Below are 576,716 nucleotides of genomic sequence, written 5' to 3'. Positions count from 1 at the left end.
TATTGCCAAATTCAGACTTAAATTGAAGAAAGTAGGGAAAACCACTAGACCATTCAGGTATGACCTAAATCAAATCCCTTATGATTATACAGTGGAAGCGAGAAATAGATTTAAGGGCCTAGATCTGAGAGAGTGCCTGATGAACTATGGAATGAGGTTCGTGACATTGTACAGGAGACAGGGATCAAGACCATCCCCATGGAAAAAAAATGCAAAAAAGCAAAATGACTGTCTGGGGAGGCCTTACAAATAGCTGTGAAAATAAGAGAAGCAAAAAGCAAAGGAAAAAGGAAAGATATAAACATCTGAATGCAGAGTTCCAAAGAATAGCAAGAAGAGATAAGAAAGCCTTCCTCAGCAATCAATGCAAAGAAATAGAGGAAAACAACAGAAGGGGAAAGACTAGAGATCGCTTCAAGAAAATTAGAGATACCAAGGGAACATTTCGTGCAAAGATGGGCTCGATAAAGGACAGAAAGGGTATGGACCTAACAGAAGCAGAAGATATTAAGAAGAGGTGGCAAAAATACACAGAAGAACTGACAAAAAAGATTTTCACAACCCAGATAATCACGATGGTGTGATCACTGACCTAGAGCCAGACATCCTGGAATGTGAAGTCAAGTGGGCCTTAGAAAGCATCACTACGAACAAAGCTAGTGGAGGTGATGGAATTCCAGTGGAGCTATTTCAAAACCTGAAAGATGATGCTGTGAAAGTGCTGCACTCAATATGCCAGCAAATTTAGAAAACTCAGAAGTGGCCACAGGACTGGAAAAGGTCAGTTTTCATTCCAATCCCAAAGAAAGGCCATGCCAAAGAATGCTCAAACTACCACACAATTGCACTCATCTCACACGCTAGTAAAGTAATGCTCAAAATTCTCCAAGCCGGGCTTCAGCAATATGTGAACCGTGAACTTCCTGATGTTCAAGCTGGTTTTAGAAAAGGCAGAGGAACCAGAGACCAAATTGCCAACATCCGCTGGATCATGGAAAAAGCAGAGAGTTCCAGAAAAACATCTATTTCTGCTTTATTGACTATGCCCAAGCCTTTGACTGTGTGGATCACAATAAACTGTGGAAAATTCTGAAAGAGATGGGAATACCAGACCACCTGACCTGCCTCTTGAGAAATCTGTATGCAGGTCAGGAAGCAACAGTTAGAACTGGACATGGAACAACAGACTGGTTCCAAATAGGAAAAGGAGTACGTCAAGGCTGTATATTGTCACCCTGCTTATTTAACTTATATGCAGAGTACATCATGAGAAATGCTGGACTGGAAGAAACACAAGCTGGAATTAAGATTGCCGGGAGAAATAGCAATAACCTCAGATATGCAGATAACACCACCCTTATGGCAGAAAGTGAAGAGGAACTAAAAAGCCTCTTGATGAAAGTGAAAGTGGAGAGTGAAAAAGTGGGCTTAAAGCTCAACATTCAGAAAACGAAGATCATGGCATCCGGTCCCATCACTTCATGGGAAATAGATGGGGAAACAGTGGAAACAGCGTCAGACTTTATTTTGGGGGGCTCCAAAATCACTGCAGATGGTGACTGCAGCCATGACATTAAAAGACGCTTACTCCTTGGAAGGAAAGTTATGACCAACCTAGATAGCATATTCAAAAGCAGAGACATCACTTTGCCAACAAAGGTCCGTCTAGTCAAGGCTATGGTTTTCCTGTGGTCATGTATGGATGTGAGAGTTGGACTGTGAAGAAGGCTGAGCGCCGAAGAATTGATGCTTTTGAACTGTGGTGTTGGAGAAGACTCCTGAGAGTCCCTTGGACTGCAAGGAAATCCAACCAGTCCATTCTGAAGGAGATCAGCCCTGGGTGTTCTTTGGAAGGAATGATGCTAAAGCTGAAACTCCAGTACTTTGGCCACCTCATGCGAAGAGTTGACTCATTGGAAAAGACTCTGATGCTGGGAGGGATTGGTGGCAGGAGGAGAAGGGGACGACAGAGGATGAGATGGCTGGATGGCATCACTGACTCGATGGACGTGAGTCTGATTGAACTCCAGGAGTTGGTGATGGACAGGGAGGCCTGGCGTGCTGCAATTCATGGGGTTGCAAAGAGTCGGAAATGACTGAGTGACTGAACTGAACTAATGTAAAGTAATAAGATTTGGATTGATAACAGTCCCTAACTGCTATCTACCATAGGGCTGTAGCATTTATGTATATTCAGAATTGTCTAATTCTCCATGCAGTTGTAGCCCCTTTCAGCTGTTCAAGAGCTGTGGACACTTAAGTCCATTACTGTAAAAAAAAAAAAAAAAAGGCAGATTATGGGATGATAATTAACTTTAACCTCCTCTCCTGATTTTAAATAATTTCTATCCCATTAAGAACATTTCATTTAATAAAAATTGGAAAGGTAGGAATGTTTGTAGCATCCTCCTCACAATGGACTTGGGAGTATTAATGTGTAATAACCGTGCCTCGGGGTGAGATAATGGCATTAGTGCTTTGTGTCTTTCAGTGCTTGATATTCCAGGAAGATGCCTTGTATCTAACTCTATCTGGGTTCGGTTTAACCTTCCGACCACTGCTGTCACCTCTGCATTTCATTTTGAATCTTATCCAAGACTACCAAGAGAACACTGTAATAACCCAGCTGTGCAAAACAGCAGGAGCCCTGAACAAAATTACATCCCCTCTCAAAGAAGTCAGGGTAAACTTCTTAAAAATTGAAAATGCAATCAGTTGCATTCATACATTTCAATTGTTCAAGAAGAAAACAATTTCAGATGAACTGCAGAAAAACAAGACAACCCCTTGCTGGACATTTTTTTAGTTTTTTTTTTTTTTTTTGGCTACACCATGTGGCATGTGGGATCGTAGTTCCCTGACTAGGGATCAAACATGTGATCCCTGCATTGGAAGTGCAGAGTCTTAACCACTAAACTTCCAGGGAAGTTCCTGTGCTAGTTACTTTAATACAATTTTAAAACACTTAAAGGAATATTTTCTCCATTGACTCCATGCCAAGAATAACTGGAGGTGGGTGTAGTGCATTGTGGACCTAATTTAAAGTACTGGTGACTGTAAATAAGATGCCCCTCTTGTTCAGATAAAGAGATATTTATCTGAGATGAGCCCAGAAGGTCTCAAGTCAACAATAATTAATGATACAAAAGTTCTGTTTTCTCTCTTCTTCACTCATTCAAAAGGCATTAACTGGAAATCTACTATTCCCTAGACACTGTTCAGTACACATGGTTTGAATCCTAGGAGTTCCAGTATTTGGGAGAGAACCAGATAATACAGCGTAACATGATTCAAACTAAAGTAGAAGTAAGGGGACTTTCTTGATGGTCTAGGGGCTAAGACTCTCAGCTCCCAATGCAGGAGACTGGGGTTTGATCCCTGGTTGGGGAACTACATTCCACATGCCACAAATAAAAATTTGCATGCTCCAACTAAAAGATCCCACATGCCACAACTAAGATCCAGCACAGTCAAATAAATAAATAATAAAAATAAAATAAATTAAAAAAATAAACAGAGTAGAAGTGAGAGCCATAGGAACCAAGAGGCTCAAAGACTGGTGATACAGATGTTGAAAGAGAGGAAGTGATACCTGAAGCGATTCTGAATTAGGTTTTTGTTAGGTGAACTTAGGGAAAGAAGAGGACACAAAAGGAAAGGAGTTAATCAGAAAAAGAACAGCATATATAAAGATAAAAAAGTGTAAAAAGTCATGGTGTTTGGACATTGAAAAGGGGAAAGGAATATCTGAGATATATTCCATCTGTTCCTTCCATAACTAATTTCATGAGACAAGTATTATTTCCAACCGTACCCAAAGAAACTAAGGCTCAGAGAGGTTAACTGTCTAATACAACCCTGGTAACAAGTGGTAGATTTTATAATAGGTAGGGAGATGGAAGTATCACCACAATTTATGCCAGAGAAGGGCAGAAGAGAATGGAAGACACGGGTAGCAATTACATTGTGAAGTACTTTATTCCATAGGCAACAGGAGGAAATGGAGAATTTGAGGAATATAACTCTAGCAGCAAAGAGTAGCTATTTTCATTTGACTCAGCTTTGACATTCGTAAAACAAGGGGAACACTTCCTAACTTATTCTACAAGGTCAGCTTTATCTGAAACCAAAAACAATATTAAATTAAACACACACACGCACACACACAACAGATCAATACTCTGTAGGTACACAGATGTAAAAATCCTCAACAAAATATTAGCAAATCAACTCTAAGAATGTATAAAAAAGAATTATATACCATGACCAAGTAGAATTTATCCTACATATGCAAGACTGGTTCAACACTTATATATGAATAAATATAATCCACTAAAGAAACAGACTAAAGAAGATAAAACCATATAACTTTATCAACTGATGCAAAACATACAGTTGATAAAAATCAAATCCCAATCATGACAAAAGGTCTCAGAAAACTAGGAAGCCAAGGGAATATCCTCCACTTAATTCTTTAGAGTTATAAAGAGTTATCTACAAAATACCTACAGCAAACATCATATTTAATGGTAAGAAAACTGGACATTTTCCTCCTTAGGCTGAGAACAAGACAAGGATGTCCTGCCTTACCTCCTATTCAACACTGTGCCTAGAAGAAAATAGGTAGTACAAAGATAAGAAAAGGATATAAAAGGTATATAGATTGTAGACATATTATATATATATATAAAACCCAAAAGACTCCACGAGAAACTATGAGTGTTAATAAACACACCCAGTTAAGTTACAGAATACAAAATCCATACACAAAAATTTGTTGCATTTCTATTACACTAACAACAAATTACCAGAGAGAGAGATAGGGGGGAAAAACCACTAATGACATCAAAATGAATAAAATACATTGGAATAAATTTAACCATGGAAGTGAAAGACCTTTACTCCAAAAATTACTAGGACACTGATGGAAAAATAGAAAACACCAAAAAGAGGAAAGATATTTCATGCTTAAGGAGTGGAAAATTTAATATTGTTAAAATATCCATATTATCCAAAGCAATTTAAGATTCAGTGCAATCCTTATCAAAAGTACAATGGCATTTTTCACAAAATAGAAAATTTTCAAAAAATAGAAAAATTCACAAAAATTGTAAAATTTATATAAAACCATAAAAGACCCTGAAAACCAATGCAAATCACAAGAGAGAACAAAGCTGTGGCATCATGCTCCCTGATTTTGATGGCATCTGGTCCCATTACTTCCTGGCAAATAGATGGGGCAAAAGTGGAATCAGTGACATATTTTACTTTCATAGGCTCCAAAATCAGCATGGATGGTGACCATAGCCACAAAACTAAACGATGCTTATTCCTTGGAAGAAAAGCTATGACAAAACTAGACAGAATATTAAAAAGCAGAGACATCACTTTGCTGACAAAGGTCCCTATCATCAAAGCTATAGATTTTCCAGTAGTCATGTGTGGATATGAGAGTTGGTCCATAAAGAAGGCTGATCTACAAAGAATTGATCCTTTAGAATTGTGGTACTGGAGAAGACTCTTGAGAGTCACTTGGACTACAAGGAGATCAAACCAGTCAATACTAAAGGAAATAAACCCTGAATATTCATCACAAGGACTGATGCTGAAGCTAAAGCTCCAAATACTTTGGTCACATGATGAGACAAGCCAACTCATTGGAAAATACTCTGATGCTGGCAAAGATTGATGGCAAAAGGAGAAGAGGACTACAGAGGATGAGATGGTTGGATGGCATCACCAACTCAATGGACATGAATTTGAGCAGTGTCCAGAAGACAGTGAAGGACAGGGAAGCTTGGCATGTTGCAGTTCATGGAGCCACAAAGAATGGGACAATATTTAGTGACAAACAACAAAAAGTGATAGCAATCAAAGCACTGTCGTATTTGCATTAAAACAGACATATTGACCAATGGGACAGAATAGAGGCAAAAATAAACTCATGCCTATATGATCAACTAATTTATAATAAAGAAACCAAGAATACACGGAGGGGAAGGATAGTCCTTTCAGTCAACAGTGTTGGAAAAAATGGACAGTTATTCACATACAAAAAACTAGTTTTGACCACTATCTTACACTACACACCAGTTAAGTTAAAATGAATTAAAGACTTAAATGTAAGATTGGAAACCTTAAACGAAGAAAATGCAGGAGGATCAGTCTTGCCTATGATTTGGAATTTGACATCAAAAACATAGGCAAAAAAAAAGCAAAACTTAACAAGTGGGATTACCTCAAACTAAAAAGCTTCTGCACAGCAAACAAAACCATCAACAAAATAAGAAAACAACCTATAGAATGGAAGAAAGGGCTTACAAATCACATATTTAATAAGAGGTTAATATCCAAAATATGCAAACGACTCCTACAGCTTCACAGGGGGTGGAGGGACCCACAAACAAAAACAAAAAGCCAATTAAAAAAGGGACAAAAAAACAAATAGATATTTATCCAAAGAAGATATACAGATGACCCACAAGTATGGGAAAAGATGCTCAATATAACTAATCATCAGAGAAATGCAAATCAAAACCACAATGAGATAACACCTCTTACCTATTAGAGTTTGAGTGTATGTTCAGTCACTAAGTCATGTCTGACTTTTTGCAACCCCATGGACTGTAGCCTGCCAGTATTCTCTGTCCATGGAATTTTCCAGGCAAGAATACCAGAGTAGGTTGCCATTTTCTACTCCAACATATTAGAATAGGTATTATCAAAGTAAGAAATAAAAAGTGTTGCTGAAGATGTGGAGAAAAGGGAACACTCCTACACTGCTGGTAGGAATAAAAATTGGTACAGCCACTGTAGGGGGTTGTTTCTCAAAAAATTGGAGGTAGAACTATCACATGATCCAGCAACTCTACTTCTGGGTATTCATCCAAAGAAATGAAAACACTAACTCAAAAAGATACATGTATTCCCATTTTCATTGCAGCATTATTTACAATAGCGAAGACATGCAAATAACTTGTGTCCAACACACACATAAATAGAATATTATTCAGTCATTTGTCACAACATGGATGGACCTTGCAGGCATTATGCTAAGTGAAATAAGTCAAAGAAAGAAAGACAAGTATTGTATAATTCCATTTATGTGTGGAATCAAACAAACAAACAAACAGAGTTCATAGATACAGAGGACAGACTGGTGGTTGCCAGAGGCATGGGGTTGGGGTGGACGAAATGGGTAAAGAGAGTCCAAAGGTACAAACTTCAAGTTATAAAATAAATAAGTCATGGGGATACAATGTATACCTTTATGTGACTGTAATTAATAATACTGTAATGTATATCTGAAAGCTACTAAAAGGGCAGATCTTAAAAGTTCTCATCACAAGGAGAAAAATGAACAACTGGATAGCAACTGATGCCAATTAGACTTATTGTGGTGATCGTTTTGCAATACACGCAAATATCGAAACATTATGCCATATACCTGAGACTAACTATAACAGTGTATGTCAACTAGACCTCACTAGAAAACAAAAAACTTACTAATGAGCAAAAAAAAATCAAAGAATTCCTAAATAAATGGAGAGAGAGTCTGTGTTCCTCTGTAACAGAAAGGAAAGGGGCACGACACAACTTTTGAAAGAATAACATAGCTCAAGGACACAACATAAACTGATTAGAATCAACGGGGTCCAAGATGGCAGACAAGTCCACTTTGACTTCCCTTGTGGCTCAGACGGTAAAGCGCCTGCTTACAATGCGGGAGACCAGGGTTCGATCCCTGGGTTGGGAAAATCCTCTGAAGAAGGAAATGGCAACCCACTCCAGTACTCTTGCCTGGAAATTCCCATGGATGGAGGAGCCTGGTAGGCTACAGTCCATGGGGCTGCAAAGAGTCGGACACGACTGAGCGACTTCACTTCATTTGATCCTCAATCAGCAAGCTAAATGACACACCCAAAAGGGGCCATGACAGTTTGTTCAAAGGATTTGCTAACAAAATAAGCCACTCGTTATATACAAATAAACAAAACAGATATTTATTAGAGAATTACTAGCTTACTTTTAATACACTAACATTAAAAGAAAAGAGAAATAGGAAGAGCAGAGGACACATCACTAAATTGGGTTCTAACATCCAGACTTAAACAGAGGTGGGAAGTTCCAAGTTATAGCACATCTGGAGTCCCAGTTGGGAAAGAGTCCCAGGCAGCACGTCCACTCTGGGTGAGACTTCAAAAGCTGCAGTTCGGGGTTCCCGCTTATAATTCCAGGACAGACTCAAATCGGTATCATCATCAATCTGTGACCAAATTGCAGCCCGGTTTTATGTTGTTTGTTTTCTCTTGTAAAACTTGGAATATTGCTAGGGTTTGGTTGGTCAGGCCCCTCAAGGGGCTCAAAAATCTCAAGATTCCTTCCTGATCTTATCTATGGTGCTGCAAGTCTTCCACTAACAGCAGGCAGTCACACATAGTCACTCCCAGGAAGGGCAGTGTCCAGGCAGGTTAGAAGCAAGGTCAGAGGCTGCTCTGCTTTGCCTCTGAAGCCTAAAAAGACTATTTTACTTAATTTCCCTAACACAGTTCCAGTAGTGTCCCACTCTTTGCAACAGGAGCTTGCTCAAATTCACGTCCATCGAGTTGGTTATGCCATCCGACCATCTCATCCCCTGTTGCCTCTTCTCTTCCTGCCTTCAGTCTTTCCCAGCATCAGGGTCTTTGATTTCAAATGAGTCAGTTCTTCGCATCAGGTGGCCAAAGTATTGGAGTTTCAGCTTCAGCATCAGTCCTTCCAATAAATATTCAGGACAGACTTGCTTTAGAATTGAGCAGTTTGATATCCTTGCAGTCCAAGGGACTCTTGAGTCTTCTCCAACAACACAGTTCAAAAGCATCAATTCTTCAGCGCTCAGCTTTCTTTATGGTCCAACTCTCACATCCATACATGACTACTGGAGAAACCACAGCTTTGTCTAGATGGACTTTTGTCAGGAAAGTAATGTCTCTGCTTTTTAATTTGCAGTCTAGGTCTGTCATAGCTTTGACATAGCTTTTCTTTCAAGAAACAAGCTTCTTTTAATTTCATGGCTGCAGTCACCATCTGCAGTGATTCTGGAGCCCCCCAAAAAAAGTCCGTCACTGTTTCCATTGTTTCCCCATCTATTTGCCATGAAGTGATGGGACCAGATGCCGTCATCTTCACTTTTTGAATGTTAAGCCAGCTTTTTCACTCTCCTCTTTCACTTTCATCAAGTAGCTCTTTAGTTCCTCTTGCTTTCTACCATAAGGGTGGTGTCATCTGCATATCTGAGGTTGTTGACATTTCTCCTGGCAATCTTGATTCCAGTTGTGCTTCATCCATTCTGGCATTTCACAAGGGCTTCCCTTGTGGCTCAGTTGGTAGAGTCCACATGCAATGAGGGAGACTTGGAGACTTGGGTTCTATCCCTGGGTTGGGAAGATCTCCTGGAGAAGGGAAAGGCTACCCACTGTAGTATTCTGGCCTAGAGAATTCCATGAACCGTATAGTCCATGGGGTTGCAAAGAGTCAGACATGACTGATACACAGCCTTGACGTACTCCTTTTCCAATGTGGGACCAGTCTGTTGTTACATATCCGGTTCTAACTGTTGTTTCTTGACCTGCAAATAGATTTCTCAGGAGGCAGGTAAGGTGGTCTGGTATTCCCAACTCTTGAAGAATTTTCCACAGTTGATTGTGATCCACACAGCCAAAGGCTTTGGCATAGTCAGTAAAGCAGAAATAGATGTTTTTCTGGAACTCTCTTGCTTTTTCCATGATCCAGCGGATGTTGGCAATTTGATCTCTGGTTCCTCCGCCTTTTCTAAAACCAGCTTGAACATCAGGAGTTCACAGTTCACATATTGCTGAAGCCTGGCTTGGAGAATTTTGAGCATTACTTTACTAGTGTGTGAGATGAACGCAATTGTGCGGTAGTTTGAACATTCTCTGGCATGGCCTTTCTTTGGGATTGGAATGAAAATTGACCTTTTCCAGTCCTGTGGCCACTGCTGAGTTTTCCATATTTGCTGGCATATTGAGTGCAGCACATTCACAGCATCATCTTTCAGGATTTGAAATAGCTCAACTGGAATTCTATCACCACCACTAGCTTTGTTCCTAGTGATACTTCCTAAGACCCACTTGACTTCACATTCCAGGATGTCTAGCTCTAGGTGAGTGATCACACCATCATGGTTATCTGGGTCATGAGGATCTTTTTTGTACAGTTCTGTGTATTGTTGCCACCTCTTCTTAATATTTTCTGCTTCTGTTAGGTCCATACCGTTTTGCCTTATTTGTGCCCATCTTTGCATGAAATGTTTCCTTGGTATCTCTAATTTTTTGAAGCAATCTCTAGTCTTTCCCACTTTATTGTTTTCCTCTTATTTCTTTACATTGATCACTTAAGGAAGGCTTTCTTATCTTTCCTTGCTTTTTTTTGAAACTCTGCATTCAGATGGGTATATCTTTCCTTTTCTCCTTTGCTTTATGCTTCTCTTCTTTTCTCAGCTATATGTAAGGCCTCCTCAGACAACCTTTTTGCATTTTGCCTTTTTGCACTTCTTTTTCTTCATGATGGTTTTGATCAATGCCTCCTGTACAATGTTACAAACCTCTGTCCATAGTCCTTCAGGCATTCTGTATATCAGATCTAGTCCCTTAAATCTATTTCTCACTTCCACTGTATAATCATAACGGATTTGATTTAGGTCATACCTGAACGGTCTAGTGGTTTTTCCTAACTTCTTCAATTTAAAGCTGAATTTGGCAATAAGGAGTTCATGATCTGAGCCATAGTCAGCTGCTGGTCTTATTTTTGCCAACTGTATAGAGCTTTTCCATCTTTGGCTGCAAAGAATATAATCCGGTTGATTTCGGTATTGACCATCTGGTGATGTCCATGTGTAGAGTCATCTTTTGTGTTGTTGGAAGAGGGCATTTGCTATGAGCAGTGCATTCTCTTGGCAAAACTCTGTTAGCCTTTGCCCTGCTTCATTTTATACTCCAAGGTCAAACTTGCCTGTTACTCCAGATATCTCTTGACTTCCTACTTTGGCATTCCAGTCCCCTATGATGAAAAGGACATCTTTTGGGGCGTTAGTTCTAGAAGGTCTTGTAGGTCTTCATAGAACTGTTCAACTTCAGCTTCTTTGGCATTAGTGGTTGGGTCCTAGACTTGGATTGTTGTGACACTGAATGGTTTGCCTTGGAAACAAAAAAGAGATTACTGTTGTTTTTGAGATTGCACCCACGTATTGCATTTCTGACTCTTTTTAATTTTTTTACCTATGAGGGCCACTCCATTTCTTCTAAAGGTTTCTTGCCCACTGTAGTAGATATAATGGTCATCTGAATTAAATTTGCCCATTCTAGTCCATTTTAGTTCACTGATTCTTAAAACATCGATGTTCACACTTGCCATCTCCTGTTTGACCACTTCCAATTTACCTTGATCATGGACCTAACATTCCAGGTTCCTATGCAATACTGTTCTTTACAGCCTCAAATTTTACTCCCATTACCAGTCACATCCACAACTGGGTGTCGTTTTTGCTTTGGCTCAGCCTCTTCATTCTTTTTGGAGCTATTCCTCCATTCTTTTTCTCTATTTCGCCATTCTTCTCCAGTGGTATATTGGGAACCTATCGACCTGGGGAGTTTATCTTTCAGTGTCATATCTTTTGGTCTTCTCATACTGTTCATCGGGTTCTCAAGGCAAGAGTACTGAAGTGGTTTGCCATTGCCTTCTCCAGTGGACCACGTTTTGTCAGAACTGTCTACCATGATCTTGGGTGACCCTACACAGCATGGCTCATAGCTGCATTGAGTTAGACAAGGCTGTGATTCATGTGATCAGTTTGGTTAGTTTTCTGTAATTATGGTTTTCATTCTGTCTTCCGTCTGATGGATAAGGTTAAGAGGCTTGTGGAAGCTTCCTGATGGGAGGGACTGACTATGGGGGAATCTGGGTCTTGCTCTGATGGGCAGGGCTACGCTCAGTAAATCTTTGATCCAAGTTTCTGTTCATGGTTGAGGCTGTGTTCTCTCCCTATAGTTTGGCTAAACTATTCTAGGGGTAATGGTGGTAATGATGACCTCCTTCAAAAGGACTTATGCTAGCATGCCAGGGGCTCACAGGCACTGTCAGTTCCAAGACACTGTCAAAAGACCAAGGAGTGGGCGGTGGCCCAATTCCTGGAAATCTCTACCCCTTTCCAAAATTGGTTGGAATAATCCTCCCACTCATTAGCATATGAAATTACCCAGCCTATAAAAACTAACCATGCCACATTTCCCAGCCACACTTGCCCTCTGTGACGGTTCACACTCTGTAGAATGTGCTTCTCTCTGAATCTGAATAAAACCATTTCTTACATATCACTTTGTCTCTCACTGAATTCTTTCTGGGAAAAGACATCAAGAACCTGGGCTTCATTAGGCCCTAAAACCAGGTACTGTGGGTTTTGGCTGGGTTCAAGTCCCAGCCACATGGGTTGAAGTCCCAAGCAGGGTTTTGGTTGGGTGCAAGTCCCAGCCATGTGGGCTCAAGTTCTAAGAAGGGTTTTGGCTGGGTTCAAGTGCCTAACTGGGTGTAGCTGGGTTCAAGTCCCAGTCTGAGGTAAACAGTTTCACATGGACTAAAGATTCACCTTGTTGAGGTTTCTTCCCAACTTGGTCTATAAATCTATAGATTTATAGATTCCACCCATCTTTATTTATAAATTCAATGTAATACCAATCAAAATTCCAGCAAGCTGTCTATGGAGACTGAGATACTGATTCTAAAATTTCAAGGATTATTATAAAGCTATAGTAATCAAGACAGTGTGGTATTGGCAAAAGAATAGACACAGGTCTTGGGAACAAAAGAGCACAGAAATAGACCCATAGAAATAAAGTCCACTGATGTTTGAAAAAGAAGCAAAAGTAATTTTTTCAACAAATGGTGCTGGAACAACTAGACATTGATATGCAAAAACAAAAAATATTCAAGGCACTAACTTTATAAAATCACTGCAGATGGTGATTGCAGCCATGAAATTAAAAGACACTTACTCCTTCAAAGGAAAGTTATGACCAACCTAGATAGCATATTGAAAACAGAGACATTACTTTGCCAACAAATGTCCGTCTAGTCAAGACTATGGTTTTTCCTGTGGTCATGTATGGATGTGAGAGTTGGACTCTGAAGAAAGCTGAGCATCAAAGAATTGATGCTTTTGAACTGTGGTGCTGGAGAAGACTCTTGAGAGTTCCTTGGGTTGCAAGAAGATCCAACCAGTCCATCCTAAAGGAGATCAGTCCTGGGTGTTCATTGGAAGGACTGATGCTGAAGCTGAAACTCCAATACTCTGGCCACCTCATGTGAAGAGGTGACTCATTGGAAAAGACCCTGATGCTGGGAGGGATCGGGGGCAGGAGGAGAAGGGGACAACAGAGGATGAGATGGCTGGATAGCATCACCGATTCAAGGAACAGGAGTCTGGGTAAACTCCAGGAGTTGGTGATGGACAGGGAGGCCTGGCGTGCTGTGATTTATGGGGTCACAAAGAGTCGGACATGACTGAGTGACTGAACTGAACTGAACTTTATACCCAAAATCAATCATAGACCAAAGTGTATTGTAACACTATAAAACTTCTAGAAGGTAACATAGGAGAAGATCTAGGTGGCTTGGGTTTGGCAATGAGAAATAAGACCAAAAGGGCAATCAATGAAAGAAACAGTTGATAGGTTGTATTTTATTAAAGGTAAAAACTTCTGCTCTGTGAAAGAAACTTTTAAAACAATGAAAAGATACGTCAAAGTCACTTGAGAAAATACTTGCAAATCACATATCTGATAAAGACTTTTACCTAAAATATACAAAGAACTCTTAGAACTCAATAGCAACAAAAATAATCTAATTAAAACATGGGCAAAAGAACTGAACAAAGACCATGCCAAAGAAGATTCATAGATGGCAAATAAACAAATGGAAGGATGCTCAAAATCATTAGTTATTAGAGTACTGGAAATTAAAAGAACAATGAAATTCTACTATACGTAGTACAATGGCTAAAAAAATGTTTTTTAATCTTTTTTAAACGGACATTACCAACTGCTGGTGAAAATGCAGGGGAAGGGGAATTCTCACTCACAACTAGTGGGAATGCCAAATGGTACAGCCACTTCTAAAGACAGTTTGACGGTTTTTGACAGAAGTGAACATATTCTCACCACACATTATGGGTTGAATTGTGTGTCTGCTCACCAAAAGATAGATTGAAGTCCTACCCAATCAGTATTTCAGGACATGACCTTTTTTGGATAAAGGGTTGTGCAGATGTAATTAGTGAAGAGAATGTCATATCACAGTAGGGTAAGCCATTAATCCAATCTGACTAATGTTCTTTCAAGAGGATTAGAGACAGACAGAGAGAAGGGGAGAATGCCTCATGAAAAAGGAGGTAGGGATTGAAGTGATACATCTACAACCCCAGAAATGACAAAGGCTGCCGACCTACATCTGAAGCCAGGAGAAAGGCTTCAAAGAGATTTTCCTCAGAACCCTCAGAAAAAAACAAACTTCCTGACACCTTGATTTCAGACTTCCAGCCTCTAGAACTGAGAGAGGATAAATTTCTATTGTTTTAAGCCACCAAGTTTGTGGTTCTTTCTCATGGCACCCCTAGGAAACTAACACACCATATAATCTAGCAATTGCACTCCTAGATAGTTACTCAATTGATTATATCCACACAAATACCTACATAACTGTCAAAACTGGATGCAACAAATACATCCCTTCATCTTGGTGAATGGAAAAACAAACCGTGGCACATCCATATCATGGAATTTTATTCAGTGATAAAAAGAAAAGCTATCAAGCCACAAAAAGACATGGTTGAAACCTAAATGCATAAGGCTAAGTGAAAAAAGTCAGTCTGAAAAATCTATAAACTGTATACTGCCAATCGTATGACACTCTGGAAAAGGCAAAGTGACAGCATCATTAAACATATCTTTGGTTGTTGGGGGTTTTGGTCTGAATGGAATTAAGTAAGTGAAGCATAGGGGATTATTTAGAGCAGTAAAATTATTCTGTATTATACTGCAATGGTGCCTAAAAGACATTAAGTACTTGTGAAAATCCACAGAACATTATAATTCATTACAAAAAGTAAACTTTGATATATATACAAAATCTGAAAATAATTTAGGAGGTGAGAAGATCTCATGATGCAATGTAATGTGTGACACAATAATTGGAATGTATTATAAGTGTATGAAACAACTTCACTGGATCACAAAGAGAAATAATTCTGAAAATGAATGGAACCTGTAAAAATAAAGGTAAAAGGAACTATACATAAGCACTGAACTCTAGTTAATAATTTTCTTTCCTGTGAGGGTACAGGTTAATAATACTGAAACCACCATGCTTGTATACTAGAAATGCATAATTAATTAAAGAGATATCAGATGGTGGGAGCTAAGATTCTCACTGATGGAATGGGAAGTTACAGTTAAGCAAGGGGAAAAGATAGAATGATCCATGCGGTAAAGGATTAGAGCTGGAGAAATCAAGAATTCATGTTTAGCTTAAATACAGATAACAGCTGGTTGCATAGATAAATATCTATAAATATGTGCATACACACACATGACTCAGAGGTTAAAGCATCTGCCTGCAATGCGGGAGACCCGGGTTCGATCCCTGGGTCAGGAAGATCCCCTGGAGAAGGAAATGGCAACCCACTCCAGTATTCTTGCCTGGAGAATCCCATGGAGGGAGGAGACTGGTGGGCTACAGTCCACAGGGTCACAAAGAGTCGGAAACGACTGAGTGACTTCACTTTCACTTCTGTCAGCTGAGAGGATCTAGAAGAAATGACACTTCAGTAAAAATGAGCACACCTACCACCTAGATCTGATTCCAGTATCTTTCTCCAATAAGAAGAACCAGGATTTCCTGGAGAAACGGCCGATTCAAGGACTGTGGTAGGAAATATACAAGAGAACCCTGGAGCATCTTATAGTGCCAGAAAGTAAGAAAATACTGAAAAAAAAAAAACCAAAAAAACAAAGAAAACACAAAACCCCAAACAGAACAACCTATAGAGAAGCAGGCATGTCATGGAACACAGGAGTGAATTAAAAGATTCCCAACGGCCAAAGCTGGAACCATTTGCGTAACACAATTTAAAAGTACTGATAATAACCCAAAACATAAGATGAATGTCCATGAGTCCTACATATATAAATAGACAGTAAAATAAGTGAGTGAACAAATGAATTCCAAATAATTTATGTATTTGTTGTTGTTTAGTAGTTCAGTTATGTCCTACTCTTTTTGTGACCTAGATTGCCAGGTTCCTCTGTCCATGGAATATTCCAGGCAAGAATACTGGAGTTACTAGAGTGGTTTGCCATTTCCTTCTCCAGGGGATCTTCCTGGATTTTCTCCAGGGATTGAACCTGTGTCTCCTGTATTGGTTGGCAGATTCCTTACCACTGAGCCACCAGGGTAGCCCAATTTATATATTTACTCTGCCTTTAAGGAAGTAGAACATAAATCCCCATTCCTTAAGTATGGGCTACATACAGTTATTTTCTTTCAAAAAACACAGTATGGGAAGGAACAGCAACAATAAACCCAGTAATTATACAGGGTAAAACCCTGACAAACATTACATCAAGCCAGGTATTCAAGGTTAACATCAATAGTGATAAGTTAAATTGATATTATGTACCCTTGCTATTACATGGTGACAATGGCACTTCACCTCTGTGGTCTTTTTGTCAAAACACATTACCCCAGTCTGATCATGAGAAAACCATCAGACAACATATCCCAATTAAGAGACATTTTACCAAATACTAAACAATTAATTCTCAAGACTGTAAAGGTCTTCAAAAACAAGAGAAGTCTGAGAAACTCACAACTAGGAGAAGCTATTGGTTAGTCATGTGGATGTGAGAGTTGGACCATAAAGAAGGCTGTGCACCGAAGAATTGATGTTTAGAACTGTGGTGCTGGAGAAGATTCTTGAGGTCCCTTGGACTGCAAAGAGATCAAACCAGTCAATCCTAAAGGAAATCAACCCTGAACATTCATTGGAAGGACTGATGCTGAAGCTGAAGCTCCAATACTTTGGTCACCTGTGTGAAGAGCCAACTCATTAGAAAAGACCCTGATGCTGGGGAAGATTGACAGCAAGAGTTAAAGGGGACAACAGAGGACAAGATGGTTGGATGGCATCACCAACTCAATCGACATGAGCTTGAGCAAGCTCTGGGAGATGGTGAAGGACAGGGAAGCCTGGCGTGCTGCAATCCATGGGGTCACAGAGTTGAACATGACTGAGCGACTGAACAACAACAACCTGTCTATTTAAAACACATAATGGAGTTATATGTTTTAAAACATGGATGGACTTCTGCAAAAGAAAAAGGACATCAGTAAAAACCACAGGATGTCTAAATAAAGTATGGTTTTCAGTTAACAGTACTAATATATGAATATTGGTTCATTAATTGAGACACATTACTGTTAGTATAGTAAAGTAACTAATAATGGGGGACTAGCTTTGGGGCGTAAAAGAGTTCTCTGTACTATCTTCACAATACCTGTATAAAACTAAAAGTGTTACTGAACTTTCCTGGTGGGACAGACAGTGGATAACAATCTACCTGCCATTGAAGGGGTCACGGGTTCTATCCTGGTCCAGGAAGATTCCACATGCCACAGAGCAACTAAAGCCCGTTCACCACAACTACTGAGCCCATGCTCTAGAACCCATGAGCCACAACTACTAAAGCCCCTGTGCCCTGGAGCCTGCACCCCACAAATACAGAGTCGACCTGCTGCAATTACTGAAGCTCAATGCCTAGTGCCTATGCTCCACAACAAGAGAAACCCCCACAATGAGAAGCCCATGCACTGCAACAAAGAGTAGCGCCTGCTCTCCACAACTAGAGAAAGGTTGCAAGCAGCAACGAAGACCCAGTGCAACCAAAAAAATAAAAAAAAGACTATTCTAAAATTTAAAAGTTATTTTTAAGAAAGGACATTCAAAACATAGTAAAGCTGGCCTTAGAAATGAGGAACAAGCAGGCAAATGATACCGTTTTAGAGAACAGTCTCAACAGCACAAATGCTGTCACTTATCATTCAGTTTCATCCATTTGAGCACTGTGTCTTACAGAGTCTTCTGTATTTAAGAATCCTTTCAAAACATAGAAAGTCTGGTGCCTGCAGACTTTGTATAGAACAGCAATAATGGACTTGGGAGCTGGATTATTTCAGATTCGATACCAGCTCCTAGCATGTGTTAACATACCTGTACTTCAGCTTTCTCATCTAAAAAATGATGGTGGTAGTAATAATCATAACATTCTATTGGGTTGTCCAGAGGTGAAATAAATGAATACATCTAAATCAGTAGAACAGAATCTGGCACATATGTGTTAATTAAGTGTTAAGTTTTTAATCAGTCTATTCACTCAACAAAAATGGACCACCACGCCAAAGGGGTTATGTTTCTGCTTATCAGAAACAGTAAAATCTCAGAGAAGATTCAATTCCACCAGGGTCTCGTAAAGGGAAAGAAGGATTTGTAGAAGCAAATGGAATAAAAATTATCGTCTCAGCTCACTTTGTCAAACCAAGGTCGGCTTTTGTAAAAGGAAAACTAAAATTCTTCACGTTTGGTTTAATGTCTTAGTCCTCAAACCTAAAATGTTGGCAGAGTCTATATCACAGTATCAATTTTAAGGTATTCTGCTCAAAAATAATCTTCTAAAGGGGGTTCTTTGGTGTTTTGAGACACCTACAGATTTCTGCCTGCAGAGAAAATCACAAGGCTTTTCAAACTTCAGCCTCCAGAAAAACTTCTGCAAGCATTCAACAGTTTCCACAGCCTTTCCCCTCCAAACTTCTCTTCCAGAGAAGCACCTTGACCAAAAAAAAAAAAAAAAAAAAAAAAGATTATCCATAATGATAAGTCTCTGGTCTCTGTTCCAAATATTTATCTATTAATCCCAAAATAGTCACAAAGTAAGCCAAGCCAAGTGGCTTAGCTTTGACAAACGGTTTCCTTTTCTTCTGAAAAAGGAAGAAAAGCAATACTTTATTTGGTATACCATCCCTCTGCCTCCAAATGTTTTCTTAAGTAACAGGAAGGAAACTTAGGGAAAAGTGTAGGGGGAGACGACTAAAGTAGAGTACTAACAAAAATATTACAAACGAGGAAAGTAGGAATTTTCTGACTCTGATAATAGATTCAATACACAGAGAAGACAGATCCATGTCCTGACAACATTTTGTCCATAGCTGCGCAATTATTAAGCTATTCATCTAAACCCAGAATGTTAATCTCATTTTCTTAAGTAAAAACGAACATCACAAAAATTTTGTAAACACTAAGCTTCTACAAAAAATAATTGCCTTTAAATCCCTGAAAATAAGTATTAAGTGTGTAGGTTTAATATTTTGCTCATGTGTATCCACTTGAATTAGCTGGTATATGTTACTGTGAAGTTATTTTTCACATTTAAAATCTTTCTGTGAATAAACATTTTCAACAGAACAAAAACACAGTGGTTAAAAAACTATTCAGAAACAGCAAAGGTAATAGTGCAAGAGCCTGACTACAGACTGTGGCCCAAAATTCCATTATTAAAGGAATACTATTTCAAAAGAGTTTCTGTATGTTTACTGTATAGCTCTTGAGACAACACTTAACTACAGTAAACCAAGAAAGGGAAACAGGAATTAAAAGAGCTTAAGCTAAGTCTGCAAAGTTAATTTTATTAAAAGTTGAAACTTTGTTGGTTATCTGAAACATAGTTTTATAATAAATACTCAAAGATCACACAATTAGACAAACAAATAAGTCACCATTCCAATTTTATACGCAATAGAGAGATTATATAATTCCACAAAGATTTGATACATTAGAAAAGACATTAGTAGAAAGATAGAAGAAGAGGATGCAGTTATACCAGTGAAGGAAGTCATTTGCTTCTAAAGCTAGGGAGGAAAGATCACAGCAGACAGTTAAATTATACAAGACTCCAAGTTCAAGCATTTAAAAAAAAAATAAAAGAGGTTAATAATACAGATGTAAAATTGTTCTCCTAAAGCTCTATCTATTGATAAGTCAAATATTCATTCATATCAAAATATATTTTTTAATTTTAAAATCAAAATTATAAGCTGCATTTCCTTCTCTGACTTTACTACTGTTTTGTGATAAGAGCAAGAGAAGGAGAACACTATTAGAAAATAAAATGAAGGTCAAACCACAGTTCATATAATTTACATATATACAAGTTCTTTCTATTTCAAGACTTTTAATTTACTCACTTTCATCCATATTAGCTCAATAAGATTCCACAGAAATGGCATTTCAACTCAATCAAAACACAGAGGATGTTATTATATTTTGAGTTGTGATCTTAGAATTTAATTTACAACACTATGCTATTTCTGTGACTACTTTTTGTACTTATATGTTAAATTGAGGATTTTTCCTTAATTAACCTTATTGATAGGGGATTCAACATAATGAACTTTGGAAAGTCAAATAAGTGTAAAAACTAAGAGTCTTTAAAATGCTGGTGAAAAGGGAGGAGATATGAGGAACACAAAAGGGGAATCTTCTTTTAAGTACTGAAATATTAAATGGTTCTTTTAAATTTATTAAATTAAAAAATAATAGTTTCAAAAGATTACCACAAATCCTTAGACATGTGACAAGTACAATTATAAATAATAGGTGATGAAAAGTGAAGAGTATAATGAAAAACTCTTGTTGGCTAAAGCATTCATTGTGAACTCATCATGCACCATCCTTAGTCTAATGTTAACTGAGAAAACAGGGAAATATAAATGCTAAGCAGAGTTCAGGTGCTAATCAAATGTTTATTTCAATCCATGAATGATTCTGCACATTTAAGGCATATTCAAACCACTGTAACACCAAATTGAGGAACAAGGTAGCAATGTCATAGCCAGTAAAATGTTCCCCATGAACCACTTGAGGAGATTACTAAATAATACTGCATGTTATATTGACTGTGAACATAAAACTGGTCTGTTTAAAAAATAATTTATACATACATCAATATATGCAGCACCGATTTATACATTATATAAAATGGTTATGCCTAGTTTTGAGGTTTTGAAGTATGAATTTATACTGTTTGGTGAAAACATATTCAGGGACTAAAAACATAAGCCTCTTTTAGTAATTTTGGACTCTCAAATCTATAAATTTATGTAGATTCTTTCGGAATTCATCTTGTTCCAAAATAGACATTTCTACTTTTTTTCCAAATGTCCATGTCCTGTCTCTTTAATTACACCGTTGAACTTTTTCACAGGCAATGACTATGTTTCTAACTGTAACATTTAGTCTAAACAAATGTCTATAAAGAGTTCAAACTAAAAACTTCAGAAATTATAAATCAGCATGCACCAAGAAGCCGTATATCAACCTTCTGCTTGGCATTCATTTGCATGTTATACTCTTATTTACTTTTTTCCTAGAGATACACCATTGGTGAGTCTACATGTAAATTAAATTAAAAAATAGCTAATTGGGAGAAATTTTTATGGTCTCACATATCTTTTTAAAAAATTCAGTATCCATTTTCTTCATCTCTGATATATTTTTAAATGTATATGTTTTGCTATTATCATTAAAGATATCATGAAAACATGTTTCAAAATGATATAAAAAATCAGAACTTTATTGACTTAAATTTACTCAGAATGTATGCAGAGTACTGCAGCTTATGTAGCAAGAGCTTCCCTTTCAGTGGAAAAATCTGAATACGAGTATATACAAGTACATGCCACTCAAAGGTATCAAACTGATTAGTGACAATAAAATGCCATTTGAATAGTACATTTCACACTTACACAAAACAATTAAAAATAACCTTTAGAGCAAAATCTTAAAAGTCCAGGTTCTAAGAAAGCAGCATTTTGACAAGTAAAGAAGAGTTCAGCTTTGTTTGGGGTTGCATTCATTCTTCTGAGGCCACAAATACAGAATTTTTGGATCACTAATGTTAATACTAACATGTTCCAAATGCATGCCCTGCATGCATGCACACACAAACATACACGCACATTCTCTTTCCCATTCTTATTCTCTCTGCTGCTGCCCTGCCACCCTCCTCCTCGCCCTCCCCCTCTCCTCTCCATATGCAGATGCACAGTCACATGAGAGAGAGTACAGGGTAAACAGCAGACAATAAAAACTGGCTGGGGAATTTTATAAACCACATAAAAATCATGAAAACACTTACTTCATCAGCCACCATACACCTGGAAAAAAATAAAAATAAACCAAATTAATGTCTTAATTACCAAAGTCAACCATTTAAAAAGTTTTGATTAAGCGTTGTTAAGTAGCTTGCCACAAAACAATTCACACATTATAGCACTAAGCCAGAGAGAGGTGTTTATAAGTGTGCGTAAGAATAAGGGCCTTTCCTGACTTACAAGACTCTCCAGCTGCCAACGGCATATGGTTATGTGGAACTGTTAGTTTCAGATATGCTGTTTCCCAATGCCCACCCATGGCGATAGCTACAATGACCCTTCGAAAACGTGAGCAAAACAGCAAGTGATTGTACCAATGACTTCCCTCCTTACCAGTAAGTAAGGTTTACTGGTCTCCCCTAGAGTTTAGAAGGATGCTGTATTAAAGTGCATTAACATGTTATACAAAAAATTATACTAATATATGTTATATTATACATGCTAGGCCACTTTCAAGCTGAATTTTGTATTCTACTATTATTTCACTAAATTTTCTCCTCCTTATTCTTCCTTATTAACCTACAGAAGTAAATTCTATCCACTGGAAATTGAGGACAGGGGCATAAACTAAGGTCATAATTAGAGGAAAAAAGCAAAGAACAAAACAAAGGATAGCAGATATGGTCCAGATCACAAGGGGTCCTTCAGAGACAGTGAGTACATCATAAGGGGAAAAACCAATCTCTTAACCAAGGTGATATCCAGGAAATTTGGGAAAAAAAAAAGAAAAACTGGATTATTATAAAAATCAGAAAGGAAAAAGTCCCTATTTGCATTTTTCTCCTTCCTTTAATCCCAACAGCCTTGACATTATACTATATTACATGCTTTCTTTTAACATAAAACACAAATTAAGAATTTGGTAATAAATATATTATTAAGAAATAACCTACAGGTAAAATGGAATTTTGTTCTTAAAATGAAAAAAAGATGGTAGGTTACATATTAAGTTTTTATGGGAAAATAAAATACAAATAGTCTAACTGAAATTTAAAACATATGCAAGAGTAACAAGTTTATTACATTTTTGCAAACAGGCTGGAAAAGTAGAAAACTAAAAAGCAATACGTTGAAAAATATGACTTATTTCCAGGAAGATTTACATGTATACCTACTTTTTCATTTTAACATCCAATTCAAATTTGGTAAAGATGTCATTTGAAGTATATATTATTTATTGAGTGCCTGTTAAGTAACTCAATAGGGAAGAGAAGGGAGTGACAGAGGATGAGATGGTTGGATGGTATCACCGACTCAATGGACATGAGTTTGAGCAAACTCTGGGACACAGGGGAGGACAGGGAAGCCTGGCTGCTGCAGTTCATGGGGTTGCAGAGTCATACCCAACTTAGTGACTGAACAACATTATGTAACTAGCACTGCCATAAGTTTGTGTGCTCAATTGTGTTAGACTCTTTGCGACCCCATGGACTGTAGCCCGCTGGCCTTCTCTTTCATGGGATTTCCCTAGCAACAATACTGGAGTGGGTTGCTATTTTCTCCTCCAGGGGATCTTCAAGACCCAGATCAAACCTGCGGCTCTTGCATTGGCAGGCAGATTCTTTACCACTGAGCCACCTGGGAAGCCCAAGTCCTAGGGATAGAGCATTTAAAGGTTTTTCCTCATAAAGGGTGACTGGAAGAACTTCTGACAATGAACAAATAAATGATCTTAGTGGTGATATGTGCCATTAAAAAAACTGAAACAAGGTAAGTGGAATAGGGAAGTAAGGGAGTATCTACTTTATATAGTGGTCAGGAATAATCTTTACGATAAAGCAATTCAAACAGATCTGAATAAGTTGTCACAAATTTAATGAGGAAGGGAATCATGAGAAAATCTGGAGGAAGAGAACTCTAAACAAAGCAATGAGCAAATGCAAGAGCTCTGAGATAAGATGGTTATGATGTAGTTAAGCAAACGGAGGGAGTCTAATGTGATTAAAATGCACTGAGTCATGGCAAATGGTAGAAAATAAGGTTGGAAGCACCTTAGGTCCTGACCATGGACAGCCATAAGCAATGGCATGAAGTCTAGATTTCCTTAGAATCCTTTGGAAGTAAGCAACATTTAACTTTTTTTTTTTTTATTTTATTTTATTTTTAAACTTTACATAATTGTATTAGTTTTGCTTTTTAAAAACATTACTCTGGCTTCTAGAGAATAAACTATAGAGGACAAGAGCAGAAACAGAGAGAGCAGATAGGAGGCACCTGAAGTAGAACAGGAGAGGAACAACAATATATGGATGCATGATAGAGACAGAGTCGGTGAAAAGTGCTCAGTTTAGACACATTTTGAAAGCACAGTCAATAGGATATGCTGAACAACTGGGATAGAGATATCATGGATATGAAGCAGGGGAAAGAAGTCAAAAATGAATCTTAAGATACTGGCTTAAGCAATTAACTGTGAAAAAATGGTGGTAATGCATTCACTGAGAAGGGAAGGGTGGGGAGAACAGCAGGTTTGGAGATCACAATCAAAAGTTCTGTTTGGGGGACTTCCCTGGTGGTCCAGTGGTTAGGACTCCATGCTTCCACTTCAGGGGCAGAGTTCAATCCCTGGTTGGGGAGCTAAGATCCTGCAAGTTGCAGCAAGATTAAAAAAAAAAGGTTTGGATCTATAGCCTTTCTGGTATCCATTAGATACTCCAGTTGTACTGTTGGGTGGGGCACGGGATATGTGAGTCAGGGGAATAGCAGGGACTGATATAATAAATCTGAGAGTCATTAGAATGTAAAGGCATTGGAATGAGAAAGGATCAAGGATAGTCTGTAATATAACACCTTGACTGTGGCTTGTTTTCTATGCCCAACTCCAAGTTCCTTAACTTTCTAAAGTTAAGCAGCTACTGTGACCTGCAGGCTGCTAGATGAGGTTTATGACTCTAGTGAAGTAACATCAGAGCAAACTGTTAGGCAGCTGAGTCACCCCATGGGTGGTTAACCGACTGAAAAATAGCATCAGAGCCCTGGGCAACAACTGACACGACTGATGGCTGTGGATCACTGCCTTGGCTTGGCTTTTAAGTATCTGAAGACCCCAGTTGTAAGATTGTCTTCCAGCCCTCTGGTTATGCTGGATTCTCCTAACATGAGACAGGTGGGTCTTCCGAACTTTGGAAACCAGGATAGTTCAAGTACATCAAAGGGCACTGAGCTTCCTTCAGGTACTTCTAGTGGGGCTGACTGTCCTTCAAATTTAGGCACTATATCTGTCCCAACCTCTGGCAGTCCTGCTATTTACAATAGTTCAGCAACCAGACTTGATTTCCAATGAGCTGTCATAGAAACAGTCATCATTGAAGCTGAAGCTCCAAAACTTTGGCCACCTGATGTGGACAGCTGACTCACTGGGAAAGACCCTGGTGAAGACTGAAGACAGAAGGAGAAGAGCATGACAGAGGATGAGAGACAGTTGGATGGCATCACCGATTCAATGGACATGAACTTGGGCAAACTCCGGGAGATGATGAGGGACAGGGAAGCCTGGTGGGCTGCAGTCCATGGGGTCTCAAAGAGTCAGACACAACTTGGCAACTGAACAACAACAATAACAATCATAGAAAAATAACTGATCATGTGAGAGGCCCCATCATCTGAAAGAGCAGAATACAAGTAAATAATCAGAATATATATCTAGTGAAATAGCACTGCTAGAAAGACTAAACACCTGCACAAAAATTGTTATAGCACCTAAATAAATTCTAATGCAACAAACACACACACTCCCTTCCATGATTTCCAAACTAAAATGAGTATATAAATTTTTTAAAAAGATGATTATTACTGACAGCTAAATCAGTAGACTACGAGATGAAGTGCAAAGAAAAAACACTTGAAGAACAGAACCTGAAAACTAATGTGAAAAATTGTTCAAAAGGAGAAAGGACACAATATATGAAGGAGAAGCAAAAATTAAGTAAATAAAAGAAAATTTCTTTGGGCTAAAGAAAACACCTCTGATGGATAACCGAAATGGAGAACCACATTTCGGGGTGAGCTGAAAAGAAAAGACAAATATCTACTCACATCCTCATAAAATTCATTAATCTTATGAATAAAAAGAAAACCTTGTAAGTATTCAGACTGAAAGAAAAATTATCAATAAAGGGAAAAAAACCAACTGCATTGCACTTTTATCATCAACATCAGAAAACTAAAAAACAATGGAAACTAATCTAGACTACTTGAAAGGAAAGCAGAACTCATGAATCTTATATCCAGTTGCTAAGTCACTTCAGTCGTGTCTGACTCTGTGCGACCCCAGAGACAGCAGCCTACCAGGCTCCTCTGTCCTTGGGATTCTCCAGGCAAGAACACTGGAGTGGGTGGGATGGCAAAGAGACATGCAGCTAATCAAGATCGCCAAGATTATATCACTTAGGCAAACCATTTGAAGAAAAATATTTGAGAAAAATAACCAAACAACTGGGTTCCAAAATCACTGCAGGTGGTGACTGCAGCCATGAAATTAAAAGATGCTTACTCCTTGGAAGGAAAGTTATGACCAACCTAGATAGCATATTCAAAAGCACAGACATTACTTTGCCAACAAAGGTTCATCTAGTCAAGGCTCTGGTTTTTCCTGTGGTCATGTATGGATGCGAGAGTTGGACTGTGAAGAAGGCTGAGCGCCCAAGAATTGATGCTTTTGAACTGTGGTGTTGGAGAAGACTCTTGAGAGTCCCTTGGACTGCAAGGAGATCCAACCAGTCCATTCTGAAGGAGATCAGCCCTGGGTGTTCTTTGGAAGGAATGATGCTAAAGCTGAAACTCCAGTACTTTGGCCACCTCATGCAAAGAGTTGACTCATTGGAAAAGACTCTGTTGCTGGGAGGGATAGGGGGCAGGAGGAGAAGGGGACGACAGAGGATGAGATGGCTGGATGGCATCACTGACTCAATGGACGTGAGTCTGAGTGAACTCCGGGAGTCGGTGATGGACAGGGAGGCCTGGAGTGCTGCGATTCATGGGGTCGCAAAGAGTCGGACACGACTGAGGGACTGAACTGAACTGAACTGAATACAGATTCAAGATAGAAGACGAAAAGGAAATGTGATTGGCAATGAAACTATATATACGTGAACTGAGTGGATGATGTATATTCTAAATGAAGACTCTGCAAGTGGAAGGACCTCATTCTGCAATCTGAAAGTGCAAAACTGAAGGGTGGTAACAACAGAGAGGGAGTACTAAAATTATTCTAAAGCAGAATACTAAATTTGTTCTTGTTGTTTAGTCACTAAGTTGTCTACAACTCTTCTGCAATCCCACGGACTAAGTAGCCCACCAGGCTCCTCTGTCTATGGGATTTTCCAAGCAAGAATACTGAAGTAAATTGCCATTTCCTTCTTCAGTGGATCTTCCTAACCTAGGGATCAAATCCACATCTCCTGTAGTGGTAGGCAGATTCTTTACCACTGAGCCACCAGGGAACTCCAGAAAACCAAACTGGTGATATTTAAAGTCAGGAGACTAAATGGGATCACCTAAGAAGAAGAGAGCTATTGACAGAGAGCCCTGGAGCGCTCCAACAATAAGAGGTCACAAAAGGGAGAAAGATCCAGCAAAGGAAACTGAGGAGGATCCAGTAATATAAAAAGATACAAGAAGAATGTAGTGACCTTGAGGCCAAGTTAAGAAACTGTTTTGGGAAGGCGCTAATGAACAACTATGACAAATGCTGCTGACAAGTCTAGTGAAATGCGGTCTAAGAATTGATCATTTGATTTGGGAAGAGATCATTCACAGCCCTGACAAGAGCAACTTTGATAGAACAGTAGGGAACAAAAGCCTCACCTGAAAGGGTTCAGGAGACAATGGAAAGAGAAGAAGGGCAGAGACTGAGTAGAGATTACTGTCTAAAGGAATTATTCTGTACGGGGAACACATAAATATGGTAGTACTACTGCTCAAAAGAAAAGTGGGGAACAGAGAAGATATTTTAAAAAGACAAAATACTATACATAACCCAATCACTGACTCTATGAGTGTAACATCTGTGGATCAGACACTTGGCAATCAAGTTAAGACAACAAATAAAAATGGTCAAGTAGCTATGCATGAAGATGGTAACAGAAGAAGTAGAAGATGGTAACAGAAGAAGTAGAAAAGAATGGGGTTCTCCTGCAAAAACTGTAAAAAAAAAAAAAAGGAAGGAATTTTTTTCATGCCTACAACCTTGGGAACCACTCTTATTCTGAAAGCAAAGGGAAGGAACTAAAAATATTTATGGAGGTAGAGAACAAGGTTCAGGGACTAAGAAGTCCAGGGGATACACATTTCAAAACAGGGTAAATGGGTTAACAGTGTCAAATGCTGCAAAGGATGACTAAAAGGACACCATACTAAGCTCATATGTAAGCTCACTTGCAGTTCTCATTTGTTAAGAGGATTGTGGATAGTTTAAAAAAAAAAAAAAAGGGGAGGCAACAGATACAGAGTAATCAGAAAGGAATTTTGGTAGCAAAAAACAAGAGAAAAACTAAAAATAGGGAAGTAGCCATATAACATGTTGGAAACCCGAACAATGGGCATGGAGTCAACATTGAGAAGGAAAACAATAAAAATGACTGATGGAGACCATAATATAAAAAGTGAAAATATAGCTAATCCAATTTCTCACTTCATAGAAATTTTATATCATATCTGAATGAAACTAAAGCCTAAACTTCATTTGTAAATGAAGGACTGCCCATTATCACATTATTACACAGAATTACATTATATCTATGGAAATATAAACAGTTTTTTTCTCCCACTGGGAAATAGCAAATATAATCCATATTATAGGGACTTTAACCTACAGCTAAAATGAAAACCTTCATTAAAGAATATGCATTTTATTTGTCAAACCTGGTTTGGTATGCCAATAGCTATACAATTTTATCTGAATTTAACAAGCAGTTCAGTTTTCCATTTTCATAAAAAAAAAAATAACATTTCTTTGTTCCAAATTCATTGTTAATTGCTTGAATCATAGCTTATCCAGCATGGCTGCAGACATCAAAAAAGCAACTTTCCATTTCACTGAGTTGTTTCCAAAACCTTGAGGCTCCTTACATTAATCACCACTTACAGTATCAAGACATATATATTCTGGTATTTGCAGCAGCCATATCTATGGATGCACATGTTCAGTGTTAGTTATTTTAAACCCCAATTCAAATACAGGTAGAAAAGAGAAAACGGAACAGCATTATACTTTCCTAACAGTCACTCTACAAACCAGCTAAATTTCTCTTCTAAGACTCATAGAACAAAATAATGTGTGTTTAACTGGAAGCTTTTCTCCAATTTCCTTATATTAAAAAAAACAAAACACCTTTTCAATAATTAACACCCATATCTCTTTTGAATAAATCATGTCAAAAAGAAAATAGAAAAACTCTCCATGAGAATATTTTGATGACATTCAGAATTTAATGCTCTAATTCTGTATGAAAAACCTAGATAGTGTATTGAAAAGCAGAGACATTACCTTGCTGACAAAGGTCCATAGAGTCAAAGCTACAGTTTTTCCAGTAGTCATGGATGGATATGAGTTCAACCATAAAGAAGGCTGAGCACCGAAGAACTGAGGCTTTAGAACTGTAGTGCTAGAGAAGACTCTTGAGAGTCACTTGGACAGCAAGGAGATCAAACCAGGCAATCCTGAGGGAAATCAATCCTGAATATTCCTTGGAAGGACTGATGCTGAAGCTGAAGTTCCAATACTTTGGCCACCTGACTGATGCTGGGAAAGATTGAAGGCAGGAGGAGAATGGGACGACAGAGGATGATATGGTTGGATGGTATCACTGACTCAATGGACATGAGTTTAAGCCAACTCAAGGAGACATAGAAGGACAGGGAAGCCTGGTGAGCTGCAGTTCATAGGGCTGCAAAGAGTCAGACACAACTCAGTGACTGAACAACAAATTCTGTTTTGAATCAGAAGTACAGAATTCAGGACTCAGTACATGAAAACAGAATCTGCTTAATCAATTACCATGCATGCTGTGACCTCAGATGTGGGCTATTATCCCAGGAAGAATACTGACTTTTTGGATATTCATATGAAACCGTCCAGTAGCAGGAATCAACAATTTAATATGGTTAATATACTACCATATCACCCTTTAGTATGGTATATTTGACCAATGCTAACTTAATGTTAGTCAACAAAGGTCTGTACAGTCAAAGCTATGGTTTTTCCAGTAGTCATGTACAGATGTGAGAGTTGTACCATAAAGATGGCTGAGACCAAAGAATTGATGCTTTCGAATTGTGGTGCTAGAGAAGACTCTTGAGAGTCCCTTGGATAGCAAGGAGTTCAAACCAGTCAATCCTAAAGGAAGTTAACCCTGAATATTCATTGGAAGGACTGATGCTCAAGCTCCAGTACTCTGGTCACCTAATGGGAAGAGCCAACTCATTAGAAAAGACTCTGATGTTGGGAAAGATTGAAGGCAGGAGAAGAAGGGGCAACAGAGGATGAGATGGTTGGATGGTATCACTGACTCAATGGACATGAGTTTGAGCAAACTCTAGGAGATAGTGAAAGACAGGGAAGCCTGGTGCACTACAGTCCATGGGGTGGCAAAGAGTTGGACATGACTTAGCAACGGAACAACAACTTAATGTTACTTTAATAAACCCACCCACTATTCCCTATAGACTAAGCCACAGGGCCAGGAGTTCAGAGAAGCAAGTCACAACAATTTTTCTAGCTAGAGCCGTATCTTAAAATCCCTTTCCCCATAACTATCAAAGTTCAACATGATGATAGTGCTACGTGTCTCTGGCTGTTGAGCAGACGCGGAGCAGACATCATGGATCAGGTAATGCAGTTCGTTGAGCCAAGTCGGCAGTTTGTGAAAGACTCCATTCGGCTGGTTAAAAGATGCACCAAACCTGATAGAAAAGAATTCCAGAAGATTGCCATGGCAACAGCAATAGGATTCGCTATAATGGGATTCATTGGCTTTTTTGTGAAATTGATCCATATTCCTATTAATAACATCATTGTTGGTGGCTGAATACCTTTTTAGAAAAGTAGTTTTCATCTTGGGGATTGGTGAACAAGTGAGGATTTGAGAAGCTGATGGAGCAGAAATTTGTCTGTGTGTTTTATGTTTTTCTTTCATTTTTTTCTTCCAAGATGTTTTCTATTTGTAAATTAAAATAATTTAAAAAAAAAAAAAAAAAAAAAAGTTCAACATGATAAAATGGCCTGTGTTTTATTTGTTTACTTTTAATATTATTTACTTTTGGAATTGGGGATACATTATATCCACATGATTTAAGAGGTACAAAAATAGAAAATCTTTCTCCAATCGCTATTCCTCAAGGGTGTTCCAGACATTGGCTGTAACCAATTTCTTGTGTAGTTTTCTGGAAACAGGCTCTGTGAATACAAGTTAATATATGTGTGCATGTGAATACAGTATGTACGTGTGTGTGTGTGTGTGTGTGTGTGTGTATAGATATGTATGTGTGTCACAACTAATAACTTAAGATTTACACCTTTCTTAATCTTATGTAAAATCCCTAAAGTCCACAATATAATACTGTAACATGATACTAACATGCAACATAAAAGAGAAAGGAGGGGGGGAGGAAAAAAATTGAGGTTGAAAATTAGAAGAAAAAAATTTCTTGCTTTGACAAATGGTAAATATATGTGGTCAGGAAACCCTCTGCTTCAGCTCTCAACTAGCTTGATTTTTCATACTGTCTGCGGTAGAACAACATTTTCTGGAAAAGATCTCCTGGGCCTCCCAGCCACTCCTGATTCTCCTACTAGCTTTCATCTCTGCCCCATTTCCTGGTGCCTCCTCTGCTACTCCACCTCTTCTGTGTTCAATCTTCAGTCACATTCTTCTTGTGCTCCTCTTAAATTCCTAAAGCTATCGTTCATCCTCATAGTTTTAAGTACCACACATACACAAGTCCTAAATCTGCACCTAAGGCTTTTACAATATACTCCAGATAGATGCATATTTAAAACCGCTTTTTGGAACTTTTCCCTGAATATCCTGAAGTTATTATGGCATAGGATACATGTTTATATTTGAAACTGAAGCTAATTAAGCACTTGATTAAAACAAAAACAATCAAACCTCTAGAGGGATTATTTAAACAATGGATTTGAGTCTGTGACTCTTACCCTTGGGTTAGAAATTTCTGTTAAAAAGAAAAGCTACAAAACAGAAGTATTTATTTTGTTTGTGAATCAAATTGGTCTGCCTCATATCTGTAAAAGCTTAAAGCAATGCTCTTATTTTCAAGCATATAGTTAAACATATCTTAGACCTCTATCGCCAGTTTCTTAAGTCTCATCTGTTTTATGAAATGACTAAGCCAAGTTGGTATCAAACCAGTTAATCCTAAAGGAAATCAACTCTGAAAATTCACTGGAAGGACTGATTCTGAAGTTGAAGCTCTAATACTTTGGCCACCTGATGTGAAGAGCTGACTCACTGGAAAAGACCCTGCAGCGGGTGAGAGAGGATGAGATGATTGGATGGCATCACAGACCCAACGGACATGAGTTTGAGAAAACTCTGGGAGATAGTGACAGACAGGGAAGTCATGCGTGCTGCAGTCCATGGGGTTGCAAAGAGTCCAACATGACTTAGTGACTGAACAACAAGTCAAGTAAGCTATGCTGGGATAAAATGAGATAATACATTGTAAATAAAAAGATACCATAAAAACTTTAGTGCTGTTATGATGGTGATAATAAGTTCTGTTCAATAAACTCCAAATAACTATGTTCACTGTCAAAAAGTAAGTACTGGCAGTGAACAAAGGGAAGATACAAAGGACAATGGGCTTCCCTGGTGGCTCAGTGGCAAAAAATTAGCCTGCCAATGCAGGAGACGCGGGTCCCATTCCTTGGTCAGGAAGATCCCCTGGAGAAGGAAGTGGCAAACCACACTAGTATTCTTGCCTTAAAAATTCCACAGACAGTGGAGCCTGGTGGGCTAAGTCTGCTGCTGCTGCTAAATCACTTCAGTTGTGTCTGACTCTGTGCGACCCCATAGACGGCAGCCCACCAGGCTCCGCTGTCCCTGGGTTGCTAAGTCTATGGGGTCTCAAAAGTGTAGGACACAACTTAGTGACTAGACAACAGAGGGCAGTGGCTTCCAATTTAGCCATTAAAAATGGAAGGAAATGTGACGACTTTAAAAACTGGTTTTATAAACACTGTTTTCATGAGGATGAAAGGAAAGAAACAACTCAAAATGGCTTAACCACTAAAGAGAATTAATATATCACATAATATATAATGAGAAATCCAGGGTGGGATGATTTCCAGGTGTAGTCTACTCATATGAGTCATCCTTCTGCTGGTTCATCCTAAGTAGCTCCAGAGAACATATCCTTACCCACCATGTTCAGAGACACATGGAAGGTACATCCAAAGAATTCTAGACTCTGTTGACAGGGAAGGAGAGGAGAAAGATTTTACATGAAGCAACCCATATCTGCTGTACATGTTATGACTTTGAAAAACAGACTAAGATAACATTTAGTGATTTCTTTTGTGTTAGTTTTTTTTACCCATTATGAAACACCAATCACACACAGGAAGGACATAAAAGTCTGGTAATAATTTCAAGGTACATAAGAGATGTGGGGGACTATAAACAAATCTGTTGTATACCAACAACCCAATGAAGTTTCAAAAAGAATTGCTTTTCCTGTTCATGAGTTTTTTAAAAATTAAACTAACCCCTAATGTGTGATAATATCTTGAAAATATTATGCTTCATTAGTCTGATTTCATTAGCACAAAATTACCCTGTAACTTTTAAGAATAAAGAGCAAAACAGGAAATAGTGTCTGCATCCTCCTAGGGTTTAAAAAAATGGTGTATCTAAGCTATTTTGAGAGAATTATTATTGTTTTCAGGGTGTATAATAATTTCCCCTGGGCCATTATATCACATGTTAGTTTTCACACAATTATTTATAACTATTTATACAACTGCAGGTCAAAAAAAGGTGAATATTCCTGTAATAATTAGTGGGAAAAATTTAAGGGATTAGACAATAACATTCATTAGAATATTTTGGAGTTAAAAACAAAAATATAGTTCATATAAAAAGCAAATAAGAAGTAATTCAGGTCTGCCTGATCTAGTCTAAAGTGACTTTGTGTGCTTAGTCACTCAGCTGTATCCAACTGTTGGTGACTCCATGGACTGTAGCCCGTCAGGCTCCTCTGTCCATGAGATTCTCCAGGCAAGGATACTTAACTGGAGTAGATGGCCATTCCCTTACCAGGGGACCTTCCCAACCCAGGTCTCCCTCATTGCAGGCAGATTCTTTACCAGCTGAGCCACCAGAGAAGCCCCATTTATAAGTAGTAAAAATGATTTACAATAATAAAATTACTTAATAAAGACATGTACACCATTGATGGGGAAGCCCCCTTGTGGCTCAGACAGTAAAGATGCTTAAATATCACTAGGTAGATGAAGAAATAAGTTAAATAGTTTTATTACAAACAGAATTCTCTCAAAACATGGAAATAAAATAATATTTTGCTTACAAATTCCTTTTAGCCTATATTTTGGATTTATTGAATGATATATTAATAAAGGCTGAGCACTTTTATTACTGTCTCAAGCTTGTGGAGCTGTGAGGCTGAATTAGTGGAGTGAGTGAGTGAGTGAAGTTGCTCAGTCATGTCCGACTCTTTGTGACCCCATGGACTGTAACCCACCAGGCTCCTCCATCCATGGGATTCTCCAGGCAAGAATACTGGAATGGATTGCCATTTCCTTCTCCAGGGGATCTTCCCAACCCAGGGATCAAACCCAGGTCTCCCGCATTACAGGCAGATGCTTTAACCTCTGAGCCACCAGGGAAGCACATATTAAATTAGTGGAAGCACATATTAAAAATTATTCTAAATTTCAATAACCACCAAGCACATGATATTCATTAATATTGATTTGGTCATTCACCAGATATACCTTTGAGCACCAGGCATAGTGCTAGGCCTTTTATCTGAGCAAGATGCAAATATATTAGCAATAAGTGTACTTGAAGTCCTTTCAAGGTCAAGACTAAGGCCAAAGACAGGAGTAGTCACTTCTATCTAAGTGTGCAATGAAAGTTACATTCAAAAGCATATGACGAAGCATTAAAATATTGACTGGGTTCAGAATGAATGCCTCAAGTAGGGCCTCATATTTATTATCATCAACTCATCAAACTTATTTCAAAGGAAAATATTCTCCCAAAACCTTATTATTAATTAAAAAAAATTATGTCAAATAAGTACAAACCCAAAACTAGGAACAAACTCCTTATACTTACAGATTTTAGAAGATATTTTAAAAATGAGAACACATTTACGAAATGAGGAATAAACCACAAAATAAAAACAATTCAATTTAACAATATTAATTTGATAGATGGTATCATTTTGCAGAAATAAAATTGATGCCTTGGGATTTTATGGTAAAAAGAAATAGACTTCCGTCTACTTAATATTTAAACTGTATCCATATCCTGTATTTACTTCTGTAATGAGAGGGAATTGACAACAGTCACACAAATAAAATGCCACAAAGTAATGACCAAAATAGATAGGACTATTTTCCCCATTACTTTGCCTCTCCTGCTACTTATCAGAAGCTTGGAGTTAGTAGCGCCTGCTAGAGCAGCAGCCAAGATGTCAAAGCCACACCTCTACAATCTTCTCATTCTTTCTTCCTAGTAGGCCATAAGATAGCTGCTACAGTTCCAAGTTTGGCATCCTTGTTTGATGCAGGAAGAAAAGAAAAGGACAAAAGGGTACATTCCAACTGAGTTGACCCTATTTTAACAAGTTTTCCCAGAATCACTATCCAGAAACTTCTACTAATGTTTCATTGGCCACAATGTGTCACAGAACCACTCCTAGTTGAAATGGAGCTTAGAAAAGAGGAGTTTTGGCTGGGCATTTAGATTCCACCCCCCAGGGTTGAGTCAGTGAGGGTAAAGGGAAGAGGGATTTGGGGAAAGTAACATCATTGTTGTTGTTCTTCAGTCACTCAGTCATGTCCCACTCTTTTTGACCCCAAGGACTGCAACACACCAGGCTTCCCTGTCCTTCACTATTTCTCAGAGTTCGCAAAAACTCATGTCCATTGAATTGGTGATGCCATCCAACAGGCTCCTCCATCCCTTTCTCTTGCCCTCAATCTTTCCCAGCATCAGGGTCTTTTCTAATGCATAGTTGGCTCTCTGCATCATGTGGCCAAAGAATTGGAGCTTCCTCTTCAGAATCAGTGCTTCCAAAGAATAGTCAAAATTGATTTCATTTAGGATTGACTATTTTGATCACCTTGCAGTCCAAGGGATTCTCCAACACCACAGTTCAAAAACATCAATTCTTTGGCATTCAGCCTTCTTTATGGTCCAACTCTCATATCCACACATGACTACTAGAAAAACCATAGCTTTGATTAGATGGACCTTTGTCGGCAAAATGATGTCTCTATTTTTTAATCTGCTATCTAGGTTTGTCATGGTATTTCTTTCAAGGAGCAAGCATCTTTTAATTTCATGGTGGTAGTCACCATCTGCAGTGATTTTGGAGATTAAGAAAATGAAGTTTGTCACTGTTTCCGTTGTTTCCCCATTTATTTGCCATGAAGTGATGGGACTGGATGCCATGATCATTGTTTTTTGAATGTTGAGTGTTAAGCCAACTTTTTCACTCTCCTCTTTCACTTTCATCAAGAGGCTCTTCAGTTCCTCTTCATATTCTGCCATAAGTATGGGACTGTCTACATATCCAAGGTTATTGATATTTCACCCTGCAATCTTGATTCCAGCTTGTGCTTCATCCAGCCCTGCATTTCTAATGATGCTCAGCTCAGTTGCTCAGTCGTGTCTGACTCTCTGCAACCCAGTGGACTATAGCACTCCAGGCTCCCTGTCCATCACCAACTCCTGGAATTTACTCAAACTCATGTCCATTGAGTCAGTGATGCCATCCAACCATCTCATCTTCTGTTGTCCCTTCTCCTCCTGTCTTCAATCTTTCCCAGCATCAGCGTCTTTTCAAATAAGTCAGTTCTTCACATCAGGTGGCCAAAGTATTGGAGTTTCAGCTTCAGCATCAGTCCTTCCAAAGAATATTCAGGATTGATTTCCTTTAGGATGGACTGGTTGGATCTCCTGGCAGTCCAAGGGACTCTCAAGACAGTACACTTCTCAAACATCACAGTTCAAAAGCATCAATTCTTTGGCATTCAGCTTTCTTTATAGTCCAACTCTCACATCCATACATGATTGTTTGAAAAACCATAGTTTTGACTAGATATATCACTTCATGGCAAATAGATGGGGAAACAGTGGAAACAGTGGCTGACTTTATTTTGGGGGGCTCCAAAATCACTGCAGATGGTGACTGCAGCCATGAAATTAACAGACGCTTACTCCTTGGAAGAAAAGTTATGACCAACCTAGACAGCATTTTAAAAAGGAGAGGCATTTCTTTGTCAACAAAGGTTTGTCTAGTCAAGGCTATGGTTTTTCCAGTGGTCATGTATGGATGTGAGAGTTCAACTATAAAGAAAGCTGAGTGCCAAATAATTGATGCTTTTGAACTGTGGTGTTGAAGAAGACTCTTGAGAGTCCCTCGGACTGCAAGGAGATCCAACCAGTCCATCCTAAAGGAGATCAGTCCTCGGCATTCATTAGTGGCACTGATTTTGAAGGTGAAACTCTGATACTTTGGCCACCTGATGTGAAGAACTGACTCATTTGAAAAGACCCCGAAGCTGGGAAATATTGAGGGCAGGAGGAGAAGGGGACGACTGAGGATTAGATGGTTGGATGGCATCACCAACTCAATGGAAGTGGGTTTAGGTGGACTCTGGGAGTTGGTGATGGACAGGGAGGCCTGACATGGTGCGGTTCATGGGGTCGCAGAGTCGGACACGGCTGAGTGACTGAACTAAATTTAACCTTTGTTGGCAATGTAGTGTCTCTGCTTTTTACTATGCTGTCTAGGTTGGTCATAGCTTTTCTTCCAACCAGCAAGTGTTTTTTAATTTCATGGCTGCAGTCACCATCTGCAGTGATTTTGGAGTCCAAAACAATAAAGTCTGACACTATTTCTCCATCTATTTCCCATGAAGTGATGGGACCAGATGTCATGATCTTCATTTTTTGAATGTTGAGTTTTAAGCCAACTTTTTCACTCTCCTCTTTCTTTCACTTTCCTCAAGAAGCCTTTTAGTTCCTCTTCACTTTCTGCCATAAGGGTGGTGTCATCTGCATATCTGAGGTTATTAATATTTCTCCCGGCAATCTTGATTCCAGCTTGTGCTTCTTCCAACCCACCATTTCTCATGATATACTCTGCATAGAAGTTAAATAAGCAGGGTGACAATATATAGCCTTGACGTACTCCTTTCCTATTTGGAACCAGTCTGTTGTTCCACGTCCAGTTCCAACTGTTGCTTCCTGACCTGCATACAGGTTTCTCAAGAGGCAGGTCAGGAGGTCTGGTATTCCCATCTCTTGAAGAATTTTCCACAGTTTGTTGTGATCCACACAGTCAAAGGCTTTGGCATAGTCAATAAAGCAGAAATAAATGTTTTTCTGGAACTCTCTTGTTTTTTTGATGATCCAACGGATGTTGGCAATTTGATCTCTGGTTCCTCTGCCTTTTCTAAAACCAGCTTGAACATCTGGAAGTTCTCGGTTCACATATTCTTGAAGCCTGGCTTGGAGAATTTTGAGCATTACTTTACCAGCGTGTGAGATGACAGCAATTGTGCAGTAGTTTGAGCATTCTTTGGCATTGCCTTTCTTTGGGATTGGAATGAAAACTAACCTTTTCCAGTCCTGTAGCCACTGCTGAGTATTCCAAATTGCTGGCATATTGAGTGCAGCATGTCAACAGCATCATCTGTTAGGATCTGAAATAGCTCAACTGGAATTCCATCACCTCCACTAGCTTTGTTTGTAGTGATGCTTCTTAAGGCCCACTTGACTTCGCATTCCAGGATATCTGGCTCTGGGTGAGTGATCATTCCATTGTGATTATCTGGGTCATGAAGATCTTTTTTGTATAGTTCTTCTGTGTATTCTTGCCACCTCTTCTTAATATTTTCTGCTTCTGTTAGTTCCATACCATTTCTCCCCTTTATTGTACCCATCTTTGCATGAAATGTTACCTTGGTATCTTTAATTTTTTTGAAGAGATCTGTCGTCTTTCCCATTCTAATGTTTTGCTCTATTTCTTTGCACTGATCACTGAGGAATGCTTTCTTATCATACCCAGGGTTTCTCATGATGTACTCTGCATATAAGTTAAGTAAGCAGGGTGACAATATACAGCCTTGACATACTCCTTTCCCAATTTGGAACCAGTCCATTGTTCTATGTCAGGTTCTAACTGTTGCATCTTGACCAGAATACAGATTTCTCAGGAGGCAGGTAAGGTGATCTGGTATTCTCATCTCTTTAAGAATTTCCCACAGTTTGTTGTGACCCACACAGTCAAAGGCTTTAGCGTAGTCAATGAAGCAGATGTTTTTCTGGAATTCTCTTGCTTTTTCTAGGATCCAATGTATGTTGGCAATTTGATTTCCTTTTGTAAATCCATCTTGAATATCTGGAAGTTCTTGGTTCACATACCACTGAAGCCTAGGTTGGAGAATATCACGGTCTGCCACAAATTCCAAGGCTAAGTTTAAGAAGTGATTTGGAAACAATGTAGACACCTGTATCACATAAAGATCAAGTTTTCTCCAAGGTGTTACAGAAATCTATATCAAACAGATATATAACTATGCCTGTAATTCAGAGGAGAGAGTCTTCATCATAAGGACTATTATAATTACCAATATGTTAAAGTTTGGAAGCTAAAACAAAGCAATCAGTTCCATCACAGGTATAATGTTCTACATGCATGTACCCCTATGTGCCAGGTGCTCAATTAGTCCCTTTTTCTCTATTCTATCTTTCTTAAAAACAGTAAAATCCTTTCTTCATTCAGCATTGCAATAAGATCCATTTTGTGTAGGTGTATGGGGGAGGAGAGATGCCTCATACAATCCTAAATGCAACTGGGAGCACCAAATATACACATCTGATTTTAAAGCAATTATTCAGATAATCCAGAATATTCTTATAGTACTGTTCTTTGGATTATACGCTACTGGAAAACTCAGCACCTAAAGAGAATTCTCACTCCCTTAAAAGAATATTTTGCACATTAGTGTTCATCAGTCAAACCGAGCCTATCAATTTTTTAAAATAAAGTTTTATTGGAACACAGTCCTTTTCATTCATATAAATAGCATTAAATGGCTGCTCTTGTGCAACAAAAACAGAAATGAGTACTAGAGACTGTATGACACACAAACTCTAAAATATTTATTCTCTGGCCCTTTAAAGAAAAAGTTTGCAAATCTCTATCTTAGAATGCAACCGTGGTGACCTGAAGGTAATTTCTGGTACAGAGTCAATGGATTATGATTTTGGCTTGATACTTAAATCTTTCAATTAAGACTGGATGAAGAAAAAAAGAAATGTGGGTTTATCAGAAGAGTGAACACACAGAGTGCATGCCAATAGATGTAATTTTATAAGTTAATTACAGAGCACTCTGCTTGAGTATATAAACAGAATTGTTATAAATTCATAATTGAAGAATACAAAATAATAGTTGAAAAATAAATAAGATCCCATAGATAGAAAGAGCTACAATGTTATGGAGATAGCCAATTAGAGAAAAGTTATCTCAAACTGATAGAATCTTACAGTTTACTCCCTCTGACTAAATACTGAGATCTTTCTCTTTCAAAAGCATATTGTCAACTTTCTTTACAAATAACACTCAATTATAAGTGAACAAAGAATATTAAGCAATGATTTATAATATCTTGACATCATAATCTTATGACTTAAAATATCTAAAAAAAAGTCTTCTAATTTTGTATGCTTTTAAGAGCATATTGAAAGACTATAAAAGGCAACCTAGAAATTGAGGTGAGATACTCAAACAACTAAAATTCATGTGTCTTCATTTTAATTCCTTCCTACTCCATAAACCTTGAATCTGTGGTCTTATTTCTCACAACAGGGTACATATTTTTAAAATCTGTGATTTTCAGTTGATGGCATACTTAATATGTCATCTGTTGAATGAACTCTTAAAGATCTAATGCTATCTGAGGTTGCTGTTTAAAAATACCATATTACTTTTCTTTCTTCCAGGTTTTTGAGGTATGACTTGCAAGTAAAAAAGTGCATATGTTTAAGATATACAGTATGATATTTTAATATATGTATGAAGTGTGAAAGTGAAAGTCGCTCAGTCGTGTCTGACTCTTTGTCACCTCATGGACTATACAGTCCATGGAATTCTCCAGGCCAGAATACTGGAGTGGGTACCCTTTCCTTTCTCCAAGGGATCTTCCCAACCCAGGGATGGAATCCAGGTCTCCTGCATTGCGGCGGGTTCTTTACCAACTGAGCTATGAGGGAAGCCTCATTATATGTAAAACATCACAATCAAGTTAATTAACATAATCATCACCTCCCACGGTTACCATTTTTTGTGTGTATGTGGTGAGAACACTTGAGATCTACTCTCATAGCAAACTGCATGTATTTATTAACTATAGTCACCATGCTGTAAATGAGGTATCCAGAACCTATTCATCTTATAACTACAGTTTGTACCCTTTGACCAATATCTCCCCTTCCTCCCACTCCCTAGCTTTTGATAACCACCATTTTATTCTCTTTTATTATGAACTGGACTTTTGCTTTTTTAGATTCCACATATAAGTTAACCATGTAGTATTTGTCCTTTTGTGTCTAGCCTACAATACCTACCATGTGGGAGACCTGGGTTCAATCCCTGGGTCGGGAAGATCTCCTGGAGAAGAAAATGGCAATCCACTCCAGTATTCTTGCCTGGAAAACCCCATGGATGGTGGAACCTGTTAGGCTACAGTCCATGTGGCTGCAAAGAGTCGGATACGACTGAGCGACTTCACTTTCACTTTCACTTTATCTTATTTAGGATAATGCCCTTCATATCTATGTTGTCATAAATTAAAAGACTACCTTCATTTTTAAAGCTGAATAATACTCCATTATATATAGAAATATTTTCTTTATTTACTCATCCATCAATAGATATCTTATTTTAGTTACTGTGAATACTGCTACAATAAAGATGGAAGTGCAAATATCTCTACCAGACAGTGATTTCATTTTCTTTGGATATATATACCCAGAAATGACACAGCCGGATCATATGGTAATTTTATGTTTTCTTTTTTTTTTGGTAGTTCTATTTTTAATTTTTTGAGGAACCTCCATACAATTTCCCATAATGGGTATATCAATTTATATCGCCACTAACGGCACACAAAGACTCACTTTTTCTCCATATCCTTACCAGTACTTGTTATCTTTTGACATTTTGATAATAACAGTTCTAACAGGTATGAGGTGATATCTCATTGTGATTTTTATTTGTATTTCCTTGCAGATTAGTGAAGTTAAGCACCTTTTCATACACCTGTTGGCTACTTGTATGTCTTCTTTGGAAAAATGTCTATTCAAGAGCTTTGTCATTTTTAGATATTATTTTTTTTTGCTTTGGTGTTTTTGTTTTTTTTTTTTTTTGCTATTGATTTTTATGTGTTCCTTATATATTTTGGATATTAACCCCTTAATGGATATATGGTTTGCAAATATTTTCTTCCATTTCATAGGTTGCCTTTTCATTTTGTTGATGATTTCCTTTGCTATGCAGAACTTTTTAGTCTGATGTAATTCCACCTACTTATTCTTTGCTTTTATTGTTAAACTGAAACAACTCATTACCTTGACCAATATCCAGGAACTTACCCACACGTTTTCTTTCAAGAGTGTTACAGTTTCAGACCTTATGCTTAAGTCTTTAATACATTTCCAGTTGATTTTTGTATATGGTATAAGATAAGGATACAATTTTGTTCTTTTGCACGTGGAAATCCAGTTTTCCCAACATCATTTATTGATGAGACTATCTTTTCCCCACTGTATATTATGGGCATCTCCACTGAAGATTACTTGAATGCACCATGTATCGCTTTATTTCTGGGCTCTCTATTCTGTTCTACTGGTCTATATTTATGTTTTTATGCCAGCACCATAATTCCTGGATTATTATACCTTTGTAATACTATTTGACCCTTGAACAACATGGGCTCAAACTGTGTAGGTTCACTTATACGGGGTTTTTGTTTTTTGTTTTTTCAGCAGTAAATACTACAGAAGGACACAATTCCAGGTTGGTTGAATCTGCAGATGTGGAGGAACAGTGGACGGGGAGGGCAGAGGATAAGTTATGCACTTTTAACTGTGTCTCCAACCTCTGCATCGTTCAAGGGTCAACTGTAATTTGAAATCAGTAAGTGTGATTCCTCTAGCTTTGTTCTTTTTCAAGATTATTTTAACTACTCAAGTTGTTTTGTGGTTCCACATGAATTTTAGGATTTGTTTTCTTGTGAAAAATGCCATTGTAATACTGATACAGATTTTCACTTAATCAGTAGATTGCCTTGGGTAGTACAAACATTTTAATAATTTTTCCAACCTATGAACACAGAATATATTTACATTTATTTATATCTTTAATTTCTTTCATCGACATTTTATAGTTTTCAGTGTATAGATCTTTCATGTCCTTATATAAAATAATTATGTTATATGTTTTTGATGCTATTGTACATGGAATTTTCTTAATTTTATCTTTCTGAAAGTTTGTTAGCAGAGTATAGAAACACAGCTTAATTTTGTACACTGATTTTGTATCCTACAACATTACTAACTTTCTTAGCTTTAACACTTTTATGACATAGTCCCTATGGTTTTTCATACCTAAGGTCATGTCATCTACATTTTATGTCACCTACATGTCCGAGGATTTTACTTTTTGGATTTGCGTGCCTATTTCTCTTTTTACAAATTTTACTTCATGTTGGAATATAGTTGACTAACAAATACTGTGTTAATTTCAGGTATACAGCAAAATGATTCAGTTATACCATGTATATTTACCTATTCTTTTTCAAACTCTTTTCCTATTTAGGTTGTTATATAATATTGAGCAGAATTTCCTGTGCTATATAGTATGTCCTTGTTGGTTATACATTTTTAAAAAATTATTTATTTGTTTGGTTGAACCAGGTCTTTTTGCTGCTTCACGGCATGTGAAATCTCCCCAGATCAGGGATCGAACCAGTGTCTCCTTCACTGGCAGGTGGATTTTTTACCACTGAGCCACCAGGGAACTCCAGTTATCCGTATTAAATATAACAGTGTGTACATGTCGATCCCAAACTCCCTCACTATCCCTCCCCTCCACCCTTCCCCTCTGGTAACCATAAGTTTCTTTTCTAAGTCTGTGAGCCTGTTTCTGCTTTGTAAATAAGTTCGCTTGTATCTTTTTTCTTAGATTCTACCTATAAGGGATATCATACAGTATTTCTCCTTCTCTGTCTGACTTACTTCACTCAGCATGACAGTCTCTAGGTCCATCCATGTTGCTGCAAATGGCATTATTTCATTGTTTTTAATTTCTGAGTAATATCCCATTGTATATATGTAACACATCTTCTTCATCCATTTCTTTGTTGATGAATATTTAGGTTGCTTCCACATCTTGGCTATTGTAAATAGTGATGCAATGAACACTGGGGTACATGTATCCTTTCAAACCATGCTTTTCTCTGGATATATGCCCCGAATGGGATTGCAGGATCATGTGCTCAGTCGCTCAGTTTTGTCTGACTCTTTGTGGCCCACCAGGCTTCCCTCTTCTGTCCATGGAATTTTCCAGACAAGAATACTGGAGAGGGTTGCTGCTTCCTACTCCAGGGGCTCTTCCAGACACAGGGATCGAGCCTAGATGTCTTGTGTCACCCGCACTGCCAGGTGATTCTTTACCACTAGCACCATCAGGGAAGCCCCCTGCAGGGTCATATGGTAGTTTTATTTTTAGTTTTTTAAAGAACCTCCATACTGTTCACAGTGGCTATACCAATTTACATTCCTACAAGAGTATAGGAGGATTCCCTTCTCACCACACCCTCTCAAGCATTTACTGTTGGTGGAGTTTTGATGACAGCCATTCTGACTGACGTGAGGTGATGCCTTATAGTTGTTTTGATTTGTATTTCTCTAATAATTAGAGATGCTGAACATATTTTCATGTGCCTCTTGGCCATCTGTATGTCTTCTCTGGAGAAATGTCTAATTGCTTTGGCTAGGACTTCCAGTACTATGTTGAACAGAAGTGGCAAAAGAAAAAAACAACTCTGATCTATGCATATGCACATAAGCAAAACAATTTATAGCTCTCCAGAGGATGTAGGGGGAAAATGGTTCCAGTGACTACTTCTGAGAAGAAGAAATGGGAGCTTGGAGGCTCAGAGAGCAGGTGAAGGGGACAGGGAAACTTCACCGTATATTCTTTCGTGCCTTTTTAGTGTTGTTCCATGTACATGTATTACCATTAAAGTAAGTAACTATTATTTAAACCTGTATCTTTTCTAGAATCATTTTCAAACCTAGCCATAGGCCCTTCTCAAATAGAAGAGATTTCCTCTGGAATTGAAAAAATCAATCAATGCAATTTTAACAAGCCAAAGATGGTAATCAATATACCCAATGCCTTTGTTTTCACCACTTTAGAGGAAATACTTTTCTTTGGTTAGTTAGGTCCATGAAAGCCATTTTACATAAAAGAAAAAAATCCAATAAGAAATGATCAGTAAAAGTCATAACAAACTTAAGAGATTACTTTCTTTTTAAAAAGAAGAATATAGGTAAAAGGATGCAATAAAATACATAGCACAGAACTTGATACCCTTAACAGCAAAAAACAAGAATCAGAAATCAAGAGATTAAATTAAAAATAATCATGTAAAATATGCAGGGCAAATGGCCATGTTGTTTAACAGTGCAGCTCTCAAAAAATACCTGAAGTATTTATGTGCAAGACATGAAGAAATAGCCACTTCTGCTACATGTGAAAACAATGACTAAGTAGAAATGTGTTTGTTATTGTTGTTTGTTTTTGTGGGAGGGCAGGTAGGAAAAATGATTAAATGATAACTTCAGTATACTTTTGATCTAGGGCTGTAAAGCAACAGAGTATCATTCTAAGCAACCAGCACAATGCAAGAGTACAACAGGGTACAGTCTAGGCAAGTCCACAATAGCCCACCTGTAATCACAGTTACTAAAGAAAACAATGATTTTAAGCATTAAAAAAAAAAAAAGGTCAGATTAGCATTGGGTACTTGGCTGAAGAAATTACTGTTTAACAGCTAATAATATGAAAGAATTCAAAACACAAAACAGAAGTAAATTTAAGGAAACAGTGACTATTTAAAAAGAAAAGAACTCAAGAAAAGTCATCATTAACATCCTCAGAGAAGACATGTCAGCCATGAATCAAGAACAGAACACTTGTGTGAGGGTAGGGTGAGAATGCTAGTAAGAGGAAATACTCAAAGAACAAAAAAAGGGATGTTGGTAATTAAAAACATAACAACAGATCAAAAGCTCAATGAAGGAACTAGAAGACAGAGTTGAGGAAAATTCTCACAAAGGAGGGAAAAAAGACAATGGATTGAAACATAGGAAAAAAAGATTTAAAAAAATTAGAATACTGCCTCAGGCTATCCAATATCTGAATAATCTAGGGGGAAAAAAAGAAAAGAAAAAAGAATGTGAAGAAAACTGGAAGGATATAAATAATGCTAAACATTAATAATTCTTTTTAAATTCCTCAACTAAAAGGAAATGAGCTTCCACTTTCAACTGACCAGCCAGGGCCTGGCAAAAAGTATGAAAATAACCCAATGTCCCAAACTGGAAAATAAAAGTTGCAACATAAGCATATATTTTGAGATATATGAATAACTAAAGACTGAAAGAACTGACAGCGCTGGGGAATTGCAAACTGTGTAGAGGAAGGCTGACCAATACCAGCAGATGGCTGTTTCTTATAGAGCTGATGATTTTTTAAATAATGGACAGAGAAGGAAACTTAAAATTCAATCAAGATCTTTCCAGTGGGTAAAAACAAACAAGTGACAATGCAATTGTCCAGAGAGATTCATTTCTTGATCAAGAGAATCATGGTTCCTTAATGACATGAATATCACCAGAATTATGCTTTTTCACTATGTTGAACTCAACTAATCTGCTTTAAGGACACTAGTAAACAATTATCCAGAGTTCAATTCAATTCAGTTCAACAAATATCTACTGAACTCCAATTTGTCATTAGCTCTGAATATAAAATAATAAAGATGTCTCAAAATGAAAAGGTCTAGAGTTTACAGTTCAAGTTAAAATGTGTGAATATTTATTCAAATAAATGTGTGCAAGCAGGCTTAGTCATGTCTGACTTTTTGTGACCCCAAGGACTGTAGCCTGCCACCCTCCTCTGTCCATGGGATTTTCCAGGCAAGAACACTGGAGTGAGTTGCCATTTCCCCCGCCAAGGGACCTTCCCAACCCAGGGATAGAACTCTCCTCTCCTGAATTGGCAGTCAGATTCTATACCACTGAGCCCCCTGGGAAGTCCATCCAAAAAAATGAGGGAATGTCATATAAAATAAGAAGTGGTCTTATTCTGAAGGGCATATACAGTATCAGTGGGAAGAAGCTACAGATAGAAAATCCTCAGCTCAATACCATTTTTCCTGTAATATGGATATACCAATTTCATGACTTACTATAGAGTTACAGTGATCAAAACAATGTGGTATGTGCATAAGAATGTGTATGAATATACGTATGAATCAACAGGGGCTTCCCTAGTAGCTCAGTCGGTAAAGAATGCCTACAATGAGGGAGACTGGGGTTCAATCCCTGTGTCAGGAAGACCCCCTGGAGAAGGAAATGGCAACCCAATCCAGTATCCTGGTGGAAAATCCCATGGATAGAGAAGTCTGGCAGGCCACAGTCCATGGGGTCACAAGAGTCGAACATGACTTCGCAACTAAACCACCACCGTGAATCAAAAGAACACAATGAAGTTAAGAAATAAACCCTTGCATACATAGTCGGTTGACTTTTGACAAAGGTGTCAAGGGAAAAGAACAGTCTTTTCAATGCTAGAATAGTTGGACATGCATATGCAAAAGCAAAACAAAACTCTCAGCCTAAATACACCTCACACTATATATAAAGATTAAGTTGAAGCATATTATAAAACTATATATAAGAGCTAAAACTATTAAATTCGTGGAAGAAATCATAGGAAAAAATATCTTTGTGATCTGGGATGGATGTTTTCTTCAGTTCAGCTCAGTTCAGTTCAGTCGCTCACTCGTGTCCGACTCTTTGCGACCCCATGAATTGCAGCACGCCAGGTCTCCCTGTCCATCACCATCTCCCAGAGTTCACTCAAACTCACATCCATCGAGTCGGTGATGACAACCAGCCATCTCATCCTCTGTCGTCCCTTTCTCCTCCTGCCCCCAATCCCTCCCAGCATCAGAGTCTTTTCCAATGAGTCAACTCTTCGCATCAGGTGGCCAAAGTACTGGAGTTTCAGCTTTAGCATCATTCCTTCCAAAGAACACCCAGGACTGATCTCCTTTAGAATGGATAGGTTGGATCTCCTTGCAGTCCAAGGGACTCTCAAGAGTCTTCTCCAACACCACAGTTCAAAAGCATCAATTCTTTGGCACTCAGCTTTCTTCACAGTCCAACTCTCACATCCATACATGACCACAGGAAAAACCATAGCCTGGACTAGACAAACCTTTGTTGGCAAAGTAATGTCTCTGCTTTTGAATATGCTATCTAGGTTGGTCATAACTTTCCTTCCAAGGAGTAAGCGTCTTTTAATTTCATGGCTGCAATCACCATCTGCAGTGATTTGGAGCCCCAAAAAATAAAGTCTGACACTGTTTCCACTGTTTCTCCATCTGTCTCCCATGAAGTGATGTTTTCTTAGATAAAACCAAAAAAAGCACAAAACTATTGAAAAATTGATAAATTGGACTTAATCAAAATTAACATCTGTTCTTCAAAAAGGCAAACCTAAGACAAGCCACAAGCTAGGAGAATATGTAATATCTAACAAAAGACTTGTATTCAGGATATATAAATGTCTCCTACAATTCAATAAGAAGATAATCCAATTTTTTAATGGGCAAACGATTTGAATAGACGCTTCAACAAAAATATACAGATGGCCACTAGCAAACAAAAATGTGCTCAACATCATTAGTCATCTGAAAACTGCAAACTAAAACCACAATAAGAAATCATTACACACCTACTAAAATGGTTAACATGGAAAAGATGTATAATTCCAAATATTGGCAAGGATGCAGAGTGACTGGAACGCTCATATATTTGCTGGTGGGAATGGAAAATATACACCCACTTTAAAAACAGCACATTAGTCTCTTATAAAGTCAAACATATATTTACCATATGTCCAGCAATCCTACTCCTAAGTATTTACACAAGAAACAAAAACATATCCCATGCAGGGTCTTCCCTGGTGGTCCAGTGGCTACGACTCTAAGCTCTCAATGCAGAGGGCTTGGGTTTGATCCCTAGTTGGGGAACTAGATGCAACTAAAGATCCCGTGTGCTGAAACTAAGACATGGCACAGCCAAATAAATAAATATTAAAACAAAATCGATATCTCATACAAATATCTGCATATAAATGTTTACAATAGCTTTATTCATAAATATGAAAAACTATAAACAATCTAAAATGTCCATCACCAGGTAAATGGCTAAACAAATTTTGGTATACTCATACAATGGAATATTTCTAATTAAAAAGAAAAAAAAATGACATATTGAACAAAGAAGAACGAATCCCCAAGATAGAAATCAGAATTAAATGAGCAGTTGATCAAAAGATGGGACACACCAGCTCCCTTTCAGAAAGCACACCATGTGGTGGAAGTTTAAAATTCTCAGACTCCAGTTAAAAATTCTAGACAGGAAATTCCCTGGCGGTTCAGTGGTTAGGACTTCAAGGTTCCACTGCAGGGGGGCATGGTTTTGATCCCTGGCCAGGGAACTAAGACCCTGTAAGCTTCTCACCTACCCATCCCCCAAAAGAAACCACTACCACAACAAAAAGAACTCTAGATAAGTCTGGCAAGTAACAACAGCTTTTGGGTAGAAAATTGAGGCAAGGCAACCTCAGTAACGGTTGACCATAAGGAAAGGTTATTAAACCTCCAAACGTTGAGAAATGGATATGACTCCCTGTTTATTAATCTATGGAGATACTCTGGCAAGGGGAACAAAGTCCAATAGCTGCTCCTCCCCCCGCAAAATGAAATAAGTTATTAGTAAACAAAGACAGAGGGCTTCCCTGGTGGCTCAGATGGTAAAGAATCTGCCTGCAATGCAGGAGACCTGCATTTGATCTCTGGGTCAGGAAGATCCCCTGGAAAAGGGAATGGCAACCCATTTCAGTATTCTTGCCTGAATAATTCTTTGGACAGAGGAGTGTGGACGGCTACAGTCCCTGGGGTCACAAAGAGTCAGATATAACTGAGCGAGTAACACTTCAAATTTTCATACAAAGAGTGAACAGTGCAAAGGCTTTAGAGGTAAATTAGAATAGATGTAGGATTACATCTAGACAAAGCCAGAATTAGAGGGCATGTCCTAAAATACAGACTTGTGGGCAAGTGGAGAAGTTAGCATGCACACACAGGAACATATCCATCAGCTAATGATGCAACTGTACATTTTAAAAAATTTATTTATTTTGGCCACACAAAATGGCTTACAGGATCTCAGTTCCCCAAGCAGGGATCAAACCCATGCCCTCAGCAGTGAATGAAAGCAAGGAGTCAACCACTGGACCACCAGGGAATTCCTGGTACATCTTATTAAACACAGGGCCAGAAGTGAGTATTTCAAGGGATGGAATTTGTTTTATAGCTCAGGTATCAGGTTCAAAGGCTGTTATTCTTTACCCTTTGATTATTATCCCACACACTACTGGGAACCTGAAGAGACATTAATTTATACATAGCCAGAGCTTTACTCTCATCAATCTTGTTTTGCCATTTAATACCAAGTATACTCCATAAGCCAAACTATGTATTTTTTCAAAAGGTGGAACAGAAATTGGTGCAAGCCTCACTATCCATCGTGAAGCTGTACAATAGAGGGGTATACCACATATATATTCTTAAGACCACACACAAGACTTTCGTAAATGAAAAGCTAATTTCATGCTTATTCTTATAATCATTTAAGGTCTGACTGTAATTGCCTTGGCAATAACTCTTAAACTTAAATTTCAGCCAAACCTACAAGAAGAGCTATGTACAAGAATGTTCATAATAGTATTCTTCACAATAGACTAAAACTGCTATGCTATGCTAAGTCACTTCAGTCGTGTCCGACTCTGTGTGACCCTATAGACGGCAGCCTACCAGGCTCCCCTGTCCCTGGGATTCTCCAGGCAAGAACAGTGGAGTGGGTTGCCATTTCCTTCTCCAATGCATGAAAGTGAAAAGTGAAAGTGAAGTCACTCAGTCGTGTCCGACTCTTAGCGACCCCATGGACTGCAGCCTACCAGGCTCCTCCATCCATGGGATTTTCCAGGCAAGAGTACTGGAGTGGGGTGCCATTGCCTTCTCCGGACTAAAACTGAAAACAGTATAAAGACCTATCAACCAGGGAATGGATAAATAAATTGTAGCATATCCTTAAAATCGAATTCCACACGGCAATGAGGATGAGCAAACTCCAACCACACAATGTGACAGGATAAACGTCACAAACATAATGTTCAGTGAAGGCAGCCAAAGGTAAAGGAGTGGTTAGTACCAGTCTATTTATATAATGTTCAGAAACACAATGAAACAAAAATCTATAACATGGTGTTCAAGGGCAAGACTGTGGTTAGAGAAGGAGGGGACAGTGACTGGAGACAACATACCTGGGCTTTCTAGTGTCAGGCAAGAGAGAATTCTTGACCAGAATGCTGGCTACATAGGAGTGTTCCCTTGCTGAAAAGTTAAGATAAGGGCAGTTTTTGTATATATGATATACTTTAGTAAAACATTCACTTTAAAAAATCAGTAAGAAACTTCTTAAAAGGATTGTCTTTAAAACTTTAGAATTATTTTTAATATGAAGACATCCTAATATGTCGATTTTATGAATGTAAAATTTCATCATGTATTATTTTAAAATAAGAGATAATACTTTTGTAACTATTAAACTTTTAAACCAAAATGTTCATTACCATAGTTTTTACTTTTAAAAAGAGCATTGTACCAACTGTCTCCACCTTCATCCCTCCTCGCCCCCTAGTCCCACTCCCACTCCCAAAAGGCAACCTTCATAATCTTAAAGTAATACACTTATTGTGCAATCTCAGTATTCATAAACTCTAGATATTATCTATTAAAGTAATATACTTATCATGCAATCCAATTATTCATAAACTCCAGATACTCTCTATTAACTTCCATGGAAACAAAATCATAAACTCACTCTTTAGCTTGACTGGAAAAGAATGTCTGAGGTCTGAGTACCAGGCTACAGTTAATAATTATTAATGAAGAACTTTAAAAAACACGATACTGACTTTTGAAATTTCCCCAAGGAATTCCAATGCATTGCCAAGGTTGATAAAGCCTGAAGCAATTAGAGAAGAAAAGGTTGGAATGTATTTACATTCCTACTACTATTAAATTAAAAAAAGAAACATAATTATTTTGTACCTCAAATTCAGAAAGCTGAGTTTCTGCTCAATTTGTTTGCTAAGAAAGACAAATTGACTTCATTGACATAATGAAAGTTTTGTTTGTAAGGACTGTTAACGCTATCAACACATAACGTTGTGTCTAAAATGTTTGTCAGAAGAAATGGCATTTGTTAAAATATCTTTTATAGAAAACTATTTTTAAAAAATATAGTTTGCCACAGGAAGTTAATTTTAACATCCACGTAAATAATTATTCATAATGACCTCACTGATCTAGCTCTAATTAATTCAAACTATTTATAAAAAGACAGTACAGATTTAATAAAATTAGGAACATGACTAAAGAGACATTTCCTCTTTGCAAGTAAAACAAAATGACTACCAGACTAACTTGGAAACAAAATGAAGAACCTTTTTTTTTTCTTTTTTTCTGACCACCATGCAAGGCATGCAGGATCTTAGTTCCTCCACCAGGGACTGAACCCGGACCGCCTACATTGGAAGCACAGAGTCTTAACCACTGAACAGTCAGGGAAGTCCTAAAATGCAGAATTCTGACTCATCACCAAAGAATATTTGGCTTCCCACTAAGGAATATCAGGCTCACTTCCAGCAGCCTCCTACCTCACCATTTCCTTCTCTGTCCAACAGTAATAGTTATAAGAAGGATTCTACTATTTATCACATTTATAACTTTAGAAAAATAAACTTCCAGCTTCTAGCTATAGTTCCAGGAACTATAGACCACTGGTTCTCAAATTTGATTACACTCTGGAATCACTTGGCAAACTTAAGACAACAAACAAGCTGATGCCTAGTGATGTGGGTTTAACTGGTATGACGCAGTTTGATGTAGTGTGGGTATCAGTATTTTGAAAGCTTCCAAGATAATCACAATGGTATGATCACTCACCTAGAGCCAGACATCCTGGAATGTGAAGTCAAGTGGGCCTTAGAAAGCATCGCTACGAACAAAACTAGTGGAGGTGATGGAATTCCAGCTGAGCTATTTCAAATCCTGAAAGATGATGCTGTGAAAGTGCTGCACTCAGTATGCCAGCAAATTCGGAAAATTCAGCAGTGGCCACAGGACTAGAAAAGGTCAGTTTTCATTCTAATCCCAAAGAAAGGAAATGCCAAAGAATTCTCAAACTACTGCAAAATTGCACTCATCTCACAAGCTAGTAAAGTGATGCTCAAAATTCTGCAAGCCAGGCTTCAGCAGTATGTGAACCGTGAACTTCCTTTTCTAAAACCAGCTTGAACATCTGAAAGAGGAACCAGAGATCAAATTGCCAACATCCACTGGATCATGGAAAAAACCAAGAGAGTTCCAGAAAAACATCCATTTCTGCTTTATTGACTATGCCAAAGCCTTTGACTGTGTGGATCACAATAAACTATGGAAAATTCTGAAAGAGATGGGAATACCAGATCACCTGACCTGCCTCTTAGATATCTATATGCAAGTCAGGAAGCAACAGTTAGAACTGGACATGGAACAACAGACTGGTTCCAAAGAGGAAAAGGAGTATGTCAAGGCTGTATATTGTCACCCTGCTTATTTAACTTCTGTGTAGAGTACATCATGAGAAACGCTGGGCTGGAAGAAGCACAAGCTGGAATCAAGATTGCCAGGAGAAATATCAATAACCTCAGATAGGCAGATGACACCACCCTATGGCAGAAAGTGAAGAGGAACGAAAAAGCCTCTTGATGAAAGTGAAAGAGGAGAGTGAAAAAGTTGGCTTAAAGCTCAACATTCAGAAAACGAAGATCATGGCATCTGGTCCCATCACTTCATGGGAAATAGATGGGGAAACAGTGGAAACAGTGTCAGATTTTATTTTTCTGGGCTCCAAAATCACTGCAGATGGTGACTGCAGCCATGAAGTTAAAAGACGCTTACTTCTGGGAAGGAAAGTTATGACCAACCTAGATAGCATATTCAAAAGCAGAGACATTACTTTGCCAACAAAGGTCCATCTGGTCAAGGCTATGTTTTTTCCAGTAGTCATGTGTGGATGTGAGAGTTGGACTGGGAAGAAAGCTGAGCGCCGAAGAATTGATGCTTTTGAACTGTGGTGTTGGAGAAGACTCTTGAGAGTCCCTTGGACTGCAAGGAGATCCAACCAGTCCATTCTAAAGGAGATCAGTCCTGGGTGTTCATTGGAAGGTATGATGCTAAGCTGAAACTCCAGTTCTTTGGCTACCTCATGCGAAAAGTTGATTCATTGGAAAAGACTCTGATGCTGGGAGGGATTGGGGGCAGGAGGGGAAGGGGATGACAGAGGATGAGATGGCTGGATGGCATCACTGACTCGATGGACGTGAGTTTGAGTAAACTCTGGAGTTGGTGGTGGACAGGGAAGCCAGGCGAGCTGCGATTCATGGGGTCACAAAGAGTCAGACATGACTGAGCAACTGAACTGAACTGATGGTAATTTTAATATGCAACCAAGTTTGAGAACTGTTTACAGAATGAAGGTTTTAGGAGTAACTATCATTCCTGTCCTACTCACGTTCTGTAACATCTAATTTTTTTTTTAACATTTCTTAAGGTGATACAATAAAACTTAAGTTGCATTCTATAATTATGACTTTCACACTTTGGCTATAAAGCCAATTCTTTCTTTAAAAAATGAAAAACATTGTAATATATAGTAGAACTATATGTAACTTTGTTCTGTATTTTCCAGTTCAGTTCAGTTCAGTCAGTCTGTCATGTCCAACTCTTTGTGACCCCATGGACTGCAGCACACCAGGCTTCCCTGTCCATCACCAACTCCCGGAGTTCACTCAAACTCACGTCCATTCAGTCGGTAATGCCATCCAACCATCTCATCCTCTGTTGTCCCCTTTTCCTCCCGCCTTCAATCCTTCCCAGCATCAGGGTCTTTTCAAATGAGTTAGTTCTTTGCATCAGGTGGCCAAAGTATTGGAGTTTCAGCTTCAACATCAGTCCTTCCAATGAATATTCAGGACTGATCTCCTTTAGAAAGGACTGGTTGGATCTCCTTGCAGTCCAAGGGACTCTCAAGAGTCTTCTCCGACACCACAGTTCAAGAACATCAATTCTTTGGTGCTCAGCTTTCTTCCCAGTCCAACTTTCACATCCATACATGACTACTAGAAAAACCATAGCGTTGACTAGACAGACCTTTGTTGGCAAAGTAATGTCTCTGCTTTTTAATATGCTGTCTAGGTTGGTCATAACTTTTCTTCCAAGGAGCAAGCGTCTTTTAATTTCATGGCTGCAGTCACCATCTGCAGTGATTTTGGAGCCCAAAAAAATTAAGTCTGCCACTGTTTCTCCATCTATTTGCCATGAAGTGATGGGACCAGATGCCATGATCTTCGTTTTCTGAATGTTGAATTTTAAGCCAACTTTATCCCTCTCCTCTTTCACTTTTATCAAGAGGCTCTTCAGTTCTTCTTTGCTTTCTGCCGTAAGGGTGGTGTCATCTGCATATCTGAGGTTATTGATATTTCTCCTGGCAATCTTGATTCCAGCTTGTGCTTCATCTAGTCCAGCACTTCTCATGATGTATTTTCCAAGTCTCCTGTAAATGTGTTATCATACTTTCATAACTTAAAAAGTAAAAAAAAGAAAAAAAAAAAAAGAAAGATAGGGAATTCTACTTAATGCTCTATGGTGACCTAAATGGCAAGAATATTCAAAAAAGAGGGGACATAAGTATATGTATAGCTGATTCACTTTGCTATACAGCAGAAAACAAACACAACATTGTAAAACAACTATCCTCCAATAAAAATTAAATAAGCAAATAATAAAAAATGACAAACAATACACAACATAACCAATATCAGGGTTTATATGAACAGTGCTTAGAGAAGAAAAAATCAGTATGCTCAGGACATGACCTTCTCTTCCATGCTAACATGAAGTCACAAGAAATCTTTCTTCCATTCAATTACTTTTTCAAAATCATATTACTTTGAGCTTACCCAATATCTGAATGGTTACTTTCTTATCTAGTTATTTTCTTTCTATCTGAACTTTCCACTATCTTTCTTGTCTTGACTGAGATAACAAACTATTTTACTACAGTTCCAATATTATCCTGCCTCATATTAATTCTAATTTATCAACTTTTATTCCATTCTTCTTCAGTTCAGTCACTCAGTCATGTCCGACTCCTTGCGACCCCATGAATCGCAGCATGCCAGGCCTTCCTGTCCATCACCAACTCCCGGAGTTCACTCAGACTCACGTCCATCAAGTCCATGATGCCATCCAGCCATCTCATCCTCTGTCATCCCCTTCTCCTCCTGCCCTCAATTCCTCCCAGCATCAGAGTCTTTTCCAGTGAGTCAACTCTTCGCATGAGGTGGCCAAAGTACTGGAGTTTCAGCTTTAGCATCATTCCTTCCAAAGAACACCCAGGACTGATCTCCTTTAGAATGGACTGGTTGGATCTCCTTGCAGCCCAAGGGACTCTCAAGAGTCTTCTCCAACACCAAAGTTCAAAAGCATCAATTCTTCGGCACTCAGCTTTCTTCACAGTCCAACTCTCACATCCATACATGACCACTGGAAAAACCATATCTTCTTGGACACAACTAAATTCCTACTTTAACGTAATTGTTTTTCTTGACTGCTGAATGAACGTCATCTGGAGCTTGGAATAACTGGATTTGGGGGTTTCACTGATTATTGTATCCTCTCTTGGTTATCATCCTTGTCTTGATAAACAAAATTCTCAACTCTTTTAAAGAGAAACATCATTTATCTCTTCATTTATCTTCAACATTTGCATGTGTGAAAACGACTGTATTTTGAGCTCATATTTAAGATAGTTTGGGTATAGAATTCTAGGTTAATATTCCTTTTTCCTCAAAATGTTGGTAAAACAGTCCTGTTGTCTTATATCCGTGCTGCATGGCCTTCTAGCACTAGAAATTTGCAGACTTTCATTTCTTTTCTCTAAAAGCTTTTGGGATCTTCTTTACAACTGATGTTTTGAAATATCCCAAGAATGTGTTTCCTTCATTTTACTTATTACCCAGGGAGACCTTTTACTCTATAAAAATTCATGCTTTTCTTCATCTTCACCTTTCACTCTAAACATTCTATACAGTGCAAGCTTAAGTGCGGGGCTCTGTTTTATGTTCTACGAGTAGTAATATATACTAAAAAAAAAAGTCTGACCTCATGCAACTAAATAGGGAAACAGTAAATGAAATTAATTCAATGTATAGTACATAAAATAGTAATAAGTGCTCAGGTTAAAATATAAAGCAAGACAGTAGAATAAGAAATAATGGGGCAGAGGCTTCCCTGGTGGCTCAGTGGTAAGGAATCCACCTGTAGGAGACAAAGGTTCGATCCCTGGTCTAGGAAGATCCCACATGCTGCAGAGCAACTAAGCCCATGTGCTGCAACTGTTGTGCCCGTGCTCTACAGGAGTCCCAACTACTAACCCCATGTGCCACAACTACTATAGCCTGTGCTCCACAACAAGGGAAGCCACCACAATGGGAAGCCTGTGCATCACAGTAGCCCCTGTTCGCTGCAACTAGAGAAAAGTCTACACAGCAACCATGACTTGGTAAAGCCAAAAATAAATAATAAAATGACTCAAAAAAAAAAAAAAAAAAAAAGAATGGGGCAGAACTTCTCTGGTGGTCCAGTGGCTAAGACTCCCAAAAAGGAGGCCAGTGTTTGATCCCTGGTCAGGGAACTAGATCCCACATGCTGACACTAAGAGTTCACACGCCACAACTGAAATATCCTGCATGAAATAATGATGATCAAGGATCCTGCGTGCCATAGCTAAGACCTGGTGCAGCCAAATAAGTAAATGTTTTCAAAAAAAGAAATAATGGGGAAGAAGTCATAGAAATTTGGACAAGGTGGCCAAGGATGGCCTAATGCAGAAAGTCAATTTTGGATAAAGACCTAAAGCAAGGTAGGAAGCTAGGGCATGAGGAGAAGTATGGTTAGGGGAGGCCCCTCCAGGAAAAGGGAAAATAAGTAAAATGGATCTGAGACAGATTTATGAGTGAAGGTCTGCGGGAGCAAAGTGAGCTGAGGGAGGGAGAGGAGGAGATTATGATGTTAGAAAGGTAAGGGGGAGCAAGATTCTGGAGGATGCAGTGAATTTTGGTAAGACTTTGGTCTTACTCTGAGTGCAATGAGAAACCCTTCATTAGGAAAATCTGAGCAGAGAAGTGAGAAGATCTCCCTGATATTAAACAGGATCATTCTGATGCTCTACTGAGAACATATTATAGGCGCAAAAGACCATTAGAAGAAAACAGTTGGAAACTTCATAATCTCAGGTAGAGATACTTGTGGTTCAGATGGTAAAGGATCTGCCTGCAAAGCAGGAGACCCAGGTTCAATCCCTGAGTCAAGAAGATCCCGTGGAGAAGGGCATATCTACCTACTCCAGTATTCTTGCCTGGAGAATTCCATGAACAGAAGAGCCTGGTGGGCTAGAGTCCATAGGATGGCAAAGAGTCAGACATGACTGAGCAACTAATAGAGATGATGGTGGCTTGAAAGTGATAGTAGCCGTGAGAGTGGTGAGAAGAGGATCACATTCTGTGCCTATTTTGAAGGCAAAATTGGCAGGGTATTTTGATGCGGTGGCCTTACGGCATGAAAGAAAGGAGTCAAGAATCTACCGAGGGACTTCCCTGGTGACTCAATGGTTAAGACTCTGGATCCCAATGCAGGCAGCTCAGGTTCGATCCCTCGTCAGGGAACTAGGTTCCATATGCTGCAACCAAACATTCTGCAAGCCACAAGTAAAAGATCCCACATGCCACAACTAAGACCTGGCACAGTCCAAAAAAAAAAAAAAAAACAGACCCAAAGTTATTGGCCTGACAAGGTAGAATAATAAAGACATGAATAACTGAGATAGGGTAGACTGAGAAAGAAGCCAGTTTCTGGCAGCACATATCAGGAGTTTGGTTAAGTTTGAGATGTCTATTAAACATCCAAGTAGGCTGTCATGTAGACAGGCAGATATACAAGTCTGGAGAGTAGGGAAGAAGTTTGGTCAGGAGTTACAAACTTGGGGGCCACCAGCATACATATTAATATGTAAGATGTTGAGGCTTGATAAAATATCCTAGGGAAGCCATTAAAAAGAGAGAGAGAGAGAAAAGGCCCAAGAACTATGCTGTAGGACCCTATCATTTAGGAGGAGGAAACCATGAGTGACAACCCACAGGAGACACTAAGAAGGAGCCGTCAAGGAAGTAATATCCAGTTATGGTGGCGTGAAAAGGTCAGTGATTCCTCTCCACAAAAAAACAATAATTAAACTAGACAGAATTCTAAAAACAACCATTTCAGGGCTGTAGCCTGATGCAGAAAACAAATTGAGAACATTTATTCTCAAAATCAGACTGAAGCTTCAGGTAAGAATAGCGAAAGACTGTGGCCTTTTTGCCTGAGGCTGGCCACACGTGCACTGCCCTCCACTCTCCCAAATTGTTGGCAAGAACAGTAGTTTCTCTGTTTTCAATTTTTAACTGAGTAAACTTATAGCATAAAATTCCCCAACCTAAGTGTGACAGTTTAAGTGTACAGTGTTAATTATATTCTTAGTGTTGGGCGTCCAATCTCTAGAACTCTTCATCTTACAAAACAAGACACTCCATATATACCCATTAAACAAAAACTCTTCATTCCTCCTGTCCCTTTCATTTTACCTTCTGTCTCTGTGAAGTTGACTACTCTCAGGACAGTAGTCAACCACTGATAGGCTGGCAGTGAAACCAGGAAGGGTTGAATTCCATTACAAGTGGAGGACAAAACAACCCATGGCTTTGGCCTTTCAAAGTGGTAGACTTACAGTGTGATTAAAGTTTGAAAAGCAACAGAAGGGGATATAAAATAACATACTAGAATAACATTTTAAAAGTGTTCACTGTGTAACAAATATACTGGAATTAGCATTAGATGCCAGCCTTGTTAACACTTCAGTAAGAACATGCTGGCACTCTGCCTTGAAAATATATTATCCTATTAATAAAAAACCACAAGTGGTAAAACTAGTAGTAGACTTAGATGAAAATGAAGAGAAAATCTGCAGCTCTACTCATCCCAGGCTGTAGTCCCAACCAGGAAAAGCAACAGACAAACCAAAAATTTCATTGGGAATTCTAGAAACGAGCGAGTTACGAAAGGACTGAGATAAGTTTCTGCCCACAGTTCCTGGCCGATGAGGAAACTAGAGACACACACACAGGAGAGACGTGAGAGCCTGGTGAAAAGTGAGAACCAAGGAAGGCTTGAGTACTGACTGCAATTCTGAATGAGTACCTCAACCCACACACAAATTGACAGACAGAAGGTGGGAGCCGTAAGGTTCAAAGCATTTAAACATAATCTCTACCCAAATCACTGGCTGATGACTATACTATACACACAAAGAAACAAGACCTAGGGATCTAGGCCAAAAACATACAAATAAAATCATTGAGCAGAAATATCATTGTCTGCACATTGTGGGGAACAAAGAATATAAAAGAGAATCTGGATCTGCTACAGTATATTATCTAACATCTACAGTTTTAGGGAGTTCCCTGGGGGCCTAATGGTTAGGGTTTTGGGCTTTCACTGCTGTGGTATGGGTTCAATTCCTGGTCAGGGAACTGAGATTCCTACAAGCAGTGAAGTGCAGAAAAAGAAAAAGAAAAAAGTGCAGTTTTCAACCAAAAATTACTAGGCAACCAAATTAATGGAGCAAAAAAAAAAAAAATCACTTAATAAAAACTGAGTGGACCCAAATTCAGCAAAGTCAATGAACTTATTATAAATATGTTCAAAGAATTAAAGGAAAATATGACTATTATTCAATTAGGAAATATTAATAAAAATATAAAACATTTTAAAAATAACCAAACTGAAATTCTGAAATGGACAAGTACAAAAGTAAAAATTAAAAAAAAAAAAAAGTAAAAACTTCTTCAAGGGGCTAATGGCAGGCAGCATTCTAGGAGGGTCCCCAAAGACCTCCCTCTCACCCTCATACGCCTATCCTGTATAAACACAGAGGAGTGATCAAAGGGTTCCTAAGCGAGAAAATCATGGTATTAGCCTAAAACAATATGGAGCTGGCATGCTGATGAAGAACTAGTGATTTACAAGTCTCAGCTGGCAGCTAGAAGAATGCCAATACAACTTGCCAGAAATAAGGTACTTTGGGTATGGACAAAACAGCTTACAGAAAAAGAACGTAGATGGAAAACTTCATAAATTGTGTGTATTGGGGGTGGGAGGGCACCAACATTTTATGTAAAATGTTCACACACATGCACAGGGATAATAGCTTGCAGTGGTGAACTGTATCATCTAAAAATGACTGCATCAGTACCTCCCATTTCACACCTGTTCTTTCAAGGTGATGTTGACTCTCCTCTTGAAATTAGGTTGGTTATGACTGCAGACAAAGGAACACTAGGAGACTTCTGAAGGTGTCACAAAAGCAGATACAGCTTCCACACCCAGTCCTCTTGGGATGCTAGTTCTTGGAATTCAGATACCACGCTGTGAGGCAGTAGAGAGATCCCAGCCAAGAGCCTGAATCAACAGCTTGATATGTGACTAAGAAAGCTTTTGAGAAGACTGCAGCCCTGCCACTGTCTGATTGCAACTGCCTGAAAGACCCTGAATGAAAACTACCTATCTGGGTCCAGAGACAATCATTAGAGACAATAAAACACTAACTGTTGGACTTCCATAGTGGCACAATGGATAGGAATCCACCTGCCAATGCAGGAGACATGGGTTCGATCTGTGGTCCAGGAGGATTCCATGTGCCACAAAGCAACTAAACCCATGCACCACAACTGCTAAGCCTGAACTTGAGAGCCTACAAGCTCATCTTCTGAGCCTGAGAGCTGCAACTACTGAAGTCTCATGTGCCTAGAGCCTATGCTTTGCAACAAGAGAAGCCAACAAAATGAGAGGCTGTTGAACCGTATACGGAGTAGCCCTCGCTCTCTGCAACTAAAGAAAAATCCTCGCAGCAGCGAAGACCCAGCACAACCAAAAATAATTAGAAGCTCTTAAAAAAAAAAAAACTAACTGCTGTTCTAAGCCACTAAACTTTGTGACAATTTATTATGTAGCAATAGATAATCAGAATATAACAATCAGAACATCCACTCTCTGCCAGGGACTGTGCCAAGTGCTTTACAATTATTTTATTTCATTCACACAAAAATTTAATGAGTAGATGTGATTATTACCCATTTTTGGTAATGAGTAGAATGAGATTAAAAGAGATTAAATAAGGCCACAATAAGTGGTAGAGCTGATACTGAAACAAAGATCCCTCTCACTCCAAAGTCAGGGTTTTTGGCATTAGAAATTTTCTATGATAATAACACTGATAAGTCACGTATTCAGAGCTTATATGCAAGTCACTTTTTAAAGCATTTCACATGTACTATCTCTTTTAATCTTCATAAGCACAATGCTGGGGACCAAATTTGCCACACCAAAAATGTGTCTCTTAATTTAGGCTAATAATTTTTAAGAAACCTAAGACTCAAGAAGACTTTCACTTTACCCCCACCCCCCACCCCTTAGCTAAATAAAGACTTTACATAAAAGGCTCATTTCTGGAACAGAATGATCAGCAGAGATATTTGCAAAGAGCAAGTGCAAGACATGAAGGGAGAAACTCCAACAGGGCCTGGAGTTCAGATCCACTCTATGTCCCATTGTCTCTGAGCAGCCCAGCAAACATTTGTTTATCAAACATTTGCTTTTTCATCTCCACATGAATTGCCTTCCTGCCCTTTGAAGTCCTAAACCACTACCCCCAACATCCTCTTTTGTCTTTAGCTGAAGGTGGTAGTTAAGGTGAGGATTTCAACCATTTCAACAAGTTACTCAGTCTTCCAGGATCTTTCCTATGTATACGTGTAATTCTCCAGGCAAGAACACTGGAGTGGCTTGCCATTTCCTTCTCCAGTGCATGAAAGTGAAAAGTGAAAGTGAAGTCGCTCAGTTGTGTCCAACCCTCAGCGACCCCATGGACTGCAGCCTTCCAGGCTCCTCCATCCATGGGATTTTCCAGGCAAGAGTACTGGAGTGGGGTGCCATTGCCTTCTCCGAAACTTTTGTTTGATTTTCTCCTGTTAATCTATCTCATGTCAATTTAATTCTTAGACCAGCCAGAAGAACCTAGAGGGCTAGAGAAAATTTTCTTATTCACCAATAGACTTATGATGTAAAAAAAAAAAAATTATTTTCCTTTTATTGACTAGAAAGTTAAGGCACAAAGAGCTTTGCCAACAAAGGTCCATCTAGTCAACACTATGATTTCACCAGTAGTCTGTATGTATGTATGGATGGATGGATGGATGGATGTGAGAGTTGAACAATAAAGAAAGCTGAGCACTGAAGAATTGATGCTTTTGATGCATTTGAACTGTGGTGTTGGAGAAGACTCTTGAGAGTCCCTTGGACTGCAAGGAGATCCAACCAGTCCATCCTAAAGGAGATCAGTCCTGAATAGTCATTGGAAGGACTGATGCTGAAGTTGAAACTCCAATACTTTGGCCACCTGATGCAAAGAATCGACTCCTCAGAAAAGACCCTGATGCTGGGAAAGACTGAAGGCAGGAGGAGAAGGGGACAATAAGCAAAGCAAAGCAACGAAGATCCAGGGTAGTCAAAAATAAATAAATTAATTAATTAATTTTTTTAATGATTTCTTAAAAAACCACTGATCAAGAGAGGCTAAGCCACCTGCTAAAGGTTAGACCAACCTAATCAACATCAGAACTAAAACTAGAACCCACATCTCTTAACAGCTTGTCTAACAAACATTATGGTTGAGATTTCTAATCTAGATTTATTGAATCTTCTTTTCACCAATGATGTCACACTTTATAATTTCCCTTTGAGTAACAACAACAACATAACCAAATGAAAGTTATTATGACTATATCTCACACGACAAACGTATTCTCAGATTCTCACATTTCAGAGGATCATAGTACCATGACGGAACTGGTAGTCATATAAGGAATAATCATTCTGCTTTGTTAACTCCTTCTGCCTCATTCTTCTCTCAGTTAAAACCTAGGACTATTCTCATATACATGAGATATCTTGGGCTGCAATGCCATCAATATGCTAATAAAACTTATCTCTTCATTTCATTTTAATACATTTTCAGCTTATTCTAACCGACTGTGTTAGTGCCTCAATCTGTCCAGAGCACAATTTAAAGCTCAAATCAAAAGAAAAAGAAAGAAGCATGCCCAGAGAAGAATGAATATTACCAGAAATTCCTATTTAAAACGTTCTATTATTATTCTGTTGAAGAGAGACCTTGAGAGAAGAAGCCAGGATCCTTTGCTTCACCAAGAAATTATGTTTATGCTTGATTAATTTTTAGAAAAACACATTACTTTACACTTCTATTTTCAAAATCTGAAAAAAAAAAAAAAAGATCTTAAAAATAAACTGAATGAAGAAAAAATAGTTTTCATCCAATTTCAGAAGCATAACACATCTGGAAATTCTTCTAATGAATAAAACTTTTTTGCAACATAGTTCTCATTAGCTGGATCTATTATTTGCAATGATAACATAATTTTCTAGAATACCAACTCTGGAAAACAACTAAGAAAAACGAATCAGCTGGCTAATTTATCTAATCTGACATAATTTATCTAATCGGACAGTGGCTGTGAAAAAAATTTAAGTTAAAAATAGAAAGAATGTTAAATAACATATATTTAGGTGATTCATTCCAAATATTAAAGTTTAAAACTATTTGAGATTTTAAAAATTGTCTTCCTGAGAATCCTTTAAAGGTCAAGGGGTTAGGACTCCAAGTTTGCACTGCAGGGGCACAGGTTCAATCCTTGGTTGGGGAACTAAGATCCATCCCATGTGCCTTACAGTGTGGCCAAAAAAATAAAAAGTCTTCCTGATCTAAGATTTGCTGTTTCAAAATGATTTTATAAATATAGCCACAAGAAGTCCCTATTGCAATGATAATTTTTATTTTCTTGTCTATTGCTTCAAAAGCAAATAGACCAAAAGGCTAACAACATGTGAACTTATAATTTTCTACCCATCCAGAAGCATTATCATCAGTTAAATAATATTTCTAACTTCCTGGTTAGTAAGTTTTTACATAAAATAAATGGAAGTAAGTTTAATTCCAAAGATCTCTGGTATCTGAATAAGGGCAATTTCTCATTGGCTTCCAAGATATTAGGTGTTGAATTTAATAAATTATGCTCCTTGCTCCAATAAGGTTTCTCAAGATGAAATTCATTTAAGGACTCTACTTTTGCCTTAAAACTCCTAAGAATTTTACAACACATAAGAATCATATCTAATACAAACTATAATCCCTTAGAGTTATGCTGTCCATTATGGTAGTCACTAGCCAAATTAAATTAAAGTTAAATAAAACCTTACAATTCATCCCTTCTGTCACACTAGCCACATTTTAAGTTCTTAAGCCATAAGAGCTAGCAGATACTATATTCAATAGCACAGATATACAGCATTTTCTTCATCACAGAAAGTTCTCTTATGTAATGACATATTGTACAGGCTTGAAAATGATTACTGAAGTTGATATGCCCATTAAAGATGAGTGTGTAAAACTTGTAATGATTACTTTCATCACTCCAGATAGTTGATGGATAAGAGACTCAAATTACACTACCAATAAGAATAGCAGGTTTGACCTTTGCAACCAAATAAGTGATAAACAAAATGCCTATAACTTAGCTTTGGTGACAAGTTCATAAAGCAGGTTTTTTGTTATAAATAAATATAATCAGTATTAATATAATAGTAAATTATGTTGGAGAAGGGAATGGCAACCCACTCCAGTATTCTTGCCTGGAGAATCCCATGGACAGAGGAGCCTGGTAGGCTACAGTCCATGGGGTCTCAAGAGTCGGACACCACTGAGCGACTAAGCACACACAGCACAGCACAAATTATGTTAGCATAATACGGTACTAGAAGTATGGGTCTAAAGATGTGAGCTTATAAACCACAAATACTGCACTTACACTGCCAGTACAAGTCTCAGTAGGCCCTTTGGTACTGGGGTATGATGAAAAGACATTATCTGATGTCAAACTAGTCAAATACGGGTTCTGCCACTTTCTGGCTAAAAAACATCAAATTTACTGAGCTCAATTTATGCGTTAACAAAACTTAGACAATGGTATATGTCACAAAAAGAATGTTAGGATTAAATAACTTTACACCTGTAAATAATTTAGCAGAGTCTCCAGGCAAAGTAAGAACTCAAAAAACATTCCTAGCCTGGGAAAGACTGAATTCAACGTGAATTAAAATTAGAAAGCAAATGTAATTTAAGGTAGAAAAAACAAACGTTAATTATTTACTCAGTCTTCAGATAGATGCACTTGTATGTACATATAAATCAACTGCCACTAATAAACACAACTACTAGGCAAAAACATAAAAGCACCAATAGACAGTCTCCCCAATAAATCTTGCAAAGGCATTTTCATTACTTTAATTGATCACCAATATTATAAAGCCCCTACTTGCCTGTAAATGAGACCCCCCCAAGGTCACATTAAAGACATGTTCTCAAAGGGTGCATCCAGTTATAGAAATAACCTCTCTGTATAACTAAGATAAGCACACACATATAACTATGCATAGCACTTAAAAGCCTGTGATTTGCTTTAAAAAAAATCCTGTGGGGGGACTGGGCATGGGAGATCTACCTGGGTTATCACACATATACATACTTGAAAAGATTTACATAAACATTTTAAATAATTTTATGGGATGACGACATAAGAAACTAGAAATTTTTACTGGGTCATTTGTAGTAGTCTTATCTTTCCAGAAACTGCATTAGGTCTTGCTTACAAATGCCAATTAACCCCCTTTTTCCTTCTATTTTCCCACAAAACTGTCAGAACATTTCTTTTTGACTGACATTAGAAATTGGCCACTGATACTGACTTTAGAGTTATAAGATTGGGAACTAAGTTTAATTCAGGCGATATCACTTTTACCTTGAAAGGAAAAGTTTCAAATCCATTCATTTATAAAATCATGAGTTTCTACATGTTAAAGTTTGCTGCATCTGTGAAAGATACCGATATCCACAACACTCATAATTTTAGGAAGCAAAAGAGATAAGAAAAGGGCTGAACTATTTTTATCTCAAAGATAATCTTAAAGATGTGCTATAGTCAATATCAACAAAGAAATAAGGTCAATTCTTGAAGACAAATTAAGCTGTTATTATTTTGACTTCAACTTATCCCAGAAAAGTGTTTCTCAGAGGAAAATGGGATTTTCTTTGCTTAACACTTTCCTTTTCAAAAAGTGTAAGATCTGACGTAATGTAACTTAAGTAGGTTCTCGCCTCCTTTTGTTCTTCTTTCTCCTACACAGCCCCAGACCTTCAGGTGTCTTCAGAGCAAGGGTAAAAATGGCAGTGGTAGCACTGTGGGCAATGTGAAGGTCTAAGATCCATGTCACATTCCTTAAAATAGAAGTGGCAACCTGGTGGCCAGGCCTACAGGAGGATTTGCTTCCACCCCTGGGTGCATTTTGGAAATTCACATTAGTTGCTAACATACAAGAACCAGAGTGTAACACACACAATCTTTGAAAAACTGGGAAATCTGGCAATGTTAGATGAGTCCTCTGACATGACAACTGGCGGCACCCAGGTAGCTGCTGTCCCCCTGACACATGACTTAGCAATCAACTGACCACATTGGGATGTGTTACTTGCCTGGCTCTGCAAACTGGTTTTATGAAAACTTGAGAGGCAGTTCTGAAGGATCCAATGAAGAAAGTTAAGCAGTACATATGCTGATTTTACAGCCTGAATATGCCACTCATCTACCTTCTGTGGTTAGAAGAATCTTTCTACCATTTAATATATTAAAAGCTGATGACAGTTGCTAAAAAGCGTTTCCCAGATGGCTCAGTGGTAAAGAATCCGCCTGCAGTGCAGAAGACATGGATTCAATCCCTGGGTAGGGAAGATCCCCTGGAGAAGGAAATAGCAACCCATTTCAGTATTCTTGCCTGGGAAATCCCATGGACAGAGGAGCCTGGAGGGCTACAGTCCACGGGGTCGCAAAGAGTCAGACACTATTGAGCAGGCATGTATGACAGCTGCTAAATGGGAGACTGTTTAGATGTGTTTGGACACCGGCTCTGCTTGAAAAGGAAGCTGTATCAACGACTTCAATACCGTTTAATTAAAGACTTTTGTAGTCTGGGCAGGCAAGATGAGCTCAGACAGCCCCAGCCTGAGTGCCAACTAGCACTAAGAAGAACTAAAGATGGCAGGGGTGTGGGGGTGTGGTGGGGGACTGAAACTAAGTTACTTCAGTCTATAGAAGAGCAGAAGGAGAAGAGAATAAAAGAAGCTTAGGAGTGGATGGTGTCTTCCAGTTTGAGGTGCACAGTAGGTATGATGTAATGATTCCTGCATATACGGATCAGGTTCTTCTATTGATGAGGAAAATAATCCTAAGCTGATTTGTCACAGGACACCCATGCGAATTTTTACATTCATAAATCTTTAGTTCTAGTTGCTTTTTAAAGTTCGTATATATATTTCTCCCTTAACTGGCAGTTACCTAATTCTGTCATCATCCTACCATCTGTCCCTATGAGAACTTAATGAAATCTATATCCAGGAGTACAAGTCTGAGTCATTAAACATTTATTTTCAACTTCACATAATCAGTTTCATGTTCTGCAAATTGATTCAATCCACCAAAAGAAATAACTAGAATTTGGAAAAAACATTAAATGTCATTGCTGTATTTGTTGACCAAATTCCCTCTGGAATAGCCAGTCTGATTCCATCTGAGAAAAATGATGAACTGTCACTTGACCTAAACTTTTTAGATTTTAAAAGGTTTTAATGAAAAGATTCCTAAATGAGAAAAATTAAAGTTAGGATTAAAATTTTAAAAAGATGCCCTGATATAATTTTTCAATAAGGTAATTAGAATGTCAGTTAATAAGGCAATAGCATATTCACTTGGAAAGTATTTATCCTACGACATCATAAATATAAATTGGGTGGCAAAATAAAGTTGACTGCTTCATCTAACAGATATTTTGCAGACCAAAGTACTTCACAATCTAAATAAGACACTAGAAAAGAAATATCAATTAAATGCTGACAACGCAGAGGAGAGCGACTAGGATAGTAAAGAATTTGAAAACATAATACATGAAGACAGAGAAGGCAATGGCACCCACTCCAGTACTCTTGCCTGGAAAATCCCATGGACGGAGGAGCCTGGTGGGCTGCAGTCCATGGGGTCGCTAAGAGTCGGACACGACTGAGCGACTTCACTTTCTCTTTTCACCTTCATTCGCTGGAGAAGGAAATGGCAACCCACTCTAGTGTTCTTGCCTGGAGAATCCCAGGGATGGGGGAGCCTGGTGGGCTGGTGTCTATAGGGTCACACAGAGTCAGACACGACTGAAGCGACTTAGCAGCAGCAGCAGCAACACATGAAGAATGGATGAATAAATTATTATAAAAGGAAAAATGTTTGGAGAGGTGAGGATCAGGTATGACAGCAATATTCACATGCACATAAGGGCCTTGCAAAAATAGTTTTAATAATGTGTTGAAATGGGAGACAGCATCGTGTGGAGAAAAGAACAGTAATTTGTGAGTTAGAAACCTGCAGTTCAAGTTTGGATCTTACTACTAGAAGCTGTGCTTCAGATCTTAGCCAACTGCTGTGGATGGGTCTCAGGTCTCGCTTCTATTAAATGGACAATAATAGTATATAAGGATCCCTTGGCTTTAGAATTCTATATCTGAAAAGTTAATGTATATAAAAGGTAAAAGCTCTTAGAAAAAGTTTAGATTCTTTAGATGTAATGCTATCACTATTGTTGTAGATAGGTTTTCACTTCCTTTAAAGTAGATGAATTGTAGGTGGCATGTCTCTCTTTGTTCAATTCCTCTTCCTATGGCTTACTTTGTATTTCTTGTTACATTTTCTTCTGGACTCAGCTTGAGATTGTGCTAAGTGGTTTAATTCTCCATATAAACAAATGAGCAGAGCATTACCTCATTTTCTCCCTTGTACTATGCAGTCACAACTTCCCCCCTTAAAACTCCTCAATACAAACCCATTCTCTTCTGGGAGTAGTTAGACTCCCAGACGAGCACATCTAAACATACGTGGTTGTTCTTTCAGGTGTATCACAGAGACCAATTAAAGATGAAGTGCACAAGTAAAGCATCACTAAAGGCTGATACATGTGATATATTAACCACCTCTGAAACTAACTTCAGTTCATCTGTATCTGTACCATGATGCTCTTTCCTCCCTCTTAAGAGGGATGATGCCCTGTTTTACTTTCTCAGAAGTACTGACGATTATTTCTGTCATCCGTGCCTTCTGATTCTCTGTCTTGGCTGGATCATTTTTATTAGCTATCATTTACACATGATACACACTACCCACCTTAAAAATACACAAGAATGCCTCTGTGGTCCTTACTTTGTCACTCTAAATTCAAAGCCAAGCTTCCGGCCTCATTTTTTGCCTCCCTCACTCCCTCAGTACTCCAGATCAACTTACCTTCTAACAATTAAAAAAAAAAATGCACACATTTATTTATTTTTGGCTGTGCTGGGTCCTTGCTGCTTCGCGAGGGCTTTCTCTAGTTGTGGCGAGTGGGGGCTATTCTTCATTGTGATGCTCTGACTACTCATTGTAGTGGCTTCTCTTGTCATGGAGCACAGGCTCTAGGGCCCATGGGCTCTAGAGCACAGGCTCAGAAGTTGTAGTGCACAGGCTTAGCTGCCCTACAGCACGTGGGATCTTCCCTGAGCAGGGATTGAACCCGTGTACCCTGCACTGACAGGTGAACTCTTAACCACTAGACTACAGGGAAACCCTTTTTACAACTTCTTTAAGCATTGGCTCTGGAAACAAAATGTATGCTGGCTCCTCCTTTTACACTAATAAGTATAAAAAAATTACTTCACCTCTCTACCTTAGTTTTGTGGATTGTAAAGTGGGAATAATCATTTTCAAGGTGGGGACACCAGCTCAATATATATATATGTGTTGAAAATTAAATCTTGTGCAGAATTTATACTTTAAATTTTTTTTTGATGTCTGATCTTATTTATTTGTTACTCTTAGAACATCTAACACTATATACTTTAAATTTTCAGGGAACCATAACATGTGTGTGTTAGTCACTCAGTTGTGTCCAACTCTTCATGACTCCATGGACTATAGCCCGCCAGGATCCTTGGTCCATCTTGCCTCGGATTCTCCAGGCAAGAATACTGGAGTGGGTTGCCATTCCCTTCTCCAGAGGATCTTTCCAACCCAGGGATCAAACCTGGGTTTTCTGCATTGCAGGCAGATGCTTTACCATCTGAGCCACCAGGGAAGCCTCGAAATATAATATAGTGATATATAAAAAGTCAGCAAATAATCCAAGCATCTTATCCTTCTTCTCCCTCTTATTACCTGATGTCTCCTTGCTGTATCTTTCATTAGTGCCACCATTAATACTTAGCAACGATCACAGATGGTTGGAAACGTAGACCAGTGCAAGTACTATTTGATAAACACTCTAGTTACTGCAATGTTTCACTTGATAAGAAAAAAACATGTTTAAAATAATGTTCTGGAATAACAGTGGATTCTTCTTCCTTATGATACTTCCCTAAGCACTTCGTTTTGCTGAAACAATCCCATGAAAACTCTCTACCTATACTCCACTCAGGTAGTAAATGTGTATTTGTTCTTCAAAACCCAACTTAGTCCCCTGAGAAACATTCTCAGACAACCTCTGTTCTATGCTTCCATCTTCATTCCATATCCCCTATATACCTTGAACATCCTTCTACTATGACATCCATCACAATGTAATAAAAATTCTTTATGTATGATCTGCTATTTAATACTAGGCAGTGGTATTGCTTGGAGATAAGACACTATTTTACTTATTTGTGCATTTCAAAGGCCTCTCTCAGTGCCCGGTGCAGAGCCATTCAATGAATATTTATCTGAAATGACTTCAGAAAATAAACAGGATAGTTGGACCCTGTTTGAGAAATAAAGTTCAGTTCTATGAAATGTCATTCCAACTGGGAATTCATACTGGAAAGTAGTGATTTCTTTGCCTTTATGTGATTTTTGTTTGTTTTTAAATTTTTTTGCTACTCTGGTAAAATAAATAAACATTAAGATTATGGTACATGTAGATAAAGCTCATTCTGCTTCTAAAAAAATTAGTCCTCACGGTTAGACTTTTACTATCCTGATGTCCTTAAAACATAACAACAGTCTACTCCTGAATCAGAGAATTAAAAATGGGTGAACAATAGCTGTAAATCAAAGAGTCAGAGCAAATCAAGGATGGCCGCTTGGATTTTCCTGGCCTCCTGACAAACCTTCCCTTGTGATTCAGCTGGTAAAGAATCTTCCTGCAGTGCAGGAGACCTGGGTTTGATCCCTGGGTTGGAAAGATCTCCTGGAGAAGGGAAAAGGGGCCCACTTCAGTATTCCGGCCTGGAGAATTCCATGAACTGTACAGTCCATGGGGTTGCAAAGAGTCGGATATGACTGAGTGACTTTCACTTCAATGGAAATTAGATTTTACCTCTGGAACTTACTTTTTTTAATTTTAAATTTATTTATTATTTAATTGAAAGATAATCTGGAACTTATTTTTCATCATTAAGATAAAGACAAAATAAAAATTTCTTGTGAAAATAACAAACGTATTTGCAAACACTGATTTTGTAGTGAGAATATCAGCTATCATAAACAGCCTGAATCTGATAACAATCAACATTGAGAAAATCATCAAGAATTAACTATCTCAACATATCTACCTGCATACAGTTACATTTAAATATTTGGAGTAACATCTAAAATGAGATCATAGAAATTAAAGTATACATGATGAAACATACATAAATCCAAGTAATGATCACCACAGATACAAGTATAATTGATCATATTTAAAATTAAACCTCTATGGTTCCTGCTGATCAAATTAACTTTTTATTGACTAATTGTATCTAATGCACACAAAGATAAATGTGTATACACATCTAATATATCTATATCATATCACAGAAATTGAACACATGTATACCTGTGGCGGATTCATTTTGATATTTGGCAAAACTAATACAGTTATGTAAAGTCTAAAAATAAAATAAAATTAAAAAGAAAAAAAAAAGAAATTACTTAAAATAGTTTTGTACTTCCTCTTTACTAAAGCAAACAGCTCACAAAATAATATTGGTTATTTGATCACTGTTTTGGCTATATGATTAGGTATGAAGATTCTAGGATAAAACTATCTGACCATAAGGAGAGTTATTTTAATCATTATCAGATCAAGAAGATGATTAATAATTTTAAATTCATCTTAAACATATAACCATAATAATCATAATAGAAATCAGTTTGCATAGAATCTCAATTTGAGAGGATAAAAGTGACAAACTGCTTGTTTGGATTTCTTTAAAAATAAAGTCTGAGACAGGCATGCAATGCAATAGAAATCACATATATGCTACATCTGTAAGCACTAGCAATACAACTCTCAAAAACAGATTTATGTATGAACGTAGATATATTATGGTTAAACACAATAGAAATGGAGAACAGAGGTTTTATATAAGTTCAAACCCTAACTCTATCATTAAGTCAGCAAGTTACTTAATATATCAAAGCCACAGCTTTCTCTTGAAAAAAAAAAAAAAATACTGGGTAACACCACCACCATTGTAGAGATCTTATAATAATTAAGGAACATAAACAAAAGTGTTTTTTTAGAGGCTTGTTTCACAGCAACAGTTGCCCTTTCCCTATTTTCAAATGAAGTTAACATTCTTGTCAACAAAATAGAAACTTTTTTTAAGTATTGGTTGAGATTTTGAGTTTGGGCAAAGAATTTTTGGTAAAAGAGGAAAGAGAATTCCAATAAAACAATAAGGCTAATTTAGCATGTGGTGAAAGAACCTGGAAAGTGAAAGTGTCTCACTCGTGTCCAATTCTTTGCGACTGTATACTCCATGGAATTCTCCAGGCCAGAATACAGGAGTGGGTAGCCTTTCCCTTCTCCAGGAGATCTTCCCAACCCAGGGAACAAACCCAGGTCTCCCACATTGCAGGAGATCCTTTACCAGCTGAGCCACAAGGGCAGCCCAAGAATACTGGAGTGGGTAGCCTATCCCTATCCCTTCTCCAGTGGATCTTCCTGACCCAGGAATTGAACCGGGGTCTCCTGCATTGCAGGTGGATTCTTTATCAACTGAGCTATGACGGAAGCCCCCATTCTTTAAAAATCAAACAACAACAAAATCTCCATACAAGCAAGATAGAATTTGTGGACTCCTATCCTCATGTAAAAGGCCAGGCTGGATGAAGCCCAAGCTTCAATCAAGATTGCCAGGAGAAATATACGCAGATGACACCACCCTTTTGGCAGAAAGTGAAGAGAAGCTAAAGAGCCTCTTGATGAAAGTGAAAGAAGACAGTGAAAAAGGCTGGCTTAAAACTCAACATTCAAAAAACAAAGGTCACCGAATCTGGTCCCATCACTTCATGGGAAACAGATGGGGAAACAATGGAAACAGTGACAGACTTTATTTTCTTGGGCTCCAAAATCACTGCAGATGGTGACTGCAGCCATGAAATTAAAAGACACTTGCTCCTTGGAAGAAAAGCTATGACCAACCTAGACAGCATAGTAAAAAGCAGAGACATTACCTTGCTGACAAAGGTCCATATAATCGAAGTTATGGTTCTTCCAGCAGGCATGTATGGATGTGAGAGTTGGACTATAAAGAAAGCTGAGCACTGAAGAATTGATGCTTTTGAACTGTGGTCTTGGAGAAGACTCTTGAGAGTCCCTTGAAATGCAAGATCAAACCAGTCAATCCTAAAGGAAATAAGTCCTGAATATTTACTGGAAGGACTGATGCTGAAGCTGAAGCTCCAATACTTTGGTCACATGATGCAAAGAACTGACTCATTGGAAAAGATCCTGACACTGGGAAAGATTGAAGGCAGGAGGAGAAGGGGACAACGGAGAATGAGATGGTTGGATGGCATCACCGACTTGATGGACGTGAGTTTGAGCAAGCTCTGGGAGTTGGTGATGGACAGGGAAGCCTGGCATGCTACAGTCCATGGGGTTGCAAAGAGTCAGACAGGACTGAGTGACTGAACTGAACTGATCCTGGTGGCTCAGATGGTAAGGAATCTGCTTGCAATGCAGGAGACCTGGGTTTGATCCCTGGGTCAGAAAGACTCCCTGGAGAAATGAATGGCTACCCAGTCCAGTATTCTTGCCTGGAGAATTCTATGGACAAAGGAGCCTGGTAAGCTACAGTCCATGGGGTTGCAAAGTGTTGGACACAACTAAGTGACTAATGTTTTCATTCAAACAACATTTTGAATAATATAACATATAAGAATATTTAATGTTAAAAATAAATAAAAATGAAATAATCTGATGACAAAAAAAATAATATTTAATATTACTACAAATCTACCATTCACTCTCCCAGTGTGCAGTTTTAACTGCTGCCAGTAACAGCTAACTACTGATCAATACAACATTCTTCTCTTATTGTCACTATCAATAAAACAGCATAAGCTAGCTATTTATCAAGAACCAGAATACTACTTGTTAAAAGATATATAATTCTGTTTCTTTAGGATTTAGTAAATATTCTAAAACATTTCCAAAGTAGGTGTGTTTTATTGTCTTGATTTTAACTAACAAAAAAATACCCTCAAAATGAAACCAGCCCAGAGAAGTGAATTACTTCAAATACTGAATCAAACTTTTTGTCCAATGAACAATAATTTTGCAAATGATGAAAACAAAATGTCATTTCACTTTTTTTTTTTTAAACAGGAAGTTTGCACTAAGCCATGAAAGAAAGTATAGCAATTTCTTAATGAATACAGTTCCATTAAGCAGCCCACTGGAACACGGTGTAAAAAGAAATGGCACATATTGGCTTTTGCAAGTGTGGGTGTCCTGGTATTCTTGGGATTTTTCACCCACTCATATGAGTCAGCTTTATATAACACTGTAACATATAATTTCCCTCCTACTAACAACCCAACACTTCAGAGATAACATCTCACCATGAGTTATTTAAAGAATATGATAACTAACAACATTTTAATATTTTATAAAATGTGCAAACAACCAAATTATTACTATGTCAGCAACAAGCTCCTTGGCTTCCAAAGAAGCATCCCATACTATTTCAGTGTTGTATGTGTTTGCGGGAACTTGTTAAGAAAAAATGAAAATTGTTTCTGCATAATCAGAAATATGTCATTTTAAAATCTAGGTATTTTACCAAATATCAGGCATTTTTGTACATAAAGGAAATCAACTAATTAGGTAGTGATTTAGCAATTACATTCTTTCTGGGAAATTATTTCCATAGAAACTAAGAATAGTTAAGTACTAGGGTTCAAGAGATGTAGGATTGAGTTTATGGTGTATCAAATGTTCCAGTTCTGAAGGGTAATTGGAAGGGAACGTTTGTAAAATCAGATTACCACAAATAGAAATCCTTTTTTGTTGATAGAATAGAACTCCAGAACTCCAAATAGAAATCCAGATTCTTTTTTGGTGTTTATTCTAAAATGCTTGTGTTTATACTATTTTGGAAAACACTGATTCTATGACTAGAGTTTGAAAAATCTTAATTATATTGAGATATTTTCTATTAAATTATTTATCATGATAAGTTTCACTTTCTTTCATGAAAGGAATGTGTCTCCCCAAGAAAAGCAGACAGCAATAAAAAATGCAATTTAAAATAGCAAACAGATTGCACAACAAAGGAAACTATAAGCGAGGTGAAAAGACAGCCTTTAGAATGGGAGAAAATAATAGCAAACGAAGCAACTGACAAAGAATCTCAAAAATATATAAGCAGCTCCTGCAGCTCAATTCCAGAAAAATAAATGACCCAATTAAAAAATGGGCCAAAGAACTAAACAGACATTTCTCCAAAGACATACAGATGGCTAACACACACATGAAAAGATGCTCAACATCACTCTTTATCAGAGAAATGCAAATCAAAACCACAATGAGGTACCATCTCAGGTCAGAATGGCTGCTATCCAAAGTCTACAAACAATGCTGAAGAGGGTGTGGAGAAAAGGGAACCCTCTTACACTGCTGGTGGGAATGCAAACTAGTACAGCCACGATGGAGAACAGTGTGGAGATTCCTTAAAAAATGAAATAGAACAGCCATATAACCCAACAATCCCACTGTTGGGAATACACACCGAGGAAACCAGAATTGAAAGGGACACGTGTACCCCAATGTTCATCACAGCATTGTTTACAATAGCTAGGACATGGAAGGAACCTAGATGTCCATCAGCAAACAAACAGATAAGAAAACTGTGGTACATATACCAATGAAATATTACACAGCTATTAAAAAGAATGCATTTGAATCACTTCTAATGAGGTGGATGAAACTGGAGCCTATTATACAGAGTGAAATAAGTCAGAAAGAAAAACACCAATACAGTATATTAACATATATATATATATATAACACATATATATATAGAATTTAGATGGTAACAATGACCCTATGCAAGACAACAGAAGAGACAGAGGTGTAAAGAACAGACTTTTGGACTCTCTGGGAGAAGGCGAGGGTGGGATGATTTCAGAGAATAGCATTGAAACATGTATATTCAGTTCAGTCGCTCAGTCGTGTCCGACTCTGTGACCCCATGAACAGCAGTACACCAGCCATCCCTGTTCATCACCAACTCCTGGAGTTTATCCAAACTCATGTCCATTGAGTCAGTGATGCCATCCAACCATCTCATCCTCTATTGTCCCCTACTCCTCCTGCCCTCAATCTTTCCCAGCATCAGGGTCTTTTCAAATGAATCAGCTTTTTGCATCAGGTGGCCAAAACACTGGAGTTTCAGCTTCAACATCTGTCCTTCCAATGAATACTCAGGACTGATCTCCTTTAGGATGGACTGGTTGGATCTCCTTGCAGTCCAAGGGACTCTCAAGAGTCTTCTCCAACACCACAGTTCAAAAGCATCAACTCTTCTGTGCTCAACTTTCTTTATGGTCCAACTCTCACATCCATACCTGACTACTGGAAAAACCATAGCCTTGACTAGACAGACTTTTCTTGACAAAGTAATGTCTCTGCTTTTTAATATGCTGTCTAGATTGGTCATAACTTTCCTTCCAAGGAGTAAGCGTCTTTTAATTTCATGGCTGCAGTCACCATCTGCAGTGATTTTGGAGCCCCAAAAAATAAAGTCAGCCACTGTATGTTACCATATGTGAAGTACATCGCCAGTCCAGGTTTGATGCATGAGACAGGGTACTCAGAGATGGTGCACTGGGACGACCCTGAAAGATGGGATAGGGAGGGAGGTGGGAGGGGGGTTCAGGATGGAGGATGCATGTACATCCATGGCTGATTCATGTCAATGTATGGCAAAAACCACTACAATATTGTAATTACTTTCCAATTAAAATAAATTAATTACTTTTTAAAAATTTTTAAAAAATAGATACAAGAATCTTTTCCCTTAGAGATTCATGGTATACTAAAGAGAAGCACCAACTTTATATCTGATGGGAAACTAATTTAAAATAAAAAATACTGTAGTTGATGACCTCATGGTACATGAGTCATTTCCACCATACACTACTCAAATTAGACATGAACTGCTTCAAGCCCACAGACATTACACACAGTTTGGGGCTATCCCAAGGTTCTTGCACTGCTGCTCTATGAGTTTTTTGTTTCCAGTCTGGAACCATAACATGTGAGAATCTACAGTATAACAGAATGCTGCATCAGCTTTTTAACATGAAGCTGCAATATTCTCATAGAAGGCAAGGATATAGAATAGGAAGAGTACCTGCCCTAGAGACAAGCAGAAATAGGTTCAAGTTTCCACTACATCTTTTACTGACTATGGGGGAGACAGAGTGTGTGTGTGTGTGTGTGTGCACGCGTGCGTGTGCACGCTCCATCACTCAGTCATGTCTGACTCTTTGCGACCCATTAGACTGTAGCCCACCAAACTGCTCTGTCCATGGGACTCTCCAGGCAGGAATACGGCAATGTGTAGCCATGCCCTCCTCCAGGGGATCTTCACGACCCAGGGACTGAACCTGTGTCTCTTTTATCTTCCGCATTGGCAGGCGGATTATTTACCACTGTGCCACCTGGGAAGCCCTATAAGTATTGTACTTCAGATAAATCATCCTGAGAGCTAAACAGTGCACTGTTCATAAATTTGTTACAAACAAACCTATCCAAGTTTTAGTTTCTTAATAGGTAGAAGAAAATTAGTAAAAAGTAAATACTTCATACGATTCTAGACTTATACATGTAAAGTTTCTAGCACCTAACATGTGCTTTTCAAAATTAAGTTCATGTACCTACTCATTCCTATGCCCTAAGAAAGGGAAGCATTCAACACTAGTACACAGTAATACATTTGTGATTGTGGTAAAACATATAAAACTTCAAATTTACCATGTTAACCATGTTAACCATTAAGTGTATAATTCAGTGGCATTAAGTACAGTTACATTGTTGTGTAACCATTACCAACCACTATCCATTACCTGAACTTTTTCATCATCCAAAACTGAAACTCTGTGCCCATTAAACAATAACTCCCTATTCTCTCCCTCCTTTCACCAACTCCTGGCAATTCTTCTTCTACTTTCTTTCTCTATGAATTTGACTATCCTAGGTACTCCATCTAAGTGCAATAATACAGTTTTCATTCTTCAGTAATACATTTTAAAATATCAAATAATCCAATGGCACTATATTAAAAAAATCATCTTTCAGAAAAACATCTAAAATAAATAACTGCATTCATATCAACATTATAAAAATGTTTATATATGCTCAAAATATTTGGGCTCAGAAAAGGACATTCATTGACTAATCCATTTTGTGGTATAAATTGGAAACTATGACCAGTATCAAGGCTATATATTGTCACCCTGCTTATTTTCCTTATATGCAGAGTACATCATGAGAAACGCTGGGCTGGATGAAGCACAAGCTGGAATCAAGATTGCAGGGAGAAATATCAATAACCTCAGATATGCAGATGACACCACCCTTATGGCAGAAAGTGAAGAGGAACTAAAAAGCCTCTTGACGAAAGTGAAAGAGGAGAGGGATAAAGTTGGCTTAAAGCTCAACATTCAGAAAACAAAGATCATGGCATCTGGTCCCATCACTTCATGGGAAATAGATGGGGCAACAGTGGCAACAGTGTCAGACTTTATCTTTTTGGGCTCCAAAATCACTGCAGATGGTGATTGCAGCCATGAAATTAAAAGATGCTTACTCCTTGGAAGAAAAGTTATGACCAACCTATATAGCATATTGAAAAGCAGAGACATTACTTTGCCAACAAAGGTCCGTTTAGGAGAAGGCAATGGCACCCCACTCCAGTACTCTTGCCTGGAAAATCCCATGGAGGGAGGAGCCTGGTGGGCTACAGTCCATGGGGTCTCGAAGAGTCGGACACGACTGAGCGACTTCACTTTCCCTTTTCACTTTTAGGTATTGGAGAAGGAAATGGCAACACACTCCAGTGTTCTTGCCTGGAGAATCCCAGGGACGGGGGAGCCTGGTGGGCTGCTGTCTATGGGGTTGCACAGAGTCGAACACGACTGACGCGACTTAGCAGCAGTAGCAGCAGCAGTCAAGGCAATGGTTTCTCCAGTAGTCAGGTATGGATGTGAGAGTTGGACTGTGAAGAAAGCTGAGCGCTGAAGAATTGATGCTTTTGAACTGTGGTGTTGGAGAAGACTCTTGAGTCCCTTGGACTGCAACGAGATCCAACCAGTCCATTCTGAAGGAGATCAGCCCTGGGTGTTCCTTGGAAGGAATGATGCTAAAGCTGAAACTCCAGTACTTTGGCCACCTCATGCGAAGAGTTGACTCATTGGAAAAGACTCTGATGCTGAGAGGGATTGGGGGCAGGAGGTAAAGGGGACGACAGAGGATGAGATGGCTGGATGGCATCACGGACTCAATTGACGTGAGTTTGAATGAACTCCGGGAGATGGTGATGGACAGGGAGGCCTGGCATGCTGTGATTCATGGGGTCGCAAAGAGTCGGACACAACTGAGCGACTGAACTGAACTGATGATCAGTATGCATAAAATACTGTTAATAAGTACTAAGCAGCAGAATACATATAAAAGGATCCAGGAAAAGTACATTAAATTTGTCTCAAGATAGCAATATCCCCAAACACAGGGGGAAAGTCTAAGACAGCAAAAAAGGTAATATGGAAGTACCACATTCAATTTTTAAATGTTTTTATTACATAACATTATATCATACCACATCACTAGGTAAGCCAACAGCATTATTTTCATGCCTACATACAGATAATAGTCTTTTGGTATGTGTCTTAAAAGAACCAAGGTCAGTATCAAAGATTTCTGGCACTGACTATAACCCATGGCAGACTTTTATTAGCCCCCAGGTGGCAGTGTGACCCAGAGCAGTAGATATAGCACTTTCTCAGCTCCAGATCTCCCAATACAAAACCACATCCTTTCAAAAAAGAATCTTACTTTACCCATAGACAAATGTATGTACAGGAACAAACCAAGAACAATTTCCTTCCAGTTTGAGTAAAAACGAATCCTTTGGATTCTGCCACATACTTCAGTTCAGTACAGTTACTCAGTCGTGTCCAACTTTGTGACCCCATGGACTGCAGCACGCCAGGCTTCCCTGTCCATCACCAACTCAAACTCATGTCCATCATGTTAGTGATGCCATTCAACCATCTCATCCTCTGTGGTCCCCTTCTCCTTCCTTCAATCTTTCCCAGAATCAGGGTCTTCTCCATTGAGTCAGTTCTTTGCATCACGTGGCCAGAGTACTGGAGTTTCAGCTTCAGAGCATCAGTCTTTCCAATGAGTATTCAGGACTGATTTCCTTTAGGATGGACTGGTTGGATCTGCTTGCAGTCCAAAGGACTCTCAAGAGTCTTCTCCAACACCACAGTTCAAAAGCATCAATTCATTGGCACTCAGCTTTCTTCATAGTCCAACTTTCACATCGATACATGACTACTGGAAAAATCATATCTTTGACTAGATGGACGTTTGTTGGCAAAGTAATGTCTCTGCTTTGTAATATGCTGTCTAGATTGGTCATAACTTTTCTTCCAAGGAGCAAGCGTCTTGGTCATCGTCTGCAGTGACTCTGGAGCACAAGAAAAAGTCTGTCACTGTTTCTATTGTTTCCCCATCTATTTGCCATGAAGCGATGATCTTAGTTTTCTGAATGTTGAGTTTTGAGCCAACTTTTTCCCTCTCCTCTTTCACTTTCATCAAGAGGCTCTTTAGTTCTTCTTCGCTTTCTGCCATAAGGGTGGTGTCATCTGTGTATCTGAGGTTATTGATATTTTTCCCAGCAATCTTGATTCCAAGTTTGTGCTTCATCCAGCCCAGCATTTTGCTTGATGTATTCTGCATATAAGTTAAATAAGTAGGGTGACAATATACAGCCTTGACACATATTTAACTCAACCTAACTTTAGCCCTGAATTTCCTCTTACAAGCAAATGGATGCGGAATTATTTTCAACAATACCTGTGGTTTGGTTTCTATATAGTTCAGTTATCATGATAAACAGAAAGTTAACCAACTAAATCTCAGACATTACTTGCTTTAAGATAGAAAGGGAGGTGGGAAAGGGGATGAATATACATATATGCAAGGTATCACAGATCCAGAACTGAGATGCAACTCAAGAGGATCCAAATATACACCACCCACACCCTCCATTCACACACCAGGTTACAGAAGAAAACTGGCCATCTGCCTCTGCCTTCATGAGCAAATAGAAATGGTGGCATTTTTCTTCTGCAAACCAAAGGGCTGTTTTACTTTGCACTTCATTTGGTGGTTTCTCCCCAGGGAGAAGACTGAAATCAATCAGTTACTCTCTCAGTGACCAGTTTTAACTGAAGTCCAAAACAGTAACACTGATCAACATAACATTCTTCTCATTTTTGTCACTATTTTCACAAGTCTAGTTTTTCAGTAAAAAAAGATTTGTTCCTGATAAAAATTCCCTATTCCTCTCTGTACAACAAACTAATCAGGCCTATCCTTTGAGTCTATACTTACACAGGGAGTGTTCACTTAATTTTGGGGTCTCACTTACTGCACCTCCACTGGTAGAGCATGCTCTTCTGGCCCTCCATCTACGTTTCTGTCCACAGTCCTTCTGAAAGCCTGAGGCTTCCAGAGATAACTCATCTACTCGTGAATATTTAAATAAGTAATTCATGATCATTAAATCAAATATTTTTGAGTACCTCTTTTGAACTGGGCTTCATATTATCATCCCCAACTTCAAAGAATTTTAAGAATACGCCCATTATCATAATGATAGAATGGGTGTAATAGACTGACCATGAGCCCAGCTATGACCAAAGAATATGCTGCTTTTGCTCCACTCCAGTGGTACTAAATGCACAGGATTATAGTAGGCACTACAGAAATAATTTCTGGAAAAGCAGCCATTAAAGTATTACTTTATTCCATTAGGTTATTTTGAGGATTCATAAAAAATATAAAGTGCTGGTGAATATTTAAATTCATCATAGAATTTCTTATATTAAAAATAAACTGAAGGTCAACCAAGGAAAAATTTAAAAGGTTAATAATGCAAGTATACAAATGAAAACACTATAATATTCCTATGATTTGTTGATCTAAAAGTGAAAGAACCATGTGGCAGCCTGGATGGGAAGGGAGTTTGGGGGAGAAAATGGATACATGTGTATGTATGGCTGAGTCCCTCTGCTGTGCACCTGAAACCATCGCAGCATTGCTAATCAGATATACTCCAACAGAAAATAACAAGTTTAAAAAAATAAAAGAGTCAACCAAGTGCAGTATGTGGCCCTTGTCTAAAAATAATTCAAAACAAGCCAACAGTACAAAGAAATTTTATCGTAAGTGGGGAAATTATTACATATACACACACACACACACACACACACACACACACACACACACATCTTCCTCAACTTATATTACTGGAATTCAATCTCAATAAACTCATCTCAAATAAGTTGAAAATGCATTTGAAACACCTAAGCTACAAAATTAAACATGTTCAGAACACACATTAGCCTTTATTGCAGCAAAATCAGTTAACACAAAGCCTAATTTATGATAAAGTACTCGATATCTCACACAATTTATTGAATACCCTACTGAAAACAGGAGGGTGTATAGTACAGGTGGTTGGAAGTGCATCAGTTGAGTACCCCTGTGAGTATGTGGCTGATTAGGAGCTGCATAGCTCAATTGGTAAAGAATCCGCCTGCAATGTGGGAGACCTGGGTTTGAACCCTGGGTTAGGAAGATCCCATGGAGAAGGGAGAGGCTACCCACTCCAGTATTCTGGCCTGGAGAATTCCATGGACTGTATGTGTATAGTCCATGGGGTCGCAATGAGCTGGACAGACTTAGCAACTTTCAGTTTCACTTTCAGGAGCTGCAGTAGCAATGGTCAGAGCCCAGCATTGCAGGAGAGTATGGTACAGCATATCACTAGCCTCAGACAAGATAAAAAATCAGATAAAATCTTCACACCATCGTAAGGTTGAAAACATAAACTTAACCATCTAAAGTCAAGGAATATCTGTAATGAGGAATTAATTACCTTTAACTTATTAGATGTGATAAAGACAACGTCTTTTTTAAGTCCTTATTTGTTAGAAATTAAACTGAAGTTTTTATGGGTACAATACAACATCTTATATTATAAAACATTATAGTACAATATCTTTTATATATATTATATAAATAGTTTCTTTAAAATACTCCAGAAAAATAAAAGTATATTTGTAGGTATAGAAGGCAGAACAGAACAATCAATACTTGGCAAAATGTTCCTAATTATTAAAACTGGGTAATAATTACGTGTTGCTGCTGCTGCTGCTGCTGCTAAGTCGCTTCAGTTTTGTCCGACTCTGTGCGACCCCATAGATGGCAGCCCACCAGGCCCCGCCGTCTCTGGGATTCTCCAGGCAAGAACACTGGAGTGGGTTGCCATTTCCTTCTCCAATGTGTGAAAGTGAAAAGTGAAAGGGAAGTCGCTCAGTCGTGTCCGACCCTTAGCGACCCCATGGACTGCAGCCTACCAGGCTCCTCCGTCCATGGGATATTCCAGGCAAAAGTACTGGAGTGGGGTGCCATTGCCTTCTCCGAATAACTACATGTAAGTTCCTTAAAATACTCTCTCCATTTTTTAATACATTTGAAAATTCCCATAATATAATCTTTGGATAAAATAAAGTACAGTACTGCACCTTATAAACTTTCTAATATTGGTTTCCTATAACAGAAAACCCTGAATGAACTTTTTGGCTAACCCAATACAAAACTTAGGGTAACTGTGTTACAAAACTCAACTGAGAGAGAACCTGAAAATCCAACAAATACTTAGCCTTCATAGTCCCAATAACTTACATTTCTTTTATTGTTTTAAACTCTTACCATCATGTGCATGTGTGCATGCTCAGTCGCTTAGTAGCCTCTGACTCTTAAGGATCCTCTGTCGTCCACCAGGCTCCCCTGTCCAAGGGATTCTCCAGGCAAGAATACTGGAGTGAGTTGACACTGCCTCCTCCAGGAGATTTTTCCAATCCCGGGATCAAAAACCTGTGTCTCCTACATCTCCTGCACTACATGCAGATTCTTTACTACTGAGAATAAATCACTGTTTTTAATTAATGATTTGAAATTTACTGTTAATATTCACTTTACTTGCTGTGAAGTATGTGTGCACATGCACAGAATGGGAGAGAGAGAGAGAGAGAGAGAGATGGATGAATGGATATGTATATGTAACATGAAAGTTACCCAAAATGGAACTTTAGAGGCAAAAGGTAAATAGAGATCAAAATATTATATTCTATACAACTTTTACAGGAGTACTCCAAAGTCCAAAGTTGCACTGATTATGGGTGGGTTCACACAGAGTTTTGCCTATGGGGGTACCAGTTGGAGATAATGGGAACAGTTAAGTCTAGAAAGTCTAGAACAGAAAGTCTAGAAATGACTGGGTCCCTCCAGAACATCAGGTTCTGCCTGTGCCCCATCCTCCTTAGCTTCAGTGCTCACTGAGCTCCTATAATACTATCTTCTCCCTTTGTATTCTCAGACATGGGAGTGAGCATGACTGGCTGCTTACAATTTATTGCTGGTTTCTTAGGGGCTCAAACATATTGGTGGCTCTTTAACCTTATCACAATTCCTATGAGTCCCCTCATTAAAACCTCTTAAATTGAACCATTTGAGTAAAATTCCTTTTCATGCTAAAATTTACCAATGAAGTAGTACAGCCTTATTGCACTTCCCAGGTATGTGTGTGTATATATACACATATACATATGTATGATGTGATGATCTGATATATACATATATTTTGAAATGATTACCATAAGGTTAGTTAACATATCTATCATCATATACAGTTACCATTTTTGTATCTGTGCTGAGAACACTGGGACTACCCTGGTGGCTCAACTGGTAAAGAATCTTAAGATTCATTCTCTTAGCAATTTTCAAACATACAGTGTAGTACTGCTAACTGTAGACACCATGCCATACACTAGATTCCAGAATTTATTCATCTTACAACTGAAACCTTGTACCCTTTCACCAGCAACACCCATTATTACAACTTTACCCATTTATCTATTAACAGACACCTAGGTTGTTTATACATCTTGGCTACTGTGAATAATGTTGAAATGAACATGGGGTCACAAATATCTATTCCAGGTAGCGATTTCATTTCCTTCAGATATATTCCAAGAAGTGGGACTGCTGGATCACATGGCAGTTCTATTTTTAATTTTCTTAGGAAATTTCATACTGTTTTCCACAATGGCTATGGCTATTTATATTCCCACGAACAGTGGACTAGGATTTCCTTTTCTCCATATTGTCACCAACACTTGTTATGTATTGTCTTTTTAATAAAACTCTTCCTAAAGGTAGAAAGTGATGGCTTATTGAGATTTTACATTTGTATTTCCCTAATGACTGGTGGAAGCAGTGTCAGACTTCATTTTTTGGGGCTCCAAAATCACTGCAGGTGGTGACTGCAGCCATGACATTAAAAGACGCTTACTCCTTGGAAGGAAAGTTATGACCAACCTAGATACCATATTCAAAAGCAGAGACATTACTTTGCCAACACAGGTCCGTCTAGTCATAGCTATGGTTTTTCCAGTGGTCATGTATGGATGTGAGAGTTAGACTGTGAAGAAAGCTGAGCACTGAAGAATTGATGCTTTTGAACTGTGATGTTGGAGAAGACTCTTGAGAGTCCCTTGGACTGCAAGGAGATCCAACCAGTCCATTCTGAAGGAGATCAGCCCTAGGATTACTTTGGAAGGACTGATGCTAAGGCTGAAACTCCAGTACTTTGGCCACCTCATGTGAAGAGTTGACTCATTAGAAAAGACTCTGATGCTGGGAGGGATTGGGGGCAGGAGGAGAAGGGGATGACAGAGGATGAGATGGCTGGATGGCATCACTGACTTGATGGACATGAGTCTCAGTGAACGCCGGGAGTTGGTGATGGACAGGGAAGCCCGGCGTGCTGCAATTCATGGGGTCGCAAAGAGTCGGACATGACTGAGCAACTGAACTGAACTGAACTGAATGACTGGTGATGCTGAGCATCTTTCCATGCACTTGTTCTCTACCTGTATGTCTTCAGAAAAATGTCTATTCAGGTCCTTTGACTATTTTTTTAATGGGATTATTTATTTTTTGAGTTGTATGAATGTACATCATGGGAAATGCAGGGCTGGATGAAGCACAAGCTGGAATCAAGATTGCAGGGAGAAATATCAATAACCTCAGATATGCAGATGATACCACTCTTATAGCAGAAAGAAACAAGGAACTAAAGAGCCTCTTGATGAAGGTGAAAGAGGAGAGTGAAAAAGCTGGCTTAAAATAGCATTCAAAAAACAAAGATCATGGCATCTGGTCCCGTAACTTCACAGCAAATAGATGGGGAAACAAAGGAAATGGTGACAGACTTTATTTTCTTGGGCTCCAAAATCACTGCAGATGGTGATTGCAGCCATGAAATTAAAAGACGCTTGCTCCTTGGAAGAAAAGTTATGACCAATCTAGATAGCATATTCAAAAGCAGAGACATTATTTTGACAACAAAGGTCCATCTACTCAAAGCAATGGTTTTTCCAGTAGTCATGTATGGATGTGAGAGTTGCATGATAAAGAAAGCTGAATGCTGAAGAATTAATGCTTTTGAATTGTGGTGTTGGAGAAGACTCTTGAGAGTCCCTTGGGCTGCAAGGAGATCCAACTAGTCAATCCTAAAGGAAATCAATCCTGAATATTCATTGTAAGGAGTGATGCTGAAGTTGAAGCTCCAATACTCTGGCCACCTCATGCGAAGGGCTGACTCATTAGAAAAGACCTTGATGCTGGGAAAGATTGAAGGCAGGAGGAGAAGGGGATGACAGAGGATGAAATGGCTGGATGGCATCACTGACTCAAATGGACCTGAGTTTGAGCAAGCTCCAGGAGATGGTGAAGGATAGGGAAGCCTGTTGTGCTGCAGTCCATGGGTTGCAGAGTCAGACGTGACTGAGCAACTGAATAACAACAATGAATTCCTAATATTTTGGGGGTACTAACCCATATCTGATATATGATTTGTAAAAATTTATTCCCACTTGGTAGGTTGCTTTTTCATTTTGTTGATTGTTTCCTTTGCTGTATAAAAGCTTTTTACTTTAATGTAGTCTCATTTGTTTATTTCTGCTTATGCAAAATGTATACCTGTTGATGTATGCAACAATAATGCTTTTTTTAAACGTATTTATTTTTCATTGAAAGATAATTGGGCTTCCCTGATGGCTCAGTGGTAAAGAATCTGCCTGCAGTGTAGGAGACAAAGGAGATGTGGGTTCAGTCCCTGTGTTGGGAAGATCCCTTTGAGAAGGAAAAAAGGATAAATGCTTTACACTATTGTGTTGGGTCATAATGCTTTTTAACATAGTCAAGTTTCTCTATAGGTATTGTTATAGAGCCCTCATTGTTTGGGGAGGGAGCAAAACAATGAATGAAGTTATTCTACAACTCAAATTAATACTATTTAGAAGGTCAAAATTTCAATTCTCATGAATTAGATGACTCTGGTTGTATGAAAATAATAGGTAAATTTTTGTTACTTTTTTCTGCAGCATTTTATACCCATTCTTCAAAGTTCATTCAAACTTTCATCTACTTATCATATTGAGATGATAGGCATGGTGATATACCCTAATATTAAAACAATTTAACAAAGAAACTTCTTATAGTATAACCACCAGGTGTTTCAATATTTTTGTTCACTGATGCAAAAATTCCATCTATATTCAGCCAAAGAAGAAGGGATTATAACACTACAAAAGCAGTATATCTAAACGGGTAATGTAACAAAAAGCTCTTCAACTTTAGCAAAGAAAACAATGAAAGAAATTACACTGTCAAGTGATAGTTTTAAAGACTACAAATGACTACAAAATCATTTCTTATACTTTTGGTAAAAGCCTTAAATACCACAAAGTCTTCTCTTCCGCCATGCAGACAAATAATTAAAACAACTTGCTCTCCAGAATTTCCAGAAGAAATGAAACGCAGTTTATTTCAGAACACCATCTATACAAAGAGTATTAACTAATTATGAAGGTACCAATGATGGTGTACAATGCTCAGCCTAATAATTCATTCAGTGACAGATGTTTTACATCTCATCAGATGTGAATAAGTAAATGACATTTATAGCAAATCTTCCTATTCAAGTATATACTAGAAATTTATTTATGTTTTGGCCACCACTGACCACCAGGGAAGTCCAAAATTTCATATATTAATAATTTTGTGGGGCTTCCCTGCTGGTCCAGTGGTTAAGCATCCACTTGCCAATGCAGGGCACAAAGGTTTGATTCCTGGTCGGGAAAGATCTCACATGCTATGAAACAACTAAGCCCATGCACCACAACGACTGAGACCAACTGCCACAACTACTAAAGCCCACGCACCCTAGAGACTGTACTCTGTAACAAGAGAAGCCACTACAATAAGAAGCCCCGAGCACCACAGCTAGACGGTAGCCCCACTCTCTACAACTAGAGGAAGCCCACATGTGGCAGCAAAGACTTAGTACAGCCAAAACTAAAATATATTTAAAAATGTGTTTGTCAATTATTTTTAACCATGTATATACATTATTAACCAGACAGAAATACATATATATATATATATATAAATCACTTAATAATTACTTATGCAATGTATACAACACTGAGTTCAGTGGAGCACAGATTCAAAAATTTAACACATGGTTATTAATCAATTTGAACACTAGGCAAAACAAAGATAACTGTGCTAAGTTCTTTAGTCATGTCTGACTCTTTGCAACCCCAAGAACTGTAGCCTTCCAAGCTTCTCTGTTCATGGTATTTCCCAGGCAAGAATACTGGAGTGGGTTACCATTTCCTCCTCCAAGGGATCTTCCTGACCCAGGGATCAAACCCTTGTCTCTTACATCTCCTGTATTGGCAGGTGGGTTCTTTACCACCAATGCCCAACAAGATCTAAAGGAGTATATCTAGAAAAAACATTCTGGCTTCACATCTCAGGGAAACAAAAGAGTAGGATGAATTTCCAAGGTGAGGAGAACACTCGCATTACCAGGTCAAGAATCCCTTCTTTAAATCAACACAACAGGCTAGACAGACTGGCAGCCAGAATATCACTGGGTCCAGTTTGGCTGCAAGGAGAAGCAGGGGAGGCGAGGCTCAATGATGAAACCCCAAATGGGAGAAGTAGAGAGAAGCTAGGAGAAGACTGAGAATCTCTGCATCATTAGTTTCCCTGCTATGTGGATTTCTTCTGCTCGGGTAATACAACCAAAAGAAATGTTACATATAAAAGTAATGTCATAAACATGAAACCATAAAACTCCTAGAAGAGAAAACAGGCAAACCAGTCTTTGACATTAATCGTAGAAATAGTTTCTTGGACCAGTCTCCTAAGGCAAAATAAATAAAAGCAAAAAAAGGCAAAAAGGACCTAATTAAACTTTAAAGCTTTTGCACGGCAAAGGAAACCACTGACAAAACGAAAAGACAACCTATGAAAAGGATAAAATATTTGCAAATGATGAATATGACAAAGGGTTAATATCCAAAACATACAAACAGCTCATACAACTCAATATCAAAAAACCAAACAATCCAAACAAAAAATTTGCAGAAAATTTGAATAGACATTTTTCCAAAGAAGACATGCAGATGGTTTACAGGCACATGAAAAGATGTTCAGCACCAGTAATTATTAGAGAAACGGAGATCAAAACCCAAATGAGGTCTTCACCTCATACCTCACACACACTTTTTGATCACTATCATCAAAAAGTCTACAAATAGGGGACTTCTCTAATGGTCCAGCAGCTAAGACTCCAAACTTCAATGCAGCAGTCCTGGGTTTTATCTCTGGTCAGGGAACTCAATCTTGCAGGCTGCAGCTGAAGATCCCACATATCATGAAGAAGATGGAAGATCCTATCTGCCGCCACTAAGACCCAGCACAGACAAATAAATTAATAAATATTAACAATAAAAAAAGTCTATAAGAAACAAGTGTTGGAGAGGAATGTGGAGAAAAGGGAAGCCTCCTATACTGCTGGTGGGAATGTAACTATGTCACTATGGAAAGCAGTATGGAGTTGCCTTAAAAAAACTAAAAATAGAACTACCATATGATCCACAAATTCCACAGAAAAGATACATGTACCCTAATGATCACAGCAGCAATATTTACAATAGCCAAAGACACAAAAGCAACTCAAGTGCCCATCGGTAGACAACTGGATTAAGAAAATGTGATACATGGAACTTCGCTGTTGGTGCAGTGGTTAAAAATCCACCTGTCAGTGCAGGGGACATGGATTTGAACCCTTGTCTGGGACGATCCCATGTGCCATGAAGCAACTAAGCCTGTATGCCACAACTACTGGGCCCAAGTGTCACAACTACTGAAGCCTGTGCTCCACAAGAAAAGCCACTTCAGTGAGATGCCTGTGCACTGTAACTAAAGAGTAGCCCCCACTTGCTGCAACTAGAGGAAGTCCACATGCCGCGACAAAGTCCCAGGGCAGCCAGAACATAAAATAAAAAAACAGAAGATGTGATACATTACACACACACATGCATACTCTTATAATGGAGTATTACTCAGCCATAGAGAAGGATGAAATACTACCATTTGCAGCAATGTGGATGGACCTAGAGAATATTATGCTCAGTGAAATAAGCCAGAAAGAGAAAGACAAATGCTATATATTACTTATATGTAAAAAAATAACACAAATGAATGTACTGTATATACAAAATGGACTCATAAATACCAATCTGTGAAAAACAAATCTGTAGTGACCAAAGGGGAGAGAGAAAGGTCGAGAGGGACAAATTAGGGATATGAGATTAATAGATAAAAACTACTATATACTAATGAGATAAGCAACAAGGACATACTATATAGCACAGGGAATTATACTCATTATCTTATAATAACTTATAATGGAATACAATCTGCAAATACACTAGACCATTATGCTATGTACCTAAAACACAATATTGTAAATCAACCATACATCAATAAAAATAAAATAATATTTTTTGTAGAAATAGTGTCATAAAGAGAATGGTGTTAGTTTAGAACAATAAGCCTCTCTGAGGTGATCTTTTGCAAATAGTAGGCTTAAGAAAAATTTTCCTCATTGAATGATGAATAGTTATTTTTTTTTAAATCAATGTTACAAATATAAAGAAGAAAAGAAAAATAGAAATCAAAAGGAAAAACACACATGAAAAAAAATACCCATGAAGCAGATGAAAATCATAGTTAAATAGTTAGCTATAAATTTAAATTTTAATTACCTCTGTGACTGTGAAGAAAGCTGAACGCCAAAGAATTGATGCTTTTGAACTGTGGTGTTGGAGAAGACTCTTGAGAGTCCCTTGCACTGCAAGGAGATTCAACCAGTCCATTCTGAAGGAGATCAGCCCTGGGATTTCTTTGGGAGGAATGATGCTAAAGCTGAAACTCCAGTACTTTGGCCACCTCATGCGAAGAGATGACTCACTGGAAAAGACCCTGATGCTGGGAGGGACTGGGGGCAAGAGGAGAAGGGGACGACAGAGGATGAGATGGCTGGACGGCATCACTGATTCGGTGGACGTGAGTCTGAGTGAACTCCGGGAGTTGGTGATGGACAGGGAGGCCTGGCATGCTGCGTTTCATGGGGTCGCAAAGAGTCAGACATGACTGAGCGACTGAACTGAACTGAACTGATGACACAAGACAAATAAAGCAAAGATACAGAAATTTAATGAAGCTATAGCAAAAAAAAAAAAAAACAAAAAAAAAACAAAACGAAATTAAAGATGAATTGACAGGTCAGAGAACTAAAAGAAAAATAAACACCACTGAAATGAAGACCAAACGGAAGCAGAAATAAAAACAGGCACTGCTAAAAAGTAAAGTACACACAGGACATGATTGAAAGAAAATTTTCAAAGGGAATGAACAGACCAAAAAAGTTTTTAGAGAAAAAAATAAATTATGAAAGAAAATGACAGAAAATATAAATGATAGAGATGATAAGCCAAGATGAATCAACAAACATAAGCATACCTGGTGGTTTAATTTTAAAAAGTGAAAGAATTGAAAAACTGTTCTCCATATAATTCAAGTAAATTTTCCAGAAATGAAAAAAAAAATGTAAACTAGAGATTAAAATAATATAGCACATCCAGGAAAAAGACATAGAAGCATCAACACTAAGACATATTCCAGTACTAGACAGCCAAAAGGGTAGTGAGACCAAAAAAATCAATCATCTCTAAGGAGGAAAAAACCCAGAATATCTACAGCAAACAGTGAAGGAATGCCTAGAACATCAGCCAGAAAAGAAAGTGAGACTGAGGAATTTCTTACCCAGCCAATTTGTCATTTAGGATAAACTCTGTGTAGAGACATTTTTAAAATGTAAGAACCTACAAAACTGGTTTCCCATGAGCTCTTCTAAAAAATTTTAAAAAGTTAACTTCAACCAAAGAATACTATACAGAAACAAGAGAAGGGAAGCAATGAAATTACTTAGTGTTTTAATAATCTGCATATAGAAGAGAAAGTAACAGCTATAGACAACAACAACACAGAAATTACATACCTATCAAGAGGTAAGAGAGGAAAAAGGCAAACCTCATTTAAAGTTGGAAAGGAAAATAATCTAAGTATATAGTAGGAATAAATTATAAGTATTTTTTAAAATACAAAGGTGACATCAAGAAAAATAACCAATTACTATGATATGCTGAGAAAGAAGGTAGAAAGGGAGAAAAAGTGAACTACACCAACTATCACTATACTGGGAATTAGAAAATGTTGTCTAATAAAATAGAGATCCAAGTAATATAAGCTATAGTTATATATATTACCAGTGAATTCAAACTCTATACCTTTTGAATAACTAAAAACTCATTCTAAACAGGAAGAAAATGTTAATCACATGTTTATTAGCTCACACAAAGATTGTATAGTAACATATTTTTAGGAACAGAAATAACAAATACTATGATGACAGAATTAAGACCAAACATAGTTCTAAAGTCAATGAATGAAAGTGAGCTTAATAATTCTTAACAAAAAAGACAACTGATTCACAAAGTGAAATCTAAGACTTAAAAATTCATCTAAAAAAGTGTCTCGAAAAATAGTGAAAATAGAAAGATAGTTAAAAGTATGCTAAAAAATAAAAAAAGTATGGTCCGAAAGAAATAGAGCTTCTCCAGTGGCTCAGAGGTAAGGAATCCGCCTGCAATGCAGGAAACACAGGTGTCATCCCTGGGTTGGGAAGATCCCCTGGAGAGGGGAATGGTAACCCACTCCGGTATACTTGCCTGGAGAATTCCATGGACAGAGGAGCCTGGCCAGTTACAATCCATGGGGTTGCAAAGAGTCGGACATGACTATAGTAACTTAGCATACACGCACACATAGCAGAAATTAATACAACATTGTAAATGAACTGTACTTCAATAAAATAAAGGTTTTTTTTTAAATTTAATTAAAATTAAAGAAAGAGTTGTTGGGATATTACACAGGATTAAATTTAGAGTATAAAGTGAAGTGAAGTCACTCAATCGTGTCCGACTCTTTGCGACCCCATGGACTGTAGCCTACCAGGCTCCCCCATCCATGGAATTTTCCAGGCAATAATACTGGAGTGGGTTGCCATTTCTTTCTCCAGGGGATCTTCCCGACCCAGGAATCGAACCTGGGTCTTCCGTATTGCAAGCAGATGCTTTACCATCTGAGCCACCAGGGAAGATTGTCAAATTTAGAGTATAAAATGAAAGAATTAACTAATTTTATAATATAGGTATTTTATAATGATAAAGAATATAATACCAAATGAAGATTTAACAGTAAGATTAAGATTTATGCTCCCAGTACTATGGTGGTTTAGATATTCTAAAAATGCTTTCCTTTTCAAACACCTAAAAACAGTAATGCAGTGTACATCATGAGAAATGCCAGGATGGAAGAAGCACAAGCTGGAATCAAGATTGCAGGGAGAAATATCGATAATCTCAGATATGCAGATGACACCACCCTTATGGCAGAAAGTGAAGAAGAACTAAAGAGCCTTTAGATGAAAAGTGAAAGAGGCGAGTGAAAAAGCTGGCTTAAAACTCAACATTCAGAAAACTAAGATCATGGCATCCAGTCCTATCACTTCATGGCAAATAGATGGGGAAACAGTGGAAACAGTGAGACTATTTTGGGGGGCTCCAAAATCACTGCAGATGGTGACTGCAGCCATGAAATTAAAAGGCGCTTGTTCCTTGGAAGAAAAGCCATAACCAACCTATGCTATGCTAAGTCACTTCAGTCATGTCCGACTCTGTGCGACCCCATAGACGGCAGCCCACCAGGCTCCCCGGTCCCTGGGATTCTCCAGGCAAGAACACTGGAGTGGGCTGCCATTTCCTTCTCCAATGCATGAAAGTGAAAAGTGAAAGTGAAGTCGCTCAGTCGTGTCCAACTCTTAGCGACCCCATGGACTGCAGCCTACCAGGCTCCTCCGTCCATGGGATTTTCCAGGCAAGAGTACTGGAGTGGGGTGCCATTGCCTTCTCCTACAGCATCTTAAAAAGCAGAGACATTACTTTGTCAACAAAGGTCCATCTAGTCAAAGCAATGGTTTTTCCAGTAGTCATGTATGGATGTGAGAGTTGGACTATAAATAAAGCTGAGTGCAGAAGAATTGACGCTTTTGAATTGTGGTGTTGGAGAAAACTCTTGAGAGTCCCTTCAACTGCAAGGAGATCAAACCAGTCCATCCCAAAGGAAATCAGTCCTGAATATTCATTTGAAGGACTGATGCTGAAGCTCAAACTCCAATACTTTGGCCACCTGATGTGAAGAACTGACCCATTGGAAAAGACCCTGATCCTGGAAAAGACAGATGGCAGGAGGAGAAGCAGATGACAGAGAATGAGATGGTTGGATGGCATTACCAACTCGATGGACACAAGTTTGAGCAAGCTCTGGGAGTTGGTGATGGACAGGGAAGCCTGGCGTGCTGCAGTCCATGGGATGGCAAAGACCTGGACACGACTGAGCGACTGAACTGAAAAATAATAACTAGATAAAATACTATATTTTATTATAAAATGTAGAGCTGGCCTGAAGAAAAGTAAAAAAACTTTACAATGACCAGAAACAAGAGAGAAAGTCAAACTCAGATTAACAAGTTAGTGATAAGGCTATAGGCCACATTGAAGGAGCCTGCAGACACCACCAACAGGGAACCTGAAGACTTAATAGTCAAGCAGAGCGATAGATATATACAAAGTGAACAGTGGAAGTGAGGATCCTAAACAAAACGTGAGCCTAAGAAAGCTACAACATAAGTGAAAATGGGAAAGGGGTGACAATAGAAAGAGAGTTATAAGCAAAAGGAAACCAGTTTGGAAGTAAGTAGATTTATATATGTTTGGTCAATTGCTTTGCCACAAGGGCACAAAGGTAATTTATGGAAAAGAATATATAGAGACTTTTCTACAAATGGTGCTGAATAACTGGATATCAGAGTGAAAGAAATCTGAACCTAGAACTCTCATCTCATCCCATATAAAAAAAATTAATTTGAGGTGAAAATATATCAAAACACAAAAGCAAAAACTATAAAGCTTTCAGTACAAAACACAGGAGACCATATCTGTGATCTTGGAGTAAGAAAAGACTTATTGCTGACAACATTAAAAAGCACTACAATAAATCTATTGTATAGCACAGGGAACTCTACTTTTTTAATATGTAATATATTTATCCACTCTTTTTAGATTCTTTTCCCATATAGGTGGTCATTACAGTGTATTGAGTGGAGTACCCTGTGCTATAGGTAGATTTATTGTAGTGCTTTTTATGTTTTCAGCAGTAAATCTTTTCTTGCCCCACAGATATGATCTCCTATGGTGGCTCAGATGGTAAAGAATCTGCCTGCAATGAAGGAAACTGGGTTTGACCCATGGGTTGTGAACCCCTAGAGAAGGGAATGGCTACACACTCCAGTCATCTTGCCTGAAAAATTCCATGGACAGAGGAACCTGGTGGGCTACAATCCATGAGGTTGCAAAGAGTCAGATACAACCAAGCAACACACACACACACACAGACACACACGCATATAATGGAATCACTTTGCTGTACAGCAGAAACACAACACTGTAAATCAACTATATTCCAATAAAAATTAATTTTAAAAAACCACTACAGTATAAGAATTGGATAAATTGGATTTTATCAAAATTAAAAACTTCTATTTATCAAGGGATATTTGGAAGAAAATTAAAAGGCATGGGTAGAGGACTTCCCTGGAGGACCAGTGATTAAGACCATGCTTCCACTGCAGGGGGCGTGGCTTTGATCCCTGGGTGGGGAACTAAGATTCCACATGCTGTGCAGCACAGCCAAAAAGTTAATAAAAGGCAAGGTACAGACTAGGAGAAAAGACTCATAACTCACATATCTGACAAAGGTCATTTATGCAGAATATGAAAAGAACTCCTTCAAATCAGTGATAAAAATAAAACACAGGTAAAGCATTAGTATAAGATTTATCTATCTCATGTAGAGAGATAGACAGGAAATAAGCACAGGGAAAGATGTCAACATCATTAGCCATTAGGAAGACACAAATTAAAATACAATGAGCTTCTTCTTGAAGATCTATTAATTGTGAGTAGCTAAAATGATATAAGCTGACAACATCAAATGTTAGCCAAGACTTCAAGCATAGAGAACTCTCATATATTGCTGATGGGTTGGGAAAAAAGTTGGGCAGTTTGGCAGTTTTCTTACAAAGTTAAACAGACACCAACCCTAAAACCAAGCAAGAGAATTGAATGCATGTCCAAAAAAGGACTTGTAGCAATGTTAATACCTACCATCTTTATTATGACTCCTAAATTAGAAGCAACACAAATGTCCATCATTAAGTTAATAAATACCTAACACTCATAGATCAAAAGAATGTATATGAATCTCAAAAACATGTTGAACAAGAGAAGTCAGATACATATAAACTGTATTCCACTCAAAACAAGTTCCAAAAGAGAGAAATGTAAGCTATGGTACTGAAAGGAATTAGAACCCATTCAATGTATATAGTATTCCATGGTCCCATTTTGAGGAGGGATGAATAGAGCAGAGACAGAGAGAAAGAAACTGTTGGGTAGAGGGAGGGCTCTTCCTTAGTGCCAAATGCCAGTTGATAAATCAACATTTTAACAACTATATGGCAAAAATTATTTTGAGCAACGATTATCTATGGATATTAAATCCAAGAGGAAAAAATGAATAAGAAATATATTTGTATGTCTTAACATTTCTTGTTAGCTGTTTGCTAAATAGGCAACAACTGAGAGAGGGGAAAATAATAACAATATATAGAGAAACTACAGCACTGACTAGCAATCAAAATTAATACTACCAGTGAGAGTTGACAGATACAGTGTGTCTACAGAAGAAATATCCTGACAAGGACAGGACCTTGATCTCACATACTAATCCAGACAGGACTAATCTAAATCCTGTCATGAGAAAATATTAAAAGAAATTGAGACATTCTATAAAATAAACAGCCCTATATTCTTAAAAGGGGGCTTCCCGGGTAGCACTGCTGCTGCTGCTGCTAAGTCGCTTCAGTCATGTCCAACTCTGTGCGACTCCATAGACGGCAGGCCACCAGGCTTCCCCGTCCCTGGGATTCTCCAGGCAAGAACACTGGAGTGGGTTGCCATTTCCTTCTCCAATGCATGAAAAGTGAAAGGGAAGTCGCTCAGTCATGTCCGACTCCTAGCGACCCCATGGACTGCAGCCTACCAGGCTCCTCTCTCCATGGGATTTTCCAGGCAAGAGTACTGGAGTGGGGTGTCATTGCCTTCTCCCGGGTAGCACTAGTGGTAAAGAATCCACCTGTCAATGCAGGAGATATAACAGATGCCGGTTCGATCCTTGGGTCAGGAAGATCCCCTGGAGGAGGGGATGGCAACCCACTCCAGTATTCTTGCCTGGAGAATCCCATGGACAGAGGAGCCTGGCAGGCCAGTCTACACTGTCACACAGAGTCAGACACGACTGAAGCAACTTAGCATGCATATTCTTAAGCAGAACAAAACACTAGCGTCATGAAAGGCTGTGGAAATGTCCTACATTAAAGGAAAGAGATCATTAAATGCAAAAATTGATCTGGGACTGGATCTTGTGCTAAAAGAAAAAAAATGCCATAAGGATATTACTAGAACCAGTGACAACTGATGTGTAGATTAAGGACTTCCCCAAATGGCTCAGCAGGTAAAGAATCTGCCTGCAATGCAGTGGACATAGGAAATGCAGGTTCAATCACTGGGTCAGGAAGATCCCCTGGAGGAGGGTATGGCAACTCACTCCAGTATTCTTGCCTGAAAAATCTAATGGACAGAGGAGCCTGGAGGGCTACAGTCCAAAGGGTTGCAAAGAGTTAGACATGACTGAATGACTAAGCACGCACACATGCATGCACACTTCCCCATGTAGATTAAAGAATTATACCAGAACTTAAATTTCCTGAATTTGATAAATGTACTGTGGCTATGTTAGAGAATATCTGTGCACTTAAAAAATACATACTACACTGAAATATTCCATGTTAAAGGATCATGATATATGCAACCTACTTTCAAGTGATTCAGAAAAAAAAAAAAAATAAACCCATGTATGTAGAGAGAGAAAGGGAAAGGGAGAGAGAAGTAAAAAAGTAAAACTTAAGTGCAAAATGTTTATAATTAAACTAGGTAAAAGGTATATGAAAGTTATTTCTATACTTTTCAGAATAACTTTTCTATAAATTAAAATTACTTCAAAATAAAATGTTAAAAACAATTAAAAGAGAGCATCAAGTAACTATAAAAAAAGTACATTCTGGTAACAGAAATCAGATCACTGGTTGTTTAACTCAGGGGGAAGGTGTTGACGAAAAAGCTACCTATTCTGGAAAATGGAAGTATTTTATGCGCTGACTGACATGTCTGAAAAGAGAGGTATACATACATACATATATATACATATGTATATATATATACATACATAGCATATATACACAGCAGAATCCACTGAACTGTATATTTAAAACCTGTGCATTTTATTAAATTTAATTATACCTAAATAATTTTAAAAGCCATTAAGGAGACGTAAGGCTTGGCATGGGGAGAAAATCAATGATCAAAACTTATAATCATCAGCCTACCTAAAAATGAATTAGATGCTGCCCATGTGACCTGGAAAATGCTAAACCAAATATTTAATTTTGTCAATTCTCCCTAAAAGAATTTACCCACTATTTAGGTTTCTTAAAATTTCCAGAAATTAAGATTACCTGATTATTTAAAAATTTTTTCAATTAGCAAATACAGTTGGGAAATAAGCTATCACAAACAACAACAACGAAAGGCAAAATGAGCCTCCAAAGGACTTCAGATAATGTAAGTCTGTTCTAGATATTTACAGAAATAAGAGACGGAATTAAAACATGGCAAGAAAAGGGATAGCAACAATATACCAGGCAGACAGAAATTGGATATACTATCTGACATTAGGAACAGAAAACAAAATGCTCCTATTCTTCAATTTCAAGAAAGGAAGGGACTGACTGTTCTTTGACATTAGTCAGCTAATCTCTATAAACTATACTCTGAAATTCAGCAAGTTCTTAAATAATCCTGCTTTTTAAAAGCCTACAGACTTCCCCCAAACCAGATACAATACCAACTTCTCGCTTTGTTTAGAGAGCCAGTCTAAGAAGCACAAGAAGTCTAAGAAGTCTAAGTCTTCCTTGCTTAGCAAGTAATAAATTCAGCTTCCTTGTTGGGAACCCATGGGTTCCTGCATGGGTTTTGGTTGCCGGTACTTTCAGTGATGTCTCTTCCTTAAGATAAATCAATAGATTAACTTCACAGTGAAACATAACGAAAGTTAACAAAACTATGGCTAAACAAAAATATCCAACTGAAGCAGAGAAATTTAAGGTAAGAAAATACAAAAAATGCAATAAGAGATATGTGAGACACTGAGAAAAGGTCCAGTGGATATAACTGGAGGCATGGAGAAGGAAATGGCAACCCACTCCAGTATTCTTGGCTGGAAAATCCCATGGACAGAGGACCCTGGTAGGCTACAGTCCATGGGGTTACAAAGAGTGGGACACAACTGAGTGACTTCACTTTCACTTTTCACTTTCAAGGAGTATTAAGAAGGAGCAAAAATAGTAGTTGAAGAGATAACAACTGAGAATTATGCAGAGCTAATGAATGACATCAGTCCACAGATTAAGAAGCATAAATGCAAAGAAAACCACACGTAGGCACATCATAGTCAAATTTTGGAGAGCTGAGCAAAGAAAAAACAAGAACAGCAAGGGGAGGAGAAAGACAACTTATAACAGCACCAAAAATAGTAAACACCTAGGGGGAAAAGATAATTTATAGCAGCACCAAAAATATTAAATACCTAGGAATAAATTTAATGATATATGTGAAAAATTATATACTGAAAACTATAAAATTTTATCAAGGGACTTCCCTGACAGCCCAGTGGTTAGGACGCCATGCTCTCACGGTCATGAAGATTGACCCCTCACCCGGAAACTAAAATCCCAGAAGCCGTGCATAGTGTAGCCAATAAACAATAACACAACAATGAACAAAAGAAGTCAAAATACTTTATTGAAACAAATTAAATAAGGGGAAGATGATATAATAATTGAGGTGAAAGTAAAAGAACAACTAAAGAGATGGAAAAATAATTCACATTCATGGATTAAAATACTCTCTATTGTAAAGATATTAAATCTCTGCAAACTGACCTATATATGCAAAACAATCCTATTCATGATCCTAGCAACTTTTTTGTGAAAACTGAATAATGAGTTGTAGAATTTAAGGGCAATGCAGAAAGTCAACAATAGAAAAAGCAATTTTGAAAAAAAGAACAGGGTTGAAAAACTTATACTAAAATATCTATTATAAAGTTATAGTAATTAAGAAGTATGGTACTGTCATGAAGATTGGCAATCGTTCAAACAGAAAAAAGAATCTACACCTACACGGTCCCATATGGTAGCCACTAAACATATGTAGCTATTTAAATAAATTAAAGTTAGTTAAAATAAAAAATTCAGTCCTTTTGAGCACCTGCCATATTTCAACATCTCAGCAGCCAGCTATTAAATTGAACAGTACATATACTAACATTTCCATCATGGCAGAAAGTTCTCTTCAACAGCACTTATAATAGAGAGATACACATAGAATTACTTGATTTATAACAAATGTGACACTCTAGTGCAGTGGGGGAAAGGTGGTCTTTTTAATAAATTGTGATAGTGCAATTTTATGTTCATATATAAAAATTAAATAAATAAATGACCTATTAATCCACCATCACCTCTACCTTACACCTAGGGTCCCCAACCTCTGGGATTTAATGCCTATATGATCTGATGTGGAGTTGATGTAAAAATAATAGAAATAAAGTGCACAACAAATGCAGGGCTCTTGAATCATCCCCAAATCATTCCCTCCCCCTACCACCATGTTCTGTGGAAAAACTGTCCTCCATGACACTGGTCCCTGGTGCCAAAAAAGGTTGGGGCCACTGCCTTATACCATATATAAAAATCAATTCCAAGTAGACTGCAGGGAATTCCCTGGCAGTCCAGTGATTGGGGCTCCGAGCTTTCATTGCCCAGGGCCTGGCTTCAATCCCTGGTCCAGGAACTAAGCTCCTGCAAGTCAAGCAGCCAAGCAAACCAACAAAAAAACCAAGTAGATTGTCATTCTAAATGTAAAAACGTAAGACAAAGAAGTTTTTAGACGAAAACACAGGACAGTATCTTCACAACCTTATAGTAGACAAAGATTTCTTAAATAGGACACAAAAAGTGTCAGCCATAAAACACAATATCAGTAAAGAATATTTATCAGGAAATTAAATTTGAGAATGTCTGCTTATCAAGGCATCATTAAGAGAGTGTAAAGGCAAGCCATAGCCTGAGAAAAATCATTTGCAACACAGATACCTGACAAAAGACTCACCCAGAATATAATCTGATAAGTCTCTACAAAACGGTAAGAAAAAGGCAGGCAGATAACCCAGTAGAAAAATGGATAAGAAACGAACAAGCACTTAACAGAAGAGGATATCCGAACGCCTAATAAGCATTATGAAAAGCTGTCAAACTTCGTTTACCACCAGAAAAATGTACATGAAAATTCAGTGGATATCACTATATTCCTACAAGAACCTAAAATGAAATTACAGGTAAGCAAAATGAGGTACTGGTGGTACAAATGGAACTCTTACACACTGGGGACACAAGTATAAATCGGTAAAACCACTTTGAAAAATGTATGGTCAAGTTATGGGTTGAACTGTAACCCCAAAATTCATATGTTGAAGTCTTAGCACCCAGTCCCCCAAAATGTGAACTGATTTGGAAACAGAGTCACTGCCTATGTAATCTGGTCATTAAGGTGGGCCTGAATCCAATGACAACTGATGTCTTTATAAGATGGGAAATTTTTGACACAAATAGAAGGAAGATGATGTGAAAAGACATTGGAAGAAGATAGCCAACACAAATCCAAGAAGAGAGACCTGAACAGATCCTCCTCTCACAGTTCTGAGAAGCAATCAACTCTGCCAACATCTTGATTTTGGAATTCTAGACTCAAGAACCGTGAAAATAGTAAGTTTCAGTTGTTTAACCATCCCCCAGCCCCAGTCAATACTTCATTTTGATAGTACTGACAGATTAACACAGGTGGCATCTACTTAGTGGAATATATGCATATTTATAACCCAATGATTCCTCTTCTTGGTATATGCACAATAAAAATGTGTATATATTTTTACCAATAGTCTAAGAATGTTCACAGCACTGTTATCTTTAAAAGCCTCAAACTAGAAACAACCCAAGTGCTCATCAACAGTACAATGAATAAATAAATTATGGTATATTTACCCAATGGAATTTTATATAGCAATGGGAATGAACCAATTACAACTACATGCAACAATACTGAAGGATCTTGCAGTAACGGTGAATGAGAAAAGTCAGACACAAAAGAGTACAAATTGATGATTCAGTCCAGTTCAGTTGCTCAGTCATGTCCGACTCTGCAACCTCATTGACTGCAGCACTCCAGGCCTCCCCGTCCATAGCCAACTCCCAGAGTTTACCCAAACTTATGTCCATTGGATGATTACAATAATACAGTTGAACATGCAAAAGTAATGTGTGGCATAATAAGTCAGCATGGTGATTACATTTGGAAAGGAGGGAGCCAATAGGGATTGTGAGAGGGCAAAAGGAAGGTTTCTGGGATGCGGGTAATGTTCTACTTTGTGATTTTGGTGAATGGGTATCTTCAAGTTGTATGTTTATGATCTGCACATGCTTTTCCATATACTTTATTCATCATTTAAAAAGTTCTTTAAAAACTGAATATGTGAATAAATAGATTAGAACAGTTCAGTCATATATATGAGAGATTTTTAAAAACAACCATAATGTAACACAGATAATGAGACATTAATGGAAGCACAGGACAAAGAGAAAAGGTCAAGTATAAGTCTAACTGGAGTAGCAGAAGAATGAGTAATGAGTGGATATTGTATGAGTATGAGTAAGAGAATGAGTAAGAATTGATATTTGAAGACTGAAAATTTCCCAGAATCAACATGACACAAATCCCACATTAAAAATGTATAATACCAACCAGGATAAATAAAAAGCAAATCATACAGAATAAATTATAGTGCAACTGTAGTACTCCAAAGACAAAGAGAAAAATAAAATCAGATACAGATAAAAGACAGATGATTTATTAACGCATGAAAAATACATCCATTTCTGTTTTTTGGACTTTTTTCTCATGTAAAAGTCAGAAAGAGTAATATGATGAACACAGTATAATACCACTCAAATGTTCACAGTATTAATATTTTGGCTGACCCCTCAGAGTTTCTCTAAACAAATACACGCCTTTCGTTTTTGGGAAAATGTAGAAGATAGGCTTTAGATAGCAGGATTCTTTATCCCCAAATTCTTTATCATGCATTTCCCAGGAACAAAAACATTATTCTGTTCAACTATAACACTATCACTGTATCTATAATTTGATAACATCACTCTAATAGAGTCCAGTTGAAGTTTTCCCAGTTAACCCAAAAATGTCCTCTAAAGCTTTTGTTTCTACTTATTCAGGATCTAGCTATTATTTCATGATCCAGTAAAAAAAAAAAAAAAAAAATCAAATCAATGGGAAGACTGTGTATACACAAAAAATTTTTTTCATTGTTGTTTAATCGCTCAGTCACATCTGACTCTTTGCTACTGAACAACAATGAAAAAATTATACACACACACACACATACACACACATGACAGATTTATCATTTTACCATGTCTTGAAAAAAGTACTTACCTGCCATCTCTTCTCAGGGCAAAAGTGATGCCGTTTTTCTGGAAAGGAAGTAGCTTTGCTCTTAGTTTGTCAGGCAAAAAATCCAGCTGTTTATAAGATTCACTTGTCGAACAAGAAATTTGAGGTGTAAAAGACTTTTTTATGTTATGACCTCTGGACATGATGATCCTAAAAACAAAACAAAACAAAAATCACAAGGGAAGGGGTAAAGGAAATAGATACTACTAAGTGTATTAGAAAATTAAAGATAAATAATAATATTAAAGTACTTATTAGTAGTCTTGATATACCAGATATAAACTGGTTAAATCATGTTCTCAGAATAAGCAATTAAGAAAAGACAAAGCACTGAATCCAAAAGCAATTACTTGTTCCACTGTCTAGGGACCAGCATTTTCTATTTCATTTGTACTTCTATTAATAGTTGAGCCATAATGTAGCAATAACCCCTGTTATAAGCAATAAATGTATTACTGAAAAGTTTTAAATCAACTAGAAATATATAATGAGATATATTATTTTTAAAATAAGGAATGAATTTGTTACAGAAATATGAAATTCCTTTTATAGTTGATCCTTTTATAGATACTCATCTTCACATTATATCAGATTTTCTAAGAATGAAATCAAATTAAATTTTATCATTTATTTATTTATTTATTTGGGCCTACCATGTGGCTTGTGGCATCTTAGTTCCCTGATGGATGGAACTTGGGCTCTCAGCGGTCAAAGTGGAGAGTTGTAACCACTGGACCCCCAGGGAATTTCTTAAATTGCACTTTAAAAATGGTAAGATACAAAGACACTAACTCCAAATTTATAATTATTAAATTAGCTCAATATTATTAAATGAGATTTATTTTTAATATTAAAATGAATTATTTAACCACTTGAATCCACAGTATAAACATAGCCTGATTAGCACCTTTCTCACCAGTGGGTTTCCACAGATATAGTTTTAATTTTCTAACATAAAAATTTCATATATCTTCAAATTCTTAGAACTCTGCAAGAAAAAAATCCTATTAAATCACTGAACTATAAAGCTTCTTTAATATGACACTTTGTATTTGGATTGCAACTTTCATCTATTTATAACCTCATTTCATTTTAAAAACAAATTTGCTTTAATTATCAATTACTTGCAGACTTTTAAACTTTAGCCTCCCACTCCCCTAAGAAAGTAATTAATCTCTGTGTATAATGTTTAAGAACACCAAAAATTTGACAAATATATATTATTAACAAATAGGTACAACATGCTACAATCTAGAGAAGCAAGGATCACACCCCCACAGAGCTTACATTCTTGAGGGGTTGACTGAAATTAAACAAATAAACAAGGAGATTAATTACAGTATATAGTACGAGTATTCGGAGAAGGCAATGGCACCCCACTCCAGTCCTCTTGCCTGGAAAATCCCATGGGTGGAGGAGCCTGGTAGGCTGCAGTCCATGGGGTTGCTAAGAGTCGGACACGACTGAGCGACTTCACTTTCACTTTTCACTTTCATGCATTGGAGAAGGCAATTGCAACCCACTCCAGTGTTCTTGCCTGGAGAATCCCAAGGACTGGGGAGCCTGGTGGGCTGCCGTCTTTGGTGTCGCACAGAGTCGGACATGACTGAAGCGACTTAGCAGCAGCAGCAATAGTCTAAGAAAGTCTGAGCCTGGTAGGCTGCAGTCCATGGGGTTGCTAAGAGTCGGACACGACTGAGTGACTTCACTTTCACTTTTCACTTTCATGCATTGGAGAAGGCAATTGCAACCCACTCCAGTGTTCTTGCCTGGAGAATCCCAAGGACGGGGGAGCCTGGTGGGCTGCCGTCTTTGGGGTCGCACAGAGTCGGACACGACTGAAGCAACTAAGCAGCAGCAGCAGTACCAGTATTATGAAGGACCTTAAGAGGGTAATAGCTACTTTATGCAAGCTGACCGGGAAAGTCCACTCTTAGGTGATGCTTGCTCTACAGTCTAAAGGATGTGAAAGAACCAGTCAGGTTCAGAGTTGATAGAAGAGCACTCCAGGTGAACAGAATGAGTGAAACAACCCTAATTTGAGAAAGGGTTTAGTGATTTCTAGAAACAGAAAGCAGGCCAATGAGGTTAAACCAAGGGACAGAACGGCATGAGATGAAGCTATTGAGATAAGCAAATGTCAAATCACAGAAGGCTGTCATAAAGACTTTGGATTCCCCTTTATGAATAAAGGTAAGTCGATGGAGATGTGTTGCCAAATACACTATTAAGCAGATAACGCTATTTAAATGTAATTAAAATAAAAAATTAAATTCTTCAGCTCCAACCACCATGTTTCAATTCTCAACAGTCACATATGGCTAGTGGCTATCATACTGAATGGTTCACATACACAGAACACTTATTCTTCACTGAAAGTTGTATTGGATAGCAATCACTGGAAAGTTTTAAGCAGGGCAGGAACACAATCTGACTTATAGTGCAAAAACTCTCAGATGAGGATAAAGCTGTCAATAGAAAGGCAGGGAGAAATGTTCTTATTGGACTTGGCCAGTCCACAAAGCCCATACTGCCTGAATTTAGAGGTGATTTATAACTCAGACCTGTTCTCAGAAGCAACACTGAGTCAGTATCCCCAGTACCTTGTCAGCAATAATAACAAAACTCTGAATAAAGAATAGAAAAATGGCTCAAAAGGAGGGAAAGCATGAAGCTCTTTATCATGCTGCAAAGCACATGGCAAAAATCATCTTAACAATTGAACTACAGAGATTTAGGAAATCTCTTAGAGGTAAAGCTAATAGGACTTGCTGATGGAGTACATGGGGAGAATGAGGGAAATGTGAAATCAAGATGTACGTTTAGTGTAATGGAGTTAGGCTGCACAAGTTACTTAAAAGGCTAACGAACAAATAGATTGGGAAGAAAAAAAAATCAACAGATCTTTTAGGAATATATACAGTTAGAGATGATCACAAGATATAAAGTGGATATGTCAAACAGACTTGAAAATATATCAATCTGGAACTCTAGGGAGAGAACAAGGGTGGATACATATTGGGAGTCAACTTGGGATAGTAAACCTATATCATTTTTTGCAGCCACCCAATATCTGGGACCCCTGCTATATTTAGAAATTTCCTTACATTACATATATGAGTGGGAGTCAGGTATCACCTTCCAAAAATAAAGCTGGAAATTACAGATTCTTGTTCTCCCAGCTTGCCTTACACTTACAGATTTTGCTAATCAGATATACCCATTTCAGTCTTTAACCTAGAAAGTAAAAATTCAAAAACATTGGAATTAAGTGAAATTTACTCTGGTAAGGGCAGTAGCAGCAGAAAGAGTCATGTCCACTTTCCAGAAGGAATAGGGGCTTAGAAACCTTTAGGGTAAGTGGCACAAGGGATACCATGTTTTAGTGATGGACACTGGCAAGAAGCTAAGAAAAATATACAAAAATCATTTTACTACCTATTATCTTTGCTTTTTAATATTGTAAAAAAAATTTAACAAATACTCCATGCAAAAAAAATATCCACTATGTTGAGGTCACATTGCAAGTTTTATGAGGACTGAATCAGGCACTGTTATTAGTAAAAATAAACAATGAAACTAAAATAATCTTAATAAAAAACTGTTCTAATAGAGTAACAAGAGAAAAAATAATTATTCAATATGAAGATGGAAGAACTCTGAAACAGTACAGCAATGTTTAGAAAAAATTAAACTAAAATTATGAGCTGGCTCACTGATAATTCAAATAGGTACCTGAATGCATAAGGAACTTAAAAATGTAGCAGTACAATCTAATTAATAGAAAAGGAATGTTTACTTAATACTCAAAAGAAAAACACTTTTCGAAAGCCCTTTCCCATTTATACTATCTTTCTAAAAGAAGTACTTATACTTCTTGCTTGTAAAACTTACTATGAAGCCACATAATGAAGTCAGTGTAGTACTAGCATAACGATAGACAGAACAATGGATTAGAATTCAGAGTCCATAATTAAACACTTAAGAGTCAACTGATTTTTGACAAGGGTATCAGAATAATTCAAGAGAAAATGAATAATCTTTTCAAGAAATAGTGCTGGGACAACTAGATGTTCATATTCACATGTAAAAGTGAAACCAGACCCCTAACTCACACCATACACAATATAAGTAAAAACGATCAAGGGCTAAAACTAAAAAACTGTTAAAAGAAAGCATAAGAATAAATCTTGGTGACCGTGAGTTATGCAATGGTTTCTTAGATACAATGCCAAAAATAAAAGCAAAAAAGAATAGATAAAATAGATTTCACCAAAATTTATAACTTTGGTGTTGCAAATAATACCATCCAAAAAGTGAGGGCAATCCACAAAAAGGGAGAAATGATCTGCAAACTATATCTAACAAGGGACTTAAATCTAGAATATACAAAGAACAATTATAACTCAATGAAAAAAGAAGACAACCCAATTTTTAAATAGGCAAAAGATCTGAATAGACATTTCTCCAAAGAAGATACACAAATGGCCAATAAGCACACAAAACAACGTTCAACATCATGAATATTAAGAAAATGGCAAATTAGAACCACAGCAAAACATCGCTTTATACTTATTAGGATAGCTAATGTACAAAAGATAGATGACAAGAAGTTTGGCAAAGTGTGGAGAAAATTAGAACCCTCAAACACTGATTGTAGAAATGTATACAAGTGTAATCATTGTGAAAATCAATACAGCAGTTCATCAAATGTGAAACATAATTGCTATCAAACCTGCAAATTCTACCTCTAGGTATACACCCAAGATAAATGAAAATATACATCTACATAAAAATTCACATACAAACTTTTATAGCAGCATTATTCATGATAGTTAAAAAATAAAAACAACCTAAGTGTTTATCAACTGATGAACTGATAAAGAAAATATAGTATATCCATGCAATGGAATATTATTTGACAGTAAAAAATGAATAAAATATTAATACACGCTACAACAGGGGATAAACCTTGAAAACATGCTAAGTGACAAAAGCCAGTCACAAAGAACCACATACTGTGTGATTCCATTTTTATGAAAAATCTAGAAGAAGCAAATCCATAGAGACAGAAAGTAAATGAGTGGTTACCTAGGGCAGGAGTCAAGGGAGTGTGAGGAGGGTAGGAATACAGGGCAGCAGAATAAAGAGCAACATCAAATAATTACTGGGTTTCTTTTTAGAGTGAAGAAAATGTTAAAAAATTAGATCATGATAATGGTTCTACAACTCTGAATATATCAAAACCCACAGAACTGTAAAATGAATGAATTTTGATTTTATTTTTGGGTGAATTTTATCTCAATTAGGCTGCTTTTTAAAAAAAAAAAAAAACATTGTAAAAAACCTCAATCAATGTAATTTTCAAGAATAAAAAAATAAAGAAGAAAATTTATATGGTAATCTTAATGGTGCAGGGAGAGAAGCATTTGATAAAATTAAAGATCTGTTCAGAGGAAAAGCTCCCTGACACAGGAAAAACAGAAAGGTAAAATATTGACCGCTTTCCTTGCAAGGTCAGAAACGTCACAAAAATGCTTACTATCTCAAGTTTTATTTAACAATGGAAATCAATTGAATAAGGCAAAAGAAGAGGAGAAAAAAAATGGTTAATTCATACATGACATAGGATTATGCACAGAGAGTAAAAATAATCTACTAGGAGATTTAAAAGCAAATTTAGTGAAGTAGATGAATAGATGACCAATACACAGAATCCCTTATGTTTCTCTACATAGGCAAAAATGAGAACATAAAATGTTAAAATTGATACCATTCTTAAAAACATCAAGAAATTCAAAGATCAGAAATAAATATAAAAAAAGGATGCACAAGACCTGTGTATGGAAACTATAAAAGATTTCTTTAAAAGAATATGTAAAACAAAGAACTGATAACCCTGTTACTAGATTGGAACTGATAAGAGTATCAACAAACTCTTCAGATGATGCGTATGCCACTGAAACAACACAAACACCAGTGAAAATAGGCCCTGGGGCCTCCCTGGTGGCTCAGAGAATAAAGCGTCTGCCTGCAATGCAGGAGACCAGGGTTCGATCCCTGGGTTGGAAAGATCCCTTGGAGAAGGAAATGGCAACCCACTCCAGTATTCTTGCCTGGAGAATCCCATGAACGGAGGAGCCTGGTGGGCTACAGTCCACAAGGTCGCAAAGAGTTCGACACGTTGCGTGACTTCACTTCCTTTCTTTCTTTCTTTCTTTAATTCTGAAGGTGGGGAAAGAATATTTCTGGGGTGTCTGTTTTGTGCCAAGAACTTGAACATATGCTATCTCATGTAATTCTGCTAAGAACCCTATGAAATAAGTATAGTTCAGTTGGTAAAGAATCTGCCTGCAATGCAGGAGACCCGGGTTCAATTCTTGGGGTGGGAAGATCAGCTGGAGAAGGGATAGGCTACCCACTCCAGTATTCTTGGGCTTCCCTTGTGGCTCAGCTGGTAAAGAATCCACTTGCAATGTGGGAGACCTGGGCTCAATCCCTGGGTTGGGAAGATCCCCTGGAGAAGAGAAAGGCTACCCACTCCAGTGTTCTGGCCTGGAGACTATACAGTCTCCAGGACTATACAGTCCATGGGGTCACAAAGAGTTGGATTCGACTGAGTGACTTTCACTTTCATATTCACTAATGAGTAAACTGTAACATGGTGGATAAGAAAGCCAGGATTGAAATACAAGTTTTAGTTCAGTTCAGTCACTCAGTTGTGTCCAACTCTTTGTGACCCCATGGATTGCAGCACGCCAGACTTCCCTGACTATCATTAACTCCTGGAGCTTGCTCAAATTCATGTCCATGAAGTCGGTGATGCCATCCAACCATCTCATCCTCTGTTGTCCCCTTCTCCTCCTGCCTTCGATCTTTCCTAGCATCAGGGTCTTTTCCAATGGGTCAGTTCTTCACACCAGGTAGCCAAAGTATTGGAGTTTCAGCTTCAACATCAGTCCTTCCAATGAATATTCAGGACTGATCTCCTTTAGGATGGACTGGTTGGAACTCCTTGCAGTCCAAGGGACTCTCAAGAGTCTTCTCTAACACCACAGTTCAAAAACATCAATTCTTTGGCACTCAGCCTTTTTTATGGTTCAACTCTCACATGCATACATGACTACTGGAAAAACCATAGCTTTGACTAGACGGACCTTTGTCAGCAAAGTAATATCTCTGCTTTTTAATATGCTGTCTAGGTTTGTCATGGCTTTTCTTCCAAGGAGCAAGCATCTTTTAATTTTGTGGCTACAGTCACCATCTGCAGTGATTTTGGAGCCCAAGCAAATAAAGTCTGTCACTGTTTCCATTGTTTCCCCATCTCTTTGCCATGAAGTGATAGGACTAGATGTTTGTATGGCTACAAAGCCTGAAATGAGGGAAAGCCTCATCCAAAGATTTAAAACACAAACAAAATCAATCTATCAAATAAGCAATTCCTGTCTTGATATATGCCTCAATGGAGTATATATACAGTCACTTAGAAAAATACTGATAATCTGATAATTTCTTCAATAACTACACATGCAACTATCATATGATTCCGCAACTGTACTCCTGGGCATTTACCCTAGAGGAAAAATGTCAAAACTTACATCTACACAAAACTTACGACTATACCTAAATGTGAATGTTTACAGTAGCTTTAGTCATTATAGTCAAAACCTCAAACCAACCTAACTAGAATGGACCATTCTATGAGGTAAACGGTTAAACAAACTGGTACACACATATCATGAAATACTAGTCAGCCAAAAAAAAAAAAAAAAAAAGGGCACAACTGACACACACAACAATATGGATGAATCTCCAGAGAACTGTGCTGCTGAAAAAGTCAATCTCAAAAGGTTACATTTCTTTGACTCCATTTATGTAACATTCTTCAAATGACAAAATTGTAGAAATGGAGAAGAGATTAGTAGTTGCCAAGGGTTAAGGTGGGGAAAAGAAAGAGCAGATTGTGACTCTAGAAAGGCAACATGAGGGACCCCTATGAGATGGAGATGTTCTCCATCTTGATGGTGTCAATATTCTGATGGTGATACCGTGTTACAATTTTACAAGATATTACCATTTCAGGAAACTGGGTAAAGCACACAGGATTGTGCCTGCATTATTTCTTTGCATTATTTCTCCCAACAGCTATGAATTTACAGACTTCAAAATTAAAACTTCAGTTTTAAAAGCTGGAAAGCAAACACACTGGCTTAACATGTAATGATTAATCTGAAAGTTGGGATAATGAGGACCAAAAAGATAAAACAGGATCATGTAGCTAATGGCTGAGGTAATACATCTGGGTCTTTACTCTCTTTTCAACACAAGAATGGTCCATCTCTGCCTCAGCGCTAAATCCAGGGGAAAATATCTATTTTAAATAGAATATTTGCTCTGTAAAGAATTACAGTTAAAAAATATTCACTTAATGAATTTCATTTTTTTCATGTATTCAACAACAAAAAAATACTTGCATGTTTCTGTGGAGCAGACACTGCAGAAGGCTCTGGATATAACATAGAACACATGCAATTTTCAAGAAACACTACAGGGAATGTACCAGGCAGATGTTAGTGGAACATATGAGAGGGACAGTGTTCAGATTTGGGGTTTTGGAAGGCTTCTTAACAGATATACACATAAAGGCTGAGATCTGAAGAACAAATATACAATAACCAGATAAGTTTATACAAAGGACTTTCTTGGTTCAGTGGCTAAGACGCCATGCTTCCAATTCAGGGGACCCAGGTTTGATCCATGGTCAGAGAATTAGATCTCACATGCCACAACTTAGACCTGGTACAGTCAAATAAGTATATAAATAAAAATAAATATTTTTTTTAAAAAAAGTATAAAGGAAATGAATTGGAAGTAAAAGGAAGAGAACATGAAGGAAGTCTCATTCCGCATCTTAATATCAGTAAATCATTCCCCCTTCATTAAATCACCTTTTTTTTTTTTTTTTTCATTTAAATTCTGGAACACTGTTCTGAAATCAGACTGATTATATTCTTTGCAGCCAAAGATGGAGAAGCTCTATACAGTCAGCAAAACAAGACCGGGAGCCGACTGTGGCTCAGATCATGAACTCCTTATTGCCAAATTCAGAATTAAATTGAAGAAAGTAGGGAAAACCACTAGACCATTCAGGTATGACCTAAATCAAATCCCTTATGATTATACAGTGGAAGTGAGAAATAGATTTCAGGGACTAGATCTGATAGACAGAATGCCTGATGAACTATGGATGGAGGTTCGTGACATTGTACAAGAGACAGGGATCAAGACCATCCCCATGGAAAAGAAATTCAAAAGAGCAAAATGGCTGTCTGAGAAGGCCTTACAAATAGCTGTGAAAAGAAGAGAAGAGAAAAGCAAAGGAGAAAAGGAAAGATATAAGCATCTGAATGCAGAGTTCCAAAGAATAGCAAGGAGAGATAAGAAAGCCTTCCTCAGCGATCAATGCAAAGAAATAGAGGAAAACAACAGAATGGGAAAGACTAGAGATCTCTTCAAGAAAATTAGAGATACCAAGGGAACATTTCATGCAAAGATGGGCTCGATAAAGGACAAAAATGGTATGGACCTAACAGAAGCAGAAGATATTAAGAAGAGGTGGCAACAATACACAGAAGAACTGTACAAAAAAGATCTTCTCGACTGAGAAAATCACGATGGTGTGATCACTGACCTAGTGCCAGACATCCTGGAATGTGAAGTCAAGTAGGCCTTAGAAAGCATCACTACGAACAAAGCTAGTGGAGGTGATGGAATTCCAGTTGAGCTATTCCAAATCCTGAAAGATGATGCTGTGAAAGTGCTGCACTCAATATGCCAGCAAATTTGGCAACCTCACCAGTGGCCACAGGACTGGAAAAGGTCAGTTTTCATTCCAATCCCAAAGAAAGGCAATGCCAAAGAATGCTCAAACTACCACACAATTGCACTCATCTCACACACTAGTAAAGTAATGCTCAAAATTCTCCAAGCCAGGCTTCAGCAATATGTGAACCGTGAACTTGCAGATGTTCAAGCTGGTTTTAGAAAAGGCAGAGGAACCAGAGATCAAATTGCCAACATCCACTGGATCGTGGAAAAAACCAAGAGAGTTACAGAAAAACATCTATTTCTGCTATATTGACTATGCCAAAGCCTTTGACTGTGTGGATCACAATAAACTGTGGAAGATTCTGAAAGAGATGGGAATACCAGACCACCTGACCTGCCTCTTGAGAAACCTATATGCAGGTCAGGAAGCAACAGTTAGAAGTTGACATGGAACAACAGACTGGTTCCAAATAGGAAAAGGAGTACGTCAAGGCTGTATATTGTCACTCTGTTTATTTAACTTCTATGCAGAGTACATCATGAGAAATGCAGGGCTGGAAGAAGCACAAGCTGAAATCAAGATTTCCTGGAGAAATATCAATAACCTCAGATATGCAGATGACACCACCCTTATGGCAGAAAGTGAAGAGGAACTAAAAAGCCTCTTGATGAAAGTGAAAGAGGAGAGTGAACAAGTTGGCTTAAAGCTCAACATTCAGAAAACGAAGATCATGGCATCTGGTCCCATCACTTCATGGGAAATAGATGGGGAAACAGTGGCAGATTTCATTTTGGGGGGCTCCAAAATCACTGCAGATGGTGACTGCAGCCATGAAATTAAATGACGCTTACTCCTTGGAAGGAAAGTTATGACCAACCTAGATAGCATATTCAAAAGCACAGACATTACTTTGCCAACAAAGGTTCATCTAGTCAAGGCTATGGTTTTTCCTGTGGTCATGTATGGATGCTAGAGTTGGACTGTGAAGAAAGCTGAGCACCGAAGAATTGATGCTTTTGAACTGTGGTGTTGGAGAAGACTCTTGAGAGTCCCTTGGACTGCAAGGAGATCCAACCAGTCCATTCCGAAGGAGATCAGCCCTGGGTGTTCTTTGGAAGGAATGATGCTAAGCTGAAACTCCAGTACTTTGGCCACCTCATGTGAAGAGCTGACTCATTGGAAAAGACCCTGATGCTGGGAGGGATTGGGGGCAGGAGGAGAAGGGGATGACAGAGGATGAGATGGCTGGATGGCATCACCAACTCGATGGACATGAGTTTGAGTGAACTCCGGGAGTTGGTGATGGACAGGGAGGCCTGGTGTGCTACGATTCATGGGGTCGCAAAGAGTCGGACACAACAGAGAGACTGAACTGAACTGATACCCTCATGGATTTTATCATGTATCATTCCTTCTTGGTCTAAACTTTTCCCTTTTCCTCATCTTCCTGTCTTCTTAAAGAGTACCAGGGCTCAGGTTTTCACATCTTCTGCTCTCTCCTTTAGAGATCTCATTAGTTTCATGGCTTTAAATACTACCTCTATGCCAATGACTCCCATATGCTATGCTATGCTAAGTCACTTCAGTCGTGTCCGACTCTGTGCAACCCCATAGATGGCAGCCCACCAGGCTCCCCCATCCCTGGGATTCTCCAGGCAAGAACACTGGAGTGGGCTGCCATTTCCTTCTCCAATGCATGAAAGTGAAAAGTGAAAGTGAAGTCGCTCAGTCGTGTCCAACTCTTAGCGACCCCATGGATTGCAGCCTAACAGCTCCTCCGTCCGTGGGATTTTCCAAGCAAGAGTACTGGAGTGGGGTGCCATTGCCTTCTCCGAATGACTCCCATACGCATATGCAAAGATCAGACTCTTCTTAACTTCAGATTTGTTTGCATATTCAACCAGACATATCTACCTAGAAGTCTAACAGACATCTCAAACTTACTCTGACCAAAATGAACTCTAGATCTTTCTCTCAAACCATACGCCATCAAGGGTCTTCCCCATCCCATCTTGCCAGTTACTCACACTAATTCCTAGACTTCACGCTTTGCCTCACAGTGCACATCCAATCCACCACCATCTCCTGTTGGCTCTACATTCAAAACATATCCTGAGTCCCACCATTTCATACCACCTCCACATCTACTTGCCTGATCTGAGCCACCATCCTGTTACCTCTAGCCTGAATTCTTGCAACAGCCTGATACTCCAGATGCCACTGTGCTCCTCTCAATTCAGCAGTCAGTGAAATACTTTTACAAAGTAAATCTGATCACATTACTTCTCAGAACTCCTTGGTGACTCCTGATTTTACCTGGATAAAATCTCTGTTAATAGTTTACAAGCCCTTCTACACTCTGCACCCTTCTCCTATTACCTCCCCACCTCACTTTTTCCTATCAAACTTATGTTCTTACACGTTTCTGCTTTGGACTCCATACCAGCTGGTCCATCTGCCTATACCTCTCCTCATCCCCATCTCCCTCTGCTTCCTCTTTGCATGGTTACTTCCCTTTTTGCCTTCTAGACTTTCCTAAAATGCCAATCTCTCAGCGAACACTTAACTTGACCACCTTATTTAAAACTACAATGTTTCTGCTTGCTTAGGCAGCACATACACTAAAATTAGAAAAATACAGAGAACATTCACATGGCTCCTGCACAAGAATGACACACAAATTCATAAAGTGTTACATATTTTTGAGAGACAATTTTAAAGTAAATATGACAAAACATTAACAACATGTGATTCTGGGTCAAGAGCATATTTGTACCATTCTTGTGACTATATACTTAAATTTTTTAAAACAAAAAAATTGAACTCCTTTTTATCTCTTACCTGCTCCACTTTTTCTTTCTTGATAACACTCTTCAACTTGTAAAACACTATATAATTTACATACTTACTATGGGTTTTTTTGTTTTTTTGTTTTTGTCTCTTTCCACTAGGCTATAAACTCTCCAAAGGGCATAGATTTTTGTCTGTTTTGCTTCTGGTGTATTCCATGCACCTAGACCAGTGCCCGGTACTATGCACTTGATATTATTTGTTGTATTAAAACTTCAGGAGCTTCCCTGATCGCTCAGTGGTTAAGAATTAGTCAGCCAATGCAGAGGACATGGGTTTGATCCCTCATCTAGGAAGATCCAAAATACCTTAGAGCCACTAAGCCCATGGGCCACAACTACTGAGCCTGTGCTCTAGAGCTCAGAGGCCACAACCACTGAAGCCTGCTCTCCTTAATGCCCATGCTCTGCAGCAAGAGAAGTCACTGCAATGAGAAACCCGCGCACCGCAACTAGAGAGTAGTCCCCCACTGTTTGCCACTAGAAAAGCCCGAGCAGCAACAAGAACACTGCAGCACAGCCAAAAAGAAATTAAAAAAAAAAACAAACTTCAAAGGACAGGGACCATGATTAAACAGTCTAGAGGTAGAATAATTCCTAGAGATGAGACAGTAGAAGATGGGACCACTGGAGTGCATAGCTGAACTAGTGTGAAAATAAAGTTCACCAGCAATATGGCAGTTGAGGAACTAAAAACCTAACATACCAGATTAGCTAAGGTGTGCATTCAAATGTAGAAGTCAGAGTGTAGGTAGACAGAAAGTAAACCAAGTTCAAGTTATAGCAGGGAAAATGACACAGTTTGCAAAGTGATTAAGATTAGAGAGGGGGTAGTTTATTAAATATGGATTAAATATGGCTTCATGTTAGAATATCAAGGTATTAGAAAATTCTAGGCTACATAGTATCAAGCAAATCTTCTGTTCAATTTAAAAACAAGTTCAGGGTTTTCTATGGTGGTCCAGTGCCTAAGACTCTGAGCACCCAATGCAGGGGGCCCTGGTTCAATCCCTGGTTAGGGATTTAGATCCCATATGCCACAGCTAAGAGTTTGCATGCCAAATCTAAAGATCCTACATGTTGCAATTACGACCCAGTACTGCCAAATAAGTAAAATTAAATTTAAACACAAGTTCAGTTAATCTAGGTAACTAAATTTTATAAATTCATCCCAAACAAAAATTGTTAGTGGAAATGGTCCTAATTACTACAGCAATTTGTTTACATGGACACAAGTAAATGTAAAAATATTTTAAATAAATCTTGGGTGACCTATGACAAGCAATTTGATTACTCATTCCTCCTCTCATGCCATCCACTGATAATAGGAAGCAGGTAGTCAAAGATGAGGGAGGAGGACTACAAGCTAGTAACACCAGTGCTTTCCCAAGTACAGAAATAAGCATGTATTAACAGAAATAATTCCAAGTTCCTTATTGGAAATACAAATTGAGCTAAAATAAATTGCTACTTCCCACAAATGGTGAATACGGAAGTCTACTGAACAACTCTGCTCTAAAGTACATGGATCCAGAAAACACAAGTTACCAAAACAAACTAGGGTCCACACGCTGACATGCAGTAAAGCCAATCTACTGACACCAGGCTGTGATGAAGGAAAGTGTACTTAACATTAACTAAAGGACACCAAGCAAGAACTCAAGGGCTCTTAGTGCTCCAAAAGCCTGAAATCTGCAAAAGGTTTCAGCAAACCATTTTTAAAGGCAAGGAAAGGGAGGGGCATCCCAGGGCATGTGATCAGCTGTGCACAATTCTGACTGGTTGAAGGTGCGGTAACAGGGTGGTGTCACAGGGGTTAACATTATCAATCCTTAGGCACCTGTAGGCTGTAGGGGCTATGTACGCAAGGTCAACAATTAAGTAGTTAATTTCTTCCAGTTGGTGGGGGTTTAGCAGCTGTAAAGAATCAAACAGTAAAGACCCTGCCTGCAATGCAGGAGATGTGGATTTGATCCCTGGGTCTGGAAGATCCCCTGGAGAAAGGGATGACTACCCACCCCAGTATTCTTGCCTGGAGAATTCCATGGACACAGGAGAGTCAGAAACGACTGAGCAATTAACACTTTCACTTTAGCCGCTGTAAAACCACTCAGGAAATGGGCATCAGAGACTATTATCTAGGTAACGCAGAGGAGCTAAAGCAGAGGATATGACAGAGGGGTCTGTCCTGGGAAGGCCCTACAGGGTCCTGCTCAGTTACACACACGCTCACAAAAATAACAGCACTTTGAATATGAGTTTGAAAAGGCAGTCTATGAAGATGTCACTTACCTACTCAGATACTTTCAGTTATTACCCACAAAATCATATACTCAAATCTTAGAAACTCTTCAGATTTCATCAGAATTTATAAATGTACCTATTCCATATTTTACCATACTTCATAGTTTCATAATAAAGTAGATTCAGCTTTGTGTTTTATCTGAGATAGGTATATTTAAGGATTGTCAGCAAGTTACAAACTAAATTTAATAAATTAACATCACATTTTGTTAATAAAGGAGAAGGCAATGGCACCCCACTCCAGTACTCTTGCCTGGAAAATCCCACGGATGGAGTAGCCTTGTGGGCTGCAGTCCGTGGGGTCGCTAAGAGTCGGACACGACTGAGCGACTTCACTTTCACTTTCACTTTGTTAATAAAATTGAATCATGTTCTAAAATGATAAAAGATCAAGTTCAGGAAACTATAAAATTACATATTTTTAAAATAACTGATGGGACTTTAATATATCCATATCTAATGTCTAATTACTTTAAAAGCAAGGACACTACAATCTTTCATTCTACAGGGAACTGTTTTCAGAAAAAGACAAAACAACTCCCACTAATGAATGATCTCTTTCTGTCAGGCAGTACACTAGGAAAATTTAGAAAATCTGTATTTCTCAAAACAACTCACAAAGATAAGTTATCATTAGCCTCACATTAAGGACAAGAAAACTAAGGTTCAGAGATATTAAATCATTTATCACTAGTTAGTAAGTGGTGATATTAAGTCTAGAATTCTGATTGGTCTAATGTAAAGTCTGAATTTTGCTATTATGCAACACTGCCTCTTAAAATCATTCATTCAACAAATAATTGTTGAGTGTCTTTTATGTATTAGGCATTGAAGAGGGTGCCAGGTAAACAAAGATGACTTTGTGCCAGTGGAGCCTTACCCTCCAGCTAAATCTAAGATGGAAATAAGAGTTATAAACAAATAATTGCAACACAATGCAGTAAGTGCTATGAAAGAAATATATATAACAATACCACACATAAGTGGGAGTGTTGAACCATGTGAGGCAGCAAGCAATCAAAGAAGGCTTCACTTAGAAATGCTTGGAATGCAGTACACCTTATTTAAATACTTGATGTAACTCAAAACTTGAAGAAGAGGGGAGTTTGCTGATGGAAAATCAAGGAGATTCTAGAGAGAAACAGGCCATATTTGCAAAACCATAAAGTTTCAGAGAATCCTAAGCAGTTTAGCATAGCTAAAAAATTAGATGCTTTGTGACAAGTGGTAAAGAAGTAAAAATAGGTCAGGTCAGGGAGGTTTCCTTATGCCGTATTAAAAAAGGAGTTTAGGCTTTATTCTGTAAGAAATTGGGAGCCTTTCCTAGAGTTTATCCAAGTCACTACTTTACAAAGATTACCTTGTCAAATTTGGAAGAATGGATGTGGGGACAAGGACAATCTTTTAGAGGGGTACTACAAATAGTCTGGGTAATACATTATACAATCTCTTAGCTTCAGACTCCTACATCTAATTACCTACCTTGGTCACCTTGGATGTCTCAAAGTGCTGGGCTGCACCCCACAGGCCTGCACTTTCCCAGTTTTAAGATCGAAGAAAGAGCCTGGAGTTAGCAACAGAGACAGCAGTTTAATGGATGAGGGCATTTACACATCTGAAAGCAGGGTCCTGGAGAGGTACCCCACCACATGCTGTTAACAGCAGGCAGGACAAGGCAGCAGCCTTTGCTCCCTGAGGTTAGGTGGGGAATTGATGTCTGGTGGGTGTATTAGTTACCTGGGAAACCAGGAGAGAAGCCCACCCTCAAGATCTCTTTGATAAAAGCAATCACTAGTTGGCCAGGCGAAATATAAGCAGGAAGGTCAGTCAGGTAAGTAGGGTATAGGTGAAGTATATATATACTCACCTATATATTATACTTACCTATATATATACTTACCTATATAGGGTATAGGTAAGTGGGTATAGGTGACTGGTGGAGCAGGCAGGGCGCAGAGCACAACAGAACAGCCATCTTGGCTGGCCTGACCACACACACAGACATCTCTAGCCTAAATGTCCAAAACCAAAGTCTTCTATTCTCTACCAAACTGTGTGCTCCCTGACCAACTCTCTGAGTAGTAGTGCAATCATGAAGTTACTCAAACCAGTAAATTGACTTCATTCTTGATTTTTACTTCTTCTTTAACCACATTAAATTGATTAATTATTAACTATTCCCCAAACATATCGCAAATCCATTCATTTCTTTCCACTCTGACAGACATCACCCACCCCAAGCCATCAGTGTTCCACAGGAATATGCAGTACTTCCCAATAGGACTCTCCTACATTTACCTTAGTATCAGTTCACTTCCTTTATGCACTTCCTGTGATTGAAAATTATTTTCATTTGTTTTCTCTCTCATTAGACTGTCTTTATAAAGTCAAGGAACACAAACTTTTCATCCTGTTTTACTTCAGTACATTAGTATTGGGTTTCCCAGGTGGCGCTAGTAGTAAGGAACACACCTGCCAAACCAGAAGACATATGAGAAATGGGTTCAATCCCTGGGTCAGGAAGACCCCTGGAGGAGGGTAAGGTAAACTATTATTTATCCTTGTATTATTGCTAGGAGAATCCTATGGACAAATAAGCCTGGGAGGCTACAGTCAATAGGGTCACTAAGAGTTGGACAAGACGGAAGTGACGTAGTAGGCACACACTCACTCTAGCATTGTGGTTCAGTCGCTAACTTGTGTCTGACTATTTGTGACCCCATGGACAGCAACATGCCAGGATTCGCTGTCCTTCATCATCTCCTGGAGCTTGTTCAAACTCATGTCCATTTTAAAATTACCATATCTAATATTTGCTATACCAATATGAGTCAGTGATGCCATCCAACCATCTCCTTCTCTGTCGTCCCATTCTCCTCCTGCCTTAAATGTTTCCCAGCATCATTGTTTTTTCTAATGAGTTGGCTCTTCACATCTGGTGGCCAAAGTATTAGAGCTTCAGCATCAGTCCTTCCAATGAATATTCAGGATTGATTTCCTTTAGGAGTGACTGGTTTGATCTCCTTGCAGTTCAAGGGACTCTCAAGAGACTTCTCCAACACCACGTTAAAAGGCATTGGTTCTTTGGCGTTCAGACTTCTTTATGGTCCAACAATCATATCCATACATGACTACTGGAAAAACCATAGCTTTGACTACATGGACCTTTGTCGGCAAGGTAATGTCTCTGTTTTTCAATACGTTGTCTTGGTTTGTCATAGCTTGTCTTCCAAGGAGCAAGTGTCTTTCAATTTCATGGCTGCAGTTACCATCTGCAGTGATTTGGGAGCCCAAGAAAATAAAGTGTCACTGTTTCCATTGTGTCCCATCTATTTTCCATGAAGTAATCGGACCAGATGCCATGATCTTACTTTTCTGAATGTTGAATTTTAAGCCAGCTTTTTGACTCTCCTCCTTCATTTTCATCAAGAAGCTCTTTAGTTCCTCTTTGCTTTCTGCTATAAGGGTGCTATCATCTGTATATCTGAGGTTATTGATAATTCTCCCTGCAATCTTGATTCCAGCTTGTGCTTCATCCAGCCCTGCATTTCACATGATGTACTCAAATATAAGTTAAATAAGCTAGTGACAATATACAGCATTGACAAACTCCTATCCCAATTTGGAAGCAGTCCATTGTTCCATGTCTGGTTCCATGTCCGGTCCTGTTGCTTCTTCACCCACATACAGGTTTCTCAGGAGGCAGCTAAGGTGGTCTGGTATTCCCATCTCTTTACGCATTTTACAGTTTGTTGTGATCCACACAGTCAAAGGCTTTAACATAGTCAGTAAAGCAGATGCTTTTCTAGAATTGTCTTGCTTGTTCTATGATCCAATGGATGTTGGCAATTTGATCTCTGGTTCCTTTGCCTTTTCTAAATCCAGCTAGAACATCTGGAAGTTCTTGGTTCATGTACCACTGAAGCTGGAGCCTAGCTTGGAGAATTTTCAGCATTACTTTGCTAGCATATGAAATGAGAGCAATTGAGTGGTAGTTTGAGCATCCTTTGGCATTGCCCTTCTTTGGGATTGGAATGAAAACTGAATTTTCTCAATCCTGTGGCCACGGCTGAGTTTTCCAAATTTGCTGGCATACTGAATGCAGCACATTAACAGCATCATCTTCTAGGATTTGAAATAGCTCAGCTGAATTCCATTACCTCCACTAGCTTTGTTCACAGTGATGATTCCAAGGCCCTCATATTGAACAAGAGAGTCCAAAAAGCAGTACTTGGATGCAATTTCAAGAATGACAGGATGATCTCTGTTCGTTTCCAAGGAAAACCATACAATATGACAGTGATCCAAGTCTATGCCCCAACCACTAATGCCAAAAAAGCTGAAGTTGAATGGTTCTATGAAGACCTAACAAGACCTTCTATCAGTTCAGTTCAGTTCAGTCACTCAGTTGTGTCCAGCTCTTTGCGATCCCATGACTTGCAGCACGCCAGGCCTCCCTATCCATCACTAACTCCCGGAGTTCACTCAAACTTATGTCCATCGAGTCGGTGATGCCATCCAGCCATCTCATCCTCTGTCGTCCCCTTCTCCTCCTGCCCCCAATCCCTCCCAGCATCAGGGTCTTTTCCAATGAGTCAACTCTTTGCATGAGGTGGCCAAAGTATTGGAGTTTCAGCTTCAGCATCAGTCCTTCCAATGAACACCCAAGACTGACTGCCTTTAGGGTGAACTGGCAGGATCTCCTTGCAGTCCAAGGCACTCTCCAACACCACAGTTCAAAAGCATCAATTCTTTGGCGCTCAGCTTTCTTCACAGTCCAACTCTCACATCCATACATGAGCACTGGGAAACCATAGCCTTGACTAGACGGACCTGTGTTGGCAAAGTAATGTCTCTTATTTTTAATATTCTATCTAGGTTGGTCATAACTTTCCTTCCAAGGAGTAAATGTCTTTTAATTTCATGGCTGCAGTCACCATCTGCAGTGATTTTGGAACCCCAAAATTAAAGTCTGACACTGTTTCCATTGTTTCCCCATCTATTTCCCATGAAGTGATGGGACCAGATGCCATGATCTTCGTTCTCTGAATGTTGAGCTTTAAGCCAACTTTTTCACTCTCCACTTACACTTTCATCAAGAGGCTTTTTAGTTCCTCTTCACTTTCTGCCATAAGGGAGGTGTCATCTGTATATCTGAGCTTATTGATATTTCTCCAGGCAATCTTGATTCCAGCTTGTGCTTCTTCTAGCCCAGCATTTCTCATGATGTACTATGCATATAAGTTAAATAAGCAGGGTGACAATATACAGCCTTGACGTACTCCTTTTCCTATTTGGAACCAGTCTGTTGTTCCATGTCCAGTTCTAACTGTTGCTTTCTGACCTGCATATAGGTTTCTCAAGAGTCACGTCAGGTTGTCTGGTATTCCCATCTCTTTCAGAATTTTCCACAGTTTGTTGTGTTCTTCTATAACTAACACCAAAAAAGATGTCCTTTTCATCAAAGGGGAAGGGAATTCAAAAGTAGGAAGTCAAGAAATACCTGGAGTAACAGACAAGTTTGGCCTTGGAGTACAAAATGAAGCAGGACAAAGGCTAACAGAGTTTTGCTAAGAGAACAAAACTTGGCAAACTTGTTTGGTCATAGCAAACACCCTCTTCCTACAAGAGATGATTCTACACATGGACATCACCAAACGGCCAATACAAAACCAGATTGATTATATTTTTTACAGCCAAAGGTGGAGAAGCTCTATACAGTCGGCAAAAACAAGACCAGAGTTGACTGTGGCTCAGAACATGAACTCCTTATTGCAAAATTCAGACTTAAATTGAAAGAAGTAGGGAAAATCACTAGGCCACTCAGGTATGACCTAAATCAAATCCCTTAAGATTATACAGTGGAAGTGACAAATAGATTCAAGGCAACAGATCTGATAGACAGAGTGCCTGAAGAACTATGGATGGAAGTTCATTAACAATGTACAGGAGGCAGTGATCAAATCCATCTCCAAGAAAAAGAAAGGCAAAATGGTTGTCTGAGGAGGCCTTACAAATAGCTGAGAAAAAAGAGAAGCTAATTTATATGCAGAGTACATCATGAGAAATGCTGGGCTGGAAGAAGCACAAGCTGGAATCAAGATTGCCTGGAGAAATATCAATAAGCTCAGATATGCAGATGACACCCCCCTTATGGCAGAAAGTGAAGAGGAACTAAAAAGCTTCTTGATGAAAGTGAAAGAGGAGAGTAAAAAAGTTGGCTTAAAGCTCAACATTCAGAAAACGAAGATCATGGCATCCGGTCCCATCACTTCATGGGAAATAGATGGGGAAACAGTGGAAACAGTGTCAGACTTTATTTTTTGGGGCTCCAAAATCACTGCAGATGGTGACTGCAGCCATGAAATTAAAAGACGCTTACTCCTTGGAAGGAAAGTTATGACGAACCTAGATAGCATATTCAAAAGCAGAGACATTACTTTGCCAACAAAGGTCCATCTAGTCAAGGCTATGGTTTTTCATAGCCTTGAGAGTTGGACTGTGAAGAAAGCTGAGCGCCGAAAAATTGATGCTTTTGAAGTGTGGTGTTGGAGAAGACTCTTGAGAGTCCCTTGGACTGCAAGGAGATCCAACCAGTCCATCCTGAAGGAGATCAGTCCTGATGTTCTTTGGAAGGACTGATGCTAAAGCTGAAATTCCAGTACTTTGGCCACCTCATGCGAAGAGTTGACTCACTGGAAAAGACTCCGATGCTGGGAGGGATTGGGGGCAGGAGGAGAAGGGGACGACAGAGGATGAGATGGCTGGATGGCATCACTGACTCGATGGATGTGAGTTTGAGTGAAATCTGGGAGTTGGTGAAGGACAGGGAGGCCTGGTGTGCTGCAATTCATGGGGATGCAAAGTTGGACACGACTGAGCGACTGAACTGGACTGAACTGAACTGAAAGGCAAAGGCGAAAAGGAAAGCTATATCCATTTGAATGCAGAATTTCAAAGAAAAGCAAGGAGAGATAAGAAAACCTTCTGAAGTAAACAATGCAAAGAAATAAAGGAAAACAACCGAATGGGAAAGACTAGAGGTTACTTCAAGAAAATTAGAGATACTAAGGAACTATTTCATCCCAAGATGGGCAGAATAAAGCACAAAAATGGTATAGACCTCACAGAAGCAGAAGATATTAAGAAGAGGTGGCAAGAACACACAGAAGAACTGTACAAAAAAAAATCTTAAGGACCCAGATAACCACAATTAATAATGTGATCACTCACCTAGAGTCCGACATCCTGGAGTGTGAAGTCAAGGGGGCCTTAGGAAGCATCACTCTAGTATTAGCCCAGGTCAATAAAAATAATATTAACAAAATCCAGCACCCACTAAACACCAGGCATATATTAAATGTTTTACATATATTAAATCATTTTAGTTTAACAATGGCTGCAATTTCCTTTGTCTCAGTTTTACAGATAAGAAAACAATGGCACTGGATAGTTAAATATTCTGCCAAAGGTCACTGAAGGAGTACAAGGAAGATCTCACAATCAAGCCTTCCCAGCCTGGAGCCCATCTTCTTGACCATTACCTAATATCTTTCATAAGAGATGCTCAATATTTCTTGACCAAATATACAATTGATATAGAGAGTAAAAAAGAAGAGGAACACATTAAGGAGATAGGGTGAATCTGAGGTACTCTGAAAAGACACAGTAGAATAAGTAGTTACAATTAGAAATAAAAGCATTCAGAAGAGATCAGATCCTACAGAAAGCCCCTACAAAATATTAGCCTCTGTATAAAAAGTAAGTATATAAGTTTAAAAATTACATGTGCTCTTAAAGTATCACCATTTAGATCTAACTCTAATAAAAACATATTTTAACAAAGCACAGAATGCCCCAATTAACCTTGACTGTACAATGAAAAACTCTGTATTGTTAATAGGAAATGAAATATGCCTTTAGGTAGTATTCTACATCTGTAAAAATGTCAAACTTGTATTTTGTTAAAATATAAAAGTACAGATATTGAGACTTCCTTGGCAGTCCAGTGGTTAAGACTCTGCCCTTTATCTACAGGGGGAAGGGGTTCGGTTCTAAACTGGGAGCTAAGATCCTGCATGCTACACAGTGGAGCCAAAAAATAAAAACTGCAGATATTTGTTTTTAACTTGACAAAATGACACCAAAATCCACCTAATAAAAAGCAAGAAAATGTGAGAATGGCAAGAAAATATCTAAAGTAGTGAAAGCACACCATACCAGATACAAAAACATAAAGTTACAGAAATTAAGAAAATGGGTATGGTACAAGTCAAAGAAAAGACAGAACAATCAAAGAGAAGAGAACCCAAACAAAACCAAGTATATATAAATTGTGAAACTGAAACAGGCGGGAGGAGGGCAGGGCACAACCTTTAAAAGAAGAACATCGTCTGACGATATGACATAAACTTATTGGAACCAAATAGGTTCAAGATAGCACATATTTGACTTCCACTAGACCTTGAGCCTCAGTATACATTCATTGTAACATATCAACAAGCTAAATGATACATACACAGGCACCATGACAGTTCTAAGGCTAACCATAAAGGACAAAAAAATGGGCAGTGGCCCAATTCCTAGAAATCCCCACTCCTTCCCCCAAATATTTGGAATACTCCTCCCACTCATTAGCCTATGAAATTACCTGATTTAGAAAAGGAAGAGGGACCAGAGATCAAATTGCTAACATAGGTTGGCTCATAGACAAAGCAAGACAATTCCAGAAAAACATCTACTTCTGCTTCATTGAAAAATATCCATGGTGGCTCAGATGGTAAAGGCATCTGCTTGCAATACGGGAGACCCGGGTTCAATCCTTGGGTGGGGAAGATCCCCTGGAGAAGGAAATGGCAACCCGCTCCAGTATTCTTGCCTGGAGAATCTTATGGACGGAGGAGCCTCATAGGCTATAATCCATGGGGTCACAAAGAGTCGGACACGACTGAGCGACGACTATGCTAAAGCCTTTGTGTAGATTACAAAAAACTGTGTAAAATTCTTACCAAGAGATGGGAATACCAGACCACCTTAGCTGCCTCCTGAGAAACCTGTATGCAGGTCAAGAAGTAACAGAACTGGATATGGAACAACGAACTGGTTTCAAATTGGGAAAGAAGTACGTCCAGGCTGCATATTGTCACCAGCTTATTTAACTTATATTTGAGGACATCATGTGAAATGCAGGGCTGGATGAAGCACAAGCTGGAATCAAGACTGCAGGGAGAAATATGAATAATCTCAGATATGCAGATGACAGCACCCTTATGGCAGAAAGAGAAGAGGAACTAAAGAGCCTCTTGATGAAAGTGAAAGAGGAGAGTAAAACAGCTGGCTTAAACTTCAACATTCAAAAAACGAAGATCATGGCATCCGGTCCCGTCACTTCATGGCAAATGGGGAAACAATGGAAACAGTGACAGACTTTTTCTTGGACTCCAAAATCATTGCAGATGGTGACTGTAGCCATGAAATTAAAAGATGCTTGTTCCTTGGAAGAAAAGCTATAACCAGCCTAGACAGCATATTAAAAAGCAGAGACATTACTTTGCCAACAAAGGTCCATCTAGTCAAGGCTACAGTTTTTCCAGTAGTCATGTATGGATGTGAGAGTTGGACTATAAAGAAGGCTGAACGTCGAAGAATTGATGCTTTTGAACTGTGGTGTTGGAGAAGTCTCTTGAGAGTCCCTTGGACTGCAAGGAGATCAAACCAGTCATTCCTAAAGGAAATCAACCCTGAATATTCATTGGAAGGACTGGTGCTAAAGCTGAACCTCCAATCCTTTGGCCACCTGATGCGAAGAGCTGACTCATAAGAAAAGACCCTGATACTGGGAAACATTGAAGGCAGGGAAAGGGGACAAGAGAGGAGGAGATGCATCACTGACTCAATGGACATGAGTTTGAGCAAGCTTGGGAGATGGTGAAGGACAGGGAAGCCTGGTGTCATGCAGTTTATGGGGTTGCAAAGAGTTGGAGACGAATGAGTGACTGAACAAAACATAAATACGAATAGACTCAAAGGATTAGATCTGGTAGACAGTGACTGAAGAACTAAGGATGGAGGTTTATACCACTGTATAGGAGGTGTAACCAAAACCATCCAAGAGAAAAAGAAATACAAGAAGTCAAAGTGGTTATCTAAGAAGGCCTTACAAATAGCTGAGAAAAGAAGAGAAGTAAAATGCAAAGGAGAAAGAGAAAGATATACCAAACTGAATGCAGAGTTGCAGGGAACAGTATGGAGAGATAAGAAAAAGTCTTTCTTTTTAAGTGAACAATGCAAAGAAAAAGAGGAAAGCAACAGAACTGGAAAGACTGGAAATATCTTCAAGAAAGTTAGAGATAACAGGGGAATACTTCATGCAAAGATGGGCACAATAAAGGACAGAAACAGCAAGGATCTAAGAGAAGCAGAAGAGATTAAGAAGAGGTGGCAAGAAATACAGAGAATAACTACACACAAAAAAAGGTGTTAACAACTCAGATAACCAGACAGTGTGGTCACTCACCTAGACCCAGACATCCAGGAGTGTGAAGTCAAATAGGCCTTAGGAAGCATTACTACCAACAAAACTAGTGGAGTAATGGAATATCAGCTGAGCTATTTCAAATCCTAAATGATGCTGTGAAAGCACTGCACTCAATATGCCAGCAAATTTGGAAAACTCAGCACTAGCCACAGGACTGGAGAAGGTCAGTTTTTGTTCCAATCCCAAAGAAGGGCAATGTGGAAGAATGTTAAAAATGCATACAACTGCACTCATTTCACACGCTAGCAAGGTAATGTTCAAAATCCTTTAAACTAGGCTTCAGCAGTATGTGAACCAAGAACTTTCAGATGGACAGGCTGGATTTAGAAAAGGCAAAAGAACCAGAGATCAAATTGCCAGCATCCGTTGGATCACAGAAAAAGCCAAGGGAATTCCAGAAAAACATCTACTTCTGATTCATCGACTACACTAAAGTCTTTGACTGAGCGGATCACAATAAACTGTGGAACATTCTTAAAGAAATGGGAATACCAGATCACCTTACCTGACTCCTAGGAAACCTGTATGCAGGACAAGAAGCAACAGTTAGAAATGGACATGGAAAAACAGACTGGTTCAAAATCAGAAAAGGAGTATGTCAAGGCTATATACTGTCACTGTACTTATTTAATTTATATGCAGAGTGCATCATGGGAAATGGAAGGCTAGATGAAGCACAAGCTGGGATCAAGATTGCCTGGGGAAATATCAACAACCTCAGATATGCAGATGTTACCATATGTAGAAAGTGAAGAGGAACTAAAGAGCCTGTTGATGAAAATGAAAGAGGAGAGTAAAAAAGCTGGCTTAAAACTCAGCATTCAAAAAACTAAGATCATGGTATCCAGTCCCATCACTTTGTGACAAACAGATGCAGGAAAAGTGGAAACAATGGCAGACTTTATTTTCTTGGGCTCCAAAATCACTGCAGTCACAAAATTAAAAGACACTTATTCTCTGGAAGAAAAGCTATGACAAACCTACACAGTGTATTAAAAAGCAGAGACATCACTTTGCTGACAAAGGTCCATATACTCCAAGCTATGGTTTCCAGTAGTCATGAATGGATGTGAGAGTTGGACCATAAAGAATGCTGAGTGCCAAAGAAATGATGTTTTCAAATTGTGGTGTTGGAGCAGACTCTTGAGTCCCTTGTGCAGCAAGGAGATCAAAGCAATCAATACTGAAGGTTCATTGGAATGATTGATGCTTAAGCTGAAGACCCAATACTTGGGCCACCTGATGCAAAGAGCTGACTCATTAGAAAAAACCCTGATGCTGGCAAAGATTAAGGGCAGGAGGAGAAGGGGTGACAGGATGAGATTGTTGGATGGCATCACCGATTCAATGGACATGAGTTTGAGCAAACTGTGGAAAATAGTGAAGGACAGGGAAGCGTGGTGTGCTGCAGTTCATGGGGTCCAGAAGTGTCAGCCATGACTTAGCAACTAAACAACATAAAAACTGTCAACCCCACAGTCTGCAGCCTCTGTCACCTTTTGAGATGGGCCACACTGCCTGTGGATTGTGTTTCTCTCTAAATAAATCCATTTCTTGCCTATGGGTTTCTTTCTCATTCAATGCTTGCTGTGATAAGACATCAAGAACATGAGCTTTACTAATTCCTAAGATTATGTGTGCTCTCAGCTAAAAGTCTGTGGGTTCAAGTCCCAGTCTGGGTTTTGGCTACATCCCAGTCCCAACCCATGGGTTCAACTCCCAATCTGGTTACATGGTTTCAAAATCAAATGTAAAAACAAATAAAAATTGCATATACATATTATGTTTTATTATCTACTTTCTATTCATCATAAAGCTTTTTTAAGTATCACAAATAATCTAGAAACCATATGGGAAAAGACATAAATTTCAACACTAAAATAATTTATACTATGTCATAGAAGAACAGAATTAAAAAGTTAAAAACATCAAATTCAAAATGAGAGTAAAAGCAAAATACATGATGAGTTAAAAACCTATGAAGTAATTTCTTTAAAATTACTAAGAGTCTATGAAAGATAACAGTCTACTCAAAAGAGATTAAACAACAATGGATAATGTACACATAAAAGATGCTCAACATCAACCAAATTCAACTAGATAGAATTAAATAAATGATGGATCACTTTTTACAATCAGACTGAATAGAATAAAAGATGGGAAACTGGTGCTCTGAAACACTGTTGGTAGGAAAGAAAACAGGCATAATCTCTCTGAAAAGCAATTTAGGAATTACAGTTTGTATTAGTAAATAAATAATTCAAAATCACACTATTCCTAAAAAGTTAGATTTAAGGGATAATCAGGAAAGCATAAAAAAATGATGCTCATGATAGCATTGCTTTTAAAAATTAATAGCTGCTCCCACTTCTGGGTGTAGCTATATACCCAGAAGTATACATATGTATATACATATATCTAAAAGAACGCATATGTCTAAAAGAACTAAACAGAGGATCTTGAAGAGATATTAACATTTACTGCAGCATTATTCACAACAGCCAATAAGTGGAAACAACATAAATGTTCACTGGCAGATGAATGGATAAATAAAATTCTGAATATACAAGCAATAAAATATTAATTCCGCCTTAAAAAAAAAAGGGAAATCCAGCCATATGCCACAACATGAACGAACCATGACAGCATGATGCTAAGTGAAATAAGCCAATCACAGAAGGACAATTACTTCATGATTTCACTTATATGAGGTATATAAAGTCAAATTCTTGGAAAGAGAAAGTAGAATGGTGGTTGCCAAGGGCTGTGAGAGGCAGGAAAAGGAGTCAAGTTGTTCAGTAAGTAGTTTCAGTTTTGTAAGATGAAAATTTTCCACAGATCTGTTGCATGACAAGGTGCATATACTTAACACTACTGTACTGTACACTTACAAGTGGTTAAAATTGTAAAGTTTATATATTTTTTACCACAATTAAAAATAGTTAGGAAATGGTTGTTAGAAATATACAATCTAATTCTATATAGCCATCAAAAATGATAATACTGATCTTCAGTCATAGTCACAGACTACTTTTTGAGTCAAGAAAGCTTACAAAAGAGCAAAGTAGTCTCATACTATTCATTCACGTCTGTACCTATTAAGATAGAGATCTGAAAAGATACTCATCAAAATTTAATAGAAGTATCTTTGAGCAATAGGAATATTAATGAGCTTTACTTCCTTTTTTTATATTTTCCTGTGTTTTTAAATACAATGAGTATGTATTATGTGATGCCAAAGGAAAACTCAAAAGAGGAAGTGACTGCCACTATTGGTTCTAGAATCCTAGGATGAAATTTCACATTTCTGACTATATGCCTGGCATATATTGGGGAATTAATAAATAAGAGGCAGGGTGAGCAGTGGTTAAGAATTCAGGAATGAGACAGAGCTGGATGTGAATCTCGGCTCCAAAGTTTGCTGACCAAGGCCTTAAAGTCTTATTGAGGGTGAGGACAGATAAAGTGAGAGACTGGCATTAACATATGTGCTGTGCTGTGCTGTGCTTAGTCGCTCAGTCATGTCCGACTCTTTGCAACCCCATGCACTGTAAACCCACCAGGCTCCTCTCTCCATGGAATTTTCCAGGCAAGAATACTGGAGTGGGATGCCATGCCTTCTTCCAGGGGATCTTCCCAACCCATGAATTGAACCCAGGTCTCCCGCACTGCAGATGGCTTCTTTACCAGCTGAGCGACCTGGGAAGCCCACTGACATATACACATTACTATACATAAAACAGGTAACTAATAAGGGCCTACTGTATAGCACAGAGAACTCTACTCAATACTCTGTAATGACCTAAAGGGGAAAAAATTTACGAGTGGATATATGTACATGCGTAATTGATTCACCTTGCTGTACAGGAGAAACTAACGCAACATTTGAAATCAACTAATACTCCAATAAAAAAAATTTTTAGTCTTCACTGAGCTCCAATTTCTTCACCTATAAAATATCACAGAACAATCCTTGCAGATTGCTGAAGGGGACACTCTTGAAAGCACTTAACACCATTCCTGGCTCAGAGGAAATAGTCAATAAAATGAAAACCATCATTATTATTTATTGACTTGATTTATACTGGAAGCACTCATGACAAAAAAAAAATCTAAGCATCTATAGAAGAACTTTCTGCTAAATTATAAGAAATCCCCAATTAGCATTAAAAATAAAGAGGCAACACTTTGTCTGAAGGACTCAGAACACTGTTTGGCTGAAAAGTGAGATGACATTCCTTTATCTACCAGTATTACACTATAAAATTTACCATCTAGTTGATGTATAAACACCACTCATGAGTCTAGGAAACAAACCTATCAGTGTTTGAAGTAAAAAAAAAAAAAAAAAAACCAGAGAAAATATGCTTAGTTTAGTCCACAGGTAGAATGAAAAAACTAGCAAAACATGACTAATGAAGATCTGACTTAGAGATACAACAAGTAACACTACCATTAATTTTGTTTGGCTTCTGTCTTCCTCACTACTTTTGGATAAGGAGCCTGTCTTTTTGGCACTGCTACTCCTAAATCTGGCATAGTGCCTGGTTGGCCTGGGTTTAATTGCTCAGTCTTGTCCGACTCTTTGCAACCCCATGTACTGTAGCCCACCAGGCTCCTCTGTCCATTGGATTCTCCAGGCAAGAATACAAGAGTGGGTAGCCTGTCCCTTCCTTCTCCAGCGGATCTTCCCAGCCCAGGCATGAAACCCAGGTTTCCCGCACTGCAGGCAGATTCTTTACAGTCTGCGCCACCAGGAAGGCAGCACAGCGCCTAACACAATATTAAATTCTCAATAAATATTTACAATATAACTTTTAAGACAAAGTCTCAGCGAAAGAAGAGAGAAAATTGAGTAAGAACTTATTGGAGAAAGTCTGTCAAAATGATGGTGAAAGCCATCAGGCTTGGGGAGGGAGTCCTGTTTTTGGAGGGGGTGGGGGGAAGAACTTGTCTGATACCACCTTCTGCATTTCCTTCTGCATCAATGAGTTATCCAAGGAACCTCAAAGGGAACGTTCAACGGTAAACACACACACACAACTTAGCACCCGGACAGGGGCACAAACAGGGCCTAGTGTGTTCAACTTTTTAGGCTTTTGGCTCCAACGCCTTTCTGATGATCTGTATTCATCGGGGTACTATAGTTGGCATCCTGTCGACACTTGTTTAATGTCTGCTTTACTTAAAAAAAAAAAAAAAAAAAAAAGTAATGCGACTATTCTCAAGTATCAATCATGAGCCCTTCTGCAGTTTTTCTTCAAACCAGCCTTTAGTTGGTTTGTAAAAATGGGACGACTTCGCTTAGAACTTCTGAGTCGGTTCCTTTTAGTCAAACTGAAGACGTGAAGGTTTTAGAGGCACACTCCCCAAATTTATGCGTGCAATCTAATACTTGGCAAGTCAAAAGACAAGTGAGACTCCGGGATTGACCAGGAGGCTGGAGAACCGCATCTTGGACTTTGGAACTACTCCCATCCCATTTTACCCACTCTTTCTTAAAATGCAATTAAACTGTTCAACTTCCTATCACTCACGCAAGAAACTACCAACTACCCCGCCACGCCACTCCCGGACGACCACACCTGGTGTATCCGCTGCAGAATCTCCAACTCCCGCCACGGGTTTGGCCTGTGTCCGTCCCAAAGCGGAAGTGACTTCAAAGGTACAAACTGAAAGTAATAGAGTGCAAATAACAGGAATCTAAAACCCCTACCACGTTGCGAGAAAATCCTCTTCCCCGACTCGCTTTTCTAACCCTTCTCGCTCTTCTATTAGGGTGGCGAAAAGGCTTCACCTCAGCCCTGGGGTTATTTCCCAGCCCCAAACTCCAAATCATTCAGAAATACATTCTTTTTCATTGGCCGATGAGGCGGCGTGGGTACCTCCCATGAACTACAATTCCCGTCAGACTCCGCGGGAAGCAAACTGAGGAAAGGATATGGGCGGGGACAAAGCACTTTGGGAGCTGTAGTCGGCTGCAAGCCGAAAAGGGCAATCACCCCGCCTTTCCCCATTGAGGCTGGAGAAACCAGGTGTTGGTCTTAGAGCCCGTTACCGCTGAGAGGAGGAGCCAAATCCTTCAGCAGCATTCCCCACTTCCAACCACATGGAGGACGAAAATTTTCCTTTCCTCCTATAAAACAGTATAAATACTCTTGAGGAAATATAGTTGTCTTTCCAATACATTCAGGTCAGTAAAAATTCCCAGAACTCCCCCAACCTCAGGTTCCAACTCGTGGGAAAAGGTTGCTCTTTCTCAAGTGGGCAAAATGGCTGTCCTCCTAGGTTTATTATTGGTTGTCCTTTGCGTCCTTCAAGGGCGGATACTTACAGCCGATTGGCTCTTTTTCCCTTGAGGGTGGAGAAAGATTTGGCACGGCTCTCCCGCGGCCCGAGAGGAGATGAAGGGGAGGAGAGAAGGCCGTTTTTTGAGGTGTGATTGGATACACTTCCTGCCACTCCAAGGATGTCCGTCCTATGATTTGTCGACTGCTCTCAAAGAGAACGAGGAGGCGGGGCTAGTGCGTGGTGGGAAGGGGCGGGATTCTGCCAGCCGCGGCTGCCGCTGGAGCCGGTGTCCGGGCTGGTGATGGGGTTAATTCCCTTTCGTAAGACTCCTACTTGCACCCACCCAGCCCCGCCGTCGCCCCGCCGCGCCGCGCTCCAACCGCCTCCTCCTCCTCCTCAGTAACGCGGGTAAGAGATGCCCTCCCCTCCCCCCCTTCAGCTCCCCGGGAATAACGCGCCTCTCTCCCCTCCCCCGCCCGCCAGCCGGTAGCGCTAACGGAGAAGGAGGCAGTCAGGGGAGAGATGTGGTGTGTGAGAAGGTGGCCTTCCCCGCCGAGAGGTCGACGCTCCAGCCAGGGCCCCGCCGAGGTGCTGCTGCTGCCAGCCCCGCTGGGAGGTCGGGTTCTGAGGGAGCCCCGGCTCGCCTGGCCCGCCGCTGCGCCTGCAGCTGCATCTAGTACCTTGCGCCCACCGCCCCCACCCGGGGGCCATGTGAAAAGCAAACCCCTCGAGGCCTAGCGGAGGAGACGGGGGAAAGGTTCCCGAGTCCCTGCTATGGCTGCTGCTGCTGTTCTTGCACCCCCAGGGACTGGGGAACCAGCCACAGCAGGCCTGCCCGGAGCGGGTGCCGTGCGGGGCTCTGCTCCTGGGTGGCTGGCGCCCGTGCTCCAGGCTCCTCGGCCCACCCCGCGGCCGCTGCCCCCTGGCCTTGCACCCTGAAAATTTTTAGAAAGGAAATAAGACATTCCGACTGGTTGATGAAATGTTAGTGGTACATTTTGCGTGTGGTACCAGAAAAAGCACAGTGGGAATATTGGAAAGAAAGTTGAATGACTGTCAATGCCACAGACCTCGGGGATCAGATTTACACCCATCAGGGTTGAGCCTTCGGGTCTGCCCCCCAGGTCCCTGTGTGTTTGAAGTTTTTTGTCGTTCTCTTTTTTTTGTTGCTAGGTGCAGAGGAGAGTGCCTCTGTTCTTTGAGCTTGCTTTTATGCAGAAACAAACTGTTGAGGCTCTCAAGGTCCCGTGTATAATTGGGATAGCAGGTCAACTAAGTAAAAGGCGAAGAGGTGTTTGCTCAAATAGGAAGGCTTAGTAAGTAGCAGATGGTTTTTATAATATGATTTTCCAGAGTAGAAAAAAAAAGTGTGTGTGTGTGTATATATGGTATGTATATGAATATATATGCATGTATATGTATGTATATATATCTCTCGAGATTATGGTTTGCATAACTAATCTGAAGAAACTGCTTTTAGTCTAAATGTCATTGATTACAAGAACTTTTGAATAACAAAAAGATGGTTCAAGTTGAACACTGCAGCCCACCTACTTGTAATATTTGAAACAGTAAACTCTGTGCCATATTTTAGTAGGATACCAGTATGACTAGGGTTAATTGGACACACGACTTGACAAAATTTGGTACATTTGGCTGTACTAGAGAGGGATTTCTTTTTCCTCACTTGTTGATTGAGTGCTCATCTTTTCAGTCCTTGCTTTTTTGTCTGGGTGAATATGTCCTTAAATACTGGATTCTGTAGTTTTTTGTGGACATGTTTGTAATCACAGGTAAAATCGTAGGCCCACTTCTGAGGCTTACTTGGAACCAGCATAAACTAGGGTTCTGAAGAAATACTTGAGTTTTGACTGTGTTGGACCATTTTCTTCAGGATCTGAGAAGACGATACTGGCTTAATGATCTTCCATAATCCATAACTAATATACCTAGGTATAGAATTGACTTGGATTCATAGATTCAGTATCTGAAAGAAATTTGGTTGTGTGTTAGAATTAAGAAATGAACCATGTAACCCTGAAAGGTAAGTTCGCTCAGCTCCCCACAAAAAGTACCCAGAGCATACATTACTCAGCCCAGCATTTTCTAAAACTTGTTGGTTAGTTGATAAATATATAATGCTTTTAGATCTCATGTGCCTTATGTACAGAAAGGGCTGATGAAAATATAGACAGCTTCTTCTGTATTCTCTTACTAGCTACAGGACCCCTCTATGACCCTCATAGTTGTAAAATGGGAATAGTTATGCTCAGCTCAAAGAATTGTGAAGATTTTAGAGATGAAGTGTTTAAAACCCCTAGCGTCACCTAACACTTAGTATGTATGTTAAACATTAACTATTGTTACTGACAAGCATATTGAAAGAATGAGTTGGTTTCTCAAATGCCTATGGTGTTGTTGGAGCCTCAGGACATGTTCTATTAGTAAGGAGTTCTGTGGAGGTTTTCATTTATATTGTAACTTAAAGTGCAATTTTTAATTAGCCATTTTCAAAGTGGAAGATTTGAGAAATTGGTTATCAGGCACAGAAGAGTTATTATTTTATAGATGATTTTTTGATTTTGCATTCAAGTGTAAGTGTTGAGTTTCAAATGGATTATCTGGAGTAAAAGTATGTGTCAGGTTATTTAAGTGATAAATAATTATAATACCTCTAAAGTGTTATTGAGCTGTTAATGTTTTCAAGATCAAGTTTATGTACTCGCTATCCATATTCACCCGGGGCAGTCAGCTATTGAACTTTTTATAGTATTAGTAAGATTAAGTGAGTTATTTGAATTTGTTATGGCCCGTAGATTGACTACTGTTGTGTTGCTGCTTTGAATTCTCATTATTTATCAGTTCTTAAGTGTTTCTTTTCTGTGTAACAACATTCCAGACACACTGTTCCTTTCTCCTCCCAGGAACTTTTGAAAATGTACTGGGTCTTCACACATAATGGTGTCCTTGGAGTGCGTACAGTGAGACAAATTTAAGGTTAGCTTGAAAACAGTTTTTTTATGGAGTCTTCTGACAGTAGTGTCTGGCCAGGGTTCCGGGCAGCTCTACCTGATGCTGAGTACAAGCTGAAGTATATAGTGTGGCACGCCTGCCAGGTTATAGAACCCATACTGTTGGGTGCTCCTTTGAGGGACCTTACATGGCAGCAGCAGTAGAAAATATTGTAAAATTGAAATAAGCTTTTAAAAATACTATGCATAAGACAAGAATCGTTGAGTAATGAAAGATTCTCTAGTACTGGCACTTTAGAATACCTAATTATACCCATTTCAGTTAATGTTAAGTTCTAATTCCTCAAAAACAAAGAAAGAAGTACTAAGAGTTGATAGCAGGTTTTGTGGGTGTTTTTCCATTCTTGAAAATGTTACAGTAATAAACACTTTAAGACTGATGGGTTTATATTATATTGTTGCTGCTTGGATTAGAAAATCTCACAATTACCACTTTCATGGTCTATTATAAATATGTTCAGTAGTCCGTAGGTCAAAAGAGGTGTGGTTACAAATGGTAGCGAACTTTTCAGATAGCACTTGCTGCTCCAAACCACAGAATCAGTACACTGTTTAGTCATATCCACATACAATGATGATACCTTACTGCTTATCACTTAAGATGAATAAACTAAGATGGTTATCATAAAGAGAAGGGAGTGTGTCCATTCTTCTCAGAATAATAGTCTTTTTCTAAAAATGTAAAATCTTCCACTTGATCCATGTGAATTCTGATAATGTTTACTAATATTACAGACATGGGCAAAGAAATAATAAAATCAAACAATTTTATTAAGTTAACTTTGCTTTCCAAATAAGTATATGTTATATAATTAAACAGATTTGCTTATACCTGGTAAGCATGTGTATTTTTTTCAGGATTTATTTCAATTAGTTATTGACTGATGGTTGAACTAAGAGATGAGTTATTTAATCCTGGCTCAAGACTAGTTCTCTTCCTTATTTTCCAAAAATTTGTTTTTTTGTTCCCAGATTTTATTCTTTATTGCCTCGTCTTTCTTCCATAGTTAACACGTACTTATTAAGTTAAAAATTTTTTGTATGAGTTTTGCAAGCCTACACTTGATAATCTTTGTTATTCTCTCTTTGCCCTCTGAATTGTAGATTAGTGACTTTTTTCTTAATTTTTACCTGTAAGCTCCTTTCTCCAAGCAAATTGTGAGGTTTTTGTTCCTCCTCTTTTCATAAATGCTAGCTCACATAACATGTTTAAATGATTGTTCTTGTAAGCCTGCTTGACTAATGTTTTTATCCACAACTCCCTAAAACTACTTTCTCTCCAAAAGAAATTAAATGTAGAGCATAAACTCCATTTGTTTTTAATTCTTGACATTTTTTTTCTTAAAAGTCAATAATTTGATATTATTTGATATTGTCTTAAGAGTTTAAAGACTATAATTTGACTTCTGCCAACTTTAGCTTAATCAGTGACAGATGTAAATTACTTTTGTGGACTAGATGTGCAGTTAACGTCACTAACCTGCCTTCTACATGAAAGAAGTTCCATGCTAGTATAAAATAACACGTTATAGTCTGAGTTAGAGGTCTAACTATCTGCAGATTTACTTTGTAGTCTTGACCCTCACTGAGGAGGGAGGCTGTGGGATTTAATTTTTTTTTTTAAGGTTTAATGTTGGGGGGGAAATCTCTGTGTGTGTGTGTATATATATATATATGCAAAGCAGCAGTTTAAATAACCATAAGGCCTTCATGTTAAAAGTCCTCTTTGGTAAAAATAAGTATCTTTTTTACTGGAAACAACCCAGACACCCTTAAGTGAGTGAACGGTTAAACAACCAGTGCTGTCTCTATACCATGGAATGCTATGCAGCAATAAAAAGGAACAAACCGTTGTACACAGCAACTTGGATATATCTTAAAGGAATTACGCCAAATGAAAAACCAATCTTGAAATGGAACTACCATGTGGTTCCATATCTATATCTATATATATATGCTGCTGCTAAGTCACTTTAGTCGTGTCCGACTCTGCGTGACCCCACAGACAGCAGCCCACCAGGCTCCCCCGTCCCTGGGATTCTCCAGGCAAGAACACTGGAGTGGGTTGCCATTTCCTTCTCCAATGCATGAAAGTGAAAAGTGAAAGTGAAGTAGCTTAGTCATGTCCGACTTAGCGACCCCATGGACTGCAGCCCACCAGGCTCCTCCATCCATGGGATTCTCCAGGCAAAAGTACTGGAGTGGGGTGCCATTGCCTTCTCTGATACATATATATATATATAAAAATATTTTTTAATGTATATATAGCATTTTCAAAGTGACAAAAGGCAGATGGGTTGGCAATTGCCAAGCATTGCTGGGTGGGAGGAGCAGGGTGATTGTGATTGTAAAGGGTTAACATGAGAGATCTTTGTGGTAATTGAACAGCTCTGTACCTTGATTGTGGTGGTGGTTATGTAAATCTATATACATGTGATAAAATTACATAAAAACACACAGTGTGTGTAAAATTGTTAAAATCTGAATCAAATTGTGGATTATATCAGTGTCATTACTTGGTTTTGATATTGAACTACACTTACACAGTCATTCCTTGGTATCCACTGGGGATTGGTTCTAGGACTGCCCTTGAATACCGAAATTCACAGATGCTCAAGTCCCTTGTATTAAATGGAATAGTATTTGCATATAAACCTACATATATACTCCCATATACTTTAATCCACCTCTAAATTACTTATAATATCAAATACTTTGTAAGTTGTTGTAAATACAATACAAATGCTATATAAATAGTTGCCAGTGCATGGCAAGTTCAAGTTTTGGCTTTGGAACTTTCTGAAATTTTTTTCCTGAATATTTTCTGTCCGAGGTTGGTTAGATCCAGAGATATGAAACATGTGGATAAGGAGGGCCAATTGTATAATGTTATCATTGGGAAAAACTGGATGAAGAAGAGTACATGGGTGGTTGCTGTACTATTTTTTTATGACTGAAGTTATCATCATTTTAAAATTATTAAGTCAATTACAAAAAATATCCAGTACTTATATATGTGTCCCTGTATAGTATTGGGAGGCAGAAGCATCTGTTTTTTAAAAATCATTCTCTGCAAAATACCAATTCATATATTTCTTATTGTTCATTTGTTTTATTTATACTTTCTTGTTCACATGCATCTGCACGCAGTAGAAATACTTCTACATTAGACATATCCAACATGTAGTTTCTGTCTTCATTTTATATGCTTTGTTTTCCCTAAATGCCAGTTCATTCTTCTTTTTAAATTTTTTATTTTTTAGGCTGTGCTTTGTGGCATGAAGGATCTTAGCACCCACAGTAAGATGAGTGGGATTGACTAAGGGATTGACCCTTGCCTCCTGCATTGGGAGCATGGAGTCTTTTAAAATTTTCTTTCTTTCTTTATGGCTGTGCTGGGTCTTGCTGTGCGCTGGCTTTCTCTAGTTGCGGTGAGCAGGGGCCGCTGTTTGTTGCAGTGCACAGGCTTCTCAGCGCTGGGGCTTCTCTTGCTGTGGAGCACAGGCTCTAGGCGCGTGGGTTCAGTAGTTGTGGCGCAAAGACTTAGTTGCTCCGCTGCATGTGAGACCTTTCTGGAACAGGTATCAAACCCATATTGCCTGTATTGGTAGGCAGATTCTTAACCACTAGACCACCAGGGAAGTCCCCATTCTTCTTTTTTTCAGGCTTGCTGCACTTTTTCTTTCCAACCTTGCTTCATATAAACTGGAAGGAATCTGATATTGGTCATCTATATTATTTTGTTCACTTTCCAGTTGCTATAAAAGAATTTTGGTTTTGTCAAGAGAGGCTGTACATTCATTATTCAACTGCTAAGTCACCTCAGTCGTGTCCAACTCTGTGACCCCATAGACGGCAGCCCACCAGGCTGCCCCGTCCCTGGGATTCGCCAGGCAAAAACACTGGAGTGGGTTGCCATTTCTTTCTCCAGTGCATGAAAGTGAAAAGTGAAAGTGAAGTCGCTCAGTCGTGTCCGACTCTTAGCGGCCCCATGGACTGCAGCCTACCAGGCTCCTCCATCCATGGGATTTTCCAGGCAAGAGAACTGGAGTGGGGTGCCAGTGCCTTCTAGATAGTTGCATTTTAAGCTGTTGAAATCTGTAAAACAAGAGATTTTGTTCCTTGTAAAGACAACAAATGAGATAAAATTTGAGGGAAGAAAGTTATATTTAATTACACTATGTTTATTGTGTGACCATGAACCTTTTAGTACAAAAGTATTAAATGTTTTAAAGCAATGCAGGAGGAATGTGAGGAGGTCAAAAATAAAAGTCATAGGTCACCAACTTGGAGAGGATACACTTTGTGTGATATGTATGATCTTGATCCATTTTGAGTTAATTGTTGTGTATGGTGTGAGGAAGAGATCTAAATCCATTCTTCTACATGTGGATATCCTTTTTTTTTTTTTGTCTCAGCATTATTTGTTGTTCTTTCCCCATTGAATTGTCTTAACACATTTGTTGACTGTAAATGTAGGAGATTTGTTCTCATTTCTATTCCATTGATTTATTTGTCTGTCATTATTCTAGTAGTCCCACACTGTAGCTTTGGAAAAAGTTTTGAAATTAGAACATGTGAGTCCTCTAACTCTGTTATTCTTTTCCAGGATTGCTTTGGCTATTCTGAATGCTGACCACTTTCTTTGAAGAAACCAGCTTGATTTTGATAAGATTGTATCAAATAGGTCAATTTGGGGAGTATTGTCATGTTAACAATATTGAGATGATTTCTTTAATATTTAGTGATTCATTTTAAAAGGATAATAAGTTTATTGCTTGTAACATAAATACAGTTAAACCTCCATATCTGCTGGTCTGCATACATAGGTCAGCCAGCAGTGGATTGAAAAGTAGTACTTAAAAAAAAAATCCAGAAAGTTACAAAAATGAAATAGTTTGCCATGTTTGGGTGACTATATAGCATTTATATTATATTTATGATGGTTTACATAGTATTTGCTTTGCATTAGGTATTGTAAGTAATCTAGAGATGATTTCAAGTTTAGGGAAGGACGTGCAAAGGTTATATGCAAATACTGTGCCATTATATATGAGGGACTTGAGCATTTGTGGATTTGGGAACCAGAGAGTGACTCTGGAACAAATACCCCATGGATATTGAAAGACAGCTGTAATGTATTTTGTTAAAAATATATTTGCAAAATAAAAATGAGAAGAAAGGCATTGTTCTACTTTTTTGCAAAACTCCATAATGTATGGCTTATAAGAAAATATCTATTCTCGTATCTATTTTTCCATTCACTCTGACATTATATGTGATTTTGATAGAGGTATAAGACATGGCCTCATACAGATATGTAGAGGAAAGGGGAAGGATCTCATGAACGCTTTGAAAGCATCTTGATCTGCAGTGGTCATTGAACCACACTTTAAGAATAGCTTGTCCAGTGGAAAGAAGTATCTTTGGAGACTCAGAAACTTGGTTAAAAATCACCAGTCTGCCACTTAACAGCTCATGTGGTTTTTGAGCAAGTTACTTAGCCTCTCAGTCTTCCTTCACCTTTTTTTTTTTCCCCTTCACCTTTTAAATGAGGGTTTTTATAAGGAGGAAGCATGATCATGCCTGTAAATTTGTGTATGTGTTAGTTGCTCTGCAACTCCATGGACTGCAGCTCACCAATCTTCTCTGTCCATAGGGATTTTCTAGGCAAAAATTCTGGAGTGTGTTGCCATGCCCTCCCCCAGGGGATCTTCCCAACCCAGGGATCGAACCCAGGTCTCCCACATTGCAGGAGGATTCTTTACCGTCTGAGCCACCAGGGAAGCCTAACTTTTGGGTGTATAAAAACCACCAAAGGCTTGAGGCTTGTCTCTCTTCATTTATATTTGTCAACCTCTGTTATATAGGATTGGCTTCCCTGGTGGCTCAGAGGGTAAAGCATCTGCCTGCAATGCAGGAGACCTGGGTTCCATCCCTGGGTCAGGAAGATCCCCTGGAGAAGGAAATGGCAACCCACTCCAGTATTCTTGCCTGGAGAATCCCATGGACGGAGGAGCCTGGTAGGCTACAGTCCAGGGGGTCGCAAAGAGTTAGACACAACTGAGCAACTTCACTTTCTTTTTCTTTCTTTTCCCAGGTGGCTCTGGTAAATACTCCGCCTGTCAGTGCAGGATACGCAGGAAACACTGGGTGGGGAAGAACCCCTGGAGTGGGAAATGGCAACGCACTGCAGTATTCTTGCCTGAAAAATTCCACAGACAGAGGAGCCTGGAGGGTTATAGTCCATAGGGTTGCAAAGAGTCAAACATGACTGAATGACTGAGCACACTCATACACGCACATTATATAGGATTGGCTAATTTTTTTTCCAACTGAAAGTGTACATACCATAGCATGGTAACTTTCATGTAAATTTGGTTCATTGTAATAGTATTATTTATTTTAAAAGCTGAAATTTGTTCATATAATTTTCTACTTAACTACAGATTACAATGGCAAACAAGTAAGGATGAGAAAGGGCCAACAAAAGTAAAGAAATTATTCAGAAATTGGGGTAAACTGATGTCTCCTTTAAGGCAGTTTGTTACCTTACTCCAATCCTGCTATTAACTTTTGGAAGACAGAAGGAAATTGCAAAAATTCTGCCTTAGAGAATGGTTCTTTAGCATGTATTTCCCCAGTAAAAATTAATTAGGTTAAAATATAAGTGATTTCAAATCCTCAGTGATTGTATAAATACTGAACCAAATATCCAATCGACTTTGCTGCAGTTTTGTTTTTTTTTTTCTTCAACAAAGCAGGTTGAAAAACGGAATGAGGTGTGGGGTCCAATTTGGACATGGTGGTCAGAAGGCCTCTTGACATAACTGATAATATGAGGGAAGAACATTCTGAGTAGGAGGAACAGGAAGTACAAGGGCCATGGCATGGGGGCATACTTGGGTGGAGATGGAAATTACACTTGTTTACTGAAGTTCAGTGGTGTTCTCTCAAATTCAGGATTTAAAGGAGCAAGAACATTGGAACACTTTGAAATGTGGCTCTGGGGCTGTCATCTGTGCGTATTTATTAGCTAAGTGAATCATTTCCTCTGTCAGATCAGATCAGATCAGATCAGTCGTTCAGTCGTGTCTGACTCTTTGCGACCCCATGAATCGCAGCACGCCAGGCCTCCCGGTCCATCACCAACTCCCGGAGTTCACTGAGACTTACATCCATCGAGTCAGTGATGCCATCCAGCCATCTCATCCTCTGTCGTCCCCTTCTCCTCTTGCCCCCAATCCCTCCCAGCATCAGAGTCTTTTCCAGTGAATTTTAAGGGACATTTTTAAAGCCTAAACCCAAGTCTTTAATCTGTATTGTTAAAGGTTTCTTGTCTTTTCAGTGCTAAAACAAGAGATCTGGTAGTTTTTCTTAGAATTACCTACATTTACATACCAGGTGAGCCGCTCAGTTGCTACGTTGTGGCCAACTCTTTTGAGACCCTATGGACTGTAGCCTACCAGGCTCTTCTGTCCATGGAATTTTCCAGGCAAGAATACTGGAGCGGGTTGCCATTTTCACTTCCAGGAGATTTTTCCAACCCAAAGATTGAACCCATGGCTCCTGTTTGGCCAGCAGATTCTTTACCACTGAGCCACCTGGGAAGCTTCACAAGATAAATTGTTCTCTTGGAATGTTGAGAATCATCTGGTCCAACCTTAGTAGTTCTCAAGGACTGGTCCAGTTACTTAGATAGCTTTTCATAGTTAGCTGCTTTTCCTTACTTTCTTCTTTCAAAGGATATTAGAATTGGGGAGATAGCCGACTCATGCCTTTTTGAGCAGGCTTTTATGGGGAATGTACATGAGCGGGAAATCAAGCAGATAGTGATTTAGCCTTTTCTGAAACTATTCTAATGACAGGAATGCATTCTCAAGGGACTTGTCTCTTCTGCATATGGTGTATGTGTATAGCGGGTGGTGTAGGGAAGGAAGGCATAGTCAGAGGAGAGAAGATTCAACTGGTCCCAAACACAGTTGAAAAGTTATCATAAAGGTGTCTCAGTATCAATGTCACCAGTCGCCTCTCTCCATCCCCCACATCCTCAGAGAGTAAAAATGTTGGCAGGGATGAGAGACTTATTTGCTCAGGCGTAAGACCCTCTTGTTTGGCCCTGTTGTCTAAAATGAGAGAAATGGTGGAGGACTAATCCTACAGATGTCCTCAGAACGTACTTTGCTCCTTTGTATTCCCCCTGGCTGTTGAGCACCATCCTTAGACTTGCTGGGTTATAGTACTTGTTACTGGCGGAGAAGCTCCAGCTAGTCCTCAGAGCTCATTAGATCTTGTCAAAGAACCAGGCACCTAGACCATGATGGTGTCTTTATGATGTTAGGTTTTGTTTTATTCAAGGTGGTATGATCACAGGAAATGAAAGTCTTAGAGACAGTTTTTACATCTATTTTTAGAACATTCTGATAACAGTCAAGTCGATTTGAGAAAAATGATGCTCACTTCTAAATGTTTTTACACAGGTAATATTGCCAACATCTGTTCAAATCAAAAACATTTCATGTCTATTCAGTACATTCAACAGATTGTAAACTTGTTAAAACTTTAAAAGAATCAAAACAATGTAAACACAAAAAAATCAAACAGTAAAGTGGATCTATAATTGATTATCATGCCTTTGTCTACTGTTATCAGAATTGATGAGTCCCTTGAAGACACTTCATTTCAGTCACTCAGTCGTGTCCGACTCTTTGCGACCCCGTGAACCGCAGCACGCCGGGCCTCCCTGTCCATCACCAACTCCCGGAGTTTACCCAAACTCATGTCCATTGAGTCAGTGATGCATCCAACCATTTCATCCTCTGTCGTCCCCTTCTCCTCCTGCCTTCAATCTTTCCCAGCATCAGGGTTTTTTCAAATGAGTCAGCTCTTCGCATCAGGTGGCCAAAGTATTGGAGTTTCAGCTTCAACATCAGTCCTTCCAATGAACACCCAGGACTGATCTCCTTTAGGATGGATTGGTTGGATCTCCTTGCAGTCCAAGGGACTCAAGAGTCTTCTCCAACACCACAGTTCAAAAGCATCAATTCTTCGGCACTCAGCTTTCTTTATAGTCCAACTCTCACATCCATACATGACCACTGGAAAAACCATAGCCTTGACTAGACGGACCTTTTTTGGCAAAGTAACATCTCTGCTTTTTAATATGCTCTCTAGGTTTGTCATAACTTTCCTTCCAAGGAGTAAGCGTCTTTTAATTTCATGGCTGCAGTCACCATCTGCAGTGATTTTTGGAGCCCAAAAAACTAGTCAGCCACTGTTTGCACAAGTAGAATGTTATAAGCATCAAAAGTCAAATAGATTTTTTTTTAAACTTCCATCAATTTGTCAGTATCATGCAAGTTTGTTTTGTTACACATTAAAAGCATAGATTTCCTTAAAAATATTTTTTCCAGTTTTCCTGAGGTTTCTAATTTTCCTTTTTTTCTGATGAACAAATAATAATGTACCATCATTTTATCCTCAGTGTTATTCAATGTCTGTTTCATGGAGGCCTCTCTCAGATTTTGTCTTGCATTCTGTGTCCTGCTCTCAGCCTGGGACTTGCCTTCACTGCCTTCCTAGCTTGAATCAACTGTTTGCTGGCTCCTGTGAGTCCTTCCTCTCTCTTGATTTTCACACTCATTTTACTAGACAGTAGCCTGAAGTGTTTTCTCAAGAAAGATTGCTTAGAAAGTAAAGCTGTCTAGCCCTTATATGCCTGAAGCCTCTATCCTGTCATCATACCTGATTGGTAGTATAGAATGAGAAGTTCAAAGTCATTTCTCTCTTGTACTTAGACATATCACTAGTGTCTTCTGTACTGATGAAATTTTCTAAGCATACAAAAATTTGATGGATGACTCACTTAATAACTACAGTTATTAACATTTCATTCCTTTAACTTTATCCTGTATCAATCTATCTTATTTTTTGATGCATTTCAAAATACATTGCAAGGATCGGTATACTTCAGTCCTGAACACTTGGGCATGCCATATGGGTAACTAGAGTTCAGTGTTCAGTTACTCTTTTTTTTTTTGACCGCCATGCTTTTTATGAGTGTTAATTTTCTTGTTAATGAATGCTAATTTTGAAATTTAATTCAAGTTATAAAAGTGTAAAGTGGTTTTTAAGCATAATATTCAAGCTCTATTTTACATGTGAAAATTATTTTGTGGTTTTTCTGAAAGCACAACTTTTCAGTTGTGTTTACCTTACTACTAAAATGGAAAACCCAATGATAAAACAGGTGAGTTTAAGAGGATTGACGTAAATCCTGCATTGTAGGCAGACACTTTACTGTCTGAGCCACAGGGAAGTCCTGTATCTACTTTACTTGCATCTAATACTGATAATTTTAGAAAGGACCTATTTATCTTTGCTCATGTCTTTTTTTTTTTTTTTTTGGTGTATGTGGCATTTGTCAATAAGCTTGCAGAAATGCTAGTGAGGGATAATTGATGTTCTTATTAAACTAAGATCACAGAAAGGGCTATAATTGCATTGCTTTTGTCCTTAAAGACATATCTTTGAGAAGCTCATGATTTATCAGGAATCCACCTGAATCAAAATTTCCATATTGTAAATGGCTGCTGCTTCCATTCCTTTTTCTCCTTATCCTACTTGTCCTTCTCGTCTTTCCCCTAGTCTTTGGACAGGTTAAAGAGAGATAGGATTACTGGAACTATGATAAAGTAGGAACAGTGGTGTCCGATGGTCTTTTCCAAGGATTATGTGAGATTTACACCTTCTAAATGCAAAATAGAGAACCAAATGAAAGTTGGTGGTCAGATAACCATTAATTGAATTGCTTTTACATATCGTATTGTAAAATTGGAATACATGCATTTTTGTCCTGCCCTCATTTCTCTTACAGCTTTTCACCTGGCATCCTATATTTCAGACATACAAAACTATTTACCCAAAATTAACATGATCAGTTAATGGCCCAGCCAGGACTCTACTGCAAGTTCAGCTTTATACTGTATCAAGTATAAAGGAATTAATAGGTCAATTAATGTGCCTATTTTTTAGCCCCAGAATATTATAAGGGCGTTTATTGGGGAAGATTTCAAAATAGATAGCTAGCTTGTCAGAATTATTGCTATCAAACTCCATACTTTGTTGTTCTAGACTTTATGTTACTCCTAGAATTGCCAGTTGCTTAAAACTACTTACTTACATACTTAGAAGACCTTGTGTCTTGACTCAAATGCTAGTATTATAACTAGCACTTGAAAATATTTTTCCAGTTTTCCTGGGGTTTCTGATTTTCCTTTTTTTCTGATGAACAAATAATAATGTACCATCAATATATCCTCAGTGTTATTCAGCGTCTGTTTCATGGAGGCCTCTCAGATTCTTTCTTGAATCCTGTGTCGTGCTCTCAGCCTGGGACTTGCCTTCACTGCCTTCCTAGCTTGAATCAAGTGTTTACTGGATCCTGTAGGTCCTTCCTTTCTTGATTTTCACACTCATTTTACTAGACAGTAGCCTGAAGTGTTTTCTCAAGAAAGATTCCTCAGGAAGTAAAGCTGTCTAGCCCTTATATGCCTAAAGTCTCTAGCCTACCATCGTACCTGATTGGTAGTATAGAATGCAAAGTTACTGTATTATATTGTAATTATTGTTTTATATTGTAAGTGACCCTGAGCTACTCAGAGTGTGCTAATTATAAATTGAAATGTTAGCATAAGTTGTCCATGTAATAACAAAAATAATTTTATTTAGTAAAGAGGTTTTTTTTGTTTCTACCCTGCAAGAGTTTTTCCTTTCAGCATTAAATGAGATTTAATGGTAAGGAAGTAGACCCTATAATAAGTATGAAAGTGTACCTGCATCTCTTTTTAACTTGATAACTTGTTCTAACCCCAAATTTTCATTCTTCACACAGTAGACAAAGTCAGTGAGTCATAGTTAAGTAATGTCCTACTTATTTTGTAAACCAGGATGTATTTGTTAAATAAAGTAAGTTTTGTGAAGTAGAATATTTTCATAGCTACTTTGTTGTTAACATTGCTTGGTATTCATTCCATGAGTAATTTTCTTTGTTATCTAGGTTATTTTTGTTTATACCTGAAATAGTCTTTCTGAACTAAAATTTAGCCAAACTGGAGGGAATTCAGTATATGTCATATTGAAGTGAAGTATTAAGATTTGTCATATTTAGGATCACAGCAAATTTGTTCTGACAGTAGCCAGACATGAGTGATTTGCGTGAATTTTCCACTAATCTAGGTTAGCAATAGTATTTACAAATCATCACCATGATAGGAGGAGTAGGTAAGAATTGATATGAACAGCATTTGCAGAAATTGAAGCTTGAGGAACATCAGAATGTGGCTCTACAGGTGTATTATGATCCTAAAGGTAATGAGTTTGACTTGGCTTTCGTGAGCCAGACTTTGAATTCAGGTCAGTCAGATGCTTTTGATGAAGCAGTGTTAACAAATTTATACAAAAAGATTTGAAAATGTGGTGTGGGCTTTTTAAAGAGTTAATATAAAACCTGGCATATAAATCACATTGAAATTTATTGGCCAATGTTGACTTTTTTATACTGATATTTTAAAGTAACTTTATTGAAATACAGTTCACAAACCATAAAATCCACGGACTTAAAATTTACAGTTCATTGAGTTTTAGTGTATTCAAAAAGTTATGCAACTATCACCATAATCTAGTTTTAGAACATTATCATCACTTCATAAAGAAACCCCATATCCATTAGCAATCATTCTCCTGGCCCCAGACAACCATTAATCTATTTTCCGTCTCTATAGATTTGCCTCTTCTGGAAATTCCATATACATGAAATCATACATTATGTCATTTTTTTGTGACTGTATTTCACTTAAGCATAAAGTTTTTAAGGTCCATCCATGTGGTAGCAAGAATCAATATTTTGTTCCTTTTTGTGGCTGAATAATATGCCACAATATGAGTAATACCACATTTTTTTTTTATTAGTTCATCAGTTAAGGGCCATTTGAGTTGTTTCTACTTCTGGGCAATTATAAATCAGATCAGATGAGTCGCTCAGTCGTGTTCAACTCTTTGCGACCCCATGAATTGCAGCACACCAGGCCTCCCTGTCCATCACCAACTCCCGGAGTTCACTCAGACTCACGTCCACCGAGTCAGTGATGCCATCCAGCCATCTCATCCTCTGTCGTCCCCTTCTCCTCTTGCCCCCAATCCCTCCCAGCATTAGAGTCTTTTCCAATGAGTCAACTCTTTGCATGAGGTGGCCAAAGTACTGAAGTTTCAGCTTTAGCATCATTCCTTTCAAAGAAATCCCAGGGCTGATCTCCTTCAGAATGGACTGGTTGGATCTCGTTGCAGTCCAAGGGACTCTCAAGAGTCTTCTCCAACACCACAGTTCAAAAGCATCAATTCTTCAGCGCTCAGCCTTCTTCACAGTCCAACTCTCACATCCATACATGACCACAGGAAAAACCATAGCCTTAACTAGACGAACCTTTGTTGGCGAAGTAATGTCTCTGCTTTTGGACATGCTGTCTAGGTTGGTCATAACTTTCCTTCCAAGGAGTAAGCGTCTTTTAATTTCACTGCTATAAACATTCTTGTACAAGTGTTTGTATAGACTTATGTTTTCATTTCCCTTGGGTGTGTGCCTACCAGTGGAATTGCTGGGTCAGATAGTAACTCTTAAACCATTTGAGGAACTGATCAACGGTTTTCCAAAGTAGCTGTAGCATTTTGCATTCCCAGCAGCAATGTAAAAGGATTTCTATCTTTTCCACATGCTCACCAGTTCTTACTATTGTCTGTCTTTTTGATCATAGCCATCCTGGTAGATGTTAAGTAGATTTTTCATTGTGTTTTAGATCTGCATTTCTCTAAGGATTAAAGGTGTTGAGAATCTTCTCATGTGCTTATTATGTGCTTTAATTTTATGTAAACTTTGATATCTAAATGTTTGTGTAGCTCTTATGTGCTCTACTCTACTGTTGATGAGTACTTAGGTTCTGTATTCCATATGAAATACCAGTATGTGTACAAACACATTAAAGGCTTAGCTCTAAGACATATTGGAGGATTGAAATGATACTGATTCTTGAGTGTTTTCCAAACTTAACTGATAAATAGGTAGTTACCAGTTTGCCTGGGACAGTCCCAGTTTATGCCTGTTGTCTGACTTAATTGTAAAAGTGCCATCTTTCACTCTGAAGTATGCCCTGTCTTGGACAGTAAATCATATGGCCAACCTACTGACAGTTACTTTCGAGTGTTTCGGAGTGGGTAGCCATTCCCTTCTCCAGAGGATCTTCTGACCCAAGGATCGAACCTGGGTCTCCTGCATTGCAGGCATATTCTTTACTGTCTGAGCCTCCAGGGAAGCCCAAATATACACTTGCTGTCTACTAAGTTAGAATCTCCATAAAGGGGGCCTAGAAATATGTTTTTAGCAATTTCAAGGTCAAGCACAGTTGTAATGTATTATTCTAGCACAATGCTTGTGTTGCTGTATGACCCCTAGCCCATTATCTTTATTTTAGTGAGATAGTGAGTCCCAAGTTAAAATTCAAGAGAAATAATCTAATCTGATAGCCTACTACCACCCATCTATTTAAAGTGGTGATAGGGGAGGAGTATTAACATACACATTGGACTGTCTTGTAGGGGCAAGAGAGTATAGGACAGTAAGTAAAGTGAAATAATTTACTGGAAATAGGGTGATCTCAGGACTGAGCTCCAGCAAGCGGCAATGAGCAAGACTCAGCTTCTCAATAGTATTTTCCTTTGAGTTCAGTTCAGTTCAGTTGCTCAGTTCTGTCCAACTCTTTGCAAGCCCGTGAACCACAGCACGCCAGGCCTCCCTGTCCATCACTAACTCCCAGAGTCAATCCAAACCCATGTCCATTGAGTTGGTGATGCCATCCAACCATCTCATCCTCTGTTGTCCCCTTCTTCTCCTGCCCTCAATCTTTCCCAGCATCAGGGTCTTTTCAAATGAGCCAGCTCTTCGCATCAGGTGGCCAGAATATCGGAGTTTCAGCTTCAACATCAGTCCTTCCAGTGAACACCCAGGACTGATCTCCTTTGGAATGGACTGGTTGGATCTCCTTGCAGTCCAAGGGACTCTCAAGAGTCTTCTCCAATACCACAGTTCAAAAGCATCAATTCTTCTGCGCTCAGCTTTCTTTGTAGTCCAACTCTCACATGCATACATGACTACTGGAAAAACCATAGCCTTGACTAGACGGACCTTTGTTGACAAAGTAATGTCTGCTTCTTAATATGCTCTCTAGGTTTGTCATAACTTCCTTCCAAGGAGTAAGCATCTTTTAATTTCATGGCTGCAGTCAACCATCTGCAGTGATTTTGGAGCCCAAAAAATAAAGTATGACACTGTTTCCACTGTTTCCCCATCTATTTGCCATGAAGTGATGGGACTGGATGCCATGATCTTAGTTTTCTGAATGTTGAGCTTTAAAAGCCACCTTTTTCACTCTCCTCTTTCACTTTCATCAAGAGGCTCTTTAGTTCTTCTTCACTTTCTGCCATAAGGGTGGTGTCATCTGCCTATCTGAGGTTGTTGATATTTCTCCAGGCAATCTTGATTCCAGCTTGTGCTTCTTCCAGCCCAGCGTTTCTTATGATGTACTCTGCATAAAAGTTAAATAATCAGGGTGACAATATACATCCTTGATGTACTCCTTTTCCTATTTAGAACCAGTCTGTTGTTCCATGTCCAGTTCTAACTATTGCTTTCTGACCTGCATACAGGTTTCTCAAGAGGCAGGTCTGGAGGTCTGATATTTCCATGTCTTTCAGAAGTTTTCACAGTTTATTGTGATCCACACAGTCAAAGGCTTTGGCATAGTCAGGTGAGAGTTAAGAGAATTAGGTGAGAGTAAGAGAATTTACGAAGTTGTTCTTTATACCTGAGAACTAACAGCAAGAATTAATGGGGATAGAGGGAGGCAGAAGTACTTTCAGACTTTGAGGCCATGTTAGAGGGAAGATAGAATGGGATACTGTTGGTTTATTTATTTATTTGCATGTCAGTGGGATTTGATCATATTTGCACATAAGGTTGTTTGTAAGTTAGACACTTCTAAGATATCTACATAACAGGGGACAGAGATGGCCCTCTGGGTTTTAAGATAAATATTTTTTGTTAACTGTATAGTATTTGTTTTCAAGGTGAGAGTTAACACATTTGATTCAAAGCACATTCACCTTAAGAATGGGCTTCCTTGGTAGCTCAGCAGGTAAAGAATCCATCTGCAGTGCAGGAGACCCCGGTTTGATTCCAAACATCCGCTGTAAAAGGGATGGGCTACCCATTCCAGTATTCTTGGGCTTCTCTGGTGGCTCTGCTGGTAAAGAATCCTCCTGCAACGCGGGAGACCTGGGTTCAATCCCTGGTTTGGGAAGATCCCTTGGAGAAGGGAAAGGCTACCCACTCCAGTATTCTGGACTGGAGAATTCCATGGACTGTATAGTCCTTAGGGTGACAAAGAGTCAGACACGACTGAGCGACTTTCACTTTCAGCTTAAGAATATCTCCCCCACCCCACCCCTCTTTTTGCGGGAAGGGGAATGTCAAAGGATCTTTAGAGATTATAAATGTAGAGTGAGGGTAAAATGAGTAGAGTACTTTCCTATTTTCATCTCATTGTTTGCTTTCTTAATTCAGATATACAAATGAAGAAACTGTGCTTAAAATACGGAGAAATACACATAAACAGTTCAAGCCAAATTCATAACTCTAAGAGATGATATGAAAATCTAATAATATACTTTTTTTCAATCTAATAAATCATTACTAATCCACTTGATAAGTTTATTAAAAAAAAAAAAAAAAAACACCCCAGCAGGGTACTCTGCCATTGTTCTCCCATGCACTGTATATATATGTATATATATGTGTGGGGGTGTTATTTTCATATCAGTTATTGCTTGTACCTGGAACTATGTGTAATTCACCACGTACTCAACCCTCACCTCCTCTACCACCTGCTGTCCCCCTACACCCGGTCATAGACACTGCTCCAGTTTAAAATTACCTTTATCAGCTTGATTATAATACCTTGTATGCAGTTGAACTTTATAAATGTTTGTATCAATAGATTTAAATATAATTAGGTATCTTAAATTGATTTGAGATAATTATACTTACAGTGCAAGAAAAGTTATTTAGAGAAAGATTTAGAAAAATAAACTTTCTTTTCAAAAAATTCAGATATATTCTACTTCAAGTTAAAATTCTATCAAAACTTTGACTTGAATAAAATTTCTTTCCTTTATGTCTCAGATGAGAAGTGATGACAGTCTGATAGCTGAGAGATAACTTTATGAAATGAACTGATGACTCAATCCTGATGTCTGTGTCCCAGTGAATACCAAATCCCAGTCTCAGCACTGGCATCAGCTGATTTGATCATTAGCACTGAACTGTCCTTATCCTTCTTGATACTCTCATATTTTTCCTGTAGGCAGAGGCATGTCTTAAGAACTATTTGAGGAACTTGTGTTTCTACTAGAACTTGTGTTTAACTAGAATTTGTGTTTCTAGTTAAGAGAATTGGTTTTCAAAGCTATGCTAATTAACATTTTCCTGTTTTGAACTCTACCGTAGAAGGAACTGGTAGTGTAATTTCTAAGGATAAAGAATGGCGGTTTAGTTGCTAAGCTGTTTTGGAGCCCGCCAGGCTCCTGTGTCCGTGGAATTTTCCAGGCAAGAATACTGGAGGGGGTTGCCATTTCCTTCTCCAGGGAATCTTCTGGACCCAGGAATTGAACCCAGGTCTCTTGCATTGCAGGTGGATTCCTTAGGGAAGACCTAAGGATAAAGAATATTAACTCCCCAAAAAATGTTTTGTAGTATGCTCTTGTTTTATCAAGCCTTATTAAAATTACCTCACGGAAGAACTTTTTCACAGAGCTGGCCATCTGCTCACCCGTTTTGTTTCACGGTAAATGCATAACGCTCTCTTACTTCACAGAGGCCAGTATCCTGACCTTAGTTTCTAGATCACCCACATGGTCTCATTTTTATGCTTTTTCTGATATGTGGGGGTGGTTAAAAGAAGATGTAGAACTAAGCATGTTTAACCTTTTTAAAAACTTAAAAGTTTTTTAAAACCTTAAAAACCTTTTAAAATCTTTGTAATCAATTCCTGTTTTGACTTGGTGATTGTAATCCTTGTATAACTGTCTTTTGTATGTCTAGACTTGAATTTACAATTGGCTTTTCTCCTTTCTCTTTAAGCCCCTTGCTATCTCCTGCCCTTATTTTCATAAATGACTTTTTCTCCTATCTTTGTGAAGATATTGAGGCTATTTATAACAGTTGGAGGGTCACTGATTTATCCATGGGTAATTTAAAAACCTCTCGGAGTACTCACTCTTTTTGTCTTCTACCAGTCTCAAGTGAAGGAATGTCCCTCCCTTTTCTTCAAACCTAGTCCATTTCTCTTTAGAATGTGTTGATCCCTAACTGTATACCAGGGACTGTGATAGGATTTATAGGAGACACAGTAGTGACTAAGAATTCTTACTTGCCTTAAAACTTACTGACCTGTGCTTGTGATCCCAGTTCCTGCCCCTTCCATTATTCTCATCCTTGTCATTTATGCATTTTTCTTTATATTTCTAGCATTAGAGAAATTTTAAGTGGAAAAGGAGAAGATTGCTTTCCCTCAAGGAGATAAGAAGAGGGAGAGTCATTCAAATTATACCTTTTCTTTCTTCCCATTTGGGAAGATTTCAGAAAGGAGTATGTTAACCTCTCTCAGGCCGTCAGGTATGTGGTGGCAGGAAAAGAGGCTGAAGCTGTCTGTGGTAAGGATTCTTGTATCTGATTTATTAATCCCAACCTCTCAACAAGTTTAAATCCAGTAATTCCTTATTTCATTTGTATGAGCTATATATGGGTGTGAAGTTTACATATATTTCTACTCCATTTATATACCAATACATTCCTCTTGAAATCTGGTACTAATGTATAGTTTAAAGTGCTGTTTACTTTTATGAGTTTGTGTGTGTTCAGTCCTAAATTTAGGGCAAAAACCAGCTTGATCCTGTTGGTGGGTGAAAAGTTGTTTTTATTGTAGTAAAAAAACACATAACACAAAATTTACCATCTTAACCACTTTTGTGTACAGTTCAGTGATGTTAAGTATGTTCACATTGTGAAACCAGTGTCCAGAACTCTGGCAGAACCAAAGCTGTATAATTAAATACTCCCCATTCCCTTCTTCCCCAGATTTTGGCAGTAAGCTTTCTGTTTTGTCTCTATGAATTTGACTATGCTAGGTATCTTATCAGAGAAGGCAATGGCACCCCACTCCAGTACTCTTGCCTGGAAAACCCCTTGGGCGTAGGAGCCTGGTAGGCTTCAGTCCATGGGGTTGTGAAGAGTAGGACACGACTGAGCGACTTCCCTTTCACTTTTCACTTTCATGCACTGGAGAAGGAAATGGCAACCCACTCCAGTGTTCTTGCCTGGAGAATCCCAGGGACGGGGGAGCCTGGTGGGCTGCCGTCTATAGGGTCACACAGAGTCAGACACGACTGAAGCGACGCAGCAGCAGCAGGTATCTCAGTATTTTTCTCTTTGTGAGTGGCTTATTTCACTCAGCATAAGGTCCTCAAGGTTTATCCTATTTTAGCACGTGTCAGAATTTGCTTTTTTACGGCTAAACAATAATATGTTTTCTCTATATACCACATTTTGTTTACTTGTTCATCTCTTGATGGGCATTTGGGTTGTTTCCCTCTTTTGGCTGTTGTGAATAATACTGCTGTGAACATGGGTGTACAGATGTCTATTTTCAGACCTCGATTTCAGTTCTTTTGGGTGTGTGAGCTAGAAATGGAATTACTAGATTATATAGTACAGACATACCTTGCTTTATTGCACTTCACAGACACAGCGTTTTGTTTTTGTTTTTGTTTTTTTACAAATTGAAGGTTTGCAACAACCCTTCATCAGGTGAGTCTGCCAGCACCATTTTTCCAACATTTGCTCATTTTGTGTCATATTTTGGTAATTTTCCAAATATTTCGAACTTTTTCATTATTATGTTACAGTGATCTTTGAAGTTACTACTACAACTGGGTAAAGGGTCAGATGAGAGTTGGCATGTTTTAGCAGCAATTGATGTTTTAATTAAGATATAGACATGGTTTTTTAGGCCTAATGCTATTGCACACTTCATTGAGTATTTGTGACTTTTGTTGTTTTAGTCGCTAAGTTGTGTCTGACTCTTGTGGGACTCTTTGAACTGTAGCCTGGCAGGCTCCTCTGTCCATGGGTTTTTCTGGCAAGAATACTGGAGTGGCTTGCCATTCCCTTCCACAAGGGATCTTGCCTACCCAGGTATCCAACCTGCATCTCCTGCATTGCAGGCAGAAACTTTACTACTGAGCCACTGGCAAAGTCCTTCTAGACTGTGGTATAGTGTAAATATGACTTGTGTTCTGGGTGACCAAAAGGTCTTTTTGACTCGCTTTGTTGTAGTTGTATGGATCTGAAACTGCAGATATGCCTGTAATTAAATTTTTAAGTTTTTGTGGAATAACCGTACTGTAAATGGTGCCTGTACCATTTTACATTTCCACCAACGATGCACAGGGGTTCTAGTTTCTCCACATTCTCACCAACTCTGTTATTTTCTGCTGTCTTAATAGTAAGAATCATAATAAATGTTGGATGTTATCTCTTTCTTGTTTGTATTTGTATTTTCCTTGTGATCATCGTGGCCGAGCATCTTTGCATGTGCTTCTTTAGCCATTTGTGTATTTAATTTGGAGAAATTTCTGATCCTTTTCCCATTTTTTAGCACAGTTGTTTGGTTTTTTGATTGTTGTGTTAAAGATATGTTTTTTAATCATGGCTTTCTTGGGCTTCAGTTTTAAATAATTCTTTTTGAAAATGAGACTTTATTATTATTTAATGACACAAAATGTATTAAAATGTGCTATACATGTAGCTAGAAGCCTAAATATTGGGCCCTTCATAAAGTAATAATATAATGAGGCATATTAGTATTTTTTTTCTTAGCACAATTGAAGCTGTTTATCATAGTAAAATTAAATACTGTGTAGCTTCAAGCTGTTTCCAGAAGTTTACATTGGACATGAAAAAATACACATTATATGTGGTTTTCAGATTAGCTAATGTTCAGTCAGTTCTTAATAAATCAATCTAAGAGTGTAATTACAAGGTTTTTTATTCTCAGTTAAAATTCTGCCTTAATAGATATTTAAGAAGCATTATAAACTTTTATAATTTGAACTTTTCAAGTTTACCACTCAGTCATATTAAGGTTAAAATGTAAAGCATGGGAAGGGCGGTGGGAGGGGGGTTCAGGATGGGGAACACACACGTGGGAATACACCCTTGGCGGATTCATGTTGATGTATGGCAAAACCAATACAATATTGTAAAGTAAAAATAAATAAATGAAAAAAAAAGTAAAGCATCTAAGAAATGCTGATACTGAAATTTAGATACCTGTGTCAGTTGGCTATTTTGTAATTATCTAAGTTTGTACATCTGGGATAAATTCAGTATTTTTAAAAAACCTTTTTAAATTTTGTTTCTGGCCTTCAAAACTTTGTCTTTAACATGCCGTATGTTAAGCTTTTGTAGTTGAGAAAAATTAATTTTCACCAGCGTACAATGGGCTTCCCTGGTGGCTCAGATGGTAAAGCGTCTGCTTGCAGTACAGGAGACCTAGGTTCGATCCCTGGGTTGGCAGGATCTCCTGGAGAAGGGAATGGCGACCCACTCCAGTATTCTTGCCTGGAGAATTCTGTGGACAGAGGAGCCCGGCCGGCTGTAGTCCGTGGGGTCTCAAAGAGTCAGACATGACTGAGCAACTAACACTTTCAACGTACAATGAGAAGTAAGGCAGATGAAAAAGTTGAAAGCTGATGAACTGCCAATAACTTCTGATATATAGAGATAACTTTTTTTTTTTTTTTTTTTTTTTTAAAGAAAACCTCTACTTACTGTATTAGCTTCCTTTGATTGCATGGACAGGAACAGTTTATGAACCAAGCCCGGTGATCACAATAAAGATCCCAGGCTTCTATTATTACTGGAAAATGTTCATAGTAGTACCAGTAGAAATCATAGATCATGGAAAAGACATTTTGACAGAGCAAGATTTATTTTTAAAGAATCTAAAATGTTAGATTCTTTAAGACCTTTCCTCCAACATCATCTTTTTTTTTAATAATTTTAAAAATTTATTTATTTTTGGCTGTGCTGGGTCTTCATTGCTGCACAGACGTTGCTCTAGTTGCAGCAAGTGGGGTCTACTCTTCATTGCATTGCACAGGCTTCTTACTGCAGTGGCCTCTTTTATTGTGGACCACAGGCTCGAGGGCACCGAGCTTCAGTAGTTGCAGCACATGGGCTCAACAGTTGCAGTTCCCTGGCTCTAGAGCACAGGCTCAGTAGTTGTGGCCAATGGACTGAGTTGCTCTGTGGCATGTGGGATCTTCCTGGATCAGGGATCGAACTTGAGTCTCCTGCATTGTTGAGCAGATTCTTTACCACTGAGCTTCCAGGGAAGCCCCCAACATCACCTTTTTTAAGTCATAAATTCTTACAATATTATTATGGGATGAATTGTGCCCTCCTCCCCCCCCAAAAAGAAGCTTAAGTTGACATCTTACCCCCAGTACCTCAGAACGTAACCTTACTTGTAAATAGGGTCATTGCAGATATCATTAGTTAAGATGAGGTCATGCTAGATTAGAGTGAGCCCTTAATTCAGTATAACTAGTGTGCCTATAAAAAGAGGCAATTTGGAGACCCATCTGTAAGCCAAGGAGAGAGGTCTGGACCAGACCCTCTTGGGGAACCAAACCTGCCCTGTTTATGTCAGTCCCAACGTCCCAGTTTATCCCTCCCTTTCCTGTCCCCTGGTAACCACAAGTTTGTTTTCTACATCTGTGATTCTGTTTTGTAAATAAATTCATTTGTACCATTTTTTTTTTTTTTTTTTTTTTTAGATTTCACATATAAGCAATATTCTGTGATAATTGTCTTTTTCTGTCTTACTTATTTCATTCAGCCTTTTTTCTTTCTTAATCAGTGACTTAGGCCCGGACTTGACTCTAGTTTAGAGACACAGGGCTAGGAGTCTAGGACAAGTACCCTTTAGTCCCACTGTTCTACTGTGGTAATTATCAATACAGTTATCTTAAGATAATGTTTTGTTGTTGAGTTTGCTTCTTTCTTTGTTTTTGGGTTTTTTTGCATTTACTTTTCTAATGGGGAAATTGTGCACTCTATTTTATTTCTTGTAGTAATTACCATTTTTAACCATGCATCTTCATTTTATTCTCCTTCCCAGACAGTTCCAAGGATCTTTACACTCTGATCTTTCAAGCAGTAGAAATCCAGAACATACTAACTCAACAAAAGGAGAACTTCCTAACTCATATGCTAGGTCCAGACCTCAAATGGTATTAATCTGACTCTTAAGGTCCTCTCTGCAGGCATTCTGTGGACAGCTTCATCCATGTTGCCAGGAAAAATTCCTTGCCTGTAAATCCTGGCTTACTTATTCTTTAGATTTCTTTATCTCTATAGGAATGAGCTGGTGATTGGTGACAAGGAAGATCTTATGGCACATTTCTGAATGACTCACCTAAAGTCACAAGTTCAACCCTGAAAATGTCCAATATGGGTTGTGATGTATATAGCATATGCCTGCATCATATACTCACTCACCCCTGGGGCTGTAAGTGGAGGTTGAGTCAAGTACAGGGCAAGGCCACTGGTGTGTGATACCAACACCAGAAGAAATACAGGAACTGGGCCTTCAATAGACAGAAAAAACAGAAGCCAGTATGTATATAGTCATCATTCACTGAATAAAATAATGGACCCATAAATGAAGGAATGGGCTTCCCTCATAGCTCAGCAGTAAAGAATCTGCCTATAGTGCAGAAAATGCTCTTTGGATCCCTGAGCTGGAAAGATCCCCTGGAGAAAGGAATGGCTACCCACTCCAGTATTCTTGCCTGGAGTATTCCTTGGACAGAGGAGTCTGGCAGACTACAGTCCAACAGTCTATGCGGTTGCAGAAAAGTCAGACACGACTTAGTGAATAAAAACAACAAAACAGTCTTAAATTTTGATATAAGCTTTTAAAATACATTAGCACTATATTTCTTCAAATTGAAGCCTGGAGTCTAAAGTGCTGGCGAGATACACATTTTAAGAGATTCAGTGTGGTAGATGTCAATAATGATAATAAGTTGGGGTGGAGAGGAATAACAAAACACTGGAAATACTGAATTGTAGATTAATTGATTCACATATAATGCCAATTCTCTAAGCACACATTGCTTTTCACATACAAGAAAGGAATACTGTGTAGTGACTAAGATTGCAGACAGATCAGTAGTATCCAGTAGAACTTTGTACAACAGTGGAAATGTTCCCTATCTGCACTGCCCAGCATGGTAGCCCCTAGACACATGTAGCTGCTGAGCTCTTGAGATGTGGCCGTGTAACTGAAAAACTGAATTTTATTTAATATTAATTAAATTTAAATAGCTACATGGGCTAGTAGCTATCTTATTAGGCAGCACAGCTCACTAGTCTTGAAATACCTTGAATAGTATCCTGCCCCCTCTTATTTGATAGCTTTAAGGCATTAGGCATTTTGCAAAACCCTCCTTGCCTTTATTTCCCCCATCTGTATAATAGGGGAAATATATACCTAGCTCAGTGGGCTCTTTTGAGATTAAATGACTTCATTTATGTGTGTTTGGCACTCATTATTTTAGTTTGAGCTGCTATAACAAAATAACATAGGCTATAAAAAGTGAAAGTCACTCAGTTGTGTCCAACTCTTTGTGACCCCTTGGACTGTAAACCACCAGGCTCCTCTGTCCATAGAATTCTCCAGGCAAAAATACTGAAGTGGGTAGCCTATCCCTTCTCCAGAGAATCTTCCCAACCCAGGGATCGAACCCACGTCTCCTACATTACGGGTGGATTCTTTACTATGTGAGCTACCAGGGAAGCCTATAGACTGGTGACTTGTAAATAGCAGAAATGTATCGCTCACAGATTTGGAGATTAGAGTACAAGATCTGAGAGCCAGCATGATTGGGTTCTGGTGAAGGCTGTCTTCTGGGTTGCAGATTGGAGACTTGAGAAGGCTGTCTTCTGGGTTGCAGATTGCAGACTTCTTGCAGGGAAGAAGGACTGAGGGGCTTCTTATTTATAAAAGCTCCATTTCCATTCATGAGGGCTCCTTGAATTAATGACCTTATGGCCTAAGCACCTTCCAAAGGCCCTACCTCCTAACACCATCACATCAGATTCGGATTTCAACGTAAGGATTGAGGGGAACCAAACATTTAGACCATAGCACCTGGCATGCCATGCTCAAGTGTTAGTCATTATCGTCTTTATGGTCCCCATCCTTTCACCACCCTTGGAATGGACGCCAAAGAAATTAAGGGCCAGTAGTCTCAGCAATTAAAATTTCTCATTGAAGGTCTTTTAGCTGTTAACACTTGGGCTATTTATTCATAATGTATACATTATTGTTCACTAAGTACAGAAAAAGAAGTTACAGTGTAGCTTGGGGACATTTCAGGAAGAACATTTTGATACTAAATATTGTGAATTGGAATTGGTTCTTGGAATTGGTTGCCAAGAGAGAGAGGGAATTTTTAATTTTTATCAACCGAGGGTCCCTGGACATGCTTCATGGTGTTTTGGTTGGTATTTTTCATTTTTAAGGTAAATAAATGTATTTAAAAATCTTTAAAATGATAATCATGTTTTTAAATATTTTCAAGTTATTTGCCAGTAATACCTATGGCCTTTCTACTAGACATGTTTAGCAGAATTTTTCTTTAAGGATATCCTTCCTCTAAATGTCAAAATACAATTCCACAAAACTTAGAGGCTACTACTTTTTAATCTACTTCCATTTTAAAGTCATTTGTTCAATGAAACTTGAAAACCAAAGCGTCTATCACTGGTGTTGATGATTTTACAGAGTATGTTAGTTGTCATCCTTCTTTTCATCCCTTGGTATCAGTTTATATTTTGTCCCCTACAGTGTTTTCAGATATTGAAAAAATCACTGGGTTCATTTTTCATTTCTTCAGATTTCTTTGATTTTTGTAATTTTTTCCCCATCAACTCTGCAATTTAATATTTTAAACAACTGTTTTGGAGTTCATTATGTCTTATTAATAATAATTTGAAAGATTTATTCCAACTAATACTTGTAGTATGCCCTGACAGAACCCTTTAATCCTTTTTAAATGTGCAGCTGAAATCATTTTCAGGTTTTTAGCTTTATCATGGTAATATTGGTCAATTTTGTTTCGTTTAAATATTTTAATGCATCCTCTTATTTAATTTCTCATACTTTCTGCCTCATTTTTGCATATTGATAGTTGATTATTAATATTTTATGAATTGCAATCCTATTTTTTGTGATTTGCTTGTGAGCTGTAGACTCTTAAAATTGTTTTTCTGTCTTCCTAGTATAACAGCATATTCTGGTACAATTAAACTGATTTTGAACTGGAAACTAATTTTATCGAGCTTGGTGAGTTTGTATAAATGAAGTCTTACCATGTGATACAACATTCACTTGCTAGATTAAAGGGAAAAGAGCTACTCTAATTTATGTCTTTTAGTATGCCCAGTAGATATGGCTAAACAATCTATAAAATATTTCACTATCATCATGTATAATTTAGCTTGCAGCTGTTTCATACTGACTAAATCAATTCAATGAGAAGTGTTGAGATTTTGAAATGACCAAATTAACCAAGTTTTCCCTCAGTGATGGCATAGAACTTACTTTATTCTCATTTACAAAGTCGGTACACGTATATATTTTTCTGCAAGACCTATCAATTCTTCTGTTCCAATCATGAAATGTTTAAAATTTCACGTTGTTATGATTCATTAGTACCATTGAAGCATGCTAAAATGTGAAATCTATGCAAACTGAAGAAATTTAATCTACACATGCTGCCTATGATATTTAGTTTTCCTTTGTTTTACTTCTAACTCAAATATAAAGCATTTTTGCTCTACCACCAGCTGTGATATTTTGAAACATTTCTTTCTAAATCAATTTTAAAAGCATTTCATTATGATATGTACTAAAAATGAAAATTACAGTTGAAATATTTAGAATCATAGAATCTCGGAGTTAGAATAAAATAATACAAGCGGTGGTGGAGACTTACCATGCTTTCCCATGTTGGTATTCTTCTGCTCCCTTGGGCATCTGGATCAGCATACTTCCCAGCCCTGTTGCAGTTAGGTGGTGCTGCATGACTCATTCTAGAGTGTGACCAGAAGAGACCATGGTGGAGACTACTTGTTGAGATGGCAGAGCTATTGAGAAGGAAGGAGCCACGAGGTGGAAGTAGCCAAATCTCTGAATCACTGCATAAAAGGCAGATGATGTTTTACGTGGCTTTACAAATAACATACCATTTCTGTCACATGTTCTTTTGTTGTGTTTTATATTGTTTTCACAAATCTTTAAAATGAAAAAGCCATTTGTAGCTCAAAGGACATATGAAAACAAGCTGTGGGCCCCAGTTTACTGTCTACTAGAGAGTCACCTGACTGGTATCAAACATGTGGTGCCAGACAAAAAGTTTGTATTAACCCAGTAAGTTGTAGGTGCTAATTATCACAGCATGCCTGACTAATACACCTGTGATCTCATCCAGCTCCCTAACCACACCAGATTCCTGAAGAATGCTTCTGATGTCAGAAGTCTGTATACTATATACTCTATGAAATGGCCTATTCGACTCTTGAACAATTCCATGTGTAAGAAACTATTCTCTTTTTAGTGAACCAGAGTCCTAATTCCATTTTATCTGTTGATTCCCCTTCTACCTATGGATAAATTTACACTTTATGACTGCTTTTTATTATCTAAAGATAGGTCTCCCCTGGTCTGTTAACTTAGAAGAAAACAGAATAGTATATTAAGCAATAAAAAAAGAAATAGTCTCAAAATAATAAAAGTAATGTAAACTATTGCGTTGGCCAAAAGGATCACTTTTTAATACATGCATTTTAAGTACTTACTCCAAAAAGTGAATCTTTGCTTTACATTTGATCTTTCAAGCCAGCATTTTCCTGTGTGTGTTTGAGCGTGAACCTCAAAGCTTCCATAGAATATTTGTTTGGCCAGTAACTTATTTGAAATCGTAACTCATAGAGTCTGTAGTATATTAACTATTTAGTAACTCTGTCAAAAAAGATACACAGTTCAGTATTACATGATTTACTCTGTGCTAGTTCATGGTAGTTAGTTATCTTTTTTTAAATTAACTTCTATTGGAGTAAAGTTTAGTTGCTTTACAATGTTGTGTTAGTTTCTACTGTGTAGCAAAGTGGAGCAGCTATACATATACATTATTGCTGCTGTTAGTCACTTAGTCTTGCCAGAGTCCTTGTGTCCTGTACTGTAGCCCGCCAGGCTCCTCTGTCCATGAAATTTCCCAGGCAAGAATACCGGAGTGGGTTGCCATTTCCTACCTCTCCTCTTTTCTGGATTTCTTCCCAGAGGGAGTAGAGCTCCCTCTGCTATACAGTAGGTTCTTATTTGTTGTCAGGTTTTATAAAATTGTAATAAGTGATTATGTATTTTTTAATTGCTTTTTTTGTAATAATTTTCTTGGGGAATGATACCACTTTTACCAGTCCTTAACATCATTTGTTGAAAATTGGGAGAGCTCTTATCAGTACCTAAACTTTTGAAAATTTTTATCTTCCCAGTTTTATAAAACTTTTCATTTCTGATTTATTTACAGTTTCAGGTTCATGAAAACCTGAACAGTTGAACTAATTTTAAGTTGGCTAGGTGCTGTTGTTTAGTCGCTCAGTCAGTCTGACTCTTTGCAACCCCGTGAACTGTAGCCTGCCAGGCTCCTCTCTGTCCATGGGATTTCCCAGGAAAGAATACTGGAGTGGGTAGCCATTTCTTGGTTAGGTGCATTCATCTTCTTATCCCTGCCTTATTCCTGTACTTTCAACAGGTAATCTTTTTAAACCCAACTGTTGTGAATAAACTAACCTTGTTTCCCCAGGACAGACTCAACTATAGGAAAGGTACACGTCCTGTTTCAACTTCAGTAGGTGTTCATGTTCATTTCACTTAATTTCTGGTGGAAATAAATGAACTATTCCTTCTTTTACTTCCTACCTTTACTGTTTGCTGTTAGGTTGATAACCAGGGTGGCCACATACACCAATTTACACCTGTTGCATAACAAAATAACATACCCCCTTTTACTCTGCCCAGTTTGGAGAAAAAAAATTATATGATTTATCTTATTGATCATTGACTTTTGACAGTGATTGTCAGAAATTTCTTGTATTAAAGTGTTCCATTTTGTTTTGCTGATAGCAGCCTGATTCCTTCATTTATCTCTTACAATAGCAAGTAGTTTATGAGATGATATTTGGACATTCTGAAATCCTTAGGATGGGGAATAATTCATGAATGTGTGTGTCATCCTTGTGCAAGGGCCATATAATCTAATTTTTGCTTATGAGCTGCAAAAGCAAATACAAGAATTACCTTTTAAAGAAACATTCTCTCTGTTCTTAAAGATTTGGTACATTTTCTCATTTTCTGAGAATGAGAACTGCATGCCTGTTTCCCTTTTGCCTTTCCTGCTATAACACTCACACCCAAATATGTTGGTCAGTCAAGTATCTCTGGTAGCTGTTTTGATGGTTAGTGTCTGCCTTCCTTTTAGTGAGAGTGATTTTATAATGTGTATACTCTTTGGTTCTTTGTTAACAATCATAAGTTTTGGGCAAGGTATTTGATAATAAAATCATAACAGGCACCTTTTCAGCCCTCAATAAATGTCAGTCATTACTGTTTTTGAGGCTGAGTGGGGAAAGTCCCCAAAGCCCAGTGGAATACTTTTGAAACTCTGATACAGAGAAAAAAAGACCGATCATTAAAAATAAGCTAGCCACACAATATTAGCCTTAAAGTAATTTGTAGTACTTACTACAAATTTGGCTCTTTATTCTGTATTATCATGTGTATTTTGTATTTCTACATAGGCAGTAAGTTAATTGTGAGCAGTTGCTTACTTACTATGTGCAGTCTTAGAAAAGAGAGCTGTAAGATAGATCTGAGAGTCACATTTCCCTGAGTATAAATCTGAGCACATAGATTTTTGTTGGTATTTTTATAAATAAATACATAATATACATCCGCAGAAGACAAATAAGAAAATATAAACAAAACTATGAAAACTAGCCACGAGTAAGTTACTGTCACCCAGAGAAAGTAAGTCATTCTTTTTTTTTTTTTTCTTTTACAAATAAACCAGATCATATTGTACATACTGTTTCAGGAACTAGTTTTTTTTCTTTTACCTGAAATTTCATCATCTTGGCTGCCAACAAATGAGTTTCTGCAACTTACTGAATGTATTTTCATTTAGTTAGCCAGTCCTGTAGTGTTCCCAATTTTTTACTTTTACACAGCACCATCATTTACGCTATAACTCTTTCTTTGGATTAAAATCGTCTCAGTAGTCTTAACTGGATCAAAGGTGAGGCTTTTGATGATACATACTGCTAAATTGGCCTCCAAAGAGTTTGGGCCATTTTTCGCTCCCACAAACAGTATATAAGAATGCCGTTCACTCAGCAGAGGCAGAGTTCTCTTGTATCATTGCTAGTGGAAAGTGCTGTTTTTTAAAAATTGCTTTTCTTTAATCAAAAAATCTTTAATTTCTTTTCTGTGAAGTACCTATTTATTTCTTAAGCTGTTTTTCACAGGTATGTTCATCTTTTTCTTTATTGCAAAATAAGAAATAACCTTTAATAATAATCATTACTACAATGAGCTAACTGAAGATTCTTTACAGCCTCAGTAATAATAATTGGCTAAATTACCACCTTGTGCAGTAACAAATATTTTTGCGACTTAAATGCAGATATATATTTAATAAAATTTAAACTTTCCTTTTTTATTGAGGTATAATTTGCATACTACATTATATTATACATAATGATTACATACAATCATTATATATAACACAATGATTCAGTATTTGTAAAATGATCACCACAGTGAGTCTAATTAACATCCATCACCATGCGTGCTTAATCACTCAGTCTTGTCCAAGTCTTTTCGACCCCATGGACTGTAGCCTGCTGGGTTCCTTTGTCCATGGATTTCCCAGGCAAGAATACTGGAGTGGGTTGCCATTTCCTCCTCCAGGGGATCTTTCCAACCCAGGGAACAAACTCACAGTTCCTACACTGGCAGTCAGATTCTCCTACACTAAGCCACCAAGGAAACCCCGATCACCATACATATTTACAAAAAAATGTTTTATATTTTGAAGAGAACTTTTAAGATTTTACTCTCAGCAATTTTCAAATATAGAGTATTAGTAACTATAGTCACCCAGCTGTACATTATGTCCCCATGACATACTTATTTTATAACTGGAGTTTTGTCACTTTTAATTCCCTTCACTCATCCCCACCACCACCACCACTCTGGCAACTACCAAATCTGTTAGTTATATCTATGGTCTTAGCTTTTGTTTTGAGTTTGGTTATAGATTTTTGCATATTATTTAAGTGAGATTATGCAGTGCAGTAGTTCCCTCTTACCTTTTGAGTTCTCTCTTTCTCTGGTTGTAATTACCTGTAGTCAACCAACATCTGAAAGTATTAAATGGAAAGTTCCAGAAGTAAACAATTCATAAGTTTTTAAATTGTGTGCCATTCTTAGTAGAGAGATGAAATATTGTCTTGTCTTCCTCCGTCTCACTCTGGATGTGAATCACCCCTTTGTCCAGTGTATCCCACCCGTTAGTCACTTAGTTTCTGTCTTGGTTATCAAATCCACTTGCCCAGCATCACAGTGCTTATGTTCAAGTAACCCTTATTTTACTTAATCATGCCATCAAAGCACAAGAGTAGTGTTACTGGCAATTTGGATTTGCCAAAAAGTACTTCCTTTAAGGGAAAACGGTAAAAGTTCTTGACTTGAAAGGAAAAAAAAACCCAACTATAGGTTTGCTAAGGTTTGCTAAACTATAGGTTTGTCTGAGGTTGCTAAGGTCTACAGTAAGGATGAACTTCAATCTGTGAAGTCGCAAAGTAGGGAAGAGAAATTTGTGCTAGTTTTGCTATCACACCTCAGACTGAAAAATTATGGCCACATGATAAGTGCTTAGTTAAGATGGAAAAGACATTGAATTTTGGGGTGAGAGGTGATTGACAGCAGTGTGTTGTGCCAGAAAGCATTGAGCTTATAGGAATACTTCAGCAAGGGAAATGAGTGAACCACATCATTTACTGCAAGTTAGGGAGAAGGCGATGGCACCCTACTCCAGTACTCTTGCATGGAAAATCCCATGGACGGAGGAGCCTGGTGGGCTGCGGTCCATGGGGTCGCTGAGAGTCGGACACGACTGAGCGACTTCACTTTGACTTTTCATTTTCCTGCATTGGAGAAGGAAATGGCAACCCACTCCAGTGTTCTTGCCTGGAGAATCCCAGGGACGGGGGAGCCTGGTGGGCTGCCGCCTATGGGGTCGCACAGAGTCGGACACGACTGAAGCAACTTAGCAGCAGCAGCAGCAGCAGGGAGGTTACTGGAGAAGGAAATGGCAACCCACTCCAGTGTTCTTGCCTGGAGAATCCCAGGGATGGGGGAGCCTGGTGGGCTGCCATCTATGGGGTTGCACAGAGTCGGACACAACTGAAGCGACTTAGTAGCAGCAGCAGGGAGGTTACACAGATTCTGGAATGGGTTTGGACTGAAAAATGAAGTTACTGGAGAGTTTGTCTGCTGCAAAGAAGCTACTGCTGCTTTTCAGCAGAGGTGAAGTTAATTAAGGAGAAAAACCACAGTCACATAAATTTTATTACAGTGTATTATTTTAATTGTTCTATTATTAGTTATGGTTGTTAATCTCTTAATGTCTCTATAAATTAAACTTTGTCAAAGGTATGTATGTATGTATAGGAAAAAAGATAGTGTATATAAAGTTTGCTTCTGTCTACTGTTTCAGACATCCCCTAGAGGCCCTGGAATGTATCTCCCATGAGTAAGAGGGGACTACTGTATTTGTCTTGCTCTCTCTGACTTATTTAACTTAGCTTAATACCGTCAAGGTTCATCCATGTGGTTGCAAATGGCAAGACTGCATTTTTTTTAATGGCTAAATTATACTCTATTCTATATGTATGCCACATCTTTTTTATCTGTTCATCCATCAATAGACACTTGGGCTGTTTCCATATCTTGGCTATTGTACATAGTGCTGCAATGAGTTAAACCTTTCTTAACTAATTTGGGATTCGCGTATCACTCTTGCATCTTATTTTATCCGAAATGCTGTCTTGTACAACTTCTACTCACCCTGAGCTAGACACTTGTTATTTAAGTTAGTAGAACACTAGATTTTCTTTCTTTGTAAACTCAGCCATTTCTTTGGAATACTGATCTAGGATATGTGTGTAACTCTTTGTTATTTTACATGTTCCCAATATTAGAAAAAGGATGAGTTAGATGTAAGAGTGGCACTGTCTCGAGACCTCACAGCACATTTTTGTCAGTGGCTTTGCACAGCTCTAGTGTTTAGGAGACCTCAGTTTTGAAAACCCAAGAGTTTGTTTTTGTAGGCTCACATAAAGTAAAGCAAATACTCAGGGCATATATGTTAATGAAGTTTATGGAGACTGAATATGTGAATGTTGGTTACTGTGAGAGTTGAGTTCTGCTTGTGTCAGCATGAATAGTGTATTCTCTTCAGGTTAATCTGCATGGACTAGGCCGGTTGTAATTAGAAGGCTGTTGGTTAAGCAGGGCTTCAGATTAAGGTGAGTTTGGTTGGATAGATGGTCTGCTAGGAAGATACCTGTCACATGCAAGGAAATGGTCAAATCTGTAGGCCTGGGCAGAATGTTTTCTCTGTTACTGAGATTGGCACAATGGGCACTACTGCTTGCCTCCAAGGTTAGGGTCTCAACTTTCCCAGTTGTTAAAAAACTTTCTTATTAAGTTCAAAAAAAAGGTCAGTAATAGTGCTTTGGATGTAGGTGGATGTAAGAGTCCTTTGCTATAACTCAGCAGTACCTTAGCAGTTTGCAGCCCATAGTCTGGTAATCCATGCTGCAGCCTAACAATCCTGCTTCTCTTTGTAGACTTGGTCCAGTTAGGGCTCACTATAATTAATTAGTACTCACTGCTTTAGATTATATACCCAGGTTCTTTGGATACTATTGAACTCTGAAATCATGTTTACAGATTTATTCCTAAGCATGGATAATTGCATCATGTGTGTGCACAAGGACATACACATAAGCTTTACTTCTCAGTCCCAAAGTGTAGTCTTTACCACTGCTGGTAAAAAGCCCCTGGAGAGGGCCAGGGGCTCCCTGTTTGCTTGAAATGCTGCCACATTTGATGTATACCAATAGGGTGAATATCCCAGAGTACATCAAGATGCAGCTATTATATCTTTCTTTTGAAAAAAAAAAAAAAAAGAAAGTTAGCTCTTCTTACTTTTAATTAAGTGTCTAAATTGGCATGGTATGCATAACAGCTTCTCGTTGAAAGGCTAAACCATGCCCAAGAATCATCAACTGGTCTCATTTCTGGTTTATTTCTGGGTGGAGTTTTCCTGTGTTTTTCTTTTTTCTTCTTTGAAATGTAGTTCGGTGTTGATGTAAGTTTAACAGCTAAAAATATTTTAATTTTTTGTTGTTGTTGTTGCATCAGGTCTTAGTTGTGGTGCATGAGTTTAGTTGCCTCATGGCATATGGGATCTTAGTTTCCTGACCAGGGATCAAACCAGCATCCCCTGCATTGGAAGGCAGATTCCTTACCACTGGACCAACAGGGAAGTCCCAACAGTAATTCTTAAATTTACTTTTTTCACTAAAAGGAACCCTATTCAAAGGGATTATTGGTGACCTGTTAGAGAGGGAGGAGGTTAAGGAGTTATCACTTGGCTGCTAAGGGAACAGTTTGCATGTAGGGAACCAGCTCAGGGAGATTAGAGGTCTAACCACTGAGTCCTGGGGTGTCTTTGCCCTCCAAAGCCAAAGAATGTACAAGGAAACAGCAAAGGGAAGACGTCCCATTCCTCTACCTCCTCCCCAGGAGTCCTGATCTTAACAAAGTTCACCTCTGTACACTCAGTTGCACAAGCCAGAAACTTGAGCATTGTATTTTCTCTATCCCCTAATCTGATCATTCCCAAGTCCTGTAGATTTTACTATGGATGCTAGTTTTTAAATTTCTGCTGGCTTGATATTCTTGAGTTTATGGACCAGGTTTGCTCTATTCTGTACCACAGGAAGGAGCAAGTAAGAATAGGTGGTAATGTCTGTTAGCTAAACTGATTCAGAATGTGGAAGAGGTTTTAAATATTATACAATCAGAAATAGGTGATATGTCAAAGTGATTAAGCTCATGAACTCTAGAGCCAGATTGCTTACTTCACATTCTTCTCTGCAGCTCACTAGTTGTGTACCCTTGAGCAAGTTACTTAATCTACCTCTGTTTCTATTTTCTCAATTCTGAAATAAGGATACTTAATACTATTTGCCTCACAGGAAATGCTTCAGTTCAGTTTAGTTAAGATCAGTTGCTCAGTCGTGTCCAACTCTTTGTGACCCCATGAAACGCAGCACGCCAGGCCTCCATGTCCATCACCAACTCCCGGAGTTCACTCAAACTCAGGTCCATCGAGTCGGTGATGCCATCCAGCCATCTCATCCTCTGTCGTCCCCTTCTCCTCCTGCCCCTAATCCCTCCCAGCATCAGAGTCTTTTCCAATGAGTCAACTCTTCGCATGAGGTGGCCAAAGTACTGAAGTTTCAGCTTTAGCATCATTCCTTCCAAAGAACTCCCAGGACTGATCTCCTTCAGAATGGACTGGTTGGATCTCCTTGCAGTCCAAGGGACTCTCAAGAGTCTTCTCCAACACCACAATTCAAAAGCATCAATTCTTCGGCGCTCAGCTTTCTTCACAGTCCAACTCTCGCATCCATACATGACCACTGGAAAAACCATAGCCTTGACTAGACGGACCTTTGTTGGCAAAGTAATGTCTCTGCTTTTGAATATGCTATCTAGGCTGGTCATAACTTTCCTTCCAAGGAGTAAGCATCTTTTAATTTCATAGCTGCATCACCATCTGCAGTGATTTTGGAGCCCAAAAAAATAAAGTCTGACACTGTTTCCACTGTTTCCCCATCTATTTCCCATGAAGTGATGGGCCCAGATGCCATGATCTTAGTTTTCTGAATGTTGAGCTTCGAACCTACCTATCACATAGTAAAGTGTTAGCTTTTGATCCTTTTGTTGTTTTTGTTCAAGAATGAAAAGAATCTGTTCCTCAGCTGATGAATTTGATTCTAACTGTTAATTGTTAACAGCTCTTTTACTCAATAGGGTATTTCAGATGAGTCATTTTAAGATATAGCAATTAAATTATCCTTATTATCCTTACCCTCTTCCATTCAAGTTTGTGTTCCACCATTTGATTCTGGATTAATTCTGTCTTTGTTAATGAGTTAAGTGAGCTGAATGTTATATAGGATCATAAAGCATTTTCTAAAGTGTTACTTTGCATACATGATGATGTCTGTGATGCTGCCTTGGCAAAGAATTATCTTTTGTTTGTCGTTAGTGATTAGATGACTGCATCATCGTTGGTTACCTTCTGCCCCTCAGAAGTCTATTTGGTGTAATTTGGGTCTCCTGCACTGCAGCCATATTCTTTACCACCTGAGCCACCAGGGAAGCCCCAATTATCAGCTAAGAAGGGAGTGATCAGCACTGGGAAAATTAGTTCATATAACCAAATGGAGAGAAAACTTTGGGGCAGTGGGGAGGGGTGTGGTTATTAATTACATTTTGCATCCCACACCTACTCCAGGAATAAGAATCAGTTTCCCTTAACAGCTCTTTGGTTCTCCCAAAGTTGTAGAAAGGAGCATGAGAAGAAAGAAATTAAGTAATTCTCAGAGACTGTTGTATAATAAAGCTTTTTGCCAGCATTGCCAGAGGCCCTGTTGCTCTTACACGATATCAGATGTGTATTTTCATTATTCTAAGTCCGCTGGCTTTTGATTCCACTTTATTTTCTCATTTTCAGAACTTTTTTTAATAAATTTATTTAAACACCTGTGCTGTGCTGTGCCTAGTTGCCCAGTTCTGTCCGACTCTTTGGGACCCCATGGACTGTAGCCTGCCAGGCCCCTCTGTCCATGGGATTCTCCAGGCAAGAATACTGGAGTGGGTTTCCATGCCCTCCTCCAGGGGATCTTCTGAACCCAGGGATCAAACCCAGGTCTCCTGCATTGCAGGTGAATTCTTTGCCGTTAAAACTATTTTTGACATATATGTCCTTTGAGAAAAGTCATTTAGGCAATGACTTTATCAAAAACTACCTCTCTACCCCTCAAAAAAAGTCCGTGTATACTTTATTAGCATTCTTTGATTCATTTCTTTTGAGCCCAAAGATGACTATACATTGTTCTTTAAAACATATTCATACTACCAGAATTTCTAGAATCAGTATGTATTTTTAAGTTAATCAGTAGTATAAAATGTTTTTTGAAAATTGTTTCTCGAATATAGATAAATTACACTTCATCAAATTTAAAAGTTTTGTATTTCAAAGGACACCACTAAGAAGGGAAAAGAAAAAACCTAGAAAGGGAGAAAATATTTGGAGTATTTATCTGGTAAGGGATTTATATACAGAAAATACATAAAAAGTTCTCTTAACAACTCAGTAGTTAAAGACACATAACTTAATTTTAAAATGGGTAAATGATCTGAATGAATAGAGGTTTTCAAAGAAAATATGCATACAGACAATAAGTAAATGGGAAAATACTCAACATCATTAGCCATCAATTGAAATATAAATCAAAAGCACAGAGAAGTACCACTTCATACTCACTAGGATGATTGTAATTGAAAAGACAATAATAAATACTATCAGGGATATAGAAAATGGGAACCCTCACACACTCCTGGTGGGCATTTAAATTGTACATCCACACAGTTCCTGTTTTACCCAACAATTTGACTCTTAGGTATATAATCAAGAAAAGTGAAAACATATGTCCACACAAAAATTCATGATGAATGTTCATAGCATATTCATAGTAGCTAAAAGAAATAACCCAGATGTCCATCACCTGGACACCTGGAAAATTGGTTCATATAACCAAATGGATAGAAAACTTTGGGGCAGCAGGGAGGGGTGTAGTTATTAATTACATTATGCAGTTAGGCAATTACTTTATCAAAAACTACATCTTGCATAATAGGGAAATCTACAGAAACAGTAGATTAGGGATTGTCCAGGGGTAGGTGGTGGATGGAGAGATTAGGAGATGAAAACTAAATAGTACAGGTTTTCCTTATGGGACGATTTTTACATTCTGAAATTGATTGTGGTTATAATTACACAACTCTGTGAATATACTAAAAGTTATTGAATTGTATATTTAGGCAAATTATATGATATGTGAATTATGTCTATTACCAAATTAAAGCTGTTACCAAATATAAATGTCAAGGACTTCCAGATAACTGAAGACAGTGATGGTCTTCTAGCTACTGCTTCCCAATTTTTCTTCAAAAAATAGAACAGTAAAAAGAAAACTTTAAAGACATTGCGTAATTTGAGAGAATTTAAAACTTCAAAATAACTTGAAACAAACCAACAGAAATTCACCAAATTCTACATGTGATCTCTCACACTCTTACTCCATTCCTGCCTGCCATAAAACTGTGGCACGCAAAGGCTAAAAAAAGAGTGGGGGTGGGGTGGCTCAGCTGGTAAAGAACCTGCCTGCCATTGCAGGAGACACAAGAGACTCAGGTTCAATCCCTGGGTCAGGAAGATCCCCTGGAGAAGGGAATGGTAACCTGCTTCAGTATTCTTGCCTGGAAAATTGCCATGAACAGAGGAGCCAGGTGAGCTATAGATCATGGAGTCACAAAGGGTCAGACACGACAGAGGACACACACACAGTCATAAAAAAGACTGAAATTCTGTCATTTGCAACAGCATAGATGGACCTAGAGAGTATTATGCTTAGTTACATAAGTCTGACAGGGAAAGATAAAGAATCTCTTATCAGTTGTTTGGAATCTAAAAGATAAAGCAAACCAGATATACATAACAAACCAGACTCACAGATGTAGAAACAAATGGTAGTAACCATTGGGGAGAGGAAAGGGGGGTGATAATGGGACAAGAGATTGAGAGATATAAACTACTATATATAAAATAAATAAGCAACAAAGATACACTGTACAACACAGGAAAATGTAGCCATTAATAACTTTAAATGGAGTATAATCTATTAAAATATTTAATCAATAGTTGTACACCTGAAAATAATATAATATTGTAAATCAGCTATACTTCAATTGAAAAAAAGGATGCATCAAAACAGCGGGAAGCTAAGCTTGAACACTTAGCCAGAAGGACTAAGTTTACCTTGAAAAATTCTAGAAGAAAAAAAAAATCTAGATTGGAACAGGAACTCTAGGGAAGGAACTTAAAAACACATGCAGTTCGAAGTGGCAGCCTTCAAAATACATAGCTTCTAGAGGAGACAAAAAGGCACATAATAAAGAAAGAAGTACCCTTCAGCAGGTGAAGCGAGAATAAAGCAAAGGGAGAGAATTCATAATGCAGCAAGACAGAGAACCACAAAATTGTGGATTCATAACCAACTTCTCCCCTCAGAATAAGACAACTGGCTGAAATATCTGGACTTTGCAATACTGACAGAAGAGGGCACCATTAAAATAGGAATCTGTAAAACATCCCGATAAAGTAGTGTGCAAATGAAAAATTCATAGCAATAAACAGATTTATCTGTAAAGATGAAAATAAGTGAGGTAAATTTCTAGCTCAAAACAAAATTTAGGAAAACAGCAACAAAGTAAACCTAAACAGAGTACAAGGAAGGAAATAATAAAGATAGAAAGTAGGAAGTAATGTAGAGAATAGAAAACCAGTAGACCTAATTATACTATGTTTTTTTAAAATGATCAAATTAGACAAATCACTAGCTACCTTGATCATGTAAAGGAAGAAAGCACAAATATGCAAAGTAAGATAACGAGGTTGAAAATGGTTATTGAAAACAATTTTTTATTTTAAAAAGTCACAAGATAGGGAATTCCCCGACAGTCCAGTGGTTAGGACTCCGCGCTTTGACTGCCGAGGGCCCTGGTTCAGTCTCTAGTCGGACATCTAAGAAGAGACCATGCAACTGCTAAAAGAAAACATGGGTTTTTTCTTTAACCTTAGTTTAGGAAAAGACTTTCTGACTGTGACTCTTAAAGACACCCTTGCATATGCACAAGTTGATTCATTTGGGGAATGTTTGTAATTGCAAAATATTGAAAATAACCTAAATGCTCATATAGGAGAATGACTGCATAAATTATGGTACAGCCACACAGTGAAGGATTATGCAGTTGTAAGGAAATGAGGAAAGTCTGCACTATTAAGGTGCAATTAAGAGAAAAGAAGAAATTACAAATAGTATCTGTAGCAGGCTACTCTTCATGTAAAAAGGGAGATATATCAATATATACATGTATCTGCTTATTCCTGCAAAATAATGCAGGAATGATAAACCAGAAACTAATAAAATTGCTTTCCTATAGGTAAGGGGGTCAAAATGGAGCAGAAAGATCAGCAATAGTAGAAACAAGACACTGGGGAGGAATGGGAGCAACATTTTTTTGTGTAGTTCTGACTCTTAGAACTCTTAATTTTTCACATATCCTCCAAAATAAGTAAAAGTCATTCTGGATGTGTGTTTGGTAGGTGGTGATTCTGAAATGGAATATAAGCACTAACAAGTGAACCTTACTGTATTACAAATGAATAACAAAGTCACTAACCTGAGTGGGGAAGAAAGGAACTAAGTAACTTTGGAAAACAGGGTTTTGATTATATACTAGAGGGCTAAAGACTGAAAGAACGAATGTTGTACTCTGTGTGGTAAAAGTGTTTCTCACAGAAGTATTGTTTAGGAATTCTGAAACTGTCTCTGAGTTTGAACAAATAAGTGAATATATTGTGTCAACAGATAATGAATGTACAGTTTTTCTATGTTGGATAAGGAAGCTACAGATAAGGAAATAAGCAATTATGAACCCTGTTTTCTTTGGAGTTAGAGATATCCATAGGAACCCATGATTTTTCATATATATGCAGATGCAGAGTTCAGAAATAAATATAGACATGTGAATATGTATATTAGTACACATATGTACATGTCTTGGTTCTGTCCTGAGAGGGGCAAAAAGCAGTGAGATCCTAGTAACAGCAAACATGTTAGTGCCTAGATCTTCTCTAAATAGCCTTCTCCAGAAAAAGGAACAGTGGTTCCTGGGAGAAACGGTTGAGTCTGAGGCTGGGGTAGGGAAAATAACAAGATAAGGCTGGAACATCATATGGTACCAGAAAATCATTTAAAAATGAGACTATTGGATTTTAACCCACAACAAAATACATTTCTCATACATAAAAATAAATAGATAAATTGGGAGAAGGGACAGTACTTTCTTACAGGGGAATTCCAGGGAAATTAAAATAAGTAGTAGGCAAACAGCACTGTAGTAATTATTGCATGCAAGAACTTTCAATGGATGCTAAAATTAGAGAAATTATAATGAGAAACAAGATATTTCAAAGTCATAAAATACCTCCCCACATGATGCTTATTAATTACAAAGGAGAAAATAGTAACTTTAGGAAAAACATGGCAGACACCACTTTAACCAAATAATCAAAGTAAAAATCATCAGTTGTTAAGATTTATCAACATCATGTATACCCTGATTATGATGCACTGAGGGTAGTTGTACTTCTGTGGTGTTGTTGCCAAAAATGTGTGAGCTCAGTCTAGTCTAATCATGAGAAAATACAAGGTAAGCCTAAATTGACAGTCATTCTACAGAATAACTGACCAATGCTCTTCAAAAGAATAAAGGTGATGAAAGACAAAGACTGATGTGAGGAACCTTCACGGGCTGGAGGAGAGTAAGCAGACTGACAGTGCAGCGTGAGATCCCAGATTGCATCTTCCATCAGGAATAAGACATTGGTGGGAAACTGAAGAATTCTTTGGCTTAAGGAATTTAAGTAAGATCTGTACATTAGTTAACAGTTCTTGCCCTGCTGAGCTTCTTACCATGCACCAAATTCACTCCTCCTCTGCCTTTGGCTCTCACTCATATTGTTGCTTCTCCCCCAAATACTTTTCTCTTGCTTCGTTATCTGGCAGATTCCTTCAAAAGATAGCTTAAATGTCACTTCCTCCACAAAACATTCTCCGCCTCTCCAGAACTAGTCTTCAAGGCCCATTTGAATGCTGCTTCCCCTGTCCTAGCATTTACCACACTGATAAAATAATGTTTGTATCTTTCTCTAGACCATCTGTGGTGTAAAGAATAAATTAGAAAGGGGCAAGACCATTTTAATAAGGCTTCCCAGGTGGTACAAGTGGTAAAGAATCTGCCTGCCAATGCAGGAGATGCAGGTTTGATCTCCAGGTTGAGAAGATCCCCTAGAGGAGGAAATGGCAACCTACTCCAGTACTCCTGCCTGAAAAATTCCATAGACAGAAGAGCCTGGTGGATTGTTGTCCCATGGGGTCACAAAGAGGTGGATGTAACTGAGCGACTGAACATGTTAAGACTGTTTTAAAGGTTAGAGACCAGTAAGAAGCCTCATGGGGAAATCCAAGCAGGAAATAACGTTTGCCTATATTAGGATATTGCCTGTGAAGGTAGAATTCAAAGATACTTAGAAAGTTTGGAAGATCCTTGAGGGCAGTTTGTCCTGTTTGCCACTAGATTCATAGCAGGGAAATTCTCACAAATCCTGCCTTATAAGCATGACTCTCAATTCCTGCTCATGGAATATTTCACTTTATTCTTAACTGTGTTGAGGCCTTATTTCTGTAATTATCTTTGGAGGTCTGTGAGGCTGGCACTTTGGATATTCCACTGGTTATGAAAGGTTGACTCTGTTCTAACTGGGGAATATCTCAGTTCCTCCTTACCATTCTCGAATCTTCTTTGACATGTTAAGTAAAGAGGATAACTGAGTTTATGTATTTGTTTACTTGCTTATTTGCTTTTGGTGAGTGATAGCCAAGAATAGAGATGTGGGTTCGATCCCTAAGTTGGGAAGATCCCTGGAGGAGGGAATGGCAACCTACTGCAGTTTTCTTGCCTGGAGAATCCCATGGATGGAGGAGCCTGGCAGCCTTCAGGCCATAGGGTCGCAAAGAGCTGAACACTACTGAAGCGACTGAGCATCCAGCCAAGAGTAGATGAGAAACTAGTGGTTTTTTTCTGCCTCTAGACCAGTTTCCCATGGTAGATACCTTTATGGTTCTTTCATAACATTCTTTCAGTTACCCAGTTTTTAAAAGTGTTTGGATTATCCTTGACTTAGCCCTCTCTTTGATGAGTCATTCATGATTAGCCAGATTTTGCTTTGAGGTATCTCTCCACTATCTTTGTTTTACCCCAACCTTGGTTATCTTATATCTAGATTATTCTAAGAATCTCCTAGTTTACATTCTTAACTTCTCTGCCTTATTATCTTTAACTTAGATTTGCAAGAATTATGTTGATGCTAAGCTTTGATATTGAATTATCTCAGTGGATTGAATTCCCCCCCCAAATTGAAAGTATTAAAAGAGATAATAGTTGAGTGCTTTATAAGTATATATCCCCTAGCTCTTGGTGTATTTCTTCCTTTTAAAAATCTTTTCATTTAAACTATAATGTTTGATTTTAAAGGTCTTTCATAATTGAGCCAATATTTGTTTATCCTTAATTTCTACAGAGAGAGGAAACAGTGTACCAAGTGTACCAATTAAGAGTAAAGGCTGTAGAATATAAAGCCAGCCTCACAACTTGGGTCTAACATTACACAGGAGAAATCACTTGATCCATTTATATCTCTGTCTTTTCAACTTTAAAATTGGGGGTATGGGACAATGTTTCTTTAACGGTTTTTGTCATGAGGAATACTTAATATTTGCAAACGACTTCTTGGCATACTACAGAATATCACATTTTATGTTACTGGTAGAAAATAAAAGTATATTAATATTCATCTTAGGTGATCAGTTCTGAAGCATTTAATATATGTTATATATTTTTAATGTTAACTGCACATGTATTCGGAGAAGGCAATGGCACCCCACTCCAGTACTCTTGCCTGGAGAATCCCATGGACAGAGGAGCCTGGTAGGCTACAGTCCATGGGGTCACTAAGAGTCGGAAACGACTAAGCGACTTCACTTTCAATTTTCACTTTCATGCAATGGAGAAGGAAATGGCAACCCACTCCGGTGTTCTTGCCTGGAGAATCCCAGGGACAGAGGAGCCTCTTGGGCTGCTGTCTGTGGGGTTGCACAGAGTCAGATATGACTGATGCGACTTAGCAGCAGCAGCAGCACATGTATTATGGAGAAGGCAATGGCACCTCACTCCAGCACTCTTGCCTGGAAAATCCCATGGATGGAGGAGCCTGGTGGGCCGCAGTCCGTGGGGTCGCTAAGAGTCAGGCAAGACTCAGCGACTTCACTTTCACTTTTCACTTTCCTGCATTGGAGAAGGAAATGGCAACCCACTCCAGTGTTATTGCCTGGAGAATCTCAGGGCCGGGGGAGCCTTGTGGGCTGCCGTCTGTGGGGTCGCACAGAGTCGGACACGACTGAAGCGACCTAGCAGCAGCAGCAGCACGTGTATTAACAGACAGGAAACATTTAAATCATGAAATACTTTCACTTGGGGAAGATCTCAGGTGCAGTGAGTGTTAAAAATGCTTGCATGACTTCTAAATATAGGTAATAAGATCACGAGACTCATTACTACTGTGGAGAAAGCAGTCCAGGAGTGAACTTCATGCTTTATGAAATGAAAGGAGTCCATTCCATGAGGGACACAATCCCTTTATGTTTATATTATCCACCTTTGCAATTAATCAGATCCAGTAAGAGCTCACAAGGCAACAGGTTAGATAAGGTTAATGTTTGGCTACTTCCAAGTAACATGTGATAGAAACTTGCTGTAGTATCTGATTAGCTGTTTTACACTAAGACTACTATCCTAATGAATAAAAAATGCTAGAGAAAAGGAGGACTGCTGGAAAAGGTTGTACAGAGAAATTTAAAGATGGTGTTGTGCATGTCTAAATAGCCTTCTGGCTTTACCAGTTCTAAACATTTCACCTCACTTGCTCATATTTTTATCACACTCCCATAATTTAACATTGATAATATTTTATCTAATATACCAACCACATTCATGCTACCCCAGTTATTAGTTAATATCCTTTATAACTTTTTGAAAAATCTTGAAACCACTCAGAAATCCTCAAACCACTTTATATTTGTTACATCTCTCTGGTCTTTTATAATTTTGCCTATTTTTCCTTTTATAATATTGATATCCGAAGACTTCAAGCTAGCTGTCTTGTAGAATGGTCCACAGTCTACATTTATTTGTTTTATCATGACAGATTCCATTTAAATATTTTCAGATGAGTACTACATGAGTGTTGTTGTTTTTTTTTTTTGTCCCCAATTATATTAGCCTGTCCTATTATTGGTGATGTTAAAGTTGCTCACTTGAGTAAGGTAGAGTCTGCTGGTTTAACTTTTACTCTTTGAAATTAAAAGTTAATGGTATCTTATGATAAACATATTCATCTAAGACTAAAAAAAAGTTAACAGTAATCAAAGACTATCTTGGTTCAATAACGATCTTTCATCTGATAGGTTTTTGTCATTTATTCCTAGTCTTTGCTGGAATCAGCTATTACATTGGAGACTGCAAAATACTGATTTGCCACTTCTAAGAAAATGTTAAATTTCTAAAAAAGTTGGCTCGCATAAGGTGTCTCCTGTTATGGTAGTCATTATTCTTTTTATTCAAAATGTCTTAGGCAATATATGAGAGAATTAGGTTCAAATGTTGTTTTCACCTTTAAAGGTCAAGCACTTAAAAGTCACCTCTTAAGAGCTCAGGCACCAAAAAATTAAGAAAGTTTATCAGCAGTGTCAGTAATTAGATTTAGAAAATTAAATTTCTGTTATTAGTCCCATAGTTGCCCCAGTTCCTTTAATTCGGTTGGGAATTTAGTTTTTACGTTATAACTATAGTTAAACAGTGTCAATAGAGTCAGTGTGCTTATGCTTTTGCAGAGGAAGTTGTTGAGCGTTCAGAAATGTACAGAATGAAACTTGAGATGCAAGCAAAAAATTAAATCTTACGAATTCATATTCCTTTTTTTTTAAGATGTATTTATTTATTGGCTATGGTGGTTCTTCACTGCTGCGTCCAGGCTTTTTCTAGTTGAGGCGAGCAGGGGCTGCTCTTCGTTGTGGTGCGTGGACTTGTTGCGGTGGCTTCTTGTTTTGGGCACAGGCCACAGTAGTGTGGCATGTAAACTTCGTTGCCCTAGGACATGTGGGATCTTCCTGGACCAGCATGACTGAACCAGTGTCCCTTATGTTGCAAGACGGATTCTTAACTCCTGGACCACCAGGGAACCCCCTAACTCATATTGTTTTTATTGAGGATTTATTCTTTGAAAGTTTCCTTTGTTACCTGATCTTGGTACCATGTTTTAAGCACAGTTCCAAGGTATTATAAGAAACCTTTTTTAAACCTGTTTCACTATTATTTGTATTGAACATTTACAGGGTACAACAAAGCTAATTTATGTAATTAATGATATAGTATCCAAAGAAAATATTGAAGATTTTGTGTCTTATTAGCACGTTATAGGTTGTTCCTAAATTAGGAGTTCACTATTGATAGAATTCACTATTGACAGCTAAGTTCTTTCAGAGTTAGAGGGAGACCTCTACCTGACAGTAATGAAACTACATTTCAAAATATTCTTTATTATGATTTTTCATTAATTCAGAGTTACTTGAATTTATAAGACCTTACAGTTTCCAAGGGCTTCTCTGGTGGCTCAGTGGTAAAGAACCCACTTGCCGGTGCAGGAGACGCAGGTTTGATCCCTGTATCTACAAGATATCCTCAAGAAGAAAATGGCAACCCACTCCAGTATTCTTGCCTGGGGAATTCCATGGACAGAGAAACCTGGTGGGCTACAGTCCATGGGGTCGCAAAAAAAGTCAGATACAGCCTAGTGACTAACAACAAAACAACAATTTCCAAAGCTCAAAGATAAATAGAATCATTTGAAATAGCATCCATACATACAAGTGGTTTTATCCTGAACTTTCTGACTAGTAGAAATATTCAGTTTAATTTTGCTACAGTGAAGTTGGGTTCCTTCATTATTCTGCATTTCAGTTTGTTTTCCTGTTTCATAACAAGGGCTTTTTTTAGGATTTTTAAGGAATGTTGCCTTGAATTTATATCTCTCAAAAGTAACAAAGTTTTATCTGAGAAAATATCACTTGTACGTTTTAATGAAAGCAGTAGCCATTTGGGGAAAAGCTAGGGACTTGGATATATGTGTTTTGGTACCCAGGCTGGTACTTGGCGTTTACCTCTTACATGCAGATGAGTAGCAAAAAGTATACGACGTGGTGAAGGATTGTACACTGAGGAAATAGGTATTTTGGGAAACTTTAAGTAAATTAATGCAAAACATCTCAGACAAGAATCACTGTCTTAACACCTTTGAATAGTCAGGAAAGGTTTTGTGGATTTATATGTATTACAAACTTAAATCTATATATATAAGTCTGAAATATAGCCTGTTGAAAGCAATAACATAGTTACAGTGTCTTTCATTTTGCCATTTCCTAAGCTGGTATACGGCTTCCCAGGTCGCTCACTAGTAAAGAATCCACCTGCCAAGCTGGAGACTCAGATTCATTCCCTAGGTTGGGAAGATCCCTGAAGAAGGAAATGGCAACCCACTCCAGTATTCTTGCCTGAGAAATCCCATCGACAGAGGAGCCAGACAGGCTACAATCCATGGGGTTGCAGAAAAGTTGGACATAATTGAACATGTAAGCAGCAGCAGCAAGCTTGTATACAGAGCACTGCTGATACGTTAAACTCTATAAGACTTAACCATTTTAGTGGCAGAGAAAAGTATTTTTGGTTAGTGGTATACGTTTTTTTCTTCAAATAGTACAGGTAATAAATGTCTGGTAGGATCCTTGCAGTACCCCCGTATGTTTATGGAAAGTATTTTGTTTTTCTTAGTTTTTGAACGATGTTTTCAGTTCATTCTTTAAGTCTACCACTTGAGCTAATATAGACAACAGACATCTGACACAAGGCAGAATTGTCTTCTGATCGCAGTTCTATTGCTGTCTCCATCTGTTGGTGTGAAGAAGTAATGTTCTTGCCAGAAGAAGCCAGCTCGTTTAAATTTTAGCAGAAACAAGAAATAAGGAATTATGCTCTTAATGCATTTTGTTTCTTTGTGACAGTTAAATCAGTTGAAGATCAGAAACCATCATGGAATGTCAGCTTTTGTAGGCAGATTGTCTTTGAGTTTTTTTTAAAGGCTTTTTGTTAGTGACATTAGAAGTGTTAAAGAGCATTATGAAAAACCTGATGTATTAACTGCCTAGATTTCATACATTTTGTTCTTAAGGGAATTCTGGAAAATATAATAATCTCAACTTTTCTCATCAGCGTGCAACAAAAATTTAATAGTGAGAAATCTCAAAAAATCCTGATAGTCTTAGCGCATTCACAGTTTCATAGACTTTTGCATCATTGCTTCTGAATTGCTAATGAAGAGCTCAGTATAGCTTCCGATCCATTTCAGATATTCTGGGTGGTGACTGGCTAGAGTGTTACTGACATCACAACATACAGCTGTTGACTTTCTATTGTCTGAGTCCTCTGCAAGTGCTGTAGACCGCTCCCGCAGCACTCTCCCAATGCCTGACTAATCAGCCGGCTGTGTGTGCACTGAGCTCTGTAGAGGAGCAATGCAGAGCATCAGTTTACAGATGATACTATGGCAAGTACATCTTCATTCACTCTGTGTGATGAAGCAAATACCAATGCGATGAAGGTATGTGACTCTTAATTCATTTAATAATGTGTACAAAAGGTAAATCAGATGTATGAAGAGTTATTCGTCTTCACTTAGTACCCTAATTTTGCTAGGGGCTTGTGATAAAATCCAACACAAGAGCTTGTTTTTAAAATGGTTTTTGTTTCTTTTTGTAAAGATATGTTTGTTAAGGTTGGTAGAATGAGGAGTAGGATTCATTTGCTTCTCAGTAATAGTAGAAGTTTTTTCTCCCCTAACCCCCAAATTTGTGGTACTCTTTGTACCTTGTTGATAGAATGGTTTACCTGAGTGCTCATTGATATTTGTGTGTAACAGAATAGTTTGTCAGTCAGGAAGATGTCTTCTCTTTCAGGTTCATCTCAAAATAGACATGCTGAGTGGCTTTTACATTTAAAATTTTTCATTGTGTAACCAGTACAGTGTGGATGAGACTTTGGAAATTATAAAACAAAGAACCTTAACTTTCAAACCCGATGTAAATTTTTGTATTCCTTTTTGGGAGAAGAGGTAGAATAGTTTTTAAAGTGCTTATAACAGGAAAACATAGATTTGTCATTGCTCTGATTAGCGTAATCAATTATCACATTGCAAAAGAGAACAAATGCTAACCAAGCTGTAATTTTTGAGAACTGATTTCTAATCATACTATATAAAACTTTGACATTTATCTTGATATGATTCTTCAAAACTGAAATCCCACCATATGGGCAATACTGAATAACTGAAATATGTCCATTAGAATATAATTGACTTGTTTGGAAGATTTTTGAGTTTTGCTTGCTTGTTTCCTGGATTTAGCCAAAATGTTAACAGTTTTTGGAATTGCTGTATTGTTTTCACCCCCCCCCCATAAGAATCAATTATTTTGATCTTGAGAAATAACTCATGTTTTTTTAGAGGAGACAGAAGAAAACTCACTAAATGGCCTTTTTTCGTTGCTGAATATCATTATTCCTTTCTTTTGTTTCTTTCTGATTCCCAATTGTGTAAGTAATTAGAATTGTGAAAGTATTAATAGCTATTATTAAAATTAGGGAGTTTTATTAGGTACATTATTTCAATCTAATGCCAGGAGAATTTCAATCACCATTTCTTTTTTATGCTCAGGTTTTAAATTTTATGTTGAACAACGAAAGAAAAAAAATGAAAATTAACAGCTCATACTCTGAGTTCTTACCTACAACTGCTTTTATCCATCTTTGTTGCATTCTGCTTTTCTCTTTTTAATTGTCTTTACCCCTTTTCATTTATTGTGTTCTTTAGGTTTCCTTTTGTCTCTCTGCTCCCTGCCCCCTGTGTGTGTGTGTATGTGTGTGACTTTCTGAGTGTTTGGCTCTTCTCTGTCTCTCTCCTTTCCCTCTGTCTCCCTCCACTGGCCTGTTAGTCTTTCTCACTTTGTCTCAGTCTGTCTCCCTCTCTGTGCATTTCTTTTTTTTTTTTTTTTTTTATTTTATTTTTAAACTTTACAATATTGTATTAGTTTTGCCAAACATCGAAATGAATCCGCCACAGGTATACCCGTGTTCCCCATCCTGAACCCTCCTCCCTCCCCATACCCTCCCTCTGGGTCGTCCCAGTGCACCAGCCCCAAGCATCCAGTATCGTGCATCGAATCTGGACTGGCGACTCGTTTCATACATGATATTATACATGTTTCAATGCCATTCTCCCAAATCTCCCCACCCTCTCCCTCTCCCACAGAGTCCATAAGACTGATCTACCTGGTGTCTCAGAGTCACTCTCTGTGTGTCTGTCAGTCTTTCCTTTCCTTTCTGCTCACCTGAGGCTCCCTCTCTCTGGTGCCTCCGTCTCTCTGTGATTGTCTCTCTCCCTGCCCCCACTGTCTCTCCCTTTTCCTCTGTTTGCCTCTGTCCCTTCCTCTCCCTCTCTGTTACTGTTGTCTACTTTTCTGCCTTTGTGCCTGGCGTGCCCTGCTCTGGGCCCCTTGCTCCAGCTTTCTGGCTGTCCCCCGCCCCTTCTCTTACTCTTCCATGCCTGACTTTCTTCCTGCCTCTCTGTCCCTGTTTGCGTCTCCCGTGTCCTTGACGCTGTCCTGTTAGTCTTTCTGCCTCCATTTCTCTCTCCCTCTTAGCGTTTTGCTTCCTTCTCTACTCTATCCCCTGGTCTTTCTACTTCCCGTCCAACCTTCACTCATACACATACACTCTCCAAATTTTCATTGTCCAGGTTTTCAATTTTCATTGGAGCCAAATCTGCACTTGACTTTAAATGTTCTTTGGTCATTTAATAGCAATGACTGGCGACACTTTATGTTAAACTCTGCACTTAATAAAAAAGAAACTATTGAGTAATAGTTAAATATATTTTAAATAAACAAGTTTTACCCTTCAATTTCTTTAATTTTTAAAAATTGATGTTTCAGGCCTTATACGTGGATTGAAATGATCACATATTGAAATTGTCATCTAAAATATTTTGTCTTCCAAAGATACACATTTTAGACTGTTAAAGGGAATTCTTTTTTTCTCAAATGATTTTTCTATTTTCCTATTTTTCTTAGAAAGCACCTTTAAAATTTTCACTTTTCAAGATAACTTAACACAATACCTACTTCATAATTGTGTTCCAGGTCATATTTTTTAATATACCATTCTGTATTTTTCCAAATGTCGTACAGTGGATGTACAATGGGATTTTTATCTTTTTATTTTGAAATAATTGTAGAGTCACAGAAAATAGCAAAATACTAGAGAAGTCTCATGTGTTTAAAGATTTTTAACATTTAAAAAATTTTTTTCAAGATTTTGTGCCTTGTATCTTCGTATTTAAAATGGTCTGAGGAACAGAAATTCACTTAACATTTACATATGTACATAGTAACAAACCTAGCAACTGTCATCATACTGTTTTTATTTTGCTTTGTAAAACAGATTAAGATAGCAAGTTGATTAAGGCATAGTTGTCTTCATGGCACTGTGGTTTTGTGATAACTCATATACAGCTATCAGGGAAGATGCTTAAATTTTCGGCTAACAAGTTATATATGTTTAAGACACAAAGTAAGATGTATAAGATAAAAATGTTTTCAGAGCTGAGTTAAATGTCATCTTCATGTATAACTCTCCCTTCTGTGAAATCATGTAACATTTCTCTTGGTGCCTCTGCTGATTGTCATAGTTCTCTTCTCTGCGATATAATCAGATTCTTGGTCATGTGGGACATGGGGTAGGAGTGAAATAGAACCCCCCAAAAAATCATCATCTCTGAAAATCTTCTTGTCACACCTCCCTAGCTGAGGAACCCCCATTCTAATTGATAGAAGATGTCTTTAATAGAGTTAATAGTTTTTTTTTTTTTCAATCAAGTTCATCTAAGCCCTGGAATTCCTCAGATGTACTTTAGTAACTAGATAAATGGTTGAAGCCCAGTTAATATCTTTCTTTTTTTTTTTTCTTTTTTCCAGTTAATATCTTTCAGCCCAGCCCCACCTTCTCACTTGGAATTTACGGGTTTGTGTAAAATCTGCGTGTATATGTGTATACATGTGCATGTGTGGATATATGTGTGTGTTTCTCCCAAGCCTATACTTGAATGTTAATTAACAATCTTGTTTTATATTTCATATAAAACACATACAAAATATTGTATAACGTGCATATATAAAATATAAAAAAAGAGATGCCAACTAGGATTTATGTATGTGCTTCTGAATAACCTAAAACCACATGGAAGAATGTCCATGAGCCTACTCATGTCTGACTGCTGCATCCCTGCAGAGAGAATCTTTGAGTTTAATAAGCTTCTCAAGCCGGATCCATTTATGGTCTAAAAATAATTAAGAGTTACTGCTTTATCGTGTCTGTAAATCATTTTTCAATCTACTATGCTGGTTTGACATCTTCTCTCTTTTCTGTTATTTTCAAATACTTAGAAGGGTATATGGTTTCTATCTTCAGCAGAAGGCACTTCCACAGAAATCACATGCCTTTTTCTATTTTTTTTTTTTTCCAAGTAGTTTGAACATATGCAGTGCTGATTACTAAGCATATCTGATGTCACGCCGTAATACAGGATCACTAGAGAGAGACAGTAGAACATTTTATCATCTCAGTATTTTCAAAGTGCTAGCTAAACCACAACTTCTTTTAACAGGTAGGAAATGAATGACATCAGAAATTGTAGACTGAATGCCCCATTGAATTTCAGTGACAATTGTAAAGAAAGCAACAGAAACTTATAAACTATTAATAACTACTAAAACAATTTGATGTAGTGGGTATAGTTCAAGGAATGATGAAAGAAAGCCATTAATAAATCCAATCTGAAACGTATTAGACTGGATTTATTCATTTTGTGCAAAGCCATAGGAAATTGAACTAATTAAATTGGACAGAACCTTAGGTACTTTAAACAGAAGCTATATCTGCTCATTCTACAATGTAGGGAATAGTGTGAATTTCTGGAGACCAGGAGGTTCTCAGTGGTGCTCACACATGCCCAGCAGCAGCATCTTCAAGCTATAATAGTATTTGCACTTTGTTGTGCACATCCTTTTATAGAGTATGACTGTAGATGGTGGCCATTGAAAGACCACACCTGTTCTGCCTCAAGCTGTTTTTAAGCTATTTTTACTGACCATGAAATGCTCTTTGACTGAAAAGAAATAAAACATTTTTGAGCCTTTTTTCCCCTGAACATAATCCCTAGGTGCTTTCTTGAAAGAGGGTTGTGATCCTTTGTTAGAAAGAATGTAGTTGGCAGTTCAAGAAGTGAAGGGTGGCACATTAATAGTTATAAAACAGAATGTCTGCCAATTGTAACCTAAATTAAAATCTTGTAAAGGAAACATTTTTTGTCATAAGGAGGAAATGGGTCATGTTAAACCTACTGATTCAAATGCTAGAGAAAATGAAGTTTCACATGTTGATGAACTACATAAGCCATCAAAGAACCTTTGGATGGATTAGATAAATGTGCCAGTAGCTCAGCGTGAATTTTGCTGAGACTCTTTGATGACAGAGCTTAATACCTTTAAGCCTTCAAAGAACTTCCATTGTGATCCAGTGATAAGAATGAAATGCTAGCCATGGATAAAAAGTACATTAGAGATAAATTCATTTAGTTATATTGGTAGTACAGAGGGGGTAAAAAATCAAGTTGAAAGAGTTCTGAAGGAGTAAAGGGATACCACATTAGAGTCTAGCTTAAATACCATAAAGACTGAAGGCTTCTGATGGCGTGGCCTAGCATGCCATATAAAGATATGCCTTTTCATTGATGGCGTTAGGAATGGCTGAATAAACTGGGATTATGTTCACAATATTCACTTTTATTCATGAACAGTAAACTACAGGTATTATCATGCTGTGAACCTAGCACAAACCACATTAGTAAGAATGTAATGAATGAGACTAGACGATGCAAAAGGTTGATAACTGCAGTGGCTCCTGACACTGAGTAACCCAGCATGAGACCAAGCCTCGCAGGTTAAGGGCATGGTCCTCTGTAAGTCTACCCTCACTTCTAATCAGCCAGCTACAGATTTGAAGGTTCCCTTTACCCCCTCAGGTTTTAAAAATTCACTAAAATGACTTCTAGAACTCAGGAAAGTGCTTAACTTCCATTACAGCTTTATTGTAACAGATACAAAAGATTTGGGAGGGTCCCGAATGCAAAGCTTCCCTCGTCATCTCGGTGGCATGAGCTAGGATGTGTTACCCTTCTGGTACAGGTATGTGACTGAATACTACCGTTTGGGGAAGCTCACCCAAGCTTCAGTTTTTAGTAGTGTTTCATGACATCAGCGTGATTGACTGAATCATTGTCCCATTGGTTGAATTCAGTCTCTCACCTCCCCTTTCCCTTCCCAGAGGTCATGCTGATATTGCATTGGCTCAGAGCCCCAACTTTATAATCCTGTTAATCATTCAGGTGTGGCCAGTCCCCATCTTGAGTCATCTTCTTCACATCAGTTCTGTAGGGCCTTCACCATAAGTTACCTCAGTAACATAAACTATCAGTACCCTGTATTCCTGTCACTTCCAAGAATTTAAATTTATTTTTTGGTCTTGCCATGTGGCTTTTGGGATCTTAGTTCCTTTACTGGGGATTGAACTCAGGCCATGGCAGTGAAAACACCAAGTCCTTACCACTGAACTGCTGGGGAATTCCCCCAAATTCCAAGATTTTAGATGCTACCTCCCAGGAACTAGAGACAAAGGCCAGCCAAATTCTTTACTACACAATATTTTATTCTCTTAAATATTGGTAGTGTCTTTGGTGTTCTGTATTAGGGTAATAATTTACTTTTCTGGCTGTCATTATTCCAAGAGATAAGGTTGAATAAACAGATGTTTTTCCCTTTAAATAGTTCCCTTTAGCAGGTTCCATTGCTTAAAAGCATCTCTTAGTAGATAATATACTATGTAAAGAATGAATTAAAATCAATTCAAACTCAGTATGGAACAAAAAATCTATACTCTCTCTTCTTACATGCCCATTATCGTAATTTCTCCTCTCACATCCTTCTTATCTGTGCTCAAGTTTCCAAGAATCTAAACCTTCAAATGTTCTTTATTTCCCAAACATGATCAAATGATAAGACCAGTCTTTTTTCTTCCATGTGGTCTTTAAAGGGGATCTTACTATGTGCCAAGAGATCTTATTATAACCTGGTATGTTTATGTCAGTCCTGCATTTAACACATACGTAGGGAGCATCTCTCATGAGCTCATGAATAGCCCTTTCATGCTCTTTCAGTTTTTGTCCTTCTCTGGCCCACTGCCACTTTTGCTAGTGCTTGCTATGAATTTGCTAATATTCCTGCCTAAAGTTCTGTCTCGTAGAGTTTTTGATACAGTTAGTCTTCAGGGCACCATATTCACTAGAATCCTCTGTACTGGCCATGATCCCTTATATACCTTGAACTGTTTGTCTTCCCCTTTTTCTCTCCTGCGTTGGTTCTCTAATGGGAAACACATTCTTTAGCCTCTGCATCAGCTCAAACTAGAAACCCCACTACATAGAAATATAGAAAGACTTCTTTTAGTACTCTAGCATTCCTAGCCTCCAGCTTTTTGCCTTTTGATTGGCATTGTTAGGCTTCTTAAGCACTGTACCATATAATGTTATAATGGTAGATCTGGAAATGGCTGTTCGATAACACCTGAGCTGTCTCATTTCATCTACTCCCATTGCAATGACTTCAGTTAAACAATCTCAGAAACCTGTAGTGTTGGTATCTATAGACTTCCCCTCAGAAGGACTGTGCCTAGACAGTTCTGGATGTTGGAGTCAGCTGTAATGAGCCTCCCGCTACAGACTCACTCCAATATTTATCCTCACCCATCATTCTTCGAAGAGTCCAAAGCTATCCCAACTTCCTCACTGTTAGCACATAATGTCCTAGGTTTGAAATAGAGAAAGTGTTTATTAGATATGAATTCCCTCGGCTTCTTGTCACATTCTCTTCATTTTTCTGAGAATGGTAAGTACTTGTAAGGCTTGTCCTTTCATTTGTTCTTCTGACTCCAATTCTTCATTTCTTTCTACTTCAGATTTTTCCTTCTCATTCTCATCCTTTTTTCCTTTTCAAGACTCCAATTTCCCTCTGTCCTTTCTCTGCTTTCTATCCTGACAGCCTTCCCCTAGATTTGCATCTCATGCTAACCTTGTTACCAGATCCAGCAGACTATTTGTTTCTCCACCTTCCTGCCCATCTCCTAAGGATTTGGTATTCCCCGGGAATCCTTTCCTAAGTCCACTTCTTTTCTTACTCAGTGCCTTCTCAGCAACTGCATCTAGGTTGATAATTCAGAACTTCTATCTGTTCAGCACTTCTACCCAGTCAACAGTAGCAGCCTTTCCTTCTCTGCTTAACACCTGATGGTACAACTCCTGATTAGATTTCTCCCCCTGCATGTCCTGAAGGCACCTTGAACATACTGTATACAAAACTGAAGTGAGATTGTTCTACACCAAATCCTCTTTTCCCCCCTCTTATGTTTCCTCCATCCTAAAGGAGATCAGTCCTTAGTGTTCATTGGTAGGACTGATTTCAAAGCTGAAACTCAATACTTTGGTCACCTGATGCAAAGAGCTGACTCACTTGAAAAGACCCTGATACTGGGAAAGATTAAGGGCAGGAAGAAAAGGGGACGACAGAGGATGAGATGGTTGGGTGGCATCACTGACTCAATGGATATGGGTTTGGGTGGACTCCGGGAGTTGGTGATGGACAGGGAGGCCTTGCGTGCTGCAGTTCATGGGGTGGCAAAGAGTCAGACACGACTGAGTGACTGAACTGAACTTTTTTTCCTCTCTTAGTGGGTAGCAAGCGTTACCTGCACAGTCATTTGTATCCTGTCATAACTATCACATCCCTAACCTGTATCTGTCGGAGAAGGCAATGGCACCCCACTCCAGTACTCTTGCCTGGCAAATCCCATGGATGGAGGAGCTTGGTAGGCTGCAGTCCATGGGGTCGCGAAGTGTCGGACACGACTGAGCGACTTCACTTTCACCTTTCTCTTTCATGCATTGGAGAAGGAAATGGCAACCCACTCCAGTGTTCTTGCCTGGAGAATCCCAGGGATGGCGGAGCCCGGCGGGCTGCTGTCTATGGGGTCACACAGAGTCGGACACGACTGAAGTGACTTAGCAGCAGCAGCAGCAGCCTGTATCTGTATCAACCTCTGTATCTAGTTGGTCTCCCCAGTTAATTACTTTCTGTTCTATTAGCATCCTTGTTTCTAGAGGCAGTATATATAGGCAGTGGTTAATAGCAAGGGCTCTGAAGCCAGACTACCGGAATTCAAATTCTAACTCTGCCACTTAGTAGTCATGCAGCCTTGAGTAAGCTGCCTGGTCTTTCTCTGCCTCCGCTTCCTCACTTGTAAAATGGAGACATTCAGAACTCCTTAGGGTTGTTAGGTGGATTAAATGAATTAATAAAATGTCAGAACCAAAAAAAAAAAGCATTATAACAAAATGTTCAGTACTTACTACTCAGAATTAGCAAATTGTTAACCTTTTGTTGTTTGCTACGGATCTTTTTCTTTAAAAAATAAATAATAAAGACATGCTAAAAATTCCTGTTCTTCTCACCAGAAACTTCCAGAGAGAATTACTAACACGAAATAGATGTGTATCCTTCCAATTCATGATTGTGTGGTTTTAAAATTTTTCCATAAGTTGCATTGTATTAAAACAATTCAGTGAGTATTTTTGTAGTCTCCTCATGTACATATATGAGTCTCTTCGGTGTATAGATCCAGAAGTGGAAATGTTGGGCATAGGATAGGACAAATTTAAACTTCATTTGTTATCACAGATTACTAACATAAACTCATGGTATTTGAGAGTTTCCATTCCCCATGCCCTTGTCAACTCTAGCTATCGTCACATTTCTTGTCTTTAGCCTCAGTTCATATACTCTGTTCCCGTTAAATGAACTTCTTTTTCCTTTGGCATCTTTGTATGCAGAATGCAGCAGATTCATGTAACACCTTACCTCCCCATTAAGTTTTTTAATAAAAGTAATTTGTCTCAGAATCTGATGGTTGTTTAGTCGCAAAGTTGTGTCCTATTCTTTTGCGACCTCATGGACTATAAGACTCCACTAATCTGTTATTCCCTCTCATTCTTTAATTTACCAAACCTTTTTACTTTTCTTTTTTTTAATTATTTTCTCTCCTTTTTAAAGTTTTTTTCTTTTTATCTTTTTTCCTCTTTTTAATATCATCTTAAAATATTTTATGTGTTTGTTGATAAATGTCATTATTAACCTCCTCATTTGGGTTTAGAAAACTCTTTGCATCAAGGTAGTTCTTTCTCTTCTGTTCATTTTTAATAATATAGCTAATACTTGCTGCAGCTTCCTGAGGTCACTCCATACCTTTTGTTGGATGACAGCAACTGTTTATAAATCACATAGGCATTTAGCATTTTGAAATGTTGCTGCTTGTATTCTTCTTCAAGTAAATGACAAGTGATTGAGAATGTGTATTTCCACTATTTCTAAATATAGCATAAACCATGGATGGTTGTGGGCTTTTTTTTTTTTTTTTGGCTTTTCTAAGTAGAGGCCTTTGGCCAATGGTTTGTGTCTGTCTTTAACCTTAGGAGAAGTTGTATGTTGATCTTGTGCATTTGGCTTATTTAATAAATGTGCCTGCCCGATTACATTTCTTCTCTAAGGGAAAAAATACAGCATTGTGTCTATCTAATAAAGTGACATTGCAGTGCCAAATTCTATTCAGATAACTTAAATAATGTAACTCCTCCCCCCCCCAATATTTATGTGAAAAAAAAATTTTTTTTAACCTGTGTGGCCACATTTCTTTCTCACAACAAAATTGTAATTATTTGGGGGATGGGGGTGAGCCATGGGCTTGTGGGATCTTAGTTCCCTGACTGAGGATTTACCCAGGCCCCCAGCAGGGGAAGTGCAGAATCCTAAACACTGAATCATCAGGGGATTCTCTTAAATAACTTTTTGATGTTTTATCTAGAAAAAAACTGGTTTTCAATGTGTGAAATTAGAATATTTATTTTTCTGATTATGTAACTTTTCAGTTCTTTGTGCTATATAAACACATAGGTTTCTCTGGTAGCTCAGACAATAAAAAATCTGCTTGCAGCACAGAAGACTTGGTTTGATCCCTGAGTCAGGAAGATCCCCTGGAGAAGGGACTGGCTACCCACTCCAGTATACTTGCCTGGAGAATTCCATGGACAAAAGAGTCTGGTGGACCACAGTCTATGTGTTAGCCAAGAGTCAGCCATGACTGAGCACCTAACACACTCATAGAACCACATACATTAGGCTCTATGCAGAATAAGGTGATCCTTTGAATTAGCAGTGGTTAATTTTTATTGCTGAAAATTCTGTCTGAAATCTTCACTGGAGAAATTGTTCATTCATGGACTGCATATGCTTTCAAAATGTTGATCCTAATTCTGCCCTGCTTTGTTACCCTGAGAAAGGTAGCTAACTATGCATATTAATCATTTGTAAGCTCCTTGGCTTCATGTTGTTCCTTCACCAAAAACTGAACCCTTATTACCAGCCAGGTTTGCATAGTTTAATACTTAAGATCACAGGAGATAGGGAAATTAAGAGAAACTGGATGATTACCTGACAGTTCTGCTAATTTAGTAGCGATTAGCCTGACTGACCATAAATAAAAATGGGATCTCTGTACTACTATGTACTATCTACGTGAAAAGGGTAAGTCTCCTACTTTCTTTCTTGAACACAGTGTTACCAAGTTACTACACATTTTAAGTATTTTTTGAAATAAATATGGTCTATAAACCCAAATTGTCTCTCTTCTTGGTACATATTAATGATGATACAGCATTTTGGGTAAGAGCTTAGAGAGGAGCATGTGTCTGCCCCAGTTCATATCCTGCTTCATATCCCACTCTTACCATCTATGTGACAATGGACAAAGCAATTTATCTGTGCCTTAGTTTCCTAATCTGTAAAATGGGGATATTGATACAGCCTACTTCCTAGAATTGTTAGGAGCTTTTTTTTTTTTTAGTTCTACCAGTTTATTGCTACCAACCCATCTCCCTCCACCCTCATTCATGCATGCTCAGCCATGTAACCCCATGGATTGCAGCCCGCCAGGCTCCTCTGTCCGTGGACTTTCCAGGCAAGAATATTGGATTGCTTTGCCATTTCCTTCTCCATGTTACGAGTTTTAAATGAGTTAATTATGAAAGGTATTAGAACAGTACCTGCACTGGTAGGCTGTTTATGAGTAGTTTTTGGTGCTAGTAACTTATATTTCTTTTATAAATTTTTGGTTCCCATTTCTCTCCTTTTCTCTTTGGTTTTTAAGACCATTTTTTACTTTAAAGATTTTGGCCCTTTTGTATTGAAAATATTTTTGTTACATGATTTGCCTTTTAATCTCTTACATTTTTGTCATACAAAAAAATATTGAAACTTTATTGTAAATTTTGTTAATATTTTTCTTTGATGGCTTCTAAATTTTTACATCATTCTTGGGAAGGACTCTCACAAAATAATTATAAAATATTTCCTATATTCATATGCTTTTATAGTTTTACTTTTTTAGGTTATAAAAATTTAATTTTCCCTCTAATAACCGTTTGCATATGGTGTTGGGTGGATGCCAGCCTTTCTGTGCATAAGATTCTGAAGATTCTATTATGTATAATACATACATGTGGCATTTCTCTTTTGTTGGCTACCTGGTAGCTTAGAAATTATATATAATCAAATCTCTGTTGTTTAGTTGCTCAGCCACGTACAACTCTTTTGTGACCCTGTGGACTATAACCCACGGGGCTATGGAATTTTCCTCTGTCCGTGGGTTTCCCAGCCAAGAACCCTGGAGTGGGTTGCCATTTCCTTCTCCAGGGGATCTTCCCAACCCAGGGATCAAACCCACATCTGCATTGGCAGGCATATTCTTTACAGCTGACCACCAGGGAAGCAATCAAATCTCTGATATATCCCTAATAAATAACATTACTGGCTGGAAGAATGTATTTTCAAAGACGAGTTTGAATGTTGAGTGCATATATACATCTTTTTTTTTATGTTTTGTTGCAACAAATAAAATTTGTTTTATGTTGAAACAAATTCTCAGAAGCTCAGTTTTTAAATATCAGTAACAGTAGGTACTCAGATGTATGCATTTAATAGATGTCAATATTATTTTTCCTTTTCTTTCTATTGTAGAAACCTACCCAATTCATTTAAGTTCCTTAATCATGTTGACTTACTGTATAGCTATCTATTACATAAGGAAGGTGCATTTAATTGACTCCTGAGTGTTGTGGCAGAGATATAATCTGCCATTTCTGTCTGTGGCTTCCTATACTTGACACCTACATGTCCACATAGCCTTAGGTAACCCTAGAAATACAGGTTTTGTGCCACAATAAAAGTAATTTTGTTTTAGTAAGTACCAAGAAGCTGGAATCTCTCTTTTACTTGAAGATTTAGAGAGGAAAACATTTGTATTTAAAATAAATACATTATTACTTTTGAGAAGTAAAGTTGATGTGCATTTTTAATGTTTAATGGCAAAGCTCTAATGAGAGCCCAATGAGGCTGTGCACTGAGGCAAGCACCCTCCTCCCCAACATAGGCACATTCATACAAACTCCAGTCATTCTCTTCTTTTGAGCTTTGTAGGATTTATGCATAAGAAAAGTTGAGGTATACAAGGCCACTGTGCACCCTATGTGGGCCTCAGTCAGTCTGCTATCATGCAGGGTGCAGCCAGGACACAACAGATAAAGCTTCAACCAACTGCTGGCCTATCTGACTATGAAAGAAAGCTATTATAACATTTTTGGGGTGCCCACTCTGTGAGAGATACTGCAGCAAGTGCTTGACCTTTAAGCCATTCAAATCTTCTAACCATTTATCAGTTAAATATTTTTTTCCCTACAGTCTGCTGCTGCTGCTGTTCCTAAGTCGCTTCAGTCGTGTCCGACTCTGTGCGACCCCCACAGACGCAGCCCATCAGGCTCCTCTGTCCCTGGGATTCACCAGGCAAGAATCCTGGAGTGGGTTGCTATTTCCTTGTCCAATGCATGCATGCATGCTAAGTTGCTTCAGTCGTGTCCGACTCCCCTACAGTCTGTAGGATTGAAAAGAGTCAGACCTGACTGAGCACACACACACTAATGCTAATGCATTGAGTTTTCTGTTATACCACTACTTCCTTTCCAGGCAATAACTGGCCAGTTGGTTCAGCAGCACTCATTAATTTGTTGTCAAGTAGTGAGGCTTATTAGCAAGTATTGGTCATTTAAATTGATTGTATGACTTTGGATAAGTCATTTTACTTCTGGGCACTGATAACGTGCATGTTTATCATACAGTTGGATTTGGTGGTCCCTAAGATTCCTTGGGTCCTTAGAAGATCTTCTAATCCTTGTTCACCTCTTCACATTGTGCCTCCTCCTCATTATCCCTTGCAGCTTTTCCTTTCGTGGTACCTTACTCACTTCTTAAGTGAACTGCAACCATGCTCTCTTAGAGTTTTGAATGTAAAAAAGTTAAAACTAAATCACAAAATTTCTGCAAGAACACAAAGAATTTTGCTGCTTAGTGAGTGCTGCCATCTTGTGTCTACCATTTTATGAGAGAAAAAATTTAAAATGAGAAAAATAATATATTTAAGTATTTTTTGGTTTGTTTCAGGTGGATTTTTTTTCTTAAGCCTAGTCATTATATTTAGTGGCCCAGCAACCTTGGTCATATTGAAATGACGATGTCAATTAGAAAACAGTTTAACACTTGTTTGTAATACCTCCTTTTCTGTTATCCTGTAGTCAAACACAGTATAGTTGAGATATGAAAACTAATATGAATCTGTGTTGGGGTTCAAAGTAATTCCATTTCAAAGTCGTTTTTAAAGAATTAGTATAAGATGTGAATTCTTCTGTGATGTATGCTCAGCAGTATTAGTATTGCATCTCTTGGTGGTTAGACCCCATTATATGCAGTTGTTCACCTTAAAACTGTGCTGTCCTATTTATTGACAACAGATTGTCAAAGGAAGATGGAAGAGCGACACAGAAAGTGTTTTTTGCTGTGATGTAGTCACTTGTACCAAAAAAAAGAGAAAACTTTAAATGAAACTGACTATAAAAACAGATGACACTGAGAGAATTTTGGCATTAATCTTTCAGATGTCTTTAAAAATAGTCACCCTTTATAGACATTTGCTTTTAACAGGCAATGTGTGTCTCTTTGAACGTGTTAAATGGCTTATTACAGCTTTTGTTCTTTTAAAAACCTAGAATGTGATTATTTTTTAAAATTACTGTTTTATATCCATGGAGTTGTAGCTTTGGAAGAAAACTCTAAAAATCATAGTTCTTGGAGGCAAGAATTCCCTGGTTCTGATACTGGGCACACTTTTAAAATGAAAATCATCATCTCCCTTACAACACTGACCATATACTCTGTTCTTATTATATATCTATTCCCTTGCTTTCTTCTTCCTTCTGCTTTTACAGCAGAAAAGTCTAGGTGGCTTCATGACTTACTCAGGCTCACAAGACCAGTGTATGTCAGAATTGTGTAGAACTAAGTGTTCTGGCCCTTGTTTAGGACAAGAAAACAGTAAAGTCACCAAGAGTAGTATTTTAAATTTCCAAATTACTGTGTAGTGTTTCATTTCCCTTGGCTATTTTGTTAAAATATTTTGTTTTAATTTTAGGCCGCTGAGAGATATGATATATTTGATCCAAGACAGTCCATTTCAGTCCAGGAATCTACAGTGGTGACAAGGACATGGGACTCCTCCTGCCAGATTCCAAATGGGTCAAGACAATTGACATCCTGGCTGACAACTGTGAAAAAGAACCTTGGATTATTTTATTTTATTTTTGTGGAACACCACAATCCCAAATCCATAGGACACATCAGGTAACCTAACCTCTCTTATCATTTAAGAAAAATTAGAGATTTTTCTTTCAAAATCGTAAGCAGAGTACTTTAAATAACCTCTTCCCCCTTAGTAACTTTACTGTTTTGAGAATGAATCACTTAACTTTGGTATGAATATAATTAAGGAAGACTTTTTTTTTTTTTTTTTTTTTAAGCTTTTCAGATGTATTTATGGATTCCTAAGATAGGTTTAGGTATTTCATTGCAAAACATTCTTTTGGGAAAAGAACTCTTGAATTTTCCATGTAGAAAAAACAAGGTCTACTGGATTTTTCCCTTCTCAAGATTTAATTATGAAATTTTGAGAAACACAGAGAAGTTGAAAGAATTTTACAGTGAAACCATTTAACCACCCCTGCATTCTACCATCAACATTTTATTATACTTGCTTTAACCTGCATCTGTCCATCTGTACCCATCCCTCTACCTGTTCAGTTCATCTTCATTTTTTTGATGCATTTTGAAATAGGTAGTCCTTACCACACACACACAAATTTAATTATGTGAGGTGATGGATTGCATTACCTGGAGCGGTGGCCACAGGACTGGAAAAGGTCAGTTTTCATTCCAATCCCAAAGAAAGGCAATGCCAAAGAATGCTCAAACTACCGCACAGTTGCACTCATCTCACATGCTAGTAAAGTAATGCTCAAAATTCTCCAGGCCAGGCTTCAGCAATATGTGAATCGTGAACTTCCTGGTGTTCAAGCTGGTTTTAGAAAAGGCAGAGGAACCAGAGATCAAATTGCCAACATCCGCTGGATCATGGAAAAAGCAAGAGAGTTCCAAAAAAACATCTATTTCTGCTTTATTGACTATGCCAAAGCCTTTGACTGTGTGGATCACAATAAACTGTGGAAAATTCTGAAAGAGATGGGAATACCAGACCACCTGACCTGCCTGTTGAGAAATCTGTATGCAGGTCAGGAAGCAACAGTTAGAACTGGACATGGAACAACAGACTGGTTCCAAATAGGAAAAGGAGTTAGTCAAGGCTGTATATTGTCACCCTGTTTATTTAACTTATATGCAGAGTACATCATGAGAAACGCTGGACTGGAAGACACACAAGCTGGAATCAAGATTGCTGGGAGAAATATCAATAACCTCAGATATGCAGATGACATCACACTTATGGCAGAAAGTGAAGAGGAACTAAAAAGCCTCTTGATGAAAGTGAAAGTAGAGAGTGAAAAAGTTGGCTTAAAGCTCAACATTCAGAAAACGAAGATCATGGCATCCGGTCCCATCACTTCATGGGAAATAGATGGGGAAACAGTGGAAACAGTGTCAGACTTTATTTTTCTGGGCTCCAAAATCACTGCAGATGGTGACTGTAGCCATAAAATTAAAAGATGCTTACTCCTTGGAAGGAAAGTTATGACCAACCTAGATAGCATATTGAAAAGCAGAGACATTACTTTGCCAACAAAGGTCCATCTAGTCAAGGCTATGGTTTTTCCAGTGGTCATGTATGGATGTGAGAGTTGGACTGTGAAGAAGGCTGAACGCCGAAGAATTGATGCTTTTGAACTGTGGTGTTGGAGAAGACTCTTGAGAGTCCCTTGGACTGCAAGGAGATCCAACCAGTCCATTGTGAAGGAGATCAGCCCTGGGATTTCTTTGGAATGAATGATGCTAAAGCTGAAACTCCAGTACTTGGGTCACCTCATGCGAAGCGTTGACTCATTGGAAAAGACTCTGATGCTGGGAGGGATTGGAGGCTAGAGGAGAAGGGGACGACAGAGGATGAGATGGCTGGATGGCATCACTGACTCGATGGACGTGAGTCTAAGTGAACTCCGGGAGTTGATGTTGGACAGGGAGGCCTGGCGTGCTGCAATTCAAGGGGTCGCAAAGAATCGGACACGACTGAGCGACTGATCTGATCTGATCAAATAATCATATTGTACACCTTAGGCTTATATGTTATTATATATCAGTTATATCTCTGTAAGTCTAGAAAAAAATACAAGTGGTTTATAACTTCTGCTCTTCAGGTTCACGTATTTCATATGTCCTAAAATGAGAGCTGTATCTGATAGGTTCCTATTTGATATTCAGTGTAAAGTTCCCATTGTTGTCTTAAACTCACTGAAGATATGAAATATATTGGCTTCTTTTGTATTTGATCTCCTTTGAAGTACTAAAGCATCTGGTAATGTATGTTGTTTGGCCCTGAGTCATGTAAATCAGGAGAGTTTTCAATGCTTGATTCATAATGCTGGACAGTTATTAGTGCAAATTCACAACTGTATTTTGTCTAGAATGTCACTATTTTTTAAGTTATTTCCTTTTGGATATGCAAGTTAATTTAAGAAGTTAGAAATTTTAGGAATGCTAAATGAAAGCTCTGAAGCTATGACAGGAAGATTTTGTCCCTATGACAGGGACAATACTCGTAATATCCCTTCAGATAAAAAGGTTTCTGATGTCAGCCTAGTATATATCTATAACTCTCCATCCATTACCTTTCATCTGGATAGGACTGATTTCTTAATGTTTCTTATGAACTTTCACAGTGGTGTGCACATCAAAATCACCTCATACCCTTATTATATCCCTTATCTCATTGTCTTATGTTTTTTTTTAATTTGGATATATTTGCCACTAAACTGTATGCTCTTTGGAAGCAGGAATTTTGCATTTATCTGTGTATATTTGACATTATTCCTGGAACATAGAAGATACTTAGTCATTGTTGTGCACTAACTGAATGTAAGGGATGTTTCAAACTGAATTAAAATTTTTTTCTTGCTTGCTAAGGCTTCAAGTTCCCTGTAGAATTCTAAAATAACCTTTGCTAATGAGGATGTCTGATACTGTTACTATAAAAAATGAAACTGAAACAATGAAGGATTTGGAGGCAGAAGTGAAAGATACAACTGGAGTTGAAAATCTTACCAAATCAGAAAACTATGGGAAGATTCTGGCAGAAAAGAATGAACATTGTATCGACAACAATATTGATTTGCAGGTAAACAAGATTTTTTCCTCTGGCTACAAGTATTAAATATTCAATACATAATTATACTTTTCATACAACACTCACTTTCAGAATTGTATAAGGGTAAGATGACCCGTTGTGACATGTCTATCAGCTGCTTTGGGTGGTCACCTGGATTAGCTTGTTGAATCTAGCTCTTTGATTTGCTTGTATCACCTATTTCTTTTTATTTGTATGTGGCTAATATTGTTTTTTCTAGTGGCTTTATACTTTTTCATTCCATTTTACACCTATCAGTGTTGTGAGAGTTCAAAATAACCTAAGATTAGAGGAGATTAGAATAGAGAGATTGTAACTGCAGGAGTTCTGTTGGCAAAAACAGCCCTGGGGAAGCAACTGATAACTGTGACTGAGGGGAAAAAAGAGATTGATGAAGAAAAAAGGTCACTTGAGGCTTTTGATGCTACACATGTATGATGACCTAGCACTAACCACTGAGAAGGCTTTTAATTCCAGGCATAGATGAAAATTGATGATGGTCCACAGATTCAAGGTAGGTAAAAATTGTGTCAAGTAGTACTTAATAATGCTTGCTTTTAAGTGTTCTTGTTATTTGTTGCTATACAATGGATAATCACAAAATAAGGGCTTGCAATTTTAAAATAACATTTTCTTTTTAAATATCTCGTGACTTGTGTGTCGGGAAATGGAGCAGTGGCTTGACTGAGTGAATCTTGTCCATACAAGGCATCAAAAGAGATCCCTCACTGATATTTAAATGTCAGGTGGCCTGGCCCGAAAAGTCCATAACTGTTTTGCTCACTTATCTGGCTTGTTGGTGGCAATAGCTGGAATGCAAGCTGAGCTGGAACTAGGATAACATACCCGGACTGCCTCCAACACAATCGGCCCAGGTAATCAGACTCATTATGGGCAGCTCAGGGGTTCCAGAAAGTGTTCCAAGAGCCAAACAAAGCTGCAAGCATCCTTGTGACCTAGGCTTAGAAGTCCCAGAATGTCACTTCCACTGTTGTCTGTTGATAACACTTGTTAGTAAAGCCAGCCCAGATTCAAGGGGAGGGGGCATTTGACCCTGTCTCTCAGTAGGAAAGACCTTTAATCTACCATAAGCTGTTAGTTTAAAATACTGTCTGATACTTCTGTTTTAGTTAGCCCTATACTGCTAAGTCACTTCAGTTGTGTCAGATTCTTCGTGACCCTATGGACTATAGCCCACCAGGCCCCTCTGTCCATGGGATCCTCCAGGCAAGAATGTTGGAGTGGGTTGCCATTTCCTTCTCCAGGGGATCATCCCGACCCAGAGATGGAACCTGTGTCTCTTATGTCTCCTGCATTGGCAGGTAGGTTCTTTACCACTAGTGCCATCAGGGAAGCCCATAAACTGTTAAATTAAAATACTATGCCTTAAACTTTTGTTTTAGTTAGCATTTGGGGAGAAAATTACTCTTATCATTCTTTCTACATCCTAAAGACCTTGAAGGCTATGTGCCAAAACTTATACTTTATTCTTTTAGAATAAATTAAGAAGGTTCTTTTAAAGGTTGTTTTATTCTTTCATTCACTCAAAAACTGTATTCTTCATTATGTGCCAGAATGTGTTAGAAAATGATATTAACTCATACAGCAGTTAAAAAGCATTTAGATCCCACTGCTTAAGTAAAGTCAGGTGGCTATTATCTAAGAAATTTGGAGGAATAACAGAAATTTGGAGGAATAACAGTTTTTCTAGTCATTTTTAGAAATAGCACTTTTTACAACAAAAGATTGTCATGCCTGCCGTCAGTACACCCAGTGATGGCAGAAAGTCAGTATCCTGATTGGATCAGAGAAAATGCTTAAATTCTCTTGCATTTGTGATTGAAATGGTAAAAGATATCTTTCTAGTCTCTTTTCGGCACCAAAGGTTCACTCTTCCAGGTCATGTTTCTCAACAGGCGATTAACTTGGATTATGGCATACACTGAATTTATTGCAGGTTTGTTTCCAGACCACTGCAGTAAAGCAAATACCACATTAAAGCAAGTCACACAGATTTTTTGGTTTCCCAGCACATGTAAAGACACTATACTGTAGGCTGTTAAGGATGCAGTAGCATTATATATAAAAAAAATAGTCAGACCTTAATTAAAAATACCTTATTGCTAAAGATGCTAACCATCATCTGAACCTTTGACAGATCATAATCTTTTAGCCGTTGGAGTGTTTTGCCTTGATGTTGATGGCTATTGACTGATCAGAGTGGTGGTTGCTAAAGGTCACTGGCAATGTCTTAAATAAGGCATTGAAATTTGCTGCATCAATTTGCACTTCCTCTTATGTCCAGTTTCTCTGTAGCATGCAATGATGTATTTTACCTTCAGTAGAACTTCTTTCAAAATTGGAGTCAGTCCTCTCAGACTCTGTCGATGCTTCCTCAGTGAAGTTTATGTAATATTCTAAATCCGTTGTTGTCATTTAAGTAATGTTCACAGCATCTTTACTAAGAGTAGATGCCATCTCAAGAAACCACTTTGCTCACTAGGCACAGGAAGCAATTCCTCATCTGTTAAAGGTTTATAGCGAGATTGCAACAATTCAGCTACATCTTCAGGCCCCACTTTTTTTTTTTTTTTTTTTAAGGATAGTATTTTTCATTGTCTCTCTCTCTCTCTTTTTTTTTAATGTTTATCTATTTATTTTTGGCTGTGTCTGGTTTAGTGGCGGCATGCAGGATCTTTGTTGAGCTGCATAGGCTTCTCTCTAGTTGTGGTGTGTGGACTCGGTAGTTCTGGCACATGGGCCTAGTTACCTGTGGCTGGGATATTAGTTCCCCAACCAGGGATTGAACCCATGTCCCCTGCATTGCAAGGCAGATTCTTAACCACTGGACCGTCAGGAAAGTCCCCAGGCCCCACTTCTAGTTCTCTTTCTGTTTCCACTCCATATGCAGTTACTTCCTCCACTGAAGTCTTGAACCCCTTAAAGTCATCCATGAGGGTTAGAATCAAATTCTTCCAAATTCCTATTAATGTTACTATTCTGACCTCTTCCCATGAATCACCAGTGGCATCTAGAATGGTGAATCTTTCCAGAGGCTTTCTGGGCTTTGCCCATATCCATCAGAAGAATTACTATCTGTGGTAGCTATAGCCTTACAGAATGTATTTCTTAAGTAATAAGACTTAAGAAATTGAAAGAACTTGAAAGTTGAAATTACTTATTGATCCATGGGCTGCAGAATGATGTTGTGTTGTTAACAGGCATAAAAACAATATGAATCTAGTTGTACATCTCCATCAGAGCTCTTGGTGACCAGGTATATTGTCAATGAGCAGTAGTATTCTGAAAGGAATCCTTTTTCTGAGCAGTAGGTCTCAACAATGCACTTAAAATAATCAGTTATGCATGTTGTAAATAAATGTGCTATCATCTAGGCTTTGTTGTCCCATTGATAGAGCACAGGCAAAATAGGTTTAATATAATTCTTAAGGGCCCTAGGATTTTCAGGGTGGTAAACGACCACTGACTTCAACTTAAAGTCACCAGCTGCGTTAATCCCTAATAAGAAAATCAGCCTGTTCTTTGAAGCTTTGAAGCCAGTCATTGACTTCGCCTCCCTAGCTATGGGAGTCCTAGATGGCATCTTTTTCCAATAGAAGGCTGTTAGATCTGGCTAACTTGCTGCAGCTTCTACATGAGCACTTGGTGTTTCACCTTGCATTTTTATGCTGTGGAGATGGCTTCTTTCCTTAAAATCTGTGAACCAACTTCTGCTGGCTTTCAACTTCTACATCTTCCTCACCTCACTCCACCTTCATAGAACTGAAGAGAGTTGGGGCTTTGCTCTAAATTAGGCTTTGGCTTAAGGGAATGTTGTTGCTGGTTTGATTTTCTATCCAGACCACTAAAACTTTCTCCATATCAGCAGTAAGGAAGTTTCACTTTCTTATCATTCATGTTTTCCCCTGGTGTAACACTTTTAATTTCCTTCAAGAACTTTTCCTTTGTACTTACAACTTGACTAATTGTTTGGCAAACAGGCCTAGCTTTCAGCCTGTCTCAGCTTTCAGCATACCTTCCTCACTATGCTTAATTTCTAGCTTTCAATTTAAACTGAGAAAGATGTGACTCTTACCTTCTCTTGAAGACTTGCTGCTGCTGCTGCTGCTAAGTCGCTTCAGTTGTGTCCGACTCTGTGCGACCCCATAGACAGCAGCCCAGCAGGCTCCCTCGTCCCTGGGATTCTCCAGGCAAGAACACTGGAGTGGGTTGCCATTTCCTTCTCCAATGCATGAAAGTGAAAAGTGAACGTGAAGTCGCTCAGTTGTGTCCGACTCTTCGCGACCCCATGGACTGCAGCCTATCAGGCTCCTCTGTCCATGGGATTTTCCAGGCAAGAGTACTGGAGTGGGGTGCCATTGCCTTCTCCCCTTGAAGACTTACATGTAGGATTATTAACTGGCCTGATTTCAACATCGTTGTGTTTCAGGGAATAGGGGTCCCTGGGGAGAGGGAGAAACTGGAAATGACTGTCTAGTTGGCAGAGCAGTCAGAACACACACCACATTTATTGGTTAAGCTTGCCATCTTACGTGGGTGTGGTTTGAGGCACCCCAAAATAATTGCAGTGGTAACATCAGAGGTCACTGATGACAGATCACCATGACAAATAAAATAATAATGACAAAGTTTGAAAAATTGTGATAATTGCCAAAACATGACAGACACAAAGAGAGCAAACGCTGTTGGAAAAATGGTGCTACTTGAAGCAGGGTTGCAACAAACCTTCAATTTGTAAAAGCACAGTATCTGCCAAGCACAGTGAAACGAGGTGTGCTTGTATTACATTTTCTGCCATGTCTCTTGTGTTGCTCTTGGTGGTAAACACAAAAACGTTCTGATGACCACTATTGAATCATGGCTCAGTGGTTCATACTGCAGGAGAATTTCATGCAGTCCGCAAACACTTACTGAAAACATATTCCATGGCAAGGAAATAGTGTAATAAGGAAAAATGGGCTTGGTCTCTCATATCACGTTCCATATAGCATGGTGAGTATAAAGACTGGGAAGAGGAAAAAAGAGAATACGAGAGTTCGTTTTATGTTAATCCACTGAAATACTGTATTCCTTGTTTATTCAAATGTTTATTAAGATTTTACTTTTACGTGGATATATTTACTCTGCTTGGAGATTTTGAGGTTCAAGATGCCTCTATGCAAGGTATCTGGCAAGGGGTTTACAGTTGAAATAATGTACACAGAGATTTAAGTAATGGAAATTAGGAATGGAAGTAGATAAAATTAGAAAAATTTTTTTGTTTTAATATAAATAAGTCAACTCTTTTAAGAATGAAAAGGGAATAGTGTCTTGTTAAAAAAACTCTGTTTTATATAGTTACCTCTTAATATGGAGTTACCTATTATGAAATGCCTTTTTTTCTAAGATAGTAGTAGACATTTCATCTTCTTTTTCTACCTCTAAGATACTTCCTGAAGGTTTCATTTTAAACAGCAACTATTATTTTTACTCAAATTTACATGTATGTGCTGATTAAAAGTGACTTAGGAAAATGGAAATGTTTTCTTAAGAAAGCAAACATTTCATCTGTTTCCAAATCTTAATTTCCTGACCATCCTTTTAGTATTTTATTGAGGAAAACTAATTTTTGAATGAAGGGATGTCATAGTATAAAATTAATATAAAGAACTCTTATGATTTTCTACTATTTGTTAAAGATATTATTTATATAAACTGTTCTTTTATCCATTTGTTCACTGATATGTGATCCAAACTTAGATGATTCCCTGGTGCCAGAGATTGCACGGATCTATAAAACAGAGATAAGCACTACTGAGTATCTCGGGAATGGACTCAGACTGTGCCATGTGATGCTACCTTAAAGTTAGAATAACCTCCATCATAGCTGGAGTAAACTTTAAATTATTGTACCTTTTTTGATTTTCTTATCTGGGTGCTCTCCTGTCAGGCCTCATCTTTTTTCATTTTATTTTTTGTTTACCTCCATCCATTCATTCATGTGCTCACTTGAGAAGACTTAAGTTCTATCTTCAGAGAATAAATGGTTCTAGAAACTGTAAAGTACAAGAGGACAGTTGCCCAAGGTGCCTTTTTTTTTTTTAATGGAGCATATGTATTATGTGGCCAGTTTCTTCACTCTAACTTGGTTATGAGACTGAAACCATTCCTCACTCTGCTTTATCATGCTGAAGAATCATCTGAGGGGGAGGGAGATGGATGCTGAGTTGTCGCATCAAAGGAAGCAGCATTATTCTAGCAGTATCCATCCTTGTTTAAACCGTCCACTGTTAGAGGTTTGAGGTTACATGATATGCTTCATGTTCATAACTGATGTGCTGGAGAATTGGTGTTGAATTTATAGCAGCAGCAGTACAGAAAATGTGATGTTTTTTATGCATGTCAGTAAAGGAATGACCTGTTCTTGTTCTATAGAGAGTGGAAAATGGAAGTCAAACACCCTTTGTATTCTAAAACAGGGTCTCAAACATTTTGTAATTTTTATGTATATACTGTTAGGAGTCTTGGCGCTGTTAGTTAATCTGTCTTTGAATACAGTGTTTAATATAGCACTCAATAAATGATGCCAGTTGTCAGTGGATGAGTAATCAACTAATAGCTCTGCTAGTGATTGATTTTTTCTTCAATAAAGCTACATAAGCCATGATAATAATAACAATAATATCATCAAGCTGGAGAAAGGCCAGCAGACATTAGACATCTCCTTGAATGTTTCCAAGCAGATATTATCTTAATTAATAGAAAGCTCTTTGACCACTTCTTGTATAAATAATTTCACTTGTATGACAGTGTTGATTGTGTTTTTTATTCAGTTTTATTAGGGACTATAATCTTTTAAGAATTTTTATGACTACTTTGTTAAGAATTATTTAGAGTTAATTCAAGCAATCCGTCACATTAATCTCAAGAAGTTCACTTTCCCACATAATTGCTATGGAGTTCTGAATTGTTGGTATGGTCCCAAATAATTATACAAAGAGTTTTTGATTAGCAATGTTTCTGTTGCCACACACACACTATTCCTATAAATGAATTCAAGTAAAGTAGCAGAACACAAAGTCAGCACACAAAAATCAGTTGGATTTTTATATATAAACAGTGAACAATCTGAAAAGGAAATTGGAAAAGCAGTTCGATATGCAGAAGGATTAAACAGAATAAAATACTTAGGAATTAACTTAATCAAGGGGGTGAAAGATTTGTTCAGTGAAAACTACAAAACAATGCTGAAAGAAATTACAGATGACATAATTAAATTGAAGTATATTCATTGTCTTGAATTGGAGACATCAGTATTGTTAAAATGTTAATACTGCCCAAAGTGATCTACAGATTAGTGCAATTCCCATCAAAATCAAATGTCATTTTTGCAAAAATAGAAAATCCCATTCTAAAATTCATGTGGGACTTCAAAGGACCTGGAATAGTCAAAACATTCTTGAAAAAGAACAAAACTGGAGGGGTCAGTTCATGACTTCAAAACTTACTACACAGCTACAGTAATCAAAGCAGTCTGGTGCTGGCATAAAGACAGACATATAAACCAGTGGAATAGACTAGAGAGCCCAGAAATAAATTCTTGGATATATGATCGGATGATTCTTGATAGGAGTGCTAAGGCAATGAAGAAAGGATAGTCTTTTTTAAAATGGTGCTGGGAAAACTAGATGTCCACAGGCAAAAGAATGAGCTTGGACTCTTACCTAAGACCATATATAGCAATTAACACAAAATGAATCAAAGACCTCTAAGAGCTATAAAACTCTAAATTTCTTAGAAGAAAACACTGGAAGAAAGCTTCGTGACTTGATTTTGGTGATGACTTCTTAGACATAACAGCAAAGGGGCCAGCCAAGAGAGCTTTCTTAGTCCCCAGGCCTGCCTCTAAGACGTCCCGCTGCCCAAGATGCCTGTTAGAAACTGCACACCCAAGAGGAAAGGGACCCATAGTGCCAGAGCTGCTGGACCCATTTATAAAGTCAACAACTTTAAGAAGGGCAAAGGCTGAAGACTGCAAAACCACAAAAGAGACTGAAGAAGGTGTGGGGTGAGACTGCCAAGATTCTGCATCTCAGCAAGCTCCCAGGTGATGCCAGTATTACCCATTTACAGGTCTGTGGGCAGTACTTCAAACAGCACTGATAACAAGAAAACACCTGTTAAGCTGTGGAAGCTACTCCTATCAAATGATTAGTGAAGCCATACACCTGCCCCTTGGCATCTTCCAGGATCACAGGCCCTGTGTGATGCCCACAGCGAAAACCTACATTGCAGAGAAGACATGCTGATCTTGTCCCCACAGAGTGGGAGGAAAGTTGCTCGAGCAGCTCACTTGTACCAGAGAGAGAATGGTATTTCTAAGAAAAAAGTCAGCGCTCAGGTCTAGGGCAAAAGTGTTTATTGATGGCCTCAGGGTGGCTGGGTTTCCATTTGAAAACTGCACACCTTTGTGAAAATTACCTTTACCGCCACCATCCTTCATGAACCTGAGGGAGAAATACCCAGAGGAAGGATGCCCTCTGATGACATTTCTTCCAAAAAGGATCCTGAATTGGCTAGAAGAGCTCAAGGTTATGACCAGCCATTTTGGCGTTAGAGTCATAGAACTCAAGAGTCGCAACTCAAAATTGAGCCCCACAAACCTGTTTTTCAGAAGCTTATTTCAATGAATTGCCAGTGTCACCTGGAGATCCAGGGGCACAGGCAGGACTCAACCCTAGCCTTCTACCTTTGTGTACTTCTGGAGCACCATGCTGCCCCATTCATGATCTTTCCCAACCTTGTTTGGGCCCAACTCCCCTAAAACTAGCATCTGTGTTTCAGTGCATTTTACAGTGAACTCCGACTTTTTGAGTCTTGTATAAGTTTCAACATTTGCTGAAATGAGGACACTCCAAAGGGCCACCCTTGGAGTGGGACTTGCTTTTAATTTTTTGAGACTTGACTGATGAGAGCCAGATAAGACACCAGATTGATCTTAAGTTGGTTGGATTTGAAAGTGTTAAGTAAAGTGTTTCTCCGCCCGCCCCCCCCACCCCCACCCCCACCCCCACACACACAAATAAACCACCAGTTGGTTCAGGAAGATGCTCAGTGTCTTTATCAAGCTGGTAAGGGGTGAAGACTTGGGACATGTGAATCTTACTTTATCTTGATTCATGCCACAAGAAGCTTTCTTTAGCTGAAAGCTGTTGTGGAGACTTATTCCAGGATGGCTAACGGAGCTTTATTAAGCAGTATATCAACCATGAGTTTTCCAGAAGTGTCGAAAGTGTTCTGAAGACCATCTTGCAGTTTGCCCCGAGCCACCCAACTTTCTTTGCTGAGAGGTTGTACTATTCTGTGAAAGATGCTGGCACAGACGACTTCATGCTGGTCAGGATTGTGGTCCCTTGAAGTGATATTGATCATGTAACATGTATTGGGTTGGCCAAAAAGTTGGTTTAGGTTTATGCGTATGTTATAGAAATGCCCTAAGGAACTTTTTGCCCGACCCAGTAGAAGAGATGTTCAGTCAAATGTATCAGAAGACTCTGGACCCAGTAGTTTCAAATGACATGAGAGAAGATCATCAAAGACTACTTCTGACCATTGTGGGCCAGTAAGAGGGATCTTTTTAATGAAGCCATTCAAACCTAATCCTTCAAGAGAAGACTGACCCACATACAACAATATTAACCATCACCTAAGGAAAAAGCTTTTTACTGAAGACTATGTCAGGGTAACGTATTTGGTTTGCACATGTGGTTATTGCCTTAACTCCAGTGTTATTTTTTTCTCTATGTACAATCAATGTAAAGCTTTATCACAGTATTTTAGTAATAATTCAGTGTTTATTCTCACTGATCTCGTGTTCTTACTCTAATCAGTATCAAAATTTGGTACTCTTGATTAGCATAATAAAGCATGATTCACATTGTTCTTTTTCTAATCGGAATACCAAATTGGAGGAAAAAAATCACAATCTCTTAAGAAGAGGTGGGGGGAAACATAGGACAAACGCTTTACAACATTGAATTTGGCAGTGATTTCCTGGCTGTCACACCACAAACTGGCAGTTTGGACTTAATGAGAATTTAAAAAATTTTTTACAGCAAAAGACTATAAATAGAGTAAAAAGACAGTCCATAGACTAAGAGAAAATATTTGCAAATCATTTGTCTGAGAAGATATTATAACCATAATATATAGAAAACTCCTAAAACACAACAACAAAACCCCAAACAACCCAATTCAAAAATGGAGAAAGGATTTAAATATACACATTTTCAAAGAAGTTATACAAATGGCCAGTAAGTACATGAATAGATACTTAGCATCACTAATCACTATGGAAATGCAGATCAGAAATATGAGATACTATGTTATACTATTAGGAGGGCTACTATCAAAAAGTAGAAAAACAAGTGTTGGCAAGGATGTGGGGAAATTAGAACTCTTGTGCACTGTTGTTGGGAATTTAAAATGATACAGACATTATGGGAAACAGAATGGCCGTTCTTAAAAAAATTAAAAATAGAGTTAGTGTGTGATCCAGCAATTACACTTCGGGATATATACCAGAAGAATTGAAAGCAGAATCTTGAAGAGATATTTGTACACCCGTGTTCATAGCAGCATTAATCACAATAGTTAAACATGGAGTCAAGCCAAATGCATTTATCTTGAGATAAAGAGATAAGCAAAATATGGAATATGCATACAATGGAATAACATGTAGCCTTAAAAAAGAAAGAAATTATGTGATATGCTGCAACATGGATAAACTCGGGGGTTATTATACCAACTGAAATGTCAGTCATTAAAAGATAAGCACTTTGTGATTCCACTAACATGAGGTACTTTGATTCAAAATCAGAGACGGAAAGTAGAATGGTAGTCACCAGGGGTTAGAATGAGAGAAGATGGGGAGTAATGTTTAATGGCTACAAGATGAAAAGAGTTACAGATATGGAGTGTGTGGATGGTGACAACATTTTGAATATATTTAAACTGAACTGCACACTTAACAATGATTAAAATGGTAAATTTTATATGTACTTCTCCACAGTAAAAAAAAAAAATGAGAAGGAGACTTGGCTTGGGCTGAGCTAAAATGCAAATATATATAGGCCACATGGGAGGTGGAGGGGTGGAGCGGAATGGGGGTGGAAAAGTGAAAGGCATGCTTTAAATAATAAAATCCACTTTAGAAATAATTCATTCTTATTTAAAACCAAACTTCTTTTCTCTGTTGTGTTTGCATGTATGTATGTGGCAGATTTTCTGGTATTTATTATGTAATTAGGATCTTTTGTCATTTGATATGAAATAAGTGATTTTTATTGAATAATGCCACTTTGGCAGTTTATGCTTTACTTATGTAGTAGCTTTCTATTGCTGCATAACATACCACCACAAACTTAGAGGATTAAAACAATGTCCAGTTGTCAACTCATAGTTATGTAAGTTGGGAGTTCGGTTGAGCTCAACTGAGTTCTCTGCTTAGGGTTTCTCAAGGCTAAAAGCAGAGGTGTTGGCCAGGCTGGGGGCCCTTAATCTGAAGACTCTGGAGAAGAGTTTGTGTTCACGCTCATACCAACAACAGCAGCGCCTTAGTGTTTGGCAGCTGGAGGTCTGAGGTCCGTGTTTCCTGGCTGACTTTTGGCCACAGGCCACTCTGTGCCCCTGGAGGCTGCCTGTAGCCCTCTTCTGTCCCCTCTGTCTTCAAAGCCAGCAGTGCAGTGTCAGGTCCTTCTCACCCTTTGAATCTGGCCTGCCGCCTCCCTCCCAACCAAAGAAATTTTAAAGGGCTTGCTTGTTTGGGTGAGACCCAGCTGAATTATCTCTATCTTAAGAGCAACTGACTTGGTACTTTAATTACATATGCAAAATTCTTTCACAACCTTATTTAGATTAGCATTTCATTAATTTACCAGAGGAGGGAAATGTTAGAAGGCTATCTTGAGAATTCTGTCAATCACAAATAGTATTTGACTTACAAGAAGGTTTTGTTTATAGGTGTGATATAAAGTGCACGGGACTAAGATTCTGAAGATCTTGGGTTCTGTTTGACTATTCAGTAACACTGATCCTGGACTGTAAGGCTCAGTAAGTAAGATCCTGGACTGTAAGACCAACATCTGTGTCTTATTCATCTTTATAAGCCTACTGTGTGGCACAGAGTCTGGCATGTAGCAGGAACTTAGAACATGTTAAGTCACATTGAGATAATTTTACCTCTCTGTGGTTTAATCTTCCTTCATCAAAGAGCTCTTATGAGTTAAAACGGAGACGGTTAAATTAGCATGCGTAAATCTATGAAAATTCTAAGCCATTACTATAGGGACAGTGTACAACCTCCCCAGAGCCCTTTTCTTTTTTCTTTTTTAAAAATATTTTTTTATATTTATTTGGTTGCACCAGGTCTTACTTGCAGCGTGTGCAATTTAGTTCCCTGACCAGGGATCAAACGGGGTCCCCTGCATTGGGAGTGGAGTCCTAACCACTAGACCACCAGGGAAGTCCCTCATTTTTTAAATCTATCATTTTACTGAACTTTTTCAAGAACTTTGAGAATTAATACAAGTAGTGTGAACTTTTATACAAGGGAAGTAAACTGACATAACTTGACTAGGATCACCTACTCATAAGCAAAACTAGAAATTTGAATCCAGTCCAGCATATGAATGCAGTTTTTACTTGCCAGTTAATGATTTTTTTCATTAAAAAATAAAATTTTAAGAGAAAGTGATGTGCCATTGATACTTAGTTTAGAACTGTAAGGGATTAAATCAGAAGACTGAAATAAATCATAAATTGTTTTCCTTAGAGCTTATTTAGTCATGTGTATTTTGCTCATATTCATCTATTGATTTTTCTCCTGTTTTTTTCTGTAAACCCTTACTTTATGTAACATAGCCTCTTTTATTTATTTTTTTTAATTTTATTTTATTTTTAAACTTTACATAATTGTATTAGTTTTGCCAAATATCAAAATGAATCCACCACAGGTATACATGTGTTCCCCATCCTGAACCCTCCTCCCTCCCCATTCCATCCCTCTGGGTCGTCCCAGTGCACCAGCCCCAAGCATCCAGTATCGTGCATCGAACCTGGACTGGCAACTCGTTTCGTGCATGATATTTTACATGTTTCAATGCCATTCTCCCAAATCTTCCCACCCTCTCCCTCTCTCACAGAGTTCATAAGACTGTTCTATACATCAGTGTCTCTTTTGCTGTCTCGTACACAGGGTTATTGTTACCATCTTCCTAAATTCCATATATATGTGTTAGTATACTGTATTGGTGTTTTTCTTTCTGGCTTACTTCACTCTGTATAATAGGCTCCAGTTTCATCCACCTCATTAGAACTGATTCAAATGTATTCTTTTTAATGGCTGAGTAATACTCCATTGTGTATATGTACCACAGCTTTCTTATCCATTCATCTGCTGATGGACATCTAGCTTGCTTCCATGTCCTGGCTATTATAAACAGTGCTGCGATGAACATTGGGGTACATGTGTCTCTTTCCCTTCTGGTTTCCTCAGTGTGTATGCCCAGCAGAGGGATTGCTGGATCATAAGGCAGTTCTATTTCCAGTTTTTTAAGGAATCTCCACACTGTTCTCCATAGTGGCTGTACTAGTTTGCATTCCCACCAACAGTGTAAGAGGGTTCCCTTTTCTCCACACCCTCTCCAGCATTTATTACTTGTAGACATTTGGATCGCAGCCATTCTGACTGGTGTGAAATGGTACCTCACAGTGGTTTTGATTTGCATTTCTCTGATAATGAGTGATGTTGAGCATCTTTTCATGTGTTTGTTAGCCATCTGTATGTCTTCTTTGGAGAAATGTCTATTTAGTTCTTTGGCCCATTTTTTGATTGGGTCATTTATTTTTCTGGAGTTGAGCTGTAGGAGTTGCTTGTATATTCTCGAGATTAGTTGTTTGTCAGTTGCTTCATTTGCTATTATCTTCTCCCATTCTGAAGGCTGTCTTTTCACCTTGCTAATAGTTTCCTTTGATGTGCAGAAGCTTTTAAGGTTAATTAGGTCCCATTTGTTTATTTTTGCTTTTATTTCCAATATTCTGGGAGGTGGGTCATAGAGGATCCTGCTGTGATGTATGTCAGAGAGTGTTTTGCCTATGTTCTCCTCTAGGAGTTTTATAGTTTCTGGTCTTACGTTGAGATCTTTAATCCATTTTGAGTTTATTTTTGTGTATGGTGTTAGAAAGTGTTTCATTCTTGTACAAGTGGTTTACCAGATTTCCCAGCACCACTTGTTAAAGAGATTGTCTTTAATCCATTGTATATTCTTGCCTCCTTTGTCAAAGATAAGGTGTCCATATTGTGCGTGGATTTATCTCTGGGCTTTCTATTTTGTTCCATTGATCTATATTTCTGTCTTTGTGCCAGTACCATACTGTCTTGATAACTGTGGCTTTGTAGTAGAGCCTGAAGTCAGGTAGGTTGATTCCTCCAGTTCCATTCTTCTTTCTCAAGATCGCTTTGGCTATTCGAGGTTTTTTGTATTTCCATACAAATTGTGAAATTATTTGTTCTAGCTCTGTGAAGAATGCTGTTGGTAGCTTGATAGGGATTGCATTGAATCTATAGATTGCTTTGGGTAGTATACTCCTTTTCACTATATTGATTCTTCCAATCCATGAACATGGTATATTTCTCCATCTGTTAGTGTCCTCTTTGACTTCTTTCACCAGTGTTTTATAGTTTTCTATATATAGGTCTTTAGTTTCTTTAGGTAGATATATTCCTAAGTATTTTATTCTTTCCATTGCAATGGTGAATGGAATTGTTTCCTTAATTTCTCTTTCTGTTTTCTCATTATTATTGTATAGGAATGCAAGGGATTTCTGTGTGTTGATTTTATATCCTGCAACTTTACTGTAGTCATTGATTAGTTCTAGTAATTTTCTGGTGGAGTCTTTAGGGTTTTCTATGTAGAGGATCATGTCATCTGCAAAGAGTGAGAGCTTTACTTCTTCTTTTCCAATTTGGATTCCTTTTATTTCTTTTTCTGCTCTGATTGCTGTGGCCAAAACTTCCAAAACTATGTTGAATAGTAATGGTGAAAGTGGGCACCCTTGTCTTGTTCCTGACTTTAGAGGAAATGCTTTCAATTTTTCACCATTGAGGATAATGTTTGCTGTGGGTTTGTCATATATAGCTTTTATTATGTTGAGGTATGTTCCTTCTATTCCTGCTTTCTGGAGAGTTTTTATCATAAATGGATGTTGAATTTTGTCAAAGGCTTTCTCTGCATCTATTGAGATAATCATATGGTTCTTATTTTTCAATTTGTTAATGTGGGGTATTACATTGATTGATTTGCGGATATTGAAGAATCCTTGCATCCCTGGGATAAAGCCCACTTGGTCATGGTGTATGATCTTTTTAATGTGTTGTTGGATTCTGATTGCTAGAATTTTGTTAAGGATTTTTGCATCTATGTTCATCAGTGATATTGGCCTGTAGTTTTCTTTTTTTGTGGCATCTTTGTCAGGTTTTGGTATTAGGGTGATGGTGGCCTCATAGAATGAGTTTGGAAGTTTACCATCCTCTGCAATTTTCTGGAAGAGTTTGAGCAGGATAGGTGTTAGCTCTTCTCTAAATTTTTGGTAGAATTCAGCTGTGAAGCCGTCTGGACCTGGGCTTTTGTTTGCTGGAAGATTTTTGATTACAGTTTCCATTTCCGTGCTTGTGATGGGTCTGTTAAGATTTTCTATTTCTTCCTGATCGAGTTTTGGAAAGTTGTACTTTTCTAAGAATTTGTCCATTTCTTCCACGTTGTCCATTTTATTGGCATATAATTGTTGATAGTGCTCTCTTATGATCCTTTGTATTTCTGTGTTGTCTGTTGTGATCTCTCCATTTTCATTTCTAATTTTATTGATTTGATTTTTCTCCCTTTGTTTCTTGATGAGTCTGGCTAATAGTTTGTCAATTTTATTTATCCTTTCAAAAAACCAGCTTTTGGTTTTGTTGATTTTTGCTATGATCTCTTTTGTTTCTTTTGCATTTATTTCTGCTCTAAGTTTTAAGATTTCTTTCCTTCTACTAACCCTGGGGTTCTTCATTTCTTCCTTTTCTAGTTGCTTTAGGTGTAGAGTTAGGTTATTTATTTGACTTTTTTCTTGTTTCTTGAGGTGTGCCTGTATTGCTATGAACTTTCCCCTTAGGACTGCTTTTACCGTGTCCCACAGGTTTTGGGTTGTTGTGTTTTCATTTTCATTCGTTTTTATGCAAATTTTGATTTCTTTTTTGATTTCTTCTGTGATTTTTTGGTTATTCAGCAGCGTGTTGTTCAGCCTCCATATGTTGGAATTTTTAATAGTTTTTCTCCTGTAATTGAGATCTAATCTTACTGCATTGTGGTAAGAAAAGATGCTTGGAATGATTTCTACTTTTTTGAATTTACGAAGGCTAGCTTTATGGCCCAGGATGTGATCTATCCTGGAGAAGGTTCCATGTGCGCTTGAAAAAAAGGTGAAATTCATTGTTTTGGGATGAAATGTCCTATAGATATCAATTAGGTCTAACTGGTCTATTGTATTGTTTAAAGTTTGTGTTTCCTTGTTAATTTTCTGTTTAGTTGATCTATCCATAGGTGTGAGTGGGGTATTAAAGTCTCCCACTATTATTGTGTTGTTGTTAATTTCTCCTTTCATACTTGTTAGCATTTGTCTTACATACTGCGGTGCTCCCATGTTGGGTGCATATATATTTATAATTGTTATATCTTCTTCTTGGATTGATCCTTTGATCATTATGTAGAGACCATCTTTGTCTCTTTTCACAGTCTTTGTTTTAAAGTCTATTTTATCTGATATGAGTATTGCTACTCCTGCTTTCTTTTGGTCCCTATTTGCATGGAAAATCTTTTTCCAGCCCTTCACTTTCAGTCTGTATGTGTCCCCTGTTTTGAGGTGGGTCTCTTGTAGACAACATATGTAGGGGTCTTGTTTTTGTATCCATTCAGCCAGCCCATAGCCTCTTCTAAGTCCATGTGTAGTGGTAACAGAAACCCTCTTAAATAAATTGAAGAAGTGAGTAAACAGAAGACAGAACCAACATGAGTCCTCTTAGCCAGTGCTGTCGGGTGCATTTGTGCGTGCCTCCGTACCATTTCTTCTCTTGAAGAAACAAAGTCATTTCTTTTTTTTTCTTCCGTTTTTCTTTTGTTGTTGGTACTGCTGATTTTTACTGTTGAATAAATCCAGGGTCAAAATCCCAAGAGTACAGTGCTTCTTATTTCAAGAACTTTGACTTCAAAATGGGAGACAGACCACACTGGTGCTATAGATTATTGTTTCTGCTGGTTCTACAAGGAAGGCCTTTTTGGATTCTGGAATGAAATGGTGGCTTTTTTTCATATGTGAAGCATACTAATCTAGGTATTAAAGATGTTGTTTTATGACTGGTATCAAACTGGCTCCTTGGTTTTAATGAGTTTAAGTGATAGATACCTAAGCCTTGTACTGTTTGGGTTTGGGGTTAGAGAGGTAGATTAGAAGGAGATGGAAGCAAAGAAAATCTTCCAGAGTCCAGTTCACAAGCCCTTCAGCTGTTTTCTCAGGCCAAAGCCTGGTATCACAGACCAGAGCCACTCACCCGAGCGGGTTCCCCAGTTGTGTGATTGATGATCTGATGGTTAAGCTGAACATGCATATTGGAACTTTGCTCACTTTTCTTCATTTCTACTTCATTCTCTTACCCTTGACCAAACAAATAGGATTCCGACTGATAAACTGGGGTTGTACTGTGAAGTACAACCAACACTACCAATAAGTCTAAGGCTTGGTGCAGTGATTTCTCTCTGGAAAAACTTAGAGATCATATAGTTAACCAAGAATATGGCTTCAGGGGAATTTTTAAGTTATTATGGAAAAGTTGTATTTAAGTAGTACTTCCAGTTAATGTAATTGCAATGAAATTTGCCCTTTTGATTTTGGCTTTTAGCACAGTGAAGTACAGTGCTAAAAAGGCTCAGTAGAGAAGTGGCGGTACTCTGATTCAATGAACATTTGAAACATTGTCTTCAGTATCATAAGTTTGGAACTTTGCTAGGCACAGCTACTTAAAATTCCTCAAGGTTTCTTGTGGGTCCCCCCCCCAACTTTCACTAAAGTGTAATATGTTACAGAATACAAACAATGTGTATTTTATTTTGCTACTAAGACATTACCTTATAATTCAGTTTAGCTCAGCCAACACAGAAATTTTGGCTGTTTGCTCATTTAAAGAACATGGCCAACTCACAGAAGGATTTTAGAAAATCTTCTATAAGTGTGCTTTTGGGAGGAATCAATATTTCTTTACTTGAAACCAGCTCTGATTTCCTCATTTTCTGTTCTTTGTGCAGTTAGTTTCTCTGTGGTTTAGGATTATGAACTAAGAAACAATTTTTCTGTTTCAATATGAAATTTAATGCAAATCTTTCTTGTGTATTCAGCGGCCATTGCAGTCATTTGGACAGACAGGAAAAAGGTCTAAGGTATAGTAAATATTTTGTGCTGGCATGCCAAGGGCCTTCCCTCATGCTTGATGAATCTTTGTTTTCATACAGCGCTGCATTCAGTTTAGTTTTGTCACATTTCGTTTGGGGCAGAAAGCTTATTTTGTTTTATTTGGGGTTTTTGTCTTGCCTAGTCGCTTTTGTGCATTGCTTTTATATCTTTAATGGTTCTTTATCTGTAGAGAAAATGGCTCTCATCATTCTTTGGGTTTTGAGATTGAAGTTACTCCCATTCTTGCTATTGCTATTATTTTTAAAACTGCAGTTATTGTTTTCCCTCATAACAAAGAGTTTTAATGGTATTTAATGATATATTTAACTTGCACATTTCACCTACATCTATACACAGCAGAAACTATTATAAAGAAACTTAAACTCTAGCCCTAGATTTATGAAATGTAGCGTTAATTTTAAATACTTTTCTTCAGTCAAGCTCAAAGTTAAAGCTAGTTCGGAGCCTTGCAGTGTGTGAAGAATCTCCACCACCCCCTACAGCAGAGATATCACAGGAGAACCAGGTAAAAAAAAAAAAAAAAAAAAACACCACCAAAGCAATAAACAAAGCAAAACAATTATTATTCACAGATACAATGGAAAAGCCTGCTTCCTAGAGAATATTTTTTCATAATGTTAAATAAAAGTTGTATGTGCATGTACATGTGTTGTATATGTTTTTACTGAGTAAACTACCAGTAAGTCTAAGGCTTATAGTTAACTGAGAATATGGCTTCAGGGGAATTTTAAGTTATTATGGAAAAGTTATATTTCAGTAGTACTTCCAGTTAATGTAATTGCGAGGAAATTTTCCCTTTTGATTTTGGCTTTTAAAAATTTGTCAAACACCTCTTGAGTGTGAAGTGGAGACTACCCAAGACTTCTGCTTGATATGTATCATTATGCTTAACCTGAATGCATGGTGAAGCCAGTCTTCATAATAGCTTGGCTCTAATAGTTGTCTAATATTTCTTATTCCATTGTTTATAAAGTATAGAACTACTGAGGCTCAACAAATAGTTCAGTTTTTTGCTTTTTATATATTTTTTTAATGCTATGACTTTACTTTTCTATTAATCTTAGCTACAGATTGATCTTTGTCTTATGTTACACTTGTACATTTACATATAATTATTTTTGGACCCCCTTAACGATGTTTATTAGTGTGACAACTTTGGCTGTTTGTGGCTTGTTCTGCTTTAAGAGTTTAAATAACCCGAAGTCCCCCTGTATCCTAACAATTAGTTTCCAAAGAATTGAGGCAATATTTTGGTTGAGAGAGATGATTGAATAAAGGAGAAAGAGAAAAAAGAGCTATGACAGATTGTATACCCCCTTTTTTTAATGCCAGTTGTATGTTTGTTGATTCAAGCAGAGACTGTTGATGCTCTGCCTTGATGTAGAAGACGATGCCATCAAACATATACTATAAATACTGAAGGTAGTTGTCACATGTTTAGAATGTGTTATGTTTTTAAAAAGCACTATGTGCTTTTATTTTGTATAAGAAGATTTTTTAATAGATTATTGACAAAGTGTCAAGGAACATAGGGATCAAAATTTACTTTTGATTTATATTTAAAATCTTATATAAATAGAAGATAGTTGTTATGTATTCTATAAAAACAGATGTTTTTAAGCAATAAAAAATAAACTTCCAAAAAAATAGAAATATGCTCAAAATATTTTACTAAGAACGGTTGCCTGGAGAACATTTTCAGATGTTAACTTGGCTTTTGCATGCTTGTTGATGAGGCTGAAGAGTTATTTATACACTCTGAAAAAAATTCAATACAATTGTGTTTTAAAAAGTTTTAAAAAGCAGTTTTACAAGTTCTTTTGTACATATCAGAGTAACAAATATACCTGTTCACGGTTGAGCAGTAGGCAGTGTAATGGGGTTTTTTTGAAAATTAATTTCTTCATTTTGTTGACCAAAATGTTACACCATCAGCTCCATAGAATAACTTGTCCAAGGAGATTGAGGAAACGAGAAGAGTCAGACATTCATAAGACTGTTAATCCAGAAAAAGTGTCTTCTTTTTGAGAAAAACTGTAACAAACATGATCTTTGGTTTGATGTGGTACATTTCACCTATCTGAAAATTATTATAGGAGGTAGAAGGGAGGTGGGGGTTCTTATAGTACTACATAAATTTGTCTAGTGAAAATTTATGTAAGAAATAAATTAGTATGAGGAGAATATGTTGTATATTGATGTATATATTATTAAAAAAAAGCTGACTTGCAGCATATGCATAATGAATAAGCTGGTTATACCAAAATTCAGCTGTTCCACATAATATATTATTTCTCAATTTTTCTTGGATACAGTTAAATTTTTCTTTTGGGATAACAACCTCTTATTACCTTCTCTGAACAAAAGATACTCTTTTTAATAGAAAGTCTTTTTCCAAGCGTTGAGTTAACTAAATTGCACCTAAATGGGAATTGAAAAATAAATTATTTCTCATAAAATATACTAGCATCTAATCCTTGACAGCAGACACTTTCCAGCTAATAACGCTTGATTCAGAATGTGATTTTTGAGGAATTAATCTGGAATAAAACTCATTATTTGAAAGGTTGAGAGGCAATTAAAAAAGAGATGTCACTTGAGTCTGATGAGAGCTTATGAGAAGGAAATGACCTCAATAACTGATGTTAGTGACAGAGTGAAGAGTAAAGGAATTATGGCTGCCCATGGAGATAGTGCTATCATTTCAGTTATTTGTAGTCAAGAGAGTTTATGTATAAGGGCTTAGGCTTTTAAAATTAAAATATGTCTTGTTTATTTGCTACTGAAAACAAGGCCTCAGTACTAACTGAAGACAAGCCTAGATACATTATATCTACTAGATTTTTAAATACAGTTCACCTTGATAAAATAGTTTAATATCTGTCTAAATGTGCAATCTTTTCTTCCAACATTGATTTCATAGATTATCCTTGAGTAACAGGATAGAAGTTATAGTCAGGGAAACTTCTAAATATTCTACTTCTGAAACAGTTCTGGGATTCATTTTTAAGTTAAAAATATAAGGAAAGTAGACTAGAAAGTGAGTCATAATGAGAAAAATGACTGACGAATACATGAAGTTGATTAACGCATGAGGTTTGGTAAATAAGACAAAGGAGGGCATAAAGAAGATGTTTTGTCATTTTAGTGGAATTTGCCGGTGCCTCACTTTTGTCCTATATTCTGAGCACAACTTTGAACTAAGATGAAATAGGAATCAGAACTGAGAAAAGATAAAAATAGCAGTCAGAAACCCAATGGGGAGGGATACATATATACATATGTATATGTATTAGATCTGAAACTCTTCTGCCAAATACTATTTTTAAAATATATGTATATATATATGGGGAGAAAAATGTTTAATAGAAATCATGGTGGCTGCAAGTTTTAGAATCTTGAAATTTATATCCTTTCAGTATTGACTTACTGTGCCTACTGCCATCACCAACCGTCACCCAGAAAAGCGAAGTCATTTACTAATATTTCCCATCACTAAAGAACAACTGTATACAGCAACTTAGCCTACATCTAGATAGGCTACACCTTTATCTTTAGTAGAAATGTTCTGGAAGTTTGTCTGTCTGTCTTTATAACTTTGCCTGAATAATCAAAGCCATGTGATTTTTAACCTATTTCAGCTGTATTTCTGGTAATTCCTTTCTGTTCTGAAATTGCATGTAATGACATTGTTTTAAAAATGTAAAATTAGTTCTCCTTTTCAGTCTTAGACAATGGTTACTTTACAAGTAAATGTTACATATCACTAAGGGAATCAATCTTGTCTGAAATCTTTCTAAAACAACTTTGTGGCACTTAGAAGAGGAACAGTGATAGTAGACTCAAACAGGAAATAATCAAAGTTGGGATTTGGTTTTGAAGTTTTTACTTACAGTTTTATATGATAAGAAAATGAAGGAATATGAATTTAAAGTGGATACTTAAGAAAATTAGTTTTTGGTAAGTGTTAACCTGACACTCATATGTTCCTATTGTCATGATTGATGATAATTATCATACTTTTGTTTGATAAGGTATCTCCATTGCAAAAATAGGTTAAAAAGACCTTTGTTCTGATCCTCCAAGTGTTTTAAGTAGATTCATTGAAACTATTATAAAAAACATTTATTTTCTCTAAGATAATTTTTAATTGATATTTTCAATGGATATGTTTCAACTGATATATTCAGCTCAAAAAATTAATTTTAACATTTTTTTATCAAGAGTTTGATTAACATGGTAAAGCTACTGTATTTTCTTGCTTGAAGAATCTGGTTGGATAAAATAAAAACCTTTTTTTTCCTTCATGCAGTTTTGTTAATCAGCAATACAAATGTGGGGTATTAACCGAATCACTTTTATATTTTCACTTAATAACTGATTTTACCTTCCAACAGGAGAAAATTCAGATCCAGTTAACACAATCATTTGAAAAAGAGGAGAAGCCCTCAAAAGATGAAGCAGAAAAAGAAAAAGCCAGTGATAAGTTGCCCAGAAAAATGTTATCAAGAGGTTTGCAATTTATTTCTGTATTTTTTAAACAAAGGTTTTATTTCACCATTAATCCACCCTTTACCCCTTGAATAATTTTTATATAGTATATTTCTAATAAAAGTAATCCAGAACAGACTGAAGGGATGATGTAGTTCTGGGCAAAATGGCATGACACAGTTCTGAACATCAGATAATTTAGCCAAAAAACTGCATCTCATGTCAAAGTCACCAAGGAAGATAACTCATGATCATTATTGGTCTTTCTATTTTTGTATCAAAATAATGGAATCACTATAATTTAAATGCTGATTCCATTAAAAAGATGTATTTTTAATTCCTTACGATACAAAGAACTAATGCCAAAATGTTTAGTATGCAGTAAGAATATTCTTGGAAACCCAAGATGTTTATCTTTCAGAGTGAATTTTAAAGGACTTTATCATATATCATTACAAGCCTATAAAAATGCTTTTTACACTTATAGACACAGTTATGTTGCCCAGTTTTATAAACAGCATAAGGATATTACATTTAAGGAGAAGAAATGTGAATATTTGTAAAAAAAAAAAAATTTTTTTTTGAAAGCAAATTTTTTATGATACTCTTTCAGAGCTAAAGTTCCTGCATATCTCCAAATTATTAACTCCTTATATTTGCAACTGAACTAAGCAGACTCAGTTTGCTGTCTGAATCAGTTTTTTTGTTGTTGTTGTTAAATGAGTCATTTTTAAATAGAATTGTGGTGAGTATATAAAAGGATCTTTAAGAATTCAGAGTAAAGTGGCACGTATGAGAGAAATTTTCTTTTTAAGAAGGTATATAAACATGCAGTTACATAAATCCATGTTCATTATATAGGAGTAGCAAAGTTGTGGTCATCTGAATTCATCATAAATTCCATTTTCCTACTTCGTCAGTTTTCATTGTGGGGCATCTCATTTTATTTGCTATGCATCATGTGTGAAGGGAAAGGAATTTGTTTCAAACAACTTTATACTGGGTTTTTGTGTTGTTGTTTTTTAGATTCCAGTCAAGAATACACTGATTCAACTGGCATAGATCTACATGAATTTTTAGTAAATACATTAAAAAACAATCCCAGGTAAAAATTAAATTTATAAGGTTTACATTGCTTCTAGAGTACCATAATTTTGTTATATATGTTTTCATTACTGAGTTAGAATAAGATTAGAATATTTGAAGTACACCAGAAACATTTCAGTTTGTTAGGGCTAAGATGTTGCTGGCCTCTATATACACATGTGTAAATACCTTTTTTGCATTATATATATCATGATATAAAGATAATTCATACTCTTTGTAGGAATTTTGGGAAATGAATCATTAAGATATTCTGGGTCTTAATTGAGATTAGAGTTATCATTAATCATGAAATATGAGAGAAATATACCTCATGATAAAGCACTCAGCCAAATTACTCAGTATATTCACTTATAACAAGTTTCTGGACTTAACTGAATACAGAATTTTTGTTTCTTCTTGCTTAGCTTATGAACCTCCAACCCAAAGATTTTTAAGGTGCTTGTTTGAGTCACTAACTAATTGTGAAATCCTTTGTTTTGCCAGGGTACTAGATAAATAGATTAACTTTTTGACAGGTCATCAATCCCATTGAGACATTCTTCCCAGAAAAAGGTTTAATCACAAAATATCTGACCAACCCATTCTTGGACTAGAAGCTTCAAAGGTTAAGAACCCCTCCTCTAGATGTTAGCTCCCCAGAATGGGAGTTAAAATTTGTGAAATTTTTAGTTCATTGGGTCGGCACATGTGATAAAAAAACATGAACAAGTCTCTTCGGTATTGCTGAGGCTTATCTCATGTCTTGCTTCAAGATACACCTTTAATTTCGTTCAGGATTTATTGTTTCAGTACCATCTTGATTTTCTATTTCACATTTAACTTTAATCCCAAATGGAGAACCACTAAAATGGAAAATAGTCTCCTTGTAGTAGGAAGTATAAGTGTGAAGTCAGTCAGCTCTGCATGACTTCTTTTTTTTTCAGTTCAAGTTGATTCCTCAGTGGTCCCAACTGAAATTAATCCATTGAACAGGTATTCGTTGGGTATCTATCATGTGCTAAGCATTGTGCTAAACATTGTAGATATAAGTGAGCAAAATATAATCTCCGGCCCTAAAATATTTACTTTCTATGTGTTAGGGAAAAAAGAAAACTCCATGATATATAATTAAAATAGAATAAATGTTGTAAAAGAAGTTTTTCAGGGTGCTATAAAAGCACAGTGATGGGATCTCACCTCTTAAGAGCATCTGGAAAGGCTGCACTAAAAAGATAATGCCTGAGCTGAATTTTGAATTCACAGTGCTTTAAATGGGAGCATGAGAACCTGAGAAGGACAAGAGCATTTCTAGGCCACAGCAGTGTGAGAGGGAGGTGGTATACCCAGGCAGACAAGATTGCACACTGGCTCTGGCAGGAAGGCATGTAGCAAGTAATTCCAGAAAGTGATGGGGAGGTTGTTGGTAAGGTATGAAGACAGACTCTTCAGTTGTCCTCAACCTAGATCAGTACCAACACACTGGGGTGGTTACTGAGTAAGAAGTGCTGATGGGAAGCTGGGGATGTGATGAACAATTAAAAATCATCTTCGCTGAGTTGTGGTAGTGCACCATTTGAGAAATACTGAGTTTGGCATGCTCTGTGGAGAAGTCATGACAGAATTTTGAATAGGGTAATACCAGAATGAGATGTGCATTTTAGGAAGATTACTTCATCAGTGAGGGGCCGAGAATCATGAGCAGGGACCGTGGGTAGGCGAACATAGAGAAGAACAGAGAGGAAAGGGCTTATTCGGAAGATGTTGAAGAATTAATCCCGTGGCAGGACTTGGTGATTATTTGGATATGGAAGAGTAGTGGTTTGTTAGAACAGCTGTTAGGTTTCCAGCTGGACTGATGGTTAATCCCATTAACAGGGGAAGTAATAAGGATAAGCCTGAATGAAGTAAGGCATGTTCTGTTATAAATAAATATAGTTTGAGGTGTCTGATGAAACGCTGTGGCAAGATGAAGTGTATAGCTCTGATTTTCAAGTAAATGAGCCTGGATGCTCTTACAGATTAGGAGTCATCAGTAGAGGTGACCCTTGCTTTGTGAGTTTGGCCAGCTAGATGCAATAAATGACAAGGATGAAACTCTATGGAAAAACACTATCTTAAAGGTAGAGGATAAGTAAGAGACACTGGGTCCTAAAGATTGCAGAAGAATCACAAGAACATTTGTCTTAGAAATCAGCCAAACGGCAACAGTTTCATTAAAGGTAAAATGAAGCAACCCATTAGATTAAGGAACTAGGAAGTTGTTGGCTACTTTAACAAGGCATTTCATTTGCTGTAGACTGGTGGAAATGAGACCTCAGTAGGTTAAGAGGAAGGTAGAAAATACATAGCTAGTTTGTGTAAAGAAAGATAGGATCCTAAACAGGTAGGATTTTTCTTTCTTCTGAACCCATAACAGATTCAGAAGAAATTCTAAAATATTCTTCTTTTGTGCAGTTTTCTGTTTTCCTCTACAAATGCAAAAGTTTTTACATTATCTGCATATGTGTTTTTGAAGTGTACGACTTAATGATTTTTAGTATATTCACAGATTTCGTGCTACCATCATTACAGTCAATTTATGAGCCTTTGCATCAACCTCCAAAAGAAATCCTTAACCATTTTGCTCTCACCTCCTTATGCCCTGAACCCTAATACTAGCTTGTCTCTACAGATTTCCCTTTTTTGGGTATCATCATATGAATGAAATCATATGTATGTGGTCTCTTGTGATTGGCTTCATTCACTTAACATATTTTCAAGGGTCATCCATGTCATGCAGCATGTATCAGAACATTAATCCTTCTGTGTTTGCATTTTTATTCAAAAAAATATGTAAGTGAACCATTCATATAATGGCTAATGAGTAAATACTAATGTCATTGTGGTTTACATAGTTGTAGCTAATGTTAAATTTTGTGAGAAAAACAATTTGCCTGATGGCTCTGTGTTCTCTCAATGAAACACAACCATTAATTGCCAGACATAGGTGGCACAAAATTAGTAATAAGTCTGGCAAATTTCCACTAGAACTTCAGAGCATTCTCGGTGTTAAGCAGATTTATTTTGAATCATACTAAAATCTAGTTTACATTTTATTTCAAAATTTTCCTTCAGGTCCTTAAATCTTGTTCTCATCCCAATGAATAAACTTAACTTCAGGTGTTAAATAACTGTTTATCTGTAATTCCTGTTTTAAGAAATACTTTCAAAAATTGTCATAAATAGTCATTACTAGATTAGAACCCAGGAACCTGCAGCTGCCCAAGATAGAGATTACACTCACTGACATGGTTTTTATACGTGTTTTTGTATTGATTTTATAACCATTTTCTGTAAATTCTACAATATACTGAAGAAATATGGACAGTATAGGCAACTGTGTCACTAATGGAGGGGAGCAGCCCCATGGATAAATTCTAAGAGTATATGTTTTTAAGTAAGCAGTTTTGTTCTGGGGAACATCATGCAATTGTTCTGTGCTTGAAATATTTTCTGAGTTTACTTTTATTAGAGGTAATGTTTAAATCATCATATTTCTTGCCTGTTGCAGATATTTGACCCAGTTCATATAGAACACTGGGAAGGGGATGGTCAAAGCAAGCATTCTTGTTTTCTTCTTTTTTATTTGCCACTTGTGTACCAGCACATACTTTCTCAAAAGTCAGTTCTCGTATAATAACTAGAACACTAATAACTAAAAGATTATTGTCCCTTCATTTTAACTTCAGGTAGTTAATTGGTCAATTTGATTGAGATCTTTGTTTTTCTTATATATTTCTTTAATAACAGATAGCATGTATTGGTTTCTTTTAAAGATTATACAATGACAAGTTCTATGTGTGCCTATAAGTTCATGTGCTAATAAACCTATGCCATATGAAAATTAATTTATGGATCTGTTAGTTTGAGTACTGTATGTAATGGTTCTGTAAAGGATTATTAATTTTTGACTTATGGCCATTACCAAGATATCTAACCTTGATGACAGATTTGAAAATTTGGAAACTTGGACTAAGCTGTAGCAGATACAAGGCAGGAAGTGTAAATCTTGAGAACTTAGGAAAGCTATTTTTCTAACAAGTTTTACTTTTTGCTAACTAAAAATTTAGTAAACTAAGTAGGGGAACTTAATAGTAAGTGGTCCAGGTAATAATAGAAAATCCTCTGCAACCCATAAATCTACATATAAAAGGGGAAAAAAGCCTGAATTTGTATCAATTACTAATAAAATTGTTAGGTTTTTGTTTTCTTTCATGGAGACAACAGAAATTTCTTTTGAATATTTCACGTATTGTAGGCTTGCTGTTTAGCTCAGAGGAACCAAATTAAATGCACGGTTTCATGAATGCTAAATAAGTTGCCTGCCTCCAATTCCTTTTTTCCCCCTACAATAAGTGTATAAAATACATTAGAAAATTTTACCATGTCAAGACAAATTGACCCCCAAAAACATTAGAAGAAAAGAGTCTTAACATTAAGTAAGTCTTTTTCAGTGAAAACCTTATGAAGTAAGTAAAAATTTCCCATCCTCCCCTAAAATTTTAAGGAAAAACATTAAAAGACATTGGTAAAATAATCTGATTAATTTATTCCACTCAGATAGATTTGTTGAGCTCCTCACTATAGGACAAACAACTATATAAAAGTAATTGTGATAAATACTCTTAAAAGGTATGAAAGAAACAGGTTCTAAGAAAGAATGTAAGAAGCTGTGCTAGGGACTTCCCTGATGGTCCAGTGACTGAGACTCTGTGCTCCCAATGCAGGCAGCTTGGGTTCCATCCCTGGCCAGGGAACTAGATCCCACATGCTGCAACTAAGACCTGGTACAGCCAAATAAATAAATGTTTTAAAAAAAAAAGTACTGGGCAAAGGAAACAGCATGTTCGAGGAACCTGTGAAAGGAAGGAGCTTGGGAACTATAGCGATAAGCCAAAATGATGAAGGTTTTGGGAGAAAGGGGCAGGAGATGAGGCTAAAGAGATAGGTGAAGGCCATACCTGCCTTGTAAGGCACATTGAATTAGTGTGTGTGGGTGCTCAGTTGTGTCTGACTCCCTGTGACCCGATGCACTGTAGCCTGTCCAGCTCTGTCCATGGGATTCTCCAGGCAAGAATACTGGAGTGGGTTGCCATGCCCTCCTCCAGGGGATCTTCCTGACCCAGGGATTGAACTTGTATCTCCTGCATTGGCAGGCAGATTCTTTACCACCAAGCCACCAAGGAAGCCCCGTGGGCCATGTTACAAAAGATGTTCATTTCTAACCTAAGAGCAATGGGAAACCTGTGATAAATATTTATCGCACACCATGACATGTCTTCACATTTGTGTTTTTAAAAGATTGTTATGGATGTTCCAGGTAAAACAAATTTGGAGGGAACAAGGGAAGATACAGGGAGATAATATACTACTATCATAGAGGTCAAGTCACAATCCTGAATACTTGGATCCAGGGTAATGGCAGTGGAAAGAAGAAAAATAGATCAAAGATAGATAAAATTTGCAGTTGTAATTAACTGCATGGGAGGATTTGGAAAAGCATAGTAATAGGCAAAAAAAGGTACTTCTAGTACAGTATGCTGAGTGAAAGGTGGTGCCACTTGCTGAGGTGAAGTATACTGAAGGAAAAAAATTGAATGTTGCTGAAATTTGTATTAAAATGTAATCCAGTTCCACTTTGGGTTTAAAATCACCACTTAGGCATGTTATTTGATTTTTTCAATTGATATAAAAACATGTATGGTTAATATTAGTCAGCTTTATAAGACTACTTTTGCAACATAGATCAAACTCAGGACTGATGTATAGACTTTCAGGCGACTTAAGCAGGGGAAATAGAGGACATCGTTTCCCCTTAGAATCTGAGAGGGATCCACTATGTAGTGTTTATTTGAGAAGGAAACATTAACCTCTTGGCCTAGTTTTCTTGATTTATAAAATTTCAGAAACAGAAAGCTGCTTCTGTAAAGCTGCTTCTAGCTCTGAGGTTCTTGAGGTTTGTTTTTGTTTTGTTTTTCCCACACGCACATGAAATTTACAGTGACCACAGGAACATTCTCTTGAGCTGTGTTCTTGGTGTGTGAGCAAGGAGGTCCTTCGGGGAGTGGTACCAGCAACTTGTTTTGTAACTGCACTAAATAGGACCCTAGTGGTCTGAAGGAGCACATGCAGGTGCTCCCTAGTGTCCTTGTTTATTTTAATATTGGAGATATTTGGTTCACTTTGGTATTTTATCAAAAAAATTCCCAAAATCTTAAAAATGTATTATAGTGATTTTTAGAATAATTTGAAGTCTTCTTCCTCTGAGTTAGGATTAGTAATATAGTTCATACTTCTCTGCTGTAGTTCCATTTATATACTAGCATTGGATTCCCACTGGAGTATTCCTGTTGTTACTGGCATTGCATGTTCTTTAGAGTACTGTTTCTATGGAGTTGAGCATGGTAACAAAGTCATGAGCCTACCTAAAGATGTCTGTTTTCCTGCTGCTTCTTACTTTACTGAGTAAGGGATAAAGACTAATATTCTGTTATAATCCATGTATTTGCGAAACAGAATCTAATATAATACAGTAGTACTTAACAGATCAAGATAATATAATGACCATTTTGAAAATGGATGGTATTCTCTACATTTGTGTATGTGTGAAATTTTCCATAAATTTTTAAAAAAAATCATCTTTATTCTTTTAAAATATAATTTTTTTAGAAAGCATATATCAAGCGTGTAATGTTCTTCAGTGTACAGGTTTTATAAAAAAATATATATATAGCCCTGTAAATTCAACATTTATGATTATTTCAGTGTTAAGTTTTATGAGTTTTCATATTTTGTTTCAGGGACAGAATGATGCTGTTGAAATTGGAACAAGAAATTTTAGATTTCATTGGTAATAATGAGTAAGTCCTGACCGTTAACAAGAAAATAAATTGCCATCACAGTTATTCAATATCTGCTAAATTAGTCTTTCTTCTAATTCTAGGTCTCCCCGTAAAAAATTTCCCCCAATGACATCTTACCATAGGATGCTCTTGCATAGAGTTGCCGCTTACTTTGGATTAGACCACAATGTTGATCAGAGTGGGAAGGCTGTCATAGTAAACAAAACTAGCAATACAAGAATGTAAGTATCAAGAAAGGTTGTTATATGTGTGTGTGATAATTCTTTATCTTTCTGTAACACATTTTATCTCAGGTTTTCCACATGTTTTAGCAGCCTGCTTCAGCTTTGTGATGATAGCCTTATGTGACAGGTCTAAAAAATACACTCTGTTCACGAGATGTAAAATGCACCAGTCTGGACTGAAATAAGACAGGTGACTGAAATGAGACAGGTGAATGAGGATTGCTTTTTTAAAAAGAAAGTAGGAAAACCCTCAAAAGTCATGATGTCAGTGATGTTTTAATAACTGTTTTCTTATGGATTTTAAATTAGTACAATTTAAATAGCTACGGCCAACTTCAGGCAAATTTAAAAGGAAAAAGCAAACTTTAAAACCCTTATATTTTCACTAATTTTCTATCATTTCACTGTCTTTTCCACCTCTATTTTTGGTTCTTTTCTTCCACAGATCTCAGGACAGTGGGACTATTGGTTGGTTAATCCAATATTATCCATAATATTGTGTACCCTTCTGGGTTATGTATGACTTAGTGAGCAAAAAATTTTAAGAAGTAAAGAGGAATCATTTGCTGTAAAAAGTGTTAGCTTTGTAGTATGGTAAAATAGATAATCAGTGCTGATATTTGGGAGCAAAAGGCACAATGCAGAGGCACCTAAAGTTATATGTTCACAATACCTCTTTTGTCTATTAGTAAAACTAATCCTAAAGCAACCTGTTGAGTTCAGCTAAAATTCTTCATGGTGATCTATCAAAAGAATTTTTCATATTAATTTCATATGTGACAAGCAGTGGATCTGTGAGCAGCAGTCAGCTTCAGATGCCATAAATAATGCTTTTCAGTTCATAATTTTTCTTCCTTCCTTGAAGCTAGACTTCTCAAGGTTCTGTCTATTATGAACCATTTGGTTTGTACAATTATATTTAATTCATTTATTTCTCTTTTGTTATAATGGTCTTTACCCTTGTAGCTATCATATTTGTTCGCTTGAACTAAGTTGGTTTTCTTCCATTTCAAATAGTATTTTGTCCAAAAGGTATATTTATTGGTGGAAGCTTGTATTTTTTAAATGATTGTTACTACAACTAAAATTAAATTAATGAAGACAGCTGTCTTTGAAAAGGATCCCGTGTTTCTTCAGGGATTAAGTTTTACCTGCAAATGTGAATCTGATTTAATTGTCTACTGCCTATCTTTTAGTCTTTTTTAAATATCTTTTAGCTTTTTCCTAGTTAGTTATATCATGACTAAGGTGGGACAGTAACTGTAAGCTATGAGCTGGACTGAAGGTGAATAGAAATCTACTTCATTTAACCAATACCTTTCAACATTACTCAGAGCTGCTGGGTACCCAAGCACATGTTCATTAGCAGGCATTTTGACTAACATTTCGACTGGTGACTCTCTAAGGTTTTCAATGCAGTGTAACCTCAGTTATTTGAATGCTACACATGATATCAGGGTTCTCTTTATCCAGGTAGTCAAGAGTTTAGTTAAACACAGATGTTTATAATGTATTGATACCTAAAGAAGAATGGATCAATAGCATAATTATAACTAGACATTTCAGATCATTGAAGTTACACTGTATTTTTATTTTTTTCTTCTGGAATATGAAGAAGGATGTAAATCAGAAAACCTTAGAGAACTGCTCCACATTGAATAAAAACAAACTTGCCTTTTCCTCATAGGCAGATTACCCGCTCCAGCCTTGAACCAGTGGTGTTGTGGATGTCAACAACCCGGTGTCCACTGGGGTGTCTCATTGGAGCGGGAAGTTGGCGATTGCAGGGCAGTAAATTCAGGCATCTATAAAAGACAGAGGTAAGACAGTCTTAAGGTTAGCTGAAATGCCTGCTAATGCTATTTGGTGTGGGACTCCAGCTGCTCTTAGAAAAGTTGCCAGGCTCTTGGTTAAATCTTACAGTCATATTGGAATAACATCTCTCCGCCAAGTACAAACCGCTTGAAAAAGAAAACGTGATTTTGAACAGCTGCAAAAATAGTTGATATAAACCAGTGGGGCAATCATGTGACAAATAACAGTATACTGCCATTGTCAGGATTAAATAGATAATCTTTCAAATTCCTTAAGAAAGCAGTCTTTTTCTCATCAGTTTGGCCATGGAATTTTTCTTTTTTTTTACTCTTTATTTTTCTCTTCAGTTCTGTGTATAGCTCTATGTGGAGATATGTTTGTTTCACATATCTAAATATATTTTAAAATAAAGATTTCTTCAGCTTACTTAGATAATTCTCATTTAAAATCTTTGCATTGTTTGACAGGCTGTAGATACAGTACTTTTAAAAATTCATTAAGTTAAAACAAATATTCAGAAGTGTTACTTGATTACTATGTATAATGAAATATCTTACAAAGTTTGCTGAAGATATCCTTACTCAGGTTTATCTGGTTTAGAAATTTATTTAAGTTACCCATAATAAATTATGTGACTACATAATATATATTTTAAGTATATATAAAAAATTGCTTGGTTCAGTTAGCCTTTCTTTATTGCCTGTAAATATATTTTTTATAGATCACATATTTCAGTTTTATAATAGAATGATATTAAGTCTCAGGAGTGTTGAATGAATTAATTTATTGTAGCTGAGAATATATATCAGAAAATGAAATCTTATATGATTATAATTTTCCAAGAGCAACAGTGTTCCATCTGTTTTCTGGATCCCGGTAGAACTTGCAGCATTTCCATAGAGGAAAAACCAATCAGCCATGAAATATGTTGTTAAGAGTTCATAATCATTACTTTAGGTCATAACATGAACCTTCAAAAAACCTCTTTTTAACCTGTTTCAGTTAATACAAAACAAAGATGTATCCCGCTATAATTAAGAATACTTGGTAACTTGGTAGCATTTTGAAGTAGTCTCTTAAGTTTTATTAAATTCAACCACAACATATTTGGTTATGTAACATCAGAGCAGGTACTGTAAGAGTGTAACATAAGATACTGTGCTATACTTTTTCCTTTGTTCCAGAATTGTTTCTTTGAGTTAGAGGAGGCAATGCAAAGAGAATAGACAGGCTTACATACCAGGGCTCCAACTATGGCTCAGTCATTTCCTTGCCCCCGATCTTGGACAGTTGCTTTAGTCATTTGATCCTCAGTTTTGTCAGTAGTATTTATAATAATAACAAACGTCTCCTGTTTACTTACTGTTTTAAGTCCTGGTCATCTCTTAATTCATCTTCAGAAGAACCTTATGAAGTAGGTAGACTGTAATGAGGAAAGTAGGGAAAAGAAAGGTTAATAAGTAACTAAAGCAACTAAATGTTAAAGCTGAGTATTTGAACCTAAACAGTCAGATTCCAGAGCCCACAGTGTATTTCATATATCCTTTCAGTCATGACGTGGGATAGTTAATGTTTTCTTATAAGATTATTTTTGAGGAATAACTGAGATAACATAAGTATCTATAAAAGCACCAGTGAGTGAGAACATATTATTTTTACCACTTTTCATAAAATGTAATATTTAACTGTTTTATGTTTTGTTCCCTTGGTTTTTGGTTTATTTTTTAGACCCGATCAGAAATTTACTGAACATATTAAGGATGATAAAGGTGAAGACTTTCAGAAACGATATATCCTCAAGAGAGATAACTCTAGCTTTGACAAGGATGATAACCAGGTAACCTAGCACATTTGGATCATTTTTATAGATGCTGGACTTATCCTGGCTGATCATTTCCCCAAGATTAATTGTTCTCTTTTCTTTAGATGAGAATACGTTTGAAAGATGACAGACGAAGCAAATCTATAGAAGAAAGAGAAGAAGAGTACCAGAGAGCTAGAGACCGGATATTTTCCCAAGATGTATGTACTGACTTATATTTAGGTCTTCATGTTTAAATATATGCTAATTGCATATTCACTCCTCCCTTAATCTATTGATCATATTTACTTTCAGCTACATTTGTTACATATAAAGTCATCTTTTTAGAAATACTATAGTCTTGCCTATTCATGTTAATGATTTAATAGTTTGTAAAATACTACATTGCTGCAGTTATGTGTACTTTTCAAAAGTTGGAAGCAGATCAACTAAGAAGTAGTACTTTGGACTGAGTATATAGTTTATATATTTATATAGTATTTTTTTCCTCTCACAGAATGGAGATTTTTGGAATATTGGTCACTACCTACAAAATCATGTGCCCTAAATCCTACTTGCTAGTGGACTTTTCTTGATAAATAACTTGTTTCTTTTAAAGTAAAGCTAATTGATTTTTTAAATTAATATTTACTTTCCACTTTTATGTGATTATATGGAACAGATCTTTTAAGTGGCTGCTTATTTTACACATAGATTCAAGAAGAGAATCAGTTTGGTTTTACCAGTATCTGCTCTATGCAGTACTAGGGACTAGTCAAGGATATAAGAATATATGTAATTTGTGTTAATACTTTCAGAGATAGAAATTTTGTCTGTATTAAAAAAAGAGAAATGACACTAAAATCTAGACTGTCAGTTAAAAGTTTATAATATTCAACAAATCTTATGATCACCTGTAGTAGGTACTTTGCTGGGCACTAGATAAATGTATCCATGCACATGTACAATAAATTATCTCCCAAACAGCCCTATATGCAGTATCACTGTTTATATTCACAGATGAGGAAACTGAGGCTCCAGAAGTCTAAGTAAAATAGACAAAGATCATCTAGCTAGAAAATGACAGGATTCACCCTAGGTCTTCTCAGGGCCTAACCTAGATCTCTTTTCCTCTGTAATTGTAAGATGGATGAGGTCTCTACCCATGATGAGTATTGAGATAATGACAATACAGTGTGTGATTGGTATAGAAACATGAAGGTGAAATAGGGAACACAGTAGAGATGCACCAAAAACCAGAACTCTGGAGTGAGAGGAAGAGTTAGCTTCTAAGAGGAGACCTGAAGGATTGAAGTGTTCCATGTCCAGGGTCAGCATCTGCAGGGGCCAGAGATAAAGGAGAGCTAGACTCATGAGGAACTGAAGAATTCATAATCCACCTGGATTATGGCCTAGGGGGCAGGAAATGAGGGACGTTTCAATTGGAGAATTAGTAGGAATCTTATTTCAGCTTGCTCCTGAAATCTAGTGCAGGGAGTTGAGTTTTTAGCTAGAGCAGGGTTCAGCAGACTTTTTCTTACGGCGCAAATAATGAGTATTTTAGGCTTTCCTACTATATAGCCTTCATTGCAACAACTCAAAACTCCCATTATTAATACAAAAGCAACCATAGACAATATGTGAATGAATGGGCATGGCTGTGCTCCAGTAAATCTTTATTTAGAAAAACAGATAGCTGACTGTAGTTTGCTGACCCCTGTGCTAGAAGATTGGGCTTCCCTGGTGGCTCAGAAGGTAAAGAATCTGCCTGCAATGCAAAAGGCCTGGGTTCAGTCCCTGGGTTGGGAAGATTCCATGGAGAAGGAAATGGCAACCCACTCTGGAATTCTTGCCTGGAGAATTCCATGGACAGAGGAGCCTGACAGGCTACAGTCCATGGGATTGCAAAGAGTCATAGACAACTGAGCAACTAATACTAAATACTAGAAGATCAGTGAGCTATTAAGGAGTGGAAAGTCATGATCAGAGAGGTTTCTGTGGCTTCTGCTGAAAGGAGCAAAACTGATAGCTGGTAAACTAGAAGACTTGTAATTAATACAAGATGCAAAAATGATGGCTATCTGAGTCAGGTTGTTAGCACTGGGAGGCTTTTGGGTGTAAGCTACATTGAGGCATAGCTGCTTGTTCACTGCTACAGCTGCTGCCAAAGCAGAACTGATCAAGGTATTTGTTGAGTGAATAAGATGGAATCTACAGACGTGTATTTATCTTGAATATTTAACAGTGAAAATGGGTTTAAAAAAAAAAAGAAAATGGGTTTACTTGTTGGAAACAATATTTGAATTTCAAGTTACTTTGTACAACAGAAATGCATTGTTTCAAAAACATGTGTCTGTTAAAAGTAAGCATAGTATCTCCAAGATAAAAAGATTTTTCATTATCATTTATTTGTGTACCTTACCACCATGTTTGATTTGAGGACTGGGAGTAACTATTGTTATTTTAATTAATACACATGATTTTTGTTGTCCTCATTGGTTTACAGATGGCATTATTTGACAAATGCTCAACTTTTTATATCTGTTCTTTCTTTCTAGTCCCTGTGTTCCCAAGAGAATTATATTATTGACAAAAGGTGAGGAATTTAACATTTGTTTTGGTAAGTGTCTGACTGACGCTAATAAAAGTAAAAATGTTTTATTAAAATGCCAACAGAATCCAAGACGAGGATGCTAATAGCACTCAGCAGAGGCGCCAGATATTTAGGTATTGGAAGCATGTTTTCATGCAGTACAGTATTGAAAATTGAGAGCTTTTTTTTTCCTTCATAATTTTCCTTTTTGTCTCTGTTGGCTTTTCAAAGTTTTATTTCTAAATTACAGAGTTAATAAAGATGCTTCAGGAAGATCAACAAATAGCCATCAAAGCAGCACTGAGAATGATTTGAAGTACTCTGAACCACGGCCCTGGAGTAGCACAGATTCAGACAGCTCTCTCCGAAACTTCAAGCCTGCTGTAACCAAAGCCAGCAGCTTCAGTGGAATTTCAGTTCTGACAAGAGGTGATAGTTCTGGAAGCAGCAAAAGCATAGGCAGGCTTTCAAAAACAGGTACAAATATCTGTTTAGAACTGTGTAGTCAAACATTAGTTTCCATAATGTTGGCTTGGCATTTATCATATGGCTTCTGTAATTATCCTTAAATAAAAGATTCTTATCAGCAGTACATTGAGCACCTCCAAAGTACTTACGAGGTAATATGTGTATTGACATTAGGATTTATTCTCTGTGAGACAGATTCACAGACATCAGTTAAAATAAGAATCCTCTACTGTGATGTAAACTTAAATCAGGTTGGTTAATGAAATGTCATCTCTTGTTTAAGTGCCTTAGGTGATTGGAAATCCTTCAGTGCTTAGTTATAGTTAGAAGCTGTGGTTTCTCACATAGGATTAGTTAACATTGATTGCATTTTTAGCTAATACCATTATTAGCTGAAATTCAACAACTACTATCATATTATTGTTTGCATTTCATGATAAAGTTCACTTGCTGTTCAAAAAATGTATAAAATTGCTGAGACTTTTTGAGAAATTGTCAAACTAAAGAAATGTAATACAGTATAATTATTATAGATGAGTAGAAATTTCAGTAACATTTTCATTCTAAAGCTTCTTTATTTTAGATTATATAACTTTTAGGCTCATAGCATTTACTCTTTTCACTTTCACTAACTGGCTTCAATACTAAAGAAGTTTATGTCGCTTTTAGGATCCTCATGGATCTTTATTTTTATCCCAAAATAATCAGGAAAATCAGAAATGGCACTCTCCTTATCCTTTTGGGTACAGCCTAGACATACAGTTTTACAAATAACAGTTGAAGGGAGAGGTGTAAATTTGAAGGTGACAGTATTTTTTAATCTCTGACTATATAACTGAGTACTTTAAATTCTTAAGGTTTTTGAATTGTACTTGTCATCTTTTTAACATATAATATGGATGTTTAAAATGTCTTAGTGTATATGATATATCACCAAAGAAAGATAAGTTTTATTAATGTAAGAAATATGCATATGTACCAAATATGCATTTTTTTGATAAATGGTCACTTAGTCATCAAGTCGTCATAATAAAACTACTCATGTGTCCTGAGAAAGTCATTTAGACATACAGGCAAATCAAAACATTTTAAGAACATGTACTATTTATAATCTATATTATCTTCAGAGATGAAAATAAGTATATTAATTTTTCATATAGTTATTGGAAACAGTTATTTTGGCACAATGTAAAATAGAAGTTATCCTTCAGAGAAATCTATATAGTGTATCATATTTGTTTACTTCTTTCATGAAAAATTAATTCTTATAGACTCAACTCTGTTTTTTAAAACCTAATTAACCTAATTCATCAAAATCTTTCCGTTTCTTCATTGTTTCATTGTCTCCCTTTAGCCATTATACATCAAATTAGTTTATTAAGTATAGTAAAAAAAATTTAAGCTAGTGCTACAGGGGAGCCTGGTGGGCTTCCGTCTATGGGGGGTCGCACAGAGTCAGACACGACTGAAGCGACTTAGCAGCAGCAGCAGCAGCAATATAATTACTTGGAATATTTTTATTCTATCTTTGTCCCTTGCTGTGATAAAAATTAAAAGTTGACTGTACATTGTAGGAAGATGCTATGATTATGAGCTGAAAATGAAAGTATGCAATGAAACTTGGCAGTTGTTTCTCTTGGTATTTGGTAGAGAATTTATTGTTTTTGTTATTTCCTACAGTACTCTTAAATCTTTCTGTGTTCTTATAGATGAGGGGTTTCTGATATAAGAGTTTGGGCATTTGGCTGTGCTAAGTTGTTTGTCCTGGGGGAATATTATAATCTGTATATTCCTAGGTGTTAATCTAAAGGTAAAAATGTACATAACTTTGTCCTTTTGGGAATGTGGGTAATGTGTTTTTTGTGGCTGTCTGTGGCTGATATTATTATAGACTTGCTTAAGTTGCATGCTTTGGCTTTGACTTACCTGACAACTTAATGTGATAAGTCTTGGTGTATCAAACTTATTTTTGGTGGGGAGGGGAGGCAAAATTGTACAGTAAATCAAAAATAATTCATGCTTTTATGTGTTAACTGCATGTTATGCAATGTGAATTTTATTGTTATGTATTTAAAGCCTGCATATTTATGTAAGGTTTTAAAAGCTCCCTTTTTTATTACTCCTCCCTAGGTTCTGAGTCTTCTGGTAGTGTAGGGTCATCCACGGGCTCGCTCTCACACATCCAGCAGCCTCTCCCAGGTACAGCTCTTAGCCAGTCTTCTCACGGTGCACCTGTCGTCTATCCAGCTGTCAGCACTCATAGTTCTCTTTCCTTTGACGGTGGCCTAAATGGGCAAGTTGCATCTCCTAGCACAAGCTTCTTTTTGCTTCCTTTGGAAGCAGCAGGCATACCACCTGGCAGTATTCTGATCAACCCTCAAACAGGTTGGTATCCAGAAAAAGGTTTATTTCAGTTGAGATGTCAGGAGTTATCTGAAAATTAAAGAATGTATATTAAATGTATTATCTGTGTATGTGTTGTCAGCTTTTTATTTTTCATGAGTGATTAGCATTTTCCCTAGAACTTGATTAAAAACAGTTTATGCTAGAGAATGTTAAAAGACATATTTATATCAGAAAATATTTTTCTCCTTGTGACATTGGTGACATTGTCTTTTAGGTCAAATCATGAAACAGTTCATTTCCTAGAAGTGCAACCACCACCTTTGAAAGAGCTTTATTCAAAAGAATTTTATCCTGGGGAAAATAGTATACATTTCATGAAAAAGGAGAACATTAACAGCTCTTACTTCTTTATAATGTAGTGAAAAGACCTATAAGTAATTGTCCTTATGAATATGGTAATTGCTTTCTACTGAGGAAAAGCTATTATAAGCTACATCTTACTATTAATGAAAAAGTAGTCATTGTTAATTAATATTGACAACACATTGTTTGCAGTTAGGAGGTAGTACTTTGTGTTTATTGAGTGTTTACTCTGTGCCATATACTGTGTTGTGCTTTAAATACATTACATATAATAATCCTGTTAGGTGAAACCTACTTTTACAGATAAAGAAACTGAACCTCAGAGAGATTAAGAAACTGCAGCCATTATATATGTTAATTTTTTTTCTTAAGTCAAAAGAAGTCTTGGTTTCTAATCAAAACAACATAGCCCAATCATATAGTTAGATAATGAAAACAACCTTAAACCATTTGTTAACCTTCTTTAAATATTCACAGATTTAGCTGATGTGGTCAGACTAGCATGGTAGTTGTTGGTCAAGGTAGATCCAGATAGAGGGTCAGGGTCTCGGAGTGTTCCTGAAACTTTCCTTTTGTTTGTTGTAGAAAAAACCGTGGCTTGGAACGTGTTACCTTCAGATCTCATTTGTATCTTTTGTTTCTAAGAAACAAATTAAATTAGCATAGAAAACTGACTCCTAAGAAATTCAGTTTTGGTTTATAATGGTTATCTTTTGATATTTTAGGTCTGTTATGTAACTAAACTGCCTATTTTCCTGGAGCAGGATACAAGATGATTTAATATTTTACTATTTTCTATTGTTTTTCATTCCGAACATTAGCTAATATGTTTTTGGAAACATGAAAGTGTAAATTGAGTAGGAAATTATAAAGTGAGAAACTAATCAACCTGAAACTGAATTGTATACTTAATTTTAAATTAGTCCAAAAGTGACCTTTTTTTGAGAAAAGCATTACAACACATACAGCTTTTTTCAAGCAGTCCTTAAATTATGCTGAAACATACTTTCATTCAAGTCTAACCTACCATTGTTTTAAAAATTAATAAACAATCCACAAATTCCCAGCATGATTTCGTTTTAGTTCTCTATATCCATCATATAAATTGTCAGGATATTAACTGATGAAAATAATTTGACTTTGGAGAACTTTTCCCACTTAATCGCAATGGAACAATATATTCTTCTCTCCTAAATATTATCTTATTAAATGTCACAAACTTATTTTTTAAAAAAAGAGAGAATGTTTTGGGGGCTATTTAAGACACTATTATTCAGTCAAATTTCTCTTATTTTATATTTTTCCTATCCTAAAAGGGTATCATAATCAATGATCTCTCTATTTCATAATTTTCTTAGCAGTCCAGTTTTTTTTTTTTTAGTCATTCAGTGTATAGTATGGAAAAATACTAATCTTTGAATCTGTATGTTGAGAAAAAAGTCTGGAAGAAGGTATCCAAATTAACTGTAAGGTTATGGGGAATTTATTTTCCTTTTGATCTATATTTGTTGGTTATTTTCCCACAATAAAAATATTACTTAGTGTAATAAAAAGTTGTTTAGAATTTATGTGTAGAGAGTTACTTAAACTATTCCTTTAGTAATTGATAACCAATAAGCCTCAAAATCAATACTGAAGTATCCTCTCATTTTATTTTTTGCCTATGAATAAAGCTCACTGAAATCAAAAGGAAGTTATTTTAGGTAATTATTTAGAATTTTTAGATTATTCTCTAATTTTAACAAGTTAGAATCTATGAAATTAGGACATTGCCATCAAAGCCACAATTTGAAATTTGAAGTTATCAGCCATTTAATTTTCATCAGGTTTTAATCTTACTAGTTAAATATATGCAATGTGACCTATATGTTAAATATTTCCCATCTAACAGGCTAATTAATGAATTTCCAGTATCCCAAAGTCAAGTTTTGTTTTGTTTTTTCCCTTCAAAACTGAGATGTTACACAATCCTGTAACTCAATTCCTTGAGCAAGGGGTGTTTCAGAATTAAATTTTTTGGAAAATACTATGTATTATAATATAATCTGAGTGGATTCTGGAGTGACAGCACCACAGGGAAACACTGCAGCAAAGTATTTGAATATTTACTCTTAAGTGGGAAATACAAAGACTAGAAATAGCCTAATGTAAAATCAAACTTTGCTATCCAGGCTAAGAATAAAAAGCTTTGGTTTTCAGAAACCTGAGGCCTTTGGAATTGTGAATAAGGATTGAACGTGTTATAAGTTGTTTGTAGAATGACCTATATTCAGTCTCCACTGTAACTGATTTTTTTCCTTCGTTCTTAAAATTTTCAGGTCAGCCCTTCATAAACCCAGATGGGAGTCCAGTTGTGTATAATCCTCCAATGACGCAACAACCAGTTAGAACCCAAGTGCCTGGACCTCCACAGCCACCTCTGCCACCCCCACCACCTCAACAACAAGCAGCTAATCACATTTTCTCACAGGTGCACATATCCACAATTACATAATGCTAAGTTCATCTACCTTTGCATATTTGGGGCTAAATTCACTAATTATAACTGCCATGGCCCAAGTAAGTATCTCTCAGAACTTTAATGTTCTCCACCAATGATGTCCCACTCACTGCTCCTAGGGAGAGGTTAACTTGAAGGGCTTTTCTGTGAAGGGAAATTTTTATCTCATGATCCTGTGTGGTGAGTATTTTATCCCTGTTTCACAGTAGCAGGAAATGGACAAGAGGAATCAAAACTAAGATTATACATTATTCCAGTGAACAAAGTGAGTTGTTTTAAAATTCAACAAATCAGTCACTTACAAGAAACTGAGTTGTTGCTTCAAGGTACTCTCCATCCCACCTACCCTATGAAAAATAAAGACAAAGATACTTGAGTCAGAATTATCAAAAGCACTTTTAATAATACTTTGAATTTGTATAAATGTTTAGAGTTTCCACATATATTTTCACATTCAGGCTTTTCTTCTAGAGATGTGTTACTCGTTCTTACTGGACTTGATTATTCCAGTGTAAACTCATACTTTCATTCTGTCTTTTAAAAGGTTGTATAGCATGTCAAAGACAGTTTGCACAGTTATTTGCACCTCTTTTTCCCTGGAAGACAATCTTAAGTATTCCAGTAGTGAGAACATGGAGAATATTTTGTGACAGAAGTACAGTGGTAAAGTTGAACTGGAGAAGTTTTATTAGTTTTGTTCACAGGTCAAATTGTTTGTATTACAGGAATGAAAAATGAATGAGCAGTTTGATGAAGTTATCACATATTTTTTAACTAAAATAATTACTGCTCTGGCAATTAAGACTCCTTATTAGGCAAGGCAGTTTCCCTAAAGTTGGACTTGTAGGTTTTTTAACTTCCCAACCTCATTTGATTACATGCACTCAGGTAGATATTAGACAGAATAAAACTCCCTCACTGTCCTTTTCTGTCTTGATTTCATTCAACTTGGTCTTGAAGTGTTTCTCTTTAATTTGCCATCACATGGTCATCTTGCAGTGCTATATATTTCATCAGGAGTTTTACAGGGCAGATTTTCATTTGATTTAATTCAGTGGAAATAGCCTGGCAGCCTCAGAAAAAAATCCTAAGGTTTGATCTACAGTTATATATTTCAGATTATTATCTCTTAGAAATAGCTTTGTCTGATTTAGTTTCAAGAGACAGTCCTAAAAGATATAGGCAGCTTACTTTAGAAACGATGTCTTAATAGACTATAATTTGAAATCTTGGGGTATGTATCAAACTCCATGGCTGTTCTTCCTGGCACTGCTTCAAGTGCTTCTGGTAATTTTTCACTGAATACAAGAATAGAGAATTGATGAACAAATGATACTCACTAATGATCTTTTGCACTGAGATAATCCATCCATGAAATTTCAGCTAACCAAACAAAATAATGCCATGATTTCCAAAGCCTTCAGATGGGCCACATTCTTGAAACCAGTCACTTTAAGTGAATGCTGTTTTGCAGCCAGTTGCAACTGAAGCAGAAAAAAGGGACATTCTAAGGCTTTTTCTTTTCTAAGAGTTGTCAGAGTTTCACTTTAATCAGCCAGTCTCCCAGCCCACATTTTTCTCATTACCACTTGACACTCTGGCAGACATAAAATCATACCCTTGGTGTTCATATTACTCCTCTTTCTCTTATTCCCCAGCAGACTAAAGCTTTTGTTTCATCTGACACTTACATAGTAGGTTAAGTTGTCTGGAAGAAAGTTGTGTCTTTATGGTTGTCTGACTTAATAACACATTGAAGAGCTTGTACTTCGTAGTTTTAAAGCTACTGCACCTCATTTGGTGTGATACATGCTGTCATCCATTAGGAAGCTTGCTAATTTCTTCTCACTAACCTTCAAGGTTAATGACAGCCTCTTGAAGGTTAGTGAGAAGTCAGTGGCTACTCTTTAGATCTTTCAACTTTTGCTTTTTTTTAGTACTTTAACTGTAGATTTTTTTGTGTTTTGTATATGTGTGTAATTCTAAACTACTCTAAGCCATTCATGTTTTAGAAACTTGATTTTGTGGTGGAAGGGCAGCTCAGCATTATATGTCTTAATCATAGGAATTTCTTCTTGTCTAGTTTATTCCTTGAGTAACCCTATTTGGTTAATTTTGCATTTCTAAAGTATATTCCATGTACTGTAGCCTACCAGCCTCCTCATTCTCCAGGCAAGAAGACTGGAGTGGGTTGCCATTTCCTTCTCCAGGAGATCTTCCCAACCCAGGGATTGAACTCGGGTCTCCCCCATTGTAGGCAGATGCTTTACAATTGTAGTCGTATGTCTGAGCCACGAGGAAAGTTGTTAAAGTATACCCTTCGAAAGTATTGTCCAGAGAGAGATTCAAACGTCAAATGACTGTATGTGGGTGACTTAAACAGATTGCCACCTGTATGCTGGATTATGATAGTTATTAAACCAATATGTATATTAGTCCTTTGTAACAAACTACATAAAGGTAAGATTGGGAAACTAATTTGCCTATCAGTAGCCAGGTGTATTCCCTAAAATTTAAATATGATTGAAACTTCTTTCATTTTTTAATAATACCTGTGAGTACCCTTGGGAAACATAAAACTTGATTTTTTTTTTCCCCCTGATATGCAGGAGTATTTTGTTAGTAAAATTTCAAAGAACTTCAGTGGGTCTTTGTACAAGTTTGAACTGCAAGGATCTGCTTATACACATTTTTTTGTTTTTCCTAGCACATACATACTACAGTATACATGATCTGTGATTATTTGGATCTGTGGACTGGAATCTGCAGATGTAGGGCCAGCCATGTTATACCCAGATTTTTGACCCTGCAGAGAGTCAGCGTCCCTAAGCCCTGAGTTGTTCAAAGGCCCAGTATAGTTTCTCAACTTCTGATATTCTCTCAATAAAAAGTTTTAGTTAGAAGAAAACTGTATGTATCTTCCTTATATAGAAGAGATCTATTTGTGTGTGTGTTTTCTTTAGGCTATTTGTAATGGTACCTACAGTATATTTTCCTTGAAAAATTGCTAAAGTTTAGGCACTTTGGTCCCAAAAGAGTAATCATGTCTTGTCAAATAGAATACTCAACATAGATATTATGTTTGTTATACTGTTTGATAATAAGAATAGAAGAAAAATTCTATTGCTTAATGTTTATAGAGCAGCCCCTTCATCAAGTAGAGCAGCTCCTTCATCAAACCAGGAAGAAAGAATAAAGGAGTTTGCTTTTATTGACCTAACCCAAGGGTCTTGTAGGATAATAACATTTGAAATCTCTAAATTACCTGTTGTAGTGAATCAAATATTTTTATGAAAAAATTATTTTCTAAATTATGTTTTAAATTTAAATGTATGTTCTTAGAAATTTTCTATGTAGAGTTTCTTCGCTTACTATTGTTTTTGTTGTTTCCTATATTGTTTTTAAGATGACTTTGTAGTTTTAAGCTATTGCCAAAAAACTGTAACTTTCCATTTTATGTAATTCTTCTCTAACATTTTATTCTGACATTAACATTGTTTGCCAACCTGTTATTCCTTAGCCTATTCGTCCTCTGCAGCCCTCTTCACAGCCTGTTCAGTACTCTACAGCCCCTTACCCATCCCCGCTCCTGCCAGTCTCACCCACTCAGCAATACTCCGTGGTACTATATCTCTATTCACCTCCTGCGTTGTTTCTATGGGTATATGTGTGATGAATCCTTGTGAATGTGATTAATGTGATATGTTCTTTTGTGATTTTCTGAAGTCAGGGATACATATATTTTGAAAAAGCATTTTTTTAAAGCTGTATTAGAAATAATTTACTCTGTTCCATAAAATATTTGTTATATTGGCTTATTTTGGCAATTATGTAAAGCCTAACATTTTCCTTGTTTTTCATACTGAAATAATCTTCAGGTCCTAAGATGTTTTAACTACTCTTCTTATTGAGGCTGGTGTAGATCTGTGCAGTCCTGGGGTGGCAGCTTTCATCTGGGTTTAGACTTTCTTTCCCCACTAGGTCCGAAAAAACTTAGTCATTGGGGTGAATTGGAGCTTCCAGTTTCATAAGACATCAAAATCTCTAGATATTTAATCTATGACTATAAAGTAGTGGTGCTTCCTTTAATCCAAAGCATGCCCCAAGTTATACCTTTCAGTAAGAGCTCAGTAATGACCATCTCTAGTTAGTGAACATATGGGACCACAATATAAAGTACCTCCTGCATAGTGCCTAAAATGAAATAGATATTCAGTAAATGTTAATTTCCTTCCGTTAAGTTGAATCTACCTAACCGCCTGTACTTTTTCCCAGTGATGCTCTTACTTTTCAGACTATACGGTCATCACATTTTGAAATTGCATCCAAGTTAAATTATAAGATGTCTCTTAAAATCACTCAACACTTTTTTTTAAATGTTTTGTTTTGTTGAGGGTGTTTTTGTTTTGAGCTGTAGGGCAACCTTATTTACCAGCCTTGGCTCTGAATGATTTTCAAAGATCACTTTCAGTCTGAGAAAATGAAATTTTGCCAGCATTGAGAAGGTTGAGAACATTTTTAAAAATAACATAAAAGCCTCAAAAATGTTTTGAAAAATGGCAGATGGTTGGAGTAAGAAAATGACTTTTTCACCAAGATGGCTGTAATGATGCGATGTATCAATCATTATGGTATTTCTTTTTAAAATATTTGGACATACATTTTCATTACAGCTGGTAAGCATTTTTAGGTATATTTTCCTCTTCTGAAGTTATTCATTGAATTAGGTGAGTAGTGCTGGACTAAATCAGAACAACCATTTGAGAAGGGTAAAGCCATGCCATATATTTTCAGTCACTAAGTCAGGTTTCCTTTTTTTCAGTCCTTTATCATCTCCATAGCCTTAATTTACTTTGCAAAAACAAGCAGATTATAGAAATTGCAGACATGTCAACTTTGACAACTCAGTTGCCACAATTTTTTAAGTAATTTTCCTTTTTTCAAATTTTTCCTCTCAGGAAAATGTGATGCACATTGTTACCAATCTGGCTCCTTGACAACAAGGGAATGCTATTTTAACCCCATTGTAGTCATTTCAGTTGATACTATGTAGACAAGTCAGAATTGGTCCTTGCTTTGTTGAGTCAGATAATATAGATTGTAGCCTTTTCTTGACACCACTGCCTGCTCTCCAAGTAGCAAAAGCAATAGGAAACTGTCACCTGGTTTACCTTTGCCTAGCATCTGGTTTAAGGAGTAGACCAAAAAACACCAGGGAAGAATAGAATTGATAACCAAATTATTTTTGAGATTAGAAGATTAGAGAGGGTAGATTTTATATATTTCATTTCTGCTACTATATTTGATCGATAGGTATGGGAGGAACTACAGAAATGTATAGAACCTGACTCTTCTTACCTTCTGGGAAGAAGGGTATTAAAGAGTATTTAGTACCATGCCTGGCTAGACTCCTGGTCTTTGAAGTCTTTTCAGAAAATGTTAGTTGCCTAATATAAAAGTGTGCCTTTAATCTTCATTTTAAATAAATGTCTTCATTTTTTTATTGTGAAATGTTGTTATACCCTACTCTTTTCTGCATGCTATACATTTCCATGAGATATATTTTATAAGTAATTTGTGTTGACAGCATTGTAATATTGCTACCTTCCTGCCTCAGAGTTACAATTTTCTTGAAGCTGTTCTTCTATTAAATCATGCTTGTTGTAGATATAGAATTTCCATGATATTAATATATACTACTGCAACTCTTCTTAAAATACATGAAGTATTTTTCTTTGATAAGATCGGTCTGTGTATGGAAAGCTTACTGATTTCTGATCTCTCCCTTTTTAGCAGGACAACCTTGGGTCTCAGTTTAGCCACATGAGTCTTGCCCGCCAGCCATCAGCAGATGGTTCTGACCCTCATGCCACCATGTTCCAGTCCACTGTTGTTCTTCAGTCCCCACAGCAGTCTGGTTATATCATGACAGCAGCCCCTCCACCACCGCCACCGCCGCCGCCGCCACCACCTCCTCCCCTACCGCCTGGGCAGCCAGTCCCTGCTCCGGGCTATTCTGCCTCTGGTCATCCTGTCAGCCAGCCAATGCTCCAGCAGCAGGGGTATATTCAGCAGCCCTCTCCACAGGTACATTGCTTTTTCATCTTCTAACTTTAATTTTGCACGGAGAGACCTTGTGAGAACGTGTGACCAAAACTTGTCAGCCATCTTCCCTTTTGGAGACTCTAAAATGCATTCTAGACAACCACATGACCGATAGATACTTCAGTTGGAGGGTTAAACTATGTAATCTTTGAGTTCCCTTCTGATTCTGAGAGGTTTGTTTTGTTTTAACTAGCTTAGGAGAAACACAGTAAAGTAAATGCACTATGAAAATAAAACGGTACATTTTAAGAAGAAATAGATCAGTTTGGGGAGAATTAGCATCTTAACACTGTTGAATGGCCTATGCAAAAATACGTTACCTCTCTCCATTTATTTAGATCTTCCGTAATATTTTTGTCAGTCGTATTTTGTGGTTTTCATTACGCAAGTATTACATATAGTTTTTAAAGTATATCCAAAATATTGAATGTTTAAAGTGATAATTCTAAAGGAGATTATTTTTAAATTTTATTTTTTATTTTTATTAATTTTTGTTAACTGCTAATATGTAGAAATAAAATTGTCTTTTGTATATTGATCTTTTTATCCTGCGGACTTTCTAAATTTGATTGTTCTACATATAATCTTTCCAATCTCTTTGCCTTTTGTTTCTCTTTTGCCTTATTGCATTAGCTAAGTGCGCCACTGTTGAATATACTCACAGGAGAGGGAAGTAAAATCTCTAGAATCCATGTATTAACTTAAATATGTTTTGAAGTACCTATGCTTACATTGTTCCCAGTCTTAGGGTTAAGCCTTCAGTCTTCCAACATTAACTGTGAAACTATCTGTGGATTTTTTTTGTACATTTCTCTTATATTCCTAATTTGTTGAGAGTCTTTACCATGAATGGATATTAATTTATAAAAACAAATTTTTTTTCTGCCTCTATTGAGGTGATCAATCATGTGGGGCTTTATTCCCCTTTATTAATACAGTGAATTACTCTGACTTTTGAATGTTAAACTACCTTTCATTTCTGGAACATACCTTATGATATGTATGTATCATGATATAGTTATCTTTTTTGTATATCACTGGGTTTGATTTGTCAGTATTTTCTTACAGAGTTTTGCATGTATTTTCATGAAGGATACTGACCTGTAGTTTCCTTATAAGCCCTTTTTCAGGTTGTAGTGCCCAGGGTGGTACTGATCTCAAAATGAGTTGGATAGAATTCCCTCCTTTATTTCCCAAAGGAGTTTATGGGTTTAGCTCCTATATATAGGTCATTTATTTTGAGTTCGATTTTGTATATGGTATGAGATAAGGTTCTAGCTTCATTCTTTTGCATGTGTATATCTCTTTGTTCCAGCATTACTTGTTGAAGATACTATTTTTTTTTTTTTTTTTTTTGCACTGGGTCTTTGTTGCTGCATGCAGGCTTTCTCTAGTTGCAGCGAGTGGAGGGTCCCTCTCTAGTTGCAGTGCACGGGCTTCTCATTGCAGTGGCCTCTCCTGTTGTGGAGCACATGCTGTACGCGCACAGCCTTCAGTAGCTGTGTCACACAGGCTCAGTAGTTGTGGCGCACGCGGTTAGTTGCTCTGGTACGTATGGCATCTTCCCAAACCTGGGATCAAATCTATGTCCCCTGCATTGGCAAGGGGACTCTTACCCACTGTATCTCCAGGGAAGTCCAAAGATATTATTCTTTGCCCACTAAATAATCTTGGTACACTTGTTGAATATCAGTTGGATCATAAATGTAACAGTTTATTTCTGAACTCTCACTTTTACACTGTTTTATACTATATCTATCTTTATGTCAGTACCACACTGTTTTTGTTACTGTACCTTTCTAGTAAGTTTTAAAATCAGGAAGTGTGAGTCCTCCAAGTTTGTTCTTCTTTTTCAAGATTGTTTTGGCTATTTAGCTTACTTGCGGTTCTACATGAACTTGAGGATGGCTTCTCCATTTCTGAAAAAGAGGCCTTGGAATTTAGATAGGGATTGCATTGAATCTGTAAATGGTTCTGTGTTGTATTGTCATTTTAACTGTTACATGTTCCAGTCTTAACGAGCATGAGATGTCTTTCCATGTTCTTAGGTCATCTTTAATTTCTCTCATATTGTTTTTGCATTTAGTATACGCTCAGTGAAGGCAATGGCAACCCACTTCAGTACTCTTGGCTGGAAAATCCCGTGGATGGAGGAGCCTGGTAGGCTGCAGTCCATGGGGTCGCTAAGAGTTAGGCACGACTGAGCGACTTCACTTTCACTTTTCACTTTCCTGCATTGGAGAAGGAAATGGCAACCCACTCCAGTATTCCTGCCTGGAGAATCCCAGGGGCAGAGGAGCCTAGTGGGCTGCCGTCTGTGGGGTTGCACAGAGTCAGACACAACTGAAGCGAGTTAGCAGCAGCAGTATCAACTGAGTATATGTGTTTGATACTTCTGGATCTTCTACATCCTTATTTAATTTTTGTCTAATTCTATCAATAGATGATAGTGGTTTTGTCTGTTTCTAAATTCTATCATATTGTATTATAGTATTTGAATGTATAATCTTCCCAATGTATTGACTCATACTATTATGAAATGTTTTTCTCTGTCTCTAGTACTGTTGTTTGTCTTGAAACATACTGTAATGTGACTTTCATATGGTGAATTAAGCATCCGTTTTAAAAATAAAAACAAAAAACTTTTATATTGGAGTATATGATTAACAATGATGTGATATTTTCAGGTAGAGAGCAAAGGGACTCAGCCATACATATGCATGTATCCATTCTCCCCCAAACTCCCCTCCCATCCGGGCTGCCACATAACACTGAGCAGAATCCTCTGTGCTATACAGTAGGACCCTGTTGGTTATCCATTTTAAATATAGCAGTCAATACCAAATTTGATTGTAAAAGTGTAAGTGCATTCTTTTGATTAGCACTTAGATAATAGGTCTTATTCCATTCTCCTATATGCACCATTTATACTTAAAGTGTGTCATTCAAATTCAGTATATAATTGATATTTGCTGATTTATTCAGTCTGATGGGAGTGTTTAGTCCTTTTATCTTTAAATATCAATTGACATTCTTAGATGCAGATATATCTGTTACTTCCTGATACCTCCAGGAAAAATTAAGGAATCACATGTGTATTACATCTATAATGTTTCAAAAACAAATATTACAGAAAATTTAGAAGATTCTTGGCTTATAATTGATTCAGGAATTCTGTGCTTGTCTGGTTTCCAGACAAAATGGGCTCTCTTTAAGATCGCCACAGATCTCTGTTCTTTTAGAAGTAGCCCAATCAGAAGAGCAGAACATGAGAGCCTATGAACCTACTGAAGTTAACTCTCCACATACTTCCATATCAATAGATTGTTTATTCTTCACCCCAAACCATATCAGATTACATTTAGAGAAATTCACAACTGATACAAATAGCTTTGGGTAGAAAACTAAATCAGGCCAGTCTTATTGGCATTTTTTCCAGCTTTATTAAAGTATAATTGACAAATAAAATGTGTATTGACATTTTAATTTGCATTAGAAATATGAGAAAAATTAAAGAATGAAATCAGTGCTAATGTGAATGTGTAGGAAAGGATAAACTGACTTACATATGTTGTGATAGCAGCTTAGCAGGTAAATTGAATGAGCTCCCGATACATGCTTTAACCAAAATGAGTCTCAAAAACAATGTTAATTGCAAAATAAGCTGCATGAAGTTATGTGAATGAGTGCATGAAAGTTGCTCAGTCATGTCCGACTCTTTGCGACCCCATGGACTATACAGTTCATGGAATTCTCCAGGCCAGAATACTGCAGTGGATAGCCTTTCCCTTCTCCAAGGAATCTTCCCAACCCAGGGATCTAACCTAGGTGCAGATTCACCAGCTGAGCCACCAGGAAAGCCCATGAAGTTTATGTAGAGTAACCATAATGTGCATTTTTAAAATTCTCAACAAGTCTATAGTAGATTACATAGATGATTGATAATATGTTACACACACACAGACTCTAGAAGTTTAAAAACATTTATGGGAATGATATACACCATCTATAAGATAATGATGCTTTTTCTATGGCATGTAAAGCAAAGGAATGTTGGGAGTGAGCCTTTAAGTATTTCAATAGTATTTGGTTTTGTAACTGAGAGAAAAATCTGAAACAAATGTGACCAAAAAAGTTAAATCTACTAAATCTAATTTAGTGGGGAAATTGGTATATATCTTTTGTTATGTATACTATATGTTTGAAATTTTTAAATTTTTTTTCAGGTAAACTTAAAGAAAAATCAGTTTTCAGATGATTAGTGACGGGGAGAATTATTACTCATTACACTCTGATATTTCTGACAGGGAAATAAAGATTTCTACTCCAAATAAAAATAATTATTTTTCCCTCAATCCTTATTCTAGATGCCAGCCTGTTACTGTGCTCCAGGCCACTACCACTCTAATCAACCTCAGTATTGCCCAGTCCCTTCGGTCCATTACAATTCACATCTAAACCAACCACTGCCACAGCCTGCACAGCAGACAGGTGAGTAGAATTCATGAGGTTAGGAATTGTTAGCTTTGAGTATTGATGATTTTTCATCCTGGTTTATTTCCATCTTACTATAAAGGTACTGCCAAGGTACTACTACACTCAGTCAGTCAAGGATTTCAGATAGGTGAATATAGGTGAATATGCAAACCAGTGAGAGGAAAAGAGTAGGCAGATCTTAGATGAAAAGAGCGGGCACCGTCCAGAGAATACCACACTGTCAGGTTTCCATGCTAAAGACTTGGGAGCCATAATGAGAAGACTGTACCAGGTGAGCAGCTTCGCAGTGCTGACTGCCCTGTAGCTGCAGCCTTCACTGCATCAAGACCTACAGACAAGGCGAGTTAAGATGTCTGCTGAACAGGTAACCCAAAACAAGGCCCAAAACGACCTAACTTTGGTTGAGAGCTCTAGCCTAGTGAAGCTGTTTTGGTGTCTTCGTCTCTGTAGGAATGCCTTGAAAGGAATGATGTTCTTACACATTTTTTTGTGTTTTGTTTTTCAGTTTTCTGGTTGTGTAGTGAAAGGTATATTTAAACTGAATGCAGTCTAATCCTAAACATATCAAATGTATTAAAACTGAAGATTGTTTTTCTTTTGCCCCTTTCAAATTTTCTCTAAGCCTTCCATGAAAACAACTATGGTCTCAGTGTAAAAGCTATCTCACTAATTTTGCTGACTTCATTTCTCTCTGTGCTTCCCACCTAGATGTGTACTTCTGCCCCAGATGTTTAATAAGGTATTCTTTTCAGCCTTTTATATAACTCTAGGTATTGAAAGAGAATTTTTATTGGTTTCTTTGAAGCCTTTTTAGCTGCTTGTCACCATTTGAAGGTGCTCAGACTATGTCAGCATGATTGCTGAGGCCACATAACCCTACATCTGTAGTGGACAGTTTCTTGCTCTTGATAATGTTTGTAGCCTTTGATGGGTTCCACAATTTCAGGAGAAAGACATCTGCCCTGCGTGGTCTGATGAGAGGAGTGTTCTTGCCTCTCCTCACTTGTGCAGTCCTCACTCATCATCAGCTTTACCAGATAAGACTCTTACTTATCACCTCAGCAGGGAAACTTCCAGGGCCTCAATCTGTTGCTCTCAGGAGCTGTCTTGTACTTAATGTGTAGGTTTTTCCTGTTTTTGTGTTGCTGGCCTTGTATTGTATGTGTGACAAACGTTCTTCCAAAGGATGTTGAGTACATACAGTGGTCATTTTGGCCAACTTAGAATTTGTCCTCTGTCTCAAAATTGACTCCCTTTAATTTCAGGGTTTCCTAAGGTTTAGTAATACATTCCACTTCAGCTGGTATATGCTCTAATTTTGAAAGGCATCAGAAGCTCTCCCTTATACCTGGAGACATTGGTCATGACACTGCTCACTAACTAAATAACATTGTTGTTTTATTCTAAGAGAAATTGTTTCCTAAGTTTCCTGGACCCTCCTTGACTGACTTTTCATATCAAAATTATAATAGTTTTTTTATTTTTTTATATCCATAATTATAATAGTTTAAAAAAACATTATATATTTTTTATTATTGTTTTTATTTTTATTTGTTTTTATTATATTTATTTATTATTTATAATACAGATTATATTTGTTATTTTATTATTTTTTTAAACATTTATAATTTTTATTGTTTAACTTATTACATTTTAATGTTTAATCATTTTATAAAACAAATTATAATACAGATTACAGCTAATGTTATGATACTAAAAAAAGAAATTGGCCTTTTCTTTCCCCATTCAAATACCTTGCATGTGACTAATTAACTTATTAGTTCATTAGTATACCCAGTTAATGAAGCAGGCAAAGAAACTTTGTTTTGTATTTGTGTGAGCTTCTCAGTTTTGTTCTTCTTCATGGCTAAATTTTATTCCTCTCCATTATCAAAGTGCCTGCAAAATTAAAACTTTCAATCACAGTTTGGACCAATGTGTTCATGCAAATGCTCCTCTACCAAAAATATTCCCACTTACTGGAAAACAACTATAAATGCCACACCTCCCAATTCAGGGCCAGAATATCTACATAACAGATGACATGTGTTCATTATCAGTGATATTTTAATTGTTGGATTTTTCTTAATGCTGGTGGTTGTGGTGAAAAGGAAAGAAACGATAAGTCAGAATGCATCTGGACAGTGCAGGCATAGAAAAGTGTATGTGTCTGAATGACTCTGCCATTGTGTTTGACTCTTAAAAGAGTCAGTTATAATATTAATATAACACTTTATAACTAGAGTTGGTTCCTCCAGTTACTTGATGTAATAATATCTTCTCAATTCAAACTTAAGGTTCATGTCATTCAGTTTGAAGAATAGAAGAGAAATAAATCCTCAAAGCACCCTTATCTGAAAGGGAAAAAAATATTGTTATGCTAATAAGTAGGAAAGAAACTTTCCCTTTAAAGGAAATTTCAGTCATGCCAGTGCCACTTACTTTGTTGGTCATTATATTGAACCTTTGTATGGAATTTGTAGGAGTTGGATGATTAATTTGTATAATCTAAAGACTTTTGTGATTAGCCAGTGATTATTTTTATGTCTAAACTTACAGAAAAAAATGTGCATTTGGGACTTCCCTGGTGGTCCAGTGGTTAAGAATCCACCTTGCAGTGCATGGAACATGGGTTCAAATCCTGGTCGGGAAGCTAAGATCCCACATGCTGCAGAGCAGCTAAGCCCAAGCACTGCAACTAGAGTCTGTGCACCACAACCAAGAGCCCATGCGCCGCAGCTAAGCCCCAATGTATTCAAATAAACACATTTAAAAAACAAAAAAATGTGCATTTATGTTTGTATGTCTCCTGACAGAAAAGCAAAATCCACTGGGAAATGGACACAGTAGCTTTTTGGTTCTGATTTTCTTTTTACAGATTTAAAGCAGTTTATTTCTCAGTAATTTCCATTTTTGTATGTAAACATTATACTTTCTGGTTTTCTTTTTTTTTCCCTTATATTTTTCTATATTCCACCATCCCCATCTGATTAAAATTAGAAATAATTTGTTATATCCCTTAGATAGACTTGGAACAATTTATTTCCACTGAGGCACAAATAAATAATTTTTAAATGTTTGTATATGAATCTGAAGAAAATTTTGCTCTAAATTAACAAACCCAGTTGAATCAGATATTCTCAGATCAGTAGGGTATGAGCAATATAAACATAAGATATTCTATTATTTTCCCTTTTGAGTGCAGGAAGGAATTGGTCTTCCATCCACATGCCAGAGGACTGCTATAGTTACTGATCTCCTAAACCCATCTATTATGGGAACTGAATTGAAATCAGTACTAACATAACTGCTGGGGAATGAACGTACCAATCTTCCGTTATGAATGTGAAACTACTATGAAAGACAAGGTTGAAAGGTTGAGTCAACCCCTGTCAACAGAAACAGAAGAAATTCTGTCTACATAAGGCCTTTTGGACAATGTATTGTATAACATAAAAGAAAACAAAATAGGAGTCAAATCCTAACAGCCCTTACTTGTATTTAACTGGTATTAGGTATATCATTTAAAGCCTCTAGGTTTCAATTTACTCACTTGCAAAGTAAGGGAGTTTTGCTAATATGTCTGTTGAAGCCTCTGTGTACCCTACAATTCCATGATTCTGTGTGTCTGTCTTAGATAAGTCATTTCTAGTTCAGAAGGGCAGAATATTGGAAGATTGGTTTGCAATAGTTTAGTGCCTACTGCCGTAACAGGAGCCATACAAGCAAAGATTTTAAAAGATCTGGTTACTTGCCAGCTGCAGTAGTAAGAATTTGTTATCTTAACCCTTTACCGTAAAATGTACAGCTTGAATACTATGAAGTATATGATAAAGAAACTTCCTGCAGGTAGTAATTACAGCAAAGATTTTAGGTTTATGAGGCCTGGCTGTTCTCTGTTTAGCTGCTTTCATTCTTAAAACTCTTTTGAAAAGTTCACAGCTTCACCATATATGTTTAATATTTTGCAATAATTGGCCTTGTTCCTGAGCTGTTGGATTCGGGGCCGTAGCACTGTCTGAGAGGTTTACATTTCTCACAGTGAACCGGTCTCTTTTTCAGCTGCTTCCTGGCTTCTTTTTACTCAGGTTTCCACTGCTTTCTTTTCTTTTGTTTTTTCCCTTCTTCTTTCTTTTAATGCTATATTAAAGTGTTAACATTTGCTTATATTTTCCATTAATTGTAATGCCTTTTAATCATGCTTCATACTCAGAAATAGGGATTTGAATTTAAATGACAACCTTGGCTTAATATAATTTACCTTTTAAAAATTCATGAAAGCTGTTGCTTTAATTTATTTTCCAAGGAAGAATTGAAAGGCAGATTGCTTTTGATTGGAGCTTTTCTTAAAAGTTTAATGTCCTAAGCATGCCAGATTCATTAATGAAAGTCAAATACATCTTTTCCCCTATTACTAAATAGCTTTTTAGGAATATTATTATGCATGCCATTAAATGGACTTAAGACACATAAAAGCATTTGAAAGTATTTGAAGGGATATGATTTAATTTTTTTCCCAAACTGTGATATTGTATGCATGTGGGAAGCAAAAATAACTCCATAAAGCTAAATATCATTTTAGTTTTGCAACCTCTGGTAAATTCAACGATTATCAATGCATTATACCTGTAATCTTAGCTTTCCAATCAGCAGACTACAGTAGGGTCCTATTGACCACAACCACAGGAGAAACATTTTGGGTTAAGCAGGCTGTAAGATGCCCAAGAATAATGGCAGCTTTGCAGGGCACAAATTTAAAAGTAACCAGGATATGAAAGACAGGCAAGGAAGAAAGGATCCTATTGGATAAGCAGAGGAGGGGTGATACTTATAACAGATAAGTTATGTCAAATAGGGACTCTAGCTACAAAGTCATTTACTGACAACTGTTGACTTGAGTTATAGGAATTTTGTATTTATATTACTAGGTGGTAGTCCTGGCTACCCTTGTTTTATCATTGATTCTGTAAGCATTTCTTAGTATTGCGTGACCAGCACAGACTCAAACATTGTATATTACCTACAAATCCACGTATTTCCCTTTTCCCTTCTTCATTAACCTGCCGCCACTGGAGCCAAACGTATCTGGTAAGTACCCATAGATTTCCTTGAGTTGTATACCCTCTTCCATAGGACGGTCATTTAAATAGCTTTGACCTATAACCTGTATGAACCTGTTTTTATTAGATTAATATTTTATGTTTGTAATTTTGTTAATTTAAGGCACAGGAGTAGGAGAGCAGAGGGTGATAGAAGATAAAGAACAGCGACCGTGTGCTGGTGTTAGGTGAATGTGTATTCCACATTCACCTAACAGACTTATCCTTAGTTGAATTTTGTCTGCTCACTAAAATAATGCCACAGACATAATACAGATCAGATTACAAACTTGAGATTTTGATGATTTGGAAATGGTTTTCATAAATTATCTTGTAGATACCTGGTTACAATTAAATTTAGAGTTGGCAAAACGGCTCACCCAAGAAAGAAAAAAATCTACCCTGACAGCAGTGCTTCTGCTGTGCAAATTCAGCCTTGAAAAAATTTAATAATACCGTTAAATGAAATAACCTTACATTTATGACTATTCTGACTAAGCACTTCTTCAGTTTCTTTTCTTATCTTTCTGATTATGTCTAATCCGTATTATTAAGATTGCTTTCCTTTAGCACAAATGATAGTTCCGGTCACCTATATAAAATAAAACTAGCCTGTTAAAGCCTGTGCAATACTTTTCTGCTGAGCACTGTGTTTCCTTCTTGCTCTTTTCCCTGCTGAAGTGAAAGAGAGTTAAAAATAGAATATTCTTTGGAGCCCTCCAGGGAAGAGCCTGAGCCATCAGTTTGTATTGTCCTAGTTCTCTCAGCTTGCAGAATTGATTGTGGTTTCCTCTGAAAGTGCTGGTAGAAATGGGATAATATTGCACAACTGCAATCTTTTAACAAAGGAGAATGTCAGTGTTAAATAACACTTACACTGAAATCTGGGTGTTTATTCTGTTGTTTGATATCACATATAGTGGCATTGCTTGCTTTACAAAATAGATGCTTTCCTACAATATTCAGAAATTTCTACAAGACATAGTCTATTTTCCTCATACACCCAGTTTAAATCCAGATTTGTCACAGGAAGGATTTTTTTAAATTAGATGTACTGAAACACTTTATTGACAAAAGAATAATTTAGGTAGTAGCCAAATTGGGAATGTATTGAGCCTCAGAATACTGGAAATACTCTTGTAGTATTTTTAAAACATAGCAATACTTTTCATTCTCGAGAGTCTACTTTACCCTTCCTAATCTTCACCCTTCTCCCTCTTTTCCAGATCGTTGGATTTTTTTTTCTCATATTTGACAGTCTTCAAACTATACTTTTGAAAATATCAGAGCTATGTCCCTCCCCTCCTTCGGCCTGAATTAGATAATGAACTTGAACCACAGTGCCACTTCTCTAATAAATGCCACTCTGTAACAGTGATGCTGTGAAACCTGAATGTTTAAACACAGGTTTAAAACAACACTTCTTTAAGATGTAAATTTTATTAAGCAGGTGTGAATAAAGTGAGGCATGTCTGTTATTACATGGTTCTTTATGTTGCTAACACACTATTGTGATTTTGTCTTACATAAACAATAGTAAGGTTCTTACCTTTAATAGTAGAATGATGGGTGTTTCTTTCTTTCTTTTTTTAGTGCTTTCTGACTGAATATTTCTAATTTTACTTGTGATTATAGTAACTTTAACCAACATATATCCCATGGTCTTATGTCATTTGAAAAAGTCCAATAATCTTTTTGCAGCATTTAATATCATGTTCTTTAGAGAGTATACTCTAAAATTATATACTTTTTAACTAGTTACTGGACTGTTTAAGTATTGGAATGAATGGTCAAACACCTTATCATGACTTCTGGAAAAAGTCGTTCGGGCACCTTACTTAATGTTGTAGAATTTCCTTCCTGGGATACCAGCCATGCAACGTACCGAATGTTAAATAAGGCTTTTTTTTTTCTTCTTCTTTTTAAGCTAGAAAGATTTCTAAGGTCCTGATAGCTTTCTGTTCACTATGGTTCACACCTGGTGGATTTCCCCTCCTCTAATACAAAAGTAATGTAAAACTTACTCAGTATGTAGAAAAGAGCCATTCCTTCACAGGAACTTCAAGGCTTCACCCCTGTTACAGGACATTCCCCCTTATATACATGGTGTCCAGGTTAAAGTTGGCATTGCCCCACTGAGTAGAGGCTCACTTCTTGGCTCAGGAACTCAACGTTGTGGAGAGGGGAGCCAAATTCATGAAAATTCTGCTAGAGAAATCTGTGTATTCATCTGGAATGTGGCAGTAGAGTATACATCTCAAGCAAAGGCAGCCTTTGAAGCAAAATAGCAAGGCTAAAATCCAGAGGAACATTGGAGATTGACACAAAATACTGAGAGGCACAGACCAAGGGACATAGAAGCTGAAATATGACACCATTTGAGCCTCCTTTTCCCCTTCCCAGTTGCTTTATGTCCATGTGAAATCATATTATACTGAGGCAAAGAAATGTAACCTTGCAGTTAGAGGGCACAACCCATGCATCTTGGGAGTAGTGGGCAAAACAAGTGAAGGAGAGAGGACATTATGGACTGATTGAATAAACTCTGTGACATTTGATTTGGCCTTGTTTCAGCCATAAGTTCTTTTACCTGCAATCTGGACTAACTGCTTAATAGCCTTTCATTGTGATTCCTGTTTTGGATAACACTTAATACTCACAAATATTGACCATTTACAATAATTCTTTGTTTTCCTGTAATTAAATTGCTGTTGAGACTCAGATATGTGAAACTGTAGTAAAAATCTTCATTAGCCAAAATGCTCCGACAGTGGAAGGTCAGGCATTTCATGTTTTGCTTACTGGAGCAGTATTACTGTAATCCTCTGTCTGTGTCGACATCTGTCCGTGAGAAAAGTAAAGTTTAGCATCAGGCTGCTAACTATGTGCAAATCCAGCTACAACACTTAACAGCTGTTAACCTTACGCAAAGTGTGAGCTTCTCTATGCTTTTGTTTTTTCATCTGAAAAATGGGGATAGTAAGAAATAGATTGAAGGCAGGAGGAGAAGGGGACGACAGAGGATGAGATGGCTGGATGGCATCCCCAGTTCTACGGACATGAGTTTGAGTAAGCTCTGGCAGGTGGTGATGGACAAGGAAGCATGGCATGCTGCAGTCCATGGGGTCGCAGAGTCAGACCCGACTGAGCAATGAACTGAACTGAAGATTTCAGAAGATTGAAGATTGGGAGCATGGAAAAACTTCACACATGAAAGTGCTTAGAGCAGTACCTAAAACCTAATAAATGTCATGTAAATATTAGCTACTAGTAGTACCTTGTGCTATCAAATAAATGATAATTATTTAGTATTCTAAATGAAAACACATGGGGATTTGGGCTTCGTTTGTGTTTGGGCTGGATTCCACAATGGAAACCAAAAGCTGATTTATTGTTCTGAAATACTTAGTCTTTTTGTCTTGTTCGCTTCTTGACACGTGCCTTCTTCCTAAAAGGCAATGGAAAGTTCAGAGTCTTTTTCTCATCCTTTGATTATTAACTTGAGGTAGGTCTAAATATGGTCTAAGAAAATTTCCATAAATACTTCTTCCCATAGCTTTGTAAAATCCCTGTTGTTTAGCTGTGGAAACATTGCCTGGGGAAAGGTTTTGAAACAATATGTTGTATGGCCCATTTCTATAAATAATGGAAGTGGGAATGTATGTTGCTGTCTGTGCAGAAAATAGAAGGCTAGCCATAAATACAACATGTGAATAATATTATCTGCAAGGTATTGTTTTACAAAAATGGTTTTTCCACCCTGGCCTTTTCTCTTTGTTGTATTTTCCAAGTTTTCTTTGATGAAAACCTATTTTTTAGTCAAATAAACCTTTTTCAAGAGTATTTTTAATGTCCCTTCATTCCCCCCAGCATTGTTTAAATTAAACCTTCATTTCAAGCTTTATATATTAGATATGAGCTAAAAACAGTTCTGTTTTTCCTTATCAAGTACACACTGAGGTGGCCATGCATTTTTTAAGGGAAGACTTAATGAGTAATTCATGAATTCTGGACTGAGGTTAATTTCTGTTTATGGGATCAAGTTTTATTTTAATGAGAATGCAAATATGTTTAACCTTACTATAGACATGTTACCGTAAAACTTAAGTACGACTTTTGCTGTCAAAAGCCATTCACTAAACATGAACAGTGAGCCTGTCAGCACATAGGGAGCTCCTGGTTTTGTATAGAAACCATCAGTTCAGTTCAGTCGCTCAGTTGTGTCCGACTCTTTGCCACCCCATGGACTGCAGCACACCAGGCCTCCCCGTCCATCACCAACTCCCAGAGTTTACTCAAACTCATGTCCATTGAGTTGGTGATGCCATCCAACCATCTCATCCTCTGTCGTCCCCTTCTCCTCCTGCCCTCAATCTTTCCCAGCATCAGGGTCTTTTCAAATGAGTCAGTTCTTTGCATCAGGTGGCCAAAGTATTGGAATATAGAAACATATATTATTTTGATTCTGTTCTGTTAAGAATATATTTTTCCTCACTATTTATTTGGTAAATATAAATGAGTACCCACTTCCTTGGCTTATTTGCTTAATAGCTGGTATTGATATTTGGGGGCTTTTTTTTCCTTTAACAGGGTGAATAACCCTGCCCTTAGAAAGCACACCATTTCAGTTTTGTTGTTTTTAAGGTATACACAAGCCATGAGAAAACAGTTAACAGGAACAATTTTATATTACCTGTCGAGTTTTAAGAAATATGGATTTTAAAGTGTTTGGCATTCTTATTTTTAATAGTTCCACTGTTAGTTAAGAACATGTTCCCAGTTTATTTTTTCTAGTTTTGAATGAAGTAGTAATATTAGTTATTTTTCTACTTTCACAGTCTTTAAAATATAGAACTTCTTAATGGTTCTCACTGCTCTACTACTTGCAAGTCTTTGATTCTCTACCAATATTCTACCTTCATCTTCCACTTTTCACTCCATATGCAATGTTTAAATTAAACCACTCCTTACTATTCTCTGTTCCTCAAACATGTTACTCACTTTTTTACGTTTTCCAGACCTTTTCTTTAAGTCCAGGCTCAAATGTTAGTACCTCTGTGGATATCAGCCAGGATTAATTTCTCCCTCTTAATTTCATAATACCCTACGTATTCTGCTATTCTGATATGGTGTCAGGGCTAAGAATGCCTGATTTCAAATATAGGGGCTGTGTTTTACTTAACTTCTATCACCCTCCAGGCACATCTTGAGCTCACAGAATCTTTATACTACCCTGTGTAACAAATGAGGTGCTGGAATCAGATGTTTTGAATTTTATGATGTCACATTTTCAAAATGTAATGTTTATGTGCAGATAAATATATCCATTAGTAGGCATGAACATTAGTGGAGATAAGGTTGCATTAAAGAATAAAAATACCACTGGAAATTTATTAGTGCAAATTCCAAGCGGCCCTACATTAGACCACTGTATCATGGTATCTGGAGCTACTGATTGAAGCTTTCTGTATCAGATTTTTTTTTCATAAGAGGGAATTGCAGGCAGGAAGCAAATGATGAATCTCCAAATACTGACATATTTAGATAAAGGAAATCAGAACCACATTTGCACATAAATTGGCTTTTTTTCCCGAAGTTTTCTTTCGAGGCAACCTATAACTCTGAATATATTTTGAATAAAATACAAAAATGTTGTGAAAAACATTTGAGTTTCTTAGGGGACGTGACAGTTTAAGTCAAATTATGTTACAGTGAATTCTGCTAGGTGTTCAGATTTTTCTTTTTAATTTAGTGAACTGTGATTCTGACAAGTCCATTGTAAGAAGTTACTTTCCCAGTGTATAAAGAGCTATGCCTAAATTATGACACTACAGTAGAAGCTGTGTGGGTGTTCAGAGGTGACATTTCCAACACAAGAAGGGGTCTTCACATCCCTTTTCCATTCCTGCCCTTTATTTTCCTAGGAGTGGAAATGTGTCCGTGTATGTTTTGATGGTACTTGGACTTTAGAGTATAAATTTGAAATGCTTGTCATTTCATAAACGGAAAGTAGAGTTGAATGTCAAGTATTAGACTAAGGAGCAAGAAAGAAGTTTATTTGTCTGCAAATTTGAGTATTAATAGGAATTTCACAGGGAGGAGTGTTTAGGAAATAGCATGTTTATAGTCACTTTATGACCCATAAAGACCATAATACACATTTTTTGGGAAAGGTTGACTGGTGAGAAGACATTTGAAACATGGCATTAAAGCACTGTTGCCATAGAAATAGCATCATTTTATAAAACCCTTCATTATTAAAGGATTGATTGTATCTATATTTTTACTTTGTTGTTAATATGTTGCTTAGTTACCAAATATGTTTTGTATTCATGTCTTTAGAAAAGGGTGATGCTAAATTTATTCAATTATTTTAGTCATTGAGAAGAATCATTGAGACTTCAGGCAAGTACGCTGATATTATTGTCAAAATCAACACCTGAGATGGGATCTTTGCCATTCCTGTTGTTTTAGGAATTAATGAGGATAGAAATAAAAACTGGTATTTATAAGATAGCAAAATAGATCTATGGTATTAGAGAAATCATTTAGCTTACCTTTAGTTGTAGAAGTTTGTATAGGCAATGCCATCATTTGGTTTATCTTTGTAAAACCTTTTTAGATTCCCTGGCTGGAAGGTTGGTTGTTTATTTTAATCTGGTTTCTTTTTTTATAAATAAAAAAGAATTTGGTAGTTTCTAGTAATTTACATCTGTCTTGAGCTAATTACTTAAGGAAATCCTTTTAGGGTCAAGAGACACATAAAATTCATACTCATTACTCAAACCTTATTGTGGAGTCATTTAAATAACTAATAAATTCACTTAATAAAAGTATATTTATACTCTTAGTTAAGTTACCAGCAGTGTCTCAAGTTTAAGAACTGTCCCTTTGGTGTTTGATTTATGAACTTCAGGCAGATTGCTTAACCTCTCTAATGATCAGTTTCTTTGTTAAGTAACCTTAATAAGGAGATAATCTTAAAAGTTGCTAGATAACTCCATTTTCCCTTGTGCCCTGAAGACATTCCTAATATAAGGATTCATATCTTAGTCTGAATTTTCAAACATACAGCTCTTCTGTAAAAGTCATCCCATCTTCCATTATTTCCATTCTCCAAAAGGATTAGTTCTGCCAATACCACCTCAAAACTCGGCATTTTTTAACCAGAGGCCCTGCATTTTGCTTTTGCACTGGGCCCCACAAATTATGTAGACAGACCTGGTCCACAGAAAATTATTTTTAATATCAAATTATAATATATGCCAAATAGTAATTGTCTGTATAAACCAAGTCTTTGGCCCTATAAATTTCCTCAAGTACAAAGGAAATCTTTGTACTTGAGGAATTAAAGACAAATTTAATTTGAATGTTTTGGAGTAGGGAAGTGCTGACTGACTTGGGTTACCTACATAGCAAACCTTTTAAATGTTGGCTGTCATAATAGAGGGCTTATGAGATTTGCTGTTTAAACAAATTCTGTGATTTTAGAACTTGCTTAAAATACAAAAACATACTGCTAGTGAATAAATTCAAAGCAGGATTTAACTCACTGTGCCATTACAGGTTATCAAGTTATGCCCAACCAGCAGCAAAACTACCAAGGGATAGTTGGAGTTCAGCAACCCCAGAGCCAGAGCCTCGTTGGTGGCCAGCCCAATGGCATTGGAAATCAGATTCAGGGTGTGGTCATCCCCTATCCTTCAGTGCCATCATATCAGGTATGTGGTCCCTCTCTTACCTGCACTGGCTAGAGGTGATTTTCAATAAATAAAATGTGGGCTACTTTCTTCTCCGTTTAATGTGGGGAAAGGCTTCTGTAATACATAACTTTATAGTCTTAAAAGAGTTTTATTAGTTGTTGCAATTTTGTTCTATCCTCATTTTATTGCATTATTCATTCATTTCATTAATTTTTTGAAAAGTATCTGAACCATATTAATATTGTGAAGTAAATTTTTCTGGCACTGTTTGTGTTTCCAACTACCTACATATATGAGCAAATACCTTATTCTATTTTTCAGCTCCTTACAAAGTCTCTTGAGGAGAGAGTGGAACAGGAGGGAAAGTAAAGGTATAAGTAGGTGTATAAAATAGAGTAGATTATAAATTAGTGTTTATTGAATAAAGAATGTGCAATTTCCCAATCGAATTGATATCCACCCCCTCCCCCCCCCCACTCAATGAAGAAAAGAAATAGTATGTCTTGTATTGAAAATGTCATGCATTTTAGTTCATAATTCTCAAGTAGAAATACCTACTGTTTCATTAATATGTCAGATTTCTTTAGCCCATACTGTGTCACATTTTCAGACATTTATTTTATCTTCCTTTACCTTTCTGGAATGGCTTCCCTGGTGGCTCAGACAGTAAAGCGTCTGCCTACAATGAGGGAGACCTGGGTTCGATCCCTGGGTCGGGAAGATCCCCTGGAGAAGGAAATGGCAACCCACTCCAGTATTCTTGCCTGGAAAATCCCATGGACTGAGGAGCCTGGTAGACTACAGTCCATGGGGTCGCAAAGAGTCGGACATGACTGAGCTACTTCACTTCACCTTTCTGGAATAATCTGCAAGTGAGTTTGTTTTCTTAGCCTCATGGTTTCCCATAGTTGAGTCTAATGTTAAGAAATCCAGAGGCTATTTTGATTCAGTCCCACAATGTAAAAATAATCAAGTTGGGAAGGTAAATGTACATGTATTTCATCTAAGGACAAGTCAACAAATTGGTTATAATCTACAGACCAGTAACTGAAGGAATTATGAAACACAGCCATGAATAGTTGGGGACTTAATACAGAAGAGAAAGATATAAACCTTTAATTAGCTCTTAAAATAAAATTATGGGCATAAATTAATTAAGACATTGTGAGAATAGGGCAGGATATGAGCAAAGGAGGTAGCATATTCTGTGAAATTCCAGAAAATGAAAGTCGTAATTAAAATATGAAATCGTCGAGGACTTTTTGAGCACTAAGAATATGTCTAGTTTTTGAACCCCTTTGATAATAGAACGCAAAACATTATGGGAACCGATTTTGCATCTTCTCTCACATCCTCTTTTTACTCGGGTTCTCCCTGCTTAAGGGGCTTCCCTCTTAGCTCAGTTTGTAAAGAATCTGCCTGCAATACAGGAGACCTAGGTTTGATCCCTGGGTCGGGAAGATCTCCTGGAGAAGGAAATGGCAATCCACTCCAGTATTCTTGCCTGGAAAATCCCACAGACAGAGGAGCCTGGTGGGCTACAGTCCATGGGGTCGCAAGAGTCAGACACGACTTGCAACTAAACCACCACCATCCCTGCTTAAGTAGAGGCCCATGAGACTGCCCTTTCCCCACTTCCTCTGTAGCTAATCATTAGACAGGATCACTACCAAGCCAAGAACTCTCCCTTCTCAAGACCCTGTTCATGTTACCTACCTAATCTAGTCTGTCTAGCATCTTATCAGATACCCAGGCACTATGTAAATAAGATCAGCCTTGAAATAAAAGTTTAAAATAAATATCTCCTTGTTATTATAGTTTTTAAAAATGGAGCTAGATACTGAAAGTGTTTCAAAGCTGAGACGGTTGTTATAACTTCTATAGCATACTTTTTTACAAGGTATATTTTCTCATGGTATTTCACATAATCCTTACATTGGGTGAATGATTGTGAGAAATATTGCTCTGACAAGTGATGAATGATAGCCTGCTTCATTTTTCCTACCACATTTGGTTAGAGAAGCTAGGTGGTGATAAACTCATCTAAATAATAAGCCAAAGGGAATTCCATGGCAGTCCAGTGACTAGGACTCCTTACTTTCACTGCCAAGAGCCTGGGTTTAACCCCTGATCCTGCAAGCCTCATGGGTCAGCTGAAAAAATTAAAATAAATTTTTTAAATAAAAAATAAGCCTGAGAAGTTATCTATTTAGTAGAGTGTTTTCTACAGCTATACCTTCTCAAGTACCATTTCCTCTCTTTTGGAACTTCAGGTGTTTTCTTTACCACTAGTTAAAAATTTAATCTGTAGCTTAAATCATCTAGATTGAGCTGTGTCATTTTTCTTAGATCTACATAGCATATACACTAACTTAAAAACAATCAAAAATAACAATAGAATGTTGCACTGCTTCAGTAGACAAAAAGACTGAAATATATTTTGTTATACAAAATTGAGTAAATCAAACCATCAACAGTATCTTTGCCTTTGAGCCAAATTGAAAGTAATTCAGAGCTTACTGTGTATTTTGAAGGGACTATAGGAAAAACCTATAGAACCAGAAAGAATGAAGGGATGGAGTCAAAGCAAAAACAATACCCAGTTATGGATGTGACTGGTGATAGAAGCAAGATCCAATGCTGTAAAGAGCAATGTTGTATAGGAACCTGTAATGTCAGGTCCATGAATCAAGGCAAATTGTAAGTGGTCAAACAGGAGATGGCAAGAGTGAATGTTGACATTCTAGGAATCAGCGAACTAAAATGGACTGGAATGGGTGAATTTAACTCATTGACCATTATATCTACTACTGCGGGCAGGAATCCCTTAGAAGAAGTGGAGTAGCCATCATGGTCAACAAAAGAGTCCGAAATGCAGTACTTGCATGCAATCTCAAAACCGACAGAATGATCTCTGTTCGTTTCCAAGGCAAACTATTCAATATCACAGTAATCCAAGTCTGTGCCCCAACCAGTAACGCTGAGGAAGCAGAAATTGAACAGTTCTATGAAGAGCTACAAGACCTTTTAGAACTAACACCCCAAAAAGGTGTCCTTTTCATTATAGGGGACTGGAATGCAAAAGTAGGAAGTCAAGTAACACCTGGGGTAACAGGCAAATTTGGCTTTGGAATACGGAATGAAGCAGGGCAAAGGCAAATAGAGTTTTGCCAAGTGAACACACTGGTCATAGCAAACACCGTCTTCCAACAACACAAGAGAAGACGCTACACATGGACATCACCAGATGGTCAACACCAAAATCAGATTGATTATATTCTTTGCAGCCAAAGATGGAAAAGCTCTATACAGTCCACAAAAACAAGACCAGGAGCTGACTGTGGCTCAGATCATGAGCTCCTTATTGCCAAATTCAGACTTATTGAAGAAAGTAGGGAAGACCACTAGACCATTCAGGTATGACCTAAATCAAATCTCTTATGATTATACAGTGGAAGTGAGAAATAGGTTTAAGGGACTAGATCTGATAGAGTGCCTGATGAACTATGAACATTGTACAGGAGACAGGGATCAAGACCATCCCCATGGAAAAGAAATGCAAAAAAGCAAAATGGCTGTCTGGGGAGGCCTTACAAATAGCTGTGAAAAGAAGAGAAGGGAAAAAGCAAAGGAGAAAAGGAAAAATATAAGCATCTGAATGCAGAGTTCCAGAGAATAGCAAGAAGAGATAAGAAAGCCTTCCTCAGAGATCAATGCAAAGAAATAGAGGAAAACAACAGAATGGGAAAGACTAGAGATCTCTTCAAGAAAATTAGAGATACAAAGGGAACATTTCATGCAAAGATGGACACAATAAAAGACAGAAATTGTATGGACCTAACAGAACAGAAGATATTAAGAAGAGGTGGCAAGAATACACAGAAGAACTGTACAAAAAAGATCTTCATGACCAAGATAATCACAATGGTGTGATCACTGACCTAGAGCCAGACATCCTGGAATGTGAAGTCGTTGGCCTTAGAACGCATCACTACTAACAAAGCTAGTAGAGGTGATGGAATTCCAGTTGAGCTATTTCAAATCCTGAAAGATGATGCTGCGAAAGTGCTGCACTCAGTATGCCAGCAAATCTGGAAAACTCAGCAGTGGCCACAGGACTGGGAAAGGTCAGTTTTCATTCCAATCCCAAAGAAAGGCAATGCCAAAGAATGCTCAAACTACCTCACAATTGCACTCATCTCACACGCTAGTAAAGTAACGCTCAAAATTCTGCAAGACCGACTTCAGCAATACATGAACCGTGAACTTCCATATGTTCAAGCTGGTTTTAGAAAAGGCAGAGGAACCAGAGATCAAATTGCCAACATCCGCTGGATCATCGAAAAGGCAAGAGAGTTCCAGAAAAACATCTATTTCTGCTTTATTGACTATGCCAAAGGCTTTGACTGTGTGGATCACAATAAACTATGAAAAATTCTGAAAGAGATGGGAATACCAAACCACCTGACCTGCCTCTTGAGAAACCTATATGCAGGTCAAGAAGCAACAGTTAGAAGTTGACATGGAACAACAGACTGGTTCAAAATAGGAAAAGGAGTACGTCAAGGCTGTATACTGTCACCCTGCTTATATAACTTATATGCAGAGTACATCATGAGAAATATTGGGCTGGGAGAAGCACAAGCTGGAATCAAGATTACCGGGAGAAATATCAAGAACCTCAGATATGCAGATGACACCACCCTTATGGCAGAAAGTGAAGAGGAACCAAAAAGCCTCTTGATGAAAGTGAAAGAGGAGAGTGAAAAAGTTGGCTTAAAGCTCAACATTCAGAAAACGAAGATCATGGCATCTGGTCCCATCACTTCATGGGAAATAGATGGGGAAACAGTGGAAACAGTTTCTGACTTTATTTTTGGGGGCTCCAGAATCACTGCAGACAGTGACTGCAGCCATGAAATTAAAAGACACTTACTCCTTGGAAGGAAAGTTATGACCAACCTAGATAGCATATTGAAAAGCGGAGACATTACTTTGCCAACAAAGGTTCATTTAGTCAAGGCTATGGTTTTTCAGTGGTCATGTATGGATGTGAGAGTTGGACTGTGAAGAAAGCTGAGCACCGAAGAATTGATGCTTTTGAACTGTGGTGTTGGAGAAGACTCTTGAGAGTCCCTTGGACTGCAAGGAGATCCAACCAATCCACTCTAAAGGAGATCAGTCCTGGGTGTTCTTTGGAAGGAATGATGCTAAAGCTGAAACTCCAGTACTTTGGCCACCTCATGTGAAGAGTTGACTCATTGGAAAAGCCTCTAATGCTGGGAGGGATTGAGGGCAGGAGGAGAAGGGGATGACAGAGGATGAGATGGCTGGATGGCATCACTGACTCGATGGACGTGAGTTTGAGTGAACTCCAGGAGTTGGTGATGGACAGGGAAGCCTGGCGTGCTGCAATTCATGGGGTCGCAAAGAGTCAGACACTACTGGGCGACTGAACTGAACTGAACTAATAGGAAAAACCTAAAAGTTAATCATTAACTTAGAAATCACAGAGCCCAGATACAAAGAATCATGAAATGATTGAAGAACTGCGGCTCTGGAGCCAGTGGGCATGGGTTCAAACATTGACTTCTCTTCTTGATAGCTGTACAACACTGAGAAAGGTTTTAACCCCTTCTATAAAACAGGGATGATAAAAAATACCTTCTTAGGGTTGTTAGGAAGACTTGATGTAATAATATACATAAAGTTCTTGGAACAGAACTTGAACATGGTAGTAAGTACTCAATAATGTCAGCCTTGACTGTCATCACCATTAACTACTGTTACTGTCATCGACCCTACTGTTGTTGATATCAGCATCAACAGAAGCTTTTACTGACTAAAAATCACTGTAATGTGGCACACTTGTAAATTACAAAACCCTTATGCTTTTGTGGGTTTTATTTTAGATAACTATGGAAACTGGAGAAATGAATCCATTATGTTCATAAGGTTTCTATGTAGATACTATAGAAAACAGAATTGAAAGATCTGCTGTTCCTGAAATACCTTTTGTACTAGATCCTGGAAATAGAAATTATAATAGCCCTCCCGAGGTGAAAGAGACATACCATTTTTGCAGATAATGAACTCTGGGGCCTCAGAAGACTTAAGTTATTTGCCCAGTGTCACATGTACAGTAAAGTTGATGGATCATTATTACATCTAGGTATCTTAAGCTCCGAAGCTCATACTTCCTGATCCAGTGTATCTCACCAGTACTCTTACCTGAGTTTTACTTAGCTCTACCTGAGGTAAATATTATTATTCTTTCCATGTCAAATGGTTATCCATATGGAAACAGTTTCTTTTTTTAAATAACTTCTACTTTGGAACACAACTCCTAGCCTCCTGTGCTTTTGATAAATGCTAGCCAAAAACAATAACTGGCTTTAAAAACATAAAAATAAAGTGGTAATGCCATAACTAAATTATCAAGACAGCCTATGGCAGTTTTAGCTTATTCGTAACTGCTCATATTTGAAAAGCTTAGGGAGGCTGGAGACCTTGACTTTTGCAAGGTTTTAAAAAACCTTTTTCCCTTTAAAATGTCTTTCAAATTTTAGGTTTCACTGCCTCAAGGTTCTCAAGGAATTGCCCATCAAACTTATCAACAGCCTGTTATGTTCCCTAATCAGTCTAATCAAGGATCTATGCCTGCAGCAGGAATGCCAGTTTACTATAGCGTCATTCCACCTGGCCAACAAAATAATTTAAGGTGAGTGAATAAAAAGCCTAATCTTATAGCTCCTCATTTTTAATATGGAATACTTCATGCATTTGCGTGTCATCCTTACACAAGTTGCCATAACCTAGTAATGTTTTACACATTTGTAAGAAAGTCACAGTGTCTCTCATTGCTCATTAGTAAACTCTAAGCTGTAGTCCTGAGCCAAATACTCATGTTTTTATTAAAATATAACCAGATTATGAGGTTTCTATAAGAACACTAATGAGCCTTTGTTCTGAAAAATGTCTTCCTTAGCTTGAGTTGCTTAGCAGTCCATTTTCTTCTGGAAGCTCCTTATGCAGAAAAGTAGAATTTGAATTATCTTTACTTTCAACGCAACCAATCAGTTATCACTGAGGCAATTTTGTATTTGATTGTGTTGGTACATGTACTATGACGATTTAACATAGCCTGATTCAGATCATGCGTATTGTCCCTTTCAGCAAGCCATGTACCAGTCACAGAAACTAGTTTTACAACTAATCGTGGTACTTCTTTCAGTCAATGATGTAGACAAAAAAATAATCTCAAAAAAGTTAATAATTTCATTCCTGTAATCTGCAAAAGTGGCAAGCTAATTGGATAATATCTTCAAACTGCTTCTATTTGCGTGTTGGGTTTTTTTCCTTCCTATTTTACCATTTATTTTCCCATTTTTATCTTGAAATTCAAAAGGAGAATATACTTTTGTCTTTGATCTGCAGTCTCAAAAGCTAGCATACAGAGAGGGGAACTTGAAGAGACTGTAACCTTTATTTTTCAGAACTTTGTTAAAAAGATGCTTCACAGAATCTTTATGAAACATGAGAAAAGAAAATCTACTTTTAAGTTTTGTTCTTTTCATCATCTGCATAGTCTGTGTTTCCTCATCTTTGTAAACTTGCATTCCTCTAGTGCCCCTTTGTCCTATTTCTGGAATTGTCTTAGATTCATTTTTTTTCTCCTAAATGACTCGTTTTGCATTTTTGGGTTTTTGTTTGCCACAGTCATCCTTTGAAATAATTGTCAGTAACAAAGTCTCAATCTGAACCACATCTTTTAGTGAAGTTTTACTTCTGTTATTAAAAGAGAAGTTGTTAACACAGCCTGGAGAATAAGAAAGTTACTTTTGGTGCTAAAACATTTCCTTTTCAGAGTATTTATTTTCTCTCCATTGGATATAGCGGCTGTTTTTGTAAGCATGTGCTTATCAGAAAAATTAATTAGTAACTTATATTGACAAAAAGAATGTTAAATGGAAAGAGAGTGCTTATAGCTATTTCATTTCTTGTGAACTCACCAAAAATTAGTGATATAATAAATATTTTAGATTAATAATTTTTAAATAGATACCGTTAAAGAATAGGGAGGAAAGATAATATCTCATGCAAAAGTCTTTTCATTTTTCAGTCTCTCACTGAGTTTCTATTGAGAAAAACATTTCTCATACATCTTGCATTTTGTCCATTAAAAGAGCATTTTCTGTATTTAACTTGTTTGGGTCTTTCTGATTATACATATAATACATAGTCATTATAGAAAACTTGAAAATATAAAAAATTTCAAGCTGTAAAAAAAGATGAAAAAGCAAATCAGCCACAAACACCGTTCAAGAGATGATAGCTGTTAAATTTTGATGTCTTCATTCAGGTCATTTTTCAGTGTACACATAATATGTGAACTCTGTTAGGAATCACACATTCTAACCATTATATTTTCTGTATTTTTAATTACATTATTCATAATCTTTGATTTAAAAATTAAACCACTTAAAAACACATGGAATAAGGGAATTCCCGGGTGTTCCAGTGGTTAGGACTTGGCGCTTCCACTGATGTGACCCGGGTTTAATCCCTGTTGGGGGAACTAAGATCCCACAAGCTGCTCAGAACAGCCAAAAAACCGCACTCTCATGAAACTGCCCTTCATGCAAAGCAGTTACTGTTCATTGACCAAAGTGATCACTGTTTAGAGTTTGCCATTTATCTTTTAACACTTTTTCTACTTTTAAGTAGATAGATGAAAAACTTTATGGTTTGAGGAGGGAGGTTTGGTGTTTCTGTTTTGAAGTAGATTAGGAATATTTTCATTTGTGTTTCAAAATTCATTTGTCACTGAATTTTTCTGCATGTGTGGAATTATTTTTATGAATATTTTGTCATCTTGCTTTTTTCTTTGAATTTGTTAGCCTTGAACATCTTTTCCACAGAGTACCTGAATTTATCTGTATTTTAGACTCCTGATATTATCATGGGTTTGTGATTTCTGAAATATGAACTTGATATGGTAAAGCTTATCTTTTTGAAAAAAAATTAGCTCAGTAGCAGTCATTAAGAAGGATTTGAATTGGGCAGAGACCACAAGGAGAAGTGTTGTAATTTAAGCACGTTACGTGACAGATTGCTCAAATGTGGTGGTACCAGTAGGAAGGGAGGAACTTTGAAAGAAGAAATGAATATTTGGTGATAATATAAATGAGAATTAAAGGAAAATTTGAGATACCTTGGTGGAAAATGTCCCACGTGGAACCGTAGAGAATCAGAGTTGGAAATTAGTGTCATTGTAATTTGGATTTGTTTACTTACAAGTACTTACTAGATCTAGGGTCAGCACACTATTTTGTAACAGACCAGACAGGAAATATTTCAGACTTCATAGGCTAAAGTATCAAATTATGGGTACTATTTAAGTATTTATGTAACAAAAGATAACATAAATTTCCAAAAAAATTTTATTGACAGAATTTAGAATGAGGTAATTGAGCACAAATTTTTTTCATACAGTCCTACTAATGAGAAGCATGGAATTACTTTAGGTGAGGGACCGTTCTTACCTTGCAGGCCATTAGAGAGCCCCCTGGTCCTGGACTTTTGAATTATTTGTTAGATTTTTACAACTTTCTTCCTCAAGTAAATTTTAAGCTTTTTCAAATTGTTTCTCAAAATCCATCCTTTCTTCACAGCCCAAGAATTTGACTGGCTTGCCATTTTATTTGATATTTCTCGAGGCCATAGGTAACCTAGATAACAAGCGATCCCCTGAGATATGCCAAGTTTAGGAAAGTTTTGTGTTAGAATTACCCCCTCTGGCGTATTTTATATATTTTATTTTGTGAATAATTTCTGTGCCTTGCCTTGAGAGTGTGCTGATGTCTGTGTTTTACTAATTAATGTTAGGGCAGTATCAGGCATGTTGATGAAAGGATGCTAAAAACCGACATCCTCTTGATTTCCATTTTCAGCCATGATAGAGTAGTAGGGACCAAATTTAAAAACTAGACCAAATTAAAAGTCTGCCTTAAAAACTAGAGAAACATATGAAACAACAGTGTTCATTAGGCAGTTAGGGACAGTAAAACTTGAGAGAGGGAAAACAGTCTTAACCATTACCCCAGCTTCCTGCCTGCAAGACCCTTAAGTTAACAAGATGGAATTCAAAGTCCAAGGAAGCCAACGTGGCTTAGAGTTTACAGGGCAGGATACTGAAGAGAAGAGAGTTTCAAAGAGGTTGCTCTGGCCATCTAGGTGGGGCCCTTTTGAGTCTGAGTTGATTGCTGACTGGTGCGTGTATGTACAAAACCTACCCATTACCAGGGAAAGAACCCCTTAAAAGAAACAAGCAGAACAATCCCTGAACCTCATACAAGGGCAGGAATAGTTTATATTCCTACCAGCCCACATGTCAAAACCTTGTAATACAAGAGGCAGTGAGTAGAGGACTTAAAAGAATTCTGTGTCAGTAGTGGAGGACAGTTAGCCTTAGATGAAAAGCTGCTCTGGTCCTGCCTTAAACAAGCAGGACCCAAAAAGATTAAATTGTCTCCATTTAACTGTGGCTCAGAACAAAGCTCAAAAATATTATTAAAAATTCAAGGATGTCCAGCACTCAACAAGGTTAGATTCATAATGGCTGGGATCCAGTCCAAAATTGTCAAGTATGCAAACAAGTAAGAAACAAAGGCTAATAATGGGGGGGGGGGGGGGGGGGGAATCAGTCAAATGAACCTGACTGAAACAATGCCAGTATAAAATTCAGACAGAGAAAACGGACTGGGAAAAAAATGAACAGAGCATCAGTACTTTTTGGCCTAATGCATGTGCAATTGGCATCCTCGAGAGGAAAAGGGAGGATAAAAAAATATATTTGAATAATGCTGAAATGTTTCAAAACTTATGAAGATTATAAACCTACAGATCCAGAAATTTCAACAAACTTCAAGCAAAAGAAATACAGAGGAAATTTCTTAAAACTTAAAGGGAAAATTATAAAAGTAGCCAGAGAAAAAATAACATTACATATAGAAGAACAAAGATAAGAATTCGGTAGACTTCTTGTTAGAAACAGTACTATTTCAGACGTGCAAAACTGAAAGAATTAATCACCAGCTCACCTGCACTGCAAGAAATTCTAAAGGAAGTCTTTGAGACAGGAAGAAAATTATACCAGATGGAAGCTGGCTCCACAAAAAAATAAAAATGAAAAGTCAAGCACTATACTGACTGGGAAATCATATATTTGAAAAAGTTCTTAGAGAGTATATCAAGAATCCTCAAACCTCAATAATTTAAAAAAAAAAAACAGCCTTCAGAAACAATTTATTTAAAATGTTAAACGTACCATATGGAGCACTATTATGCAACAGTTAGAATTAATGGTGAGGGAAGGTGTGGAGACTTAGTATTCTTAATCCAAATGGAGGTTACATAGTTTTATATCATACAGTTCTTTAAAATTCTTCATATTTCTGGGTATACTTAATTATGGGGGGGAAGACTTTAAGAGCTAAAAGCCAAGAGAATGGGAGGACAGGAATCGGAGGCAGTAGATAGAGACAACTTTTGAGAATTGCATCCCTAAGCAGAAGCATTGAATTTCAGCAGTATATGGGAGGGGAAAATAACGTTAAGAGAGTAGTCTGTTCTTAATTGAAAAAAGAAGTCTTTATATGCTGAAATTGAAAGACAGCAGAAAGAGTTATGTTGCTATAGCAGAGAGGGAAGAGCAGTAAGGTCCCCAGGAAGGGTGAGAGTAAACAACGCAAATGGAAGTCAGGACGCCATATGTAAGATGTAGAGGGCTCATACGTGGTGAATGGAAAAAAGCAGAGTGCGTGGGTACAGGTATCATTACATAGATGGGTGTGGTGAAGAGCTCGTGAAAATACTTAATTGCTTTGCTTTTCTCACTGATATAAGATTCAAAATAGGCATTATCAAAGAGTAGATGAATGTTTTAAAGGTTGCTTTAATATAAAGATTCAGCACAGTTACATCAAGACAGATTTTTAAAAAGAAAGCGTCAAGATATGGGTAAATGTGACAGGTGTCTGATAAAAGCTTACAAGCATTTTTATCACCTCTGTATGTTCTAGGATGATTATATTGCAACTCTACAAATAAACAATTCATGGAAATAAGTAGTTTACCCACTTGGCAAAAACTAGTGATAAATTATCACATAAGAAAAAATTCACTCTCACCAGCTATCTTAAAAAAGGAGAATTAACACACCCTTAAGCCCAAAAGGACAAAACACTTAGCTATACTAAGATACTAAGCAAAGAGACAAACATTGCTGGGTTCTGGGCATATGAAGCCCATTTTGTCCATAATTCAGTCTAATGACATTTAACAAAACACAGAACTCCTGTCCTTTTTTATTTTGTAATTCTGCCTCAGAGTTTTGCCACAATTATTATCCCACCCCCCAAAATTAAAACTGCTCCAAACAAGTTGTAAAAAAATGTGTTGTTACTTACAGGAAAATCCAACAAAAATCATCCAAAAGAAATACAGAGTAACCTTTGAATGTTTTAAACTTTCATTTATCTCTCCCTCTTTTTTTTCCTGCTAGACTGATTAAATTTGGTTTAAATTTGGTTGCAATTTACTCAGGTTATTGAACTTCCCTGGTGGCTCAGACGGTAAAGTGTCTGCCTACAATGCAGGAGACCCAGGTTCAATCCCAGGGTTGGGATGATCTAGAGAAGGAAATTGCAAATCACTCCAGTATTCTTGCCTGGAATATCCCATGGATGGAGGAACTTGGTAGGCTATAGTCCATGGGGTCACAAAGAGTTGGACATGACTGAGTGACTTCACTTTCTTTCTTTTACTCAGGTTGTCACAGGTGGTGAATCAGTTATTGGGACCAGTGAGATTCAGAGTGCTTGTTCTTTGTTAACTGCTTCATTCTTTTTATTATTAATGAATTAAATGTTGTGATACTCAGACTGCATCTTCAGGGAACACAGTACATGTCTGCTAAGTAATGTTCAGGAAGCCTGTTTGCCTGTCATTGGCAGTAAGGTGTCAAATGGTTTAAAAAGGCAGAAAACCAAATGACTTCTTTCTTTTTGTTGTTGTTGTTTTTTTTGCATTATTTTTTATTTTTCTTTCCTCCAAATGACTTCTTAGAACACATTTTCTTGCCATCTGTTCTTGGATTTTCAAAGATATCTTTCATAGCTGGTAAAAGCTGTAGATATGTGGGGCTTGCTTTTCAGGTAAACTAATTATTAAGAATACATTGGGTCCTTTTCTCCCATCAAAAAAATAGTAGTTTAAAATAATAATCATAATATTTGCAAAACCATAAAGAGAAGAGAGGAATGATGACAGTAACGTTTTTCAATTTTGGTACCTTTTATTTCATTTTCTTGCCTCATTGCCCTGGCTAGAACCTTAGTGTTACATTCAGTACACGTTGAGAGAGCTGACATCCTTGTCTTCATAACTGGAGAGCATTCAGTCTTCCACCTTAAGTATAATGTTAGTTGTGGATTTCTTTTTTTGGGGGGATATATTAATATTTTAATTCATATGTATAAAGATAAAGTTAAGGCTCTTCATTGCAACAAAAAGTTAGAAACATGGTATATTTATACCATACATTCTCAACAGGGGCAATGTTGATAGCTTACGGTGAATGGTGTTGGATTCTTGATCTCCGAAGAAGATGATTTAGCGTCGGGACCAGGGACCAGGCTTGATCACTCAAGAGCTTTTGCAGAGTTTTAGTAAAGTATGAAAAGGGGCAGAGAAAGCTTCTGACATAGACATCAGAAGGGGAACGGAGAGTGCCCCAGTTGTGGATTTTCTTTAGGTACTCTGTATCATGTTGAGAAAAAATAGATATTACATTAATTGATTTTCAGATATTAAATGACCCTGGCATTCCTGGGATAAATCACATTCAGTCGGATTTTCGCATTTATAGTCATAAGAGATACTCGTCTGTTGTCTTGTGGTGCCTTTGTCTGCTTTTAGTTTTAGGGTAATATAGAATGAGTTGGGAAGTATTGTTTTCTGTTTTGGAAAAAAAAGTTTATGAAGAATTATTGTTAACTTTTCTCTAAGTGTGATAAAGTGATGAAGCCTTGTATGCCAGGGTGTGTGTGTGTGTGTGAGTTGTTTTATGATTACTACTTCAATCTCTTCATTTGTTATAGGTCCACTCTGATTATCTGTTTATATCTGATTATCAGTTTCTACTTGAGTTTGTTTTGGCAGTTTGTATGTTTCTAGGAACTTGATCTATTTTCTTGTTAGACAGTTTTTTATACTATTTCATTATCTTTTTATTTCTGTAGTCTGTAGTAATCTCCCTTCTTTGTTTCTGATTCTAGTAATTTGAGTTTGCCTTCCTTTTTTCTTGGTCAGCTAAACAAAAAGTTGCCATTATTGATCTCTTCAATGATCCAGCTTTTGGTTTCTATTGATTTTCTCTTTTCTGTTCTCTGTTTTGTTTATTCCCATTGTAATCTTTCTTCTTTACTTCCTTTGGCTTGCTTTAAGCTTGGTGATCACTCCCCCAGGCCACCCCCAGTGTCTTAACATGAAAATGAAGGTTATTGATCTGAGATTTTTTTTTTATTTATTTTGTTTACTTATTTTTGGTTTTACTGAGTCTTCATTGCTACATGCAGGCTTTCTCTAGTTGTGGCAGGCGGAGCATAGCCCCCACTCTCTATTTGTGGCGCACGAAGTTCTCATTTTCTGTGCCTTCTCTTATTACGGAGCATGGACTCTGTGGGATACAGGCTTCAATAGTTGTGGCACACAAGCTTGTTGGTTGCAGCACATGGACTCTAGCGCGCATGGGCTTACGTAGTTGTGGCTCACAGCCTTAGTTGTCCCATGGCGTGTAGAATCTTCCCAGACCAGGGATTGAACCCATGTCCCCTGCATTGGTAGGTGGATTCCTTACTACTGCACCACTAATGAAGTCCTTTCTTCTTTTTTAATATTGGCATTTACAGATATAATTTTCCCTCTAAACTCTTGCTGTATCAGCATTCCATAAGGTTTGGTGTGTTATGTTTTCATTCATCCCAAAGTATTTTCTGGTTTCTGTTTTGATTTCTGTTTTGACCTATTGGTAGCTTAGTATTGTAATGTTTAATTTCTACTTACATGTGTGTGTCCCAACTTTATCCTACTGTTGATTTCTAATTTCATTTCTTTGTTGTTGGAGAGTTTACTTTGTATTATTTCTATCCTTTTAAAATTATTGAAGTTCACTTTATCGCCCAGCATATGGTCTGTTCTAGAGAATATTCCATGTATACTTGAAAAGATAGTAAATTCTGTTATTGTTGGATAGAGTGTTCTGTAGATGTCTTTTAGGTCTAATTAGTTTGTAGTGTTGTCCAGGGTTTCTGTTCTTTGTTGATCTTCTGTATTGTTGATCTCTTCCTTACTGAAAGTGTAGTACTGGGAATTCCCTGGCAGTCCGGTGGTTAGGACTCCACACTTTGACTGCCTTGCACCTGGGTTCAATCCTTTGTTGGGGAACTGAGATCCAGCAAGCTGTTGAGTTAAAAAAATGTTATAATGAAGTCTTCAACTACTGTCACTGAAGAGTATGTTTCTCCTTTCATTTTTCAGTGTATGTTTCATGTTTTGCTCCTTTAGTAGGAGCTGATAAGTTTATAACTGTTACATATTCCTGATCTTTTTTTCATTATGAAATGCTTTGTCTCGTACAGTTTTTGCCTCAAAGTCTGATTTGTGTGATATTAATATAGACACACCAGCTTTCTTGGTTACTGTTTGTTTGATGTATCTTTTACTGTCCTTTTATTTTCAGCCTTCATGTCTCCTATAGACGGCATATATTAATAGTTGGATCATTTTTTACCCTTCTGACATCTGTCTTTTGATTGAATTGTTTAATGCATTCACATTTAATGTTATTACTGATGTACTTGCCTTATGTCTGCCATTTTGCTTTTGTTATTTATCTCCTCTGTCTAGAGGGTTGGTTTTTTGTTTTTTTGTTTTTTTTTTTTCAGTATTTTTTCTAGGATTTATCATATGTGTCTTAACTTATCCAATCAGCTTCTGATTTATGCTAGCTTAATTCTAGTGAAATAGAGAAAAGTTACTCCTACATAACTGCTCTTTTCCCACACTTCTCCTGATATGCTTTTTATTCATATTATATTAATGTTACAAACACAGTACACTGTTATAATGATAATTACCTTACCACCATCAGTAGGCATTTTCTTAGCCCATACAGCTTTGTTCCTATCCACATCCTTTGTGCTATTATTGGCGCATATGTTACATTTCTATATGTTATAGGTCTGACATTACATTATGTACATATTATTTTATACATTTGCTTCTTAAATCAGAAAAAAGGGAAAAGGTTCATTTCTGCTGTCTTTCCAATTACATAAATACCTGTACTTGGTTGTGTTAGTTTGTTCAAGCTGCCACAATGAAATGTCATAGACTGGGTGGCATAAACAACAGAAACTTACTTTCTCATTGTTCTGGATACTGGAAGTCTAAGATCAAGGTACCAGAAGGGTTGATACATGCAGAAGGCTCTTCCCTTGGTTTGTAGATGGCCACTTTCTCATTTTGAGTTCATTTGACATTTCTTCAGTGTGTTCAAGCAGAAAGAGAGCAAGCCCCCTGATGTCTTTTCTTGTAAGAGCACTAATCCCATTGGACCAGGGCCCTACCCACATGACCTCATCTAACCCTAGTTACCTCTCCATGGCCCCATTTCCAAATACCATTGTATTAGGTTAGGGCTTCAACATATGAATCTGGGAGGGATGCAAACATTAAGACCATAATACTGTACTCTCTGTTTATTCTAGTGAGTGCCTACTGTAAGGTGTGCCAGCAACAAACTCTCAGTTTTTACTTACAGAGGAAAGTCTTTGTTTTGCCTTCATTTTGGAAAATAGCTTTACTGAATTTAAGAATCTTTGCTGACAGGTATTCTTCCTTGACCATTTTGAGTATGTTATCCCACTGCCTTCTGACTTTCATTGTGTCTGCTTAGAAGTCAGCTGTAAATCTTACTGGGGTTATATTATAAATAACTAATCATTTTTCTTATACTGCTTGTCTTTGACTTTCAGTATTTTTACTATGGTATCTCTTTGGGTCTCTGCATTTATTCTGCTAAAAGCTTTTTCAGGTTCCTGGATGAATAGGTCATTGTTTTTTGGTTTTTTTTTTTTCAATAAATTTGAGCTGTTTTCAGCCATTTTTTCTTGGAATATCTTTTCTGTTCTCCTCTCTGATAATCCCCATTATATGTATGTTAGTTTGTTTAACAATGCCCCACATTTCCCTGGAGCTCTTTTTTCTGTGTCCCTTTTTCTCTCTGTTCTTTAGCTTGTGTAATCTTTCAGCCTGTCTTCAAGTTCATTTATTCTTTCTTCTGCCAGTTAACATCTGCTGCTGGGCCTTTCTAGTGAATTTTATATTTTAGCAGTTTTTTAACTCCATAATTTCCATTTGGTACTTTTTAATATAATTTCCCTTTTATTAATGTCTTATTAAATAAATAAATAATGTTTTATTTATTTCTCTATTTGTTAATGCAACCTTGTCACCATTCCATCTTTACTTCCTTAATCATGATTTCCTTTGTTTCTGTGAACATATCTATAATGGCTACACTATGCTCTTTCTGATAAATGTGAAAAATCTTTCTCTTGGGCAGTTTCTGTTCCCTGCTTGTGTCCAAAGTAGGGGTTACACTTTCCAGTTTATTTGCATACCTTGTAATTTTTTTAATTGGATATCTTAAATAATGTAGCCTGTCTAGTTATTGTTGTTCACTTGTTAATTTGTTCACTGACTGGATTACTTTAGTGAAGTCTATTTAAGCTTCCCACCACACCAAATGTTCAGCCTCTGATGTTGTTCTTCAAGCAGGGAAAGCTACTATGGGTATTCTCACAGTCATCCTAGAATCACAGTGGTTTTGGTAGGACTCCGTTTCTCTTTTTCCTTGACAGTATCCACTAACTGCCAGCTGATTACTCTGTTGCTTCCAATAATGCTCTGACTCACAGATTGCTCTACAAAATAATTCAATCAAAATCTGGCTCCTTTGAAGGAAAAGTTTTTGTGGTCAGTATTTGGTTTTTATTCTGCCCTAAGAAAGGATCATTCCTGCTGTATTTTTGCCTATTTCCTTCCTGCAAACTAGCAGGCCTACAATTTAGCCTGAATCTTATATCTCCTCCCAGTTGTCTTTATCACACCCACTCCTGTTCTTGAAGGGAACAACTACCCACTCCAGTATTCTTGTCTGGAGAATTCCATGGACAGAGGAGCCTGGCAGGCAACGGTCCATGGGATTGCAAAGAGTCAGACAAGACTGAGCCACTTTCACTTTTCACCGCTCTTGAAAGCACCTGTAGGCGGGAACATCTTCCCTCTCTGTTACAATTGAAGACCATTCTTTTGAGAAAACATTAGATGCTGTCTGTTTTATGACCTGTTTTCTCCCCAGAAATCTCTGAGCCAGGGCTCAGAAGCTGGGGGTATGGACAGTGATTAGCTTTTCTTGAAATAACACCCTACCCTATAAGCTGATCACTTGGTGGAGGGTGAGCAGACCACAGCCTAGGATCACGGGCATGAAGTCACCTCTTCATGAGATGGGGCAAGGGTGATCTGACCAGAACCCCAGTATTCTCAGCACACCACACCCACAGTAGACCCTCTGTCCTATACATGGATTGTGAAGGAAAAGGAGTTCCCGTCTCTCACCTTCATTCACTCAGGATTTAGCTTCAGCAGCAGGTACCTGGGAGCAGGATGAGAAAGCTGACAAACATCTCCTAGAAAGAAACCCTCCCTCTGGGTGTTGTGGGGAGAGGCAGCTCTGTGTTCTTTGCTGCAGTGGTGTTGAGTAGGCTGTATTTCACTGAGAGAGGCAGGAGGGAGCGATATTGTTTCAAATACCAGACTCATCTTTCTTACCAGCTTTTCATAGATGTTCTTGAATAGATGTTTCTATTTTGCTTTTCATCCTTAGTATCATTTCTATCACCTTTAATAGCTTTCATCAGTCTCAGTGGGGAGATACGGTGAGTACACTCAAGCTGTTGTGCTAGAAGTCATTCTCTAATAGGTGAAATTTATTTCAAAAAATAAGAAATTATATTATTTGGCCTCCTATCTTTTGAAATTATTTTAAAAGATTTTATGAAGCTGTTTGAGAAATGGGATGCCTCTTCTCCAGCTATATCACACAGCAGGTGTACAAGCATCATCCTGAGTGCCAGCGGCAATGTTACGGTCTCACTGTAGGAGCAGACTTAATAAGTAGCTAAGGTATTGTCAAAAAGAACACCTTAGGACCAGATGTACTAAAACTAAAATTACTGTTTAGTGAATGTTTTCTACCACTTCAGTGGGCTAGTAAAGTGATATATCCATAGGTCCACTAACACAGATGCTTGAGGAGAACCAGTTTATACTAGCGGGTTGGTTAGAATATGGCCCATTTCAAACTCAGTCATTCACCCAGAGGCATCATAGATATCTTTGTGTTTGATTATATTTGATAATAGCTGCCCATAAATTTCTCAAACCAAAGGCATCTTTTAAGTGTGCAGTGCAGACCCTCTGGTCTCATTCAAGTACTTGAAAAATACAAGTTTGTTTTTAAGGAAAACATTAGCCCTTACTGCAAGTACTTCTACATCCCATCTATTTTTTAAAGGGAAGTAATACTCTCTTTGGGCAAGATTTCCCTTTTATCCTCTCAGTTGCCCAGTAGAATATGAATTATGTTTCATATCTTCTGTCAAAGGACTACATTCCTCTATAATTAACTACTTGCTTTAAATTCATCATAGAATACAATTATGATATGTCTGTAATCCAGCACCTGCCAAAGGCTTACATACTTGCTTCCTGTATCATCCTGGCAGAGTCTTATAATTCTCTGGATTCAACAATTTGTCTTAGCTGCCAGGATACAAAGTAGATTCAGTTCTCAGTGAAAGCAACAATCATCCTAGATGTCCCTACACCTTTTTTGTTTTGTGTCTGAAATATTAATATTTTCTCTGTTTTTTAGTTTACATAGTTTTGTTTTTTCCACTGTTTCAGATTGAAAATAGGTGAGCTATAAATGAAATACATCTAGGAATAGAAGCATTTAACCAGAAAACCTAAAAAAATCATCCATTTGCATTTAAGGGAAAACTCCAGATATTGGACAACAGAAGTTTTACTTGACATTCATTTTCATTAATTGAGCATATTAGTTTGGTCAAATTCAAATTGGTTGAGGGCTTATTTATATTGTCCTAAATAGATGCCTTCATCATAAAAAATAAATAAAGTGGAAATCCCTTTGAATTGCAAAAGGCTTTTATGGCAGAAAGCTAATATTTTCTTCCAGAGAGAGCAAACCTGACTGAGGTCTGTCCTTCAGATGAATTGAAGGTGGTTTATATTTCAGAAGATCACAGGCCATACTGTGACTTCTGAAGAAGATTCAGATTATTAATTGATACTAAATCCCTGATACAACATTTAAAAGTAGAACCTTTCAAGCAGTTTTCCTAGGGTATTTTTAGTGATTATAAAATGCATGCATGTGTTTTTGGAAAATGCAAAAGCAAGTCTAAAGTATCAGGAATCAGCAAATATATCTACAACCCTAAGGTGACTTGTGTTGTCATATTCATATCACATTCTCTCAATCTTTCTTCTCATTGTGTGTAGTTTTAGGGCTTCCCTGATAGCTCAGTTGGTAAAGAATCTGCCTGCAATGTGGGAGGCCTCAGTTCAATTCCTGGGTGGGTAAGATCCGCTGGAGAAGGGTTAGGCTACCCACTCCAGTATTGTCTGGCTTCCCTTGTGGCTTAGCTGGTAAAGAATATGCCTGCAGTGCGGGAGACCTGGGTACAATCCCTGGGTAGGGAAGATCCCCTGGAGAAGGGAAAGGCTACCCACCCCAGTATTATGGCCTAGAGAATTCCCTGAACTGTGTAGTCCATAGGGTCGCAAAGAGTCAGACATGACTGAGCGACTTTCACTTTCATGTAGTTTCATAGTTAAGATCCTATTGGATTTTTATCCCAATGAAGGAAGAAGAAGAACCTAAAAGTCCTTCTATCCTATGGTGTAGCTTTCTATTCTACCCAGTCCAGTACATTTTATAAACTTTATGCCTGAGTGGTATTATTTCTATAGGTGGCTAATACTCATAACACATTCTGATCATAATTAACATCAGTTTTAGAAAGTACTACTTTTCCATTTTGTCATATGACCCAAAATCACTTTGTATGAATTCGTCCCTTTACATTCCTTCCTTGTTGTTATTGAACTACACTGAATCACTGCCACAGAAAACAGTAAAACTTTACAAATTATTATTAATTGGAGAATTGTCAGCTTGAGTTAGAGAATCATTTATAAACTTTTCATTACAGACATTTTTAAATACACATTAATGTAAACAAAAGTGAAGCCCCGTGTACCATCACTTAGTTTCTGCATTTATCAATCAATAACTAATCTGTTTTCATTTGAACTTCTACTTCATCCTCCTCTCATGTTATTTTAAAATAGACCGAAGTATTGTATTATTTCATTTATGAGTATTTCATTATAGATATCTCTAAAAGGTTTTTTTAAACCTACCTAGCTTAAGAGTACTATTTCACATTCTAAAAAATTTAACAGTTAATTTCTTAATTATATCAAATACCCAATTGGTCTTTGTATTATCAACTACCCAACAAATACTGCTTATGTTTTCATACATTTGTCTTGTAGAGTGTCCCAGAGCCTGAACTTGACTGATGGTGTCATCATGGTGTTAACATGTCTCCCTGTATTCTTTGTAATTCAGTCGTTGGCTCGAATGTGTATTTTTGATGCAGCTATGTGAGATGTAAATGCAGAAAGTGGTTAAAACTATATTAAGAAATAAAATACTATGTAAAGAAAGTGGACTTAAATGATGAAAAAAGGATGGTAACAGGGTTCAGTATTCTCAGAATTCACAGTATTGCTCTATGATTTTCACTCTTTTCCTGAAAAATTGCTAAACAGGGAAAACCTTAAAAGGTTTTATTTTACAATAACAGCCTTTTATTTTTGTCAGTATTTGTATTAGAATGTCAGAATCATGTTGTAGTGTTTATTTTATTCCTTATATATTATATTTTTTAAGGAATAAAACCTTTTTTCTGTCTCATCATTATCCAACTGCATATTTTCTTTTCTAAAATATAACTTAGTGAGATTCAAATAAAGTACTTTTTTATTTTGTAAAATTAGTGAGTTTTTTATTTTTAAAAAAATTATTTGAACAGTACAAAAACCCTATTTAGAATAAGTTTTAAAAGAATAAGAGCAATGAAATCAGCAGGGTTTTTTTTTTTTTATATCTGTGTTACTGTCAAAAACAAAGTGATTTTTACATGTAAACCTGTGGCGGATTCATTTTGATATTTGGCAAATCTAATACAGTTATGTAAAGTTTAAAAATAAAATAAAATTAAAAAAAAAAAAAAAGTAATTACATATAACTCACAATTTATAAAAGAGTTGATTTGACTTGTACTAAGCTTACTACTTGAAAAATAATTTTTTTTAAATAAATTTACAGGACTGTTCATTCAGAGAATCTTTACAGTCATCTCCATCTCACTGTGCTGTGTTTTTATATTTGTTTTATTTTTTTCCCCATAGCTCATCAGTAGGTTACTTGCAACATCCAGGATCAGAACAAGTACAGTTTCCTCGAGCTACTTCACCATGCAATTCCCAGCAGCTCCAAGGCCACCAGTGTGCAGGTATGAATAGGTAATTGGGGCCGGCGGGTAGGTGGCAGGGATGGTTTGTCCATTTGAGAAACAAGTTCCTTGGACATTGCTAGGAAAAAGATTTTCAACTTGTTAGGTGCTGAGATATGCCCAGGGTATTCAGGGCACATGAGAAGTCAGATTTAACAGGCTCAGTCTACTTCTTCCTTTTCCCCTGCTACCAGTACCCCTGCTCTCTCTTCTCAGGCTCTCCTTCCTGCCTGCCTCATTATTACTGATATTCTCTAGGATACTTTCTTTCATTACTCTTTGGGTTCTTCCTCGGAAATTCAGCCACTTCCCAAGCTTCAACCTTGGCTTTTCGCCACTGTCTCCCAAATTTGTTTCTGCCACGACAAGACCACATAGCCAACTGCCTATTGGACGTTTCCTAACCAGGAATATGTCAAAGGCACTTTAGATTTAATATTTCTCCCTTTTCATCCCTTTCTTCACTTTCCATATTGGGACCAAAACAGATTTCAAAATCCTAACTCTCTTCTGTTCTCCTCTTTCACACTTAGGCTGTCACCATTTCCTCAAATCTGTTACCTTCTTTCCTTCTTCACTGCTTCTACTTTTGCTTCTTTTATGTTGTCCCCATACCCAACCTTCCTCCTCCCCAGCACATACACACATACATACACAGTTCAAGAATTATCGTCCTGAAACAGATGTCTCTTCATGTCATTCCTCTGAATTAAAAATTTGCATAGACTCTCCATTTCCACTCCCTGGCAGTTAAGCCTCAGAACTCTATTTCTAGAATGCACTATGCTTTTTCATGCCAAAGATACTTTTGTACCTGTTCTTTCCCCTCCTGTTGTGCCGGTCCAGCATCCAATTGCCAAAATCCTGCGTATCTTTAAAATTTGACTCAGAAATCATGTCTTCTGCAAAGTCTTGCTCAGTCCTTAAAACTGAGTTTGTTGCTTTGTTTTCTCTGCTTCCTTAGTTTCTTAAACAATCCTTTATCATAAGACCATATTTTATTGTAATGATCTGTTGACATGTAATCTCTCGAAGAAACAGAGAAACAATAGATAATTATCAAATATATGACTAATAATGGCTACATCAATATGGGCTGCTGTGGCCAAGGAGAACCCTGAGATACTCCTAAGCAGTCAGCCTTCTGTGGTGTGCCTAGCCAGGTCAGGTTGGTGCTATTTCTGGGGAACTGGAAATTACCAATACGATTACTAAAGTGCAAACAGTGGTCCTGGAGGCAGCCCCAGGGTACCTTACCACACGGAAATGGTGAGTGGCAGTTACGTTCCTAATACTGGTAGTGCTGCAGTACTGATGCCACGACGGGAATAAATCAGCTATCAGTGCTTGCTCATGTGATTATTTCAGCTCTTTTGAAGTCAGCCAAAGTGGTCTTCCTAGCCATTTTCAAATGAGAAAATACAATAAAAGAGGGTAAATAATTTTCTCTGAGTCATAGGACATTTCAGAGCACTGAAATTATGCTTTCTGAATCCCATATGCCAAACTTTTCCCTACCACATGAAATTGAGTCACTCGAAAGATGTCTTTTTTACCATATATCGAAATTTCTGTAGGGTACTTCTTTTCCCAGTTTTCCTTTATGTATTTAGAATAATGCTTATTTGAAAATAAATTTATTTTAAAAATTAAGCACTTTTATAGGTCATATCACAATTGTGCTACTCTAGAGAGGTCTTTTAGATAATTGGACGTTCCTGACCTATTATGTTTAGGATAAGTGAGATATTTAGGTCTACAGAGTCAATTTCAATGTTTTTTTAAAACACACAACACTTGTATGAAGCATCAGAGCTTAAATCTGGCTTACATAAATAACAATAAAATTTTGGTCAGAGATATAGAAGTATCGTCGTTATCTTGGTGTTTAAAGAAACTAGCCATTCGCTAGTGTGCTAACTGCTGGGTCCTAATTCTGATTTTCAGTAGCGCCACCTCCACCTGGTGGCGGAATGGTGATGATGCAGCTCAGCGTACCAAACAATCCACAGTCTCGTGCCCATTCACCCCCACAGTGGAAGCAAAACAAATATTACTGTGATCACCAGAGAGGACAAAAGTGCGTGGAATTTAGTAGTGTAGACAATATTGTTCAGGTAAGATGCTTCTTTTGTCTATTATAATTTTAAAACTTTCAACACTTAGTCACATAAGATTGACCAACCTATAAGACTTGATGCTGAATTTAAAATCTTCTCAAACAGATTAGTAAAGAAGTTTGGACATTCTCTATAGCCAAATAATTTAAATACTGTTTCTGAATGTTTGCATCATTAAGCATTTTTTAATTTAGAAATTAAGAGGATAAACTAGATCTGAATTTTATTAAAGAAAACGAATTAAGTTGCTATCTTACCTTTCCCATATGAACTGTATTTTACTGTAACCAGAAGGTTGATGAGGAAAGGCTCTTCATCATAGAAGAAATGCAATCAATAAATCTAAAAACACTGATAGAATTTCAAAAGCGATATTTTGGAATCCTATTAAAGTAATGAACAAGGAAACATCAAAAACATCAGGAAGAGATTTATGAGAAGTTTTCAAATAGGTAGATTAGGCAGACAACACTTGAAGCAACTGATCGATTGTAGTGTCAATTAAAGTGGGTCCAGGTTCCATCTCTGATCAAGAAACTGAGGAATCCATAAGCCATGCCTGGACGGACAAAGAAAATAGTACCTGAATCTAATCAAGCCTCTCTGAGTCTAACCATTAATTTACAGAAAATACAGGAAGAAAATAAAAAATAGTTTATAGGTACCACAGATATTTTATTGGACTAATTGCCTATTTCTTTAACCAATAAATGGCATTTTGAATTGAAGGATGAATCTATTATAAATTTAAAGACTCAAGAGTTCTAACAATCAGATGCAATGTATGGGGATCTTCCTTGAATACCAGTCAAAAGACATTTGGGGGCAAAAAGTGAATAAATATATTCAAAGTGCTAAACTTTAAAAAAAAAAAAAAAAACTGTTAACCAAGAATTTTATATCTAGTAAAACTGTTCTTTAGAAGTGAGGGAGAAATTAAAAATTTCTAGATAAACAAAATTTGAGACCTGCCCTACCAGAAATTTTCAAAGGAGCCACTGCAAAGGGAAATGAAAGTATAATTCCAAACCGTAATATGAAGCCATACTAGGGGAAAAAACTCTCAGTTAAGTACATGGGCAATTTTAAAAGCTAGTAAAATTCTACCAGTATGGTGTATAGTGTATATTTTCTAATGGAAAAATATCTGCAATACTATTTTAAAAGTACAAAAGTAAAATTCAAAAATAGGATGTATAGTCTGTTTCCATTTTTGTGAAGCAGATATATGGATACATATACATAGAAACAGTGTTACTAGCGTTTATCCTTGGGAATTGGAAATTATAAATTTCTGTACTGTTTTAATTTCTTAAATAACAAGTACCTATTATAACATAATGTGTACATATTTGTAATCAGAAAGAATAAAAATTTCTGTCCAAAAGGAGCTCTTCAAAAACCCTGACTAAAATGTTGTCCTGTTTTCTTGATATGATTGCAGCACAGTCCTCAACTCAGTAGTCCCATTATTTCACCAGCTCAGTCACCAGCACCAGCTCAGCTGTCTACCCTGAAAACTGTCCGTCCCTCTGGACCACCCCTTGCCATCATACCCCAGTTTTCTAGACCTTTTGTCTCTGGGCAAGGTAAGTGCAGAAAGCTAGTCACAGCCTTAGAGAATTTTAAGACTAAATTAAGAGTAATTTACCTGATACTGCTACCTTCCCTTTTCCAAAGGACTGCATTTTCACCTTCCTCGGGCATATTCATTTGTTACCATTTTCTCTCCTAACCTAATGTTTCATCACAAATACTTAATTAATGCTACTTACCTGGCAGTACACTGGTTAAGACTCTACACTTCCACTGTAGGCATCACAGGTTTGATCCCTGGTTGGGGAAATAAGATCCCAAATGTCACAACTAAGCCCTGGCATAGCCAAGTAAATATATAAGTAAATATTTAAAAAATAATGTCTTAAAGAATCATTAAAAAGGAAAGTAGTATCTGAATTTTTAAGAACAAGTTATATGGTAATTTCAAAAAGGAAGACAAACACATGTCCATTAAGCCCTTGAAAAGGTGCTCAACATCATTCATTAAGGAAAGGAGTATTAAAATCTCAATGAAATACCACTTCACTCCATCTTCGTGCTTAAAATTGTGTCTCTGGTCTCAGTGCTAAATCTTCATGTCGTATCTGCCTTTCAGCTAGTGTTTAGGAAGGAGCAAGTATGTCGTGGGTGTGTTCTACCAGGGAGCTGCCCAAGCACCCTGACAGTGTTCATCAGAAAAGAGCTCCACACAGTGGCAAGAGGCTCACGCTTGCTTGTCTCTGTTAGGAAACTATCAGGAGAAGCACTGTATGATTTTCTGAAGATGCTCTCTTAGCACCCACCCATAACCCTCCTCCAGACACTGAATGTGCTACATTTGGGGACTTACAGTTAAAATGAGACTACAACAAATGAAAACATTACAGACAAAACTTTTGCAGTCAGCATGTGTGAAGCACTTTCCATGGGATGACTCTAGGCACTAAGGTGTGAAAGAAAATATATTTATAGTAATTAATAATGATTTGGGGGAGATAGAGAGCTTCATGTTTTTCCAAGGTTTCTTTTGTCCCCTGAATGTATGTTCTGTTCACTTTTAACCATCAGAGAAAATGTGGATTTTAGTATCTCAGACGGATGGAATGAGTTCTTATAGTTCCTTTGGAGGATTTCACATAGAATGTTAAGGTTTACCGAGAAGTTTCTCTCCATGCTAACTTGTCTGCCAGCTCTCCCACTTAACCTCCTTCATAACTGTTGTTATTAGTCCCTAGTGCTTGCAGAAGTTTACCCCAGTTCTTTGAAGGATATGTGGAGGCTTTTAATTTTTTTAAAAAAAGATGTCAATACCTCCACTTTTTTATTCTATTTGGTAGAATATGTTCCCTCTCTAATCCTGAGACAACTGAGAAAACTATGAAGTACTTTGTACCCAAATAAAGGAAAATGTGAAAGTGATTTTTTATTAACTTTCAGGAGATGGCAGATACCCGTTACTTGGCCAGACCCTGCAGTACAACCCTCCTGCTGTTCTGCACGGACACATTCCAGCCCAACAGGTGTGAGAGCTGCTGTCTGACTTCCTGGGCTTTGTTGGCAGAGCATTGTACTTCTGCTGCTGAGAGTGGGGCGCCCTGGCCCTACCGAGAGCAGAGTGAGGGAGAAGGTGGTAGGAGCATCAGTTCCCAGCACAGTCCAGATATGAGGGGTGGGGGGCAGGCGGCAGGAGGCATTGGGTGCCGTTACTTAGAAAAGACTGTCAGCAAGTGATGGGCCAAAGTTCTACTGCCACTGAGGCAGAATTCAGAAGGCCTAGAGTTGGGGGTTTTTTTCTTCTAAAGTACAAACCCCAGACTGAGTGCGGTTAGTTGTTAAGTGGTCAAACACTGCAATTACATTTTGCAGCAGCATCAACCTTATTTCTCATGTTTGTGGATTTTCAGGGTCAATCTGGCAACAGGCATGGCAACCGAGGAAGGAAACAAGCCAAAAAAGCTGCATCCACTGACCTGGGTGCAGGAGAAGCAGGTGTGTCCCCAAGAGGCATCCGGATGTGCTTCTATAAACTGTTAGCCTGAGAGTCTAAAACTGCCACTCCACAGAAGTGGGTTTTCCTTGTCTAGAATCCTACACAAAGTCTTAGACAGTTATGCTGTCTATAAGGCAGGCTTCTTGAATGTTCTTTTAATTCTATCTTATTTCGGGTTTGGGAGTACTGAAACAAAGGTAGGTTTAAGAGGAGGGCAGGCACCAAAGGGAATCGAAAGAAATGTGAGAGAGGAACAGGTAGAATGAAATGCATTGCCTCTGTATTCTTTGAGAAAGGAAGTATTCTTTATACCCTTCAGGCAGTATAGTCTGAAGAACAAATACATGGCCTTTCTATGGCAGAGGGCTTTCAAGTCTGTACCTTAACTTTCTATTCAATAGCCTTGGGTTTGTTAGGGCAAGTGCTATTTTAAAGATAACATACAGAATACTTCCCTTGTGGTCCAGTGGTTAAGGCTGCACTTCCAATGAAGGGGGCATGGGTTCCATCCCCCATCAGGGAACTAAGATCCCACGTGCCTCACGACACAGCCAAAAAATAAAAATTGAAGATACGTATAATTTGACAATGGGAATTTGAAGTTCAGGAGACTGTACCCAGGATCACACACCTCGTTTGAAGAAGCCACTGCACAGGCTGCATTTTGTATGTGAGGCTGTGAGTGGGGCCGGTGGCAAGGGCCTGAGTGGGGCCGGTGGCAAGGGCCTCTCTGCACCCCTTGCTTGGGGGTAAGAAATATTTAGAAGATGGCCATACCAAGTATAACTTTGTGGATTTGAATGGTTTTAGAAAATTCTGTTCATTTCTTGTGGCATTTGAGTCTGCAGTACATTCTGCCCACCTCTTGGTAACGGGATTAATTCTTTACCTTTTCCATTCTAGTTGTTGGGAAGGTCTTGGAAATTACTGAACTACCAGATGGAATAACTCGCATGGAAGCCGAGAAGCTCTTTGGGGAACTCTTTAAAATTGGCGCCAAGATCCGGTGGCTCCGGGACCCTCAGTCCCAGCCCCAAATGCGTCGCCACCCGCTGTGCTGTGGCAGTGGCGACAGCACCGTCAGCCCCGAACGCTCGAAACCCGGTGACTTGGCCTCCACGTACACCGTCCTAGCCACATTCCCCTCCATCTCCGCTGCGCAGAATGCATTGAAGAGACAGATTAATTCGGTTAACAAGTTTAAGCTGAGAACAAGCAAGAAGCACTATGACTTTCACATTTTGGAAAGGGCAAGTTCTCAGTAACAGCCACCTCAGACCCTTGGCCTTTGTGATCCCCCCATCGTCACCCATTTAACTGGCTTGGTATCGGGAGCTTCTGTTAACATGATAGAGACTCCTAGGATGTGTGGTCATGGCGTTACAACTTCTGAAGACAGGCCAGTGATCCAGCAAAGAGGGGAAAAATGCACATTTCACCCCAAATGACTGTAGGAATCCACATCAGAATGATACAGAGTTAGCAGCTTTTTCTGAGGAAATGCTGTTCAAATGCCTCCTAACTTTTATAGTTATTTTGTTTTATATTTCTGAATTCTTGTATCAGATCCAAAGCTCTATTGTACAGCAAATTATTCTTCAAAATGAGTACCACCAGTTGCAACCTGTATTTCTTTTTTGCAGCCAGCAGCACAGTGTGACCCAACATAGAATTTGGGAGAATAAGAATGCAGGAGTGGAGTAGCCAAGTTAAAACATACTGTCTTTTGGGGGGCCCAGTAGGTGACTAAGGAGAGCTCACAAACAAAAGATTACTCTTCCCCTGTATCTCTAAACACAGTTTCCAGAAAATAAAGAATTCCCTCATAGGGTCCTTTCCTTATTCACTTAGGTCATATGAACACTGTCAAGTAAATTATGTTCTTAACACCTCTTAATCAAACCACTTAGATTCAAAAGGGAATAGGAATCATTCTAGGCAGGAAAATATTTCCACTTTTTTTTTTTAAAGTGTCCCTCTGATAACTAAATGCCACTTATTTGCATTCCCTTCCTTGTGGATTTTTTTTTTTTTTTTTTTTGGTCACCTGAGGAAATGCATTTGATGAGTGCTGGAAACTTCTTAACTGGTTTAAAATGTGTTTTCATTGTTTGCAGCGGATCACTGGACATCAAAGATTCATTGCACTTACGAACAAGGAACCTTTTTTTCAATTTGCAAGGCTGTACAATGTGTGCTGATGCAAGCCTTTTTCAGTTCAAAAGAATAAATGTTTACAAATATATACCCACTTTGTCTTTTTGTAAATTAAAATCACCTTTTAAATGAGAGTCAGTCCTGAAGGCTTAACCTATCTTGAAGATTTCATTTTCAGACTTAGGGAAGATGAAAGACAGTAAATCCCCACTTTACAAATATTCTACAAAGCATCAGTTTCTCTATGGGAGTGTTTCTTGTGGGTATAACTCATGTAATTTGTCCTCTCATAAGTTAATTCCAGTCAGTTGTAGACAGTTGTGAGTATGAATGAATAGTGAGACAGCTGAAAACAGAACATTATGATCGTTTAAAGAATTTGTGGTTTTAGCTGATGTTTTGAGCACCCAGTTGTCCAGTTTAGCTCAAGTTCTTTATACAAAGCTTTCCCCACTTGTCGGCCCAGCAGAATCAAACTGCTAGGAAACCCAAAATGGGGACGAGGAGAGGGGGATTCTGCCATCTGCAGCTTGCCTGGAGCCTGGCTGGCTTCCAGCCCAGACTGGGGGTTTACTTTTTGCAGCTCAAGAGCAATAGGTGTTACCAGGCTCTGGTGCAGATGTTCTCTCCCTCTAGAGCATCTGCAAAGCCCTACTTTGTCCCAGGGGATCCCAAACCGCCCACCCCGGCCCCCGGCCCCCTGCACACACAAGCTGGTGTGTTGCAATTATGGATATTGTGCTCCTGAAAGCAGGTGGGAGCTGCCTGTCAACCGAGTCAGATTAAGGAGTCAGACACAGAGAAAGAAGTAGGAAGGAGCACTGTGAAAATCACTCACTTCCAAGGACTAGAATTTTTAAATGTTTGACTGTAGAATGTCACAGATGGAGAGGATACATAATTAGGGCCAACACTGCAGCAGGAATTATTTAATCATGGGGGTGGAGACAAAACTACAATCCTACGATTTATTTCAGTTCTCTGAATATTCTCTTTTGCTGTAGAAATCCTGGTAAAGTGAGGGGTTATTTTAATTGAGATATAATTGACATGTATTCATTTCAGACATACGACATAACAATCTGATATTTATATATATTGCAAGATGTTAATCGCAATAAGTCGAGTTAACATTCATCACATAGTTATAATTATTTTTCTTGTGATGAGAACTTCTAAGATCTGTTTAGCAACTTTTAACTATACAAAACAGTATTAAAGACTGAGGTCACCATGCTGTACATTAAATCTAAAGTTTTGCTCTAGACACTTGATTTACCCTGTAGGAGTTGAAGACTGCCCAGAGGAAGGCAGAGCTAAAGCTGTTGTGAAGCCAGCTCTGAACCTTCACCGCCACCATCTCCCCACCCCTGTCCCCAGACAATCACGGATCCCTGAAACCAAGGAGCCTGCCGTTAAAAAACAGCTGTAATGATTAGCTTTAAAATTGGCCTTGAAACTTTAATGTGAACATATTTCAAGTGACCTGTTGATGAGAGTCAACTAAAGGAACACCATTTCTAATATAAGAGCAAATAGCACATAGTTTTCATAATCGTTCTCAATTGTGTTCAAAGATACTGAATTCTTTTCACAAGCTTAATACTTGCTTCTTTAGAATTTTTAAAATAGATATATTAAATCCTCATGTGCTTTTAAAAATATATATATCCAAATTGCCACCCCCTACATACACATTACAAAAATACACATGCATTCCCTCGACTATATTCTGTTCTTTTTGATCTAGAATCTAACTTCATCTGTAGAAAAATGCTGGGAGGAGGAAGCATCAAAGGAGGCATTTAAAGATGTGATTTCGTCCAGACTTTAAACCTTCCTAAGGACAGCTTCCGTGCACCACAGTCCTGGCTGTGAGTTCTTCCAGAGCACTGACCGTATTTAGGGGCAGACAGTACTTTTACAATAAAATGAATTATTCTTACCTGTATCAATATTAGCAGCTCCAGCAGCCCCTTTGGGAATGATGGAGGGCATCTGATAACTTTGTGGGCACTTCTACCTTAGGTATTAGGAAGCTGAGAGTAAAGGCTTACAGGTTTTAAGCCCTTGGTCCACAAAGAATGTGAGTAGATGTGCTTGTGAATCGAGTACAAAGTGTGTTTGCCAACAGTAATTTAAAAGAATTAGCTTGTCACCTGAACTAACAAAGTAGGTATCTGAACTCTCCCCCACACTAAGAATTGGGTTTTCTGATCCCACCAGGGAAGAACCTATGGCCTGTGAATAGTGCAAAAACCTACAGGTCTCAGTAGAGCCCACAGTGCCAGAATAGCTTGGGAAGAGGCAATCCTCAGCTACCGCGGGAAGCAAAGAGTTGCGTGCTCCATGTGTCATCAACAACTGAAAAAATGTGAGTGTTAAGTCCAGCAGAGGGCAGCCAAGGGCCTGTGTGAAGGTGGCCAGGGCCCTGCTGACCCAGTCTCCTGCCTGCACAGCATATAATGAGACCTGGTACGTATTGTCAGACACAACTGAGTGATTAAACAACAGTGTATTGTGTGTTGTCTTCAGAGATGGAGAGCACTAATTCCAGCCTCTTCTAGAGACCAGTGTCCACGTATGATGGTGGCAGGATTCAAAACTGGTCCCGTGGTGCTTGGAAATCTTCAAGCCTTTATGAAGTGAAGTTCTTCAGTCGTGTCCGACTCTTTGTGACCCCATGGACTGTAGCCTACCAGGCTTCTCTGTCCATGGGATTTTCCAGGCAAGAGTACTGGAGTGGGTTGCCATTTCCTTCTCCAGAGGATCTTCCTGACCCAGGGATTGAACCTAGGTCTCCCGCATTGTAGGCAGACACTTTACCCTCTGAGCCACCAGGGAAGCCCAAGCCTTTATGAGCTGATGCTAAAAAAGAACCAGAGACTCACATCCATTCAGCTGGTAGCCCTCACCAGCCCAAGAAACAGATAAGATACAGGTGCTATTTATTCCCCCATGGCCACATGTGCTCAGGTTGTGTTTTGAATATTTGTTCGTCACTTTTCCCCTTTCGTGTCTCCACTCTGGATTTGATTTCACCAACATAAGAATATTGGAGGAGTGGAAGGAAAAGACTGTAGGAACTTCTAATCAGAAAACTGAAGATGTTGGTTCTTTGAAGGGGGAGAGAGAATCATTGAAATAGACAAATCATTAGCTATATTACCTCCCCCACCCCCCAAAAAAGCACATTTTCAATTCTTTCTTGCTGCTTAACAGACCACCCACATTTAGTGGTTTACAGCACTAATTCTGTGGGTCAGGAATTTGGGCAAGGCTTAAAGAGGACAGCTTGGCTCTTCTCCACCTGATACCAGCTGCACTCAGCTGAGCTGGGCTGGAAGTTCCAAACTGAACTCGTGACTGTTTTTCAGTTGCTAAGTTGTGTCCGACTCTTGGTGACCCCATAGACTGCAGCATACCAGGCTTTTCCTGTCCTTCACCATCTCCCCGAGTTTGCTCAAACTCATGTCCATTGAGTGAGTAATGCCATCCAACCATCCTGTCCTCTGTCATCCCCTTCTCCTCCTACCTTCAGTCTTTCCCAGCATCAGGGTCTTTTCCAAAGCGTCTCTGCATCTGGTGGCCAAGGTACTGGAGCTTCAGCATCAGACTTTCCAATGAATATTCAGGATTGATTTCCTTTAGGATTGACTGGTTTGATCTCCTTGCAGTCCAAGGGACTCTTAAGAGTCTTCTCCAGCAACACAATTCGAAAGTATTAGATGCATTTTTGATACTAGAGAAGCTATTTTTGATCTAAGCCTGGTCTCAGTGCTTGCTATTGAACAGGTCTCAGTAATAATGACCCTAAGGGAACAATAGAACAAGCTTGTTATCAGGCAAGGAAAGTAACAATAGCAAAGTTAATTAAATCAGTTGTAAAGACTCACAGTTCTGTTTCAATGGTAAAGATTAGCTCGAAGCACTTTGTTGAATTTTAGAGAATTTCAAACCCTCTCCAGCATTCAGCCACCAGAACAACTGGAACCTAAAAGACGATGATGTTGACCTTTTCTAACCCTCATGACTTTGGTCAACTAAAGCTTGGACTCAGTATTCTGCTCAAGGTCTAAGCTGAATTCTTTGTTCAAGCCCTTTCATGAATATGCATGTAGCCTTAGCTTAAATCTTCCCCAGTGTGCTGTTTGGGGAGACACTGCTTTGGGAAAGATCCCTGGTGTTTTCCTTACTTGCTGCAAGTAATAAACAAATCCTTCCCTCTCCTGATCTTTGGCTTGGTTGTGTCTTTTGGCTGGACACCCACCAAGATGGAAACCCAGTTCGGGGATAACAATATTGAAGTCCCAGATGTCATTTCTATTGCATTCTGTTGGCTAAAAAGAAAAACTCATAGGGTTCACTCACGGCAGAGGCAATAACCCTACCTCTTGATGAGAAAAGCAGCAAAAAGCCATATAGGATGGAAGAGAATGGTTACAGTCATCTTTGGAGATAATTTACCACAAGCACAGATACCCAATAAAAGTCCCCACTGACTGCCTCCAAATCACATCCTGAAGTTTCTCTCAGGATACTAGGATTCGTCTTCATCACTACCGCACTGTTCCAAGCTGTCATCTTCCTATAATGAATAGAAATGGCCTTCCTAAGACTCTTGAGAGTCCCTTAGACAGCAAAGAGATCAAATCAGTCAATCCTAAAGGAAATCAACCCTGAATACTCATTGAAAGGACTGATGCTGAAGTTGAAGTTCCAATACTTTGGCCACCTGATAGGAAGAGCTGACTCATTGGAAATGACCCTGATGCTGGGAAAGATTGAGGGCAGGAGGAGAAGGGGACCACAGAGGATGAGATGGATAGTCAGGATGGATGGCATCACTGACTCCATAGACATGAGTATGAGCAAACTCCAGGAGACAGTGAAGGACAGGGAAGCCTGGTGTGCTGCAGTCCATGGGGGTCACAAAGAGTCAGACATGACTTAGTGACTGAACAACAAACTGGTCTTCCAGCCTCCGCTCTTGTTCCCACATCTTTATAGAGCCAGAATGATGTAAAAGGTAATCAGCTTATGTCATTTCCTCCTGCCCCAAATCCCTCAATGACTTCCTCAATCCTGGTTTACAAAACTCAGTCTAGCATACATCTCTGATCTGTTCTTCCCCTCTACCTGGAATGTTTTGCTCCTGACCAACTCCTTTATCTTTCATAGAAATGTCATTTCAGCAGAGAAGTCTTTATGAGCCACCCAGTTTCATGTCGCCACCCAAACACAATCATTTTATCTCAATTTTCTGCCTATCATCCCTATCAGATCTTTTGTTTTGTTTCTACAACTAGAATATGAATTCCATGAGATCAAAGACCTTACCTTGCTTATACCTTTATTTTCAAGCACCCATTAATTGTCAACAAATATTTTTCAACTGTTTAAAAGGCTCAGGAGAACCCTGGCTATTTCTCTGGTCTGGAGATCTCCCACTAAGTGATGTCAGGGGATGGGAAGGAGCTGGAGGATAAGCATAATTCATGTCTCTGGCTGTCTTGGCACTGAATTCCTTAATGGCTGAGGTAAGGTAGGGGCTAGTTTCCAAAAGCCAACAAAACACTCATATTTTGGCTCCTGCAATGTCACATCAATACAAATGTCCTTGAGTTACTCCTCCTTGGTTGCTGTCTACATTATTCCAACATTTCACTTTTGTGGTCATCTGTCAAATTTAAACCTTTTAAATACCGTTCCTGTATTTGGGAAAATCTCACATATACAAATCTTTCTACCCCAAAATAGCAGCTAGGATGACTCAATTCTCAGCTTCTCTTTTGCTCAGAAAAGCTACACCCCAACACTGCTGTGTTCTGAACATGGGATCTGGGGCTCCACCAGCCACATTCACATCCAGAAAAATCTAATCAGGAAGAGAACAGGGGAGGAGGCAGGCTGTACATAGAATTCCTCGTTGTAGTTGGATTGTTTCTGTGTGTAATCCCAGGAGATTTCAAAGCCGCTCAGTCTTAGCCTCCTGAGGGTTTGTAAGCAGATACCCTTGAATTAATTACTTTTCTGTTTAAACTGGCTATTGTGGATTCTGCAGTCTGCACCACTGTTATCTTCTACCTACCAGGACATAGCGTTTGGGATTTCTGTTTCCTTGAATCCTAGGCATGCTTCACCCATAAAGACTTATGTGGCTACTCAAGTCCACTGAGATAAAAATGACATCTGATGCTTATTGAACACTTGTATGTAGACACTGTTCTGTTTATAGCACTTAAATTTATAAAAAAAAAAAACAAAAACCCAACTCAAGGTAGTTGTAGTAACCAAGGGAATTTATTGGCTCAGGTATGGCTGGATCCAGGGACTCTGCAATATCATCAGCATAGACTGTCTTCATCCACTGGCTCGTCTATCCTGCAGTATAACAAGTGTGACTTATTTGGTTTTGATTATATACTATCAAGTATTGTTGGTTATCTTCTCATGTAAACATTTGATCCCAATTCCTGGAGCTGTGCTATCCAGAATTGTAACTACACACCACATGTAGATAGTAAATTTAATTAAATTATTGAATAAATTAACTAAAATTAAATAAAATAGAAATTCAGTTCCTCAGTTGCACTAGCCACATTTCAAATGTTCAATGGTCACATGACTTTTCACTCTCCAAAATCTTTTATCACCTCCCAGGTCTTGGATGCTCTGACCCTTGCCTGTCTACATCTCTAGACTTACCTGGCACTGGCCCTCTCTGTTTCCAGGTTCTATTCACACTGCACTTCCCTAAGTTCCTCAAACATGCTATATTCTCTTGTTTCTGGGTTCTGTAAAGTGGTGATCTTCTGCTAGATACTGGGATACTCCCCATTTGTGGTTGGTTTTTCAGCAAACTGTGGCAGGAGGTGGATGTCTCTTTTTAGCTGGCATGTGCCAGACTAGGTTTTCCAGCCCCCTGCACCTAGATGCACCATGATTCTGAATTTTGACCAATGAAATTTAAGTAGAAATGATGCATGCCCTTCTGTGCTGGACCTCTTCAGTTCAGTCATTCAGTCATTCAGTCATGTCTGACTCTTTGCAACCCCATGGACTGCAGCACGCCAGGCTTCCGTGTCCATCACCAACTCCCAGAGCTTGCTCAAACTCATGTCCATCGCGTCGGTGATGCCATCCAACCATCTCATCCTCTGTCATCCCATTTTCCCCCTGTCTTCAATCTTTCCCAGCATCAGGGTCTTTTCCAAGAAGTCAGTTCTTTGCATCAGGTGACCAAAGTATTGGAGTTTCAACTTAATGAATATTCAGGACTGATTTCCTTTAGGATGGACTGGTTGGATCTCCTTGCGGTCCAAGGGACTCTCAAGAGTTTTCTCGAACACCACAGTTCAAAAGCATCAATTCCTTGGTACTCAGCTTTCTTTATGGTCCAACTCTCACATCCATACATGACTACTGGAAAAACCATAGCTTTAACTAGATGGACCTTTGTTAGCAAAGTAATGTCTTTGCTATTTAATATGCTGTGGAGAAGGCAATGCCAACCCACTCCAGTACTCTTGCCTGGAGAATTCCATGGGCAGAGAAGCCTGGTAGGCTTCAGTCTATGGGGTCGCTAAGAGTCGGACACGACTGAGCGACTTCACCTTCCCTTTTCACTTTGATGCATTGGAGAAGAAAACGGCAACCCACTCCAGTGTTCTTGCCTGGAGAATCCCAGGGACAGGGGAGACTGGTGGGACAGGGTTGCACAGAGTTGGACACAACTGAAGCGGCTTAGCAGCAGCAGCAGCTAGGTTGTCTAATACCTTCTATATATGTATATATATATATTAGACATATATATATATTTATTCTAATATATATGTTGTCTAATACCATCTAAGAGATTCTTCCTGCTCTGGCTAATCAGAGTGGGGGCTAGAAACCATCAATCATCAGTATCACCAGAGAGCTTGATACAAATGCAGAACCTCAGGACTTCCCCAGAGGTCCAGTGGCTAGGACTCCATGCTCCCAATGCAGGGGGCCTGGGTTCAATCCCTGGTCTGGGAAGTAGATCTTGCATATGGCAACCAAGGATCCTGTGTGCCCCAGTTGAGATGGGGCACAGTCTAAATAAATACATAGTATTTTTAAAAACAAAATTTAAAAAAATGCAGAATCTTATATCTAACCCCAGACCAACTTGAATCAGAATCTACATTGGTTTGCTTTTCATAAAATTTCATTTACTTATTTGTTTTTGTCTGTGCTGGGTCTTCATTGCTGCATGGGGCTTTTCTCTAGTCACGGTGAGTGAGGGCTACTCTCCAGTGGTAATACACGGGTTTCTCATTACGGCGGCTTCACTTGTTGCAGAGCCTGGGCTATATGGCATGTGGTCTTCTTGCAGCATGTTGGCTCAGCCGTTTCAGTTCCCAGGATCAGAGCACAGGCTCAGTTGTTATGGCATGCAGACTTAGTTTCTCTGTGGCATGTAGAATTCTAACCAGGGATTGAAACTGTGACTCCTCCTACATCGGCAGGCAGATTCTTTACCACTGAGTCACCTGGGAAGCCTCAGAATCTACATTTTTAACCTGATTTCCAGGTGATCTGTAACCTTTAAAATTTGCATGTTGGCTGCGTATTGAGGGTATCATAAAGACCTCTGAGATGCCAGGGAAAGGGAGAGCCACTGATGGGAGAATTCAGGAGTTCCTGAAAGAGTGGATGGAGCAACACCCCTTACACAACCACCCCCTTCTACCTCTGACTAACATTCATCATGAAGTCAATGAGAAATAACCCTGAAATAACTGAAACCTGTAAGTTATACAAGTTATCCATAAATAACCTGTGGATTGTTTTTGTCCCACATGTAATTTCCCTTCTGCCTGGAACATTTATTCTTCCCACTCTACCCTCCACCTTCTGTTCACTTGTACTCACAGTTCACATCCCACCTCAAATATTTCTTCCTTCAGATAGCCTGCTCTTCCTCCAGAGGTCCTTAATTCTGTCCTCCAGACAGTCACTTCTGCCAGTAATAGCTTTAATAATATCCTGTGCTTTCTCTTCAAAGCATTAATCACAATAGTAATTGTGTAATTGGCCAATTAGTTCCTTAATGTTTTCTATCCATCAATATGTAATCTTCAGGGCAGGAAAAACATCTATGGCTTTGTTACTAATACATCCCCGGCCCCCACCAGTGCCTTTCTCAGTAAATATTTGTCTTATGATTAAATGAAGAAATGAGCCGAGGAGTCAAAAGCCTTGAATCCTGAAAGGCATGTATATATATTTTTCTCAAGCATGTTTTTGGCAGGCAGGCAGAAATAATAGCTAACATTTGTAAAGCAGTTAATTACTATGTGCCAACTACTTGCTAAGCACTTATAAGGGTTCTTATTTAATCATCACAATAGCCCTAAATGGTAAGTTCTATTATTACCTCAGTTTATAGTGAGGTAACTGAAATGTCAGAGGTGAGGAAATTTGCCCAAGGTCACAGAGCTAGTGAGTATTTGCTGTATACCTCAATCAGACAGCTGACTCTGGAGTTCATGGGATTAACCACTTAAATTACGGCCTAAACCTTGTCAATGTAATGATTGCCATTAAAATTTTTTTTTTTACTGAACTATAAATTATTTAAAATGTTGTGTTAATTTCTGCTGTACAGCAAAATGATTCAGTTATACATATCAGTTCAGTTCAGTCGCTCAGTCGTGTCCGACTCTTTGTGACCCCATGAATTGCAACACCCCAGGCCTCCCTGTCCATCACCAACTCCCGGAGTTCACCCAGACTCACGTCCATTGAGTCAGTGATGCCATCCAGCCATCTCATCCTCTGTCGTCCCCTTCTCCTCTTGCCCCCAATCCCTCCCAGCATCAGAGTCTTTTCCAATGAGTCAACCCTTCACATGAGGTAGCCAAAGTACTGGAGTTTCAGCTTCAGCATTATTCCCTCCAAAGAAATCCCAAGGCTGATCTCCTTCAGAATAGACTGATTGGATCTCCTTGCAGTCCAAGGGACTCTCAAGAGTCTTCTCCAACACCACACTTCAAAAGCATCAATTCTTCAGTGTTCAGCTTTCTTCACAGTCCAGCTCTCACATCCATACATGACCACAGGAAAAACCATAGCCTTGACTAGACGGACCTTTGTTGGCAAAGTCATGTCTCTGCTTTTCAATATGCTCTCTAGGTTGGTCATAACTTTCCTTCCAAGGAGTAAGCGTCTTTTAATTTCATGGCTGCAGTTACTATCTGCAGTGATTTTGAAGCCCCCCAAAATAAAGTCTGACACTGTTTCCACTGTTTCCCCATCTATTTCCCGTGAAGTGATGGGACCGGATGCCATGATCTTAGTTTTCTGAATGTTGAGCTTTAAGCCAACTTTTTCACTCTCCTCTTTCACTTTCATCAAGAGGCTTTTTAGTTCCTCTTCACTTTCTGCCGTAAGTGTGGTGTCATCTGCATATCTGAGGTTAGTGATTCTCCCAGCAATCTTGATTCCAGCTTGTGCTTCTTCCAGCCTAGCGTTTCTCATGATGTACTCTGCATATAAGTTAAATAAGCAGGGTGACAATATACAGCCTTGATATACATTCTTTTCCATTATGGTTTATCACAAGATACCAAATATATTTCTCTGTGCTATACAGTAGGACTTTATTTATCCATTCTATATATAATATTTTGCATCTGTTAATCAGAAACTCACAATCCATCCCTCCCCCACAAACCCTCCCCCTTAGCAACCACAAGTCTGTTGTCTTTGTCTGTGTGGACTGCCACTTTTGTCTTACTCACCTGGATCTATAGGAAGAGTCAGAGAGGAGTGCCATCAGAGAGGAGTGCCACCCTATCTTTACTTCTCAAAATTGAATTGTCGTGAGTAAAGCTTACAACATATTCAAATATTTCTTCTTTCCTTTTTATATTTAATGTGCATCCATAATCCTAATACTGTAACTACATAATCCTCTTCCTGGTCTGTTGTTGTTCAGTCGCTCAGTCATGTCCAACTCTTTGCAACCCCATGGACACCAGGCTTCCCTGTCCTTCACCATCTCCCGGAGCCTGTTCAAACTCATGTCCTTTGAGTCCATGATGCCATACAACCCTCCCATCCTCTATCAGCCCCTTCTCTTGTCTTTAATCTTTCCCATCATCAGAGTCTTTTCTAATGAATCAGCTCTAGCCATTAGGTGGCCAAAATATTGGAGCTTCAGCTTCAGCATCAGTCCTTCCAATGAATATTCAGGACTGATTTCCTTTAGGAATGACTGGTTTGACCTCCTTGCAGTCTAAGGGACTCTCAAGAGTCTTCTCCAAGACCACAATTCAAAAGCATCAATTCTCTGATGCTCAGCCTTCTCTACAGTCCAACTCTCACATCCATACATGACTACTGGAAAAACCATAGCTTTGACAAGATGGACCTTTGTCGGCAAAGTAATGTCTCCGCTTTTTAATATGCTGTCTAGGTTTGTCATAGCTTTTCTTCCAAAGAGCAAGCATCTTTTAATTTCATGACTGCAGTCACCATTTGCAGTGATTTGGGAGCCCAAGAAAATAAAGTCTGTCATTGTTTCCATATCTATATGCCATGAAGTCATGGGACCAGATGCCATGATCATTTTTTGAATTTTGAGTTTTAAGCCAACTTTTTCACTCTCCCCTTTCACCTTCATCAAGAGGCTCTTTAGCTCCTCTTGGCTTTCTGCCATAAGGGTGGTGTCATCTGCATATCTGAGATTATTGATATCTCTCCCGGCAATCTTGATTCCAGCTGAGGCTTCATCCAGCCCAGCATTTCGCATGACATACTCTGCATATAAGTTGTTAAATAAGCAGGGTGACAATATACAGCCTTGACATACTCCTTTCCCAATTTTGAACAGTCCATTTTTCTATGTCCGGTTCTAACTGTTGCTTCTTGACCTGCATACAAGTTTTTCAGGAGGAATGTAAGGTGGTCTGGTATTCCCATCTCTTTAAGAATTTTCCAGTTTGTTGTGATCCACACAAAGGTTTTAGCGTGGTCAATGAAGCCAAACTACATGTTTTTCTGGAATTGTCTTGCTTTTTCTTGGATCCAGTGGATGTTGCAAATTTTATTTCTGGTCTGTAGATGAATGATCATGCTTTCCATAAGCATTTTACTTTTTTACACTTCCCCTTTTCACTCATGAAAAAGCAAGGACAGAGGCTGTATTTTACCTTTTTATGGGTTTTTTTTTTTTCAGTTTTGTTTTAATATAAATAGCTTTGCAACATGAAGTCATATAGCCTCCCCTCGTGGTAAACAAGTGAAAATTTCTATGGAACAAATATCCTTTTTTTTTAAAGCATGGTGTGGGATTTTATAGTTCAAGCTTCAGTAAGAAATACACTTTGGTGTTTTTTTCCCCAAGCAATCATAAAGGACTGGCACCTTTATACTTTCTTATGAATATCCAAATATACTTGAGTGGCCAGAGTTAAGAATTCAGTTTGTGATGGGTTTTTATCTGTGCAATTTGAAATAAAAAACCTTGTAGTGGGGAACTTTTGGCCTCATGACACTAATAACTCATTTAATCTGCAAAGAACAGAAGGCATTGTGGGGGATAGAAAATTAAGTCGAGTTGCTCCTTTGCATCTTTTGGAGAAAAAAAAAAACAAACCCAGTAATTTAAATATACATGACATAAAATACTCACAAGATAAAATGGCCATGAGAAACTACACTCTTCTTCCAGCTGTGCCACCTTCTCTGACCTATTGTCTTTCAGTTTCTTAACTGGAAGCTGGTCTGAGCAGGTTGGTGAAACAGCAGCCAAGGTGGTTTGTTCATGCATGCCTGCACACATTTTGATGCCAACTCAATGTGTATAGCCAGCAAACTCAGATATCTGTATGCCAGCGAGGAAGTAAATGAGTGGGAGGGGCTGCGGCAAACTAAAACGCACATGACTTTTATAAAATTTCGTGCGAGCACAATAACATTGGGACACCAGTATAGTCCATGAGCTCTAGCACAAGTGCAGGACTGAAGCATTCCAGGATCCCATGCTATCAAGACATGAAGAAAGTCAGTGGTCCTGTGCTGGGTAAAGGGCTGTGGGAACTGTTGGCAAATCTGAAGCAGCAGGTAGTGATACATCAGAGGAGAGCCAACAGATTCAAGAGGTGGAAGGTGAGAGGATTTATGGTCAGCCAACTGGGAAGGGTCCCCATCTCGGCCCAGAATCACTGTGAACCACCTCTATATCTTTGATGGCTTGAAGACGGACTTTGAGAATTCACACTGGAGTCAAGTGTTTGGTCAAGCTGTCATGGGGGGAGGTTCTTCCAATGGTCGGAGACACACCAACTGAAACCTGGCCTTCCTCCTCACTGTCTGGACACGGGAACAGGCCTGGTATCTATGATCCCTCAGAGAGGAGCTCATTGCAATAAAACCCACTCTTTTTGCACCAAAGAAGCCCATAAATCCTTGGAGTCAAGAATGATGTGGGGTGTTGGGAAGGAAAACAAGATATAAGTCATTTCATAGTTTGCCTGCTGTACACCAATAAACTTCTGTTTTATGGGTCTGATTGTAAAACTGAGTTGCAGCTTTTCATCAGCAATTCAGGTTCATTTGAAAAATAGGGCTGTTGCCATTTCCTCCAAAAGACCATCCCTGTTCTTCCCTTCCTCTCGATAATACCCTAGACATTGTTCTTTCATTTTACCCAAATCAACACATTATATGTTTATTTATGTTTCTTCCAGTGGCTAGACTTTAAGCTTTTTGAGAACAAAAATAGTATCTGTCATCAGTCAACAAATAGTTTTATTCCAAGCACCAGACCTCTAGTCTGTCCCATGTGGGCACTCAAATACGTGTTGACTTAGAGAAAGATAATTCCATGCAAGAGGAATCAATGAATAAAAACAGAGATTGCCAGGAACATGGCCTGGACAGTGGATACAATGCTCTGGTTGGCCCAGGGAACTCAGGTGGGGAAATGGAAGAATGAAGGTTGAAAAAGAAGGTTGGAGCCAAATCGTAGAGGATTTTGAACATAGAGCTACAGAATTTGTACTTTATTTTTAGAGGTATTACAGAGCCAGTAAAGTTATCCATTTTTGTTTTGTCGTGCTGTACAGCTTGTGGGATCCTAGTTCCCTGACCTGGGGATCAAACTGGTAACTCCTGCAGTGGAAGCATGACGTCCTAACTAACTACTGGACCTCCAGAGAATTCCTGAGCCTGTAAAGATTTTTAAGCTAACAAAAATGCTAAAAATAATTTTGGGGAAAGTTGGCTATGACATCACTGTATAGGATGGACTGGAGAAAAGTCAGAAAGAGCAGTGAAGAAAGTTGTATGAATCTCTCAAGCAACTGGGGTTCTGTCCTGTGGGGATTCACAGACTGAGAGAAGATCTGCTTCCAGAAAGTTTATTAGGGAGTAAATTACATCTGTAACAACATTGGTAGAATGCAGAGGTAACTGAGGCTTAGGATGATCCCAGGGGATATTACAAGCAACAATATCCAACTTACAGAGTAGCCTAATCTAGGAGGACAGTTATTCTCTCACAAGATAAGACTTGAGTCATCATAGATGTGTGTGCTTTCCATATTCCACTCTATCAATCTCAGAGTGTCAGCAACATCATGCCTCTGGCCACAGCAGACCGGGCATTGTTCACACACAACCATATCTAGCAAAGAAGGGTTGTACTTTCTTCCATGTGTCTCTTTTTTTTAAGGAAAATTTCTCCTAGAACTACCCCGTGCCTATGCCCCTGCTACTTCCCATGAGGCCCTAACTGGCTCCAAGGGGAGGCTGAAAAAACAAGTATCCAGCAGGTCCCCTCTCAGTGGGGAAACTCTGCCAGCAAAGAACAGTGGGGAGCGTGGTAGAAGCATGATTGTTGGGTGGGCTATCAGTAGAATTTGCCATATATTTCATATTCCCTCCCATCTTTCTGGGCTTCCCTGGTGGCTCAGACAATAAAGAGCCTGCCTGCAATGTAGGAGACCTGGGTTCATTCCCTGGATCAGGAAGATCCCCTGGAGAAGGGAATGGCAACCCACTCCAGTATTCTTTCCTGGAGAATTCTAAGGACAGAGGGCCCTGATAGGGCTACATATAGTCTGTGGAGTCACAAAGAGTCAGATACAACTAAGCGACTGACACTTTTACATTTCCCCATATTCCTAAGGTCCTCCCTCTTTACTATGTATTCAGTCTTTCCAAGACTAGCTCCTTTCCATTAATAATTGTGTACAGGTCTCTCCAATCTTTAACAACAACAAAAAAACCTGTCTTTTTTGGTCCACATCTCTGTCCAGATAATGTCCTTTCTTCTTCCTTCTCTTCACATTTACTGACACCCCCCCTTCTCTAGCTCCCTTCACTCTTCAACCCATTGCCATCTGGCTTCCACACAGAAGAACCCATCGAAACACCTCTTGCTAAGCTGATAATCACTTCCACATTGCTAAAAGCAGTGGATATTTGAAAGTCTTTTTTAACTGGACACAACAGCAGCCTTTAATACAATGGCGTCTCACTCCCTTCTCAAAACTCACTCTACCCTGGGCTTCTCTGGTATCACAAGCTCTCATATTCCCCCACCCCACCCCCACCCCCCCACACCCCTGCCTCTCCTGAGCCTCGGTTACTGGTTTATACTTTCCTACACAACCCTCAATATGGTTTTTGTTTGTTTGGGTTTCTTTTTTCCTTGCTGCAACGAGTGGCTTGTGGGATTTTACTTCCCTGACCAGGGATTGAACCTGGGCCTTTGATAGTAAGTGTATGGAGTGCTAACCACTGGACTGCCAGGGAATTCCCAAGACCTCAGTCATAACTCTTGTCTTACCTCATTTTATTCAGTCTGTGAGAATCTCCTGCAGAGCCTCAATTATCCCCTGTGCCTGCTTAACACCCCAACTTGCTATCTCTCCAGCATTCCCAGTACATGCCTAATATTGAACTCACATCTTCATGCCCACCTCCCCACCTACCTGCTCTTCCTTCAATGGTCCCTATCAATCACAACCTTCTATATGATTTCTCAAGACAGAAACCCAAGATCTCTTGACTCCTCCTTCCTCAAATTCCATAGCTAAAACCTATTGAGTCTACCTCCAAAAATCTCGAAGGTATCCACTTCTCCATTTTCCTTATACATGGACAGTGGGTTCTTAACCAGTTTCTTCACATTCACCCATTCCACTTCCACTGCAATCCACTTGAACTGCAGCATACCTGCAGATTGAAAACACAAATCTTTTATCTAACTCCTCTGTTTAAAATTCTTCAACAGTTTTCTACAATTCTTAGGAAAATGTCTGCAATCCTTAACATGATGCCCAAGGCCCTGAATGAGTTATCCTTTCTATCTGTCAGCCTCATTCACACCATACATGTCTTTGTATGTTCTAGTCACGCTGAACATTTTTCAGCGCTTCAAGGGTACTATTCTCATTTGCTTCAGAGCTTTCACACTGCTGTCTCCTCTCTCTGGAATAGTTTTCTCCTTCACAGAGCTAGACTTCTCCTCACATGTCATCTCCTCAGGAAGGCCTTTTCTAACCCTGCTATCCATGTTTGGGCTTCCCTTGTGGCTCAGCTGGTAAAGAATCTGCCTGCAATGCAGGAGACCTGGGTTCAATTCCTAGGTTGAGAAGATCCTCTGGAGAAGGGAAAGGCTACCCACTCCCGTATTCTGGCCTGGAGAATTCCATGGACTATACAGTCCATGGGGCCGCAAAGAGTTGGGCACAACTGAGAGACTTTCACATCCATGTTGAGTCACATCGTTACATTTCTGAAGCACTCAGAATTCCCTCTTGTGGTATTCATCATCATAGTCACTTACTCAATGCCTATCTTCCTTTTCCGGCTGTGCAGTCACAAAGGCAGGGGCTTTGTCTGACTCTCTCACCTCCTTATCACTGCCAGGTATAATGCCTAGTTCACAGCAGATGTGCAATAAATATTTGATGAGTGAGAGGCTGTGAACGATTCTTCTAATATTTAATCCTAACATTCAGTTCAGTTCAGTTCAGTTCAGTTGCTCAGTCATGTCCGACTCTTCATGACCCCATGAATCGCAGCACGCCAGGCCTCCCTGTCCATCACCAACTCCTGGAGTTCACTCAGACTCACGTCCATCGAGTCAGTGATGCCATCCAGCCATCTCATCCTCTGCCGTCCCCTTCTCCTCCTGCCTCCAATCCCTCCCAGCATCTGAGTCTTTTCCAATGAGTCACATTAGAAATAATTAAAGATATTATTCTACTGGAAGGGTATATATGTTGATCAAATTTTAAGGAAACTATTTAAAGTTGATGTTGAAATCAACTCTAATTCTTCCTGAGGAATGATATCCTCTGTAAATGGCAACTGTCTGTAATCAGCATTATGTTTCAGTTTATAAGAACACTACATAAGAGGCCTGATTGGAAAAAAGCAAGTAAAAATCAGAATGCAATCTCCTAGCTATCTTTAGGTTAAATACTTGTAGGAAAGGGGTATTTTCAGATGTAGCCCTTCCTTAATCCTTCAAAGATTGTCAAATGCCTGTGCTGCTGGAGGATAAATTAAGTGATGTAGGATGTACAATATAATAGCCTATGCAACTTTAGATAAACCATAGAAACCTTTAGCCAATAGCTATTAGAGACCGTGTAATTTCATGAAAGTATTAAATTTGGGTCAGTTTTCATTTTAATGGCAACCAACCACAAAGTGCTATATCTTGATAATAGTACTCTGTCATGTATCATGGTAAACAAAATTATTTATTCACTTTTGCATTACTATGAAAAGCAGCTGGAAAAGAAATCATTATCTATTCTCTGCTTCTGACTTTTTTTTTTTTTTTACAAAAGTTTATTCTTAAATATACAATAGGTTTCAAGACAACACTTCATTCTAGCTATAGGTCACAACAGATATTACGGCAGGGAATCCAGGTGTTTAAACAGGAATGGAACTAAGGATCATCATTGCCTCAGGCACAAGGAACAGCTTACTTTTTGCCAGATTTCTTAATTCCACCAGGGGCCAGCGGGCCTTTCCCCACGGCCTTTGCTTTTAGTTCCTCGAGTTTCTTCTGCTCCTCCTTCTGCTTCTGCTCGAATGCCTTATCTTCCTCGTCCATCTCCTTGGCTTGGTTCTTGGGCTGCTTCAGGGGCTTCTTGCCACCTTTGGGGCCCGACGTGGCGCCTGCCGCCCCTTCCCCAGGCGCTTCCACCAGAAGCCCTGACTTAACTTTTGAAAGCAGCTGTAGCAACAGCATAGCTAAGTGTTTTGAGGTTTGTAATGATCTCTAACCAATGACCTTACTCAAGGTCTGCATTCAACCATAAACTCCCCTCAGGTACACGGGCTGTATGGTATTACATAACGTGACTGTTGTATTTCTTTTCTTCAAGGTCGAGCTGATAAATTAAGTTCAATAGAAATCAAAGCCTTGTAGTAAATCCCTACACACCCCATTAAGTTTCATACCAAGAGACACCCATCTACAATAGCCACTAATCATAATAGAGAATTACGTCATTGCACTAGGCAGAGTTCCATCCGGGTCGAGGATGATTTCCTCTTATTTAAGGTCTCCAAAAGAAGAGCATCTTCCAATGGGTAGCACCATTTCTCCTTCTCTTTATAGACTATGAAGAGGCTCTCACGGTGGACCCCTTAGCCGTACCCAGCAAACCACAATTAACATTTCCTACAATATTAACATTGTCAGACTTTATTTTGGGGGGCTCCAAAATCACTGCAGATGGTGACTGCAGCCATGAAATTAAAAGACGCTTACTCCTTGGAAGGAAAGTTATGACCAACCTAGAGAGCATATTCAAAAGCAGAGACATTACTTTGCCAACAAAGGTCCGTCTAGTCAAGGCTATGGTTTTTCCAGTGGTCATGTATGGATGTGAGAGTTGGACTGTGAAGAAAGCTGAGCACCGAAGAATTGATCCTTTTGAACTGTGGTGTTGGAGAAGACTCTTGAGAGTCCCTTGGACTGCAAGGAGATCCAACCAGTCCATCCTAAAGGAGATCAGTCCTGGGTGTTCTTTGGAAGGAATGATGCTAAAGCTGAAACTCCAGTACTTTGGCCACCTCATGCGAAGATTGACTCATTGGAAAAGACTCTGATGCTGGGAGGGATTGGGGGCAGGAGGAGAAGGGGATGACAGAGGATGAGATGGCTGGATGGCATCACCGACTCGATGGACGTGTTTGAGTGAACTCCGGGAGTTGGTAATGGACAGGGAGGCCTGGCGTGCTGCGATTCATGGGGTTGCAAAGAGTCGACCACGACTGAGCGACTGACCTGAACTGAACTGAACTGAACTGAACAATAGTAAAAGGACCAAGCCAAGACTACAATTCCCGTCATGCATCGGGAAGGCGCCACCGACGCTATTTAGCGATTAGTCATTCTTCCCTACGCCTCCTTCTATTTCCGTGACTACAGCGCCTTGCGGCCTCGCGTGCGCGCGCACACTCCGACTTGCCAACGAGACAAGGTACGGGGGCGCGGCGCATACGCCGACGTGTGGCGTCACGTGTCTCGGGGTGCGCCTCGCCTGCGCGCTTACGCCCGTCCAGTGGGCCGCTGACGGGCTTGCGCGCCTGTGCGGAGCCGGAGGCGGGGTGCGGGCCGGCTGGGGCTGCGGGGGCCGCGGAGCCAGGCGGCGGAGAGGGCGGGGCCAACTCCGGGACCGCGGCGACAATACACCGAGCGAGCGCCTCGGCCCGAGGGCAGCGATGCTGTGGTTCCAGGGCGCCATTCCGGCCGCCATCGCGTCGGCCAAGAGGAGCGGCGCGGTCTTCGTGGTGTTCGTGGCAGGTGAAGGAGGCGAGGGCCCGAGATGTGGCACGGACACCCCCTCCGGCCTACCTCCAAACCCAGGGGCCCCCAGCCTTTCCTCCGGGCCCCAAGAGGCCCGGCTGCCAGTCCCTGGCGTCTCAGCGCCTGCCCCGTCCGTTTGGAGTACACCTGGCCTGACCCCCACCCATCGCTTTTCCCGGCCACCCTGCGGGAGGCACGGTCCCGGCCTCGCCCCCAAAACGCGCCGAGCCCCGCCGTCACAGTGCGGGGCGAGGGGACCGGTCGAGCAGGCCCTAGCCGCCCTGCTCGCGGTCGAGCCTGACTCCGCGCCGCCTGCGGAGTTGGCACCCGCAGACGCCACAGTCGCCTCCTGGCGCCCCCGACGGAGTGCTCCACTTGGAGAGACCCACTTGGAGAGACTTTAACTCCCGTATAGTTAGTGTGTAGGTGAGGAGAGAGACGGGCCCTAAGACAGGCCGTTTTGCTTGTAATTAGTTGTGGACTTTCAGGAAGAAAGCTGTGTCATCGGTAATCAACAAAGAGAAACCACCTGATGTTCACTGTTACTGGCTTTCGTGTGTTCCTGAAACGTAAACTCTTGAGGTCTATATAAATCGGATTTTTTTTAATGCCATAGGAGTGGAGAATCTAATATGAAATAATTTGCAAGTGGATTGTTTTTTAACCGTTTGTTTCGAAGTAGACACGCAAGCATTGATTCTTTTTATTGTCTAACTAGCTTAGCAGCAGTAGCAGCAGCAGTATCATAGATACAGTTTTAGAATGTGTACTAACTCATCTATTCTGTGTTGCTCTGGGTTATTTTGCTCCGTATTTTATTACTGCAGTCTTCTAGATTTGCAGTACACTTGTGCCTCTGTGAAGTTTTGCTGATCCTCATTACCTGAACCGAATTAGTATTTGCGACTACCGTTAATTTGAGGTGCACTATTTCAACTATTTGTGTTTAATAACGGTCTGTTCATTATTAACTATGGCTTGGAAGGCTCGGTAATAACTCTGCAGCTTTATGCACTGTAGTGAAGAGCAAGTTGCTGAAATATGAGTTTCACAACATTTGAAATTTTGAATTGTTTTAAATTATGGTAAAATTTTAACTCATTGCTGTTAATTAGAAGAGCTGGAGTAGTTCAGATTCTTTTATGCTGTTTTTTTAGAGTTATATTTCACATAATAAGTAACTGCTGTAAACCTGTAAGAAAATAAGTGGATTAAAAATGAAAGGAAGGGCTTCTCAGGTGGCTCAGTGGTAGAGAATCTGCCTGCCAATGCAGGAGACACAAGTTCAGTCCTTAATAGTGGAAGATCCCACATGCCCCGGAGCAATTAAGCCCATGGGCCCCAACTACTGAGCACACTCCCCGCAGCTACTGAAGCCCACCGGCGTAGAGCCCGTGCTGCGCAATAAGAGAAGTCACCCAATGAGAAGCTTGTGCATTGCAACTAGAGAGCCGCGTCCACTCTCCAGGAAGAGAAAAGAAGCCTAAGCCCAGAGCAACAAGGAAAACTCAGCACTGCCGTAGATAAATAAAATCATAAGAAAAGGGAAAGGAAAACTAATGATACTGAATATGCTCATTAAGAGTGCAGTAATAGTTATAACACCATTTTAAGTTGTGTTTTTCACATATACTCAATTGATCCTGGACGTTGGTAATACAGGATTTATCATGCCCATTTTATCCATGAGGAAACTTAGGTCCACAGCAGCTAAGTGACATACACCAGTGTCACAAAAAGAATATATCTCTTTTCTTGACAGATTTTTTTTATCAGCTTCCAAAAAAGTGTCTTTTTTGTTTCTCCAGAGGGAAAAAAAACATGTACGGACAGACGTTAGGTAGTTATACAACAGACCTTAGGTAGTTACTGAAATTGGTGTAGAAATCAGGAAATCTTTTATAGAGTTTGTTACAACCTTTCTGTTTTGTGACCAGGGGTGGAGCCCTCACCTCCTGCATTGGAAGAGGACAGGAGGAACTTTTCACCACTGGCCTGCCAGGGATGTCCCCAGTAGTCGTATTTTTAAACAGAAAGCACATTTGATCAGTGTCCAAAGGTTCCTTGAAGGCACTCTTGGACTAACCTGTTAATTTGAAAGAAATGCTAGGTTTAATTAACAAACATTTAGAAACCCATTTGGAAACAGTAGCACTAATTAGTACAATAGAAAAATAAAGTTATAGGTCTTTGGGGCTTTGTGTCAACAGGGAGGCCTGGCGTGCTGCAATTCATGGGGTCACAAAGAGTCCGACACGACTGAGCGACTGATCTGATCTGATAATATATACCTTATTCAATTTTAAGTTTTTCTGACGAGCATGTATCATGTAACATATGCTTTTAGAATATCGGTGACTGTTGAATGTTTGCAGGAGGACTATTAGCAGTCTGTGGAAAGAGTTGCTTCCACGTCACTTGACCCATTCAAATACCGTTAGTTTTTCTAGAGTTTTAGGAAGTTAGTCTCCAAGACTGGGTAGGGTGTGTAGACAGTGCAGTCATGAAATTGCAACACTTATAAGTTGCTTAGACCTTTATTCTTTTTTTTTTTTTTTAATGTATTTATTTAGTTGTGGCATGCAGATTTTTTTAGTTGCGGTATGTGAGATCTAGTTCCCTGATCAGGGATCGAACCTGGGCCCCCTGGATTGGGAACATGGAGTCTTAGCCACTGGACCACCAGGGAATTCCTTAGACCTTTATTCTTGACTTTGAAGAATATAGTCAGAACTCATGATTTTCTTAAATCTGAGACCTTGACAGTAATGTGCCAACTCACTGGAAAATTAAAAAGATAGCTTTATAGTTGGAAGGAAGTGGTTCATATAGCCACTCAAGTGGGAAACATTTTAGGCAGATTGTTTATGTTTTAGTGAAATTTTCATGGATTAATTAAAGAATATGTGGGATTACTGTTAAGAGACTGGAGAGGTTACTACTAGTTAAGTCAAACAAGTATTTTCAAATTATTATAGGTGTGTAAATTTAAAGAAACTGAAACAGGTTTTGATTCTTTTCTTGGGAATGTACAATAATTTGACAAGCATTCTGAAGCAGAGGTGTTTTGTCACTGGCTAGACAACTAAACACTGGTCACCGACTGATGGTTCTAGTTGGCTAAAATCTCCTTGACCAATGCTATTTAATGCCCCCCCCCCCCTTTTTTTTTTGTTAAAATAGACTAAAAAGCCATTTGGGTTTAGTCCAGCTGAGTTTTTCTCTATTGAAATTCTTGGTTGTAGGGTCTGCAACTGCTTCCGAGTTTGTACTGCTCTTTTTAAGTGGCTTTACTTTGGGATACTGCTAACACCACCAGGAATGTAATGTTTTCTCCTGAAATCTTTGGCCCATCTAACTCCACAGCATAGTTCATAATTTGATCAAAAATAAGAAAGTAAAGATACCAAAGTTGGCAATTAAAAATCTCACCCAGTAGAGCTAAGGTAACTCTTGTTATGTAATTCCATTCAATCTTACATCTCTGTTGGTCAGGCAGCTGTTGTTGCCCTCCACTGAGTCATGAGCAGACATTGCTAGTGGAGATGGAGCCCTTGAGAAGCTATCTGCATCAAACAGCCTAGGTGAGGGAGTGAAGAACATCAGCCTCAGGAGTGGCAGGTCCATCCTTCCAGCTGCCTACTTGACATCCCCATTTGGATGCCTCACAGGACTCTCAAGCCTGAAAGTATTACTGCTTGAATCTGTTCCCCACCCCCTGGTACTCTGCTGCTAAGTAAATGGCACCACCTTATATCCAGTTGGATAAACCCAAGCATGGAAGTCATCTTTGGACTCAACTCTTCAGTCTCATCTTGTTCCCTGGTACCTAGTGTTCACAACACTCATAACCATACAGCCCTTTCCCTCCACAGAAATTCCTTCTGCTTAGTGAACTTTTCTGGCTTGTGGCATGGTTTACCTCTTTCATCCTTCAGGTCTTACCTTAAATATCACCTCAGAGAGGGCTTCCCTGACTAATCTAAAGGGGTCTGTTTTTTCAGAGCATTTTTACCACAATTATAGTTTACCAAACAAGTACTTTTTTTAGATTTTAAGCTCCACTGAGGGCATATAGTATCTCATTTGTTTTATATTTAGTTAGCACAGTGCCTAGCACAATATAAATGTGAAGTAAAATAGTGAATGTATGAAAGAAAGAATGAATAAAAATAACCCCTTACACCTCACAGCCTTCTCTAAGTGTATTAAGGATGTTCCTTTGTAGCTATTTTCTAGGTTGATAATCTTGTCATTTACTTGGAATCTTGCAGCTCTCGTCACCCCATAGTGTCTGAAGACATGCTCAGAATGATCTCATGGCAAATCATAGTTTTCCTGTCTGCTGCTTCAACATCTAGGCGTCTGCTAATGGGCATTCTTTTGGTCTTGGTCTGTGCATGCATTCTATCCCTGTCTACTTTTCCATGGCCATATATCTCAAGCCCCTTATTACTGAATAGTCCTGAATCTCATTTCACAAAAGATGTTTTCAGCCATGTAGCATTAGTCAGGTTTTGTAGGCATGCCAAGATTCTATACCAGAAATTTAGTTATTCATTCTACAAAACACTTATTGAGAGCCTGCTGTACTCCAGCTATTTACTATATACTAGATTCTGTTGTAGATGTTTGAGTTATATCAGTAAATAAGAAGGAAAACAGTTCTTGCCCTCATGGAGCATGAGTTCTAGCGGAAGGAGACAGACAACAAACAGTAAACGTGATAAGGAAAGCAAATCGTCTGTTAGAAGGTTATAGTATTACAGAAAAGAAAGTGGGAAATGCGGAAGCTTTGGAAATATCTGAAGTGTGTCATTTTATTTTTGCTGTGCTTTGTGGCTTGTGGGATCTTAGCTCCCAACCAGGGCTCAAACCTGTGCCCCTGCAGTGAAAGTGCCGGGTCCTAACTACGGACCCCCAGGGAATTCCCTGATCTGACTTTTTAAAAGAGGATGGTGCGTTAAGAGTAGACTGAGCAGGGAGACCACTTTGGAGGCTATTGTAATCATTATGTCAGAATATGATATTCCAGATACATTCCAAATATTCCAGATATATTTTGGAGATAGCATCAACTGAAGGCAAAAATAACTAAACTTTGGTCTGAGAACTGAAAGGATGGTGTTATCAATATCAGATAACTGAGATGGAGAAGACTAAGGGTAGATTAAATTGAGGAAGGGGAACACACATAGGAAGAAAACAACTTACAAAAGAGTAGGTATAGAAAGCTCGCATTTTTGTAAAGCAAAAAGTGTGCCAGGACATGGAAGCAACCTAGATGTCCATCAGCAGATGAATGGATAAGAAAGCTATGGTACATATACACAATGGAGTATTACTCAGCCATTAAAAAGAATACATTTGAATCAGTTCTAATGAGGTGGATGAAACTGAAGCCTATTATACAGAGTGAAGTAAGCCAGAAAGAAAAACATCAGTACAGTATACTAACACATATATATGGAATTTAGAAAGATGGTAACAATAACCCTGTGTACGAGACAGCAAAAGAGACACTGATGTATAGAATGGTCTTATGGACTCTGTGGGAGAGGGAGAGGGTGGGAAGATTTGGGAGAATGGCATTGAAACATGCAAAATATCATGTATGAAACGAGTTGCCAGTCCAGGTTCGATGCACGATACTGGATGCTTGGGGCTGGTGCACTGGGACGACCCAGAGGGATGGTATGGGGAGGGAGGAGGGAGGAGGGTTCAGGATGGGGAACACATGTATAACCTGTGGCGGATTCATTTTGATATTTGGCAGAACTAATACAGTTATGTAAAGTTTAAAAATAAAATAAAATTAAAAAAAAAAGAAATTAAAACAAAAAAGTGTGATCTGAAAACATAGCTCTGCTAACCTTAGAAATATTTTTCAGTGACTTAACTCTGATAAGTTTCCCTTTGCCCATCAATAAATGGTTATGCCAAAATCTGCCAAGATGTTACAGGTCTAAAATGGAAATAATCTCTTGATGGGTGTAATTTTTAAAATATTTTGTCATTGAGGTATTGCATACAGTATATTAAGTAAAATATATTCAGTGAACAGCTAGATGAATTTTTATAGATGAATACACTTGAGTAAGATCAACATTTCTTATCATATGACATCGCTTATGCAGAATCTAAAAAAAATGATACAAATGAATTTAGTTACAAAATAGAAATAAACAGAAACTGAATTTATGGTAACCCGGGGTGGGGTGGGGGGAAGGGTGGGTAGGGATAGATTGGGACTGACATGTATACACACTACTGTATTTAAAATAGACAACCAGTAAGAATCTGCTGTATAGCACAGGGAACTCTGCTCAGTTTTCAAGAGTAACCTAAGTGGGAAAAGAATTTGAAAAAGAATAGGTACAGGTATATGTATAATTGAAAAACTTTGCTGTACACCTGAAACTGACACAACATTGTTAGTCATATATATATATATAAACATTTCCAAGACCCTGGAGCCTCCTTCATCCTCTTTCCCACTCCTTCATCCTCTTTCCCAATCAGTAGTACCTCCACCAAGGTGGCATGCATGCATGCTCAATTCTGTCACCATAGATTAGTTTTGGATCAGCATACCTTTTATAACTGGCATACCTCTAACAAAAGGCAGGTGCAAAACTGCAAACAGAATCACACCTGGCTTCTGTCTACCTTGGAGGGATTCTGGAGAATAAGTGGTGTGTGTGTGGAGGACATTAAACTCAACAGAAAGATACTACATATAGGAAAAGTATTGTACCTTTGTTTTCTAAAATCATATGTACGAAAGCCAAAATAGACACATTTCTGCCCATGATTTGCATCATAATTTGGATGTCTTCATTTAGAAACACTTTGTATAACCTAAATACCAATATTTTCTTTTTCATTACTTTTTATTAATGTTAACACTTTATTTATGGAAAAATTCAGTTTTCAAATTTGGTAGAAAATAGTATTTGTGGGTTTGCATTTTATTTGAAGTTCCAGATTTACAGGGAAAAGAATCAGTAGATACTGGCCTTATGCTATAAGAATGCTTGAAATGTTTTACAGGTGATGATGAGCAGTCTACACAGATGGCTGCAAGTTGGGAAGATGAGAAAGTGACAGAAGCATCTTCAAACAGTTTTGTTGCTATTAAAATCGATACTAAAAGGTTTGCTTATGTTTTGCTTATCTTTACTCTTGCAATTTAAAAAAAAAATTTTTAACCATTGTCCCTGGTTGTGATTTATGATTTATACTCTTGAACTATAAGAATGTTGATTTTTGTCTAAGGCGTTCTGAGGGCTTATATTCTGATTGCCATTTTTCAAATTTCTTCTTATATCATTGAAAAACTGATAAATTCTTGGTCTACCAAGCAGCTATGTGACATACACCAGTAATGCAAAGGAACTGTGATCCTCAGATTCTAAAAACTTGGAAGTAATTGTAAACAATATATTAAATATCTCTGAAAGGTTATAACCACTCTTTTGGATCCTGTTTTTGAAAATGGAGTCATTTAATTCAGTAAAAATAAGAGCATTTATAGGTGCATCATAGTTCCTGATAACCACAAGTCTGTTTCATTTGTGAATATATCCCTCTTCCCCCATTAAAATTCATGTGTGTGTGATGGAAACTTTCAAGCATACACAGCAGTGTTTGAGTAGTGTAATGAACCCTGCCCCCCACCTTGTCAGCTGCTTTGACAGCTGTCACCTCTTGGTTAGTCTTGTTTCATCTTTTCCCCCACCCATTTGAACCCATCCCATATAATTTTGAAATAAATCTCAGTCATCATATCATTTCATCTATCAATATTTTGGTATGTCTCTGGAAGATAAGAATTCTAAATTTTTTAACATAATACTTCAAAAATTAATCTTAATTTCTTAATATCAAATACCTACCACATGTTTACATTTTCAGTTGTTTCATCAGTCAGGTTTTATTATTAATTTATTACAGTTTGTTTGGTTCAGGATCCATAAAGATCTACACATTGTGATGCGTTGGTCTCTGTCAGGCTCTTTTCTCTGGAGGCTTCGCCTCTGGGTCTCCCTCTCTGTCTTTTTCTTTGCAGTCTATGTTTTCGAGAATCCAGGTGATTGTTACATAGTTTCCTGCAGTATAGGCTTTGTCCATTGTAGTCCTGTCAGTGTCATTTAGTTTATTACTCTGTCCTCCATTTTCTGTAAATTGACATTTGGATTCAGGTTTTTCCCCCCACTTAAGACGACTTCTTAGATGGTGGTATGTCTTCCATTCTTCTGCGACAGGGTACATAATGCTCTGTTGTTTGTCTTTATGATGTTAGCCACAGCCATCAGTGATGAATGCCTGGAAAAATTTTAAAGTGGGATTTCTGTTCTTTTGGTATTAATAATATCAAAATGAAAATTACTATCAACATTAGGATAGAAATTTACCTGGAAGTTTGTAAACTTTTTATTAAAATTTTTTTCATTAATAAAACATGAAGCAAATCATAGTACAGTCTGCTTCACAATTGTTACTGAACATTTATTGAGCTATAATTGTGTTTTTTTTTTTTTTTCCTTTTAAAGAGTCTATCATATCATTGATATTGTCCATTCTCTTCCAGAAGCACCTTTTAGAGTCAGTAATGGCAGGAGGAATGTAGGGGTTTGTTGGGAATGTGGAGGAAATGAGAATTTCAGAATTGTTGTGATTTATATACAGACTGATATATCTAGCATTTTAAAAACAAATTTCTATTAGCAGATGCAGGAGTACTTGTGTATAGTGCTGGTTGACGGTTGTTTCATTATGGACAGCCGGATGGGATCTAGTATGTCTTTTAAATTATGAAAAGTAAATTTAATTTATTATATAATAATAAAGCTAACGTTCTAGGAACATGTTAGTATATTCTTACTTATGGAGGTATCTTGCATTGAAAATAGATTGTTAGAAAATGTATCAAAAGTTTACAGTGGTTATAGCTGAGAAAGTAGGATTCTTGATAATATTTTTCTTTATAGTTTTCTTTTACATTTTCAGATGTTTTTATTATAATCATGTCTCAGATTCGGAAAAAGACAAAGCAAATTTCTGGTTCTTTGAAGCATTGATTTGGTTCTTGGAATTACTCATCTACATTTATCAATATCTTTTATTACTGTTATAAAGTCTCTCTCTCCCATCCCTGTCCCTAACCACTCTTTGGAAGAAACCAAATCTAGAGAATACCATTGTTTTCCTCTCCCTTTTTTTTTTAACAAAAATGATAGTAGTTTGACATACTTTTTTTTCTTTTCCGTCTTTATATTTGCATGATTCATCAGTTTTTAACTGGTGGATATTTAGGTTGTTTTGAGTCCTTTCATATTACGAAGTATTGCATTATCACTTGCACAAGTAATTCATAGGTATTAATATCTTCTTATTACAAGCTACAATATTGTATTCAGAAACACATGCTGCTGAGGAAGCAACATGGCAGATACTAAGGTGATTTTTAGGTACCACATCTGACCACTAGTTTGTGGTTTGCAAGAGCAAGTATCTCTCTAATTTGAAAATTATAAAACCCAAAATGGTCTGTGAGATAAGGGATACATTTTTCCTCTTTCAGTTGATAGCTATGAAAGGAACTTGTAGTTTCAGAAAAATACTTGTAATTGGTACAGTACATTTTTATAAAAACAACTCAGTATTTGGGAAATACTTACATTCATCTAGTGATTTTTTGTTTGATTTTGTTTTACAGTGAAGCCTGCCTACAGTTTTCACAGATCTGTATCCTTTCCATGAAGAATCAGTTGTATATATATGAATATTGCTTGAGGATTTACCTTTCTTTTGGTTGATGCATGACAATTAGAAATTACTAGTTTTTATTCAGGAACTGATGAATTCTTGTTTATGGAAGCTTTATATTGCTGGTTGTCCTTTAAGACAGTGCACTGTATCAAATGGGGTCATGGGGGGTTTGTTGTCATTGTTGTTGTTTGCCTGTGAGGTGCAGCATATGGGATCCTGCAACCAGGGATCCCAGGGATGGAATCCATGCCCTCTGGAGTGGGAGTACAGAGTCTTAACCACTGGATTGCCAGGGAAGTCCCCTTGGGGAGCTTTTTAAAATTGCAATTACTATAGATGGAAATCAATATGATGCAGTTGGAATGTTATTTAATAGAAGTAGCTGGCAAGAGATAAGATAGATGTAAAAGTCATGACAGAAGGGAATGTAATGAGTGTTTTCCACTTATATATATGCAATAGAAATAAATCATAATTCATGTATCACATGTACTGCAGGAATAGTGATAAACTAGTTGAAATTATTTTGTAAACAGTTAGCTTATTGTGAAATTCACAAAGATTATTTTGCTTTTTTTTAATCAGTAGTGTTTAATAAAATTATTCCCTTGTTTCTCATGAGTTGTTAGACTTGATAACACTGTGCAGATCCTGTAGTGTGTGTTCCCTCCAGTTTTTTTATTGGAGACAGTGGAATTCCTTTGGAAGTAATTGCAGGAAGTATTTCTGCAGATGAACTTGTTACCAGAATCCACAAAGTCCGGCAGGTGAGAAGGAACAGAATTGGTTCTTTGTATAAACATTGGAAAATGATCTGTCAAGAACTTGACATTGGAATATTTTTGGAGTCACTCTAAATATTCAGGAACTAGCCATGCTATTAAACTTAAAACGTAGTTAATACTGTCTTTCTGGACTGATTTTCAAAACCACTTTACGAAGTTAGAGGTGCCTATACATGAGTGACTTCTTATTCTCCCTTCCCTTTTCCTCTGTCACCCAAGCACACAAGGTAGTCACTATTACTTTATTGCAAGAGAGTATTGCTCTCAGATTAAGGTCCTTAACAGTATATTACTTGACTTGTTTTATGGATCTTACTCAATTTCTCACTTCCATCCACTTTGGGCATATGGCTAATACAACTTGTAACCTTTTTCCTTGAATTATCATTTTAAGAAAAATCAACAGTGTGCTTTAAAAATCTTTTAATGCTCTTGTCACCTTGCTGTTGAATTCCGTAGTGTAATTATGTCATGTTTAGGACTATACATTTTAGATTGATTTACTTGGAAGGTTCAGTACTTCTCACTTCTGTGGAGTATAGATTGATTTCCTCATTTTTGGTCTCATATACCATGGTAAATTTAGATTCTTACCTGTAATTAAAATCAGTGTTTTTTTCTCCTTAGATGCATTCATTAAAAGGTGAAGCATCATTGGCAAATGGCAGCCAATCAGAAGGTTCAGTCTCTACTCCATCTGCCTCATTTGAACATAACAACACTTCTGAAAACTGTCAGTCCAGAAATGTAGAGCTCTGTGAGACGCCATCCACTTCTGATACAAAATCAGATTCTGCAACAGGTAATTTTTAGTGTACCCTTTTGGGTACACTAAACACTCTACTTCACTTTGAAGACTGTGGATTAATGTTTTTAAAAATGAAAATACTGTATTTTTCCCCTTCACATTCACTTAATTTAAAATTTACGGACAGTTTTAGATACATATGTTTGTCATTTAGTGGAAGAAGGAGATAAAGTCAGTGACTGTGTCCTTCAAACCCAAATAGGTAACAGTTCAGAACAGCTGATAGTAGTAATTTCTGCTACTGTGCTGTGGTTCAGGGACTATCATTATGACACTCATCAGTTTTGTAAATCTCTTCTCAGCCAGAGGATTTTGAAAGGTCCAAATGAACTGATGTATTTGGAATTATTTTTGTTAGCCTATAGAGTACTGTACACATTTAAGAGAATTGTATTTGCACTTTTAAAATTAGAATTAAAAGTTAATTGTAAAATAGAGCTTGTAGCAATAAGAGTTGTGACTGCAGAGGGGTTGACAGAAAAGGCAGAAATTCTATACAATATTTTAAGGATCATGTACAATCAGAGTTGTTTTGTATAGTATAGCTTTGTATCAGGCAATGTAGGGTTAGATACAAAGCGAGAATATTATTTTTTTTTTTCTATTTATTTTTGGCTGCATTGGGTCTTCATTGCTGCTCCCAGGCTTTCTCTAGTTGTGGTGAGCCGGGGCTGCTCTTTAGTTTTAGTGCACAGGCTTCTTATTGCAGTGGCTTCCCTTACTGCAGAGCATGGGCTCTAGGGCATGTGGACTTCAGCGCTTGCAGCTCATGGGCTCTAGAGCGCAGGTGCACAGTTCCTAGTTGCTCCAAGGCATGTGGAATCTTCCTGGAGCAGGGATCGAACCTGTGTCTCCTGCATTGGCATGTGGGTTCTTAACCATTGGACCACCAGGGAAGTCTAAGAAGTACTTTTAGATTAGTATCTTAAAAGGTGATCCTGCTCTAGCTCCTGTATAGATAATCGTCAAGCCTGTATTTGAATATATTTAATGAGAGGAAGCTCATTACCTTGCTAGGAATCTTGTTCTGTTGTTGAACCCTTTAGGTTTTAGCAAAATTCTTCCCCATATTCGATGTTCTATAATTTCCCATTAACTTTAGTACTATTTAAAGAGTTACACATAACACTCTGGATTCTGTTATATTCCCACAAAGAGCGTTCTTGTGTTTGGTTTAATAGGTAAATAACTTGGTTAGGCTCAGAGTGTTATACTCTCTTATCTGAGGTGAGTAGCAACTCTAATCTTAGTTCTTTGTAGTTTTTTTTTTTGTTTGTTTAGCTTTATTATGGAAAATTTTAAACATACAGAAGTAGAGAAAATAGTATAAGAAATCTCATGAACCCATTGCCTATCTTCCAACTATTTTTAACTCATGGCCAATATTGTTTCATCTGTGCTTCCTTTCCATATCTCCTTGCCACTTATTATTAGGATACACTTAGGCATTATATCATTTCATCTTTAAAAATGTTGATATTGGGACTTCCCTGATGGCCCAGTGGTTAGGACCTCCCCCGTGTTCTCACTGCCAAGGGCCCAGCAGCATCACAAAAAAAAGTATCTTAAAAAGCATTTTAGAAAATGTAAATAGAATGTGATTATCTCTTATGAATCTTGGAAACCTTAACATTGATTCTTTTTTATCATTAATTAGGCAATATTTATATTTACACTAAATTTTCCAGTTTTGAGTTGGAGTCCAATATATCATTATTAGTCAGTGATTTTCATAGATTCCCACTGTCATCAGTGGTTTTCTTCTATAGTTTACCGCAGTCTGGATTTGGTACATCCCTATGATAATTTGTAAAACTTCCTCTAAATTGGAAGTAATACTGCAGGCTGGTTTTAGTTGTTGAAGTCAGGTTTATTCTTTATTCTTTTTTGTCACAACTACTTTATGGGTGTTGCTGTGCATTTTTATCAGGAGATAAGTTATGCATGATAATCCAATTGTCTTTAAACCTAAAGACAGAACCTCCTCTAGTAATTTTACTGTGTTTGGATTTTTATCAGTTGTTTTAGCTGATTGCCATCCATTTTTCTTTGTTTATGAGTCATAGATCCACCTCACTAATTGTTATACACAACACTTTTTTTCAGCTTGTTCACAGGTTATTTTCAGAAGTTTTCTTAAGTATTTTTTGCTAATATCTAATGACCTTGACATTCATTTTACTTACTAAAGAAAACATTAATTTCCTATAGAACACACACTGGCTGCTAGAGGTTACCATTTCTTACTCAAGGGTTGCATTCATGATATGCTAGTAAATATTTAACAAAAGTTTTTTGTAGCGGGGGAGAAGAGCCCTCATTTGTAGTGTTTACTAATTTCCGAAGTGTAAATAATCCTTCTGTGGCTGATTTCAAGTTATGTAGGTGATGCACTGAATGTCAGGGTAGGAGTACATGCATACAAAGCATTGATTCTACTTAGTAATTCTAATATTCCTATTACTGCTGTGATAACTGAATCACTTCGTGCCAGTCCTAGTACAAGTTTCAGTCTTGTGCTTCTGTAGCACGTATTTCTCCTAACAAGTCTATGCAGTTTTTTATAGGTAAGGTAGTGAGATTGAATAACTTACTGAAGTGACAGAACAAGATTTAACCCAGACTTTGTTGCTCTGCAGTCCGTACTGTTTCAAAGATCAAACATATAAGGAATAATTAAGTTGATAGTGAGTGATAAGGAAGGAAATAGCAGAGGTTTAGAAAGGGAGTACCAGACCATAGCTATCCTCTACCGCAGACCAGGACAAAATTCTGTCCTTCAAGAAACCCTTAAAAGAATATTAGTGTATGAAATATTCGGTATGAAAAGCTTCTCTAGGAATCACTGTGGTCCGAAGAAGCAGATCCCATGGGTCATCATAACGTTAGTAATACCCAGTATCATACTTGGCCTCTAGAGCTTCGCGCTTTTTTTTTTTTTTTTTTTTTTTTGCCGTGAGGCTTGTGGGACCAGGAATCTAACCTGTTCCCCCTGCAGTGGGACTGCTGAGTCCTAATCACTGGATCACCAGGAAATTCCCTAGAACTCTTCAAAACCATAACCACAGCCACATGTAGCATTTTTAATTAAAATTAAATACAGTTGAAAAAGTCTCTCACCTGCACTAGTTTATTACAAGTGCTCAGTAGCCACACGTGACTGACTAGTGGCTGCCCTAATGGATACCAAAGATACTGGACCCTGCTGCTTTCGAGCAGAGCCTGCCCCTGGCTAGGGCATGCTTATTCTGCTTTTGTTATATTCCCTCCTGCCAGATAAATATTTCTGCGTGTTTTATTTTGGTGGCTTTCAGCTGAGTAACTGCCTTATTTCCCACTTGTACACTGTTATTCCAGGTTCAAAATTGCAGAGTTAGTAATAGTTTATTTCTTATCGCCTACTCCATCCGTAGGGAAAAGATGTTTAAGAAACAAGATTGTTAACAGACGTTGTAACCCAAAAGATATATGTCTTTTTAAAAATAGGCATTCTTCTTTTTTTTTTCTTTTATTATTTAAGGGGGAGAAAGTTCAGGCCAGACCACTGTGTCTCAAGAGCCTAGTGGATGTTCAAATCAGAGACCTACTGAAGACCTCACCGTCAGAGTGGAAAGGTTTGCTTTTATTTTTAGACACAGTGTTTTGTTATTAATAGACTGTGGTTTTCAGTTACTTCATTAATTTGAATTTGGGTTACTTCATTAATTTGAATTTGGGCTAAAATTACAAAAAATTTTAAAATTCTAGGTTGAAATTTTTTACTTCTTGACCAGCTTATTTGTATCCATAGAAATTATATTTTAGAAGTAAGAACTTGTGTATATCTCTGAAGTCATTGGTCAGCTTTAGGTATGATAATTTTAACAGTCCCTCTTTCACTAGTATTTTGGTATATGTGTTTCCATCTATCACTTCTGCTTTTATCTCTGTGTGTCACAGGATAAGTTCCAGATGGGCAGCCAATTTTATGACTGTGCACTGAGTCTGGGTTCTGCATATGTGGCTGTCTATTAAGTATCACATGCTGTTAGTCTGATAATCAAATTTCTGACTTTTTGTGGCTTCTAGTTTAGTACTGTCTAATGTTACAGTAGTTATTAAATCATAATCTTATACTATGATTCTTAAAAGGTACTTGAGTTAATGGTGAATGGATAAGCAGGAATATTTTAAAATATTGACTTAAAAATCACTCAGTGTTATATGGAAATTAAGAAAAACTACTTAGACTTGATATTTTCTTGTTGACATAGATATTATGGGGAACCAAGATTCATAATGATTGCTGTCATTGAGTTTTTGGGTTAGTTCATGGACGGTTCAGTATAAATGAGCTTCATTTTAGCAAAACCTCCCTCGATTTTGATTGTTCTTTATGAGTGTGGCAGGGCCAGGATCTGGTGGTGCACAGCAGGATAGACCTCTCACCGTGGAGAGAAATGGTGTGTGTCTGGAAGAAGAGCAGTGGGGAACGAGAGTTTCAGAGGCTCTTCCTCTTCTGTTTCTCTCTACTTTACTAACACCACATCCCTCACCATGCACCCTTACTTGCATCACCTTGGGATCCTAGAGTGAAGTGAGAACGAAAACTCAGGAAAGGATTTCGAGAATTGGAGGGAATGTGAAGAAACACAATAAAGGTAGCCCTTTATTGTGAGGTGGGATCAAGTGCTATTTAATTGCTGTGGGAAAGGGGAGCTTCTGTTGTTTAATAGTTTCCATTCTGGTTTGTTTGTGGTTTTTTTTTTTTAATACACCACATAAGTTGTAGGATCTTAGTTTTCCCCTATTAAGGATTGAACTCAGACCCTTGGCAGTGAGAGCTAAGAGTACTAACTAGTCGACTCCCAGAGAATTCTCCCAAATAGTTTGCATTCTTACATAAAGGGATGTCTACTAGTGTCTGCCTGTATGGTTCTGCAAATAGAATATAATAAGCCATTTTTAATTACAAAATAACAATATGTACACATACTGGTGTGTAAGTGTTACATAGGATAATGAGCCCCAGAAGATATTTGAAGACATGCACAAAATGCTTATACTAGTATCTGTGAAACTGGAATTAGAGGTTTCTTTGTTTTGGCCTCGGGTTGCCAAATTTTCTTCATTGAACATTATTACTTTTATAGTTAGCCTGGTCAGGACAGAGTGGTTTTAGACTTGTTTGAGATTCCTTAACTGGAAAAAAAATTTCAAAGTGCTCTTAGAAGATACATACACCCAATTTTTAAAACAGCTTTTAAAAAGGAATTCTAATGTTGAAATTAGATAAAATGTTGAAAAGATCTTAATAATGAAACAGTTTTCACTGGGAAGTAACTATTAGCTGCTTGAGGTTTCAAAAATTTGAGCCATGATCACATAATTAAATCATATAAGCACTTCAAATTGTTGCTCATTACTGTATAGCTGTAGTGACTGTGTATTGATTATACCATGATTTATTTATCTGTTTTACTGATGATGGATGTTTGAATTATTTTCAGTTTGAGTTGGTTATGAATAGGATTGCTGTGAACATTCGTTTATTACATGTCTGGGTGAATGTATCTTTCGGGTATGTTTTCAGGAGTGGGAATTTCTGGGTTGTAGATGCTGGCTGAACAGTTTCCCAAAGTGGTTATACAAGTTTATAATTTCCCTTAGTAGTAAGATGTTTCATGGGTCCTTTTTTTCCCCTCTTAAAAGTGTTTCAGTTCATTTCTCTCGTAACTTTTTTTAGTGCACAGAATACTCCAGATTTATAGCAGAACCCTTTCATGTTGGGTCTTAAGTCCTTCTGACATCCTTTTTATGAAGAAGAAACCTGTGGACATTTGCTGAATTTTTCCTCTGGTGTTGCTGCGTTCTAGTGCACCATTCATTTTTCTCACCACATGCACCTAAACCTCATCATCTCTTTGGGGTTCTAAACCATCATCTTTGAACATCCCTTAGATTTCTGGCTGAGCTCTTCAGCTGAGTTTTAACAATTGCATGTGCCTGTGCAACCCAAACCCCTCTGAGAAAAAGTGCCATTAGTTTTTAAAAACTGAGATAAAATTCACATACCATAAAATGCAAAATGTATGCAGATTGGGTGGGTTTTTATATATTCACAAGGGTGTGGAACCATTACCACTGTCTACTTTCAGAATTGTTAGTTTTTAATTGATGAATTTCTCACAGTTCAAAATCAATTTTGGTGTTACTGGTCTTTATAAATATTAGCCTTCAGCTTTTTGCTTTTATCAATTCTGTGCTATATTCCTCTTCTATGTAAGAGGTAAAGCATTTTTAAGTCATTGATTTATATATATATATATTTTAAGACATTTTAAAATCAGTATCTGATTCTCTGGTGGGCCACTGGATTGGACTCTGTGCTTTTTCTGCCAAGACCTCAGGTTTGATCCCTAATTGGGGAACTAAGACCCCAAAAGCCACATGGTGTAGCCAAAAAAAAAAAAAAAAAAAGAATCAGCATTCAATAAATCGGGAACTCTAGTGGTATGTAGGAGGTAAGGCCCTTAGAGCTGGAGGGAGTCTTCTTATGGCTCCCCCTGATTCTTCTGGATTTTTTTCAGGGCCAGGGGCTAGGTAGAGAAGTTGTTGCTTAGCCTTTAGGAGCTTTTTTTGTTTGTCTCCACATTTCCCCAGTTTTTAGCTAAAGAAATCTTCTAAATGTAATTTATTTCAATATAATGTATCTCAGTTAATGCATTTTTTAAAACTTTCTTAGTTAATGTATTTTTTAAACTTTTAAAATACAGACTAACCAAAAAACTTGAAGAAAGAAGAGAAGAGAAAAGGAAAGAGGAAGAACAGGTAAATTGATATGCCTAGTATTTTTTCCTGTTGCTTTCCATGAGGGAATGTTTGATTTCTTGTTTAGCTTGGCACATGGGATGACTTCCTGGTCCTGTAGTTCAACATTGCAGCACAGTAAGGGGCATTACCAGTCTTCTGTCGTAAAGTCACAGTGTGCACTTTTTTGTGATTTTTGGAAATTGCTAGGAATAAATTAGACCATCTTTTCTCCCTTTGCAGTGAATCTTTTACACTAAGAATAAAGGGACTTGAATTAAAATTGATTTGATGCAGATCAAAGTTTTAGTTCCTTTTTGTGAAAAAGAAATGGGTAGACATTTTGCTGAATATTTCCTCTGGTGGTGGTGTATTCTAGTTCACCATTCATTTGTCTTACACTGTGCACCTAAACTTCATCATCTCTTTGGGGTTCTAATATATGAAGGTTATATCTTCAGGCCAAATAAATGACTACTTTTTGTCCTTGGAGGGACAACCTGTAATTCTGTTGGGTTTTTTTTTTTCCCCAAATTACATTGACCACATGATAATCTTTACAAAACCACTGGCAAAGACTTATAAATTGATAGGATTTGACCATTGACCCATGCTATTAATACATTCTACTAGACTCTTACATTTTGTGAAGTTGTTCTGTTCCTTTAGCTGTAGCCTACACCTGTGTACAAAATGGTATTGACAGAGGATTATTAACTTTTGTTTCTGGTTCATAAAACTTAGTTTTTCTTTAATTCAGAGAGAGATTAAGAAGGAAATTGAGAGGAGGAAAACTGGAAAAGAAATGTTGGATTATAAAAGAAAGCAAGAAGAAGAATTAACAAAAAGAATGTTAGAGGAAAGAAACAGAGAAAAGGCAGAAGATAGGGCAGCTCGAGAGCGTATAAAACAGCAGATTGCTCTGGTGAGTGTTGTTTATTTTTAATGCTTGACTCTAGAACGTTGGTGAAATTGTTTTCCCAGGCACAGTGTTTTTGGTTTACTACCAGACAGGGTGCACAGAAATAGTAGATTTTAGTGACCAGAGAATACTAATTCTCAGTTTTCTCTTACTAGAAATTGTCTCTCTAATTAAAATACAGTTAAGATTAAAACTGAGATAATCTTTTGAAGTAATTTTCCTCCATGTTATGTTATGAATTTTATCAGTAGTCAAAGATAGTTTTCAAGATTCCCCAGGGAAGAAGCCAAGAATTTGCTCCCTCACAGTCTCCTCTAGTCCTAAGCATTCTTTTTTAGGACATTCAAAGGATTTAGGCACATGAAGCTTAGGATGGTTTTGCATCAATTGGTTTTAGAATTAAGCGTTTGTAATACATATGAAAACCTCCTTTCTTAATATTGTTTGTTCATGTAATTATTCAGTAAATATATATTATCTACTGACCTTGTTCCAGGCTTGAGAAATAGTGACCAAAATCAAGTCCTTGTTTGTTTAACAATAACTGTGGTTCCTGACAGTTGATAAAACTAAAAAATGCCAGATCCAGCGTGATGAAGTTCATGTATGGTCTTAAGGAATTCACGCATATCTGTGTTCCATATGTTGGAAATGTGTAACTAGATCTTTCTGGCAGTGAAAGATAATTAATATCTAACAACTGTTTTCAAGGACCGTGCAGAGAGAGCTGCTCGGTTTGCAAAGACAAAGGAAGAAGTAGAAGCTGCTAAAGCTGCTGCCCTGCTGGCCAAACAGGCAGAGATGGAAGTCAAGAGAGAGACTTCCACAAAAGAAAGAAGGTACTTTATTTCTTGCTAAAGTGTATGGATGTATGTGGCAGCTAAGGAGAAAAGCAGTTGTGGGCTTCTCTTTAACACTGATTTATTCTGTGGCTTAATAAATAGTTCCAGAAGAATATACTGATCATTTGGCAGCTGCCAATGGTATTTGTCATTGAATGTGAATGTATAAACTTACAGTACTAAATACATGATGTTTTAAAGAAAGCAAAATCTCTTTCAAAAGACAAAAAGCACCTTCATCAAAATGGTTACAGTGATGATCTCACAGAGGATATAAAATGGTTGGATGGCATCACCAACTCAGTGGACATGAGTCTGAGCAAACTCTGGGAGACAGTGAAGGACAGGGAAGCCTGGTGTGCTGCAGTTGATGGGGTTGCAAAGAGTCAGACATGACTTAGAGATTGAACAACAGTGACATGTGTATGGGAATTCTTCAGTTGTCAGAATATCAAGTGAAATAGGATTAAGCAGAAGAGGGAATCCCCTGGCTCTGCACCTGGGGGTTACAGTGATAGATTTGTTAGGCATTGCTAGATCCAGGAACCTAAAGGGTATCATTAGACCTTTTCTGTCTCTTTTTAGTCTCCTGGTTTCTGTTTTAGCTTTATTCTCAGAGAAACTCTTCAGATATTGTCAGGAGAGCCTAGGGCCTCCTGGCACCTTCTTGATCTTGAGCTTCTGATCCTAGAGAGGAAAGAAGTGAATTCTCATTCACTGAGAATTCTGATTGGTCCTGCTTGGGTCACATGGCCATCTTAGTACCAATCACTTTGTCACATATATGGGCTAGCTGATTGGGGTAGTAGACATGCCCACTCCTGTGGTGAAGGAGATACAAGAAATATTACTGATAATCATACCAGAATGAGTGACATATTGGAGGGATAAGGCAGTTCCCCAAACAGAAGACAGAAATTCAGATTTCTAGTACATACTGCTAGTAGGATTACTATTAATACTTATTTTCTTCTCTGTACTTTTCTGTATTTTCCATATCAGAAAATTAACAAGCATTACTTTTGTAATCAGAAAAATTACTCTAAAAATGTTTGTTGATTCATTTATTTTTGGCTGTGGTGGATCTTAATTGCTGCACATGGGCTTTCTCTAGTTGTAGTGAGCAGAGGCTACTCTCTGGTTGTGGTGAGCAGGCTTCTCACTGCAGTGGCTTCTCGTGGCAGAGCAGGGGCTCCAGAGCACAGGCTTCAGTAGTCGTAGCACATGGGCTTAAGTGCCCCGAGGCATGTGGGGGCTTCCTAGACCAGGAATCAACCCATGTCCCCTGCATTGGCAGGCAGATTCTTAACCACTAGACCACCAGGGAAGCCCAGAAAAATGACTTTTTAAGAACTGTTTTCCAAAACAAATCAAATACCTAAGAATATATTTAACAGAAGTGTAAAATTTATACACTGAGAACTAGAAAACATAATTGAAATAGTTAAAGAAGACCTAACTAAATACACGGAAAGATACTTTGTTTTCATAGATCAGAAGACTTCATATTGTTAAGGTGGCAATTTACCCCCAAGCTGATTTACAGATTCAGCACAGTCCCTATCAAAATCCCAGTTGTTTTTTTTTGCCAAAATTTTTGCAGGAATCGGATTCTAAAATTTATATGGAAATGCAAGGCGCCCAGAGCAGTCTGGAAAAAGAACCAAGTTCTCAGACTTGCTGATTTTAAATCTTAACTACAAAGGTACATCAACCAAGATGTGGTGTTGGCATAAGAATGGACATACAGATTGATGTACAGGCATACCTGGTTTGTTGTGCTAATGCTTTATTGCAGTTTTTTACAAATTCAAAGTTGTGTGGCAAACCTGTGTTGTCAGTTGATCACATTTTGTGCAATAAAGTATTTTTATTAAGGTATGTACATGGTTTTTCTAGACATATGCTATTGTACACTTATTAGACTATAGTATAGTATACCTGTGGCGGATTCATTTCGATATTTGGCAAAACTAATACAATTTTGTAAAGTTTAAAAATAAAATTAAAAAAAAAAAGTAAAGTTATCAAGAGACAACAACAAAAAATAAATAAATATAGCTTTTATGTGCACTGGGAAATCAAAAATTCCATGTGACTTCCTTTATTGTGATAACTTAATTGTAGTGGTGTGGAATCAACATCTCTGAGGTATGCCTATAAGAGGACTTTGAGTCTCTAGAAAGAAACCTATATCTTTATGATCAGTTGATTTTTGAAAAGGATACCAAGACCATTCAATGGGGGGAGAGAATGGTCTCTTCAACAAATGCTTCTTGGGCAAGTGGATATCCAGGTGTAAAATAATAAACTTGAACCATTATCTCACACACCATATGGATCATCTACCTAAGTGTGAAAGTTAAAAAGTATAAACTCTTGTTGGGAGCGGGATATAAGGACTTCTTGTGATCTTGGTCTAGGCAGTCCTCTTAGACAGCAAAAGCACAAGTGACAAAAGAAACCAACAGAGAAGTTGGACTTCACCAAGATTAAAAACGTTTGTGCCTCAAAAGATATCAAGAAAGGGAAAAGAAACCCACAAAATTGGAGGGACTTCCCTAGTGCTCCAGTGGTTACAACTCCATGCTTCCATTGGAGGGGTCATGGGTTCAATCCCTGGTCAGGGAACTGAGATCCCACATGCCACGTGGTGCAATGAAAAAAAAAAAAAGAATTGGAGAAAATATTTAAGCCAAATATTTATATTTAAGCCATATATTTGATAAGGGACTGGTGACTGGAATATAAAAAGAAGACTTGAAGTCAACAACAAAAAGCAAACAACCCAATTTGAATATGGAGAAAGGATTTAAATAGATGTTTTTCCAGGGAAGATATACAAATAGTCAATAAGCACATGAAAAGATGCTCCACATTATTAGTCATTGGGAAAATCAAATCAAAACCATACTTTATAGGATGCGTCAATTTAAAGTGACCTCCAAGTCTTGGCAAGAATGTGGAGATTTTGGAAGCTTCCTGCATTGCTAATGGGATTATAAAATGGTACAACCACTTTGGGAAAAACAACCTGGCAGTTTCTCAGAATGCTAAGCAATTCTACTCTTAAGTATACATCCGAGAAAGTTGAGAACAGTCTGCACACAAAAACCTGTATGTGAGTATTCATAGCAGCATTCTTCATAATAGCCAAAATGTGCTAATAACTAAAATGTCCATCAACTGAAGAATGGATATATATCCCATACAATGGAATATTATTCACCAAAAGAATGAAGTATTTTCACATGGTGCAACATGTATGAACCTGAAAACAAAATGCTGTATGACAAAAGCCAGAAGCCACCCATCTTACGATTCCATTATATGAAATGCCAGAAACAGACAAATCCAGAAGGACAGAGCAGATGAGTGGGATGCCAGGGGCAGGGAGAGGGAGGAATGGGACTAACTGCTGATGGGCTTTCATTCTTTCTAAGGGATAAGGATATTCTGGAATCAATGATGGTTGCACAGCTCTGACTATATTAAGAACCACTGAATTGTATATTTTAAAAGGATTAATTTTATGTGAATTATATTTCAAAATAGCTGTTGCTAAAAATAATAAGATTTTACTGTAAAAAAAATTTTTTTTTCTAATTGGAGAAATATTTGACATAATTACTGAATAAGTTTAAGGAATACAGCATGATGGTTTGATTTACATATATTTTGAAGTGATTGATACAACATGTTCAGCTAACATCCATCTTCTCATATACACTTGGCCCTTGAATGATGCAAGTGTTGGGGTTGCATCCACGGTTGTGCCACCCTTGTCTAGTCAGAAATCCACGTATAACTTTACAGTTGGCCCGCCATACCTGTGGTTCTGCATCTGTGGATTGAATCAGCCATGGATAGTGCAGTTTATTGAAAAAATTTTCACCTATACACGGACCCATGCATTTCAGACCCCTATTGTACAAGGGCCACAGGGAGATACAATATAAAGAAGAAAAAGCCTTTCCTTGTGGTGAGAGCCCTTAGGATTTACTCTCAGCAGCTTTCCCTACACCACACAGCAGTGTTAGCTGAGTCACCCTATTGTACATTACATCCCCAGTACTTACTTGCCTTAAACTGGAAGTATGTACCTTTTGACCACCTTCCTCCAATTCCCCTCCCTCACTCTCCATAAATTCCTGTTTTCATTACACAGTTTCACTTCCATCTTCTAGTTTTACAGTTTGAGAATTTGTAGAGGTAAAGATGCTGACTTTTAATTTTCATTTTCTTACAGCACTGTTGCGAGAATTCAGTTCCGTCTTCCAGATGGTTCTTCCTTTACAAATCAATTCCCTTCTGATGCTCCTCTAGAAGAAGCTAGACAGTTTGCTGCACAGGTAAATTTATGTCATGAATTGTAATGAAGGTCGATGAATGGGTTATTAAGTGTAAGAGGGAAAAATTTCCGGGCAGAATTGGAAGAGTATGAGTAAGTCATGACTTATCCCCAGGAGGGAGGCACAAGATGCCTCTGGGATGTTGTGGAGCTTCCGTCATGTATGAGTGCCATATGGGAACAGCATATCTGCTTGTTCTATGAAAAGAGGGATTTGCTGACACCGTATAATAGACTCTGGAAACTTTTCTCACTGCTCAGTACATTCAGCTGGAGGAATGAAAAGCAAGTGATTTTCCAGAAGTCTAAAGGAGCTGTCCTCAATAAAAGATGCAGTTTTTCTTGGTCCTCTGCAAATTTTCTGCAAGTTGCTTAGAATGCTGTGGGGCTGGCAGTTTTCCCACCATCTGCTGATTGGTCAAACTAAAGATCAATAATCAATCTGTTTTTGGCAAGAAGTATCTTCCTCAGGAATTTACTTCCAGAAGTTAGCCTTGTTCAAAATCTGAACAAAATGGGTGTGAAATAAACATCTTAGAAAATAAGTTATGAGTACTTTCCAATTACTTTTTATTCTGATAGATTATGTATTCAAAATGAGGCATTTACCAGTATTTCATGTATCACTTCAAGATTGAAATTAGGTTTCAGACTTTTCTGCTAGATCTCTTCTGCATTTAGTCGGCTATGTCACTTAATAGGTCCCAGGAAAAGGATACCTAAAAAGCTTCTTCCACTGGTGAGCTTGGCTGGACAATAAACTTATATTATTAACTGTTTTCGCCAAGCTTTATAGTAGGATCCACTCCACATAGCCTTTTTCATTCCGCTTTTGCCTTGGGGCCCCATTTGGGGCCTCCTCAAATGGCCTGCCCTGGCCTGAGTCTTTTGCTTCTGCCACAGGTAAGTGAGGCGATCACATGAGTAAAGAGAGATCTCTGATTGCATCAGTCCTGTTAGAACTTCACCTCAGTACAGTGATCTAATTTAGTGACCTGATGTTGAGTGAGAACAGTGGGGGGGAGGGGGCGGGGGGGGGGGCGGGGTGTGTGTGTGTGTGTGTGACCTAGAGTAAAATATTACAAAAAAAAACAAAAGTTACATTCTCCCTTTGAAAGATTTTACAAGTACAGGTGACTTAACAGTGTGAAGGTGATTGTGTTGCTTGCCCACTGTAAATTCCTAGGACTGGATTATGTGTATAATATGGGTTGGTTATGGACCATTTACTCTTTGAGTCAAGGAAGAGGCAAAAACTCATGCTATATATATATATATATATATATATATATAATACGAGGGAAATTCTGATCTGTTCCAGAATTTTAAATTTTAGTTTTTCATTTTAGAATTTTTTCATGTTTTTAATATGAAATGCCTATAACCTAAATGGGTATTTGTGAGATACTAACATAAGTTTGACAAACGACAGTGAAAATTCTTAATTGCAAACTGTAGTCATAGTTAAGATATGTAATTGTCCATTTTTATTCATCTTATTTAGTCTTGCTATTAGAAAACATATTCTTGATATTTTGTGGTCATTTTTGAGTTGTGAAAGCTCTTAAGTACTATTTGTATTTGATAGCCTTCAGCTGTTTTTTAAAGCACAGAGTTTTTATGAATGTTTTGATTTTATATTTAAGTGAACTTTTAAATCAGTCATTTTGAATGCGTATGAGTTTGTAATATCTTACTTTAAAAAGGCTCAACTGTAAGGTTTTAAAACTTATTTTTATATTACAGACTGTTGGCAACACTTACGGTAACTTTTCATTAGCAACAATGTTTCCCAGGAGGGAATTTACCAAAGAAGATTATAAAAAGAAGTTACTGGATTTGGAACTTGCCCCAAGTGCTTCAGTGGTACTGTTGCCAGTATGTATATGCATGTATATTTTTTCTATTCTTACAGGTCTGTCTGTTCTGCTCTTGATTTTTTCTTACAATTAGAGGAAGGGAAAGTGAAAAAATATACTGTGGATAATTAGAATCCAAAGTATCCAAAAATATTAGATTAATTTATTGTTCCATTATCCTGGGCTTTATATTTGTAACGTTAGTAAAAAACTAAACACACTAAACACATTTTCAACTTCTTCCCTCATCTGTCTAATCTGCTGACTTGGTGTCATTGTATTTATGTATGATTGCAGTTTATTAATTAAAAAAAAAATGTTTTAACATAAAAATCACATTAAGTTTTAAACATACTAATTCTAACAACATTTTAATCTCTGATATTAAAAAAAAGAGGCCCAGAAAATTTAAATGTGCCACCTTAAGTGCCAGAGCTGGGATGAGAGTCTGGGTCTTCCATAGCTTGGTTAGCATATGGTTGTGCCCCCAAGGGAGAAGGCAATGTCACCCCACTCCAGTACTCTTGCCTGTAAAATCCCATGGACAGAGGAGCCTGGTAGGCTGCAGTCCATGGGGTTGCGAAGAGTCGGACACAACTGAGCGACTTCACTTTCACTTTTCATGCACTGGAGAAGGAAATGGCAACCCACTCCAGTGTTCTTGCCTGGAGACTCCCAGGGACGGGGGAGCCTGGTGGGCTGCCGTCTATGGGGTCGCACAGAGTTGGACACGACTGAAGCGACTTAGCAGCAGCAGTGCCCCCAAATCTGCGGCTTCTCTTTCCCTGCTTTCAATTACTTAGGGGCAACTGCACTTTGAAAGTATTACATGGAAAATTCTAAAAATAATTCATAAGTTTTAAATTTGGGGCCGTTGTGATAGTGTGAGGAAATCATGTCCCATTTGGGACATGAATCATTCCTTTGTCCAGCATATCCACACTCTAAATGCTACCTGCTCATTAGTCACCTTGCAGCCCTCTTGGTTATCCGATAAGACTGTTGAAATACTGCAGTGCTTGTGTTCAGGTAACTCGGATTTTATATAATAATAGCCCCAAAGCTCAATACTGGTGATGCTGGCAATTTTGATAGTCCCTTGTTGTGCCTAATTTATAAATTAAATTTTATCACAGGTATGTATGTAAAGGAAAAAAAGTAGTATATGTGGGGTTTGGTATGATCCATGGTTTCAGGCATCCACTGGGGGTCCTGGCAAGTATCCCCTGAGATAAGGGTGGATGACTATAGTTTACCCCAACTGAAAGCAGGGCCTCAAACCTAAAACAGTCCTCCAGTACTCAGGATGTTTTGGAGTCATTGATATTTGAAACCTTTCTGTTTTTTAAAATCATTAAGACTTTTAAAATCAGAGTTGTTAACTTCATTACAAAAGTTTAGTTGTCTTCAAAGTAATTGTTTCATTTCATTGAGAACTACTTTCTGGTTTCTATGTTGTGATTACAGGAGTTCCTTGAAGTTTATATACCCTTGAAAAATAGCAAAAGATGGCAATTTTACTTTATTGCAGTAAACTAAAACCCATAGGACTTTCCCAGATAGAAAGTTTATCTAGAACCTTGTGTGTGATGTGGTTGGGCTGATGTAGTCTATTTTGGTTTCTTTCTTCATTTTTAGGCAGGAAGACCAAATACATCCATGGTACATTCTTCCAGTGGAGACTTTTGGACATTGTTGGGGACAGTGCTTTACCCATTCCTTGCCATCTGGAGACTGATAAGCAACTTCTTATTTAGTAATCCTCCTCCTGCACAGACCTCGGTGAGAGCAGCAAGTTTGGAAACCTCAAACCTTGCATCGTCTAGCAACTCAGAAAAAAGGTATTTGTGTTTTCCCCATTTGCAAAATATATTAGTAATGCCCAATGCCTTATTCAAAATGGAAAAAAAAAAAAAAATTTATAGATACTTTGCCTTTTTTCTATGTAAAGGGGAAAACCCAGCATGTTCTGAAGCTTTATTGTATCACCTGGGAAACTCGTACCTAAGTTTTCTCAGCCATCTTTCTAGAAAATCTATTCCATGCTAAGCAGCTTCACTGCTACTGATTTTATTATTTCATTTATTGGATTCTCTTATTCCATAACAAAAGATATACTTTTTTCAGGTCTAAATAGCAGTATCTTTCTTGTTAGCCATATCTTGTCTGACAAGATATTTCATTCAGTTAATTTCTTACAGTCATCGCACATGATTACTTTAGAGGGATCATTGTGCTCTAGATAATTTAACTGCCTTCTCTGGGTCATTTAGAGAAGACCAAAGTGAGAAAAGTGTATATTCACTTGAAAATGGTGTTTCTTTCAGAGTTACTTTGGACTGGTTCCTTAACCAAGAGGCCTTACTTTTATTGCACATGGCCATGGTTAGAATGGTAATACTAGTAGACAGCACTAATGGTCTTAGCTCACACCTCTGTTAAAATTCTAAATTTTTGAAAGAGGTTAACAGGAAGTATTTTCTTAAAATTTAAGATTATACCCCCTTCTAATAATTAATAGCATAATTTATTACACTACATACCTACTGCTGTTCAATACTTTATTGGGCCATTAATAGCAAATCCTCATACCAATCTTTGATAATTAATGAAAACCCTTGCCTTTGTCTGTTGTGAGTGGTAAGTTAATTCAGTCATGTCTGACTTTTTGCAACCCCATGGACCGTAGCCCACCAGGCTCCTCTCTCCATGGGATTCTCCAGGCAGGAATATTGGACTGTGTTGCCATTTCCTCCTCCAGGGGATCTTCCCAACCCAGGGATTGAACTCAGGTCTCTTATGTCTCTTGCATTGGCAGGTGGGTTCTTTAGCCCTAGCACCACCTGGGAAGCCCCTGTCTGCTCTAAGGAGATCCCTGATTTTGTGTCCTGTTGACTGTCTAAATGAAGATTTGAGTGAATATTGTTACTGGTCTGATACAGTCTTTATCTTGATGTCCTTCTTAACTATTATGCAAGAAGACCAGTTATATCCTTAGTACATTACTCAATTGAGGAGGACACAGAGAAATAACTAGGTCTTGTTAGGTCTGTATTTTACAACTCCTGTTGAGCAATGAGTGGAAGCATTTCATCCTGAAAGAGCTTGCTTGAATGGGTCTTAAAAACTTACTTCAAATAAGGGAAAAGGTCTTGCATTGGGGCAAAGAATGGGACAAATGTTTGAGTGGGGGAAGCTTTGTGTTCCATTATTGCTTTTTTTTTTTCCGTCTCTAGTATTGGAGAATGTATTAGTTTAAATTTCACCTGTTTCCTTCCCATTTTCAGATGAAGGTTTGTTGTTCTTAATTGTCCATGTAGAAATAAATCACTCTTAAAGATTTTAAAAGAGTTAAGAATTGCTAACTGACCATTTCCATATATTAAGCTATGAATGGAGTTTGTGATAACCACTAGGGTGCTGTGTAAATTATAAATATTTTAGTAGATATATAAACTTGCATAAATAATAAAGGAGCAATTTAGTTGGCAGACAGTCCCACTGTTCTAAAACTTAGTAAGTCATACACGGACATGGGAAGCATTTGACTGGTTTGGCTTAGAGAACAGGTGGAGTTAAGAAGCAGCAAATTTAAGTCAGCGTTCGTAGATACAGTGATCTCCCTGTGGGCTTTCCTTAAACTACAGTTGTCTTTGTACTAATGGCAGTTTAAAGGAAAGGACTTTGTGTTACTGCTGTTTTCATATTTTATCATTTTCCTTTTTCTCCCTCTTCTGTTTCATCAGGGAACCAGTCAGAAAAAGAGTGCTGGAGAAACGGGGGGAAGACTTTAAAAAGGAAGGCAAGATATATAGATTGAGGACTCAAGACGATGGTGAAGATGAAAACAACACCTGGAATGGGAATTCTACTCAACAGATGTAGTGCGACAAGTACAATATGTGCAAAAATCATTGTTTCTCTTATGATTTAATTCAACTAAAATTCTGCTGGAGAAGTGGGACTGCTTTATGTGTTCCAGCTCATCTACAAAGTGTCTCTCTATTTCTGCTTAGTGGGTTAAAGTTGTTTAACTCAGACAAGAGATCAGATAACTGGCTGCTGGGTCCTTGTATATGGTAACCAACTGCTAGAAGCCTAAAAAAAAATCAAAAAGTCTGTAACAGCCTCCCTTGATCAGCTTTCTTATTCAGTATTTCATATACCCATTTTAGCCCTGTGCTCTCAGATGATACATTTGTTTAGGGCTGTTTTGCTCTGAATCCCTAAGCCAACACAAGGTAACTGTTATGTCACTGAGTAATCTGACTCTGAGAGCATTTTAACTAGCCAGCCAGATGATAATTTGGGTTTAACTTTTCTTGCTCATCAGCTGCAAGCAAAATCTTGTAGTTTTTAATCTTACTTAAACACTGAATAAAAAAAAACTTTTCCAAAAATCAGAATGATCTTATCTTTGCTCTAAGTTTTGTTATTCTAGCATCTCTTTATTGCACAGGGCTCTGTGGAGGTCATGTGTCTCTGAATCCCCCCACCCATCTGTACTGCCTGGAGCTATCCCAGGAAAGGAGGGACCACTTTACCATAAATATCACTGCAGGAAGAAATTTTCTGACACACACTGATGCTATGTTAGTGTCTCTCCTAAGCAGGGAGGCATCATTTTGTTTGCATAATGTAGTGGCCTTTGTTCTCATTAGATGCAAAACAACTGCCGGTCTACAGCTGGTTCTCACCTTTATACTGGAGTTTTGCTCTCAACGTTAGTCACTCTTCAAAGAAATAAAGAACCTGTACTGTTGAGCATGAAGTAGGGAGTTAAGATTTGCCTCAAAAAAAAAAAAAAAGATCTGCCTCTTGCTCATTTGGTTGTTATTAAGAATTTTAGATTCTTAATCTGATTTACATGCTGTGATATGTTTATGTCGGTGAAGACACTAAGAATGTCTGGAAAAGGGGGTAATTTTGACTGTTCCTCTCTAACCTTTTGTGTTTAGATTGGAAGATACTTAACGTTGTAGAAGGACTCTGAGTTTATTTTGTAATGAGAGGAGGAAATTTTCTCAGAGCAAATTTTATGTTTCACCTGTGAAGTAACAATGGTAGTAGTGTTGGCAAGTAAGCAGACCAAGTATGTTGTTGGTAGGAGTGAAAACTAGTATAATTTTTCTGAAAAAACATTAGCAGAAACCTTAAAAATTTCATGCTTTTTGATCTAAAAAGTTTTTCTAAGGAATGATCATAAATACAGGCAAAATTTAGGTATAAACCTGTTAAGTTTTATTTATTTAACCTCAGAAACCCAACTACATGCCTTCTGCAGAATTAACTTTTGCTAAGGAAAAATGGGACAATACTAATTCAGCCATTTGATTTAACATATTTATTGACTATTTGTTATGTGTTCAGGGGAAAAAGCAGGATACAGAGCTGCAGGTACAGTATGATCTCAACTTTATAAACACATCATATATAGTATATTTAGCATAATGTAAAGAAAGAAAAACCAACAGCAGTAAGAGTGGTTTATATTATGATTTTAGTTCATTTTGCATCCTTACATGTCTTCTCAGTTTTCTGTAATGAAATTACTTTCATAATTTAAGGAAAGAGTTTGAAATAGATACATCTCCAGCAAGCATCTCATTTAATAAAGGTTTGTCATCTTGAAAAATACAGTAATATGTGAATAAAAAATCAATTTTCCCTTGAAAAAAATCAAATGCAGATCTTAGAGAAACATACATAAAAGAATGATTCACAATCTTTGAGTATGAGGATCCTGCCTCAATTTCATATTTTAAAAAGTATAATGGTAAATTCAAAACAGTATGGAAGGCTATAAAATGATGTCTTCCTCCTGGCATCACACACTAATCTAGTCTTGTGGATTAGTCTTCTAATCTAGAAGACTTCTAGTCCCCAGAAGTAATCTCTCTTAAGTTTCTCTTGTAGTCTTCAGAAAATTTTTATGTGTACATAGGCAAATATGTAATCTTTATTTTTTAAATAAATGGGATCGTATTATATGTATACTACTCTGCATCTTGCCTTTTAACATACACGGTCTTGAAGATCTTTCCCCAATAACACATAGCGACCTCATTCTTATTAATGCCTGCAGAGCATTTTACTTGGTAAACTACCTATTCTCTTATTGCTTTCATTGGTTATTACAGTTTATGTGCTTGTTTTTGTTTTTCTGTTACAAATGTTGCTACAGTGAACATCAGGTTTGGGAAGTATCTTCTTAGCTGTGGAAATACACCTGTAAGTCACTGAGTCAAAGGGTATTTGCAGTTTGGATTATAAAAAATGCTGCCAAATTGCCTCCTCTAAAGGCTCTGTGAATTTACAGCCCTACTGACAGGTAGGAGAACATGGATACTTGCCAACATGGTATTATACTTTTTCATCTTTATCCACCTGATAGATGAAAAATTGTATGCATTTTATATGCATCGTGTTGATTGTGAATGAAGGTGAACATCTTTTAATATTATTGGTTATTTTATTTTCTGAGAACTGCCTGTGTTTTCTTTGCCAATTTTTATTTGTGTTTATCTCTCTTACTGATTTACAACAAATTTCATGTATATTAAGAAAGTTAGCTGTTTGTCTGGCATATACTATAAATATTTTCTCCCTGTTCATCTTTTGATGAGTATGTTGATGGTAATTTCTTACCATAATTTCTATGTGGTCCTGTTTATCAGTGTTTTTATTTATGACCTCCAGGTCGTAAGTCTTGAATATAAAATACTTTTCCCACTTAAAAAAGTAATTTAAAAAAACCTTACCTGTCTGTCCTAGCACTCTCATGGGTTTCTGACATTCTCATGGGTTTCATTTTTTTACATTTAAATCTTATATCCTGGTAAGGAATGTGGCTCCCTTCCCCCACCTGTGACTAACATCCTTAGAACTGACCCGTGGCCCACCTCCATTTATATAAGGACTGGTCCATCATCATCCTTCTACCGCCCCGCCATTTGGCAGGTCACCTCTGGCATGCACCCTGTGCCCGGTATGCAGCTGGGTCTGTGCCTAGGCTCTGTCTTCCTTTGTTGATCTTTCTGTTCACTCCGTTTCAAAACAATAACTAGCTTTATATTTTTTTCTCCAACCCCCCCCTCCCCAGATTTATCCTGGCTCTTTTTACAAGTGAGTTTTATTTGCAACTTTATATTATTTTTTTTCTATTTCCTGCCCTACCCCTGCAGAAAAGTTATACTGACTTTTGAAGATTAATTTACATAAAATTGACAGCTTATAAAAATCTCTTATAGCAGTTTTAGAACCATCTTCACCCCATCTGATCAACTTTTCCTGTCTATTGGTGGAAGAAAATGCTTGTGCCCCACAATCTTGACTGCCAGGTTGGGGCCCACAGCAGTGGGACACTGTGGTAGGAATTTTCTATAGATACAATTCAGGTAGGAACGCTTACCAGAAGCAACATCTTGAGCATGATCAACCTTTTAAAACCAATTGAAAACTATTTTAAAAAAAGGAATATCTCCTAGATATCTAGAAAGAATATATAGGTTAAATAAGTTTGAGTCTTCCATACTGTGATTGTCTCATGAGCACATTTGAGTGGAAGTGATAGACTCACCCACTTCTCTGAATGTTTTGTGAATAAACATACAGATGTAGTGGGTGTGCTTCCCTCTGTCCTGTCTCCAAAAATGTGCTTGCCGGAGACACTGAGACATGGTCCTCTGGCCTCTGGAAGCCAATAGCAGAGGATTAATGTGGTGAAGCTGTGAACGGGGATGTTCATAACTACTATGGAACCCGTCTTCTGAGGAGAAGCACCCGTAGGAGACAGGACACCATTAAGAGCACCTTTTTCAGGTTCTGAGAAACAGAAGGTAAGAGAGGCTAGGAGGGAATTTAAAGAAAGCAGGAGATGACCTAGCGGTTGATCTTTTCATGAAAAGGATTACTATGGTTTTTACTAATGTTTCCACCTTTAAAAATCTCTGAAAATTAAAACAGCTCAGTTAAATGACTCACAGAACCTAGTGGTTGAGTTCAGTAACTGCGTATTTCCACAGGAGCCACTCGCAGGGTCTTCTAATGCCCAGATGAAGTCTTGAAACGGGGGCAAGGTGGGGATACTTCCATTTTAATCAGGGACTTGAAATCCTTCAAGATTAGTGTCTTAAGAGTGCAGAGATTTTTATAAAGTCTGTTATAGACAGAGTATTAGATCCTCAGTGGTCCTGGGGGTGGCAAAGACTTGCAGAGAAACTAGGAGGAGAACTGGAGGAGGTGGTAACTTCTGGGTCAGAATGAAGACCTGTGGTTCAATTCCTGTTCACCTGGTTGTGTGTGCTTTTGCTTGGAGCGCTTAAAATACTTGTAGGACAGAAGTGCAACACAACAGACTCCAAGAAGCATGAAAGCAAAGAGCACGTTAAGCGCTCTCTGGGCTTCCATCGTACTCAGCCTGAGGCCCAGGAACTGAATGTTCTGTCTCACGGGGCTGGCGGTGGGCTCAGCATCTAGGAGAGGACAACAGGCGATATGGAGTTATTGGATCATGTTGACCTAGATTATTAAGCGCAAGCCAGATCCTTGCAGGAGAGAAGCTACCCTGTATCCAAGGTCAGCACATCGCGGAGGTGACTGTGCACATCCTTTTCGTGAGGTATGAGAGAAGTCACGTTGTTTTAAGCATCTTTCAGCAATTAGAGTAAAACCTATACTGGATAATTGTCTCTTAATTTGTATAGTAATTTATACTTTGTCAGTCATTCAGTAAATCTTGGGCACCTTACAATGTGCCAGGCACAATATTTTTAGTCACTCTTTGATCCTGGCCTCGGCGCAGCATTTGACTCATTTCTTGCCTAAGGTTACACAGCAAGTTAGTGGTAGGGCTGGGGAAAGAATCTAAACTTGCTGTTTCCAGGCCAGGGCCTAGTTTCTAGATGTAACTTTAGCCCTTAATTCCTTTGTTCCATCCTGAAACGTCTGGAGCATTCAAAGAAAAAGAAAATACTGGTTGAATGAATGAAGGGGATGGAGAGGCAGAGAGGGCTGGCAATAAACTAGAAGAAAATGGACTGAGAAAGGCCCGTTTGCTCTTCCTCCTCTGGCTTCATCCATCCCAGAACCACAGCTCACCTTCTTGCTGAAGACAAGGGTGTGGCCCTGCAGCAGGGTCAGGGAAGCCACTGCACCGGATTATGGAGGCGTAGACCTTGGCTGACTCTCTGGGGATCCTTGGCAGAGCAGGGTCAGTATAGTTCACGAAATGCAAACCAAACTTATCTGAGAAGCCGGTGGCCCACTCGAAGTTGTCCATCAGAGTCCAAACCGTGTATCCTCGAAGGTCCACCTTATCCTGCATAGCTGCTCAAAGACAGAGGCCCCAGCATGAGCTGCTCTGATGGGCTAAGCGCCTCTCCACCGGGCCTGCTGGGGTCGGGCCTGCCCACAGTGCTCCCACAGTCCCCACTTGCAGGTCAAGGGAGCTTTTTTCAGCTCTTGGAGAGAGCAGCCCACCCTGCACAAAGGAATCATTAGCTGGTCCCCTGTGGGTGTTAAAACAGAGCCATCTGCATTTTTCTAGACAGGCTCAGCCCTGATTGGGAACCAGGAACATGTGTAGACTAAATTAACCCTGCTGGGTCAGCTATCATCATCTTCACATCTTGGGATACTGGTCTTGGGCAGAGTCTCAAGGGACCCTTGGGAAAGATTTTATCTGGAATAAGATTTTCTAGTTATTTCTCTTTGTTGCTGCATTGCTCACTTTCTTTTACTCAGCATTACTTACATTCCCCTGTCATAGTCCCATCCCTGGTGCTTCTGCTGAGCTGTAAGGGTCTCAGACTTCTGCTTGGGGCACAAAAGATGATACAATCTCTCCAGCCCATTCCTCCTGGGCCCTGCCCAGACTGTCCACAAGAGGGCGCTGCTTTTCAGGGACATGGACACCGGAGGCTCAGACAGAAAAGGGCAGGCCAGGAACTCGGGTGAAGCTGCATCAGGCAACTGGGTTTTGCTTGCTGAGCTTTAGGAAGGAAAAATCTTAGTGTGCAGCCCCCAAAAAAGGCTTAAACCCAAAAGGAGGTAGAAGCCTCATCTTTCTCATCTGAGACTCGTGGGTGCAGTATCGGCTGCAGACGTTAGACGTTTCCAACAATAGAAGGTGCACACAGAGGAAGGGGTAGGCCCGTCATACCTTTGAGCGCCTCGTTGATGTAGCTGCGGAGGTAGTAGATCCTTGCAGTGTCATTGAGGTTTGCTTCTCCCCGATGGGAGACTCCGTTCTCTGTGACATAGATCGGGGGGTTGTTGTACTCCTCCTTCAACCAGTTCAGGATCCTCCTGAAGCCAAAAGGTGTCATCTTCAGCCAGAAGGAGCCGGAGTCTGGCCAGGAGCGGTCTGTGATGGAGGCCACTCCCCTGCAAGTTCAAACACTAGAGATTAGGTGTCAGTTTATAAACCCCAAGAGACCCTCTGCACAAAGCATGAACAAGATTTACACTAAAAAACAACCTTTTGACTTTTCAGTTCAGTCGCTCAGTCGTGTCTGACTCTTTGCGACCGCATGGATTGCAGCACGCCAGGCTTCTGTGTCCATCACCAACTCCAGAGCTTACTCAAACTCAAGTCCACAGAATTGGTGTTGCCATTTAACCATCTCATCCTCTGTTGTCCCCTTCTCCTCCTGCCTTCAATCTTTCCCAACATCGGGGTCTTTTCCAACGAGTCAGTTCTTCACATCAGGTGGCCAAAGTATTGGAGTTTCAGCTTCAGTATCAGTCCTCCAATGAATATTCAGGACTGATTTCCTTTAGGATTGACTGGTTGGATCTCCTTGCAGTCCAAGGGACTCTCAAGAGGTTTCTCCAACACCACAGTTCAAAAGCATCAATTTTTCAGTGCTAAGCTTTTATGGTCCAACTCACACACCCACACATGACTACTGGAAAAACCATAGCTCTGACTAGACAGACCTTTGTTGACAAAGTAATGTCTCTACTTTTTAATATGCTGTCTAGGTTGGTCATAGAGCAAGCATCTTAATTTCATGACTGCAGTTACCATCAGTGATCTTGGAGCCCCCCAAAATAGTCTCTCACTGTTTCCATTGTTTCCCCATCTATTAGCTTTGAAATGATGGGACCAGATGCCATGATCTTCGTTTTCTGAATGTTGAGTTTTAAGCCAACTTTCTCACTCTCCTCTTTCACTTTCATCAAGAGGCTCTTTAGTTCTTCTTCACTTTCTGCCATAAGGGTGGTGTCATCTACATATCTGAGGTTATTGATATTTCCCCCAGCAATCTTGATTCCAGCTTGTGCTTCTTCCAGCCCAGCGTTTCTCATGATGTACTCTGCATGTAAGTTAAATAAGCAGGGTGACAATATACAGCCTTGATGTACTCCTTTCCTGATTTGGAACCAGTCTGTTGTTTCATGTCCAGTTCTAACTGTTGCTTCTTGACCTGCATACAGATTTCTCAGGAGGCAGGTCAGGTGGTCTGGTATTCCTATCTCTTGATGAATTTTCTACAGTTTGTTGTGATCCACACAATCAAAGGCTTTGACATAGTCAATAAAGCAGATGTTTTGCCGGAACTCGCTTGTTTTTTCGATGATCCAGCAGATGTTGGCAATTTGATCTCTGGTTCCTCTCCCTTTTCTAAATCCAGCTTGAACATCTGGAAGTTCACAGTTTACATACTGTTGAAGCCTGGCTTGGAGAATTTTGAGCATTACTTTGCTTTTCTCTTTTCACTGGCTGTGGTGACATCAATCAGTGCTGGTGTAACTTTGGATAGGCCACCTAAACTCTCTGGTCTAGCTTTCCACCAGTACACAGGAATGGACTTGCTCATGGACCTAACTCTCCAAGCCACTTGGTAACAGTGGCTCACACTAGACGTGGCAGGGCGCTGGCACTCCCATGGAGCGCAAGTGCTAGGTCTTCAGAAAGGGGCTCCCTTGAGTCACCTATGTGTGGTCCACAGGTGGTACACCCACAGGAACGAATATTTGGGCCCCCATTAGTGTGATGATGGGGTAGATACGCTAGGACCTGCCTTAAGTGCCCAAGACCCTATTTCTCTCTCCAGTGATGGGCAAAGAGAGGGTATCACATTGTGCCAAAGGCATGCCGCCAGGGGAGGCACAGGCTCATGCATTTCATTATAAGGACCAGCCATTTAGATATTTAACATTCACAGTCCTTCAATTAAAAAAAAAAAAAAAACTTTTACCAGCAGCTGGATTTATCTTGTTCAGCTGAACTGAATGTGGGACATTTCATGAGCTGAGGACAGGCGCCTGGGAAGACAGTCCCAGGACTGGTGAGGTAGCAGTCGAGTGGGTGCTGAAACGGGGACCAGCAGGGGCGCCGCCTCAGCCCCTCTCAGCAAGCCTGACTGCTGGTTGGAGGATGAATGGGGATGTCGGCAGTTGTTTCCAGAGATTCCGGACAGATTCACAGCTACTGATGTGGAAAGGTGCTTGTCAGAAAAGGAACAAAAGGGACTTCCCTGGCAGTCCAGTGGCTAGGACTCTGCACTTCCACTGCAGGGGGATCTAAGATCCTGCATGCCGCATGGCACAGCCAAACAAAGCAGAAACAAAACCTGACCAAAAAATCTTTCTTAATCTAATAAAGAATGTCTACAGGAAAAAAAAAACAAAACCCTACAGAAGACAATGAATGTTGGAATATTAAACCTTTCCTCTTGAGATGGGGAATAAAATAACAATGTCTTTGTATTAGATGTTATTAAATAAAATAACAATGTCTTTGTAAATGTCTCAATAAATATTAGATATTTAGCAATTTTTTAAAAAGGAACAGATACTGTGCATAAGTGTAATCCTGTTTTTCTGTAATATATTCCTGTATGAAATTTCTGACATACTATATAAACTATGTATAATATATATATCATATACAGAGAGAGGTAGTATACCTATACACATATATACACTTCTGAAATGATAAGAATTTTCTCTTCTTGCTTTCTAATGTTTCTACTGTGAACATACATTATTGTAATAGAGAAATAGTTTAAATTTTACCCTCAAAGGGAAAAAAGAAAATTATTTTAACTGAAATATATCTGATAAGTGAGAAAAATTTGATAAAAAAAAAATATATATATAAAAGATGCTTACTCCTTGGAAGGAAAGTTATGACCAACCTAGATAGCATATTAAAAAGCAGAGACACTATGGTTTTTCCAGTGGTCATGTACGGATGTGAGAGTTGGACTGTGAAGAAAGCTGAGCGCCGAAGAATTGACACTTCTGAACTGTGGTGTTGGAGAAGACTCTTGAGAGTCCCTTGGACTGCAAGGAGATCCAACCAGTCCATTCTAAAGGAGATCAGTCCTGGGTGTTCATTGGAAGGACTGATGCTAAAGCTGAAACTCCAATACTTTGGCCACCTCATGCGAAGAGTTGACTCATTGGAAAAGACTCTGATGCTGGGAGGGATTGGGGCAGGAGGAGAAGGGGACGACAGAGGATGAGATGGCTGGATGGCGTCACCAACTCGATGGACGTGAGTTTGAGTGAACTCCAGGAGTTGGTGATGGACAGGGAGGCCTGGCGTGCTGCGATTCATGGGGTCTCAAAGAGTCGGACACAGCTGAGTGACTGAACTGAACTGAAAGTCTTAGTTATTTTTAAAAACTCTAAGCCTGTCTGCTTTAATGAAAAGCATCTTGGAAATCCTAGCCTGTATAACTGTCTGACTGATAGAGGTGTATATCAGGAGCTGGGGCTTGTCTTGCAAACCCCAGGATACATAGCATCAGGAGGCGGTTTCAGAGGCTGTACAGGCCTCTAAGTAAGAGAGGGCACTTTGCTATCTTTCCCGAAGATTGTTCCAGCCGCCCTTCCTTACCTGTCTGCATCGAAGGAAGAGATCCCAGAGGTATAGTTGAGATTGTAGGCCAGGACAGTGGTGTAGTGATTGAACCCAAAAAAGTCGTAGGTGCCGTTGATCCTCCTCTTCTCACTCTCCGTGAACTCAGGGAGCCTGGGCGGGAGGAGCCATTAACGGCGTGGGGCTTTGGGAAGAGACTGTCGTAGGGCAGGGCCGGTGGAGGGCTCTAAACTCAGGTACCTGAGGTGCCCACGGGCAGCTGACCAGGAGCAAGGAGAGCCCTTCCCAGGTGCTGCTGAAAGCGCCTGAGCCTCCTTCCATCAGAACACAGACCTCACCTCCCTCACAGACCCTCTCTTCTGATTTTAAGTTTTTACTGTGGTTTGTTTAGACATGCTTCTTTTCTACAAAGTCTGTCCTTACAAGTAGGGGAAATGCTTTTACAAATTGACCTTTTGAGATCTGCACTTTTCTGCTCTCATGATTTTACTGCCCTTTCTTTTTAAACGTCTAGTGGAACATTTTCCATACATATTTTAAAAAATTGAAATATAGGTGATTTACAGTGTTGTGCCAGTCTCTGCTGTGTGACTCATTTCTATACATATTTACATTTTTTCCATGTGTTCTTAGGCTTTTCTGTGTGATGTGATTAACATGCCCTTGTGTGCAGCACTTAGAGGTTCCCCTCTCCCAGATCCTGACCACATGCTGCTGGTTTAGGGTTGCTAAGAGAATGCCCTGCTTAGGCGTCTGACACTTCATTTTGACCTTCCTGCTACCATTAACCTAGGAAAGAATCTTACTTTCTGGAGTTTCTGAAATAACTGGGGCAAAACTAATACCCAAGTTCCCCACACCACCCCTGCCATACCTTTTACTTCCCTGCTCAGGAGCCAGCAAGGGCTTCTCAGATCCTGTGGCTTCAAGACTGAGCCCCTGTGCCAGCCTCCAGTCGCTCTGCCACGTGGCCTCAGCTCTCCCTGCTGCTGGGCCAGTGTCCCCAATCGCAGCATTCCACTCACTCCTACCTCTAGGCCGGTGCTCACACCCTTCCCCTTGGATCGAAAGCCCTCTGCTTTACCCAGTGCTATTCATTGTCAAGGCCCAGTCAGCCAATAACCTGTCTTGTGCAGGGAGTCTCCTGGGTCGACCCAGCCTGCCCTGATCTCATCTGAGTCTTCAATGCATGAAGAAATTGGGGAATAGAATTCCTTGGAGTGATGAAGGTCACTGTCTTCCCAGCTGGTGTGCCAACACCTGAGGAAGCCATACTTAGAATCCCCTCTATGTGGACCCTGCTGGACCTGGCTTCGGCCTTGGTACACAGTAGGTGCTTCAGCACGGTTGTGTTGATGAACTGGAGCACTCGCTTGCTTGTTGGAGACCAGGGTTGACAGATCAGACCTTTTGGCTCAGCAGGACTTCCCTAACCAGGCCAGCACATGCATGATGTAAGGGTTGGGGTGGATTACTTAATCCTCACAGCTGGGCTATAGGAGGCTCAAAGAGGGAGACAGTGGGTCACTAAGAAGTGGGTGTCCCAGACGGCCTGCCTATTCTGAAGAATAACAAGAGCAGCTGCCTTTGTCAGAGCCGTGCGTGTCCGGGGCTGAGAGCTCCACACACACACTCGTGTCGTATTTCTAGCATGCATGGAAGCTCAGACAGTAACTTGCCTAAGACACTCCTCTCCAACCCCAACAGCACCTGTGCCAGCCACCCAGGAGCCTCAGTGGCTGAGGGCGTGGCACCAGGACCTACCGAGACTTGTTGAGGCCTTCTGCTAAGCTCCTGTCACGGATCCGCGTCTTCATCACCTCAGGGTAATCCCCATTCTTGAATATCGGATGTGAGAACCAGCCTCCCATGAACTGCAGTAGGGGTTGGAGGGACAGTCAGCATTGGCATTAACAGGTAGGCCCACAGGAGACAGCAGGCTCCCTGCCCAGGAGTCACTGACCTCAGGCCTCCTTCTCCCCACCCAGTCTTAAACTTGCCCTTCTTCTAAGTCTGTTCCCATGTTGCAGTTTAAATGCCCATGGGTCTTGTCACTGTGCTGGGAGTTCACTATGGGCAGGGCTGTGTTCCTACCCACTGCAGCTGGAGAGATGTGAACTGAACTGAGCCCTGGGTCCGCTAGATGCTGCCTGGCTGCCCTTAGGAGGGCCAGGCCCAAGACGGGGAGAGACTCCAAGCCTCCAGGCCCTGATTCCCTCACTGACCAGAGAAGAGGTCTAATGCCTAAGGACCCATCAGAACCTTCTAGGGTGGGCAGAGATGCGAGGCTCTCCTGGTTACCCAGGCAAAGGGCGATTCTTCATGGGCTTTGGACTTGCAGCCCTAAAATGGGAACTTTCCTGTTTGTTTTCTTAAGTAAGGTTCAGGCCACCCTTAACCCTTAGAGGGTATACACGGCACTTCAGTGCTGTGACGCTGTGGGTCTTGAGAGGCTTTTCTCCCTGCAACTGCGGGCTGCTGCCTGGAATATGGAGTGAGAGCAGCCTTCCATTTTCAGCCAAAGATGAGGTTTAGAACATACTCGCTCCAGTAAAAGAAGCTTCAGTTTACTGGGAGGTGAGAAATTGGGTTTCCGGGGAAGCTGAATTCATGAGGGGGTGTGCGGATCACTGTCCTGGGCTGCAGGATCACGGCTCACTGACAGACTGATGATGAGACCACAGCGTGACATTTCTGCAGGTTTGCTTTTGATTTCCGAAAATGAATTATAGCTCTAATTCATCAGTTCTGTGCATCTGAAATGAGGGAATACCTTAATTTTGGTCCTAGGCTTCCCCCACGCTCCACAAGCTGACTACCAAATGGGGACATTAAATTCTCATTTGCACTTAATTCATTTGACCACTTTTGTCAAGTTCCTTTGTGAAGGATTTGGCAAACCAAGGCCATTGGTGTCCTTTCAGAAATGCCAGGCTGCATGCTCTCCTCAGGGCCAAACGTGGGAGCAGTCTGGAGAGAGAGATGCTTGCCTTTCTTTCCTGATCCTGAAACATGAAGAGGGCACCTTCCAACCTTTCAGAGACAGTAGCAGGAGCCGGGGACAAGCTATGCCTGAAGAGGGCTGTTCTCTCTCTCTCCTTTCAGGGACCCAGATTGAAATAAGGCGGGCCATGTTGGCACCTGCTTACTTGTGTCTCTACTTCCTAAGAGCAAAATTCCATGACCAAAGATGCAAGTCTTTATATTAAACTCATGGAATTAGAAAATTAGGGGCGCTGATGAGTTTCACAGAATTCCAACTTAAGGAAGTCTTAGGCAGAGTAAGTAAAATCAGACAGTGACACCTAGAGGTGAAGTGTGACATTGCAGCCCTGTCCTATCGTCAAACCACAGATTGAAGAGGCTGAATTTCTATTTTTTAGTCTCAAGCCAATGTTGCATCCAGTAAGAGTTGCATGTATAGCTGATTTTTTAAGACTTGAAAGAAAACTCAACCCCAAAGAACTTTCATTCCAGCAAAGCTGTGGGGTAGTTAGGTCACGTCTATTTTAAAGACAAGAAAACTAAGATATTAAAAGGTTAGATGATTTTCCCAAGTGCACAAAATAAGGTAATAGCAAAACAAAGCCTAGATCCTTAATATTTGTTTCACAGTCTAATTCTGTTTTCATTAGATCATGACAGGAAGGGAAAAGAGAAGGAGCAAAAACAACACCCAGAGGAAAATCTGACCTGAACGTATCTCTTGGCTGCCTCCACATCCTCCTGGTTGGAGGGGTCTCTGGGCTCAGCCCAGTCGCTGCTGATGGTGATGGAGATGACGCCACCTTGCCGGGCACGGTACACATCATTGTACAGATGCCAGGCCTCAGCGTGAGCCTTTATCAGGTTGTGGCCAACAATGTAGGGGGCAGTGCCGGGCCTAAAGGAGATCCCTGGAAATGCAGACATAGGCGTCAGTGAAGAATAAATGTGGCCAGGACTTCCCTGGTGGTCCAGTGGTTGGGAGTCCACTTGCCAATGCAGGGGACATGGGTTTGACCCCCAGTCCAGGAAGATCCCATGTGCCTCAGAGCAACTAAGCCTGTGTGCCATAACTCCTGAGCCCATGCACCTAGAGCTGAGAGCTACAACAAGGGAAGCCACCGCAATGAGAGTCCCACGTACCCCAACTAGAGAGTAGCCCTCAATCTGCAACTACAGCAATGAAGACCCAGCACAGGAATAAATGTGGCTAAGAATATCACTTTCTGCCGATAGACGGCCTCTTGGTGTTTGGGAGAGAGACTGTAGATTTTTTCTTGAGGAAGAATGGAATTCAGATCCTGGCTCCACTTCTTCCTGGCTGACCATGTAACTTTGGGTGAGTAATTCAGCCTTTCTGTTTCTTCCTCTACAAAATGAGCAATACAGACTTCTTGTGAATAGCGTGTGTGTGAAGCACCCAGAAGCACTGTGTCTGGCAAAGAGAAGGCACTTGATGTTGGTTTCTATACCCCTCACCCACAGAGTGGCTCACATGGCTCGGGCAGAGTACCTGGAAGAGTGTGTGCCTCAAGGGCTGGCATCCTGACTCTCTTCGGGGACCCACTGTGAAAGAGCTGGAGTGTATAGTTGGTGGAAGCAGCTGACAGATTCCTCGAGAGCAAACGTTATGAGAGAGGCAGCCTCTCATGTGTTGGAGGAACAAAAAACCAAAAAGTCAACCAAGGACCAATGGCTGATGCATCTGATAATGAGTCAAAGCAGATCTCCCCATGGCTCTTCCCAGCTGGGACACATAATCCCAAGAAATCACAGAAATGAACACGAATTTACTCTCTAAGGCTCAGAGTTAGAGAAAAGGAAAATCAGAGGGTTCTCAAGGGACAAGGACAGGTCCATAATTCCTTATTTAAAAGTCTTAGAAATACAACATTGTAAGTCAATTATACTTCTGTTAAAAAAAAAAAAACTCAGAGTTTGATATATTTAGAAATTAAAAGGTTTCTGTGTCTTAGAAAAGTAATAAGTTGCATATAACATATTTACATATGACCCCAGCAGGGCTCAGGACAGCTCTCCATAATTAAAGACACTGATACATCTGCAGCAGAATTTTTTGAAATTTCACACTAAGTGGGATGCCAACATGAGGTTATGCCCAGGTCAGCCAAATCAAATACTGGGAACTTTGGCATTTGGGGAGTTGCCAAAACAAAACAAAACAAAACCCCACTGTGGATCTGTACAGTCTGATGTACTATCCTTTCCTGTATCAATTAGTTCGCACCCTTGATCTCAGGGAGCTTCCTATCAGAGGCAGATCAGATGCACAGAACAAAAAAGCCATTTGGTGGTTTGAGATGTGAGGTTCAGGTTCAGCAGAAGTGGTGTCAGAATGGGGCGGTGGGGAAGGCAGGAATTCTGAGGCATTGCCTTGGGGCTTTACTGGCCACCTCCTCCAGGGCCACCTGGATTTCATGTCAGTGGTGCTGAGAAAACCACCCTCCAATTGCTGACCAGTGGGATCTGAGACTTTTACCCGGAGCTGCCGTCCCGTAGCCGTAGCCCTGGTTAGCAACGACGTAGGGCTCGTTCAGTGTGATCCAAAACTTCACCTTGTCCCCCAGCCTCTGGAACAGCACCTCTGCATACTCCTTAAACCGCTGTACAATTGTCTCATTCTCCCAGCCCCCAACATCCTGGAGTGCCTGGGGCAGGTCCCAGTGGTAAATAGTCACCTGTGAAAACGCAAGACCAGCATTTCCACCAACCTGCTTTTCATGGGAGCCCACTGATGCTCTATGCGCCAACATAAATGTCTATTGCTAAGAATGAGGATGAATGATGAGACAAAAAAGCTTCAAAGTTTCTTTGGCGGGAAGGATAGGACAGTAGAGCTGAAGTGCGAGAAAAGTTCATACATCTGGATCAGAGAAGCCTGGGTTTGAGTCTCAGCTCTGCCAACTACCAGGCACTAAGACCTCCATGTCCCAGAATCACTGTGAGGCCTAATTCACACAGCAGAGGACAGGAAAAGTGACTGATATCCTGCCAGCTCTTCGGCAAATATTAGCTATGACTGTAATCAAGGATCAGAAATGCTAGAGCTTCAGAACCTCCTGGATAGAATGCTCTGACGGTTTCAGGAGGGAGGCATTTTGCTTGTCAAGGGGCATCCCCAAGGACATCTAATGTGTCTGGAGGCTCTTCCTTGGAGTGGGAGCCCTTTGCTGGAGACGGGCCCCTCTGGCCACACCCATGTGGTGGCCTTTCCTCCCCCGGGTCTCCCCTTGATGCTCCTGACACACCCCCATGCCGGGGTCTCCACTGAGTTGTCAACCGTCTTCAGCTCAGACCCAGTCTTTCCCTTTCCCTGAAGTGCCCTTTCCCTGCCTATGCACCCACCCAAATTCTCTTCTTTTTTTAAGATCCACACCTCCTTGAAGGTTTTTATGGCCATATCACTTTTCCACCTTGTCTCAATGTCCCTAAGAACTACAGGGAATTCCTTGATGGTTCAGTGGTTAGGACTCTGAGCTTTCATTGCCCAGGGCCCAGATTCATTCCCTGGTTAGGGAACTAAGATCCCATAAGCCATGTGATGCAACCAAAAATAAATAAAAGTTTAAAATCTATAAATAAATAAAAGCTTAAACCCTATTTAAAAAAATAAGAACCACAAAATAATTTAGCCCTGAGTTGTGTTCTCTCTGAATTGTGTGTAATGGATATAAATTCCCCCTGATCTTGGGGTCCTACAGGACAGCCACTGGCCCTCCCATCTCCATCACAGCTGGCACTCACACGTGCTGTAATAAAGCTGCATGACTAATTTATTCCTGCAGTGTTAGCAGTGTGAGGAGTCCAGGTAGCACTTTTTGAAATTAAATATCTATTTTTATTTATTTATTTGGCTGCACTGGGAACTCAGGTATGCCATGTGGGATCTAGTTCCATGACCAGGGATTGAACCCAGGCCCCCTGCATTGGGAGCTCGGGTCTTAGCCACTGGACCACCAGGGAAGTCACCCAGGTAGCACTTTCATTTGTTAAAGTCTCTGCTTCATGGGGTGGGAAGAAGGGGGTTATAATTCGGAGATTATACTCTGGCTGCCGTACGTAATCTCCAATTACTACAGCAGAGGAAACACCAGTACCATGGAGCTAGTGCCCTTTGGCCCTTTATCATAAATGGCCCAGGAGAAAAGGCAAAGAGTTCTTAGGCTCCCAGGTAAAATGTAAAAGATCTGGTGACAGCAAAGGAAGCTCCCATATGAGCTTTATTATTCATAAGAACTCATGGCTTAAAAGCACACGAACTTTTGCCTCAGCAGTTCTTCTCCTAGGACCATATCCTATAAACGTCTGTCCTAGCGTAATTGTGTAACTGCAGTTACACAGACAGAGGAGCCTGGTGGGCCGAAGTCCATAGGTTGCGAAGAGTTGGACACGACTGAAGCAGCTTAGCATGCATTCACACTCATTGTAGTGTTGGTTACAAAGGAAGAAGAGTGAAAACAGGGAAGACTCCATTTATAGGGAAGTGATTAGAGAAGGGAGGTACAGTTTCCACATAACTAACAAGACAAAGAACAAATGAGGAAAATACATAGGGATATGGAAATACCTATAAGAACTATTGTTAAATAAAAAGTATCAAACTATGTGTATCGTACCATTAGGAAAAAGGAGGGTAAAAAGCATACACACACACACACATATTGCCCACTGGTCAGATACCCAAAAGGACATGAAGACTCAGCAGCCCTGGTCACCTGTAAGGACGGGAATAGATAGCTGGGAGGGGGTGGTCAGGGACAGAAGGGAAATCTTTACAGACAACTCAAAAACTAAACTTGGCAAGAGCACCGTTTTTTTCCCAGGAGATGTGCTCCGCAGCCCAGCCGGCTCCCTCTCGTGGACTTGGCCAAGGCCTGCTCAGGGCCCCCTCACCTGGGGCTGGATGTTGGCGGCCAGCAGCGTGTCGATGAGCCGCACATAGTAGTTCAGGCCCGCTTCGTTGATGTACTTGTTGGTCCCGTCGGGGAGGATGCGAGTCCAAGAGATGGAAAAGCGATAGTGGGTCACGCCCAGGGTCTGCAGGGCGGCCAGGTCCTCGGCAATCTTGTGGTAACTGTCACAGGCCACATCTCCTGTGTCATTGTTCTCAACTTTCAGGGGTGTGTGAGAAAACGTGTCCCAGATACTGAGTCCTTTGCCGTCTGCTCTCCATGCACCTTCGATCTTAAGAGGACAAGACATGGTCAAGTCAGTCATGTAGTCAAGCCCTTCCTGTCAGTGCGGGGTCCTGAGTCAGGACATAAGTCAGCATCACCTTCTCTGCTCCCCCCGATTTCTGAACTCCTGCAGCTTCCTGTACATACTTTCTGAACGTCATGGGACTATCACACTGCACTGAGCAGTTATGTGTCTGCTGACTGGCTTCCCTCCAGCAAGACTAGGCAAGACTAGACGTGGCATCTTTCACCTTGGTGGCCCGGCTGTCAGCGCAGCAATGTCTGGTGTATGGTGGGTGCTCATTAAACGTTTCGATGAACAATCTGATGTGCCTTAACCCCAAGCACAGTCAGACAAATCCCAGTGATGCCAGACGTGGAGGCAGAGTTTCTAATCAGGACGGGTATCACTGTTTCCGTGCTTCCTTTTCCTCCTTTCACCTTATCTACAGGGAAACTGACCACAAGCCACTGGGCAAATGCCTACCCATGGGCTTAGGTAGTCCAAGACGTGTAATGTCTATAAATTACTATAAAACACTTTGATGGGTATGGTGTGAAACTCCATGACTGGCTGCGGCTAGGCAGTGTGGCATTTTAACCAAGAATGCTCATCCAGGCTTGGCCTGCACGGCCCCTGTGAGAGCGGCATTGGAGCAGCGGAAAGGCACTAGCTGCTGCCCATCTGAGTGGAGGAGATGGCTTGGTGGTTGGGAGACTAGTTAATGCAGGGCGACTAAGACAGTAAGGGACTATGTTGAGGATATTAGGAGTTAGATTTCTCATCATTGGAGAAAAGAGATATGAATATGAAAAGCGGGAAGGCCAGCATTAACCTTGTGGAGTAGGATTGGACTTGGAGGTATCAAGGTGTTTTTTTTAATATACATAAAGATGTGGGTGGATGTAGAAATAGATATATGTGTGTGTGCACACATGTATTTCCTCGCTCTGTCTACTTCTAGAGGGCCTAGAAGTAATGACCCGTGAGTACACCAAGCACCTAGATCTTGATTTCTAGATGCCCTTATCCAATAAAAGAAACCAGGGCTCATTAGAGAAATGGCTGATTACAGGGCTGGGGCAGAAAGTACAGAAGACGCTTGGAACATCTTGTTGTACTGGAAAGAATTAGGAAAGTGCTCAAAGAACGATGGGTCACGTCAAAAGGACACAGGCTCTAGCTAAAGGACCATCCACCTGGCAAAATGTGGGATGATTTAAGTATCTCCATACTGATGATGACAAAAGTATAACCCACTGAACAAAATAGAACTTCATGAGGCCATACTTTTGATACATATCAATATGTATTTATATGTAAATAAAATGTAAAAAAGCAGAAGAAAAGACAAAACTCGACCTCCTTTCTGTTGAATGCCACCTAATAAATATAAAAGCAATGATGGACTGAGAAAAATCACTGTTCATCAACTGTCACAGTGATACCTGATTCAGGAATGCAGCCCGAGCACTAGAATAAGACCCTTTCCCTGGACCTAGAATAAGTCCAGCTGGAAACCCATGGGGCCTGTTCTCACCCAGGGACTATTTGTCCCCGAGGAGACACTTAGCAATGTCTGGAGACCTTGCTGGTTGTTACAGCTGAGGGAGGGGTCTACTGGCATCTAGTGGGCAGAGGCCAGGTTTGCTGCTAAACATCCCACAGTACACAGGACGGGCCCACGGTGCACGGGACGGGCCCACAGTGCACAGGATGGACCCACGGTGCACAGGATGGACCCATGGTGCACAGGATGGGCCACAGTGCACAGAACGGGCCCACGGTGCACGGGACGGGCCCATGGTGCACAGGACAGACCCACAGTGCACAGGACGGGCCCACGGTGCACGGGACGGGACCACAGTGCACGGGACGGACCCACGGTGCATGGGATGGACCCACAGTGCACAGGATGGACCCACAGTGCACAGGATGGACCCATGGTGCACAGGACGGGCCACAGTGCACAGAACGGGCCCACGGTGCACAGGACAGACCCACAGTGCACAGGACGGGCCCACGGTGCACGGGACGGACCACGGTGCACAGGATGGGTCCACAGCAGAGTTCTCCAGCCCCAAATGTCAGTTGGCCCAGCTGGAGAAACCTTTCTACAGAGAATTCTGTCTGCCTCAAGTAAGAGTGACAGGATTCTGTCTCTGAAATCTTGGCATTTCCTCCAATGAACCTTTCATGTTCAGTGTTGACCAGAGCTCCAAAGAGGACTAAGAACTGTGGTTTCTTCCAGGCAGTGGAACAAGACATATGAATAGTTTCTATGTTTGTGTGCTTAGCTAACGTACATCTGGATACTGCAAAACTTGGTCTGAGATGTCACTATATCACGGTAGTCTGGTCATCTGGTGGGGCTACCCTCACCTTTCTTGGAAACAGTTTCAGCAGCTATGGTCACCTAGAAAAAACTCAAGGGCTGAGCAACCCAGAGTCAGGTCAGCTCAGACCACTGACCCTGCCCAGGTTCCACATTGAGAATACAGAGCCCCCACTCCTGGATCAAAGGAAATGAAAGGAGGCAGGAGATGTAAAGCAGGGTCCCACCCTTAACTGCCTAGGCAAGTCACACTTCACTTTGTAGCTTTCATTTCTCTGAGGAAAAGTGAACCCTTGTATTTTCTGTATTAGTGAGCTTCATTTAGCGTGAATAAGGTAAAGGCATGTTATTAGGACGTCAGAAAAAGCCCAGGTCCACATGATAGTCATTTTGATCAAACTGTCTGCTTGGAAGATACTAGGTAAGAAATAAAGGCATCCAGCTGAGAATCTTCATATTTGCACATCTTTGCCTAAGGGTTTCTGCCTGGTTCCACCTGCTCCATCTGGCCTGCTAACACCTATCTCAGCCTGGCCCTTCTAACTGTACTTGTCCACCTGAATTTGGGGATGTGAAGAAGCCAGACTGTCTGGAAAGAGGGCCTCCCAGATGCCCCTCTATCCTCACCCTGCAGTACCTGTACCTCCTACCCACAGGTCTGTGAAAATCCACTGCTCCTGTCTGCCCTCTGCAGCCCTGACAGAGCCTGGCACATAGTAGGTCTACTGTAGATGGTTAACTCCTCACCTGATATGAGGCAGTAGCTGCACTCCAGATGAAGTCCTTGGGGAACTGTCCATATAGGAACTCATCCTCTTTGGACAGCGGCATGCCATTGTTGGTGATGACCTCTGTGTAGTACCTGGCTGAGGCTCTTGCTGTGCGAGACCTGTTCACGTCATCGAAATCAACATGGTACAGTCCAAACTTGACCGTGTAGCCATTCAGCCACTCAAAGTTGTCCATCAGGGACCAGGCAGCATATCCTCGAAGGTTGACACCATCAAGTCTGTAGGCTGGGGACAATGCATAGAGGGCAGAGGACAGCTTTATACCAGGAGGGTCAGGGCCCAAGAAGCGCAGCCACGTACTGGCTCCTCACTTCAGGCGGTCTTCAACCACCAACTTGTACACACAAGTAATGTGTGCCATAATAGATCATCTTTTTGTTAATACCGATAACCCCATAACAAGTATTAATGGCTGATCTTTGCAAAATCAAATTCTTTTGTTGGAGTAAAGGGACACGTCTGAAATTCAAGAGTCTTAGCCCACTTTAGAGGTTATTCCTCTAGGGTACATGGAACCTGAAAGTCAGTGCCAGTCACTCAGTCGTGTCTGACTCTTGGTGACCCCATGAACTGTAGCTCACCAGGCTCCTCTGTCCATGGAATTATCCAGGCAATACTGGATTGGATTGCCATTCCCTTCTCCAGGGGATCTTTGTGACCCAGGGACAGAACCTGGGGCTCCTGCATTGCAGGCAGATTCTTCCCATCTGAGCCACCAGAGAAGCCTGACAAATGGAATCTACCAGAATATAATAAGCTCCTTGTCAGCATAAAGGTGTTTTTTTTGTTCCCTGCTGTGTCCCCAGCACTTAGAATAGTACTTGTCACACACTAGTTGGTCAATAATGAAAATACTCTTGTGGGACTCTGTGTGCGCATTTGGGGTGATGATCATTGCTTTTTTTTTTTTCAGATTCCAGAGGGATATGCAACCTCAGACAGGGAAAGAGTTAGAGGACCAGGGTATAAAAGAGAGACCTGTTGATGGTTTGTACTCCATCCTGCCAAGGCTCCTGACATACAGATGTTGGGAGACTCTGTAAGGGGAACATGAACCCTCACATACCTTTCAAAGCTTCATTGATATAGGTTTTGTGGTAAAATATCCTGTCGGTGTCTTCCAGTTTGGGGTCTGTCAGCCCCACTCCGTTCTCAGTGATGTAAATGGGGATGTCCCCATACTCTTCCTTGATCCAGTTGAGCAGTCTCCGCGTCCCCCAGGCGGCAGCCCTGTTCATGGCTGTGGCAGGCCAGGAAGCGTCTTCCCACTCCAGCAGCTCCTGGTCACTTGTGTAGGAGGGTGGGTTTAGCCTGGGTGTCGTGTGTTGCACAGTCCTGGAGGAGTAAGTGTTGAGGCAGAACACATCGGCGGTAGCTGCAATGTAGTGCTTCTCCTCCTCCGTGAAGCTGGGCAGGCGGGAGGTGGCCAAGTGCTGCAGCTCACTCCTGTTCCCCACCTTCCACTTCATGGCGTCGGGGTAGTCTCCGTTTCGGAAGATGGGGTGGGCAAACCAACCCAAGGAGAACTGCAGCAGCCGGTCAGCTGCCTCCACGTCCCTGGGGACCAGCGACTGGGGCTCTGCCCAGTGGGAACTGAGGCTCAAGGAGATGACCCCCTTCTGCTCTTGCCTGTACTTCTCATCGTACGTGTGATAGACTCTGGCATGAGCTTTGATGATTGTATGGCCAATCCTGTAAGGTCCCCAGCCTGGGTCATTCACATTTGGGGGAAATTCCCCTGAGCCATACCCCAACCAGGCCTGGTATGTGGGCTCATTAAAAGTCATCCAGAACTTGACTCTGTCACCAAAGGTCTGGAAGCAGAAGTCTGCATAGCTGTTGAACAAGTCAATCAGGGAAGGATTCTCCCAGCCTCCAATGTCCTGCAGGGCCTGGGGCAGGTCCCAGTGGAACAGGGTCACCATGGGAGAGATGTTGTTTTCCACCAAGCCATTGATCAGCTTGTTGTAATAATCAACACCATGTGTGTTGACAGAAGTGTTTCTCCCAGTTGGGAAAATCCGAGACCAGGAGATGGAGAAGCGATAAGCCTTCACCTTCAAAGCTTGGAGCATGTTCAGGTCGGCATCCAGGTGGTTATAGCTGTCACAGGCCACGTCTCCAGTGGCGTTGTCCTTCACGTTGCTCCCTGGTGTGTGGGTAAAGTTGTCCCAGATGCTGGGGCCTTTGCCGTCGGCGTCCCAAGCTCCTTCAATCTGATAGGCTGACGAGGACACGCCCCACAGAAAGTCATCACGGAATGTGCCGTGGTAGAACAGATCTCTCTCAAACTTGGGTTGGCTGGAGAACTTCTCCCAGACCACTTTTGCCTTGGAGGGCACCTCGGATGGAAAAGTGAAGGCTCTGATTTTCCGGGGGACGTTTGCCATACTGGGTGGTGACTGTCTTTTTACTACCTTGTTGAGGAAACCGTTTTTTTCGATCATGCTGGTAAAAAAATAGGCAGATTTCCTGGCAGTCCTTGGCCTGCGGCTGTCATCGAAGTTGACATGGTACAGCCCAAACCTCTGGCTATACCCAGAAGGGCCTTCAAAGCCATCAATGAAGGAGCGAGCGATGTAAGACTGAACAACCACCGAGTCTTCTTTGATAGCTGTGGAGAAAAACAAAATTGGGACTGCTTTAAAGTCTCTGCTATTATCTTTTAAATAGAGGTGCTTATTTGGGGTTTCTCAGCACTGCAGCCATGCTCCTTGGAAGAAAAGCTATGACCAAACTAGACAGAATATTAAAAAGCAGAGACATTACTTTGCCAACAAGGGTCCGTCTAGTCAAAGCCATGGTTTTTCCAGTAGTCATGTATGGATATGAGAGTTGGACTATAAAGAAAGTCGAGCACTGAAGAATTGATGTTTTTGAACTGGTGTGTTGGAGAAAACTCTTGAGAGTCCCTTGGACTGCAAGGAGATCAAATCAGTTAATCCTAAAGGAAATCAGTCCTGAATATTCCTTGGAAGGACTGATGTTGAAGCTGAGACTCCAATACTTTGGCCACCTGATGTGAAGAACTGACTCGTTGGAAAAGACCCTGATGGTGGGAAAGATTGAAGGCAGGAGGAGAAGGGGACGACAGAGGATGAGATGGTTGGATGGCATCACCGGCTCAATGGCCATGAGTTTGAGCAAGCCCCAGGAGTTGGTGATGGACAGGGAAGCCTGGCGTGCTGCAGTCCACGGAGTTGCAAAGAGTCGGACATGACTGAGCGACTGGATTGAACTGAGCACTGCAGCCCAGAAGACACCGAAGCACTTGAATAGTGTTCTGCTATAAAATAGGGGAGGCTTGTAAAGGCAAAGCCTGTAAGGCTACATAAATTGTTTATCCAGAATTAGGATTGGAGGGGACTTCCCTGGTAGTCCAGTGGTTAAGACTCCATGCTCCCAATTCAAGGGGCATGAGTTCGATCCTTGGTCAGAGATCTAAGCTCCTGCAAGCCACATGCTGTGAACAACAACAACAAAAAGATGATGAGGCTTGATGAATGGTTAGGACTCAGATGGGCAGAGCATAGAAGGAGCACTGTAGGGACTAAGAATATAAAAGCAAAGACTTAAGGCCTTTAGGGAGAGAGTTAGGAGGCTGATATGAAGAGCTGACTACAAACACTACTTTCTGGCTTCATTTCCATGGGAGACCGTTTTTTTGTCCCATAAAACAAAACTCTGAAGACTTGATGAAGTACCACCCATACTCAATCACCAGCATAGCCATGTTCTTACCTTTGAGCACCTCATTGATATACTGGTTGAAGTAGTCGATTCTCAGGGAATCATCGATGAGGTCTTCACTCTCCCCTATGGGCATGCCGTTCCCAGCTAGGTAGATTGGAACTTTGCCTTTTGTGTATTCCAAGGATACAAAGTTCAACAGCCTCCTTATGCCCCAGGGCACCACGCGAATCCAAGAGGATGCGGTCTGGGGCCATGTGGGGTCCACATGCTGGGAGAAGCCTCCGATGGTATCATAGCTGGGGATGCAGGTATCTCCTCGGGCCTTGCTGATGAGGCGGGAAGTGTAATGGGACAGACCCAGAAAATCAGCAGAGCCTTTCAAGAGCTCTTTCTCTGCCTCGGTGAACTCAGGGAGCTGGGCCACAGGACTGGGGCACTGCTTGTTCATCTGTTGGATCTGGGCCCTCAGGGCAGCCGGGTAGTCCCCATCCACAAAGATGGGGTGTGCAAACCAGCCCAGCATGAAGTGCAGGAAGCGTTCAGCGGCTCTCAGGTCCTCGGGCCTCTCTGGGGACAGGGGTTCTGCCCAGTCCGAGTTCAGCACAATGCCCACACGCCCCTGCTGCTGTGGGCGGTGGTGGGTGTTGTAGAGGTGCCAAGCCCTGGCGTGTGCCTTGAGGACCATGTGGGCCACCTTGTGAGGAAGAAAGAAGGAAATACAGGACTCAGTGGCAGCTGCACCACCCACAAGCTGGCAACAAGTCAATGAGAACGATGTTAGCAAGTTAACACCGAGGTGAATGATGGTAGCAAGTTAATAAAAGCAGTAAGACTGATGATGTCAACATCAATATATCAACACTGATGCCAACAATGTCATCAAGTCATCGACAAGTTAACACCTACGTCACACTGGCAACAAATCAACAAAACATCACGTCAACAGCACCGAAAAGAAGACTGATGCTAACAATGTAAAGGAGGCTGGGACTTGGACAATGTTGACAATACCACCGTGCCAGCAACATCGGCAACAGGGACGATAGCCTCACAAGCCAACAGCAACAATGTCCACAAGTGTTGACAACCAGTCAACACCTCCGTCAGATCATTAGCAATAGCACCGCAACCACACTAACAATAACAAGGGTTAATGGCTTCTCTCGTGTGATCCTCACTTGTTTGACAAGTACAAATACTATTTCTAAAATACAGGTGAGGAACGCAGATCCAGAGAAGGGTAGATGCGGGCCGTCCCGCCTCGGGCTTGTACCGTCACTCACGGTGCTATGCTGCCTCTGTGCTTGGTGAGGGCTTATGGACTAGAGAGCCCACAACTAGTTGGAAGTGGGGACCGTTTTAGTTAACACAAAGGAGGGGAAAAGTCTTTCTAGTCTGCCTGATCTCCTTTCTACTTAATGAAATCTAGGAAGAGAAACCACCACCAGGACCTGTTTGTAGACTCAACTCATGGTCTTACAAAAGTCAGCATCGTTCCTTGGTGGAGCGCCGTGAGAAACTGGGCAAAGGAGGGGTGTGTGGAGCATAACAAGTCTACATTTAAATCGACTCTGTCACACACTCAGGAAACTCAAACCATCTTCTCTCTCAACTTCAGCTTGGTCTGCAGGAAGTGGGTCATTCTGGATCCTCCCTGAAGGACTCAGGGCAGCTGTGTGAGCAGAGCACAGAGCAGAGACTGGGGGTGCAGGAAGGGGTTTGTTATTACTGAGCTCCTCTTCTTTTCGTCATGTGAAGAGGATGACACCTGTGTTTGAAGAATGTTACTCCAAAACATGGCTCTATGAAGAGGAGCTCCTGACTGCTTCTAGTGTGCCAAATATTAGTCCTTAACTGGGCCCTGACCTCCAGCAGGAAACTGTGCTCCTTTCTTAAAAGCAGGAATGCTTCCCTTCTAAGCTTACTGGTGTCAGGGCAAAACATGGGAACAACCGAAATGTCCATTGACAGAGGAATGAATAAACAAGATGTGGCACATATATACTCTGGGATACTTACTACTCAGCCATGAAAAATGAAATAACCCCATCTGCAGCAACATGGATGCAACCAAAAATTACCATACCAAGCGAAATACGTCAGAAAGAGAAAGACAAGCAGCACATGATATTATATGAGGAATCTAAATACGGCAGAAATGAACCTGTCTACAAAACAAAAACAGACTCACAGACGTAGGGAACTGACTTGTGGTTGCCAAGGGGAAACGGGGAGGGAGAGGGATGGAGTTTGGGGTTGGTAGACGCTAACTATCATATATGGGATAGATAAACACCATATATAATAGTATATACAGTACTGTATATATACTGCTGTATAGTACAGGGAATCATATCCAATCTCCTGGGGTAAATCATAATGAAAAAGAATATTTAAAAAGGTATATATGTATATAACTGAGCTGCTCTGATATACAGCAGAGATTGGCACAACACTGTAAATTAACTACATTCAATAAAAACAACAACAACAACAAAAAGCCAAAGGTACTAAGCCGAGGGTACACTATACTGTGAGTGCAAGGAAACTGTGACTGGAATGAAATACTGGCTCAATGGACATGAGTTTGAGCAAGTTCCAGGAGTTGGTGATGGACAGGCAAGCCTGGCGTGCTGTAGTCCATGATGATGAGAGAGATTTCGTCTTTGAAATTTTTCCTTACTGGTATCATAATGTTTTATAAATAAAAGGAAGAATCAAGAGAGAAAAGTGAGGTGGACTTTCTCATCAAAGTCTCTATAGGAAAATCTCAGGAGACATAGCTGTAGAGATAAGAAGCAAAGGAGAAAAGGTTGGGATGAGCTTCACAATAAAAACACAGAAAGGTCCAAACCTCCCCCTTTCAGTGGAGTTCTCTTTCTCCGTGGGTGTGGTGAACGAGTGTGCTGAATGAGAGCAAGCAAGTGTGCTGAACAAGAGCAGAACGAAAGCCTTGACTTCAGTGCTGCGTTCCGGCATTATACTGAGTCGCTTACTCACAGAGCTCACTCTGTGCGTATTTTGAATTGCTCTCTAATTTTCTGATGTGTGTTAGTATCATTTCCCTCCAAAGGCTTTAATGTCTCGGTGACACTTATCTAGCCTGGGGCACAGTGAATACTCCTGTCTCAGGGCAGTTTGTGCGTGTTAGTCACTCAGTCATGTCCTGCTCTTTGTGACCCCACGGACTGTAGGCCGCCAGGCTCCTCTGTCCATGGACTTCTCCAGGCAAGAATACTGGAGTGGGTTGCCATGCCCTTTTCCAGGTGATCTTCCTGACCCAGGGATTGAACTCATGTCTCCCTTATTGCAGGCAGATTCTTTACCATATGAGCCACCAGGGAAGCCCATTTCAGAACAGAACCCAAAGTGTGGCAGGGGAAAGCCAGACTAACGTGCTTATCCTGAAGAATGTTGCCAGTGAAGCTAGTAGATTTTCTGGGAGATTTAAAAGGAAAAAAAAAAAAAAAGGAAGACGATGCTTGGGACCCATATGAAGATATTTAAAATTTTGTCTCCAGGGACTTCCCTGGTTAAGACTCTGCACCTCTACTGAACGGGGCATTGGTTCAGTCCCTGATTGGGAAACTAAGATCCCACATGCCACATGTGGCCAAAAAAAGAAAAAATACATATTTTGTTTTCAAGATATACATCCCCTTCTTGTTGAAGTGATACTCTGATTGCCCCCTGGAAAGATTACCTTCCTCCGTCCCCACCTCCCCATCTCTCAGCCAGTACTGAGGGGTAGAGCTGGGATCTGCACTGAGCTTCACAGTCCCCTAGCCTAGACCCAGTGACTGGTTCAGTGATGAGCATGCGACCCACACGGAGACCATGAACACAGGAGACCTCTGCCGGAACAGTGATGAGCAATCTTTCCTGTTTTCTACTTATGTTGAAATATCAGAGAAGGATTGCAGCCATCTGGCTACCGGGAAGCCTAAGAATAAAGCCAATGAGGGGAACAAGAGAAAAAGAAAAACTGAGTCCTGGTAACGTCATCGGTGGTCCAAACAACTCTACTCTGATCAGCTAAAACTAGGACTTTCTAGTTTCCTGAACTCAGAAATTCCCTCCTTGCTTTAAAGTCAGTTTAGGTTGGGTTTTCTGTCACTTGCAGTTAAGTCCTGGCTGACATGGAACACTTGATTTGGAGTCAAGTAGATTTGGGCTCAAAATGTTGGCTTCACACTGCAAACACACTAGCAATGTCATCACGACCAAATTGCTTCTCCTCCTGAACCCCAATTCCCTCGTCCATCAGAGCCGTTCTGAGGGTGCAGTAACAATGTTTAAAGTGCCAGAACAGCGTTTGGCACTTTTAACAATTTTAACAGTTCCTTCCCTCCCTCCAATTTCCTCTAAAGAAGAAAAAGGAAAGACTTGCTGATGGGAAGGTGAAAGAGTGTTTTTCCAACCAAGTGCCCTTCCTCTTCCAACAAGTAGGCACTGCAAGGATGGGAAGTACCTTAAAAGAGGCCACCCCTGGGTCGGAGATGCCCGGTGCGTGCTGGCCGGTGCCGTAGCCCGCGTAGCTCATCACCCACGGCTCGTGGAAGGTCACCCAAAGCTTCACACGGTCCCCAAACGTGGAGAAGCAGAAGGCCGCGTAGTCCAGGAAGGCGTCCACCACATCCTCACTCTGCCACCCACCACGATCCTGCAGGGCCTGGGGCAGGTCCCAGTGGAACAGTGTGGCCATGGGCTCGATGTGCGAGTCCAGCAGGCTGTCAATCAGTTTGTTGTAGTAGGCAACGCCCCGGGGGTTGGGGTTATGCCCCTGCCCAGTGGGGAAGATGCGGGACCAGGAGATGGAGAACTTGTAGACCTGGGCCTGGAGGCCACGGAGCAGGGCGACGTCAGTGTCTGCCTTGTGGTAACTGTCGCTGGCCACCTCTGGCGTTGCTTGGCCCTTGTTGGTGTTCTGGTGCCCAACTCTGTCCCAGATGCTCGGCCCTCTTCCATCCTCGGCCCAGCCTCCTTCCACATTAAAAGCTCCCGTGGAGACACCCCAGAGGAAGCCTTCAGGAAAAACATCCTGCAGGAAAGCATCCCGTTCTGCCTTGGACTGGTTGGCAAATGCTTCCCAGACCCTCTGATAGGCTGAGCGGGGCGGCCAGGTATATACTGCTGTGTCTGGGCCCAGCTGCGGGGCAGTCTGGAGGGTCAGGCTGTCACTCAGAGAACAAGACCAGCTGAGGGAGTGAAGTGACATAAAGGGACATAATAAGTAATGACTCTAATTTATAGGTGACCTGAGACTGATGAATGGTGACAATGTGCTTAGTTAGTAAAGGTTCCAATAACACTGACTCCAAGTGATGGGCAGGAAGTGACTGGGGGATGGGAAATTATTATTATTACCCCTTCTTAGGCAAGTTAGGATGAGATGGTTGGATGGCATCACCGACTCAGTGGGCATGAGTTTGAGTAAACTCCGGGAGTTGGTGATGGACAGGGAGGCCTGGCATGCTGCAGCCCATGGGGTCACAAAGAGTTGGACATGACTGAGTGAACTGAACTTAGGCAAGTTATCACTACTCCTGCATGACTGAAAACACTGTGCTAATGCTACTAGTCTCTGTATCAGAACACCCTTGAATACCGTCTTCAGTTCTGATGAAATTTTTCTTCTTATAATGTATATTTATAAAACACAACTAAAGATAATGACTTCAGTTATTGAGTCTTTTGATGCTGTATTGGCCACTGTGATAAAAATGTATGTACATTAATTACCTCATATAAATTTCAAAATAAGTTGTATGAGGTAGGCACTACATTATTTATCTTCTTGCTACAGAGAAGGAAACTGAGACTTAAAGAAGTGAGTAATTTCTGGGCATCAGGGGCCAGCAGCTATTTACCAGCTGGTACAGAAATATTTCAGTGATTGAACTACCAGTACAGCTCTACTGATGTGTACCACTTAAATATCAGCCCCAGCTACAACCTCCTTTCTTCTTCATGTTGCCTGGGTTATGGTCATAATGGCAGGAGCTCAAGCATCCATCTAGGACCATGAGGTAGAAGTTTTGATAAGGGTGACAAAACAAGAGAGGAGCCTGGACTTCTGATGATTTTACCCACTCTATAGACTGTCCATCTCTGGGCTTCATTTATGTCAATAAACTTTTATCTTTTTTTAAAATGAGAACTCCTTGATTATACAGCTTGCAAATGATAGAGCTCAGAGTCTGTGCTTTTAACCACATATCACTATATATATGCGTAGATGTGTGGACATTATATGCATATTTGTGTTATGTTTTATGAACATAAATATTTATTCAGAAATAAATATATCTGAAATAAACATAGCTGAAATAAAACATAACATAGAAATGCTATTTGGGGGGCTTCCCTGGTGGCTCAGTGGTAAAGAATCCACCTGCCAATGCAGAAGACATGAGTTTGATCCCTGGTTCAGGGAGATCCCACTTGCCTCAGAGCAACTAGGCCTGAGCACCACAGCTACTGAGTCTGTACTCTACAGCCTGGGAGCTGCAACTATTGAGCACTTGTGCAGCAACCACTGAAGCCTGAGTGCCCTAGAGCCCATGTTCTGCAACAAGAGAAGCCACTGCAATGAGAAGCCTGCACGCTGCAATGAAAATTAGCAGCACCCCATCGCTCCCGCTCTCTTGAACTAGAGAAAAGCCCGTGCAGCAATGAAAACCCAGCTGAGTCAAAAATAAATAAAATTATTTTTAAAGAGCTATTTTCATACACAACAAAGTCTGATATATTCTGTTTAATTCTAGTCTGTTTTCCTTCTCTCTCCCTCCTCTCTCCCTCCCTCCCTCCCTCCCTCCTTGAGTCCTGTCTTGTGGGCTGGAGAGCAGGGCCTGAGAACATGCAGCAGTTTCACCAGCAGAGGGCAGCCTTGAGGAAGCGTTGGTAGAGGTGGGTGTGTTCAGCCCGGAGGAGAGAACACACATGGGGAGAGGCAGTGAAGGACAAGAGCAACTCCCTGTCCTAGGGCTCTCCTGTGGAGAGCGGCTGGCATTTTACAAGCCTGGCCCAGAGCGCAGAACTGATACAGGGACCCTGCAGAAAGATCTCTCCCATGGAGCGGGGCCTGAGCCTTACAAATTTGTGTGTGTTAAATCCCTTCAGTCATGTCCAACTCTGTGCGACCCTATGGACTGTAGCCCACTAGGCTTCTCTGTCCATGGGGTTCTCCAGGCAAGAATACTGGAGTGGGTTGCCATGCCCTCCTCCAGGGTTCAAACTTAAGCGCCTTCTGTTTTATGAAGCATCAACTCTGCATTTGGTAAAAAAGTGGTGACGGGAAATGATGGCCTATAGCTGCGGATTATCCAAAACAGATGCATGAGTCTGAGCACACCAGGGACACGGAGGGGTGCCCACTCTTCCGACCCAACCCTTCTGATCATGATTGTCCTTCTGGCTTGGGTGAAAAGAGGTTTTCAAGAAATAAACTGCACCTGGATAAAACAGAACTTGCCATACAGGCCTTGGAGCCTGGGTTTGCCTCACTTGGGTAGAGATTTAGCTCAAGAAGTCCGTATGCCCAGCCTTCCAGGTGTCCCTCCTTCAGCTGTCCCTCACCTTCTACTCTAACCCCTCAGAGCATCCCAGGTCATGCTCTTGTCCTCTCCTCTGGGGAGCAGTGCTGTATCTCCTGCCACACTCTCTGCTAGAGTCACTGGTGCGCCTCTCTGTCTCATTTCTGAGTCTAAAACACTCCAATGAGAAAATTATGTCTGTCCTCCCAGAACCCCCTTCCACCTGCCCCACACCTGCAGGTTCTCCATAAACACTCACCTACTCTCATGTTATCCAACATTGGACCTTCCCTTCAGGGGAAGTAGTGAGAGATCAAGGTGTTAGAAAGAGAACCCTGGAACTGATGTCTCATGTCACCTTGTGATTTTATAAGCACTGCTTTCTCAGACTGCCCCTTTTATTATGACCTCTTCAGTTTTATTTTCCAAAAAACACAGCCCAGCACTCCTCAGCTGATTCCAAGTATAAACGGAGAGCAGTTCTGACCTGCTTGCTCATGCAGTATAACTGCAATATACTTCTCACACTGAGCACAAAGCCTGACATGTCGCTGCTTAGGGTCTGGTGATGTGAACTGCTGATTTGAAGTGAGTTGAGAGGATTGAACAGTAGAGGGAGACATGGCTGACGACAGCCAAGTGCTGGGAGAAAAAAAAGGTACAAAGAGGTAGCACACTGAAGCTTATGATCTTGGACAGAGCTATGCTAGAAATGTCTGCAGTGAGCTCTAGCTGAAGGTCTGGGAAGCTAATGGCTGCCCCTAGTCCTTCCTTGACACAGGGCACAAGACATTCCATTGTGCAACATACTCTGTGGAGTGCTGAGGGTTCTGGGAAACTCCCTACACTGGCTTCCACACCAAGATTTCTCACTCAAGAAATGCATTGGAATGTAAGTGCATGCACGCATGGGTGCTAAGTCCCTTCAGTCATGTCCAACTCTTTGCAACCCTATGGACTGTAACCCACCAGGTTCTTCTGTCCATGGGATTCTCCAGACAAGAATACTGGAGTGGGTTGCCATGCTCTTCTCCAGGTAAGTGCAAGAGACTGACATAATTATGGAGATAATTGCAGATCTGCTCTAATTTTTTTTTAATATGTGTCTCACCAATTTTGTACTTTAGTCATGTGCTAAGAACTTATTTGCAATCCCACAATAATTTAAAACCTTTGTCCTGAGAAACCACTGAATTAGGCTTCTGCCCGGTGCACGGCTGACTTTCCCATTTATGCTGTCTCCCTGCAGGTAATATGCTTCAAATTTCATGACAGAAAATGGTGCAGAGAACTCACTTTACTCAGACCACATAACTTCAGGGATGAGCAGGTCTATTGTTAACCCAGCCTGCTCTTCATCATCTAACAATGCCTCCAACAAGATCTTAACTAGAAGGCAGGGCTTCAAACACCTGCTCTGTTAGTTGTGTGCACTTGGTGAACTAGAGGAGGCTGAATGATTGGTGAGAATGTCAGAACTGCATGGGGCCCAGAGACACTGTTCCCAGCCTTCCCCTCTGAGTCTCCATCTTTCATGTCCAGAAGGGCCACAGAAGACTCACTAATCCAAAAGGCACATGATAATAGTCCCGTGAGTTTACACAGGTGAAGAACAGCAGAGCATTCTGCAAACATCAGTTATTGATAGTTCAACAGGAAATCTAACATTACCTTTTCTTGGAACTCGATGAACAGCTCAGGAATGTACTAACATCAAACCCAATAACAAGCACTTGGTCTTCATTTATGGCTGTAAGAGAAGAAGTTTAAGTTACTCCACCTGAAGCCCACCCAACTATGCATGACTGCCATCAACAGTTCTCCTCACTCATATACCACAGCCAAACTCCAAGCGATGGTTCCAAGCCCCTCTGGAAAATTCCAAGGCCATGATTTAAGGAGGTCACATGTGATTTTTTTTTCCTACTAAGAACAGCAGTTCTCAAACTTCCATGTGCATCAGCATCACCTGTGAAGCCTGTTCAATGCAGATTGCTGGGCCCAACTCCCAGGTTTCTGATCAGAGCTTTCTGATCTGAAGTGGGCTCTGGAATGTGAATATCTAGCAAGTTTCCAGTGATGCTGATGCTGCTTTTCTAGAGACCAAATGCAGAGCACAACTGACTCAGAAGACCTCAAACATTAGGAGAGGGTGGAATCTTTTTTGTAAGAAGCACCCCACTCCAGTACTCTTGCCTGGAAAATCCCATGGACCGAGGAGCCTGGTGGGCTGCAGTCCATGGGGTCGCAAAGAGTCGGACACAACTGAGCACCTTCACTTTCACTTTTCACTTTCCTGCATTGGAGAAGGAAATGGCAACCCACTCCAGTGTGCTTGCCTGGAGAATCCCAGGGACAGGGGAGCCTGGTGGGCTGCCGTCTATGGGGTCGCACAGAGTCGGACACGACTGAAGTGACTTAGCAGCAGCAGCAGCATAAACATAAGATTGCCTGTTGCAACCATTTAGAAAGAGATGGGATTTAAGAACAGGAAATCATTACTCCAAAGTGAGTTAGGGTGAGAGTTATGTGGCATTCATGGATATGGTTCATGAAGTCTGTGAAGCCAGGTAAGCACTGGTTACAAGTGGTAAAAAGGGCACTACCAACATCTCCCATATTCTGACCTTACAGGGAGACTGAACTGGATATCAGGCACCCAGGGGCCTCCCCTGGCCCCTTCTGGCAGAGTGTCTAGTGGTCCTCAGCCCCTGATGCCTTAATGGACACTGCTTTCCCTTGACCAGACTGGACCAGGACAATCTTCTTCTGAATAATCATTTAAAAACTTTTTATCAAATGTAATGTTAACCTTTTTTATATGCTGTACAGCATGCAGGATCCTAGTTCCCTGACCAGGGATCGAACCTGCAACCCCAGTATTGGAAGCATGGAGTCTTAACCACTGGACCTCCAAGGGAAGTCCCAGGAGAAGTCTTCTGATGCATGGCCCACCCATCAGATTCACTCTCAAGAATTTGAAATAAGAGACATTGTGGAGATGGTCCATGAGTTGTGGGGTCCTGTAACTGAAGATGCTGATCAGGCAATGCGGAAATGAACAAAAGTAAAAGTGTCTGGGGTGGGCAGAGAGCAGTCCTGCAAAGGGGGGCACAGATGAGAGACCCTTGAGGGAGGAGCAGTGGAAGCAGACAGATGGGCACAGGGCTGTTGCCACGCTTACACCTGACATCTCTGGCCTGATGGTTTTTATCTCCATAAGACCCTGGCATCCTTCGCATGCTGTACAGAACTTCTCTTCTTTCTTGGGTCAGTGGGAACTAAGTGACCAACAGTAAGAAGTCAAGGACTCTACAGGCATCTAGGGCAGCCTCTCAGACCAGACCTTCTTTGGTCACTACTCCTGTTGGAACCCCAGACTCTCAAGATTGCTACCCTACAAGCCAACGTGCCAAACGTCACTGCAAACCTCTCCAGTGATGGCCCACTCACCTTTGAGAAGGCTGAAGAGCAGATGGGCTACGTTGTTCCTGGTGGAGAAGCAGTTCTGGAGTTTCAGGCTGAAGACGAAAACTTTCACTTTTGGTTCAATGGTCTGAAAATGATATAGGCCAGCAAGTGAACGGAAGTTGCTGAGAGTTGTTCGTTAACAGGGACAGATGTTCAAGATGTGAAGCCACAACACTCAGTGTGGTGTTGGAAATGACCTCTAGCTGTGTCAGTTAATAAAGGGAGCTGACTCCAGACTCGAGGGAGGAAAAAACTACACTTTTCTATAACAGAGGCCATTCTCTATACGGACCCCCACCAAAGACATAGGTTCATCTATCTTATCACCTCAGGCCACAAGGTATCTCCTAGAACTAGTCTCTGTATTCGGACCAGGAACAAGGCCATCTGCCCGTGTCGGCGGCCTGAGCTACTATAAGAAGCTCCATCAGGGGCTGCCGTCGTGATGTTTATAACGTCGAGGCTTTGCTTCAGAGCAATCTGGCTTGGGCAGCGGGGAGGCAGGGTATAAATGCAACAAGATCCACCCCGAGTCGACAGCTTCTGAACCTGGAGATGGCTTCATTATGTTTTTCTTTCTACCATTGGATATGTCTGAATTTTCCATAAAGAAATTGAAAAGGAACTATCTCCATTAAAATGGGAGCAGGTGTCACTTTTCTCCCATTTCTAGCCATTTCAGTATCAAAAGGAACATCTTTGGGCTGACAAGTTGTTTGACCTCATTTTAAGTTACCTTTTCTTGGGTTTGGTCATTTTTCCCACACTGTCTTCCCCTCCTCTGAATAGTTAACAGCCACTGAGAAATACCAACAGCAACTACTCAAACAGGAGGCCGGCAGGTTCTTTATTTTCTCAGAGCCACCAGCAACAATGAGGTGACTTAAGCTCTGAGAAACAGATTAACTTGCTCAGAACCAGTTAGTGGGGCTGTGGCTCGCATAGCTTTGTTCCTTCCCTGTGCTGGGTCAATGTGGTAAAGTCGAATTACTAAGGGAATAGAGGGTTTTCTCCTTCCTGAAAGACCCATGCACAGTAGGGTGGCCTGTGATGTCACAGGGCTGGAGAGCTGGAGGAGCCGTCTGCTGAGTGAGGAATTCCCTGGTGAGCAGGGTTTCTTCTGAGAAGGGAATGCAGGACCTCCACATGCAGCTCTTGCAGCACTCAGAACCTGTGGACATGCGGTGGGTCCCCGGGCCCTGAGACACCTGTGTGCTGGCGGGAAGCAGCAGCTAAGGCTCAGAGAGGGGCGTACAGGTTCTTTGGGGGGAGTGGACAGTGAGGGTTGGCTTGTTAAGGCAAATATTTCCATGACCACATCTACGAAATGTCTTTTTCAATCTCAGAATGAACACTGGAATTCTGATTCTCAATAGCTTTCTACATGAGAGAGCAGAGGATCCAGGTAAATATTTACCTTAACAAGCCAACTCTCTTTATCCTTTCCAGGGAAGATTATCTAACCTCCAGAGGTTCTCTATGGAAATTTCCTCAGACAAGACTGCATGTATGAAAGAAAGTGAAAGTGAAGTCGCTCAGTCATGTCCAACTCTTCGCGACCCCATGGACTGTAGCCTACCACACTCCTCCGTCCATGGGATTTTCCAGGCAAGAATACTGGACTGGGTTGCCATTGCCTTCTCCAGAGGATCTTCCCAACCGGGGATTGAACCTGGGTCTCCCGCATTGTAGGTAGACGCTTTACCATCTGAGCCACCAGGGAAGTCTGCTCGTATATGGATTCTTTTTTTGGGGGGCTGTGCTGCAAGGCTTGTGGGAACTTTGTTCCTTAACTAGGGATTGAACTCAGGCCTTTGGCAGTGATGAAAGCATGGAGTCCTAACCACTGGACCACCAGTTTATGCATCAGCTGAAGCATTAAATGACTAGTATGCTCTCAGGAACCTTTGCCATTCATCATCAATATGGAAAATAGCTTAAGTTACCTGCAGTTCACTCAACGTCTGTGGTAAATCTGCCTCACTGTGGCATTCATAAGGTAAATCAAGAGAGATGAAGTCAACTGCATCCTGGAAATAAGCAAACAGAATCTTTAGGACATAAGCAATTTCAAGATGAAGAACTGGCTCAGAACTATTTTTTTTTTGTTTGTTTCTCTCGTTACTAAATGGAATACTCCAAAGCGGGATTTTCCAAGGAGAAAGCAGGATGAGGAAAAGCTGGGGACAAGGTGGGAATGTGTATGGGGTTTGCCTCTGTGTTGTGAGGAATGCATCATGTATGCACTCAGCAAAGTGCTTGGCACACAGGAAGGGCTCAATAAATGCATACGATGGAATGAGTGAATGAGTGAGTAAAAGAAGTACTGTGGGCCAGAAAGGGTGGGTTTCCACTGAGTGAGTGAACTCTAAGGAAAGGGGTCAGGGGCCAGAGCTGCCCTGGGTGGCACCCTTCTCATGGCCCTTCCACTCTGCAGGACAGAGGCAATGGAGATTCAGCCATCCACAGTCCACTTAGTAATCTCTGCAGACCCTACCGGAGCTTGGAGTTTTAATTGTAGGCTATAGTCACTGGCTACTTTCAAACCACAGCTTAAAGTCCACTCCCGTTGGCCCTAGCCTGGGCCATACTGTAATCCAGAAACAGAGCTCTCATGGTCTGTGGACACTCCTATGTGTGCTCCAATTAAGGACATACATCTCCACCTGTCTCTGTCTGAGTATATTTTAAGAACTACAGATCCAGAGTCTCCACCCTTTTCAGCGAGCCATTTCTCTCCTGGCCACGACCAGATTGTTGCCCGTACTCCCCCCTTGTCTTCCCTTGGGACTGAGACCGTGGGTAATGGCATCTGGAAACAATCCAGTGCACTGTGACCTGAGATAACTGACTCTCCACTGCTCCCTATGCTTTTCCAATCAAGTTGTTGCCATGTTTGCTCAACAGTCCACAGGCTTGCTCCCCTCTGGCAAGCTCCACTGGAACATTCTCCTTGGCCCTCTCAGCCCTTGCTTTGTCTACCAGCTCCAGACAGCACGTGATCATCGACTTCATACTCTTGGAAGTCACTGTGCTGGGTTTAAAGATGAGTAGGAGCCACAGAAACTTACAACTTGATAGAGAGAGTTAGTAAATGTACTGACCACATGAAGAACAGGTATAAAGTTCTAAGTGATATAAGAAAAGTCCACACCTCAAATCTTGGTGGGGATTAGACTCACCTGGGAATGTGGGAAGGCTATGAAAGCCCGGGCGTCCCTCCACACTAAGTTTTGTACTTTAGTAGCTCTCCAGGTCAGAGAAGGCAATGGCACCCCACTCCAGTACTCTTGCCTGGAAAATCCCATGGACGGAGGAGCCTGGTAGGCTGCAGTCCATGGGGTCGCAAAGAGTCGGACACGACTGAGTGACTTCCCTTTCACTTTTCACTTTCATGCATTGGAGAAGGAAATGGCAACCCACTCCACTGTTCTTGCCTGGAGAATCCCAGGGACGGTGGAGCCTGGTAGGCTGCTGTCTATGGGGTCGCACAGAGTCGGACACAACTGAAGCGACTTAGCAGCAGTAGCAGCTCTCCAGGTGATTCTGATACCAAAATTTGAGAACTGCTGATCTAACAAATGGCTAAAATATTCCAAGCAGGGAGAGACCACATCAGGTTTAGTGGGGAAGTATTATTAACAGAAGCCTCTTTATGGTGGGCACATTAACACTGATGTTAAGAATGGGTAGAATTTTATTGGAAGAGATTTGAGGAAGGGAAGGAGGATAAGACTTCGGGTAGCGAATGCCGCAGGGCTGGTGGAGTGACAGCATGCATACCGGGGAAAAGGCGAGGGCAGAGAGCCGGCAAGAGGGCCCTGGTGAGCCGCATTCTGGAAGGCTCTGAGGACCTTCACTGTTTCAGGGGAATGTAGCTTCTCAGCAGGGAATTCAGCAAAAGATGTATTGCAGGGGGGAAATGGGGGCAGAGAGACCAGTTCAAAGACTACTGCTTGACAAGCATTTTCTGATCAGCACTTTGGTCTCCTGAGCTCATAACTGATAGCAGTTATCGCCCCTTGTAAAAGAATTTAGATATTCTGGTTTTCTGGTCATACTATCAGTCTTGGACCTGGTCATTTCAGAACCTTATCATGTCTGGTGTTTAAACCCCTGAGCTTGTAAATCTGAAGTTGGACCTTGGTACATGGGGCCTCCATCACAGCACAGACACAGACACAGACACAGGAATCAGTTGTTTTCTCAGAGGGTTTTCCACGCTGCCCAGCAGTCAACGTTACAAGGGCCAAGGCTGTTAAATTCTCAAATGTTTTAATGTTTCTTATTAAAATTATAGTTAAAAGTTGTTTTTAGAGGAGGTAGAAAGCAGGATGGGCACTCTAGGGACCACATTATTAATGTTATTTTTTTTAAAAAAAACCTCTTACCCTAGTGTCTGTTTTGCTAAAAAAAAAACAAATGAAAAATACAAAACTGACCTCTCTTTTGATAAGCTCTTTTTAAGAAGGAGCAAGACCAGAGGCATTTGACGTCTTTGTGTAGGCAAAAGCTGACACTTGACCAAGTGAGAGCTGGGGCTACAACAAATAAGATTTTGTTTTAAAGTAATTATAAATCTAGAGAATGCATAACACTCAGAAGAGGCATTTGTAAGAATGTCAAACAAACCATTATATGTCGGGTGGATAAACAACAAGGTCCTTCTGTATAGTATAGGGAACTATATTTAATATCCTGTGATAAACCATAATGGAAAAGAATGTGACAAAGAATGTATATATATATAAAATATATATAACTGAATCATTTTGCTGTACAGTAGAAATTAACACAGCATTGTAGGTCAAGTACACGTCAATAAGACAAATTTAAAAAGAAAGGATGTCAAGTCGACAAAAATTTCTATTGTTTTTTTAAAACTAAACTTGCAACTTTTCTCAGAAGTTACAGATTCTATTTCTTTGGGCTGTCATTACCTTGACAAGTGCAGACATAGATGGTTCTAGCAGGAGCTTGGAGAGCGTCTCAGCTCGCAGGACCACAGAGAGTTTTCCCCCTGAAACCAACCAGATGAGGGGATGTAGGTGAGAGAGGAAGGAGGCTGTGACCCCAGAAGCCACTGGTGAACTCGTTTTCTGTTGGCCTTTCTAGTCCACATTCACCAACTTTAAAAAAGATTTCTGCAGAAATCACTCACATGATTTTACTCTAGCTGAAAGATTTTAGAAAACAAAGTAGCTTTTTAAGAAATGTCCCTTTAGAGACTGTTTCATATAAATCAGAACGGTGACGTGTAGGACACTTGTGAAGTCTTTTGCAAGAATAAAAACAGTTCCTTTCCCTAACCCCACACAATGTAAAAGGCAGATGGAGAGAACTGCGTCTCAGTTCCTAATAAACCTTGGCCTCTGCGTGCTTTACAAGCTCTCCAGGTGATTCTGACACACGCTAAAGCTTGGGAACTGTTGGTCTATACAACAGTTTAGAGTTCCAAGTGGAGAGACTTTGGAAAGGTAGGGTGCTCTCAGGGGACTGCTGTTACCTGTCCTTATTCACTGTGCCAATGTCCATTCAACCCTTACTGTGCATTGAGGAGAATATGAAGGAAACTTAGACCTGTGCAGCTTGAACCCTCTCACTTTGACATTTGATCACCTAACAGTGGTGTTGAAGCTTACGTACATCAGAATCACCTGTCCTTCTTGTCAGCCGACTGGGGTGGACCCAGGAATGAGAGCCTTTTAACAAGCTTCCTGGGTGCTTCAGATACAGTGGTGCTCAGATCGGTTTGAAACACATTGCTGTGGGCATCTCAGGTGGCTTAGTGGCAAAGAATCCACCTGCCAGTGCAGGAGATGCAGGGGATGTGTGTTTCATCCCTGGGTGGGGAAGATCCCCTTGAAGAGGAAATGGCAACCCACTCCAGTATTGTTTCCTGGAAAATCCCATGGACAGAGGAGCCTGGCAGGCTACAGTCCAAGGTGTTGCAAAGAGTCGGACATGACTGAGAATGCACCCATTCACGTGGTGGACTTGGGATGCCTCAGTTGTCAGAAGCACCATCTAACTCCTTGATGCACAAAAGTCTTTATCTCCTGCTGAGATTGTGTGCTCCCTGAGGAGCAAGCTTCGACATTTCTCGAGTCTCTCCAAATAGCAAGCTTAGGATGCGTGCATAGGCAAGTGCTCAGACCTGTGCTTTGGAAACAGTAAACAAAATGGCCTAAAGCCAGAGTTTGAGACTTAAATGACAAGCTTATATGCCTGACCTCTCTCCTACATTCAAATTCTGTACAGGAGAAAGATCTCCCCAGTCATTGAAACCACTATTAATAACCAACCGCTGCCAACTACCAAAGTGCTTATTTTGATAAGCATAATGGAACTTCTAAATCCTCTGAGCAGGGAATATCACTCAGAGACATTTGGTCCTCCTTCTGATAAGATAATGCTATTTTCCAGTTATTCAGTGATTGTGGCCCATGGAGCCATTTCACCTTCCACAGATTTTCCACACTTCAGTCTATCATCACATCAGCACACGTAGAACATATGTTCTCAGCCTGTGCTGAACGTTTTTAAATGTCCAATTTAGTATTATCTCTGGATCAATGACATGACACAGGAGGACAGTTAATCCCTAAGTGCAACTGACTCACACATCACTCCTATTTGACTTTACAAGCTGTTTTTAGACTCAGAGTGAACAAACGTACCTGAGGTTCCAGAAAGTCTCATATCATACAAAATGAATTTTCCGATATTATTCCTAACTGGTTCCTAGTGCAAGCACAAACTATACTTCTTAAAATAACATAAAATGCAGGTGACTCAAAACTGGAAGCTCATTCTAAGCTGGCAGTTCATGTTTCTTCGGCACTGAAGTGGGGGCTAATTGCACTGGTTTAAGATAATTTATCTTGTAATTTTTGCTGGATATGGTTAAAGGTCAGTGTTCTTGTCTACAGAACTCAAAATCAGTATTTGCTGGGGGTTGAGTATTAACTGTTTCCAGCCCATGTAGAAAATTACTGCATGGCAATGTGTGAGTTTATGTCCCTCACAGGTATTACTAGATTTTGTTTAAGGATAAGCTCAGTTCTGTTTCCATCACAAAAGTATGTCATTCCTCTAAAACCCATTGCTGTTGTTCAGACAAAACAGCCCCTTTTTGTTTGCTCCTCTCCCTTTTGCCCCAAATGTTTAAATAAAAGTAATCAATCAGGCCAGTATTGAACTGCCAGGATCAATGCTTCCGGAGGAGGGTGGGGTCCCCAGCGCTGCCCTAGATTGCGTTCCGGTGTTGGCAGGTGGGAGGCGCGGCGTGCAACTCTGCTCTTCCTGTGAGAGATGTGTTCACGCTCCTGCTGGTCTGCCAAGAATCTTTTCATATCCTTCCCACGGTAGGACGTTGAAAACACGAGCAGGAAGTTTATACCAACACACAGTCATTAGAAAAGGACTCAAAACTGCGGTAAAAATACATAACATAAAACTCACCATTAAATGTTTTAAAGTGGCTTTGTCCTGCAACTGCCACCACCATCCACCTCCCCAGATTTCCATCATTTCAAACAGAAACTCCGGGTCCGTGAGTCCTTCCCCATTCCCTCCTCCACCCAGTCTCTGGTAATCATTATTCTACTTTCTGTCTCTGTGCGTTTGATCATTCTAGTCCTTCATGTAGGTGGAGCCATCCAATATTTGTCCTTTTGTGTCTGGCTTATTTCACTTAGGGCAGTGTACCCAGGGCTCATTCGTGCTGTAGCATGTGTCCGAATTTCATTTCTTTTGAAGGCTGAATACCATTCAATTGTATGTATCTAGCATGTTTTATTTATCCATTCATCCTTGTATGGGCATATGGATTATTTTCATCTTTTGATTGTTTTGAATAACGCCATGAAAATGGGTGTGCAAATATCTGTTCAAGTTCCTGCTTTCAGTTCTTTTGGGTGTATTCCCACAAGTGCTAGACCGTATGGTAATTGCAGGCTCCATTTCTTGAGGAACTGTCATACAGCTTTCCATACTGGAAGGCTACACCATTACATCCCGGCCACCAAAGCACAGGGCTGTAATTCTCTCACAGCTCAGAGGAGCCTACAGCGATACGACAACTAAATACAATGTGGTACCTTGGAAGAGATCCCGGAGTAGAAAAAGGACATGCAGGAGAAATTAAGGAAATCTGAACAAAACATGGACTTTAGTTAGTAATAGCGTATCAACCTTGGTTCTTTAATTGCAACAAATGCCCCATAATAATGTAAGATGTTTATGTTAGGGGATACTGGTTTCAGGGACAGGGACATATGGAAACTCTGTACTATCTGCTCAAATTTTCTATAAATCTAAAACTGTTCTAAAAAGTAGTATTATTGTAGGATGTATGCAATCTTGAAACAAGTCACTACCTCAGTTATTTCGGTGAGTTACTAGGATACTTCAAATTTTGGATTCAAGTGAATTTAGGTAAAGCAAAGTACTTTTTAAAATAGCCAGATAAATTCAAATCACCAACTCAATCTGTTTTCAAAGTAGTTGTTTGGTTTAACATTTTCTCATGTACCTCTAACTCAATAAACATGTAAATAAAGAACTAAAATAATAAAAAGTAAAAATGCTTTAAAGGTTTGCCTGTATTGATAGAGTATCTTCCTATGGATATATTACCAACATGCTGAACAAATTATTTCCTTGGCCCTGGATAGGCAAAACAAGTAAAAATCAAAACAAACAAAAAAGTAATATTAATTTTTTAAAAGTCTTGATTAGAAAGGAAAAAACTCTGAACCACCTATAGCTTTTAATTTTTCAGGTTCTCTCTGACTTTTAAATGATTACCCCTTAATCATTAAGAAATATCAACAGTAACACAATGACAGAAAGTGACTAAGCAGTGTTCTTGGAAGATGTACAATTACCTAATATCTGAGATTCAGAGTAGAGGGGAAAGGGACTGGGGGCTTCCCTGGCGGCTCAGTGGTAAAGAATTAGCCTGCCAATGCAGAAGATACAGTTTTGATCCCTGATCCAGGAATATCGTGCGTGCCTCGGAGCCACTAAGCCTGTGTGCCACAACTATTGAGCCTGGGCTCTAGAGCCCAGTGTCCGCAGCTACTGAGCCAATAAGCCACAGTTTTTGAAGTCTGAGCGCCCTAGAGCTCACGCTTGCAACAAGACAAGCCACCACGATGAGAAGCCTGCACGCTGCAGCTCGAGAGTAGCCCCCACTCACTGCGACTAGAGAAAAAGGCCACGCAGTAATGAAGACCCAGCACAGCCAAAAATAAATAAGTAAACAAAATTATGTTAAGAAATGATACAAATGAACTTATAAAAAAATCTACCAAAAGATTGATAATTTTGTATAAAGTAAGAAATTGTGCTCCTCAAAGTCTCCATGAAAAAATTGAAAAGATAAGAAGTGGAAAAATACCATCATCCCATATGCCCAATGCAGATTAAAGAATATATAAAGTATTCCAACAAGTCAAAACATAAATGGATAAAAGGCAAAACAGGAATTATACAAAAGAAATAAATATGGCTAATGAACACATGAAGACCTGCTCAATCTGAATAGGAATCAGGTAAAAAAGATGATAAAGGATGATAAATATTTTTACATCTGTGAGATAGGCAAAAATTTATAATTCTGGTAATTACATGTGTTGGAAGAGGTCAATAGGAACCAATGTATAAACACTGGTCGAGGAAATGTAAGTTGGTATAACCACAGTGGAAAACAACTTATCTCTCACAGCTAAATATTTACATCCCCCCAATTAGCAATCACTTGAGTATAAACACAAGTGAAACTCTTAGACACATGCAGAAAGAAGCATGTGCAAGAATGTTCATAATGGCTATGTTCATAATAGCAAAATTTGAAAACTAGAATGTCCATAAGCAGGAAAATGAATTAACAAAACTTGGCTTAGTCCCACAGTGGAAAGCAGTGAAAAGATGATGATATAGCTCTGTTCAACAATATGAATAAGCCTTGGAAACAATTTTGTTTGAACAAAAAAGTCCTAGAGGACTACAAAATGTATAATACTCTTTCATCATGCTAAATTCCAAACCAAGCAAAATTGGACACTAAATTGTTTAAATACATACGCAGTTGGGAAACTTTTTTTTAAAAAAAGTAATGCAATCTAAATGAGATACCATCAGAATGGCTAAAATAGAAAAGGACAAAAATGCCGAATGTTAGTAAGGGTTATGAGGCTACTGAAATTCTCACACATAGCTAGTGGGAGTATAAAATAGAACAACTGCTTTGAGAAATCGGCGGTTTCTTAGAAAGTCAAATACATCTCTCCCCTGTAATCCAGCATTTCCTCTCCTAGGTATTATCCAAGAGAAATGAAAACATACGTCCGTGCAAAACCTTGTACAAGAATGTTCATAGCAACTTATTTATATGAGATAAAAACTGGAAATTGCCCAAGTGCCCCTCAGTTGTGATACATCCACAATAGAACACCACTTAGAAGAAACAAGCAGCAAATTACTAACAGCAACAAAATAAATGAATCTCACAAACATGCTGATGGAAAAAGACAGACACAAAATAGTACCTACTGTATGATTCCTGATAGGAGCCAGATCAATATTTGTTTCTGGGGTAAGGATTAGGAAGGGATACAATTATCAGAAATGGGGTTTTCGGAGGTGTTGATTAATGTTTTATATCATGATGAGAGGATGGTTTTAATTTTATATCTTGATACGGGTATGGGTTCAATTTTACAGATCAGACTGTAAAATTAAGATCCATGCATTTCACTGTAGGTAACTCATTCCCTGATAAAAAATTCCTTGGAAAAAAATCAGAACTTCAGATTGTTTATTTTCTAATCAGCAGTAAATGGGAATTTAATTTTTAAACATATTTTTTAAACATGGTGATTTTTTGGCTAAAATGTATTCAGTAAAATGCCACTTTTCCTGTAATTAATTATTTTATTGAAATGCTTAAACTTGTACATCCATTGTGACACCAGTGTGGGAGGGGGAAAGCCATGGTCTAATGCAAGATGGATGGAATATTTAGCACAGTGGTAACCTGGGATGGAGTGGGTAGAACGGGAGATGAGATAGGGAAAAACATACAAGTAGACAAAAGTTGTGATATGGTTTGTTTTGTCTTATAAACCCTCAACTTTCTAACTAATTTTTACATTAAAATTGAGGTATAATTCATATACTATAAAGTATATCCTTTTAAACTATAACATTTTGTTATCTTTAGTACATTTACAAAGCTGTGCCACTCTCTGCACTAATTCTGGAACTAGTCACCCAGAAAGATATTACATCCCCATTAAGCAGTCAGTTCCCATTCTCTCTTCTAGCCCCAGACATCACTACTCTACTTTAGTGTCTCTACTATAGTTTTTTCTACTCTGGACATTTAATATCAATGAAATTATATAATATGTGGTCTTTTGGGGCTGGCTGCTTTCACTTAGCATAATGTCTTCAAGAATTATCATATTGTAGCATGAATCAATCACTCCTTTCAAGTGCTGAGTACTATTCCATTTTACTAATATGCCACTTTTTGTTTATCCATCAATTGATGGCCATTAGGGTTGTTTCCACTTTTGGTTATTATGAATAATACTGCTATGAATATTTGTGATGCAAATATTTTTGCCTTGACATTTGCTTTTATTTTTCTTGGCTCTCTACCTAGCAGATATTATATTGTGGGTATAATTTCATTTTTTGCTGTTTACTTGCTTTAAAAAAAATTGAAGCATAATTGACCTACAACATTGTTAGTCCATGTGTATAAATAGTAATTCAATATTTCTATATGTTACAAAACCATTACAGTATTGTTATAGCTTAATCCCTGGACTGCATGGTCACTTCATGGATGTTAACTATTATGTGGCTGCATCACACTGACTGCATTTTGTCAGCTCCTTCTTAGGCCTGCAGTCCTACCCACTTCCCATCCTGCGTTACTGAGCTCTGGTGTACTCACAAGAAATGCACCCAAGCCAGATAAGTTTCCTATCAACTTTTACCCTTGTCTTCATCTGACGCAAGAACTGGAAGAATGCTCTTCAACTAACACAGATAGTTAATGGTCCACAGGGAAAAATGGTCATGAGACCCCAAGGGGGAGGAAAAACCCCCGGCTCCCATTGGTGCATATGTGTTACTCCCTTAGTAGTCAGATTGTATTTTTAGCTTTGGCCCCTTTAAATTCCCCATACCCCTTTTGGCAGTGGGGAAGTGAAAGTCGCTCAGTCGAGTCTGACGTTTTGTCGTGTCCATAGGCTATACGGTTCATGGAATTCTCCAGGCCAGAATACCGAAGTGGGTAGCCTTTCCCTTCTCCAGGGGATCTTCCCAACCCAGGGATGGAACCCAGGTCTCCCGCATTGCAGGCGGATTCTTCACCAGCTGAGCCACAAGGGAAGCCCACAAATACTGGAGTGGGCAACCTATCTCTTCTCCAGGGGATCTTCCCGACCCAGGAATTGAACCAGGGTCTCCTGCATTGCAGACGGATTCTTACCAACTGAGCTATCAGGGAAGCCCAGCAGTGGGGAATGCAGCTGCAAATGCTTCCAGATCGCCAATCCAACCCATATGTAAGTTACCCACAATAAATCCCATAATTATACTTTATGGAGTTGCCTGCTTCACTTTTTGGTCTCAAAATTTTTTTCAGTTCAGGGGATATTATTCAATATCCCTGCTTTTGAAAAGTTATATTTTGCTTTTAATCAGCATATGTAACTTTTTTGGGTATATTAAAAATGTATTTTACAAAGAACAACAAAGCTATGGAATTGGATTAAAAAGCAGAAGATGAGTGAGAGAGAGAAAGGAAGAAGGAAAACTGTCTTTTGGAATAGTAAAGAGACTGAGAAGAGAATTTACTTAGTGTCCTGTATTATATCAGGGACAGACAATCTAGTGATGTTGATAAAACATGAAATGAAGGCTGAGAGGAATGAGCAGAAGAAAAGAAGGCAAACATGAGTTTAAGAAAGAAATAGTCTTTAGTAACCTGATGAAGATAAAAAATGAAATATGTAAAACATTTTAACAAACATGTATATATAGCTTTATAATTTAAAATAATTCTATGGAATTAGTCCTCAAAATAAGACAGATTTTCTTCAGCTTCAGATGATCCATGTCTAGTTTTGCCTTCTTTCAAAGTTCATTTTACTCAAAGCTTCTTCAGTAGAATTACAGTCAATAAATATTTATTTATTTTCTCATTTGTCCCATGATAGGCTTTTAAAGAAACTGGTTTCAAATCCGGCATCTCCTCTTCTCCCTTGATCTAGAGTTTATGAAACCGACAGCTGGGCTTTTGTGGCTCCCTCGGCAGGATTGTTCTCTCACCCAGCGGCGTGTAACCCTCCAGATCCTGTGGCTCTCTCCCTCCTTCCACTTGGCTAAAAAGGTGGTCCAAGGACAGCCTTTTTGACAATCATATCTAAAATAGCCCCAATTACATTCCCACTCTTTTCCCCCTTGCCCTGATTTTATTTTAAACACAGAAAAAAATGTTTAACCTCTCTATAATTGAACACACGCAAATAAAGAATATAAGGAGATAATAGTTTTCAGCCAACAAATTACCAATGATGGAAGAAAATTTCCACCTACTGAGATATGGGGAAGTCATTCTGGCTTATGCATGATTTAACATAAACTTTTTGCTAACTAGAACATCCTGTTTTGTAGTCTATTAAACATACATTGTCCATGTGCTTTAACCATCAAAGAAGAAGATGCATTGCCCAGAAGTAAAGAATATCTGTTGTGCAGATAGAGACGAATGCGTCTTTTCCTGGGATGTCAGTGACAGTACACCTCTGATAATAAGGCTTCCTTCCCGGGGGGCAAGCCACACACACTCTGTGTGCACAGGCTAATCTGTCTTTTTTCAAAACTTTGCAGGAATGTACCCCCGTCATGGTTGATGTTCTTTTTTTCTGACGAAATATAAAACTGTGCTTAAAACCATGCTTTTCTTGAGGAGTCCCTCAGAGATTTCTGAGAGGCTCTCTCCAAAGATATAGTTTGGCTTGAATAAAAGTCTTTTCTATTTTTATATAGATCTGTTATTAACTGTTTCTGTCTACACCAATGATAAAACAATTACATCACTGAAAACAGGCTGAGTAGGGTCAGAACAATTTTGTAATTGTTGGTATAAAGTTACAACTTTTCTGGAAAATAATTTAGCAACATCCTTTGAAGTCTTAAAGAAAGTGCATCTTCTGACCCAGTAATTTCAGTTTCAAGAATCTCAGAGGGCTTCCCTGGTGCCTCAGTGCTAAAGAATCTGCCTGCTGAAACAGGGACACAGATTTGATCTCTGGTCCAGGAAGATCCCACATGCCCTGGGGTAACTAAGCCCACGCACTGCAACCACTGAAGCCCTCAAGCTTATAGCCTGGGAGCAGCAACAAGAGAAGGCACCGCAGTGAGAAGCCTGCACTTCTCATTGTTCACCTAGAGAAAGCCCATGTGCAGCAATGAAGACTCAGCACAGCCATAAATTACACAAATAATTAAAAAAAAAAAAAGAGTCTGTCAGAATTTATCTGAAGGCAAGCATTTATACGTATGTTCACTGCAACGTAATTTTTAACTGTGAAAATTAAACTAGTATGTAAAAATGAAATATCTTAAATGAGCCATTAATATAATGCGAACATGTAAGAACACTGAAAATCATACTTTCAAAGAGTTTTTATTAAAATGAGAATATATTAATTATATATATTAAGTTTCAAAAGTAGAACATGGTGTGGGAGGGAAGTTTAAGAGGGAGGGGGAATATGTATACTCATGGGATTCATGTTATTGTACGGAAAAAAACAGCACAAAATTGCAAAGTCCAATTAAAAATAAATTTAAAAAGTAGAATATACAGATATATAGTATGTATACAAATATACAGTATATAATAAAAACTAGAAAGCATATCTAATCCAATTAACCTAATTAATCTAATTGGTTCTCAAAATTGGTATACCTCAGATTCATCGAGGGAATATATTAAAATCAATGTCCTGAGTCTGTCCAGACCTACTGAATGGGAAGCTTAAATTAGCTATGAAGCAGGAATATGGACAATTGTAATCATGCTCTTCTCACTATCCATCAGTGTATCATTATTTTATCTTGTATTTGTCTCCCCTGCTGGAATATAAGCTTCAACTAGAACATGTAATTCTCTTTACATAAGAAAAATGGGGAGGCTCAAGGTTTCTCTGATGGTCCAGTGGTGAGGACTCTGAGCTTCCATTACACGGGGCATGGTTTTGACCCCTCGTTGGGAACTAAGGTCTCCCAAGCCATGCAGCATGGTCAAAAAATATAAAAAATTAAAATGTAAAAAAGAAAGCAGGGAGGCTGAAAGAGAATGGGCAATCTTGAAATCCTAGGGAGAGTCAGGGAGGCAAGACTGAAGAAGGAAAGACAGAAAGATAATTGATAATAGTGTAGACTCAAGACTGGGTAAGGAGGGTTTAAAGACATTTTTCAAACGGGATGTTGGGCATGGTACAATGCAAGCCACCCCTACCTACCTCTACCAAGAAATCTTCAGGATGGTATTAATTTCTCACTTATAAATAGCTATGAGGGGACTGTTGAAAGTAAGTGAAAAGAAATGCTGAGTCCTGCTTTAAGAAGGGTGGATGAAGGTGGATGATGAAGGCTGCCGGTGGGTCAGCCATCAGGGTTGTGTGAACTCACCTTGAGAAGCATATTTTTCATGGTAAATCTCATAGGCTTTTCTGTGGGCATCAGTGAGGATCTGCAGACGTGAAGATCTTGATTCCTGGTGGGGAAGCTTCGTGATCACTTTCTCCAAGTCACTAAAAGTGAACCAGATCTCAACTAGGTCCCCAAAGGAGTGGAAGGCAAAGGAGGCATAGGCCGCAAAGAGATCGGCAAAGGCCTCAGTTCTCTGGAGAGTGCTGGCAGGGAGGGTCTGGTGGTGTAGAACCACCAAGGGCTGAAGCTGAGCAGTCTTGAGGGCCTCAAGCAGTTGCCGATAGCACAGCACTGTTCCCTTGTCTGGGTTCTCCGAGATTCCTTCTGGGAGAAGTTGTGCCCATGGCAGAAATACTTTGTAATGGGTGATCATACTGGCACGGACACTTCTAAAGTACTCTGGCAGGAATGCAGGCAGTGGCTGGCGACAAACATAAATTTCTTCATCTTCTGCTACAAAGGGAGAAGCCTGGTTTCCCAGGGGATCTCTCAGGTTATGTAGCAAGCTGTTGGTTAGAGGACCAGCAGCTGAGATGAAATTTTTATCAGAGTCCCAGTCTAAACCCCAGCAAGAAAAACTTAAAAGGGCAGTAAGGACTAAATGCCAGGCCAGCTCCATCTTCAAGGAACTGTCAGGAGGTTTGTGGAATACTTACTTTATAACTTCAGTTGAGGTTGTAAAATACCAAGCAACTATTAACACTTAATAGGTAACTGGATTATCTACAATAATGAAATCAGTACATGATTCATCAGTTCAGTTCAGTTCAGTCGCTCAGTCATGTCCGACTCTTTGCGACCCCATGAATCGCAGCACGCCAGGCCTCCCTGTCCATCACCAACTCCCAGAGTTTACTCAAACTCATGTCCATTGAGTCAGGGATGCCATCCAACCATCTCATCCTCTGTCGTCCCCTTCTCCTCCTGCCCTCAATCTTTCCCAGCATCAGGGTCTTTTCAAATGAATCAGCTCTTCGTATCATGTGGCCAAAGTACTGGAGTTTCAGGTTCAACATCAGTCCTTCCAATGACCATTCAGGACTGATTTCCTTTAGGATGGACTGGTTGGATCTCCTTGAAGTCCAAGGGACTCTCAAGAGTCTCCTCCAACACCACAGTTCAAAAGCACCAATTCTTTGGCCTCAGCCTTCTTTATCAACCAACTCTCACACCCATGCATGACTACTGGAAAAACCATAGCCTTGACTAGACGGACCTTTGTTGACAGAGTAATGTCTCTGCTTTTTAATATGCTGTCTAGGTTGGTCATAACTTTTCTTCCAAGGAGTAAGTGTCTTTTTATTTCATGGCTGCAGTCACCATCTGCAGTGATTTTGGAGCCCCCGAAAATAAAGTCTGCCACTGTTTCCACTGTTTCTTCATCACATCCAATGAAGTGATGGGACCGGATGCCATGATCTTTGTTTTCTGAATGTTGAGCTTTAAGCCAATTTTTTCACTCTCCTCTTTCACTTTCATCAAGAGGCTCTTTAGTTCTCCTTCGCTTTCTGCCATAAAGGTGGTTTCATCTGCATATCTGAGGTTATTGATATTTCTCCTGGCAATCTTGATTCCAGCTTGTGTGTCCTCCAGCCCAGCGTTTCTCATGATGTACTCTGCAGGTAAGTTAAATAAGCACGGTGACAATATATAGCCTTGACGTACTCCTTTTCCTATTTGGAACCAGCACCATTTGTTGAAGAGGCTGTCTTTGCCCCATTGTATATTCTTGCCTCCTTTGTCAATATAAGGAATCTGGTGGCCCCGCTGGAGTGGTGAGTGGCTGAGAGGGGATATCCCACATCCAAGATCAGGAGTGGTGCCTGCGCTTCACCGGACAGGCCATGTGGAGATACCCCTACGTCCAAGGTCAGAGAAACCCCAGTAAGAGGGTGGGCACTGGAGTGGCTGTGAGGAGATACCCCACGTCCAAGGGCAAAGGAGAAGCCCCAGCAAGAAGGTAAGAGGGGTGAATTCACCTTTAGAATCAAACCCCATTTCTGCCAGAGATGCTCAAACAAACCTTGTGCACACCAGGACCCAGGGGCCCCACAGAGACTGACACAGAACTGTGTTTGAGCATCTCCCGTGGAGGTACCAGTCGGCAGTCATCTGCCACAGGGACAGGGGCTCTGGGTGTGGGTATGGCATAAGTCCTCTTGGAGGAGGTCATCATTAACCCCACCAGAACTTGCACAGGACTGAGAAATAGACTCTTGGAGGGCACAACAGAACCTTGTGCACCAGGACCCAGGAGAAAGGAACAGTGACCCCACAGGAGACTTGCCTGTGAGTGTCCGGGAGTCTCTGGCAAAGGCGTGGGTTGGTGGTGGCCTGCTGCAGGGTTGGGGGCACGGACTGTAGCAGCACATGCATGGGGTCTTTTGAGGGAGGTCACCATTATCTTCATTACCTCCACCATAGTTTGGCCCAAGGTAGATAGCAGGGAGAGAGCACAGCTCCACCCATCAACTGAAAATTGGATTAAAGATTTACTGAGCATGGCTCCACCCATCAGAACAAGACCCAGTATCTCCCTCAGTCAGTCTATCCCATCAGGAAGCTTTCATAAGCCTCTTGTCCTTCTCCATCAGAGGGCAGACAGACTGAAAACCGCAATCACAGAAAACTAACCAATCTGATCACATGGACCACAGCCTTGTCTAACTCTATGAAACTATGAGCCATGCCGTGTAGGACCACCCAAGATGGACAAGTCATGGTGGAGAGTTCTGACAAAATGTGGTCCACTGGAGAAGGGAATGGCAAACCAATTCAGTATTCCTGCCTTGAGAACCCCATGAACAGTATGATTCATCAATGTAATATCAAAAAATTTTAAAGCCATAAGAGATGGCACAATAACCTCAAACTTTTCATACAATTTAAGCCAAGGAACCTGGAAAGTGAAGAAAAAAGTCCTTCACATTTTTTCTTACTTCAGTTCAGTCACTGAGTCATGTCTGACTCTTTGCAACCCCATGGACGGCAGCACGCCAGGCCTCCCTGTCCATCACCAACTCCAGGAGTTTACTAATATGTTTTTCTTACTTACAAATTATCTTAAAATTTATTTACATAGAAGAACAAAAATGAGTTCCTCACCAAACTTTTTTCCTCCTTTAAAAATACATAAGTATATACATGATGATACTGGCATGCTGCAATTCATGGGGTCGCAAAGAGTTGGACACAACTGAGCGACTGATCTGATCTGATATACATGATGAATACATTTTATAAAAGATTCAAACAGTATAGAAATATGTATAAAATTTACTCAGTCCCCTCTTTGTTTCCCTTCCTAGGATAATTATTTTCAATACGGTGCTTCCTTCCAATTTTCTTTCTCTGCATATATTAATGGTATTCAGGAGTCAGAGTGCCAGGAGTTTAAATCTCATCTGGTGGAAGTTACTTAATTTCTGTCTCTGTTTTCTCAGTTGTAGAATGGGGATATACAGGGTTGTGAGAATTAAATCAGGTCATTCATTAGCATATTTAGAACCATGCAACTCAATTATAGCTATTATTACATATACAAATGCAAATATGTATATAACATTTGAAATATATAAAAGATACATGGAACTATGTCTAATGCAGTGTTCCTTAGCTTTTTTTTCCTGCACTTCAATTTAACCTCTTGCATATTGAATATTGGTTGATTCTTAATTTTAATATGTTGCAAATTAATATTTTTAGCTATACATCTTTGTCCACATTTAAGATAAGAGTTTTAGAAATTAAGTTGCTAACTCAATGGTGTGCCCATTTGGAATTTTGATTGCAATCCAAAGCAGGTTTCTTCAAACTTAAATCCTGCGTACAGTTAGAAGTGTGTCTAAATCTCTCTGGTTTGCTCACACCTGTTATAAATTCACATTTGGACACATTTTTGGTTTGGAGGGGTAGTTTTTCATGTTAAATGGCTACCTGTTTTTCTTCTGAGATTTAGGTTCATATCCTTTGTACAATTTAATTATTATGACATAGGAACTCAATAGTTTGGATATCATGTATTAAAATGTGATAGAAAAAAAATAGTCCCCCAGTTTTAAAATTTGGCTTATTTGAAGTGTATCTTTCAAAATACACTACTCTGTACCATATTTTTGAAAGCTTGTGTCAAATGTATTATTTAATATTCTTGCTTCTGATCTTCAGATCTTTATTCCATCTTTAACTTTATGTTGCATGTTACCAGAGTTTATAAACTTCTAATGGGTTGTTGCATAGGCCATTCCTTCCCCACTATTTGAAATGCCATTTATCAGAAGCAAAGTATTTGGGACTTCCCTGATGGTCAGTAGATAAGAATCTGCCTGCCAGTGCAGGGAACACGGGTTCAATCCTTGGTCCAGGAAGATTCCACATGCTACGGAGCAACTAAGCCATGTGCCACAACTACTGAGCCTGTGCTTTGGAGCCCACAAGCTTCCACTAAGTCTGTGTGCTGCGTGCCCTAGAGGCTGCACGTAACAACTCCTGAGCCCACAAGCTGCAACTCCTGAGCCTGCAAGCTGCAACCACTGAAGCCCCCATGCCTAAAGCCTGTGCTCCACAAGAGACACTGCAGTGAGAAGCCCACTCACCCCAAATAGAGAAAGCCCATACAAAGCAACAAACACCCAGTGGAGTGAAAAAAAAAAAAGGAAATGAAATATTTATCTAGACGTGTTTCTAGACTTTTTATTCCTTGTCTATCTATTCATTTAATGAAAGGACATGGCCTCTCCTATCATTTTTTCCCTGGAACTGTCTTAGAAATATGTGATATATATATATATATTTTTTTTTAATAGAAATAGTTTTATTATATTTAGTGGAATTTTCAAGGTGACCCTGACAGCCCCATGTCGACATACTATTTTCAAATTCATCTGTTTATAATCATTGTTATCTAAATATATATAATTATAGAAATAGTAAATAAATGCATTATGATAAATATCCCTGAAATTTAGATAAAATATTTCCATTTGTCTTATACCTAATCCCAGGTACTTCCTATGAAATATCCATCATTTATTACATATGTGTGTACATAAATAATTTAGTTTTCCCTACAAGTTTACTCACCTAGAGCCAGACATCCTGGAATGTGAAGTCAAGCGGGCCTTGGAAAGCATCACTACGAACAAAGCTAGTGGAGGTGATGGAATTCCAGTTGAGCTATTTCAAATCCTGAAATTGATGCTGTGAAAGTGCTGCACTCAATATGCTAGCAAATCTGGAAAACACAGCAATAGCCATAGGACTGGAAAAAGTCAGTTTTCATTCCAGTCCCAAAGAAAGGCAATGCCAAAGAATGCTCAAACTATTGCACAATTGCACTCATCTCACACGCGAGTAAAGTAATGCTCAAAATTCTCCAAGCCAGGCTTCAGCAATATGTGAACCGTGAACTTCCAGATGTTCAAGCTGGATTTAGAAAAGGCAGAGGAACCAGAGATCAAACTGCCAACATCCGCTGGATCATCAAAAAAGCAAGAGAGTTCCAGAAAAACATCTATTTCTGCTTTATTGACTATGCCAAAGCCTTTGACTGTGTGGATCACAATGAACTGTGGAAAATTCTGAAAGAGATGGGAATACCAGACCACCTGACCTGCCTCTTGAGAAATCTGTATGCTGGTCAGGAAGCAACAGTTGGAACTGGACATGGAACAACAGACTGGTTCCAAATAGGAAAAGGAGTATGTCAAGACTGTACATTGTCACCCTGCTTATTTAACTTATATGCAGAGTACAACATGAGAAACGCTGGACTGGAAGAAACACAAGCTGGAATCAAGATTGCCAGGAGAAATATCAATAACCTCAGATATGCAGATGACCCCACCCTTATGGCAGAAAGTGAAGAGGAACTAAAAAGCCTCCTGATGAAAGTGAAAGTGGAGAGTGAAAAAGTTGGCTTAAAGCTCAACATTCAGAAAACGAAGATCATGGCATCCGGTCCCATCACTTCATGGGAAATAGATGGGGAAACAGTGGAAACAGTGTCAGACTTTGTTTTTTTGGGCTCCAAAATCACTGCAGATGGTGACTGCAGCCATGAAATTAAAAGACGCTTACTCCTTGGAAGAAATGTTATGACCAACCTAGATAGCATATTGAAGAGCAGAGACATTACTTTTGCCAACAAAGGTCTGTCTAGTCAAGGCTATGGTTTTTCCTGCCGTCGTGTATGGATGTGAGAGTTGGACTGTGAAGAAGGCTGAGCACCGAAGAATTGGTGCTTTTGAACTGTGGTGTTGGAGGAGACTCTTGAGAGTCCCTTGGACTGCAAGGAGATCCAACCAGTCCATTCTGAAGGAGATCAGCCCTGGGATTTCTTTGGAAGGACTGATGCTGAAGCTGAAACTCCAGTACTTTGGCCACCTCATGCGAGGAGTTGACTCATTGGAAAAGACTCTGATGCTGGGAGGGATTGGGGGCAGGAGGAGAAAGGGGACGACAGAGGATGAGATGGCTGGATGGCATCACTGACTCGATGGACGTGAGTCTGGGTGAACTCCGAGAGTTGGTGATGGACAGGGAGGCCTGGCGTGCTGCGATTCATGGGGTCGCAAAGAGTCGGACGCGACTGAGCGACTGAACTGAAATGAACTGATAATATGAGTATTGATGTACAACTAGCATTTGTACCATATAGCACACCTTGGAGATCTTTTCACATTGTGTAAATACTGATATATCTGATTCAAGGGCTGTAGTGTGTGATGCTGTACCATCATTATTTTGTTGACTGGGTGTCATCATCTATGCCTTTTTCTATACACAGATAGGTATTTCTTCAGGAAAAATAGTGGAGTACACTTGCTGGGTAATAGGGTAGTCAGCCATATTTTAACTTCTAATGGTACTAACAAATTTTTCCTTGAAAGCAGTGTCCCAATGTACAGTCCAACCAGTAGTGTATTACAACATCAAATTCCTAGCAAACCTACCAATGCTATTATAATACTATCAAATTATTATTTTATAATTTTGAATGATTTAAAAAATTTATTTGTATCAGCTCTGTATTTATTTTGGGAAATAATCTTTATTACCATTGTAAATCGAGAAAATATATAGCTACTGAAATTATATATAATTATATACATATATAGTAAATATATATAGTATATTCTTTTCATCTGCAGCTTATTTATTCTGGACATTAATCCTTTCTCTAGTATTATAGGTTGACAAAACATTCTCCAAACCTGTAGCTTTGGTTTTTAATTTTTAATGTATTAAATTTTGGTGTAGTCAAATTCATTGATTTCTTTATTGCTCTCTAGATATAGTTTTAAAAAGCCTCTTCTACTGCAGTTAAAGAAAAGCTAAAAAATTAATTTTTAAAAAGACACAACTGACATATAACATTGTATTTGTTTCAGGTGTACAACACAATCATATGCATTGCACAAAATCACCACAGCAAGCCTAGTTAACATATCCATCACTAATATACAAATTTTTTTCTTGTGTGTGGTGAGAATGTTTAAACTCTCAGCAACTTTCAGATAGATAGCAGTAACTATAATCACCATGATGTACATTACAGTTCCATGACATTTACTTTGTAACTGGAAGTTTGTACCTTTTGACCACCTTCACCTCTGGCAATCATCAGTCTGTTCTTTGTACCTATGAGTTCAGTTTTTATGAAAACTTTTTTTTTTTTTTTTTAGATTATAAACTATTTCTCCTTCTCTGACATTTCACATAACATAATGCCCTTCAGGTTCACTCATGTCACAAATGACAAGATTTCTTTTCAGAACTGAGTAATATTTGATTATACACAGTTTCTTTATCCATCAGTGAACACAGGTTGCTTCCATGTCTGGGCTATCATAAATATTGTGGCAATGAACATGAGGGTGCATGTATCTTTTTGAATTAGTGTTTTCATTTTCTTCAGATAAATACCTAGAAGTGGAATGTTGGATTACATGGTAGTTCTATTTTTAGTTTTTTTGGGGGGAAACTTCTATGTTTTCCATACAGAGGTTCTCACCAATAGTACACAAGGGTTCTATTTTTTTCATATCCTTGCTAACACTTATTTTCTTCATAACCTTTCTAGTAACAGGTGTAATTGATATCTCATTGTGGCTTTGATTTTCATTTAGATGATGATTAGTAATATTGAACACCTCTTCATGTGCCTGTTGGCAATGTGAATATCTTCTTTGGAAAAATGCCTGTTCTGGTCATTGGCCTATTTTAGGTTGCTATTATGTTTTTATGTATTTTGGGTATTAACCCCTATCAGATATTATTTGCAAAGGTTTTCTCACATTTATTTGACTGATGGTTTTCCTTGCTGTGCAGTAATTTTTGGTTTGATGTAGTCCTATTTATTTTTGCCTTTGTTGCCCTTGCTTTCGTGTCAAATCCAAAAAACCATTGCTAAGACTGATGTCAAGGAGCCTACCATCTGTTTTCTTCTAGAAGTTTATGATTTCAGGTTTTATGCTCAACTTTTAAATCCATTTTTAACTTCTGTGAATAGTGTAATATAGTGATCTAGTTTTCCCAACATCACTTAAGAGAATGTCTTTCCTTACTGTACCAATACCATAGTTTTACTATACCTATGTAATATAGCTTGAAATAAGGACACATGATGCCTGTAGCTTTCTCAATATTGCTTTGGCTATTCAGGATCTTTTGTGATTCCACACAATTGTAGGATTGTCTGTTTCTATGAAAAATGCCACTGGTATTTTGAGACTGCACTGAATGTGTAATGAAGGGGCATTTTAAAATGAAGGGGCATGTTAACAATATCAATTCTTCCAATCTGTATGCATGGAATGTTTATCATTATCTTCTTCAGTTTCTCTCACCACTGTCTTATAGTTTTCAGTATACAGGTTTTTTACCTTGGTTAAATTTATTCCTAGGTGTTTTTTAATATACAACTGTAAATGGGATTCTCTCTTTTCTGATACATAAAAAAATAAACACTTGGCTGCATCAGGTCTTGGTGGTAGCAAGCGGGATCTTCAGTGTCAATGCAGAGCTCTTGTTCTGGTACACTGACTTTCTACGTGTGGCACACAGGCTACAGAACACATGGGCTTCAATAGTTGTGGCATGTGGGATTTTAGTTCTCTGATCAGGAACTGAATCTGTATCTCCTACATTGGCAGGCAGATTCTTAACCACTTGACCATCAGTTAAGTACCCGACTTTTTTTTTGGTGGTCTTTAGGGTTTTCTATATGCAACATCATATCATCTGCAAATAGTGACAATTTTACTTCTTTGGATGCCTTTCTTTCCTAGTTCTGGCAAGGACTCCATTTTTCTTTATTGAATAAAAATATTCAGAGTGGGCATTCTTGCCTCGTCCCCAAGAGTATGATTAGCTGTGGACTTGCCATTTCGTCTTTATTATGTTGAGATACTTTGCCTCTATACTATGATGTTTTTTAAAATCATAATTCGATGTTGAATTTTATCAAATGCCTTTTTTCCTTATCTATGGGGATGACAAGGATTTTTAATCCATTTTGTTAAGCTGTACAATACATTGCTTGATTTGCAGATGTTGAATCATCCTTGCATACCTGGAATAATCCCACTTGATAATTTTAACATATTATTGAATTAACTTTGCTAATGTTTTGTTAAGGCTTTTTGCATCTATTTTGTACATCAAGGATATTGATTGGCCTGTAATTTTCTCTTCTTTAGGTGTCCTTGTCTCATTTTGGTATCAGGGTAATGCTGGCTTCACAGTACCTCCTCTTCCATTTTTGGAAACTGATCAGGACTGGTATTAATTCATCTTTAAATGTTTGGTGGAAGTCATCAGTGAAGCCATATGGTCCTGGACTTTGTTGGGAGGTTTCTGATTTTTTTTTTTAAATTTTATTTTTAAACCTGAAACACTGTATTAGTTTTGCCAAACATCAAAACGAATCCGCCACAGGTATACGTACGCTCCCCATCCTGAACCCTCCTCCCTCCTCCCTCCCCACACCATCCCTCTGGGTCGTCCCAGTGCACCAGCCCCAAGCATCCAGTATCGTGCATCGAAACCTGGACTGGCAACTCGTTTCATACATGACATTACACGTTTCAATGCCATTCTCCCAAATCTTCCCACCCTCTCCCTCTCCAACAGAGTCCATAAGACTGTTCTGTACATCAGTGTCTCTTTTGCTGTCTCGTACACAGGGTTATTGTTACCATCTTTCTAAATTCCATATATATGCGTTAGCAATCTCATTACTAAACAGACTAATTAGATTTTCCACTTTTGTCATGATTGATAGTGTTTTTCTAGCAGTTTATCTACTAGGTTGTCCAATTTGCTGGTGAATATCAACATCTTATGATTCTTTATATATTTCTGTGGTATAACTTATCTTCCATTTGTTTTGTGAGTCTATTTAAAAGTTTTGTCAATTTTACCTTAAAAAGAAAAAAAACAGCTTAGTTTTATTGCTCTTTCCTACCAACTTTGGGCTCTATTTCCCACCCCACCCAAGATATAGTTAGGCTGAGATCTTTGTTTCTTGATAAAGGCATTTATCCCTATGAACCTCCCTCTTGGATTGCTTTTGCTGCCTCCCATCAAGTTTTGCTATGTAATTTTTCCATTTTCGTGTTTCATTTTTAAATTTCTCTTTTGATTTCTTTGACTCATTGGTTAAGTAGGATGTTGCTTAATTCCTACCTATTTGTGAAAACTTGAGGTTTCTGCCTGTAGTTTTGTTTTATATTGTCAGAAAAGATGCCTATTTCAGTCATCTTTAACTTAGTAAGACTTGTTTTGTGGCCTAACATATGATCTATCCTGAAAAATGTTCCATTTATGCTTAAGAGGACTCTGTAATCTGTTGCTTTTGCACAGAATGGTCTGTGCCTGTTTTGTATAATGCAGAGAGCATGGCTGTTATCATAATTTATGCAGTCATTTCCTATCTGATGGACATCTGTTGGGATTTGGTTGAAATTAGATTAAATTTATGGTTGACAATTTACAATATTCAAGATGTCCTTTTCAGAAACAATTTACATCTATCCACTTACTAATACTTGTCTAATTTTCTTCATAAAGATCTTATACATAATCCATCACCCATTAGCCACTTCACTTCTCTGACAAGTAACATGTAGATAGAGGGGGGGTGTGAAAATGTAAGCACACTTACTCAGATGTATAAAAACTTACTTTAGTTGTATTAACTGTCTCACTTTGCTTTAGAGTCCCCACTTTCACTAATAGCAAAATTGGGGGAGAAGACAGATTCACCATTAAGGAACTCATCTTTCCTGGCCGCCACACTTTCCTTTGATCAAACTGAAATTTAAATTCCTGTCAGGCTGTTTCTCTATTCAGAAACGCCTTACCCCATCTTCTTTATCAAGTTGGGAACTAGTGCAGGGAAGGAACTCTTTCTTGCGGTTTTCTAAGTTTTTACTAGTTGTTCTTCCTATCACCTATTACTGGAACCTTCTGTCTTAGTCCATTGCCTTACTCAAGCAGCTCCTGCTCAACAATAAGTCTGAGATCCTGTACACTGAAGTTTCTTGTCTCAAAAGGCTTGCCTACCCCCATTAGTAACATAGTTTTCACACAAGTTTATACCCTATATCTGCTAACTGTGCAACTTCTCTGTTTCCAATCTCCCTTACCTTTAGTGGTGAGTGAAGTTTCTATTAGAGAACTTGAGTAACATGTATAAACATTCCCTGACTAGCCCCACAGATTGTCAAAAGCTGCAACAACAGTAACTTCTACACCATGAACCTATGATCAAAGCTAAGCCTCAGAGACTGTTAATATAAACTGCAGTAATTCTTTTCCTAGAAAAATGCTGTAAAATTTAAGGGTGGTTGTATATTATAGAAAAATGACATTTTCCATCTGTTGCCAAAAGCTGCAACAATAGGAACAAGTACATCATGAACATACTGATCAAAGCTAAAGCCTCAGAGACTATTAGTATTGTAAACAGCAATAATTTTCCTTGAAAAAATTTAAGGATGGCTATAATATAGAAAATGATACAGTTCCCTTAAAAAAGCAGCCAGAAAATAATTCTGAGACCTTACTCTTAGAACATAGAAATTTTAAAAGTTATTAAAGAGTAGTATAAAAGTATAATAAACTTTTTATTTTCATAAACTCTCTTAAAAAAACAAATAGAACTTGATTTAACTTTTAAATGTCATCTCCAAGGCCTCTTAGCTTTCATACTATCAAATTCTAATAAGGACTCTCCTCAGAGGAAGTTATGTGTAAATGTTTACCATAATGTCATATTTCCATCCTTTTTCTATATTCTTGAATAAATGGAAGCAATAATTTGAGTAGACTAGAAATAAATCTAATAGACAACTGCTGAAAAAGTTTTTTCTGGCGAAAAAAAGCAGTAATTGATACTTGAAAAAAGTTATTTCTCCAATATGATATCACATAACATATAAGCAGCAGACCTTTTTCTACACATGAAAACACAAGGTCTTAGTTATAGAAACCACACATTATTGCAATCCAACTTTTTTTAGACAAGAAGCACACTAAACAAAGGGATAAAACCTGTGTTGGTATAAAAGGAATGTGACAATATAGGATAGGACAATCAACTTGGTTCTTGTTCCTCAAAGTAAATCTTCCTGAATCATCGCTCCCAGAAGCATTTCTCTGGCTAGCAGAACTCCATCCAGACTCCAGGCCCAAGGTGGAGGGCCATAGTTTCTCCAGTTTCTTTCAATAGCTCAATCTTCAAGCAAGTAGTTAGGGTTAACTACTAAGTAGGGATCTTCTTCATAGCTCTCACTTCCTTCTGTGGAGCCTTTCAATCCAGCTTGGGTGAGCTCAATTAGAACATGATCCTATGAAATACAAATGGTTGTCCTCAGTTCTTTAGCAATATTATTAAGAATGATAAGATACACAAGACTTGACCCTCCTTCTAAATGTCTGATTTTAACCAGGTTCCCTAGCATATCACATCATGTACTTAAAAATAACTTCAAAAAACATGATTTTATGATCATGTAATTGTATAAATCCTGATAAATATGTTTACCATTCTATTTATCATTCAAAGTGTTTAATACTTAATATTATGTTAATTTTTAATTACTGGCCACTGAACTCTTTCATATACCACCCATTCATAATTCAGTTAGAAGTAGAATCTAATTAACATAAAAATTTTCACTTTGATCTATTAACTAGTAAAAAAAAAAAATAGAACATGCCATGTGGCTTAATAAACTTGATGACAGATTTGAAGCCATGATATTGTAAGTCAGTCTAATATGTCCACAAACAAGGACTCCTACCTAAGGCCCATACAGAGGAACTCGGGGAAATAGTGATTTGATCCTAAGATGGAAAACTCCAACAGTATGAGCACTAACTAATACCACTAAGATGGATTAGACACTTTCAAGTACTCTATGTACAAACACATCTTCATAGAAAGCACACTTGACCAGCACAGTACAAGTTCCTTAGTCTTTTGTACCAAATTGGCTCAGGAGGTGAATCAAACTTAAAAACGTAAGCCCAATTTAGATCAGTTAGTTTTACAATGTGTCCCAATGTGGATTTTTTGCATGAATTATTTTTATCTTAACACTGATTCCAGGGCCACTAGGAAGGGAAGGGCTGGCCTGATGCAAACATATTGTCCACTAGACAGACAACTCTGAGCACACCACCACCCCACTTCAGCTCTATCTTTATACATATTATTTATTAAATTTTGAATGGAATAGTTCTTAAAATCCCCCCACCTGTAATCACAGACTCATCTAGTTCTACAGGGAAACAGTTTATCAGATGATAAACTCTGATGTGTGACAACTTTAATATTTATAAAGTGAGCACTGTGAAGTTAAATGCAATCTCTGCCATTTGAACAGAAAAACCCAATCATTTAACAAGTATCTGAACCCTTTCTGAGCTAGGCACCACTGCAGATACAGGGGATTGACAAAATAAAGTCCCTGCCCTCATGGTGGCTGCACAATATTAAACACCTAAACAAAGACTATACTGCCAGGCAGTGATAAACACTTGAAGAAACAAGCAGGGTTAGGGGGTGATAGCAAGGAGGAAGTCTGCTATTTCAACAGATTAAGCAAGAAGCACTACTTTGAGAAGGCAACATTTGAGCAGACATTAGAATGGAGGAGGGAATATGGGGAAAGAAACAAAGGGCAAGTGTAAAAGCCTTCATACTTGGTGTGTCTAAGGAACAGTCAAAAGGCCAGTGTCACTGTGAAGAATTGGAAAGGAAAGAAGCTATGAAATGAGGACAATGAGGTGGGCAGGGGCCTGCTTGTGTAGCAAGTTCTACGGGCCGTGGTACAGAGACTGATCTTATTTTAAACATGATGGAAGGAAGGCAGGGCACTAAAACAATTTCATTTGTTAAAAGATCTGTTTGGCTGATGGGCAGAGAGGCACTGCAAGGGTGGACAGTTAGGAGGCACCTGTGGAACTCCAGGCATGGTGGCTTGGGTAGCTGTGATGGTGGCGAAGAGAAAACAGAGAATACTGAAGGCAGGACTCATGAGATCTGCTGATAAAACAAAGTGGTGAGGGGATAGGAATCAAAGTTAACTCTAAGATGTCTGGCCTAAAGTAACTTAGTAAGTGAAACTACAGGGAAGTAACTGTTTTGAACACATTGAGTGTGAGATGCCTATTAATTTGTGAGTAAGTAGCTAGCTATATACATTAGGAATTTAGAGGACAGGTGAGAGCTGGAGATATAAATATGGGAGTCATCACAAATGGTTCTCAATTCATGGAACCAAATGAGTTCACTTAGGCAATGAATATAAATAGAAAAAGAGGTTTGAGGACTACGTATAGTACTTCATTTAAAAAGAGACAAGAGAAAGAGTCAGGAAAATAAAAAAGGAGGGACTTCCCTGGTGGTCCAGTGCTTTAGACTCAGTGCTTACACTGCAGGGGGCACAAGTTCGATCCCTGGCTGGGAAACTAAGATCCCACATGCCATGTTATGTGGCCAAAAGAGAAAATAAAACAGAATCACACAGCTCAAAATTAAAAAAAAAAAAAAAAAAAGAGAGTGAGAGAGGAGAGAAGAGGAGGAAATAACAGTGAGAAGACCCAGGAGAATATGTGACTCAGAAGCCAAGCAAACCAAGTATTTCTAGGAGTGATCAACTGTGACAGATGGTGCCGACAGGTTGAATACTGAAAATAGCCAACTGATTGGAGCAGAGATGGTATGTATGTAATGGTCCTTTAAGAAGCAGGAGAATGAACAGATGAGGGAAAAGTAATGGCAGCGGGAACTGCTACTGTGAGGTCAGTGCTACTGTGAAGTAGATAAGACAGAAGTTAAGAACTGTCCATTTGAGATCTGTGGTCATTAATGTAAAGTAAGAGTGAGTATATGATTGTATGCTTTTCTTCAGATACCTTTAACTTCTTAGATATAGGTAGAGTAAACAAACTAGTTTTAACCAAAGTTGGAGTTTTGCCAAGCAAGTATTATAAAAGGAGAATGAATGAATTGGCAAGTATAAGAAAAAAATATATGGGACAGACAGTAAACTGGGTAACAGGGGGAGATAAGAACAGGAGGAAGGATAAAATGCAGAATTTAGATGATAGTGGTCAGGCCGCTTGAAGGTTTATGGTAGAGTAAAAAACAAAGGTTAAAAACACTCAAATAGTAAGACCCTAAATTCACTTTCCCAGCTTTAACATAAATTCTGCTTATTTTGGCAGAAGAAATAAGTCAGTTAATTAGTAAGTCTCTTAAATAATTTTTAATTCTGACTAGACTCTCAGGACTCAAAATAAATGAACATCTAAGGAACCTACAAAGATATGAAACATGAAAACCTTCCCTCAATAATACCCCAGCAAACTTAATTATATACGTACATAGTGGGTGAGTCGATAAATGACTTTCTCAATGATTCTCTTTTTATTTATCAGTTCCTCTTCAGAATCTATTTCTGATTCAATTTCCTTCAAGTACCAGTTAACAAGTTCACTCCTCTTTAATGCCGACTCATCCTCTTCTGCAACAAAAAAATTTATTTAAAAAGGATTAAATTATCTGGGTAGCAAGCTGTTTTGCCAATTCTTGGAGTCTGCATACACAACAAACAAAATAATGTATAGATTAGATAACCAATCTGTCAGAAAACATATTTGCTAAAATAAGGTTTGCAATGTTCCACCTTAAGCCTGAAATAACCTTCCATATTACTTCAATTAAAGTATCCTTACTTTATCCTGAAAAGAAAAATTAAAAAAAAAAAAAGATGATAAGAAACAAGTTTCTTAAAGCTATTATGATTTCAAAGTATGAAGGTGTTTCCTTCACTTTCTTATGCTTCACCACCCAGACAATGTTTGTAAACACCAACTGAATGCATAAATTGGGAATGAAGGATTCCATCCATTTAAAACAAAGCCATTGTAAAGAAGGAAGATTTTACATCTACAAAAAATTTGTTAAGTGCTTCCTTATATATTATCAGATCCCAAATTTGGCTTAACAAATATTAGAATAGGCCAAGGACATTAATAAAAATGAGTCATAAACCTCTTGACAATGAACTTGTGGGGAAAACATCCAGGTTGGTAGATATGCTGACATTCCCTCAGATTTTGTTTGCCAAAGTGAGCTTGTCTTAAAAATTTATCATCTCTTCTGACAAAACAACACAATCTTTAGCAAACCACAGCAGTTTATGTGAATTCAGCTTATGTAAATGATTCAGCATAAGAGCAGCACTAGGTATGGCCTCACCTTCTTCCATCTTTCTGAGGTGAAGCACAATAAGGTTAGAGATTCGGCAGTATTCGGAGAAGCCCAGCCTCAAGGAGGCTTTTGGAACAGAATCTTGGTTCATGTCTTCACTGTGGCCGTTAATTCCACTCGCAGGAGCAGGGCTATCAGCATGACCTAAGTGAAATATTAACTGTTTGAATCTTCTTCCTGTGCCAATACCCCCCTACCAGGTGCTTTTATAAATATACTATTCATATTTTAATACTAATTTTAAAACAACCATATAATTATACCCAGTATTCAGTAACTGTACGAATAAATTAGAAGCAATTTTATAAATGTTACTAGTGAAGACAAAAGCCCATTTGGAAGAAATGGGAAGAATGGGAGATAGAAAAGATTTCATGATCATGCATTTGCAATATTAAGTCCACTATCTCCATTTTGGTGTATTTTCTCTCAAGTCTTTCAAGCTTATATATTTTATATCAACTACTTGATTATATTTTAACTTATAAACAGTTAATAAAATTCATTATCTATTTTTCCCCTTTTTGCTACACAGACTTCATAACCATCAGTAAGTGTACTTTTATTATGATATCTTAGAGAACATTTTGGCCCCTAACTCTAGAACAGTCATGAACAGACACCTCACCATTGATGCCATCTGGGCCCTCATCAACCTCCATCTGGGCATCTTCTTCTTGATCAAGATTGACATCAGGTGTTTCCACACGGATGATTGATTTATTCAGTAATCTGAAAGCTTCCTTCACATGTTTAGGCTGAACCTAAACCAATCAAGATGATGAGGTAAACCAGTAAGCCAGTCTTTTTGATATAGCAAACAGATTTTCTCCATATGAAACTTCAGTGACATTTTTGTTTTCTCACACTCTCCCTCTCACACAACATGAAAATATGAGATATTTATGGCGAACCATAAATTTACCAGAATGGCTAAAAGGACCAGCAATATTGAGTGTTGAGGATATACACTGCTTTTATTCACCGCTCTTGGGAATATAAACCATTACAACCATTGTGGGAAACCCATTTCAGTCTTTACTAAATTGTGTATGCATACAATCTATGACCCAATAATTCAATAACTCCACTCGCAGGTATACACTGAACAGAAATGTACACATATATACATCAGATGAACTAAAAGACATGTACATGTCATAAGACCCAAACTGGAGACTATTCAAATGTCCATTTTAATAGAAGAATGAGCCAATCACTATGACACACTTACTGACAGTTATGTGTTTTTAACCACAACTGGGAGGGGGGAAAAGATTGAAAACAACTATCAGGAAAAGTATGGTTAGAGTATATACAGCAATAAAGAAAAGAAAAAGGTTATCCTCAGAGAAGCAGGTAGCAGAGACTGTAAAGGAAAAGCTCAAAGGGTAGCTCTTGGAAATGCTAACAAGGAATGTTCGACTTCCTGATCTGGGTGTAGATTACACAGGTATTTCACTGAAAGCTAACTGAACTGTACACTTGTGATTTGTGCACTCTCTGTACTTATGTTTTGCCTCAACAAAAAAGTTTACTTAGAAGAAAAATTACAAGTCTATTTTGGGGGCAGGGGGCATTGTTTTAAGCCCTTATATAAATAACCAACACTCTCTAAATATACTCCCTTCCTAACTAGCTGAGCCCCATAAAAACAGATAAATCCAGCAGAGCACCTTTTTTTTTTTTTTTTTTTTAATACACTACTGCCTGCAAGGAAACTTTTAAGTCATTTTAGAGCAGTCAATATCAAGACATATCCTAGTAAACTTACTGGTCTATAAAAATAAAGAATAGTTTACAAAGAGAAAAATATCCAGTTACTTATGGGGGAGAAATTAATAATCAAGGGCTGGCCTCAGATTTCCCCAAAGGAACAACTAATGTCAGGATACAGTAGAAAAATTCGTATGAAAATAAAGTATGAGACATAGATTGTAGATCAAGCCAATCTGTCATTCAGGTAAAGACTACAAATAACCCTGTTGCACATAACACTCAGGGAAAATTAGTCCCATGAACTCATCTCTTCCACCAAACCCTTGAAAAAGGACCAAATTTCAATCAGCCAAGAGATAAATTAGGAAATCATAACAAATTTATCTTCAATGAGCTACGCATATATTTATCTAAAAACACTATGACTTAAAAAACAAGCATGGGAATTAAGAGTGACAGAATACAATGTATATGGTATGACCTGAAGACAAAGGGTTTACATAAAGGGAGATCCAAAGTGAATTTGCTGACTGCATCCCACCCGTAACAAATGAAAGTCAAAAGATGATAAATCAAGTGATGGATAACTACATTTGACTATGCAAAGGAAAGCTGTAAAATTTACTAAAATCATGCCGTTGAGAGGGAAGGGAAGAAAAAGGAAGATGAAACACACTAGTTTTAACACTCTTCCTGGTAGGGAACCAATAGAGAATAGAGAATATAATATAAAATTATAATAACAAAAGTAACCACTAAAATAAAATGTAAACTTTCTGAATCTCAGAACTGCACATACAAGCAAAAGCAAAGTTACCACATAATGAAAAATCATTTCAACTATAAAAAGAAAACAAATAAAAACCCTCTCTCTCATATCAATAAATGTAAATGGGTTTAACATACATTAAAATAATATTAGTATGGATCACAAAATAAAACCTAACTCTATGCTATGTGTGTGTGTATACACACTTAACTTACTCAGAAATGACTAAAAATAATAAAAAGTTATGCAAAGGAATATCAGAAAAAGAAAGCAAGGTAGAGTTCAGGCCAAAAAGTATAAATGAGACCAAGAAAGTTAGATGGTACACATCAAAATGAAAAGATATGTATCAGTTAAGAGAACAATATTAGTAAAGCTGAAACTATAGGAGGTAAAAGGATAAATACAAAGAGACAAAACTATATTACTGGTAGAGAAATAAAAAGTATTCATAACACACTTTAAACCTGCACTTGAGAGAAGATATGGTAGACCACAAACCCCACAAAAAAAACAGAAGGCCTATGTAATATAATAAGTTAACTTCCCCCTTCACAGATGTAAGATCCCCTGGAGTAGGAAATGGCAACCCACTTCAGTATTTCCTGCCTGGAAAATTCCATGGACCGTGGAGTCTGGCATCCGCAAGGTCGCAGAGTTGAATTCAACTGAGCACACAGGTAAGCACGCAAACAGGGAACTAGGCCTTCCTTCAACGTGCTCATGGAACATTTATGAAAACTGGCACTGGGGACTTCACTGGTGGTCAAGAATTGGCCTGCCAATGCAGGGGACATGGGTTCAATCACTGGTCTGGGAAGATTCCACATGCTGTAGGGCAACTAAACCCACATGCCACAACTACTGAAGCCCACGTGCAAGGAGCCTGTGTTCCGCAACAGGAGAAGCACAGCAATGAGAAGCCTGTGCACCACAATGAGGAGTAGCCCCCACCTGCTGCAACTAGAGAAAGCAAGACCCACCAGCCCAAAAGAAAACAAACAAGGACACTGGGCTACACAGAAAGCATCCTAGAAACTAAATGAGAAATTGTCTAATCACAACGTAGTATTAAAACAAGCAACCAAAAAAATACATTCTAACTGGTTATTACTAAACTCTGCAAACTCTTAGAAATGGATACTTTTTTCAGGAAAATATAGCTCACCCAAAACCGACCTAAGAAGAGAGAGAAAATCTAAACAAGAAAATTTATATACCAGGCTCAAGAGTTTTACTTGAGAATTCATATATGTAAAAGCAGATTTTTATTTCACTTTATTTATGGTGGTTATCACACAGCATGCAGGACCTTAGCTGCCTGACCAGGGACTGAACCTGTGCCCCCTGCAGTGGAGGTGCAGCGGCATCCTAGCCACTGGACTGCCAGGGCATTCCCAAGCAGATCATTTTAATACAACGGAAAACCATTCTAGGATAGAGGAAAAATGGGGAAATTTTCCAATAATTTAAATGAAATAACAACCATGGTTTTTTGTGAGTACTGTTTAAAAATTCTAAATAACAGCAAGCAAATGCCAAATGCATTAAAAGAGTGGAATTTATTCCAGGAAGCCTTGATATTAGTCAATTTATTTTCATTTTAATAGATCCAGGAGAAAAAAAATCATGATTAACTCATATACACTAAAGGGCTTTCCTGGTGGCTCAGACAGTAAAGAATCCACCTGCAATGTGGGGAACCTGACTTCGATCCCTGGGTTGGGAAGATCCCCTGGAGGAGGACATGGCAACCCACTCCAGTATTCTTACCTGGAGCATCCCCATGGACAGAGGAGCCTGGTGGGTGACAGTTCATGGGGTTGCAAAGAGTTGGATTGAATGACTAAGCAGACACACAACACTAAAAAGATACTAGGCAAAAACCAAAACAATCTTTCTGATAGCAATATTCAAGATATGAATAATAAACATATAGTTCTTATTGATAAAAACATATCTCAGCCACAGAGCCAACTAAGAACAAGAAAAAAATGTCCAATTTCATAATTATTAGACATTATATTGCAATGGCAAAAGCAAAAGTAAATTAGTAGAGACTATGGGAAAAGATTAAGTTTACTTTTTCAGTAAGACTAGAACCATTTATCGTTTGAAAAAAGAATGAAAATCTGGAAAAATCAATAGACTTGAATGAAAAAGAAACTAAAGGTTTCATTAGTATAAAACTAGCATACAGAAACCAATAGTTGATATATACAAGCAACCACCAGTCAAAATATAAAATGGAAAAAAGTCTACCTTCAATACCAAGAAAAAAACCAAAATATCAAGAAATAAATTCAATAAGAATCATGCAAAAATCATAGGAAGAAAACTTTAAAAGCCATTAAATGAAACAACACAAGACTTAAGTGGAAAGATAATGAATGAATCATCAGAACTGTTCACAAATGTTTGCTTTTCTCATTCTAGCCACTTGATAGGAAAGCACTTCTTTAACCACTTGAACTTAGGCATGGCTATGTTAATTCCTCTAACCAATGAAATTTGAGTGGCAGTGCCATGTCATTTCTAGATAGGTTAAGAAGCGGTGTATGATTCACCTTTTCTTCTATCTTCTATGATCATGGCAGTGTATGTCAACAAAGAGACTTATGTCAGCCTGAATTTCTGAGCAATGTGGAGAAGAAAGCCTCTGGCTAACATAAATGAATATGAAGCATGAGCAAAAAAAATAATTGTTTCTGTTTTAAACAGCTGCAATTTTTAGTGGCATAAACTAGATTCTAATTGCTATCCTGTTTTCTTAGGAAAAATCATCACTGAGATGTCAGTTCTTCTTATTAACAAATGTAACATGCTCTCAATATCTATAATTTGGTAGTATACTATTTTTATTTTAGTATAAAAATACTAAAAACTGAGTATCAAACACTGAGCTCAAGTATATGCTGGCCCTATGTTCAGATTTTTTAAACAAAGATAAATGAATAGACAGCTTTAAGGGTATAATGCATTTCCTTACTACATGATATATTCAACAGTTAGAAAAAATCTAGGGGGTGGTATAATTACATAGCTTCATACATTTAGTAGCACAAGTATAGGAACAAGCCATGTAACGAGGAAAAACCCATTTCAGGACTGAACTGAGAGGTCCTTGATTGCTGACAGACTCTCCCCTTGCCTTCAGACAAACCAAGGAGTTTGTCAGTATACAAAAACCACTGAATTCAGGACAAACAGGAGCAACAGGATAGGTATTAAAGAATTGGTTCTTGCCAATTAGGATTGTAGGGCCCAGTCTGAAGTGAGCAGAGGTGGCTGGAGCCTGGACATACTGCAGCTCAAGTCCAGAATCTGTAGGTGAGAATAGCAGTCTAGAGACAGAATGGTTAGTGCTTTCTTCAAAAGTTCCCAGGTTTTAAAGAAGCTGTGTATTCCATATATACAACGGAACATAACTCAGACATAAAAAGGAAAGCATTTGAGTCAGTTCTAATGAGATAGATGAACCTAGAGCCTATTACACAGAAAGAGAAAGATAAACCTCCTATACTAAAGCATATATATGGAATCTAGAAAGATGGTACTGAGAAAGTTATTGCAGTGCAGCAATGGAGACACAGGCATAGAGAACAGAGACTAATGGACATGGAGGGCAGGGGAGGAAGGAGAGGGTGAGATGCATGGAAAGAGTGACAAGGAAACTTATATGACCATATGTAAAACAGATAGCCAATGGCGGGGAGGGCAAAGGAGGGGCAGAGAAGGGGAAATTCCCAAGTTTTTCAAACAAGTTCCTAGGATGCTTTCCTCTTAGTAAATATCAGTAATTAAAAAAAAAAAAAACAAACAACACCTATGGTCATTAAGTTCACAACAGCCAAAAAAGAACACCACCAATGCAGTGGAACTAGCCGTACATTTAAAATATAAAGCCCCTATGAGTAAAATATTGTGGCACCAATGCAAAAGACGGTTGAAAGACCAAAGGAACAGAAAAAAATTCAGGAGACTTTAATAGGCACAAGAATTTAATATAAAATAAAAGCATACCAAACCAGTGTGGAAAAGATAGATTGTTCAGTAAGTGGTGTTGGAACTAGGAAACTAGCTCAAAAAGAATCAACTGATTCATAGCTTACATCCTATAGCAGAATAAATACCAAATGCTCAAATGATTTAAATACAAACAATGAAACCATCTAAGTGCTTGAGGAAATCCTGAGAGAATTCTTTTATAATCTTAGACTAGGGGAGGCCTGTATAATAAAGTAAAAATAAACAAAGAATAGGATCATAAAATAAAAGGAAGTAGAAATGGCTTTTAAATATATGCAAAACACTCAATTTTACTCAGGAAATATATTTGTGTATATATGCATATTTATTTTCATATCATGTGAATTTTCTCCCTACTAAAAAACCAACCAAAAAAAAAAAAAAAAAAAAGGGAAGAAAAATCTAACAAATTCTCCAAGACTCATCAGTTCTATGACACTCATTTTAGGAAACATCACAATGGGAAAAAAAAAAATGGTACAAATGTCAGCATAGTTTTTAAGAATTCCCCTCCACCATGACCTATTCTTTCTCTGCAGATTCCACTACATTCTTGCTAAACTTTCCTCCTTTCACTCTAAAAATGCATATCAAAATTCCATATGCCCTTCAGTGATCCAGTTCAAATGTTGGCATCTCCCCAAACCCTCCACCTTACTTAGGAAAGAATTTATTGATCTCTATACTCTCTGCTGATGACACTCTATCATAATAACCTCTCTCATATTTCACATATTTAATTAAACATATGTCTTCTCCCACCAAATTATCAGCAATGGAAAACAGGGGCTCTTTTATTCATCTCTTAACCTATAAAGACGTCCATTAAATGTCTGAAGACTCAAAGAACAACAAGACAGTATCAAAGTATTTTGTAAACAGTAAAGCGCTACAGCAGAGAACTTGAAAAATTAAACAAACACACCTGAGAAATGAAATCTATGGGACAAAAATGTGAATGAAGTCACTACAGTGCTTACTTCTGGGGAAGGGTATAAGTGAACTTCCTAAGATGTTGTAAATCTATATTCTGAGCTGGGTAGCCACAAGGGTGTATGTAAAAAGTCAGAGCTGTACAGTCTCTTCTGTGAATTACACCTCAATCATACTATTTTAAGAAAAATAGCCAAACTCTTTCCTCAAACAAATCTTACACTGTTTAAAAATATAAAGTTATATAAAGCAGGGCTGGTTTTCATGAAGCAGAGATAAGGGTGTGAATATCCTTCCATACTGCTCCCCATTTACTCCCTAAATACCCACTGACATGTACCTGTAAAACCCAGGGCTCAAAGAACAATTTAATATCCACACATTATACGAAACTAAGGAGGTAAATTCCTTTCTTAGGTGACTGGGGGCAACATTATCACATTTGTATCTGATGCCCAGAAGCCTAGCATACTGTTAAGGTTTAAATGGTAAGGATTAAACATTGTAAGGTTTAAATTTTTCTTGAACGAATGGCACTAATCTTGAACTCATCTCTGTTTGTACTCTATAATCTATGTCATGATTATCTCATTAATCTAACTACTACATTCAATAAATGCTTGACAGCAACCTTCTTTAAGGGAAAGCCCCCAGGGTCAGGAGTCATGTATTCTATGAGAACTCAACAGTTATATAAAAATAAATCAGCAGTGAATGCTAGTATGTTCTATACCAAAGATAAAAACACACTTAAAGCCAAATATCAATTTCTCTTTCCCATTACGTTAAAGTGATTTTGATACCTCATCACAGCAGTGCATCCGAGCCATCGCTTCAGAGAGACGGATCATGCTCTCAAGCTGTCGCACTGTAATCCTCCATGAAGACTTGGTTACTCCAGAACCATCCCTCTGGCGGAGGCGTTTATACTGTTCCACAATGAAGTCCTCTGACTCTTTAGAAATCTGTTTCAGAACAATGATGAAGTCAGAGCATTTCTACTTAATGGAAGCTACATTAAACATGAAGGTTAAAAGGTTCCCAGATAGAGATACTCTGGGGGAACTGAGAGGGTCAAGACTTTGAAACCAATGACAAGAAATTAGTCCTGAAATACCTTTCAAAAGAAACTAATACGAAGGAGGACTATGAATTCCATGCACTAATTTTACGAATAGGAAGACAGTAGAGTTAGTATTTCAATAGTATTTCAATATGTATTTCAAGCCACTCTGTGGCTTCTCCACATTCTATTGTTTCAGTTACCTATGGTCAACTGTAGTCTAAAAATACTAAATAGAAAATTTCAGACAGAAACAATTAATAAGTTTTAAATTGTGTGCTGTTCTGAGTAGTGTCATGAAATCTTAGTAGTTGTCCAATGTCTCACCCAAGATGTGAATCATCCCTTTATCCAGAGTATCCAAAGTGTATATGGCACTTGCTTATTATTAGTCAGTTAGTAGCAAACTCAGTTGTCAGATCAACTGTTATGGCAACACAGTGTTTATGCTCAAGTAACCCTTTTTTACTTACTAACGCTTCCCAAGTGCAGGAGTAGTGATGCTGGCAATTCAGATATTCTCTTACTGTGCTAATAACTTATAGGAAAAACCATAGTATATATAGGGTTTGGTACTATCTGTGATTTCAGGTATCCACTTGGGATATACATATCAGCTATTTCAGTAAACCTTATCATTTGTTCAATAATAACAACAAAGTAAAGCAAACTAAAGCATACTCAGTTTTTCAGAGCAAGGAACTAAGTATTAAGGAAGCAAGCCAAAGTTATAGAGGAACCAGGTTAGTCATGGAGAACAAATGCTTCTGCAAACAAAAGTGATATTCTACCCTTTCCTTGGGACAGTGAGACTCAATTCTGATATTATGGATTATCAAGTGAAGGTGATAGATGATTAAAATCTAAGCATAATTCCCAAAAGTCAAGCCAGAAACAGTGTAGACATTTCAACAAGAATCAAATGAAAATTTTTTCTATATTCTATTTTAGGAAAATGCCAAACAACATATGCATTATGGAGTTTTTTAATGTAGGTGGGAGAGGGGTTCAGGATGAGGCTCACATGTATACTCAGCACTGATTCATGTCAATGTATGGCAAAAACCACTACAATATTGTAGTAATTAGCCTCCAATTGAAATAAATAAATTAAAAAAATAATAACAAACAAACAAAAATACACGTCCAAGTGAGCACCCTGAATCCAGTGCAGGTTTAATCCAAAGATCTACATCAATTACTGTAAAGTTAGTTATTTATGTTCATTACAATGAACTAGAGGAATCCAAGTTTTTCCTCAGAGAAAGATTCAAGAGCATCTATAGACTATTGATTTAAGCATACACAATTTTAAGATTCTTAGGAATAATGATTGAAATAAAATCTAGTTTGTTTGGGTATTCAAAACTCTTCACTCATAAAAACCTTTTTATTAGCACCTAATTAGTAGAAGAAATGGAATTTTTCAGACTTTTAAAACACTTTTTCTCAAGACGTTTTTGCTGAAGAAATAAACTGTTATCCCACCCTCCCAAAAAAGCCCAAGCAAACCCCCAGATCAAGCCAATCAACCAGCCATAAAAAATCCTCAAATCAGGTTCAGTTAATTTCCAAGTAACGCATCTGTTTAAATGCCACATACTCATCATGCCTGAATACAGTACAAAAGGGCAGGTTACCTTGGGTTTAAACTGTCTTGCAAAAAGAAGATACCTCCTGATCTCATCAAGGGAATACACACGATCAATGGAATCCTCAATTCTTGAATGCAAGTCTACTATTCGCCTGGCAATAGCATAATCTGTAACCTAATTCCAAACAAGAAAATCACTTTTATCAGTTATAACAACATCCACTCCAGACTATCCCAGGCATTAAGAAATTATTTGTTGCATGATAACCTCAAGCTTTAATATGCCACCATAAGATGTATTAATGGGTTCAAGTTTCTGAGCAAAGTTTAATACCAGTTTCATCCAAAATCAAACGCTTCAGTGTATAGCTGTGCCTTACTCTAATTAAGACTATTCCTGAAGAAATTAACTGACTTACCTAATCTGACAGAAGTAAGAGGTCTAGTGCCCTCAGTAAACGCCAGGCTCTATTGCCTTAAGTGTTGTTCCTCACAAAAACCTTATTAGGTAGATAACATTACCCCATTTTACAGATAAGTAAATTGAGGCCTGAAAAAATTAAGTAATTTGTCCAACATCACAGTTAGTAACTGAGCAAGGATTTGCAGAGTCTAGCTTCAGAATATGTCCTCCTAGCCAAGATATCATGCTGCCACTTATGAATATATGAGGATAATCATCATAAAACTGTTACTAACATTGAATAAAATCATACTAAAAATATGCAATTTACTCTCAAATGGTATAGAAAAAAATGTAGAGATACACAGAGCAAATGGTAAAGCAAATAGGGCAAAAACCTATGTGAACTGAATAAAGGGTATATGGGTACTATATTCATTATTGTATTTCCTGCAACTTTTCTGTAAGTTTGAAATTATTTCTAATTAAAAAGTTAAAAGTAAATAAATTATGTAGAGACATAAATATATGAAAATCAGTCAATGCCCAACAATGGAGGGTGGGGACTGGGTTAAACATTTTATATAGATTTGTGAAGGAAAAGAACCAAACCCAAAGATAAAACATGAAAACCCTCTAACATTCACATTAATGGAAGGCAAATTTTATTTAGATAAATTTAAAACTTTACTGTAAGCAAGAGTTATGTATTCTGCCTAATGTAATGTAGACTCTCCATGCTCAGTAATTACAAGTACAGTACAATATTACCTTCTAAGGTCATTTTGCAGTTCTGCATACATCTGAGATATGCAATATTGTTAAATATTTAAGTCTAAGTAACTCTAATACTTGGCTTCCCTTGTGGCTCAGCTGATAAAGAATTCGCCTGCAATGCAGAAGACCTGAGTTCAATTTCCGGGCTGGGAAGATCCCCTGGAGAAGGGAAAAGCTACTCACTCCAGTATTCTGGCCTAGAGAATTCCATGGACTGTATAGACTATATAGTCCATGGGTCACAAAGAGCTGGACACGATCGAGTGACTTTCACTTTCTTTCAACTCTAATACTATCATGTCAGAATGTAAGTAAATCCACAATTTTACATTCAGTCTTAAAACTGCTACATAATTAGAAAAAAATGTGACACATGCAATAATTTGACAGGAAGATATAGGGAGACAAATGACTCATAATTTGTGGAAAAAAAGGAAAGTTGTTTGGTATCCGAATTCTTTTCAATGTTAATGAAAAAACAAAAGTCTGATAAAAATCTTAAAGGGTATGGTTGAGAACTGTGTTTTTTTTTTTTTTAGAATTAAAAAGCAACAACAAAAACAACAAACTTGATATTCCTTAATACAATTAAACAGAACCATCAATTAAAGTGATTCCGAGTTGCTTAATAAACCTATCTAATCCTGTGCCACTCAGAGATATGAAAGGTCAGTGCCAACGCATGCACCAATTCTTCACGAGTACATCTTTCAGGCTTGTCTCCATCAATTACTCAAACTGGAAATAATAAAAGAAGCTCAGAGGGACGGCTCATGTAGTTACCTCATTACATTCATCCACAAGTATAAAGAAGAGATCAAATCGCGACATGATAGGAGCTGACAAATTTATATTCTGTTTCAATGATTTTGATCTGTCATAGTGTCCACTGATGGGGTTTGCTGCTGCCAAAATGGATGTCCTGGCATTCAGAGTAGCCTGACCACAAAAGGAAAAAAATCATGACAGGTTTAAAGACAACTGGAATGGCATATGACAAACCTCAACATCATTCATAATTAACGAAAACCAAAATAATAAGATATCATCTTTCATCTACTGAATCATCGAAATCAAAGTCTGATATAGCAACAGGTATCCCCATACAATGGTGCTGGTATGATGTGTATGCCCTTTAAGCCAGCAATTTCTTAATAAGAATTTATCTTGCAGCTAAATATAGGAAGAGGCATACAATGCTTACAATGTTGTTTGTAATACATAAGGCTGGAAATGACCTAAACATCATTCTTTTTTATAAGAGCCTACCTAATGAGTCAAACTGGGGTATATACAAGTGAAAATCATGGAGTAATAAAAAACCAAAGTGGATCTAATATATACTGGTATAGAAAGATTACCAAACTAAAATTATAAAGTTAAATGAGCAAGGAATAAAACTTTATGTGTATTATGCTTATTTATGATAAAAATATTCCTAAAAGGGACATAAACTCAGCAGACACTTCTGAGTATCTACTGGTGCTGGGAGGAGATTTCTCTTTTTAATTTATATTTACCTGTTACATTTTTCTTAACTATTTGAATGTATTACTTTTATTTTTAAAGCTTTATTTCTCTCTAAAGCTAATTATAATATTGTACTTATTATTTCCATTTAAATGATTTGTCAACTTTATTTCTGTTACAATTGGAAGCACACTTTAGCGAAGACTACAGAGGAGCTTTGAGGAAATTCTCAAAGAGCTAAAAATTTCACCAGTACTTCCTCTACTTTGTTTCATAACAAATTAATTTTCACAGTACCTTTAACAGCACCTGTAATTTGTAGTCAAGTGCTCTACCCCTGAGCTATGCCCCCAACACCTGTAATTTGGATTAATAAGCCTCAGGCCTGTGTTTTCCATTTCAATAAACAGCATTTCATGTTGAAGTAATGAATTTTATTCAAGTGATCATCTCCAGAGCTACACTAGTCTACAAGGCTAAGGCATGATGCAGTGGAACAGAAGTGGACACATGTACCTTCACTCCTGCTTTGGTGATAGAGATGGTTTGCTGTTCCATAGCTTCATGAATAGCAACTTGATCCCGCACATCCATCTTATCAAATTCATCAATACAACACACACCCTGTAATCAAATAAGCCTGGCATAAGAAACTTCCTTTCAGATGTCAAATGGCAAGGAAACTCAAAGTTTGCCAGCATAGTGACTTTAAACAACTAAGGTAAGTAAGCAATCCCAATTCCCTCTATTAGAGTAAGGCAGTACACGATCCCCAAGGGAACCATACAACTTTCAACTCACTTTAAACTCTAGTTTGCCCTTTAAGGGTAAAACTAAAAACAGGCAGTTACTTATTGCACTTCTACTCAACATCAAAATGTTGTGTAAATCTCAGGGTCAAAACATTCTGGATCACTTTAGTGTTGATTTTAGGCTCAAAGTGAAGGCTCAAAGTGAAGGATGAACATGTTTGTATCTACAGCTACAATTTACATGCATTCACAGGTCTAACTGATCTATGACAAATACATGCAAAATGCAATAGATATACTCATAGATGTATCACAGTCTAGAAAGGAAAAAGTGCTGAGACATACTAGTCATAGCAAACAACAAGCTCAGGGCAGGCAATATATTCTACAGAAGTTCAGAAAGTGTTGACTAATGATGATAATCCCAATTTCTAGGTTAATAAAACCATAAATTATTTACTAAAAGTATTTTATTTTTTCTTGAAAAAGAACACCTTAATAGGAACTTATAGGTCTTTATTGATAGGGTAGGTGATATTCTGATTTCTATCTAATCAGGTAAAATGTTCTTACATTATCAGCCAGCATCAAGGCTCCAGCCTCAATTACAAACTCATGAGACTCTTCATCTCTCACAACAGCAGCCGTTAAACCAGCAGCACTGGACGCTTTGCCACTGGTGTAGACAGCTCTGGGGCTGAATTCCTCTACGTGCCTGTTCAAGGTTATCATATTCATTAATATATGATTATAAAGCATCCTTTTCAGGATTATCAGCTTGATACAGTTTACATCAAGTAAGAATTTAAGAGAACATTTGGAAAAGGCATTAAGAAAATGCAGTTAAGATATATGCCATAGATCAAATAGAAAGTCTTTTCTCCTTTGGTCTTCTGAATAGACTAAATCCATTCCTGTCAAGGAAGATGTAATTCATACACGACAAAAACATCAATTAATAGTTTGGCACCAATAATCTATTAGAAGACCTTGCACTTAAAATGAAAACAAACAACAACAACAAAAATAGAATAGATGTGAAATTTATTCCAAAAAAGGGAAGGTTGTCTTAACAACTAAGAAACAATAATATGCCATATTAAAAAAGATAAGAAGCATTATAATAGATGTTAAAAAAACGTGAAAAAAATCTAATACCCTTTCATGATAAAAACTCAACTAATTACAAGAGGCTTTCCCTCAACCTGCTAAAGGGCATCTATGAAAACCCACAGCTAACATCATACTTACTAGTAAAAGACTGAATGCTTTTCCCCTAAGAACAGGAGTAAGACTTAGGGGTCTATTCCTGCCACTTCTATTCAACATTACACTGAAAGATTCAGCCAGGGCAATTAGGCAAGAAAAAGAAAAAGGCACCCAGATTTGAAAGAAAAAAGAACTATCACTATTTGCATTTGACATGATCTTGCAGACAAGTTAGATCCACTAAAACACAACTAGTAAGTCCACAAAAACAGTTAGAATAAATCAGTTTGTGCATGTTGCAAGATAAAAGTTTAATAGTTGTATTTCTGAACACTTGTGATAACCCAAAAATGAATCTAAGAAAACAGTTCCATTTATACTAGCATCATAAAGAATAAAATACTTAGGAATAAACTTAATAAAAGCAGCACAGGCACATACACTGAAAACTATAAAGCATTACTGAAATTAAAGATGACCTAAATAAATGGAAAGATAACCCATGTTCATGGATCAAAAGACTTAATATCATTAAAAAGCAAATATAATCAGGTACAACACAATACTGCTCAGAGGCAACACTGTAGTACATCTTTTGTGGTGGCTATGGGGAGATGGGAGGCAGGAGCAACAGAAACAAAGAAAAATAAAGAGAGTTCATTTAATACAGGACTATTATCTTCAAACCTAGAACTCAGTCCATGATATACTTGAAGGAAATAATATTTAATTATAAAACTCCAGCCAAAAATTTTATGTTCTAGAACACTGCCATGTTAAAAATTTCCCAAATAAAGGAAAGGCAGCTTGATACAGTATGAAGAGCACATGCTTTACAATCAAAGGCTGAATTCATGGCTTAGAGCCACCTGTCAGCTCTAAGGAATTAGACAATTTACTGAGACTCAGAGTTTTGTTTGCCTCCCTGAAAAAAAAAGACAGTATTATATGCCTGTCTGAATGTTGGTAGGGTATAACATAATACACAGACACACACATACACAGACACACACAGCACCAAGAACACAAGAGGTGCTTGTGTTGCCATTATCTTGACCTCTAAGTTTCTTAAAAGTTTGAAAGTAAGCAAGTACTTATACCTTTTAAAAATAAGCAGAAACTGCTAAATTCATATTGGTAAGTTCAGCACAAAATGCCTCATTTTTATCACACTGTTTTTGGAAACTGTGTCCTGTATAAGAACTGTGAAGACATTTGTATTCTTAATCTCAGCAATCCTATGCCTAGGAATTTACCCAAAGGAAAATAATAAAATAAAAACTTATACACATTATGATGTTCACTGTATTTGATCATTAAAATAAGTTACTCTGTTAAATTGTCTAATATCAGGGTAGGGGAATTATCTTTTAAGCTATAATATGCCAACAAAAAACAATTGTGAAAATAGAGAAACATCGAAAAGAATTTAAAGTATTAATTAAAATTAAAAATATGCATGCTGTGACTTATAACCATGGAGATACATATATATTCATACATTCAAAGGGCTTTATACAAAGATTAAAAGAATTCTATGTGGGATTATAATTACAATTTTTACGTATTCCAAAATCTGTAAAATGTTGTTACATTCTCCTTAACAAATTAAGGTGTACTTTAACCCAAGCGAGTTTTTGAAAGCCTGCAACTATGCGTATTGTTTTCTTTGTTGTACTATCTCAGGCAAACACTTACTTGAGAAACTGGCTCTTAGCTGTACTTGGGTCACCAACAATGCAAACATTTATATCCCCTCGAAGAGAGGTCCCTTCCCCCGTTGTCTTTGGGACACCACCAAAGAGCATCAGCAAGACACCCCGTTTTACTTCATCATTACCTGAAATAAAAACCCAAGGTATTTTTCAACATGAGTTTAAACAATTTCACAGGACACTACAAAGGCATGTTTACCAACCAAAAGAGCAGAGGCAGCTGAAGCAAAGCTAAGACCAAAGTAAAAATATCTTCCTAGTTTCTCATCTTGATCTTGGTTCTCGTCCTATGAATGTAAAGTCACCTATCACTGTACTAATACCTTCACCTGAAGCAGATGCTGATGCTCACCATTCTAAGAGTCTTTCCTTGTCTGTAAGTCCTGCTTCCTATATAAAGCCTTTCCCTATGTCACAGTATTCAAATATCTCTCCCCATAAATAAACTATGTCCACTACAGCCTACCATATTTGCTAGTTCTTTCCAACTGCAGGTTATACGGTTCTATCAAGAGTTTCAGGAAATGATCCATGACTTACCTCTTTTGTATCAGGAATAGTGACCCTATTTAGCTTGTATTTATAATACAAGCTAATTGAACTGATAATAGATTAGGCAAGATGCTGAATGTGATCTACAGCTGCTTCTAAAAACTGTTTTTAAATACAAGAAGGAAATGAACAATTAAAAAAAAAAAAGACAACACCAAATTTTAGAAATGTGATATTGGAAGAAACATTCTTCTGTCTTAATTATTATGACTTTCTGTGAATGCCATCAACGAAATACTGGCACATGTACACAAAGCACTCCTTAGAAGCAGAAAATTTAAAATCCATTCCAAAAACAAAATTTCTCTGACTTATAACCTGTATGAAACAAATGCGTTGGAGGTGTGGTAGTTTAAAATAGCCCACAAATTATTTGATAATCCTCATTTCTAGATGGAGCTTAATTCTCCTCTCCTAAAGTGTGGCTGGGCTTAGTAACTTGGTTCCCACAAATAGCATACGGTGGAAGAGAAAGTGTAACTTCTAGCACTAGGTCTTGAGAAGCATTTTGCTTCCTCCTTGCTCTGCTCTCCTGAACTGCATGCTCTGAAGGAAGCCAGTTGTTGTGCTATGAGGACACTGAAACAGTCCAGTGAAGAAATTCATATGGTAAGGAATTGAGGCTTCCAGCTAACAACAAGCACTGACAGATAAGAGTGAGTGGATCCTTGTAAGTGGATCCTCCAGCTCAAGTCAAGCCTTCAGATGACTACAGCCCTAGGTGACATCTTGGCTACAAAATCTACAAAGATTGACCAAGACCACACAGCTAAGTTTCCCTCAAATTCCTGACCTACAGACTGTATGAAATAATGCTTGTTGTTTTAAACCATTATATTTGGGATAATTTGTTACATAGCAATAGATTAATTTATGGTGGGGGAATGGAACAGTATAAAAATTTGATACCTACTCATTCTAAGGGAGCATACTCTAAAACCCACAAAAGATTATTAATATTAAGGATTTCAGTTCAATTACACTGACCAAATATTTAAGCAGAAAAAAAGGTTAATTTTCAATGATTAAAAATACATACCTAAGACAAATAACCATAATCTTATGAACTCTTGCCATTACTTCAACTGAATATGCTGCTGCTGCTACTGAGGCTAAGTTGCTTCAGTCGTGTCCAACTCTGTGTGACCCCAGAGACGGCAGCCCACCAGGCTCCCCCGTCCCTGGGATTCTCCAGGCAAGAACACTGGAGTGGGTTGCCATTTCCTTCTCCAATGCATGAAAGTGAAAAGTGAAAGTGAAGTCGCTCAGTCATATCCGACTCTTAGCGACCCCATGGACTGCAGCCTGCCAGGCTCCACTGTCCATGGGATTTTCCAGGCAAGAGTACTGGAGTGGGTTGCCATTGCCTTCTCCATCAACTGAATATAGAGGGATGGAAAAAAAAAACAAAAATAAAGCATGAGATCTGAAAAGTTAGTCATATCCTTCAATGCGCAAGGGATTTAATGACAGTGAGCAGCTAGTAACCAAGAGCTAAGAAAGTGTGAAAGCAGAAACCACAAGGTATAGGCACAGTTGTTGTTCAGTCGCTAAGCTGTATCTAACTCTGTGACCCCATGAACTGCAGCACGCCAGGCTTTGGCACAGTACATATAACCTAAAAAATACGAAATCTCTTCCCATTGTGAAAACTAACAAGAAAAAAGAGATCAGGATGTTAATCTGGCATTAATATATTTAAGTGCAGTTCTGTCCTAAAGCCAGAAAAAGACTAAATGATTTCTTCTTTTTTCAAAAGAAAACTGGCAAAATACACACAACATAAAATTAACCACTGCAATCATTTTTAAGGGGTTCAGAAGGGGTTTAAGTACATTCACTATCTTTTACAACCATCACCCATTCACTTCTAGGACTTTTCATAACCCCAAACACAAATTCTTTTCATTAAACAATTCCCTATTTCTCTCCCCAGCAGGTAATCTTTTTCTACTTTCTCTATGAATTTCCCTATTTTAAGTATCTCATTTTAACTGGAATCATGTAATATCTGTCCTTTTATAAATGACTTTTAAGAACTCCTTCCAAACCCACTAAAAACCTTTTAACATCTGATTTGTGTATTTTAAGAAGTCACATGTTGCTGTTTTACAAACATTACTTTGACTTCAAGCTTATTTCACAGATAGACTTCTTACCATGTATAGTAGGGAACAGGCTTGTACAAAGATTGTGGTACAGATTTTTATCTTGACTCATTTCAAACACTTTCTCCCACTCCTTCACAGTCATTTGGTTCTTAATGCTCTCAGCTGTCTGTTCCTCATCTCGGAGCTCTTTTCCTCCAAACTGAGGGGGAGGAGAAAGGAAAAAAATACTAGTATAGAAATAGTCAAAATAATGTGAAAGAGAAGAAACATCACCACAAAATACATCCTGGGAGGTCAAAATCTATTGCCTGTAAAGGTTTTTTTAAAAAAAAAAACAAAAAACAAAAACCCTTCTAACCAGAAAGGCGGCCTAAGTTAGCCAAAATACCAAAGAGCTTGTCATCTGTCCAGTGATTTATAAATAACAAAAAAAGCTACCACCATTGTTTTGCATTGCTATCTAAATGAATCCAGATGCTCAAGAGATGAGCCATAATAAAATGGTAATCGTTGTTATGAAGATGAGAATGAACAGAATTATTATGTGCACTCATTTCCCAACACTGGACTATTTTCCAAACTTTTTCTCACTGCTTTCCCATCCTGCAAACAAAATTAAGTTCTCAACCACTATAATACCAGGGGGTCAATCACTCTCAGAAAGAGTAATTTATAAGCTATTTCCCAGATTACAAAATTTTTCTATTTGTACTTTCTCAAGGAGTGTGACAGAGAAAATGTAACAATTAAAAAACAAACAAGACCACCCCCACCTCCAGAAAAACCACCATTAATAATAATAGCACCAATACACTTAAAGCACTGAACTTTAACACACAAAAATAAGTAAGACTTTTCCTTAAGGTTAGGAAAACAAGGGATGAAAAAATCTGGTTTTAGAACTAAAGAGCAAATCTCAACCCAAGCCCTTGTCTTTAACACTGAATTTGCGGCAGCCTCAGGTAATGTCTTTCTTAAGCTTTGCTATTCTACTAAGACACTCACTCACCCTTGGGTTGGTTGGTGCAACACAGCAGGCAAGAAAGACCAGCCTGTATGAAAGGTCTCTAACACCAAGGGCCCGGAGACCTCGAACACCTTCTGTCTCATATCCATCAACACCACTGACTCGGGAATCAGTTTCTGCACGTGCTCCTGAAACAATGAATGACAGGTTGTTTCATAGGTAAATACTGAAGGTACTGATAATCAAAACTTCTCAGATAAATAAAACCAAAAAATCTAAAATTTCATTTAGGCTTTGAAATTTTCAGGACAGTACCTTCTGTAGCAAAATCAGTTAGTCTTTGTTATCATTATAGTTCCTTGCTCACTCTGATTGGTAGCCAAAAATAAGACAAGCAACAGGCAAGAAGCTAGATGTTCTGCAATAACTGAGAATTTGTTAAACTTGAGCCACAGATTACTGACCTGGTGTGCTAAGCTTAGACACGTCAGGCACAACAATCAGCGTCCCTGTAAAGTCACATTTGTCACCAGCTTGAGCTGACTCCACAGCTTCAGCCCTCAAGATTACTTCTAAACTGCGGGGGATACTCCCTCGAGGAAGCTCAGCTTGAGTCTCTTGAATACGAACCTATGACAGAGACAAATAAACGGCCAAGGATGAGAAGAGATCTCTTTCAAGTGCCATGTGATCTAAATTAAATGCACAAACATTGATATATCCTAAATTATCTTACCAGTTGGCAGACTTTTGACATGTGCCAACATTCATCTTAAAAAATTCTTTTCAATTTAGTAAGAGATTACGTCTACTTGAAAACTGCAACTTCACTTTTATCCTCATTAAACAACACATATTTTGTTCTCTTTGTTGAAATTTACTTTAATTATGTGTTTTGGGTCCCATCCTCCTCTAAATTGTCAGCGAAATTTTATGAAAATTTTCACATCTATTATACCCTCCACCTCAATCCAACTGTTAACATTACTTAAGATACACATATTTTTACTATATTATTTGAAAGAAGTTGCAAAAATCAAGATATTTTATCCCTAAATATTAAAGCACTCATTTCCTAAGAATAAAGACAATCTCCTATGTAACCACAATGCCATCAATCACATCAAGGGTTTACGTATTTAATTCCATGTCTTCTATTATCCAGTCTACTTTCGTATTTTCCGAATTGTCAAGAATGTCCTTTATTACAGCTGTTTCCCCACCCCGCCAACCTAAATTCATATTTTGGTATTTGGTTTATATATCAAGTTCTTTATCAGATACAAAGCATCTCTTACCCAAGGTTGTGGGTAGAGTACAGGCTTCTTACTATAAAAGTTGAATTTAATATTATTTATTTTAGTCTGGTTCTCATTCTCCTAGTACTTGAGCTGCTGCAACTTTTCTTTCCTCCTTGCATATCCCAGAGTTACTCAGTCCTGAAGAGACTTAGCCCCTTCATTCTTAACTGCTACCACTTATCTCTTGCCCAGGTAACTACAACTGCCTGTTAGTCTCTTTGTTAAATACTACCACTGTCGTCCCATTAATCTTCCTGAAACGAAGAAAAATACACATCCTCTGAAAACGTATTCCTCTTGCTTTTCAAAACAGGTCCAAACTTCTCAATTTGAGGATCCAAGCACTTCCATGCCACGCATCAAATCATCTCTCAGACGATCTCCAGGTTCCTCTACTTTAATCATGATAATCTCCATAGCTGTTGACAAGCATGTCCATTTTCACCTGTACTTTACTTATGCCTTCCTCCTTCTTAACCACCATCTCCCAATCTTATACCAAGTCTCTACTTCTTCAGTTTCCATAACTCTAACTTACAGTAATAACTAATAAGTTACTGTTTATTCTTTGACAAATATGTTTTATTTGTCTGAAGGAGCTTCCAATCCAAGTTATTAAAAGTTAGAACACATTTATATACTGATAATTGAAATTTGCATGACAAATTTTTAGCCTAAACTTGTAGTCAGTTTTTATGTAAGTCACAGATCTTTAGGCAATTATAACATTGCCTAAGTTAAGCTTAAATAATAATTACAAGTGCCTAGAAGTGAATTATTAGCATAGGCTGAATCTGATCTAAATAGAATACCTTTTGAAAATCAACAAATCTTGATTTATTCGTATCCAGCAGGAATCTCCGTCTGTTGGCACAAACTGGATTTCGACAGATGTTTGGCTGTGTGTATTTGAACTGCTGTTCCACATCCTTGATCACTGTCTGACAGTCCAGGCACAGGAAAGTTCCGCTCACAAGCTCTGGGTGAACTGGGTGAGTCCGTACCACCTGCCCACTGATGCGAGTAAGCAAACCAATTCTGGATGAGGTGAGCTCTCGAATTCTGTTTAAAGAAAGATACTGCATTAGTAAATGTTCATTTCCAAACTAAAAATTTTCACTTTTAACGAGAGGATATTCAAAGGTAATTTATGCTTAAAACAGTAAGAGACAAGGTATTCTTTAGACTCTCCTGAAAGAGTGATTTAGTCAACATGCCCATTCCTGAAGTATAATGTACATGCATCCACAACCAAATACATAAATGAAAAAAAAAAAACCACCTAAGTAAAGGACATGAAAGAACTGCAATTACAATTATAAAACAGGGGCTTCCCAGATGGCGCAGTGGTAAAGACTGTAGGCAATCAATGCAGGAGATGTGTGTTTGATCCCTGGACTGGGACGATCCTTTGGAGGAGGAAATGGCAACCCACTCCAGTATTTTTGCTGGGAAAAAGCTCATGGACAGAGGAGCCTGGTGGGCCATGGTCCATGGCATCGCAAAGAGTTGGACATGATTGTGTGACTGAGCACACACACAAAAATCTTTTCTGCTGAACTACATTTCTAAATAAGTATTTTCATAGTACAGTTGTTACAGGGGAAAACTTGTTTGTTTGAACTTGAAGGTTTAGAAAACACTTTATTTCAGAAACTCATTTTATATTAAATAACTTGGTAACTTTATAGGTAATTTTAATAAAGTTTTCAAAATAGCACTTTAATTTCCTCCAATAAATTTATTCTTTAAATAATTGCTAAAGAGGAAAACAGTTTAAAAGTTACGCTATTTAAGCTCTTGACAATTCATTAATTTTTGTGACTGCTCTCAATGTTCCTATTTTCTCTCTAAACTAAGCTTTCATATAAACATCCCTTAAAAGGTGTCCTAAAGTATTATAATCCCTAGAAATGACTTCACCTAACTTACTTCCCTTTCATTTCCCTGGAAATATAAATTTTCCCACAATTAAATGTTCTGGATAACTGGGTATAACTCTTTACAGATGTAAGACTACAACCTTCTGAGCTTTCTGACAAGTGATAGCTGTACTATTTAATGAATTCTTTTTCCTTTCAAAGAGTTTCTTACTTGTGTCTGGTAGGTAGGTCTTGAAATGCAACATAAAAATCCTTGGCAAGAGGGATCTCTTTACGGTCTTTGACAAAGGTTTTCAAGGCTCGACATAGGTAAGGGTAAACTCTGAAAAGCAAACAAAAAGAAAACCAACTTACAACTTTAAGAGGCTTACTAAGCCCTCTCTTCCCTTTCATGCTTCCCAACAGCTGAAACTAAGGAATTTCACCTGATTACAACCAAGCTTTAGAATCTAACTATGCAGGATCCTTCTATCATCTGGTCTAGGAACCTCTTCAATCCTCTTCTATTACACCACAAACACATCTAACACAACACAAACACCAAATATAAAGTGCTACTCCTTGATATCTATTATTTTTAAATAATCATTTAGCATGCACACCACAGACCACTCCTCTGTCCAAGATTACTCTTCCTGAACCTGGGCAGTATAATACCTCTTAATAGCAAAGCAGCCTCCCATTTGGTGTCAAGGCCTAGTATATTCTTCCAGGTTTAATTCTTGATTGACAGGAAATGGATAAGGGTAGGGAAGGAATCTGTGTACTGATGTGAGAGCAAGTTGGCAGAAACGTTTCACCTGGCTGGTTAGGTGGGTGTGTGCATGTCCCCTTGATTTAAGTTTTAAACAGCTGCAGTAGCTTGGTTTAAGCAGTAGGATCTGGACGTCCCCTGAAAGATCAGCTACTCTAAGGAGACAGAACTGTGCGGCAGTCTGTGCATGTGGTATGGACATAGGTGTTTCTACCATCAGCCCAATTTTCTACCTCCCTCTCACTTGTCAGGACAACTTTTCCTACTACATACTTTCACAATAAACTCTGCTGCTTATCCTTCTAGCCATTCTTGATAGTCAGATATGACTAGAAACACTGAGACAAATCCATCTCCCAGTCCACCAGGTGAAAAAGAAGACTGTGACTCCTTATTTCTGAGTCTTCATTTCTCCTTCATAACTGTCCATAGTGTTTATTTTAACCTGATTTTATTTATACAGATTGTCACATTTATTTAATCCAAATGCAGACAGATTTTTGTGTAGAAAGAGGTTTCCTGCTTTACATAGCAATCAAAAGCAAATTAAAAGCCTAATGTCTAACTTCTGCCCCCCAAATATCATTCAGCTTTTAAAATGTTTCAAGGGATTTTATTTAATACGGGACGGGGAATGGATTAAATGAATGACAGAGCAATAGCACCGAATGCCTGACACAAAGTAAGCAATTCTCTTAACACTTGGAAAAACTATCAATAGAAAGCAGAGATTTTCAATATCTGCATGTGAAAAATACTCAACCCTACAAAGGCCTAAATTAGTTCAGAGAAGCACTAAAATAACCACTGGCTGTAAAAAAGGGCTCTGTGACACCTGCCCTCCCTTTACCCTCACAAATTAACACTTCCATTCCAACAAGAGCTGGCTTCCCATGTTCCATGTCTACTTAAAGATTAATATACCATACCTATAGAACTCCTCTTGAATGGTGGTAGAAAGTTGCTGGTTAAATTGCTCCAGGTCCACAAAACTCACAACCAATGTGTTTCTCTCAGGACGAATTAACTCCTCAGCTAACTGCAAGTACTTAATTTCTCCATCGCTGTTCTGGAACCTGCAGATACATACAAATCAGATTAAACTGAAATTAGGCAGTAAAAAGAAGAATCTGAATGCCTGATAATTTGGTGTACTGGTTAAATACCATCAGCTTTAGGGCTAGAGAGGCCCATTTTAGTAGTTGTATACCTTAAGGCTAGTTACTTGTCTTCTCTAAACCTATCCCTCTTCTTTTTGAATATAATAATGAAAAAGATTAGAACATCATCCTGTAAGGTTAACTGTGAAGATTAAATGAGATAATGCCTATGAAATCTTTTGTACGAAGTTGAGAACATAGAAAAACTAGGTCTTCAGATTTAAGTCTGAATCCCCCTCCCCCGCCAGTATTTACTGATTTAGCTGCATCGGGTCTTAGTTGTGGCATGTGGGATCTTCACTGTGTTGTTTGGGACCTTCATTGCAGCGCAAACTCTCTAGTTGTGGTGTGCCGGCTGGCTCAGCAATTGAGGCTCGCAGGCTTAGTTCCATGGTATGTGGGATCTTAGTTCCCTGACTAGGGATCAAACCCACATCCCTTGCATTGCAAGGTGGATTCTTAACCAATGGACCACCAGGGAAGTCCCAAATCTGAATTTCTTGATCTTACATTTCCTAATCTTAATTGTACATAACAACAATAAAAGAACAGTTAGCATTTGTTGATTAGAAAATATTAAATAAAAAAACTCAGGCTACGATCCAAAGATTTAATTTCTAAAGGGAAAACTGACAGATTAATTGTTGATTTAAGAACAAGAATATCAATAAATACACAGAAACAAGGTGCTTCAGGGCTCAAGACCTCAGGGAAATGAAAATGTACATACACACAAAGTAAACCTGGGGTGTTTTTTCCTAACAAGTATCATACAAACATATTTACTTTTTATTCTTTTAATATAACCATGCAGATAGTTTTGAGGAAAACTAAATTCCTCCTTAAAATTCAGCATGTTCTGTTTAATACATTATGAACATCTCTCTGGAAAGCACTATGCCAGAGGTACCATAAGTTGAAAATAACAGCATTGCTCTTCTCCTAGGGTTGACACTCTCATAGGAGACATTTCTATTAAAGTTAGGGATAAGACATCTAAATGACTAAGACAAATGAATAAACAAAATATTTATCCTATCTTTTTTTTTAATTTATTTTTTAATTGAAGGATAATTGCTTTACAGAATTTTGTTGGTTTCTGCTAAACATCTACTTGAAATCAGCCATAGGTATACATGTGTCTCCTCCCTCTTATCTCCCTCTCCATCCTGCCCCTCTAGGTTGTTACAAAGTCCCGGTATGAGTTCCCTGAGTCATACAGCAAATTCCCATTGGCTATCTATTTTATACATGGTAATGTAAGTTTCCATGTTACTCTCTCTGTATGTTTACTCAATCTTAAAACAGGATATTCTGCAATGTCTCAATGTGGATGAATCTTGAGGACATGGTGCTTTGTGAAATAAACCAATTCAGTTCAGTCCAGTCTGACTCTTTGTGACCCCATGGACTGCAGCACGCCAGGCTTTCCTGTCTATCACCAACTCCCGGAGTTTACTCAGACTCATGTCCATCGAGTCGTTGAGGCCATCCAACCATCTCATCCTCTGTCATCCCCTTCTCCTCCTGCCTTCAATCTTTCCCAGCATCAGGGTCCTTACAAATGAGACAGTTGTTCGCATCAGTTGGCCAAAGTACCGGAGTTTCAGCTTCAGCATCAGTCCTTCCAATGGATATCCAATTACACAAAGACAAATACTGTATGATTCTACTTATATGAGGTATCTAAAAGAATCAAATTTGGGAATTTTCTGGCAGTTCAGTGGTTAGGACTCTGTGCTTTAACTGCTGTGGGCCTGGGGTTCAATTCCTGGTCAAGAAATTAACATCACACAAGTCATGGGGTGAAGCCAAAAAAAAAGGTCAAATTCATAGAATCAAAGAGTGGAATGTTGGTTGGAGGAAAAGGAAAATGTGGAAGTATTATAGGCATAGTTTCAGTCAATAAAAAGAAATGTATCTGAGTCGATACTAATGAGATGGATGAATCTACAGCCTATTAAACAAAGTGCAATCAGAAAAACAAATTGTTTATTAACTCATATATACAGAATCTAGAAAGATGGTACTGATCAATCTATTGGCAGGGCAGCAATGGAGACATAAAGACAACAACTTGTGGACACAGTGTGGGAAGGAGAGGGAGGGACAAACTGAAAGAGTTAACACTGAAATATATATATATATAAAAAAATATAAATATATCTATTACCATATGTAAAACAGGTAACAGTGGGAATTTACTATATGATGCAGGGAGCTCAAACCTGGTGCTCTGTGACAACCTTGAGGGGTGGGATGGGGTGAGAGGGAGGTTCAATAGAGAGGGGACATATGTGTACTTATGGCTGATTCATGTTGATGTATAGCAGAAACTAACAAAATATTAAAAATAAAACATAAATAAAAAATATGAACGTTAAAAAAGCTTCAGTGACACAAGATGGATAAGTTCTAACAGAATCTACTGAACAACAATACAGTGCACAGTTAAAATTTTGTCTTAAAGAAAAAAAAAAAGAAGGTGAAAGAAATGTGACAGGTGAATATAAACTAATTTTGCCTAACAGGAACACCTAGAAAGGCTTTATGCATATAACAGGTGGCACTGGAATTTGGCCTGGAAAGACTTTTAAAATCTGAAAGGAAAAATGAGTGATAGATAGACTGGCTACAGATGTTTCCAAGTATGTGACAGTCAGAAAAGGTATGGGAGGACTGTGGATGATGACAGAATGGCTGTGGAAGATGAAACTAGAAAGGGCAGCTGTGAAGAATTTGGACTTTATTTCATAAGGAATGACAAATCAAAGTTGGTATTTTGAGAGGGAGTTAACATTTTTTTCTCAACAAATACAAGGATTATTGGTCTTGTTCATCATCATTGTGCCCAGCAGTTAGCTGCAAGGCAAACTGCAAGGAAGTGAAGGTAACTATATTATTGTTAATATCAAACATAGTTGAGGACCTCTGTAAAGTGGTATGGTGGCTAGGTGGGATTTAGCATAGGATTCACATTCAGATGAAAGAGCTGGCAGTAGATACACTACCAGAGATAATGGAAAATGGCAGCCTGGGAACATAGGGGAAGAAAGGATTGCGGCTGCCTGAAAGGTTCATAGGGTTTAACAAACAGGTATGAATCTTTAGCTAGGCTTCGAAGGATGAATAGTTTTCAGGCAGAGAATAACATTATGAAAAGTAGGGAAATATAAACTATGGTATTAAGTACATCAGAATTTCATTAAGACAGCAGAACTATTAACAGTAAAAGTGTGGAAACATCCCATATGTCCATGGATGGATGAATAAACAAATGAAATGTAGAACAGACATAATGAGTACCATTCACCCTTAAAAGGAAAATTCTGGCACATGCTACAACATGGATAAACCTCAAAGACTTCACTATGCTAAGTGAAGTAAGCTGGTCACAAAAGGACAAATATTGTATAAGGCCAAATCTGAGGTACCTAGAGTAGTCCAATTCACAGACAGAAGATAGAATGGTGGTTGCCAGGTGCTGGAGGGTGGGGGAATAGTGAATTATTGTTTAGTGAGTGGAGTTTCAGTTTGGAAAGAAGAAAAGCTTCTGGAGATGGATGTTAGTGATGGCTATATTACAAGGCATATGTACTTAACATCAGTGAACTCTATGTTTAAAAAAGGTTAAAACGAATTTTTACAACAACAAAAAGAATTTCCTGTCATGTTATGCTTAAAAATACTGAAATCATTAAGGTCCCTAAAGATAGCCACAAGAAACTTTAATGATGGAAGTATTTTCAAAAGACACGTGCTAATTTTTTAAAGCTTCAGTATAACTAATGCTAACAACTTAAGAGTTTCTACATATTAGTAAAATCGTATATAATTTTTTTAGGACTATTGCAGAGTCTCAGGCCAAGGATGTCATTGAAGAGTACTTCAGATGCAAGAAATGATCAAATTAAAAAGCTGAGGTCTTATAAAAATTTTTTTCCTAACTCATTCCAAAGTGCTTCCACTTCTTCCTGGAAGCTGTAGAGTATGGACTCAGGGAGAGCAGCGATATTCTGCGCGATCTAAGGAAAGTAACTGGTGGCAGTGGCTGCAAGCCAGAGAGGGGGTTTGAGATGCCTGGAGCCTAAAACAAAGCAACAGAAAAAAAAAGAAAAAAGAAAAGAAAGAAAAGAGGGATTTGGGGCGTTGGAAGGGAAGGAAGGAAGAGATGGAGGGAGTGCGTTCAGTGCCGTAAGCAACGCAGGCGGCCCCTAGCCCGAGCATCTGTCAAGCATCGGGTTCATTCCCGCACATTCACCTCCACAGGCTCCAGGGCTTCCTGGCCCTCGGTGGACCCCATGAGCCCCCCGCCAGGATTCCCACGCCAGTTCGGCCTCCCTCCACGAGTCAGACGTGCGGCCTAACTGGACGAGTTACTCATTCCCACCCAGCTTCGGCGTCCCCACAGGGAACCGGGGGCTACGCGACCACCAGCCTGTCGGGCTGTGAGGACTGAACAACGGGCCTAAGCGTTCGGCCCAGGACACAGCACACGGCAGGAGCCCGAGGAAGGGCTCCAGATGAACTTCACCAACCCTGGAGACCAGCCCAGCCCGACCCAAGCTCCTCCCCGCGGCCCGCTCTCCGAGGCGCGCGACCCCTCAGTACCCAAACTCGCGCGAGGCCCTAGGCGGCCCCAGACTCCGGAAGCCGGGAGGGGAAGTTCCGCGATTAAGGGGCGACCGCCGACTTACTCCTCCAAGAAGTCCAGGAACAGTTTCTGGCACTTCTCGGCTACCTCGTCGCGGACTTCCAGATGCTGGCTGCCGGCGCCCGGCTCCGCCGCGGCGGCGAGGTCCATATCTGCCTAACGCTGAAGGGCAGCCGGCGACACGCTACAGTTGCTTCTCCTCCGACGCTGCCGCTCTGCGCGCGCCGCCTCCGTCCCGCCCCTTCGCTGGAAGGCCGGAGCCAATCGAAGCTCAGGAGCCCCAGGATTCGCGCCAAACTTGTCCAATGAGCGCGGTTTCTTTCTCAGCCCCGCCCACGGAGGGGAGATTTCGCGCCAAATGCAAAGACCTGAGAAACCTGGGTGGTCTGCCTCTGCGCCTGCGCAGTTGGTCGTGGGCAACGAAATTTGGCTGCTGGAGGTTAAAAGATAAGATCTTTGTTCGGGGGTGGGGTTGGGGGGTGGTTTTTCAAATTTTCTTCAAATCGTTTCACTGATATTAATTGAGCAGGAGGCATAAGGCTTTAGAGAGGAAAATGAGTAAGATTCAGACCTGCTTGAGCCATCCAATTCAGTTCAGTTCAGTCGCTCAATCGGTCCGACTCTGCGACCCCATGAACCGCAGCACGCCAGGCCTCCCTGTCCATCATCAACTCCCGGAGCCATCCAATTGGAGGACATAAACTGTAAACCACCAGTTAAAATCCTGTAAAAAGAGTCAAAAGTGATGTATAAACAATACCAGGGGGAAAGGATGTTGGCAGAATTATTCTGATTGGTGCTGACCGGGGAAAATCAGCGCTTCTTTGACGCTGTTGATTAATTCCACTGTCAAACGCACTCTTGACTTGGGTCTTCCTGACTTTCCTTTCCACCCCTTGGTGGCAATATTTCCCCGACTTTATTTCACTTGTTCTCTCCTATATCTTTGGCTATTTCTGATGTTCTGGTTCCAGAATCCTCTTTTCTCCTAAAGGAGCTCTCTTGGGCGAGCCCCCTTCACTCCCTTGGTTTCAATTCACCAAGATCTGGGTGCTGATGAATTCTGAAGGTGTATTACCGACCAGTTATCTTTCTTGGGCCTCCAAAAATTATGAGAAACTCGGCTTAGTTCTATTTTTTGAGGCTTCTAAGTATATTAAAAGGAAAGTGTTTTGTTTTGTTTTTTAATGCCAAACAGGAGGATAGAAGCTACAGTCATTCTTTTCACACACACACACATAAGTTGAAGGCCCTATTCACAAGACATTTACAAGATTTAACAAAAGAGTTCATTGCTTGTGTACTGTAGTATATCAGATGGTGTGTATTACCTCATTTGAAGGGGATGGGAACCCTTGCAGATCTGTATCCCTCAGCTCTTCACCAGCTCCAGATCTGCCTGCCCATAGAACATCACCACTTGTATATACTTTAGGAACCTTAAACTCACCTGTTTCATGATATTCCCAACCCTCCTGCACTGGCATAAGAATGGATCCAGGAGATATCGAGGAACATTTTGCTGACGGGATTCTGTCTCAGGCTCTCAGAAAGCCTTCTTCTTTTCTCTTCCATTTTTCTTTTCCTTCTCTTTCTCCAGGTAGACGTCTCAGAACTAAAGTACCACCTACAGAAGGAAAAAAGCAAAGAACAAAAGTGCAGTTCCAGGCTTATTTATGGCTATCCCCACAGAGAAACTTGGAACGTGTTCTTCTTAGCCCTCCACACCTCACAGGCCCTTCATCCTGCCTTCAGACATGCATCAATGGACCAGAATAGGGGATGGGGTCTCCAAGTAGGTATTGTGGAGGTACCTTCCATAGAAGAGGAGCATGTGAGTTATAAAACATCCTTGTGCTGTTTCAGAGAGTGGTATGCCTCTGTGTGTGCATGTGTATGCGTGTGTGTGTGCGTTTAGGCCTGAGACTCTCCTTATAAAGGCTTGTTGGCAGGGTTGGCCTTTGGCTCACATTTGGGAACTTGACTGCTAAATATTTCCCTACGTTGATATTACACTTGACCTAAATGGTATGGATGGCTCACTGTGCCTAAAATGTTTTACAATGTGGTCGATACTGAATATTTTCTGAGAGTCTGGAATCTTGACATGTGCTAGGCAGAGGGTGCTTATGTAACCAATCTTCAGTAACAGCACTGGGCTTCTCCAGTTGAGCTTCCCTGGTAGTCATGTGTGATCCTGGGAAGGAATTAAGTGCATTCTGTGTGACTTCAGAGGGAGAGGACTCTAGGAAGCTTGTGCTTGGTTTTGTCTGAACTTTGCCCCCTGTGCTTTATTTTCTGTCCTTTCACTGTAAGGATATTTATCTTTATTTAATGACAGGTTCACACACTTAATATCAATATTTTGGCAATTATGAGCTTTATACCTAGTATCATACTTAAGGAAATTTTTTTGGAAGAAAATTTTCTGATTATTGTTAAAATCCATAAATGATTAGCTTTATTCCTTACATACATATAATGTTCAAAAGGATAATATGATATAATAAAAGGAATTACTGTAAACTATTTTAGATTGCCATAACTTGCATCATTAAATTGCAAATAAAAGTATATTGTTTTCTATATTTAACTCAAATAAAGCTTATAATAAAAGAAATTCATAGCTGTGAGTATGATTATATGCTGAGTCCTAGATAGTTGGATGGCATCATCGACTCAATGAACATGAATTTAAGCAAACTCTGGGAGACAGTGAAAGACAGGGAAGGCTGGCATGCTGCAGTCCATGGGGTTGCAGAGTTGGTCATGACTGAGCTGCTGAATAACAAGAGTCCTCCTAGCAAATCATAGAACCTGTGGACGGCTTTGAGGAGCCCCCCCACAACAATATATGTATTTTTTAATCTTATAATAATTTCAATCATAAATGAATATAGACAGAAAAATATAATGAACTTCCATTACATAGCCCCAGTAACCACTAACACATGGCCAATTCTGTCTCAACCATACACCCCATCTGCTTTTCCCTCTTCATAATGATTATCTTAAAATTTTTATTTTACTTATTTGTTTTTGGCTGGACAGCATGTAGGATCTTAGTTCCCTAGTCAAGGATCAAACCAGCGTCCCCCATGTTGAGAGCAGAGTCTTCACCACTGTACTGCCAGGGAAGTCCCTTAAATTTTTTATTTTAGAATTGTCTTTTATTTATTTATTTTTGGCTGCATTGGGTCTTTGTTGCTGCTTGAGGGCTTTCTCTAATTGCAGGGCTCGGGCTCAACAGTTTTGGCTCACTGGCTTAGTTGCCCTCCAGCATGTGGGATCTTCCCAGATCAGGGATCTAACCCATGTCCCCTGCATTGGCAGGCAGATTCTTAGCCACTGGACCACCGGAAAAGTCCCTGGATTTGTCTTTTAAAATAGTCTTGCAAAAGATAGTACAGAGTTCTCATATACTCTATGCCTGTTTCCCCCTATTGTTAACATCTTATGTTATCACAGTACATTTGTCACAACTAAAGAACCAATTTCAGTACAGTATTATTAACTAAACTCCATACTTCATTTGGATTTCACTGCTGCTGCTGCGGCTAAGTCGCTTCAGTTGTGTCCAACTCTGTGCGACCCCATAGATGGCAGCCCACCCGGTTCCCCTGTCCCTGGGATTCTCCAGGCAAGGATACCGGAGTGGGTTGCCATTTCCTTCTCCAGGATTTCACTGTTTTTCACCTAATGTTCTTCTTCTCTTCCAGGATCCCACCCAGAATACCATATCACATTCACTTGTATCTCTAGTTTCCGCTGGTCTGACACTTTCTCAGAATTTTCTTGGTTTTGATGACATTGATAGTTTTCAAGATTACTGCTTAGGTATTTTGCAAAATATCCCACAATTGGGATTTGTCTGATATTTTTCTCATGTTTAGACTGTAGTTAGGGGGTTGGGGAAGAAGACCATAAAGTACAATTCTCACCACTCCCTTATGACTTTGAAGGAAATCCTTCAAAAGGATTTCATATTATTTCATTTGTAGATATTTCAGAAAGACTCTCTAAAAGATAAGTGTTCTTCTTTACTGAAACATATCTTATGCTGGGCTGTAGCAATACAGGTTGATGATACTGAATCTTTTAAAGTTAATTGTAATATTTTTTTCCTGGCTTATTAACACTTCAATATATTTTGAATAAAATCAGCAGATTAAATTTTTACATGGTTTATTTTAGGTGGTATACAATATTCAATAATATATTTATCAAATCATGGTATGAAATACTTTCCTCCAAAGAAAGACAATCCTATTAAAATATTTAATATATGTTACTTCTTATTAGCAAAATAAGAGAATTATATGTTAGCTGCTGACCAATTCATTTTTAGCAGTACATGATTAAGTGCCTTTTTAGTCATTTGCCTTCCTCTTTAGTTATTTATGTATGAGAAATTTAGTCATGATGTACGGCAAAAAGACTGGTGAGGGAAGAGGCAATGATGGCAGTTTTTATCTGTTTTAAAAAATTTAATTAATTTATTTTTACAAATATTTTCTTGGCTATGCCTCATGGCACACAGGATCATCAGTTCCCGCACCAGGGACTAAACCCGTACCTGCTGCATTGGAAATGTGGAGTCTTAACTTCTGGACTGCCGGGAAATTCCCTTACCTGTTTTTATATAATTCCTATGTAATTTTTTCCAAAGAATTATACACAAACACAATTACTGCAAAAATATTTAAAACTTTCATTAGACTTCTCAATTTATATAAAAACATTATTTTTGACTATACTTACTGTACATTATTGTAAATTAAGAAAAGAGAAACATCATATAAATGTATTCCTGTTTTTATAGCTGTTATAAAAATCGGAAATTTAATTATATTGGTGATGCTTCCTAAGGCCCACTTGACTTTGCATTCCAGGATATCTGGCTCTAGGCGAGTGATCACACCATTGAGGTTGGGTCATTAAGATATTTTTTGTATGGTTCTTCTGTGTATTCTTACCACCTCTTTGACTGTGTGAATCACAACAAACTGTGGAAAATTCTTCAAGAGATGGGAATACCAGACCACCTTAGCTGCCTCCTGAGAGGTAGGAGGAGTAGGACCAGACATGGAACAACAGACTGGTTCCAAATTGGGAAAGGAGTACGTCAAGGCTGTATATTGTCACCCTTGCTTATTTAACTTATATACTGAGTACATCATGCGAAATGCTAAGCTGGATGAAGCATAAGCTGGAATAAAGATTGCTGGGAGAAATATCAATAACCTCAGATATGCAGATGACACCACCCTTACGGCAGAAAGCAAAGAAGAACTAAAGAGCCTCTTGATGAAAGTGAAAGAGGAGAGTGAAAAAGTTGGCTTAAAACTCAACATTCAAAAAACTAAGCTCATAGCATCTGGTCCCATCACTTCATGGAAAATAGATGGGGAACAGTGACAGACTTTATTTTTGGGGGGCTCCAAAATCACTACAGATGGTGACTGCAGCCACAAAATTAAAAGATGCTTGCTCCTTGGAAGAAAAGCTATGACCAACCTAGACAGCATATTAAAAAGCAGAGACATTACTTTGCTGTCAAAAGTCCATCTAGTCAAAGCTATGGTTTTTCCAGTAGTCATGTATGGACGTGAAACTTGGACTCTAAAGAAAGCTGAGCACCAAAGAATTGATACTTTTGAAATGCAGTGTTGGAGAAGACTCTTGAGAGTCCCTTGGACTGCAAGGAGATCAAACCAGTCAATCCTAAAGAAAATCAGTCCTGAATATTCATTGGAAGGACTGATGCTAAAACTGAAACTCCCTTTGGCCACCTGATGCGAAGAACTGACTCACTGGAAAAGACCCTGATGCTGGGAAAGATTGAAGGCAGGAGGAGAAAGGGATAACAGAGGAAGAGATGGTTGGATGGCTTCACCGACTCGATGAACATGAGTTTGAGCAAGCTCCAGGAGTTGGTGATGGACAGGAAAGCCTGGCATGCTGCAGTCGATGGGTTGCAAAGAGTGGACATGACTGTGCAACCGAACTGAACTGAATTATATCAGTATTATTTTAATATCAATTTGACTGTTTTTAATCATTAATTTTACTAAGTATGTTCCATATTTTGTCTCTCAGTGTTTTTTAAGACTATTTCTTGAAACAATATTAACATTTTTGTTTGAACTGAAAAACAAAGTTGAATTTTTTTCCCTAACAAAACAGTGTGATTTAGCTAACTTTTTTATAACAAGAATAGGCTTTGCTAAGTGTTTTGCAGTGGATATTTCTGGATATTGAGTGACCTAAATCTTGAGCTCTAAGGTTTTGGCTAATGTGTATCTAAAGAGCATTGTAAAATGAAAATACTCAGACTTCCCTGGTAACCCAGTGGTTAAGACTTTGCAAAGAAAAAAAAGAGACAATTAAAAAAATAAAAAAAAGAATAAAAATTTTTTTAATTTAAAGAATTGTATAAGCAGAAGTTTGTTGAAATTCACTTTTTTTTTCTTCTCAAGTTTAAGAAAGATTTAGGCAACAGAAACAGATTGAGGACTCCTCAGAAGAGACACTAGGGAAGCCTCAGTAATAGATGTGATCACCCAGAGAGCATCTGAAGAAAGAGAAGGTGGGTCCACGCGTGAGGCCCTGGGGAATACCAACATTTAAAAGGAGGTTGAGGAGGAAAATGCCATGAGAGAGGCTGGGAAAGAACAGCCAAAAAAATAGGAAGAGAAACTGAAATACCAAAAGAGAAGACTCTAGCACCAGTCATTGTCATTAGTGAAGGCTGCAGAGTGTCAAGGAGGACAGAGACTGAACATGGCCGAAGGGATTTCAAGGTTGTGGAGGGGGTGGGAGTTAGATTGCAGGGGAGTGTGATGGGAGCCCAAGAAGCAGAGTGAGTGGTGGCCACTAAGTTGGGCTACAGAGACCTGCTCTACTCTGGGTTGAGAGGCCCTTGACATAGGCTTCAGTGCTTGGGAAACCATTGGCTGTTGGAGCAAAGGTGCAGGGGGAGAGAGCCAGTCAGCAGTTACTCCCTCTGGCAACTCAGGGATAGAGGGGAGACTACATGGCCCCCAACACCTGTGATGGAATGAGTGCTTCTCACTCCATGAAGGTTTCCTGTGACTCCCTCTTGTACTCCTATGGCTGGGATTACCATCTATGGTGGCCAAGGACCAGGGCTGCTGAAATCTAGTCAGACTCTACCAGCCCAGCCAATCACCCTGGACTAAGAGAACTTTATTCTGGATTGCACAGTTACTAGAAGGGCTAGCAACTTCCCTGCATACTGTCCTTCCCCAAGAAAACTGGCATTAGCTACTCGTCCTCCTCAAAAGGCAAATATGGGGAAGTCTTTTGCTCTACAAAAGTGTGTACAATAAAGAGGCACTCACTTGGAACCTTGCACCAGAATCCAGTTGTACCTGAAGCAACGTTTTTGAGTTGTTGGCATAGCCTCAGCAGTTAAGCACTTGGGCTCTGGATTTGAGTCCTGGCTCTACTACGTAAGTTACTTAACCTCTCTGTGCAGTATACTTAAACTCTCTGTGCAGAGTACTTAACCTCTCTGTGGGACAATAATGGAAACTGTTAACCTGTTGATTGCACTGTTATAAAGAGTAAATAAGATAATTTATAATGAGTTTTTTATCTGAGGGATGATAATAAAACCTGCCAATAGGGCTGTCATTGTAAGGATTTAAAGAGATAATAGGACTTCCCTGGTGGTCCAATGGTTAAGAATCCGCCTGTCAATGCAGGGCACATGAGTCCAATCCCTGGTCTGTAAGAATTCCACATGCCATGGGGCAACTAAGCCTGTGTTCTTAGCACAACTGCTGAGCCTGTGCTCTGGAGCCTGCAAGCCACAGCTACTGTGCCCACGCACCCTTGAGCCTGTGCTCCACAGCAAATGAAGCCACCACAATGAGAAGCCCTTAGACTGCAACTGGAGAGTAGCCCCTGCTTGTTGCAAATAGAGAAAGCCCATGCACAGCAATGAAGACCCAGCAAAATAAAAAATAAATAAAATTTAAAAAGAGATAATATGTATAAAGTGCTTCATAATATGTGCAAATATGCCTGGCATATATTATTAATAGATATCATACTCATATTCTATTTAACCCTCCTCAGTACTGATTCACTATAATGCTGTTTGTCTCTGAAGTATATTTTCCATATACTTGAAGTATATATTCTGAAGTATATATTTCCATATATACTCTGAAGTATATATTCCATAAAAATATACTTGTATAACATAAACATACTATGGTGTAACGTGTGTGTGTGTGTGTGTGTGTGTGTGTCTAACCTTGTTGGGAATACTCTTATTAGTGCTTAGCCAAAGAGAACCACTGTAGCCCACTGTACTGCCTGCTCTGTACCAGTAAAGGTTGGTTAGCCCACCACACCGTAGAATTGCACACCCCCATCTGCCGAAGTGAATGAGTTCTGCAATTTAGCTGTATTTAGGACCACCCATTGGAGACTGGTGGAAGATGGATGTTATGAAGGGCTTCATAAACATCACTGCCACTTGGGAGGGAAGACCAAGAACGGTATGACATGTGCCTGGGAGAAACTTGGGCCCAAGGCGTGTCTTAACTTCAGAATTTTTGAGGCGATCCAAGAGCAAACACCAGTGTTCCAGAAATCCACTTCCTGATATGAGGATCCAGGTAGGGCTGAGGTGGCTGGCATACCCATTTCCAGGGACCCAGAGACCCCTTGCCAACAAGGGATATGTGTCCATTATGATTAGACCTGTCTCCGTACTGTCCCACCTTCTCTAGGAGGCTTTCTGGCCTCCCAGCCTATGGTTCTGTCTCCTTTCTCTGAATGCTGGAAATATTCCATCTCCCGGTTGGCATATGTAGTTTTCTGCCTTGATTAGGTTGGTTATCTTTTGGCTTGATATCAAATATTTTTATTGACTGATTAAAACTGGGAACTTGGGAAGTCTTAACATCTCCTAAGAAACCAAAGAGCACATTTTCTTAAGAAAATTTTTTGTTATAGAAAATTCCAAATATATGAAATAGAAATATGTACGCCCATGTATCTATCACCTAGTTCAGTATTGTTGGATCTATATCCCATCTTCTCTTGACACCAAATTATTTGGGAATAAATTTCTGACATTATACAATTTCTTTTGTAAATATTCCAGTATGTATCTCTAAAAGATAAGCATTCTTGTAAAAAAGACAGCTATGATATCAGATCCTCTTATGCACCCCTTCAGATCCTCACCTAGTCTCTTGTTCCAGTCCCATGAAGGCTCTGAGCCGCTTGGTGTCTCAGTTGTCACCTCTGGCTCATGCCTCTTAGAAGCACCCTGGAGGAGAGAGGGAGTCAAGATCACAGAGAATCTTTGATTGGTGGAAGAGGAGAGTCAGTGGTTAAATTGCTTCCTCCTAACCCATCCTCTACATATGGGTATGTAGGTTAGGTTAGGGATTTTTTTCCCCATCTTGCTTCCCCTTGCCCCCTCATTAGAAACAATAATGCAGTCAACCTCTTTGTATGTGTGTATTTCTGGAGGATAAATTTCTGAAAGGGTTGGTCCTAGGTGAAAGTGAATGAAGGTTTTCCATTTTCATAAACTGCCAAGTTGCTTTTCAGTAAGGTTGTACCAATTTATTCTTTTACTGGGGACTTTTCTGGAGGTCTAGTGGTTAAGACTTAGCCTTGCCATGAGGGTTTGATCCCTGGTTGGGGATCCCTGGTTGGGGAGCTAAGATCCCACACACCTCGTGACCCACAAAAATAAAACATAAAACAGAAGCAGTGTTGTAACAAATTCAATAAAGATGAAATTTTTTATTCTCTTACCAACGCACAGGGCATTTTCGTTTTAAGTGAAATAAAAACCTCAAGGCAAATGGGTTAAGTTCTGATCTTAGAATTACAGGGTACAGTCTGCCAGTGGGAAACAGTTATTTGTGTAATAGAAGCTACCTGGTACCCCTAAAAATCTCAGCAATCCCCAAACTTTGCTCCATCTATTCATTTACTCAACCATGCAACAAATATTTAATGAATACCTATTATGTGTCGGTATTAAGGTATTAGCGATACTGCAGTGGCTGTCTGTTGTGGAGCTTACGTTCTACAGGGCCAGACTGAAGTGGAGCATACTGAAGACTTGGATAGAATTCATTCCTTCTTTCTGTTGAGCCTCAACTAGGTAAACTTTTTCTGTTGCGGTTTAGCCCAATAATTACCTAGTGTTTCATAAAGAGATCAAACACATCTTCTTGGCTTTAATTGAGAAAGGAAATTTCACAACACTTTCTTCAAGACAAAAAGGGATTCGTATTCTTCATATGCAGTTGTGGCAGGCTATGCAGTCATCATGGGCTAGTCATCCATCTTTTATCAGCCTCTGTAGACTCATCCTGGGCCTAGCAGACTGGTGGGTTGACAGGCAGCTCAGAATAAGAGGCACTTACAAGCAGATCACATGGAACCAAGAAACATCTTCTGATCTGAATGCAAGTCCACCAGGTTATTCTGAATAATTAAATGAAACAAAACAAAAAAGAAGCACAAAACCAAAAAGAGCCCATGCTCCCTTCAGGGGTTATGACTGATACAGTGTTTCAGAAAGTATTGCATTGCACAGTATGTGGGAGGCAGTAAGGACAGCTAGTCTGACTCCTAGCATGACTTCCACCAGAGCTTCTGAGGGCGTGTGGCATGTGTGGGTTTTGTTGCTGTTGTTATATATTTTAATTAACAGGAACAAAGGGCTATAGTGTTTTGTGCTGCTCCTGGCCCCTTCTGTGCTACAGCTCTGTGTAGGAATCCTGCCCTTCAGTCATCAGCGTGTTGGGATGTCCTGCAGTGGGCAGACGTTTTTGTAGATAGGGCTCTTAGAAACTTATAACCTAATGCTGGAGGCAGATTATGAATATAAATATACATTGTAGAAAACTCAAGTATAGCAAAATGTACAAAGTATAAAGTAATATAAAAGTAGAAAGGTGAAATGTGAGATTCTAGTTAGGATATTTTCTGTAAAATTAGATAACCTCATCATCGTTCATCGTTCAGTCACAAGTCACGTCTGACTCTTTGCAACCCCATGGACTGCAGCATGCCAGGCTCCCCTGTCCTTCACTATCTCCCGGAGTTTGCTCAAACTTGTGTCCATTGAATCAGTGATGCCATCCAACCATCTCATCCTCTGCAGCCCCATTTTCCTCCTGCCCGCAATCTTTCCCAGCATCAAGGTCTTTTCCAGTGAGTCGGCTCTTCACATCAGGTGGCCAAAGTATAACCTATTGGGATAATCTATTGAGAAAACCTATTGAGAGGCAAAAAAGTCATTCATTCTTTACAGTAAATTATAATTTTAACAATTCCAAGTAATACATATTCAGAGGGAAACAGACAAAGGCAGAGGAATACAATAAGTGAACAAATAAAAGCCACCCGAAATTGTATCACACAGAAATATTATTGGTTAGTATTTTGATGATGTGTATTCTTCCATGTGAAACACATTATTGTACAGCAGTTTTTTTTTTTAACAACTCAACAATATGTCTTGAACATTTTCAGTTGATAAATATATTTCAGTATTGTTTTAATGGCTATCTAGATTACTATGAAGTTCATCCATGTAGTATGTTTTTACAAATTTTATTTAAGTCTTTAGATAGTTTTCTGAGGAATTAATGAGTCAAAGGGAAAAGCATTTTAATACTCTTGACAGGTGCTGCCAAACTGTCCTCCAGAAAAATGATGCACTCTCTCTGGCGTTATGGTAGTTCCATTGCAATTTTTTCCCTCTTTGCCAATTTAAAAAGAATAACTGAGACCACATTTAGTTTTTACATATATCCTATTTCCTAGGGCAGATTACCAGCTTTCAGTAAATGTAGCTCAGTGGGTTGTACTGAACCTGGATTTCTTTGATTTCATTGTGGCTTATACAAGGGTATGCTCTTCTGGTCATTCTGCCTAGAGTGGGGACGCTCTGAGACTACATCTTCCCCATTGTCTTGGTCCTCAGAAATGCACTCTGACACAGAGATTTCTGTGCAGGAGATTTAAGGGGGAGTGATTTTGGGGTCACTACCTAGTAGAATTAAAGAAAGCACAACCAGGAAGAGGCAGAAGCTGAACTGTGATGAAGAGACCTCAGTCAACCCCACAGATAGCCCTGGAGGTCAGATGTGCCCTCAGAGTCGTCCCAGATCAAAGCAGGGGACTGGGCCTTTGCCCCAGTATCAAGCAGTCATTGACTACAGGCTGCCTTTGGGGAAGAAGTGTAACTTTAAATGAAGCACCTTCCTTCAGTCAAGGGCAATTCCTAGAAAGGGATGTGGCTGTGAGCCTTCAACAGCCACAATCCCTCAGCTGGTGGTGAATGAGGTCCTGAAGAGGATGTCTGGGTGGCACATCACAGCATCCACTACAGCCCACGCTTACATCTCTCAGATCCACTTGCTTTCATATAGCAAGTAACACTGCGTCTGGGAACAGCATTTCCAGGATCCTGGCTGGCACTTTTCTTGGAGAAACTTACAAGAGGAAGGTTAGTAGAATGAAAGACAGCCCTTGCAGCTGAAGCTGTTCTTGAGGCTACAACTGATACTCATCATGACTCCTGCTCTACCACTTATTCTAGATTCCCCTCACTCTCAGCCAGTACCGTTGCTATAGGTGGCTTAGTTGGTGGGGTGACACAGAACTTTGTAGTTGAGGGCCTAAGCCTTTGGTCATGGTGCCTTTCTCAGGCCATGGCTAAAACTGCTTAGCAGATGTATGAAGAGAAGCCCCTATTGGGTCTGATGTCCAAACATTTTCTTCTCACTGTATGATAGCTGCCCTCTTTCCTCCCGCCAATCAGATCAACAAAACTTGCCAGTATTGACTCTTCCATGCCTCCTGCTTTCTGGCGTGAGGAGCCTGAAATGGCAGGACAGCAGCTGTAGTTTTAAGCTCTACGGTGTCTTTCAAGTTCTACTGTCTCTCTATAGGGCTCTATTGTGTCTCCTGGTGGAAGTACTTACTCTCAGGGAACCAGGACCTTTAGATTCACACAATCTCATTCTGTGGGGAAGGGAACACTAATTTCCCAGGTGGACTGCTGGAAGAGATGGTGATCTGGGTCACTCCTTATACCTCCTGTATCCCAGGCCCTTGTATTCTACCTAATGGGCACTGTGTATCTTGCAGTGGTTGACCATGTTAGGCTCCACAGAGGAGCCTTGGTCAAGCATTCAAAAGGCCCCCTAGCCTTCTATAAGGGTTCAAGCTTCTGGGGGTGCAGTATATAATAGATCAGTGTCAGGAACATAGCTGAGTTTGGAAAGAGCTAAGTTGTCAAATGTCTGAATAGCTGATCAATAAAATAAGCCCAAAATGAAAGAGCTGAACCATTAAGCACTTACTGCAATGGTATAAGCAAGAGGCTAAAACCAGAGACGCAGACTCCTCCATTCTTTTTCTCCAATGCAATGATGAGTGGTGGAGAGTTAGGTGAATCCATGCAGATGTGGGGGTCATCTCATTGTTGATGGAGCCCTGAAGAAACGGCTCTAGCAGGACTTCTCTGGTGGTACAGTGAATAAGAATCCACTGCCAAAGCAGGGGACATGGGTTCAATGCCTATTCTGGGAAGATTCCACATACCCTGAAGGAACTAAGCCCATGTGCCACAAGTACTGAGCCAGCTCTTTAGAGCCTGAGAACTGCAACTGCTGAGACCCCAGCTGACATCAGCTGGCCTACTCTCTACTAGCGCCTCTTCTGTGGTGGATGTCCTCTGGTAGGCATTAACATGGAAGACAGGATGAGATGGTTGGATGGCATCACTGACTCAATGGACATAAGTTTGAGCAAACATTGAGAGATGGTGAAGAACAGAGAAGCCTGGCATGCTGCAGTCCATGAGGTCCCAAAGAGTCAGACACGACTTAGCGACTCAACAACAGCAACATGTAATACTAAGATCTTTACATTCTGTTCCTACTCCCATACATCTGTCCATATGCCTTTTCTTTTTAAAAATTTAATTTATTCATTTATTTTTGTCTGTGCAGGGTCTTCGTTGCGGTGCGTGGGCTCATTGCAGTGGCTTCTCTTGTTGCAGGGTATGGCTCTAGGTGTGTGAGCTTCAGTAGTTGTGATGCATGGATTTAGTTGCTCCGTGGCATGTGGGATCTTCCCAGACCAGGGATTGAACCCATGTACCCTGCATTGGCAGGCAGATTCCTAACTAGTGGACCACAAGGGAAGTCCCTGCCTTCTCTATAAGCCTCCTTATTCTTGAACTTCCAATCTTTCTCTTTCTTGGCCTCTGACTAATCAGCCTAGCCATTCACGTGTGCCCGCAAGTGTTATATATGGTCTTACCTTGGGCCACTTCTCTTTCCATACAAAAGCCAAAGACAGCCAGAGGCACTGTCCATTGGGAGGATTTCAAGCCTTTCAAGGCCACTTTTGAGTGGTAGTGAAACAGCAGCAGCCACTTGCCAGGTCAGCTCAACCAGGAACCAATCATGGCCTTTTCTTCCTCTGCCAGCTGGCCTTAAGGAAATCTCCTTGTTCCTGATTCCCCCATACATGGCCATAAGTTTGAGGGAAGCAAGGAAGTAACTGTGGTGATGACAAGGGACTCTGGGAGTTCTGCTTATCCAGCATACTTGGGCTTTTTTCTATTCATGCCTGGTCCCAGATGTACCTACCACTATCTTATGATGGATTGCTTTGACCCTTGTAATTTGGTGGATCTGATAGAACCTTGCACATCATGGAAAGGTCTGGTTGCATGGTCACTTGATGTCCTATGGTCACATGTTCTATCTTCACCAGGGCCCTGTAGCAAACAGGTTGTTTACTGAATGGTATATATTTCTCTGCTGCAGATGGCATAGACTTGCTCCAGAAGCTAACAGGTCTATGTTGTGATTCTCCTGTTGGGGCTTCCTATAAACTCCACATGGTACCTTTTCTTACCACTGATACCATAATAACTACAGGTTCTGCTACTTGACCCATAGCCTGGACCTGCTTAAGATCCCTCTCCTAGACACTACTCAAACCTGATAGCATTCCACGTAGATGCATTAGAGGCAAGTGGGAAGTATTTTGTTCAACAGTTATTCGTTCCATGTCTACTAGACTTGAAAAGTAAAAATAAACTAGGACACTATTATTATTACAGTTTTTAAATGTCTTATAAAAAGTGGAGCAAACATAAAAATGTTATGGAAGAAATATTTCATTAATCTAGAATCAGAAAAGCAGCATGGTGCATTCTGCAAATAATGCTGTGTAAACTGTTAGGGCAAAGGGAAGGAATTCCAGTGACAGATCTGCTTTGAGGATGCTCTTCTATGATAGGTTTCCTTAAAAAATATTTCAAGAAATGTTTTACTTTCTTAGTACCTTAAAATAAAAACTAAAAAAACCCCAATCTTCAGCATTTCAAGTGATAAAGCCACATAGGCATTTTCAAACTCCATTTTGTGTATATGTTGAGCCCTACCATGTCTGCTTTGCTTTGTTAAATATTCTGGTGACCAGTAATAGAAAACAAAAGAATTTTGGAATTAGCATGTTAATGCTTCTCACAGGTGGAAAATTCAATTAGGTCTGGTTCTGAAGGAAATATTAAGTTGGGTCCATGGAGGCTATGGCTAATAATCAGCCAGAGCAACAATAAAGCTATGTGTGCTTGTTGACAGTTTTCCTGCAAATTGGAAAACGTCAGCTATCCCAAATTAGATCTAGTGACAGCCCAGGTGCAGGAGCCTGTTAGGGAATAAAGCATGATCTGAGTTTCCTCATTTAAGAAAGCAGAAAAGTGATCTCATTTAATTCCTAAAACTTGTCTCTGTTCAGCAATTTCTTAATGCATACTGCTGCATGATCAACTCTTGTTAGAACAGCTTTAAAGCACACTCAAAGATATGTCTGGCTGAGTATGTTAAAAAGTAGAGTGGTTAATCTGGAAACTTGTATATTTGACTAAATCAGAGAAATAAATAACTAATTTGAAGCTCATATAACCATTAATACTTGTAATCCAATTATTTCTAAAAGCAGACAGGAAAAAAGCAAAGGGCTAAAAACAAGGTTACTGTTTATATCCTTTCAGACCTCTCTCTGAACACATATATATTGTTGTATATATGGACTGCAGTTGGCTAGGCTCCTCTGTCCATGGGATTTCCAAGGCAAGAATACTGGAGTGGGTAGCCATTCCCTTCTCCAGGGGATCTTCCCGACCCAGGGATCAAACCTGGGTCTCCTGCACTGCAGGCAGACTCTTTGCCATCTGAGCCACCAGGGAAGCCCCAAACAAAGGTTTGGGAAGCTTTAAAGGAAGCTATAAAGGGACAGTGAAGCATCCAAGAGCCAGCAACCATAGGAAGCTGTTACCCTCGTTAGGCCTGAAGGGGCAAAGAGAGGAAGCAGCAATTGGACCTGAGAAGAAGCTGTGGTTGTAGAGAGGAAGCTGTGGCCTTCAGGAGAGGAGAGCAGCCAAGGCCACAATGTGGCCCAGCAGAGAAGGAAAATAATTATCTTTCTCTTCTCCTTCCATCTGATTTCTTGTTGGTGCTTTCTGAAGATTAAATCCAATTAGAAGACATTATGAAGATTACCTGGTTGATGTAGTCTATAGAAGCTGAACTTCCAACAGCAGAAAGGTGAAGGGGCAAATAATACCCAGCTTACATGAAGAGTTTTCAATGTCAATGCATACACATCTATGTAGTCCTAGCTTTGCATGGTTCTGATAAATACGATTTTCAGTTTCTACCATCTTGTTAAATTATACCTGTCCTCTAACAACATGGTTCAGATTTCAGTTACCAGAAAATACAAATGTCATTGCTAGCTCTTCAGTCTACAGATCCCTCCATAAATAACAGATATTCATCATGATTAGTGACCAATCACATCACTTCTTTCAAAGTGTGTCAGTAACTGATGACTGCACGTTAGTTCATACAGATAACATCATCTACTGATGAACTCATGACATTTTACAAAAATAGATCATTGAAAGTGGGAATTGGACTTTCTTGGTGGTCCAGCAGTTAAGAATTTGCCTGCCAATGCAGGGGACATGGATTCACTTGGTCTGGGAAGACCAAACATCCTTTGGAGCAACTAAGCTTGTGCGCCACAACTACTGAGCCCACGTGCTGCAACTCCTGAAGCCCGTGTGCCTAGAGCTCATGCTCCACAAGAGAAGCCGTGCACTGCATCAAAGAGTAGCCCCCGCTCACTGCAACTAGAGAAAGCCCCAGCACAGCCAAAAATAAATAAATAAAATTGAAAAATAAAAGTGGGAATTGTCCAACAAAAATGAGAGTGTGGCAAAGAACCAAAAAGTAAAATTTGAATCTAACATAAATGGATTCATAGAGGAAATAAGAATATGGGAGTATTGACACTGCCACCATTTAAGAAACTCAAGATATGAAGCCAGCAACATCACTCGTTATCAGTTCAGTTCAGTTCAGTCACTCAGTCGTGTCCGACTCTTTGCAACCCCATGAATCGCCGCACGCCAGGCCTCCATATCCATCACCAACTCCCGGAGTCTACCCAAACCCATGCCCATCGAGTCGGTGACATCATCCAGCCATCTCATCCTCTGTCGTCCCCTTCTCCTCCTGCCCCCAATCCTTCCCAACATTAAGGTCTTTTCCAATGAGTCAACTCTTCGCATGAGGTGGCCAAAGTATTGGAGTTTCAGCTTCAACATCAGTCCTTCCAATGAACACCCAGGACTGATCTCCTTTAGGATAGACTGGTTGGATCTTCTTACAGTCCAAGGGACTCTCAAGAGTCTTCTCCAATACCACAGTTCAAAAGCATCAATTCTTTGGTGCTCAGCTTTCTTCACAGTCCAACTCTCACATCCATACATGACCACTGGAAAAACCACAGCCTTGACTAGATGGACCTTTGTTGGCAAAGTAATGTCTCTGCTTTTAAATATGCGATCTAGGTTCAGAGAAATGAAAATCAAAACCACAATGAGGTACCATCTCATGCCAGTCAGAATGACTGCTATCAAAAAGTCTGCAAACAGTAAATGCTGGAGAGGGTGCCAAGAAAAGGGAACCCTCTTACACTGTTGGTGAGAATGCAAACTAGTATAGCCACTATGAAGAACAGTGTGGAGATTCCTTAAAAAACTGAAAATAAAACTGCCATATGACCCAGCAATCCCACTGCTGGGCATACACAGCAAGGAAACCAGAACTGAAAGAGACACATGTACCCCAGTGTTCATTGCAGCACTGTTTACAATAGCTAGGACATGGAAGCAACCTAGATGTCTGTCATCAAACTAATGGATAAGAAAGCTGTGGTACATATACACAATGGAATATTACTCAGCCATTAAAAAGAATGCATTTGAATCAGTTCTAATGAGATGGATGAAACTGGAGCCTATTATACAGAGTGAAGTAAGTCAAAAAGAAAAACACCAACACAGTATATTAATGCATATATGGAATTTAGAAAGATGATAACGATGACTCTATATGTGAGACAGCAGAAGAGACAGAGGTGTAAAGAACAAACTTTTGGACTCTGGGAGAAGGCAAGGGTGGGATGATTTGAGAGAATAGCATTGAAACTTGTATATTACCATATGTGAAACGAATCACCAGTCCAGGTTTGATGCATGAGACAGGGCACTCAGGGCTGGTGCACTGGGATCATCCTGAGGGATGGGATGGGAAGGCGGGGAGGGGGGTTCAGGATGGGAACACATGTACACCCATGGCTGATTCATGTCAATGTATGGCAAAACCCACTACAATATTGTAAAGTAATTAGCATCCAATTAAAATAAATAAATAAAATTTAAAAAAAGATATGCAACCAGATGAAATACTTAACACAAACAAGGAAAGTGGCTGTGATGGAAAGGATGAATATATTTCAGAAAAAGTGACAAGAGCAAAAACCTTAACAGTTAAAGAACTCCTGGAGATACTTTATGACATTGTAAGTACAAAGGGTTAAGTGTCAGAAGTTTATCTGAACTTAAGAAGTAACATGACAATTCACCAAAGCATAGGACAGATGGTCTTCGTACTAAAAGTTAAAACAAGAAGGGAAACACTCTTAATAAAATATTAAAGGATGAAAACTGTTTAATTCTCAATATTTCTAGTGTTTTCAATTGTAATATATAATTAAATATTAATTTTGCTATTTTTTACTTTGCTATACACTTATAATCAACACTAAGAGAATTTTTAGCATTTGACAGATTTTAAAGGTCACAGAACAATCATATTTCCCCCCTTTGATTCTTGGACATTGCTTTGCACAGTTTAGGTTTGTATGGTCATTTTTAGGGTCCTGCAGAACTATGCAAAACAAGGACAGCCTGTATTGTGCTCTTCAAGGACTGATGAACATTCTGTAAAGTGTATAAATTATTTAATGACCTATTAGTGGAAATTTGATAATTTTTTGCCCACTGATATAAAACAATGCTGCAATAAATATCCTTATATAAATATCCTTATAATATCCATTTTCTTCTTCATTTTTTTTTTTAATGGCTGCACAGTGAGACATATGGGATTGTAATTCCCAGACTAGGGATGGAACTCATGGCCCCTACAATGGAAGCCTAGCGTTATAACAACTGGATGGCCAGGGAACATCCCTGTAATATCTGAGTACCTGTATTCTTAGGATAAATTCTAAGAGTGAGGGTTTACAGGGCCAAAGGCTGTGCACATTCACATCTGAACAGGTACTGCTAAACTGCCTTCCAGAAATGCAGGCTGAGGGCCAGGTTATGCTCCACCCACAGGGTCTCAAAGTTTCCAGTTCTCCAGTCTGTTGCAAACAATAAGCATGTCTTATCATCACTGCCAGTTTGATATCTCACTGGTGTCTCAGTTTGATTGCCAGGGATGTTGAACATCTTTAAGAGATAAGGTTTTAAAAAGTTATCTGGAAAAAGAGTTCCCTAAAGATTACTGATGTTGAAAATAGAGCATTTACTTGCTCCAGGGACGCGATGACATCTTAATCTATGAGAAACAGCAGCAAGCACCAGTCCAACTTTCTGCGCAGCACTTAATGGTCTGGCTTATTTTAATTAAGCAAGGTACAAACAACCAACCAATGATTTTGAAGACAGAGTATGTAAAAAAAATGTTAAGATCTTGCAAACCGGTACCTACTACTCTTAGCCAGGTGGCGTTTTTATCTTTTAAAATTTATTATTTTAAAATTATTTTCTTAGAAAAAGTTTCCTTTTTATTTGCATAAAGAACACTATCCATTCCAGTTCTTTTAAAAAAGATATTTATTTGGATGCACTGGGTTTTAGTTGCAGCATGAGGGATCTAGTTCCCTGACCAGGGATCAAACTCAGGCCCTTTGCTTTGAGAGCACAGAGTCTGGACCACCAGCGAAGTCCTTCCATTCCAGTTCTTATGAACATTGGCCTGAACTGCAGATACATTTTGAAATTCAGTAGTCTTTAGCAATAAAAATAAAAAAATTAAACCATAGTGAACGGGAAGAAAATAAAGGTAATTATTTAGCTGGTCTCTAGATGGAAAAAATGCATTCTAATAATAAAGTAATAGGATATTGGATAATATATAGGTACATATGTGTACATGTTCCTTACGTACACATATATAAGGAAAAATGTATACCTATATATTAGAATACATCAAAATTTAAAACTCATGTCAAAATACAACAAAATTAAAATAAATAAGTACATTTATGATATTAACTCTTGGTGTATTTGTTGCAGTATTATAGACAACAGATGTGACAAGAAGCTATTCTTATTGTGTAACAAACCCATATAAACCATATTCTTTACCATCTGAGCCACCAGGGAAGCCCATGAAGAAAAACACTAAAATTGAATTAAAAATATGCAAAAGACACACACACACACACACATAAATGTTCGAGAAGAAATATAAATGTCTGTGGTTTATCCAAGAACTCTTGCCCAATATTATGTGGTGTCTGGTTTGTAAGGATCCAGGTCTCTGCTTTTTTTTTAAGCACATTTCTCTGTGAATTGTATACCATCGTTGTATCCTTGTTTTCAGTGATTACTGGGAAGGTAAAAAACCATCCTTAGCATGGGTGAAAGATCTTAATACCATACCATTTATATATCCCCAGTTTCCCTTTCTTTTCCCCAGTTTTCTCACTAGCAATTATCTTGGTGTATGGTTTTATTTTGTGCATGCGTGCATGCTAAGCTATTTCAGCCGTGTCCAGCTCTGTGCCACCCCACAGACTGCACTCTGCCAGGCTCCTCTGTCCATGGGATTCTCCAGCTAAGAATACGGGATTGGGTGGCTGTGCCCTCTTCCAGAGGATCTTCCCGACCCAGGGATTGAACCCATGTCTCTTACATCTAACCTGCATTGGCAGGCAGGTTCTTTACTACCAGCGCCACCTGGGAAGCCCAGTTTTATTTTGTAAACTACCTCAAATAGATTTGGAATGACATAGGTTTTAAGTAATTCATTGTTTTTTAGTTGCTAAGTCGTGTCTGACTCTTTTGTGACCCCGTGGACTGTAGCCTGCCAGGCTTTTCTGTCCCTGGGATTCTCCAGGCAAGAATACTGGAGTGGGTAGCCATTCCCTTCTCCAGGGATCTTCTTGACCCAAGGATCAAACCCGTGCCTCCTGCATTGGCAGGCGGATTCTTTACCATTGAGCCACCGAGGAAGCCCAAGTAAATCATTACATAAAGTCATATTTTACAACTTCTGCACATACTGCATAGCATCTCTCTGAAGTTCACCTCTTTAATCTCTTGATTCTGTACAGGTGAGTTGTAAACAGTTGTAGGTATAAAGAGCCAGCCTCACTTCCATCGTCCACTTCACTGCTCCCCTCTACTTAGTCCAGCCAGAGGTTCAGGATAAAAACTCAGCTATTCCTGTTTGGAGTTAAAAAAAGGAGAAGCGGGCAGCAGAGGATGAGATGGTTAGATAGCATCACTGACTCAATGGACATGAGTTTGAACAAACTCTGGGAAAGAATAAAGGACAGGGAAGCCTGGCATTCTGCAGTCCATGATGTCACAAAGAGTTGGACACGACTTAGCGACTGAACAACACAAAAACAATCCCTGTTTGGTGGCACCACCTGGTGGCCAGTTTGGGGGACCATTTTGGCTATTCTGATTCTTCCTCACAAGTAGCAGCTTCTAGGTGCCAGTAGGAGGGAGTGCAGGTAGTTGCAGTCCTCCCAACAACTTTCTGGGCTGTGTATCATTATTATTTTTTGGCTGCACTGGGTCTTCATTGCAGTGTGCGGGCTTCCCATTGAGGTGGCTTCTCTTGTTGTGGAGCATAGGCTGTAGGCCCAAGGGCTTCAGTAGTTGCAGCTCTTGGTTGGACTCTACAGGGTTGCAGGCTCAGTAGTGGAGGTGCACAGGCTTAGTTGCTCCATGATACATGGGATCTTCCTGGACCAGGGACTGAACCCCAGTACCATGCATTGGCCTGGGGATTCTTAACCACTAGACCACCAGGGAAGTGCGGAGCTGCGCATTAGTATCTCCATTTACACATGGGAAAACAGAGATAAAGTAAGTTGTACATGATCACAGATTAAAGAAAGGACAAAACTAAGATTTGAATACAAGTCAGTCAGTGTGCTGGTTTTCTTCTGCTATATAACAACCTATGACAAGTTTAGGAACTTAAAACAACATCCATTCGTTAGCTCACAATTCTGTAGATCAGTGGTCCCCAACCTTTTTGGCACCAGGGATTGGTTTCGTGGAAGACAATTTTTCCTTGGAGTTAGGGGATGGTTTGGGGATGATTCAAGCTCATAACACTTATTGTGCATTTAATTTCTATTACTATTATATCAGTGTACCTCAGATCATCAGGTATTAGAGCCAGAAGGTTGCAGACCCCTGCTATAGATCAAAAATCTAGGAGGGCTTGGCTAGGTGCTCTGCTTAGAGTCTCATAAGGCTGAAACCAAGATATCAACCAAGCTGGCCTCTTCTCTGAAAACTCTTGGAGAGGCATCTACATTGAAGCTTGTCCAGGTTTTTGGAAGAAATAATTTACTTGGGGTTGTAGGACTAAGGTCCCATTTTCTTCATCTAGGCTCCTTGTCATAGATGGCTAATTTTTTTTTTAATTTTTCAAAATTTTACTTATTTATATTTGGCTGTGCTGGGTCTTCATTGCTGTGCAGGCATTTTTCTAGTTGCAGCAAGCAGGAGCTACTTGTCATTGATGTACACTGGCTTCTCACGGCATTGGTTTCTCTAGTGGAGCACAGACTCTAGGGTGCCCACACTTCAGCAGTTGAGGTTCGACAGTTGCAGCCCCAAGCTCTGAGAACAGGTTCAATAGTTGTGGCACACAGGCTTAGTTTCTCTATGGCATGTGAGATCTTCCCTGACCAGAGATTGAACACGTGTCTCCTGCATTGGCAGGTGGATTCTTTCCCACTGAGCCACCAGGGAAGCCTATGCTGTGCTGTGCTTTAGCTTCTCAGTTGTGCCAGACTCTCTGCAACCCCATGGATTGTAGCCCAACAGGCTCCTCTGTCCATGGGGATTCTCCAGGCCAGAATACTGGAGTGGGTTGCCATGCCCTTCTCCAGGGGATCTTCTCAACCCAGGGAATGAACACAGGTCTTCTGCATTGCAGGCAGATTCTTTACCATCTGAGTCAACAGGGAAACCCATGAATACTGGAGTGGGTAGCCTATCCCTTCTCCAGGGGATCTTCTTGACTTAGGAACTGAACTGGGGTCTCTTGCATTGCAAGTGGATTCTTTACCAGTTGAGCTATCAGGGAAGCCCCAGGGAAGCCTATGGATGACTTACTTTTAAAGAAGGGCTTTGGGGGAACATTTTGGTGTTTTAACTAAATATATACATATAATACATTGTTACATTTAAATAAAAACAGAAAATTTTCAGATGTGAATATAAAACTCCTATGTAAACTCCATTTTACCTTGGGCTAATTATTGACAGCTTCATCCCTGAACTCCCAAAATAAACCCATCAACTTATAATATCAAACACATGACATTTTTGGAGACAGGGTAGGGCAAGGAATAGTGACTTGATTTGGAAACCCAGCAGACTGAAGCGGTGGGCTGGTGTCCCAAAGAACTGAAGATGACATAAACAAATGGAAAGTTGGACTGAAAGAACTAATATTGTTAAAATGACCACACTACTCAAGGTAATCTACAGATTCAATGCAATCCCTAGCAAAACATCAATGACCTTTTTCAGAGAACAAGTAATTCTAAGATTTGTATGGCAACACAAAAAACCTGAATAGCTAAAACTATCTTTATTAAGCTTGTTTATCATGTAACTCTTCATCTATCTATCCCCCTATCATCTTACCTTATTTTTGGATGCATTTATTTTTTGACTGACCTGAGAAGCATGTGAAATCCTAGTTCTCTAACCAGGGATCGAACCTGAGCCCCTTGCATTGGAAGCATAGAGTCTTAACCACTGGACCACCAGGACTGCCAGGGGAGTCCCCAAAACAATCTTAAGAGATGGAGATATCATGCTTCCGTACTATACTAAACTATACTAAAAAGCTACTATTGTCAGAATAGTATGGTCCTGGCACAGAAACAGACATAAAGATCCACACAACAGAACAGAAAGCCCAGAAATAAACCTACACTTACATGGTCAATTAATTTACAACAAAGGAGCCATGAACATACAGTGGGGATAGACAACCACTTCAATAAATGGTGGTGGAAAAACTAGACAGCTACATCCAAAATAGTCAAACTGAACTTTCTCACACCCTATATAAAAATAAACACAACCTGGGTTAAAAACTTAAATGTAAGACCCCAAAACCATAACTCCTAGAAGAAAACATAAGCAGTATGTTCAATGACACTGACCTTAGCCATATATATATGTATATAAATATATATATACATATATATATATATATTTGGATCAGTCTCCTCAGGCAAGGGAAATGAAAATAAACAAATGAGATTATATCAAATGAAAAAGCTCTTTTACAGCAAAGGGAACTATTAGCAAAATGGAAATGCTGCCAACGGAATGGGAGAAGATATTTAATATATCTGATAAGGGGTTAACATCCAAAATATAAAAAGAACTCATACTACTCAACATCAAACAAACAACCCCCACAAAAACCCAACACAATTAGAAAATTAGCAGAGCATCTGACTAGACATTTTTATAAGGAAGACATACAAATGGCCACCACACACTGAAAGATGTTCAACATTGCTAATCATCAAGGAAATACAAATCAAAATTACGAGATAACATCTCATATCTATCAGATGGCTATTATCAAAAAGGTAATAACAACTGTTGGTGAAGATGTGGGGGACATGGAACCCTTGTGTACTGTTGGTAGGACTATAAACTAATCAAGTCACTATGGAAAGTATCGGAGAAGGCAATGGCACCCCACTCCAGTACTCTTGCCTGGAAAATCCATGGACGGAGGAGCCTGGTAGGCTGCAGTCCATGGGGTTGCTAAGAGTCAGACACGACTGAGCGACTTCACTTTCACTTTTCTCTTTCATGCACTGGAGAAGGAAATGGCAACCCACTCCAGTATTCTTGCCTGGAGAATCCCAGGGACGGGGGAGCCTGGTGGGCTGCCGTCTATGGGGTCACACAGAGTTGGACATGACTGAAGTGACTTAGCATGGAAAGTATGGAGGTTCTTCAAAAAATTAAAAACAGAACTACCATAGGGTTTTCTAGGTGGTGCTAGTGGTAAAGAACCTGCCTGCCAGTGCAGGAGACATAAGACACACGAGTTCTATCCCTGGGTCGGGAAGATCCCCTGGAGGAGGGCATGGTAACCCACTCCAGTATTCTTGCCTGGGAAATCTAATGGATAGAGGAGCCTGATGGTCTACAGTCCGTAGCGTCACAAAGAATCAGACACAATTAAAGCTACTAAGCACACACTACATGATCCAGCAATTCTACTCCTGAGTATTTTTTCAAAGAAAAAAAAAAAAAACACCACCAATTTAAAGAGATATATGCACCTCTATGTTCACTGTAGCATTGTTTATAAGGAAGATATGGAAGCAACTTAAGTGTCTATTATATATGAATGAAGATTTGGTATATATAATGGAATATTAATCAGCCAGAAAAAGGAATGAAATTTTGCCCTTTGTGAAAACATGAGTACCTAGAAGATATTATGCTAGGTGAAACAGAGAAAGATTTCACTTATATGTGAAAATAAAAAGCAAAAACTTATAAAGTCATGGGGATAAAATGTACAGCATGAGTAATATAGTCAATAATATAATAACTTTTTATAGTGGAAATGGTAACTAGACTGATCTTGGTGATCATTTTGTGAAATATAAAAATATGAAGTCAGTATGTTGTACATCTGAAACTAGCATTGTAAGTCAATTATTAAAACATTAAAAACTTAATTTTTTCATAAAAAAGGCTGGCTTTTTTCCCTTAAAAAAGACCATTTTAATGGTCTAAAACCTTCCAGATATGTCAATTATCTCTCAATAAAGCTGGTAAAAAATAAAGACAAACAAAAAATCCTAAACCTTCCAGAGTATGCTGCAGCTTCTATGTTGAAAAATATATTCCTATCTCATCCATCTATACAGTAATGTATGGTATATAACAGTAACTTAAAGGAAAAATATTTTTTTAAGCCTTAAACATGTTTCAGCTTGAGTTAACAAAGTTATACTTCAGAAAGTACTGTTACTATAAATAAGTTAAAAAGAAAACAAATCTGAAATGCAGGAAGTTATGCAAGAGATGGTCTATGATAAAAGCCTCAATACAAATTTGACTCTAGCAGAACCCTTAGTGCTCCATGCAATAGCTAGACAGAACTTCCTGTGGAGCCTGCTACACTCAGCCTCTGCAAATGTCAACTGGTAACAACTTAGCACAAAACTACTGTGCCTAGGAGATAGCATCTACTCATTGTTTAAGCATTATTTTCTTTTTTTAAAATATAAATTTATTTAATTGGAGGCTGATTACTTTACAATATTGTGGTGGTTTTGCCATACATCAACATGAATCTGCCACGGGTGTACACGTGTTCCCCATCCTGAACCCCCCTCCCGCCTCCCTCCCCATACCATCCCTCTGGGTCATCCCAGTGCACCAGCACCGAGCACCCTGTATCATGCATCTAACCTGGACTGGCGATTCATTTCACATATATTATACATGTTTTAATGCCCTTCTCCCAAATCATCCCACCCTCATCCTCTCCCACAGAGTCCATAAGACTGTTCTATACATCTGTGTCTCTTTTGCTGTCTCACATACAGGGTTATTGTTACCATCTTTCTAAATTCCATACGTATGTGTTAGTATACTGTATTGGTGTTTTTCTTTCTGGCTTACTTCACTCTGTATAATAGGCTCCAGTTTCATCCACCTCATTAGAACTGATTGAAATGTATTCTTTTTAATGGCTGAGTAATGTTCCATTGTGTATATGTACCACAGCTTTCTTATCCATTCATCTGTTGATGGACATCTACATTGCTTCCATGTCCTGGCTATTATAAACAGTGCTGCGATGAACATTGGGGTACATGTGTCTCTTTCAATTCTGGTTTCCTTGGTGTGTATGCCTAGTAGTGGGATTGCTGGGTCATATGGCAGTTCTATTTCCAGTTTTTTAAGGAATCTCCACGCTGTTCTCCATAGTGGTTGTACTAGTTTGCATCCCCACCAACAGTGTAAGAGGGTTCCCTTTTCTCCACACCCTCTCCAGCATTTATTGCTATTTTCTTCTTTCATATTATAGTCATCTTCCTCAAGGATGGTCCAATGAATTTACATGTGACAACTGCTTCTATGTGAACATGTCAAGAATAGACAAAAACAAATTAGACATAGGCAAAAATATTTTGTTGGATAGTGTAATAAAAAATTTATTGAAAGACATAAATGATAATTGTCATGTCATTGGTATAACTGTCATATGTCATTGGCATAATTGTCATGAAATCATGAAAGAATGTATGAACAAAAATAGACATAAATGAGATAAAAACTAATTAGAAACTTTAGATGTGAAAAAAATAGTCATCAAAATACAAAATGCAACAAATCAGGTTAACTTTAGACTAGGCATATTTGAAGAATAATTAAATACATTAGAAAACAGGACTAAGGAATTCATCCATACACAGAACAGGGACAAAGGTGACAAATATGAGACATAACAGAATGGTTAGAGGCCCACATTTAGCTATTAAGAGTTTCAAAAAAATACCAAAAAGTGGACAAAATAGTAAAGAAGCAGTATTTGAAGAGGGACTTGCTAACAATTTTCCATAATTGAAAAGATATGGGTTCTTAGACATAGGCAAACTGACTAATGAACAAGATGAATAACAAACCCCATAAGGAATTAGTAGTATATCAAAGGTAAAGAAGCAACTGTACCTACCAAGGAGAGAGGGCACATTATCTACAAAGGAAAAATAATTATACAGTACTAACAGCAAACTGCTCATAGGCAACAAGAGAATTTAATAGTATGGAAAAAAAAAAAAGCTAAAGGAAGAAAATGATGCAAGAACAGAAATTAATGAACTAAAAACAAAACATAGAGAGGATTAATATCATCAAATGCTAAAAAATATTAGCTAAGAGATTTAAAAGGTAACTGTCTAGTAAAAGAAGTTTTAAAAAGTTAGAAAATGCACACAAAGATGAGACTAATTTTTTTAAAAAACATGAGAATACTGGGAACCTTATCCCATTAAATAGAAAACTCTCTGGAATTCCCTGTCAGTCCACTGGTTAGGACTCTGCATTTCCGGTATAGGGGGTCAGGGTTTGATTCCCAGTGGGGGAACTAAGATCCCACAAGCCACATGGCATGGCCAAAAAACAAAAGAAAAACAACTCACTCTTAAACTGTTTCAAAAAACAGAAACTGATATGCCATAGATATCTAAACTGAAAGAGAACATGAAAAGAAAATAGTGGTTATAAACATAGATACAAAATCTTTATATAAAGTTAGCAACTATGAGTGTGAATGTTAAGAATGTATATTACAATCATTACAGCAATCACTAAAAAAACAACAGAAATAGTTTACTTAAAATGCCAACAGGAAAACGAAAATGAATTCTAAAAACTATTGAAATAGTCATTAAAAAGACAGGAAAGGAAAGGACAGATTAAAAAAAACCAGAAGAGGCAATGAGGAAACAAAAAAAATGGAAGATACGAATCTTGCCATACAATTAACGACATTAAATCTTTTGGGACAATTTCTCCAATTAAAATGTAGAGATTAAGAATGGATAAACAAGATCCAACTATATGCTATCTATAAGAAACTCATTAAATACAAAGACAAAGGTGGGCTGAAGGTAAATTATGGAGAAATATATGCAAATGATAACCACAGGAAGATGGGAATGGCTATATTAATATCAGAAAGCGCCGATTTCAAAAGAGAGCATTACTGGAATAATAAAGTGGCATTTTATAAAATAGTCAATTAATCAGGAAGACATAAAAATTTTAAAACTGTAGATACCTAACACATTCTTTCCAAAGGCACATGGTTAGATTTACAGAAAGATATGATGAATTAGTACACAGAACCAGTACACTGAAAACTAAAAAAAAAAAAAAAAAAAAAAAATTGATGATATAAAAATTTAAATGGAAAAGCATAGGACTTAGAATAGTTAAAATAATCCTGAAAAGAGGAACAAGACTAGAGAACTTAAACTTTCTGATTTCAAGATTTACTTAAAACTGTGAAAATCAAGACATTGTGATATTGATGCAAGAACAGACATATAGATCGATGGAATTAGAACAGAGTTTAGAAACAGACCCATATTTATATGCTTAACTCTTTTCCACAAAGGTGCCAAGTTAATACAACAGGGAAAGGAAAGTATTTTCAACAAATGGTCTGGATCAACTACATGGGGGCGTGTGTGTGTGGAAACCTTGACCATTACAAATACCATAAATACCACAGACAAAAATTAACTTGAAATGGATCATGGATCTAAATGTAAGAAATCAAATTACTAAAACTGTACAAGAGAACAAAAAAACTTGTGACATTGGATTAAGCAGCGATTTCCTAGATCACAGAAGCACAACCATAAAATCAAAAACTTCTGCTCTTTGAAAGGCAACTAAGGAAAACAAAAGAAAAGGCAAGCCACAGACTGAGAGAAGCTAATTGCCAAACGTATCTGACATACGTTCATATTCAGAATACATAAAAAGCCCTTATCAAGTAGAAGACAATCAACCAATTAATCACTAGGGAAATACAAATTAAAGCCACAACCATGAGAATAGCTTAAATTAAAAAGGCTGACATTTCTAAGTGTTGGTGATGATGTGGAGCAGCTTAAACTCTCACTAATTGTTGGTAGAAATGCAAGGTGATAATAGCAACTCTGGAAAAAACAAATGGCCGGATCTCCTAAAGTTAAATCTACACTTCTCATAGTTCCCACACATTTCACTACTAGCTGTCTACCTAAAAGAAATGAAAACATGCCTGCAGAGACTTGTGCTAGCAAATGTTCCTAGCACAATTATTCACTACAGACTATAAAAACTGAATGCTACTTATATGTATATCAACTGGTGAAGAGATAAGCAAATTATTGTATATCCATTCTGTAGAATACTACTGATCAATACTAATAAATATGCTATTAATATATGCAACACCATGATGAATCTCAAAACATCATGCTTAAAGAAAGAAGTCAAACACAAAAGACTATATATTGTTCCATTTATATGAAACTCTAGAAAAGATCTTCGTTGCTGGAGATGGTAACTATTAATGCACTGTGGAGTTTTCTAGGGCAATGGAAATATTCTGTAGTTAAGGTGGAGATTCCTAACCATATAAAATAACCAAAATACATCAAACTACACACTTAAGATGAACAAATTTTGTTGTATATATTAGCAAGTTGAATTCAGTAGTACATACATAAAATAATAATACATCATATTCAAGCAGTATTTATTTCAGAAAAATATCAGGAATTTCTGTTACTATCATCTGTCATATTCAAAACTAAAGGAAAAAAAATTGCAGCAAATACAGAAAAAGTACTTGACATATTCAACAGTCATTCTTAACAGGAACTCTTAACAAATGGACTCCTTATTAACCTGTTAAAGGGCAACTATCAAAAACCTACAGAAAATATCACTTATCTTGAGCTTTTAGGAGTGTTTAAAATTAATTCAGAAACAAAAGCATGCTCCCATTATTGCTTTTATTCAACATTCCACTGAAGAGCTTGACTAATAAGTAAATATGACATGAAAATTAGACAAGAAGAGATCAAATTCTTTTTATTTGCCTGACACTATTCTCTGTGTTTTTCTTAGGATTCATGCTTTTTAATCCCCACAACAGTCCTATGAAACAGGATTATGAAAATGAGGAAAGTTGAAGCAAGTTACCCAAGGTTACACAGCTGATAAACAGCAACATGAGAATTCTAATCCAGGTGGAATAGCCATAGATCCATACTTAAAAGTCTTGTTTCCAGTAGAAAAAAAATGGTAAGGTTTTTTAGCATAAATGAAAAATTAAAAAGTAATTTTATTTACTTTATTTAATTAATTTATTTTTGGTTGCACTGTGCAGCTGGTGTTATTTTAGTTCCTAATTAGGGATCAAACCCAGGCCTTCGGCAGTGAGAGTATGGAGTCCTAACCACTGAACTGCCAGGGAATTCCTTAAAAAGTAATTTTGAAAGATATTAAAGAACACCAATATATTTTATCACAATTAAGGGAAAAAAAAAAACAAAAAAGGAACAGATATACCATGTTCACTAACTAGTAGACTGAGGAGATTGAAAATTTCAAGTCTTTTCAAATTGTTTCATAATTCAAGATAATTCCATCAAAACACCAGAATATACATATATATCAAATAAATCTGCAAAATAATACTAGACAATGTTCATAGAAACAAATATTTAGGTAAAATATAAAAGCATGGAAAGGAATTAAAAAAACATGGAATTTATATAGTAGTTACCACTAGGGTAGGAAGGAATAGGATCAGGGTGGTTAATGGGAAGCCTTAACTGTATCCACTACTTTTTCCCTAAAAAAGAAAATAAACATCTGAAGCAAATATGACGGTGTTAAGATTTGCTAAAGCTTGGTGGCAAGTGCAGGGGTGTCCTTTTTTTATTATGCTCAATCTGGTTGATGTGTTTGAAATACTTCATTAAAAAACAAACAAAAAATTACATCATTCTTAGACTTTATAAACAATTTATTTTGAAATAGCTGTACTTCTATGAACTTGAGAAGAATAGCTCTAAGGCTATTATTATACTATTTTTGGGTTTGGGGATTATACAATACAGAAAAAAAATAGGTCTTGGTGTGGCTTAAATATATTTAACACTTCTGGGGTGTCTAACTTTTATCTTGAGATACTTTGGTGGGTTATGAAAGACAGATTTAAAATTGAGTCTCTGTTCTCAAAGAACTGATAATCTAGGATGGTGAAATAAATTAACTTTAAAAAATAATGGGCAGATGCTTATGAACCAAGGTTAATATCCTACCTTTCTGACCTTCTTACTTTTGTATTATTTTTCTTTTTCCTATAGGAAAATAACTGCATTAAATTGTTTTGTTATAAGTATTATGTGTGGTTCACCATAAAAATAACATTAGCATGGATATATTTAATAATCTAGAGGAAAAGTGTATTTAACTGTAATTCTTTTTGGGAGGGAGTGAGAATGCATTTTAGTGACATTCACTAAATGCCTACCAGTTAAAAATAAAAACAGAAAATTCAATATTTTTTAATCTATATGAAATAAACTATTAAGCAACCTAAGCCTTCGGCTTTAAGAACTGTATCCTTACACTCATCTGAATTTATCTCTTGATTAATACATGTTATGAATGTATCAGTCTTCATTTGCTTTTAGGCATTTACATAAACTGGTTGTCTATTTCCCCCCCCAAACTATAAATGCCAAGAATCAGCTATAAAATCATACTGCCATGACGTTACACAGAAACATCCATAATTAGCTTTAAAATTTTATTGAAATTCAAGTTTAATTAGTTAACAATTTAATATTATGTTATGTTGTATAATTTCTAACCAGTATTCTAACCTGCTTTACATGATTTCCAGGCACAATTATTAAGGATCGATATTTTCTGCCTAATTTTCCATGATATGCCAATTATACATTCATTAAAACCTCAATACTTTCCTAAAATTGTTCTTACCTCAATGTCAGATTTTAAAAAAAGACCAAATATTGAAAATTTAAGACATTAATATTATAGCCACTGTAATATAGAAAAAAAAAATTTACACATTATTAACTTTAAAATTGTTTAACATTTATTGTAGTAATGCAAAATGAACTTTTAACATAATAATATGAATTTTTCATTAAAATGTTTAACCATTTCCTACTGAAGCATGTTCAAAGTTATAAAAATCTTCTCTTTTAAAGTAACATACACTGAATTAGTCCAAAAGTAATTGTGGCACTTTGGATAAGACATTTATTTTATTGCATATTTTAAGTACCTAAGGTACAGTCTGATTAATAGCAGGTTACTGGAAAGAATAAAAAAACATTTTCTTTAAGGAGTAAGTCTTTTGGGATCACGGGGAAACATTGAGGTTTGACGAACATTGTGCAAGCCCAAAAACAGCATAGTCACTCGTTCCAACCCTGGAGAAAACAAAATAATCATTAATTCATTTTCAGAATTAATCATTCAGGGTCATACTTATTGAAAACTACCAAAATAACATCACTGATCAACAAAATGCTTTTCCTTGTTAGAAAGGAAATGACTTCTATTATTTTAAATGAGTTTAAAATGGAATATTCTGGGTCTGATTCAGAAACAGGTGATGCTGTATGTGGGAAGGATAAATGAGATATCCTTAAGCTGTATGATTCTGTGAAATGTGAACCACAAATCTATGTAAATATCCAAAACTTATGATTTAAGCAAACAAAAATATAATATAAGTCTACTATTATATTTTCATAAGCTTACTATTATATTTTCAAAAATATAAGCCTACTAGTATATTTAACCAGGTTCCTATTGATAGAACCTGGTTACCAAGATTACCATGAATTCTTTCAATGGATTGTATGTAGTGATTAAAAAAAAATGAATTAAAAAAGTTCTTTTAAGTGTTGATAAGGAACAACTTAGTGAAAATACACTAAGCGAAAATGCAAGGTACTGAATGGTTTATACAGCACACTACAATTTGTGTAAAAAATATATTTTATATACTTTTGCATACGCAAAGATTATCTTTGTAGAGGTAAAGAGAAAACTAGAAACAATAGTTTTCTGTAGGGAGGTAAATGTACACTATTATATTTGCTTTGAATTTGAAATTTGTATATTACCTGTTTACCAAAAAACCTGAAACAAACAACCAAACCTTTAACAAAACTATAAATTCAGAATTCTTTTTAGCACAGGCTCAATAGTTGTGGCACAAGAGCTTAGTTGCTCCAGGGCATGTGGGATTCCCCTGGATCAGGGATCGAACCTGACATCTCCTGCATTGGCAGGTGGATTCTTTACCGCTGAGACACAAGAGAAACCCCAGAATTCTTTTTAAGAATTTTTGATACAAACATCCCAAAGTTGAGTTAAATATTTACTCATTTTAAATCACAAAGCAGTATCTTACACATACTCTAGAAATGGTTCTAAAAGCCAATGAAATGTTTTCAACAAAAACATTTAGCAGCCATCTGAACTGACTTGAGGGACAGCTTTAATTTGGACTAATCGGAATGAACTTATGAATACAGAGAGAAAAGAGGATATTCAAAAATTTCATTTAGTCATAACTCACTTAAAAATTCTTTTAATTCAAACTTGTATTATATTTAGCACTTATAAACTTATTTGTAAGTAATAACAAAATACAAAATTTACTTTTTGGAGTCTAATACTGAGGACATTTAGAACTGAAGAAACACTCTGCCAAATGAAATTTGGGTTGGAAATATTGTCATCATATAAAGGAATATTACCAATGCCTCCACCAGCATGAGGAGGGGCTCCAAAGCGGAAGGAATCAATGTATGCCTTAATTTTCTCCAAATCTACAAAACAAACATAAAACAAAAAAAAGTAATTTATCATCTTATTTAGCTTAAAAAAATTGCAAAAGCAGTTACCGTGCAATGGAAATTAAAACAAATGACTGTGTTTCCGAAAAGTCTTTACAGGGTTTTAAAACGTATTGCTTTCAGAATATACATGACCCTCCTCAATATACTGAAATTGTTTACCAATTCCATGATGTAAGGCTCTCTCTGTTAGCAGCTGAGGGTCATGTATTCTTTGAGCTCCTGACAGTATTTCTTCTCCCCTCATGAACATATCATAAGAGTTGGACTGTTTCTGTAGGAAAAACAAAAATACCACTCAACAGGCTATCATCCTATTTCTATCACATATATGTGGAAAAACACTCTCTGCTGCATGAAGAACAGTATCATTTATTCCCTACAATTAATTATACAACCTGCTCCAATAAACATGATTTGCTTTTCTAAAATGGGATTAAACTAGTGAGGGTTGAATGATAACTTCTTCTTTACCTCTATCAGATTTTATGCTCCCCTTCTCCCACACCTTCCAATAAGAAATCAGAACAATACATCTTCTTTTAAGCAGTAGCGTAGTGTTGATTCTTTTTTTTAAAAAAATTATCTGGCTGTGCCAGGTCTCAGCTGCAGCATGTGGGATCTTGTTCCCTGACCAGGGATTGAACCCAAGCCCCCTGCATTGGGAGCAAAGTCTTGGCCACTACACTGCCAGGGAAGTCCCCGTAGTGCTGATTCTTATTTCACTTTATCATCTGAAATGTTTTTAAGTGTGATATGATTTTGGGATCATTTTTGGAACTTCAAATTGTCAACAGGTGTTAGTCTTTTTAATTTTTAAAAGTTATTATTTTAAGGAAAGTGAACTGAACATCAAATTTACTGTAGCTCAATTCATTCTTTATCAGGTTTTAACTTATTTTCCCTATCTTTCAGTAAACCAATGGTTCTCAAAGTATGATTCCTGGACTGATAGTTTCACTATTACCTTATGAGAAATATCAATTATCAAGCCCCACCTAAAAAAAATTTTTTTTTTTAATTTATTTATTTATTTTTGGCTGTGCTGGGTTTTCGTTGCTACAAGGGCTTTTCTCTAGCTGTGGTGAGTGGGGGCTACTCTTGAGTCGTGGTGTGCAGCCTTCTAATTGAAGCGGCTTTTCTTGTTGTGAAAACATGGGCTTCACAAGTTGTTGCACATGGGTTCAATAATTGTGGCTCCCAGGCTCTAGAGCACAGGTTCAATAAACCCATGTCTCCTGCATTGGCAGGTGGATTTTTTTACCACTGAGCCACCAGGGAAGCCCCAGTCTATGTCTTAAAGGCCCTCCGAGTGATTCTGATACTCACTAAAGTTGGGGAACCAATGCAAAGGAAAACAGGTGAAAGGCCACAACACATTATTTAGATTAACTACCAGGATAGCGTCTGCCTGCAATGTGGGAGACCCAGGTTTGATCCCTGGGTTGGGAAGATCCCCTGGAGAAGGAAATGGCAACCCACTCCAGTATTCTTGCCTGGAGAATCCCATGGAGGGAGGAGCCTGGTAGGCTACAATCCACTGAGTTGCAAAGAGTTGGACACGACTGAGTTACTTCACTTTCACCAGGATAGAATGTGAGTTCTTAGTTCAAGGTCAATGATAAAATGATTTGATAAAGTCTTCAAGTCTATTAATACTATTTGTTATTTATATAGTATTTCTTCTTCATATATCTTTAAAAATGATACATGAAAATTATTTTTAATACAGGTTTTGGGGACTAATTTGCTAGAATATTCAAATTTTACAATATCACTTTGACCTAAATTGACAGAAACTAGTAGTAATACATATAGAAATGTGTCTTTTAAAACTGCAAGTTATTAATGAAAACCGTTATTTCCACTGTATAATGTGACACAGTGACAATAAAGTTTTCCCTCTTCCCTGAAACAGGTTATTTAAAATCAAATTACTTACAGGATTTCGTGGGTCAGGCATGGTATAGAAAGGTCTTACAGCCAATGGATATTTATCAAGAATATAAAAATCGGTATCATACTATAAAAAGAATAAATATGATTAAAACAGATTTTTAAGACATTTAATGAAAATAAAAAGAAGGCTACCATTTTGGTAATTATTTTTTTTTCTATACATAAGTTTTGTTCTTCAAAATTACTGTAATTACACTCTATATACAATAACTGTTCTGCTTCTTACAGCTGTATCCTACAGTATTTTGCCATGATGTTATAAATTCTTCCAATATACTTAATTTTTAGGAGCTGTGGATTATTCAATCATAGTTCACTTAAGCATTTTTCTTTTTCTTTTTTTGGACATGTACTCTCTTCTCAATTTCTCCTCCGCTGAAAACTATGCTGTGATAAACTTATTTTCACCTTTTTCCATTGCAATTCTAGCTCATTTAATTTTCCAGATGTATTTTAAAACTGTTTTTGTTAAATTATCCTAAATCACATTGGGTTTTACAAAAACTACATTAAATCTATAAATAAAACTGATGTCTTTTATCTTCAAAAAACCTTGATTATTTCCCCAATGATTTACATTTTCACTAAGATGTCTACAATAAATTCAGTAGTTTTTCTCAAATGAAAACAATTGAAATGAATAACATTAACATGAAATTATGATATCTTTGTTAAAAAGAATATTTACTATGTGACCTACATTTAACCTACATTTAATTGAAAAGAAACAGTCGTGTTTTAACTGTTTTGATGTTAAACATTTTTCCTAAAATTGGTGTCCAGAGGGAATGTCAACAGTGCTGAAACTGGCTCCACTGAAATAGTGTTTTAAAGGTATGAACTCAGTACTGTGCAGTTTCAGACTTGTTCCCCAGTCTGTTGAACCATTTTGAGTGCAACCAGCAGGAGGAGCTCAAGGACTGTTTTTATTCAATTCTTTTAATTTCTTTAAAGACTGCACTCAGTTTAGCTTTTCTCTTCTTTGGAGTTTTATAGAAAAATAAGATAGGAAAGTAGCCTTCATGTAAAAGGCAGAAAAAAAATTCATTCACCCTCTAGTCCCACGAATCTGCAAGGGTAGTCAGGGAAGACCATTTCTAAATAATTTCAATCATCTTGAGGTCCTCTCTAACTAATCTGACAATTTAGATATGTTTCAGATTTAGAAAAAGAAATCCAGCATGCATAAGAGTCCTACCTTTTCCTTTACCAAACGACCCAACAGTTTTTCATTTGGTGTACTGCAAAAGAAACATGAAATCAGGTGTCTGAAGATCAAACAGCAACTTAAAAGAGTTTCAGGTGTATAAGGAAACTCTTCTATTTGAAGTTCTCAGAGGATAAAAAATTTAGCCAAAATACACAGCTGTCTATTCTGCTCCTTTTAAAAAAGGCAACTACTACTGGAAACCATTCACGGGCATACCTGGGATAGTTAGTCGGTGCTACTCAACAATATTTAAATAAAAGTATAAAAGGAATTTAGCAATTCACCCATTCAGAAATAACATGGATGAAGTAGTTTCCTACAATTACATATAATGAAAGTCTACTACACCAACATAGACTACTCTTGCCATTAAAATGGTTCTATGGCAAAATGGTTTTTCTCTTTTTTGTTATTCTTTATTAAAGGTTTATAAAAGAAAAATCAGTATTTCAAAGTAAAATATAATAGTGTATATATAAACCAATTTAAGTTCTATTCTATTTAAGAAAAATTTCCAAAATACATACAAAAATATCATCCAAATTATAGAATTTATGGTTTTCCTTAAATTGTCATCTAGCAATGTAGAGGATGATTAAAACAATGTACATATGTGCACATATACATATACGCACATATATATATTCATTAAACAAATAAAAGTAAATGAGGGTTTTGAGTGAAATATGTAAAAAAAAAAACAAAAAAATTAATAATAATCCTCTCTTCCTTCTGATATCAATTATGAATCATTGTGTTGGCTTAAAGTATTTTAACTTAAGAATCCCTAAATAAAATATAAGTAGAAATCTCCAATCTTTATTAAACTATCATTTCAAAATTATAAATTATTTGATCTGAATTTAGATAATAAAATATAGTATATCAACTAGAGAACAGAGACTTGCATAACTTTTAGAGATTGTTAAAAGTTTCACACCTTAACATGCAAAAATATTAACACTTAGGCAAACCACATTAAACATAACAGTTTATTTCAGATCACACATTGAACAAAATAGCATCATACTATATAACCAAAGTTAATAAAACTTAAGTTTACCAAGTAGGTGAAAATATATTCATTCTTTCATATCTTAAATCTAATTACTAAAGTTTTAAAAATCACAAATACAAACAAACCTTAGATCTTCTTCATCTCCCATTTCAATTCCAGCTTCCCTAAGCATAGCCAATGCTTCACAATATTCTAGTCTTAAAGTTGGCTCCAAAAATTTGAATGGCTCACATGGGAACTGTTTATTCACCGTCTGAATTTCAGTTTGAAACCTATTGGTACAAGAGTTAATAAAAATGTGAAATAAATGTTTTTAACACAAGAGATCACTGTGGCAACACATAAATTAAAGAAAAATTGTAACCAATAATGTTGAAGGAACATACAGCTTTTCTCTTCCATACACCTGATACACATTTTTTTTTTTAAAACAAAGAAACATTTTTTAACATTTTAGAGGAATTACTGCATGTGCAGTGATGAGAAAAGGGCAACCTGAGCAGGTTCCAGGGTGGAAACATGCCTTTTCCTGCTCACCCCACTCATCGCCAGATATCCTAGGGAGGTTGAGGGAGCCTGTACTCAAGAGGCCAGTTGACCGGGACCCAAGAGCCTACTGCACTACTCTTCCATGTTTCCACTGGTAACTATTTTGAATTCAGAGATAACAAAAGGAAATGCTTTTAGAGCAAAGCTCTTTCCTGTAAGTTCAGCCTCAGTGTAGAAATTGCCTCAGGGACTTTCAAGCTCATTAGTAGTAGAAACACCATCTAAGGAAAAAATATCTAGTAGGTATTGAGTCCCTGTTTATGTCACATAAAATCATTCTTTGAATTAGTGTATGCATCAGAAAAAAAAAACTGTTACCAAGAAATTAAGTTAAATAATTAAATGCAAAATACTTTAAAAAATATTTAACATCATTTCTCAATCCTGTATTATTTGTCACTGCAGTGGCATCACAGGATAAAAAACTTCCTTTATAATTCATATCAACTAGCACTGTTAGAAACATAAAATACTCATTTTATGAGGCACTAAAAAAATCTGATTTTTAATACTTTAACAACATTTGTCATCATTGAGGAAGACCAAATTAATGAATATTGTCTTGTCTTCCCCTATTCCCACTATACCATAAGTCTGTTTAGGAGAGTGCCTATTTCTTTCCCATTTTAATAATCCCTATAGTATGTTCATTGTCTATCTTCTAAATATAACAAATGTTCATTGCAGTGAACTGCTGCCGTAGAGGATGGCAAGATTAAAAATGTAGTTTCACTAAAGTATTTATGGATGAAATGGTAGCTGAGATTTGCTTCAGAATAACAGAGCATGGAGGGAAATGCGTAAAATGAAACTGGCCATGTATTGACAATGGTTGAAATTGTGTGATAAGTATGTGGGGGTTCATTAGGCTAGTCTACCCTTTTAATGTATGATATTTAAATTTTTTCATAATCAACAGAATTGAAAAAAGTATGTTTATATTCAGAAGAAATCATTGATTTATTCAAATCCTGACATAAGATGGGTTAAAATGACCCCAAGAATTAACTTTTAAAGTGTTTTGCTTTGAACATTAACCCCCATTCATGATAATCAATGGTAATAAAAAATATGAATATCAATATTTTAAAATACGTTTGTTTATTCTTCTGTTAGAGATAAGTACTAATGATAAACACGAGAGGGATAAGATAACCACCAAATAACCCAATTTACAACTGACACAGAAACTTAAAATTCCTAAATGATGTATAGAAGACAGGAAGAAGGTTTTTATTTCCAAGTTGCCATCTTAAGACTACCCATTAAGCCCAGTGATGATGGTGTCTGAATCTCTAATTTGTAAGCAGAGATTTGATTAATCCCCAAGTGCTCAAATCATGCTTGCTCTGTTACAAAAACCAAAGCGGAAATTCCACTTCCAATATTAAGTAGAGAAGATATCAATATCTAAAATAAATGAGTTTCATAAACTTTTTTCAATTATAAATGTAAATGAAATAAAAATGTAAAAAAACTGAGGGAGGGAGTTCCTTGGTGGTCCAGTGGCTTAAGACTATGGGCTTCCCATGCAGGGGGCCCCAGTTGAAACCCTGGTCAGGGAACTAGATCCCCCTAGCACCACAACTAAAGATCTCACATGCCAAAAGGAAGAGCTCATGTGCCACAACTAAGACCTGGGACAGCCAAATAAATAAATTTTAAAAATACATAGTAAATAAATAATGAGAAAAGCTGTATTCCTTAACTGTAGTTTCAAAAGATATTTTGTTTTACAGGGAGACGTTAGTTGTTCTATAGACTATCTGAATGGAAGCTGCTTAAAATAAACTGTATAGAAATGTTTCAGAGAAAAAAAGAGTAAAAAAAAAAAAAAAAAGTAGGGAGGAGTGGCCAAGATCATAGAATAGGAAGACCTTGAATTTACCTCCTCCCATGGGCACACCAAAATTACAACTATTTACAGAGCAACTATCAATGAGAATGACCTGAAGGCAAGCATAAAATATATTCTACAACCAAAGATATAAAGAAGTAACCACAACAAGACAGGTAGGAGCAGCAGAGATGTGGCAGAGTCAATATTCACATCCCCAGGCAGGCAACCCACAAAGGAGAGGATAATCACAACTGCAGAGATCCCCTCCAAGGAATGAGAGGTCTGAGTCCCATACTGGGCTCCCTAGGCTAGGGATCCTGCACCAGGAAGACAAGCACTCTCTAGAAGGTCTGACTTTAAAGGCCAGTGGGGCAGGCGCTTGGGAGAATTGAAGGCCTGTAGGAAACAGTCAATCCACTTAAAGGGAACATGTAAAATCTTGAGACCTGGGGCAGAAGCAGTAATTTGAAAGGAGCCTGGGTCAGATTCACTTGTTGATCTTGTACAACCTCCTAAAGAGGCAGGAGGCAACTGAGATTTACCCCTGGGGACAGACATTAGCAGCATCCATTTTGGGGAGCTCATTCTATCATGAAGACACTGCTGCTGGCAAGCACTATCTTGGAATTCTCCCTCTAGCCTACTGGAGCAAGTTTCAGGTCTAGCCTACCAGCCAGTTAGCATAGTCCTGGGAAGCCCCAGGCCAAGCAGTCAGCCACACGGGGATATAATGCCACCCTCCATCAGGCCAGTAGCAGCTGTAGACCCCCTGCTCAAAACACCTCAGCTACCCCAGGATTTGGCCATGTCCAACAGAGGGCCCAGGATTGGGTCCCACCAAACAGTGGCCAGCATCAGTTCTGGAAGACCTATCCTGTCCACCAGTAACCAGAAGCTTCAGCACTAGGCAGCACTTGGCCACCAACTGGGCTGGGAGCCATCCAAGCCCACCAACATGCCCACAGAAGTCAGCCCTGTCAGGAGGGCCTACATAGCTCGTGTATAGCAGGCATCCCTAGAACATATTGCTCTGCTGAACAGAGGCAAATGTGTCGCTGGGCCCTACAGGATGTCTCCTACATAAGGCCATTTCTCCAAGATCAGGAAACATAATTAACCTACCTAATACACATATAAAAAGAAAAATTAAAAATGAGGACAGTTTACAAAACAAAAACAGACTCAGAGACTTGGAGAACGAGCTTATGGTTGCCAGGGGGAAGGTTGGGGGAAGGGATAATTAGGAAGTTCGGGATGGACATATACACACTGCTATATTTAAAATGGATAACCAATAAGGACCTACTGTATAGCACATGCAACTTTGCTCAATGTTACGTGGCAGCCTAGATGGGAGGGGAGTTTGAAGGAGAATGGATACGTGTATACGTATGGCTGAGTCCTTTCGCTGTTCACCTGAAATTATCATAACATTGTTAATTGGCTATACCCCAATACAAAATAAAAAGTTAAAAAAAAAAGTGAAGTCAGAAAAACCAATATTGTATATTAATACATATATGTAGAATCTAGAAAAATGGTTCAGATATTCATTTTGCCCAACTGAAATGGAGACAAAGATGTTGAGCACAAAGGTGTGGACACCAAGGCGGGAGGAGGGGTGTAGGAGGAATTGGGAGATAGGGATTGGCATATATACACTATTGATACTATGTATAAAATAGGTAACTAATGAGAACATACTGTAGAGGTTCAGGGAACCCTACTCAGTGCTCGATGGTGACCTAAATGGGAAGGTAATCCAAAAAAGAGGCAATATATGTATACATATAGCAGATTCACTTTACTGTACAGGAGAAACTAACACAACATTGTAAATCAACTATATACTCCAATAAAAATTGAAACAAACAACAAAAAATGAGGACAGTTTAAGTGACCTCTGGGACAACATCAAGCACACTGACATTCACATTATACAAATCAAAGAAGGAAAAGAAAGAGGCAGAGAATGCATTTAAAGACATAATAGCCAAAAACTTCCCTAACCTTGGAAAGGAAAAAGATATCCAGGCCCAGGAAGTACAAAGAGTCCCAAATAAGATCAACCCAAAGAAGTCCAGTGTGTGTGCTTAGTCAGTCATGTCTGACTCTTTGCAACTCCATGGACTGTAGCCTGCCAGGCTCCCCTATCCATGGCGATTCTCCAGGCAAGAATACTGGAGTGGGTTGCCATGCCCTCCTCCAGGGGATCTTCCCAATCCAGGTCTCCTGCATTAGAGGCAGATTCTTTACTGTCTGAGCTACCAGGGAAGCCCAAGAATACTGGAGTGGGTAGCCTATTCCTTCTCCAGGGGATTTTTCTGACTCAGGAATCAAACTGGGGTCTCCTGCATTGCAGGCGGATTCTTTACCAGCTGAGCTACTGGGGAAGCCCTGTAGCTTCCTTATCACACTGTAATTAGGCAAAAATTAAAGACAGAGAATATTAAAAGCAGCAAGGGAAAAGTAACTGGTTACATACAAGGGAACTCCCATAAGTAGATTAGATGATACTCCCCTAAGGAGATTAGATGATACAGAGGAACAGATTAGTATACTGGAAGACCAAGTGGTGGAAATCACTCAAGCTGAACCTACATATATAGGTTGCTATATATAAACCTCATGGTAACCATAGGCCAAAAATCTATAATAGATACACACACAAAAGAGAAAGGAATTTATACTGACACTAAAGATAATCATCAAGTCATAAGAAGAAAAAAGGAGAAACAAAAAATAAATTTAAAAACCTGAAGGCAATTTACAAAATAGCAATAAGAACATACTACATGTAAATGGACTAAATGCTCCAAATGACACAGAGTGCCTGAATGGATAAAACAAACAAGGTCCATACATATGTTGTCTGCAAGAGACTCATCTCAGATCTAAAGACACACTCCAACCAAAAGTAAGAGGATGGAAACAAACATTTCATGCAAATGGAAATGAGAAGGACATTACATAACGATAAAGGGATCAATTCAACAAGAAGATCTAACAACTATAAATATACCCAACATAGGAGCACCTAAATAATAAAGCAAATATTAACAAACATAAGGGAAAAATAACACAATAACACAAAATAGAAGACTTTTAACTCCCCACTTACATCCATAGTCAGATCACCCAGACAGAAAATCAATAAGGAAACATTGGCCTCGAAAACACATTAGATGAAATGAACTTAACAGACACGCACACACACACACACACACACACACACACACAGACCATTCCATCCAAAAGCAGCAGGATGCACATTATTTTCAAGTACACAAGGAACATTCTCCAAGATAGATCACACAGTGGGCCACAAGCCAAGCCTCAGTAAACTTAAAATTAAAATCCTATCCTGGATCTTTTCTGACCACACGCAAAGAGGCTAGAAATCAACTACAAGGTAAAAAACAAACAAACAAAAAAAAACCCAACAATCACCACTAACACACAGAGGCTAAACAATATGGTTCTAAACAACCAATGGGTTACAGAAAATATTAAAGAAGAAATAAAAAAATATCGAGAGACAAATGAAAACAAACACATCAATCCAAAGTCTGCAGGATGCAGCAAAAACAGTTCTAAGAGGGAAGTTTACAGTGATAAAAGCCTACCTCAGGAAGTAAGGAAAGTCTTAAACAACCTAACCTGACTTAAAGGAATGAGAAAGAAACAAGCAAAGCCCAGTGTTACTAAATGGAAAAAAGTAATAATGATCAGAGTAAAAAGAAATAAAATAGACTAGAAAAAAAGAGAATCCAAATCTGTAGCATCAGAAATGAAAAAGAAGTTACAACTGACACCACAGAAATATAAAGAGTCGTAAGAGATTATTATGAATACATATATGCCAATAAACTGAACAACCCAGAAGAAATGGACAAACTCCTAGAAATGTGAAATCTCCTAAGACGGAATCAGGAAGAAATAGAAGATGTGAATAGAACAATTAACAGTAATGATGTTGAATCAGTAATAAAAAAACATACTCCCAACAAACAAAAGTCCAAGACCAGATGGCTTCAGAGGTGAATTCTACCAACATTTAAAGAATTAACTTCTCATCCTATTCAAAAAAGTTCCAGAGGAAGAAATGCTTCTGAACTCATTCTAGAAAACCAGCATCACACTGATACCAAAACCAGACAAAAAGGAAATGATATGCAAAAATCCTTAAAAATTAGCAAACTGAAATCAATAATATATTTAAAGGATCATACACCATGATCAACTGGGGTCTATCCCAGGAATGCAAAGATGATTCAATACCCACAAATTAATCAGTGTGATCCACCACATTAACAAACTCAGGAATAAAAATCATATTATCATCTCAACAAAGAACTTTTTGACAAAATTCAATGTCCATTTATGATAAAAACTCTCAAGAAAGGTATGGAGGGAACATACCTTGTGTACTGTTGGTAGTAATTAACCACCATGGAAAACAGTACAGACATCCTCAAAAAATTAGATACAATTTAGCAGTTCCACTTCTGGATATTTTTTGAAGAAATTAAAAAAAAAAACTGATTTGAAAAAATATATATATTTATCCCTAAGTTCATTTCAGCATTATGATTTCAACAGTCAAGATATGGAAGCAACCTAAATGTTCACTGATAGATGAATAAAGAGGATGTAGTGTGTATACACACACACACACAGACACACACACACACATATATTCAAACACGCTGGAAAAGGAGATGGCAACCCATTCCTGTATTCTTGCCTGGAAAATCCTATGGACAGAGGAGCCTGGAGGGCTATAGTCCATGGAGTCTCAAAGAGTTGGACACAACTGAGCAACTAAACAACAACACAGACACACACTGGAATATTACTTAGCCATAAAAGAATGAAATCTTGTCATCTGTGACAATACAGATGAATATAGAGGGTATTAAGTTATGACCAACCTAGGTAACATATTCAAAAGCAGAGACATTACTTTGCCAACCAAGGTCCGTTTAGTTAAGGATATGGTTTTTCCAGTAGTCATGTATGGATGTGAGAGTTGGACTGTGAAGAAAGCTGAGTGCTGAAGAATTGATGCTTTTGAACTGTGGTGTTGGAGAAGACTCTTGAGAGTCCCTTGGACTGAAGGGAGATCCAACCAGTCCATCCTAAAGGAGATCGGTCCTGGGTGTTCTTTGGAAGGAATGATGCTAAAGCTGAAACTCCAGTACTTTGGCCACCTCATGCGAAGAGTTGACTCATTGGAAAAGACTCTGATGCTGGGAGGGATTGGGGGCAGGAGGAGAAGGGGACGACACAGGATGAGATGGCTGGATGGCATCACCGACTTGATGGACGTGAGTTTGAGTGAACTCCAGGAGTTGGTGATGGACAGGGAGGCCTGGTGTTGCTGCAATTCATGGGCTTGCAAAGAGTCGGACACGACTGAGTGACTGAACTGAACTGAACTGAGAGGGTGTTATATGAAGTGAAATAAGTCTGACAGAGAAAGACAAATACCATATGGTTTTACTTATAAGTGGAATCTAACAAAACAAAACAAATTAACAAACATAACAAAACAGAAACAGACACAGTTGCAGAGAACAAACTAGTAGTTACCAGAGTAGAGGGGGCTTGGGTGATGAGTGAAATAGGTAAGGGGGATTAAGAAAAAGACATTCCCAGTTACAAAGAAAAAAAAAAACAAAAGTCATAGGGATGAAAGGTACAGCATGAGAAATACAGTCAATTATATTGCAGAAATATGGAATCACTATGTTGTGCACTGGAATTGACATAGTGGATAGGTCAATTATACCTCTATTAAAAAAGGCATCAAAACATTAATGATGGTTATTCTTTGGGGGTGGGATTATGGTGGATTGTTAATTTTTATTTTATGCTTTTATTTCTAGCTGTCTGCAATAAACATGTATTGCTTGTAAAATCAGAAAGAAAGCAATAAATGTCATGAGGAATAAAAAAACAGTGGTCTTCAAATAGAAATTTTAAATACAATCCTTCATCAGTTATCAAAGCACTAGATAAACCTGTCATATGCAACTTAATACTTGGAGTACGTTCAAAAGTATAGAGAAAAGAAAAGAGAAAAAAGACACTCTTGATCCTAGTTAACATGCTTTCCGTCTTCTTTTCTTATTCTATTTTAAACATTATCATAAGAAAACAATTTCTAATGCCCTTTTAAGGCAGAAACTATTTGCCAGTTTAAAGGTTGTACAGAAAGTGAACATTTTACATAATTCAATTTTCGGAACACCCAGAACATGCCTAATAATTTCTATAAGTGCATCAATTCACCAGGCCCAAATAAGCTGAAAGTCCCTTCAGTATACTAGTTTCTAATTTCTACTAAGCACTCACTGTAAATATAAACTGACTGAAAAATTAAACAGTCCCGACATAGGCTTAACTTACACAGAGTAGGTAAAGATTAGAAACTAAAAGACTAAAGGGACTCTTTAACTTTGAGGTAAGTAATAATATTATCTTCACTTGTACCAGCAGAGGAAACTGAGGCACAGAGTTCTATAACTTCCAAAATGCCCATACAAGATATATAGCAAACTTGGGATTCGATCTCAGGCTACCTGGACCTAGCTGAGTTGAAGCTCTGAAATACTGTTCCCTCCCTGTGCTCTCTTGCTCAGTCATGTCCAACTCTTTGCAAACCCCAAGGACTTGTAGTCTGCCAGGTTCCTCTATCCATGGGATTCTCCAGGCAAGAATACTGGGGTGGGTTGGCATTTCCTCTTCCAGGGGATCTTCCCCACCCAGGAATTGAACCTGTGTCTCCAGAGTCTTCTGCACTGGCAGGCAGATTCTTTACCACTGAGCCTCCTGGGAAGTCCTACTATCTCATACTACCTCTCAAATAATAAACTGCTATAAAGGCAACATAGGCTCTATTTCTGAGAAATTCAGGATGTAAAATATTGAGGAAAAAACAAATATAGTTAGGCTGTTTACAATCTGGTAGATTAGCTAGCTAGGTTAACTGGCTGCAGCCCTAATTGACTTGGATTCAGAAGTATTCTTTTGAGTGTGGATTTTCCCACTAATTAACTGATAAACTAACTGGCAAATCTTCATATATATATATTTTTTTTCAATAAAAACTTAGTTTATATGTTTTAAGAACTGCTTCATTTTGAAGAACTTAAACTGCTTTAAAAATTATATTCATCTAAGGTTATAAAATATATATATATTTACCTTTTCTGAAGTCCTTTGAATATTTGCACTAAAGTGTCGGCAATTTCTTCCACAACTTCATGGTAATGGTAATTAAAAGCCATTTCAATATCCAAGCCAACAAATTCAGTCAGATGTCTGTGTGTATTAGAGTCTTCAGCTCTGAATACTGTAACATTAATAAAAGAAAATGGTAAATGGTGTTTACATAGTATGTAAATACATACTTGGCATACATTACACAGCATAGTAAATGGTGTTTTAAATTTTGGATAAATTGAGATTTAAATACAAAAATTCTATTTACTAGTACTCCAATGGCACTATTTCATTATCATTATAGGGTTGGAAAAAAATCTTTGATAAGTCATCTGTCTCAGCATTCTCATGGACGGCAAGTTCATTACAAATTCCTATAGTAGTAAAAGCTGTTAACAAATGTAAATTAATAAATGAGACTCATGAGAATCTCGAGGGAATGCAAGATTCTGAAGTGCCTTCTCAATAATTAAAATAGATTCAATATAGTGAGTTCTCAATTTTATTAAAACTTGACTCAAGCTAAATGGAATCTGTGCAGATGAAGTAACATGACACACTCCAGCCATTACCTCAGTCCAGTTGCTATTATCCTCACTGCACTCTCCTCCTCTCCAGTCTTCCTGACTCTACTCTGCTCCATTTTTCGTATCACTGCAAGATTGATATATTCTATAACTCATCCTTGCTCAGTAACTTACAATGGTTCCCAAATGACTACTGTAGTAAGACAAAATGTTTAAAACCTTCATGCTTTCATAATTTAGTCCTATCCTGTATTTCCCATTTCTTAACACTAACTAGTCTTATTTTTATTTCCTCCCATGCTCTTTACTCATCTTGGCTCCTCTGACTAGAACGCCAATCCCCATTGTCTGTATCTCCTACTCTGTCCTTTAGAGCCCACTTCAGTATGAACTCTCTCATTGTGACTCTAGCAAATTCCATCTTTTCCCCTTTTTACACTCTCTATACTATATAATTAACACCAATCTGCTGATTGCACAGCACAATCTGATTATTTGCTGTGAAAATCAGTTGATTACTCCCTGTGACTGCTGTATGTATACATGTCTTATTCTGTCTTGAAAGCAGGGAGAATGATTTTCCTTTCACAAAGCATGGTCTGTCTGCAAATCAGCAGCATCAGCAGTACCTGGGAACATGTGAGAACTGCAGAATCTTAAGCCTCACCCCCGACCTACTGGTCAGAATCTGCATTTTAACAAGGTCCCCAGGTGACTCATGTGCACATTAACATTTGAGAAGTGCTGGTTGATTCTTCTTTTATGTACATGGAACCCAGAGCAAGGCTGTATACATGCAGTAGGTGTTCAACATATAATTGTTTAATAGATTCAGAAAACTAAAAAACTTAATGATCTTGCCAGTTTTTCTATTAGGATGTATTTAATTTTTATTAACCCATCAAAAAACTTACATATATAAAATATTTGGTGAGTTTTAAAGAATGAAGTAAAGCTAGTTTTTGCTTATTAATTAGTCTCGTAAAAGAATCTGTCACATGATTATGTGTGCATACTGGACTTGTAGCAACTATATCTTAAAAACTATGTTAATATAACCTACTAAATATCATACATTTGTTCTAATTTCTAATGGGCTTTAGCATATAAACAATACTAAGAACAGTACAAATAGTAACAGTTAAATAGAACAGCTTTGGAATAAAATTGGTAGCACATTTGTAAACTTCCAAGAGTAGTAAAGGGGCTATCAAGGACAACAAAATTTATTATTTGGAAGGTCTACCTAAGTACACTGTCATTTTTTACCTCAAAGTCTAGTGTTTATGTAGTCAGCATATAAAAAGATGTAAGCTTTCAAAATGTCTGCATGTAAAATGTGTTTCTAAAACCATTCAGTTCAGTTCAGTCAGTCATGTCTGACTCTTTGCGACCCCATGAATCGCAGCATGCCAGGCCTCCCTGTCCATCACCAACTCCCGGATTTCAGACTCATGTCCATCGAGTCAGTGATGCCATCCAGCCATCTCATCCTCTGTCGTCCCCTTCTCCTCCTGCCCCCACTCCCTCCCAGCATCAGAGTCTTTTCCAATGAGTCAACTCTTCGCATGAGGTGGCCAAAGTACTGGAGTTTCAGCTTTAGCATCATTCCTTCCAAAGAACACCCAGGGCTGATCTAAAACCATTACTATGATACAATTAATGAATTTTGAGAAAACCGTAACTGCCAAAAACCTTACCTGGCCCAATACAGAAAACCTTCTCAAAATCAGCACAAATACACATTTGCTTGTACAGCTGTGGAGACTGAGCCAGGTATGCATTATTTTTAAAATATGACACAGTAAATACATTGGCTCCTCCTTCACTGGCAGCTGAAATGTAAACATTTAAGTTATTACAAGTAATTGTAAACTTATCAATGCAAACTTCTAGTAAAAACAGTTTATACTTTTGGTTCAAGTATTTCACTAAAAGAGACAACTAGAAAATCAAGAATTGCAGAGAAACTATAGTCTTAATATGTCATATATCTGGTTCTAAACAGTTTACATTTAGGACAGACTTACTTCTTTGGCTACACCTCCATTTTATTTCTTTGGTTATGCATGCTCTCTTTCTACATCAATTTTAAATCTATTAAAGCTACTCTCAAGTTATAAAAAAATTTTTTTAAATGGGAAAAAGATATTTTCTTAATAATTTCCTAATTATCAATAATGCAATGTTCAAATTTTAAACATAATTAAAATCCATTCATAACATTTTATTGTTATTTAAGTAAATAAAAAAGTTAAATGATTAAAAATGATTAAGATAAGTTTCTCATTAAGAATAAAAATTAATGAGGTTTTCCCATCTGTAGTATGTATATCTAGTAACTTGACATTGCAGTTTATAAAAAGCAAAATTGTAATACCAATTAGAAAGAAATCTACATCAGGAAAGTAGTTTCTGATGTACCTTATACTAACAAAAAAATCTTGCTTTATGTGTTACTGACTTATTTTATAATCATTATCATGTAATGACTCCTGAAATAGGGAATTTAGTATTACTAGTGTTAGTGATATCTGATTGCTACTATATAGTATAGTCTTCAAAACAGTCGCATAGCAATAAACCTTAAGGAACACTTGGGATTCTTAAAAAACAAAACAAATGAAAAAAAATCCCCCATAAAAAATCTAATATGAAGCAACTTCGGGGAAACCAATTTATTTTAAAAAATTAAGAGAAATAAAGCATACCTGAGATAATTTTAGGAGTTTGGATCTCCACAAAACCCTTGTTAGTTAAAGTTTCTCGGAAAAGATGGCAGATGCCAGACTGGAGATGGAAGATTGCCTGACTAGTTGATGTCTATAAGACAATAATAAAATCTAATTAAATCAATTTGACACATTAACTGAGACAGAGTACTTTCTAATCAGGCCACATGCCTGGAAAGTTCATAGAGAAAATAATTCATTATATGAGAGAAAAGTTAGTTGCATGACAATCAGTATAGGAATATATTTTAGAATTTTTCATATTCTAGAAGGAGAATTACAATTTTGCTCTTTTATTTCCAATCAAAGAAAAATACTTTTCAGGCCAAATGCTAGAGGCACAACCAATAACCTCTGTGAACAAATAGCCAATACAGTAGGATGTCTAACTATTGTGGCCAAAATTATGAAAAACCTGAGGTTTCTAGGCAGTATTAAGAGAACTTTTGATTACTGCTAACCTTTTCCATATACTGTAAATGAAAATGGAAAAGATGAAAAGCAGGCAAAAAGTAAATAATCAGGGAAAAAATGAGTGTACAATAAGGGCAGACAAGTTAGAAAGAACTCTTAAGGTGACAAAGCATTTAAGCTTTAGGTAGATTATTTAAGTAAGAGGAGGAAGATGTGGTCAACATATTAAGAAAGAGAGATGACACTGGTTTTACTACAATGATGAAACCACTGAACTCTTTCACTTGCAACCAAACCAGAAAGGGAAACAGAAGACCTATGTATGGGATTACTATAAACACCACCAGAGCCAACTACTTCTTTATTATGAACTCTGTGCTCAGATCAAATTCAAAGGATTGAGGTATTAACTGCTAATCTCTACCTGATCATTCTAAAATGTGCACAGAACTTCTTTCACAATTATGTAGTGAAAACTAATTATGTTTTTTCTTGCTGACTATCTTGTCTGAAACAGGTACTACCTGGAAGTAAGCCCATTTATTAGCTTCACACTCCTTTGTCATTTTAAAATGAAGCAAGTCAGTATGCTGTGAACTATTACTTGACTGTCCTTGTTGCCTGCAATTCTTTTTAGAGGAAGGGTCAGGCAGGTAAATTACTTCTTGTATTATCATATTACATATAGGCAAATGCCAATCAGTTCTATAAACCTGAGTCAGGTATGTTATTCTTGCCCACCTTGATTTCAGCACAATCATGTCACTAAATAAACAAATGAGGCATACCCTAAGATCAATGACTCTGTTGTCTAATCTCGTATCCTGGTTAACAGTAGCTCTTCCTTCCTAAAAAAAGGATAAAAAAAAACAGATTTTATTAACTTTTTTTAAGGACACAAACAACATTTGTAGAGTCATGTTAATTTTTAAATGAGAATAGGTATATTCATGTGTGTTCACATTATACCCGCTAATCAAAGATCCTAGAAACAAGTGGGGCCAGAGTGAAGTTATTAAGAGAAAGAGAGCTTGAAAGAACAGAAATGAGAAGGAATTAAGCTAAATGCTTTTTATCCGCCCCCCACACCCAAACCTTTGACTCATTACTGGGATATCAGAATAATTAACAACTGTCACAATCACTGATCCCTGGAGTTTACCTGCTAGTTGAAAATGGAAGGAACAAATAAAAGCTGAGAAAGAACAGTGGTTCTCAAAGTATGTTTTGGGGACCAGTGAGACATTTTCAGAGAGTTTGTGAAGTCAAACACTCATTTTTTCCTGACTATATTTAGAAGTTTTCCAAAGGCTTAATGATGTGTGCAGACACAACAGAATGAATGCTGAGGCAGATATGAAAGGCTAATCGTTGTGTATTGAGCCAGATATTACCAAGAATATAGACACGTAACACAATGTTACTCTTGACATTAAAAAAAACATTTCATATGTTATGGCTGTTTTTATTATTTATATAGGAATACACAGACACATAATCTAATTATATTATTTTTAATAAGGTCATAAATATTAAAAATTTTATCTTAACTTCTAATACTGTAAATGGTGGTAGACATACCTATAAAAATAAAAGCTTGTGGGGTCAATTATTTTTAAAAATGTAAAGGAATCCTGAGAGCAAAAAGTTTGAGAACTTTTAATGTAAGAGTAGTTTTTAATGAAAATGAAGCTCAAATCAATTCATAGGTACCCTTTTTACAAAAGTAGGACATCAAGTTTTCAATGCTTTATAAACTAAATATACAGAGGAAGCACATTATTTCAAAAGTATAGTTTTCACCTCTTCTCCTTCCACTTCAGGCCGAACAGCATCGTCCAGCTGCAGGGGCAGGCGGGGTTCAGCTGAACTGATCACATAAATCTGAAAGTGAGAGATTACCAAAAATATCAAGAAGCACACAAAACCTGTTATCTTTTGCTTAAAAGAATCTACAGTTGACTTAACATGAGAAACATTGTTTGCATACATAACTGAAACTACTTGCTAAAATCAAACAAGATGGCACATGTTTCTACACCTATAAGATGGGGTTAATAGTTATTTCTTGTCTACATCCCTGTGTTGCTGGAATAGTCAAATGAGATAACATATGTATGAAGACTTTGTAAACTCTAAGGTGCCCACCAGTATCATAAACAAGTAATAACTGTAGTTAAGGGGTCTGGCTTAAGGCCTCTTTTTGTCACAGGAAACTTGTCACAGGCAAATCACCTTACCTAGAGCTTCAGTATTCTTCTGTAAAATGAGGTTGGTGTTAAGAATCAAATGGAATAAAGAATAAGAAAACACTTTGATCGTATGAAGGTGCCATTAACAAATAAGTTATCATAACTGTTAACAGTATCTGGCCGTTTCCACTACCAGGACCAAAGTCAGCTCAACTTTGCTGCACTGCTCCTTCCTTTCCTCGTTCATTTTCTAAATATCCCTTCACTGCCTTCTTTCATCAAGTGAATCAAGTATATCTCGCTTCCTGCTGCTCTCCTGGTTGGGAGCTGCTGGAGAAGGTGTTTCTTTATGGTGTTAAGATCCTTCAATATTTATTCAAAGTATATGCACATTTTAGTGCTAAAAAGCAGTTAGATCATAAAGAAGGAGACTGGGTTTTTCAGCCACTTAAATGCATGTTACCCTATTAGTTTTCCCCAACTATTCCTGGAAAATCTGCTAAAGCACAAGAGGAGAACAGACTTACTTAATTACAGAAAGGAAATTATATTCTTCCAGTTGGTAAATCACATTTAGCATTCAACTCAGATACTTCAAGAAAAAGTATCAGAAGGATACTCCAGTCCTACTCATAGTAAAATAGAACTCATTTGTTGCTATCCCCTATACCCAAGTTTCTGTGCTTCTCTTTGATTAGTTAATAGAAACTTGATCTCTAATGCAAAGCTGGAGATCTGGACAGCTACCTCTTTCATTTTTCTAACTAGTAGAAAAATCTCCTTCATTAGGTTGTGACCACTTTCATCCTCAGAACTTCACATAGTGCTTGGTACTACTCAGTAACTGCGGGCCAGATAAATAAATGATAAGAGAGTCATTGCTTATTATAAAATTCTATTTAGTATACAGTGTTTTATGCTTTGTGAGATACTTTATTTTTCTTAAGGCAAAATCTGTCTGCAAGCACTTCAGGCTTTATATTTAATGTTTATTAAGGTTGAACTGGATCCTAGGTAATTAAAATATTTTAGAAATACATTTACTTGCTCTAGTCACTAATATCTTATTTATGTAAGTATTGAAAAAGATGTTACTTGGAAAATAGGGTGTTTTTTTTTTTCCCCCCCTTGGTCAGCATACCTTTAGATCAGTTTGCCTTTATTAGCTTATAGACTTCCTGGTGCAGTTAGTTTGAAATAAGACGTACAAAAAGAGAACAAAGTAATTTGGCAAGTTAGGTCAGTAAAAATTTTAAGATTTTCAAAGTCTTAAAGAGTTTCATGACAATAAATTTCAATTAAATACAACCTCTACTCCCAAAATAGTGTGTATGGATGAATCTGTCTTTCTGTATCCATCTGTTTTTGTCCATCTACCTGACATGTATACACACACACACACACACACACACACACACACACAGGTTAGAGTGGGAAAGGACTACTCCGTAAGAGAAATTCAGTGAAGAATATTGTGGATACAAACTAGGTCTGGATCTGAGACTGTAGGTTGTAGGTTCAAGATTGCAGGGTTATTTCAAAAATACTAAATGTATGTGAATTCACTTGTAACACTTTTAGTTTGTATGTATAAGAAAATAAATGTGGGATAAATCTTATGTGAAAAAGTTATTGCTGGTATCTAAGCTTGATACAGTATTATCTCTTTTGACTTCTCTATACTGTAAAACACCAGAAATACAATGATTATAAGGCAATACAATGATTAATAAGAGTTAGTATAATGAATCAACCTTCATTCAAAGAAGCTGACAGCCAAATAGGTTCATGATAGTGAATAAAGCTTTTCAGATGTGTTTTATACTTTCCCGTACGTGGCTATGGTAGATGCACCATGTCAACATGCCTGGGCTAGCTTGCAGGATGAGGAGAGTCACAGGGGGAGATGTCCCAGGAACATCAGTGAGCCCAGGTGATATATCACATGGTACAGATCACGCATCACAGATGCTGACCCTAACTCTCTTACTGCACAGAATCATGAACAAATAATAAATGTTTGTTGTTTTAAGTCGCTAAGTATTGAGGTGGTTTGTTATATGACAAAAACTAGTTGAGTCAATAATCAATTTATAAATCTCAATATTTTATATCAACTCTAATTACAGAGTTGATGTGAACAGTTGTAAGAACCATACAAATCTATTTCTGGACACAATTTCATATTTTGAAACAAATTACCTTTTGAACATGTAACTCTACATCTTGTTGTGTACAGCTTCCAATTTTCTGATTCACTTTTCTCACAACGCCTTCCACATCAACGATGCTCTCTTTGTTGATGCTGTCAAAAGAAAAACATTCCCAACTTTAATCATCTTGTCAGAGGTGTCAGAACTTGTTTGGTGTTTCACCAGTAAAGCTGAATATATTAAATTCCTCTTTAACATAGTAAGCCACTTGATATAAAGCCAGTCGCTTTAACCTACTTATAATAAGCTACCATGTAGCACACCTTATGAAATTTCTTGAAGAGATGATTTTCCAGACCCCATAATTTAGTTACCATTTATAAAATACTCTAGACATAAAAGATAACAGGACCAGCACTGAACTGTGAGAAAGTCCTTCAGTTATTTATTAAAGAATATCTCCCCACCCACAGTTAACATTTACTAAGATCAGCATTTCCCATAAAGAGAAACATTGGCTTCAATAAACACAGTTACTGGTATGTAATAGAAGTACATTAATGTAGAAATACATTAAATAATAGAAGAAGGTCAACTGAAAAGATTTCAGGGCACTGAGAGGACATTAGAGTGCTCCAATGAAATCTTCGTTGCCTAAAGCTTCTGAGCGCACACTGTCACTGGATTTGTGGCAGATACCCTACTGGACTGTGTACTTTCGTTTAAGAATGCCTACCTGAAGCTAGCTAAATATAAACTGTGAGTAAAAAACTGGATCTCCTGGGCAATGTAATTCTATAGCAAACTTGAATTTTGAATACCAGACACTCAAAATTGGAGATAACTGATTATTTTTTGGTCTCTTGTATATAACCAAGGGAAAAAAAGTGGAATCTAAAATGGTGGTTCCCATACAAAATGTATCAGCTCTCCTCCTGTGTATGTTCTTGTACTGACAGAACATGTCACTGTACACTTGTGGAAAAGGATAAAGTTTAACTTTTAGATCTTGGCGAGTGATATCAGTATGACGGCAGTTCAACTGGCCAAATGCAAATTCCCATGTAAAACTATTAGTTAAAACTCTCAGGTGGTAGCTGAAGCTACAGAAATGAGTTGAAAAGAGAAGGAAAGAAGAAAAATGCCAAAGTGACAACTGACAGATAGTAGATTTCCTGGGGCAGCCAGCATAGTAGAAAGGGCAAAAATGGATTAGGAAAATCTGTCCTGGACTCCCTGTTTATCTGCTATCATAAGCTACAGTTAACTTCTGCATTATGGTCTAATGGCTCAAGTATCCCTACGCAAAATTCTTCAAGATGGATGACCAGAATCTAAACAAAGCAAAACAACAATAAAAAGATTTAACCTTCATAAGAAAAAGTCTATTCATTTGGATAAGGAACTGGGTCCTTATTAGTTATGGAGCTACCTGACAAGATTCCAGAAATCTAACAACTTATATTACAAACCATTTCAACAAACATTTGGGTTGGAAAAGGATCATATAATAGATTAAGTGTCGTGAAGTAAGACAGAAACATTTCCAATTCACTTGGCTGCACTACCTAGAATTCTATAATGTCTGTTATCAACTACCTTAAATATATATATGTATTTTTTACACTCTCATAAATCTCTTGCACTAGACCTATCACCTAATATCTATAGCTAAACATCTTGTGTACTGAAGAAACTAAAAAAACTTATTATGGTAAAAGAAGTAGTTGGTGAACTAAGATAAGACTCCTCTGAGATAAGAAGGGATAGAGAGGCTTCAGTTTATTAATAAAAGGGCTTATGATACTGGCAATCTAAGATCACTGAAATCTTCCTACAATGTGACTGCCACCTACCACTGCTTTATTTGTTCACATGGGTTAACTTGATACCTGAGTATATAATTCAGAGCTTGTAAGAATCCTGTTGCTTATCTTACATGTTTCTACGGGGTAGGCTCTCTCTTCCTTATTCATCAGTGAATTGCATCATGGAGTAATCTGACCTGCCCCAACTGGCACTCCAACCTGAGACAGTGTGCTATGTCCCTGGCTCATTTGGTTCTCTTATCTCACCTCCTTCAACTCCCTAGGAGGAGGCATTCCATTATCAGGACGTTTTCTTCAAGCCAAGTTAAACACATCTACTCTTAAGGATTGAGCACTAAGTGAGTGTCCTTCCAAAAAGAAGCTGGAATGTGGTCAAATACACTCTGCCCAAGGCTAGCTAAAGGTCTGATCAAAGAAAACAGTTTTCTCTTCTTTCTCTGAAAAATAACCAGATGATTCCTTTTATCCAGGACCTGAAATTAGGACTACCTTTAGTTCATTGATTCAATAGTGTTAGGTGCTAAAATACTGATCATCTAGACTAGAAAACTACCACCATTTAAACATCGTTTCTAGTACTAAACAATGGACAAAAGAACTTTGAAAACCAAACCTATTTCTAAACTAGGGCCAAAGCTAAACTTCCGGTATCACAAATTGGTCTACTGAATAAATTAGAAAGAAGGTAGGATTAACTACCTATAGAAGATTCTCATAATAAACTTTTTTTGACCTTCCAATCCCAATATTTGCCTTTATTTCTAGTAGTTATGTGCTAGAAGAGCAGACTTAGATCATGATAAAATAATTCCGTTCTAATATCTCTGTGGCCTTATCTATATCTATCTGTCCCTATTTACTCATGCACATGTATAAATTCATTAGAATAATCATTAAAACAAAACGAAAAGAGTCAAATTTGTGAAAAAGGGCAGACTAGAACTTGCTAGTTAAAACTAGTAAACGCTTATATGAGGGCTTAGAATGGGAAAGACTAGATATCGCCTCAAGAAAATTAGAGATTCCAAGGGAACATTTCATGCAAAGATGGGCTCAATAAAGGACAGAAATGGTATGGACTTAACACAAGCAGAAGATATTAAGAAGAGGTGGCAAGAATACACAGAAGAATGGTACAAAAAAGATCTTCATGACCCAGATGATCACGACGGTGGGATCACTCACCTAGAGCCAGACATCCTGGATTGTAAAGTCAAGTGGGCCTTAGGAAGCATCACTACGAACAAAGCTAGTGGAGGTGACAGAATTCCAGTTGAACTATTTCAAATCCTGAAAGATGATGCTGTGAAAGTGCTGCATTCAATATGCCAGCAAATTTGGAAAACTCAGCAGTGGCCACAGGACTGGAAAAGGTCAGTTTTCATTCCAATCCAAAAGAAAGGCAATGCCAAAGAATGCTCAAACTACTGCACAATTGCACTCATCTCACACGCTAGTAAAGTAATGCTCAAAATTCTCCAAGCCAGGCTTCAGCAATACATGAACTGTGAACTTCCAGATGTTCAAGCTGGATTTAGAAAAGGCAAAGGAACCAGAGATCAAATTGCCAACATCCGCTGGATCACTGACAAAGCAAGAGAGTTCCAGAAAAACCTCTATTTCTGCTTTATTGACTATGCCAAAGCCTTTGACTGTGTGGATCACAATAAACTGGAAAATTCTAAAAGAGATGGGAATACCAGAGCACCTGACCTGCCTCTTGAGAAACCTGTATGCAGGTCAGGAAGCAACAGTTAGAACTGGACTTGGAACAACAGACTGGTTCCAAATAGGAAAAGGAGTATGTCAAGGCTGTATATTATCACCCTGTTTATTTAACTTATATGCAGAGTACATTGTGAGAAATGCTGGGCTCGATGAAGAACAAGCTGGAATCAAGAATGCTGGGAGAAATACCAATAACCTCAGATAAGCAGATGACACTACCCTTACGGCAGAAAGCAAAAGAACTAAAGAGCCTCTTGATGAAAGTCAAAGAAGAGAGTGAAAAAGTTGGCTTAAAGCTCAACATTCAGAAAACTAAGATCATGGCATCTGGTCCTATTACTTCATGGCAAATAGATGGAGAAACAGTGGAAATAGTGGCAGACTTTATTTTTTTGGGCTCTAAAATCACTGCAGATGGTGACTGTAGTCATGAAATAAGAAGACGCTTACTCCTTGGTAGAAAAGTTATGACCAACCTAGACAGCATATTAAAAAACAGAGACATCTTTGCCAACAAAGGTCCATCTAGTCAAGGCTAGTTTTTCCAGTAGGCATGTATCGATGTGAGAGTTGGATGATAAAGAAAGCTGAGCGCTGAAGAATTGATGCTTTTGAGCTGGTGTTGGAGAAGACTCTTGAGAGTCCCTTGGACTGCAAGGAGATCCAACCAGTCTATCCTAAAGGAAATTAGTCCTGGGTGTTCCTTGGAAGGACTGATGTTGAAGCTGAAAACTCCCAGTACTTTGGCCACCTGATGCAAAGAGCTGACTCATTTGAAAAGACCCTGATGCTGGGAAATATTGAAGGCAGGAGGAGAAGGGGACGACAGAGGAGGAGATGGTTGGATGGTATCACCGACTCTATGGACATGGGTTTGGGTGGACTCCGGAGTTGGTGATGGACAGGGAGGCCTGGCATGCTGCAGTCCATGGGGTCACAAAGAGTTGGACACGACTGAGTGAGTGAACTGAACTGGACTGAACTGACGTGTATTTGTATGTATAGAGTCAATACAAGAGGGACTGGAATACTTGAATAAGTTAATTGCAATATTCCACTTTGTAGAAAAAGTCTATTTAACATGATTTCATCTGACACTGTGTGTTAAGATGGCTTAATACTATCTTGTATATAAAGTACAGCTTGACTGCTGCCATAAAGATATCCTATTAAAGTTTGATTTACATTTTGAAACTAATATGTCACTGTGTTTTGTACTCTGAAAGAGCGTTATGTCTAACAAGCAACTAACTAAAAGCCTTTGGTTTTTATAAAGGATATGGTAGGCATGGAAGCAGAGGAACTCCTGGGAACTACATTATTACAGGAGAAATAGATGAAGTAAATTAAATATATCTTTTCAAGAGCTAAGTCAGCTATTTTTTATTATTACCAACACCTCTCAAAACATACTATCACAGCATTTTTTTTTATACTTCACTTTGCAACTACCCTTCTGCCCCAGAATATAGGGAATCACTCTACAAATAAAATTAATAGAGCCTTGATATTAGAAATACCTTAATAGGCAGAACAGACTTTATGTCATGCGTTAGGAACTGTCAACCATTCAATTTAATTAATTTACTTCTAATTCCTTTTAACCAGGACCTTACTTCTAATTTAAACTCTCTTTAGAAAAAAAAATTGTAAAAATCGCCATTCTTCATATAAAGTGTTTTATAAAAATATTTTAGGTGGACTATGGGTGGCTGAGATGGTAAAGAATCCGCCTGCAATGCAGGAGACCTGGGTTCCATCCCTGGGTTGGGTAGTTTCCCTGGAGAAGGGAATGGCAATTCACTTCAGTATTCTTACCTAAAGAATTCCATGGAGAGAGCCTGGTCGGTATAGTCCATGGGGTCGCAAAGAGTCAGACACGACTGAGTGACTAAAACAAGTACATCAAGTTTTGTGGGTTTTTTCAAGTTTTTTTGTTTTTTGTTTTTTTAAACAAATGATATAATGTATGGGTAACCCAAACAATTACCGAACATGGCTTGTGGGAAAAAACAAACAATACTCAGTTATCTGAAGGAATAAAATCCCATCTTTCCAACATGACTGTCATATAGTTTGTTATTTAGGGCCTCCCCATTAGCCATAGAAATACCCTCATTATCCATAGTTCTATCAATTGTGATTTTAAGTTGTCATGTCTACATTATATGATACTGGGGCTTCACTCTGTTGCTAAGGAATCTGCCTGCAATGCAGGAGACCTGGGTTTGATTCCTGGGTTGGGATGATTCCCTGGAGAAGGGAATAGTGGCTACCCACTCCAGCATTCTTGCCTGGGAAATCCCATGGACAGAGGAGCCTGGTGGGTTCCAAGAGTCGGACTTGACTCAGGGACTAAAACCACATTACATAAGAAGCAACAAACTAAAAAAAGTCTGTTGGAATGATTAGAAGTAGGCACAACTGTTGTGTTAAGTAACAACTGACTACCGAAGAAAATATATTAAAAAACAAACAAAGACATGAAAGCACCAAACAACATATTATAACCTTGCACAGTAACTGAAGTTCAGAATAACGGCCCTGTGTCATTAAGAAAAAGTTAAACATGAAGAATGTATATAATAGGCTTCAACGATTCTATTAAGGTTGTCAAAATAGTTTTAGTATTTGAAGGAAGACGTAAGCTTCATAGTCTAAAATAATGCACTACTGAGTAATGCCTGATTCTTTAATGTTGTGTATCATCACATGCACTTTGCAAACCTATAGTGGGTATTATGCACTGTAAAGTGACTTTTTAAAAAGCAGATACACAAAATTTGACTATGAAGCATTAGGATTGTGTACAGCAGAATTTATCCATTCAAGTGCATAGTGGCCTCTTCAAATTGACTGCTCAGGGGAAGGAGGGAGGCGTTATAAACACATTTCAAAATCAGCACAGCCTAAAACAATCTTAAAACAACTTATCTGGATTTATTTCTTGGTTCTGTCACACCAATCAGTTTTTTGGGGGGCAAGTCTCACTTATCCCTCTTGTTTCAGAAATGCTAAAGATCATAATAGAACTCTGGGGGGTAGAGAAGAGACTTTAAAAAAAAACAAAACAACTGAATGGCATTAGAGGTGCAAGGACGTAACATGTTTCAAAAAGGAGAGAATATTTAAATACATGAACTATAGGGTTAACAGCTAGACATTAACCTCATTATAAGCTTAATACAGATAGCTACAATAGTTAATATAACTACTATAGGGTTGAGTAGCTCTCTCCAAACACTTGATAATTTGACTTACTCTATCAGTAAAAAAGTGGTAATTATGTACCCTAATATGTAGATATTCTATTTATTTTAGAAACTATATACATGTAATACTAAATGTAAGTTATTACCTTTAAGCAAATACAAATTTAGGGTGAGATGCATAATTAACAACAGTGATCCATAATTAGTAATAGTAAATCCATACTTCACATAGTTTTCTGATAATTTCTATCTAGCTAGCGGAGTATGAAAATCTTGTCAGATATGATTGGATTATCATTAAAAACAAAACAAAACAAAAAACACACTTCATCATGCAGCTGTTACAAAGATTTCCCACTATCAGAAGTGTCAGCATTAACACTTGTGCTGAAGAACTGATGCTTTTGAACTGTGGTATTGGAGAAGATTCTTAAGAGTCCCTTGGACTTCAAGATCAAACCAGTCAATCCTAAAGGAAATCAGCCCTGAATATTCATTGGAAGGACTGATGCTGAAGCTGAAACTCCAATACTTTGGCCAATTGATGTGAAGAAATGACTCATTGGAAAAGATCCTGATGCTGGGAAAGATTGAAGGCAGGAGGAGTAGGGACGACAGAGGATGAGACAAATGGCATCAATGAACGTGAGTTTCAGTAAGCTCCTGGAATTGGTGGCAGACAGGGAAGCCTGGCATGCTGCAGTCCATGGGGTCACAAAGAGTCGGACACGACTGAGCAACTGCTGAACAGTGTCTCTTCGAAGAAATCATTTTAAGCCACTTGTCTACTGCGTGATGGTCAGTTTATTATCTTAATAAATATAATCCCCCAAACCATTTGACCAGACATCGTAAACTGTAATATACTGAAAGTGAACCAGAGTTGGGGTACCACTGTTTGCTCCTCTGTGTTCCTGGAATCCTGCAGTCTTACTTTAGAGCCCTCACATGCTATGTGTGTGACCTTATGAGGTGTGACCAAGTGACAGGTCGAGTGTTTATCTATAAATTAACTATTAGAAAAACTTAAATTTTTCCTATCACTCTTAGATAAAAAAAGAAACGAAGGAAGATTATTTTCTTTCCTTTAGAGAGTAATTTTGAGCAAATCACACTTTGGAGGTCACTGGGATAGGACACAAGAATCACAACTGAGAAAAGGCTGTTGCAGCAGGTAGATGATTTGCAGGTGAAAATGTATTTAATAGCATGTAACTGAGTCAGAGAGATCCTGATCTTGCATATAAATAGTAGAGAAATAGATCTGGTAAAGAAGTACTTCACCCATTTTTTGTTGCTGGGTCTCAGTGTGAGGTGCTGGTTCTGGCAAATCCTTTTGGAGAACAAAAAAAGAATCACCCCCAATTCACCATGCCTCTCACCAGCAAGGGATGGGGAAATGGCAGGGTTTGCTCTTACAGTTTTAAGTTATTTTTTAAACATTACTTCAAAAACTTATTTTTTATTATAAAAGAATATACTTACTGTTAAAATTGCAATGTTCAATAATGTATAAATTTAAAATTTTAGGTTCCCTATCATATACTGAACTCCCTCTTCCTCTAATCACTGCTTTCTATACTTCTCTACATTTTTTCTCATTTACAAAAAATATGTAATGCATCTACAGTAGTTTTGTTCATTTTCTCCGTATTTTTTAAGTTTGAAGAAGCAGTTTTATTTCTACAGCTTAAATGAAATTGATCTTAATATATATAAATACCTAACATAGTATTATCTCCATGTCACTTTAGCAATTTCCGTTTATGTTCTAGTTCCCATATGAAGTGCTTTACACATATATCATCTTGCTTAAACCTCACAAAAGCCTACAAGGTAGGTATACTACCATTTTACAGTTGAAAAAACTGAGACTGAAAGGTCAAGTAATTAGCCCAAGATCATGCAGCTAGTAAGATCATGTACAGATTCCTGCACTAAACAGTTCTGTTACAGACTCACAAATCAGCCTCCAAATTTAAATACTCCAGAATGCATCGTCAGCTCACTTTGAAATAATTCATTCTCATTCTTAGAAGTTCATGAGCTGCCAGATTCCTTTAGAGCTTATGTGAAATAAAGTGGAAATAACAGGCACTTCACAAATAGTTTTCAAAATGCCCAAGAGTCATGCTGCCTTTTCTGGTAACGCTGATGTATCCTGAGGTCCTGCTGTTGCCAGCCTCAACATATATTCATCAGAATCTCTGTATAAGACAACATTAAGTTATTACTTAATAACGTAGAAGAATTAATCCCATAAACTGGCATCTAGTGACACCAGATTTTCGACCTACTTTTAAAGCACTTATTTATCAAGGTTTTCAATACAAATTTTGAACTGGGCAGGACCAGATAGAGAAGTTCTGTTTCTGATCCAATAGATAAGTACCTCATTCCAACAAAGAGGTATAAACCATCTAAGTACAGTTGTTCAAAGGGCTGCAATCTAGAACAGTGTACTGCTGCTAAGTCACTTCAGTCATGTCCGACTCTGTGTGACCCCACAGACGGCAGCCCACCAGGCTCCCCCATCTCTGGGATTCTCCAGGCAAGAACACTGGAGTGGGTTGCCATTTCCTTCTCCAATGCATGAAAGTGAAAAGTGAAAGTGAAGCTGCTCAGTTGTGTCCGACTCTCAGCGACACCATGGACTGCAGCCTACCAAGCTCCTCCCATGGGATTTTCCAGGCAAGAGTACTGGAGTGGGTTGCCATTGCCTTCTCCCAGAACAGTGTACAACCAGCCTATGTTCATCAATTAATCCACATGATGCTCAAGAGGTACCCAAATGCCCACCAGTGTCTGGGCCTCAACTTAGATGATGTATAAAAATACTTCCATCACAGGACCTGTAACATGTCTCTTCATGAAGTTGTTTATTTTTTGTCCTCTCCCCAAATTAAGCTCCTTGATTATTATGTGCTATTTAGTGTCACTAAATAACTAAGCCCAGAAGAGTGCCTGGACCAGAGCAGAGGTAAATTTTCTAAATCAATGAAACTTCTTTTGAGTATTATTTTGCTATTTATAGTTCTAAAAATTAATGCGCAAACTCAAGATTTAGCTTATTAGCTAAGTAAAAGTTATTTTCAGGTGAAAGATCTAGAAAGGAAAGAAAATAATCAAACTTGTAAGTAGGTAGGTGACTCACCGGAGAAAGAGAAACACACTTGTGACTCACCAGCTACCAATAAATAACCTAACCACAATGACTAATACGAAGAAAAAGAAAATAAAACATACACATATTTTTCTGCAAATATTACAGCCTGAAAAGACTTTTTTTTTTTCCCCAGAATCCAAACATCTCTATGCTGCTGTGGTTACATAAACATAAATAGCAAAATAGAATTTTTAACTTTAACATCAGTTCTTTAAATGAACTGTAGGCTTCTGCACTGAGTCACTATGATTTTAATTTTAAACTTCAAAACCCTGTGTTTACATTTACTCCAGTTGTTAAAAGCAGTCAATACACAAAGGCCTACAGGGCTGCCTTTAAAAAAACTTGCCTTTACAAGACTCAATCATAACTAATACAGATTACTCTTTCATTATTTTTAAATGTCACTAAATAAACAGTTTTAAAAAGAAAAAAAGGGATGACTTGCCTCAGTTCTAACTCCAGCTACTAAATATTAGGACATTAATGTCAACATAAGATGGGGATCCAGAAACATTGGCTTCGATGGGTATCCCATCTTCCTGCTTCCAGATAAATTTCATTTAAAGATCTCAAACCATTTCGGATACACAATTAAGAACCTGTTCTTAAAGACCTCTAGGGAATGAGATGTGCCAACCTTCCTATGTAACTCATTTAGTTGTTTCATTTCTATATGCATTCAACCATGAGAAAATTGATCCTTCCAACAAAGTGATTAAAATAATGTGTTGAAGAGTCCTGTGACACTTAAATCCAATTAATGAGTCAACTTTTCGGATTAGTATATTGATGAATTGGATATTCCCAGGCAAGATAATATGGGGAAAACAACTGACCCCATATTGTTAATGTTGCTCTTAAGGAAAATACTAAAACGCTAGAAACTGTTAGTGGTACAATCTACTCAGTAAGGCAAAAATAAGCATCTAAGATTTAATATCTTAAGTAAATGCTAAGATAGTTATCTACTTAAGATATTAAAAGTGACCTCATAGTTTGCCTTTTAAATGATTACGAAACCCCAGCTGGAACAATCTGATTTGATATTTTTAATAGTGGAGTCCTTGCTTTTTTCCACCTGGTATATGGCCAGAGGGAATAGAGTTAAATGTAGGGCCTCATGGAATTAACATATAAATACCATTTTTCTCCCACTTTTTTGTGTGGGACATGTTTTAAATGTCCAATATCTTTGCAGTATTCAAGATGGAAACACCTGGAGAATAAATAAACAGTCCTTAGGCACTCCCTTCATACTAAAGATAATTACAAGCATTTAATATAAAAATCTAAGAATGAAAATTAAATAAGGATTAGAAATGGCCTTTTTCTCATGAACATATTTTCTGCTATGCTATTTTCCAAAAAACAGATTCTAGCAGAATCTTTAGTTGGCTAACTAAACTGCTAGTCTGCCAAAGTGAATGTTACTAAATATTCATTTGAATTACCTCATGCTTCACTGATCTTCAAATTTCTAAAGCAAAAAAATCTATAAGGATTTTTTCTTTATTTAAATAAGTATCAGAATCCATTAAAATTTATATGTTGCTGCTAATATGTGTTTTCAATCATAACAGAAGGCTAATAATATATTGGGGCTTCCCTGGTAGCTCAAAAGGTAAAGAATCTGCCTGCAATGTGGGAGACCCAAGTTCAATCCCTGGGTTGGGAAGATCCTCTGGAGAAGGGCATGGCAACCTACTCTAGTATTCTTGCCTGGAGAATCCCGTGGACAGAGGAGGCTGGCAGGCTACAGTCCACAGAATTGGAAAGAGTCAGACAAGACTAAGCGCCTAACATACAGAATAATATATTCAGCAATGGAACCCACAGAATTTTCCAAATTTTTATTTTCTTATTATAGTTATACTCGGAAACAAGGGATAAAGAGGAATGAAATCCTGAAGAGTTCAGTGAAACAATGAAAATAGAAGCAACCTATAAACCTCTACTTTCATTATAAAGTAGAATATAGTCTCCTAGGCCCAGCTGAGGAATAAAAATCAATTTTTCAGCCATAAATACACAATACACTCTTTAAACCTGGTGTTAGATTATGGCAACAGTAGTATATGGGACAAGGAGTTAGTAAGGAGCGTGCAGGGCAAAAGAAACAAAGAGAACAGTGGATAAGGATGTAGTGAAAGTAGTTCTAGGAATGGAACTGGGGTTGTGTGAGGTCAAAAGGGGACAGAAAAAACTGGAAGAAAGTGGGGAGATTTTCCTCCTCCAGAGTATCTTCCTGACCCAGGGACTGAACCTGTGTCTCCTTGCATTGGCAGGTGAATTCTTTACCACTGAGTCACCTGGGAAGCCCAGACAGAGAACAGATACTGGAGTTTAAATTGAAATTCTAACAAGCAAAATCAAGCTTGTGGCCACAGCAGTGAGTTATTAAAGTGAAGCAATGGTGAAGATGTTGGGGGAAAAGTAAGAAATTTCAAGGCCAACTTTTTCCATATGGTAGTCACTTAAAAACATTTAACATGAGACAATGACTTGGAATAGGAGGAACAGAATTCTATCAAGCCAGAAAAAGAAAATGGTTTCAGTAAAACAATCTATTTCAATCTTTGGCTTTCATGAACTCAAAAGGGTGGAATTTCTCTCCAATTTACTCAACATCATCTAAGCAAGTTTAGGAGACACTGTCCAAATCCCTCTCCCCTTGTTCACTGCTAACTGAGCCCCACCCAGCTCAGTTTTCACCTTTACCTGGCCAGGTGTTCTACGGGAAGGTGAACCCATCCTAGCTCTGGAGAGTGAATTGTGTTTAGTCCCAGCCCACCCTGGGAATTGATTCCAGACCGATGGTGTTTTTTCCATATAATTTCTCAAACTAGAAACTTTGAAGCCATTCTCCACTTCTTTCTTTTCCTTACCTACACACATACGCAGCCAGCAAACAGATAAGATTATTACATTTGGACCCAGTCACTGTGCAAGCATCATTATCTCTTTTAAGAGTATAGTTTTGCTTTAACACTTGTTTTGAAAACATGAATTAATTCTAACCAACTGATGTATTGGGATTTCCCCAGTGGCTCAGTGGTAAAGAATCCTCCTGCAATGCAAGAGACACAGGATTTGAGAGTTCCATTCCTGGGTTGGGAAGATCCTGGAGGAGGAGGTAATGGCAGCCTACTCTGTATTCTTGCCTGGAGAATATCATGGACAGAGGGGCCTGGCAGGCTATAGTCCCTAGGATCACAAAGAGTCGGATGCGTCTGAGCACACACGCAATGCACAACTGATGTATTAAATGTCAATCTGAGAATAATGAGAATTTGTGTTTGCCTACACCAGATTTCATCAGTGAGAAACACTAGGTCAATGCAGAAACTGTACTCAGGTGAACTTAGCCAAATAGGAATACATAAAACATACACACCTCGATCATCTACCTGTGTTATAAGCCACACTCATTCACATCAGCTAGTCTAACTTTCCTTCTGGCTTCAGACAGCCTTTCTTGTACCATTACACAACAATTTACAAGCTACAACTCTTCTGATATCCACTTCCACTCAGAAACAGTGAGTCTTTTTAAAGATAAAGTGAAATATTCATATAATTCTCAACATTCAATATGTATAAAACTATTTTATGGTTTTAAAAAAAATTAGGTTCTTTTTATAAAACTGTATCACTGATGTTTTTGACTGTTGTGCTGTATACCTATTTTCTGCACAAATCTTGAGGTTTTTATTGCATACTTTTGCATAGCATGGTGATTTTTAGGAAAGTATTTATTACAACAACAGAACTGACTGAATATTAGCACCACTCTACAAAAAGTTAACCCAAAAGGACACCCATACCACAATGTCCAAGATCTCTTCCCTTGCTGACAACAGAGCAATTCTACCAGTACAAGTATGTTACAAAGGGCCTAGTATGTTAAGGAACAGCATTAGTTACCCAGCTAAACTTTTTCATTTCCTTCCCGAGTCCAGAATCTTGGTAAAGGATAAATTCTTATTTTAGGTTCTGAGGGTGGTTTAATTTCCACATCAGTTCCATATATCACATAGCTGCTTTGTTGAGTGACTGCATTTTTAGTTCTTACAAGAGTGAAAAGAACATGTAAAATGCCCTGTGTGGCAGTGCTGCTGCTGCTAAGTGAAGTGAAGTGAAAGTCACTCAGTTGTGTCCGACTCTTTGCGACCCCATGGACTGTAGACTGCCAGGCTCCTCTGTCTGTGGGATTCTCCAGGCAAGAATATGGGAGTGGGTAGCTGTTTCCTTCTCTAGGGGAATCTTCCCAACTCAGGAATCGAACGCTGGTCTCCTGCATTGCAGGCGGATTCTTTACCATCTGAGCCACCAGGGAAGCCCGATGATGATAAGGAAAAGCCAAAAGATTAAGCAAAAACAGATGTAAATTTGCCTAGTGAGCTTTAGGCTTCATATTTATACTTATAGCTATCAAATATTTTTATACTGAAATTATTCAAAAAAATAACTGTCTTTGCAAACATGAAACTCTCGACCCCCTCTTCCCTACTGTTTTTATTGCATGCTTTTAAACTACTGGGCGATTTCTGCTTTATGAACGGCAACTACTGCTTTATGCTAGAGGAGATACGCTCATTAATATTACTGATGGCTAGAAAAACGTTTAATTCCTCCTTTGGAACTGTCTCTAGCATCAATTTATGACTCAACACAAAAGTCTTTTTTATTACTTTAGTATCAACTATACTTCTTAAAACCAAAATTATTATTTTTCATCAGTTTTGGTTCTCAATAACTTGGGGACAATAAATAAAAGTCACTATCACCCTCAAGAAATAAAACAGCTATCTACTTTTGAGGATGTATACCAGAATAAACTGCACACTCCAGAAAACGTATTTTTGAGGCAAAAAAGCAATAGGGCTTCCTTTTCCCAGTCACCAACACATTTCAATGACATTAAAGTTGTATTCTAAGTGAGCTATCTATATTGTGGAGGGCTTTGAACGAGTATCTTTATACAATCTTAGAGAGGCAGGATGACATAGGAGAAGCATGAGCCTAGTATCGAGGCTCTTATCTGTAAAATGAATAGACAAGAGAAAAAAAAAAGACAAAAGGGTATCTATACCTCACAGTGCTGTTATGAGGCTCAAGGGGAAAAATCCAAGTACTGTACTTTGCTGCTCCATACTGAATATACAGTAATAGTCAGCTGTTATTGCTGCTATTGTTCAAGCAAATCTGTTATTTCCCCTGTACATGAGATAGGGAAGCTACTGGTGGTACTACACTGAACCTTTACTGGGGTGCACCCCATAAACATAAAAGTTCATGGTAGCCACTGGAAAGCTTGGCAAGATAGAGCAAGAGCAATCACCATACTAAATTTTAATTGTAGATTAAGTTTCTTAAATATTAAAAATATTATTTCATATGCAATGAAAGTCCAAGTATATGTGTGTGGGGGAGGGAGCTTTTATCCATGGTCTTTCTTTAAAAAAAAAAAAATCTATGGCATGCCCATTCAGGGATGCCCTCCTCCCCCCGCTAAAAAATCTAAGGCACCTGTTATAGAGGTCATCCATCATTATTCAGAGAAGGCAATGGCAACCCACTCCAGTACTCTAGCCTGGAAAATCCCATGGGTGGAAGAGCCTGGTAGGCTGCAGTCCATTGGGTCGTGAAGTCAGACATGACTGAGCGACTTCACTTTCACTTTTCACTTTCATGCACTGGAGAAGGAAATGGCAGCCCACTCCACTGTTCTTGCCTGGAGAATCCCAGGGACAGCGGAGCCTGGTGGGCTGCCATCTATGGGGTCGCACAGAGTCAGACACGACTGAAGCGAATTAGCAGTAGCAGCATCATTAGTCATATAATCTGCTTAATATACACAAGATAATGATGGAAGGTTAGCAAAATAAGCTTTGTATGAATAATGATTTTTACCTTTTGTTTTTCCAGTGGTCATGTATGGATGTGAGAGTTGGACTGTGAAGAAAGCTGAGCACGGAAGAATTGATGCTTTTGAACTGTGGTGTTGGAGAAGACTCTTGAGTGTCCCTTGGACTGCAAGGAGATCCAACCAGTCCATCCTAAAGGAGACCAGTCCTGGGTGTTCATTGGAAGGGCTGATGCTGAGGCTGAAACTCCAGTATTTTGGCCACCTCATGCGAAGAATTGACTCATTGGAAAAGACTCTGATGCTGGGAGGGATTGGGGGCAGGAGGAGAAGGGGACGACAGAGGATGAGATGCCTGGATGGCATCACTGACTTGATGCACATGAATTTGGGTGAACTCCGGGAGTTGGTGATGGACAGGGAAGCCTGGCGTGCTGCAATTCATGGGGTCGCAAAGAGTTGGACACAACTGAGCAACTGAACTGAACTGAACTGAAACACTACAGATTTAAGTCCTTCAAAAGCCCTTAAGCTTTATTATACTAGATTGTCACAATAAAGGTCTAAAATGTGTAAGAAATCCTACACTATATTGATATATGCTGACTGTTACTTGTTAATAGTAGGGGTAAAGTTGAGAGCTGAAAGCTAGGTGATGACCTAAATTATAATTTTAGGCAGTCATTATTTCATATTTTTCAAAACAATTTCAACATTACTCCTATTTACCCCCTTTACCCCTCCCCCTCAAAATCAATAATTGTGAAAATGATACTATTCTAAGTTTTTCTTTCTGCATCTTTATATATTCTAAAAAACCCAAAAACTATTAAAATTTAGACACTTATAGAAACTTGAATATCAAAGGTTTTCAGCAAAACTGCCAATAAACTTGTTAGCTTTCTGGTTGTGAGAAATTATTTGTTGAATCTTACTGTACTCAATGAGAAATGTGGTCCATAGACTTACACAGCTACTCACATTCAAATGAATAATTTTTAAAACCTGCGCAAGGTGTAATAAAAGATTAGGCTGAAAAGAGGACAAAAAGCTATAAAGTTGCTATAAAGTTGCTACATGCTAGTTTTTCTAGTAATGTACCAACACAAAATACTTCAGTGATACAAATTCAATAAACAATTCATTGAAGCAAAGAACTCAAAATGCCCAAACATGAGACACCATATATTTGCCAATTACATCAAAATAGCATCCCCAAAACATCAACTGTGCATGTATTTTTAAAAATAATAAACCACCTTAATAAAAATCTGCACTCCAATTCTAAGGCAGGCACAAGCTTAGTTTAAGTGTCAAGTAACTTCCTTCAATTACAGTGAATTAGCACTACATCCAACTTCAGACTTTAGTATTTCTCAGGCAAGCTGAAATAAAGATGTTTAAAGAAGGGTCTCAGTTGTGAAGAATGAATAAGACTAACATACAAGTAAACAAGTTATGAAGTCATGTGCCTAACTAGTAAGGAGCCAAGTCTCTGGGCTCTATTACACGCCATTGTTCACTGGCACTTCAGTTTGGTTTCTACATCATCTTAGTAGTTCCACGATAACTTATTTTGTGAACTCAATTTTCTTCACCAAAATCCCAGGAATTTTAAATTCAAAATAAGCTTGGTAAGAATTAAGCACTACTCAATGTGGCATAGGTCAGTGGTCTCTCTTTACAGTATCAGGGACCCTCAGTGAACACTTAATTTTATCAGGTTACTTAAATACATACAAATATAAAATTAGTAGAAGTAAATGCCTTATTGTCATAGCCCTTAACTTTAAATCGAAGTGAATTTTTACAGTCTGGTTTTTTTGTTTTTTTTTTTTTTTTGGCTGTGCTGCACGGCCTGCGGGATTATCTTAGTTTTCAGACCAGAGATTGAACCTGGTCCCTCGTCAGTGAAAGCGAGCAGTTGTACCTTTGGACTGCTAGGGAAGTCCCCCTCAAGGTGAATTTTTAAAGAAAATAAAAGCAAATATTAAAACCCATAAAATTCAAATTAATAATATCACATTAAAGTTTGTTAGAAGTAAATTTCTGACATTTGTTTTACTGTATAAAGCTATAGACTCATGTACACTTCTGGATTTAATTTAATTTTCTGTATCCTTAATTCTAGTAATATAAACAATGCTTGTTTACAATTACATAAAACATTAACTTTGAGGTTGGTTCAGGATAATTAGGCCTCATAATTAACCAAAGTACTGCAAAGAGCAATCCAAGAATGACAATTTATCAGTAGATGACTTTATAAAACCATAGTGTTCCAGTCAGAGTTAATAATGTAGTATGTTAACTGATATCTGAATCAAACAGGTATCTAATCTGATAAAATACGAGAACTGTAAACAGAAACATTTTCCCTAGTATGGAAACTATTGTACTATTAGTTATCTGCTGCCTCTAAACAGATGAAAATAGAATTCAGTAAGTCTGCTTGAGCAGCACAGACTTAAGAAGTAAGTACCTAAGAAGTAAGTAACTGCCAAGTACCACCAAATAACTCGCTTAGCAGGTCACTTTTCAAACTACAATGAAATCTTCATTTGTACAGAACATGGATATTGTTGGCTTCAGTTGGCATGAACACAATTTACACAGCAGCTCTCTTCTGTAAGTCAGCCTATAAAATGATATGGCATAGTATTTTTTATGTATCTTTAAGATAATAATTTAAAAATTTTTATTTTAAAATAAAAAAAAGAGGCCACTGTAGATATGGAGAGACTATCCCATTTGAAGCATATATATTGAGAAGTGGTGGGAAATAACAGGAGAAACTGGGATGCAGAATTAATATTGGACATAGTTGGAAATAGGAAGCCATTGAAAATTTTAGATAAAAATAGCACTTAGAAACTTCTGGCATGTGTGGACCTTTTAAGAAAAGGATTTTGAAGAATGAAGAAAAAAATCAACCTGTCTTTTTCCAAAAAAAGTTCTGAAAGTTCTTCAGAATTTACATTACAACTTTACCTGATCTATTATTATTCATGAATAGAGCAGGTAATTTTCAAAGCAAAATTTTTCTGTTCTTGATTTTCTTCTTTTAAAACTGGCACTTTGAATATAAGATTGTACTGCTGGCTTTCTGTTTAGAAAGGACGTGTGCTTTAGACTTGTTACCAAGAAAGATCAGGATTTCTGAACTACCTTACAAGTATAGCAAAATCACATAAAAAAAGATAAGCTGACTGATATATCAAGAAATCACATTCCTAAGAAAATTATCTTATCAACCAGCCACAAAAATTAAAACCTTATCATCTTTCACCATAGAGAGTTATGAGAATTTTCCTTTTTCATAAAGTAGCAAAAGCTATTAACACATTTATTCTTACTCAGGCAAGATACCTTAACATGTAAGTAGTGCCAAAAGTTAAATAATTGCAACTTAAGTACCACATGTTAAACCTACTGTATAAAATTGGCTCCATTCACTTGTATATAACCAGTTAAAGGCTTTATAATTTGCAACAGCTCTATTATGAAACCATCTTTTACCACACATTACTAATTATATAAAATGCAGTTTTTTAAATGGACTAAAAATAGTTACGTGTACTTTTCTGGTTTAAAAAAGGATTCAAGTCTTCCCTAGTGGTCCAGTGGCTAACTCTATGTTCCCAATGCAGGGGGCATGGGTCTGATTCCTGGTCAAGGAACTAGATTCCACATGCTGCAACTAAAGATCCTGCACACTGCAACTTAGATCTGGTACAGCCAAATAAATAAATTAGTTAATTTAAAAAAAGGAAAAGAAATCAAAATCACATCATGATAGTGAAATAGTGAAAGTCGCTCAGTCATGTCCGACTCTTTGCGACCCCGTGGACTACAGCCCACCAGGCTCCTGTCCTTGGAATTCTCCAAGAAAGAGTACTGGAGTGGGTAGCCATTCCCTTGTCCAGGGGATCTTCCCAACTGAGGGATTGAACCCAGGTCTCCTGCAATGCAGGCAGATTCTTTACTGATTGAGCCGCCAGGGAAGTCTTGGTTAATAGTCAAACTTGAATTGTAAAATCAGATCTTGAAATTCCTTGGTGATTCAGTGGTTGGGACTCAGTGCTTTCACTGCCATAGGCCTAATGGGCCCCGGTTCAATCCCTGGTCAGAGAACCAGTACCCCAGGGTTGCAAGCAGCCAAAACAAAAACAAAAGAAAAAGGTTAAAATCAGGTCTATCGACAGATCGTGACTGAGTTTAATCTACTTCAGGATTATGAAATCCAGGTTAAATTATCTGAATTCTTCCCTTATTCTAAAAAGAAAAAAAAGGTCACCCATACACTATACCATTTAGACGAAAGCCTTTCTTTAACATTCATTATAAAGGCATTGCTTCCCAGGTGGCTCAGTGGTAAAGAATCTGCTTGCCAATGCAGGAAGATTCAATCCCTGGGTCAGGAAGACCCCCTGGAAAAGGAAATGGCAACCCCCTCCAGTATTCCTGCCTGGGAAAACCCACGAAGAGAGGAGCCTGGTGAGCTACAGTTCATGGGGTTGCAAAAGAGTTGGACGTAACTTAGCAACTAAATGACAAATAAGGGCATCAGTGAACTAAGTTCTGTGTGCAAGTATGTTTTCCAGCTGGTAAGCTTTGGTTGACATCTGATATAGTCAACTGCTGTCAGTTAATCAAGTTCCAGGAGTTTCTGAGAAGATCCAAAATAAGAAATAACTATTTGTAGACTACTTTAATGTGTCTGCCTCTAAAGATATCAAATGAAGTTACTGTTCTCTTGATATTAGAATGACTCTTAAGTGATTAATAGCAAATGGGATTTCCAAAAGACTTTCAGACTGCTAATCTTTTAAGGATGTAATACTGAGGTTATAATGCAGTTTAAATAAAAAACATATTTGATATAAAACTGTCAGCTCTATGTATGGCTGAGCCCCTCTGCTGTTCAGCTGAAACACTGTTAATTGGTTATACTGCAGGACAAAACAAAAAATTAAAAAAAAAAAAAAAAAAGCCAAACTGTCAGCTTCATATATTAGTTTTCAGAACCAATTTAACATATAAAAGACAGAAGCTTTTAGGGGAAACACTGACTGAGACCACCCACCCTGACCAGGCACCACTGTAACCATTTGCGTGAGTTATTTTATGACAGGAGGTCCTAAGGAACAAGCCACCACCAATCAGAAGAACTCGGGAAAAGTCAAAAGGAGACACCACAAATCCTACCAACCTCCCAGAATCCTCCTTGCTGGAAGCCCTCTTGGCTGAGCAATGCACCCTGAGTCCGGAGACTAACCCCAGCACCATGAAACCTGAGACGGAAAGCACATGGCAGAGCACTCCTCCTGGGTCCCCTTACCTTCCTGCTCTCCACCCAGGTACCCCTTACCAATACAGTCTCTTGCTTTGTCAGCACGTGCGTCTCCTTGGACAATTCATTTCCAAGTGTTACACAAGCGCCCACTCTCAGGCCCTAAAAAGGGTCCCCCTTCCTGTAACAAAGTCCTAAAGGTTGTTTGTTGACTTGAAGCCAACTTTTCCCCAGTATTTTCCAGTATATTAAATATAATTAAGCATATACATATGTGGTTTTCAGGGGCTCTTACAGAAGCCTCACTGTAAGATAGTTTATTTCTAGGAACCAAGTTTATTTATGTCCTACTTCATAGGATACAGATTGACCTGAAAAGGCTAGGTGACAAAGGCACCCCCACAAGCATATACCCTTAAAGACTAGGGATGAAAACAGTAAAATGAATCACCAAAAGATAAGGGTTGAAAAGATGAAAGTGACAGTCTCTCAGTAGCAGGCTGTGAGATAGGGAGGGGTGGGGCTAGTGGTCCTAGTAGTGCTGATACACCTGAGCTCATCAGAGATAAACAATGTAAATAATGGATGTAAATAATGGGCTGGAGTCTTTAACCAGAGGGCAGGTATTGTCATGATACAATCAGACTAAATTTGATAAATAAATCTGTAAACCAAAACCAGTTGCTAAGCAGTAACTATATGTAGACGATTGTGCTGAGGGAGTCAGGGAGGGTCAAACATAAAATTAAAATATTAAATTAGATCAGTTTTTAGTTTCTTTCTAGTTCTAAAATTGACAATTCTATCTGTGTTAACTCATCTTTAAAGTGTATACATATAAAGAGCAGAGATATCCTAATCCTATATCCTGCCCCTTACAAATTGAACAAAACAATAAGCTTCTGCAGGAACCTGGGCCAGGAAGTAATACTTCTGTGGGGGGAAAAAGGCAAGCTTTATTTAAAAAACAAAAACCCTTTTGGTGTCCAAGTTAAAAGCTGTGACATGTTAAAACAATTGTGTTACTTCCTTCAGGATGGAATCATTTGCAAAATTCCACTCTCTTATTTTAAACACTTCTGTTATTCAGTTAGAAAACTTGTTGCTTAATATGCAAATCTTAAACTAGGAAAGGGAGGGAGGAAATGAAGCTCAACAAACATTACAAAATAAAGTTGCTTTGCAGTGTTGAGGCTGCCAGGCTTTTTGTTACTCTACTTGAAAGTAAATGTGACTTGTCTGTAGAGAGTGCTGCTTCAGCAGTTCCAAATGAATTTCAAGCTTGTGCTCCATATTTTCTCTTTTGTAAGTTTAATGTATTCAGCAACACTGAACTGACAATTTAAATAACTACATTTTTAAACAAACGAAGCATTGATGTTAATGTATGAAAATGGTCCAAAGCCCTGGGAGTCTTGGTTCCCACCATTGTTTATTCTGACAACAGGATATAATTGCTTACTTACTTGGCAGCAAATTTAACCATCTGCTTGCTTGCATGGTCTCCTACCGCCACAAGAGCCTGGACATTAAACTGCTGCTGTCGTAGGACTAAGAAACACTGCTTTCCTGAAAAAGACAAAAAGTATACAAGTGTATTAAGGACATGCTAGTTTTATACCATGCTAGTTCAGGTTTTACAAAGAAGAAAAATGTTTTCCTATTTAAAAATTGGGTTCAAATTTACTATACTCAATAGGGCCATACACATGGGTATTTGGCTTTGACAGCCAAAATACTCATACTCAACTGACAGGCTAAAACCCAAGTTCCTCCTATGCTTTTAAAATGTTATTGAGAACGTAAGCAAATCATCGATTTCAAAAAACATTATTTATCAAGAGAATTATTTTGTGATTGTATGTACTTACTAAACAAATTTCAAATAACTTCAGATCACTTTCACCATTCATTCAAAAGCTAGTATATTTTATAGGCAAAGGTACTATGCTAACCATCAAAGGAGCCTCAAATGATGCAACTATGAAACCTTAGTCACAGGAACTTAAATGTTCTTTGCAGGTGGTTCCTTTAATTTCCTTCCAAAGTACATTTTAAAAAGCATTTAGAATAACGGACTAGCTTATCTCATATTTTATTTTACTCATTTATTTATGATCTTCCTAATCTTTCATCCTATATAATTGTTACACTTTTTTTTAAACCCCCAATAATTCACTTTGTCTATAAAAGATCATTCTCTTTATGCCCTAAAACCAGTATTATTTCTGTGTTAATTCTGAGCCTCGTGATTCTCTCTTCTTTCATAAGGAACTGTCATTCCTTATTATTAACCTTTTGAAAGACAGTCATAATAGATCCAGTCACTATCCTTGTGGCAACTCTTTTTTTCTAAAAAGATTCTTTTTACAAGTCTCTGATCACATTTTGGGACACTACTTCCTCATAAAACAAGTTAAATCTTTTCTAGACCACTTTTCTTATCAGATTTTCTTTCAAAACATCAAGATTTTGGGGGGGGGGGGGTTTAAATGAGAATTATCTTTTACACCGAGAATTAGCTTTGCCCCTTATACCTTCCCCTAAAAAAGCAAAAGATGCAAGCAGACTTGCAGTTAATACATTCAACATAGTTTTGAAATGCAAATCTGACAGCAATCATGATGTTAAAAAAAAGGCTGCAGAGTACCAACACAGACACAATCTATGGACTTCCAAATCATGTATGATTGACATATTTTTATACTACATAGATACCATTTCCCCTTTCCTTTGGAGTATGATCCAGTTACTAAGTAAAATCTCTCTCTTTTTAAAAATTATTTAATTATTTTTGGCTGCACTGGGTCTTTGTTGCTGCAGGTTTTCTTTCTCAAGTTGTGGTGAGAGGAGGCTACTCTTCGTTGCAGTGTGCAGGCTTCTCGTGGTGGCTTCTCTTGTTGCAGAGCGTGGATTCCAGGTGTGTGGGCTCCAGAGTGCAGCTTCAGTAGTTGTGGCACAGACTTAGTTGCCTGGCTGCATGTGGGATCTTCCTGGGGTAGGAATCAAACCTGTGTTCCCTGCATTGGCAGGTGGATTCTTAGCCAGTGGACTTCAAGGGAGGCTCTAAGCAAAATCTTAAACAAGAAAACTACGTGAGCTGTACAAATTCAAAGGGATTTTCAAGATGCTGAACTGATAAAGATTGTTACTCTACAGAAATCTGCAGATGAATCAAATGACATTATCCCAAGAACTACTGAAATTATAGCCAGATATTAGCCCACTCAGAACAGAATGTTAACAGGAAATAGAAGGTAATGTGCATGACTTAGTAAGCATTTTAGCTGCTTTAATAGTGCAGACAGAGGCAGCACTGACTGGGCTGCACTACAAAGCAATCTTGTGATGAACTGCAATGCTAGACAAAAACCCTGGAGAGAACAGAGAGCTCCATAGTACTTACAAAGGGTGACCATGTCTTTAGGTTAGCACTAAGGGGTGACATGTAGTAGAAGGGTTTGGTAAAGAGTAAAAGCTTTTAAATCAAAAGATATGGGATCATATCCCGTTACTTCCTATAAGGGGCCTGCTGCTGCTGCTAAGTCACTTCAGTCGTGTCCGACTCTGTGTGACCCCACAGACGGCAGCCCACCAGGCTCCACCATCCCTGGGATTCTCCAGGCAAGAACACTGGAGTGGGTTGCCATTTCCTTCTCCAATGCATGAAAGTGAAAAGTGAAAGTGAAGTCACTCAGTCGTGTCCAACTCTTTGCGACCCCATGGACTGCAGCCTACCAGGCTCCTCCGTCCATGGGATTTTCCAGGCAAAGTACTGGACTGGGCCTACCAGAATATTAATTATGTCTCAGTTATTCATCTGCAAAATGAAGAAAATAACAGCATATTACTCATGGGGTTTTCTTGAATTTTCATCTATACTCTTGAGGATTATATAGTAAGTTTATAATTGTGACAAACACCCAATTAATGTTAACTGCAAACTAGTACTACTACCTTTTAACTATTATCATTACTAATAGCACTACTGCCACTGCCTACTTATTTGAGGACTGTGAAAACTGGCTGCCCAGGTGGCACCAGTGGTAAAGAACCTGTCTGCCAATGCAGGAGATGCAGAAGATGCAGGTTTGATCCCTGGGTCAGAAAGATCCCATGAAGCAGGAAATGGCAATCCATTCCAGTATTCTTGCCTGGAAACTTCCATGGACAGAGGAGCCTGGCAGGCTGTAGTCCGTGGATCGCAGAGTCGGACATGACAGCATGCATGCACTGCACGACCATTTCTATTTCACAGCTGGATCACTATGTCCAAAAGCTATGGTGGGTGTTGGGAACACAAAGTATGTATTTGTCAGACACCCATGACAGACTGTTATGTGAACAAAGTGATAAAGCCAATCATAATTTTAAGAGATATTAAAATTGACTGCATAAAAAAACCCACCAAAATATGAAATTGTATAGGAAGAAAAACACCAAAAAATGTGGCTACTAATGGATGGTGAAATCATGGAGAATTATACTGTTCTTCATATTTTCTGAACTTTCTACAATAAGCATGTACTATTTTTTTTAATCAGAAAAAATAATTTTTAAGAGACCAATAAAGTCAAAGATGAAGGTACAGAAGAAAGGTACGGGTTAAAAGAAAATTGTGGCCATGTTCCAGATTCAACACAGGAGATAAGCAGAACTATGTACTTAGGAGTACATAGAAGCAAGCATACTCCTAAGAGCTAACATGCCTTCTAGGAAACAGAAATCATGAAATCAATGATTATGAGTGAAGCGAACAATGTTCACTGTTCTCTTTTAATGTTTAATGTATTTAGTCTATGTAATTTTAAAATTTTAATCGTAAAAAAAAAAAAAAAAAAACCAATAGACGAAAGCAAAGGGGAGGTGAGACCAATGTATGATGAGTTGCTTCAGTTGTGTCCGACTCTTTGCGACTCCATGAACTGTAGCCCGCCAGGCTCCTTTGTCCATGGGATTCTCCAGGTAAGAATATTGGAGTGGGTTGCCATGCCCTTCTCCAGGGGATCTTCCCAACCCAGGGATCGAACCCTTGTCTCTTAGGTCTCCTGCATTGGCAGGCAGGTTCTTTACAACTAGTGCCACCTGGGATGTCCGAGACCAATACCATCAGCATACTATAAAGCCACAGTAAGTAAAAACGTACAGAAAGAGGCAGATCAATGCAGCATAAAAAAGAACTGAGAAGATGCCCTATTAGAGCAAAGAGATTTTAATTCTAGTGGAATTCAGGAGATAACTAAAAAACTGAGCAATACAATAGAAAAGGGGAGGACTTTCTAAGTTTGAACATTATAGAAATGCCTATACATAAAAATTAAAAAACCACTCTGGGAAAAATACCTACTGAATGACATATAACTTATATGAGTTAATAACTTTAATACATAAAGATCTTAAAGATGTATAAGTAAAGAACACTGAGATCCCAATGGGTGATGGACTAGAACAAATAATCTAAAAGAAAAACACCCTAGTAAGTATTCATGGCAGATAGATGGGGAAACAGTGGAAACAATGGCTGACTTTATTTTTCTGGGCTCCAAAATCACTGCAGATGGTGACTGCAGCCATGAAATTAAAAGACGCTTACTCCTTGGAAGGAAACTTATGACCAACCTAGACAGCATATTAAAAAGCAGAGACGTTACTTTGTCAACAAAGGTCTGTCTAGTCAAGGCTATGGTTTTTCCAGTGGTCATGTATGGATGTGAGAGTTGGGACTGTGAAGAAAGCTGAGCGCCGAAGAATTGATGCTTTGAACTGTGGTGTTGGAGAAGACTCTTGAGAGTCCCTTGGACTGCAAGGAGATCCAATCAGTCCATCCTAAAGGAGACCAGTCCTGGGTGTTCATTGGAAGGACTGATGTTGAGGCTGAAACTCCAATACTTTGGCCACCTGATGTGAAGAACTGATTCACTGGAAAAGACCCTGATGCTAGGAAAGATTGGAGGTAGGAGGAGAAGGGGATGAAAGGGGATGAGATGATTGGATGGCATCATCGACTCGACGGACATGGGTTTGGGTGGACTCCGGGAGTTGATGACGGACAGGGAGGCCTGGCGTGCTGCGGTTCATGGGGTCGCAAAGAGTCGGACACGACTGAGCAACTGAACTGAACTGAAGTAAACATAAGGAGAAAAATGTCACTGGAAATGAAACTATTGTAAGTTGAAACAAATACGGATTATGACACATACCTCTCATACTAGAATAAATTTAAAAATATACACTATTACTCAATGCTCAGAAGAATTAAGTGAAAACCATTCTTTCATAACTTGTCCATAGCCAAGATAGGCTTGTACAGTGCTTTCAGAGATCAATTTGGCAATGGGCTTAAAACATTCTGATTCAAAAAATATGTTTCTTAGAATGTATGTTAAGAAAATTAAATAGGGAACGTATTACTGACAAAGCTGTTCATTATAGCTTTATTTAAATAAAAGAAATAAGGTTTAACATCACCCCATATTTATGTAATTTTCACTAGTACAACAGATCTACATGTGACTCTAATGCTATGGTCCCAAGTTTTCTGTGTTCAAAGCACTTTCAAATACTAGAACCTTGATGGTACATTCAAAAAGATTTTTAAAAGACTTAAAAAATCAGTACTGGTTTCCTGGTAAACAGAGCTGTCCACTCAGACCCCCTCTATCAAGTGCTTTTGACACCAAGTTCTTGAAAGGTGTTAGTAAACTAAATTGTTCTTTCTTTGACTCTGGTCAGTGATACACTGCACAGCGTGATCTGCTCAGTTCAATGTCCTAAAAGGCATTTTCCTATACACTGGTGAGTGATAATAAGGGCATGTGTGTGTGACTCCTTTTATATAAATTTAAAAACAAAGGATATGCTCATACTTGTAAATGCACTTTTCTTCCTGAGAGAATACACAAGAAACAAAACTGGTTTTTTGAGGGGTGGGGAGAGGAACAGACTGGAGCTAGATTTGTGATATTTTTATTTTTCTTCCTTTTTAAAAACTGAAGAATAGTTGATTTACAACACTGTGTTAATTTCAGGTGTACAGCAAAGTATAGACAGGTAATAGATAAAACAGATAGGTAGATAAATGGCACATCTTCTTTATCCATTCATCTGGTGATGGCCACTTAGGCTGCTTCCGTGTCTTACTTATTGCAAACAGTGCTGCTTATGAACAAATGGGGTGCATGTATCTATCTTTATGAACTAGTTTTTGTCTTTTCTGGATACATGCCCAGGTGTGGGATTGCTGGATCATAGTGTAGCTCTAATTTTCATCTTACATCTTTTTGAACTATAGGATGTTAATTTTTACTATAGCAATATATTATTTTTTATTCTAAGAAGCAATTACATAATTTCTCAGTTTAGCAAAGAGTTCTCATTACTTAAGTTAATACAAGAACTTTATATGACAGATTAATCAATTGCTATATGACCCTAATGCTGGGAAAGACTGAAGGCAGGAGGAGAAGGGAACAACGGAGAATGAGATGTTGGATGGCATCATGACTCAGTGGATGAGTCTGAGCAAACTGGGAGATACTGAAGGGAGAGGGAAGCCTGGAATGCTGTAGTCCATGGGGTCACAGAGTCTAGAGATGATTGAGTGACTGAACAACAATTTATCTTTCTTCATGGAATGCCCCAGCAGAAATGAGTTTATAGAAAGGAAAAGTCAGTGTTCAAAACAGCAAAATGAATTCACTATTTTTAAATATTTTAAGTTCTCAGCAGTTAAAAATTTGTGTTGTACTTTTATTCTTAAGTTTTTAGAAGCAGTTTCTTAAATTTACACAAGAGGACTGTTTTAGAAAAGTGTAAAGTTGGAAACCTTCCTTTATAGCATCAAGTGCAATCTTTATTTCTAAGCTGAAGAACAAACATGGTACATAGTCAAGACAAAAGGTTTACTCTTATCTCCACTTCAGTGATGGCTCAATAAAGAAGTAAGCCTTGGTGGAAGAACCAGTTATCAAAGATGTGAGGCAATCTTATGTTTTCATCTATTCCTACTGTCCTTTAGCTTGTCAAGCTCCTGAATTTATTAGATGATGTATCTTCACTTCCTAACACCCAACATTAACATCTTCCTTCACTGCTTATGTTAATCAATTATGGAATAAACCACAAAGACCTATATGTTTTAAAATACTTTCCATTTATTATTTTCCCTGAAATATTCTTATATGGATATAAGTTGAGGTTTTGACTCTTGGTATTAAAAATTCTAAGGGTTTCTCTGGTGACTCAGTGGTAAAAATACACCTGTCAATGCAGGAGATGTGGGTTTGATCCCTTGGTCAGGAAGATCTCCAGGAGAAGGAAATGGCAACCCACTCCAGTATTCTTGCCTGGAAAATCCCATGGACAGAGAAGCCTTGTGGGCTACAGTCCACAGAGGGTGGCGAAGGGTCGGACATGACTTATTGACTAAATACAACAACAAATAAAAATTCTCTCTGACCACCTAAATAAATCAGCTCTTTTGGAAGTATAAGTTAAGGTTTTAGGAAGAATAATCTTGGGCCAATGACTTCATGCAGTATGTATAAAATTTGAAAGGAATCATACATATTTCAATTACTTTCATTTCAAGGATTTATATTAATTAATTTATTTATTTATTTTAATTGGAGGCTAATTACTTTACAATATTGTGGTGGTTTTTGCCATACATTCACATGAATCAGCCATTTCAATTACTTTCACTAAGCACTTAAGCTTTCACAATCAAAGAAACTAATGCTAAATGTTTCATTAAGAATTAAAAACTTCCCCTTACGTCTACATAAAATTCTTGATTTTAGGGATTTGATACATAAACCTATTGTGAGAAATCTGATTTGTAATCTTTAAAAATATGCAAAATACTGCCCTTAATTTGAGGAGAAAAATATACAAATATTTGTTATATAAACAGACTAAAGGCTCCCCCCCTTAACAGAATTCTAGCTGTCATACTTTTGACACTTTAATTTCCTTATTCATGGTTTTTCAGCACTTTACTTGAAACTGACAGCATTTGTATTTTTTCTAAGTCCAATTTTAATGTGCTACTACTTCTGGAGTTAAAACACATGAATGATTCCTAATCAGTCATATTTATTGTCATTATAAATTTTCCATGTAAGGAAGAAGGGAGTAGCAGCAACCAGGATTCCGAAATTCAAAGATTTTATTTATCTTTTTCAACTAATCTTATCAGAAATAAAAAGCACTGACAATCATTACTGCCAAGAGTGTGAAGCAAGTGGCACTGCCACACGCTTGGGGGACTATAACTGAGTATAGCATTTCGGGAGTGTAATCTGGTACTGGAAAATTTTAATATGCATATGCCAACCCTTCAACCCAGCAATTTAGCTTCTAGAAATCTACTTTGGAGAAATACTGCCTAATGTAGATCTGTAACCGATATCATGGAAGTATCTCCAAGAAACATTGTTAACCGGAAAAAAAAAAAAAAGGTATAGAAACCATGTACAAATATGGTATCATCTACATAAGACAAATTAAAACACATACAAAACAAAATCATATATGTATGTATGTGTGTGCATATGTGCATTAAAAAGAAAGATTTGGGGGGGAAGACACTGACAAACTATTAAGAATTAATAGCAAAGGCTAGGGCAAAGGATAGGCAGTAGAGAAGAAAAAGGAAGATATTATTTGTACTCTTTGAAAAATCCATGTGAAAACATTAACGTATTACCTGGTTAACTTACAACTTACATACACACATGTATCCAAACTTAAAAACAAAGTAGGATCTTCTAAGTAAAAATTATAAACACCAGATTAATGAAAATTCAAAAACAAAATTACTGAAATTTAGCTTAGTACTATTCTAAAAAAATACTATCCACTCCTTTACTAAATTCAGTTTATTACAAGAATCCAAAAATGGCTCAACATTAAGAAATCCATTATTGTAAACCAATACAATTACATACAGTTGGTTCTAGCTACTTGTGGTTTTATATGTTTTTCATGGGGTTGCAAAGAGTCAGACATGACTGAATAACTGAGCATACACACACATTTTATAAAGTCACCAGGAACAATGAATTAGCAAGTACTGAACCACTGCTCCTAGGGGAAATATAGAATGAGGTTTCTGTGCACGTCTGGTCATGGTATTTTTATTAGTCCAACAATACATAAATCAGCTGTGTGTATTTCTGTTTAAAGACACCTTATTTAGTATATATCGTTGATTCATTAACATAGAACTCATGTCCAACAACACTATAACTCATGCTGAGACAAAACTTAGCTATTAATAATTCATATTTTCTCCATAATATATATTATGGGCTCTCCTTTATTTAGGAATACCAGAGAACACTTTAGCACTGTGCTTCAGAGGCAATTTTAAACAGTTAGATTACCAAAATAAAGCAGAAAACTGTGAAGAATGTAGCACTGAATAGATTGCAAAGAGGACACCTGTTTGCGAGAGCTGATACAAGGCAGAGCTTCACTGTGTTTAACCTCAGCTGATAATGTTGTATTAGGAGACTCAAATTTCTCACCACTGCTCATGTGAATATCTGGTACGTCTGTGAATGACAGTGAAAGTTCTCCAAGTGTTGATTTTGGGGTTACAAATATATGTTATAGTAGGTGAATTTGCAAATACACAATCTGTGAATAATGAAGATCAACTGATTATTTCCAACAAAAAAACAAACAGGAGAGTATACTGAATCTCTATATAAATATGTCAACACAATGATATTTTGAGGGAAAATTTTTTCTGGAAAAGGAATGATAAAATTTAACACCTATTCCTGAGACAGAAAACTTGGACTAGATGAAAACTTCTAACCTACTTTTTAAACTTTGGTACTGTTTCCTAGTAACACTGTATGCAGAACACCTAAAGACATGAAATAAATCAGCAGGAGTTTATACCTCTACTGTTTGAAAAATTATTCATTGTGAGAATCCTTGCAAAACTGGGGAATCTACTAATTATTGCAGAGAGAAACAAGAAATGAGATAAACATTTGAAAGAAAAGGACAAAATGATTATTTGTAAATGTTATCAATGCCTACCTATAATCCTCATGTACCTCAATAATTATCAATTCATGGCCATTTGTTTCAGCCTTATCCCTCAATTTCTGTACTATTTTGAAGCAAACTCCTGCAAACTCTCTATTATTTCATCCATATATAATTTGGTATGGATCCATAAGAGACGTCTTTTTAAAAGAAACATTACAACAATATTATCTCAACTTCAAAAAAATGAACGATTTTTTAACACCAAATATCTAGTCAATGTTCAAATATTCAACAGTCTCAGTCCCTTTTCAACTATATATTTAAATTAGGATCTAAATAAGTGATTAGTTGAGAGATAGATCTGTTTTAACCCATAGGCTCCTCCTCCTGGTTCAATTTATTTCTTGAAGAGATCAGGCTTTTTTGCCTGGTAGTTTACTACAGTCTAGATTTTGCTGCCTGTATCCCCATTGTCATTTAACATGTTCCTTTGTCCTACAACTTTCCTGTAATTTGGTAGTTAGATCTAAAGGCTTAATGAGATGTGGGGATAACTTTTTGGGTAAGACTACTTCATTGGGTGGTGTTGTATTCTCTCATAAATAGACATAAAATATTCTGGTTGTCTCTCTATTATATGTTGTTAGCAATCACTGATGATCAATACCTAGATAATTCACTGGGGGCAAAATAACAATGTTCTAATATTCTTCATTTTATTGGCTAGATACTTCTCTAAAGGGACACCTCCCCATACCTACTATTTGGTTAGTCAGCGATATACAATTCATACAGAAATGACACTTCCAGTATTTACCAGATTTGAAAATAATGAGCTTGTTCTATTCATGACCAACTAGGTTTTCAGTTTGTTTGCCTTAGCATTATTATAAACTTATGGATTTAAACATATCTGATGTGTTTCAATTCACTGTAGTTGTCCTTTCTCATTTTCAAACTGTTCTATTTTTTGGATAAGTGTGGGGGGAAGTACTGTTGGTTCAGGATTACATGTAGCATGCACTCCATCTTTTAATTTGCTAAATAACTGTGTTTAGGAAACAAGGTGCCAATTTGGACAGAACAAAGGTTCCTCATCTAATGGGAGAAAATAAATGAAGGATTACAATACAGTGTGATTATTGCTGGTAGAATAAATGGCCCAACCTTTCATGAAGGCAAATCAACATTTCTTTAAAAAGTTAAAATTCTACCAGTATTTTTCTCAAAGTCCAGTAGTAGTCATCTATGTGGGGGAGGATACTGAAAGAATAGACAAATTCTTAACAGAAGTGATTCTGAGACTGTAAGATATATATGTATAAAATGTTGGAATTTTTAAAATAATAGGCCTATATTAATTCGATAATAAACATTTTAAAATAAAAAGAACTGTTGTAACACAGAATGTATTAAATAGTATAGAAGTAATTAACTGCTAGGGCAACGGAAGGTGTCCTAAAAAGCTTCTGAATTCTGTTCATATTCCACCAGTTACTATGAGAATTAGGGCAAGTAGCTTTATCATTCTGAGCCTTACTCTCCTCACGTATAAGGAATAGCAATGCCTATTCTACCTATTTCACAAGTTTGTGGGGATGATCAAGGGTGAAAAAGTGTCTAAAAGCATAAAGTTATAAACTAATAAGAGTCACTAATACTTTCAGGCAATTTGGAACACTAGTTTCCATAGGAAATTGAAGTTTGTTTAAACTCCCCTAGTATTTCTTTTCTGTTGTTAACGCTAAATTCTTAGCACTGTCTAACAGAAGTTTTTACAATGATAAAAATATTTTATATTTGTCCTGTCTGTTCAATATGGAGCCACTAACCACTCTGGCTACTAAGCACTGAAAATACAGCTGATGTCTGAGCTATAGAATTTCAATTTTAATAGCTAAATGTAGCCAGCGGCTACCTGACAACTCAGGCTACCTATATCTCTCTTCTACCTCTCTCCTTATGTAAATATTACAAATGTTAGAATATTTTCATATTAACAAATGAAAAACTTCTCAAAAACACTCTTTTACTTCAAAAAAATCAAACTTTTGAGAGGTTCTAGAAAAGTACCTTAAAGTTTTAGATTTCACCTGAGTTTTAAGGCCAAATTATTATTATTATTATTTTTTAATTGAAGGATAATTGCTGTCAAACATCAACATCAATCAGCGGTAGGTGTATATATGTCCCCTCCCTCTTGACCTTCCCCTCCCATCTCCCTCCACATCCCACCCCTCTAGGTTGATACAGAGACCCTGTTTGAACTCCCTGAGACATACAGCAAATTCCCATTGGCTATGTGTTTTACATAAGGTAATGTAAGTTTTCATTTTACTCTCTTCTTACATCTCACCCTCTCCTCCCCTCTCCCTGTGTCCAGAAGTCTATTCTGTTTCTCCACTGCTGCCTTGTAAATAAATTCATCAGTACCATATTTCTAGATTCCATATATGAGTTAGTATATGATATTTATCTTTCTTTCTGATTTACTTCACTCTGTGTAATAGTCTCTAGATTCATCCACCTCATTAGAACGGACTCAAATGTGTTCCTTTTTATGGCTGAGTAATATTCGTTTGTAGATGTACCACAACTTCTTTATCCATTCATTTGTTGATGGACATCTAGGTTGCTTCCATGTTCTAGGTATTATAAATAGTGCTGCAATGAACATTGGGGTGCATGCGTCTTTTTCAATTTTGGTTTCCTCAGGGTATATACCTAAGAGTGGGACTGCTGGGTCATATGGTGGCTTTAATCCTAGTTTTTTAAGGAAATCTCCATACTGTCTTCCTTAGTGGCTTTATCAATTTATATTCCCACCAACAGTGCAAAAGGGTTCCCTTTTCTCCACACCTTCTCCAGCATTTATTGTTTGTAGACTTTTTGATGATGGAAAGTCCAAATTAAGAATATCTTATAAGAACCTAAAATTAGCCATGAAAGTGAAAGAGCAGAGTGAAAAAGTTGGCTTAAAGCTCAACATTCAGAAAACTAAGATCTGGTCCCATCACTTCATGGGAAATAGATGGGGAAACAGTGTCAGACTTTATTTTTGGGGGCTCCAAAATCACTGCAGATGGTGATTGCAGCCATGAAATTAAAAGTCGTTTACTCCTTGGAAGGAAAGTTATGACCAACCTAGACAGCATATTACAAAGCAGAGACATTACTTTGCCAACAAGGTCCGTCTAGTCAAGGCTATGGTCTTTCCAGTGGTCATGTATAGATGTGAGAGTTGGACTGTGAGGAAAGCTGAGCGCCAAAGAATTGATGCTTTTGAACTGTGGTGCTGGAGAAGACTCTTGCGAGTCCCTTGGGCTGCAAGGAGATCCAACCAGTCCATCCTAAAGGAGACCAGTCCTGGGTGTTCATTGGAATGACTGATGTTGAGGCTAAAATTCCAATACTTTGGCCACCTCATGCGAAGAGTTGACTCATTGGAAAAGACCCTGATGCTGGGAGGGATTGGGGACAGGAGGAGAAGGGGACGACAGAGGATGAGATGGCTGGATGGCATCATCAACTCGATGCGCATGAGTTTGGGTGAAGTCCAGGAGCTGGTGACGGACAGGGAGGCCTGGCGTGCAGAGTCGGACATGACTGAGCGACTGAACTAAACTGAATATTTTACATTGATTTAAGAAGGAAAACAGGTGTTTCTATTTTGTTTTTAAAGATCTACCTTGCCTTGTGAGAAATTGCAAAAGAAAAATTCAGTGATTACCAAAAGACCTGTAACCATCTAATCGATCTTACCTTTAGCTCTGCTTGTATGAACCCTTGCACGCACCCAAACAACTTCACCAGCTTTTTGCACTGTCAAATCACTAATTCGAACCAAAACTCGATCTGTAGTAGAAAAGTGAAACAATTTTGTACTTCAGAATTTACAAAGAGATCAAGATCAAAATTACTTTGTTTGACAGCTAACGTAAGTACTTGATATTATCTTAAATGATTCTTATCTCTAGCAACACTCTTTTCTTTTGCTTTTCTTTTTATTGGTTTACAACATCATATGCTTCATATGTTTAACATTATATTTCAGCTTCTATATACTTAACAGTATGCTCAATACCAAGTTTAGTTTCCAAACATTTCCACAGATTTGACCCTGTTACCCTTTTCACCCTCCCCTCATGCTCCTTCTAGTAACCACTACTCTGCTCTCTCTCTGTTTTGTTGTTTGGTTTGCTTATTTATTAATTTTTGTATCCCATCCATGTTGTTGCAAAAGGCAAGATTTCATCTTTTTTAATGGCACACAAATATACCACGTCTTCTTTCTTATCTATTTCTCTATCGACAGGCACTTAGCGTGTTTTCATATTTTGGCTACTGGAAAAAATGCTGCGGTAACATAAGGATGCACATATATTTTGATTAGTACTTTCATATTCTTCAGATAAATACCCAGAAGTGGAACTGCTGTATTATATGGTAGTTCTATTCTTAATTTTTTGAGGAACCCCTGTACTGTTTTCCATAGTGGCTATAACCAATTTACATTCCTACTCACGTTGTACGAGGGTTAACACCTTCTTTATCACCTTCTGTATGCAATTTGCCTCAAGTTTTATGAATTGACTATCCTAAATATATCTCTAAAACCTATACAATTCTCTTTCATCTTCACTGCCACCATTCTAAACCAACATACTATATCTTGCCTGCTGCTGCTGCTGCTAAGTCGCTTCAGTCGTGTCTGACTCTGTGCGATCCCAGAGATGGCAGCCCACCAGGCTCCCCCGTCCCTGGGATTCTCCAGGCAAGAACACTGGACTGGGTTGCCATTTCCTTCTCCAATGCATGAAAGTGAAAACGGAAAGTGAAGTTGCTCAGTCGTGTCCAACTCCTAGCGACCCCATGGACTGCAGCTCACCAGGCTCCTCCGTCCATGGGATTTTCCAGGCAAGAGTACTAGAGTGGGGTGCCACTGCCTTCTCCAAACAACTTACTAGACAATCAAAATTCAAAACAAAACAATAAATCTAAAAGAATAGACTTATTAGTAAGCATCATGATTACAGTAATTTTAATAGTACTTTGGAAAAGAAAGAATAATGGCCCTTCTTTCATGTGGCACTCCAATGAAGTAGCATAGGCGTTCTCAACCTTTAATGTATCCACACATAGCTGAGGTGCATGTCACAGTCCCACCAATATGAGTGGCTAAGGCAAAGATTAGTGGCAGTAGGGTTTCAATTTGAAAACCTACTACCTCCTCCACAATTAAGTCATTCATATTAGAATAAAAGAAATTTGAAGAAATGGAAGCAGACAGATAACTTTATGTTGAACAAAATTTTCTGATTTTAACAGAGGTAAAACCAAGGGTAGAATTTTGCTGTTATTTAGTGTAATCAGATTACATAGGTAGTTTAAGCTTTCTTTTGGTAGGGAAAGCTTATAACTGTTATAGTTACTGTTATAACAGTAGTCTGGATTTGATAGCTAAATGGGAACAATATTTGTGGCAAAGGGTGACTGAGGCTTATGTAGGAGTCAAACTCCAGTAAGATTTTTGATGTTAGAGCTCAACGAAGTACAGTTCAGGAAGACAGATAAGCTGATAAAAAGTCTCACATGACCTCTTCTGCTTGTCCTGGCAGGGGTAGTAGTCCTCTCCTATAGCATATTGCTTCTATCCCATTTTATACTCAATTATTTTACTTCACTAGCTTTATCTTTTGGAAATGGTTTATTCTGAGCAACCTATTTTGGTCTTTCATTGCACATTTTCCCAACAAAGTTGGGGAGGAAAAGTGATGTTGCAACCATGCAATGAGTTAAATCTAAAATAACAATTAAAACTGACCTGGGGTATATTATTTTCAAAGCATAAAATTCACAGGCAGGCATATATATTAGCAGTATTTGGTGCTTCCAATGGGCCAGAGCCTAAAGGTCTGCAGGTGTACCAAAGCTTGAAAGCTTTGGGGTGTCTACCAGAAGAAAAATGATTGTTAAATTGTTGAGTAGGATAAACTTGTTGAAATTGCATATATAAAATAGGGGGGAAAAAAAGAGAACAAAAATAGACACAAACAAAAAGAAACCAATAAAAGGAAAACAAATGTTTACAAATAGCAAACTTACAGGTCTGAGAGAAACAATTAAATCATTTTCAAAGAAATAGTTATATAAGTCAAGGAGAGTACTAAAAGAGGTAGCTTCATGAGGCATGCAAAAAAGGCTGCATATGAAGAAAGCAGCTACTATTAACTATCTTTTATCTCCTAGGCCAGAGTCAAATCTTTTTACATGATCACTTAGGAATATTTTTCTAATATAATTTACCCCTTAAAATATACTAATTTAATGTATTTTCTTCCTTTTCTAGATTAGGGACCCTAAATTGATAATATTTGCACAGGGTTATGGCATATGCTTGGACTTTCAAGGTGGCTCAGTAGTGAAGAATCTGCCTGCCAAGCAGGAGATGTGTATTCCATCCCTGGGTTGGGAAGACCCCCTGGAGAAGGAAATGGCAACCCACTCCATTCTTGCCTGGGAAATCACATGGACAGAGGAGCCTGGCTGGCTACAGTGGATGGGGTCTCAAAGAGTCAGAGGTGACTTAGCAACTAAACAACAACAATGGCATAAGTTTGCCATTTAAGTTTTTCAGAATTATGCCTTCAGAGTTATGTTTTCAGTTATGTCAGCCTTACTTAAAATTTTATGAAGAGCTTTCCTGGAATTAGAAAGTAAAAAAAGCCTTTTTAAATTATCACATAACTACTAACCTGGTTTTTCTTGTGATTGTATCATTGAAGATACTCCGTATCTTTCTTTTGCATAATCCTACAAAAAAAGTTTTTACATTATGACTTTTTATTTAAACACTAATAGCATAGTATTAATAAACACAGAAACACAATAGAAAAAGATGAATTCATTTTAACTTTCAGGACTATTTTATTAATTCAAACTAGTAGTTTTAACCTGTGGAAATATGTCATATCATTTAATATGCACTCCATAGAAAAAGGATAAGCACCCAGCTTCTGGATAATTTATTTTGAAGATCACCACTCCTGGATTGATATACCATACAGAACAGCATTCTCAAATAAAATTTACACACATGTACAACACATCTTAACTACTTTCTTCAAAAAGGAGATTAAACTACTTCAAAGCAGGGTTATAAATTTCCTCTTTTTGAAGGGAGAAGGATGAGATACCACAGTTTTATTAACTTCCTATTACAGGAAGAGATGTTCAAAGAGAACCAACAGTTAGGGATAAGCTTTCTGAGCACCAGATGTCCAGTTTTTAGAAATCAGAGATGTTGGATAAAAGCTAACTACAACTTTCCTTTTGTAAAATATCATCAAAAAATTTCCCAGCTTCCTGTTCTAAAACCGTCTTCAGGATATCAGGTTGCATGTGCTTCAACACTGACAATATGACACCAAAATTCTTATTACAGATTTTAAGCCAGGAACAGGAAAAACGAGGCCTAGAGTCCAGATTTATTAACAAACTATACTTATTAAATTGGTAAGCGGCCTTTTATTTTAATCTCACTTTACCAAGAAAATGATCTCTTAAGATCCTTCCAGCTATAAAGTGACATAACTGCCACAGTGTCTACCTTAGATAATCTATAGACCTACACTATTTGCAAAGGCACACTGCTAGATTACATACTTAATCAGATCAAGAATACACAAAAATGGTTTCCCTCAAGGTAATTTAGGATGTGAATAAAACAATTCATTTCTGTCACTATAGTTATCTGTTGGAATCCTCTCCTTTAGATTTGGAAGATATTAAATTCTGTATTTATACCAAAACAAACCAAACAACATGTTAAGGTGCTTCATGAACAATTTTTTTCCGAAATAAAAAAAAATACACCTTAAAGACAAAGACAACCCCAGTCCTACTATACAGTCACAAAATGTAGTAGGGCAGCATAAAAAGGTTACAGCATGTGAAAAGAAAAAAGGGGATCACTTATTACTACTGTTCATATTTCAGCAACCCTATTCCATCTAATGTTTTTAAAATGATCTATTCCTTATGCAGATTATCACAAATTCATGTCTCTTCAATAGAAAAATTAGCAGCTAGGTAGAAATCTCAATTTCACTAAGAGCACACATCACTTGTAGAACGGTTTCAAACATTCATTTCTGAAAAGCACTGATGGACTACAGGGTATTATGAATTACATAGATGATCTGCGGTCACTTCATCTCAAACGCATTCCCTACAAACTTCCCCACCTACCTCACTTGGATTACTTAAAAGAAAGGAAATAAAAATGACAGCTTTTCTCTAAAGCTGTCACATGGAAAACGGTCATTATAGTGGCAGACCGCTTTACGAAGTACTGTCATTACTGGAAAAACATTAGGTACACGAGTGCTGAGCAAAAATCGATTATCAGTGGACATTAAAGATTTCCGGGGAAAGAGATGGAGTACGTGAAATACGTGCCTAACCCAGCGAGGTTTAAGGTTGACCCGGCCGCTCCTACTTCCGGGGCAGTGGGTACTTCACGCCCTCCGCGCCCCCCTCCCCCGCCTTCCAGCTCAGAGACACGCTTCTTGAAAGCCATGCCTCCAGGCTCCCCAGTAAGAAATGCGATCCGGGGTGGGTCTGGCTAAGGTGCTCGGGCAAGGGCCCTGGAGGCCCGGTTGAAGACTCCGGACGCCCGGACCCCAGGCCCGTGGCCTACAAGGCAAAGTGCTGCCAGGGATCCAGAGGCCAGGGCCCCCGCTCACCCTATGCCCCGCTCTCCCCCTCCCTCCCAGCGCGATCCGGCCCAAGGGTCTGTTCAGGCCCGGAGAAGGAGGAAACCCACTTCCGCCGCGTCCATGATCTCCCGCGGCTTCTCCTGACTCCTGCGGCTGGCGTTGGCGCTGGGCATCTGGACAACTAGACTGGGCAGCGATCACCACCCTCCCTCGCAGGCTTCCGTAGGGCAGGCCAAAGGGGCTTCTCCCTCCCGCACAGTCTCCGCCCTCCCTGCACTCCGGTCACAGCACACGAGCTCGGACTCCGCGTGGAGTGTAGGCTCGGAAAGATCGCGATAACCTCAGTTCTCTCGAGATCCCGAGATCCCGGAGGCTGAAGGCCGCGCGCCGGAGTCTCCTTTTTTTGCCCCGCCCTTACGGGACTTTGCCTGGAGTTAGAGGGAATCCCCGGGAATTAGTTACAGTTTCGCGAGATGGACTCGGAGGGGAAGGGTCCCGGGCATGCCAGTTGGCACGCTCTCGCACTCATTCGTTTTTCAGCTATATCCCACCTGCGAAGTCTACTGTGTTCTCTTTTCAGCCGTATTTACTCCTCCTCGCTTTGAGAGCAAACTGTTTGCTAAAACATCCACACACGCTCAGGACTTGTCCTCCCTTGAACTTCTCCGTCAGTACTCCCCAGCGGCAGTGTAGCTTCCTGGACTCACGGCAGACTTCGCAAAAAGCTGCCACGTAGTGGGACACAGGAGTGCTGGGTTATAGGTAGGTGGCTTGTTGAGGTAGGAATGAATACTGGTGTCCAAGTCACATGTGAGGTGTAAGTGAAGTGAAGTCGCTCAGTCCTGTCCAACTCTTTGCGACCCTGTGGACTGTAGCCTACCATGCTCCACCGTCCATGGGATTTTCCAGGCAAGAGTACTAGAGTGGGTTGCCATTTCCTTCTGCAGAGGATCTTCCTGACCCAGGGATCGAACCTTGGTCTCCCCCACTGTAGGCAGACGCTTTACCCTCTGAGCCAGCAGGGAAAGGTAAGACCTGTGAGGTGTAAACCCAATGGCAAAACCTTCCACACAATTGCACTGATTGCCACACAACTGGTCTGGTTGCATTGTTAAAGGCAATGTATGCGTTGGTTGTCTAATGAATTAATCTTCCCAATTTAAGCTTTTTTTTTTTTCTCATCCACGAACCTCTTATTGCAATTGAAACTAATATAGAAGCTTGGTAAAATACTATTTCCTCTGCTAGACTTCTTTGCACCCTGCCATGTTTTAATTATTCTAGTAATCTTAACCAGGCGCGAAGTGGCACAGTTTATACTTTTCAAGAGTGCCGTTAGGCCCTAGCACGACTGAACGGGTTGTGGAGGTTACTGCATTCATGTCCTGGGATAGGATAGTGAGTAGACACATGGTCCCAACCCTCGTGTAACTTACCATCTCATTGCAGGTGTGAAATAGAGGTACCAAGTGCTAAAATTTTCTTTGAAGGCATTCACCTCAGGCTTCTCTGAGAAACTCCAGCTGAAGTCTAAGGAAGGAGTAGGAGTTAGCCAGGTGAAGAGACAAAAGAATATTCAAGGCAGGGGGTTAGGGAGAGAAAGATCTTGGATCAGTTTTGGACGTAGTGCATATAAAATGCCTTTGAGACATTTAAGGGGAGAATGTCCAGGAAACCTCTAGCTTTGTGGGGTCTAGATAAAGATAAAGATGGGCAGATAAAGATGAAGACGACACTGCCGGGTAGGTGGTAATTGATGCCCCTGGACTAGTGAAGAGGATGTTCCAAGAAGAAAGTGTTAACATTGTCAATTGCTGCCTGGGCTTCAAGTAAGATGGTAACTGAAAAATAGTTGTTGGATTTAGCAACATAGAAATCATTGGTGTTCTTAGTAAACACGTGAAGTGATGGGGTAAGGATGGGCTGACAAGTGAGTGAAAGTAAAGAAATAAAAATAAAAGTGATTACAGCCAACCTTTATATAGTGCTTACTCTGTGCTAAGCCCTAGTGTCAGTGTTAGAATCTTTTTGTCTATGGGGAAATTCAGGCAGAGAGAAGTGAAGTAATCTGCCCATGGTCTCAGGGTCGTTAAATGATGTATTTCAAAGCAGGTAGTGTGGTGCCAGGATCCATGTTCTTAACCACTGTACCTCACTGCCTTTCCTGTCTTTTGGAGATAATGAGAAGATAAGATGGGAGCGGAAGGAAAAATACAGGTGGTAGTTAATAAGGAATAAGTGAAGCTTTTTTTAAAGAGAATATCTCAGTGCATTTAAAAACTAATGGGAAAGATTCATGAAAAACTAGATTGATATACAAGACAGAAAAGGATTGAGTGATGGTATAAGGTTTTGTTTTTGTTTTTTAATAAGGGAGAGATAGGAGGTGGGACAAGGGGAAGAGGAACAATTCCTCTATCTCAGCTGGAGATGAGGATGCTAGGATAGTGGTAGATGTTTGATTTTAGGGCAATGAGAGATCTCCCATGTGATGACTTCTGTTTTCTCTAGAAGAGGAGGCTGTTATGAATGATGAGTTTGGAGGTTCCAGGGGAGGTAGAAAAGGGAGATTGGTGATTTGAGGAGAATAGAAAAGGTTAAAATATTTATAGTTCTTCAGGTTATTTGGTATTTGGTATTATTTCTGGGCATTGTAAGGACCCATTTAATAAGGACCTATGATTTGGTCCTGGAACTGAGACTTCTCCAGTAGCACATGGCTGATGTGGTACCGTCATAAAGAGGCAGTTACTTCAGTCACTGTGGAGATTTTGGTGCTGACATTGTACAGTAGAAGGGAGCCCAGAAGAGATTTGCCCTAAATATTCATGCAAATGCCATACACATCCCAGGGAAATAAGAAAGAAAATTTTACCTGTAATTTTTTTGAAAGACCAACATTGGGCATATCATTTATTCTTAGATCAGGATGGAGGGAAGGAAAGGACAGAGATGCAAACAGCTGAATGTGGCTCTGTAGATGGATAGATGGCCCTAGGAATTACATCTGGGTAGCTTGGATGAAGGGCTTCCTAGGTGGTGCCAGTGATAACCCGCCTGCCAATGCAGCAAACGAGTAAGAGACGTGGGTTTGATTTCTACTTCAGGAAGATCCCCTGGAGGACGGCATGGCAACCCCCTCCAGTATTCTCACCTGGAGGATTGCATGGACAGAGGAGTCTGGCGGGCTGTAGTCCATAGGGTCACAAAGAGTCGGACACAACTGAAACACGACTTAGCACACATGCATGCACAACCTGAGTGAAAACCAGGAATCCTAGCTGCTAGACCACCAGGGGCTAGAAGCTAAAAGCAAAGTTTCCCTGGCTCTTACCCTTATTGAAAACAAGAATGTTTCAGGGAGGCAAAACTTGTAAAAACAGGTACAAAGTTTATTATTAGAGACACAACACATTAAGTGGGACAGCACACAGAGAAACCATTTTATTTGAGACTGAAACAAGGCAGAAATACACATTCAGAGACAAAGGGTATGGGCATCCCCCATAACGAGGAGGAGTATAGTAAAGAGGTGATTTAAATCATACAGGATAGTCCTTCTGGGACTTGGTTTACATTTAGCCAATTACCTTGTTTCTTCTTTATACCTGATCTGTTCTAGGACATTTCCCAACCTGTGTGCACATCTTTTTGCTAAGATGGATTCCATAGCAGAGGTCTTGCAAGCGGGTGCATGGCCATACTTATTATGGGGTGGTACCCCCTCACTTTTTGACCCCCAAGGAGCCTTCCTATGCAGGTGCAGACAGGGAAGTTTTCCTTAACTTCAGGAGTGGTCACCTTATCTCTTTACTTCAGGAGAATTAACTTTGGAGTGTCTGGGTAAGAGCAAAGCTTCAATTTTATTCCACTTGACAAACCCCAGCTCTGCAGCCCAGGGACTATCTATCTCCTACGAGAGCCTGGCCATGCACAGCCCTTAGCGTGGCTCTTGGGGGCACCCGCCCATTAACCTCAACCCTGCTTACTAGGCAGCGGTTGCCACAGGACCGTTAGCGACCGACTGTCAATGAGTGACCATTAGTGGTCCTGCTCAGCCATTGGTTGGTGCTGCAGTGGGCCCCTCCCCCAAGCAACTGTCAATGAGTGACCGTTAGTGGTCCTGCTTAGCCATTGGTCAATCTGTAGTGTGCCCCTCCCTCAAGCAACTAACTGTCAAGGAGCAACTAACTGTCAAGGAGCAACTGTTACTGGGAGGATTGAGTCAATGGTCCTCAGTGTGGTGGTCCTCAGGCAGACTTAGGTAAGAGGCAAATCCTGGCCTTCTCTATGGGCCCTCCAGCTTACCTGGCCTCAGGCTGATGGGTGAGCTGGGGTGGTGGTGGGGGGTGGCAAGGCACAGGGAACAGGCTGGGGGTTGTGTCCTTCATGGCTCCAGATTACTCACCAAGGCCCCACAGCCCTTGAGTTGGTGAATCTGTCTCCCATTGCCACCTCTGCGATTTAATGGCAGTGGCAGTCTGCCTGGGTTGCAGTCTTCTGGAACTGGCCCCTGCCATTTTGGTGGCTTAGAAGCCTGAGGGTTAGTTGGGTCCCAGGCGCCCGGCTCTCTCAGCCACAACAGCTGGGCAAAGTATGGGAACATGGCCTTAGGGAGCTGTCAGCTGAAATCTGCCTCCTCTCAGCCTGGACTTATATCTTGGAGGGTGAAAGTTATGCCTTGGGACCTTGCCTGTTCTTGTCAGAACAGGGAATAATATTTACTTGGTGGAGGTTTACAGGAACATCATTACCTGACCATGACCTGACCTCAAGAACAGAGGTTCTGACACCAAGAAGTTTGCAACAACTACCCACACCCCTCCCTCACCTTTCCTAGAAAAGGGCTTTGCTGAAAGCTTTTTGGGAATTTGGGGTTTTTACAGCATGAACCACCCATCTCATTGCATGGCATTGCAATAAACGTTTCTCTGCTCCTCCAATATTTTGGTATTGTTTGGCCTCACTGTATGTCAGACATACAGACTTGTGTGTCAGTAACACTACCTCACTTCCATGATCACAGAGGCAGGGAAAAGAGAATCTAGCTCTTAAAATGGCTGCCTGGAGGTGACACGTTTCATGTTGTACTGTTATTTCATTGGCCACACAAGTCACATGGCTATTCATGAGTTCAACAGGGCAGGATAATTTACTCTTTTGTGAGGGACCATCACTGGATTTTTGTGATCAATGAAACATTCTATCATACTCATGAGATTTCAACATAGAAGTGAGTCTATGAAACTGTTCCATTTTGGGATTTTTTTTTTTTTAAAAGCTTTTATTCCCTCAATTAGGTATAGTCCTAATATATGAACTTCTCTTCAGAAATCTGAACAAAAATCCCATATATTGTCCCTTAACTAGGGTATGGACCTTAACTTTCCATTGCCTGTGAGGCCTCTACATGCACTTCTTCCTTACTTTGATGCCTTAACTTGATAGATTATTCTTATTTAGGACATAGGCCTGGGGGAATACTTTTGCTTCTGGCTCTCTGTCCTGATGGTGATGGAAGAGAAGAATTTGCCAGATCAGTGGCCACTGATACCATGTGCCTGAGGTCTTGTTAATCTGCTTTAATGCAGATACAGCTGCAACTAAAGCTTCGACTTGGTTGAATTTGCAGTAGTCAACTGCCAACCTCCCAGATCGTTCTGGTTTTTGTGGGAGCCAAAACAGGAGTATGATGGGGACTGTCAGCTCTCAGGTCTTCAAGAGATGCACTCATCTCTGCCATTCTCCCCTGAGCATGTGATACTGTTTATGATTCATCATCCTAGTTGGAGGCTGGGGAAGCAAATTTAAAAGTTTTCCTGTTAGCTTTCTGCAATATGATAGCTTTAACCCACAGGCTGAAGAACTGTAAGGGAACAGTTCTGCCTTGTCACTTGACTTCCTTGTAGGCATCCATATAAGCCATGTTGGCAAGGGCTGGCTTGAAGTGCAGCTAATCTTGAGTCTTGGAAATACACCTTGTGATCCTCCTGTAACAGAGGGGATGAAAACCGTCTCGCACTGGCTTCCCTGTTTCCTCTGGGAGGCTGTCTGATGAAGGCTTTCTGCCATCCTCCCTACCCCTACTCCCCACTAGTGAAGCTAAACAGTGTAAAATTACATAGCCAGTGTCTAGCCTCCTCAGCAACAGGGTGTCCCATAAGTCACACTTCAGTCATCTGGTCCCTTTTGTTTGTGTTGTCCTTTTTTGGTATGAAGGGCAAGGATCAAGGTGGGCTGACACCTTTGGCTATTTTTTTTACTGTGTAAGTGAGTAGCAAACTGTTTAAATCTAAAAGTGGTTGTTATATCTTGACTGATCAAATCTGTCAGGGTTTGACCTTGGCCTTGCTTTGTGTGTTCCTGTCTTGCCAGGAACCAATGTGGGGTTTGCCAACTACCAAATGTGTTCATTCCAAACTATGCATTTAGAGACCGGGAAAATGACTATGAGACCCGTGGATCCAGTATAGGTATTGTTGTTAAGAGGTGTGAAGCATCACTGTGATTCCTAATCCTTTGTATGTGATTTTTTTTTTTCCCATGTGAAAAAGGTTTGCAGGATATCTGCTAAGTAAGTTACCACTAGTCCTTTTCTTTGTTCCTAACCCTCTGAAATTTCACAATGTGTACCAACCTATGGGTCTAAATTCAACATTGTGCTGGACACTCAGCAGGCATTGCAGCCTGGAAACTCACTTAATTCTGGGGCATTTTCTTAAAAATTTCTTCAATGATTCTCTCCCTTTAATTCCTCTCTGCTTTCTTGTTTCAATTCTTATTATTCAAATACTGGCCTTTCCAAACTGGTCATCTTATTTCCTTATAATTTCTCTCCATTCTCTATCTCCTTGCCTCTTTAAACTGCCTTTGGGGAGATTTCTTCAGCTTTATCTTCTAATCTTTCAAGTGAGATTTTCTCATTTCTGCTGTCATATGTTATCATTTCCCATACACCATTTTGTTCTCTGAATTGTGTTTTAAAAGAATAGAATCCTGATCTTTTTTCATGAATGCAATATCTTTCTGAGCATATTAATAAGGTGATTTTGGGGGGTAAGTTTTAAAGTATTCTCTCTGAATAGCCCATGTCTTACAAGTAGCTTTTTGTTTGCTTTTGGTCTCTTTCATGTTAGAGACCCACATCAGTTGTCTGGTGAATCCTTATTTATTTATGCTGTGCAGATGATGCTGTGAAAGTGCTGCACTCAATATGCCAGCAAATTTGGAAAACTCAACAGTGGCCACAGGACTGGAAAAGGTCAGTTTTCATTCCAATCCCAAAGAAAGGCAATGCCAAAGAATGCTCAAACTATCACACAATTGCGCTCATCTCACACGCTAGTAAAGTAATGCTCAAAATTCTCCAAGCCAGGCTTCAGCAATACGTGAACCGTGAACTTCCTGATGTTCAAGCTGGTTTTAGAAAAGGCAGAGGAACCAGAGATCAAATTGCCAACATCCGCTGGATCATGGAAAAAGCAAGAGAGTTCCAGAAAAACATCTCTTTCTGCTTTATTGACTATGCCAAAGCCTTTGACTGTGTGGATCACAATAAACTGTGGAAAATTCTGAAAGAGATGGGAATACCAGACCACCTGATCTGCCTCTTGAGAAATTTGTATGCAGGTCAGGAAGCAACAGTTAGAACTGGACATGGAACAACAGACTGGTTCCAAATAGGAAAAGGAGTACGTCAAGGCTGTATATCTTGTCACCCTGCTTATTTAACTTATATGCTGAGTACATCATGAGAAACGCTGGACTGGAAGAAACACAAGCTGGAATCAAGATTACCAGGAGAAATATCAATAACCTCAGATATGCAGATGACACCACCCTTATGGCAGAAAGTAAAGAGGAACTAAAAAGCTTGATGAAAGTGAAAGTGGAGAGTGAAAAAGTTGGCTTAAAGCTCAACATTCAGAAAACGAAGATCATGGCATCTGGTCCCGTCACTTTATGGGAAACAGATGGGGAAACAGTGGAAACAGTGTCAGACTTTATTTTTGGGGCTCCAAAATCACTGCAGATGGTGACTGCAGCCATGAAATTAAAAGATGCTTACTCCTTGGAAAGAAAGTTATGACCAACCTAGATAGCATATTGAAAAGCAGAGACATTACTTTGCCAACAAAGGTCCATCTAGTCAAGGCTATGGTTTTTCCAGTGGTCATGTATGGATGTGAGAGTTGGACTGTGAAGAAAGCTGAGCGCTGAAGAATTGATGCTTTTGAACTGTGGTGTTGGAGAAGACTCTTGAGAGTCCCTTGGACTGCAAGGAGATCCAACCAGTCCATTCTGAAGGAGATCAGCCCTGGGATTTCTTTGGAAGGAATGATGCTAAAGCTGAAACTCCAGTCCTTTGGCCACCTCATGCGAAGAGTTGACTCATTGGAAAAGACTCTGATGCTGGGAGGGATTGGGGGCAAGAGGAGAAGGGGATGACAGAGGATGAGATGGCTGGATGGCATCACTGACTCGATGGACGTGAGTCTCAGTGAACTCCGGGAGTTAGTGATGGACAGGGAGGCCTGGCATACTCCGATTCATGGGGTCACAAAGAGTCGGAACGACTGAGTGACTGAGCTGAACTGAACTGAAGTTGGCATAAATAAATTTATATTTATTTATATTTCCTGCATATTGTGATGTTTCAACATTCATTCATTCACTCATTTGTTTATGGGTATTCTTTGATTGTCAGATCACGTTAAAAGTGGGCACTAAAAGCTAATTAGAAGCTCTGAGCATTTGACTGCTGCTGCAGCTGCTGCTGCTGCTGCATTGCCTTAGTCGTGTCCGACTCTGTGCAACCCCATAGATGGCAGCCCACCAAGCTTCCCATCCCTGGGATTCTCCAGGCAAGAACACTGGAGTAGGTTGCCATTTCCTTCTCTAATGCATGAAAGTGAAAGTGAAGTCGCTCAGTTGTGTCCGACTCTAGCGATCCCATGGACTGCAGCCTACCAGGCCCTTCCATCCATGGGATTTTCTAGGCAAAAGTACTGGAGTGGGACCAGAGTTTGCCAGTTTCAAGTTTTACCCAGTGATAAAACTGGTTGGGCCATTTGGTGGGCAACCTTAGGTGTCTTGATCTTTAGTTCTTTCCCTTTGGCTAGTCAGACTGTTCAGTGTAAAGTGCTTCTAATCTCCCACCTGAAGATAAAAGGTCTTCTAGTATTCTAGGAACGTTCAGCATTCTACATGCATGTGGTCACTGAATTCTAGTCTTGGTATAGTACCTGGGTTCTAAAGTTCAAGGACCCACTCTTTTACCCTCTCCAGAGAATACATCATGTCAGGGTAGAAGAGGACTCTTGACAAAATAGTGAAGCAGGGAGGGATGTAGGGATCAGACTTTTCATGTAGTTTCCCACAGTTCTTCCTGTAAGTTCTCCTCCCCACTTCTATTTGCAGAGGTAGTTGGTGCTGCTTATCCTGAATATTCTGAGGTTTCTATGGTATAAATTAGGTTGATTCTCAGCTTTCCTGACTACTGCCTTAGGATTCAGCTTTTCATATCTGCAAAATTGGTTAGCACTGGTCTGTCTGCTTTCCAGCTCCTTGAATTTTGGGGGTATTCTCCCCCTTTCTGTTCTCCCATCTGTCTGATTTTAGTTTCTGTAGGACTAGGGCCAGAAGCAAGACTGGATCTGCCATCCTAACACAAAAGTCATTTTTCATATTTTATAATGTTAGTGCAGGTAAGGGGCTTCCCAAATGGTGCTAGTGGTAAAGAACCTGCCTGCCAATGCAGGAGATGTAAGAGATTCAGGTTGGATCCCTGGTTCGGGAAGATCCTCTGGAGATAGGTATGGCAATCTGCTACAGTATTCTTGCCTGAAAAATCCCATGGACAGAGGAGCCTGGCAGTCTATGGTCTACAGGGTCAAAAAGAGTTGGACACGACTGAAACAACTTAGCACACGCACACATGTAGTGCACATAAGACACTTAGCTCATGGCTAATGCTCATCCATTTGTTCAACAAATAAGTGCCAACTATGTGAAAGGCATTAGTCTGGGCATTTGAGATACATCAGGGAACAAAGTAAGATAAAGATACCAGCTCTTGTAGATCTTACCTTTTAGAGGTGTGGAGGTAGACAATAAAAAAAATTATGAGTAAATTCTACAACATGTTAGTGATAATAAGAAAGAAAAAAAAGTAGAGCAAGATAAGGGAAATGGGGAGTGCTGAGTGGCAGGAGCATGGGGTGAGTTGCAATATTAAATATGATCAGGGTAGGCTTCATTGAGAAGGTGACATTTCACAATTTAAACATAGACAAGGCCAGGAACATATCTGGGGAAGAAGCATTCCAGGTGAGGGAACAGCTAATGGGATTTAAGGTGAGAGGAACAATGCAAATATTCTATACAACAAAGTAATGTCTTCAGGGCCTCTAAAGTGTGGGCCTAAATGACTCTGATTTGCTATGCAATTTTTTTCACAAATTTTTTTTCAAATTGTGATTAAGAAATCACATAATATAAAATTTACGCTCTTAACTTTTTAAAAGGTACTGTTTAGCTGTGCTAACTGTATTCACATTGTTATATAATAGATCTGTAGAACTTTTTCATCTTGTAAAACTGAAACTGTATACTCATCAAAGAACAACTCACCATTTCCCCCCTCCCCAGTTCCCTGGAAACTATCATGTTAGTTTCTGTTTTCATGGTTTAACTGCTTTAGGTATTTCATATAAATGGAATAATAAAATATTTGTCCTTTTGTGAATTGCCAAGATTTTTGAGTTCTTCAGTTCAGCTCAGTTGCTTAGTTGTGTCTGACTCTTTGCGACCCTGTGGACTGCAGCATGCCAGGCTTTCCTGTCCGTCATCAACTCCTGGAGCTTGCTCAAACTCATGTCCATTGAGTCAGTGATGCCATTCAACCATCTTATCCTCTGTTGTCCCCTTCTGCCTTCAATCTTTCTCAGCATCAGCTTCTTTTCCAATCAGTCAGTTCTTTGCATCAGGTGGCCAGAGTATTGGAGCTTCAGCATCAGTCCTTTCAATGAATATTCAGGACCGATTTCCTTTAAGATTGACTGATTTGATCTCCTTGAAGGGTAAGGGACTCTCAAGAGTCTTCTCCCACACCACAGTTCAAAAGCATCGATTCTTTGGCACTCAGTTTTCTTTATGGTCCAGCTCTTGCATCCATACATGACTATTGGAAAAAATCATAGCTTTGACTATATGGACCTTTGTCGGCAAAGTAATGTCTCTGTTTTTTAATATGCTGTCTAGGTTGGTCATAGCTTTTCTTCCAAGGGGCAAGCGTCTTTTAATTTCATGGCTGCATTCACCATCTGTGTTTCTAAGTAAATCTGTTTCTTTCCTATCACTTTGTCTCTCACTGCATTCTTTCAGTGAGGAGGCATTAAGAACCTGAGCTTCATTAAGTCCTGAGACCAGCTGTGAGATCTCAATTTAAAAAACCATGGGTTCAAGTCCCAGTCTGGGTTTAGGCCCGGTTTGAGTCCCCTCACAAGGGTTCAAATTGCAAATCTGAGTTGCATGGTTTCAGCGCTTTGTTACGGCAGCCTTAGCTAACTAATATACTTGGAAACTTGTTAGAAATGTAAAGGCTCTGGCTTCATTTCAGAACTACTAATGTCAGAAATTCTGAGGGTGGAACTCAGCACTCTGTTTTTAAAAGCCTTTTGGATGATTCTGATGAGCACTCAAGTTTGGGTGGGGCCAGTCTAGTTATTTAGGATGTAGGAACCTGACTAATCTAGGTTCAGATCCCCAATCTACCGCTTATTAGTTGTGTGATTTTGGGTACTTTAAAAAACTTCTCGCCTCATCTATAAAATGAAGATAATCCTAGTCCTTATCTCTAAGGTTGCAATAAGTGATAAATGAGTCCATCCAGATAGAATTTAGAACAATGCCTGCTGCATAGTTAGTGCTCAACAAGTATGAACTATTATTATAGTGGAAACTATGTAGATGTTGAGTTTGAATCTTGTTTTAAATGGTTGAGTTTGAAAAAAGTAGTGAAGCTTATTGGAATTATTGCAGAGGGAGGGCCTGGGGACTTGAGTAAAGTTGAAAACTCCCACTCCTAGTTTGGCTGCTTGAAACGCTTCCCCCGCCCACTTCCTGGTTTATGTTTGTGATGTAGATGGTGCCAAGTTCTTTGGAGTTTATGCAAATAACACATAGCACACATTGTTATGTTGCTGTTCATCCTCTATGAAGGCCCATTGTCATCAACTTTGTATCCTGTTCCCATGAGAACTTTTACCTTTTTCTCTTCTTTGCATTCTGTCCTTGATGGATTGTCTTGTTTCTCACTTACACAACTTATCCTCTTTCCCTGACGGCCCATTTAAAACTACCTTCTATTAAAAAAAAAAAAAAAAAAGTTTTCCATTGAGGCATCTAGATACTTATTTCCCTTGTTTTTCATTTGCCTTCTAGCTGAGACGATTCCAATTGTTTTACAGTGTGCAGCTGCCGCTAGATACTAATGATATTTTCTCTGGGTGAGTTGCATTTCCCAGGCTTGTTTCTGTATATTTGATTGTTTTCTGTATTTTATGTGAGTTGTAAACACACTGGGTAGAAACAACTCAATAAATGACAAACAGTAAAATGAATAATAAAAAGTTATAGTCTCATAAAAGGAGAATGAGTGGGGATCCTTTCCCAAATAGAAGTAAGCCGAGGATATCAGTATGTTATGAAAATGCTGGCAAGCTGCTACTTTGTCTTAAAATATTCTTTCAGTCTCAAACTTGTTTTTGTAATCTTCCCTTGCAATACACGATTCACTTTCCTTCCTACTTACCTTGCTAATCACTCTAGCAAACATAGCCATTCATATAACATCCAGGACCCAAATCTTGGTGTCATTTCTTATTGCCTTCTCCTCTCCCCAACATCGAAAAATCTGCCCAAATCTATCTGCTGTTGACTTTTTCACATTATCCATCTATAACTTATCGCAAAGACCAGGCTTTGTACAATCATGGGGACCTAGAGAGTTCAGGGTAAATAGTAATTCATTTGGTTGGATTATGTCCAATCTTATTTTGTGATTCCATGTTTGACTGTAGCCATATCCAGAAATACTACAATAGGACTCAAACTCCCTCCCTGCAATAAATTGAAATATAAAATAAGAAGCAAATGCAAAGTATATCGCACTTTTAAAAGAACTGTACATGAGGTTGGAAGTGGGGAAACAATCAAATAGTAATAGCAACTATGGGGATCTCATGCGCCTCTCGCTGTTTGACTGTTCTTATTCATTATTCAGGTGCCCTTTTGTTGTTTTCTGCTTTGTTCACTTTAACATAATACAGTTTTTCACTATAAATTCACTGTTGCCACCATTCAGGGAGCATGTGAAGTTTTATCATCTATCTCTTCTTTAAGGAAAAGTGTTTTACTTTTAGAAATGTTCTTCACTGATAATTATGTTCTCTAGTCTAGTGTCCTTTTTTAAAAAAAAATTATTTTTAGTTGAAAGATAATTACTTTATAATGTTGTGTTGGTTTCTGCAGTTCAACAATGTGGATCAGGGAGATGGGCATGGCAACCCACTCCAGTATTCTTACCTGGAGAATCCCCTGGACGGAGGAGCCTGGTGGGCGGCAGTCCATGGGGTCACAAACAGTGGGACGTGACTGAGCAGCTAACGCTACATACATATATCCTCTCCCTCTTGAACCTTCCTCCCATCATCCCACCCCATCCAACTCCTCTAGGTCATCAGAGAGCACCAGGCTGAGCTCCCTGTACCATACAGTAACTTCCCCACTAGCTATCTATTAATTACTTTACATATGGTAATGTACATGTTTCAGTGCTACTCTCTCAATCATCCCACCCTCTCCTTCCTCTGTGTCCACAAGTCCATTCTCTCCATCAGTCTAATGTCCTTTATCTATTCTTATTAATAATTCTAAATATGACTTTTAGATCCAAAGGAACTATTTTCTGTATTCTGAAGAATAACTTTAAGTCACTTATCAACAAGTCATGCTAAATTAAAACACTTAATTCCATCTATTTCTCTTTTCAATGATCCAAACTCAGACAGGTCTTCTTAATTGAGTCACTCAATCCAAAAGTTAAGAAAATCTAGTTCCTATTCTGTGAGCTAGGAATGTTTTTGAGGATGGCAAGAAAAAAGATCTCCCATCCCATATGTTCTTTTGCAGTGTGACTGTGCTATTCCCTTATACATAAGAAGAGGTTATTTTCTTTATTTGTGAATCTGAGCTGGCCAATGATTTATTCTGATCAATAGGATACAGCAAAAAAATGATGCCTTGCAACTTTCAAGGCTGAGTCTTAAGAAATCTGCAGCTTCTACTTTCATGTCTTAGAGTGATCTTTCTTGGATCCAGTTGCCATGCTGTGAGCTGTGAGGAAGCCCAAGAAGCCATGTGAAGAGTCCTCATGGAGGAAAATGAAAGACATTGATCAGCAACCGTTGCTGAGCTCCCAGTTGGGATGTGAATGAGGTCATTTTGGACATTCCGGCCATCTCAGGACCCTAACCAGCACTCTGAACTAGAACTGCCTGATCAACTCATAGAAAAATGATAAATAATAAGTTGCTGCTGTTAAAACCACTATGTTTTCAGATGGTTTGTAATGCAGTAAAGGGCTTCCCAGGTGGTGCTGGTGGTAAAGAACCCGCCTGCCAATGCAAGAAACATACGAGACGTGGGTTCCATCCCTGGGTCAGGAAGATCCCCTGGAGAAGGGCATGGCAACCCACTCTAGTATTCTTGCCTGGAGAATCCCATGGACAGAGGAGCCTGGCAGGCTACAGTCCAATACCTAACTGGCCTGCTGGGGCTCTACTCACCTTGTTTTGAGGCCTTGCATCAAGTTCACCTGCTTACCTCACCACCCCCAGACTTCTGGACAAGTGTAACATACTTTCTGAGACTTCACAATATTCTTTTGGCTCTATGGACTAAATAGTTCACCCTTCTTTGTTTATGAAAATGGCCAAATGATAAACCAAAGTAGTCATAACAATTTTTGAATACTTATCATGTGTTAGACACTGTTTTAAATGTAATATATTTATTAATATATTTAACCCCCAGAACAACTTTGAGCTAGATGCTATTATTATCTCCATTTTACAGATGGGAAAACCAAGGCACAGAGAAGTGAAGTAATTTGTGTGAAGTCCAATAGCAAGTGAAGGAATCACCAGCCACGAACTGCTTCCCACAAAAAATGCTTCATGCGCATCAGGTTATCCCTAAAGTGACTTAGGCGAGTGAAATTTCTTTCACTTGTGTTACTTGATCCTCACACTTTAAGAAAGTTCTTTCAGGCTTTGACTGCGTCACTCATTTTTATTAATACTAGGCTCTGGACTGTGTCTCATGCTGCCACTCACATTTAGAAAAACATAATGTTAGAGGAGTCTAAATGCTTGACTATTTCTACATTCACAGTGGGTAGTATGGAGTGTTTGCTCAGTTTTCACAGGTTTCTCATCCCCATGTGGCCACCAGAGAGGGCAGCAGAGTGACAGGCACGCAGCCACCTGGAGAAGCGGGTAGAGAAACAGAGCTGGCGGGAGGACCAAGGCAGTGCCGTTGTGGGCTAGGTAGGGAGACCCAGGCGAGAGTGCAGCACAGAGTCCCTCATCATTCATCAGAGTGGAGGGGACAGCTGCTGCTTCTCATAACAGAAACCAGGGGCAGCCAAAGTGATGCCAGCCATACTTAAAGTGGGGAGTAGCCTCTGTGTTTCTTACTCAATTGCAGCCTTAATATGAGCTCCCAGTGCCACTTTCCAAACTGGATGACTGCCTTCAGGTCCCTCTTAGGCAGACATTCTAGAGATATTACTGTGAAGACAGGGTGTGATTTTGCTTCAAGTAACTTAAAAGTCCTTCTCCTCCCTAATTGCATGATAACTGCCTCAAGAATTCTGGGGGATATAAAAAAAAGCTAATTATAAAATTGGATAGATCTGCATTCTCATGTGTATTTAGAGCAAGGTCTTTGGAGATAAACAGTTCTGGGGAGAGTCCTGTCTCTGCTGTTTATTGTGTAGCTTTGGAAAAATTGCTTTCTTCTCTGAGCATCAATGTCCTTAGGTGTAGAAAAGGTTAGTGGTATTTACCTTGTGTGGTTGTTGTGAGGACTAAATAAATCCTATAGGCAAACTTCTTGGTTTCATGTAAACTAAGCTACAGTCAGGGTACCTATTATTTCTATCCACAGTATATATGGACATCTAGATAACCATGAATTACCATACTACCTTAGAGTGTAAGATGCAAAGGTTGGAGTTGGTGTTTCATGCTCAACTATACAATGTTTATTTAACTGTTTATTTAACTTATATGCAGAGTACATCATGAGAAACGCTGGACTGGAAGAAACACAAACTGGAATCAAGATTGCCTGGAGAAATATCAATAACCTCAGACATGCAGATGACACCACCTTTATGGCAGAAAGTGAAGAGGAACTAAAAAGCCTCTTGATGAAAGTGAAAGTGGAGAATGAAAAAGTTGGCTTAAAGTTCAATGTTCAGAAAATGAAGATCATGGCATCCGGTCCCACCACTTCATGGGAAATAGATGGGGAAACAGTGGAAACAGTGTCAGACTTTATTTTTCTGGGCTGCAAAATCACTACAGATGGTGACTGCAGCCATGAAATTAAAAGACGCTTACTCCTTGGAAGGAAAGTTATGACCAACCTAGATAGCATATTCAAAAGCAGAGACATTACTTTGCCAACAAAGGTATGTCTAGTCAAGGCTATGGTTTTTCCTGTGGTCACATATGGATGTGAGAGTTGGACTGTGAAGAAGGCTGAGCGCCGAAGAATTGATGCTTTTGAACTGTGGTGTTGGAGAAGACTCTTGAGAGTCCCTTGGACTGCAAGGAGATCCAACCAGTCCATTCTGAAGGAGATCAGCCCTGGGATTTCTTTGGAAGGAATGTTGCTAAAGCTGAAACTCCAATACTTTGGCCACCTCATGCGAAGAGTTGACTCATTGGAAAAGACTCTGATGCTGGGAGGGACTGGGGGCAGGAGGAGAAGGGAACGACGGAGGATGAGATGGCTGGATGGCATCACTGACTCGATGGACATGAGTTTGAGTGAACTCCGGGAGTTGGTGATGGACAGGGAGGCCTGGCGTGCTGCGATTCATGGGGTCGCAAAGAGTCGGACACGACTGAGCGACTGATCTGATCTGATCTGATCTGATACAATGTTTGCTCAGGAAAAAAGACAACTGTCACAACTACTTTAGAAAAGTACAATCTTTTTTGACACTTTCATTTTAATTTCATCCCCTAAAGGCTTTGGAGATATGTGTTATGAAACTGACTTCTGTAAGTTTAAAAAGTATCTCAGTCTCAATCACATGTCCTTAATCTGAGGTTCCTGGTCTCCAAGAGTCCCTGACCTTTTTGAAATGGTATGCGACACTTTGTGTGTTTACATGTACGTGCACTTTTGGTGGGGGGAAATGGTTCATAATTAGCAACAGACACTCAGAAGGGTCCGTGCTTAGACAAAAGACTAAAAAACTCGAATACAGAAACAGTCGCTTAAATCTTCTACTGAAAGTAACTTGGAGGCCTTCCCTGACTTAAGACAAAGCAAACACTGCTCTGGAAAGCAGTAGAAATGAATCCTGTCTTTCAGCCAGTCTTTTTTCCCCAGTGTGTCCCTAACAGAGTGGGGGGCTGGCTGTTCCTGCTGGCACAGGTAATGCTGTAAAGACAGGACCTTGTGGATGAAGAGGTGTTGCCTTCCCTAATTACCGCTGACAAGACCAAAGCCTAACCTCAGCTGCACCTTCTGTCTCTGGGAAGTCATTGATGGAGCAGGTCGATAATGAGGATTTGCTACCTGAAACATAATTCTCAGGATGACAAATATCTAAATTACATCTCTAGACACATACCTGAGGCAAAGCCCTAAAGGCTGATGGCCACAAGGAGTGTGTGTGGTGTTCTTCATTCAGTGGGGCTTATTAAATGAGGCTGATATCACTTAGAATCTTGGAAGGGGCAGGTGTCCAAGGGGCCCTTTTGGCTTCTGCAGTGGGGACTGACAGCCCGAGCACTGGGGTCTGTAATTTATGCCTCCGGCACAGAATACACACAAAGCAGGGATGGTCACATCAGCATTTAGGGATTTAAGGCTAGTTTCTCTTATCCACAGACCCCTATCTCCCAAATTATAAGGATAATTCAGCTAATTAATAACTTTTTTTAAAATATGGAAAGTTTCAACATTTCACTACCAAGTTTAATGTTTTCTAGTTTCTTGTAATATATACTCATTTTCAAAAATTTTATTGGAGTATAATTGATTTACAATGTTAGTTTTGGGTGTACAGAAAGTGATTCAGTTATATATATATATGTATATACATATGCATACATATTAAAACTAAATATATATATATTCAGATTCTTTCCATTATAGGTTATTATAAGACACTGAGTACAGTTCCCTGTTTGTACCTTATTTTTAAATAGCATGTTTGTTGGTGCATAAAGTAAATGAAAATACAGTCCTCAGGGGAGAGGATTTAAAGTGATTTATTAATAAGATTTCAATGGATGATGACTAATTTTGCAATTGTTGTTATTACATCCCTTTAATTAACAGATAATCCATGAATTATAGAATATGCAACAGACTATGTTAGGGAAACATTTTTTGATCTGTGTAAATAAACTGAGATGAATGGTGGGTGCACCTGTTCCTAGTGTGTCCAGGGAATATGTGAAACTCTGGCACAGGATGAACGTCTGTTGGTGTCAGTGTGACAATAATAAAACAAAGCTGGCACTGAGGTCAGGAAGTCTTTGGTGGGCGGGAAGCTACCGTCTGCAAACAGAGCCCAGCACGGCTGTGTGTTCTGATGCCCATCAACCAGGAAAGGGAATCTAAGGTTTCCAAATGATTTTCCCTCTTCACAAAGCTGTTATGAAATAAAATACAAATCCTTCCTGAATGTTTCTAGCTTTCCTTCCTTTAGGAAGTTTTTGGTCAATGGGAAACAAAGTCGTATTCAAAGGATTAAAGCCATAGTCATTCTATTGTTTACAGCTTCAATAATGTGGCTTTCCTTCCATGCACAAAATTTTCAATTCACAAATCATCTAAAAAACAGGAAATTTGGGGGAAACACGTGCTTATGATAACAAACAAGGGATCTATCGTGTGGTATAGCAGTTTACGCAAAGAGGCATCCGATTTTCATATTTTATTTTTTTTTAACTCTGCTGTACTCTGGATGCATTCTAGGAAGATTATTCCTTAAAAGAAAAAGCCATATGGTTTATAACATAAAATGACTCAGTTCCCATCCCTGCCTCTAGAGCTGGGAGTGGTGGGGAGGAGGGGAAGCAGATTTTGTCTGTTACTTCCAAGGCTACAAAGCAGGCAGCACCATAGAGGCAACAGGCATCTTCCATACCCCTTCTCCCTGCTGTCCTTAGTCATCTGCTTCCCCTCTCAGTCTAGCCAAGTCCTGGGTCCTTTTCAAGGGAATGGAGAACGCTGGCAACATCGGTTAGCAAGGATGAAGAGAAAGCGCGAGAGAGGCCATGGTAGGCAGCTCTGAGCTCTGGCTGTGGGCAGTAATCCCAGGGAGCCAGAGGTAGTGGAAACAGTTTCATGTTTGCAAGCGGGGGAAAGCAGGGCTGGTGGGGGCCTGGGGCAGGGCAGCAGCACTTAGCTGTGAGCAGAAAAACTTGTTCTGTAAAATCTGTTAAAGTTGCTTCTAAATAAACTACAAAAGAAATTCTTATTTTATCTAGATTATTTTGATGACAATATTTTAACTTTTAAATCTATATGCTAAAAGGAACATAATAGATTCTTCTGAATAATATTTAACATCTGGAATTCCCCAACATCATTATTTATCCTAAGTCCCCCATCATCTACCATTCCCTTTAACTTTCATCTGTATTTTCAGGAAAAATATCACTTCTCTTTCAGTGAAGGATGACAGAACATTCTGTCTTTACTTTCTAATATTTTCTATACTTTTGTGATGCAAAATGTGGTCTGGATATCAGTTGCAGTAGCAGCAACAGCTCAGTTGGTAGAAATGCCTCAGGCCCTATTATATGACAATTGAATCAGACTCTACATTTAAGGGGATCTCCAGTGATTTGCATGCAAATTAAAATTTGGGAAGGGCTAGACTATATTGTCCAGTTCTTTTCGACTCCATGAACTGTAGCTCCCCAGCCTCCTCTGTCCATGGAATTCTCCAGGCAAGAATACTGGAATGGGTTGCCCTTCTTTTCTCCAGGGGATCTTTCCAACCCATGGTTCGAGCCCAGGTTTTCCACATTGCTGGCAGATTCTTTACCATCCAAGCCACCAGGGCTCACCCAATTCATGATCCATACCACTAAGGCAAGTGCCATTGTCATTTTATAGATTAGGAAACTGGGCCCTAAGAAATGATTCAGTTTGCCTCTGGTCATACAGTTTTATCAGAATCATCTGGGAAACTCGTTAAAATTGCAGATACCTTGGCTCTACCTCCAGATCTACTGAATGAGAATCACTGTGGCTGAGGCTCTGAAACATGGATTTAAAAAAGAAAAAAAACTTCCTGGGAGAATCTGAAGCTCCAAAAAGTTTGATAACAGATTATGCTGGAACGCAGAAGAATGGGAATGAGAATATATAGCCTCTAATGTTTAATGTGCTGCTGCTATAGGGTCTTGAGAAGAATAAGGACAAATGGTTAGCCTTTAGTGAAAATAGTTAAGCCAATGTCTCAATAATTCTGTCACTTTTATTAGACCCTAACTCTGTTTGCTACCCTTGAAAGCTAGGGAGAATCAAGTCCAATGAAAATGGGCTATTTTTGGTATATGATTTAGTTGTGATTATTATGGAATTCATAATCATCATAATCATCACTATGAAGGCAATGGCACCCCACTCCAGTACTGTTGCCCGGAAAATCCCATGGATGGAGGAGCCTGGTAGGCTGCAGTCCATGGGGTCAAGAAGAGTCGGACACGACTGAGCAACTTCACTTTCACTTTCCACTTTCATGCATTGGAGAAGGAAATGGCAACCCGCTCCAGTGTTCTTGCCTGGAGAATCCCATGGATGGAGTAGCCTGGTGGGCTGCAGTCCATGCGGTCGCACAGAGTCGGACACAACTGAAGCAACTTAGCAGCAGCAGCAGCAGCATTATGGAATTAGCTAAATGGACCATCAGTTTAAGTTTGATGTATCTTGTTAGTTTGTGATACAGGAATTAAACATTTTTTTTCCTGCTATGGGAGTTGTAAGATAGTGTAGACCTGCAGTCCTTTACCAACCGCTATGCTTCCTTTCCTTTGCATACATCTTCTAACTAAGAAGAAAAGTGTAGAATAAGAAAAAAAGCCCAAAGCTACAGCTGTTTAAGCAATCTTTAAACCTCAGACATCATTTATTTACCTGGCTAGTAAGAAAAGATTAACGTTTAAGAAGACTTCTCCAAGTTGTCAGGTAACTCCCAAATCTCTCTCTCCTGCCCAACCCACTCCATAAGCTCTAGAATCCTAAATTCAACTGTGTGTGGAACAATTCTGTTCTGAATGTCCTACAGACTTCTCAGACTTGGAGAGTCCCAATCCAAATTCATTACCACTCTGCCCATTGTTCTTCCTGGATACACTCTATAAGCTGATGACTATACCATCCTTTGCATCATCCCAGCCAGAAATATAGGCATTGCCTCTGGATTCTTTTCTCCCTCCCAGTGGATAGCCAGTCTTCCCTCTCTCTGATCCCGCTCCTCTTCATCTCCACGTAGCTCCGCCTCCAGCCTCCATTGTCTCTTCCTTAGGCCACCATGATGGCTTTCAAGGTGGCCCCCTTACCTAGGCTTCTACCTGACTTCATTTCCCACTGTTCCTTGCTTCAGTGTAACCCAGCTGCTTTCACTCTTCATGCTGTCTTGACCATCTGTGCTTTTGCACATGCGACTTCTGCTCTACGGATTTTCCCTTCCCACCCACTGTGTATGGCAAACTCCTACCCAATTTTTATGATACTGCTCTGTATTCCCTTCTCTGTGAAGCTTTCCCTGAGGACTCCTCTTGGGTGTGGACTCTTCCCTCCTTTGTAATCCCATTGGAGCCTTCATTATAGTACCCCTCTCACTAGGTTACAGTTGTGTTTATATTTTCTTCTCCTTCATCAAAGTATGAGCTCCTTGAAGGAAGGGAATGTGTCTTAGTAATGTTTGAATAAGGCATTCAATGATCCAATAACAATTCAATGACAGAACCTGGTCAATCAGACAAACATATGTTCAGTGAATACCTGGCTAGATTTCTGGATTCCAAGATGGCTTAGGGTAAGAGGAACCGAAATGCATTGAGCAACTTATTATGTGTAAAGAGCTTAACACCCATCATTTATCTAGTTTTTAAAGATAATCCTTTGAAGTCAATGTCATTCTAATTATGTAATGTTGAAACTCAAGACTCTAAGCAATTAATTGCTTGCTTGCTAAGCTGCTAAGTCACTTCAGTCGTGTCCGACTCTGTGTGACCCTATAGACAGCAGCCCATGAGGCTGCCCTGTCCCCGGGATTCTCCAGGCAAGAACACTGGAGTGGGTTGCCATTTCCTTCTCCAATGCATGAAAGGGAAAAGTGGAAGTGAAGTCGTTCAGTTGTGTCTGACTCTTAGTGACCCCATGGACTGCAGCCCACCAGGCTCCTCCATCCATGGGATTTTCCAGGCAAGAGTGCTGGAGTGGGGTGCCATCGCCTTCTCTGAATTGCTTGCTTGAGGTCTCCATGAATGATAATAGTTGGAATTGAATTCAGGCTTTTCTAACTCCAAATTCTTACCATCTCATGCAGTCCTTGATATTACCTGAGCACAGCCATAGATTTTAGAATTACTTCTCTTTGTTTTTAGAATATTAAAATATTTATTTCTAAAGAGTAGTGGTGAAATCATGTATATTAGGCAGTCTCTAAAGATGGTCCCTAATGAACTCTGCCTCCTGGTATTCATGCCTTCCCCACCCCCTGCTTTCTTTGACTCCCACCATGTGGCATGTGGGATCTTGATTCCCCAACTAGGGATCAAACCTGTGCCCTTGCAGTGGAAGTGTGGCATTTAATCACAGGACCGCCAGGAAAGTCCCTTATGCCTTTTTATAATCCACATTCCATGTATCTAGGTTGGTCCTGTATTACCAATAAAATGTAGCAGAAGTTGGGTCATAAGAAGACTCACAATGTTCTCCTGAAATACTTGTGCTGGAGGGAGCCAGCTGCCATGTAAGAGATCTGCCTTCCTGGAACCACCAGGTTGTGAGAAGCCCAACGTATCCTCATGGAGGGAGAGAGATGTCTGACCAGCCCCCAGCTTTCCCTGCTATCCCAGTTCAGGTACCAGACATGGTAATCAAGGAGCCTTCTTAGATGTCGGGCCTCAGCTACCATCTGATGGCAACAGCACCAAACACTCCAATTGAGAACTGCCTAGCAGAGCCAAGCGTTGTTCTCTCTCGTGGAACCATGACAGATATGTTGTTCTTTGAAGTCACTCAGTTTTGCTGTGGTTTGTTAGGCAGCAATAGGAAACTAGAACACCATGGCGTTTTTTTTTTATAAGAAAATAACAATATTTGTAAGCGTATCTTTTTAAGCTTTTTCTTGTTGCTTTACAGAGCACACACTGTAATATAAGTAGATTTCTAGCTCAGTTCTTAATGAGGTTTATGACCTTGAGCGAGTCTATTTATAGTAATGTCACTGAGCTTCATGTACCTCAGTGTCAAAATGAAGGATTGAAACTAGTTAATCACTAAAATCCATTCTAGTTCCAAAACTGTATCATT

General features: G+C 38.5%; 8 protein-coding genes and 1 non-coding gene across 22 annotated transcripts in view; 4 read left to right on the top strand and 5 right to left on the bottom strand.

Moving 5' to 3' along the window:
* ZRANB3 (zinc finger RANBP2-type containing 3) overlaps positions 1-108,089 on the bottom strand; it is a gene marked incomplete in the record, with an annotated part of 262,721 nt that extends 154,632 nt beyond the window's left edge. The window contains 3 exon segments of the mRNA XM_045164245.1: positions 22,296-22,314; positions 107,314-107,481; positions 107,985-108,089. Of these exon segments, the coding sequence (XP_045020180.1) occupies positions 22,296-22,314; positions 107,314-107,481; positions 107,985-108,001 (204 nt within the window).
* LOC102409896 (protein transport protein Sec61 subunit gamma) lies at positions 31,070-31,353 on the top strand. The gene has a single exon (XM_006048206.4). It carries the CDS (start codon positions 31,131-31,133, stop codon positions 31,335-31,337), a length of 207 nt encoding a protein of 68 aa, XP_006048268.1. The 5' UTR covers positions 31,070-31,130; the 3' UTR covers positions 31,338-31,353.
* Positions 108,090-119,761: 11,672 nt separating the features above from the next.
* LOC112583040 lies at positions 119,762-119,864 on the top strand. Its single transcript, XR_003107403.1, has one exon. It is a non-coding gene; the product is annotated as a U6 spliceosomal RNA (small nuclear RNA).
* A 19,501-nt stretch (positions 119,865-139,365) lies between these two features.
* R3HDM1 (R3H domain containing 1) lies at positions 139,366-306,934 on the top strand. 14 transcript variants are annotated; one of them, XM_044935946.2, is made up of 28 exons: positions 139,366-139,549; positions 140,315-140,457; positions 206,472-206,680; positions 209,468-209,678; positions 228,170-228,211; positions 228,661-228,750; positions 232,643-232,757; positions 233,763-233,841; positions 240,662-240,721; positions 240,805-240,945; positions 244,492-244,600; positions 244,690-244,785; positions 247,123-247,160; positions 247,241-247,291; positions 247,408-247,634; positions 249,756-250,010; positions 252,653-252,804; positions 256,355-256,456; positions 258,628-258,921; positions 263,307-263,430; positions 276,102-276,256; positions 282,808-282,959; positions 298,937-299,040; positions 300,988-301,157; positions 302,605-302,749; positions 304,137-304,219; positions 304,604-304,688; positions 305,593-306,934. In XM_044935946.2, the coding sequence occupies exons 4-28, from the start codon at positions 209,508-209,510 to the stop codon at positions 305,952-305,954; spliced, it is 3,402 nt and encodes a 1,133-aa protein (XP_044791881.2). In that variant the 5' UTR covers positions 139,366-139,549; positions 140,315-140,457; positions 206,472-206,680; positions 209,468-209,507; the 3' UTR covers positions 305,955-306,934. The 14 variants fall into 14 exon arrangements, with proteins under 14 accessions (XP_044791881.2, XP_044791912.2, XP_025132809.2 ...); XM_044935977.2 differs by lacking the exon at positions 140,315-140,457 and having other exon boundaries at positions 249,756-249,824; XM_025277024.3 differs by lacking the exon at positions 140,315-140,457 and having other exon boundaries at positions 300,991-301,157.
* Positions 306,935-324,709: 17,775 nt separating this feature from the next.
* LOC112578469 (translation machinery-associated protein 7-like) lies at positions 324,710-325,130 on the bottom strand. Its single transcript, XM_044926002.2, has one exon. The coding sequence runs from the start codon at positions 325,103-325,105 to the stop codon at positions 324,836-324,838; it is 270 nt and encodes an 89-aa protein (XP_044781937.1). The 5' UTR covers positions 325,106-325,130; the 3' UTR covers positions 324,710-324,835.
* Positions 325,131-326,416: 1,286 nt separating this feature from the next.
* On the top strand, positions 326,417-357,201 carry UBXN4 (UBX domain protein 4). The gene is made up of 13 exons (XM_006048199.4): positions 326,417-326,668; positions 333,725-333,827; positions 336,393-336,421; positions 337,094-337,212; positions 337,858-338,032; positions 341,559-341,652; positions 344,794-344,848; positions 345,588-345,752; positions 346,461-346,588; positions 350,841-350,943; positions 352,689-352,820; positions 354,440-354,642; positions 356,548-357,201. Exons 1-13 carry the CDS (start codon positions 326,587-326,589, stop codon positions 356,684-356,686), a joined length of 1,527 nt encoding a protein of 508 aa, XP_006048261.1. The 5' UTR covers positions 326,417-326,586; the 3' UTR covers positions 356,687-357,201.
* Positions 357,202-361,057: 3,856 nt separating this feature from the next.
* LCT (lactase) lies at positions 361,058-409,079 on the bottom strand. Its single transcript, XM_025276996.3, has 17 exons — positions 408,374-409,079; positions 397,588-397,667; positions 394,594-394,677; positions 392,630-392,732; positions 390,848-390,926; positions 386,113-386,839; positions 381,690-382,335; positions 379,015-380,562; positions 377,905-378,173; positions 374,538-374,828; positions 372,124-372,322; positions 370,332-370,534; positions 368,403-368,512; positions 366,657-366,791; positions 362,964-363,187; positions 361,901-362,128; positions 361,058-361,275 (listed from the first exon to the last, which is right to left on the bottom strand). Exons 1-17 carry the CDS (start codon positions 409,011-409,013, stop codon positions 361,058-361,060), a joined length of 5,784 nt encoding a protein of 1,927 aa, XP_025132781.2. The 5' UTR covers positions 409,014-409,079.
* Positions 409,080-420,506: 11,427 nt separating this feature from the next.
* Positions 420,507-455,225, bottom strand: MCM6 (minichromosome maintenance complex component 6). The gene is made up of 17 exons (XM_006049144.4): positions 455,042-455,225; positions 450,114-450,260; positions 448,642-448,752; positions 447,360-447,609; positions 445,711-445,876; positions 445,289-445,434; positions 444,328-444,478; positions 441,600-441,741; positions 439,266-439,407; positions 438,457-438,564; positions 437,254-437,409; positions 435,337-435,465; positions 433,437-433,598; positions 425,812-425,947; positions 425,172-425,327; positions 424,295-424,434; positions 420,507-421,248 (listed from the first exon to the last, which is right to left on the bottom strand). Exons 1-17 carry the CDS (start codon positions 455,146-455,148, stop codon positions 421,132-421,134), a joined length of 2,466 nt encoding a protein of 821 aa, XP_006049206.1. The 5' UTR covers positions 455,149-455,225; the 3' UTR covers positions 420,507-421,131.
* Positions 455,226-488,088: 32,863 nt separating this feature from the next.
* DARS1 (aspartyl-tRNA synthetase 1) lies at positions 488,089-553,161 on the bottom strand. The gene is made up of 16 exons (XM_006049146.3): positions 552,953-553,161; positions 550,881-550,938; positions 547,888-547,980; positions 534,582-534,684; positions 512,068-512,170; positions 509,477-509,557; positions 508,462-508,521; positions 507,239-507,350; positions 506,228-506,362; positions 503,983-504,130; positions 494,507-494,653; positions 493,352-493,394; positions 492,137-492,217; positions 490,357-490,468; positions 490,096-490,167; positions 488,089-488,754 (listed from the first exon to the last, which is right to left on the bottom strand). The coding sequence occupies exons 1-16, from the start codon at positions 553,016-553,018 to the stop codon at positions 488,663-488,665; spliced, it is 1,506 nt and encodes a 501-aa protein (XP_006049208.1). The 5' UTR covers positions 553,019-553,161; the 3' UTR covers positions 488,089-488,662.
* Between the last annotated feature and the right edge of the window lie 23,555 nt (positions 553,162-576,716).

Source organism: Bubalus bubalis, chromosome 2, assembly GCF_019923935.1.
Source record: "Bubalus bubalis isolate 160015118507 breed Murrah chromosome 2, NDDB_SH_1, whole genome shotgun sequence".
NCBI lineage: Eukaryota > Metazoa > Chordata > Mammalia > Artiodactyla > Bovidae > Bubalus > Bubalus bubalis.
This window is presented reverse-complemented; position numbering and strand designations above follow the sequence as displayed.

Coding starts and splice junctions, on each gene's coding strand:
- LOC102409896 (XM_006048206.4), top strand. CDS start 31,131: ATGGATCAGGTAATGCAGTTCGTTGAGCCAAGTCGGCAGTTTGTGAAA.
- R3HDM1 (XM_006048200.4), top strand. CDS start 209,508: ATGAGGATGTCTGATACTGTTACTATAAAAAATGAAACTGAAACAATG. Junction 247,161..247,240: donor AATTATATTATTGACAAAAG/GTGAGGAATTTA, acceptor AAATGCCAACAG/AATCCAAGACGAGGATGCTA. Junction 302,750..304,136: donor ACCTTTTGTCTCTGGGCAAG/GTAAGTGCAGAA, acceptor ATTAACTTTCAG/GAGATGGCAGATACCCGTTA.
- LOC112578469 (XM_044926002.2), bottom strand. CDS start 325,105: ATGCTGTTGCTACAGCTGCTTTCAAAAGTTAAGTCAGGGCTTCTGGTG.
- UBXN4 (XM_006048199.4), top strand. CDS start 326,587: ATGCTGTGGTTCCAGGGCGCCATTCCGGCCGCCATCGCGTCGGCCAAG. Junction 341,653..344,793: donor CTCACCGTCAGAGTGGAAAG/GTTTGCTTTTAT, acceptor TTTAAAATACAG/ACTAACCAAAAAACTTGAAG. Junction 350,944..352,688: donor CTAGACAGTTTGCTGCACAG/GTAAATTTATGT, acceptor TTTATATTACAG/ACTGTTGGCAACACTTACGG.
- LCT (XM_025276996.3), bottom strand. CDS start 409,013: ATGGAGCTGGCCTGGCATTTAGTCCTTACTGCCCTTTTAAGTTTTTCT. Junction 374,829..377,904: donor CAGCTACTGCCTCATATCAG/GTGAGGAGTTAA, acceptor TGTCCTCTTAAG/ATCGAAGGTGCATGGAGAGC. Junction 363,188..366,656: donor TCTTCCTTCGATGCAGACAG/GTAAGGAAGGGC, acceptor TTGAACTTGCAG/GGGAGTGGCCTCCATCACAG.
- MCM6 (XM_006049144.4), bottom strand. CDS start 455,148: ATGGACCTCGCCGCCGCGGCGGAGCCGGGCGCCGGCAGCCAGCATCTG. Junction 445,877..447,359: donor GATTTGTTGATTTTCAAAAG/GTATTCTATTTA, acceptor TCTCTGTCATAG/GTTCGTATTCAAGAGACTCA. Junction 441,742..444,327: donor CCTGTTCCCTACTATACATG/GTAAGAAGTCTA, acceptor TTTTTATTTCAG/GTAATGATGAAGTAAAACGG.
- DARS1 (XM_006049146.3), bottom strand. CDS start 553,018: ATGCCCAGCGCCAACGCCAGCCGCAGGAGTCAGGAGAAGCCGCGGGAG. Junction 490,469..492,136: donor TGCCTGACCCACGAAATCCT/GTAAGTAATTTG, acceptor TTTTTCCTACAG/AAACAGTCCAACTCTTATGA. Junction 488,755..490,095: donor TCATGCTGGTGGAGGCATTG/GTAATATTCCTT, acceptor TGTTTTCTCCAG/GGTTGGAACGAGTGACTATG.